We start from the raw sequence: 576,716 nt of genomic DNA, 5'->3' as shown, positions 1-576,716 counted from the left end.
AAATTCAGAACAATCTTGCACTGGGGAATTCAGGGATAAACCTACACTAGGGAATTCAGGACAAACTTGCATTGGGGAATTCAGGATAAACTTGCACTGTGTAATTCAGGACAACATGCACTGGGGAATTCAGGGATAAACTTGCACTGTGGAATTCATGATGAAGTTGCCTTGGGGGATTCAGGGATAATCGTGCACTGGGTAATTCAGGGAGAAAATTGCACTGGGGAGTTCAGGATAAATGTGCACTGGGAATCCAGGCATAAAGTTGCACTGGGGAATTCAGGACAAACTTGCACTGGGGAAATCAGGACAAACTTGAACTGGGGATTTCAGGCATAAACTTGCACTAGGGAATTCAGGGATAATCTTGCACTGGGGACTTCAAGAGAAACTTGCACTGGGGATTTCAGGGATAAACCTGCCCTGGGGAATTCAGGACAAACTTGCACTGGGGAATTCAGGACAAACTTGAACTGGGGATTTCAGGCATAAACTTGCACTGGGGAATTCAGGGATAATCTTGCACTGGGGGTTTGAAGAGAAACTTGCACTGGGGATTTCAGGGATAAACATGCACTGGGGAATTCAGGACAAACTTTCACTGGGGGATTCAGGGAAAAACTTACCCTGGGGAGTTCAGTATAAATGTGTACTGGTAATCCAGGCATAAATTTGCACTGGGGAATTCAGGGATAAACTTGCACTGGGGAATTCAGGATAAAGTTGCACTGGGTAATTCAGGGATAATCTTGCACCGGGGATTTCAAGACAAACTTGCACTGGGGATTTCAGGGATAAACTTGCACTGGGGAAGTCAGGTTAAACTTGCACTGAAAAATTCAGGATAAAGTTGCACTGGGGAATTCAGAACAAACTTGCACTGGGTAATTCAGGGATAATCTTGCACTGGGGATTTCAAGACAAACTTGCACTGGGAATTTCAGGGATAAACTTGCACTGGGGAAGTCAGGTTAAACTTGCACTGAAAAATTCAGGATAAAGTTGCACTGGGGAATTCAGGATAAACTTGCACTGGGGAATTGAGGGATAAACTTGCACGGCAGAATTCAGGATGAACTTGCATTGGGGAATTCAGGACAAACTTGCACTGGGGACTTCAGGGATAGACTTGGACTGGGGAATTCAGGACAATATTGCATTGGGCAATTCAGGGATAAACTTGCACAGTGGAATTCAGGATAAACATGCACTGGGAATTCAGCGATAAATTTGCACTGGGGTATTCAGTACGAATGTCATTTCGGGAATCCAGGATAAACTTGCGCTGGGGAATTCAGCGATAAATTTGCACTGGGGAGTTCCGGATAAACTTTCACTGTGGAAATCAGGATAAACTAGCACTGGGGAATTCAGGACAATCTTGCACTGGGGAATTCAGGGATAAACCTACACTAGGGAATTCAGGACAAACTTGCATTGGGGAATTCAGGATAAACGTGCACTGTGTAATTCAGGACAACTTGCACTGGGGAATTCAGGGATAAACTTGCACTGTGGAATTCAGGATGAAGTTGCCTTGGGGGATTCAGGGATAAACGTGCACTGGGCAATTCAGGGAGAAACTTGCACTGGGGAGTTCAGGATAAATGTGCACTGGGAATCCAGGCATAAACTTGCACTGGGGAATTCAGGACAAACTTGCACTGGGGAATTCAGGACAAACCTGCACAGGGGAATTCAGGGATAAACTTGCACTAGGGAATTCATTGATAAATGTGCAATAGGGAATTCAGGATGAATTTGCACTGTGTAATTGAGGACAAACTTGCACTGGGGAACTCAGGACAAACTTGAACTGGGGATTTCAGGCATAAACTTGCACTGGGGAATTCAGGGATAATCTTGCACTGGAGATTTCAAGACAAACTTGCACTGGGGATTTCAGAGATAAACTTGCACTGGGGACTTCAGGGATAGACTTGGACTGGGGAATTCAGGACAATATTGCATTGGGGAATTCAGGGATAAATTTGCACAGTGGAATTCAGGATAAACGTGCACTGGGAATTCAGTGATACATTTGCACTGGGGTATTCAGTACGAATGTCCTCTCTGGAATCCAGGATAAACTTGCACTGGGGAATTCAGCGATAAATTTGCACTGGGGAGTTCCGGATAAACTTGCACAGTGGAAATCAGGATAAACTTGCGTTGGGAAATTCAGAACAATCTTGCACTGGGGAATTCAGGGATAAACCTACACTAGGGAATTCAGGACAAACTTGCATTGGGGAATTCAGGATAAACTTGCACTGTGTAATTCAGGACAACATGCACTGGGGAATTCAGGGATAAACTTGCACTGTGGAATTCATGATGAAGTTGCCTTGGGGGATTCAGGGATAATCGTGCACTGGGTAATTCAGGGAGAAAATTGCACTGGGGAGTTCAGGATAAATGTGCACTGGGAATCCAGGCATAAAGTTGCACTGGGGAATTCAGGACAAACTTGCACTGGGGAAATCAGGACAAACTTGAACTGGGGATTTCAGGCATAAACTTGCACTAGGGAATTCAGGGATAATCTTGCACTGGGGACTTCAAGAGAAACTTGCACTGGGGATTTCAGGGATAAACCTGCCCTGGGGAATTCAGGACAAACTTGCACTGGGGAATTCAGGACAAACTTGAACTGGGGATTTCAGGCATAAACTTGCACTGGGGAATTCAGGGATAATCTTGCACTGGGGGTTTGAAGAGAAACTTGCACTGGGGATTTCAGGGATAAACATGCACTGGGGAATTCAGGACAAACTTTCACTGGGGGATTCAGGGATAAACTTACCCTGGGGAGTTCAGTATAAATGTGTACTGGTAATCCAGGCATAAATTTGCACTGGGGAATTCAGGGATAAACTTGCACTGGGGAATTCAGGATAAAGTTGCTTTGTGGGATTCAGGGATTAACTTGCCCTGGCGAATTCAGGATAAATTTGCACTGGGAATTCAGTGATAAACTTGCTCCGGGGAATCATTATTAATTTCCACTGGGAAATTCAATGATAAACTTGCACTGGGGAATTCAGGGTAAACTTGCACTGAAGGATTCAGCACAAACTTACACTGGGAAATCCAGAACACACTTGCACTGGGCAATTAAGCACAAATTTGCACTGGGGATTTCAGGACAAACTTGCATTGGGGAATTCAGGGATAGACTTGCACTGGGGAATTCAGAACAAACTTGCACTGGGGAATTCAGGGATAATCTTGCACCGGGGATTTCAAGACAAACGTGCACTGGGGATTTCAGGGATAAACTTGCACTGGGGAATTCAGGGTAAACTTGCACTGAAGGATTCAGCACAAACTTACACTCGGAAATCCAGAACACACTTGCACTGGGCAATTAAGCACAAATTTGCACTGGGGAATTCAAGATAAACTAGCACTGGGGAATTCAGGAAACACTTGCACTGGGGAATTCAGGGATAAACTTGCACTGGGGAATTCAGGGAGAAATGTGCATTGGGGAATTCAGGACAAAATTGCACTGGGGAATTCAGGCATAAACTTGCACTGGGGAATTCAGGACAAATTTGCATTGGGGAATTCAGGGATAACCATGCTCTGGGGAATTCAGAACAAACTAGCACTGGGGAATTCAGGGATAAACTTGCACTGGGGAATTCAGGGAGAAATGTGCATTGGGGAATTCAGGACAACCGTGCACTGGGGAATTCAGGGATAAACTTGCACCGTGGAAATCAGGATAAACTTGCATTGGGGAATTCAGGACAAACTTGCACTGGGGAATTCACGATAAACTTGCACTGGGAGGTCGAGAACAAACTTGTGCTGGGGAATTCAGGATAAACTTGCACTGGGGATTTCAGGATAAATTTACACTGAGGGATTCAGGGATAAACTTGCACTGGGGAATTGAGGGATAAACTTGCATGGCAGAATTCAGGATAAACTTGCATTGGGGAATTCAGGACAAACTTGCACTGGGGACTTCAGGGATAAACTTGGACTGGGGAATTCAGGACAATATTACATTGGGGAATTCAGGGATAAACTTGCACAGGGGAATTCAGGATAAACGTGCACTGGGAATTCAGCGATTAATTTGCACTGGGGAATTCAGGACAAACTTGCACAGGGGAATTCAGGGATAAACTTGCACTAGGGAATTCATTGATAAACTTGCAATAGGAAATTCAGGATAAACTTGCACTGTGTAATTCAGGACAAACTTGCACTGGGGAATTCAGGACAAACTTGAACTGGGGATTTCAGGCACAAACTTGCACTGGGGAATTCAGGGATAATCTTGCACTGAGGATTTCAAGACAAACTTGCACTGGGGATTTCAGGGATAAACCTGCACTGGGGAATACAGGATAAAGTTGCTTTGAGGGATTCAGGGATAAACTTGCACTGGGGAGTTCAGGATAAATTCCTCAATGCAAGTTTGTCCTGAAGTCCCCTGTGCAATTTTGTCCCTGAATTCCCCAGTGCAAGTTTATCCCTGAATTCCTCAATGCATGCTTATCCTGAATTCCCCAGTGCAGGTTTATCCCTGAATTCCCCAGAGTTGAAAATTGTGGTTCTGAAAAAACACAGCAGGCCAGGCAGCATCCGAGGAGCAGGAGAATCGACATTTTGGGCATAAGCCCTTTTCAGGACAAATGTGAACTGGTGAATTCAGAACTAACTTGCACTGGGGAATTCAGGGGTAAAGTTGCATTGGGGAATTCAGGGGTAAACCTGCATTGGGGAATTCAGGGATGAACGTGAACTGGGGAACTCAGGATAAATGTGCACTGGGGAATTCAGGATAAATGTACCCTGGAGAATTCTGAACGAACTTGCACTGGGGACTTCAGGGATAAACATGAACTGGGGAATTCAGGAATAAACTTGCACTGGGGAATGCAGGGAGAAAGTTGCACTGGGGAATTCAGCACAAACTTGCACTGGGGAATTCAGGATAAACTAGCACTGGGGAATTCTGGACAAACTTGCATTGGGGAATTCAGGATCAACTTGCATTGGGGAATTCAGGACAAACATGCACTGGGGAATTCAGGATAAACTTGCACTGGGTAATTTAGGACATACTTGCATTGGGGAATTCAGGATCAACTTGCATTGGGGAATTCAGGACAAACATGCACTGGGGAATTCAGGATAAACTTGCACTGGGTAATTTAGGACATACTTGCATTGAGGAATTCAGGATAATCTTGCACTGGGGAATTTAGGACAAATGTGCATTGGGGAATTCAGGGATAAACGTGAATTGCGGAATTCAGGACAAACATGCACTGGGGAATTCAGGATAAACTTGCTTTGGGGATTCAGGATAAATTTGCATTGGGGAATTCAAGAATAAACTTGCACTGGGGAATTCAGTACGAATTTCCACTGGGAAATTCAGGGATAAACTTGCACTGGGGAATTCAGGATAAACGTGCACTGGGAATTCAGCGATAAATTTGCACTGGGGAATTCAGGACAAACTTGCACAGGGGAATTCAGGGATAAACTTGCACTAAGGAATTCATTGATAAACTTGCAATAGGGAATTCAGGATAAAATTGCACTGTGTAATTCAGGACAAACTTGCACTGGGGAATTCAGGACAAACTTGAACTGGGGATTTCAGGCATAAACTTGCACTGGGGAATTCAGGGATAATCTTGCACTGAGGATTTCAAGACAAACTTGCACTGGGGATTTCAGGGATAAACCTGCACTGGGGAATACAGGATAAAGTTGCTTTGAGGGATTCAGGGATAAACTTGCACTGGGGAGTTCAGGATAAATTCCTCAATGCAAGTTTGTCCTGAAGTCCCCTGTGCAATTTTGTCCCTGAATTCCCCAGTGCAAGTTTATCCCTGAATTCCTCAATGCATGCTTATCCTGAATTCCCCAGTGCAGGTTTATCCCTGAATTCCCCAGAGTTGAAAATTGTGGTTCTGAAAAAACACAGCAGGCCAGGCAGCATCCGAGGAGCAGGAGAATCGACATTTTGGGCATAAGCCCTTTTCAGGACAAATGTGAACTGGTGAATTCAGAACTAACTTGCACTGGGGAATTCAGGGGTAAAGTTGCATTGGGGAATTCAGGGGTAAACCTGCATTGGGGAATTCAGGGATGAACGTGAACTGGGGAACTCAGGATAAATGTGCACTGGGGAATTCAGGATAAATGTACCCTGGAGAATTCTGAACGAACTTGCACTGGGGACTTCAGGGATAAACATGAACTGGGGAATTCAGGAATAAACTTGCACTGGGGAATGCAGGGAGAAAGTTGCACTGGGGAATTCAGCACAAACTTGCACTGGGGAATTCAGGATAAACTAGCACTGGGGAATTCTGGACAAACTTGCATTGGGGAATTCAGGATCAACTTGCATTGGGGAATTCAGGACAAACATGCACTGGGGAATTCAGGATAAACTTGCACTGGGTAATTTAGGACATACTTGCATTGGGGAATTCAGGATCAACTTGCATTGGGGAATTCAGGACAAACATGCACTGGGGAATTCAGGATAAACTTGCACTGGGTAATTTAGGACATACTTGCATTGAGGAATTCAGGATAATCTTGCACTGGGGAATTTAGGACAAATGTGCATTGGGGAATTCAGGGATAAACGTGAATTGCGGAATTCAGGACAAACATGCACTGGGGAATTCAGGATAAACTTGCTTTGGGGATTCAGGATAAATTTGCATTGGGGAATTCAAGAATAAACTTGCACTGGGGAATTCAGTACGAATTTCCACTGGGAAATTCAGGGATAAACTTGCACTGGGGAATTCAGGGTAAACTTGCACTGGGAAATTCAGCACGAATTTGCACTGGGGAAATCAGGATAAACTTGCACTGGGGAAATCAGGATAAACTTGCACAGGGGAATTCAGCACAAACTTGCACTGGGGACTTCAGGGAAAAACATGCACTGGGGAATTCAGGACAAACTTGTACTGGGGAATACAGGATAAAGTTGCACTGGGGAATACAAGGAAAACTTGCACTGGGGAATTCAGCACAAATGTGCACTGGGGAATACAGGATAAACTTGCACTGGGGAATTCAGGATAAACTTGCACTGGGGAATTCAGGGATAAATTTGCACTGGGGAATTCAGGATAAACTTGCACTGAGGAATTCAGGATAAACTTGCATTGAGGAATTCAGGACAAACTTGCACTGGGGAATTCAGGATAAACTTGCACTGGGGAATTCAGGAACAAACGTGCATTGGGGAATTCAGGACAAACCTGCACTGGGGAATTCAGGATAAACTTGCACTGGGGAATACAAGGCAAACTTGCACTGGGGAATTCAGCACAAATTTGCGCTGGGGAATTCAGGATAAACTTGCACTGGGGATTTCAGGATACACTTACACTGAGGAATTCAGGATAAACTTGCACTGGGGAATTCAGGCATAAACCTGCACTAGGGAATTCTGGATAAACTTGCACCGGGGAAATCAGGATAAACTTGCATTAGGGAATTCAGGACAAACTTGCGCTGGGGAATTCAGGATAAACTTGCACTGGGGATTTCAGGATACACTTACACTGAGGAATTCAGGATAAACTTGCACTGGGTAATTGACAACAAACATGTGCTGTGGAATTCAGGATAAACTTACACTGGGGAATTCAGGATAAACTTGCACTGGGAATTCAGTGATAAACTAGCACTGGGGAATTCAGCATAACTTGCATTGGGGAATTCAGGATAAACTTGCACTGGGGAATTCAGGGAGAAATGTGCATTGGGGAATTCAGGACAAAATTGCACTGGGGAATTCAGGCATAAACTTGCACTGGGGAATTCAGGACAAACTTGCATTGGGGAATTCAGGGATAACCTTGCACTGGGGAATTCAGAACAAACATGCACTGGGGAATTCAGGGATAAACTTGCACTGGGGAATTCAGGGACAAATGTGCATTGGGGAATTCAGGACAAACTTGCACTGGGGAATTCACGATAAACTTGCACTGGGAGGTCGAGAACAAACTTGTGCTGGGAAATTCAGGATAAACTTGCACTGGGGATTTCAGGATAAATTTATACTGAGGGATTCAGGGATAAACTTGCACTGGGGAATTGAGGGATAAACTTACATGGCAGAATTCAGGATAAACTTGCATTGGGGAATTCAGGACAAACTTGCACTGGGGACTTCAGGGATAAACTTGGACTGGGGAATTCAGGACAATATTGCATTGGGGAATTCAGGGATAAACTTGCACAGGGGAATTCAGGATAAACGTGCACTGGGAATTTAGCGATAAATTTGCACTGGGGAATTCAGGACAAACTTGCACAGGGGAATTCAGGGATAAACTTGCACTAGGGAATTCATTGATAAACTTGCAATAGGGAATTCAGGATAAACTTGCACTGTGTAATTCAGGACAAACTTGAACTGGGGATTTCAGGCATAAACTTGCACTGGGGAATTCAGGGATAATCTTGCACTGAGGATTTCATGACAAACTTGCACTGGGGATTTCAGGGATAAACCTGCACTGGGGAATTCAGGATAAACTTGCACTGAAAAATTCAGGATAAACTTGCCCTGGGGAATTCAGGATAAACTTGCACTGGAGAATTCAGGGAGAAATGTGCATTGGGGAATTCAGGACAACCTTGCACTGGGGAATTCAGGGATAAACTTGCACCGTGGAAATCAGGGTAAACTTGCATTGGGGAATTCAGGACAAACTTGCACAAGGAAATCATTGATAAACTTGCATTTGGGAATTCAGGATAAACTTGCACTGGGGAATTGAGGACAAACTTGAACTGGGGAATTCAGGGATAATCTTGCACTGGGGTTTTCAAGACAATCTTGCACTGGGGATTTTAGGACAAAGTTGTTTGGGGGATTCAGGATAAACTTGCACTGGGGAATTCAATGATTAACTTGCACTGGCGAATTCAGGATAAATTTGCGCTGGGAATTCAGTGATAAACTTGCTCCAGGGAATTCATTATTAATTTCCACTGGGAAATTCAGGGATAAACTTGCACTGGGGAATTCAGGGTAAACTTGCACTGAAGGTTTCAGCACAAACTTACACTGGGAAATCCAGAATACACTTGCACTGGGGAATTCAGGGAGAAATGTGCATTGGGGAATTCAGGACAAACTTGCACTGGGGAATTCAGGGATAAACTTGCATTGGGGAATTCACGATAAACTTGCACTGGGAGGTCGAGAACAAACTTGTGCTGGGGAATTCAGGATAAACTTGCACTGGGAAATTCAGGGATAAACTTGCACTGGGGAATTCAGGGTAAACTTGCACTGAAGGATTCAGCACAAACTTACACTGGGGAATCCAGAATAAACTTGCACTGGGGAATTCAGCACAAACTTGCACTGGGGACTTCAGGGATAAACATGCACTGGGGAATTCAGGACAAACTTGTACTGGGGAATACAGGATAAAGTTGCACTGGGGAATACAAGGAAAACTTGCACTGGGGAATTCAGCACAAATGTGCACTGGGGAATACAGGATAAACTTGCACTGGGGAATTCAGGACAAACTTGCACTGGGGAATTCAGGGATAAATTTGCACTGGGGAATTCAGGATAAACTTGCACTGAGGAATTCAGGAACAAACGTGCATTGGGGAATTCAGGACAAACCTGCACTGGGGAATTCAGGATAAACTTGCACTGGGGAATACAAGGTAAACTTGCACTGGGGAATTCAGCACAAATTTGCGCTGGGGAATTCAGGATAAACTTGCACTGAGGAATTCAGGATAAACTTGCATTGAGGAATTCAGGACAAACTTGCACTGGGGAATTCAGGATAAACTTGCGCTGGGGAATTCAGGAACAAACGTGCATTGGGGAATTCAGGACAAACCTGCACTGGGGAATTCAGGATAAACTTGCACTGGGGAATACAAGGCAAACTTGCACTGGGGAATTCAGCAAAAATTTGCGCTGGGGAATTCAGGATAAACTTGCACTGGGGATTTCAGGATACACTTACACTGAGGAATTCAGGATACACTTGCACTGGGTAATTGACAACAAACATGTGCTGTGGAATTCAGGATAAACTTACACTGGGGAATTCAGGATAAACTTGCACTGGGAATTCAGTGATAAACTAGCACGGGGAATTCAGCATAACTTGCATTGGGGAATTCAGGATAAACATGCACTGGGGAATTCAGGACAAACTTGCACTGGGGAATTTAGGATAATCTTGCACTGGGGAAATCAGGGATAAACCTGCACTGCAGAATTCAGGGATAAACTTGCACTGCTGAATTCAGGATAAGCTTGCATTGGGGAATTCAGGAGAAACTTGCACTGGGGAATTCCAGGATAAACTTGCACTGTGGAATTCAGGGATAAACCTGCACTGGGGAATTCAGCACAAAATTGCACTGGGGAATTCAGGGATAAACTTGCACTGGGGAATTCAGCACAAACTTGCACTGGTGAAATCAGGGATAAACCTGCACTGGGGAATTCATGACAAACTTGCACTGGGGAATTCAGGGATAAACATGAACTGGGGAATTCAGGATAAACCTGCACTGGCGAATTCAGGATAAAAATGCACTGGGAATTCAGCGATAAACTTGCACTAGGGAATTCAGTGCAAATTTCCACTGGGGAATTCATTGATAAACTTGCACTGGGGATTTCTGGATACACTTGCACTGAGGAATTCAGGATAAACTTGCACTGGGGAATTCAGGACAATCTTGCACTGGGGAACTCAGCGATAAACTTGCACTGGGGAATTCAAAACAAACTTGCATTGAGGAATTCAGGATAAACTTGCACTGGGGAATTCAGGACAAACTTGCACTGGGGAATTCAAGGATAAACTTGCACAAGGAAATCATTGATAAACTTGCATTTGGGAATTCAGGATAAACTTGCACTGGGGAATTCATTATTAATTTCCACTGGGAAATTCAGGGATAAACTTGCACTGGGGAATTCAGGGTAAACTTGCACTGAAGGATTCAGCACAAACTTACACTGGGAAATCCAGAATACACTTGCACAGGGGAATTCAGGGAGAAATGTGCATTGGGGAATTCAGGACAAACTTGCACTGGGGAATTCAGGGATAAACTTGCACTGAAGAATTCAGGATAAACTTGCATTGGGGAATTCAGGACAAACTTGCACTGTGGAATTCAGGAACAAATGTGCATTGGGTAATTCAGGACTAACTTGCACTGGGGAATTCAGGGATAAACTTGCACTTGGGAATTCAGGGATAAACCTGCACCGGGAAAATCAGGATAAACCTGCATTGGGGAATTCAGGACACACTTGCACTGGGGAATTCATGATAAACTTGCACTGGGAGGTCGAGAACAAACTTGTGCTGTGGAATTCAGGATGAACTTGCACTGGGGATTTCAGGATAAACTTACACTGAGGGATTCAGGGATAAACTTGCACGGCAGAATTCAGGATGAACTTGCATTGGGGAATTCAGGACAAACTTGCACTGGGGACTTCAGGGATAGACTTGGACTGGGGAATTCAGGACAATATTGCATTGGGCAATTCAGGGATAAACTTGCACAGTGGAATTCAGGATAAACATGCACTGGGAATTCAGCGATAAATTTGCACTGGGGTATTCAGTACGAATGTCATTTCGGGAATCCAGGATAAACTTGCGCTGGGGAATTCAGCGATAAATTTGCACTGGGGAGTTCCGGATAAACTTTCACTGTGGAAATCAGGATAAACTAGCACTGGGGAATTCAGGACAATCTTGCACTGGGGAATTCAGGGATAAACCTACACTAGGGAATTCAGGACAAACTTGCATTGGGGAATTCAGGATAAACGTGCACTGTGTAATTCAGGACAACTTGCACTGGGGAATTCAGGGATAAACTTGCACTGTGGAATTCAGGATGAAGTTGCCTTGGGGGATTCAGGGATAAACGTGCACTGGGCAATTCAGGGAGAAACTTGCACTGGGGAGTTCAGGATAAATGTGCACTGGGAATCCAGGCATAAACTTGCACTGGGGAATTCAGGACAAACTTGCACTGGGGAATTCAGGACAAACTTGCACAGGGGAATTCAGGGATAAACTTGCACTAGGGAATTCATTGATAAATGTGCAATAGGGAATTCAGGATGAATTTGCACTGTGTAATTGAGGACAAACTTGCACTGGGGAACTCAGGACAAACTTGAACTGGGGATTTCAGGCATAAACTTGCACTGGGGAATTCAGGGATAATCTTGCACTGGAGATTTCAAGACAAACTTGCACTGGGGATTTCAGAGATAAACTTGCACTGGGGACTTCAGGGATAGACTTGGACTGGGGAATTCAGGACAATATTGCATTGGGGAATTCAGGGATAAATTTGCACAGTGGAATTCAGGATAAACGTGCACTGGGAATTCAGTGATACATTTGCACTGGGGTATTCAGTACGAATGTCCTCTCTGGAATCCAGGATAAACTTGCACTGGGGAATTCAGCGATAAATTTGCACTGGGGAGTTCCGGATAAACTTGCACAGTGGAAATCAGGATAAACTTGCGTTGGGAAATTCAGAACAATCTTGCACTGGGGAATTCAGGGATAAACCTACACTAGGGAATTCAGGACAAACTTGCATTGGGGAATTCAGGATAAACTTGCACTGTGTAATTCAGGACAACATGCACTGGGGAATTCAGGGATAAACTTGCACTGTGGAATTCATGATGAAGTTGCCTTGGGGGATTCAGGGATAATCGTGCACTGGGTAATTCAGGGAGAAAATTGCACTGGGGAGTTCAGGATAAATGTGCACTGGGAATCCAGGCATAAAGTTGCACTGGGGAATTCAGGACAAACTTGCACTGGGGAAATCAGGACAAACTTGAACTGGGGATTTCAGGCATAAACTTGCACTAGGGAATTCAGGGATAATCTTGCACTGGGGACTTCAAGAGAAACTTGCACTGGGGATTTCAGGGATAAACCTGCCCTGGGGAATTCAGGACAAACTTGCACTGGGGAATTCAGGACAAACTTGAACTGGGGATTTCAGGCATAAACTTGCACTGGGGAATTCAGGGATAATCTTGCACTGGGGGTTTGAAGAGAAACTTGCACTGGGGATTTCAGGGATAAACATGCACTGGGGAATTCAGGACAAACTTTCACTGGGGGATTCAGGGATAAACTTACCCTGGGGAGTTCAGTATAAATGTGTACTGGTAATCCAGGCATAAATTTGCACTGGGGAATTCAGGGATAAACTTGCACTGGGGAATTCAGGATAAAGTTGCTTTGTGGGATTCAGGGATTAACTTGCCCTGGCGAATTCAGGATAAATTTGCACTGGGAATTCAGTGATAAACTTGCTCCGGGGAATCATTATTAATTTCCACTGGGAAATTCAATGATAAACTTGCACTGGGGAATTCAGGGTAAACTTGCACTGAAGGATTCAGCACAAACTTACACTGGGAAATCCAGAACACACTTGCACTGGGCAATTAAGCACAAATTTGCACTGGGGATTTCAGGACAAACTTGCATTGGGGAATTCAGGGATAGACTTGCACTGGGGAATTCAGAACAAACTTGCACTGGGGAATTCAGGGATAATCTTGCACCGGGGATTTCAAGACAAACGTGCACTGGGGATTTCAGGGATAAACTTGCACTGGGGAATTCAGGGTAAACTTGCACTGAAGGATTCAGCACAAACTTACACTCGGAAATCCAGAACACACTTGCACTGGGCAATTAAGCACAAATTTGCACTGGGGAATTCAAGATAAACTAGCACTGGGGAATTCAGGAAACACTTGCACTGGGGAATTCAGGGATAAACTTGCACTGGGGAATTCAGGGAGAAATGTGCATTGGGGAATTCAGGACAAAATTGCACTGGGGAATTCAGGCATAAACTTGCACTGGGGAATTCAGGACAAATTTGCATTGGGGAATTCAGGGATAACCATGCTCTGGGGAATTCAGAACAAACTAGCACTGGGGAATTCAGGGATAAACTTGCACTGGGGAATTCAGGGAGAAATGTGCATTGGGGAATTCAGGACAACCGTGCACTGGGGAATTCAGGGATAAACTTGCACCGTGGAAATCAGGATAAACTTGCATTGGGGAATTCAGGACAAACTTGCACTGGGGAATTCACGATAAACTTGCACTGGGAGGTCGAGAACAAACTTGTGCTGGGGAATTCAGGATAAACTTGCACTGGGGATTTCAGGATAAATTTACACTGAGGGATTCAGGGATAAACTTGCACTGGGGAATTGAGGGATAAACTTGCATGGCAGAATTCAGGATAAACTTGCATTGGGGAATTCAGGACAAACTTGCACTGGGGACTTCAGGGATAAACTTGGACTGGGGAATTCAGGACAATATTACATTGGGGAATTCAGGGATAAACTTGCACAGGGGAATTCAGGATAAACGTGCACTGGGAATTCAGCGATTAATTTGCACTGGGGAATTCAGGACAAACTTGCACAGGGGAATTCAGGGATAAACTTGCACTAGGGAATTCATTGATAAACTTGCAATAGGAAATTCAGGATAAACTTGCACTGTGTAATTCAGGACAAACTTGCACTGGGGAATTCAGGACAAACTTAAACTGGGGATTTCAGGGATAAACCTGCACTGGGGAATACAGGATAAAGTTGCTTTGAGGGATTCAGGGATAAACTTGCACTGGGGAGTTCAGGATAAATTCCTCAATGCAAGTTTGTCCTGAAGTCCCCTGTGCAATTTTGTCCCTGAATTCCCCAGTGCAAGTTTATCCCTGAATTCCTCAATGCATGCTTATCCTGAATTCCCCAGTGCAGGTTTATCCCTGAATTCCCCAGAGTTGAAAATTGTGGTTCTGAAAAAACACAGCAGGCCAGGCAGCATCCGAGGAGCAGGAGAATCGACATTTTGGGCATAAGCCCTTTTCAGGACAAATGTGAACTGGTGAATTCAGAACTAACTTGCACTGGGGAATTCAGGGGTAAAGTTGCATTGGGGAATTCAGGGGTAAACCTGCATTGGGGAATTCAGGGATGAACGTGAACTGGGGAACTCAGGATAAATGTGCACTGGGGAATTCAGGATAAATGTACCCTGGAGAATTCTGAACGAACTTGCACTGGGGACTTCAGGGATAAACATGAACTGGGGAATTCAGGAATAAACTTGCACTGGGGAATGCAGGGAGAAAGTTGCACTGGGGAATTCAGCACAAACTTGCACTGGGGAATTCAGGATAAACTAGCACTGGGGAATTCTGGACAAACTTGCATTGGGGAATTCAGGATCAACTTGCATTGGGGAATTCAGGACAAACATGCACTGGGGAATTCAGGATAAACTTGCACTGGGTAATTTAGGACATACTTGCATTGGGGAATTCAGGATCAACTTGCATTGGGGAATTCAGGACAAACATGCACTGGGGAATTCAGGATAAACTTGCACTGGGTAATTTAGGACATACTTGCATTGAGGAATTCAGGATAATCTTGCACTGGGGAATTTAGGACAAATGTGCATTGGGGAATTCAGGGATAAACGTGAATTGCGGAATTCAGGACAAACATGCACTGGGGAATTCAGGATAAACTTGCTTTGGGGATTCAGGATAAATTTGCATTGGGGAATTCAAGAATAAACTTGCACTGGGGAATTCAGTACGAATTTCCACTGGGAAATTCAGGGATAAACTTGCACTGGGGAATTCAGGATAAACGTGCACTGGGAATTCAGCGATAAATTTGCACTGGGGAATTCAGGACAAACTTGCACAGGGGAATTCAGGGATAAACTTGCACTAAGGAATTCATTGATAAACTTGCAATAGGGAATTCAGGATAAAATTGCACTGTGTAATTCAGGACAAACTTGCACTGGGGAATTCAGGACAAACTTGAACTGGGGATTTCAGGCATAAACTTGCACTGGGGAATTCAGGGATAATCTTGCACTGAGGATTTCAAGACAAACTTGCACTGGGGATTTCAGGGATAAACCTGCACTGGGGAATACAGGATAAAGTTGCTTTGAGGGATTCAGGGATAAACTTGCACTGGGGAGTTCAGGATAAATTCCTCAATGCAAGTTTGTCCTGAAGTCCCCTGTGCAATTTTGTCCCTGAATTCCCCAGTGCAAGTTTATCCCTGAATTCCTCAATGCATGCTTATCCTGAATTCCCCAGTGCAGGTTTATCCCTGAATTCCCCAGAGTTGAAAATTGTGGTTCTGAAAAAACACAGCAGGCCAGGCAGCATCCGAGGAGCAGGAGAATCGACATTTTGGGCATAAGCCCTTTTCAGGACAAATGTGAACTGGTGAATTCAGAACTAACTTGCACTGGGGAATTCAGGGGTAAAGTTGCATTGGGGAATTCAGGGGTAAACCTGCATTGGGGAATTCAGGGATGAACGTGAACTGGGGAACTCAGGATAAATGTGCACTGGGGAATTCAGGATAAATGTACCCTGGAGAATTCTGAACGAACTTGCACTGGGGACTTCAGGGATAAACATGAACTGGGGAATTCAGGAATAAACTTGCACTGGGGAATGCAGGGAGAAAGTTGCACTGGGGAATTCAGCACAAACTTGCACTGGGGAATTCAGGATAAACTAGCACTGGGGAATTCTGGACAAACTTGCATTGGGGAATTCAGGATCAACTTGCATTGGGGAATTCAGGACAAACATGCACTGGGGAATTCAGGATAAACTTGCACTGGGTAATTTAGGACATACTTGCATTGGGGAATTCAGGATCAACTTGCATTGGGGAATTCAGGACAAACATGCACTGGGGAATTCAGGATAAACTTGCACTGGGTAATTTAGGACATACTTGCATTGAGGAATTCAGGATAATCTTGCACTGGGGAATTTAGGACAAATGTGCATTGGGGAATTCAGGGATAAACGTGAATTGCGGAATTCAGGACAAACATGCACTGGGGAATTCAGGATAAACTTGCTTTGGGGATTCAGGATAAATTTGCATTGGGGAATTCAAGAATAAACTTGCACTGGGGAATTCAGTACGAATTTCCACTGGGAAATTCAGGGATAAACTTGCACTGGGGAATTCAGGGTAAACTTGCACTGGGAAATTCAGCACGAATTTGCACTGGGGAAATCAGGATAAACTTGCACTGGGGAAATCAGGATAAACTTGCACAGGGGAATTCAGCACAAACTTGCACTGGGGACTTCAGGGAAAAACATGCACTGGGGAATTCAGGACAAACTTGTACTGGGGAATACAGGATAAAGTTGCACTGGGGAATACAAGGAAAACTTGCACTGGGGAATTCAGCACAAATGTGCACTGGGGAATACAGGATAAACTTGCACTGGGGAATTCAGGATAAACTTGCACTGGGGAATTCAGGGATAAATTTGCACTGGGGAATTCAGGATAAACTTGCACTGAGGAATTCAGGATAAACTTGCATTGAGGAATTCAGGACAAACTTGCACTGGGGAATTCAGGATAAACTTGCACTGGGGAATTCAGGAACAAACGTGCATTGGGGAATTCAGGACAAACCTGCACTGGGGAATTCAGGATAAACTTGCACTGGGGAATACAAGGCAAACTTGCACTGGGGAATTCAGCACAAATTTGCGCTGGGGAATTCAGGATAAACTTGCACTGGGGATTTCAGGATACACTTACACTGAGGAATTCAGGATAAACTTGCACTGGGGAATTCAGGCATAAACCTGCACTAGGGAATTCTGGATAAACTTGCACCGGGGAAATCAGGATAAACTTGCATTAGGGAATTCAGGACAAACTTGCGCTGGGGAATTCAGGATAAACTTGCACTGGGGATTTCAGGATACACTTACACTGAGGAATTCAGGATAAACTTGCACTGGGTAATTGACAACAAACATGTGCTGTGGAATTCAGGATAAACTTACACTGGGGAATTCAGGATAAACTTGCACTGGGAATTCAGTGATAAACTAGCACTGGGGAATTCAGCATAACTTGCATTGGGGAATTCAGGATAAACTTGCACTGGGGAATTCAGGGAGAAATGTGCATTGGGGAATTCAGGACAAAATTGCACTGGGGAATTCAGGCATAAACTTGCACTGGGGAATTCAGGACAAACTTGCATTGGGGAATTCAGGGATAACCTTGCACTGGGGAATTCAGAACAAACATGCACTGGGGAATTCAGGGATAAACTTGCACTGGGGAATTCAGGGACAAATGTGCATTGGGGAATTCAGGACAAACTTGCACTGGGGAATTCACGATAAACTTGCACTGGGAGGTCGAGAACAAACTTGTGCTGGGGAATTCAGGATAAACTTGCACTGGGGATTTCAGGATAAATTTATACTGAGGGATTCAGGGATAAACTTGCACTGGGGAATTGAGGGATAAACTTACATGGCAGAATTCAGGATAAACTTGCATTGGGGAATTCAGGACAAACTTGCACTGGGGACTTCAGGGATAAACTTGGACTGGGGAATTCAGGACAATATTGCATTGGGGAATTCAGGGATAAACTTGCACAGGGGAATTCAGGATAAACGTGCACTGGGAATTTAGCGATAAATTTGCACTGGGGAATTCAGGACAAACTTGCACAGGGGAATTCAGGGATAAACTTGCACTAGGGAATTCATTGATAAACTTGCAATAGGGAATTCAGGATAAACTTGCACTGTGTAATTCAGGACAAACTTGAACTGGGGATTTCAGGCATAAACTTGCACTGGGGAATTCAGGGATAATCTTGCACTGAGGATTTCATGACAAACTTGCACTGGGGATTTCAGGGATAAACCTGCACTGGGGAATTCAGGATAAACTTGCACTGAAAAATTCAGGATAAACTTGCCCTGGGGAATTCAGGATAAACTTGCACTGGAGAATTCAGGGAGAAATGTGCATTGGGGAATTCAGGACAACCTTGCACTGGGGAATTCAGGGATAAACTTGCACCGTGGAAATCAGGGTAAACTTGCATTGGGGAATTCAGGACAAACTTGCACAAGGAAATCATTGATAAACTTGCATTTGGGAATTCAGGATAAACTTGCACTGGGGAATTGAGGACAAACTTGAACTGGGGAATTCAGGGATAATCTTGCACTGGGGTTTTCAAGACAATCTTGCACTGGGGATTTTAGGACAAAGTTGTTTGGGGGATTCAGGATAAACTTGCACTGGGGAATTCAATGATTAACTTGCACTGGCGAATTCAGGATAAATTTGCGCTGGGAATTCAGTGATAAACTTGCTCCAGGGAATTCATTATTAATTTCCACTGGGAAATTCAGGGATAAACTTGCACTGGGGAATTCAGGGTAAACTTGCACTGAAGGTTTCAGCACAAACTTACACTGGGAAATCCAGAATACACTTGCACTGGGGAATTCAGGGAGAAATGTGCATTGGGGAATTCAGGACAAACTTGCACTGGGGAATTCAGGGATAAACTTGCATTGGGGAATTCACGATAAACTTGCACTGGGAGGTCGAGAACAAACTTGTGCTGGGGAATTCAGGATAAACTTGCACTGGGAAATTCAGGGATAAACTTGCACTGGGGAATTCAGGGTAAACTTGCACTGAAGGATTCAGCACAAACTTACACTGGGGAATCCAGAATAAACTTGCACTGGGGAATTCAGCACAAATTTGCACTGGGGAAATCAGGATAAACTTGCACTGGGGAAATCAGGATAAACTTGCACTGGGGAATTCAGCACAAACTTGCACTGGGGACTTCAGGGATAAACATGCACTGGGGAATTCAGGACAAACTTGTACTGGGGAATACAGGATAAAGTTGCACTGGGGAATACAAGGAAAACTTGCACTGGGGAATTCAGCACAAATGTGCACTGGGGAATACAGGATAAACTTGCACTGGGGAATTCAGGACAAACTTGCACTGGGGAATTCAGGGATAAATTTGCACTGGGGAATTCAGGATAAACTTGCACTGAGGAATTCAGGAACAAACGTGCATTGGGGAATTCAGGACAAACCTGCACTGGGGAATTCAGGATAAACTTGCACTGGGGAATACAAGGTAAACTTGCACTGGGGAATTCAGCACAAATTTGCGCTGGGGAATTCAGGATAAACTTGCACTGAGGAATTCAGGATAAACTTGCATTGAGGAATTCAGGACAAACTTGCACTGGGGAATTCAGGATAAACTTGCGCTGGGGAATTCAGGAAAAAACGTGCATTGGGGAATTCAGGACAAACCTGCACTGGGGAATTCAGGATAAACTTGCACTGGGGAATACAAGGCAAACTTGCACTGGGGAATTCAGCAAAAATTTGCGCTGGGGAATTCAGGATAAACTTGCACTGGGAATTTCAGGATACACTTACACTGAGGAATTCAGGATAAACTTGCACTGGGGAATTCAGGCATAAACCTGCACTAGGGAATTCTGGATAAACTTGCACCGGGGAAATCAGGATAAACTTGCATTAGGGAATTCAGGACAAACTTGTGCTGGGGAATTCAGGATAAACTTGCACTGGGGATTTCAGGATACACTTACACTGAGGAATTCAGGATAAACTTGCACTGGGTAATTGACAACAAACATGTGCTGTGGAATTCAGGATAAACTTACACTGGGGAATTCAGGATAAACTTGCACTGGGAATTCAGTGATAAACTAGCACGGGGAATTCAGCATAACTTGCATTGGGGAATTCAGGATAAACATGCACTGGGGAATTCAGGACAAACTTGCACTGGGGAATTTAGGATAATCTTGCACTGGGGAAATCAGGGATAAACCTGCACTGCAGAATTCAGGGATAAACTTGCACTGCTGAATTCAGGATAAGCTTGCATTGGGGAATTCAGGAGAAACTTGCACTGGGGAATTCCAGGATAAACTTGCACTGTGGAATTCAGGGATAAACCTGCACTGGGGAATTCAGCACAAAATTGCACTGGGGAATTCAGGGATAAACTTGCACTGGGGAATTCAGCACAAACTTGCACTGGTGAAATCAGGGATAAACCTGCACTGGGGAATTCATGACAAACTTGCACTGGGGAATTCAGGGATAAACATGAACTGGGGAATTCAGGATAAACCTGCACTGGCGAATTCAGGATAAAAATGCACTGGGAATTCAGCGATAAACTTGCACTAGGGAATTCAGTGCAAATTTCCACTGGGGAATTCATTGATAAACTTGCACTGGGGATTTCTGGATACACTTGCACTGAGGAATTCAGGATAAACTTGCACTGGGGAATTCAGGACAATCTTGCACTGGGGAACTCAGCGATAAACTTGCACTGGGGAATTCAAAACAAACTTGCATTGAGGAATTCAGGATAAACTTGCACTGGGGAATTCAGGACAAACTTGCACTGGGGAAATCAGGATAAACTTGCATTAGGGAATTCAGGACAAACTTGTGCTGGGGAATTCAGGATAAACTTGCACTGGGGATTTCAGGATACACTTACACTGAGGAATTCAGGATAAACTTGCACTAGGGAATTCTGGATAAACTTGCACCGGGGAAATCAGGATAAACTTGCATTAGGGAATTCAGGACAAACTTGTGCTGGGGAATTCAGGATAAACTTGCACTGGGGATTTCAGGATACACTTACACTGAGGAATTCAGGATAAACTTGCACTGGGTAATTGACAACAAACATGTGCTGTGGAATTCAGGATAAACTTACACTGGGGAATTCAGGATAAACTTGCACTGTGGAATTCAGGGATAAACCTGCACTGGGGAATTCAGCACAAAATTGCACTGGGGAATTCAGGGATAAACTTGCACTGGGGAATTCAGCACAAACTTGCACTGGTGAAATCAGGGATAAACCTGCACTGGGGAATTCATGACAAACTTGCACTGGGGAATTCAGGGATAAACATGAACTGGGGAATGCAGGATAAACCTGCACTGGCGAATTCAGGATAAAAATGCACTGGGAATTCAGCGATAAACTTGCACTAGGGAATTCAGTGCAAATTTCCACTGGGGAATTCATTGATAAACTTGCACTGGGGATTTCTGGATACACTTGCACTGAGGAATTCAGGATAAACTTGCACTGGGGAATTCAGGACAATCTTGCACTGGGGAACTCAGCGATAAACTTGCACTGGGGAATTCAAAACAAACTTGCATTGAGGAATTCAGGATAAACTTGCACTGGGGAATTCAGGACAAACTTGCACTGGGGAATTCAAGGATAAACTTGCACAAGGAAATCATTGATAAACTTGCATTTGGGAATTCAGGATAAACTTGCACTGGGGAATTCATTATTAATTTCCACTGGGAAATTCAGGGATAAACTTGCACTGGGGAATTCAGGGTAAACTTGCACTGAAGGATTCAGCACAAACTTACACTGGGAAATCCAGAATACACTTGCACAGGGGAATTCAGGGAGAAATGTGCATTGGGGAATTCAGGACAAACTTGCACTGGGGAATTCAGGGATAAACTTGCACTGAAGAATTCAGGATAAACTTGCATTGGGGAATTCAGGACAAACTTGCACTGTGGAATTCAGGAACAAATGTGCATTGGGTAATTCAGGACTAACTTGCACTGGGGAATTCAGGGATAAACTTGCACTTGGGAATTCAGGGATAAACCTGCACCGGGAAAATCAGGATAAACCTGCATTGGGGAATTCAGGACACACTTGCACTGGGGAATTCATGATAAACTTGCACTGGGAGGTCGAGAACAAACTTGTGCTGTGGAATTCAGGATGAACTTGCACTGGGGATTTCAGGATAAACTTACACTGAGGGATTCAGGGATAAACTTGCACTGGGGAATTCAGGGATAAACTTGCACCGGGGAAATCAGGATAAACCTGCATTGGGGAATTCAGGACAAAATTGCACTGGGGAATTCACGACAAACTTGCACTGGGAGTTCGAGAACAAACTTGTGCTGGGGAATTCAGGATAAACTTGCACTGGGGAATTCAGGAATAAACTTGCACTGGGGAATTCAGGACAAACTTGAACTGGGGAATTCAGGGATAATCTTGCGCTGGGGATTTCAAGACAAACTTGCACAGGGGAATTCAGGGATAAACCTGCACTGGGGAATTCAGAACAAACTTGCACTGGGGAATTCAGGGATAATCTTGCACCGGGGATTTCAAGACAAACTAGCACTGGGGATTTCAGGGATAAACGTGCACTGGGGAATTCAGGATAAACTTGCACTGAAAAATTCAGGGAGAAATGTGCATTGGGGAATTCAGGACAACCTTGCACTGGGGAATTCAGGGATAAACTTGCACCGTGGAAATCAGGGTAAACTTGCATTGGGGAATTCAGGACAAACTTGCACAAGGAAATCATTGATAAACTTGCATTTGGGAATTCAGGATAAACTTGCACTGGGGAATTGAGGACAAACTTGAACTGGGGAATTCAGGGATAATCTTGCACTGGGGTTTTCAAGACAATCTTGCACTGGGGATTTTAGGACAAAGTTGTTTGGGGGATTCAGGATAAACTTGCACTGGGGAATTCAATGATTAACTTGCACTGGCGAATTCAGGATAAATTTGCGCTGGGAATTCAGTGATAAACTTGCTCCAGGGAATTCATTATTAATTTCCACTGGGAAATTCAGGGATAAACTTGCACTGGGGAATTCAGGGTAAACTTGCACTGAAGGTTTCAGCACAAATTTACACTGGGAAATCCAGAATACACTTGCACTGGGGAATTTAGGGAGAAATGTGCATTGGGGAATTCAGGACAAACTTGCACTGGGGAATTCAGGGATAAACTTGCATTGGGGAATTCAGGGATAAACTTGCACTGAAGAATTCAGGATAAACTTGCATTGGGGAATTCAGGACAAACTTGCACTGTGGAATTCAGGAACATATGTGCATTGGGTAATTCAGGACTAACTTGCACTGGGGAATTCAGGGATAGACTTGCACTGGGGAATTCAGGATAATATTGCATTGGGGAATTCAGGGCTAAACGTGCACTGGGTAATTCAGGACAAACTTGCACTGGGGAATTCAGGGAGAAATGTGCATTGAGAAATTCAGGACAAACTTGCACTGAGGAATTCAGGGATAAACTTGCACTTGGGAATTCAGGGATAAACTTGCACCGGGAAAATCAGGATAAACCTGCATTGGGGAATTCAGGACAAACTTGCACTGGGGAATTCATGATAAACTTGCACTGGGAGGTCGAGAACAAACTTGTGCTGGGGAATTCAGGATAAACTTGCACTGGGAAATTCAGGGATAAACTTGCACTGGGGAATTCAGGGTAAACTTGCACTGAAGGATTCAGCACAAACTTACACTGGGGAATCCAGAATAAACTTGCACTGGGGAATTCAGCACAAATTTGCACTGGGGAAATCAGGATAAACTTGCACTGGGGAAATCAGGATAAACTTGCACTGGGGAATTCAGCACAAACTTGCACTGGGGACTTCAGGGATAAACATGCACTGGGGAATTCAGGACAAACTTGTACTGGGGAATACAGGATAAAGTTGCACTGGGGAATACAAGGAAAACTTGCACTGGGGAATTCAGCACAAATGTGCACTGGGGAATTCAGGATAAACTTGCACTGGGGATTTCAGGATAAACTTACACTGAGGGATTCAGGGATAAACTTGCACTGGGGAATTCAGGGATAAACTTGCACCGGGGAAATCAGGATAAACCTGCATTGGGGAATTCAGGACAAACTTGCACTGGGGAATTCACGATAAACTTGCACTGGGAGGTCGAGAACAAACTTGTGCTGGGGAATTCAGGATAAACTTGCACTGGGGATTTCAGGATAAACTTACACTGAGGGATTCAGGGATAAACTTGCACTGGGGAATTCAAGGATAAACTTGCACCGGGGAAATCAGGATAAACCTGCATTGGGGAATTCAGGACAAACTTGCACTGGGGAATTCACGATAAACTTGCACTGGGAGGTCGAGAACAAACTTGTGCTGGGGAATTCAGGCTAAACTTGCACTGGGGATTTCAGGATAAACTTACACTGAGGGATTCAGGGATAAACTTGCACTGGGGAATTCAGGGATAAACTTGCACCGGGGAAATCAGGATAAACCTGCACCGGGGAATTCACGATAAACTTGCACTGGGAGGTCGAGAACAAACTTGTGCTGGGGAATTCAGGATAAACTTGCACTGGGGATTCCAGGATAAATTTATACTGAGGGATTCAGGGATAAACTTGCACTGGGAATTTCAGGAATAAACTTGCACTGGGGAATTCAGGACAAACTTGAACTGGGGAATTCAGGGATAATCTAGCACTGGGGATTTCAAGACAAACTTGCACAGGGGAATTCATGGATAAACTTGCACTGGGGAATTCAGAACAATCTTGCACTGGGGAATTCAGGGATAATCTTGCACCGGGGATTTCAAGACAAACTTGCACTGGGGATTTCAGGGATAAACTTGCACCGGGGAATTCAGGATAAACTTGCACTGAAAAATTCAGGATAAACTTGCCCTGGGGAATTCAGGATAAACTTGCACTGGGGAATTCAGGGAGAAATGTGCATTGGGGAATTCAGGACAACCTTGCACTGGGGAATTCAGGGATAAACTTGCACCGGGGAAATCAGGGAGAAATGTGCATTGGGGAATTCAGGACAAACTTGCACTGGGGAATTCACGATAAACTTGCACTGGGAGGTCGAGAACAAACTTGTGCTGGGGAATTCAGGATAAACTTGCACTGGGGATTTCAGGATAAATTTACTCTGAGGGATTCAGGGATAAACTTGCACTGGGGAATTGAGGGATAAACTTGCATGGCAGAATTCAGGATAAACTTGCATTGGGGCATTCAGGACAAACTTGCACTGGGGACTTCAGGGATAGACTTGGACTGGGGAATTCAGGACAATATTGCATTGGGGAATTCAGGGATAAACTTGCACAGTGGAATTCAGGATAAACGTGCACTGGGAATTCAGCGATACATTTGCACTGGGGTATTCAGTACGAATGTCCTCTCCGGAATCCAGGATAAACTTGCGCTGGGGAATTCAGCGCTAAGTTTGCACTGGGGAGTTCCGGATAAACTTGCACAGTGGAAATCAGGATAAACTTGCGCTGGGAAATTCAGGGATAAACTTGCACTGGGGAATTCAGGGATAAACCTACACTAGGGAATTCAGGACAAACTTGCATTGGGGAATTCAGGATAAACGTGCACTGTGTAATTCAGGACAACTTGCACTGGGGAATTCAGGGATAAACTTGCACTGTGGAATTCAGGATGAAGTTGCCTTGGGGGATTCAGCGATAAACGTGCACTGGGCAATTCAGGGAGAAAATTACACTGGGGAGTTCAGGATAAATGTCCACTGGGAATCCAGGAATAAACTTGCACTGGGGAATTCAGGACAAACTTGCACTGGGGAATTCAGGGATAAACTTGCACTAGGGAATTCATTGATAAACTTGCAATAGGGAATTCAGGATAAACTTGCACTGGGGACTTCAGGGATAGACTTGGACTGGGGAATTCAGGACAATATTGCATTGGGGAATTCCGGGATAAACTTGCACAGTGTAATTCAAGATAAACGTGCACTGGGAATTCAGCGATACATTTGCACTGGGGTATTCAGTACGAATGTCCTCTCCGGAATCCAGGATAAACTTGCGCTGGGGAATTCAGCGATAAGTTTGCACTGGGGAGTTCCGGATAAACTTGCACAGTAGAAATCAGGATAAACTTGCGCTAGGGAATTCAGGACAATCTTGCACTGGGGAATTCAGGGATAAACCTACACTAGGGTATTCAGGACAAACTTGCATTGGGGAATTCAGGATAAACTTGCACTGTGTAATTCAGGACAACTTGCACTGGGGAATTCAGGGATAAACTTGCACTGTGGAATTCAAGATAAACGTGCACAGGGAATTCAGCGATACATTTGCACTGGGGTATTCAGTACGAATGTCCTCTCCGGAATCCAGGATAAACTTGCGCTGGGGAATTCAGCGATAAATTTGCACTGGGGAGTTCCGGATAAACTTGCACAGTGGAAATCGGGATAAACTTGCGCTGGGCAATTCAGGGATAAACTTGCACAAGGAAATCATTGATAAACTTGCATTTGGGAATTCAGGATAAACTTGCACTGGGGAATTGAGGACAAACTTGCACTGGGGAATTCAGGAATAAACTTGCACTGGGGAATTCAGGACAAACTTGAACTGGTGAATTTAGGGATAATCTTGCACTGGGGTTTTCAAGACAATCTTGCACTGGGGATTTTAGGACAAAGTTGCTTTGGGGGATTCAGGGATAAACTTGCACTGGGGAATTCAGAGATTAACTTGCACTGGCGAATTCAGGATAAATTTGCGCTGGGAATTCAGTGATAAACTTGCTCCAGGGAATTCATTATTAATTTCCACTGGGAAATTCAGCGATAAACTTGCACTGGGGAATTCAGGGTAAACTTGCACTGAAGGTTTCAGCACAAACTTACACTGGGAAATCCAGAATACACTTGCACAGGGGAATTCCGGGAGAAATGTGCATTGGGGAATTCAGGACAAACTTGCACTGGGGAATTCAGGGATAAACTTGCACTAGGGAATTCAGGGATAAACTTGCATTGGGGAATTCAGGACAAACCTGCACTGTGGAATTCAGGAACAAATGTGCATTGGGTAATTCAGGACTAACTTGCACTGGGGAATTCAGGGATAGACTTGCACTGGGGAATTCAGGATAATATTGCATTGGGGAATTCAAGGCTAAACGTGCACTGGGTAATTCAGGACAAACTTGCACTGGGGAATTCAGGGAGAAATGTGCATTGAGAAATTCAGGACAAACTTGCACTGGGGAATTCAGGGATAAACTTGCACTTGGGAATTCAGGGATAAACTTGCACCGGGAAAATCAGGATAAACCTGCATTGGGGAATTCAGGACAAACTTGCACTGGGGAATTCATGATAAACTTGCACTGGGAGGTCGAGAACAAACTTGCACTGGGGAATTCAGGGATAAACTTGCACCGGGGAAATCAGGATAAACCTGCATTGGGGAATTCAGGGCAAACTTGCACTGGGGAATTCACGATAAACTTGCACTGGGAGGTCGAGAACAAACTTGTGCTGGGGAATTCATGATAAACTTGCACTGGGGATACCAGGATAAATTTACACTGAGGGATTCAGGGATAAAATTGCACTGGGGAATTCAGGAATAAACTTGCACTGGGGATTTCAAGACAAACTTGCACTGGGGATTTCAGGGATAAACTTGCACTGGGGAATTCAGGATAAACTCGCACTGAAAAATTCAGGGTAAACTTTCCATGGGGAATTCAGGATAAAGTTGCTTTGGGGGATTCAGAGATAAACTTGCACTGGGGAGTTCAGGATAAATGTGCAGTGGGGAATCAAGGCATAAACTTGCACTGGGGATTTCAAGACAAACTTGCACTGTGAAATTTAGGAACAAATGTGCATTGGGTAATTCAGGCCAAACTTACACTTGGGAATTCAGGGATAGACTTGCACTGGGGAATTCAGGATAATATTGCATTGGGGAATACAGGGCTAAACGTGCACTGGGCAATTCAGGACAAGACTGCACTGGGGAATTCAGGGAGAAATGTGCATTGGGGAATTCAGGACAACCTTACACTGGGGAATTCAGGGATAAACTTGCACAGTGGAAATCAGTGTAAACTTGCATTGGGGAATTCAGGACAAACTTGCACTGGGGAATTCACGATAAACTTGCACTGGGAGGTTGAGAACAAACGTGTGCTGGGGAATTTAGGGATAATCTTGCACTGGGGATTTCAAGACAAACTTGCACTGGGGATTTCATGGATAAACTTGCACTGGGGAATTCAGGATAAACTTGCACTGAAAAATTCAGGATAAACTTGCACTGGGGAATTCAGGATAAACTTGCACTGAAAAATTCAGGATAAACTTGCACTGGGGAATTCAGGATAAACTTGAACTGGGGAATTCAGGGAGAAATGTGCATTGGTGAATTCAGGACAACCTTGCACTGGGGAATTCAGGGATAAACTTGCACCGTGGAAATCAGGATAAACTTGCACTGAAAAATTCAGGATAAACTTGCCCTGGGGAATTCAGGATAAACTTGCACTGGGAGGTTGAGAACAAACGTGTGCTGGGGAATTCAGGATAAACTTGCACTGGGGATTTCAGGATAAATTTACACTGAGGGATTCAGGGATAAACTTGCACTGGGGAATTCAGGGATAAACTTGCACCGGGGAAATCAGGATAAACCTGCATTGGGGAATTCAGGACAAACTTGCACTGGGGAATTCACGATAAACTTGCACTGGGAGGTCGAGAACAAACTTGTGCTGGGGAATTTATGATAAACTTGCACTGGGGATTCCAGGATAAATTTACACTGATGGATTCAGGGATAAACTTGCACTGGGGAATTCAGGAATAAACTTGCACTGGGGAATTCAGGACAAACTTGAACTGGGGAATTCAGGGATAATCTTGCACTGGGGATTTCAAGACAAACTTGCACTGGGGATTTCAGGGATAAACTTGCACTGGGGAATTCAGGATAAACTTGCACTGAAAAATTCAGGATAAACTTTCCCTGGGGAATTCAGGATAAACTTGCACTGGGGAATTCAGGGAGGAATGTGCATTGGGGAATTCAGGACAACCTTGCACTGGGGAATTCAGGGATAAACTTGCACCGTGTAAATCAGTGTAAACTTGCATTGGGGAATTCAGGACAAACTTGCACTGGGGAATTCACGATAAACTTGCACTGGGAGGATGAGAACAAACGTGTGCTGGGGAATTCAGGGATAATCTTGCACCGGGGATTTCAAGACAAACTTGCACTGGGGATTTCAGGGATAAACTTGCACTGGGGAATTCAGGATAAACTTGCACTGAAAAATTCAGGATAAACTTGCACTGGGGAATTCAGGATAAACTTGCACTGGGGAATTCAGGGAGAAATGTGCATTGGGGAATTCAGGACAATCTTGCACTGGGGAATTCAGGGATAAACTTGCACTTGGGAATTCAGGATAAACTTGAACTGGGGCATTCAGGGAGAAATTTGCATTGGGGTATTTAGGACAACCTTGCACTGGGGAATTCAGGGATAAACTTGCACCGTGGAAATCAGGATAAACTTGCACTGAAAAATTCAGGATAAACTTGCCCTGGGGAATTCAGGATAAACTTGCACTGGGGAATTCAGGGAGAAATGTGCATTGGGGAATTCAGGACAATCTTGAACTGGGGAATTCAGGGATAAACTTGCACCGTGGAAATCAGGGTAAACTTGCATTGGGGAATTCAGGACAAACTTGCACTGGGGAATTCACGATAAACTTGCACTGGGAGGTTGAGAACAAACGTGTGCTGGGGAAATCAGGATAAACCTGCACTGGGGACTTCAGGATAAATTTACACTGAGGGATTCAGGGATAAACTTGCACTGGGGAATTGAGGGATAAACTTGCAGGGCAGAATTCAGGATAAACTTGCATTGGGGAATTCAGGACAAACTTGCACTGGGGACTTCAGGGATAGACTTAGACTGGGGAATTCAGGATAAACTTACACTGAGGGATTCAGGGATAAACTTGCACTGGGGAATTCAGGGATAAACTTGCACCGGGGAAATCAGGATAAACCTGCATTGGGGAATTCAGGACAAACTTGCACTGGGGAATTCACGATAAACTTGCACTGGGAGGTCGAGAACAAACTTGTGCTGGGGAATTCAGGATAAACTTGCACTGGGGATTTCAGGATAAATTTACACTGAGGGATTCAGGGATAAACTTGCACTGGGGAATTGAGGGATAAACTTGCATGGCAGAATTCCGGATAAACTTGCATTGGGGCATTCAGGACAAACTTGCACTGGGGACTTCAGGGATAGACTTGGACTGGGGAATTCAGGACAATATTGCATTGGGGAATTCAGGGATAAACTTGCACAGTGGAATTCAGGATAAACGTGCACTGGGAATTCAGCGATACATTTGCACTGGGGTATTCAGTACGAATGTCCTCTCCGGCATCCAAGATAAACTTGCGCTGGGGAATTCAGCGATAAATTAGCACTGGGGAGTTCCGGATAAACTTGCACAGTGGAAATCAGGATAAACTTGCGCTGGGAAATTCAGGACAATCTTGCACTGGGGAATTCAGGGATAAACCTACACTAGGGAATTCAGGACAAACTTGCATTGGGGAATTCAGGATAAACTTGCACTGTGTAATTCAGGACAAATTGCACTGGGGAATTCAGGGATAAACTTGCACTGTGGAATTCAGGATGAAGTTGCCTTGGGGGATTCAGCGATAAACGTGCACTGGGCAATTCAGGGAGAAAATTACACTGGGGAGTTCAGGAAAAATGTCCACTGGGAATCCAGGAATAAACTTGCACTGGGGAATTCAGGACAAACTTGCACTGGGGAATTCAGGACAAACTTGCACTGGGGAATTCAGGGATAAACTTGCACTAGGGAATTCATTGATAAACTTGCAATAGGGAATTCAGGATAAACTTGCACTGGGGAATTCAGGACAAACTTGAACCGGGGATTTCAGGCATAAACTTGCACTGGGGAATTCAGGGATAATCTTGCACTGGGGATTTCAAGAGAAACTTGCACTGGGGATTTCAGGGATAAACCGGCACTGGGGAATTCAGGATAAAGTTGCTTTGGGGGATTCAGGGATAAACTTGCCCTGGGGAGTTCAGGATAAATGTGTACTGGGAATCCAGGCATAAACTTGCACTGGGGAATTCAGAGATAAACTTGCACTGGGGAATTCAGGAAAAAGTTGCTTTGGGGGATTCAGGGATTAACTTGCACTGGGGAGTTCAGGATAAATGTGCACTGGGAATCCAGGCATAAACTTGCACTGGGGAATTCAGGACAAACTTGCACTGGGGAATTCAGGACAAACTTGCACAGGGGAATTCAGGGATAAACTTGCACTAGGGAATTCATTGATAATCTTGCAATAGGGAATTCAGGATAATCTTGCACTGGGGAATTCAGGATAAAGTTGCTTTGGGGGATTCAGGGATTAACTTGCCCAGGCGAATTCAGGATAAATTTGCACTGGGAATTCAGTGATAAACTTGCTCCGGGGAATTCATTATTAATTTCCACTGGGAAATTCAATGATAAACTTGCACTGGGGAATTCAGGGTAAACTTGCACTGAAGGATTCAGCACAAACTTACACTGGGAAATCCAGAACACACTTGCATTGGGCAATTAAGCACAAATTTGCACTGGGGAATTCAGGACAAACTTGCATTGGGGAATTCAGGGATAGACTTGCACTGGGGAATTCAGAACAAACTTGCACTGGGGAATTCAGGGATAATCTTGCACCGGGGATTTCAAGACAAACTTGCACTGGGGATTTCAGGGATAAACTTGCACTGGGGAATTCAGGATGAACTTGCATTGAAAAATTCAGGAAAAACTTGCACTGGGGAATTCAGGATAAACTAGCACTGAAAAATTCAGGATAAACTCGCACTGGGGAATTCAGGATAAACTTGAACTGGGGAATTCAGGGAGAAATGTGCATTGGGGAATTCAGGACAACCTTGCACTGGGGAATTCAGGGATAAACTTGCACCGTGGAAATCAGGATAAACTTGCACTGAAAAATTCAGGATAAACTTGCCCTGGGGAATTCAGGATAAACTTGTACTGGGGAATTCAGTGAGAAATGTGCATTGGGGAATTCAGGACAACCTTGCACTGGGGAATTCAGGGATAAACTTGCACCGTGGAAATCAGGGTAAACTTGCATTGGGGAATTCAGGATAAACTTGCACTGGGGAATTCAGGACAAACTTGCACTGGGGAATTCAGGACAAACTTGAACTGGGGATTTCAGGCATAAACTTGCACTGGGGAATTCAGGGATAATCTTGCACTGGGGAGTTCAAGAGAAACTTGCACTGGGGATTTCAGGGATAAACCGGCACTGGGGAATTCAGGATAAAGTTGCTTTGAGGGATTCAGGAATAAACTTGCCCTGGGGAGTTCAGGATAAATGTGTACTGGGAATCCAGGCATAAACTTGCACTGGGGAATTCAGAGATAAACTTGCACTGGGGAATTCAGGAAAAAGTTGCTTTGGGGGATTCAGGGATTAAATTGCACTGGGGAGTTCAGGATAAATGTGCACTGGGTATCCAGGCATAAACTTGCACTGGGGAATTCAGGATAAACTTGTACTGGGGAATTCAGTGAGAAATGTGCATTGGGGAATTCAGGACAACCTTGCACTGGGGAATTCAGGGATAAACTTGCACCGTGGAAATCAGGGTAAACTTGCATTGGGGAATTCAGGACAAACTTGCACTGGGGAATTCACGATAAACTTGCACTGGGAGGTTGAGAACAAACGTGTGCTGGGGAAATCAGGATAAACCTGCACTGGGGACTTCAGGATAAATTTACACTGAGGGATTCAGGGATAAACTTGCACTGGGGAATTGAGGGATAAACTTGCATGGCAGAATTCAGGATAAACTTGCATTGGGGAATTCAGGACAAACTTGCACTGGGGACTTCAGGGATAGACTTAGACTGGGGAATTCAGGATAAACTTACACTGAGGGATTCAGGGATAAACTTGCACTGGGGAATTCAGGGATAAACTTGCACCGGGGAAATCAGGATAAACCTGCATTGGGGAATTCAGGACAAACTTGCACTGGGGAATTCACGATAAACTTGCACTGGGAGGTCGAGAACAAACTTGTGCTGGGGAATTCAGGATAAACTTGCACTGGGGATTTCAGGATAAATTTACACTGAGGGATTCAGGGATAAACTTGCACTGGGGAATTGAGGGATAAACTTGCATGGCAGAATTCCGGATAAACTTGCATTGGGGCATTCAGGACAAACTTGCACTGGGGACTTCAGGGATAGACTTGGACTGGGGAATTCAGGACAATATTGCATTGGGGAATTCAGGGATAAACTTGCACAGTGGAATTCAGGATAAACGTGCACTGGGAATTCAGCGATACATTTGCACTGGGGTATTCAGTACGAATGTCCTCTCCGGCATCCAAGTTAAACTTGCGCTGGGGAATTCAGCGATAAATTAGCACTGGGGAGTTCCGGATAAACTTGCACAGTGGAAATCAGGATAAACTTGCGCTGGGAAATTCAGGACAATCTTGCACTGGGGAATTCAGGGATAAACCTACACTAGGGAATTCAGGACAAACTTGCATTGGGGAATTCAGGATAAACTTGCACTGTGTAATTCAGGACAAATTGCACTGGGGAATTCAGGGATAAACTTGCACTGTGGAATTCAGGATGAAGTTGCCTTGGGGGATTCAGCGATAAACGTGCACTGGGCAATTCAGGGAGAAAATTACACTGGGGAGTTCAGGAAAAATGTCCACTGGGAATCCAGGAATAAACTTGCACTGGGGAATTCAGGACAAACTTGCACTGGGGAATTCAGGACAAACTTGCACTGGGGAATTCAGGGATAAACTTGCACTAGGGAATTCATTGATAAACTTGCAATAGGGAATTCAGGATAAACTTGCACTGGGGAATTCAGGACAAACTTGAACCGGGGATTTCAGGCATAAACTTGCACTGGGGAATTCAGGGATAATCTTGCACTGGGGATTTCAAGAGAAACTTGCACTGGGGATTTCAGGGATAAACCGGCCCTGGGGAATTCAGGATAAAGTTGCTTTGGGGGATTCAGGGATAAACTTGCCCTGGGGAGTTCAGGATAAATGTGTACTGGGAATCCAGGCATAAACTTGCACTGGGGAATTCAGAGATAAACTTGCACTGGGGAATTCAGGAAAAAGTTGCTTTGGGGGATTCAGGGATTAACTTGCACTGGGGAGTTCAGGATAAATGTGCACTGGGAATCCAGGCATAAACTTGCACTGGGGAATTCAGGACAAACTTGCACTGGGGAATTCAGGACAAACTTGCACAGGGGAATTCAGGGATAAACTTGCACTAGGGAATTCATTGATAATCTTGCAATAGGGAATTCAGGATAATCTTGCACTGGGGAATTCAGGATAAAGTTGCTTTGGGGGATTCAGGGATTAACTTGCCCAGGCGAATTCAGGATAAATTTGCACTGGGAATTCAGTGATAAACTTGCTCCGGGGAATTCATTATTAATTTCCACTGGGAAATTCAATGATAAACTTGCACTGGGGAATTCAGGGTAAACTTGCACTGAAGGATTCAGCACAAACTTACACTGGGAAATCCAGAACACACTTGCATTGGGCAATTAAGCACAAATTTGCACTGGGGAATTCAGGACAAACTTGCATTGGGGAATTCAGGGATAGACTTGCACTGGGGAATTCAGAACAAACTTGCACTGGGGAATTCAGGGATAATCTTGCACCGGGGATTTCAAGACAAACTTGCACTGGGGATTTCAGGGATAAACTTGCACTGGGGAATTCAGGATGAACTTGCACTGAAAAATTCAGGAAAAACTTGCACTGGGGAATTCAGGATAAACTAGCACTGAAAAATTCAGGATAAACTCGCACTGGGGAATTCAGGATAAACTTGAACTGGGGAATTCAGGGAGAAATGTGCATTGGGGAATTCAGGACAACCTTGCACTGGGGAATTCAGGGATAAACTTGCACCGTGGAAATCAGGATAAACTTGCACTGAAAAATTCAGGATAAACTTGCCCTGGGGAATTCAGGATAAACTTGTACTGGGGAATTCAGTGAGAAATGTGCATTGGGGAATTCAGGACAACCTTGCACTGGGGAATTCAGGGATAAACTTGCACCGTGGAAATCAGGGTAAACTTGCATTGGGGAATTCAGGATAAACTTGCACTGGGGAATTCAGGACAAACTTGCACTGGGGAATTCAGGACAAACTTGAACTGGGGATTTCAGGCATAAACTTGCACTGGGGAATTCAGGGATAATCTTGCACTGGGGAGTTCAAGAGAAACTTGCACTGGGGATTTCAGGGATAAACCGGCACTGGGGAATTCAGGATAAAGTTGCTTTGAGGGATTCAGGAATAAACTTGCCCTGGGGAGTTCAGGATAAATGTGTACTGGGAATCCAGGCATAAACTTGCACTGGGGAATTCAGAGATAAACTTGCACTGGGGAATTCAGGAAAAAGTTGCTTTGGGGGATTCAGGGATTAAATTGCACTGGGGAGTTCAGGATAAATGTGCACTGGGTATCCAGGCATAAACTTGCACTGGGGAATTCAGGATAAACTTGTACTGGGGAATTCAGTGAGAAATGTGCATTGGGGAATTCAGGACAACCTTGCACTGGGGAATTCAGGGATAAACTTGCACCGTGGAAATCAGGGTAAACTTGCATTGGGGAATTCAGGACAAACTTGCACTGGGGAATTCACGATAAACTTGCACTGGGAGGTTGAGAACAAACGTGTGCTGGGGAAATCAGGATAAACCTGCACTGGGGACTTCAGGATAAATTTACACTGAGGGATTCAGGGATAAACTTGCACTGGGGAATTGAGGGATAAACTTGCAGGGCAGAATTCAGGATAAACTTGCATTGGGGAATTCAGGACAAACTTGCACTGGGGACTTCAGGGATAGACTTAGACTGGGGAATTCAGGATAAACTTACACTGAGGGATTCAGGGATAAACTTGCACTGGGGAATTCAGGGATAAACTTGCACCGGGGAAATCAGGATAAACCTGCATTGGGGAATTCAGGACAAACTTGCACTGGGGAATTCACGATAAACTTGCACTGGGAGGTCGAGAACAAACTTGTGCTGGGGAATTCAGGATAAACTTGCACTGGGGATTTCAGGATAAATTTACACTGAGGGATTCAGGGATAAACTTGCACTGGGGAATTGAGGGATAAACTTGCATGGCAGAATTCCGGATAAACTTGCATTGGGGCATTCAGGACAAACTTGCACTGGGGACTTCAGGGATAGACTTGGACTGGGGAATTCAGGACAATATTGCATTGGGGAATTCAGGGATAAACTTGCACAGTGGAATTCAGGATAAACGTGCACTGGGAATTCAGCGATACATTTGCACTGGGGTATTCAGTACGAATGTCCTCTCCGGCATCCAAGATAAACTTGCGCTGGGGAATTCAGCGATAAATTAGCACTGGGGAGTTCCGGATAAACTTGCACAGTGGAAATCAGGATAAACTTGCGCTGGGAAATTCAGGACAATCTTGCACTGGGGAATTCAGGGATAAACCTACACTAGGGAATTCAGGACAAACTTGCATTGGGGAATTCAGGATAAACTTGCACTGTGTAATTCAGGACAAATTGCACTGGGGAATTCAGGGATAAACTTGCACTGTGGAATTCAGGATGAAGTTGCCTTGGGGGATTCAGCGATAAACGTGCACTGGGCAATTCAGGGAGAAAATTACACTGGGGAGTTCAGGAAAAATGTCCACTGGGAATCCAGGAATAAACTTGCACTGGGGAATTCAGGACAAACTTGCACTGGGGAATTCAGGACAAACTTGCACTGGGGAATTCAGGGATAAACTTGCACTAGGGAATTCATTGATAAACTTGCAAAAGGGAATTCAGGATAAACTTGCACTGGGGAATTCAGGACAAACTTGAACCGGGGATTTCAGGCATAAACTTGCACTGGGGAATTCAGGGATAATCTTGCACTGGGGATTTCAAGAGAAACTTGCACTGGGGATTTCAGGGATAAACCGGCACTGGGGAATTCAGGATAAAGTTGCTTTGGGGGATTCAGGGATAAACTTGCCCTGGGGAGTTCAGGATAAATGTGTACTGGGAATCCAGGCATAAACTTGCACTGGGGAATTCAGAGATAAACTTGCACTGGGGAATTCAGGAAAAAGTTGCTTTGGGGGATTCAGGGATTAACTTGCACTGGGGAGTTCAGGATAAATGTGCACTGGGAATCCAGGCATAAACTTGCACTGGGGAATTCAGGACAAACTTGCACTGGGGAATTCAGGACAAACTTGCTTAGGGGGATTCAGGGATTAACTTGCACTGGGGAGTTCATGATAAACCTACACTGGGGAATTCAGGATGAACTTGCACTGAAAAATTCAGGAAAAACTTGCACTGGGGAATTCAGGATAAACTAGCACTGAAAAATTCAGGATAAACTCGCACTGGGGAATTCAGGATAAACTTGAACTGGGGAATTCAGGGAGAAATGTGCATTGCGGAATTCAGGACAACCTTGCACTGGGGAATTCAGGGATAAACGTGCACTGGGGAATTCAGTACAAACTTGCACTGGGGAATTCAGGATAAATTTACACTGGGGAATACAAGGTAAACTTGCACTGAAGGATTCAGCACAAACTTGCACAGGGGAATCCAGGATAAACTTGCACTGGGGAATTCAGCACAAATTTGCACTAGGGAATTCAGGATAAACTTGCACTGAGAAATTCAGGACAAACTTGCACTGAGGATTTCAGGGATAAACTTGCACTGGGGAATTCAGGGATAAATGTGCACTGGGAATCCAGGCATAAACTTGCACTGGGGAATTTAGGGATAAACTTGTACTGGGGAATTCATTGATAAACTTGAACTGGACAATTCAGGGATAATCTTGCACTGGGGATTTCAAGACAAACTTGCACTGGGGATTTCAGGGATCAACGTCCACTGGGGAATTCAGGATAAAATTGCTATGGGGATTCAGGGACAAACTTGCAATGTGGAGTTCAGGATAAATGTGCACTGGGAATCCAGGCATAAACTTGCACTGGGCAATTCAGGGATAAACTTGTATTGGGGAACTCATTGATAAACTTGCACTGGGGAATTCAGGGATAACCTTGCTCTGGGAAATTCAGGATAAAGTTGCTTTTGGGGATTCAGGGATAAACTTGCTCTGGGGAGTTCAGGATAAATGTGCAGTGGGCAATCCAGGCATAAACTTGCACTGGGGAATTCAGGACAAATTTGCACTGGGGAATTCAGGTTAAACTTGCACTGGGAAATTCAGGATAAACTTGCACTGGGCAATTCAGGGATAAACTTGCACTGGGGAATTCAGGGATAAACTTGCACTGAAGAATTCAGGATAAACTTGCATTGGGGAATTCAGGACAAACTTGCACTGTGGAATTCAGGAATAAACGTGCATTGGGGAATTTAGGACAAACTTGCACTTGCGAATTCAGGGATAAACTTGCACTCGGGAATTCATTGATAAACTTGCATTGGGGAATTCAGGGATAATCTTGCACTGTATAATTCAGGACAAACTTGCACTGGGGAATTCAGGAACAAACTTGCACTGGGGAATTCAGGGATAATCTTGCACCAGGGATTTCAAGATAAACTTGCACTGGGGAGTTCAGGGATAAACTTGCACTGGGGAATTCAGGAAAAAGTTGCTTTGAGGAATTCACGGAGAAACTTGCTTTGGGGAATTCAGGATAAATGTGCACTGGGAATCCAGGCATAAACTTGCACTGGGGAATTCAGGACAAACTTGCACAGGGGAATTCAGGGATAAACTTGCACTGGGGAAGTCAGAACAAACTTGCATTGGGGAATTCAGGGATAAACTTGCATTGGGGAATTCAGGACAAACTTGCACTGTGGAATTCAGGGTTAAACTTGCACTGGGGAATTCAGGATAAACTTGCACTTGTGAATTCAGAATAAACTTGCACTGAAGAATTCAGGATAATCTTGCACTGGGGAATTCAGGTCAAACTTGCACTGGGGCCATCAGGGATAAATGTGCACTGGGGAATTCAGAACAAACTTGCACTGGGGAATTCAGGATAAATTTACCATGGGGAATACAAGGTAAACTTGCACGGAAGGATTCAGCACAAACTTGCACTGGGGAATTCAGGACAAACTTACACAGGGGAATTCACAACAAATTTGCACTGGGGAATTCAGGATAAACTTACACTGGGGAATTCACAACAAATTTGCACTGGGGAATTCAGGATAAACTTACACTGGGAAATTCAGGACCAACTTGCACTGGGGAATTCAGGATAAACTTGCACTGGCGAATTCAGCATAAACTTGCACTGGGGAATTCAGGACAAACATAAACTGGGGCATTCAGGAATAAACTTGCATTGGGGAATTCAGGGATAAACTTGCATTGGGGAATTCAGGGATAATCTTGCACTGGGGAATTCAGGATAAATGTGCACTGGCGAATTCAGGATAAACTTGCACTGGGAATTCAGTGATGAACTTGCACCGGGGAATTCAGTACGAATTTCCACTAGGGAATGCAGGATAGACTTGCACTGGGGAATTCAGCACAAATTTGCACTAGGGAATTCAGGATAAACTTGCACTGGGGAATTCAGGACAATCTTCCACTGGAGAATTCAAGGATAAACTTGCATTGGGGAATTCAGAACAAACTTGCACTGGCAAAATCAGGGATGAACTTGCACTAGGGAATTCATAGATAAACTTGCACTGGGGAATTCAGGACAATCTTGCACTGGGGAATTCAGGGATAAACTTGCACTGGGGAATTCAGGACAAACTTGAAATGGGCAATTCAGGGATAAACTTGCATTGGGGAATTCAGGACCAACTTGCACTGGGGAATTCAGGGTTAAACTTGCACTGGGGAATTCAGGATAAACTTACACTGGTGAATTCAGAATAAACTGGCACTGAATAATTCAGGATAAACTTGCACTGGGGAATTCAGGTCAAACTTGCACTGGGGACATTAGCGATAAATGTGCACTGGGGAATTCAGAACAAACTTGCACTGGGGAATTCAGGATAAATTTACACTGGGGAATACAAGGTAAACTTGCACTGAAGGATTCAGCACAAACTTGCACTGGGGAATCCAGGATAAACGTGCACTGGGGAATTCAGCAAAGATTTGCAGTGGGGAATTCAGGATAAACTTGCACTGGGAAATTCACGACAAACTTGCACGGTGGAATTCAGGGATAAACTTGCAATGGGGAATTCAGGACAAACTTGCACGGTGGAATTCAGGAATAAACGTGCATTGGGGAATTTAGGACAAACCTGCACTTGCGAATTCAGGGATAAACTTACACTAGGGTATTCGTTCATAAACTTGTACTGGGGAATTCAGCGATAAATTTGCACTGGGGAGTTCCGGATAAACTTTCACTGTGGAAATCAGGATAAACTTGCACTGGGGAATTCAGGACAATCTTGCACTGGGGAATTCAGGGATAAACCTACACTAGGGAATTCATAACAAACTTGCATTGGGGAATTCAGGGATGAACTTGTACTAGGGAATTCATTGATAAACTTGCATTGGGGAATTTAGGATAAACTTGCACTGTGTAATTCAGGAACAAACGTGCATTGGGTAATTCAGGATAAACTTGCACTGGGAAATTCAGGACAAACTTGCATCTGGGAATTCAGGGATAAACTTGCACTGGGGAATTCAGGGATAAACTTGCACTGACGAATTCAGGATAAACTTGCATTGGGGAATTCAGGACAAACTTGCACTGTGAAATTTAGGAACAAATGTGCATTGGGTAATTCAGGCCAAACTTGCATTTGGGAATTCAGGGATGCACTTGCACTGGGGAATTCAGGACAAACCTGCACTGGGGAATTCAGGGAGAAATGTGCATTGGTGAATTCAGGACAAACTTGCACTGGGGAATTCAGGGATAACCTTGCACTGGGGAATTCAGGGATAAACTTGCACTGAAGAATTCAGGATAAACTTGCATTGGGGAATTCAGGAACAAACGTGCATTGGGGAATTCAGGGATAAACCTACAGTAGGGAATTCATTGATAAACTTGCATTGGGGAATTTAGGATAAACCTGCACTGTGTATTTCAGGACAACTTGCACTGGGGAATTCAAGGATAAACTTGCACTGGGGAATTCAGGATAATATTGCATTTGGGAATTCAGGGCTAAACGTGCACTGGGTAATTCCGGACAAACTTGCACTGGGGAATTCAGGACAATCTTGCACTGGGGAATTCAGGGATAAACCTACACTAGGGAATTAAAACAAACTTACATTGGGGAATTCAGGGATGAACTTGCACTAGGGAATTCATTGATAAACTTGCATTGGGGAATTCAGGATAAACTTACACTGTGTAATTCAGGACAAACTTGCACTGGGGAATTCAGGGATAAACTTGCATTGGGGAATTCAGAATAAACTTGCACTGTGTAATTCAGGACAACTTGCACTGGGGAATTCAAGGATAAACTTGCACTGGGGAATTCAGGATAATATTGCATTTGGGAATTCAGGGCTAAACGTGCACTGGGTATTTCCGGACAAACTTGCACTGGGGAATTAAGGACAATCTTGCACTGGGGAATTCAGGGATAAACCTACACTAGGGAATTGAGAACAAACTTGCATTGGGGAATTCAGGGATGACCTTGCACTAGGGAATTCAGGACAAACTTGCGCTGGGGATTTCAGGCATAAACTTGCAGTGGGGAACTCAGGATAAACTTGCACTGTGAAATTTAGGAACAAATGTGCATTGGGTAATTCAGGCCAAACTTGCACTTGGGACTTCAGGGATAGACTTGCACTGGGGAATTCAGGATAATATTGCATTGGGGAATTCAGGGCTAAATGTGCACTGGGCAATTCAGGACAAACCTGCACTGGGGAATTCAGGGAGAAATGTGCATTGGGGAATTCAGGACAAACTTCCACTGGGGAATTCAGGGATAAACTTGCACCGGGGAAATCAGGATAAACCTGCATTGGGGAATTCAGGACAAAATTGCACTGGGGAATTCACGATAAACTTGCACTGGGAGGTCGAGAATAAACTTGTGCTGGGGAATTCAGGATAAACCTGCACTGGGGATTTCAGGATAAACTTGCACGGCAGAATTCAGGATAAACTTGCATTGGGGAATTCAGGAAAAACTTGCATTGGGTTTTTCAGGGATAGACTTGCACTGGGGAATTCAGGACAATATTGCATTGGGGAATTCAGGGATAAACTTGCACAGTGGAATTCAGGATAAACGTGCACTGGGAATTCAGCGATAAATTTGGACCGAGGTATTCAGTACGAATGTCCACTCGGGAATCCAGGATAAACTTGCGCTGGGGAATTTAGCGATAAATTAGCACTGGGGAGTTCCGGATAAACTTGCATTGTGGAAATCAGGATAAACTTGCACTGGGGAATTCAGGACAAACGTGCACTGTGGAATTCAGGAACAAACGTGCATTGGGTAATTCAGGACAAACTTGCACTGGGGAATTCAGGGATAATCTTGCACTGGGGAATTCAGGATAATATTGCATTGGGGAATTCAGGGCTAAACGTGCACTGTGGAATTCAGGAACAAACGTGCATTGGGGAATTCAGGACAAACTTGCACTGGGGAATTCAGCGATAAACTTGCACTGTGGAATTCAGGATAAAGTTGCTTTGGGGGCTTCAGGGATAAACTTGCTCTGGGGAGTTCAGGATAAATGTGCATTGGGAATACAGGCATAAACTTGCACCGGGGAATTCAGGGATAAACTTGTACGAGGGAATTCATTGATAAACTTGCACTGGGGAATTCAGGGATAATCTTGCACTGGGGATTTCAAGACAAACTTGCACTGGGGATTTCAGGGATAAACTTGCACTGGGGAATTCAGGATAAAGTTGCTTTGGGGGATTCAGAGATAAACCTGCACTGGGGAGTTCAGGATAAAAGTGCAGTGGGGAATTCGTGCATAAACTTGCACTGGGGAACTCAGGACAAACTTGCACTGTGAAATTTTGGAACAAATGTGCATTGGGTAATTCAGGCCAAACTTGCACTTGGGAATTCAGGGACAGACTTGCACTGGGGAATTCAGGGCTAAATGTGCACTGGGCAATTCAGGACAAACCTGCACTGGGGAATTCAGGGGTAACCTTGCACTGAAGAAGTCAGGACAAACTTACACTGGGGAATTCAGGGATGAACTTGCACCGGGGAAATCAGGATAAACCTGCATTGGGGAATTCAGGACAAACTTGCACTGGGTAATTCACGATAAACTTGCACTGGGAGGTCGAGAACAAACTTGTGCTGGGGAATTCAGGATAAACTTGCACTGGGGATTTCAGGATAAACTTACACTGAGGGACTCAGGCATAAACTTGCACTGGGGAATTGAGGGATATACTTGCACGGCAGAATTCAGGATAAACTTGCATTGGGGAAGTCAGGACAAACTTGCACTGGGGACTTCAGGGATAGACTTGGACTGGGGAATTCAGGACAATATTGCATTGGGGAATTCAGGGATAAACTTGCACAGTGGAATTCAGGATAAACGTGCACTGGGAATTCAGCAATATATTTGGACTGGGGTATTCTGTATGAATGTCCACCCGGGAATCCAGGATAAACTTGCGCTGGGGAATTTAGCGATAAATTAGCACTGGGGAGTTCCGGATAAACTTGCATTTTGGAAATCAGGATAAACTTGCACTGGGGAATTCAGGACAAACGTGCACTGTGGAATTCAGGAACAAATGTGCATTGGGTAATTCCGGACAAACTTGCACTGGGGAATTCAGGGATAGACTTGCACTGGGGAATTCAGGATAATATTGCATTGGGGAATTCAGGGCTAAACGTGCACTGGGTAATTCAGGACAAACTTGCACTGGGGACATCAGGGATAAACGTGCACTGGGGAATTCAGTACAAACTTGCACAGGGGAATCCAGGATAAACTTGCACTGGGGAATTCAGCACAAATTTGCACTAGGGAATTCAGGATAAACTTGCACTGAGAAATTCAGGACAAACTTGCAATGGGGAATTCAGGGATAAACTTGCACTGGGGAATTCAGGGATAAGCTTGCACTGAAGAATTCAGGATAACCTTGCATTGGGGAATTCAGGACAGACTTGCACTGTGGAATTCAGGAACAAATGTGCATTGGGGAATTTAGGACAAACTTGCACTTGGGAATTCAGGGATAAACGTACACTAGGGAATTCATTGATTAACTTGCAATAGGGAATTCAGGATAAACTTGCACTGTGTAATTCAGGACAAACTTGCATTGGGGAATTCAGGACAGACTTGAACTGGGGATTTCAGGCATAAACTTGCACTGGGGAATTAAGGGATAAACTTGCACTGGGGATTTCAGAGATAAACTTGCACTGAATAATTCAGGATAAACTTGCATTGGGGAATTCAGGACAAACTTGCACTGTGAAATTTAGGAACAAATGTGCATTGGGTAATTCAGGCCAAACTTGCACTGGGGAATTCAGGGATAGACTTGCACTGGGGAATTCAGAATAATATTGCATTGGGGAATTCAGGGCTAAACGTGCACTGGGTAATTCAGGACAAACTTGCACTGGGGGCATCAGGGATAAACGTGCACTGGGGAATTCAGTACAAACTTGCACTGGGGAATTCAGGATAAATTTACACTGGGGAATACAAGGTAAACTTGCACTGAAGGATTCAGCACAAACTTGCACAGGGGAATCCAGGATAAACTTGCACTGGGGAATTCAGCACAAATTTGCACTAGGGAATTCAGGATAAACTTGCACTGAGAAATTCAGGACAAACTTGCACTGAGGATTTCAGGGATAAACTTGCACTGGGGAATTCAGGGATAAGTGTGCACTGGGAATCCAGGCATAAACTTGCACTGGGGAATTCAGCACAAATTTGCACTAGGGAATTCAGGATAAACTTGCACTGAGAAATTCAGGACAAACTTGCACTGAGGATTTCAGGGATAAACTTGCACTGGGGAATTCAGGGATAAGCTTGCACTGAAGAATTCAGGATAACCTTGCATTGGGGAATTCAGGACAAACTTGCACTGTGGAATTCAGGAACAAATGTGCATTGGGGAATTTAGGACAAACTTGCACTTGGGAATTCAGGGATAAACGTACACTAGGGAATTCATTGATAAACTTGCAATAGGGAATTCAGGATAAACTTGCATTGGGGAATTCAGGACAAACTTGCATTGGGGAATTCAGGACAAACTTGAACTGGGGATTTCAGGCATAAACTTGCACTGGGGAATTCAGGGATAAACTTGCACAGTGGAATTCAGGATAAATGTGCACTGGGAATTCAGCGATAAATTTGGACCGGGGTATTCACTGCGAATGTCCAATTGGGATTCCAGGATAAACTTGCGCTGGGGAATTTAGCGATAAATTAGCACTGGGGAGTTCCGGATAAACTTGCATTGTGGAAATCAGGATAAACTTGCACTGGGGAATTCAGGACAATTGTGCACTGTGGAATTCAGGAACAAACGTGCATTGGGTAATTCAGGACAAACTTGCACTGGGGAATTCAGGGATAGACCTGCACTGGGGAATTCAAGATAATATTGCATTGGGGAATTCAGGGCTAAATGTGCACTGGGTAATTCAGGAAAACTTGCACTGGGGACATCAGGGATAAACGTGCACTGGGGAATTCAGTACAAACTTGCAATGGGGAATTTAGGATAAATTTACACTGGGGAATACAAGGTAAACTTGCACTGAAGGATTCAGCACAAACTTGCACTGGGGAATCCAGGATAAACTTGCACTGGGGAATTCAGCACAAATTTGCACTGGGGAATTCAGAATAAACTTGCACTGAGAAATTCAGGACAAACTTGCACTGGGGAATTCAGGGATAAACTTGCTCTGAAGAATTCAGGATAAACTTGCATTGGGGAATTCAGCACAAATTTGCACTGGGGAATTCAGGATAAACTTGCACTGGGGAATTCAGGGATAAGCTTGCACTGAAGAATTCAGGATAAACTTGCACTGGGGAATTCAGGCCCAACTTGCACTTGGGAATTCAGGGATAGACTTGCACTGGGGAATTCAGGATAATATTGCATTGGGGAATTCAGGGTTAAACGTGCACTGGGTAATTCAGGACAAATCTGCACTGGGGAATTCAGGGAGAAATGTGCATTGGGGAATTCAGGACAAACTTGCACTGGGGAATTCAGGGATGAACTTGCACTGGGGAATTCAGGGATAAACTTGCAGTGAAGAATTCAGGAACAAACGTGCATTGGGGAATTCAGGGATGAACTTGCACTAGGGAATTCATTGATAAACTTGCATTGGGGAATTCCGGATAAACTTGCACTGAGTAATTCAGGACAAATCTGCACTGGGGAATTCAGGGAGAAATGTGCATTGGGGAATTCAGGACAAACTTGCACTGGGGAATTCAGGGATAAACTTGCACTGGGGAATTCAGGACAAACTTGCTCTGGGGAATTCAGGAACAAACGTGCATTGGGGAATTCAGGGATGAACTTGCACTAGGGAATTCATTGATAAACTTGCATTGGGGAATTCAGGATAAACTTGCACTGTGTAATTCAGGACAACTTGCACTGGGGAATTCAAGGATAAACTTGCACTGGGTAATTCCGGACAAACTTGCACTGGGGAATTCAGGACAATCTTGCACTGGGGGATTCAGGGATAAACCTACACTAGGGAATTGAGAACAAGCTTGCATTGGGGAATTCAGGGATGAACTTGCACGAGGGAATTCAGGACAAACTTGCACTGGGGAATTCAGGACAAACTTGCACTGGGGAATTCACGATAAACTTGCACTGGGAGGTCGAGAACAAACTTGTGCTGGGGAATTCAGGATAAACTTGCACTGGGGAATACAAGGTAAACTTGCACTGAAGGATTCAGCACAAACTTGCACTGGGGAATTGAGGGATAAACTTGCACGGCAGAATTCAGGATAAACTTGCATTGGGGAATTCAGGACAAACTTGCACTGGGTTTTTCAGGGATAGACTTGCACTGGGGAATTCAGACAATATTGCATTGGGGAATTCAGGGATAAACTTGCACAGGGGAATTCAGGATAAACGTGCACTGGGAATTCAGCGATAAATTTGGACCGGGGTATTCAGTACGAATGTCCACTCGGGAATCCGGGATAAACTTGCGCTGGGGAATTTAGCGAAAAATTAGCATTGGGGAGTTCCGGATAAACTTGCATTGTGGAAATCAGGATAAACTTGCATTGGGGAATTCAGGACAAACTTGCACTGGAAACTTCAGGGATAGACTTGGACTGGGGAATTCAGGACAATATTGCGTTGGGGAATTCAGGGATAAACTTGCACAGTGGAATTCAGGATAAATGTGCACTGGGAATTCAGCGATAAATTTGGTCCGGGGTATTCAGTGCGAATGTCCAATCGAGATTCCATGATAAACTTGCGCTGGGGAATTCAGCGATAAATTAGCACTGGGGAGTTCCGGATAAACTTGCATTGTGGAAATCAGGATAAACTTGCACTGGGGAATTCAGGACAAATGTGCACTGTGGAATTCAGGAACAAACGTGCGTTGGGTAATTCAGGACAAACTTGCACTGGGGAATTCAGGGATAGACTAGCACTGGGGAATGCAGGATAATATTGCATTGGGGAATTCAGGGCTAAACGTGCACTGGGTAATTCAGGACAAACTTGCACTGGGGACATCAGGGATAAACGTGCACTGGACAATTCAGTACAAACTTGCAATGGGGAATTTAGGATAAATTTACACTGAGGAATACAAGGTAAACTTGCACTGAAGCATTCAGCACAAACTTGCACTCGGGAATTCAGGATAAACTTGCACAGGGGAATTCAGCACAAATTTGCACTGGGGAATTCAGAATAAACTTGCACTGAGAAATTCAGGACAAACTTGCACTGGGGAATTCAGGGATAAACTTGCACCGAAGAATTCAGGATAAACTTGCATTGGGGAATTCAGGACAAACTTGCACTGCGGAATTCAGGGATAGACTTGCACTGGGGAATTCAGGACAATATTACACTGGGGAATTCAGGGTAAAACTTACTCTAGGGAATTCATTGATAAACTTGCAATAGGGAATTCAGGATAAACTTGCACTGTGTAATTCAGGACAAACTTGCATTGGGGAATTCAAGACAAACTTGAACTGGGGATTTCAGGCATAAACTTGCACTGGGGAATTCAGGTCAAACTTACACAGGGGACATCAGGGATAAACGTGCACTCGGGAATTCAGTACAAACTTGCACTGGGGAATTCAGGATAAATTTACACTGGGGAATACAAGGTAAACTTGCACTGAAGGATTCAGCACAAACTTGCACAGGGGAATCCAGGATAAACTTGCACTGGGGAATTCAGCACAAATTTGCACTGGGGAATTCAGGATAAACTTGCACTGGGGAATTCAGGGATAAGCTTGCACTGAAGAATTCAGGATAAACTTGCACTGGGGAATTCAGGCCCAACTTGCACTTGGGAATTCAGGGATAGACTTGCACTGGGGAATTCAGGATAATATTGCATTGGGGAATTCAGGGTTAAACGTGCACTGGGTAATTCAGGACAAATCTGCACTGGGGAATTCAGGGAGAAATGTGCATTGGGGAATTCAGGACAAACTTGCACTGGGGAATTCAGGGATGAACTTGCACTGGGGAATTCAGGGATAAACTTGCAGTGAAGAATTCAGGAACAAACGTGCATTGGGGAATTCAGGGATGAACTTGCACTAGGGAATTCATTGATAAACTTGCATTGGGGAATTCCGGATAAACTTGCACTGAGTAATTCAGGACAAATCTGCACTGGGGAATTCAGGGAGAAATGTGCATTGGGGAATTCAGGACAAACTTGCACTGGGGAATTCAGGGATAAACTTGCACTGGGGAATTCAGGACAAACTTGCTCTGGGGAATTCAGGAACAAACGTGCATTGGGGAATTCAGGGATGAACTTGCACTAGGGAATTCATTGATAAACTTGCATTGGGGAATTCAGGATAAACTTGCACTGTGTAATTCAGGACAACTTGCACTGGGGAATTCAAGGATAAACTTGCACTGGGTAATTCCGGACAAACTTGCACTGGGGAATTCAGGACAATCTTGCACTGGGGGATTCAGGGATAAACCTACACTAGGGAATTGAGAACAAGCTTGCATTGGGGAATTCAGGGATGAACTTGCACGAGGGAATTCAGGACAAACTTGCACTGGGGAATTCAGGACAAACTTGCACTGGGGAATTCACGATAAACTTGCACTGGGAGGTCGAGAACAAACTTGTGCTGGGGAATTCAGGATAAACTTGCACTGGGGAATACAAGGTAAACTTGCACTGAAGGATTCAGCACAAACTTGCACTGGGGAATTGAGGGATAAACTTGCACGGCAGAATTCAGGATAAACTTGCATTGGGGAATTCAGGACAAACTTGCACTGGGTTTTTCAGGGATAGACTTGCACTGGGGAATTCAGACAATATTGCATTGGGGAATTCAGGGATAAACTTGCACAGGGGAATTCAGGATAAACGTGCACTGGGAATTCAGCGATAAATTTGGACCGGGGTATTCAGTACGAATGTCCACTCGGGAATCCGGGATAAACTTGCGCTGGGGAATTTAGCGAAAAATTAGCACTGGGGAGTTCCGGATAAACTTGCATTGTGGAAATCAGGATAAACTTGCATTGGGGAATTCAGGACAAACTTGCACTGGAAACTTCAGGGATAGACTTGGACTGGGGAATTCAGGACAATATTGCGTTGGGGAATTCAGGGATAAACTTGCACAGTGGAATTCAGGATAAATGTGCACTGGGAATTCAGCGATAAATTTGGTCCGGGGTATTCAGTGCGAATGTCCAATCGAGATTCCATGATAAACTTGCGCTGGGGAATTCAGCGATAAATTAGCACTGGGGAGTTCCGGATAAACTTGCATTGTGGAAATCAGGATAAACTTGCACTGGGGAATTCAGGACAAATGTGCACTGTGGAATTCAGGAACAAACGTGCGTTGGGTAATTCAGGACAAACTTGCACTGGGGAATTCAGGGATAGACTAGCACTGGGGAATGCAGGATAATATTGCATTGGGGAATTCAGGGCTAAACGTGCACTGGGTAATTCAGGACAAACTTGCACTGGGGACATCAGGGATAAACGTGCACTGGACAATTCAGTACAAACTTGCAATGGGGAATTTAGGATAAATTTACACTGGGGAATACAAGGTAAACTTGCACTGAAGCATTCAGCACAAACTTGCACTCGGGAATTCAGGATAAACTTGCACAGGGGAATTCAGCACAAATTTGCACTGGGGAATTCAGAATAAACTTGCACTGAGAAATTCAGGACAAACTTGCACTGGGGAATTCAGGGATAAACTTGCACCGAAGAATTCAGGATAAACTTGCATTGGGGAATTCAGGACAAACTTGCACTGCGGAATTCAGGGATAGACTTGCACTGGGGAATTCAGGACAATATTACACTGGGGAATTCAGGGAAAAACTTACTCTAGGGAATTCATTGATAAACTTGCAATAGGGAATTCAGGATAAACTTGCACTCTGTAATTCAGGACAAACTTGCATTGAGGAATTCAGGACAAACTTGAACTGAGGATTTCAGGCATAAACTTGCACTGGGGAATTCAGGTCAAACTTGCACAGGGGACATCAGGGATAAACGTGCACTCGGGAATTCAGTACAAACTTGCACTGGGGAATTCAGGATAAATTTACACTGGGGAATACAAGGTAAACTTGCACTGAAGGATTCAGCACAAACTTGCACAGGGGAATCCAGGATAAACTTGCACTGGGGAATTCAGCACAAATTTGCACTGGGGAATTCAGGATAAACTTGCACTGGGGAATTCAGGGATAAGCTTGCACTGAAGAATTCAGGATAAACTTGCACTGGGGAATTCAGACCCAACTTGCACTTGGGAATTCAGGGATAGACTTGCACTGGGGAATTCAGGATAATATTGCATTGGGGAATACAGGGTTAAACGTGCACTGGGTAATTCAGGACAAACTTGCACAGGGGACATCAGGGATAAACGTGCACTCGGGAATTCAGTACAAACTTGCACTGGGGAATTCAGGACAAACTTGCACTGGGGAATTCAGGGATGAACTTGCACTGGGGAATTCAGGGATAAGCTTGCACTGAAGAAGTCAGGATAAACTTGCATTGGGGAATTCAGGACAAACTTGCACTGCGGAATTCAGGAACAAATGTGCAGTGGGGAATTTAGGACAAACTTGCACTTGGGAATTCAGGGATAAACTTACACTAGGGAATTCATTGATAAACTTGCAATCGGGAATTCAGGATAAACTTGCACTCTGTAATTCAGGACAAACTTGCATTGGGGAATTCAGGACAAACTTGAACTGAGGATTTCAGGCATAAACTTGCACTGGGGAATTCAGGTCAAACTTGCACAGGGGACATCAGGGATAAACGTGCACTCGGGAATTCTGTAAAAAACTTGCACTGGGAAATTCAGGATAAATTTACACTGGGAAACTTGCACTGAAGGATTTAGCACAAACTTGCACATGGGAATCCAGGATAAACTTGCACTGGGGAATTTAGCACAAATTTACACTGGGGAATTCAGGATAAACTTGCACTGGGGAATTCAGGGATAAACTTGCACTGGGGAATTCAGGGATAAGCTTGCACTGAAGAATTCAGGATAAACTTGCATTGGGGAATTCAGGACAAACTTGCACTGTGAAATTTAGGAACAAATGTGCATTGGGTAATTCAGGCCAAACTTGCACTTGGGAATTCAGGGATAGACTTGCACTGGGGAATTGAGGATAATACTGCATTGGGGAATTCAGGGTTAAACGTGCACTGGGTAATTCAGGACAAACGTGCACAGGGGAATTCAGGGAGAAATGTGCATTGGGGAATTCAGGACAAACTTGCACTGGGGAATTCAGGGATAAACCTGCACTGGGGAATTCAGGGATAAACTTGCAGTGAAGAATTCAGGATAAACTTACATTGGGGAATTCAGGAACAAACGTGCATTGGGGAATTCACGGATGAACTTGCACTAGTGAATTCATTGATAAACTTGCATTGGGGAATTCAGGATAATCTTGCACTGGGGAATTCAGGATAATATTACATTTGGGAATTCAGGGCTAAACGTGCACTGGGTAATTCCGGACAAACTTGCACTGGGGAATTCAGGACAATCTTGCACTGGGGAATTCAGGGATAAACCTACACTAGGGACTTGAGAACAAACTTGCATTGGGGAATTCAGGGATGAACTTGGACTAGGGAATTCATTGATAAACTTGCATTGGGGAATTCAGGATAAACTTGCACTGTGTAATTCAGGACAAACTTGCACTGGGGAATTCCCGACAAACTTGCACTGGGGATTTCAGGCATAACCTGCACTGGGGAATTCAGGATAAAGTTGCCTTGGGGGATTCAGGGATAAACTTGCACTGGGGAATTCAGGACAAACTTGCACTGGGGATTTCAGAGATAAACCTGCACTGGGGAATTCAGGATAAAGTTGCTTTGGGGAATTCAGGGATAAATTTGCACTGGGGAATTCAGGATAAATGTGCACTGGGAATACAGGCATAAACTTGCACTGGGGAATTCAGGGATAAACTTGTACTAGGGAATTCATTGATAAACTTGCACTGGGGAATTCAGGGATAATCTTGCACTGGGGATTTCAAGATAAAGTTGCTTTGGGGGATTCAGAGATAAACTTGCACTGGGGAGTTCAGGATAAATGTGCAGTGGGGAATTCAGGCATAAACTTGCACTGGGGAACTCAGGACATATTTGCACTGTGAAATTTAGGAACAAATGTGCATTGGGTAATTAAGGCCAAACTTGCACTTGGGAATTCAGGGATAGACTTGCACTGGGGAATTCAGGATAATATTGCATTGGGGAATTCAGGGCTAAATGTGCACTGGGCAATTCAGGACAAACCTGCACTGGGGAATTCAGGGAGAAATGTGCATTGGGGAATTCAGGACAAACTTGCACTGGGGAATTCAGGGATAAACTTGCACCGGGGAAATTAGGATAAACCTGCATTGGGGAATTCAGGACAAACTTGCACTGGGGAATTCACGATAAACTTGCACTGGGAGGTCGAGAACAAACTTGCACTGGCGAATTCAGGCCCAACTTGCACTTGGGAATTCAGGGATAGACTTGCACTGGGGAATTCAGGACAATATTACACTGGGGAATTCAGGGATAAACTTGCACAGTGGAATTCAGGGATAAACTTACACTAGGGAATTCATTGATAAACTTGCAATAGGGAATTCAGGATAAACTTGCACTCTGTAATTCAGGACAAACTTGCATTGGGGAATTCAGGACAAACTTGAACTGAGGATTTCAGGCATAAACTTGCACTGGGGAATTCAGGTCAAACTTGCACAGGGGACATCAGGGATAAACGTGCACTCGGGAATTCAGTACAAACTTGCACTGGGGAATTCAGGATAAATTTACACTGGGGAATACAAGGTAAACTTGCACTGAAGGATTCAGCACAAACTTGCACAGGGGAATCCAGGATAAACTTGCACTGGGGAATTCAGCACAAATTTGCACTGGGGAATTCAGGATAAACTTGCACTGGGGAATTCAGGGATAAGCTTGCACTGAAGAATTCAGGATAAACTTGCACTGGGGAATTCAGACCCAACTTGCACTTGGGAATTCAGGGATAGACTTGCACTGGGGAATTCAGGATAATATTGCATTGGGGAATACAGGGTTAAACGTGCACTGGGTAATTCAGGACAAACCTGCACTGGGGAATTCAGGGAGAAATGTGCATTGGGAAATTCAGGACAAACTTGCACTGGGGAATTCAGGGATAAACTTGCACTGGGGAATTCAGCACAAATTTGCACTGGGGAATTCAGGATAAACTTGCACTAGGGAATTCAGGGATAAGCTTGCACTGAAGAATTCAGGATAAACTTGCACTGGGGAATTCAGGCCTAACTTGCACTTGGGAATTCAGGGATAGACTTGCACTGGGGAATTCAGGACAATATTGCACTGGGGAATTCAGGGATAAACTTGCACAGTGGAATTCAGGGATAAACTTGCACTAGGGAATTCATTGATAAACTTGCAATAGGGAAATCAGGATAAACTTGCACTCTGTAATTCAGGACAAACTTGCATTGGGGAATTCAGGACAAACTTGAACTGGGGATTTCCGGCATAAACTTGCACTGGGGAATTCAGGTCAAACTTGCACAGGGGACATCAGGGATAAACGTGCACTCGGGAATTCAGTACAAACTTGCACTGGGGAATTCAGGATAAATTTACACTGGGAAACTTGCACTGAAGGATTTAGCACAAACTTGCACATGGGAATCCAGGATAAACTTGCACTGGGGAATTCAGCACAAATTTGCACTGGGGAATTCAGGATAAACTTGCACTGGGGAATTCAGGGATAAACTTGCAATGGGGAATTCAGGGATAAGCTTGCACTGAAGAATTCAGGATAAACTTGCATTGGGGAATTCAGGACAAACTTGCACTGTGAAATTTAGGAACAAATGTGCATTGGGTAATTCAGGCCAAACTTGCACTTGGGAATTCAGGGATAGACTTGCACTGGGGAATTGAGGATAATATTGCATTGGGGAATTCAGGGTTAAACGTGCACTGGGTAATTCAGGACAAACCTGCACTGGGGAATTCAGGGAGAAATGTGCATTGGGGAATTCAGGACAAACTTGCACTGGGGAATTCAGGGATAAACCTGCACTGGGGAATTCAGGGATAAACTTGCAGTGAAGAATTCAGGATAAACTTGCATTGGTGAATTCAGGAACAAACGTGCATTGGGGAATTCAGGGATGAACCTGCACTAGTGAATTCATTGATAAACTTGCATTGGGGAATTCAGGATAATCTTGCACTGGGGAATTCAGGTCAAACTTGCACAGGGGACATCAGGGATAAACATGCACTCGGGAATTCAGTACAAACTTGCTCTGGGGAATTCAGGACAAACTTGCACTGGGGAATTCAGGGATAAACTTGCACTTGGGAATTCAGGGCTAAGCTTGCACTGAAGAAGTCAGGATAAACTTGCATTGGTGAATTCAGGACAAACTTGCACTGTGGAATTCAGGAACAAATGTGCAGTGGGGAATTTAGGACAAACTTGCACTTGGGAATTCAGGGATAAACTTACACTAGGGAATTCATTGATAAACTTGCAATAGGGAATTCAGGATAAACTTGCACTCTGTAATTCAGGACAAACTTGCATTGGGAATTCAGGACAAACTTGAACTGGGGATTTCAGGCATAAACTTGCACTGGGGAATTCAGGTCAAACTTGCACAGGGGACATCAGGGATAAACGTGCACTCGGGAATTCAGTAAAAAAACTTGCACTGGGAAATTCAGGATAAATTTACACTGGGAAACTTGCACTGAAGGATTCAGCACAAACTTGCACATGGGAATCCAGGATAAACTTGCACTGGGGAATTCAGCACAAATTTGCACTGGGGAATTCAGGATAAACTTGCACTGGGGAATTCAGGGATAAGCTTGCACTGAAGAATTCAGGATAAACTTACATTGGGGAATTCAGGACAAACTTGCACTATGAAATTTAGGAACAAATGTGCATTGGGTAATTCAGGCCAAACTTGCACTTGGGAATTCAGGGATAGACTTGCACTGGGGAATTCAGGATAATATTGCATTGGGGAATTCAGGGCTAAATGTGCACTGGGCAATTCAGGACAAACCTGCACTGGGGAATTCAGGGAGAAATGTGCATTGGGGAATTCAGGATAAACGTGCACTGGGGAATTCAGGCCCAACTTGCACTTGGGAATTCAGGGATAGACTTGCACTGGGGAATTCAGGACAATATTGCACTGGGGAATTCAGGGATAAACTTACACTAGGGAATTCATTGATAAACTTGCAATAGGGAATTCAGGATAAACTTGCACTCTGTAATTCAGGACAAACTTGCATTGGGGAATTCAGGACACACTTGAACTGGGGATTTCAGGCATAAACTTGCACTGGGGAATTCAGGTCAAACGTGCACAGGGGACATCAGGGATAAACGTGCACTCGGGAATTCAGTACAAACTTGCACTGGGGAATTCAGGACAAACTTGCACTGGGGAATTCAGGGATGAACTTGCACAGGGGAATTCAGGGATAAGCTTGCACTGAAGAAGTCAGGATAAACTTGCATTGGTGAATTCAGGACAAACTTGCACTGTGGAATTCAGGAACAAATGTGCAGTGGGGAATTTAGGACAAACTTGCACTTGGGAATTCAGGGATAAACTTACACTAGGGAATTCATTGATAAACTTGCAATATGGAATTCAGGGATAAACTTGCAATGGGGAATTCAGGGATAAGCTTGCACTGAAGAATTCAGGATAAACTTGCATTGGGGAATTCAGGACAAACTTGCTCTGTGAAATTTAGGAACAAATGTGCATTGGGTAATTCAGGCCAAACTTGCACTTGGGAATTCAGGGATAGACTTGCACTGGGGAATTGAGGATAATATTGCATTGGGGAATTCAGGGTTAAACGTGCACTGGGTAATTCAGGACAAACCTGCACTGGGGAATTCAGGGAGAAATGTGCATTGGGGAATTCAGGACAAACTTGCACTGGGGAATTCAGGGATAAACCTGCACTGGGGAATTCAGGGATAAACTTGCAGTGAAGAATTCAGGATAAACTTGCATTGGGGAATTCAGGAACAAACGTGCATTGGGGAATTCAGGGATGAACTTGCACTAGTGAATTCATTGATAAACTTGCATTGGGGAATTCAGGATAATCTTGCACTGGGGAATTCAGGATAAACTTGCACTGGGGAATTCAGGGATAAACTTGCAATGGGGAATTCAGGGATAAGCTTGCACTGAAGAATTCAGGATAAACTTGCATTGGGGAATTCAGAACAAACTTGCACTGTGAAATTTAGGAACAAATGTGCATTGGGTAATTCAGGCCAAACTTGCACTTGGGAATTCAGGGATAGACTTGCACTGGGGAATTGAGGATAATATTGCATTGGGGAATTCAGGGTTAAACGTGCACTGGGTAATTCAGGACAAACGTGCACAGGGGAATTCAGGGAGAAATGTGCATTGGGGAATTCAGGACAAACTTGCACTGGGGAATTCAGGGATAAACCTGCACTGGGGAATTCATTGATAAACTTGCAGTGAAGAATTCAGGATAAACTTGCATTGGGGAATTCAGGAACAAACGTGCATTGGGGAATTCAGGGATGAACTTGCACTAGTGAATTCATTGATAAACTTGCATTGGGGAATTCAGGATAATCTTGCACTGGGGAATTCAGGATAATATTACATTTGGGAATTCAGGGCTAAACGTGCACTGGGTAATTCCGGACAAACTTGCACTAGGGAATTCAGGACAATCTTGCACTGGGGAATTCAGGGATAAACCTACACTAGGGACTTGAGAACAAACTTGCATTGGGGAATTCAGGAATGAACTTGGACTAGGGAATTCATTGATAAACCTGCATTGGGGAATTCAGGATAAACTTGCACTGTGTAATTCAGGACAAACTTGCACTGGGGAATTCCCGACAAACTTGCACTGGGGATTTCAGGCATAACCTGCACTGGGGAATTCAGGATAAAGTTGCCTTGGGGGATTGAGGGATAAACTTGCACTGGGGAATTCAGGACAAACTTGCACTGGGGATTTCAGAGATAAACCTGCACTGGGGAATTCAGGATAAAGTTGCTTTGGGGGATTCAGGGATAAACTTGCACTGGGGAGTTCAGGATAAATGTGCACTGGGAATACAGGCATAAACTTGCACTGGGGAATTTAGGGATAAACTTGTACTAGGGAATTCATTGATAAACTTGCACTGGGGAATTCAGGGATAATCTTGCACTGGGGATTTCAAGACAAACTTGCACTGGGGATTTCAGGGATAAACTTGCACTGGGGAATTCAGGATAAAGTTGCTTTGGGGGATTCAGAGATAAACTTGCACTGGGGAGTTCAGGATAAATGTGCAGTGGGGAATTCAGGCATAAACTTGCACTGGGGAACTCAGGACATATTTGCACTGTGAAATTTAGGAACAAATGTATATTGGGTAATTCAGGCCAAACTTGCACTTGGGAATTCAGGGATAGACTTGCACTGGGGAATTCAGGATAATATTGCATTGGGGAATTCAGGGCTAAATGTGCACTGGGCAATTCAGGACAAACCTGCACTGGGGAATTCAGGGAGAAATGTGCATTGGGGAATTCAGGACAAACTTGCACTGGGGAATTCAGGGATAAACTTGCACCGGGGAAATTAGGATAAACCTGCATTGGGGAATTCAGGACAAACTTGCACTGGGGAATTCACGATAAACTTGCACTGGGAGGTCGAGAACAAACTTGTGCTGGGGAATTCAGGATAAACTTGCACTGGGGAATTCAGGCCCAACTTGCACTTGGGAATTCAGGGATAGACTTGCACTGGGGAATTCAGGACAATATTACACTGGGGAATTCAGGGATAAACTTACACTAGGGAATTCATTGATAAACTTGCAATAGGGAATTCAGGATAAACTTGCACTCTGTAATTCAGGACAAACTTGCATTGGGGAATTCAGGACACATTTGAACTGGGGATTTCAGGCATAAACTTGCACTGGGGAATTCAGGTCAAACTTGCACAGGGGACATCAGGGATAAACGTGCACTCGGGAATTCAGTACAAACTTGCACTGGGGAATTCAGGACAAACTTGCACTGGGGAATTCAGGGATGAACTTGCACTGGGGAATTCAGGGATAAGCTTGCACTGAAGAACTCAGGATAAACTTGCATTGGTGAATTCAGGACAAACTTGCACTGTGGAATTCAGGAACAAATGTGCAGTGGGTAATTCAGGCCAAACTTGCACTTGGGAATTCAGGTATAGACTTGCACTGGGGAATTCAGGATAATATTGCATTGGGGAATTCAGGGCTAAATGTGCACTGGGCAATTCAGGACAAACCTGCACTGGGGAATTCAGGGAGAAATGTGCATTGGGGAATTCAGGACAAACTTGCACTGGGGAATTCAGGGATAAATTTGCACTGAAGAATTCAGGATAAACTTGCACTGGGGAATTCAGGCCCAACTTGCACTTGGGAATTCAGGGATAGACTTGCACTGGGGAATTCAGGACAATATTGCACTGGGGAATTCAGGGATAAACTTGCACAGTGGAATTCAGGGATAGACTTACTCTAGGGAATTCATTGATAAACTTGCAATAGGGAATTCAGGATAAACTTGCACTCTGTAATTCAGGACAAACTTGCATTGGGGAATTCAGGACAAACTTGAACTGGGGATTTCCGGCATAAACTTGCACTGGGGAATTCAGGTCAAACTTGCACAGGGGACATCAGGGATAAACGTGCACTCGGGAATTCAGTAAAAAAACTTGCACTGGGAAATTCAGGATAAATTTACACTGGGAAACTTGCACTGAAGGATTTAGCACAAACTTGCACATGGGAATCCAGGATAAACTTGCACTGGGGAATTCAGCACAAATTTGCACTGGGGAATTCAGGATAAACTTGCACTGGGGAATTCAGGGATAAACTTGCAATGGGGAATTCAGGGATAAGCTTGCACTGAAGAATTCAGGATAAACTTGCATTGGGGAATTCAGGACAAACTTGCACTGTGAAATTTAGGAACAAATGTGCATTGGGTAATTCAGGCCAAACTTGCACTTGGGAATTCAGGGATAGACTTGCACTGGGGAATTGAGGATAATATTGCATTGGGGAATTCAGGGTTAAACGTGCACTGGGTAATTCAGGACAAACGTGCACAGGGGAATTCAGGGAGAAAAGTGCATTTGGGAATTCAGGACTAACTTGCACTGGGGAATTCAGGGATAAACCTGCACTGGGGAATTCAGGGATAAACTTGCAGTGAAGAATTCAGGATAAACTTGCATTGGGGAATTCAGGAACAAACGTGCATTGGGGAATTCAGGGATGAACTTGCACTAGTGAATTCATTGATAAACTTGCATTGGGGAATTCAGGATAATCTTGCACTGGGGAATTCAGGATAATATTACATTTGGGAATTCAGGGCTAAACGTGCACTGGGTAATTCAGGACAAACTTGCACTTGGGAATTCAGGGATAAACTTGCACCGGGGAAATCAGGATAAACCTGCATTGGGGAATTCAGGACAAACTTGCACTGGGGAATTCACGATAAACTTGCACTGGGGAATTCACGATAAACTTGCACTGGGAGGTCGAGAACAAACTTGTGCTGGGGAATTCAGGATAAACTTGCACTGGGGAATACAAGGTAAACTTGCACTGAAGGATTCAGCACAAACTTGCACTGGGGAATTGAGGGATAAACTTGCACGGCAGAATTCAGGATAAACTTGCATTGGGGAAATTCAGGACAAACTTGCACTGGGGACTTCAGGGATAGACTTGGACTGGGGAATTCAGGACAATATTGCATTGGGGAATTCAGGGATAAACTTGCACAGTGGAATTCAGGATAAACGTGCACTGGGAATTCAGCGATAAATTTGGACCGGGGTATTCAGTACGAATGTCCACTCGGGAATCCAGGATAAACTTGCGCTGGGGAATTTAGCGATAAGTTAGCACTGGGGGAATACAGGCATAAACTTGCACTGGGGAATTCAGGGATAAACTTGTACTAGGGAATTCATTGATAAACTTGCACTGGGGAATTCAGGGATAAGCTTGCACTGAAGAATTCAGGATAAACTTGCATTGGGGAATTCAGGACAAACTTGCACTGTGGAATTCAGGAACAAATGTGCATTGGGGAATTTAGGACAAACTTGCACTTGGGAATTCAGGGATAGACTTGCACTGGGGAATTCAGGACAATATTACACTGGGGAATTCAGGGATAAACCTGCACAGTGGAATTCAGGGATAAACTTACACTAGGGAATTCATTGATAAACTTGCAATAGGGAATTCAGGATAAACTTGCACTCTGTAATTCAGGACAAACTTGCATTGGGGAATTCAGGACACATTTGAACTGGGGATTTCAGGCATAAACTTGCACTGGGGAATTCAGGTCAAACTTGCACAGGGGACATCAGGGATAAACGTGCACTCGGGAATTCAGTACAAACTTGCACTGGGGAATTCAGGACAAACTTGCACTGGGGAATTCAGGGATGAACTTGCACTGGGGAATTCAGGGATAAGCTTGCACTGAAGAACTCAGGATAAACTTGCATTGGTGAATTCAGGACAAACTTGCACTGTGGAATTCAGGAACAAATGTGCAGTGGGTAATTCAGGCCAAACTTGCACTTGGGAATTCAGGTATAGACTTGCACTGGGGAATTCAGGATAATATTGCATTGGGGAATTCAGGGCTAAATGTGCACTGGGCAATTCAGGACAAACCTGCACTGGGGAATTCAGGGAGAAATGTGCATTGGGGAATTCAGGACAAACTTGCACTGGGGAATTCAGGGATAAATTTGCACTGAAGAATTCAGGATAAACTTGCACTGGGGAATTCAGGCCCAACTTGCACTTGGGAATTCAGGGATAGACTTGCACTGGGGAATTCAGGACAATATTGCACTGGGGAATTCAGGGATAAACTTGCACAGTGGAATTCAGGGATAGACTTACTCTAGGGAATTCATTGATAAACTTGCAATAGGGAATTCAGGATAAACTTGCACTCTGTAATTCAGGACAAACTTGCATTGGGGAATTCAGGACACACTTGAACTGGGGATTTCAGGCATAAACTTGCACTGGGGAATTCAGGTCAAACTTGCACAGGGGACATCAGTGATAAACATGCACTCGGGAATTCAGTACAAACTTGCACTGGGGAATTCAGGACAAATTTGCACTGGGGAATTCAGGGATGAACTTGCACTGGGGAATTCAGGGATAAGCTTGCACTGAAGAAGTCAGGATAAACTTGCATTGGGGAATTCAGGACAAACTTGCACTGTGGAATTCAGGAACAAATGTGCAGTGGGGAATTTAGGACAAACTTGCACTTGGGAATTCAGGGATAAACTTACACTAGGGAATTCATTGATAAACTTGCAATAGGGAATTCAGGATAAACTTGCACTCTGTAATTCAGGACAAACTTGCATTGGGGAATTCAGGACAAACTTGAACTGGGGATTTCCGGCATAAACTTGCACTGGGGAATTCAGGTCAAACTTGCACAGGGGACATCAGGGATAAATGTGCACTCGGGAATTCAGTAAAAAAACTTGCACTGGGAAATTCAGGATAAATTTACACTGGGAAACTTGCACTGAAGGATTTAGCACAAACTTGCACATGGGAATCCAGGATAAACTTGCACTGGGGAATTCAGCACAAATTTGCACTGGGGAATTCAGGATAAACTTGCACTGGGGAATTCAGGGATAAACTTGCAATGGGGAATTCAGGGATAAGCTTGCACTGAAGAATTCAGGATAAACTTGCATTGGGGAATTCAGGACAAACTTGCACTGTGAAATTTAGGAACAAATGTGCATTGGGTAATTCAGGCCAAACTTGCACTTGGGAATTCAGGGATAGACTTGCACTGGGGAATTGAGGATAATATTGCATTGGGGAATTCAGGGTTAAACGTGCACTGGGTAATTCAGGACAAACGTGCACAGGGGAATTCAGGGAGAAAAGTGCATTTGGGAATTCAGGACTAACTTGCACTGGGGAATTCAGGGATAAACCTGCACTGGGGAATTCAGGGATAAACTTGCAGTGAAGAATTCAGGATAAACTTGCATTGGGGAATTCAGGAACAAACGTGCATTGGGGAATTCAGGGATGAACTTGCACTAGTGAATTCATTGATAAACTTGCATTGGGGAATTCAGGATAATCTTGCACTGGGGAATTCAGGATAATATTACATTTGGGAATTCAGGGCTAAACGTGCACTGGGTAATTCCGGACAAACTTGCACTAGGGAATTCAGGACAATCTTGCACTGGGGAATTGAGGGATAAACCTACACTAGGGACTTGAGAACAAACTTGCATTGGGGAATTCAGGGATGAACTTGGACTAGGGAATTCATTGATAAACTTGCATTGAGGAATTCAGGATAAACTTGCACTGTGTAATTCAGGACAAACTTGCACTGGGGAATTCCCGACAAACTTGCACTGGGGATTTCAGGCATAACCTGCACTGGGGAATTCAGGATAAAGTTGCCTTGGGGGATTCAGGGATAAACTTGCACTGGGGAATTCAGGACAAACTTGCACTGGGGATTTCAGAGATAAACTTGCACTGGGGAATTCAGGATAAAGTTGCTTTGGGGGATTCAGGGATAAACTTGCACTGGGGAGTTCAGGATAAATGTGCACTGGGAATACAGGCATAAACTTGCACTGGAGAATTCAGGGATAAACTTGTACTAGGGAATTCATTGATAAACTTGCACTGGGGAATTCAGGGATAATCTTGCACTGGGGATTTCAAGACAAACTTGCACTGGGGATTTCAGGGATAAACTTGCACTGGGGAATTCAGGATAAAGTTGCTTGGGGGATTGAGAGATAAACTTGCACTGGGGAGTTCAGGATAAATGTGCAGTGGGGAATTCGGGCATAAACTTGCACTGGGGAACTCAGGACATACTTGCACTGTGAAATTTAGGAACAAATGTACATTGGGTAATTCAGGCCAAACTTGCACTTGGGAATTCAGGGATAGACTTGCACTGGGGAATTCAGGATAATATTGCATTGGGGAATTCAGGGCTAAATGTGCACTGGGCAATTCAGGACAAACCTGCACTGGGGAATTCAGGGAGAAATGTGCATTGGGGAATTCAGGACAAACTTGCACTTGGGAATTCAGGGATAAACTTGCACCGGGGAAATCAGGATAAACCTGCATTGGGGAATTCAGGACAAACTTGCACTGGGGAATTCACGATAAACTTGCACTGGGGAATTCACGATAAACTTGCACTGGGAGGTCGAGAACAAACTTGTGCTGGGGAATTCAGGATAAACTTGCACTGGGGATTTCAGGATACACTTACACTGAGGGATTCAGGGATAAACCTGCACTGGGAATTGAGGGATAAACTTGCACGGCAGAATTCAGGATAAACTTGCATTGGGGAAATTCAGGACAAACTTGCACTGGGGACTTCAGGGATAGACTTGGACTGGGGAATTCAGGACAATATTGCATTGGGGAATTCAGGGATAAACTTGCACAGTGGAATTCAGGATAAACGTGCACTGGGAATTCAGCGATAAATTTGGACCGGGGTATTCAGTACGAATGTCCACTCGGGAATCCAGGATAAACTTGCGCTGGGGAATTTAGCGATAAATTAGCACTGGGGGAATACAGGCATAAACTTGCACTGGGGAATTCAGGGATAAACTTGTACTAGGGAATTCATTGATAAACTTGCACTGGGGAATTCAGGGATAAGCTTGCACTGAAGAATTCAGGATAAACTTGCATTGGGGAATTCAGGACAAACTTGCACTGTGGAATTCAGGAACAAATGTGCATTGGGGAATTTAGGACAAACTTGCACTTGGGAATTCAGGGATAAACTTACACAAGGGAATTCATTGATAAATTTGCAATAGGGAACTCAGGATAAACTTGCACTCCGTAATTCAGGACAAACTTGCATTGGGGAATTCAGGACAAACTTGAACTGGGGATTTCAGGCATAAACTTGCACTGGGGAATTCAGGTCAAACTTGCACAGGGGACATCAGGGATAAACGTGCACTCGGGAATTCAGTACAAACTTGCACTGGGGAATTCAGGATAAATTTACACTGGGGAATACAAGGTAAACTTGCACTGAAGGATTCAGCACAAACTTGCACAGGGGAATCCAGGATAAACTTGCACTGGGGAATTCAGCACAAATTTGCACTGGGGAATTCAGGATTAACTTGCACTGGGAAATTCAGGACAAACTTGCACTGGGGAATTCAGGGATAAACTTGCACTGGGGAATTCAGGGATAAACTTGGACTGAAGAATTCAGGATAAACTTGCATTGGGGAATTCAGGACAAACTTGCACTGTGAAATTTAGGAACAAATGTGCATTGGATAATTCAGGCCAAACTTGCACTTGGAAATTCAGGGATAGACTGGCACTGAGGAATTCAGGATAATATTGCATTGGGAAATTCAGGGTTAAACGTGCACTGGGCAATTCAGGACAAACCTGCACTGGGGAATTCAGGGATAAACTTGCACTGGGGAATTCATGACAAACTTGCACTGGGGAATTCAGGGATAGATTTGCACTGGGGAATTCAGGACAATATTGCATTGGGGAATTCAGGGATAAACGTGCACTGGGAATTCAGCAATAAATTTACATCGGGGTATTCAGTGCGAATGTCCACTCGGGAATCCAGGATAAACTTGCGCTGGGGAATTCAGCAATAAATTTGTATTGGGGAGTTCCAGATAAACTTGAACTGGGGAATTCTGGGATAAACCTGCACTGGGGAATTCAGGACAAACTTGAGCAGGGGAATTCAGGGTTAAACTTGCACTGGGGAGTTCAGGATAAACTTGCACTGGTGAATTCAGAATAAACTTGCACTGAAGAATTCAGGATAAACTTGCACTGGGGAATTCAGGTCAAACTTGCACTGGGGAATTCAGGACAAACTTGAACTGGGAATTTCAGGCATAAACTTGCACTGGGGAATTCAGGGATAATCTTGCACTGGAGATTTCAAGACAAACTTGCACTAGGGATTTCAGAGATAAACTTGCACTGGGGAATTCAGGATAAAGTTGCTTTGGGGGATTCAGGGATAAACTTGCACTGGGGAGTTCAGGATAAATGTGCACTGGGAATACAGGCATAAACTTGCACTGGGGAATTCAGGGATAAACTTGTACTAGGGAATTCATTGATAAACTTGCACTGGGGAATTCAGGGATAATCTTGCACTGGGGATTTCAAGACAAACTTGCACTGGGGATTTCAGGGATAAACTTGCACTGGGGAATTCAGGATGAATGTGCAGTGGGGAATCCAGGCATAAACTTGCACTGGGGAATTCAGGACAAACTTGCACAGGGGAATTCAGGGATAAACTTGCAATGGGGAATTCAGAACAAACTTGCACTGGGGATTTCAGGGAAAAACTTGCACTGGGGAATTCAGGGATAATCTTGCACTGGGGATTTCAAGACAAACTTGCACTGGGGAATTCAGGATAAAGTTGCTTTGGGGGATTCAGAGATAAACTTGCACTGGGGAGTTCAGGATAAATGTGCAGTGGGGAATCAAGGCATAAACTTGCACTAGGGAATTCAGGACAAACTTGCACTGTGAAATTTAGGAACAAATGTGCATTGGGTAATTCAGGCCAAACTTGCATTGGGGATTTCAGGGATAAACTCGCACTGGGGAATTCAGGATAATATTGCATTGGGGAATTCAGGGCGAAACGTGCACTGGGTAATTCAGGATAAACATGCACTGGGGAATTCAGGGAGAAATGTGCATTGGAGAATTCAGGACAACCTTGCGCTGGGGAATTCAGGGATAAACGTGCACCGGGGAAATCAGGATAAACCTGCATTGGGGAATTCAGGACAAACTTGCACTGGGGAATTCACGATAAACTTGCACTGGGAGGTCGAGAACATACTTGTGCTGTGGAATTCAGGGATTAACTTGCACTGGGGAATTCAGGACAAAATTGCATTGGGGAATTCAGGACAAACTTGCACTGGGGTATTCAGGGATAAACTTGCACTGGGGAATTCAGGACAAACATGAACTGGGGAATTCAGGACAAACTTGCACTGGGGAATTCAGGATAAACTTACACTGAGGGATTCAGGGATAAACTTGCACTGGGGAATTGAGGGATAAACTTGCACGGCAGAATTCAGGATAAACTTGCATTTGGGAATTCAGGACAAAATTGCTCTGGGGAATTCAGGGATAGACTTGCACTGGGGAATTTAGGACAATATTGCATTGGGGAATTCAGGGATAAACGTGCACAGGGGAATTCAGGATAAACGTGCACTGGGAATTCAGCGATAAACTTGCACCGGGGTATTCAGTACGAATGTCCACTCGGGAATCCAGGATAAACTTGCGCTGGGGAATTCAGCGATAAATTTGCACTGGGGAGTTCCGGATAAACTTGCACTGTGGAAATCAGGATAAACTTGCACTGGGGAATTCAGGACAATCTGGCACTGGGGAATTCAGGGATAAACCTACACAAGGGAATTCAGAACAAACTTGCATTGGGGAATTCAGGGATGAACTTGCACTAGGGAATTCATTGATAAACATGCATTGGGGAATTCAGGATAAACTTGCACCTGGGAATTCAGGGATAAACTTGCACTGGGGTTTTCAGGACATACTTGAACTGGGGAATTCAGGGATAAACTTGCACTGGGGAATTCAGGGAGAAACGTGCACTGGGGAGTTCAGGATAAATGTGCACTGGGAATCCAGGCATAAACCTGCACTGGGGAATTCAGGACAAACTTGCACTGGGGAATTCAGGGATAAACCTGCACTGTGGAATCGAGAACAGACTTGCACGTGGAATTCAGGATAAACATGCACTGGCGAATTCAGGATAAATGTGCACTGGAAATACAGGCATTAACTTGCACTGGGGAATTCAGAGATAAACTTGCACTAGGGATTTCATTGATAAACTTGCACTGGGGAATTCAGGGATAAAGTTGCACTGGGGATTTCAGGATAAAGTTGCTTTGGGGAATTCAGGAATAAACTTGCACTGGGGAGTTCAGGATAAATGTGCACTGGAAATACAGGCATAAACTTGCACTGGGGAATTCAGGAATAAAGTTGCACTGGGGATTTCAGGATAAAGTTGCTTTGGGGAATTCAGGGATAAACGTGCTCTGGGAAGTTCAGGATAAATGTGCAGTGGGGAATCCAGGCATAAACTTGCATTGGGGAATTCAGGACAAACTTCACAGGGGAATTCAGGGATAAACCTGCACTGGGGAATTCAGAACAAACTTGACCTGGGGAATTCAGGGATAATCTTGCACCGGGGATTTCAAGATAAACTTGCACTGGGGATTTCAGGACAAAGTTGCTTTGAGGAATTCAGGGAGAAACTTGCTTTGGGGAATTCAGGATAAATGTGCACTGGGAATCCAGGCATAAACTTGCACTGGGGAATTCAGGACAAACTTGCACAGGGGAATTCAAGGATAAACTTGCACTGGGGAAGTCAGAACAAACTTGCATTGGGGAATTCAGGGATGAACTTGCACTAGGGAATTCATTGATAAACTTGCACTGGGGCATTCAGGGATAAACCTGCACTGTGGAATCGAGAACAGACTTGCACGTGGAATTCAGGATAAACTTGCACTGGCGAATTCAGGATAAAATTGCTTTGGGGGATTCAGGGATAAACTTGCACTGGGGAGTTCAGGATAAATGTGCACTGGAAATACAGGCATAAACTTGCACTGGGGAATTCAGAGATAAACTTGCACTAGGGATTTCATTGATAAACTTGCACTGGGGAATTCAGGGATAAAGTTGCACTGGGGATTTCAGGATAAAGTTGCTTTGGGGAATTCAGGGATAAACGTGCTCTGGGGAGTTCAGGATAAATGTGCAGTGGGGAATCCAGGCATAAACTTGCACTGGGGAATTCAGGACAAACTTCACAGGGGAATTCAGGGATAAACCTGCAATGGGAAATTCAGAACAAACTTGACCTGGGGAATTCAGGGATAATCTTGCACCGGGGATTTCAAGATAAACTTGCACTGGGGATTTCAGGGATAAATTTGCACTGGGGAATTCAGGATAAAGTTGCTTTGAGGAATTCAGGGAGAAACTTGCTTTGGGGAATTCAGGATAAATGTGCACTGGGAATCCAGGCATAAACTTGCACTGGGGAATTCAGGACAAACTTGCACAGGGGAATTCAAGAATAAACTGGCACTGGGGAAGTCAGAACAAACTTGCATTGAGGAATTCAGGGATACACTTGCACTGGGGAATTCAGGACAAACTTGAACTGGGGAATTCAGGGATAAACTTGCACTGGGGAATTCAGCACAAATTGAGCTGGGGAATTCAGGGTTAAACTTGCACTGGGGAATTCAGGATAAACTTGCACTGGTGAATACAGAATAAACTTGCACTGAAGAATTCAGGATAAACTTGCACTGGGGAATTCAGGTCAAACTTGCACTGGGGAATTCAGGATAAATTTACACTGGGGAATACAAGGTAAAATTGCACTGAAGGATTCAGCACAAACTTGCACTGGGGAATTCAGGACAAACTTGCACTGGGAAATTCAGGACAAACTTGCACTGGGGAATTCAGGGATAAACTTGCACTGAAAAATTTAGGATAAACTTGCATTGGGGAATTCAGGACAAACTTGCACTGGGGAATTTAGGGATAATCTTGCACCGGGGATTTCAAGACAAACTTGCAATGAGGAATTCAGGATAAATTTACACTGGGGAATACAAGGTAAACTTGCACTGAAGGATTCAGCACAAACTTGTACTGGGGAATCCAGGATAAACTTGCACTGGGGAATTCAGCACAAATTTGCACTGGGGAATTCAGGATAAACTTGCACTGAGAAATTCAGGACAAACTTGCACTGGGGAATTCAGGGATAAACTTGCACTGGGGAATTCAGGGATAAAAGTGCACTGAAGAATTCAGGATAAACTTGCATTGGGGAATTCAGGACAAACTTGCACTTGGGAATTCAGGGATAAACTTACACTAGGGAATTCATTGATAAACCTGCAATAGGGAATTCAGGATAAACTTGTACTGTGTAATTCAGGACAAACTTGCATTGGGGAATTCAGGACAAACTTGAACTGGGGATTTCAGGCATAAACTTGCACTGGGGAATTCAGGGATAATCTTGCACTGGGGAATTCAAGACAAACCTGCACTGGGGAATTCAGGGATAATCTTGCACCGGGGATTTCAAGACAAACTTGCACGAGGGATTTCAGGGATAAACTTGCACTGGGGAATTCAGGATAAAGTTGCTTTGAGGAATTCAGGAAGAAAACTTGCTTTGGGGAGTTCAGGATAAATGTGCACTGGGAATCCAGGCATAAACTTGCACTGGGGAATTCAGGACAAACTTGCACAGGGGAAGTCAGGGATAAACCTGCACTGGGGAATTCAGAACAAACTTGCACTGGGGAATTCAGGGATAATCTTGCACCGGGGATTTAAGAGATAAACTTGCACTGGGGAATTCAGGATAAAGTTGTTTTGGGGGATTCAGGCATAAACTTGCACTGGGGAATTCAGGGATAAACCTGTACTAGGGAATTCATTGATAAACTTGCACTGGGGAATTCAGGGATAATCTTGCACTGGGGATTTCAAGACAAACTTGCACTGGGGATTTCAGGGATAAACTTGCACTGGGGAATTCGGGATAAAGTTGCTTTGGGGGATTCAGCGATAAACTTGCACTGGGGAGTTCAGGATAAACTTGCACTGGGGATTTCAGGGATAAACTTGCTCTGGGGAATTCAGGATAAAGTTGCGTTGAGGAATTCAGGGAGAAACTTGCTTTAGGGAGTTCAGGATAAATGTGTACTGGGAATCCAGGCATAAACTTGCACTGGGGATTTCAAGACAAACTTTCACTGGGGATTTCAGGGATAAACTTGCACTGGGGAATTCAGGATAAAGTTGCTTTGGGGGATTCAGAGATAAACTTGCACTGGGGAGTTCAGGATAAATGTGCAGTGGGGAATCAAGGCATAAACGTGCACTGGGGAATTCAGGACAAACTTGCACTGTGAAATTTAGGAACAAATGTGCATTGGGTAATTCAGGCCAAACTTACACTTGGGAATTCAGGGATAGACTTGCACTGGGGAATTCAGGATAATATTGCATTGGGGAATACAGGGCTAAACGTGCACTGGGCAATTCAGGACAAGCCTGCACTGGGGAATTCAGGGAGAAATGTGCATTGGGGAATTCAGGATAAACTTGCACTGGGAAATTCAGGACTAACTTGCACTGGGGAATTCAGAGATAAACTTGCACTGAAGAATTCAGTATAAACTTGCATTTGGGAATTTAGGACAAACTTGCACTGTGGAATTCAGGAACAAATGTGCATTCGGGAATTCAGGGAGAAACTTGCTTTGGGGAATTCAGGATAAACTTGAACTGGGGAATTCAGGGATAAACTTGCACTGGGGAATTCAGCACAAATTGAGCTGGGGAATTCAGGGTTAAACTTGCACTGGGGAATTCAGGATAATCTTGCACTGGTGAATACCGAATAAACTTGCACTGAAGAATTCAGGATAAACTTGCAAATGTGCTTTGAGGAATTCAGGGAGAAACTTGCTTTGGGGAATTCAGGATAAATGTGCACTGGGAATCCAGGCATAAACTTGCACAGGGGAATTCAGGACAATCTTCCACTGGGGAATTCAAGGATAAACTTGCATTGAGGAATTCAGGGATAAACCTGCACTGCAGAATCGAGAACAGACTTGCACGTGGAATTCAGGATAAACTTGCACTGGCGAATTCAGGATAAAATTGCTTTGGGGGATTCAGGGATAAACTTGCACTGGGGAGTTCAGGATAAATGTGCACTGGAAATACAGGCATAAACTTGCACTGGGGAATTCAGAGATAAACTTGCACTAGGGATTTCATTGATAAACTTGCACTGGGGAATTCAGGGATAAAGTTGCACTGGGGATTTCAGGATAAAGTTGCTTTGGGGAATTCAGGGATAAACGTGCTCTGGGGAGTTCAGGATAAATGTGCAGTGAGGAATCCAGGCATAAACTTGCACTGGGGAATTCAGGACAAACTTCACAGGGGAATTCAGGGATAAACCTGCACTGGGGAATTCAGAACAAACTTGACCTGGGGAATTCAGGGATAATCTTGCACCGGGGATTTCAAGATAAACTTGCACTGGGGATTTCAGGACAAAGTTGCTTTGAGGAATTCAGGGAGAAACTTGCTTTGGGGAATTCAGGATAAATGTGCACTGGGAATCCAGGCATAAACTTGCACTGGGGAATTCAGGACAAACTTGCACAGGGGAATTCAAGGATAAACTTGCACTGGGGAAGTCAGAACAAACTTGCATTGAGGAATTCAGGGATAAACTTGCACTAGGGAATTCATTGATAAACTTGCATTGGGGAATTCAGGGATAAACTTGCGCTGTATAATTCAGGATAAACTTGCACTGGGGAATTCAGGAACAAACTTGCACTGGGGAACTCATGACAATATTCCATTGGAGAATTCAGGGCTAAACTTGCACTGGGGAATTCAGGATAAACTTGCACTGGCGAATTCAGCATAAACTTGCACTGAGGAATTCAGGACAAACCTGAACTGGGGAATTCAGGAATAAACTTGCATTGGGGAATTCAGGGATAAACTTGCATTGGGGAATTCAGGGATAATCTTGCACTGGGGAATGCAGGATAAACATGCACTGGCGAATTCAGGATAAACTTGCACTGGGAATTCAGCGATAAACTTGCACCAGGGAATTCAGTACGAATTTCCACTAGGGAATGCAGGATAGACTTGCACTGAGGAATTCAGGATAAACTTGCACTGGGGAATTCAGGACAATCTTCCACTGGGGAATTCAGTGATAAACTTGCACTGGGGAAGTCAGAACAAACTTGCACTGGGGAAGTTAGGGAAAATCTTGCACCGGGGATTTCAAGACAAACTTGCACTGGGGATTTCAGGGATAAACTTGCACTGGGGAATTCATGATAAAGTTGCTTTGAGGAATTCAGGGAGAAACTTGCTTTGGGGAATTCAGGATAAATGTGCACTGGGAATCCAGGCATAAACTTGTACTGGGGAATTCAGGACAATCTTCCACTGGGGAATTCAAGGATAAACTTGCATTGAGGAATTCAGAACAAACTTGCACTGGCGAATTCAGGGATGAACTCGCACTAGGGAATTCATCAATAAATTTGCATTGGGGAATTCCGGATAAACTTGCACTGGGGAATTCAGGGAGAAATGTGCATTGGGGAATTCAGGATAAATTTGCACTGGGAAATTCAGGACTAACTTTCACTGGGGAATTCAGAGATAAACTTGCACTGAAGAATTCAGTATAAACTTGCATTTAGGATTTCAGGACAAACTTGCACTGTGGAATTCAGGAACAAATGTGCATTGGGGAATTCAGGACAAACTTGCACTTGGGAATTCAGGGATAAACTTACACTAGGGAATTCATTGATAAACCTGCAATAGGGAATTCAGGATAAACTTGTACTGTGTAATTCAGGACAAACTTGCATTGGGGAATTCAGGACAAACTTGAACTGGGGATTTCAGGCATAAACTTGCACTGGGGAATTCAGGGATAATCTTGCACTGGGGAATTCAAGACAAACCTGCACTGGGGAATTCAGGGATAATCTTGCACCGGGGATTTCAAGACAAACTTGCACTGGGGATTTCAGGGATAAACTTGCACTGGGGAATTCAGGATAAACTTGCATTGGGGAATTCAGGACAAACTTGCACTGTGGAATTCAGGAACAAATGTGCATTGGATAATTCAGGCCAAACTTGCACTTGGAAATTCAGGGATAGACTGGCACTGAGGAATTCAGGATAATATTGCATTGGGGAATTCAGGGTTAAACGTGCACTGGGTAATTCAGGACAAACTTGAACTTGGGAATTCATTGATAAACCTGCAATAGGGAATTCAGGATAAACCTGTACTGTGTAATTCAGGACAAACTTGCATTGGGGAATTCAGGACAAACTTGAACTGGGGATTTCAGGCATAAACTTGCACTGGGGAATTCAGGGATAATCTTGCACTGGGGAATTCAAGACAAACCTGCACTGGGGAATTCAGGGATAATCTTGCACCGGGGATTTCAAGACAAACTTGCACGAGGGATTTCAGGGATAAACTTGCACTGGGGAATTCAGGATAAAGTTGCTTTGAGGAATTCAGGAAGAAAACTTGCTTTGGGGAGTTCAGGATAAATGTGCACTGGGAATCCAGGCATAAACTTGCACTGGGGAATTCAGGACAAACTTGCACAGGGGAAGTCAGGGATAAACCTGCACTGGGGAATTCAGAACAAACTTGCACTGGGGAATTCAGGGATAATCTTGCACCGGGGATTTAAGAGATAAACTTGCACTGGGGAATTCAGGATAAAGTTGTTTTGGGGGATTCAGGCATAAACTTGCACTGGGGAATTCAGGGATAAACCTGTACTAGGGAATTCATTGATAAACTTGCACTGGGGAATTCAGGGATAATCTTGCACTGGGGATTTCAAGACAAACTTGCATTGGGGAATTCAGGACAAACTTGCACTGGGGAATTCAGGGATAATCTTGCACCGGGGATTTCAAGACAAACTTGCACTGGGGATTTCAGGGATAAACTTGCACTGGGGAATTCAGGATAAAGTTGCGTTGAGGAATTCAGGGAGAAACTTGCTTTGGGGAGTTCAGGAGAAAGGTGCACTGGGAGTCCAGGCATAAACTTGCACTGGGAACTTCAGGACAAACTTGCACTGGGGATTTCAGGGATAAACTTGCTCTGGGGAATTCAGGATAAAGTTGCGTTGAGGAATTCAGGGAGAAACTTGCTTTGGGGAGTTCAGGATAAATGTGTACTGGGAATCCAGGCATAAACTTGCACTGGGGATTTCAAGACAAACTTTCACTGGGGATTTCAGGGATAAACTTGCACTGGGGAATTCAGGATAAAGTTGCTTTGGGGGATTCAGAGATAAACTTGCACTGGGGAGTTCAGGATAAATTTGCAGTGGGGAATCAAGGCATGAACGTGCACTGGGGAATTCAGGACAAACTTGCACTGTGAAATTTAGGAACAAATGTGCATTGGGTAATTCAGGCCAAATTTACACTTGGGAATTCAGGGATAGACTTGCACTGGGGAATTCAGGACTAACTTGCACTGGAGAATTCAGAGATAAACTTGCACTGAAGAATTCAGTATAAACTTGCATTTGGGAATTCAGGACAAACTTGCACTGTGGAATTCAGGAACAAATGTGCATTGGGGAATTCAGGACAAACTTGCACTGTGGAATTCAGGAACAAATGTGCATTGGGTAATTCAGGCCAAACTTACACTTGGGAATTCAGGGATAGACTTGCACTGGGGAATTCAGGATAATATTGCATTGGGGAATACAGGGCTAAACGTGCACTGGGCAATTCAGGACAAGCCTGCACTGGGGAATTCAGGGAGAAATGTGCATTGGGGAATTCAGGATAAACTTGCATTGGAGAATTCAGGACAAACTTGCACTGGGGAATTCAAGGATAATCTTGCACCGGGGATTTCAAGACAAACTTGCACTGGGGATTTCAGGGATAAACTTGCACTGGGGAATTCAAGATAAAGTTGCTTTGAGGAATTCAGGGAGAAACTTGCTTTGGGGAATTCAAGATAAATGTGCACTGGGAATCCAGGCATAAACTTGCACTGGGGAATTCAGGACAATCTTCCACTGGGAAATTCAAGGATAAACTTGCATTGAGGAATTCAGATCAAACTTGCACTGGCGAATTCAGGGATGAACTCGCACTAGGGAATTCATCAATAAATTTGCATTGGGGAATTCCGGATAAACTTGCACTGGGGAATTCAGGGAGAAATGTGCATTGGGGAATTCAGGATAAATTTGCACTGGGAAATTCAGGACTAACTTTCACTGGGGAATTCAGAGATAAACTTGCACTGAAGAATTCAGTATAAACTTGCATTTGGGAATTCAGGACAAACTTGCACTGTGGAATTCAGGAACAAATGTGCATTGGGGAATTCAGGACAAACTTGCACTTGGGAATTCAGGGCTAAACTTACACTAGGGAATTCATTGATAAACCTGCAATAGGGAATTCAGGATAAACTTGTACTGTGTAATTCAGGACAAACTTGCATTGGGGAATTCAGGACAAACTTGAACTGGGGATTTCAGGCATAAACTTGCACTGGGGAATTCAGGGATAATCTTGCACTGGGGAATTCAAGACAAACCTGCACTGGGGAATTCAGGGATAATCTTGCACCGGGGATTTCAAGACAAACTTGCACTGGGGATTTCAGGGATAAACTTGCACTGGGGAATTCAGGATAAACTTGCATTGGGGAATTCAGGACAAACTTGCACTGTGGAATTCAGGAACAAATGTGCATTGGATAATTCAGGCCAAACTTGCACTTGGAAATTCAGGGATAGACTGGCACTGAGGAATTCAGGATAATATTGCATTGGGGAATTCAGGGTTAAACGTGCACTGGGTAATTCAGGACAAACTTGCACTTGGGAATTCAGGGATAAACTTACACTAGGGAATTCATTGATAAACCTGCAATAGGGAATTCAGGATAAACTTGTACTGTGTAATTCAGGACAAACTTGCATTGGGGAATTCAGGACAAACTTGAACTGGGGATTTCAGGCATAAACTTGCACTGGGGAATTCAGGGATAATCTTGCACTGGGGAATTCAAGACAAACCTGCACTGGGGAATTCAGGGATAATCTTGCACCGGGGATTTCAAGACAAACTTGCACTGGGGATTTCAGGGATAAACTTGCACTGGGGAATTCAGGATAAAGTTGCTTTGAGGAATTCAGGAAGAAAACTTGCTTTGGGGAGTTCAGGATAAATGTGCACTGGGAATCCAGGCATAAACTTGCACTGGGGAATTCAGGACAAACTTGCACAGGGGAAGTCAGGGATAAACCTGCACTGGGGAATTCAGAACAAACTTGCACTGGGGAATTCAGGGATAATCTTGCACCGGGGATTTAAGAGATAAACTTGCACTGGGGAATTCAGGATAAAGTTGTTTTGGGGGATTCAGGCATAAACTTGCACTGGGGAATTCAGGGATAAACCTGTACTAGGGAATTCATTGATAAACTTGCACTGGGGAATTCAGGGATAATCTTGCACTGGGGATTTCAAGACAAACTTGCACTGGGGATTTCAGGGATAAACTTGCACTGGGGAATTCAGGATAAAGTTGCTTTGGGGGATTCAGAGATAAACTTGCACTGGGGAGTTCAGGATAAATGTGCAGTGGGGAATCAAGGCATAAACTTGCACTGGGGATTTCAAGACAAACTTGCACTGTGAAATTTAGGAACAAATGTGCATTGGGTAATTCAGGCCAAACTTACACTTGGGAATTCAGGGATAGACTTGCACTGGGGAATTCAGGATAATATTGCATTGGGGAATACAGGGCTAAACGTGCACTGGGCAATTCAGGACAAGCCTGCACTGGGGAATTCAGGGAGAAATGTGCATTGGGGAATTCAGGATAAATTTGCACTGGGAAATTCAGGACTAACTTTCACTGGGGAATTCAGAGATAAACTTGCACTGAAGAATTCAGTATAAACTTGCATTTGGGAATTCAGGACAAACTTGCACTGTGGAATTCAGGAACAAATGTGCATTGGGGAATTCAGGACAAACTTGCACTTGGGAATTCAGGGATAATCTTGCACTGGGGATTTCAAGACAAACTTGCACAGGGGAATTCAGGGATAAACTTGCACTGGGGAATTCAGAACAAACTTGCACTGGGGAATTCAGGGATAATCTTGCACCGGGGATTTCAAGACAAACTTGCACTGGGGATTTCAGGGATAAACTTGCACTGGGGAATTCAGGATAAAGTTGCGTTGAGGAATTCAGGGAGAAACTTGCTTTGGGGAGTTCAGGATAAAGGTGCACTGGGAGTCCAGGCATAAACTTGCACTGGGAACTTCAGGACAAACTTGCACTGGGGATTTCAGGGATAAACTTGCTCTGGGGAATTCAGGATAAAGTTGCGTTGAGGAATTCAGGGAGAAACTTGCTTTGGGGAGTTCAGGATAAATGTGTACTGGGAATCCAGGCAGAAACTTGCACTGGGGATTTCAAGACAAACTTTCACTGGGGATTTCAGGGATAAACTTGCACTGGGGAATTCAGGATAAAGTTGCTTTGGGGGATTCAGAGATAAACTTGCACTGGGGAGTTCAGGATAAATTTGCAGTGGGGAATCAAGGCATAAACGTGCACTGGGGAATTCAGGACAAACTTGCACTGTGAAATTTAGGAACAAATGTGCATTGGGTAATTCAGGCCAAACTTACACTTGGGAATTCAGGGATAGACTTGCACTGGGGAATTCAGGATAATATTGCATTGGGGAATACAGGGCTAAACGTGCACTGGGCATTTCAGGACAAGCCTGCACTGGGGAATTCAGGGAGAAATGTGCATTGGGGAATTCAGGATAAACCTGCACTGGGAAATTCAGGACTAACTTGCACTGGAGAATTCAGAGATAAACTTGCACTGAAGAATTCAGTATAAACTTGCATTTGGGAATTCAGGACAAACTTGCACTGTGGAATTCAGGAACAAATGTGCATTGGGGAATTCAGGACAAACTAGCACTTGGGAATTCAGGGCTAAACTTACACTAGGGAATTCATTGATAAACCTGCAATAGGGAATTCAGGATAAACCTGTACTGTGTAATTCACGACAAACTTGCATTGGGGAATTCAGGACAAACTTGAACTGGGGATTTCAGGCATAAACTTGCACTGGGGAATTCAGGGATAATCTTGCACTGGGGAATTCAAGACAAACCTGCACTGGGGAATTCAGGGATAATCTTGCACCGGGGATTTCAAGACAAACTTGCACTGGGGATTTCAGGGATAAACTTGCACTGGGGAATTCAGGATAAACTTGCACTGGGGAAGTCAGAACAAACTTGCATTGAGGAATTCAGGGATAAACTTGCACTAGGGAATTCATTGATAAACTTGCATTGGGGAATTCAGGGATAAACTTGCGCTGTATAATTCAGGATAAACTTGCACTGGGGAATTCAGGAACAAACTTGCACTGGGGAACTCATGACAATATTCCATTGGAGAATTCAGGGCTAAACTTGCACTGGGGAATTCAGGATAAACTTGCACTGGCGAATTCAGCATAAACTTGCACTGAGGAATTCAGGACAAACATGAACTGGGGAATTCAGGAATAAACTTGCATTGGGGAATTCAGGGATAAACTTGCATTGGGGAATTCAGGGATAATCTTGCACTGGGAATTCAGCGATAAACTTGCACCAGGGAATTCAGTACGAATTTCCACTAGGGAATGCAGGATAGACTTGCACTGGGGAATTCAGCACAAGTTTGCACTAGGGAATTCCGGATAAACTTGCACTGAGGAATTCAGGATAAACTTGCACTGGGGAATTCAGGACAATCTTCCACTGGGGAATTCAGTGATAAACTTGCACTGGGGAAGTCAGAACAAACTTGCACTGGGGAAGTTAGGGATAATCTTGCACCGGGGATTTCAAGACAAACTTGCACTGGGGATTTCAGGGATAAACTTGCACTGGGGAATTCAAGATAAAGTTGCTTTGAGGAATTCAGGGAGAAACTTGCTTTGGGGAATTCAGGATAAATGTGCACTGGGAATCCAGGCATAAACTTGTACTGGGGAATTCAGGACAATCTTCCACTGGGGAATTCAAGGATAAACTTGCATTGAGGAATTCAGAACAAACTTGCACTGGCGAATTCAGGGATGAACTCGCACTAGGGAATTCATCAATAAATTTGCATTGGGGAATTCCGGATAAACTTGCACTGGGGAATTCAGGGAGAAATGTGCATTGGGGAATTCAGGATAAATTTGCACTGGGAAATTCAGGACTAACTTTCACTGGGGAATTCAGAGATAAACTTGCACTGAAGAATTCAGTATAAACTTGCATTTGGGAATTCAGGACAAACTTGCACTGTGGAATTCAGGAACAAATGTGCATTGGGGAATTCAGGACAAACTTGCACTTGGGAATTCAGGGCTAAACTTACACTAGGGAATTCATTGATAAACCTGCAATAGGGAATTCAGGATAAACTTGTACTGTGTAATTCAGGACAAACTTGCATTGGGGAATTCAGGACAAACTTGAACTGGGGATTTCAGGCATAAACTTGCACTGGGGAATTCAGGGATAATCTTGCACTGGGGAATTCAAGACAAACCTGCACTGGGGAATTCAGGGATAATCTTGCACCGGGGATTTCAAGACAAACTTGCACTGGGGATTTCAGGGATAAACTTGCACTGGGGAATTCAGGATAAACTTGCATTGGGGAATTCAGGACAAACTTGCACTGTGGAATTCAGGAACAAATGTGCATTGGATAATTCAGGCCAAACTTGCACTTGGAAATTCAGGGATAGACTGGCACTGAGGAATTCAGGATAATATTGCATTGGGGAATTCAGGGTTAAACGTGCACTGGGTAATTCAGGACAAACTTGCACTTGGGAATTCAGGGCTAAACTTACACTCGGGAATTCATTGATAAACCTGCAATAGGGAATTCAGGATAAACTTGTACTGTGTAATTCAGGACAAACTTGCATTGGGGAATTCAGGACAAACTTGAACTGGGGATTTCAGGCATAAACTTGCACTGGGGAATTCAGGGATAATCTTGACTGGGGAATTCAGGGATAATCTTGCACCGGGGATTTCAAGACAAACTTGCACGAGGGATTTCAGGGATAAACTTGCACTGGGGAATTCAGGATAAAGTTGCTTTGAAGAATTGAGGAAGAAAACTTGCTTTGGGGAGTTCAGGATAAATGTGCACTGGGAATCCAGGCATAAACTTGCACTGGGGAATTCAGGACAAACTTGCACAGGGGAAGTCAGGGATAAACCTGCACTGGGGAATTCAGAACAAACTTGCACTTGGGAATTCAGGGATAATCTTGCACCGGGGATTTAAGAGATAAACTTGCACTGGGGAATTCAGGATAAAGTTGTTTTGGGGGATTCAGGCATAAACTTGCACTGGGGAATTCAGGGATAAACCTGTACTAGGGAATTCATTGATAAACTTGCACTGGGGAATTCAGGGATAATCTTGCACTGGGGATTTCAAGACAAACTTGCACTGGGGATTTCAGGGATAAACTTGCACTGGGGAATTCAGGATAAAGTTGCTTTTGGGGATTCAGAGATAAACTTGCACTGGGGAGTTCAGGATAAATGTGCAGTGGGGAATCAAGGCATAAACTTGCACTCGGGATTTCAAGACAAACTTGCACTGTGAAATTTAGGAACAAATGTGCATTGGGTAATTCAGGCCAAACTTACACTTGGGAATTCAGGGATAGACTTGCACTGGGGAATTCAGGATAATATTGCATTGGGGAATACAGGGCTAAACGTGCACTGGGCAATTCAGGACAAGACTGCACTGGGGAATTCAGGGAGAAATGTGCATTGGGGAATTCAGGATAAACTTGCATTGGGGAATTCAGGACAAACTTGCACTGGGGAATTCAGGGATAATCTTGCACCGGGGATTTCAAGACAAACTTGCACTGGGGATTTCAGGGATAAACTTGCACTGGGGAATTCAGGATAAAGTTGCGTTGAGGAATTCAGGGAGAAACTTGCTTTGGGGAGTTCAGGATAAAGGTGCACTGGGAGTCCAGGCATAAACTTGCACTGGGAACTTCAGGACAAACTTGCACTGGGGATTTCAGGGATAAACTTGCTCTGGGGAATTCAGGATAAAGTTGCGTTGAGGAATTCAGGGAGAAACTTGCTTTGGGGAGTTCAGGATAAATGTGTACTGGGAATCCAGGCAGAAACTTGCACTGGGGATTTCAAGACAAACTTTCACTGGGGATTTCAGGGATAAACTTGCACTGGGGAATTCAGGATAAAGTTGCTTTGGGGGATTCAGAGATAAACTTGCACTGGGGAGTTCAGGATAAATTTGCAGTGGGGAATCAAGGCATAAACGTGCACTGGGGAATTCAGGACAAACTTGCACTGTGAAATTTAGGAACAAATGTGCATTGGGTAATTCAGGCCAAACTTACACTTGGGAATTCAGGGATAGACTTGCACTGGGGAATTCAGGATAATATTGCATTGGGGAATACAGGGCTAAACGTGCACTGGGCAATTCAGGACAAGCCTGCACTGGGGAATTCAGGGAGAAATGTGCATTGGGGAATTCAGGATAAACCTGCACTGGGAAACTCAGGACTAACTTGCACTGGAGAATTCAGAGATAAACTTGCACTGAAGAATTCAGTATAAACTTGCATTTGGGAATTCAGGACAAACTTGCACTGTGGAATTCAGGAACAAATGTGCATTGGGGAATTCAGGACAAACTTGCACTTGGGAATTCAGGGCTAAACTTACACTAGGGAATTCATTGATAAACCTGCAATAGGGAATTCAGGATAAACCTGTACTGTGTAATTCAGGACAAACTTGCATTGGGGAATTCAGGACAAACTTGAACTGGGGATTTCAGGCATAAACTTGCACTGGGGAATTCAGGGATAATCTTGCACTGGGGAATTCAAGACAAACCTGCACTGGGGAATTCAGGGATAATCTTGCACCGGGGATTTCAAGACAAACTTGCACTGGGGATTTCAGGGATAAACTTGCACTGGGGAATTCAGGATAAACTTGCATTGGGGAATTCAGGACAAACTTGCACTGTGGAATTCAGGAACAAATGTGCATTGGATAATTCAGGCCAAACTTGCACTTGGAAATTCAGGGATAGACTGGCACTGAGGAATTCAGGATAATATTGCATTGGGGAATTCAGGGTTAAACGTGCACTGGGTAATTCAGGACAAACCTGCACTGGGGAATTCAGGGATAAACTTGCACTGGGGAATTCATGACAAACTTGCACTGGGGAATTCAGGGATAGATCTGCACTGGGGAATTCAGGACAATATTGCATTGGGGAATTCAGGGATAAACGTGCACTGGGAATTCAGCAATAAATTTACATCGGGGTATTCAGTGCGAATGTCCACTCGGGAATCCAGGATAAACTTGCGCTGGGGAATTCAGCAATAAATTTGTATTGGGGAGTTCCAGATAAACTTGAATTGGGGAATTCTGGGATAAACCTGCACTGGGGAATTCAGGACAAACTTGAGCTGGGGAATTCAGGGTTAAACTTGCACTGGGGAGTTCAGGATAAACTTGCACTGGTGAATTCAGAATAAACTTGCACTGAAGAATTCAGGATAAACTTGCACTGGGGAATTCAGGTCAAACTTGCACTGGGGAATTCAGAACAAACTTGAACTGGGGATTTCAGGCATAAACTTGCACTGGGGAATTCAGGGATAATCTTGCACTGGGGATTTCAAGACAAACTTGCACTGGGGATTTCAGGGATAAACTTGCACTGGGGAATTCAGGATAAAGTTGCTTTGGGGGATTCAGAGATAAACTTGCACTGGGGAGTTCAGGATAAATGTGCAGTGGGGAATCAAGGCATAAACTTGCACTAGGGAATTCAGCACAAACTTGCACTGTGAAATTTGGGAACAAATGTGCATTGGGTAATTCAGGCCAAACTTGCACTGGGGAATTCACGATAAACTTGCACTGGGAGGTCGAGAACAAACTTGTGCTGTGGAATTCAGGGATTAACTTGCACTGGGGAATTCAGGACAAAATTGCATTGGGGAATTCAGGACAAACTTGCACTGGGGAATTCAGGGAGAAACTTGCACTGGGGAATTCAGGATAATATTGCATTGGGGAATTCAGGGCTAAACGTGCACTGGGTAATTCAGGATAAACATGCACTGGGGAATTCAGGGAGAAATGTGCATTGGAGAATTCAGGACAACCTTGCACTGGGGAATTCAGGGATAAACGTGCACCGGGGAAATCAGGATAAAGTTGCTTTGGGGGATTCAGAGATAAACTTGCACTGGGGAGTTCAGGATAAATGTGCAGTGGGGAATCAAGGCATAAACGTGCACTGGGGAATTCAGGACAAACTTGCACTGTGAAATTTAGGAACAAATGTGCATTGGGTAATTCAGGCCAAACTTACACTTGGGAATTCAGGGATAGACTTGCACTGGGGAATTCAGGATAATATTGCATTGGGGAATACAGGGCTAAACGTGCACTGGGCAATTCAGGACAAGCCTGCACTGGGGAATTCAGGGAGAAATGTGCATTGGGGAATTCAGGATAAACTTGCACTGGGAAATTCAGGACTAACTTGCACTGGGGAATTCAGAGATAAACTTGCACTGAAGAATTCAGTATAAACTTGCATTTGGGAATTTAGGACAAACTTGCACTGTGGAATTCAGGAACAAATGTGCATTCGGGAATTCAGGGAGAAACTTGCTTTGGGGAATTCAGGATAAACTTGAACTGGGGAATTCAGGGATAAACTTGCACTGGGGAATTCAGCACAAATTGAGCTGGGGAATTCAGGGTTAAACTTGCACTGGGGAATTCAGGATAATCTTGCACTGGTGAATACCGAATAAACTTGCACTGAAGAATTCAGGATAAACTTGCAAATGTGCTTTGAGGAATTCAGGGAGAAATTTGCTTTGGGGAATTCAGGATAAATGTGCACTGGGAATCCAGGCATAAACTTGCACAGGGGAATTCAGGACAATCTTCCACTGGGGAATTCAAGGATAAACTTGCATTGAGGAATTCAGGGATAAACCTGCACTGCAGAATCAAGAACAGACTTGCACGTGGAATTCAGGATAAACTTGCACTGGCGAATTCAGGATAAAATTGCTTTGGGGGATTCAGGGATAAACTTGCACTGGGGAGTTCAGGATAAATGTGCACTGGAAATACAGGCATAAACTTGCACTGGGGAATTCAGAGATAAACTTGCACTAGGGATTTCATTGATAAACTTGCACTGGGGAATTCAGGGATAAAGTTGCACTGGGGATTTCAGGATAAAGTTGCTTTGGGGAATTCAGGGATAAACGTGCTCTGGGGAGTTCAGGATAAATGTGCAGTGGGGAATCCAGGCATAAACTTGCACTGGGGAATTCAGGACAAACTTCACAGGGGAATTCAGGGATAAACCTGCACTGGGGAATTCAGAACAAACTTGACCTGGGGAATTCAGGGATAATCTTGCACCGGGGATTTCAAGATAAACTTGCACTGGGGATTTCAGGACAAAGTTGCTTTGAGGAATTCAGGGAGAAACTTGCTTTGGGGAATTCAGGATAAATGTGCACTGGGAATCCAGGCATAAACTTGCACTGGGGAATTCAGGACAAACTTGCACAGGGGAATTCAAGGATAAACTTGCACTGGGGAAGTCAAAACAAACTTGCATTGAGGAATTCAGGGATAAACTTGCACTAGGGAATTCATTGATAAACTTGCATTGGGGAATTCAGGGATAAACTTGCGCTGTATAATTCAGGATAAACTTGCACTGGGGAATTCAGGAACAAACTTGCACTGGGGAACTCATGACAATATTCCATTGGAGAATTCAGGGCTAAACTTGCACTGGGGAATTCAGGATAAACTTGCACTGGCGAATTCAGCATAAACTTGCACTGAGGAATTCAGGACAAACATGAACTGGGGAATTCAGGAATAAACTTGCATTGGGGAATTCAGGGATAAACTTGCATTGGGGAATTCAGGGATAATCTTGCACTGGGGAATGCAGGATAAACATGCACTGGCGAATTCAGGATAAACTTGCACTGGGAATTCAGCGATAAACTTGCACCAGGGAATTCAGTACGAATTTCCACTAGGGAATGCAGGATAGACTTGCACTGGGGAATTCAGCACAAGTTTGCACTAGGGAATTCCGGATAAACTTGCACTGAGGAATTCAGGATAAACTTGCACTGGGGAATTCAGGACAATCTTCCACTGGGGAATTCAGTGATAAACTTGCACTGGGGAAGTCAGAACAAACTTGCACTGGGGAAGTTAGGGATAATCTTGCACCGGGGATTTCAAGACAAACTTGCACTGGGGATTTCAGGGATAAACTTGAACTGGGGAATTCAGGATAAAGTTGCTTTGAGGAATTCAGGGAGAAACTTGCTTTGGGGATTTCAGGATAAATGTGCACTGGGAATCCAGGCATAAACTTGCACTGGGGAATTCAGGACAATCTTCCACTGGGGAATTCAAGGATAAACTTGCATTGAGGAATTCAGAACAAACTTGCACTGGTGAATTCAGGGATGAACTCGCACTAGGGAATTCATCAATAAATTTGCATTGGGGAATTCCGGATAAACTTGCACTGGGGAATTCAGGGAGAAATGTGCATTGGGGAATTCAGGATAAATTTGCACTGGGAAATTCAGGACTAACTTTCACTGGGGAATTCAGAGATAAACTTGCACTGAAGAATTCAGTATAAACTTGCATTTGGGAATTCAGGACAAACTTGCACTGTGGAATTCAGGAACAAATGTGCATTGGGGAATTCAGGACAAACTTGCACTTGGGAATTCAGGGCTAAACTTACACTAGGGAATTCATTGATAAACCTGCAATAGGGAATTCAGGATAAACTTGTACTGTGTAATTCAGGACAAACTTGCATTGGGGAATTCAGGACAAACTTGAACTGGGGATTTCAGGCATAAACTTGCACTGGGGAATTCAGGGATAATCTTGCACTGGGGAATTCAAGACAAACCTGCACTGGGGAATTCAGGGATAATCTTGCACCGGGGATTTCAAGACAAACTTGCACTGGGGATTTCAGGGATAAACTTGCACTGGGGAATTCAGGATAAACTTGCATTGGGGAATTCAGGACAAACTTGCACTGTGGAATTCAGGAACAAATGTGCATTGGATAATTCAGGCCAAACTTGCACTTGGAAATTCAGGGATAGACTGGCACTGAGGAATTCAGGATAATATTGCATTGGGGAATTCAGGGTTAAACGTGCACTGGGTAATTCAGGACAAACCTGCACTGGGAAATTCAGGGATAAACTTGCACTGGGGAATTCATGACAAACTTGCACTGGGGAATTCAGGGATAGATCTGCACTGGGGAATTCAGGACAATATTGCATTGGGGAATTCAGGGATAAACGTGCACTGGGAATTCAGCAATAAATTTACATCGGGGTATTCAGTGCGAATGTCCACTCGGGAATCCAGGATAAACTTGCGCTGGGGAATTCAGCAATAAATTTGTATTGGGGAGTTCCAGATAAACTTGAACTGGGGAATTCTGGGATAAACCTGCACTGGGGAATTCAGGACAAACTTGAGCTGGGGAATTCAGGGATAAACTTGCACTGGGGAATTCAGGATAAACTTGCATTGGGGAATTCAGGACAAACTTGCACTGTGGAATTCAGGAACAAATGTGCATTGGATAATTCAGGCCAAACTTGCACTTGGAAATTCAGGGATAGACTGGCACTGAGGGATTCAGGATAATATTGCATTGTGGAATTCAGGGTTAAACGTGCACTGGGTAATTCAGGACAAACCTGCACTGGGGAATTCAGGGATAAACTTGCACTGGGGAATTCATGACAAACTTGCACTGGGGAATTCAGGGATAGATCTGCACTGGGGAATTCAGGACAATATTGCATTGGGGAATTCAGGGATAAACGTGCACTGGGAATTCAGCAATAAATTTACATCGGGGTATTCAGTGCGAATGTCCACTCGGGAATCCAGGATAAACTTGCGCTGGGGAATTCAGCAATAAATTTGTATTGGGGAGTTCCAGATAAACTTGAACTGGGGAATTCTGGGATAAACCTGCACTGGGGAATTCAGGACAAACTTGAGCAGGGGAATTCAGGGTTAAACTTGCACTGGGGAGTTCAGGATAAACTTGCACTGGTGAATTCAGAATAAACTTGCACTGAAGAATTCAGGATAAACTTGCACTGGGGAATTCAGGTCAAACTTGCACTGGGGAATTCAGGACAAACTTGAACTGGGGATTTCAGGCATAAACTTGCACTGGGGAATTCAGGGATAATCTTGCACTGGAGATTTCAAGACAAACTTGCACTGGGGATTTCAGAGATAAACTTGCACTGGGGAATTCAGGATAAAGTTGCTTTGGGGGATTCAGGGATAAACTTGCACTGGGGAGTTCAGGATAAATGTGCACTGGGAATACAGGCATAAACTTGCACTGGGGAATTCAGGGATAAACTTGTACTAGGGAATTCATTGATAAACTTGCACTGGGGAATTCAGGGATAATCTTGCACTGGGGATTTCAAGACAAACTTGCACTGGGGATTTCAGGGATAAACTTGCACTGGGGAGTTCAGGATGAATGTGCAGTGGGGAATCCAGGCATAAACTTGCACTGGGGAATTCAGGACAAACTTGCACAGGGGAATTCAGGGATAAACTTGCAATGGGGAATTCAGAACAAACTTGCACTGGGGATTTCAGGGAAAAACTTGCACTGGGGAATTCAGGGATAATCTTGCACTGGGGATTTCAAGACAAACTTGCACTGGGGAATTCAGGATAAAGTTGCTTTCGGGGATTCAGAGATAAACTTGCACTGGGGAGATCAGGATAAATGTGCAGTGGGGAATCAAGGCATAAACTTGCACTAGGGAATTCAGGACAAACTTGCACTGGGGACTTCAGGGATAAACGTGCACTGGGGAGTTCAGAACAAACTTGCACTGGGGAATTCAGGATAAATTTACACTGGGGAATACAAGGTAAACTTGCACTGAAGGATTCAGCACAAACTTGCACTGGGGAATCCAGGATAAACTTGCACTGGGGAATTCAGCACAAATTTGCACTGGGGAATTCAGGATAAACTTGCACTGGGGAATTCAGGGATTAACTTGCAATGGGGAATTCAGAACAAACTTGCACTGGGGATTTCAGGGAAAAACTTGCACTGGGGAATTCAGGGATAATCTTGCACTGGGGATTTCAAGACAAACTTGCACTGGGGAATTCAGGATAAAGTTGCTTTGGGGAATTCAGAGATAAACTTGCACTGGGGAGTTCAGGATAAATGTGCAGTGGGGAATCAAGGCATAAACTTGCACTGGGGAATTCAGGACAAACTTGCACTGGGGACTTCAGGGATAAACGTGCACTGGGGAATTCAGAACAAACTTGCACTTGGGAATTCAGGATAAATTTACACTGGCGAATACAAGGTAAACTTGCACTGAAGGATTCAGCACAAACTTGCACTGGGGAATCCAGGATAAACTTGCACTGGGGAATTCAGCACAAATTTGCACTGGGGAATTCAGGATAAACTTGCACTGGGGAATTCGGGATAAACTTGCACTGGGAATTCAGCGATATACTTGCACCGGGGAATTCAGCACAAATTTGCACTGGGAAATTCCGGATAAATTTGCACTGAGGAATTCAGAAAAAAACTTGCACTGGGGAATGCAGGACAATCTTGCACTGGGGAATTCAGGGATAATCTTGCACGGGAATTTCAAGACAAACTTGCACTGGGGATTTTAGGGATAAACTTGCACTGTGGAATGCAGGATAAAGTTGCTTTGGGGGATTCAGCGATAAACTTGCACTGGGGAATTCAGGGAGAAACTTGCACTGGGGAGTTCAGGATAAATGTGCAGTGGGGAATCCAGGCATAAACTTGCACTGGGGAATTCAGGACAAACTTGCACTGGGGAATTCAGGACAACATTGCATTGGGGAATTCAGGGATAAACTTGCACTGGGGAATTCAGGACACACTTCCACTGGGAATTCAGCGATAAACTTGCACTGGGGGATTCAGTACAAATTTCCACTGGGGAATCCAGGATAAACTTGCGCTGGTGAATTCAGCACAAAATTGCACTGGGGAATTCCGGATAAACTTGCACTGAGGAATTCAGGGTAAAATTGCACTGGGGAAATCAGGACAATTTCCACTGGGGAGTTCAGGATAAATGTGCACTGGGAATCCAGGCTTAAACTTGCACTGGGGAATTCAGGACAAACGTGCAGTGGGGAATTCAATGATAAACTTGCACTGGGGAAATCAGGGATAAACTTGCACAGCAGAATGCAGGATAAACTTGCATTGGGGAATTCAGGACAAACTTGCACTGGGGAATTCAGGAACAAATGCGCATTGGGGAATTCAGGGATAATCTTGCACTGGGGAATTCAGGAAACACTTCCACTGGGAATTCAGCGATAAACTTGCACCGGGGGATTCAGTACGAATTTCCACTGGGGAATCCAGGATAAACTTGCGCTGGGGAATTCAGGATAAAATTGCACTGGGGAAATCACGACAATCTTGCACTGAGGAATTCAGGATAAAATTGCACTGGGGAAATCAGGACAATCTTGCACTGGGGAGTTCAGAATAAATGTGCGCTGGGAATCCAGGCTTAAACTGGCACTGGGGAATTCAGGATAAATGTGCACTGGGGAATTCAATGATAAACTTGCACTGGGGAAATCAGGGATAAACCACACAGTAGAATGCAGGATAAACTTGCACTGGGGAATTCAGGAACAAACTTGCACTGTGGAATTCAGGATAAACTGGCACTGGCGATTTCAGGATAAACTTGCACTGGGAATTCAGCGATAAACTTGCGCCGGGGAATTCAGTACGAATTTCCACTGGGGAATCCAGGATAAACTTGCACTGGGGAATTCTGGATAAACTTACACTGAGGAATTCAGGATAAACTAGCACTGGGGGATTCAGGGATAAACTTGCACTGGGAAATTCAGAACAAACTTGCATTGGGGAATTCAGGGATGAACTTGCACTAGGTAATTCAATGATAAACTTGCATTGGGGAATTCAGGATAAACTTACAGTGCGTAATTCAGGACCAACTTGCACTGGTGAATTCAGGGATAACCTTGCACAGGGGAATTCAGGGATAATCTTGCACTGGGTATTTCAAGACCAACTTGCTCTCCGGATTTCAGGGATAAGCTTGCACTGGGGAATTCAGGATAAAGTTGCTTTGGGGGATTCAGCGATAAACTTGCACTGGGGAATTCCAGGATAAACTTGCACTGGGGCGTTAGGAACAAACTTGCATTGGGGAATTCAGGGATAACATTGCACTGGGGAATTCATTGATAAACTTGCAATGGGGAATTCAGGATAAACTTGCACTAGGGAATTCAGGGATAAACTTGCACTGGGGAATTCAGGATAAACTCGCATTTCGAATTCAGTGTTAAACTTGCTCCGGGGAATTCAATATGACTTTCCACTGGGAAATTCCTGGATAAACTTGCACTGACGAATTCAGGGTAAACTTGCACTGAAGGATTCAGCACAAACTTACACTGGGGAATCCAGAATACACTTGCACTGGGGAATTCAGCACAAATTTGCACTTGGGAATTCAAGATAAACTTGCACTGGGGAAATCAGGATAAACTTGCACTGGGGAATTCAGGATAAAGTTGCACTGGGTAATACAAGGTAAACTTGCACTGAAGGATTCAGAACAAACTGGCACTGGGGAATCCAGGATAAACTTGCACTGGGGAATTCAGGATAAATGTGCAGTGGGGAATCCAGACATAAACTTGCACTGGGGAATTCAGGACAAACGTGCACTGGAGAATTCAGGGATAAACTTGCACTGGGGAATTCAGGACAATATTGCATTGGGGAATTCAGGGATAAACTTGCACTGGGGAATTCAGGATAATCTTTCACTGGGAATTCAGCGATAAACTCGCGCCAGGGAATTCAGTACAAATTTCCACTGGGGAATCCAGGATAAACTTGTGCTGGGGAATTCAGCACAAATTTGCACTGGGGAATTCCAGATAAACCTGCACTGAGGAATTCAGGATAAACTTGCACTGGGAAATTCAGGACAATCTTGCACGAGGGAGTTCAGGATAAATGTGCACGAGGAAACCAGGCATAAACTTGCACTGGGGAATTCAGGACAAACTTGCACTGGGGAATTCAGAGATAAACTTGCACTGGGGAATTCAGGGATAAACTTGCACTGGCAAACTCAGGACAAACTTGAACTGGGGAATTCAGGATTAAACCTGTACTGGGGAATTCAGGATAAATGTGCAGTGGGGAATTCAGGCATAAACCTGCACTGGGGAGTTCAGGACAAACTTACACTGGGGAATTCAGGGATAAACTTGCACTGTGGAATTCAGAACAAACTTGCATTGGTCAATTCAGGGATAAGCTTGCACTAGGAAATTCAATGATAAAATTGCAATGGGGAATTCAGGATAAGCTTGCACTGTGTAATTCAGGACAAACTTGCACTGGGGAATTCAGGGATAAACTTGCACTGGGGAATTCAAGACAACATTGCATTGGGGAATTCAGGGAAAAACTTGCACTGGGGAATTCAGGATACACTTCCACTGGGAATTCAGCGATAAACTTGCGCCGGGGGATTCAGTACGAATTTCCACTGGGGAATCCAGGATAAACTTGCGCTGGGGAATTCAGCACAAATTTGCACTGGGGAATTCTGGATAAACTTGCACTGAGGAATTCAGGATAAAATTGCACTGGGGAAATCAGGACAATCTTGCACTGGGGAGTTCAGGATAAATGTGCACTGGGAATCCAGGCTTAAACTTGCACTGGGGAATTCAGGACAAACGTGCAGTGGGGAATTCAATGATAAACTTGCACTGGGGAAATCAGGGATAAACTTGCATTAGGGAATTCAGGATAATCTTGCACTGGGGAATTCAGGAACAAACGTGCATTGGGGAATTCAGGGATAATCTTGCACTGGGGATTTCAAGACAAACTTGCACTGGGGATGTCAGGGATAAACTTGCACTGTGGAATTCAGGAAAAAGTTGCTTTGGGGGATTCAGCGATAAACTTGCACTGGGGAATTCAGGGAGAAACTTGCACTGGGGGTTCAGGATAAATGTGCAGTGGGGAATCCAGGCATAAACTTGCACTGGGGAATTCAGGACAAACATGCACTGGGGAATTCAGGGATAAACTTGCACTGGGGAATTGAGGACAATATTGCATTGGGGAATTCAGGGATAAACTTGCACTGGGGAATTCAGGATAATCTTTCACTGGGAATTCAGCAATACACTTGCACCGGGGAATTCAGTACAAATTTCCACCGGGGAATCCAGGATAAACTTGTGCTGGGGAATTCAGCACAAATTTGCACTGGGGAATTCCAGATAAACCTGCACTGAGGAATTCAGGATAAACTTGCACTGGGGAATTCAGGAAATCTTGCATGAGGGAGTTGAGGATAAATGTGCACTGGGAAACCAGGCATAAACTTGCACTGGGGAATTCAGGACAAACTTGCACTGGGGAATTCAGAGATAAACTTGCACTGGGGAATTCAGAACAAACTTGCATTGGTTAATTCAGGGATAAGCTTGCACTAGGAAATTCAATGATAAAATTGCAATGGGGAATTCAGGATAAGCTTGCACTGTGTAATTCAGGACAATATTGCATTGGGGAATTCAGGGATAATCTTGCACTGGGGAATTCAGGATAAAGTTGCTTTGGGCGATTCGGCGATAAACTTGCACTGGGGAATTCCAGGATAAACTTGCACTGGGGAGTTAGGAACAAACTTGCATTGGGGAATTCAGGGATAACATTGCACTGGGGAATTCATTGATAAACTTGCAATGGGGAATTCAGGATAAACTTGCACTAGGGAATTCAGGGATAAACTTGCACTGGGGAATTCAGGATAAACTCGCATTTCGAATTCAGTGTTAAACTTGCTCCGGGGAATTCAATATGACTTTCCACTGGGAAATTCATGGATAAACTTGCACTGATGAATTCAGGGTAAACTTGCACTGAAGGATTCAGCACAAACTTACACTGGGGAATCCAGAATACACTTGCACTGGGGAATTCAGCACAAATTTGCACTTGGGAATTCAAGATAAACTTGCACTGGGGAAATCAGGATAAACTTGCACTGGGGAATTCAGGACAAACTTGCACTGGGGACTTCAGGGATAAACGTGAACTGGGGAATTCAGAACAAACTTGCACTGGGGAATTCAGGATAAAGTTGCACTGGGTAATACAAGGTAAACTTGCACTGAAGGATTCAGCACAAACTTGCACTGGGGAATCCAGGATAAACTTGCACTGGGGAATTCAGGATAAATGTGCAGTGGGGAATCCAGACATAAACTTGCACTGGGGAATTCAGGACAAACGTGCACTGGAGAATTCAGGGATAAACTTGCACTGGGGAATTCAGGACAATATTGCATTGGGGAATTCAGGGATAAACTTGCACTGGGGAATTCAGGATAATCTTTCACTGGGAATTCAGCGATAAACTCGCGCCAGGGAATTCAGTACAAATTTCCACTGGGGAATCCAGGATAAACTTGTGCTGGGGAATTCAGCACAAATTTGCACTGGGGAATTCCACGTAAACCTGCACTGAGGAATTCAGGATAAACTTGCACTGGGGAATTCAGGACAATCTTGCACGAGGGAGTTCAGGATAAATGTGCACTGGGAAACCAGGCATAAACTTGCACTGGGGAATTCAGGACAAACTTGCACTGGGGAATTCAGAGATAAACTTGCACTGGGGAATTCAGAGATAAACTTGCACTGGGGAATTCAGGGATAAACTTGCACTGGCAAACTCAGGACAAACTTGAACTGGGGAATTCAGGATTAAACCTGTACTGGGGAATTCAGGATAAATGTGCAGTGGGGAATTCAGGCATAAACCTGCACTGGGGAGTTCAGGACAAACTTACACTGGGGAATTCAGGGATAAACTTGCACTGTGGAATTCAGAACAAACTTGCATTGGTCAATTCAGGGATAAGCTTGCACTAGGAAATTCAATGATAAAATTGCAATGGGGAATTCAGGATAAGCTTGCACTGTGTAATTCAGGACAAACTTGCACTGGGGAATTCAGGGATAAACTTGCACTGGGGAATTCAGGATAAATTTGCATTGGGGAATTCAGGGATGAACTTGCACTGGGGAATTCAGGACAACATTGCATTGGGGAATTCAGGGATAAACTTGCACTGGGGAATTCAGGATACACTTCCACTGGGAATACAGTGATAAACTTGCACCGGGGGATTCAGTACGAATTTCCACTGGGGAATCCAGGGTAAACTTGCGCTGGGGAATTCAGCACAAAATTGCACTGGGGAATTCCGGATAAACTTGCACTGAGGAATTCAGGATAAAATTGCACTGGGGAAATCAGGACAATCTTGCACTGGGGAGTTCAGGATAAATGTGCACTGGGGAATTCAATGATAAACATGCACTGGGGAAATCAGGGATAAACTTACATTGGGGAATTCAATGATAAACTTGCACTGGGGAATTCAGGAACAAACGTGCATTGGGGAATTCAGGGATAATCTTGCACTGGGAATTTCAAGACAAACTTGCACTGGGGATGTCAGGGATATACTTGCACTGTGGAATTCAGGAAAAAGTTGCTTTGGGGGATTCAGCGATAAACTTGCTCTGGGGAATTCAGGGAGAAACTTGCACTGGGGAGTTCAGGATAAATGTACAGTGGGGAATCCAGGCATAAACTTGCACTGGGGTATTCAGGACAAATGTGCACTGGAGAATTCAGGGATAAACTTGCACTGGGGAATTGAGGACAATATTGCATTGGGGAATTCAGGGATAAACTTGCACTGGGGAATTCAGGATAATCTTTCACTGGGAATTCAGAAAAAGCTTGCGCCGGGGAATTCAGTACAAATTTCCACTGGGGAATCCAGGATAAATTTGTACTGGGGAATTCAGCACAAATTTGCACTGGGGAATTCCAGATAAACCTGCACTGAGGAATTCAGGATAAACTAGCATGAGGGAGTTCAGGATAAATGTGCACTGGGAAACCAGGCATAAACTTGCACTGGGGAATTCAGGACAAACTTGCACTGGGGAATTCAGAGATAAACTTGCACTGGGGAATTCAGGGATAAACCTGCACTGGCAAACTCAGGACAAACTTGAACTGGGGAATTCAGGATTAAACCTGTACTGGGGAGTTCAGGATAAATGTGCCGTGGGGAATCCAGGCATAAACTTACTCTGGGGAATTCAAGACAAACTTGAACTGGGGAATTCAGGCATAAACTTGCACTGGGGAATTCAGGACAAACGTCCACTGGGGAATTCAGAAACAAACGTGCATTGGGGAATTCAGGACAAACATGCACTGGGGAATTCAGGACAATATTGCATTGGGGAATTCAGGGATAATCTTGCACTGGAAAATTCAGGATAAACTTGCACTGGCGAATTCAGGACAATCTTGCACTGGGGAATTGAGGGGTAAACGTGCACTGGGGAATTCAGCACAATATTGCATTGGGGAATTCAGGGATACACTTGCTCTGGGGAATTCAGGATACACTTCCACTGGGAATTGAGTGATAAATTTGCACTGGGGAGTTCAGTTCGAATTTCCACTGGGGAATCCAGGATAAACTTTCGCTGGGGAATTCAGCACAAATTTGCACTGGGGAATTCTGGATCAACTTGCACTGAGGAATTCAGGATTAAATTGCACTGGGGAATTCCGGACAATCTTGTACTGGGGAGTTCAGGATAAATGTGCACTGGGAATCCAGGCATAATCTTGCACTGGGGAATTCAGGACCATCTTACACTGGGGAATTCAGGACAAACTTGCACTGGGAAATTCAGGATAAACTTGCATTGGGGAATTCAGGGATAAACTTGCACTAGGGATTTCAGAACAAATTTGCATTAGGGAATTCAGGATAAACTTGCACTGAAGGATTCAGCACAAACTTGCACTGGGGAATTCAGGATAAACTTGCACTGGGGAATTCAGGACAAATTTGCACTGGGGAATTCAGGAATAAACTTGCCCTGGGACTTCAGGGATAAACTTGCACTGGGGAATTCAGGATAAACTTGTACTGATGATTTCAGGATAAACTTGCACTGGGGAATTCAGCTCAAACTTGCACTAGGGAATTCAGGACAAACTTGCACTGGGGAATTCAGGGATAAACTTGCACTGCGGAATCGAGAACAGACTTGCACGTGGAATTCAGGATAAACGTGCACTGGTGAATTCAGGATAAACTTGCACTGGGGAATTCTGGGATAACTTGCACTGGGGAATTCAGGATAAACTTGCATGGGGAAATTCATGGATAAACCTGCACTCGGGATTTCAGAACAAACTTGTATTAGGGAATTCAGGTAAAACTTGCACTGTGGAATTCATGACAAGCTTGCACTGAAGGATTCAGCACAACCTTGCACTGGGGAATTCAGGACAGATTTGCTCTGGGGAATTCAGGAATAAACTTGCCCTGGCAATTCAGCGATAAACTTGCACTGGGGAATTCAGTATGAATTTGCACTGGGGAATTCAGGGAAAAACTTGCACTGTGGAATTCAGTATAAACTTGCACTGGGGAATTCAGGACAAACTTGCATTGAGGAATTCAGGGATAAAATTGTACTGGGGAATTCAAGATAAACTTCCACTGGGGAAATCAGGATAAACTTGCATTGGGGAACTCAGGACAAACTTGCACTGGGGAATTCAGGATAAATTTGCACTGGGGAATTCAGGACAAATTTGCACTGGGGAATTAAGGAATAAACTTGCCCTGGGATTTCAGGGATAAACTTGCACTGGGAAATTCAGGATAAACTTGCACTGGGGAATTCACAGACAATCATGCAATGCGGAATACAGGACTAACGCACTGGGGAATTTAGGGATACACTGGCATTGGGGAATTCAGGATAAACTTGCACTGCAGAATTCAGGGATAAGCTTGCACTGGGGAAATCAGTATAAACGTGCATTGGGGAATTCAGGATAAACTTGCACTGGGGATTTCAGGATAAACTTGGACTGGGGAATTCAGGAATGAACTTGTACTGGGGAATCAAGAACAAACTTGCGCTGGAGAATTCCCGATAAACTTGCACTGGGGAATTCAGGATCAACTTGCACTGGGGAATTCTGGACAAAATTAACACTGGGGATTTCAGGGATAAACTTGCACTGGGGAATTCAGGACAAATGTGCACTGGGGAATTCAGGGATAAACTTGCACTGGTGAATTCAGGAATTACCTTCCACTGGGGAATTCAGAACAAACTTGCACTGAGGATTTCAGGATAAACTCACACTGGAGAATTCAGGGATAAACTTGCACTGTTGAATTCAGGATAAATTTGCTGTAGAGAATTCTATGATAACGTGCACTGGGGAATTCACGACAAACTTGCACTGGGGAATTCAGGGATAAACTTGCACTGGGGAATTCAGAACAAACTTGCAATAGGGAATTCAGGACAAATTTGCACTGGGGAATTGAGGGATAAACTTGCACTGGGGAATTCAGGGATGATCTCCCCAGTGCAAGTCTATCCCTGAATTCCCCAGTGCAAGTTTGTCGTGAATTCCCCAGTGCAAGATTATCCCTGAATTCCCCAGTGCAAGTTTATCCCTGAATTCCCCAGTGCAAGTTTGTCATGAATTCCCCAGTGCAAGTTTATCCTGAATACCCCAGCGCAAGTTTATCCTGAATTCCCCAGTGCAAGTTTGTTCTGAATTCCCCAGTGCACATTTATCCTGAAGAAGGGCTAATGCCCAAAACATCGATTCTCCTGCTCCTCGGATACTGCCTGGCCTGCTATGTTTTTCCTGCACCACATTTTTCAACTCTAGGGAATTCAGGACAAACTTGTACTGTGAATTCAGGATAAACTTGCATTGGGGAATTCAGGATAAACTTGCATTGGGGAATTCAGGGTCAAAATTGCACTGGGGAATTCAGGACAATCTTGTACTGTGAATTCAGGATAAACTTGCATTGGGGAATCCAGCACAAACTTGCATTGGGGAATTCAGGGTAAACTTGCACTGGATAATTCAGGATAAACTTGCACTGGGGAAATCAGGGATAAACTTGCACAGGGGAATTTAGGATAAACATGCACAGGGGAACTCAGTTTAAACTTGCACTGGGGAAGTCAGGGACAAACTTACACTGGGGAAGTCAGCACAAACTTGCATTGGTGAATTCAGGATAAACATGCATTGGGGAATCCAGAGATAAACTTGCACTGGGGAATTCAGGACAAACTTGCACTGGGGAATTCAGGGATAACTTGCATTTGGGAATTCAGGGATAAACGTGCACTTGGGAATTCAGGATAAACTTGCACTGGGGAATTCAGGGATTAACTTGCACTGGGGAATTCAGAGATAAACTTGCACTGGGGAATTTAGGGATTAACTTGCACTGGGGAATTCAGAATAAACTTGCACTGGGGAATTCAGGGATTAACTTGCACTGGGAAATTCAGAGATAAACTTGCACTGAGGAATTCAAGGCAAACTTTCCCAATGACTGTAAGTTTATGCAAAGTACTCATCCTCAAGTGCATCTGTCCTCTGCTCATTTTTCAATATCTCATTTTGACTGGCAGCAAGAGATCAAATGGAGGCTGTTGTGTTTGTCTTCACAGGGAGATTTTCCCCTTACGTTGCTGTAGCTTATGTTCTAATCAGACTGGCACAGAGCCCTGCAGGCAGAGTGGATAATGACTGATGTTAATGTGGTTGACTTTGAATGCCCTTGAATGGCCTAGCAAACTGCTCAGCTGTATCAACCGCTACAAAGTTGAATAAAAGAAATGAAACCAGACGGACCACCCAGTCTTGACTAAGGCACTGGAAACAACAATGGCACACACATAGACATCCCTCTCAACTCTTAACAGCCCTCCTGGCTAACATCTGTAAGTCTGTGCCAAACTGGGAGTGCTGTCACACAGAAGCAACAGTCGTAGAATGTACAGCACATAAACAGACCCTTCAGTCCAACTCATCCATGCCGACCAGAAATCCCAAATTAATCTAGTCCTACTTGCCAGTATTTAGCCCATATCCCTCCAAACCCTACCTCTTCATATACCCATCCAGATGCCTTTGAAAGCCTATAACTGTATCAAGCTCCACCAGTTCGTCTGGCAGCTCATTCCATGCAAGCACCACCCTCTGCATGAAAAAGTTGCCCGTTAGGTCCCTTTTAAATCTTTCTCCTCTCACCTTAATCCTATGCCTTCTAGTTCTGGACTCCCCTAACCTGGGAAAAGACCTTCCTGATGAAGAGCTTTCCCCCAAAACATCGATTTTCCTGCTCCTCGGATGCTGTCAGACCTGCTGTGCTTTTCCAGCACCACTCTAATCTCCAGCATCTGCAGTACCCACTTCTGCCTTGGGAAAAGACCTTGTGTATTTGCCCTATCCATGCCCCTAATGATTTTATAAGTCTCTGTAAAGTTACCCCTCTGCTTCTAAAGCTCCAGGAAAAATAGCTCCAGCCTATTCAGCCTTTTCCTATAACTCAAACTCTCCAACCCTGGCAACATCTTTGTAAATCTTTTCTGAATCCTTTCAAATTTAAGAACATCTTTCCTATAGCAGGGAGACCCAAATTAAATGCAGTGTACCAAAAGGGGCCTAACCAATGGCCTGCTCAGCCGCAACATGACCTCCCAACTCCTATACTCAATGCACTGACCAATAAAGGTAAGTATACTGAACGCCTTCTTCCCTAACCTGTCTACTTTCAAGGAACCACAAACCTGCACTCCAAGGTCTCTTTGTTCGGCAACACTCCCCAGGGTCCTACCATTAGCTGCCCCATTTGCCTTTCCAAAATGCAGTATTTCACATTTACCTAAGTTAATCTCCATTTGCCACCACTTGGTCCATCGACCCATCTGATCAAGATTCCGTTGTATTCTGAGATACCTTCTTCATTGTTCATCGCACCACCAATTTTGGTGTTGTCTGCAAACTTAGTAATTATTCCTCTTATACTCACATCCAAATAATTTATACAAATTACAAAAATCACAGGCCTCAGATCCTCCACCACCACTCTCTGTCTCCTACCTTCAAGCTTATTTTTTACCCAAATGGCTAGCTCCCACTTCCTAACCAGTCTAGCAAGTGGAACCTTGTCAAAAGCTTTGCTGAAGTACATGTAGACAACATCCACCACTCTGCCTTCATCAATCTTCTTTGTCACTTCTTCAAAAAATTCAATCGAGTTACTGAAATACTATTTCCCAAACACAAAGCCATGCTGACTATCCCTAATCAGTCCTTGTCTTTCCAAATACATGTAAATCCTGTCTGTCAGAATCCCCTCTAACAATTTACCCACCACTGACATCAAGCTCACCGGTCTATGGTTCCCTATCTTTTCTTTACCTTCTTGCTTAAATAATAACATCACATCAGCCACCTTCCAGTCTTCCAGTACCTCACTCATGGTTATTGATGATACAAATATCTCAGCAAGAGGCCTGGCAATCAGTTTGCTAGCTTCCCACAATATTCTGGGATACTCCTGTTAAGGTCCTGGGGATTTATCCAGTTTTATTTCTTTAATACATTCTGCACCTCTTTCTCTGTATTTTTGGACGCTTTTCAAGATATTACTATTTATTTCTCCCAGTTCCCTAGCTTCCATGTCCTTCTCTGTAAATATTGTTGCGAAATATTCGTTTAGTATCTGACCCATCTCCTGCTGTTCCAAAAAACAATGGCCTTGTTGATCTTTGATGGGCCCTATTCTCTCCTTACTTATTCTCTTGTTCTTAATGTAGTTGTGGAATCTCTTTGGATTCTCCTTATCTCTATTTACCAAAACTATCTGATGTCCCCTTTTTTGCCTTCCTGATTTCCCAGACGATAACGCTTGTACTGCTTTTATAGTCCTTGAGGGATTCACTCAATCCCAGCCATCCATACCTGCCATATGCCTCCATTCTTTTTCTTGACACCCAGAGCCTCAATTTCTCTAGTCATCCAGCATTCCCTACACCAAACAACCTTGCCCTTCACACTAATAGGAACATGCTGGATTCTCATTATCTCATTTTTGAAGACTCCCACTTTCTCGCTATCCCTTTACTTGCGAATGCCTGTGCCCAATCAACTTTAGAAAGTTCTTGCCCAATAGCATCAAAATTGGCCTTCCTCCAATTTAGAATTCTAACTCTTAGATTCAGTCTATCCTTTTCCACACCTATTTTAAAACTAATATAATTATGGTCACTGGCCCCAAAGTGCTCCCTAATTGACACCTCACTCACTTGCCCTGCCTTATTTCCCAAAAAAAAGGTCAACATTTGCTCCTTCTCTAAAGGTACATCCTGAATAAGAAAATGTACTCATTCTCACATATTCATAACAAAGAGGCAATATCCCAAACACAACCACCACCACCTCTGAGTATGTGTTGTGTCACAAACCAGTAAGGAAGACTGCACTGATAATTGAGCCCCACTATTCCACTGGCTGTCATACATGCTGAACTTGAGAGTGTAGTGGTGGAAAAGCACAGCAGGTCAGGTAGCATTCAAGGAGCAGGAGAATTGACATTTTAGGCAAGAGCCCCTTCATCAGGAATGAGGCTTGTGAGCTGAGGGGTGGAGAGATCAATGAGCTACCAGACTAAACCTCCAATGTTATCATTTTCCCTAACTGACTGCTATTCAAGACTGAAGCAATTTACACAGGAAAGTAATTCTGCTTATTGTAAACAAACTTGTACTTTAACAAATGGCAAACAAAAAAACATTGCTATTTTGCTCTGTTAAGCCAAATCCCTTTAAGACCCCAAACACTCACACAGTTAGTCTCGAAGACAATAATCAGATTGATACAATTATTAGGGTAGAAAACATATACAGGGATAAACAAAACCTGTAGTTCAGGAGTCCAGGTCAGAAGGGTGGAATAAGTTGTTTTTCACAGATCTTTTGATTTTATTCAGTGATGTGACTCGATATTGTCTGGAGAATGATGGCTGTTTGTTGATTCAATTGCTGATCACGTGGACTTTGATCTTGTAATAGAATTCTTTAAATCTCTTTTCCCACATCAAGAGAAATGGTGAGAGATGCTTCTTGTTTCCAGCTTTCTCAATGTTTAGGAATGCACTACATTCACAGTCTGTAACAATCTGTGACTGGACCAATCTGAAAACTCTCATTAGGTGTTATGGACTGGACCAGAGCCTCTCAAAATATTTTAAGAAAGTAGCCTAGACCCTAACTTTTTCTTATTTTAACAGCAAATGCAGAGTTGTTGTTCTGGATGCAATATGACTGGTCAAACTACTCCACGTTAAGCAAAACATAATTTATTTAAACACTGTAGTTAAAGTACAACCAAAGAAAGAGGAAGTTAGAAGAACAACTCTATCGGAAATCTTAATCAAAGACTAGATACAGTAACTATTCTTAATTAACTGTTCCAATATGGTAACTTCCCATAAACACACCCTTGGCATAAAATGAAAATTCAGACAAAGATTCTCACATGTAGTTCTCCAATCCAGGAGAAAGAAACGTCAAGAGAAAATTCAGAGATAGTAGCAGCCAGGAGACATTCACTCTAGACCAACTCTGTTGAGACTCCAATAGCTTCTGAAACTACTGAAAAAAGGCAAAACCCAGAATTCTGGATCTGAGAGTTGGCCAAAACCATTCAGGCTGCATTTAAAAAAATGCATGGCCTCCCAAGCTGTTTACTCAAGTGGACTTCGGTAGTCAGCTCAGTACCTCTGCCGTACAACCTCTCTTCAGAAAACGCCAGGACAAAATCATGTCTTAAAGTGACAGCATCATCACATTAGGGACTTTTTCCTTAACTCAAAGACTCCTCGTGCCTCTGCATGTCATACATTCCCAACTCACTACTCTTAAACAGCAGCAAAGGGCTGGATCTGAACTTTTTTTTGCCTAAGTCTGAGTTGTTTACATGTTTTGGAGGGTTGATGTTGTGAAGCCAAGCAAGTTCTCTCGTTGTATCTTACCAAGCTCACCTCACTAACTACCCACCACTAATTACCTATGATGTCCCTCACATCCAATTTCCAGCTCATTTTGACATGTGCCGCTCCTGGAACAGCTTGCCACTCAGCAGATATCCCAGCATTCATTGGCATCCCTTGGACTTTGGCCATGCTTAAAAACCCATAATGAGCAGCCCTACTTAGTTGTAGACATCTACCCAGACTTGGCACACGGGGTGTGGGGAGACATTGGTACCCTCCTTTGTGGCTAGTGACTAGGAGGTCCTGCTATATTGGATAGTGACCGCACAGAACTTGCTCCTGAGGTAACAGCACCCAGACTATGCCAGCCTGGTGCTAGATTGCCTCCCAGCTGAGTTAAGGCAGTCTCGACTCGCACTGTAAGAGGTCAATGACCTTTTCCATTCTGCCAGGGCATGCTCCACCATCTTCTTTGCTACCTCACATTCATTCTCCCACTGCTCCTGTACTCACCTGCCACCAGGGCTCATGTGCTACCACTGTCTTCCCCACTCACCCAACCCCTGACTCCACTCATTAAGCATGTCTCCCCATCTGCACTGAGAGTAATAGCCACACCACCCATTCTCATCTCCCAGAGTACCTGCCTTCCTTTCATTCACAATAGGGCAGAATATGTCATGGCAGTTAGGTGTTGCCCCGAATGAGATGATCCTGACTTCGGCTGCCATGAGCAAGGCCTGATTTGCTATTGGAAGCCGCCTTTGACTTATTGTGCTGAGAACCCACCTCTTGACTTGACTGAGGTTAGTTAACAACCCTTCCTGCTATAGGAAGGATGTTGTTAAACTTGAAAGGATCCAGAAAAATTTTACAAGGATGCTGTCAGGATTGGAGGGTTTGAGCTATAGGCTGTGGCTCAATAGACTGTTTTCCCAGGGTTTCAGTGACTCTTTGAGGTTTATAAAATCATGAGGGGCATGGATAGGGTGAATAGTCAAGGTATTTGGGTAGGAAAGTCCAAAACTAGAGGGGATAAGTTTAAGGTGAGAGGGGAAAGATTTAAAACCGGTATAAGGGGCAACTTGTTCATGCAGAGGGCAGTGCATGTATGGAATGAGCTGCCAGAGGAAGTGATGGAGGCTGGTTCAATTACAACATTTAAAAGGCATCTGGATGGGTATATGAATAGGCAGGGTTTAGAGGGACATGGGTGAAATACTGTCAAATAGAACTGGATTAATTTCGGATATCTGGTGGCTTGGATGGGTTGGCCTGAAAGGTTTGTTTCCAAGCTGTACATCTCTATGACTCCAGTTTTGTGTCTGTATTAATTTGCATGTCAAAACAGCAGTAATATTGATCTCATTCTGGTTCAAGTGAAAACCGTTCCACTTGCACCGGTCCCAGCTTCTCCAGAAATGGTCCAAGTGATGCAGGAATCTAAAACCCATCCTCCTGCCCCAATTCTTGAGCCACATATTCATCTGCCCTATTCTCCGATTTCTGTATTCATCCTGTGTGGCACTGCCAGATTGCAATTTTCGAGTTCCTGCTTCTTAATTCATTGCCTAGCTCCCTGAATTCTTGCAGGAAGGCCGCATCCTTCATTCTAGCTCGATCATTGGTATCAATGTGTACCACAACCTCTGACTTATCACTCTCCCCCTTGAGGATACCCTGCAGCTACTGAGTTACCCTGGCACCAGGGAGACACCACACCATCCTGGAGTCATGTCTGCAGCCACAGAAACGCCTGTCTGTTCCGTGACTAATGAATCTACTCTGATTACTGCTCCTGATTTCTTCTTCCTCCCCTCATGTACAGTCAGGCAGCTTATGGTGCCTGAAGCTTGGCTGTGTGCACACTCCTTTGAGGAACCAGTGCCCTGATCAGCTTCCAAAATGGAATATTAACCCTACATGATATCAAGAAACAGCAGAAAGTACCAGATACTGCTCTCTCATTTACCCATGGGATGTGGGCATTGCTGGTTGGGCCAGCACTTATTGCCTGTCCCTAGTTGCACTTGAGAAGGTGCTGGTGAGCTGCCTTCTTGAACTGCTGTAGTCCACCTGCTGGGAAAAACTCAAAATGCCATTTAAGGAGGGAATTTCAGGAGTTTAGCCCAGTGACAGTGAAGGGACAGTGATATATTTCCAAGACAGGACAGTGATTGGCTTGGAGGGGAACTTGAAGGTGGTGGTGCTCCCATGTATCTGCTGCCCTTATTCTTCTAGATGAAAGTGGTCATGGGTTTGAAAGGTGCTGTCTGAGGATCTTTGGTGAATTTCTACAGTGCATCTTGTAAATAGTACACACTGTTGCTACTGAGCATTGGTGGTGGAGTGATTAGATGTTTGTGGATGTGGGACCAATCAAGTGGGCTGCTTTGACCTGGATGGTAGTTGTTGGACCTGCACCCAACCAGGCAAGTGGGTAGTATTCCAACACATTCCTGATTTGTGCCTTGTAGGTGGAGAACAGGCTTTGGGAAGTCAGGTGGTGAGTTATCTGCTGCAGTATTCCTCGCCACTAACCTGCTCTTGTAGCCACTTTGTTTATGTGGTGAATGCAGTTGAGTTTCTGGTCAATGGTAACTCCCAGGGATGTTGATAATAGGGGATTCAGTGATGGTAACACCATTGAATGTCAAGGGCGGGGGTTAGATTGTCTCTTATTGAAGATGGCCATAGCTTAGCATTTGTGTGGCGCAAATGTTACTTGCCCCCTTTCAGCCCCAGCTGGATATTGTCCAGATCATGTTGCATTCAAACGTGGACTGCTTCAGTATCTGAAGAGTCGTGAGTACTGATCATTGGCAGAAAACCCCACTTCTGACCTTATGATGGAGGGAAGGTCATTGATGAAGCCGCAGAAGACTGTGGGCTGTAGGACACTACCCTGAGGAACTCCTGCAGTGATGTCTTGGAGCTGGGGTGGCTGTCTTCCAACAACAACCATCATTTTCCTATGTGCCAGGTCTGGCTCCAACCAGTATAGGGTTTTACCCTGTTTCCCATTGGCTCCAGTTTTGCTTGTGTGGAGGCTGGCACAGTTACAACATTTAAAAGGCATCTGGATGGGTACCAGAATAAGAAGGGTTTGGAGGGATATGGGCCAAATGTTCACAAATGGGACTAGATTAATTTAGGATACTGGTGGCTTGGACAGGTTGGACTGAAGAGTCTGTTTCTATGACTCTATGAATGTCTTGATATCACACTTAGTCAAATGCAGCCTTGATGTCAAGGGCTGTCACTCACATCTCACCTCTGGAATTCAGCTGTTTTGTCCTTGTTTGAAACAAAACAGTAAAGAGGTCAGGAGCTGTGTGGCCCTGGCAGAACCCAAACTGGGCATCACTGAGCAGGTTATTGCTGAACAGGTGCTGCTTGATGATCGAGAGTAGACTGACAGGCCAGTAATTGTTTGGGTTGGATTTGTCCCTTTTTTTGCACAGGGCATACTTGGGCATTTTCCACATTGTTGGGTAGATACCAGTATTGTAGCCATGCTAGGGGTGCAGCAAGTTCTGGTGCATATATCTTCAGTGTTATTGCTGGAATGTTGTCCGGGCCAATCATCTTTGCAGAATCCAGTGACTCCAACTGTTCCTTGATATCACGTCGAGTGAATCAAATTGTCTGGAGACTGGTATCTGTGATGCTCGGACCACTGGAGAAGGTTGAAACAGATCATCACTTGGCGCTTCTGCCTGAAGATTGTTGCAAATGCCTTAACCCTTTGTACTGGGCTCTTCCACTATTGAGGATGGGGATATTTGTGGAGACACTTCCTCTAGCCTTTAAAAGAATTAATTCACAGGATATTGGCATCATTGGCTAGACCAGCTTTTATTAAATCCCAGTCAGCTCAACAACAATGCTGCTTGTCTGGAGTCACATCTAAATCACTCCAGGTAAGGATGGTCGATTTCCTTCTCTAATTAATGAAGCAGATGGGTTTTTCCAGCAATAATTACATAGTCATCATTGGACTCTCAATCCCCCCCATCTGCCATAGCAGGATTTGAACGCAGTATCCCAGACCATCAATTAGGTCTCTATGTTAATAGTCTAGGAATAATATCACTAGACCATCACCTTCCCCTGTTTATTGTCCACCACCATTCACAACTGGAGTGATTGCAGAGCTTAGTGCTACTCCACTGGTTGTGGGATCACTTAGCTCTGTGTATTACTTGCTGCAAAAGGCTAACAACCCAGACAACATTCTGGAAATCAAATTGAAGGTGTGTGCTCCAGAACTAGCCGTGCCCATAGTCAAGTTATCTTAGTACAGCTTCATTACTGACATACACCTGAGAATGTGGAAGTTGCCCACACATTTCCAGTCCATAAAAAGCAGGTCAGATCCAACCCAGTCAGTTACTGCCCCATCTGTCTACACTCAATCATCAGTAAGGTGATGACAATGTTGACAACAAAGCTATCAAATGTTGTTTAACAATGACCTACAACAGGCCTCCAGCTTCCAAAATCCTAAGCTCCGGAATTTCCTCCCTGTCTCCCTACATCACCCAGCTCCTATATAAAAAAACTCATTAGAACTATGTTATCAACACATCTAAGGTTGTGGGCATCACTGGCTACTGCCACTAGTGTTGTGAACAGTCTGGCTCAGCTTCAGATGGTTGTCAGTGAAAAGGATGGAATCAATGGCTGGGTAACCGAGTTTGTGATGGCAAGCAAAGATAACATTTCATTTGAGGAGATTTCTGTCCATCCAAAACTGGATATGAATGAATGCGGAAGTGTTAAGGAGGTGAATTAGAGCTGAGTGGCATCTACATTCATCATGAACATTTTTGCGTTTTTGGATGTTATTTAAGAACATCATAAACTTATTTATGTCTCTTCCAAGTCTCTAACAAGACAGGAAGCAGCATATCACCAGAGAGGGACGTCTGAAATGGCAAATGAATTAATGGCTAGAGCAGAAAGGAGTTAGTACCTGAACTGACTTAAGCACGTGGCTAGACTGCAAAAGAAACCCATGATCAGACAGGAAGGTTCGTAGAATCCCTACACTGTGGAAGGAGGCTATTCAGCCCTCAATGACCCTCCAAACAGCATATCACCCAGACCCAGGCCCCCCAATCCTGTATTTCCCATAGCTAACCCACCTTGCTTGCACATCCCTAGTCACTAGGGACAATTTAACTCAATCAATCTAACCTGCACAACTTGCGACTGCTCGAGGAAACCCGGAGCACCTAGCAGAAACCCACACAGGCGCAATGTGCAAACTCCACAGACAGTCACCCAGTGCTGGAATCTAACCTGGGTCCCTGGCACTGTGAGACAGCAGTGCTAACCAATAAGCCACCATGCTGCCCCTGGTTTATACAACTGACCAGACCTTTAGTATATGATCAAACAATGAGGTCAGAGGACATCATTAAGTGCAGGATCATCAGCAGGTACCCATCTTCCTGGGAATGACTGAGTTATTATTGGATCATGACATTATTGTGTTTGGTTAGCTATTTATTTGCAAAAGATTAACATGTCAGCCTTTTTTTTCTTTATTCTGTAGTTTTGCTGCTGTTCCATTTTATTGTTCTTCAGTTTTATACAAAAGTACAGGAAAACAGCAACTTTCTGGAATTGGAAATGTGAGCACAGCAAGTACTAACAATGAATGTGTGGTCTCTGTCCCATTGAACTGTGGCAGCTGCACCCTGTGGGAGTTGCTCAGAAGTTGTGAACAACTGGGTGCAATAGCACATTTTGGTGGAAAGGCCAGCACTTTTGCAGCAAGCAACCAGGAATGTCAGATGTCAGTCCTCCACAGGCATCTTTGCTGCTCTGGGAGTGTTGCGGAAAGTGAGAGTCGGATTATACTTTATCACATGCTGGTTCCCTGACATTCCTGGAACAGCCTGGGATCATCGGCTTAACATTTGCTGACAGCTCAGTAAGAATTGCACCTTCTCTACAGGCCTGCACTCACTTCCTCTTTAGTCTGGTGACTTGCAGGAATGCCATTCCAATCTGTGAAAAATTACACTGAGTAGCTCAAGAGAAGCAGCTGCATTCTTTATGTGTCTGAGCTGAAAAAAAAACTTACAAAGACCAAACTCTTGTTTAACTTCACACAAAAATTGCAGCACTTTCGGGTTTATTTTACAATCAATTTAGGACATCCAGCCGATACAAAATGAGGAAGAAGACACAAAATGGCAGAGAGCGAGATGGAGAGGAAGATGGGGCAAGGACAGCAGAAAAATAAGGAGGGGAGAAGGAGACATAAAAACAGAGACACCGGGAGAAAGAGAGAGACAAAGGAGAGGTATGACTGAAGGAGAATGACAAGAGAAAGTGGGAAGGTAGAGGAAATAAACAGGAGAGCAGAGTGTGTAACAAGAAAAGTAACAGACAGAAAATCCTGGAAATCAGGGCAAAGTGACAAAGGAGAGGGGAAAGAAATGAAACAGAAAGGAACGAGAGGAAAACAAAGGAAGCGATATAACTGCACACGGAAATGGTAAAAGAGCCAATGGGTGCAATTTCTGATTGGGTCGTATTGGTTGTTTGGGTTCTATAGGTGTCATTCTGGTCCCAAAGTGCCATCAGGTCATTTCATACACACATCTGCTGCAAATCATGACATATCTCAGCTTGCTGAGTAAATAATCATACACATAGGTAACCTCCTTGGAAGTAATGCACAGCAGGCAGTTTGTGATGTCAATATGGGCAGCACGGTGGTTCAATGGTTAGCACTGCTGCTTCACTGTGCCAGGGATCCAGGTTTGATTCTTGCCTCAGGTGACTGTCTGTGTGGAGTTTGCGTACAGAGTTCTCTCCTCATGTCTGTGTGGGTTTCCTCTGGGTGCTCCAGTTTCCTCCCACAGTCCAAAGATATGCAGATCAGGTGAATTGGCCGTGCTGAATTGTCCACAGTGTTCAAGGTAAATATAGGGGAATGGGTCTGAGATTATTACTCTTCGGAGGGTTGGTGTAGACTTGTTGGGCTGAAGGGCCTGTTTCCATACTGTAGGCAATGTAATCTAATCAAGGTGCAATCTTGGCATGAGAGTGGTGTCATTTTATAGCCCAATATTCCAACCAACATACTCATTGATCTTGAACAACTGAAACACATTTGCCAGCATTAAAGACCTCCTGTGTCTTCAGCTACTCATTAGTCAGTCACTGGCTGAATTCTTTTAGTTGATGCTACAAGTTTTTTTGTGCTTTATCTAGTTCTTTCAATTTGCAAAATCTACAAGAGTAGTATAGCAGGTATCGAAAGCCTTTTTCTCAGAGTTCAAGCATCTTGGCCTAGCCATTTGGATGAAGTAGTGGGCATTCATCCTGGAGTACAGCATTCCTGGGAAGAATGAACAGAGACCACACAGAGCAGGAGAAAGCTGCTTGAGGAAGGGATGTGCAGGAGCAGGAAGAGGAGAGAGGAGACAAACGAGAGTCTAAGTCTATGATAGCTCTGTTTGCCTGGGTGTGTCAGTGAAAATCTAATTTAAGCATGATACCAGTGACTGCAACCCCCATTTCCCCATTTATCAAAAGTCTCGTACTTTCCCATCCTTCTGTAATGAACCTTCACAGAATCTGATGGGGTGGCAATGCAAAACCTTTAAGCCCTCAAGAATAAACATTCCATATCAAAATAGCAATGAAATCATGCAGTCAATATAAAGTAATTGCCTTTCTGCACTCCTGTGGTACCTGTCTTCAGTATGACCTTTGCCCTTCTGGGGACTGCGGCATTGCTGGTACAGGCTGATAACTTTCAGCAGAAGACAATTAATGGCCTTTGAATGAGACCTTGAGCAGCTCTGGATCTAGAACACCAGGCTGTGGACCGTACCAACTTATATTTCATCATAGCTACACTTCAAAAGTGCTTTATTGCCTGAAGAGCACATTTGGACATCTTAAGCTCCTGAAAACCATTGGATGATCATTGGATAAACTTATGGATGATAATGGAATAGTGTAAGTTCGATGGGCTTCAGATTAGTTTCAAAGGTCGGTGCAACATTGCGGTCTGAAAGCCCTGTACTGCGCTGTAACGTTCCATGTTCTAAGACTTTCTAGTAATGTTCAAAAAACATTAAACATTGTGTTATATGTACATTTTCTGTAGGTTGCCCTGTTGAAATCCTCACATGATTTTGGCTAAGTAGTCTTTGCACTAACTGTATCCCTTATCCTGGCTGTTTCTTACTCATCTCAGTTGTCCCACTATATACAGGTGTGACTTCAAGGATGTTTTCAAGGATGATCTAATTTATCCCTCAAAGGCATCATGGGCACACAATTAAAGCAACGGATTTAGAAGTGAAAAATGGATGGGGAGCTTGGGACTTGCAGTTTGCCAGACCATTGTGTTACAGTCCAGTCCATCCAGTTATGTGTATGATAAGTGCTCTCTGAGAGCCTGGCCTGCTCCTTGGATTTTTGTATTCGTTCATGGGACGTGGGCATTGCTGACTGGACTGGCATTTATAGCCTGGTTGTTCTTGAGAAGGTGGTGGTGAGCTGCCTTCTCAAACAGCTGCAGTCCATGTATTGCATCTTGACCTACAATATCTTTAGGGAGGGAATTGCCTCACACTAGCACTGCTGCCTCACATTACCAGGAGCCAAGGCTTGATTCCAGCCTTGGGCGACTGTCTGCGTGGAGTTTGCACATTCTTCCTGTTTCTGCATGGACTTCCTCTGGGTGCTTCAGTTTCCTCCCACAGTCCAAAGATGTGCAGGTTAGGTGAATTGGCCATGCAAAGTTGCACATAGTGTCCAGAGATGTGCAGCCCCGGTAGATTAGCCATGGGAAATACAGGGTTACAGGGATAGGGTAGAGAGGGAGTCTGAATGGGATGCTCTTCGGTTTAGACTCCATGGACCAAATGGTCTGCTTCCACATTGTTGGGATTCTATGATATTCACTTCATCAGTTTGTGTTGCTGCCATTTTATCAGGAAACGGATTCTTTCTAAAGATATGCCCATTTGAAAATATTAATCTGCTGTATGATTCATGCAATCAGGTTGATCATTGTTTGAGCAGAGATGATGAATATTCAAACTCTTGAATGAGGGAGCTTGTGAAGTTCTGAAATATCTGGAATCTATGCCATCCTGGCCACTCCCAGTGATGATGGCAACATGGGCACTTTGTATCTATTCCTTCCTGGTCACTTCCAATAACAGTAATAATGAGATACCTTGATTCCATCCCATTTGCTGGTCACTTCCAGTAATTATGTTAATAGCAATGGGGATGTGGTGGTGCAGTGGTATTATCATTGGACTGTTAATCCAGGGACGCTGATAGTATTCTGGGTACCCAGATTTGAATCCCGCCATGGTGGAATTTGTATTAAGTCAAAAAAAATCTGGAATTAATCCTCTAATGGTGATCATAAATCTATTTTCAACTGTTAGGGGAAAGCACTCTTCCATTTTTGAAATCCATTTTATGAGTAGCTACAAACACTGGACTGAAAGTCATCAAGGAGGAAGTCATGGGGCCTAGGGTGAATGCAAGGACAGATCAAGGATTTATGGGTGGTGAGGAGGTATTGCAGGCTGAGCGGGTGAGCTCTCTGTTTTGGGATATGGAGGCGGACAGATTTGCTTGGTGGGCCAGAGGAAAGACTGCTTGATTCTTCCAACCCACAAGTGATGCAGGATATGCATTTACCCTTTCCATGTAGCTGATAGGTTTTCCAAGTTTTGGAATCTCTACAAGCTACCTATTAAAACTAGAACTGTGAACAAATCTGAGGCACACATTAAAGGGTTGAACTGAAATGAGACCATTTCATCTGAAGTCATAGAGTCATAGGGATGTACAGCACAGAAACAGACCTTTCGGTCCAACTTGTCCATGCCGACCAGATATCCCAGCTTAACGTAGTCCCACTTGCCAGCACTTGGTCCATATCCCGCTAAACTCTTCCAATTCATATACCCATCCAGATACCTTAGACAGCATATTCATGAGTCTCTTCCCAGTAACAATGACAGCATGCATACACTGAATCCAGCAGTTTGGCTTCTGCCTGTAAACTGTCAATAGTACAAGTGCATTGAGTTTTGAGGATTCACATAGACTCTTGGAAAGATAATTTCTCCAACCTAAAATCACTGTAACTATTAATATTTCTAACCATGATAAAAAAAGCCTTTAGTTCCAACAGACTTCCATTGTTTTGATCAATCATTGTCACCCATCTCCTCACCACAACGTTCACTCACAGCTATGCATCTTCTAATCATATATATGAACTCATCTCAACAATATTATTCTGAAACAGATGCATGAAATCAGTAAGAAAAGAAGGATTGTTTGAACAAAAGCTGTCATGAAAGGGGAAGAACTGAGAACAGAGGTGGAACTGGGTTTATTGAACAAAGATAGTTGCTACCTCTATGATGCAGGCGAAAGTGAGGACTGCAGATGCTGGAGATCAGAGTCAAGATTGGAGTGGTGCTAGAAAAGCACAGCAAGTCAGGCAGAATCCTAGGAGCAGGAAAATTAATGTTTCGGGCAAAATCCCTTCATCAGAAGGACTCTATTATGCACCACATCAGTTGGTTTGGGCTTGCCCAGTGTCAGGGGCCTGATGAGAATAGAACATTGTCAATGTCATGATCCCGCCTGTGAGTGACCTACTGGTGAATTGTTACAAGCTCTGTCACATACAGTACATGTCCAAATGTCTGAATGACTCAGGAAAGATTCACCTGGAAAGAGGAATTTCAATATTAGGTTCTGAAGTCAGAGCAATGTTAGATTTTGGTTTTTGAAGCCGGAAAACGTATAGGAATTTGGGTTTGGATTGGAATTAGATGATTGGAAAACAAATTATTGTTTGGTTAGGTTATATGTCTTCATTGGAAGAGGGATTTTTACTGATGTATTCTGTGATCATCTGTTAAATGTGAACTTTTTTTTGGCTGGGAGTGTAGCGTCCAGCAGCCCCTGATGCAGTCTGAACTGTTGTTATTCTGATGCTTTTTTGCACCCATTTCCAGTTTTTAACGCGTTACGTATTCTCTGAAGTCGGATTTTATTGGGAAAATACCGGCTTGCTGTGAGAGTTTGAAATTGATTTGGAAATGGCCAAGTGGAGACCTTGCAGCTGGAAAGTGCTCGCCCCCCCCCCCCCCCCCCCGGCTTGTGTATTTCAGACCCCATGGAAGCAGAGAGAAGCGTTTGGTTCAGGAATGCGACGGGTTTCTCTCTCTAGCCCCTCATGAATGCCGACAGAGGGACCGCCTCCTTTGCCCAGTTTGGATCCAGCTGCCCTCCTCCTCGGGTTCGCAATTTATTCCCTCCCCGGCCCAGATTCCCCCCCAGTAAACAAAGGGCTCTGGGGCTGTTCAGGATCTGCCGACCCTGAAGGAATTCTCTTCTGTGTTCCTGATTGAAAGCAGATGTCCTGCTGCTGCTCGGCAGATGATAAACTTTTGCCTCTTTGTTTAACACCCTGGTGTAGCCAGTGCCTTGCCCCCTCCCCTCCACTCCGCGGAATCGCCTCCTGCCTGTCTCAGACGTGAGAGAGGGGAGTGGGAGTGTTAGAGTCAACTCTTTAATCTCTCTCTCTCTCTCTGTCTCCAGCCCAACTGGAGTGGATCGTGGGGGAGGGGGTGGGCTTTGCTCAGTACAGGAGTGTGAAGCAGTCCTCTAGGAGGTCGCAACATGGGGGTATGGTGGATAGCCAAGTTTGTACTGGGATGCACGGCTCTGATCTCGCCTTCCCTTGAAGATGCACTGAGCCAACAAGAGAACCATTTCGGAGCACCGCGCTTCACGGGAGCCGGGGACAGAGATTTGCAAGCGCGGGTCAGGAGGCGAGGTCAAGACAACTTGAGAGGGTAAACTTCAGTCCTTTATTGCAAAAAAAAAACAAAATCCGAAAACGCTGTGCAAATATCTCATAGGAGAGAATTGGGGTCGATTTCATTTGAAATGTGGCCCTGGTGGAGAATTGTCCTCATTCTAAACGGTGTGTAATTCTAACTGTGTCAGACTTTAAAGAGTGCTCAATGAGCATCTGAAGTTGAAACGGGCCGGTTTTGTGAGGAGGTGCAGCCCAGTGTAATGCTCCCAATGTTTTAGTCACTCAGTAATCCACTCTCCCCTTCCACAGCCGCTCTCAATCTTCTTCAGCTTTTGTAAGGTTTTGGGGTTTTGTTTTGTTTGCTGTGTTTGGGAGTACAGTTAAACTGGAGGTTTGGGATGTTTGGTGGTCGAGAGCCTTACGGGAGGGGGGGAGGGTGATGGATCGCTGGATAACGAGAGGCTTTGATTTGAAGTCCAGACCACGGTTTCTTTGGGGCTGGGCTCCTGAAGGGGACACCGCGTTTCTTTTGTCTTGTGTGGAATGTGACTTGGGGAAGGAGACAGGGATCTCAAAGGGAGTTGGGGGGTGGGTGGGGGGAAGCTGAGAGAACTCTGTCCCGGACTTGGGAAAATGTCAGCAGCGAGTGGGGTGGGGAGATTACGGGACCCACTTGTATGCGAAAGAAAAGTTTGCATTTGAACTTTTAAGTGGAATTGTGTGAATTGTCTTCCGTGCACTTCTCAGCCCAGAGCCCCAGATTGTAAAGACAAGCAGCAGAACTGAGCTCCAAACCCCTCGGGATATCCATTCTAATCAGCGGCAATGCTTTCTGAATTGGCAGGATAAAGCAAATTCCTTCCTTTCATTACGCGGGATTCCACAATTTCTTTTTATCACTGTTCCGGGATCACATTCTATACTGTAGTTTTATTGCTTTCCTCATGCAATTCATTGGATTTGGATCTGATGAGTGCAAGTTCCAAACGGCCAATATCGATGAGTTAGGTTGTATTAAAACTGTAAAACAATGGGGGGAAATAAGATGACTGTCAGGGGGATTCGATAATGGGGTGAGTTGATCCAAACCTGTCTTTGACAATAATTTCTGTCAAATGCCAAAGCCGTTGTGGTATTCGACAGTTTGCAATAATTTGCCTCTGAAGGTAAGATTTCTCCTGCTGAACGTTAGCCTGGATCCTGTCTAAATCTCAAAGGTGTGACAATATGCAGGACTTGAATTAACTTGTGTGAAGATTTCACAGAAGTCTGCATTTTTGTTAAAGCGGATAAAGGGAAGAGCCCTACTCCGTCCAACTGACCTGGTAGGCACCCAGAAGCTGCAACACAGCTTCGACTGTGACAGGACATTGAGCACGGTGTGTTGCTAGTGACCAGTCTGCCGCAGCGCCTTGAGTTGATTTTCCAGGAAGGTTTTGTAATTCCGATACAATTAACTTTTGAGTGTCAGTTGAGATGATTGGTATACGTCACTGAGACCCTCAGTTCAGGCCGAAGGGTCATGAATAATTCATTCTCCTGGGTGAGCAATTGAGCCAAGTTGTGGTTGCCTTTGAACGTTCCGGAGAGTGGAGCTTACAACCCCGCTCCGAAAACAAGGTTCCTCTTATTGTGCAAAGCGGAAGGAGTTTTGGCCTGAAAATGCGTCCAGAGGAAAAGCCATTGGCTCTATTTGCAACCCAGCGAAACATTTGGTAATAATTTGTGGCACATTTCTGACTAAAGCAAATCCATGAGACCATAAGATGTAGGAGCAGATTTAGGCCACTCGGCCCATCGAGCCTGCTACTCCATTCAATCTGATGGGTTTCTCAGTTCCATTCTCGTACTCTCTCCCCTTGATCCTGTTACTAATCAAGAGCCTCTATATTAAAGGCAATCCATGGTTGCAAATGCAGCTTATGTGAGATTCCCCCCATTGCATTCAAACTGCTTAGTGTCATTTTCCCTCTCTCTCTGACAATCACTCCAACAAACCTTTCTTCTTGATTTGTAAAGTACAAGAGCATCCAGTAATATTGTCCTTACACCACAGAAATAAATCTATTTTTGACATGACCAAATCGAAAGATCAATATCTCTTTGGATTACTAGTTAACCCAAGTTTTTTTTAAAAAGGAGCCTTTTTATATTGTACGATACAGTTTTTAACCGGTTTGGAATGTGCAAAGTCATGTTTTGAGACCGAAGTGTGCATATAAATGCAATTCAAATACATTTTTCTGGCAAAGGGACTGACAATAGCTCAATAAGATATTATTTCTGCCCTGTACTGATTTTCTTGGTCAGGAGAGAGTGTTGTGTGTTTAAAGCTTACACATTCACTTGGAAATTTGCTCCAGTGGACCTTGGTTAAACCACAGTGGAATTATTCTCCCTGCAGGTCAAACACAAGGCAGCAGAGACTGCCTTCCCTTTAGGGGTTTCCCACTGATTCTTTCTAGAACTGTGTCAGGACCTGTTTACAATACAACAACATTGGGAATCACATCGTTTTTATATAAGTAGATGTTCCTGTTGCAATTTGGTAGTGAGGAGAACATAGCTTTCTATTACAGAAATCACTGTTTACTGCAGTTCTGTAAACCACTTCATTAATTAGAGGAGTCTGTAATGACTGAGAGCATTATTTGGATAATTTAAATCCAGAGAATTTCACTGCATTAAGCTTTGTCTTTGATATTTCTGTTCAATATGGATGCTTGCGAGGTGACCCAAAGTTCTTCTGATAACTCACACAATGAGCTCTCTATCTCGGTCAGCTAGTCTCAAAAAAGAATGATGCTAGTCTAATGGTTAGGGAAAAAGAAACATTATATTGCCATTCCCATAGTTGCAATGTATGGGAAAGCCATTGTTTACAACTTCCCCTCCAAACCACAACCATCCTGACTTGGAACCGTATCGTTGTTCCATCATTGTTGATGGATCAAATCCTGAATCGCTTCCCCACAGCACTGTGAATGCAGTTGCACCACATGGACAGCAGCAGTTCAAGAAGTCAACCGACCATTACCTTTCAAGGACAATTGGAAATACTCAGTGAATGCTGGCCTATCCAGCAATGCTTGCATCCTATGAAAGGATCAGAGACGACAAAGAATGTGAAGAATATGCACTGTTCCAATTTTTCATTTTAATTTTTATCTTACTGAGATTTTAAGGCCATTATAGTGCAAATTATGGATCTCTCCAAAATATATATTGTCTGTATAAACATAATAACTGAAGAGAGTATGAAGCAAGAATAAAGTCATTTGTCCAATGACCCATAGCCTCCAAAGCCCTTTTAAAAAGTGCCCTAACATTCCTTCTGCAGCCTCCACTCCTTCCACAAGCTGCCGTTTCCACAAGCAATGCACAATTTGCCGAATCTTGAAATCCACCCCTTTCATTTAATCTTTTGAACAAAAGATTTGCGTAACACAGTGGAGTAACTTAGCAGAAACCTATCCATTCACACCTATCAATTTGACCCTCTGTTTATTGCAGGACTAGATCTCACTGGCCAGAATAAAGTGACCAGCTTGGGCTTCATCCACTGACACAAACAGAACACGAGGTAGCAGATTAACCATTAGCATGATTCCAACATATAAACCAAACGATGAAGGATTGGTTAAAACGTAGGTTTAGTCTTCTGAAAACTACCTGGTCTACTTCATTGTGAATGAAATCAATCCATGCTAATTTCTTGTTTGAATTAAAAGTTCTATCTGGCTTCAATTGGCGGAATTGGGAAGAGAAGTTGAGTATTGGAGGACAGTACTTACAGCCCTTTGTCTCTTTGTCTGTTTCAATGGAATGCTCGTTTATGTTGGAAAAAAGTAAAGATGTGAATGTTCCCTCGGTATGACCTACCTGATCGGCAGCATAGTTATTTCTGTTGATTTGTAGGAATGGAGGTGTAATTTCAGATTCAAAGGATGGTACAATAGATTTTATTTATATTTATCACTTGCAGATGTGACTTTCATCCACTGTGAAGCAAAATTAATGTCATTGTTTGTTGGTCAACAGCTGCGCTTTTAAACAAATCTGTATTGCAACATAAGCTCAGGGGGAGAGGAGACAGCAATTAGTATTGGTATTTCAAATTGTGGGTTTGTTTCAACAAATGGTGGTGAACAACAGGAAGTGTTTGTGTTCTTCAAATCTTTAAAACCAGGCATTTTTAACTCTGTTCAATTGAATTTTTTATTTAGCATCTCCAGCTCAGTCAATAGCTATTGCAAATCAGGAAGGGCCTAGATTCCTTGTTTGGTTGCAATTAGAATATCTAGTGATGGAAGCTAAGATTAGTGTTGATGAACATAGGTTAAGGTAGGCACAATCAGGTAAGACTCCTGTTCTGGGTCACTTATTCTGATGAATGAGGGAACTTCAGATGTGGCTCAACAATTTACTTGGGCACAACTGTGCAGTCACCTCTTGCCTCACACTGCTCTGCTGTTGAGCTTGGTGTTTGGTAAGAACTTTCCAAGTTTATGAAGAATTGACATTTGTTGGAGAAAGGGGTAAACTCAGAAAAATGTTCCATCTTTATACAATGGTATCCCGGGCACAGAACTGTACCCCAGTTACAGTCTATGCTTAGTGATCTGTGCGCTGGTCAGTGTCAGGACCCAGCGAACAGTAAGCCGGTGAGAGTCAGGACCCAGTAAACTGTACCCCGATCAGAGTCAGGACCCAGGGAACTGTACCCCGATCAGAGTCAGGACCCAGAGAACTGTACCCCGGTCAGAGTCAGGACCCAGTGAATTGTACCCTGGTCAGAGTCAGGACCCAATTAACTGTACCCTGGTCAGAGTCAGGACCCAGTGAACTGTACCCTACTCAGAGTCAGGACCCAGTGAACTGTACTCTGGTCAGAGTCAGGACCCAGTGAACTGTACCCAGGTCAGAGTCAGGACCCAGCGAACTGTACCCTGGTCAGAGTCAGGACCCAGTGAACTGTACCCCGGTCAGAGTCAGGACCCAGTGAACTGTACCCTGGTCAGAGTCAGGACCCAGTGAACTGTACCCTGGTCAGAGTCAGGACCGAGTGAACTGTACCCTGGTCAGAGTCAGGACCCAGTGAACTGTACCCTGGTCAGAGTCAGGACCCAGTGAACTGTACCCTGGTCAGAGTCAGGACCCAGCGAACTGTACCCTGGTCAGAGTCAGGACCCAGCGAACTGTACCCAGATCAGAGTCAGGACCCAGTGAACTGTACCCTAGTCAGAGTCAGGACCCACTGAACTGTACCCCGGTCAGAGTCAGGACCCAGTGAACTGTACCCTGGTCAGAGTCAGGACCCAGTGAACTGTACTCCGGTCAGAGTCAGGACCCAATGAACTGTACTCTGGTCAGAGTCAGGACCCAGTGAACTGTACCCTGGTCAGAGTCAGGACCCAGTGAACTGTACCCTGGTCAGAGTCAGGACCCAATGAACTGTACTCTGGTCAGAGTCAGGACCCAGTGAACTGTACCCTGGTCAGAGTCAGGACCAAGTGAACTGTACCCTGGTCAGAGTCAGGACCCAGTGAACTGTACCCTGGTCAGAGTCAGGACCCAGTGAACTGTACCCAGGTCAGAGTCAGGACCGAGTGAACTGTACCCTGGTCAGAGTCAGGACCCAGTGAACTGTACTCTGGTCAGAGTCAGGGCCCAATGAACTGTACCCTGGTCAGAGTCAGGACCCAGTGAACTGTACCCTGGTCAGAGTCAGGACCCAGCGAACTGTACCCTGGTCAGAGTCAGGACCCAGTGAACTGTACCCAGATCAGAGTCAGGACCCAGTGAACTGTACCCTGGTCAGAGTCAGGACCCAAGGAACTGTACTCCAGTCAGAGTCAGGACCCAGTGAACTGTACCCTGGTCAGAGTCAGGACCCAGTGAACTGTACCCTGGTCAGAGTCAGGACCCAGTGAACTGTACCCTGGTCAGAGTCAGGACCCAGTGAACTGTACCCCGGTCAGAGTCAGGACCCAATGAACTGTACTCTGGTCAGAGACAGGACCCAATGAACTGTACCCTGGTCAGAGTCAGGACCCAGTGAACTGTACCCTGGTCAGAGTCAGGACCCAGTGAACTGTACTCTGGTCAGAGTCAGGACCCAGTGAACTGTACCCAGGTCAGAGTCAGGACCCAGCGAACTGTACCCTGGTCAGAGTCAGGACCCAGTGAACTGTACCCCGGTCAGAGTCAGGACCCAGTGAACTGTACCCTGGTCAGAGTCAGGACCCAGTGAACTGTACCCAAGTCAGAGTCAGGACCGAGTGAACTGTACCCTGGTCAGAGTCAGGACCCAGTGAACTGTACCCTGGTCAGAGTCAGGACCCAGTGAACTGTACCCTGGTCAGAGTCAGGACCCAGCGAACTGTACCCTGGTCAGAGTCAGGACCCAGTGAACTGTACCCAGATCAGAGTCAGGACCCAGTGAACTGTACCCTAGTCAGAGTCAGGACCCAGTGAACTGTACCCCGGTCAGAGTCAGGACCCAGTGAACTGTACCCTGGTCAGAGTCAGGACCCAGTGAACTGTACTCCGGTCAGAGTCAGGACCCAATGAACTGTACTCTGGTCAGAGTCAGGACCCAGTGAACTGTACCCTGGTCAGAGTCAGGACCCAGGGAACTGTACCCAGGTCAGAGTCAGGACCCAGTGAACTGTACCCTGGTCAGAGTCAGGACCCAATGAACTGTACTCTGGTCAGAGTCAGGACCCAGTGAACTGTACCCTGGTCAGAGTCAGGACCGAGTGAACTGTACCCTGGTCAGAGTCAGGACCCAGTGAACTGTACCCTGGTCAGAGTCAGGTCCCAGTGAACTGTACCCAGGTCAGAGTCAGGACCGAGTGAACTGTACCCTGGTCAGAGTCAGGACCCAGTGAACTGTACTCTGGTCAGAGTCAGGGCCCAATGAACTGTACCCAGGTCAGAGTCAGGACCGAGTGAACTGTACCCTGGTCAGAGTCAGGACCCAGTGAACTGTACTCTGGTCAGAGTCAGGGCCCAATGAACTGTACCCTGGTCAGAGTCAGGACCCAGTGAACTTTACCCTGGTCAGAGTCAGGACCCAGTGAACTGTACCCAGGTCAGAGTCAGGACCCAATGAACTGTACCCAGGTCAAAGTCAGGACCCAGTGAACTGTACCCTGGTCAGAGTCAGGACCCAGTGAACTGTACCCTGGTCAGAGTCAGGACCCAGTGAACTGTACCCAGGTCAGAGTCAGGACCCAGTGAACTGTACCCTAGTCAGAGTCAGGACCCAGTGAACTGTACCCTGGTCAGAGTCAGGACCGAGTGAACTGTACCCTGGTCAGAGTCAGGACCCAATGAACTGTACCCCGGTCAGAGTCAGGATCCAGTGAACTGTACCCTGGTCAGAGTCAGGACCGAGTGAACTGTACCCTGGTCAGAGTCAGGACCCAATGAACTGTACCCCGGTCAGAGTCAGGACCCAGTGAACTGTACCCAGGTCAGAGTCAGGACCCAGTGAACTGTACCCTGGTCAGAGTCAGGACCCAGTGAACTGTACCCTGGTCAGAGTCAGGACCCAGTGAACTGTACCCTGGTCAGAGTCAGGACCCAGTGAACTGTACCCAGGTCAGAGTCAGAACCCAGTGAACTGTACCCTAGTCAGAGTCAGGACCCAGCGAACTGTACTCTGCTCAGAGTCAGGACCCAGTAAACAGTACCCTGGTCAGAGTCAGGACCGAGTGAACTGTACCCAGGTCAGAGTCAGGACCCAGCGAACTGTACCCTGGTCAGAGTCAGGACCCAGTGAACTGTACCCCAGTCGGAATCAGGAGCCAGTGAACTGTACCCCGGTCAGAGTCAGGACCCAGTGAACTGTACCCTGGTCAGAGTCAGGACCCAGTGAACTGTACCCTGGTCAGAATCAGGACCCAGTGAACTGTACCCTGGTCAGAATCAGGACCCAGTGAACTGTACCCAGGTCAGAGTCAGGACCGAGTGAACTGTACCCCGGTCAGAATCAGGACCCAGTGAACTGTACCCCAGTCAGAATCAGGACCCAGTGAACTGTACCCTGGTCAGAGTCAGGACCGAGTGAACTGTACCCCAGTCAGAATCAGGACCCAGTGAACTGTACCCCAGTCAGAATCAGGACCCAGTGAACTGTACCCCAGTCAGAATCAGGACCCAGTGAACTGTACCCCGGTCAGAGTCAGGACCCAGTGAACTGTACCCCAGTCAGAGTCAGGGCCCAGTGATCTGTACTCCAGTCAGAATCAGGACCCAGTGAACAGTACCCTGGTCAGAGTCTGGACCCAGTGAACTGTACCCTGGTCAGAGTCAGGACCCAGTGAACTGTACCCCAGTCAGAGTCCGGACCCAGTGAACTGTACCCTGGTCAGAGTCCGGACCCAGTGAACTGTGCCCCAGTCAGAGTCAGGGCCCAGTGATCTGTACTCCAGTCAGAATCAGGACCCAGTGAACTGTACCCCAGTCAGAGTCAGGGCCCAGTGATCTGTACTCTGGTCAGAGTCAGGACCCAATGAACTGTACCCCAGTCAGAATCAGGACCCAGTGAACTGTACCCCAGTCAGAATCAGGACCCAGTGAACTGTACCCCAGTCAGAATCAGGAGCCAGTGAACTGTACCCTGGTCAGAATCAGGAGCCAGTGAACTGTACCCCAGTCAGAATCAGGACCTAGTGAACTGTACCCCCGTCAGAGTCAGGACCCAGTGAACTGTGCCCTGGTCAGTCAGTGCCAGTGATTTGTACTCCAGTCAGAGTCTGTGCCAGAATCTGTCCCCCAACCAGAGTCATTATCCTGGAAGTGTGCCACATTCATTCAATGTTGTTGTCCCAGGAACCATACTCAGTCAGTGTAATCACTTGGAGATTGCACCCCAGTGGAAGCTGATGCTCACAGGAGAGGAAAGAAGAGTGGTGAAGGAAATTGTCACGGAAAATCTATACATGATTCATTCTTAGGCAGTTGCGAACATAAATGAAGGCAGTCCATTCAGTTTCATGGAGTCAAAACATGATTGATATTAGTCACCATCAATGTTTTTATCACATTAATGTTGAAATTAATGTAACTAGCTGAAGAGAAAAGATTTGTATGGTATGAAGTGCTGTAAATTGAGCCTCAGAATACTGTATTTCACATCTAAAGATGTCCTGTCTTCGCCCCTGACCCTGAGACAGTGCTCGACTCTCCATGCTTGAGCTGCAGTTCTGATTTGATTCTCATTTAATGAAGCCTCACCAAATTGAGTGAGCTTCACTTGTCACTGTCCCTACTTGGGAAGAAGTCAAAGGAAGAAGACTATCCTTGCTTCTAGATGTTATATGTTACTAAACAAGGATATTAGTAGTCACTATGAATTCCCCAGTTCCTAATGATTTCAACGAAATACGAATGGGAGGGCTCAAAGACAGATTCGAATATACAAAGGTTTCTGAAATCGTTTGTAGCTCAGGCACTTCCGACTCCAAGGAGACCACAACAAGACAAAATGGCAAATTTGACTAATTAAAACCATCAGAAGTAAAGTCTACCATGACTGGAAACTTCATGTGTCTACGTTAAGGGCATGTTTTGATCCAGGTTTATGAAGAATGGACATTTGCTGGGGAAAAAAATACACTCAGAAAAATATTCCATGTTAAGGGAATGGTATCCCATGAACAGAATTATACACCAGTCACAGTCAGTGCCCAGCAAACTGTACCCCAGTCACAGTCAGTGCAGAGAACTGTACCCCAGTCACAGTCAGTTCAGAGAACTGTACCCCAGTCACAGTCAGTTCAGAGAACTGTACCCCAGTCACAGTCAGTGCCTAGCAAACTGTACCCCAGTCACAGTCAGTGCAGAGAACTGTACCCCAGTCACAGTCAGTTCAGAGAACTGTACCCCAGTCACAGTCAGTGCCCAGCAAACGGTACCCCGGTCACAGTCAGTGCCCAGAGAACTGTACCTCAGTGAAAGTCAGTGTACAGAGAACTATACCCCAGTCACAGTCAGTGCACAGATAACTGTACCTCAGTGAAAGTCAGTGTACAGAGAACTGTACCCCAGTCACAGTCAGTGCGCAGACAACAGTACGCCAGTCACAGTCAGTGCACAGAGAACTGTACCCCAGTCACAGTCAGTGCACAGAGAACTGTACTCCAGTCACAGTCAGTGCCCAACAAACCGTACCCCAGTCACAGTCTGTGTACAGAGAACTGTACATCAAACAAAGTCAGTGCGCAGGGAACTCTACCTGAGTCACCGACAGTGCAGAGAGAACTGTACCACAGTCACCGTCAATGCCCAGCAAATTGTACCCCCGTCACAGTCAGTGCACAGAGAGCTGTACCCCAGTCACAGTCAATGCACAGAGAACTATACCTCAGTCACAGTCAATGCCCAGCAAATTGTACCCCAGTCACAGTCAGTGCACAGAGAACTGTACCCCAGTCACAGTCAGTACATAGAGAACAGTACCCCAGTCACAGTCAGTGCTCTGAGAACTGTACCCCAGTCACAGTCAGTACCCAGGGAACTATACCCTAGTCACAGTCAGTGCACAGAGAACTGTACCCCAGTCACAGTCAGTACATAGAGAACAGTACCCCAGTGACAGTCAGTGCACAGAGAACTATACCCCAGTCACAGTCAGTACATAGAGAACTGTACCCCAGTCACAGTCAATGCCCAGCAAACAGGACCCCAGTCACGGTCAGTGCACAGAGAACTGTACCCCAGTCACAGTCAGTGCCCAGCGAACTGTACCCTAGTCACAGTCAGTGCCCAGCAAACTGTACCCCAGTCACAGTCAGTGCACAGAGAACCTTACACCAGTCACAGTCCGTGTACAGAGAACTATACCTCAATCAAAGTCAGTGCGCAGGGAACTCTATCCGAGTCACCGACAGTGCAGAGAGAGAATTGTACCTCAGTCAAAGACAGTGCACAGAGAGCTGTACCCCAGTCAGTCAGTGCACAGAGAACTATACCTGAGTCACAGTCAATGCCCAGCAAACTGTACCCCAATCACAGTCAGTACATAGAGAACTGTACGCCAGTCACAGTCTGTGTAGACAGAACTTTACCACAAACAAAGTCAGTGCGCAGGGAAATCTACCCGAGTCACCGAGAATGCAGAGAGAACTGTACCCCAGTCAAAGTCAGTGCACAGAGAACTGTACCCCAGTCACAGTCAGTACATAGAGAACTGTACCCCAGTCACAGTCAGTGCACAGAGAACTGTGCCCCAGTCACAGTCAGTACATAGAGAACAGTACCCCAGTCACAGTCAGTGCACAGAGAACTATACCTCAGTTACAATCAATGCCCAGCAAACAGTACCCCAGTCACAGTCAGTGCACAGAGAACTGTACCCCAGTCATAGTCACTGCACAGAGAACTGTACCCCAGTCACAGTCAGTGCCCTGAGTACTGTAACCCAGTCACAGTCAGTGCCCCGAGAACTGTACCCTGGTCACAGTCAGTGCACAGAGAGCTGTACCCCGGCCACAGTCAGTGTACAGGGAACTGTACTCCAGTCACAGTCAGTGCCCAACAAACCGTACCCCAGTCACAGTCTGTGTACAGAGAACTGTACATCAAACAAAGTCAGTGCGCAGGGAACTCTACCTGAGTCACCGAGAATGCAGAGAGAACTGTACCCCAGTCAAAGTCAGTGCACAGAGAACTGTACCCCAGTCACAGTCAGTACATAGAGAACTGTACCCCAGTCACAGTCAGTGCACAGAGAACTGTGCCCCAGTCTCAGTCAGTACATAGAGAACAGTACCCCAGTCACAGTCAGTGCACAGAGAACTATACCTCAGTTACAATCAATGCCCAGCAAACTGTACCCCAGTCACAGTCAGTGCACAGAGAACTGTACCCCAGTCATAGTCACTGCACAGAGAACTGTACCCCAGTCACAGTCAGTGCCCTGAGTACTGTAACCCAGTCACAGTCAGTGCCCCGAGAACTGTACCCTGGTCACAGTCAGTGCACAGAGAGCTGTACCCCGGCCACAGTCAGTGTACAGGGAACTGTACTCCAGTCACAGTCAGTGCCCAACAAACCGTACCCCAGTCACAGTCTGTGTACAGAGAACTGTACATCAAACAAAGTCAGTGCGCAGGGAACTCTACCTGAGTCACCGACAGTGCAGAGAGAACTGTACCACAGTCACCGTCAATGCCCAGCAAATTGTACCCCCGTCACAGTCAGTGCACAGAGAGCTGTACCCCAGTCACAGTCAGTGCACAGAGAACTATACCTCAGTCACAGTCAATGCCCAGCAAATTGTACCCCAGTCACAGTCAGTGCACAGAGAACTGTACCCCAGTCACAGTCAGTACATAGAGAACAGTACCCCAGTCACAGTCAGTGCTCTGAGAACTGTACCCCAGTCACAGTCAGTACCCAGGGAACTATACCCTAGTCACAGTCAGTGCACAGAGAACTGTACCCCAGTCACAGTCAGTACATAGAGAACAGTACCCCAGTGACAGTCAGTGCACAGAGAACTATACCCCAGTCACAGTCAGTACATAGAGAACTGTACCCCAGTCACACTCAATGCCCAGCAAACAGGACCCCAGTCACGGTCAGTGCACAGAGAACTGTACCCCAGTCACAGTCAGTGCCCAGCGAACTGTACCCTAGTCACAGTCAGTGCCCAGCAAACTGTACCCCAGTCACAGTCAGTGCACAGAGAACCTTACACCAGTCACAGTCCGTGTACAGAGAACTATACCTCAATCAAAGTCAGTGCGCAGGGAACTCTATCCGAGTCACCGACAGTGCAGAGAGAGAATTGTACCTCAGTCAATGACAGTGCACAGAGAGCTGTACCCCAGTCAGTCAGTGCACAGAGAACTATACCTGAGTCACAGTCAATGCCCAGCAAACTGTACCCCAATCACAGTCAGTACATAGAGAACTGTACGCCAGTCACAGTCTGTGCAGACAGAACTTTACCACAAACAAAGTCAGTGCGCAGGGAAATCTACCCGAGTCACCGAGAATGCAGAGAGAACTGTACCCCAGTCAAAGTCAGTGCACAGAGAACTGTACCCCAGTCACAGTCAGTACATAGAGAACTGTACCCCAGTCACAGTCAGTGCACAGAGAACTGTGCCCCAGTCACAGTCAGTACATAGAGAACAGTACCCCAGTCACAGTCAGTGCACAGAGAACTATACCTCAGTTACAATCAATGCCCAGCAAACAGTACCCCAGTCACAGTCAGTGCACAGAGAACTGTACCCCAGTCATAGTCACTGCACAGAGAACTGTACCCCAGTCACAGTCAGTGCCCTGAGTACTGTAACCCAGTCACAGTCAGTGCCCCGAGAACTGTACCCTGGTCACAGTCAGTGCACAGAGAGCTGTACCCCGGCCACAGTCAGTGTACAGGGAACTGTACCCCAGTCACAGTCAGTGCATAGAGAACGATAACCCAGTCACAGTCTGTGCACAGAGAGCTGTACCCCAGTCACAGTCAGTGCACAGAGAACAATAACCCAGTCACAGTCAGTGCACATAGAGCTGTACCCCAGTCACAGTCAGTGCCCAGAGAACTGTACCCTGGTCACAGTCAGTGCACAGAGAACTTTACCTCAAACAAAGTCAGTGCGCAGGGAAATCTACCTGAGTCACCGACAGTGCAGAGAGAACTGTACCTCAGTCACAGTCAGTGCACAGACGACTGTACGCCAGTCACACTCAGTGCACAGAGAACTGTACCCCAGTCACAGTCAGTGCCCAGAGAACTGTACCCCAGTCACAGTCAGTGCGCTGAGTACTGTGCCCCAGTCACATTCAGTGCCCCGAGAACTGTACCCTGGTCACAGTCAGTGCACAGAGAACTATACCCCAGTCACAGACAGTGCCCAGAGAACTGTACCCCAGTCACAGTCAGTACACAGAGAACTGTACACCAGTCACAGTCTGTGTAAAGACAACTGTACCTCAATCAAAGTCAGTGCGCAGGGAACTCTATCCGAGTCACCGACAGTGGAGAGAGAATTGTACCTCAGGCAAAGACAGTGCACAGAGAGCTGTACCCCAGTCACAGTCAGTGCACAGAGAGCTGTACCCCAGTCACAGTCAGTGCACAGAGAACAGTACTCCAGTCAAAGTCAGTGCACAGAGAACTGTACCCCAGTCACAGTCAGTGCACAGAGACCTGTACCCCAGTCACTGTCAGTGCACAGAGAACTATACCTCAGTCACAGTCAGTGCACAGAGAGCTGTACCCCAGTCACTGTCAGTGCACAGAGAACCATACATCAGTCACAGTCAATGCCCAGCAAAGTGTACCCCAGTCACAGTCAGTGCACAGCGAGCTGTATCCCAGTCACAGTCAGTGCCTAGCAAACCGTACCCCAGTCAAAGTCTGTGTAGAGAGAACTTTACCTCAATCAAAGTCAGTGCGCAGGGAAATCTACCCGAGTCACCGAGAGTGCAGAGAGAACTGTACCCCAGTCACAGTCAGTGCCCAGAGAACTGTACCCCAGTCACAGTCAGTACATAGAGAAGTGTACCCCAGTCACAGTCAGTGCACAGAGAACTGTACCCCAGTCACAGTCAGTACATAGAGAACAGTACCCCAGTCACAGTCAGTGCACAGAGAGCTGTACCTCAGTCACAGTCAGTGCACAGAGAATTATAACCCAGTCACAGTCAGTGTACAGAGAACTGTACCCCAGTCACAGTCAGTGCACAGAGAATTATATCCCAGTCACAGTGATGCCCAGCAAACTGTACCCCAGTCACAGACAGTGCACAGAGGACTGTACCTAAGTCAAAGTCAGTGTTCAGAGAACTGTACCACTGTCACAGTCAGCACACAGAGAACTATAGCCCAATCACAGTGAATGCCCTGCATACTGTATGCCCGTCATAGTCAGTGCACAGAGAACTGTACGCACAGTCACAGTCAGTGCTCAGAGAACTGTACCCTAGTCACAGACAGTGCACAGAGAACTATAACCCAGTCACAGTCAGTGCACAGAGAGCTGTACCCCAGTCACTGTCAGTGCACGGAGAACTGTACCCCAGTCACAGTCAGTGCACAGAGAACGATAGCTCAGTCACAGTCAATGCTCAGCAAACTGTACCCCAGTCACGGTCAGTGCACAGAGAACTTTATCTCAAACAAAGTCAGTGCGTAGGGAAATCTACCTGTGGCACCGACAGTGCAGAGAGAACTGTACCTCAGTCACAGTCAGTGCACAGAGAACTATACCTCAGTCACAGTCAATGCCCAGCAAACTGTACCCCCGTCACAGTCAGTGCCCAGAGAACTATACCCTAGTCACTGTCATTACATAGAGAACAGTACCTCAGTCACAGTCAGTGCACAGAGAAATGTACCCCAGTCACAGTCAGTGCACAGAGAACTATACCTCAGTCACAGTCAATGCCCAGCAAACTGTACCCCCGTCACAGTCAGTGCCCAGAGAACTGTACCCCAGTCACAGTCAGTGCCCAGACGACTGTACGCCAGTCACAGTCAGTGCACAGAGCACTGTACCCCAGTCACAGTCAGTGTCCAGAGAACTGTACCCTGGTCACACTAAGTGCACTGAGACCTGTACCCCAGTCACAGTCAGTGCGCAGAGAATTGTACCCCAGTCACAGTCAGTGCCCTGAGTACTGTGCCCCAGTCACAGTCAGTGCCCCGAGAACTGTACCCCAGTCACAGACAATGCCCAGAGAACTATAACCCAGTCACAGTGCACAGAGAACTGTACCCGTCACAGTCAGTGCACAGCGAACTATAACCCAGTCACAGTCAGTGCACAGGGAGCTGTACCCAAGTCACAGTCAGTGCCTAGCAAACCGTACCCCAGTCACAGTCTGTGTAGAGAGAACTTTACCTCAAACAAAGTCAGTGCGCAGAAAAATCTACCCAAGTCACAGAGAGTGCAGAGAGAAATGTACCCCAGTCAAAGTCAGTGCCCTGAGTACTGTGCCCCAGTCACAGTCAGTGCCCCGAGAACTGTACCCTGGTCACAGTCAGTGCACAGAGAACTATAACGCAGTCACAGTCAGTGCACAGAGAGCTGTACTCCAGTCACAGTCAGTGCACAGAGAACTGTACCCCAGTCACAGTCAGTACACAGAGAACTGTACACCAGTCACAGTCTGTGTATAGGCAACTGTACCTCAATCAAAGTCAGTGCGCAGGGAACTCTATCCGAGTCACCGACAGTGGAGAGAGAATTGTACCTCAGTCAAAGACAGTGCACAGAGAACTATAACCCAGTCACAGTCAGTGCACATAGAGCTGTACTCCAGTCACAGTCAGTGCACAGAGAACTGTACCCCAGTCACAGTCAGTGCAGAGAGACCTGTACCCCAGTCACTGTCAGTGCACAGAGAACTATACCTCAGTTACAGTCAATGCCCAGCAAAGTGTACCCCAGTCACAGTCAGTGCACAGAGAACTGTACCCCAGTCATAGTCACTGCACAGAGAGCTGTACCCCAGTCACAGTCAGTGCACAGAGAATTATAACCCAGTCATAGTCAGTGTACAGGGAACTGTACCCCAGTCACAGTCAGTGCACAGAGAATTACAGCCCAGACACAGACAGTGCACAGAGAACTGTACCCCAGTCATAGTCAGTGCACAGAGAACGATAACCCAGTCATAGTCACTGCACAGAGAACTGTAACCCAGTCACAGCAAGTGCCCCGAGAACTGTACCCTGGTCACAGTCAGTGCACAGAGGGCTGTGCCCCAGTCACAGTCAGTGCCCCGAGCACTGTACCCTGGTCACAGTCAGTGCACAGAGAACTATACCCCAGTCACAGACAGTGCCCAGAGAACTGTACCTCAGTCACAGTCAGTGCACAGAGAACTATACCCCAGTCACAGTCAATACACAGAGAACTGTACACCAGTCACAGTCTGTGTATAGGCAACTGTACCTCAAGCAAAGTCAGTGCGCAGGGAACTCTATCCGAGTCACCGACAGTGGAGAGAGAATTGTACCTCAGTCAAAGACAGTGCACAGAGAGCTGTACCCCAGTCACAGTCAGTGCACAGAGAACAGTACTCCAGTCACTGTCAGTGCACAGAGAACTGTACCCCAGTCACAGTCAGTGCACAGAGACCTGTACCCCAGTCACTGTCAGTGCACAGAGAACTATACCTCAGTCACAGTCAATGCCCAGCAAACTGTACCCCAGTACAGTCAGTGCACAGCGAGCTGTACCCCAGTCACAGTCAGTGCCTAGCAAACCGTACCCCAGTCACAGTCTGTGTACAGAGAACTTTACCTCAAACAAAGTCAGTGCGCAGGGAAATCTACCCGAGTCACCGAGAGTGCAGAGAGAACTGTACCCCAGTCACAGTCAGTGCCCAGAGAACTGTACCCCAGTCAGTCAGTACATAGAGAAGTGTACCCCAGTCACAGTCAGTGCCCCGAGAACGGTACCCCAGTCACAGACAGTGCCCAGAGAACTATAACCCAGTCACAGTCAGTACATAGAGAAGTGTACCCCAGTCACAGTCAGTGCACAGAGAACTGTACCCCAGTCACAGTCAGTACTTAGAGAACAGTACCCCAGTCACAGTCAGTGCACAGAGAGCTGTACCTCAGTCACAGTCAGTGCACAGAGAATTATATCCCAGTCACAGTGATGCCCAGCAAACTGTACCCCAGTCACAGACAGTGCACAGAGAACTGTACCTAAGTCAAAGTCAGTGTTCAGAGAACTGTACCACTGTCACAGTCAGCACACAGAGAACTATAGCCCAATCACAGTGAATGCCCTGCATACTGTATGCCCGTCATAGTCAGTGCACAGAGAACTGTACGCACAGTCACAGTCAGTGCTCAGAGAACTGTACCCTAGTCACAGTCAGTGCACAGAGAACTGTACCCTGGTCACAGTCAGTGCACAGAGAACTATACCCCAGTCACAGACAGTGCCCAGAGAACTGTACCTCAGTCACAGTCAGTGCACAGAGAACTGTACCCCAGTCACAGTCAGTACACAGAGAACTGTACACCAGTCACAGTCTGTGTATAGGCAACTGTACCTCAATCAAAGTCAGTGCGCACGGAACTCTATCCGAGTCACCGACAGTGGAGAGAGAATTGTACCTCAGTCAAAGACAGTGCACAGAGAGCTGTACCCCAGTCACTGTCAGTGCACAGAGAACTGTACCCCAGTCACAGTCAGTGCACAGAGACCTGTACCCCAGTCACTGTCAGTGCACAGAGAACTATACCTCAGTCACAGTCAGTGCACAGAGAGCTGTACCCCAGTCACTGTCAGTGCACAGAGAACTATACATCAGTCACAGTCAATTCCCAGCAAAGTGTACCCCAGTCACAGTCAGTGCACAGCGAGCTGTATCCCAGTCACAGTCAGTGCCTAGCAAACCGTACCCCAGTCAAAGTCTGTGTAGAGAGAACTTTACCTCAATCAAAGTCAGTGCGCAGGGAAATCTACCCGAGTCACCGAGAGTGCAGAGAGAACTGTACCCCAGTCACAGTCAGTGCCCAGAGAACTGTACCCCAGTCACAGTCAGTACATAGAGAAGTGTACCCCAGTCACAGTCAGTGCACAGAGAACTGTACCCCAGTCACAGTCAGTACATAGAGAACAGTACCCCAGTCACAGTCAGTGCACAGAGAGCTGTACCTCAGTCACAGTCAGTGCACAGAGAATTATAACCCAGTCACAGTCAGTGTACAGAGAACTGTACCCCAGTCACAGTCAGTGCACAGAGAATTATATCCCAGTCACAGTGATGCCCAGCAAACTGTACCCCAGTCACAGACAGTGCACAGAGGACTGTACCTAAGTCAAAGTCAGTGTTCAGAGAACTGTACCACTGTCACAGTCAGCACACAGAGAACTATAGCCCAATCACAGTGAATGCCCTGCATACTGTATGCCCGTCATAGTCAGTGCACAGAGAACTGTACGCACAGTCACAGTCAGTGCTCAGAGAACTGTACCCTAGTCACAGACAGTGCACAGAGAACTATAACCCAGTCACAGTCAGTGCACAGAGAGCTGTACCCCAGTCACTGTCAGTGCACGGAGAACTGTACCCCAGTCACAGTCAGTGCACAGAGAACGATAGCTCAGTCACAGTCAATGCTCAGCAAACTGTACCCCAGTCACGGTCAGTGCACAGAGAACTTTATCTCAAACAAAGTCAGTGCGTAGGGAAATCTACCTGTGGCACCGACAGTGCAGAGAGAACTGTACCTCAGTCACAGTCAGTGCACAGAGAACTATACCTCAGTCACAGTCAATGCCCAGCAAACTGTACCCCCGTCACAGTCAGTGCCCAGAGAACTATACCCTAGTCACTGTCATTACATAGAGAACAGTACCTCAGTCACAGTCAGTGCACAGAGAAATGTACCCCAGTCACAGTCAGTGCACAGAGAACTATACCTCAGTCACAGTCAATGCCCAGCAAACTGTACCCCCGTCACAGTCAGTGCCCAGAGAACTGTACCCCAGTCACAGTCAGTGCCCAGACGACTGTACGCCAGTCACAGTCAGTGCACAGAGCACTGTACCCCAGTCACAGTCAGTGTCCAGAGAACTGTACCCTGGTCACACTAAGTGCACTGAGACCTGTACCCCAGTCACAGTCAGTGCGCAGAGAATTGTACCCCAGTCACAGTCAGTGCCCTGAGTACTGTGCCCCAGTCACAGTCAGTGCCCCGAGAACTGTACCCCAGTCACAGACAATGCCCAGAGAACTATAACCCAGTCACAGTGCACAGAGAACTGTACCCGTCACAGTCAGTGCACAGCGAACTATAACCCAGTCACAGTCAGTGCACAGGGAGCTGTACCCAAGTCACAGTCAGTGCCTAGCAAACCGTACCCCAGTCACAGTCTGTGTAGAGGGAACTTTACCTCAAACAAAGTCAGTGCGCAGAGAAATCTACCCAAGTCACAGAGAGTGCAGAGAGAAATGTACCCCTGTCAAAGTCAGTGCACAGATAACTGTACCCCAGTCACAGTCAGTACATAGAGAACAGTACCCCAGTCACAGTCAGTGCCCTGAGTACTGTGCCCCAGTCACAGTCAGTGCCCCGAGAACTGTACCCTTGTCACAGTCAGTGCACAGAGAACTATAACGCAGTCACAGTCAGTGCACAGAGAGCTGTACTCCAGTCACAGTCAGTGCACAGAGAACTGTACCCCAGTCACAGTCAGTACACAGAGAACTGTACACCAGTCACAGTCTGTGTATAGGCAACTGTACCTCAATCAAAGTCAGTGCGCAGGGAACTCTATCCGAGTCACCGACAGTGGAGAGAGAATTGTACCTCAGTCAAAGACAGTGCACAGAGAACTATAACCCAGTCACAGTCAGTGCACAGAGAGCTGTACTCCAGTCACAGTCAGTGCACAGAGAACTGTACCCCAGTCACAGTCAGTGCAGAGAGACCTGTACCCCAGTCACTGTCAGTGCACAGAGAACTATACCTCAGTTACAGTCAATGCCCAGCAAACTGTACCCCAGTCACAGTCAGTGCACAGAGAACTGTACCCCAGTCATAGTCACTGCACAGAGAACTGTACCCCAGTCACAGTCAGTGCACAGAGAACTGTACCCCAGTCATAGTCACTGCACAGAGAGCTGTACCCCAGTCACAGTCAGTGCACAGAGAATTATAACCCAGTCATAGTCAGTGTACAGGGAACTGTACCCCAGTCACAGTCAGTGCACAGAGAATTACAACCCAGACACAGACAGTGCACAGAGAACTGTACCCCAGTCATAGTCAGTGCACAGAGAACGATAACCCAGTCATAGTCACTGCACAGAGAACTGTAACCCAGTCACAGTAAGTGCCCCGAGAACTGTACCCTGGTCACAGTCAGTGCACAGAGGGCTGTGCCCCAGTCACAGTCAGTGCCCCGAGCACTGTACCCTGGTCACAGTCAGTGCACAGAGAACTATACCCCAGTCACAGACAGTGCCCAGAGAACTGTACCTCAGTCACAGTCAGTGCACAGAGAACTATACCCCAGTCACAGTCAATACACAGAGAACTGTACACCAGTCACAGTCTGTGTATAGGCAACTGTACCTCAAGCAAAGTCAGTGCGCAGGGAACTCTATCCGAGTCACCGACAGTGGAGAGAGAATTGTACCTCAGTCAAAGACAGTGCACAGAGAGCTGTACCCCAGTCACAGTCAGTGCACAGAGAACAATACTCCAGTCACTGTCAGTGCACAGAGAATTATATCCCAGTCACAGTCAGTGTACAGAGAACTGTACCCCAGTCACAGTCAGTGCACAGAGAATTATATCCCAGTCACAGTGATGCCCAGCAAACTGTACCCCAGTCACAGACAGTGCACAGAGAACTGTACCTAAGTCAAAGTCAGTGTTCAGAGAACTGTACCACTGTCACAGTCAGCACACAGAGAACTATAGCCCAATCACAGTGAATGCCCTGCATACTGTATGCCCGTCATAGTCAGTGCACAGAGAACTGTACGCACAGTCACAGTCAGTGCTCAGAGAACTGTACCCTAGTCACAGTCAGTGCACAGAGAACTGTACCCTGGTCACAGTCAGTGCACAGAGAACTATACCCCAGTCACAGACAGTGCCCAGACAACTGTACCTCAGTCACAGTCAGTGCACAGAGAACAGTACCCCAGTCACAGTCAGTACACAGAGAACTGTACACCAGTCACAGTCTGTGTATAGGCAACTGTACCTCAATCAAAGTCAGTGCGCACGGAACTCTATCCGAGTCACCGACAGTGGAGAGAGAATTGTACCTCAGTCAAAGACAGTGCACAGAGAGCTGTACCCCAGTCACTGTCAGTGCACAGAGAACTGTACCCCAGTCACAGTCAGTGCACAGAGACCTGTACCCCAGTCACTGTCAGTGCACAGAGAACTATACCTCAGTCACAGTCAATGCCCAGCAAACTGTACCCCAGTACAGTCAGTGCACAGCGAGCTGTACTCCAGTCACTTTCAGTGCCTAGCAAACCGTACCCCAGTCACAGTCTGTGTACAGAGAACTTTACCTCAAACAAAGTCAGTGCGCAGGGAAATCTACCCGAGTCACCGAGAGTGCAGAGAGAACTGTACCCCAGTCACAGTCAGTGCCCAGAGAACTGTACCCCAGTCAGTCAGTACATAGAGAAGTGTACCCCAGTCACAGTCAGTGCCCCGAGAACGGTACCCCAGTCACAGACAGTGCCCAGAGAACTATAACCCAGTCACAGTGCACAGAGAACTGTACCCGTCACAGTCAGTGCACAGCGAACTATAACCCAGTCACAGACAGTGCACAGAGAGCTGTACCCCAGTCACTGTCAGTGCACAGAGAACTGTACCCCAGTCACAGTCAGTGCACAGAGAACGATACCTCAGTCACAGTCAATGCTCAGCAAACTGTACCCCAGTCACGGTCAGTGCACAGAGAACTTTATCTCAAACAAAGTCAGTGCGTAGGGAAATCTACCTGTGGCACCGACAGTGCAGAGAGAACTGTACCTCAGTCACAGTCAGTGCACAGAGAACTATACCCCAGTCACAGTCAGTACACAGAGAACTGTACACCAGTCACAGTCTGTGTATAGGCAACTGTACCTCAATCAAAGTCAGTGCGCAGGGAACTCTATCCGAATCACCGACAGTGGAGAGAGAATTGTACCTCAGTCAAAGACAGTGCACTGAGAGCTGTACCCCAGTCACAGTCAGTGCACAGAGAGCTGTACCCCAGTCACAGTCAGTGCACAGAGAACAGTACACCAGTCACTGTCAGTGCACAGAGAACTGTACCCCAGTCACAGTCAGTGCACAGAGAAATATACCTCAGTCACAGTCAATGCCCAGCAAACTGTACCCCAGTACAGTCAGTGCACAGCGAGCTGTACCCCAGTCACAGTCAGTGCCTAGCAAACCGTACCCCAGTCACAGTCTGTGTACAGAGAACTTTACCTCAAACAAAGTCAGTGCGCAGGGAAATCTACCCAAGTCACCGAGAGTGCAGAGAGAACTGTACCCCAGTCACAGTCAGTGCCCAGAGAACTGTACCCCAGTCACAGTCAGTACACAGAGAACTTTACACCAGTCACAGTCTGTGTACAGGCAACTGTACCTCAATCAAAGTCAGTGCGCAGGGAACTCTATCCGAATCACCGACAGTGGAGAGAGAATTGTACCTCAGTCAAAGACAGTGCACTGAGAGCTGTACCCCAGTCACAGTCAGTGCACAGAGAGCTGTACCCCAGTCACAGTCAGTGCACAGAGAACGATAGCTCAGTCACAGTCAATGCTCAGCAAACTGTACCCCCGTCACAGTCAGTGCCCAGAGAACTGTACCCCAGTCACAGTCAGTACACAGAGAACTGTACACCAGTCACAGTCTGTGTATAGGCAACTGTACCTCAATCAAAGTCAGTGCGCAGGGAACTCTATCCGAATCACCGACAGTGGAGAGAGAATTGTACCTCAGTCAAAGACAGTGCACTGAGAGCTGTACCCCAGTCACAGTCAGTGCACAGAGAGCTGTACCCCAGTCACAGTCAGTGTACAGAGAACAGTACACCAGTCACTGTCAGTGCACAGAGAACTGTACCCCAGTCACAGTCAGTGCACAGAGAGCTGTACCCCAGTCACAGTCAGTGCACAGAGAACTATACCCCAGTCACAGACAGTGCCCAGAGAACTGTACCTCAGTCACAGTCAGTGCACAGAGAACTGTACCCCAGTCACAGTCAGTACACAGAGAACTGTACACCAGTCACAGTCTGTGTACAGGCAACTGTACCTCAATCAAAGTCAGTGCGCAGGGAACTCTATCCGAGTCACCGACAGTGGAGAGAGAATTGTACCTCAGTCAAAGACAGTGCACAGAGAGCTGTACCCCAGTCACAGTCAGTGCACAGAGAACTATAACCCAGTCACAGTCAGTGCACAGAGAGCTGTACCCCAGTCACAGTCAGTGCACAGAGAACTATACCTCAGTCACAGCCAATGCCCAGCAAACTGTACCCCCGTCACAGTCAGTGCACAGAGAACTGTACCCCAGTCACAGTCAGTACATAGAGAACAGTACCCCAGTCACAGTCAGTACATAGAGAACAGTACCCCAGTCACAGTCAGTGCACAGAGAACTATTCCTCAGTTACAGTCAATGCCCAGCAAACTGTACCCCAGTCACAGTCAGTGCACAGAGCACTGTACCCCAGTCACAGTCAGTGTCCAGAGAACTGTACCCTGGTCACACTCAGTGCAGAGAACTGTACCCCAGTCACAGTCAGTGCCCAGAGAACAGTACCCCAGTCACAGACAGAGCCCAGAGAACTATAACCCAGTCACAGTGCACAGAGAACTGTACCCGTCACAGTCAGTGCACAGAGAACTATACCCCAGTCACAGACAGTGCCCAGAGAACTGTACCTCAGTCACAGTCAGTGCAGAGAGAACTGTACCCCAGTCACAGTCAGTACACAGAGAACCTTACACCAGTCACAGTCTGTGTACAGACAACTGTACCTCAATCAAAGTCAGTGCGCAGGGAACTCTATCCGAGTCACCGACAGTGAAGAGAGAATTGTACCTCAGTCAAAGACAGTGCACAGAGAGCTGTACCCCAGTCACAGTCAGTGCACAGAGAGCTGTACCCCAGTCACAGTCAGTGCACAGAGAACTGTACCCTGGTCACAGTCAGTGCACAGAGAACTATACCCGAGTCACAGACAGTGCCCAGAGAACTGTACCTCAGTCACAGTTAGTGCACAGAGAACTGTACCCCAGTCACAGTCAGTACACAGAGAACTGTACGCCAGTCAAAGTCTGTGTATAGGCAACTGTACCTCAATCAAAGTCAGTGCGCAGGGAACTCTATCCGAGTCACCGACAGAGGAGAGAGAATTGTACCTCAGTCAAAGACAGTGCACAGAGAACTATAACCCAGTCACAGTCAGTGCACAGAGAGCTGTACTCCAGTCACAGTCAGTGCACAGAGAACTGTACCCGAGTCACAGTCAATGCCCAGCAAACTGTACCCCAGTCACAGTCAGTGCACAGAGAACTGTACCCCAGTCACAGACAGTGCCCAGAGAACTGTACCTCAGTCACAGTCAGTGCACAGAGAACTACACCCCAGTCACAGACAGTGCCCAGAGAACTGTACCTCAGTCACAGTCAGTGCACAGAGAGCTGTACCCCAGTCACAGTCAGTGCACAGAGAACTATAACCCAGTCACAGTCAGTGCACAGAGAGCTGTACTCCAGTCACTGTCAGTGCACAGAGAACTGTACCCCAGTCACAGTCAGTGCACAGAGACCTGTACCCCAGTCACTGTCAGTGCACAGAGAAATATACCTCAGTCACAGTCAATGCCCAGCAAACTGTACCCCAGTACAGTCAGTGCACAGCGAGCTGTACCCCAGTCACAGTCAGTGCCTAGCAAACCGTACCACAGTCACAGTCTGTGTACAGAGAACTTTACCTCAAACAAAGTCAGTGCGCAGGGAAATCTACCCGAGTCACCGAGAGTGCAGAGAGAACTGTACCCCAGTCACAGTCAGTGCCCAGAGAACTGTACCCCAGTCAGTCAGTACATAGAGAAGTGTACCCCAGTCACAGTCAGTGCCCCGAGAACGGTACCCCAGTCACAGACAGTGCCCAGAGAACTATAACCCAGTCACAGTGCACAGAGAACTGTACCCGTCACAGTCAGTGCACAGCGAACTATAACCCAGTCACAGTCAGTGCACAGGGAGCTGTACCCCAGTCACAGTCAGTGCCTAGCAAACCGTACCCCAGTCACAGTCTGTGTAGAGAGAACTTTGCCTCAAACAAAGTCAGTGCGCAGGGAAATCTACCCAAGTCACCAAGAGTGCAGAGAGAACTGTACCCCTGTCAAAGTCAGTGCCCTGAGTACTGTGCCCCAGTCACAGTCAGTGCCTCAAGAACTGTACCCTGGTCACAGTCAGGGCACAGAGAACTATACCCCAGTCACAGACAGTGCCCAGAGGACTGTACCTCAGTCACAGTCAGTGCACAGAGAACTGTACCCCAGTCACAGTCAGTACACAGAGAACCTTACACCAGTCACAGTCTGTGTATGGGCAACTGTACCTCAATCAAAGTCGGTGCGCAGGGAACTCTATCCGAGTCACCGACAGTGGAGAGAGAATTGTACCTCAGTCAAAGACAGTGCACAGAGAGCTGTACCCCAGTCACAGTCAGTGCACAGAGAACTATACCTCAGTCACAGTCAATGCCCAGCAAACTGTACCCTGGTCACAGTCAGTGCACAGCGAGCTGTATCCCAGTCACAGTCAGTGCCTAGCAAACCGTACCCCAGTCACAGTCTGTGTAGAGACAACTTTACCTCAATCAAAGTCAGTGCGCAGGGAAATCTACCCGAGTCACCGAGAGTGCAGAGAGAACTGTACCCCAGTCACAGTCAGTGCCCAGAGAACTGTACCCCAGTCACAGTCAGTACATAGAGAAGTGTACCCCAGTCACAGTCAGTACATAGAGAACAGTACCCCAGTCACAGTCAGTGCACAGAGAGCTGTACCTCAGTCACAGTCAGTGCACAGAGAATTATAACCCAGTCACAGTCAGTGTACAGAGAACTGTACCCCAGTCACAGTCAGTGCACAGAGAATTATATCCCAGTCACAGTGATGCCCAGCAAACTGTACCCCAGTCACAGACAGTGCACAGAGAACTGTACCTAAGTCAAAGTCAGTGTTCAGAGAACTGTACCACAGTCACAGTCAGCACACAGAGAACTATAGCCCAATCACAGTGAATGCCCTGCATACTGTATGCCCGTCATAGTCAGTGCACAGAGAACTGTACGCACAGTCACAGTCAGTGCTCAGAGAACTGTACCCTAGTCACAGACAGTGTACAGAGAACTATAACCCAGTCACAGTCAGTGCACAGAGAGCTGTACCCCAGTCACTGTCAGTGCACAGAGAACTGTACCCCAGTCACAGTCAGTGCACAGAGAGCTGTACCCCAGTCACTGTCAGTGCACGGAGAACTGTACCCCAGTCACAGTCAGTGCACAGAGAACGATAGCTCAGTCACAGTCAATGCTCAGCAAACTGTACCCCAGTCACGGTCAGTGCACAGAGAACTTTATCTCAAACAAAGTCAGTGCGTAGGGAAATCTACCTGTGGCACCGACAGTGCAGAGAGAACTGTACCTCAGTCACAGTCAGTGCACAGAGAACTATACCCCAGTCACAGTCAGTACATAGAGAAGTGTACCCCAGTCACAGTCAGTGCACAGAGAACTGTATCCCAGTCACAGTCAGTACATAGAGAACAGTACCCCAGTCACAGTCAGTGCACAGAGAACTATACCTCAGTTACAGTCAATGCCCAGCAAACTGTACCCCAGTCACAGTCAGTGCACAGAGCAATGTACCCCAGTCACAGTCAGTGTCCAGAGAACTGTACCCTGGTCACACTCAGTGCAGAGAACTGTACCCCAGTCACAGTCAGTGCCCAGAGAACTGTACCCCAGTCACAGACAGTGCCCAGAGAATTATAACCCAGTCACAGTGCACAGAGAACTGTACCCGTCACAGTCAGTGCACAGAGAACTATACCCCAGTCACAGACAGTGCCCAGAGAACTGTACCTCAGTCACAGTCAGTGCAGAGAGAACTGTACCCCAGTCACAGTCAGTACACAGAGAACCTTACACCAGTCACAGTCTGTGGATAGACAACTGTACCTCAATCAAAGTCAGTGCGCAGGGAACTCTATCCGAGTCACCGACAGTGGAGAGAGAATTGTACCTCAGTCAAAGACAGTGCACAGAGAGCTGTACCCCAGTCACAGTCAGTGCACAAAGAGCTGTACCCCAGTCACAGTCAGTGCACAGCGAGCTGTACCCCAGTCACAGTCAGTGCCTAGCAAACCGTACCCCAGTCACAGTCTGTGTACAGAGAACTTTACCTCAAACAAAGTCAGTGCGCAGGGAAATCTACCCGAGTCACCGAGAGTGCAGAGAGAACTGTACCCCAGTCACAGTCAGTGCCTAGAGAACTGTACCCCAGTCACAGTCAGTACATAGAGAAGTGTACCCCAGTCACAGTCAGTGCACAGAGAACTGTACCCCAGTCACAGTCAGTACATAGAGAACAGTACCCCAGTCACAGTCAGTACATAGAGAACAGTACCCCAGTCACAGTCAGTGCACAGAGAACTATACCTCAGTTACAGTCAATGCCCAGCAAACTGTACCCCCGTCACAGTCAGTACACAGAGAACTGTACCCCAGTCACAGTCAGTACATAGAGAACAGTACCCCAGTCACAGTCAGTACATAGAGAACAGTACCCCAGTCACAGTCAGTGCACAGAGAACTATACCTCAGTTACAGTCAATGCCAAGCAAACTGTACCCCAGTCACAGTCAGTGCACAGAGCAATGTACCCCAGTCACAGTCAGTGTCCAGAGAACTGTACCCTGGTCACACTCAGTGCAGAGAACTGTACCCCAGTCACAGTCAGTGCCCAGAGAACTGTACCCCAGTCACAGACAGAGCCCAGAGAACTATAACCCAGTCACAGTGCACAGAGAACTGTACCCGTCACAGTCAGTGCACAGAGAACTATACCCCAGTCACAGACAGTGCCCAGAGAACTGTACCTCAGTCACAGTCAGTGCAGAGAGAACTGTACCCCAGTCACAGTCAGTACACAGAGAAGCTTACACCAGTCACAGTCTGTGTATAGACAACTGTACCTCAATCAAAGTCAGTGCGCAGGGAACTCTATCCGAGTCACCGACAGTGAAGAGAGAATTGTACCTCAGTCAAAGACAGTGCACAGAGAGCTGTACCCCAGTCACAGTCAGTGCACAGAGAACTGTACCCTGGTCACAGTCAGTGCACAGAGAACTATACCCCAGTCACAGACAGTGCCCAGAGAACTGTACCTCAGTCACAGTCAGTGCACAGAGAACTGTACCCCAGTCACAGTCAGTACACAGAGAACTGTACACCAGTCAAAGTCTGTGTATAGGCAACTGTACCTCAATCAAAGTCAGTGCGCAGGGAACTCTATCCGAGTCACCGACAGAGGAGAGAGAATTGTACCTCAGTCAAAGACAGTGCACAGAGAACTATAACCCAGTCACAGTCAGTGCACAGAGAGCTGTACTCCAGTCACAGTCAGTGCACAGAGAAGTGTAACCCAGTCACAGTCAGTGCACAGAGAACTGTACCCCAGTCACTGTCAGTGCACAGAGAACTATACCTCAGTTACAGTCAATGCCCAGCAAACTGTACCCCAGTCACAGTCAGTGCACAGAGAACTGTACCCCAGTCACAGACAGTGCCCAGAGAACTGTACCTCAGTCACAGTCAGTGCACAGAGAACTACACCCCAGTCACAGACAGTGCCCAGAGAACTGTACCTCAGTCACAGTCAGTGCACAGAGAACTGTACCCCAGTCACAGTCAGTGCACAGAGAACTACACCCCAGTCACAGACAGTGCCCAGAGAACTGTACCTCAGTCACAGTCAGTGCACAGAGAACTGTACCCCAGTCACAGTCAGTACACAGAGAACTGTACACCAGTCACAGTCTGTGTATAGGCAACTGTACCTCAATCAAAGTCAGTGCGCACGGAACTCTATCCGAGTCACCGACAGTGGAGAGAGAATTGTACCTCAGTCAAAGACAGTGCACAGAGAGCTGTACCCCAGTCACAGTCAGTGCACAGAGAACTATAACCCAGTCACAGTCAGTGCACAGAGAACTGTAACCCAGTCACAGTCAGTGCACAGAGACTTGTACCCCAGTCACTGTCAGTGCACAGAGAAATATACCTCAGTCACAGTCAATGCCCAGCAAACTGTACCCCAATCACCGTCAGTGCACAGCGAGCTGTACCCCAGTCACAGTCAGTGCCTAGCAAACCGTACATCAGTCACTGTCTGTGTACAGAGAACTTTACCTCAAACAAAGTCAGTGCGCAGGGAAATCTACCCGAGTCACCGAGAGTGCAGAGAGAACTGTACCCCAGTCACAGTCAGTGCCCAGAGAACTGTACCCCAGTCACAGTCAGTACATAGAGAAGTGTACCCCAGTCACAGTCAGTGCACAGAGAACTGTACCCCAGTCCCAGACAGTGCCCAGAGAACGGTACCCCAGTCCCAGTCAGTGCCCAGAGAACTGTACCCCAGTCACAGTCAGTACATAGAGAAGTGTACCCCAGTCAGTCAGTACATAGAGAAGTGTACCCCAGTCACAGTCAGTGCCCCGAGAACGGTACCCCAGTCCCAGACAGTGCCCAGAGAACTATAACCCAGTCACAGTGCACAGAGAACTGTACCCGTCACAGTCAGTGCACAGCGAACTATAACCCAGTCACAGTCAGTGCACAGGGAGCTGTACCCCAGTCACAGTCATTGCCTAGCAAACCGTACCCCAGTCACAGTCTGTGTAGAGAGAACTTTGCCTCAAACAAAGTCAGTGCGCAGGGAAATCTACCCAAGTCACCAAGTGTACAGAGAGAACTGTACCCCTGTCAAAGTCAGTGCCCTGAGTACTGTGCCCCAGTCACAGTCAGTGCCCCGAGAACTGTACCCTGGTCACAGTCAGTGCACAGAGAACTATACCCCAGTCACAGACAGTGCCCAGAGAACTGTACCTCAGTCACAGTCAGTGCACAGAGAACTGTACCCCAGTCACAGTCAGTACACAGAGAACCCTACACCAGTCACAGTCTGTGTATGGGCAACTGTACCTCAATCAAAGTCGGTGCACAGGGAACTCTATCCGAGTCACCGACAGTGGAGAGAGAATTGTACCTCAGTCAAAGACAGTGCACAGAGAGCTGTACCCCAGTCACAGTCAGTGCACAGAGAACTATACCTCAGTCACAGTCAATGCCCAGCAAACTGTACCCTGGTCACAGTCAGTGCACAGCGAGCTGTATCCCAGTCACAGTCAGTGCCTAGCAAACCGTACCCCAGTCACAGTCTGTGTAGAGACAACTTTACCTCAATCAAAGTCAGTGCGCAGGGAAATCTACCCGAGTCACCGAGAGTGCAGAGAGAACTGTACCCCAGTCACAGTCAGTGCCCAGAGAACTGTACCCCAGTCACAGTCAGTACATAGAGAAGTGTACCCCAGTCACAGTCAGTGCACAGAGAACTGTACCCCAGTCACAGTCAGTGCACAGAGAATTATATCCCAGTCACAGTGATGCCCAGCAAACTGTACCCCAGTCACAGACAGTGCACAGAGAACTGTACCTAAGTCAAAGTCAGGGTTCAGAGAACTGTACCACAGTCACAGTCAGCACACAGAGAACTATAGCCCAATCACAGTGAATGCCCTGCATACTGTATGCCCGTCATAGTCAGTGCACAGAGAACTGTACGCACAGTCACAGTCAGTGCTCAGAGAACTGTACCCTAGTCACAGACAGTGCACAGAGAACTATAACCCAGTCACTGTCAGTGCACAGAGAACTGTACCCCAGTCACAGTCAGTGCACAGAGAACGATACCTCAGTCACAGTCAATGCTCAGCAAACTGTACCCCAGTCACGGTCAGTGCACAGAGAACTTTATCTCAAACAAAGTCAGTGCGTAGGGAAATCTACCTGTGGCACCGACAGTGCAGAGAGAACTGTACCTCAGTCACAGTCAGTGCACAGAGAACTATACCCCAGTCACAGTCAGTACACAGAGAACTGTACACCAGTCACAGTCTGTGTATAGGCAACTGTACCTCAATCAAAGTCAGTGCGCAGGGAACTCGATCCAAATCACCGACAGTGGAGAGAGAATTGTACCTCAGTCAAAGACAGTGCACTGAGAGCTGTACCCCAGTCACAGTCAGTGCACAGAGAGCTGTACCCCAGTCATAGTCAGTGCACAGAGAACAGTACACCAGTCACTGTCAGGGCACAGAGAACTGTACCCCAGTCACAGTCAGTGCACAGAGAAATATACCTCAGTCACAGTCAATGCCCAGCAAACTGTACCCCAGTACAGTCAGTGCACAGCGAGCTGTACCCCAGTCACAGTCAGTGCCTAGCAAACCGTACCCCAGTCACAGTCTGTGTACAGAGAACTTTACCTCAAACAAAGTCAGTGCGCAGGGAAATCTACCCAAGTCACCGAGAGTGCAGAGAGAACTGTACCCCAGTCACAGTCAGTGCCCAGAGAACTGTACCCCAGTCACAGTCAGTACATAGAGAAGTGTACCCCAGTCACAGTCAGTGCACAGAGAACTGTATCCCAGTCACAGTCAGTACATAGAGAACAGTACCCCAGTCACAGTCAGTGCACAGAGAACTATACCTCAGTTACAGTCAATGCCCAGCAAACTGTACCCCAGTCACAGTCAGTGCACAGAGCAATGTACCCCAGTCACAGTCAGTGTCCAGAGAACTGTACCCTGGTCACACTCAGTGCAGAGAACTGTACCCCAGTCACAGTCAGTGCCCAGAGAACTGTACCCCAGTCACAGACAGTGCCCAGAGAACTATAACCCAGTCACAGTGCACAGAGAACTGTACCCGTCACAGTCAGTGCCCAGAGAACTGTACCTCAGTCACAGTCAGTGCAGAGAGAACTGTACCCCAGTCACAGTCAGTACACAGAGAACCTTACACCAGTCACAGTCTTGTGTATAGACAACTGTACCTCAATCAAAGTCAGTGCGCAGGGAACTCTATCCGAGTCACCGACAGTGGAGAGAGAATTGTACCTCAGTCAAAGACAGTGCACAGAGAGCTGTACCCCAGTCACAGTCAGTGCACAGAGAGCTGTACCCCAGTCACAGTCAGTGCACAGAGAACTGTACCCTGGTCACAGTCAGTGCACAGAGAACTGTACCCCAGTCACAGACAGTGCCCAGAGAACTGTACCTCAGTCACAGTCAGTGCACCGAGAACTGTACCCCAGTCACAGTCAGTACACAGAGAACTGTACACCAGTCACAGTCTGTGTATAGGCAACTGTACCTCAATCAAAGTCAGTGCGCAGAGAACTCTATCCGAGTCACCGACAGTGGAGAGAGAATTGTACCTCAGTCAAAGACAGTGCACAGAGAGCTGTACCCCAGTCACAGTCAGTGCACAGAGAACTATAACCCAGTCACAGTCAGTGCACAGAGAGCTGTACTCCAGTCACAGTCAGTGCACAGAGAACTGTACCCCAGTCACAGTCAGTGCAGAGAGACCTGTACCCCAGTCACTGTCAGTGCACAGAGAACTATACCTCAGTTACAGTCAATGCCCAGCAAACTGTACCCCAGTCACAGTCAGTGCACAGAGAACTGTACCCCAGTCATAGTCACTGCACAGAGAACTGTACCCCAGTCACAGTCAGTGCACAGAGAACTGTACCCCAGTCATAGTCACTGCACAGAGAGCTGTACCCCAGTCACAGTCAGTGCACAGAGAATTATAACCCAGTCATAGTCAGTGTACAGGGAACTGTACCCCAGTCACAGTCAGTGCACAGAGAATTACAACCCAGACACAGACAGTGCACAGAGAACTGTACCCCAGTCATAGTCACTGCACAGAGAATTGTACCTCAGTCAAAGACAGTGCACAGAGAGCTGTACCCCAGTCACAGTCAGTGCACAGAGAGCTGTACCCCAGTCACAGTTAGTGCACAGAGAACTATAACCCAGTCACAGTCAGTGCACAGAGAGCTGTACCCCAGTCACAGTCAGTGCACAGAGAACTATACCTCAGTCACAGCCAATGCCCAGCAAACTGTACCCCAATCACCGTCAGTGCACAGCGAGCTGTACCCCAGTCACAGTCAGTGCCTAGCAAACCGTACCCCAGTCACAGTCTGTGTACAGAGAACTTTACCTCAAACAAAGTCAGTGCGCAGGGAAATCTACCCGAGTCACCGAGAGTGCAGAGAGAACTGTACCCCAGTCACAGTCAGTGCCCAGAGAACTGTACCCCAGTCACAGTCAGTACATAGAGAAGTGTACCCCAGTCACAGTCAGTGCACAGAGAACTGTACCCCAGTCACAGTCAGTACATAGAGAACAGTACCCCAGTCACAGTCAGTACATAGAGAACAGTACCCCAGTCACAGTCAGTGCACAGAGAACTATACCTCAGTTACAGTCAATGCCCAGCAAACTGTACCCCCGTCACAGTCAGTGCACAGAGAACTGTACCCCAGTCACAGTCAGTACATAGAGAACAGTACCCCAGTCACAGTCAGTACATAGAGAACAGTACCCCAGTCACAGTCAGTGCACAGAGAACTGTACCCCAGTCACAGTCAGTGCACAGAGAGCTGTACCCCAGTCACAGTCAGTGCACAGAGAACTATAACCCAGTCACAGTCAGTGCACAGAGAGCTGTACCCCAGTCACAGTCAGTGCACAGAGAACTATACCTCAGTCACAGCCAATGCCCAGCAAACTGTACCCCAATCACCGTCAGTGCACAGCGAGCTGTACCCCAGTCACAGTCAGTGCCTAGCAAACCGTACCCCAGTCACAGTCTGTGTACAGAGAACTTTACCTCAAACAAAGTCAGTGCGCAGGGAAATCTACCCGAGTCACCGACAGTGAAGAGAGAATTGTACCTCAGTCAAAGACAGTGCACAGAGAGCTGTATCCCAGTCACAGTCAGTGCACAGAGAGCTGTACCCCAGTCACAGTCAGTGCACAGAGAACTGTACCCCAGTCACAGTCAGTGCACAGAGAACTATACCCCAGTCACAGACAGTGCCCAGAGAACTGTACCTCAGTCACAGTCAGTGCACAGAGAACTGTACCCCAGTCACAGTCAGTGCACAGAGAACTGTACCCTGGTCACAGTCAGTGCACAGAGAACTATACCCCAGTCACAGACAGTGCCCAGAGAACTGTACCTCAGTCACAGTCAGTGCACAGAGAACTGTACCCCAGTCACAGTCAGTGCACAGAGAACTATAACCCAGTCACAGTCAGTGCACAGAGAGCTGTACTCCAGTCACGGTCAGTGCACAGAGAACTGTACCCCAGTCACAGTCAGTGCAGAGAGACCTGTACCCCAGTCACTGTCAGTGCACAGAGAACTATACCTCAGTTACAGTCAATGCCCAGCAAACTGTACCCCAGTCACAGTCAGTGCACAGAGAACTGTACCCCAGTCATAGTCACTGCACAGAGAACTGTACCCCAGTCACAGTGCACAGAGAACTGTACCCGTCACAGTCAGTGCACAGAGAACTATACCCCAGTCACAGACAGTGCCCAGAGAACTGTACCTCAGTCACAGTCAGTGCAGAGAGAACTGTACCCCAGTCACAGTCAGTACACAGAGAACCTTACACCAGTCACAGTCTGTGTATAGACAACTGTACCTCAATCAAAGTCAGTGCGCAGGGAACTCTATCCGAGTCACCGACAGTGAAGAGAGAATTGTACCTCAGTCAAAGACAGTGCACAGAGAGCTGTACCCCAGTCACAGTCAGTGCACAGAGAGCTGTACCCCAGTCACAGTCAGTGCACAGAGAACTGTACCCTGGTCACAGTCAGTGCACAGAGAACTATACCCGAGTCACAGACAGAGCCCAGAGAACTGTACCTCAGTCACAGTTAGTGCACAGAGAACTGTACCCCAGTCACAGTCAGTACACAGAGAACTGTACACCAGTCACAGTCTGTGTATAGGCAACTGTACCTCAAGCAAAGTCAGTGCGCAGGGAACTCTATCCGAGTCACCGACAGTGGAGAGAGAATTGTACCTCAGTCAAAAACAGTGCACAGAGAACTATAACCCAGTCACAGTCAGTGCACAGAGAGCTGTACTCCAGTCACAGTCAGTGCACAGAGAACTGTACCCGAGTCACAGTCAGTGCACAGAGACCTGTACCCCAGTCACTGTCAGTGCACAGAGAACTATACCTCAGTTACAGTCAATGCCAAGCAAACTGTACCCCAGTACAGTCAATGCACAGCGAGCTGTACCCCAGTCACAGTCAGTGCCTAGCAAACCGTACCCCAGTCACAGTCTGTGTACAGAGAACTTAACCTCAAACAAAGTCAGTGCGCAGGGAAATCTACCCGAGTCACCGAGAGTGCAGAGAGAACTGTACCCCAGTCACAGTCAGTGCACAGAGAACTATAACCCAGTCACAGTCAGTGCACAGAGAACTGTAACCCAGTCACAGTCAGTGCACAGAGACCTGTACCCCAGTCACTGTCAGTGCACAGAGAAATATACCTCAGTCACAGTCAATGCCCAGCAAACTGTACCCCAATCACCGTCAGTGCACAGCGAGCTGTACCCCAGTCACAGTCAGTGCCTAGCAAACCGTACATCAGTCACTGTCTGTGTACAGAGAACTTTACCTCAAACAAAGTCAGTGCGCAGGGAAATCTACCCGAGTCACCGAGAGTGCAGAGAGAACTGTACCCCAGTCACAGTCAGTGCCCAGAGAACTGTACCCCAGTCACAGTCAGTACATAGAGAAGTGTACCCCAGTCACAGTCAGTGCACAGAGAACTGTACCCCAGTCCCAGACAGTGCCCAGAGAACGGTACCCCAGTCCCAGTCAGTGCCCAGAGAACTGTACCCCAGTCACAGTCAGTACATAGAGAAGTGTACCCCAGTCAGTCAGTACATAGAGAAGTGTACCCCAGTCACAGTCAGTGCCCCGAGAACGGTACCCCAGTCCCAGACAGTGCCCAGAGAACTATAACCCAGTCACAGTGCACAGAGAACTGTACCCGTCACAGTCAGTGCACAGCGAACTATAACCCAGTCACAGTCAGTGCACAGGGAGCTGTACCCCAGTCACAGTCATTGCCTAGCAAACCGTACCCCAGTCACAGTCTGTGTAGAGAGAACTTTGCCTCAAACAAAGTCAGTGCGCAGGGAAATCTACCCAAGTCACCAAGTGTACAGAGAGAACTGTACCCCTGTCAAAGTCAGTGCCCTGAGTACTGTGCCCCAGTCACAGTCAGTGCCCCGAGAACTGTACCCTGGTCACAGTCAGTGCACAGAGAACTATACCCCAGTCACAGACAGTGCCCAGAGAACTGTACCTCAGTCACAGTCAGTGCACAGAGAACTGTACCCCAGTCACAGTCAGTACACAGAGAACCCTACACCAGTCACAGTCTGTGTATGGGCAACTGTACCTCAATCAAAGTCGGTGCACAGGGAACTCTATCCGAGTCACCGACAGTGGAGAGAGAATTGTACCTCAGTCAAAGACAGTGCACAGAGAGCTGTACCCCAGTCACAGTCAGTGCACAGAGAACTATACCTCAGTCACAGTCAATGCCCAGCAAACTGTACCCTGGTCACAGTCAGTGCACAGCGAGCTGTATCCCAGTCACAGTCAGTGCCTAGCAAACCGTACCCCAGTCACAGTCTGTGTAGAGACAACTTTACCTCAATCAAAGTCAGTGCGCAGGAAATCTACCCGAGTCACCGAGATTGCAGAGAGAACTGTACCCCAGTCACAGTCAGTGCCCAGAGAACTGTACCCCAGTCACAGTCAGTACATAGAGAAGTGTACCCCAGTCACAGTCAGTGCACAGAGAACTGTACCTCAGTCACAGTCAGTGTACAGAGAACTGTACCCCAGTCACAGCCAGTGCACAGAGAATTATATCCCAGTCACAGTGATGCCCAGCAAACTGTACCCCAGTCACAGACAGTGCACAGAGAACTGTACCTAAGTCAAAGTCAGTGTTCAGAGAACTGTACCACAGTCACAGTCAGCACACAGAGAACTATAGCCCAATCACAGTGAATGCCCTGCATACTGTATGCCCGTCATAGTCAGTGCACAGAGAACTGTACGCACAGTCACAGTCAGTGCTCAGAGAACTGTACCCTAGTCACAGACAGTGCACAGAGAACTATAACCCAGTCACTGTCAGTGCACAGAGAACTGTACCCCAGTCACAGTCAGTGCACAGAGAACGATACCTCAGTCACAGTCAATGCTCAGCAAACTGTACCCCAGTCACGGTCAGTGCACAGAGAACTTTATCTCAAACAAAGTCAGTGCGTAGGGAAATCTACCTGTGGCACCGACAGTGCAGAGAGAACTGTACCTCAGTCACAGTCAGTGCACAGAGAACTATACCCCAGTCACAGTCAGTACACAGAGAACTGTACACCAGTCACAGTCTGTGTATAGGCAACTGTACCTCAATCAAAGTCAGTGCGCAGGGAACTCGATCCAAATCACCGACAGTGGAGAGAGAATTGTACCTCAGTCAAAGACAGTGCACTGAGAGCTGTACCCCAGTCACAGTCAGTGCACAGAGAGCTGTACCCCAGTCATAGTCAGTGCACAGAGAACAGTACACCAGTCACTGTCAGGGCACAGAGAACTGTACCCCAGTCACAGTCAGTGCACAGAGAAATATACCTCAGTCACAGTCAATGCCCAGCAAACTGTACCCCAGTACAGTCAGTGCACAGCGAGCTGTACCCCAGTCACAGTCAGTGCCTAGCAAACCGTACCCCAGTCACAGTCTGTGTACAGAGAACTTTACCTCAAACAAAGTCAGTGCGCAGGGAAATCTACCCAAGTCACCGAGAGTGCAGAGAGAACTGTACCCCAGTCACAGTCAGTGCCCAGAGAACTGTACCCCAGTCACAGTCAGTACATAGAGAAGTGTACCCCAGTCACAGTCAGTGCACAGAGAACTGTATCCCAGTCACAGTCAGTACATAGAGAACAGTACCCCAGTCACAGTCAGTGCACAGAGAACTATACCTCAGTTACAGTCAATGCCCAGCAAACTGTACCCCAGTCACAGTCAGTGCACAGAGCAATGTACCCCAGTCACAGTCAGTGTCCAGAGAACTGTACCCTGGTCACACTCAGTGCAGAGAACTGTACCCCAGTCACAGTCAGTGCCCAGAGAACTGTACCCCAGTCACAGACAGTGCCCAGAGAACTATAACCCAGTCACAGTGCACAGAGAACTGTACCCGTCACAGTCAGTGCCCAGAGAACTGTACCTCAGTCACAGTCAGTGCAGAGAGAACTGTACCCCAGTCACAGTCAGTACACAGAGAACCTTACACCAGTCACAGTCTTGTGTATAGACAACTGTACCTCAATCAAAGTCAGTGCGCAGGGAACTCTATCCGAGTCACCGACAGTGGAGAGAGAATTGTACCTCAGTCAAAGACAGTGCACAGAGAGCTGTACCCCAGTCACAGTCAGTGCACAGAGAGCTGTACCCCAGTCACAGTCAGTGCACAGAGAACTGTACCCTGGTCACAGTCAGTGCACAGAGAACTATACCCCAGTCACAGACAGTGCCCAGAGAACTGTACCTCAGTCACAGTCAGTGCACCGAGAACTGTACCCCAGTCACAGTCAGTACACAGAGAACTGTACACCAGTCACAGTCTGTGTATAGGCAACTGTACCTCAATCAAAGTCAGTGCGCAGAGAACTCTATCCGAGTCACCGACAGTGGAGAGAGAATTGTACCTCAGTCAAAGACAGTGCACAGAGAGCTGTACCCCAGTCACAGTCAGTGCACAGAGAACTATAACCCAGTCACAGTCAGTGCACAGAGAGCTGTACTCCAGTCACAGTCAGTGCACAGAGAACTGTACCCCAGTCACAGTCAGTGCAGAGAGACCTGTACCCCAGTCACTGTCAGTGCACAGAGAACTATACCTCAGTTACAGTCAATGCCCAGCAAGCTGTACCCCAGTCACAGTCAGTGCACAGAGAACTGTACCCCAGTCATAGTCACTGCACAGAGAACTGTACCCCAGTCACAGTCAGTGCACAGAGAACTGTACCCCAGTCATAGTCACTGCACAGAGAGCTGTACCCCAGTCACAGTCAGTGCACAGAGAATTATAACCCAGTCATAGTCAGTGTACAGGGAACTGTACCCCAGTCACAGTCAGTGCACAGAGAATTACAACCCAGACACAGACAGTGCACAGAGAACTGTACCTCAGTCAAAGACAGTGCACAGAGAGCTGTACCCCAGTCACAGTCAGTGCACAGAGAGCTGTACCCCAGTCACAGTTAGTGCACAGAGAACTATAACCCAGTCACAGTCAGTGCACAGAGAGCTGTACCCCAGTCACAGTCAGTGCACAGAGAACTATACCTCAGTCACAGCCAATGCCCAGCAAACTGTACCCCAATCACCGTCAGTGCACAGCGAGCTGTACCCCAGTCACAGTCAGTGCCTAGCAAACCGTACCCCAGTCACAGTCTGTGTACAGAGAACTTTACCTCAAACAAAGTCAGTGCGCAGGGAAATCTACCCGAGTCACCGAGAGTGCAGAGAGAACTGTACCCCAGTCACAGTCAGTGCCCAGAGAACTGTACCCCAGTCACAGTCAGTACATAGAGAAGTGTACCCCAGTCACAGTCAGTGCACAGAGAACTGTACCCCAGTCACAGTCAGTACATAGAGAACAGTACCCCAGTCACAGTCAGTACATAGAGAACAGTACCCCAGTCACAGTCAGTGCACAGAGAACTATACCTCAGTTACAGTCAATGCCCAGCAAACTGGACCCCCGTCACAGTCAGTGCACAGAGAACTGTACCCCAGTCACAGTCAGTACATAGAGAACAGTACCCCAGTCACAGTCAGTACATAGAGAACAGTACCCCAGTCACAGTCAGTGCACAGAGAACTATACCCCAGTCACAGTCAGTGCACAGAGAGCTGTACCCCAGTCACAGTCAGTGCACAGAGAACTATAACCCAGTCACAGTCAGTGCACAGAGAGCTGTACCCCAGTCACAGTCAGTGCACAGAGAACTATACCTCAGTCACAGCCAATGCCCAGCAAACTGTACCCCAATCACCGTCAGTGCACAGCGAGCTGTACCCCAGTCACAGTCAGTGCCTAGCAAACCGTACCCCAGTCACAGTCTGTGTACAGAGAACTTTACCTCAAACAAAGTCAGTGCGCAGGGAAATCTACCCGAGTCACCGACAGTGAAGAGAGAATTGTACCTCAGTCAAAGACAGTGCACAGAGAGCTGTATCCCAGTCACAGTCAGTGCACAGAGAGCTGTACCCCAGTCACAGTCAGTGCACAGAGAACTGTACCCTGGTCACAGTCAGTGCACAGAGAACTATACCCCAGTCACAGACAGTGCCCAGAGAACTGTACCTCAGTCACAGTCAGTGCACAGAGAACTGTACCCCAGTCACAGTCAGTGCACAGAGAGCTGTACCCCAGTCACAGTCAGTGCACAGAGAACTGTACCCTGGTCACAGTCAGTGCACAGAGAACTATACCCCAGTCACAGACAGTGCCCAGAGAACTGTACCTCAGTCACAGTCAGTGCACAGAGAACTGTACCCCAGTCACAGTCAGTGCACAGAGAGCTGTACCCCAGTCACAGTCAGTGCACAGAGAACTATAACCCAGTCACAGTCAGTGCACAGAGAGCTGTACTCCAGTCAGGGTCAGTGCACAGAGAACTGTACCCCAGTCACAGTCAGTGCAGAGAGACCTGTACCCCAGTCACTGTCAGTGCACAGAGAACTATACCTCAGTTACAGTCAATGCCCAGCAAACTGTACCCCAGTCACAGTCAGTGCACAGAGAACTGTACCCCAGTCATAGTCACTGCACAGAGAACTGTACCCCAGTCACAGTGCACAGAGAACTGTACCCGTCACAGTCAGTGCACAGAGAACTATACCCCAGTCACAGACAGTGCCCAGAGAACTGTACCTCAGTCACAGTCAGTGCAGAGAGAACTGTACCCCAGTCACAGTCAGTACACAGAGAACCTTACACCAGTCACAGTCTGTGTATAGACAACTGTACCTCAATCAAAGTCAGTGCGCAGGGAACTCTATCCGAGTCACCGACAGTGAAGAGAGAATTGTACCTCAGTCAAAGACAGTGCACAGAGAGCTGTACCCCAGTCACAGTCAGTGCACAGAGAGCTGTACCCCAGTCACAGTCAGTGCACAGAGAACTGTACCCTGGTCACAGTCAGTGCACAGAGAACTATACCCGAGTCACAGACAGAGCCCAGAGAACTGTACCTCAGTCACAGTTAGTGCACAGAGAACTGTACCCCAGTCACAGTCAGTCCACAGAGAACTGTACACCAGTCACAGTCTGTGTATAGGCAACTGTACCTCAAGCAAAGTCAGTGCGCAGGGAACTCTATCCGAGTCACCGACAGTGGAGAGAGAATTGTACCTCAGTCAAAGACAGTGCACAGAGAACTATAACCCAGTCACAGTCAGTGCACAGAGAGCTGTACTCCAGTCACAGTCAGTGCACAGAGAACTGTACCCGAGTCACAGTCAGTGCACAGAGACCTGTACCCCAGTCACTGTCAGTGCACAGAGAACTATACCTCAGTTACAGTCAATGCCAAGCAAACTGTACCCCAGTACAGTCAGTGCACAGAGAACTTTACCTCAAACAAAGTCAGTGCGCAGGGAAATCTACCCGAGTCACCGAGAGTGCAGAGAGAACTGTACCCCAGTCACAGTCAGTGCCCAGAGAACTGTACCCCAGTCAGTCAGTACATAGAGAAGTGTACCCCAGTCACAGTCAGTGCCCCGAGAACGGTACCCCAGTCACAGACAGTGCCCAGAGAACTATAACCCAGTCACAGTGCACAGAGAACTGTACCCGTCACAGTCAGTGCACAGCGAACTATAACCCAGTCACAGTCAGTGCACAGGGAGCTGTACCCCAGTCACAGTCAGTGCCTAGCAAACCGTACCCCAGTCACAGTCTGTGTAGAGAGAACTTTGCCTCAAACAAAGTCAGTGCGCAGGGAAATCTACCCAAGTCACCAAGAGTGCAGAGAGAACTGTACCCCTGTCAAAGTCAGTGCCCTGAGTACTGTGCCCCAGTCACAGTCAGTGCCCCAAGAACTGTACCCTGGTCACAGTCAGTGCACAGAGAACTATACCCCAGTCACAGACAGTGCCCAGAGAACTGTACCTCAGTCACAGTCAGTGCACAGAGAACTGTACCCCAGTCACAGTCAGTACACAGAGAACCTTACACCAGTCACAGTCTGTGTATGGGCAACTGTACCTCAATCAAAGTCGGTGCGCAGGGAACTCTATCCGAGTCACCGACAGTGGAGAGAGAATTGTACCTCAGTCAAAGACAGTGCACAGAGAGCTGTACCCCAGTCACAGTCAGTGCACAGAGAACTATACCTCAGTCACAGTCAATGCCCAGCAAACTGTACCCTGGTCACAGTCAGTGCACAGCGAGCTGTATCCCAGTCACAGTCAGTGCCTAGCAAACCGTACCCCAGTCACAGTCTGTGTAGAGACAACTTTACCTCAATCAAAGTCAGTGCGCAGGGAAATCTACCCGAGTCACCGAGAGTGCAGAGAGAACTGTACCCCAGTCACAGTCAGTACATAGAGAAGTGTACCCCAGTCTCAGTCAGTACATAGAGAACAGTACCCCAGTCACAGTCAGTGCACAGAGAGCTGTACCTCAGTCACAGTCAGTGCACAGAGAATTATAACCCAGTCACAGTCAGTGTACAGAGAACTGTACCCCAGTCACAGTCAGTGCACAGAGAATTATATCCCAGTCACAGTGATGCCCAGCAAACTGTACCCCAGTCACAGACAGTGCACAGAGAACTGTACCTAAGTCAAAGTCAGTGTTCAGAGAACTGTACCACAGTCACAGTCAGCACACAGAGAAGTATAGCCCAATCACAGTGAATGCCCTGCATACTGTATGCCCGTCATAGTCAGTGCACAGAGAACTGTACGCACAGTCACAGTCAGTGCTCAGAGAACTGTACCCTAGTCACAGACAGTGTACAGAGAACTATAACCCAGTCACAGTCAGTGCACAGAGAGCTGTACCCCAGTCACTGTCAGTGCACAGAGAACTGTACCCCAGTCACAGTCAGTGCACAGAGAGCTGTACCCCAGTCACTGTCAGTGCACGGAGAACTGTACCCCAGTCACAGTCAGTGCACAGAGAACGATAGCTCAGTCACAGTCAATGCTCAGCAAACTGTACCCCAGTCACGGTCAGTGCACAGAGAACTTTATCTCAAACAAAGTCAGTGCGTAGGGAAATCTACCTGTGGCACCGACAGTGCAGAGAGAACTGTACCTCAGTCACAGTCAGTGCACAGAGAACTATACCCCAGTCACAGTCAGTACACAGAGAACTGTACACCAGTCACAGTCTGTGTATAGGCAACTGTACCTCAATCAAAGTCAGTGCGCAGGGAACTCTATCCGAATCACCGACAGTGGAGAGAGAATTGTACCTCAGTCAATGACAGTGCACTGAGAGCTGTACCCCAGTCACAGTCAGTGCACAGAGAGCTGTACCCCATTCACTGTCAGTGCACAGAGAACTGTACCCCAGTCACAGTCAGTGCACAGAGAGCTGTACCTTAGTCACTGTCAGTGCACGGAGAACTGTACCCCAGTCACAGTCAGTGCACAGAGAACGATAGCTCAGTCACAGTCAATGCTCAGCAAACTGTACCCCAGTCACGGTCAGTGCACAGAGAACTTTATCTCAAACAAAGTCAGTGCGTAGGGAAATCTACCTGTGGCACCGACAGTGCAGAGAGAACTGTACCTCAGTCACAGTCAGTGCACAGAGAACTATACCCCAGTCACAGTCAGTACATAGAGAAGTGTACCCCAGTCACAGTCAGTGCACAGAGAACTGTATCCCAGTCACAGTCAGTACATAGAGAACAGTACCCCAGTCACAGTCAGTGCACAGAGAACTATACCTCAGTTACAGTCAATGCCCAGCAAACTGTACCCCAGTCACAGTCAGTGCACAGAGCAATGTACCCCAGTCACAGTCAGTGTCCAGAGAACTGTACCCTGGTCACACTCAGTGCAGAGAACTGTACCCCAGTCACAGTCAGTGCCCAGAGAACTGTACCCCAGTCACAGACAGTGCCCAGAGAACTATAACCCAGTCACAGTGCACAGAGAACTGTACCCGTCACAGTCAGTGCACAGAGAACTATACCCCAGTCACAGACAGTGCCCAGAGAACTGTACCTCAGTCACAGTCAGTGCAGAGAGAACTGTACCCCAGTCACAGTCAGTACACAGAGAACCTTACACCAGTCACAGTCTGTGTATAGACAACTGTACCTCAATCAAAGTCAGTGCGCAGGGAACTCTATCCGAGTCACCGACAGTGGAGAGAGAATTGCACCTCAGTCAAAGACAGTGCACAGAGAGCTGTACCCCCGTCACAGTCAGTGCACAGAGAACTGTACCCCAGTCACAGTCAGTACATAGAGAACAGTACCCCAGTCACAGTCAGTACATAGAGAACAGTTCCCCAGTCACAGTCAGTGCACAGAGAACTATACCTCAGTTACAGTCAATGCCCAGCAAACTGTACCCCAGTCACAGTCAGTGCACAGAGCAATGTACCCCAGTCACAGTCAGTGTCCAGAGAACTGTACCCTGGTCACACTCAGTGCAGAGAACTGTACCCCAGTCACAGTCAGTGCCCAGAGAACAGTACCCCAGTCACAGACAGAGCCCAGAGAACTATAACCCAGACACAGTGCACAGAGAACTGTACCCGTCACAGTCAGTGCACAGAGAACTATACCCCAGTCACAGACAGTGCCCAGAGAACTGTACCTCAGTCACAGTCAGTGCAGAGAGAACTGTACCCCAGTCACAGTCAGTACACAGAGAACCTTACACCAGTCACAGTCTGTGTACAGACAACTGTACCTCAATCAAAGTCAGTGCGCAGGGAACTCTATCCGAGTCACCGACAGTGAAGAGAGAATTGTACCTCAGTCAAAGACAGTGCACAGAGAGCTGTACCCCAGTCACAGTCAGTGCACAGAGAGCTGTACCCCAGTCACAGTCAGTGCACAGAGAACTGTACCCTGGTCACAGTCAGTGCACAGAGAACTATACCCGAGTCACAGACAGTGCCCAGAGAACTGTACCTCAGTCACAGTTAGTGCACAGAGAACTGTACCCCAGTCACAGTCAGTACACAGAGAACTGTACACCAGTCACAGTCTGTGTATAGGCAACTGTACCTCAATCAAAGTCAGTGCGTAGGGAACTCTATCCGAATCACCGACAGTGGAGAGAGAATTGTACCTCAGTCAAAGACAGTGCACAGAGAACTATAACCCAGTCACAGTCAGTGCACAGAGAGCTGTACTCCAGTCACAGTCAGTGCACAGAGAACTGTGCCCGAGTCACAGTCAGTGCACAGAGAACTGTACCCCAGTCACTGTCAGTGCACAGAGAACTATACCTCAGTTACAGTCAATGCCCAGCAAACTGTACCCCAGTCACAGTCAGTGCACAGAGAACTGTACCCCAGTCACAGACAGTGCCCAGAGAACTGTACCTCAGTCACAGTCAGTGCACAGAGAACTACACCCCAGTCACAGACAGTGCCCAGAGAACTGTACCTCAGTCACAGTCAGTGCACAGAGAGCTGTACCCCAGTCACAGTCAGTGCACAGAGAACTGTACCCCAGTCACAGTCAGTGCACAGAGACCTGTACCCCAGTCACTGTCAGTGCACAGAGAAATATACCTCAGTCACAGTCAATGCCCAGCAAACTGTACCCCAGTACAGTCAGTGCACAGCGAGCTGTACCCCAGTCACAGTCAGTGCCTAGCAAACCGTACCCCAGTCACAGTCTGTGTACAGAGAACTTTACCTCAAACAAAGTCAGTGCGCAGGGAAATCTACCCGAGTCACCGAGAGTGCAGAGAGCACTGTACCCCAGTCACAGTCAGTGCCCAGAGAACTGTACCCCAGCCAGTCAGTACATAGAGAAGTGTACCCCAGTCACAGTCAGTGCCCCGAGAACGGTACCCCAGTCACAGACAGTGTCCAGAGAACTATAACCCAGTCACAGTGCACAGAGAACTGTACCCGTCACAGTCAGTGCACAGCGAACTATAACCCAGTCACAGTCAGTGCACAGGGAGCTGTACCTCAGTCACAGTCAGTGCCTAGCAAACCGTACCCCAGTCACAGTCTGTGTAGAGAGAACTTTGCCTCAAACAAAGTCAGTGCGCAGGGAAATCTACCCAAGTCACCAAGAGTGCAGAGAGAACTGTACCCCTGTCAAAGTCAGTGCCCTGAGTACTGTGCCCCAGTCACAGTCAGTGCACCAAGAACTGTACCCTGGTCACAGTCAGGGCACAGAGAACTATACCCCAGTCACAGACAGTGCCCAGAGAACTGTACCTCAGTCACAGTCAGTGCACAGAGAACTGTACCCCAGTCACAGTCAGTACACAGAGAACCTTACACCAGTCACAGTCTGTGTATGGGCAACTGTACCTCAATCAAAGTGGGTGCGCAGGGAACTCTATCCGAGTCACCGACAGTGGAGAGAGATTTGTACCTCAGTCAAAGACAGTGCACAGAGAGCTGTACCCCAGTCACAGTCAGTGCCTAGCAAACCGTACCCCAGTCACAGTCTGTGTAGAGACAACTTTACCTCAATCAAAGTCAGTGCGCAGGGAAATCTACCCGAGTCACCGAGAGTGCAGAGAGAACTGTACCCCAGTCACAGTCAGTGCCCAGAGAACTATACCCCAGTCACAGTCAGTACATAGAGAAGTGTACCCCAGTCACAGTCAGTACATAGAGAACAGTACCCCAGTCACAGTCAGTGCACAGAGAGCTGTACCTCAGTCACAGTCAGTGCACAGAGAATTATATCCCAGTCACAGTGATGCCCAGCAAACTGTACCCCAGTCACAGACAGTGCACAGAGAACTGTACCTAAGTCAAAGTCAGTGTTCAGAGAACTGTACCACAGTCACAGTCAGCACACAGAGAACTATAGCCCAATCACAGTGAATGCCCTGCATACTGTATGCCCGTCATAGTCAGTGCACAGAGAACTGTACGCACAGTCACAGTCAGTGCTCAGAGAACTGTACCCTAGTCACAGACAGTGTACAGAGAACTATAACCCAGTCACAGTCAGTGCACAGAGAGCTGTACCCCAGTCACTGTCAGTGCACAGAGAACTGTACCCCAGTCACAGTCAGTGCACAGAGAGCTGTACCTTAGTCACTGTCAGTGCACGGAGAACTGTACCCCAGTCACAGTCAGTGCACAGAGAACGATAGCTCAGTCACAGTCAATGCTCAGCAAACTGTACCCCAGTCACGGTCAGTGCACAGAGAACTTTATCTCAAACAAAGTCAGTGCGTAGGGAAATCTACCTGTGGCACCGACAGTGCAGAGAGAACTGTACCTCAGTCACAGTCAGTGCACAGAGAACTATACCCCAGTCACAGTCAGTACATAGAGAAGTGTACCCCAGTCACAGTCAGTGCACAGAGAACTGTATCCCAGTCACAGTCAGTACATAGAGAACAGTACCCCAGTCACAGTCAGTGCACAGAGAACTATACCTCAGTTACAGTCAATGCCCAGCAAACTGTACCCCCGTCACAGTCAGTGCACAGAGCAATGTACCCCAGTCACAGTCAGTGTCCAGAGAACTGTACCCTGGTCACACTCAGTGCAGAGAACTGTACCCCAGTCACAGTCAGTGCCCAGAGAACTGTACCCCAGTCACAGACAGAGCCCAGAGAACTATAACCCAGTCACAGTGCACAGAGAACTGTACCCGTCACAGTCAGTGCACAGAGAACTATACCCCAGTCACAGACAGTGCCCAGAGAACTGTACCTCAGTCACAGTCAGTGCAGAGAGAACTGTACCCCAGTCACAGTCAGTACACAGAGAACCTTACACCAGTCACAGTCTGTGTATAGACAACTGTACCTCAATCAAAGTCAGTGCGCAGGGAACTCTATCCGAGTCACCGACAGTGGAGAGAGAATTGTACCTCAGTCAAAGACAGTGCACAGAGAGCTGTACCCCAGTCACAGTCAGTGCACAGAGAGCTGTACCCCAGTCACAGTCAGTGCACAGAGAACTGTACCCTGGTCACAGTCAGTGCACAGAGAACTATACCCCAGTCACAGACAGTGCCCAGCAAACTGTACCCCAGTCACCGTCAGTGCACAGCGAGCTGTACCCCAGTCACAGTCAGTGCCTAGCAAACCGTACCCCAGTCACAGTCTGTGTACAGAGAACTTTACCTCAAACAAAGTCAGTGCGCAGGGAAATCTACCCGAGTCACCGAGAGTGCAGAGAGAACTGTACCCCAGTCACAGTCAGTGCCCAGAGAACTGTACCCCAGTCACAGTCAGTACATAGAGAAGTGTACCCCAGTCACAGTCAGTGCACAGAGAACTGTACCCCAGTCACAGTCAGTACATAGAGAACAGTACCCCAGTCACAGTCAGTACATAGAGAACTATACCTCAGTCACAGTCAATGCCCAGCAAACTGTACCCCCGTCACAGTCAGTGCACAGAGAACTGTACCCCAGTCACAGTCAGTACATAGAGAACAGTACCCCAGTCACAGTCAGTACATAGAGAACTGTACCCCAGTCACAGTCAGTGCCCAGAGAACTGTACCCCAGTCACAGACAGAGCCCAGAGAACTATAACCCAGTCACAGTGCACAGAGAACTGTACCCGTCACAGTCAGTGCACAGAGAACTATACCCGAGTCACAGACAGTGCCCAGAGAACTGTACCTCAGTCACAGTCAGTGCAGAGAGAACTGTACCCCAGTCACAGTCAGTACACAGAGAACCTTACACCAGTCACAGTCTGTGCATAGACAACTGTACCTCAATCAAAGTCAGTGCGCAGGGAACTCTATCCGAGTCAACGACAGTGAAGAGAGAATTGTACCTCAGTCAAAGACAGTGCACAGAGAGCTGTACCCCAGTCACAGTCAGTGCACAGAGAGCTGTACCCCAGTCACAGTCAGTGCACAGAGAACTGTACCCTGGTCACAGTCAGTGCACAGAGAACTATACCCCAGTCACAGACAGTGCCCAGAGAACTGTACCTCAGTCACAGTCAGTGCACAGAGAACTGTACCCCAGTCACAGTCAGTACACAGAGAACTGTACACCAGTCAAAGTCTGTGTATAGGCAACTGTACCTCAATCAAAGTCAGTGCGCAGGGAACTCTATCCGAGTCACCGACAGAGGAGAGAGAATTGTACCTCAGTCAAAGACAGTGCACAGAGAACTATAACCTAGTCACAGTCAGTGCACAGAGAGCTGTACTCCAGTCACAGTCAGTGCACAGAGAACTGTACCCCAGTCACAGTCAGTGCACAGAGAACTGTACCCCAGTCACTGTCAGTGCACAGAGAACTATACCTCAGTTACAGTCAATGCCCAGCAAACTGTACCCCAGTCACAGTCAGTGCACAGAGAACTGTACCCCAGTCACAGACAGTGCCCAGAGAACTGTACCTCAGTCACAGTCAGTGCACAGAGAACTACACCCCAGTCACAGACAGTGCCCAGAGAACTGTACCTCAGTCACAGTCAGTGCACAGAGAACTGTACCCCAGTCACAGTCAGTGCACAGAGAACTACACCCCAGTCACAGACAGTGCCCAGAGAACTGTACCTCAGTCACAGTCAGTGCACAGAGAATTGTACCCCAGTCACAGTCAGTACACAGAGAACTGTACACCAGTCACAGTCTGTGTATAGACAACTGTACCTCAATCAAAGTCAGTGCGCACGGAACTCTATCCGAGTCACCGACAGTGGAGAGAGAATTGTACCTCAGTCAAAGACAGTGCACAGAGAGCTGTACCCCAGTCACAGTCAGTGCACAGAGAACTATAACCCAGTCACAGTCAGTGCACAGAGAACTGTACCCCAGTCACAGTCAGTGCACAGAGACCTGTACCCCAGTCACTGTCAGTGCACAGAGAAATATACCTCAGTCACAGTCAATGCCCAGCAAACTGTACCCCAGTACAGTCAGTGCACAGCGAGCTGTACCCCAGTCACAGTCAGTGCCTAGCAAACCATACCCCAGTCACAGTCTGTGTACAGAGAACTTTACCTCAAACAAAGTCAGTGCGCAGGGAAATCTACCCGAGTCACCGAGAGTGCAGAGAGAACTGTACCCCAGTCACAGTCAGTGCCCAGAGAACTGTACCCCAGTCAGTCAGTACATAGAGAAGTGTACCCCAGTCACAGTCAGTGCCCCGAGAACGGTACCCCAGTCCCAGACAGTGCCCAGAGAACTATAACCCAGTCACAGTGCACAGAGAACTGTACCCGTCACAGTCAGTGCACAGCGAACTATAACCCAGTCACAGTCAGTGCACAGGGAGCTGTACCCCAGTCACAGTCATTGCCTAGCAAACCGTACCCCAGTCACAGTCTGTGTAGAGAGAACTTTGCCTCAAACAAAGTCAGTGCGCAGGGAAATCTACCCAAGTCACCAAGTGTACAGAGAGAACTGTACCCCTGTCAAAGTCAGTGCCCTGAGTACTGTGCCCCAGTCACAGTCAGTGCCCCGAGAACTGTACCCTGGTCACAGTCAGTGCACAGAGAACTATACCCCAGTCACAGACAGTGCCCAGAGAACTGTACCTCAGTCACAGTCAGTGCACAGAGAACTGTACCCCAGTCACAGTCAGTACACAGAGAACCCTACACCAGTCACAGTCTGTGTATGGGCAACTGTACCTCAATCAAAGTCGGTGCACAGGGAACTCTATCCGAGTCACCGACAATGGAGAGAGAATTGTACCTCAGTCAAAGACAGTGCACAGAGAGCTGTACCCCAGTCACAGTCAGTGCACAGAGAACTATACCTCAGTCACAGTCAATGCCCAGCAAACTGTACCCTGGTCACAGTCAGTGCACAGCGAGCTGTATCCCAGTCACAGTCAGTGCCTAGCAAACCGTACCCCAGTCACAGTCTGTGTAGAGGCAACTTTACCTCAATCAAAGTCAGTGCGCAGGGAAATCTACCCGAGTCACCGAGAGTGCAGAGAGAACTGTACCCCAGTCACAGTCAGTGCCCAGAGAACTGTACCCCAGTCACAGTCAGTACATAGAGAAGTGTACCCCAGTCACAGTCAGTGCACAGAGAACTGTACCCCAGTCACAGTCAGTACATAGAGAACAGTACCGCAGTCACAGTCAGTGCACAGAGAGCTGTACCTCAGTCACAGTCAGTGCACAGAGAATTATAACCCAGTCACAGTCAGTGTACAGAGAACTGTACCCCAGTCACAGTCAGTGCACAGAGAATTATATCCCAGTCACAGTGATGCCCAGCAAACTGTACCCCAGTCACAGACAGTGCACAGAGAACTGTACCTAAGTCAAAGTCAGGGTTCAGAGAACTGTACCACAGTCACAGTCAGCACACAGAGAACTATAGCCCAATCACAGTGAATGCCCTGCATACTGTATGCCCGTCATAGTCAGTGCACAGAGAACTGTACGCACAGTCACAGTCAGTGCTCAGAGAACTGTACCCTAGTCACAGACAGTGCACAGAGAACTATAACCCAGTCACTGTCAGTGCACAGAGAACTGTACCCCAGTCACAGTCAGTGCACAGAGAACGATACCTCAGTCACAGTCAATGCTCAGCAAACTGTACCCCAGTCACGGTCAGTGCACAGAGAACTTTATCTCAAACAAAGTCAGTGCGTAGGGAAATCTACCTGTGGCACCGACAGTGCAGAGAGAACTGTACCTCAGTCACAGTCAGTGCACAGAGAACTATACCCCAGTCACAGTCAGTACACAGAGAACAGTACCGCAGTCACAGTCAGTGCACAGAGAGCTGTACCTCAGTCACAGTCAGTGCACAGAGAATTATAACCCAGTCACAGTCAGTGTACAGAGAACTGTACCCCAGTCACAGTCAGTGCACAGAGAATTATATCCCAGTCACAGTGATGCCCAGCAAACTGTACCCCAGTCACAGACAGTGCACAGAGAACTGTACCTAAGTCAAAGTCAGGGTTCAGAGAACTGTACCACAGTCACAGACAGCACACAGAGAACTATACCCCAATCACAGTGAATGCCCTGCATACTGTATGCCCGTCATAGTCAGTGCACAGAGAACTGTACGCACAGTCACAGTCAGTGCTCAGAGAACTGTACCCTAGTCACAGACAGTGCACAGAGAACTATAACCCAGTCACTGTCAGTGCACAGAGAACTGTACCCCAGTCACAGTCAGTGCACAGAGAACGATACCTCAGTCACAGTCAATGCTCAGCAAACTGTACCCCAGTCACGGTCAGTGCACAGAGAACTTTATCTCAAACAAAGTCAGTGCGTAGGGAAATCTACCTGTGGCACCGACAGTGCAGAGAGAACTGTACCTCAGTCACAGTCAGTGCACAGAGAACTATACCCCAGTCACAGTCAGTACACAGAGAACTGTACACCAGTCACAGTCTGTGTATAGGCAACTGTACCTCAATCAAAGTCAGTGCGCAGGGAACTCTATCCGAATCACCGACAGTGGAGAGAGAATTGTACCTCAGTCAAAGACAGTGCACTGAGAGCTGTACCCCAGTCACAGTCAGTGCACAGAGAGCTGTACCCCAGTCATAGTCAGTGCACAGAGAACAGTACCCCAGTCACTGTCAGTGCACAGAGAACTATACCTCAGTTACAGTCAATGCCCAGCAAACTGTACCCCAGTCACAGTCAGTGCACAGAGAGCTGTACCCCAGTCACAGTCAGTGCACAGAGTGCTGTACTCCAGTCACAGTCAGTGCACAGAGAACTGTACCCCAGTCACAGTCAGTGCAGAGAGACCTGTACCCCAGTCACTGTCAGTGCACAGAGAACTATACCTCAGTTACAGTCAATGCCCAGCAAACTGTACCCCAGTCACAGTCAGTGCACAGAGAACTGTACCCCAGTCATAGTCACTGCACAGAGAACTGTACCCCAGTCACAGTCAGTGCGCAGAGAACTGTACCCCAGTCATAGTCACTGCACAGAGAATTATAACCCAGTCATAGTCAGTGTACAGGGAACTGTACCCCAGTCACAGTCAGTGCACAGAGAATTACAACCCAGACACAGACAGTGCACAGAGAACTGTACCCCAGTCATAATCACTGCACAGAGAATTGTACCTCAGTCAAAGACAGTGCACAGAGAGCTGTACTCCAGTCACAGTCAGTGCACAGAGAACTGTACCCCAGTCACAGTCAGTGCAGAGAGACCTGTACCCCAGTCACTATCAGTGCACAGAGAACTATACCTCAGTTACAGTCAATGCCCAGCAAACTGTACCCCAGTCACAGTCAGTGCACAGAGAACTGTACCCCAGTCATAGTCACTGCACAGAGAACTGTATCCCAGTCACAGTCAGTGCACAGAGAACTGTACCCCAGTCACAGTCAGTGCACAGAGAACTATACCTCAGTCACAGCCAATGCCCAGCAAACTGTACCCCAATCACCGTCAGTGCACAGCGAGCTGTACCCCAGTCACAGTCAGTGCCTAGCAAACCGTACCCCAGTCACAGTCTGTGTACAGAGAACTTTACCTCAAACAAAGTCAGTGCGCAGGGAAATCTACCCGAGTCACCGAGAGTGCAGAGAGAACTGTACCCCAGTCACAGTCAGTGCCCAGAGAACTGTACCCCAGTCACAGTCAGTACATAGAGAAGTGTACCCCAGTCACAGTCAGTGCACAGAGAACTGTACCCCAGTCACAGTCAGTACATAGAGAACAGTACCCCAGTCACAGTCAGTACATAGAGAACAGTACCCCAGTCACAGTCAGTGCACAGAGAACTATACCTCAGTTACAGTCAATGCCCAGCAAACTGTACCCCCGTCACAGTCAGTGCACAGAGAACTGTACCCCAGTCACAGTCAGTACATAGAGAACAGTACCCCAGTCACAGTCAGTACATAGAGAACAGTACCCCAGTCACAGTCAGTGCACAGAGAACGATACCTCAGTTACAGTCAATGCCCAGCAAACTGTACCCCAGTCACAGTCAGTGCACAGAGCAATGTACCCCAGTCACAGTCAGTGTCCAGAGAACTGTACCCTGGTCACACTCAGTGCAGAGAACTGTACCCCAGTCACAGTCAGTGCCCAGAGAACTGTACCCCAGTCACAGACAGAGCCCAGAGAACTATAACCCAGTCACAGTGCACAGAGAACTGTACCCGTCACAGTCAGTGCACAGAGAACTATACCCCAGTCACAGACAGTGCCCAGAAAACTGTACCTCAGTCACAGTCAGTGCACAGAGAGCTGTACCCCAGTCACAGTCAGTGCACAGAGAACTGTACCCCAGTCACTGTCAGTGCACAGAGAACTGTACCCCAGTCACAGTCAGTGCACAGAGAACTGTACCCCAGTCACTGTCAGTGCACAGAGAACTATACCTCAGTTACAGTCAATGCCCAGCAAACTGTACCCCAGTCACAGTCAGTGCACAGAGAACTGTACCCCAGTCATAGTCACTGCACAGAAAACTGTACACCAGTCACAGTCAGTGCACAGAGAACTGTACCCCAGTCATAGTCACTGCACACAGAACTGTAACCCAGTCACAGTCAGTGCACAGAGAATTATAACCCAGTCATAGTCAGTGTACAGGGAACTGTACCCCAGTCACAGTCAGTGCACAGAGAATTACAACCCAGACACAGACAGTGCCCGGAGAACTGTACCCTGGTCACAGTCAGTGCACAGAGGGCTGTGCCCCAGTCACAGTCAGTGCACGAGCACTGTACCCTGGTCACAGTCAGTGCACAGAGAACTATACCCCAGTCACAGACAGTGCACAGAGAACTGTACCTCAGTCACAGTCAGTGCACAGAGAACTATACCCCAGTCACAGTCAGTACACAGAGAACTGTACACCAGTCACAGTCTGTGTATAGGCAACTGTACCTCAATCAAAGTCAGTGCGCAGGGAACTCTATCCGAGTCACCGACAGTGGAGAGAGAATTGTACCTCAGTCAAAGACAGTGCACTGAGAGCTGTACCCCAGTCACAGTCAGTGCACAGAGAGCTGTACCCCAGTCACAGTCAGTGCACAGAGAACAGTACCCCAGTCACAGTCAGTGCACAGAGAACTGTACCCCAGTCACAGTCAGTGCACAGAGACCTGTACCCCAGTCACTGTCAGTGCACAGAGAACTATACCTCAGTCACAGTCAATGCCCAGCAAACTGTACCCCAGTACAGTCAGTGCACAGCGAGCTGTACCCCAGTCACAGTCAGTGCCTAGCAAACCGTACCCCAGTCACAGTCTGTGTACAGAGAACTTTACCTCAAACAAAGTCAGTGCGCAGGGAAATCTACCCGAGTCACCGAGAGTGCAGAGAGAACTGTAACCCAGTCACAGTCAGTGCCCAGAGAACTGTACCCCAGTCAGTCAGTACATAGAGAAGTGTACCCCAGTCACAGTCAGTGCACAGAGAACTGTACCCCAATCACAGTCAGTACATAGAGAACAGTACCCCAGTCACAGTCAGTGCACAGAGAACTATACCTCAGTTACAGTCAATGCCCAGCAAACTATACCCCAGTCACAGTCAGTGCACAGAGAACTGTACCCCAGTCACAGTCAGTGCACAGAGAACTGTACCCCAGTCATGTCACTGCACAGAGAACTGTAACCCAGTCAGTCAGTGCACAGAGAATTATAACCCAGTCATAGTCAGTGTACAGAGAACATGTACCCCAGTCACAGTCAGTGCACAGAGAACTATAACCCAGTCATAGTCACTGCACAGAGAACTGTAACCCAGTCACAGTAAGTGCACAGAGAATTATAACCCAGTCATAGTCAGTGTACAGGGAACTGTACCCCAGTCACAGTCAGTGCACAGAGAATTACAACCCAGACACAGACAGTGCACAGAGAACTTTACCCCAGTCACAGTCAGTGCACAGAGAGCTATAACCCAGTCCCAGTCAGTGTATAGGGAACTGTACCTCAGTCACATCAGTGCACAGAGAGCTGTACCCCAGTCACAGTCAGTGCACAGAGAATTATAACCCAGTCACAATCAGTGTACAGAGAACGGTACCCCAGTCACAGTCAGTGCATCGAGAACTATAGCCCAATCACAGTGAATGCCCTGCATACTGTATGCCCGTCATAGTCAGTGCACAGAGAACTGTACGCACAGTCACAGTCAGTACTCAGAGAACTGTACCGCAGTCACTGTCAGTGCACAGAGAACTGTACCCCAGTCACAGTCAGTGCACAGAGAACTATACCTCAGTCACAGTCAATGCTTAGCAAACTGTACCCCAGTCACAGTCAGTGCCCAGTGAACTGTACCCCAGTCACAGTCAGTGCACGGAGAAATATACCTCAGTCACAGTCAATGCCCAGCAAACTGTACCCCCGTCACAGTCAGTGCACAGAGCACTGTACCCCAGTCACAGTCAGTGTCCAGAGAACTGTACCCTGGTCACACTCAGTGCAGAGAACTGTACCTCAGTCACAGTCAGTGCCCAGAGAACTGTACCCCAGTCACAGACAGTGCCCAGAGAACTATAACCCATTCACAGTGCACAGAGAACTGTACCCGTCACAGTCAGTGCACAGAGAACTATACCCCAGTCACAGACAGTGCCCAGAGAACTGTACCTCAGTCACAGTCAGTGCAGAGAGAACTGTACCCCAGTCACAGTCAGTACACAGAGTACCTTACACCAGTCACAGTCTGTGTATAGACAACTGTACCTCAATCAAAGTCAGTGCGCAGGGAACTCTATCCGAGTCACCGACAGTGGAGAGAGAATTGTACCTCAGTCAAAGACAGTGCACAGAGAGCTGTACCCCAGTCACAGTCAGTGTACAGAGAGCTGTACCCCAGTCACAGTCAGTGCACAGAGAACTGTACCCTGGTCACAGTCAGTGCACAGAGACCTATACCCCAGTCACAGACGGTGCCCAGAGAACTGTACCTCAGTCACAGTCAGTGCACAGAGAACTGTACACCAGTCACAGTCTGTGTATAGGCAACTGTACCTCAATCAAAGTCAGTACACAGGGAACTCTATCCGAGTCACCGACAGTGGAGAGAGAATTGTACCTCAGTCAAAGACAGTGCACAGAGAGCTGTACCCCAGTCACAGTCAGTGCACAGAGAAATATAACCCAGTCACAGTCAGTGCACAGAGAGCTGTACTCCAGTCACAGTCAGTGCACAGAGAACGATACCCCAGTCACAGTCAGTGCACAGAGACCTGTACCCCAATCACTGTCAGTGCACAGAGAACTGTACCCCAGTCAGTCAGTGCACAGAGAACTATATCTCAGTCACACTCAATGCCCAGCAAACTGTACCCCAGTCACAGTCAGTGCACAGAGAGCTGTACCCCAGTCACAGTCAGTGCCGAGCAAACCGGACCCCAGTCACAGTCTGTGTAGAGAGAACTTTACCTCAATCAAATTCAGTGCGCAGGGAAATCTACCCGAGTCACCGAGAGTGCAGGGAGAACTGTACCCCAGTCACAGTCAGTGCCCAGAGAACTGTACCCCAGTCACAGTCAGTACATAGAGAACTATACCTCAGTTACAGTCAATGCCCAGCAAACTGTACCCCCGTCACAGTCAGTGCACAGAGAACTGTACCCCAGTCACAGTCAGTACATAGAGAACAGTACCCCAGTCACAGTCAGTACATAGAGAACAGTACCCCAGTCACAGTCAGTGCACAGAGAACGATACCTCAGTTACAGTCAATGCCCAGCAAACTGTACCCCAGTCACAGTCAGTGCACAGAGCAATGTACCCCAGTCACAGTCAGTGTCCAGAGAACTGTACCCTGGTCACACTCAGTGCAGAGAACTGTACCCCAGTCACAGTCAGTGCCCAGAGAACTGTACCCCAGTCACAGACAGAGCCCAGAGAACTATAACCCAGTCACAGTGCACAGAGAACTGTACCCCTCACAGTCAGTGCACAGAGAACTCTACCCCAGTCACAGACAGTGCCCAGAGAACTGTACCTCAGTCACAGTCAGTGCAGAGAGAACTGTACCCCAGTCACAGTCAGTACACAGAGAACCTTACACCAGTCACAGTCTGTGTATAGACAACTGTACCTCAATCAAAGTCAGTGCGCAGGGAACTCTATCCGAGTCACCGACAGTGAAGAGAGAATTGTACCTCAGTCAAAGACAGTGCACAGAGAGCTGTACCCCAGTCACAGTCAGTGCACAGAGAGCTGTACCCCAGTCACAGTCAGTGCACAGAGAACTGTACCCTGGTCACAGTCAGTGCACAGAGAACTATACCCCAGTCACAGACAGTGCCCAGAGAACTGTACCTCAGTCACAGTCAGTGCACAGAGAACTGTACCCCAGTCACAGTCAGTACACAGAGAACTGTACACCAGTCACAGTCTGTGTATAGGCAACTGTACCTCAATCAAAGTCAGTGCGCAGGGAACTCTATCCGAGTCACCGACAGAGGAGAGAGAATTGTACCTCAGTCAAAGACAGTGCACAGAGAACTATAACCCAGTCACAGTCAGTGCACAGAAAGCTGTACTCCAGTCACAGTCAGTGCACAGAGAACTGTACCCCAGTCACAGTCAGTGCACAGAGAACTGTACCCCAGTCACTGTCAGTGCACAGAGAACTATACCTCAGTTACAGTCAATGCCCAGCAAACTGTACCCCAGTCACAGTCAGTGCACAGAGAACTGTACCCCAGTCATAGTCACTGCACAGAAAACTGTACACCAGTCACAGTCAGTGCACAGAGAACTGTACCCCAGTCATAGTCACTGCACACAGAACTGTAACCCAGTCACAGTCAGTGCACAGAGAATTATAACCCAGTCATAGTCAGTGTACAGGGAACTGTACCCCAGTCACAGTCAGTGCACAGAGAATTACAACCCAGACACAGACAGTGCCCGGAGAACTGTACCCTGGTCACAGTCAGTGCACAGAGGGCTGTGCCCCAGTCACAGACAGTGCACCGAGCACTGTACCCTGGTCACAGTCAGTGCACAGAGAACTATACCCCAGTCACAGACAGTGCCCAGAGAACTGTACCTCAGTCACAGTCAGTGCACAGAGAACTATACCCCAGTCACAGTCAGTACACAGAGAACTGTACACCAGTCACAGTCTGTGTATAGGCAACTGTACCTCAATCAAAGTCAGTGCGCAGGGAACTCTATCCGAGTCACCGACAGTGGAGAGAGAATTGTACCTCAGTCAAAGACAGTGCACTGAGTGCTGTACCCCAGTCACAGTCAGTGCACAGAGAGCTGTACCCCAGTCACAGTCAGTGCACAGAAAACAGTACTCCAGTCACAGTCAGTGCACAGAGAACTGTACCCCAGTCACAGTCAGTGCACAGAGACCTGTACCCCAGTCACTGTCAGTGCACAGAGAACTATACCTCAGTCACAGTCAATGCCCAGCAAACTGTACCCCAGTACAGTCAGTGCACAGCGAGCTGTACCCCAGTCACAGTCAGTGCCTAGCAAACCGTACCCCAGTCACAGTCTGTGTACAGAGAACTTTACCTCAAACAAAGTCAGTGCGCAGGGAAATCTACCCGAGTCACCGAGAGTGCAGAGAGAACTGTAACCCAGTCACAGTCAGTGCCCAGAGAACTGTACCCCAGTCAGTCAGTACATAGAGAAGTGTACCCCAGTCACAGTCAGTGCACAGAGAACTGTACCCCAATCACAGTCAGTACATAGAGAACAGTACCCCAGTCACAGTCAGTGCACAGAGAACTATACCTCAGTTACAGTCAATGCCCAGGAAACTATACCCCAGTCACAGTCAGTGCACAGAGAACTGTACCCCAGTCACAGTCAGTGCACAGAGAACTGTACCCCAGTCATGTCACTGCACAGAGAACTGTAACCCAGTCAGTCAGTGCACAGAGAATTATAACCCAGTCATAGTCAGTGTACAGAGAACATGTACCCCAGTCACAGTCAGTGCACAGAGAACTATAACCCAGTCATAGTCACTGCACAGAGAACTGTAACCCAGTCACAGTCAGTGCACAGAGAATTATAACCCAGTCATAGTCAGTGTACAGGGAACTGTACCCCAGTCACAGTCAGTGCACAGAGAATTACAACCCAGACACAGACAGTGCACAGAGAACTGTACCCCAGTCACAGTCAGTGCACAGAGAGCTATAACCCAGTCCCAGTCAGTGTATAGGGAACTGTACCTCAGTCACATCAGTGCACAGAGAGCTGTACCCCAGTCACAGTCAGTGCACAGAGAATTATAACCCAGTCACAGTCAGTGTACAGAGAACGGTACCCCAGTCACAGTCAGTGCATCGAGAACTATAGCCCAATCACAGTGAATGCCCTGCATACTGTATGCCCGTCATAGTCAGTGCACAGAGAACTGTACGCACAGTCACAGTCAGTACTCAGAGAACTGTACCGCAGTCACTGTCAGTGCACAGAGAACTGTACCACAGTCACAGTCAGTGCACAGAGAACTATACCTCAGTCACAGTCAATGCTTAGCAAACTATACCCCAGTCACAGTCAGTGCCCAGTGAACTGTACCCCAGTCACAGTCAGTGCACGGAGAAATATACCTCAGTCACAGTCAATGCCCAGCAAACTGTACCCCCGTCACATTCAGTGCACAGAGCACTGTACCCCAGTCACAGTCAGTGTCCAGAGAACTGTACCCTGGTCACACTCAGTGCAGAGAACTGTACCTCAGTCACAGTCAGTGCCCAGAGAACTGTACCCCAGTCACAGACAGTGCCCAGAGAACTGTACCTCAGTCACAGTCAGTGCAGAGGGAACTGTACCCCAGTCACAGTCAGTACACAGAGTACCTTACACCAGTCACAGTCTGTGTATAGACAACTGTACCTCAATCAAAGTCAGTGCGCAGGGTACTCTATCCGAGTCACCGACAGTGGAGAGAGAATTGTACCTCAGTCAAAGACAGTGCACAGAGAGCTGTACCCCAGTCACAGTCAGTGCACAGAGAGCTGTACCCCAGTCACAGTCAGTGCACAGAGAACTGTACCCTGGTCACAGTCAGTGCACAGAGACCTATACCCCAGTCACAGACGGTGCCCAGAGAACTGTACCTCAGTCACAGTCAGTGCACAGAGAACTGTACACCAGTCACAGTCTGTGTATAGGCAACTGTACCTCAATCAAAGTCAGTACACAGGAAACTCTATCCGAGTCACCGACAGTGGAGAGAGAATTGTACCTCAGTCAAAGACAGTGCACAGAGAGCTGTACCCCAGTCACAGTCAGTGCACAGAGAAATATAACCCAGTCACAGTCAGTGCACAGAGAGCTGTACTCCAGTCACAGTCAGTGCACAGAGAACGATACCCCAGTCACAGTCAGTGCACAGAGACCTGTACCCCAATCACTGTCAGTGCACAGAGAACTGTACCCCAGTCAGTCAGTGCACAGAGAACTATGTCTCAGTCACACTCAATGCCCAGCAAACTGTACCCCAGTCACAGTCAGTGCACAGAGAGCTGTACCCCAGTCACAGTCAGTGCCTAGCAAACCGGACCCCAGTCACAGTCTGTGTAGAGAGAACTTTACCTCAATCAAATTCAGTGCGCAGGGAAATCTACCCGAGTCACCGAGAGTGCAGAGAGAACTGTACCCCAGTCACAGTCAGTGCCCAGAGAACTGTACCCCAGTCACAGTCAGTACATAGAGAAGTGTACCCCAGTCACAGTCAGTGCACAGAGAACTGTACCCCAGTCACAGTCAGTACATAGAGAACAGTACAAACAGTCACAGTCAGTGCACAGAGAACTATACCTCAGTTACAGTCAATGCCCAGCAAACTGTAGTCCAGTCACAGTCAGTGCACAGAGAACTGTACCCCAGTCATAGTCACTGCACAGAGAAGTGTAACCCAGTCACAGTCAGTGCACAGAGAATTGTAGCCCAGTCATAGTCAGTGTACAGGGAACTCTACCCCAGTCATAGTTACTGCACAGAGAACTGTAACCCAGTCACAGTCAGTGCCCGGAGAACTGTTCCCTGGTCACAGTCAGTGCACAGAGGGCTGTGCCCCAGTCACAGTCCTTGCCCAGAGAACTGTACCCCAGTCACAGTCAGTGCACAGAGAATTATAACCCAGTCACAGTCAGTGTACAGGGAACTGTACCCCAGTCACAGTCAGTGCACAGAGAATTACAACCCAGACACAGACAGTGCACAGAGAACTGTACCCCAGTCACAGTCAGTGCACAGAGAACTATAACCCAGTCCCAGTCAGTGTACAGGGAACTGTACCCCAGTCACGTCAGTGCACAGAGAGCTGTACCCCAGTAACAGTCAGTGCACAGAGAATTATAACCCAGACACAGTCAGTGTACAGAGAACGGTACCCCAGTCACAGTCAGTGCACAGAGAACTATATCCCAGTCACAGTGATGCCCAGCAAACTGTATCCCAGTCACAGACAGTGCACAGAGAACTGTACCTCAGTCAAAGTCAGTGTTCAGAGAACTGTACTCCAGTCACAGTCAGTGCACAGAGAACTATAGCCAAATCACAGTGAATGCCCTGCATACTGTATGCCAGTCATACTCAGTGCACAGAGAACTGTACGCACAGTCACAGTCAGTACTCAGAGAACTGTACCCAAATCACAGTCAGTGCACAGAGAGCTGTACCCCAGTCACAGTCAGTACACAGAGAACTGTACCCCAGTCACAGTCTGTGTATAGACAACTGTACCTCAATCAAAGTCAGTGCGCAGGGAACTCTATCCGAGTCACCGACAGTGGAGAGAGAATTGTACCTCAGTCAAAGACAGTGCACAGAGAGCTGTACCCCAGTCAGTAAGTGCACAGAGAACTATACCTGAGTCACAGTCAATGCCCAGCAAACTGTACCCCAGTCACAGTCAGTGCCCAGAGAACTGTATCCCAGTCACAGTCAGTGCACAGAGAACTGTACCCCAGTCACAGTCAGTGCCCAGAGAACTATACCTCAGTCACAGTCAATGCCCAGCAAACTGTACCCCCGTCACAGTCAGTGCACAGAGAACTATACCCTAGTCACAGTCAGTACATAGAGAACAGTACCCCAGTCACAGTCAGTGCCCTGAGAACTGTGCCCCAGTCACAGTCAGTGCACAGAGAACTTTACCTCAAACAAAGTCAGTGCGCAGGGAAATCTACCTGAGTCACCGACAGTGCAGAGAGAACTGTACCTCAGTCACAGTCAGTGCACAGAGAACTATACCTCAGTCACAGTCAATGGCCTGCAAACTGTACCCCCTTCACAGTCAGTGCCCAGAGAACTGTAACCCTGTCACAGTCAGTGCCCAGACGACTGTACGCCAGTCACAGTCAGTGCACAGAGCACTATACCCCAGTCACAGTCAGTGTCCAGAGAACTGTACCCTGGTCACACTCAGTGCACAGAGAACTGTACCCCAGTTACAGTCAGTGCCCTGAGTACTGTGCCCCAGTCACGGACTGTGCCCAGAGAACTATAATCCAGTCACAGTCAGTGCCCAGAGAACTATAGCTCAGTCACAGTCAATGCCCAGCAAACTGTACCCCAGTCACAGTCAGTGCACAGGGAGCTGTACCCCAGTCACAGTCAGTGCCTAGCAAACCGTACCCCAGTAACGGTCTGTGTAGAGAGAACTTTACCTCAAACAAAGTCAGTGCGCAGGGAAATCTACCCGAGTCACCGAGAGTGCAGAGAGAACTGTACCCCAGTCAAAGTCAGTGCACAGAGAACTGTACCCCAGTCACAGTCAGTACATAGAGAACTGTACTCGAGTCACAGTCAGTGCACAGAGAACTGTACCCCAGTCACAGTCAGTGCACAGAGAACTAGACCTCAGTTACAGTCAATGCCCAGCAAACTGTACCCCAGTCACAGTCAGTGCCCTGAGTACTGTACCCCAGTCACAGTCAGTGCCCCGAGAACTGTACCCTGGTCACAGTCAGTGCACAGAGGGTTGTGCCCCAGTCACATTCCGTGCCCAGAGAACTGTACCCCAGTCACAGTCAGTGCACAGAGAATTATAACCCAGTCACAGTTAGCGTACAGGGAACTGTACCCCAGTCACAGTCAGTGCACAGAGAATTACAACCCAGACACAGACAGTGCACAGAGAACTGTACCCCAGTCACAGTCAGTGTGGAGAGAACTATAACCCAGTCCCAGTCAGTGCACAGAGAATTATAACCCAGTCACAGTCAGTGTACAGAGAACTGTACCCCAGTCACTGTCAGTGCACAGAGAACTGTACCTCAGTCAAAGTCAGTGTTCAGAGAACTGTACCCCAGTCACAGTCAGTGCACAGAGAACTATAGCCCAATCACAGTGAATGCCCTGCATACTGTATGCCAGTCATAGTCAGTGCACAGAGAACTGTACGCACAGTCACAGTCAGTGCTCAGAGAGCTGTACCCAAATCACAGTCAGTGCACAGAGAGCTGTACCCCAGTCACAGTCAGTACACAGAGAACTGTACCCCAGTCACAGTCTGTGTATAGACAACTGTACCTCAATCAAAGTCAGTGCGCAGGGAACTCTATCCGAGTCACCGACAGTGGAGAGAGAATTGTACCTCAGTCAAAGACAGTGCACAGAGAGCTGTACCCCAGTCAGTCAGTGCACAGAGAACTATACCTGAGTCACAGTCAATGCCCAGCAAACTGTACCCCAGTCACAGTCAGTGCCCAGAGAACTGTATCCCAGTCACAGTCAGTGCACAGAGAACTGTACTCCAGTCACAGTCAGTGCCCAGAGAACTATACCTCAGTCACAGTCAATGCCCAGCAAACTGTACCCCCGTCACAGTCAGTGCACAGAGAACTATACCCTAGTCACAGTCAGTACATAGAGAACAGTAACCCAGTCACAGTCAGTGCCCTGAGAACTGTGCCCCAGTCACAGTCAGTGCACAGAGAACTTTACCTCAAACAAAGTCAGTGCGCAGGGAAATCTACCTGAGTCACCGACAGTGCAGAGAGAACTGTACCTCAGTCACAGTCAGTGCACAGAGAACTATACCTCAGTCACAGTCAATGGCCTGCAAACTGTACCCCCTTCACAGTCAGTGCCCAGAGAACTGTAACCCTTTCACAGTCAGTGCCCAGACGACTGTAGGCCAGTCACAGTCAGTGCACAGAGCACTATACCCCAGTCACAGTCAGTGTCCAGAGAACTGTACCCTGGTCACACTCAGTGCACAGAGAACTGTACCCCAGTTACAGTCAGTGCCCTGATTACTGTGCCCCAGTCACGGACTGTGCCCAGAGATCTATAATCCAGTCACAGTCAATGCCCAGCAAACTGTACCCCAGTCACAGTCAGTGCACAGGGAGCTGTACCCCAGTCACAGTCAGTGCCTAGCAAACCGTACCCCAGTCACGGTCTGTGTAGAGAGAACTTTACCTCAAACAAAGTCAGTGCGCAGGGAAATCTACCCGAGTCACCGAGAGTGCAGAGAGAACTGTACCCCAGTCAAAGTCAGTGCACAGAGAACTGTACCCCAGTCACAGTCAGTACATAGAGAACTGTACTCGAGTCACAGTCAGTGCACAGAGAACTGTACCCCAGTCACAGTCAGTACATAGAGAACAGTACCCCAGTCACAGTCAGTGCACACAGAACTAGACCTCAGTTACAGTCAATGCCCAGCAAACTGTACCCCAGTCACAGTCAGTGCCCTGAGTACTGTACCCCAGTCACAGTCAGTGCCCCGAGAACTGTACCCTGGTCACAGTCAGTGCACAGAGGGTTGTGCCCCAGTCACATTCCGTGCCCAGAGAACTGTACCCCAGTCACAGTCAGTGCACAGAGAATTATAACCCAGTCACAGTTAGCGTACAGGGAACTGTACCCCAGTCACAGTCAGTGCACAGAGAATTACAACCCAGACACAGACAGTGCACAGAGAACTGTACCCCAGTCACAGTCAGTGCGGAGAGAACTATAACCCAGTCCCAGTCAGTGCACAGAGAATTATAACCCAGTCACAGTCAGTGTACAGAGAACTGTACCCCAGTCACTGTCAGTGCACAGAGAACTGTACCTCAGTCAAAGTCAGTGTTCAGAGAACTGTACCCCAGTCACAGTCAGTGCACAGAGAACTATAGCCCAATCACAGTGAATGCCCTGCATACTGTATGCCAGTCATAGTCAGTGCACAGAGAACTGTACGCACAGTCACAGTCAGTGCACAGAGAGCTGTACCCCAGTCACAGTCAGTACACAGAGAACTGTACCCCAGTCACAGTCTGTGTATAGACAACTGTACCTCAATCAAAGTCAGTGCGCAGGGAACTCTATCCGAGTCACCGACAGTGGAGAGAGAATTGTCCCTCAGTCAAAGACAGTGCACAGAGAGCTGTACCCCAGTCAGTAAGTGCACAGAGAACTATACCTGAGTCACAGTCAATGCCCAGCAAACTGTACCCCAGTCACAGTCAGTGCCCACAGAACTCTATCCCAGTCACAGTCAGTGCACAGAGAACTATACCTCAGTCACAGTCAATGCCCAGCAAACTGTACCCCCGTCACAGTCAGTGCCCAGAGAACTATACCCTAGTCACAGTCAGTACATAGAGAACAGTACCCCAGTCACAGTCAGTGCCCTGAGAAATGTACCCCAGTCACAGTCAGTGCGCAGAGAACTTTACCTCAAACAAAGTCAGTGCGCAGGGAAATCTACCTGAGTCACCAACAGTGCAGAGAGAACTGGACCTCAGTCACAGTCAGTGCACAGAGAACTATACCTCAGTCACAGTCAATGGCCTGCAAACTGTACCCCCTTCACAGTCAGTGCCCAGAGAACTGTACCCCTGTCACAGTCAGTGCCCAGACGACTGTACGCCAGTCACAGTCAGTGCACAGAGCACTGTACCCCAGTCACAGTCAGTGTTCAGAGAACTGTACCCTGGTCACACTCAGTGCACAGAGAACTATACCCCAGTCACAGTCAGTGCCCTGAGTACTGTGCCCCAGTCACAGACTGTGCCCAGAGAACTATAATCCAGTCACAGTCAGTGCACAGAGAACGATAGCTCAGTCACAGTCAATGCCCAGCAAACTGTACCCCAGTCACAGTCAGTGCACAGAGAGCTGTACCCCAGTCACAGTCAGTGCCTAGCAAACCGTACCCCAGTCACAGTCTGTGTAGAGAGAACTTTACCTCAAACAAAGTCAGTGCGCAGGGAAATCTACCCAAGTCAACGAGAGTGCAGAGAGAACTGTACCCCAGTCAAAGTTAGTGCACAGATAACTGTACCCTAGTCACAGTCAGGACATAGAGAACTGTACCCCAGTCACAGTCCGTGCCCAGAGAACTGTACCCCAGTCACAGTCAGTGCACAGAGAATTATAACCCAGTCACAGTCAGTGTACAGGGAACTGTACCCCAACCACAGTCAGTGCACAGAGAATTACAACCCAGACACAGACAGTGCACAGAGAACTGTACCCCAGTCACAGTCAGTGCACAGAGAACTATAACCCAGTCCCAGTCAGTGTACAGGGAACTGTACCTCAGTCACGTCAGTGCACAGAGAGCTGTACCCCAGTCACAGTCAGTGCACAGAGAACTATATCCCAGTCACAGTGATGCCCAGCAAACTGTACCCCAGTCACAGACAGTGCACAGAGAACTGTACCTAAGTCAAAGTCAGTGTTCAGAGAACTGTACCACAGTCACAGACAGCACACAGAGAACTACAGCCCAATCACAGTGAATGCCCTGCATACTGTATGCCAGTCATAGTCAGTGCACAGAGAACTGTACGCACAGTCACAGTCAGTGCTCAGAGAACTGTACCCAAATCACAGTCAGTGCACAGAGAGCTGTACCCCAGTCACAGTCAGTACACAGAGAACTGTACCCCAGTCACAGTCTGTGTATAGACAACTGTACCTCAATCAAAGTCAGTGCGCATGGAACTCTATCCGAGTCACCGACAGTGGAGAGAGAATTGTACCTCAGTCAAAGACAGTGCACAGAGAGCTGTACCCCAGTCAGTAAGTGCACAGAGAACTATACCTGAGTCACAGTCAATGCCCAGCAAACTGTACCCGTCACAGTCAGTGCCCACAGAACTCTATCCCAGTCACAGTCAGTGCACAGAGAACTATACCTCAGTCACAGTCAATGCCCATTAAACTGTACCCCCGTCACAGTCAGTGCCCAGAGAACTATACCCTAGTCACAGTCAGTACATAGAGAACAGTACCCCAGTCACAGTCAGTGCCCTGAGAACTGTACCCCAGTCACAGTCAGTGCGCAGAGAACTTTACCTCAAACAAAGTCAGTGCGCAGGGAAATCTACCTGAGTCACCAACAGTGCAGAGAGAACTGTACCCCAGTCACAGTCAGTGCACAGAGAACTATACCTCAGTCACAGTCAATGGCCTGCAAACTGTACCCCCTTCACAGTCAGTGCCCAGAGAACTGTACCCCTGTCACAGTCAGTGCCCAGACGACTGTACGCCAGTCACAGTCAGTGCACAGAGCACTGTACCCCAGTCACAGTCAGTGTTCAGAGAACTGTACCCTGGTCACACTCAGTGCACAGAGAACTGTACCCCAGTCACAGTCAGTGCCCTGAGTACTGTGCCCCAGTCACAGACTGTGCCCAGAGAACTATAATCCAGTCACAGTCAGTGCACAGAGAACTATAGCTCAGTCACAGTCAATGCCCAGCAAACTGTACCCCAGTCACAGTCAGTGCACAGAGAGCTGTACCCCAGTCAAAGTCAGTGCCTAGCAAACCATACCCCAGTCACAGTCTGTGTAGAGAGAACTTTACCTCAAACAAAGTCAGTGCGCAGGGAAATCTACCTGAGTCACCAACAGTGCAGAGAGAACTGTACCCCAGTCACAGTCAGTGCACAGAGAACTATACTTCAGTCACAGTCAATGGCCTGCAAACTGTACCCCCTTCACAGTCAGTGCCCAGAGAACTGTACCCCTGTCACAGTCAGTGCCCAGACGACTGTACGCCAGTCACAGTCAGTGCACAGAGCACTGTACCCCAGTCACAGTCAGTGTTCAGAGAACTGTACCCTGGTCACACTCAGTGCACAGAGAACTGTACCCCAGTCACAGTCAGTGCCCTGAGTACTGTGCCCCAGTCACAGACTGTGCCCAGAGAACTATAATCCAGTCACAGTCAGTGCACAGAGAACTATAGCTCAGTCACAGTCAATGCCCAGCAAACTGTACCCCAGTCACAGTCAGTGCACAGAGAGCTGTACCCCAGTCAAAGTCAGTGCCTAGCAAACCGTACCCCAGTCACAGTCTGTGTAGAGAGAACTTTACCTCAAACAAAGTCAGTGCGCAGGGAAATCTACCCAAGTCACCGAGAGTGCAGAGAGAACTGTACCCCAGTCAAAGTTAGTGCACAGATAACTGTACCCTAGTCACAGTCAGGACGTAGAGAACTGTACCCCAGTCACAGTCCGTGCCCAGAGAACTGTACCCCAGTCACAGTCAGTGCACAGTGAATTATAACCCAGTCACAGTCAGTGTACAGGGAACTGTACCCCAACCACAGTCAGTGCACAGAGAATTACAACCCAGACACAGACAGTGCACAGAGAACTGTACCCCAGTCACAGTCAGTGCACAGAGAACTATAACCCAGTCCCAGTCAGTGTACAGGGAACTGTACTTCAGTCACGTCAGTGCACAGAGAGCTGTACCCCAGTCACAGTCAGTGCACAGAGAACTATATCCCAGTCACAGTGATGCCCAGCAAACTGTACCCCAGTCACAGACAGTGCACAGAGAACTGTACCTAAGTCAAAGTCAGTGTTCAGAGAACTGTACCACAGTCACAGTCAGCACACAGAGAACTATAGCCCAATCACAGTGAATGCCCTGCATACTGTATGCCAGTCATAGTCAGTGCACAGAGAACTGTACGCACAGTCACAGTCAGTGCGCAGAGAACTATACCATAGTCACAGTCAGTACATAGAGAACAGGACCACAGTCACAGTCAGTGCACAGAGAACTGTACCCCAGTCACAGTCAGTGCACAGAGAAATATACCTCAGTCACAGTAAATGCCTAGCAAACTGTACCCCCTTCACAGTCAGTGCCCTGAGTACTGTGCCCCAGTCACAGTCAGTGCCCCAAGAACTCTACCCCAGTCACAGTCAGTGCCCAGAGAACTGTACCCCAGTCACAGTCAGTGCACAGAGAGCTGTACCCCAGTCACAGTCAGTGCCTAGCAAACCGTACCCCAGTCACGGTCTGTGTAGAGAGAACTTTACCTCAAACAAAGTCAGTGCGCAGGGAAATCTACCCGAGTCACCGAGAGTGCAGAGAGAACTGTACCCCAGTCAAAGTCAGTGCACAGAGAACTGTACCCCAGTCACAGTCAGTACATAGAGAACAGTACCCCAGTCACAGTCAGTGCACAGAGAACTGGACCTCAGTTACAGTCAATGCCCAGCAAACTGTACCCCAGTCACAGTCAGTGCACAGAGAACTGTACCCCAATCATAGTACCTGCAAAGAGAATTGTACCCCAGTCACAGTCAGTGCCCTGAGTACTGTACCCCAGTCACAGTCAGTGCCCCGAGAACTGTACCCTGGTGACAGTCAGTGCACAGAGGGCTGTGCCCCAGTCACATTCCGTGCCCAGAGAACTGTACCCCAGTCACAGTCAGTGCACAGAGAATTATAACCCAGTCACAGTTAGCGCACAGGGAACTGTACCCCAGTCACAGTCAGTGCACAGAGAATTACAACCCAGACACAGAGAGTGCACAGAGAACTGTACCCCAGTCACAGTCAGTGCAGAGAGAACTATAACCCAGTCCCAGTCAGTGCACAGAGAATTATAACCCAGTCACAGTCAGTGTACAGAGAACTGTACCCCAGTCACTGTCAGTGCACAGAGAACTGTACCTCAGTCACAGTCTGTGTATAGACAACTGTACCTCAATCAAAGTCAGTGCGCAGGGAACTCTATCCGAATCACCGAGAGTGGGGAGAGGATTGTACCCCAGTCAAACACAGTGCACAGAGAGCTGTACCCCAGTCACAGTCAGTGCACAGAGAGCTGTACCCCAGTCACAGTCAGTGCACAGAGAACATTGCTCCAGTCACAGTCAGTGCACAGAGAACTGTACCCCAGTCACAGTCAGTGCACAGAAAACTGAACCCCAGTCACAGTCAGTGCACAGAGAACTATACCTCAGTCACAGCCAATGCCCAGCAAACTGTACCCCAGTCACAGTCAGTGCACAGAGAGCTGTACCCCAGTCACAGTCAGTGCCTAGCAAACCGTACCCCAGTCACAGTCTGTGTAGAGAGAACTTTACCTCAAACAAAGTCAGTGTGCAGGGAACTCTATCCGAGTCACCGACAGTGCAGAGAGAATTGTACCTGAGTCACTGTCAATGCCCAGCAAAGTGTAACCCAGTCACAGTCAGTGCCCAGAGAACTGTACCCCAGTCACAGTCAGTGCCCAGACGACTGTAAACCAGTCACAGTCAGTGCACAGAGCACTGTACCCCAGTCGCAGTCAGTGCCCAGAGAACTATACCCCAGTCACAGTCAGTGCCCTGAGTACTGTGCCCCAGTCACAGTCAGTGCCCCAAGAACTGTACCCCAGTCACAGTCAGTGCCCAGAGAACTGTACCCCAGTCACAGTCAGTGCACAGAGAGCTGTACCCCAGTCACAGTCAGTGCCTAGCAAACCGTACCCCAGTCACAGTCTGTGTAGAGAGAACTTTACCTCAAACAAAGTCAGTGCGCAGGGAAATCTACCCGAGTCACCGAGAGTGCAGAGAGAACTGTACCCCAGTCAAAGTTAGTGCACAGAGAACTGTACCCCAGTCACAGTCAGTGCACAGAGAACTAGAGCTCAGTTACAGTCAATGCCCAGCAAACTGTACCCCAGTCACAGTCAGTGCACAGAGAACTGTACCCCAGTCATAGTCACTGCAAAGAGAACTGTACCCCAGTCACAGTCAGTGCCCTGAGTACTGTACCCCAGTCACAGTCAGTGCCCCGAGAACTGTACCCTGTTCAAGTCAGTGCACAAAGGGTTGTGCCCCAGTCACAGTCCGTGCCCAGAGAACTGTACCCCACTCACAGTCAGTGCACAGAGAATTATAACCCAGTCACAGTTAGCGTACAGGGAACTGTACCCCAGTCACAGTCAGTGCACAGAGAAAGATAACCCAGTCCCAGTCAGTGCACAGAAAATTATAACCCAGTCACAGTCAGTATACAGAGAACTGTACCCCAGTCACTGTCAGTGCACAGAGAACTGTACCTCAGTCACAGTCTGTGTATAGACAACTGTACCTCAATCAAAGTCAGTGCGCAGGGAAATCTACCCGAGTCACCGAGAGTGCAGAGAGAACTGTACCCCAGTCAAAGTCAGTGCACAGAGAACTGTACCCCAGTCACAGTCAGTACATAGAGAACAGTACCCCAGTCACAGTCAGTGCACAGAGAACTGGACCTCAGTTACAGTCAATGCCCAGCAAACTGTACCCCAGTCACAGTCAGTGCACAGAGAACTGTACCCCAATCATAGTACCTGCAAAGAGAATTGTACCCCAGTCACAGTCAGTGCCCTGAGTACTGTACCCCAGTCACAGTCAGTGCCCCGAGAACTGTACCCTGGTGACAGTCAGTGCACAGAGGGCTGTGCCCCAGTCACATTCCGTGCCCAGAGAACTGTACCCCAGTCACAGTCAGTGCACAGAGAATTATAACCCAGTCACAGTTAGCGCACAGGGAACTGTACCCCAGTCACAGTCAGTGCACAGAGAATTACAACCCAGACACAGAGAGTGCACAGAGAACTGTACCCCAGTCACAGTCAGTGCAGAGAGAACTATAACCCAGTCCCAGTCAGTGCACAGAGAATTATAACCCAGTCACAGTCAGTGTACAGAGAACTGTACCCCAGTCACTGTCAGTGCACAGAGAACTGTACCTCAGTCACAGTCTGTGTATAGACAACTGTACCTCAATCAAAGTCAGTGCGCAGGGAACTCTATCCGAATCACCGAGAGTGGGGAGAGGATTGTACCCCAGTCAAACACAGTGCACAGAGAGCTGTACCCCAGTCACAGTCAGTGCACAGAGAGCTGTACCCCAGTCACAGTCAGTGCACAGAGAACATTGCTCCAGTCACAGTCAGTGCACAGAGAACTGTACCCCAGTCACAGTCAGTGCACAGAAAACTGAACCCCAGTCACAGTCAGTGCACAGAGAACTATACCTCAGTCACAGCCAATGCCCAGCAAACTGTACCCCAGTCACAGTCAGTGCACAGAGAGCTGTACCCCAGTCACAGTCAGTGCCTAGCAAACCGTACCCCAGTCACAGTCTGTGTAGAGAGAACTTTACCTCAAACAAAGTCAGTGTGCAGGGAACTCTATCCGAGTCACCGACAGTGCAGAGAGAATTGTACCTGAGTCACTGTCAATGCCCAGCAAAGTGTAACCCAGTCACAGTCAGTGCCCAGAGAACTGTACCCCAGTCACAGTCAGTGCCCAGACGACTGTAAACCAGTCACAGTCAGTGCACAGAGCACTGTACCCCAGTCACAGTCAGTGCCCAGAGAACTATACCCCAGTCACAGTCAGTGCCCTGAGTACTGTGCCCCAGTCACAGTCAGTGCCCCAAGAACTGTACCCCAGTCACAGTCAGTGCCCAGAGAACTGTACCCCAGTCACAGTCAGTGCACAGAGAGCTGTACCCCAGTCACAGTCAGTGCCTAGCAAACCGTACCCCAGTCACAGTCTGTGTAGAGAGAACTTTACCTCAAACAAAGTCAGTGCGCAGGGAAATCTACCCGAGTCACCGAGAGTGCAGAGAGAACTGTACCCCAGTCAAAGTTAGTGCACAGAGAACTGTACCCCAGTCACAGTCAGTGCACAGAGAACTAGAGCTCAGTTACAGTCAATGCCCAGCAAACTGTACCCCAGTCACAGTCAGTGCACAGAGAACTGTACCCCAGTCATAGTCACTGCAAAGAGAACTGTACCCCAGTCACAGTCAGTGCCCTGAGTACTGTACCCCAGTCACAGTCAGTGCCCCGAGAACTGTACCCTGTTCAAGTCAGTGCACAAAGGGTTGTGCCCCAGTCACAGTCCGTGCCCAGAGAACTGTACCCCACTCACAGTCAGTGCACAGAGAATTATAACCCAGTCACAGTTAGCGTACAGGGAACTGTACCCCAGTCACAGTCAGTGCACAGAGAAAGATAACCCAGTCCCAGTCAGTGCACAGAAAATTATAACCCAGTCACAGTCAGTATACAGAGAACTGTACCCCAGTCACTGTCAGTGCACAGAGAACTGTACCTCAGTCACAGTCTGTGTATAGACAACTGTACCTCAATCAAAGTCAGTGCGCAGGGAACTCTATCCGAATCACCGAGAGTGGAGAGAGAATTGAACCCCAGTCAAACACAGTGCACAGAGAGCTGTACCCCAGTCACAGTCAGTGCACAGAGAACTGTACCCCAGTCACAGTCAGTGCACAGAGAGCTGTACCCCAGTCACAGTCAGTGCACAGAGAACATTACTCCAGTCACAGTCAGTGCACAGAGAACTGTACCCCAGTCACAGTCAGTGCACAGAGAAATATACCTCAGTCACAGCCAATGCCCAGCAAACTGTACCCCAGTCACAGTCAGTGCCTAGCAAACCGTACCCCAGTCACAGTCTGTGTAGAGAGAACTTTACCTCAAACAAAGTCAGTGCGCAGGGAACTCTATCCGAGTCACCGACAGTGGAGAGAGAATTGTACCTCAGTGAAAGACAGTGCACAGAGAGCTGTACCCCAGTCAGTAAGTGCACAGAGAACTATACCTGAGTCACAGTCAATGCCCAGCAAACTGTACCCCCGTCACAGTCAGTGCACAGAGAACTTTACCTCAGTCACAGTCAATGCTCAGCAAACTGTACCCCAGTCACAGTCAGTGCCCAGAGAACTGTACCCCAGTCACAGTCAGTGCCCAGAGAACTGTACCCCAGTCACAGTCAGTGCCCAGAGAACTGTACCTCAGTCACAGTCAGTACATAGAGAACTATATCCCAGTCACAGTGATGCCCAGCAAACTGTACCCCAGTCACAGACAGTGCACAGAGAACTGTACCTAAGTCAAAGTCAGTGTTCAGAGAACTGTACCACAGTCACAGTCAGCACACAGAGAACTATAGTCCAATCACAGTGAATACCCTGCATACTGTATGCCAGTCATAGTCAGTGCACAGAGAACTGTACGCACAGTCACAGTCAGTGCTCAGAGAACTGTACCCTAGTCACAGTCAGTGCGCAGAGAACTATAACCCAGTCACAGTCAGTGCACAGAGAGCTTTACCCCAGTCACTGTCAGTGCACAGAGAACTATACCATAGTCACAGTCAGTACATAGAGAACAGGACCTCAGTCACAGTCAGTGCACAGAGAACTGTACCCCAGTCACAGTCAGTGCACAGAGAAATATACCTCAGTCACAGTAAATGCCCAGCAAACTGTACCCCCTTCACAGTCAGTGCCCAGAGAACTGTACCCCAGTCACAGTCAGTGCCCAGACGATTGTACACCAGTCACAGTCAGTGCACAGAGCACTGTACCCCAGTCACAGTCAGTGTCCAGAGAACTGTACCCTGGTCACACTGAGTGCACTGAGAACTGTACCCCAGTCACAGTCAGTGCCCAGAGAACTGTACCCCAGTCACAGTCAGTGCCCTGAGTACTGTGCCCCAGTCACAGTCAGTGCCCCAAGAACTGTACCCCAGTCACAGTCAGTGCCCAGAGAACTGTACCCCAGTCACAGTCAGTGCACAGAGAGCTGTACCCCAGTCACAGTCAGTGCCTAGCAAACCGTACCCCAGTCACGGTCTGTGTAGAGAGAACTTTACCTCAAACAAAGTCAGTGCGCAGGGAAATCTACCCGAGTCACCGAGAGTGCAGAGAGAACTGTACCCCAGTCAAAGTCAGTGCACAGAGAACTGTACCCCAGTCACAGTCAGTACATAGAGAACAGTACCCCTATCACAGTCAGTGCACAGAGAACTGTACCCCACTCACAGTCAGTACATATAGAACAGTACCCCAGTCACAGTCAGTGCACAGAGACCTGTACCCCAGTCATAGTCACTGCACAGAGAACTGTACCCCAGTCACAGTCAGTGCCCTGAGTACTGTAACCCTGTCACAGTCAATGCCCCGAGAACTGTACCCTGGTCACAGTCAGTGCACAGAGAAGTATAACCCAGTCACAGTTAGTGTACAGGGAACTGTACCCCAGTCACAGTCAGTGCACAGAGAATTACAACCCAGACACAGACAGTGCACAGAGAACTGTTCCCCAGTCACAGTCAGTGCACAGATAATTATAACCTAGTCACAGTCAGTGTACAGAGAACTGTACACCAGTCACTGTCTGTGCACAGAGAACTGTACCTCAGTCACAGTCTGTGTGTAGACAACTGTACCTCAATCAAAGTCAGTGCGCAGGGAACTCTATCCGAGTCACCGACAGTGGAGAGAGAATTGTACCTTAGTCAAAGACAGTGCACAGAGAACTGTTCCCCAGTCACAGTCAGTGCACAGAGAACTATACCCCTGTCACAGTCAGTGCACAGAGAGCTGTACCCCAGTCACAGTCAGTGCCTAGCAAACCGTACCCCAGTCACAGTCTGTGTAGAGAGAACTTTACCTCAAACAAAGTCAGTGCGCAGGGAAATCTATCCGAGTCACCGACAGTGGAGAGAGAATTTTACCTCAGTCAAAGACAGTGCACAGAGAACTGAACCCCAGTCACAGTCAGTGCCCAGAGAACTATACCTCAGTCACAGTCAATGCCCAGCAAACTGTACCCCAGTCACAGTCAGTGCAAAGAGAGCTGTACCCCAGTCACAGTCAGTGCCTAGCAAACCGTACTCCAGTCACAGTCTGTGTAGAGAGAACTTTACCTCAAACAAAGTCAGTGCGCAGGGAAATCTATCCGAGTCACCGACAGTGGAGAGAGAATTGTACCTCAGTCAAAGACAGTGCACAGAGAGCTGTACCCCAGTCAGTCAGTGCACAGAGAACTATACCTGAGTCACAGTCAATGCCCAGCAAACTGTACCCCAGTCACAGTCAGTGCCCAGAGAACTGTATCCCAGTCACAGTCAGTGCACAGAGAACTGTACCCCCGTCACTGTCAGAGCACAGAGAACTGTACCCCAGTCAGTCAGTGCACAGAGAACTATACCTGAGTCACAGTCAATGCCCAGCAAACTGTACCCCAGTCACAGTCAGTGCACAGAGAACTGTACCCCAGTCACAGTCAGTGCACAGAGAACTGTACCCCAGTCACAGTCAGTGCACAGAGAACTATACCTCAGTCACAGTCAATGCTCAGCAAACTGTACCCCAGTCACAGCCAGTGCCCAGTGAACTGTACCCCCGTCACAGTCAGTGCCCAGAGAACTATACCCTAGTAACAGTCAGCACATAGAGAACAGTACCCCAGTCACAGTCAGTGCCCAGAGAACTGTACCCCAGTCACAGTCGGTGTATAGACAACTGTACCTCAATCAAAGTCAGTGCGCAGGGAACTCTATCCGAGTCACCGACAGTGGAGAGAGAATTGTACCTCAGTCAAAGACAGTGCACAGAGAGCTGTACCCTAGTCACAGTCAGTGCACAGAGAACAGTACCCCAGTCACAGTCAGTGCACAGAGAGCTGTACCCCAGTCACAGTCAGTGCACAGAGAACAGTACTCCAGTCACAGTCAGTGCACAGAGAACTGTACCCCAGTCACAGTCAGTACATATAGAACAGTACCCCAGTCACAGTCAGTGCACAGAAAACTATACCTCAGTTACAGTCAATGCCCAGCAAACTGTACCCCAGTCACAGTCAGTGCACAGAGACCTGTACCCCAGTCATAGTCACTGCACAGAGAACTGTACCCCAGTCACAGTCAGTACACAGAGAGCAGTACCCCAGTGACAGTCAGTGCACAGAGAACGTTACCTCAAACAAAGTCAGTGCGCAGGGAAATCTACCCGAGTCACCGAGAGTGCAGAGAGAACTGTACCCCAGTCAAAGTCAGTGCACAGAGAACTGTACCCCAGTCACAGTCAGTACATAGAGAACAGTACCCCAGTCACAGTCAGTGCACAGAGAACTAGACCTCAGTTACAGTCAATGCCCAGCAAACTGTACCCCAGTCACAGTCAGTGCACAGAGAACTGTACCCCAATCATAGTACCTGCAAAGAGAACTGTACCCCAGTCACAGTCAGTGCCCTGAGTACTGTACCCCAGTCACAGTCAGTGCCCCGAGAACTTTACCCTGGTGACAGTCAGTGCACAGAGGGCTGTGCCCCAGTCACATTCCGTGCCCAGAGAACTGTACCCCAGTCACAGTCAGTGCACAGAGAATTATAACCCAGTCACAGTTAGCGTACAGGGAACTGTACCCCAGTCACAGTCAGTGCACAGAGAATTACAACCCAGACACAGAGAGTGCACAGAGAACTGTACCCCAGTCACAGTCAGTGCAGAGAGAACTATAACCCAGTCCCAGTCAGTGCACAGAGAATTATAACCCAGTCACAGTCAGTGTACAGAGAACTGTACCCCAGTCACTGTCAGTGCACAGAGAACTGTACCTCAGTCACAGTCTGTGTATAGACAACAGTACCTCAATCAAAGTCAGTGCGCAGGGAACTCTATCCGAATCACCGAGAGTGGGTAGAGGATTGTACCCCAGTCAAACACAGTGCACAGAGAGCTGTACCCCAGTCACAGTCAGTGCGCAGAGAGCTGTACCCCAGTCACAGTCAGTGCACAGAGAACATTACTCCAGTCACAGTCAGTGCACAGAGAACTGTACCCCAGTCACAGTCAGTGCACAGAGAACTGTACCCCAGTCACTGTCAGTGCACAGAAAACTGAACCCCAGTCACAGTCAGTGCCCAGAGAACTATACCTCAGTCACAGTCAATGCCCAGCAAACTGTACCCCAGTCAGAGTCAGTGCAAAGAGAGCTGTACCCCAGTCACAGTCAGTGCCTAGCAAACCGTACTCCAGTCACAGTCTGTGTAGAGAGAACTTTACCTCAAACAAAGTCAGTGCGCAGGGAAATCTATCCGAGTCACCGACAGTGGAGAGAGAATTGTACCTCAGTCAAAGACAGTGCACAGAGAGCTGTACCCCAGTCAGTCAGTGCACAGAGAACTATACCTGAGTCACAGTCAATGCCCAGCAAACTGTACCCCAGTCACAGTCAGGCCCAGAGAACTGTATCCCAGTCACAGTCAGTGCACAGAGAACTGTACCCCCGTCACTGTCAGAGCACAGAGAACTGTACCCCAGTCAGTCAGTGCACAGAGAACTATACCGGAGTCACAGTCAATGCCCAGCAAACTGTACCCCAGTCACAGTCAGTGCACAGAGAACTGTACCCCAGTCACAGCCAGTGCCCAGTGAACTGTACCCCCGTCACAGTCAGTGCCCAGAGAACTATACCCTAGTAACAGTCAGCACATAGAGAACAGTACCCCAGTCACAGTCAGTGCCCAGAGAACTGTACCCCAGTCACAGTCGGTGTATAGACAACTGTACCTCAATCAAAGTCAGTGCGCAGGGAACTCTATCCGAGTCACCGACAGTGGAGAGAGAATTGTACCTCAGTCAAAGACAGTGCACAGAGAGCTGTACCCTAGTCACAGTCAGTGCACAGAGAACAGTACCCCAGTCACAGTCGGTACACAGAGAGCTGTACCCCAGTCACAGTCAGTGCACAGAGAACAGTACTCCAGTCACAGTCAGTGCACAGAGAACTGTACCCCAGTCACAGTCAGTACATATAGAACAGTACCCCAGTCACAGTCAGTGCACAGAGAAATATACCTCAGTTACAGTCAATGCCCAGCAAACTGTACCCCAGTCACAGTCAGTGCACAGAGACCTGTACCCCAGTCATAGTCACTGCACAGAGAACTGTACCCCAGTCACAGTCAGTGCACAGAGAACGGTACCCCAGTCACAGTCAGTGCACAGAGAGCTGTACCCCAGTCACAGTCAGTACACAGAGAGCAGTACCCCAGTGACAGTCAGTGCACAGAGAACTTTACCTCAAACAAAGTCAGTGCGCAGGGAAATCTACCTGTGGCACCGACAGTGCAGAGAGAACTGTACCTCAGTCACAGTCAGTGCACAGAGAACTATACCTCAGTCACAGTCAATGGCCTGCAAACTGTACCCCCTTCACACTCAGTGCCCAGAGAACTGTACCCCAGTCACAGTCAGTGCCCAGACGACTGTACGCCAGTCACAGTCAGTGCACAGAGCACTGTACACCAGTCACAGTCAGTGTCCAGAGAACTGTACCCTGGTCACACTCAGTGCACAGAGAACTGTACCCCAGTCACAGTCAGTGCCCTGAGTACTGTGCCCCAGTCACAGACTGTGCCCAGAGAACTATAATCCAGTCACAGTCAGTGCACAGAGAACTATAGCTCAGTCACAGTCAATGCCCAGCAAATTGTACCCCAGTCACAGTCAGTGCACAGGGAGCTGTACCCCAGTCACAGTCAGTGCCTAGCAAACCGTGCCCCAGTCACAGTCTGTGTAGAGAGAACTTTCCCTCAAACAAAGTCAGTGCGCAGGGAAATCTACTCGAGTCACCGAGAGTGCAGAGAGAACTATACCCCAGTCACAGTCAGTACATAGAGAACAGTACCCCTATCACAGTCAGTGCACAGAGAACTGTACCCCAGTCACAGTCAGTACATATAGAACAGTACCCCAGTCACAGTCAGTGCACAGAGACCTGTACCCCAGTCATAGTCACTGCACAGAGAACTGTACCCCAGTCACAGTCAGTGCCCTGAGTACTGTAACCCTGTGACAGTCAGTGCCCCGAGAACTGTACCCTGGTCACAGTCAGTGCACAGAGAAGTATAACCCAGTCACAGTTAGTGTACAGGGAACTGTACCCCAGTCACAGTCAGTGCACAGAGAATTACAACCCAGACACAGACAGTGCACGGAGAACTGTACCCCAGTCACAGTCAGTGCACAGAGAACTATACCCCAGTCACAGACAGTGCCCAGAGAACTGTACCCCAGTCACAGTCAGTACACAGAGAACTGTACACCAGTCACAGTCTGTGTAAAGACAACTGTACCTCAATCAAAGTCAGTGCGCAGGGAACTCTATCCGAGTCACCGACAGTGGAGAGAGAATTGTACCTCAGTCAAAGACAGTGCACAGGGAGCTGTACCCTAGTCAGTCAGTGCACAGAGAACTATACCTGAGTCACAGTCAATGCCCAGCAAACTGTACCCCAGTCACAGTCAGTGCCCAGAGAACTATACCCCAGTCACAGTCAGTGCCCAGAGAACTGTACCCCAGTCACAGTCAGTGCACAGAGAACTATACCTCAGTCACAGTCAATGCTCAGCAAACTGTACCCCAGTCACAGCCAGTGCCCAGAGAACTGTACCCCAGTCACAGTCAGTGCCCAGAGAACTATACCTCAGTCACAGTCAATGCCCAGCAAACTGTACCCCAGTCACAGTCAGTGCCCAGAGAACTATACCCTAGTCACAGTCAGTACATAGAGAACAGTACCCCAGTCACAGTCAGTGCCCAGAGAACTGTACCCCAGTCACAGTCGGTGTATAGACAACTGTACCTCAATCAAAGTCAGTGCGCAGAGAACTCTATCCGAGTCACCGACAGTGGAGGGAGAATTGTACCTCAGTCAAAGACAGTGCACAGAGAGCTGTACCCCAGTCACTGTCAGTGCACAGAGAGCTGTACCCCAGTCACAGTCAGTGCACAGAGAACTGTACCCCAGCCACAGTCAATGCCCAGCAAACTGTACCCCCGTCACAGTCAGTGCCCAGAGAACTGTACCTCAGTCACAGTCAGTGCACAGAGAACTTTACCTCAGTCACAGTCAATGGCCTGCAAATTGTACCCCTTCACAGTCAGTGCCCAGAGAACTGTACCCCAGTCACAGTCAGTGCCCAGACGACTGTACGCCAGTCACAGTCAGTGCACAGAGCACTGTACACCATTCACAGTCAGTGTACAGAGTACTGTACCCCAGTCACAGTCAGTGCACAGAGAACTATACCTGAGTCACAGTCAATGCCCAGCAAACTGTACCCCAGTCACAGTCAGTGCCCAGAGAACTGTATCCCAGTCACAGTCAGTGCACAGAGAACTGTACCCCCGTCACTGTCAGTGCACAGAGAACTGTACTGCAGTCACAGTCAGTGCACAGGGAACAGTACCCCAGTCGCAGCCAGTGCCCAGAGAACTGTACCCCCGTCACAGTCAGTGCCCAGAGAACTATACCCTAGTCACAGTCAGCACATAGAGAACAGTACCCCAGTCACAGTCAGTGCCCAGAGAACTGTACCCCAGTCACAGTCGGTGTATAGACAACTGTACCTCAATCAAAGTCAGTGCACAGGGAACTCTATCCGAGTCACCGACATTGGAGAGAGAATTGTACCTCAGTCAAAGACAGTGCATAGAGAGCTGTACCCCAGTCAGTCAGTGCACAGAGAACTATACCTGAGTCACAGTCAATGCCCAGCAAACTGTACCCTGGTCACAGTCAGTGCACAGAGAACAGTACTCCAGTCACAGTCAGTGCACAGAGAACTGTACCCCAGTCACAGTCAGTGCACAGAGACCTGTACCCCAGTCATAGTCACTGCACAGAGAACTGTACCCCAGCCACAGTCAATGCCCAGCAAACTGTACCCCCGTCACAGTCAGTGCCCAGAGAACTGTACCTCAGTCACAGTCAGTGCACAGAGAACTTTACCTCAGTCACAGTCAATGGCCTGCAAATTGTACCCCTTCACAGTCAGTGCCCAGAGAACTGTACCCCAGTCACAGTCAGTGCCCAGACGACTGTACGCCAGTCACAGTCAGTGCACAGAGCACTGTACACCATTCACAGTCAGTGTACAGAGTACTGTACCCCAGTCACAGTCAGTGCACAGAGAACTATACCTGAGTCACAGTCAATGCCCAGCAAACTGTACCCCAGTCACAGTCAGTGCCCAGAGAACTGTATCCCAGTCACAGTCAGTGCACAGAGAACTGTACCCCCGTCACTGTCAGTGCACAGAGAACTGTACTGCAGTCACAGTCAGTGCACAGGGAACAGTACCCCAGTCGCAGCCAGTGCCCAGAGAACTGTACCCCCGTCACAGTCAGTGCCCAGAGAACTATACCCTAGTCACAGTCAGCACATAGAGAACAGTACCCCAGTCACAGTCAGTGCCCAGAGAACTGTACCCCAGTCACAGTCGGTGTATAGACAACTGTACCTCAATCAAAGTCAGTGCACAGGGAACTCTATCCGAGTCACCGACATTGGAGAGAGAATTGTACCTCAGTCAAAGACAGTGCATAGAGAGCTGTACCCCAGTCAGTCAGTGCACAGAGAACTATACCTGAGTCACAGTCAATGCCCAGCAAACTGTACCCCCGTCACTGTCAGTGCACAGAGAACTGTACCCTGGTCACAGTCAGTGCACAGAGAACAGTACTCCAGTCACAGTCAGTGCACAGAGAACTGTACCCCAGTCACTGTCAGTGCACAGAGCACTGTACCCTAGTCACAGTCAGTGCACAGAGAACAGTACTCCAGTCACAGTCAGTGCACAGAGAACTGTACCCCAGTCACAGTCAGTGCACAGAGACCTGTACCCCAGTCATAGTCACTGCACAGAGAACTGTACCCCAGTTACAGTCAGTGCCCTGAGTACTGTAACCCAGTCACAGTCAGTGCACAGACAATTACAACCCAGACACAGACAGTGCACAGAGAACTGTACCCCAGTCACAGTCAGTGCACAGAGAACTATAACCCAGTCCCAGTCAGCGTACAGGGAACTGTACCTCAGTCACGTCAGTGTACAGAGAACTGTACCCCAGTCACAGTCAGTGCACAGAGAACTATATCCCAGTCACAGTGATGCCCAGCAAACTGTACCCCAGTCACAGACAATGCACAGACAACTGTACCTCAGTCAAAGTCAGTGTTCAGAGAACTGTACCCCAGTCACAGTAACCGCACAGAGATCTATAGCCCAATCACAGTGAATGCCGTGCACACTGTAGGCCAGTCATAGTCAGTGCACAGAGAACTGTACGCACAGTCACAGTCAGTGCTCAGAGAACTGTACCCTAGTCACAGTCAGTGCACAGAGAAATATAACCCAGTCACCGTCAGTGCACAGAGAGCTGTACCCCAGTCACTGATAGTGCACAGAGAACTGTACCTCAGTCACAGTCAGTGCACAGAGAACTGTACCCCAGTCACAGTCATTACACAGAGAACTGTACCCCAGTCACAGTCTGTGTATAGACAACTGTACCTCAATCAAAGTCAGTGCGCAGGGAACTCTATCCGAGTCACCGACAATGGAAGAGAATTGTACTTCCGTCAAAGACAGTGCACAGAGAGCTGTACCCCAGTCAGTCAGTGCACAGAGAACTATACCTCAGTCACAGTCAATGCCCAGCAAACTGTACCCCAGTCACAGTCAGTGCCCAGAGAACTGTACCCCAGTGACAGTCAGTGCACAGAGAACTGTACCCAAGTCACAGTCAGTGCACAGAGAACTTTACCTCAAACAAAGTCAGTGCACATGGAAATCTACCTGAGTCACCGACAGTGCAGAGAGAACTGTACCTCAGTCACAGTCAGTGCACAGAGAACTGTATCCCAGTCACAGACAATGCCCAGCAAACTGTACCCCAGTCACAGTCAGTGCCCAGAGGCCTGTACCCTAGTCACAGTCAGTACATGGAGAACAGTACCCCAGTAACAGTCAGTGCACAGAGAACTATACCTCAGTCACAGTAAATGCCCAGCAAACTGTACCCCAGTCACAGTCAGTGCACAGAGAACTGTACCCCAGTCACAGTCAGTGCCCAGAGAACTGTATCCCAGTCACAGTCAGTGCACCGAGAATTATAACCCAGTCACAGTCAGTGTTCAGAGAACTGTACCGCAGTCACAGTCCGTGCACAGAGAACTGTACTCCAGTCATAGTCAGTGCACAGAGAATTATAACCCAGTCCCAGTCAGTGTACAGGGAACTGTACCTCAGTCGCGTCAGTGCACAGAGAACTGTACCCCAGTCACAGTCAGTGCACAGAGAATTATAACCCAGTCCCAGTCAGTGTATAGGGAACTGTACCCCAGTCAAAGTCAGTGCACAGAGAACTGTACCCCAGTCACAGTCAGTACATAGAGAACTGTACCCCAGTGCACAGAGAACTTTACCTCAAACAAAGTCAGTGTGTAGGGAAATCTACCTGTGGCACCGACAGTGCAGAGAGAACTGTACCTCAGTCACAGTCAGTGCACAGAGAACTATACCTCAGTCACAGTCAATGGCCTGCAAACTGTACCCCCGTCACAGTCAGTGCCCAGAGAACTATACCCTAGTCACAGTCAGTACATAGAGAACAGGACCTCAGTCACAGTCAGTGCACGGAGAACTGTACCCCAGTCACAGTCAGTGCACAGAGAACTATACCTCAGTCACAGTCAATGCCCAGCAAACTGTACCCCAGTCACAGTCAGTGCCCAGAGAACTGTACCCCCGTCACAGTCAGTGCCCAGAGAACTGTACCCCAGTCACAGTCAGTGCCCAGACGACTGTACACCAGTCACAGTCAGTGCACAGAGCACTGTACCCCAGTCACAGTCAGTGTCCAGAGAACTGTACCCTGGTCACACTGAGTGCACTGAGAACTTTACCCCAGTCACAGTCAGTGCCCAGAGAACTGTACCCCAGTCACAGTCAGTGCCCTGAGTACTGTGCCCCAGTCACAGTCAGTGCCCCGAGAACTGTACCCCAGTCACAGTCAGTGCCCAGAGAACTGTACCCCAGTCACAGTCAGTGCACAGAGAGCTGTACCCCAGTCACAGTCAGTGCACAGAGAGCTGTACCCCAGTCACAGTCAGTGCCTAGCAAACCGTACCCCAGTCACGGTCTGTGTAGATAGAACTTTACCTCAAACAAAGTCAGTGCGCAGGGAAATCTACCCAAGTCACCGAGAGTGCAGAGAGAACTGTACCCCAGTCAAAGTCAGTGCACAGAGAACTGTACCTCAGTCACAGTCAGTACATAGAGAACTGTACCCCAGTTATAGTCAGTGCACAGAGAACTATACCCCAGTCACTGTGAATGCCCTGCAAACTGTATGCCAGTCATAGTCAGTGCATAAAGAAATATACCCCAGTCACAGTCAGTGCTCTGAGAGCTGTACCCCAGTCACAGTCAGTGCCCAGGGAACTATACCCCAGTCACAGTCAGTGCTCTGAAAACTGTACCCCAGTCACAGTCAGTGCCCAGGGAACTGTACCCTGGTCACAGTCAGTGCACAGAGAACAATACCTCAGTCACAGTCAATGCCCAGCAAACTGTACCCCAGTCACAGTCAGTGCCCAGCAAACTGTTCCCCAGTCACAGTCAGTGCCCAGGGAACTCTACTCCAGTCACAGTTAGTGTCCAGCGATCTGTACCCTGGTGACAGTCAGTGCACAGAGAACTGTTCCCCTATCACTGTCAGTGCCCAGAGAACTGTACCCCAGTCACAGTCAGTGCACAGAGAAGTATACCCCAGTCACAGTGATGCCCAGCAAAATGAACCCCAGTCACAGACGGTGCACAGAGAACTGTACCTCAGTCAAAGTCAGTGCACAGAGAACTGTACCCCAGTCACAGTCAGTGCACAGAGAATTATAACCCAGTCATAGTCAGTGCCCAGAGAAGTATACCCCAATCACAGTCTGGATGCTGTGAAATGCACCCGGTCACAGGGGTACAGATTCAGGAGAAGAGTTGAAGGATAGAATGTGGTCTCAGTCAAACGTGTGAGTTGCCTGATATTGTAAGTTGGGACAGTGTGAGACTTCTGTTGTTCTGGATTCATTCTGTTCTTTTCATTTACCTTAAGAAAGCTTTGACTGTTACGAAAGCACAATCCCACAGGTCTCGTGAGGAAGGAATTTGAGGGGATGCCAATCTCAATACATTCATGTTCAAAGATGTGTAGGTTAGGTGGACTGGCCATGCTAAATTGCCCCATAGTGTCCAGGGATGTGCAGACTAGATGAGTTAACCATGAGTAATGTGGGGTTGCAGGGATAAATTAGGGATACTGGGTATGGGTGGGATACGCATCGGAGAGTTGGTGTGGACTTGATGGGCTGAATGGCCTGCCTCTGCACTGTCGGGATTCTATGATTCAATGATTCTATGCTATTACAGGTGTGATAGATAGACATTAGGAGCCAGAGCAGGAGCAAGACCTCAAGTGAATTATTGTCCTCCTGATTTTGAGCCATTAACCCAAATGAAACCAGATGATTAGGCATTTATGTTTCATTGGTACCCAATTATATTTTCTAATCTTCAGCTTCAGGGCCCTTAAACATCAATGGAGTCAAAGTTCTTTGCCTCCAGTTCGGCAATAAATCATCAAAATTCCTCACTGCTTCTCCTATAGCACAAAGCACAGAATAAGTGTGTTTACACAGTAAAACAACTAATAGTCTACCTTAACATGGCGCCGGTTGAGCCTCTGAGATTTACTTCAGGAACAAAGTCCAGATATTCAAACATGCTTTAAGCATTTTTCAATTACCTTGGGACCAAATCCTAATCAACGAAACCTTAGTTTAACAGTAACCCTGTTTGGTCACCAATGTCTATAAACCCTCAAAACCACATTATTCTTGGAGAAATTAACTTTGAATGGCTGTAGAGCTGTCAGTTCTCAGCTGCATTTAAGCCCTGTGTTTACCTCTGTCCTGTTCGTGTGAGATTAGTGATTATACTAATTTATTCAGGGGGTATCACACTGTGATAGGTGATTGACAAAGCGGTGATTAGTCTGTATTCGAACTCACCTGTCTAATTCATCCTAAACTCAGGAATTACATCTCACTGTAGCTACCTCTACTCTGCTCTTACAATGTCCCAAAATTAACACTGAACATACTCTCTTCTACTGAAAATAATTATTTTTCAGGAATTTAACATTCCTTACTTCAGTTTTTTCATACGATTTAGTCTTTTACAACTCACCTTGATGCCACTTAATTACTACTTGATTCGGTTCATCCTATCTTTCTAATCATGAGGATATCCTGCTGTGCAGTTCTTAGCCATTCTCAGGCAACTGATATCTTGATGGATAAATGCTCCCGAACCTTTAATTCCTATCCTGTTCCTGTTGCAGGCTAGTGCGCACTGATTAATTTATCATCTTTAATCAGTCATCAGTTAGTAATTCAAGCTGAATAAAACCATACAGTAATAAGACTGTCTATTTTATCTATTCATAGTTCAACTATTAAAATGGATTTAGAGCAGTGAGCTTCTGTTAAAACAGATGATTAGAGAACATACTATCTTTGGATCTGGAGTTTATATTGGAATGATTTGCTTATAAAGCAGTCAGATCCAATGGGTGTCTGTATAAAAAGTTTGGGGCGGAAGATTGGGATTTCCTTTTGGGATCTTTATCTGGAGGTGACTGAGTTTTAAACTGATGTTAGTACAAATCAGTTCCTCAGGAGCAACAACAACTTATGCCTATGTAGTGCCTTTAATATAGTAAGACATCCCAAGTTGCTTCATGGGAGAATTATTCGGGGAGGGGAGTCAGTGTAAATGTCTTAGTGACTACAGTGAGAAAATGGAAAACCGAATCATAATAGGACAGGTAGCCAGAAGTTTGGTCAGAGAAGAATGTTTTAAATAGCATCATAAAAGAAGTAGAGAAGGTTCAAGGATGGTACTCCAGAACACAGAGCCTAGTAGCTGATGGTGCAATGGAAACTGTAGTGAGCACATCAAGCCAGGAATTCATTAAGAAACACGAACAAAAGTTGGCAAGTGTGGATGTGACGCTATGATAAAACAGCCTTATTACTTTAATTGTTCGGTCCGACTCTGATATTCGTATCAACTCAGTTCTACTTATTCCCAGTGTTTGCATAATGGAAAGCGAAGGGGTGATGCGAAGTATGTGTCCTTCTGTAAGTATTGCTTGTGATCCACTGTTGCATGCAGACATAATAAATATGTGAAACTGTTTAAACCAACCCTGAAATACATTTCCCATCAGCCTCATGACCTCCTGGAGGAGAATCTACCTTACTGTCTCTCTATTGAACACTAGCACATTCATAATCACAGCACGGGCTGAATATTTCACTTGCATTATTTGTTAAGTCAGATGGGAGGAAATTTTCACCATTTTTGTTTGAACTATTTACATGTAAAATTTAAAATCAATAGATCTCACTGAAGTTGTTGAATTCTGATAGGCAAGTTGTTGGAGGGAATCCTGAGGGACAGGATGTACATGTACTTGGAAAGGCAAGGACTGATTAGGGATAGTCAACATGGCTTAGTGCATGGGAAATCATGTCTCACAAACTTGATTGAGTTTTTTGAAGAAGTAACAAAGAAGATTGATGAGGGCAGAGCAGTAGATGTGATCTATATGGACTTAAGTAAGGCGTCAACAAGGTTAGATCTCATGGAATACAGAGAGAATGAGCCATTTGGATACAAAACTGGCTCAAAGGTAGAAGACAGAGGGTGGTGGTGGCGGGTTGTTTTTCAGACTGGAGTCCTGTGACCAGAGGAGTGCCACAAGGATCAGTGCTAGGTCCTCTACTTTTTGTCATTTACATAAATGATTTGGATGTGAGCATAAGAAGTACAGTTAGTAAGTTTGCAGATGACACCAAAATTGGAGGTGTAGTGGACAGCGAAGAGGGTTACCTCAGATTACATCAGGATCTTGACCAGATGGGCCAATGAGCTGAGAAGTGGCAGATGGAGTTTAATTCAGATAAATGCGAGGTGCTGCATTTTGGGAAAGCAAATCTTAGCAGGGCTTATACACTTAATGGTAAGGTCCTAGGGAGTGTTGCTGAACAAAGAGACCTTGGAGTGCAGGTTCATAGCTCCTTGAAAGTGCAGTCGCAGGTAGATAGGATAGTGAAGAAGGTGTTTGGTATGCTTTCCTTTATTGGTCAGAGTATTGAGTACAGTAGTTGGGAGGTCATGTTGCGGCTGTACAGGACATTGGTTAGGCCACTGTTGGAATATTGTGTGCAATTCTGGTCTCCTTCCTATTGGAAAGATGCTGTGAATCTTGAAAGGGTTCAGAAAAGATTCACAAGGATGTTGCCAGGGTTGGAGGATTTGAGCTATAGGGAGGGACTGAACAGGTTGTGGCTGTTTTCCCTGGAGCGTCGGAGGCTGAGGGGTGACCTTATAGAGGTTTATAAAATTATGAGGGGCATAGATAGGTAAATAGACAAAGTCTTTTCCCTGGAGTGGGGAAGTCCAGACTAGAGGGCATAGGTTTAGGGTGATAGGGGAAAGGTATAAAAGAGACCTAACGGGCAACATTTTCACACAGAGGGTGGTGCGTGTATGGAATGACCTGCCAGAGGATGTGGTGGAGGCTGGTACAATTGCACCATTTAAGAGGCTTTTTTTGGGTATATGAATAGGAAGGGTTTGGAGGGATATGGGCCGGGTGCTGGCAGGTGGGACTAGATTGGGTTGGGATATCTGGTCAGCATGGACGGGTTGGACTGAAGTGTCAGTTTCCATGCTGTACATCTCTATGACTCTTACAGACCATCAGTTCTTGGCTCCAGTTGTCTATTGATAACTTCTTTATTGACCTGAACCAACTAAGTGCAGATTTTGGGAAAAGTTACTTCAACTCATAGAGTTATAGAGTCATAGAGATGTACAGCATGGAAACAGACCCTGAAGATGTGTTATCCAAGGCATTTATTTATATTATTATTGACCGTTTATATATTTTATATACATATATATTATACAGAATGTTTTAGAAAACTTTACAAATGATGAGATTGGCCACAGCAGCAATAATGTTGCACTTGCAAGGGACAAGTTGCCTGGATGGAGTCACCAAATCTGCAAAATACTGAGAGAGGTCACACAACTCTGTGGTTGAAGTAGAGTGTTGGATTTGGACGCAGTCTGAGATAACTTGTAATTGGCGCAACAACTTTTGTCTTCTCTTTTTTTTCACTAACACCAAAGTGTGAGTTGAAAACCCACTGCTGTTCTTTATCACCATAAGCAGAGGGTTCTAAAGGAGAATTCAGATTGTCCTGCCTCCAAAAAACGCAAATCCAGCCAGATATAACTGATCCAGGAAGAAGTCCAAATGCCTTCAGTTTGTGCACTAAGTGATTTCGGCTACAGACCAACATTTGGGACAATCTGCAAATCATTCATTTTCTTGTCTTTAACTGTCAATTGGACAATGTACTTTTAAGATAATACTCTGCAATAATAAGATTATACGTGTGTGTGTGGGGTGGGGGGGGCGTTAATTGTAAAAATCTGCACAGTTTAAAAAGCTTGTTAATAATCTTTGCATCAAGCTGAAGTGAGTACAGTTTGCAATAATCTAGTTCTTGTTTTTTAAGAACCTGGCTGACTTGTATCTTATACTGAGCTATATACAGTCACATAGATACAGCCAAACTATTGTCAATACTACCTTTTTAAATACAGACTTGGTTGTGACTAGTGGAGGAGTGGAACAGGGAAATGAGACAGTTCACTGTTCCAATTAGATCATATCACCTGACAGGAAGCTTCTAATAGCAATAGAGGGAATTATCCAGGCACATAATTGAATGATGTGCCAATCACTTTGACTGTAGTGACAGTATGTTCCTGAAGTAACTGAAAGATTCTCTTTATGGGGTAGCGTAATTTTATCTTCTGCTTAGTGTGGAATGCCCGATCAGAAAGAGAGCCACTAAGGTCCATTATAACTTTGGCAATTGGACTTAAGTGTCAAACACATTGTTTTGTTCCTATCAATAGGAATTCTCAAGTCCAGAACTGGAGGGCATAGGTTTAGGGCGAGAGGGGAAAGATATAAAAGACACCTACGGGGCAACTTTTTCACACAGAGGGTGATATGGGTATGGAATGTGCAGCCTGAGGATGTGATGGAGGCTGGTACATTTGCAACATTTAAGAGGCATTTGGATGGGTATATGAATAGGAAGGGTTTGGAAGGGTATGGGTTGGGTCCTGGCAGGTGGGACTAGATTGGGTTGGGATATCTGATCGGCATGGACGGGTTGGACCGAAGGGTTTGTTTTCATGCTGTATATCTCTATGACTCTATGTGTTAGCTCATATTTGAGTTCCCGTATTCTCAAAGCATTTGAGGATGAGACGTCTAAATGAGAGGCAATGAATTGCCCAGATACACCTTTTATTGACCAAAGAATATTTTCTAAGTGAATGCAGACCAGAACAGGCAAATCTCCAGCAGGGAGGTTGCATTTACATTCAAAATGGAAAACAAAAGCTTTTTAAACTATGGGTACCATGATTTGAGCATATTTATTCTTGAAGTGAATTGTGAACTTAACTGCAATTTTCCGCATTTGCATAATCTTATACAGTTATTCAACAGTATTTTCCATGTATGAGGAAATACTTGAAATGAACCTTTCAAATAATTTGGTATAAAAGGGACCAAACTGCAATTTGCAAGGCAGAACCTTTTCCATTTATATTACGATATTATAACCATGATACTTTAAGCAAGCAGCGTTCATATAGAGGGTGATTGGAAGGAGTAACCACAATCAGCCTAGTCTAAATGTCTGCTCCACTATTAACTGTAAGTTTGAGTTGAGCTAGCACTACAGGGATCATCAAGGTCACAGGAAGCTCTGTAACTGATATCTCTCATTTTCTTTCAGGCCAAATGTTTGTGGATCTCGATTTCATTCCTACTGTTGTCCTGGATGGAAAACATTGCCTGGTGGCAACCAGTGTATTGTGCGTAAGTATTGCCTGCACTATCCACTGGGGAAACATATTTAATCTGGGCCTCTTTGGGTTATGTGCTTTTTCTCTTCAAAGCTCATTCCAGTCTATCATAGTGTAGACCATTTTCGGAGTTGGTTTGAGACTGAGTTCCTGATACAGTGATTGACGACCATATTCCAAAAATAACCCAGAATTTTTCCACCTAGTCTCAGTTTTGCAGCTGACATTGGCTCTTAGACTATCCTGTTGAGTTGCCAAGCCTCCAGGATTGTCCTGGAAACTCCAGGAATTGAAGATAAATGTCCTGAACGCTGCCAGCAACCTGTGAAGAAAGTTTCAGTAACTTGAACGATTATCATGTTTCACTTACATCCTGTGAATGTTCTTGTTTAATAGTTTCAGAAATATGAAAAATCGAAAAATAGATTACTAATTAACTATTGAAGGTGGGAGTGATGCAGCCAGTCAATTGATCAACTCGACTTGGCTGTGAATCTAAACGAGTCCGTGGCCAGCTAATGTTTAAAATAAAATTCCATTTCACACAATCTGACAGAGCCAGATGTTACTCTTGTCATCAGATAGCTTCTTAGATTTCAGATATTCTCATCATTAACACACAAACTTAGTCACTTAAAATGAAAATAAAAATATTTACTTTTGCTTCTCCATTCTTCCACTCTTTTCCCTCTTCCATTTAGATCATTTCTCTTGTCTATCTAAGTGGACCTATTGTACTTGTTCTGAATAAACTGAGAAAGACTGTCACTCACTGCATAACAGCACAATATCACTGCAGACATAGCAGTGTAGGGTCATAGTAAATTTATCATGGTGTTATCAACCATCAACATATCCACAATTTGACTGTCAATATAACAGCAATTGTTATGAATGAGTCTTGGTTTCAACCAAGTTAAAGATGACCTAATGATAGCCAGTTATATCTTTGTTTGCTTTACATTAAATCAACAGTTTTTAAAGTGTGTTTCCTTCTGTATTTATTTAGCAATTTGTCGGAACACGTGTGGCGATGGATTCTGCTCCAGACCAAACATGTGCACCTGTGCCAATGGGCAACTCTCCCCAGGTTGTGGATCTGGTTCAAGTAAGTGGCATAACATTGACTGTATGGACAATGTGATAACATGCAGGCACCAAAGCCCTTCATCTAATCAATTTAATGGTTAGATATAGAATAATGAAATCTCTACATTGGCCTATCAAACACCATCATATCAAATGCAATACAAGTTAGATGCAGGGTACAACTGTATCCATGTTGGCCCAATGAACATTCTCAAGCCAGGCACAACATGAAATAATGCAAAGTCAAGCTTCCTCACATCACCTATTGAACTTCAACATGTATTGCAATGTTATATCCAACAGATGGGGGAATATTTCATCTTTTTATTCCAGGTTCAATTTTAACTGAAAGTGACATGGCCAATGTCTAAGCATGTCCCCCTAATTAACAATGGCACAACAACTCAGTTAAAGTAGAAATTAAAATTGGGACCATAAACTCAGGAGGAATAATATAATAATAGTCTATCTGCATAGAAACTCAGGAACAAGACCTGATGGTAGATCCTACCAATCCTTGCAGCTTTAGGTATGATCACAAGTGATTCTCTCATTAGTAAGCAGTGATTGGGTTATCAGTATCTTCTCCCTCACTTTCAGCTACCTATCACACTCTCAGCTAACTTCCCTCCAACCCCACCCCCTCCCATTTACCTCTCAACTCCCCCTACCCATAAGCCTCATTCCTGATGAAGGGCTTATGCCTGAAACGTCGATTCTCCTGCTCTTCGGATGCTGTCTGACTTGCTGTGCTTTTCCAGCACACACTCTCGACTCTTATCAGTATCTTTGCATGGACAGGCCGTGTTGGAGCAGAATGTATGAGTAATAGCGGATTGCTACATCAAATATTTTGCACCAGTAACAAATTGGGTTGTTCCTGACTTCACCTTTCCAGGAACCAGACTCAATTTCAATTTTCCACAGAAGGTGTTTGGGTATTACACAGAATGTTGTCAGGTGACTGGCTGCATTTTTTTAGGTGCCAGGATATAAAAGCCTGGATTTGGTAATTTGGGATTGATGACTCCACTTGTCGATCAGCCCATGAAATCTCCTAGTTTCTTATCCTAAACAAATATCTGGAGAAACTCAGCAAGTCTGGTAGCATCCAAGCAGAGAAAGCAGAGTCAATGTCCCAAGTCCAGTGACCCTTCTCTGTTGCCGGTCCAGAGGCACTGCCAGACCTGCTGAGTTCCTCCAACAATTTCCGTTTTTGTTTCAGATCTTCAGAATCTGTAGTTCTTTGCTTTATTTTAGTTTCTTATCCTATTTTCTGGATTGTTTTTTCTGTTTAGTCTTACATTGATATGTATATATCAAAGATTTATAGGGCAGGTAACGATCCCTCACAAGATAAGTTTCACTTTCTAGATAATGCCAGGGGAATATAAAAACTTGCTAGTTTAATAGTTTACTCCCCTTCCTCGTTATCATATGCCATATCTAAGCTCCAGAGCCTTGGAATTAAATTTCTCTGTCAGTCAAGTTTGGATAAACTAGTTTTCCACCTGGTTCTCAGTGTCTTTTTTTTCTAAGCCAATTGGAGGAATGACTCCTCCAATCATGGTCAGGTTCTCTCCCATGCTTGCTGCTGATAGGTTCACCAGTGAAGAGGAGCAATGAGCAATTCATCGTCGGGGAGTTGCCAGGGGTGTCGCTGGGGGAGTTGCTAGGGGAATCGTTAGGGGGAGTTGCCGGGGAAGTTGCTGGGGAAGTCACTTGGGGAAATCTCCAGGCTAATCGCCAGGGGAGTCATTGGGGGAGTTGCCAGGGGAATTGCTGGGCAAGTCACTGGGGGAATCCCCAAGCTAATCGCCAGGGGAATTGCTGGTGGAATGGGAGGCTGAGAGCTGAGACCAAGGGCCAACAGCCATGACTGGCAGCAAAGATATAGGCCTTAGGGACCAAATGCCAGAAACAGGGGATTGAGAGCTAGTCAGGATGGGGCACCAAGAGCTGCCTTTGGCTAGGGATGGGAGGAGGAGCTTTAGGTGGAGTGTCCCTCAACTAAAGCTGGAAGGGCTTTTTACTGGATCTGGGAATTCTGTCTGCTGGATTTGTGTTGGGAATGTCAGCCAGAAGGGCCCAAAGGGCAGTGGAGGCCACTGGAGAGTTTAGGGAGGGAGAAGCAGGCTGGAATTCTGGAGTGAGGGAAGCTGTGAGTGGAGAATCGGGATATGGGAATAGGTGACTATAAGGTTGGGGAGTGGTTGGGGTGGGGGAAGAAAGAGGCTGCATGGGAAGTGAGAGGAGAAAGTGGCGGGAAGTGAGGAATCGCAGAGGGAAAAGGAGGTTACAACAGCAATGGTGGAGTGAGTCCATAGGCTAAGATGGTTGTTCCTGGAGATGACATTTGAAAGCCATTTTGAGAGATTGTATTTCACAGGATGAAAGAAAGTGTCCATGTAGTTTGTGTTTTGAGAACCTCAAGATGTTTGAAAGTGTTTTTTGGCCAGTGAAGTATATTTGAAGTGATGTAATGTAGACACTGTTGTAGTGAAAGAAACAGGACAGGCCACGTTTCAGCAAACAAACCAGGGATTATGACTGGCTCAACCGTTTCAGTGATGTTGTTTGAGAAATATTCAGCAGAGCGCCAGGGAAAAATCTTCTTCAGAACAGTGCCCTGCAATCTTTTAATACCATATGTGAAGGCAGACAGAAGCCCAGTTTACTTCCATCATATCCAAAAGAAGATGTAGCACCCAGTTAGTCATGAGCTGGCATTGCATCCTTGACTTCTGTGCTGAAGTGACTCTCAACGTCTTTGTTTCAGAGGTCCCCACTGAACCACAATTGATACTGGTCTATTTGAAACTGTAAATACATTTGTAAGCAAGCTAGCCATTTGGAGGTCACTTTGAATATTATTTCACACTGTAAACATGAGTGTTGTATGTTTCATGACTGCAGTCTGACATCTATACCATGCCTCTCATAGCCCCATTAGGAAGACCACAGAAATTGTGGAAATCAGAACAGGACAAAGTTGAGAGCCAAGGGCAAGACACATTAATTCATTGAGAAGGTCTCTTATTTGAAAGCCCTTTTCTGCAGAAAAAATTTCCTGTTCTTCAATTAATAATAGTCATTTGTTTTGGTCATTTAGATATAATGTTTAGTTATTATTTCAAACATGATAAAGTATGATTAAAATCCTTGCATGTCTGGGAATAATACATTTTGGGGCAGAATTGCTATGCAACTTTGGTGTAGTTTTGGTCTTCATCAGAAGATCAAGAGAATATTTGGGGAAACTACAGATCATTTTTGGCATTTCATTCAGTTTTCACCAAAACTGTAAAAGATTGGGGCAAATAAATCTTAGTTATTTTTAAATAGCTGGAACATGAAAAGAAAGATAAAATACATTTGCAAATGGTTCCCCTTTTGTTAGTGTGGTGATCTGGTGGCTTCTAATTTTACATAAAAAATAAACAAACACAGGTAAATATTTTTGACAATTTTGTAAGATTTTGTCGTGATAGAATGGCTCAGCACTCGATGAGACTGTTTACCAATTGAATCTTTGCTCATTATTGGCTCTGGAAAATGAAACAAATCCAGTAACATTCTCCTATAGAGGGAGGGCAACGGTCATATTGTTATATGTCTAAATGATTTGGGGCTGCTTCTCTCTTCTGTTATCACAGCTGGCAGCCATACTACGCTCACAAGGAATTACAAGTATGTTAATGTTTTGTCCATCTGCTTGCTACAAATTTCCACCCACCCCCTTCCCCATCCGTCCATCATCAGGCTTCTCACACCACACGTTCTCCCTTATCCTTTGAAATAATAATTCCAAGAAATTTACGCAAAGGTGTGAGCTGGTTGAGAAAGGAGACAGTTCATTGTTGCCAATGTCAATGAATGGTCAGGTCAAAGCAGGATCCAAGCCCAGCACCATTAACTTTATCTTGCCTTGTTTAAATTGATTTCTACTCCCTTTCTCTTGCTGTCATCTCCCAAATTGGAGGAGACAGCAGGTTGGGCTCCTGTCTTTGATCTTTAATGTGCTAAGTGTCACCTGGGAGAATATGGTGAGAAGGACTGACTGAGGGAAAAAAATGTGCCAATTATGGAACATTCACAACTGTTATTAGATTAATTTGAAACAAAGGGGAAATGATACTAATATCCCATGCTTCTCTGTTAGATGGGCCGCTCTGCATTTTGGCCTGAGTTAGAGATGAAAGTTTCAGCTACAATCTAATCAGAAGCACAAAAGGTGCAGAAACAAACTGATCCATGAATACCATGGTTGGTTGTGAATTTTGTAACTCAAACTGGTGCAGGTGAATGATCTTCACCTTTCTTTCTGCAACATTGAGGATCTCCTTTCAGCCCCATTCCCACCCAGAAGCTAATTCAAATTGGAAAACCATATGAACAAGGACAAAGGAGTGATCCCCCTCTTAAATGGGTTGTCTTAAAGTTATTTTGAGCAAAAGTAATCTTCTTCTGTTCCATAAATATTAAACCACCTTTAATAATACTTTTCTGTACTTCTGACAAAACCCTTTTTAAAATAAATGCATCTCAATTACAATTGTAGAAAATCAATTTCCAGGGGAATCACTTTGAAGAATAGATGGCACACAGTCAGATATAGAGTGAGAAATCAGAGTCAGGAGCTGAGCATTTATTTAAGCCTGTCTTCTGTATAAGAACAGCCTGTAATAAAGGGAATGGGGCTTTGGGCCTTACTGTATATGTTGATAGCACAGCCTTTGAACCACATTTAAGTGCAGCTGCAGCCAAACCATAAGTGAAGAAGACAGAGTTGAGTTTGTGATGTTGTAGGTACAGAGCTGAAAACGTGGTGTTGGAAAAGCGCAGCAGGTCAGGCAGCATCCAAGGAGCAGGAGAATCGACATTTCGGGCATGAGCCCTTCTTCAGGAATTCCTGAAGATTCCTGAAGAAGGGCTCATGCCCGAAACGTCGATTCTCCTGCTCCTTGGATGTTGCCTGACCTGCTGCGCTTTTGCAGCAACACATTTTCAGCTCTGATCGCCAGCATCTGCAGTCCTCACTTTCTCTATTTTGTAGGTACAGACAGCTGACCTGCTTTGTTCTCCTTGCAGTCCAGCAGTGTAATGTCAGATGTATGAATGGTGGCTCTTGCTCAGATGACAGCTGTATTTGCCAGAAAGGATACACTGGGACGCACTGTGGGCAACGTGAGTATCAACACCACATGACTACAAATAGACTTTACCTTAGATCTCAGTGCACAGAGGGCTGAGGGCTTTGAGAGATGTTAATCAGGGCAAATGTTTGCCACTCCAGAGCTGCATGTAATTTCAGTGCATTCATTGAGTAAAACTATTTAGGAAACAGCATCAGTCTGTAGCTAATCATGCAAGATTATAACTGTACAGCAGTGATACAAGACCACCTCTTGTACTGTTAAATGTTCAGTGGGTTGATTGCAGTTTCATTGTTCTTTCTGCACCGAATGCCTGTTTTATATCAATGTCCAGTAGAAGAGATGTGGCAGTCTTTGTTCATACAATAAATTTGTAAGTTCAACTATCTAGGCGAGTGGTTATGCTTGATTACTGGTTTTAATATTTAGTAGTCACACTGACCATTACCTGTCATATAAAACAATTAGCATCACTCAAAAAAAATGAATTTCTGCCAAAATAAACACAAGGATTACCAATAATTTCAAGAATAGATTAATAATATAAATAAAGCCTGGGGTGAACATTCTAATGACTGTGATATCCCTAGTGGCAGGCCTGTATCATTAACCATTGATGTAACCCATATGGAAGGCATTTGAAGACATACTTTAACTTATCTCCCTGACAATCTGTCTGTCACATTTGACATTATTTGGCATATCTGTTGCTGAACAAAGTTGGAAGTTTCCAGGAAGCCATGATTCATACAAGAATCTGGCTTGTGAAGGATACGTTTCAGGACTATTTCACACTGACTTGTGCTGGGAATCTGTAACGGCTACATTTGTTTCCGCTAAATATCATATTTAATCCAAACCATATTTATTGCATTTTAAATAGCTTTAAGAAAAGAATTGCTATTGTGTCTTTGTTCAAACCAATGATGTGGGCACATTGCCAAAGGGTGACATATTTTCTTTCCATCATTAGCTGTGTGTAAGAATGGCTGCCAGAATGGAGGGCGATGCATTGGACCGAGTCGCTGTGCGTGTGTGTACGGGTTCACTGGGCCACAGTGTGAACGAGGTAAGGCCATGTCTGAGGGGTGGCTCAGTTCTAGGGTTGTGGACTACATGCCAGGAATTAATCTTTAACACTATGTGAATTTTGTTCCTAAATATTTACATTGGAATCACCACAGGTTCCAAGTGATCAGGGTCAACTTCAATGCTGTCTGATTGAAAATCATGTTCAAACATTTTCTGGGTGGGCTTTTTTACTGAAATTAGTATCCCGTATGAAGGTGATAGATGGACATGAAACTCCCAGTGGGTGACTATGACACAGTGATGTGAAAATGTCACATGGATGTGGACAGATGTGAAAATACATTAATAGTGTAAATGTGATGCTTGAATATTATGTATATGCCCTGAAAGGAACAAGAAACATAAATAATTTTAAAATCTACATTTGCGCAGCAACTCATGTGACCACGAGACAACCCAAAGTGCTCTACAGCTATCAAAGCACTTTTGAAAGGCAGTCACTGTTGTGGTAAAGACCAAAATTACAAAGCAAATAAAACGGAAGTGGAAAATAAACTCAGAAAAGGCAGAGAGAAAAAAAATTATTCCTAGCTGTCAAAAAACTAAAAATAAAGAATTGCGGAGAAATTGCTGGAGAAATTCAGCAGGTATGGCAGCATCTGCAGAGAGAGAAAAACAGAGTTAATATTTTGAGACCAGTGTATCTTCTCATTTACAGCTAAGTTGTAAAAAAAACTGAGAAGGTAATAGAATATAATTGAGCTGCTAGGTGTAGCCATTCTTAAACTGGACCAGGCAAGCATCAGTGATAAAATAACCATAGGGTTCCTAACACTGATGGCACCTGCACCGTTCTCTCACACAAAGTTTGACGTTGGACAGTGAATAAAATGTTTGAAAAATCAACAGAAGAGTGATTTTTGCACCTGGGTATGAATAGCATTGCTTGTATAATACTGTTGTCAGTTGAAGTACAGTTTAAACACTGGAAAAAAGAAATAAGAGTCAGCAGTGCTGGATTAGTCGGATTAATATCAATAAATGAGGAGTCAATGACATAGTGCAGGCTGAAAGGGAGTATTATGTTCAGTATAGTGAGTCAATGTATTAGTATTACAATGTATTGTTTGTTACACAAAGTGTAGGTGGGGACCAATTCTTAAGTCTTACAATGTGGTGGGGCTGGGTTAACATCAGCAGCAATGGTCAATGACATAACGTATTGGTTTGTGGAAGTTACTGATCCCAGTCATGTGAGGGAACAGGCTCACCATTAATGGGCATTGATTCACACACCTTGCTGCCTGATGGGGATGGCTGAGTTTAATCATGTGAGGGAGCTGGATTAATACCAAAGAAACAAATCCAGCTGTAGAGCAGTTACTGAATTCCACAGTGAGGAGTTGGAGCTGTTGCTAGGTTGGTTTTCTGGATGTGCCATCCTTGTTGTCAACTTTATGGATGCACCGACCCCACATGGACCACTGTTGTTCAAAAAGGTAGCTCACCAACACCTTCTCCAGGGATGAGCCATAAATGTTGGCCCAGCCACGTCCACCACATCCTGTGAAAGAACAGAATATAAAAGAGATCTAAGGGGCAACATTTTCACACAGAGGGTGGTACGTGTATGGAATGAGCTGCCAGAGGATGTCGTGGAGGCTGGTACAATTGCAACATTTAAGAGGCATTTGGATGGGTATATGAATAGGAAGGGTTTGGAGGGATATGGGCCGGGTGCTGGCAGGTGGATTGGGTTGGGACTAGATTGGGTTGGGATATCTGGTCGGCATGGACGGGTTGGACCGAAGGATTTGTTTCCATGCTGTACATCTCTATGACTCTATAATACAGTCTGTTCTGCTATAACATCTGTTTCTTCAACTCAAACTGGCTTTAATGTGATTGAAGAATTTAGACCATTATTTGTAGAAGGTGAACTTTCCTTACCTGAATTGGCTGTAACGCGATTTTGGCCCCATTCATTTAAATGGCTTTTTCACAATTTTCTTCTAATGTGAGATCGCATGATAATGCAACAATCGCGTTTTATTAGAACTGACTTGAATTGAGTTGAATTTATTGTCACGTGGATCGAGGCACAGTGAAAAGCTTTGTCTTGCGAGCAATACAGACAGATCACAGAGTTAAGTAACATAGATAAGTAAATAATAGGTAAACAGTGGTAAAAACAAAAACACAGGTACAAGCGAATGTTAAGAGTTTGTGAGCCAATTCAGTATTCTAACAACAGTAGGTTAGAAACTGTTATGAAACCGGCTGTACACACAAAAGGAGAAACTTGGGAAAGGTAAGGTATGTTGCATGGTGGAGGCACTGGGCAATTTAAATGCAAGAATTTACATTGGAGTCATAGTCATAGAGTGATAGAGATGTACAGCATAGAAACAGACCCTTCGGTCCAACCCATCCATGCTGACCAGATATCCAAACCCAATCTAGTCCCACCTGCCAGCACCCAGCCCATATCCCTCCAAACCCTTCCTATTCATATACCTATCTAAATGCCATTTAAATGTTGCAATTGTACAAGCCTCCACCACTTCCTCTGGCAGCTCATTCCATACACGTACCACCCTCTGTGTGAAAAAGTTGCCCCTTAGGTCCCTTTTATATCTTTCCCCTATCACCCTAAACCTATGCCCTCTAGTTCTGGACTCCCCCACCCAAGGGAAAAGACTTTGTCTATTATCCTATCCATGCCCCTCATAATTTTATAAACCTCTATACAGTCACCCCTCAGCCTCTGACGCTCCAAGGAAAACAGCCCCAGCCTGTTCAGCCTCTCCCTGTAGCTCTATTCCTCCAACCCTGGCAACATCTTTGTAAATCTTTTCTGAACCCTTTCAAGTATCACAACATCTTTCCGATAGGAAGGAGACCAGAATTGCATACAATATTCCAACAGTGGCTTAACTAATGTCCTGTACAGCTGCAACATGACCTCCCAACTCCTGTACTCAATATTCTGACCAATAAAGAAAAGCATACCAAATGCCTTCTTCACTATCCTATCTATCTGCGACTCCACTTTCAAGGAGCTATGAACCTGCACTCCAAGGTCTCTTTGTTCAGCAACACTCCCTAGGACCTTACCATTAAGTGTATAAGTCCTGCTAAGATTTGCTTTCCCAAAATGCAGCACTTCGCATTTATCGGAATTAAACTCCATCTGCCACTCCTCAGCCCATTGGCCCATCTGAGCAAGCGCTAAGGAATTAGAGCCATAGGTGAGCAAGACTTAGTGCAAGATAGGAGAAAGGAAAACAGTTTTGGATGAGTTGACATTTACTGAGGATGGCATTTTAGGGCCCCATTTTTCAGGAAGGATGTACCGACCCTGGAGTGTGTGCAGAGGAGGCTCACCAGAATGGTCCCAGCTTTGAAAAGCTTAAATTATGAGGAACGTTTGAGGACTATGGGTCTATACTAGATGGAGTTTAGAAGGATGAGAGGGGATCTAATTGTAACTTACAGAATACTGAATGGCCTGGAGTGGATGTTGGGAAGATGTTTCCATTGGTATGGGAGACTAGGACCCGAGGGGACAGCCTTAGAGTAAAGGGAAGACGTTTTAGAACAGAGGTAAGGAGAAACTTCTTCAGCCATAGAGTGGGAAATCTATGGAATTCACTGCCACAGAAGGCTGTAGAGGCCAGATCATTGAGTATATTTAAGACTGAGACAGATAGGTTTGTGAGTATCAACGGGATCAAGGTTACAGGGAGAAAGTGGGAGAATAGGGTTGAGAAACGTATCAGCCACGATTGAATGGTGGAGCAAATTCGATGGGCTGAATGGTCTAATTTCTGCTCCTATGTCTTATGGTCTTGTGGTCACCACTCCTTGGCTTTCAGAGGGTGCCCCCACATATCACGTGAAGATTCAAAGTATCCTGGTGGCCATTTGCTTCTCTCCCCGAGGCCTGCTGTCTGCAGAGTTGTCCCTGGCCAGATCTCTCTCGGATGAATCTGCTACCCAGCTCAATGCTGTTTTTCTGACCCCCTTGAGCATAAAGACCAAGGCTGACACCATAGTAAAGCACAGAGGGAAAGCTGGTCTGTCAGAGGTCTGTCTTCCGAATGAGACATTAAACCAGGCCCCACTGACCCGAACTGGAGGATGTAAAATATTCAGATCCTTTGAGGAGCAGGGATGTTATTCCCAATAGCCTGGACAATATTTATCCCTTAAACAACATCGCACAAAAAACAAGATTTTCATTTTGCTGTTTGTCGAAGCTTGCTATGTGTTACTTGGCTGCTGTTTTTCCTATAATGCCACAGAGATCAGACTTCAAAAAGTCAGTTGCCTGTGAAGTGCTGAGATATCCAATGGAAGGTGCTATATATATATATATATATATATATATATACAAATAGCTCTTAATTTAATTTTCATTGCAGCCTGAAATAAGAATTATTTTAACTGCTTGCAGTCCTCCTCCAGCTTGCAATTGGGTGATAGTTTCTTCTCATTCCCTCAGGCCTCAGCCTCATCTGAATATGCAAATTTAATCTCGAAAACATTTACTGTTCCCCACTACTGCTTCACTTAAATCTAGAATAGTGAGCACTCTAGGCTGCTGAATAATTTAATTTTAATAATACTGCTCTTATTGCATTAGTATAATCCGGGGTGAGCAGGATTGAAAGTCTGCTGCTTTCAAATAACAAACCTGCACAAAAATAGTAATTTTATGGTGGACGCTATTAACACCATATAGCCACCACTCATATTTAAGAAATACAGGTTTTGACCATTTCACCCATCCATTAGATTCCTGCTAATACTCATTAAACTGTAGGGTTGTCACTGCACTAAATGGTGGCTGCATTTACCTTTCATAAGTTGGTCTGTCTGGTGTCCTGTCCATAATGTGAAGGGGGGATACACGAGTGTACAATAAACATGTTTGAAGCCCACAGAGTTAGCATCACTTGGTCAGCACTAGGGCTCTGATACCCAGTGGTTTCTGATGGTAATTTACAGGAGAGAAGCATGTGATTGTGTTACAGAAGCGCCAGGACTGGCTTCATTTGTCTGCAGTAAGTACTTGCTTGTGCCTTTGAGTTTCAGGTGAGACACAGCTCCCATTGTTTTACAGAAGCTACAGATTCTGTTTCAGCTGCCTCTTTGAAAGTGTTTATCAGTGACCTGGGGCACTAATGCCTCAGCAGGAATGGCTCTGCTAATTTGTTCTGTTCTGCATTAGCATTGATACCTTTTGGGGCCCACTCCAAAGACTGTTACTCTGGCAGGAAACAGGCTAAGAACTATTACTCTGGCAAGTCACAGGCAAGAGACTATTACTATAGCAAGACACAGATGAGACACTATTACTCTGGCAGGATATAAGGCTAGGGACTATTACTCTGATAGGATATAGGCTAGGGATTATTACTCTGGCAGGACACAGGCAAGAGACTATTACTCTGGCAGGACACAGGTGAGAAACTATTACTCTGGCAGGATATTGGCTAGGGACTATTACTCTGGCAGGATAGAGGTGAAGGACTATTACTCTGGCAGGACACAGGTGAGGGACCATTACTCTGGTAGGACATAGGTGAGGGACTATTACTCTGGCAAGATATAGGCTAGAGACAATTACTCTGGCAGGATAGAGGTGAAGGACTATTACTCTGGTAGGACACAGGTGAGGGACTATTTATTACTCCTGTGAGTCTGTTTCCAGAAACTATTTCTGAGTGAGATTGACACCAGTGATTATTACTCTGGTAGAGCTTACACCAGGGACCAAGATTTATTTCATGGGCTTATTATGTTAGTGAAAGCAGATCTGAGGACATTCCAGTCGATGGGAATTGTATCCCGCTGTCCAGTCTCTCCTTGTCCTCTGAAGCACTGCAGCAAGAACTAACGAGCAACGGAATAGCACTGGCAAAAAATCAATTTCCAAGTCTTTTTCATTTGAAAATTATACTTTAATGATAAATTATCTATAAGTAAAAAAACAAATACAACACAGGTCTATACAGACTACAGAAACTACTGTGAAATTTGGACATTCCTCATCACAGCTTTAATCCATGTTGCAACAAAAAGGACATTTTCTAATGGCGAAAGGAAACGATATTCCCATTAAGGCTACAAGGATATCTCGAAACTTAACAGAACCTCACTATATTTTGGCAAAACGACCTTCAACTTTCTCCACTGCACCTTGGTGGCAGCTGCCTTGAGCTTTAATACATCCCTCAGCTCGTGGTCCTGGACCTGGGAGTATGCCAGTCTGCAACACTCCGTCAACCCCTTGCTCTGGAGGATCACAAACAATTTTCAGGGTGTAGCTTTGTCCTGCTTTAGTACACCATACTGAGACTACAAGCTTCTTCATAGCGGGACAGCCATGATGCTCTCACAGGTAGGTTGGGGGACAGAATTAATGTACTTAGAATTAGCATGATTGTTCAGGCTTTGTAGCAATACCTCATTGAAGCAAATTGTTTGCTCATGGTCACTAGGGTTTCACTGAGATTGAATCCTGCCTGCCTTATAGGTTTCATGTCACTATTAGAGTGATAGAGTCATAGAGATGTACAGCATGGAAACAGACACTTGCGTTCAACTCGTCTATTCAGAACAGATACCCTAAATTAACCCTAAAACCATTTGCCAGCATTTGGCCCATATCCCTCCAAACCCTCCCAATTCATGTACCATCCAGATGCCTTTTAAATGATGTAATTGTAAAACTCTCCACCACTTCCTCTGGCAGCTTATTCCATACACACACCACCCTCTGTGTGGAAAAAGTTGCTCCTTAGATCCCTTTTAGATCTTTCCCCTCTCACCTTAAATCTATGCCCTCTAGTTTTGGACACCCCGACCCTGAGGAAACGACCTGATTATTTACCCTATTCATGCCCCTCATGATTTTAGAAACTTTTATACGGTCACCCCCAGCATCCGACACTCCAGGGAAATAGCTTAATCAGCCTCTCCCAAAAGCTCAAAACCTCCAACCCTGGCAACAGCCTTGTTAATCTTTTCTGCACTCTTTTAAGTTGAACAGCGTCTTTCCTAGAGCAGGGAGACCAGAATTGAACATAGTATTCCAAAAGTGGCCTATCCAATGTCCTGTACAGCCACAACATGACCTCTTAGTTTTAAAGCAAAGACAGATTCAGGGTGAAATAACAGATCCATGTATCAGTGTATTCCTCCACCCAGACTACACATAGACAGGGATCAGGGTCTTTTCATTCAGTTTGTGCCAAAACAATTGACCGAGTTCCAGAAATGAAGTTGCTGATAACAAACGAATCAGTTTTTCTTGTGGTTCCAGAAATAAATGTGGGGAATGTGCAGTCCAGTCTAGTTAAAACCTGTTACTGCAGCTACAGACTGGGAACTTACTGCACAATCTCTGGCATTCAGCCATAGGTTATAATAGAGCCAGGCCCTATCTAATCTATTGTCAGGCCCACTGACAAAGTTCACATGTCCCCAGCTGCCAGCAAAGATCAATCTGTTCTCCCAAGGAATTACCAAAGATCAGATTGAGGGCTGAGTGCATGGGATGAGGCACTAGTCATCACTTCAAACATGTTGCTGTTTATCTCTGCTGCTCGAGTTCCATTCATATAACTTGTGATCTGACTATATGAGCTTAATATATCTTGTGATTTTAATATATCTTAATACATTTACATGGCTCTTGTTTGCCTATTCTTTTAAGAAAGGCTTCATCTTATTTGTTTATTGAGGTTTGTTTATTGACAAGTAATTTTCCTTAGTTTATTAATTTGTAAGATACGGTGCAAGATATAGGTTGAGGAAATGATTTTTGAGTGTGCAGGGACTCAAGAGTTTGCTCCCCATGAAAATCAATCTGGTTAGGTAATTAAAATTGCCTTTCGAAATTCAAGCCTATCATAATTTTTTATAGCCAAGGTGTTTTTGAGAGTCTGAGGAACTCAATTTATACATAAGAGGTTTTTGCATAAAGTTCTCAGCAAATTCCCTTTAGTGTCGATGTGAAGACACAGCGGGCACCATCTGTGACTGCACTCAGCTTATACTATTTCTGCGGTAATAGCAGATATTGCTCAAAGCTGTCAGGTTCCTTAGCTACAGACACTGCACAGGGACAGTTTCGGGATATGCAATAGTTGTAGTCAGTACTGACCAACCATCATCACTGTCTGTTTTCACTATAGGAGGGCATTACAGCCATCTCTGTATATTCATAAAACAACAAATGAACAGAGTAGATTTTTGTATCTGAAGTACTTTAAGAATATTTAGGAGAGATGAGGTGTTGTATTAACCATCTGTCTTAATGCCATTATCCATATTCATGGAAATTATCTCTGATTGTTATGATGTTGACATTTAGATTATTGCTAGAAATAATCACCAAAGTGTCAGCTTCAGATCAGTGGGTAATGTTTGCCTCTTGCACCTGAGAGTCATGTGTTCAAGTCCCATTCCCTGGTCTAGAATACATAGTCTATGCTGACACTTCATGAGGAAAGATTGTCCTGTGAGACTGTTACCTTGTGGATGAGAGATTTAACTAAGGCCTGATTTGAGCTCATGGGGATTTTGATTAATTCATGGGATGTAGGTGTCACTGGTTGGGCCAGTATTTATTGCCCATCCCTAGTAGCCTTTGAAAAGATGGCAGTGAGCTGCCTTCTTCAACAACTGCAGTCCATTTGCTGTGGGTAACAGTGCCATTAAGGAGAGAGTTCCAGGAGTTTGGCCCACTGACACTGAAGGAATGGCAATATATTTCCAGGTCAGGATGGTGAGTGGCTTAGAGACAATCTTGCAGGTGGTGGTGTTCACATGTATCTGCTGCCCTTGACCTTCTAGATGGTAATGATCATGAATTTGGGAGGTGCTCAGGACTCTTGGCATATCTTAATGATGGTACACACTGCTGCTATTAAATGTCAGTTGAGAAGGTACTGAAGCAGTCTGCTTTGTCCTGGATGGTGTGAAGCTTCTTGAGTGTTGTTGGAGTTGTAGCCATCTAAGCAAGTGGGGAGTATTCTATCACACTCCTGAATTGTGCCTTGTAGATAAATGACTGGCGTTGGGGAGTCAGTAGGTGAGTTATTTTCTACATGGTTCCTAGCCTCTGATTTGGTCTTACAGCCACAATATTTATATAGCTGGTCCAGTTCAGTTTCTGGTCATTGGTAACAGCCTGGATGTTGCTGGTGGGGGATTCAGCAATGGTAATGCCATGAATGTCAAGGGGCAATGATTAGATTCTTTCACAATGGAGATGGTTATTGCCTAGCAATTATGTGATGTGCTACTTGCCTCTTGTTAGCCCAAACCTGAATATTGTCCAGGTCTTGTCGCATTTGAACATAGACTGAAGAGATGCAAATGATGAATATTGTACAAACATCACTGAAGATGCCCATTCTGACCTTATGATGGGTTCAAAGTCATTGATGAAGCAGATGAAGATTGTTGGTCCAAGGACACTATCCTGAGGAATTCCTGCAGTGATATCTGACCTCAAACAACCACAAACATCTTCCACTCTTCCAGGTATGACCCTCACCAGCAGAGAGTTTTCCTTCTGATTCCCATTGACTCTAGTTCTGCTTGAGTTTCTTGGTGCCATACTTGGTCAAATGCCGCCTTGATGTCAAGAGCTGTCACTCTCACCTCACCTCTGAAATTCAGCTCTTTTGTCCATGTTTGAACCAAGGCTGTAATGAGGTCAGGAGCTGAGTGGCCCTAGCAGAACCCAAACTGGGCGTCAGTGAGCAGGTTATTGCTAAGTAAATGCTGCTTGATAGCAGTGTTCACTAAATCCTGCATCACTGTACTGATGATTGAGCGTAGATTGAGGGGTGGCAACTGGCCAGGTTGGATTTGTCCTGGTTTTGTGTATACCACATACCCAGGCAATCTTCCACATTATTGGGTAGCTGCTAGTATTGTTGCTTTACTGGAAGAGTTTGGCTAGGGGAGCAGCAAATTCTGGAGAATAAGTCTTCAATATTGTCGACGGAATGTTGTCAGGGCCAATTACCTTTGCAGAATCCAGTGTCTTCAACCATTTCTTGATCTCGCATGGAGTGAATCAAATTGGCTGAAGACTGGTATCTGTGATACTGGTGACCTCTGGAGGAGGCCAAGTTGGATCATCCACTTAGTACTTACAGCTGAAGATTGTCGCAGATGTTTAAGCCTTATCTTTTGCACTGAAAAATACCAAGATGATTCAAAGGAGTGTGGGCAGTTCTCTAAGCAAACACATTGTTTCATAAGTTATCATATTGCTGTTTCCTAGAATCTTGCTTTTGCATCTACTACATTATTTAAAGTTGAGTTACTTTTGTAAAGTTAATTGGTTGCAAAAGATTTGATAAATTGATTTTATGGATGCAAATTAACCCAGATCATTTGATATGCATATTTTAACAAATTGATTTGAATGATTATAATTAATACAGAATAGTTAATGAACAGAACTTATTAGGTTTGTGAGAAGATTTGTAGCTCGGGTGCTCGTTGTTGTGGTTCTGTTCACCGAGCTGGGAATTTGTGTTGCAGACGTTTCGTCCCCTGTCTAGGTGACATCCTCAGTGCTTGGGAGCCTCCTGTGAAGCGCTTCTGTGATGTTTCCTCCGGCATTTATAGTGGTTTGTATCTGGCGCTTCCGATTGTCAGTTCCAGCTGTCCGTTGCAGTGGTCGGTACATTGGGTCCAGGTCAATGTGCTTATTGATAGAATCTGTGGATGAATGCCATGCTCTAGGAATTCCCTGGCTGTTCTCTGTTTGGCTTGTCCTATAATAGTAGTGTTGTCCCAATCGAACTCATGTTGCTTGTCATCTGAGTGTGTGGCTACTAAGGATAGCTGGTCATGTCGTTTCGTGGCTAGTTGGTGTTCATGGATGCGGATCGTTAGCTGTCTTCCTGCTTGTCCTATGTAGTGTTTTGTGCAGTCCTTGCATGGGAATTTGTACACTACGTTAGTTTTGCTCATGCTGGGTATCGGGTCCTTCGTTCTAGTGAGTTGTTGTCTGAGCGTGGCTGTTGGTTTGTGTGCTGTTATGAGTCCTAGTGGTGTCAGTAGTCTGGCTGTCAGTTCGGAAATGCTCCTGATGTATGGTAGTGTGGCTAGTCCTTTGGGTTGCGGCATGTCCTCATTCCGTTGTCTTTCCCTTAGGCATCTGTTGATGAAATTACGCGGTGATCCATTTTTGGCAAATACATTGTATAGGTGTTTTTCTTCCTCTTTTTGCAGTTCTGGTGTACTGCAGTGTGTTGTGGCCCTTTTGAATAGTGTCTTGATGCAACTTCTTTTGTGTGCGTTGGGGTGGTTGCTGACAACCGGAACTGACAACCGGGACCGGCAGATACAAATCACTATAAATGCCGGAGGAAAGATCACAGAAGCACTTCACAGGAGGCTCCCAAGCACTGAGGATGTCACCTAGACAGGGGACAAAACGTTTGCAACACAAATTCTCAGCTCGGCGAACAGAACCACAACAACGAGCACCCGAGCTACAAATCTTCTCCCAAACTTTGAACACCTACGGGCGAGACACGCTAAGGCAAGCCAGGAAATGGGAATCCTGTGCCAACCGCCTAAGCGCCACGTATGAACAAGTCCGGTTCCTGCACGAATGCCGAAAGAATCGAATCCTTCCACCATGTGTCAGATACAGACCACCAGTCAACAATCCACAAGCCAGGGACTAGCCAGACAGAACGGATTCAGGATGATCCAGGTAATGATTACAGACGCTCACAGCAGACTTCACAAATACAGACAAGAAATTGCGCGCCAAAAATCGTTAATTTCAAGAACCACCAATCAGGAATGGACCTGGACCATAGAACAGGCCATCACCATAGGACAGAACAGGACCACACACCGCAAAAAAATGGCACTAAAAGAAAAAATTGGCCAAACTAACACACAACAGAGAGGGCACCACAACACAGTCCTGGGTTAGAAACCTCTCCCACAGACAGCTCACAGACACGGAAAGAACAATACTGGCCAAGGGACTCAACTACAACCACAGGGACGCCAAGACAGCAGACTTCCTAGCAGCACCAGAATGTACACTCAGGAACAATGGATTGACAGAAGAGACACAACAAACAGTGAGACAAAGTATTGTACCCCTGATAACAAGGAAATGACAAACACATAACCTCAACACCAAGGAGAGGGAAGCACTAAAATCACTGAGAAACAATAAGAACATAATCATACTACCAGCAAACAAAGGCAGGATGATGGTCATCCTGGACAAAGCAGAGTACGTCCAAAAAGTGCAACAATTACTTGCAGATACCAACACCTACCAAAAGAGGGAGTTTGACCCCACCCCACAGCTCACCAATAGGATAAACAATACACTGAGGAATCTACAAAAAAAATGGACAGATAACCAGGTTTGACCTACAGAGAATGAAACCTGAAAGCAACACCCCCAGATTCTGTGGACTACCTAAAGTGCACAAATCAGACATCCCACTCGGACCCATAGTATCACTACCAGGGACACCATCACACAAACTGGCTAAAGAACTACAGCAGAAACTGAAACACCTGATCAGCGGATCCAGACACTCTATACAATCAACACAGGAATTCTTGGACATCATCAGAAATATACACATAGACAAGGAAGAAACTATGGTCTCATTCAATGTAACGGCACTGTTCACCTCTATCGACAAAACTCTAGCCAGAGAAACAATAGCCAACCTGCTGGACATACAGAACAGACAACAGGACGTTGAACCTATCAACAAAGACAGCATACTCAAACTACTAGACCTGTGCCTCACAACACACTTCACATTCAACAACCAAATATATGAACAAATCAACAGCATTCCCATGGGCTCACCCATCTCTGGACTCATAGCAGAAGCAATAATGCAAAGATTAGAACAAACAGTCTTACCGCAAATTCAACCCAAACTCTGGGTCAGATATGTAGATGACACCTTTGTAATCATTAAAAACACAGAAATAGAGAACACACACCGGATCATCAATGCCACACTCACAGGAATCTGATTCACCAGAGAGAAAGAAAAGGACAACCAACTCCCATTCCTAGACGTAATAGTACAGAGAACACCGAACGGAGAATTCACCACAAAGGTACACAGGAAAGCCACACACACAGACCAAAGTCCTGAACTACGAAAGCAACCAACCCAACACACACAAAAGAAGTTGCATCAAGACACTATTCAAAAGGGCCACAAGACACTGCAGTACACCAGAACTGCAAAAAGAGGACGAAAAACACCTATACAATGTGTTCGCCAAAAACGGATACCCCTGCAATTTCATCAACAGATGCCTAAGGGAAAGACAATGGAACGAGGACATGTTGCAACCCAAAGGACTAGCCACACTACCATACATCAGGAGCATTTCCGAACTGACAGCCAGACTACTGACACCACTAGGACTCATAACAGCACACAAACCAACAGCCACTCTCAGACAACAACTCACGAGAACAAAGGACCCGATACCCAGCATGAGCAAAACCAATGTAGTGTACAAAATCCCATGCAAGGACTGCACAAAACACTACATAGGACAAACAGGAAGACAGCTAACGATCCGCATCCATGAACACTAACTACCACGAAACGACACGACCAGCTATCCTTAGTAGCCACACACGCAGATGACGAGCAACATGAATTCGACTGGGACAACACTACTATTATAGGACAAGCCAAACAGAGAACAGTCAGGGAATTCCTAGAGGCATGGCATTCATCCACAGATTCAATCAATAAGCACATCGACCTGGACCCAATATACTGACCACTGCAGCGGACAGCTGGAACTGATAACTGGAAGCGGCAGATACAAACCACTATAAATGCCGGAGGAAACATCACAGAAGCGCTTCACAGGAGTCTCCCAAGCTCTGAGGATGTCACCTAGACAGGGGACGAAACGTCTGCAACACAAATTCCCAGCTCGGCGAACAGAACCACAAGAACTTAATAAATTCAGTTCGATGCATGTTGTTAAATGGATATTAATATAACATTATTGTAAACATTGTAACAAATGTAATTATAATGCACTATTTAATAAACATGGTTTAATGAAAGCCACATAATGACATAGTTTACTGAATATTGTTTAATATTGTTTGATAAGCTTTCTGATAAATTCTGTTTAGTTCATGGGATTTAATGAGGGTCATTTATTGAAAGTCAGTTAATCAATGCTATTTATTGAAAGCTGCTGAATTAATTAATTTAATTAATGAGATTTAATGAAGGTCTTTTAATGATTGGAAGCTGCCTTAATGAATCCATTTTAAAGCATGCCCCTTACTGAAACCATTTAATGAGCAGGGCTTTTCATGAAGGCTGTTTAATATTCAGAATTTGATGAAGGTTAATTGATGGGCACTATTTAATAAGCATTTTATTGAACACACATTAATGTTCACTTTTTAAGAAATACAATATAATTGAGCAAGATAATAAGATTTTTAATGAATGCAATTTAATGATTGTCAATCAATAAACGTGATTTGTTTAATTAATGCCATTTAATGCAGTTCTTTAATGCACTGAAGTTAATGAAAAAAGGGATGGATTTAATCAACTGTATTTAATAAACATTGCTTACTGCATGCCATACATGGAATTTGTGATTTAGTGAAGGTCAATTCATTAATGCTGTTTAATAAAGTCCATTTAATAAATGGAATTTATTGAATGCTATTTCATGAACATGACAAAAGCTATTTTGTTTAATAAACAAGGTTTTAATGAATGCAGTTTAGAGAATGGGATGTGGTGAATGAAGTTTGACCAATGGAATTTAATGAGTTGATTTTACAAAATGGTTTAATGAAGGCCATAATGATGTTGCTACCCACCCAACAATTCTTGCCCCCAGTAGTTGGAACACATAATCTAGACTGACTGTTTTAAAAATGGCAGTTATATTAAAATTGCAACAGTCCCCATGAGCACCACAATGTTAACCAGCTGGAAAATGAATCATGAATAGTTTTGTCCCTTTTATACACATAAGGGTTCAATAAAACAATGTTTACTTAAAATCACTGCACGCTCTTTCCAAATATTTCAGGAAAAAGGCTTATTTTCTTTTGGTCACTGGGGACTCTGTCTTTGACCAATCTCTATGTGGAAAGACAGAGCTCTGAGACATAGTTGAGACATATAGTGGTACACGGTGACACCAAAAGCCAAGACACACACAACTATCTCCTTGTCAGAAGTCTGTTGTCGGTGAGCTTAGATCCTTAATTAAGTTTATTTGTTTTAATAAGGTACTTGTACATGATACATACAAGAAGACTTTCTGTATGGTGGTACTGATTTTTGTCTGCACTATTCCTCCCAAATTGGCAAACTTTTAAGTGGAAATACAGCTCAAATTTCATCAGTCTTAGGAATAAAATAAGAAAAATCATGTTTCACACCTTCCCATTCACAAAACTGGTCATGCCTCCTGGATGAATTCATAAAGGTGTTCACAATTCTTCATGGAGTCTCCAAAAAATTAGTTAAATGTTTGAGGCAAAAAGTGACAACAGTTGTATTTCTCTTTTGAATGTAGTTTTTATTTTAGTTTACAAAAGTTGATTACGATAGTTTAATATAATTAGCAATTATTATATTCATTTTTTAAAATTTCAGTCATTTAAAATCTGGTTACTCAACAGGTGATAGATTAACACTGAAATAAAAATGCTTTTTTTTATTAATAACCTATGTTGCAACAAATATTACACACCAACAGTATCTCATTGGCTGGAACAAACTCTTGAATGGCACTATCTAAATGCTAGTATACCTTTTCCTCCTTGTTCAGCTCTAATCTCAGCAGTAGTAATCAACCTGCACCAATCTTGGAAACCTCAAATTTTTTGAAGTTATGTAATTTTCAAAGTTCACTTTTAAAACACATCCCTATTGGTACATGGCAGGTTTTTCATTTGGAGGTGTGCTAATGTGTAAAATTCAGGAGTCTGGTGGGCATGGCATGGGACTTGGTGGAAAACTACTTCTTAAAACAAGCAAATTTATACCTGGAGTTGACGATTCCACCCCATGTGGAAATTCAACCCCAGTGAGTGGGATCTGGAATGAGCCTGAGTAGAATTGGACACTGTATAGAAACAGAGTCCTGGATAAGAAAAGAAAGCACCAAGAATTGAGATGGCCAGATGGAAGTGATGTGAGACTGTTACTTTCTGGGGCTCAGTTTATACCAACAGAACATTGTAGAATAGTAACAGTTTATATGAATATGGAATAGATGTAGCTTCAAGAATGAAACACTCACTGATGGACATTTAAAAAAAAGCAGTGTATAAATTACCATCAGAAGCATTAGTCATTAATTCTTTGTAGGAAATTAGAGCGAGCCAAAGCCATTTGGCCCCTTGAGCCTCCCCTCCTTATGGCTGATCCTCCTCTTCCACATTATTTGCACTATCCCCATAATCCCTTGATATCTGGGAACCTATCGATTTCTGTCTTGAACATAATCAATGACTAGAGTAGGCTGATTGGCCCTTTATGCTTTGTGGTTAGGTATGGCTGAGCTGGTTGTGGTCTCAACATCAATTTCCTGCCTGAATTCCATAACCCTTGACTCCATTGTCAATCAAAAGTCTATCTAACTCTGATATTCATTGAAAAAGTTCAAGCCATTACTGCTTTCTGGTGAAGAGAATACCACAGACAAATGACCTTTTGAGAGACTAACGCTCTCCTCATTGCCATCGTAAAAGGAAGATCTGTACTTCTTAAACTCTATACCCTGGTTCTTGTCTCTCCCTCAAGAGGAAACACCATCATGGTATCAAATTTTGCAATTGCCCTTCGGAACCTATACATTTCAATAAGATCACTTGTCAGTTTTCTAAACTCCAATGAGTGCTGGCTCAGCGTGTTCAACATTTTTTCATAGGACAAAGCCTTTCATCCCAGGAATGAGTTAAATGAACCTTCTCTGAACTACTCATAATGGAATCATATCCTTTTTGAAATGAAAAGGGCAAAACTGTACACAGTACTCAAGATGTGGCCTCACCAAGGCCCAGTACAGCTGTAATAAAACTTCCTACTTTTATATTCCATCTGCTTGCAATAAATGCCAACTTCTATTTGCATTCCTAACCATTTGCTCTAATTGCCATGCTAACTTTTTTTTTTATTTCAAAAATATACTTTATTCATAAATGATTTGATGGTCTGTACATTGGATCATGCCATACATATGTCCATATTTACAAACACAGATTCGACTTTATTCTTGTCCTTTACAATCCTGTGCATTTTTTCAATCTTGTATATATACATATATTTGGCTGAGGCATCAGCAGAGCCCAAAAAAACATCTGTATGGGCCCCCTGTTCTTCTTTCGGCAGGCCGATCTTACACAGTGGTCTTTCCCCACCGCGCCTTGGCGGCAGCTGCCCCAAGCTTCAGCGCGTCCCTCAACACGTAGTCTTGGACCTTGGAATGTGCCAGTCTGCAACACTCGGTCGGGGTCAACTCCTTCAGCTGGAAGATCAACAGGTTTCGGACCGCCCAGAGAGCGTCCTTCACCGAGTTGATGATCCTCCAGGCGCAGTTAATGTTCGTCTCGGTGTGAGTCCCGGGGAACAGGCCGTAGAGCACGGAGTCCCGCGTCACGGCGCTGCTCGGGACGAACCTCGACAAGCACCACTGCATTCCTCTCCAGACTTCCTCTGCATAGGCACATTCCAGAAGGAGGTGTGTGACAGTCTCGTCCCCCCCGCAGCCACTTCGAGGGCAGCGTGCGGTGCGGCAGAGAGTCCGGGCGTGCATAAAGGATCTCACAGGCAGAGCCCTTCTCACCACCAGCCAAGCCACGTCTTGGTGCTTGTTGGAAAGTTCTGGCGATGAGGCATTCTGCCAAATGGCTTTGACAGTCTGCTCAGGGAACCGCTCGACAGGATCCGCCCTCTCCTTTTCCCGAAGGGTCTCAAGGACGCTACGTGCTGACCACTTCCTGATGGACTTGTGGTCAAAGGTGTTTTTCCTCATAAATTTCTCCACGAAGGACAGGTGATACGGAACGGTCCAACTACTCGGAGCGTTCCGCGGCAGCGAGGCCAGGCCCATCCTTCGCAACACCGGGGACAGGTAGAACCTCAGTACGTAGTGACACTTGGTGTTTGCGTACCGGGGATCCACGCACAGCTTGATGCAGCCACACACAAAGGTGGCCATCAGGGTGAGGGTGGCATTGGGCGTGTTTTTTCCCCCGTTGCCCAGGTCTTTGTACATAGAGTCTCTTCGGACCCGGTCCATCTTTGATCTCCAAATGAATTGGAAGATGGCCCGGGTGACTGCGGCGGCACAGGTCCTGGGGATAGGCCAGACCTGTGCCACATATAGCAATACTGAGAGTACCTCACACCTGATGACCAGGTTTTTTCCCGCGATGGAGAGCGACCGTTGCCCCCATCTGCCTAGTTTCTGTCTCATCTTCCTGATCCGCTCCTCCCAGGTCTTGGCGCACGCCCCAGCCCCCCCGAACCAAATACCCAGCACCTTCAGGTGGTCAGTCCTGACGGTGAAGGGGATAGAGGATTGGTCGGCCCAGTTCCCGAAGAGCATGGCCTCGCTCTTGCCTCGGTTTACCTTGGCCCCCGAGGCCCGTTCGAACTGGTCGCAGATGCACACGAGTCTGTGCACGGACAGCGGATCCGAGCAGAAAACAGCGACGTCATCCATGTACAGGGAGGCCTTAACCTGCAGGCCCCCGCTGCCAGGAATAGTCACCCCTCTCAGGCTCGCATCCTTCCTGATGGATTCGGCAAATGGCTCTATGCAACACACAAACAAGGCGGGTGAGAGGGGGCATCCCTGCCTGACTCCAGATCTTACAGGGAAGCTATCTGATTCCCACCCATTGATTGAGACTGCACTGACAATGTTGGTGTAGAGCAGTCTGATCCAATTTCCGATTCCCTCCCCAAAGCCCATTTTGGAGAGGACATCCCTCATATATGTATGCGATATCCTGTCAAAGGCTTTCTCCTGGTCAAGGCTGATGAGGCAGGTGTCCACCCCCCTGTCCTGCACGTAGGCGATCGTATCCCTGAGGAGTGCGAGACTCTCAGAGATCTTCCTGCCCGGTACAGCACAGGTTTGGTCCGGGTGGATCACCGATCCCAGAGCAGACCTGACCCGGTTGGCGATGACCTTTGACAGGATTTTGTAGTCTGCATTTAACAGTGAGATCGGTCTCCAATTTCTAATTTCCTCCCTCTCCCCCTTCCGCTTGTAGACGAGGGTGATGATGCCTTTCCTCATGGATTCACTCATGGTACCTGCCCGGAGCATACTGACATACACCTCCAGCAGGTCCTGGCCGATCAAGTCCCAAAGAGCGGAATAAACCTCGACCGGTAAGCCGTCGCTTCCGGGAGTTTTATTCTTTTCGAAGGACTCGAGGGCCTTGGTCAGTTCATCCAGAGATAGCGGCTGGTCCAGCCTCTCTCGTGTTCCGTCATCTAGGACCTCCGTGATAGAGGACAGGAACGACTGGGAGGCCGCGCTGTCGGTCGGCTTCGAGTCATACAGGCTGGCGTAGAAGGATTTGCTGATCCTCATGACGTCAGCCTGAGATGACGTTACCGAGCCATCTTCTTTCTTCAGGCTGCTGAGCACGGAGCTCTCTTTGTGCACCTTCTGGAAGAAGAAACGTGAGCACGTCTCGTCCTGCTCCACCGAGCGGACCCTGGACCGGAAGATTATCCTGGAGGCCTCCGAGGCAAAGAGCGAGGCTTCATGCTAACTTATTGTGAGTCATGTACCCGGATACCCAGAGTGCACTGTAGCATTGAGTTCTGCGGTCTCGTTCTATTTAAATAACGTACACTTTTCTGTTCTCCTTGTCATCGTTATGCACCATTTGCCAAAATTTTTCCCATTCATTTAACCTACCTATATGCTGAATATTGTTAAAAAAAATACACATATTGTCAAAGCTTTTTATCTTGCATTTTTATCAGGGCTTTCCCAGGAATACCAATGTAAATGAGAAGAACAGTTTACATCGAATGAGAAGAGAGTGCTGATTAGTTGGTAATGGACTCTGATTGGTAGTGGCTTTGTCATGGTAAATATACCAGTTCGATGATGGTTGACAAATTTGTAGAATTATATCATATTTCCTACAATTTGATACTTATGCTTATATTTATTTAGCCATCCTTCTCAAAGAGTCTTTCTCACTAGGATAACTCTTTGCTGAGAGTTATAATATCTCCTAAAATTCTTCCATTGCAACTCTGCTGTCCTATTTTTAAATATAGTTTTCCAGTCTTCTTTAACTAGCTCTACCTTCGTATCCTTATAAAATCCCTTTAGGGTAGAAGCAGGCAATTTGCCCAGTGAGCCCACACCAACCCTCTGAAGGGGATCCTCCCCAGACCCACCCCATCCCTGTAACCATGCATTTCCCATGGCTAAGACACCTAACCCACACATTTTTAGACAGTGGGAGGAAACCACAGCGCACAAACACACACATACATGGGGAGAATGTACAAAATCCATACAGACAGTCACCTGAGGGTGAAATTGAACCCAGGTCCCCGGTGCTATGAGGCAGTCATGCTAACCACAAAGCACAGTTTAGAATTACACCCATGCTTCTGCCTTCAAATCGAAATATGAAATTTTATTAAGTTATGATCGTCGTTACCCTAGCAGATCCTTCATCATGAAATTATTGATCCTGTCTCCTTAAACATTCCCAAGTCTAGATTGCCTGCTCTCTATGTCCTAAATATAATGGATGAAAATTTAGGTAATTCAGGTAAATATGAGGTGCTGCATTTTAGAAAGACAAATCAGAGCAGCATGTATATACTTAATGGTAAGGTCCAAGGGAGTGTTGCTGAACAAAGAGACCTTGGAGTGCAGGTTCATAGCTCCTTGAAAGTGGAGTTGCAGGTAGATAGGATAGTGAAGAAGGCGTTTGGTATGCTTTCTTTTATTAGACAGAGCATTGAGTACAGGAGTTGGGAAGTCATGTTGAGGCTGTACAGGACATTGGGTTAGGCCACTTTTGGAATATTATGTGCAATTCTGGTATCCCTCCTATCAAAAGGATGTTGCAAAACTTGAAAGGGTTCAAAAAAGATTTATAAGGATGTTGCCAGGGTTAGAGGATTTGAGCTAAAGGGAGAAATTGAATAGGCTGGGACTGTTTTCCCTGGACCTTCAGAGGCTGAGGGGTGACCTTATAGAGGTTTATAACATTATGAGGGGTATAGGTAGGGTCATTTCCCTGGGGTCAGGGAGTCCAGGACTAGAGGGCATAGGTTTAGGGTGAAAGGGGAAGGATTTAAAAGGGACCTAAGGCACAATGTTTTCACACAGAGGCTGGTGTATATATGGAATGAGTTGTCGGAGGAAATGGTGGAGGCTGGTACAATTGCAGCATTTAAAATGTATCCGGATGGGTATATGAATAGGAAGGATTTAGAGGGATATGGGCCACGTGCTGGCAAATGGGACTAGATTAGTTTAGGATAACTGGTCAGCATGGATGAGTTGGACCGAAGGGTCTGTTTCCGTGCTGTACATCTCTATGACTCCAAAACTGATTTTCCTGACAACTGATTTGCCAATTTGATTCACCCATGATTATTGCAACATCCTTCTTACACTTCTTGTGTCTTTCTGTATACTTTGTTATACAATGTAATTGCTGTCAGGGTGCCTATAAGCTTACTCTCAGAAGTGACCTCCTTGGTATTGCATTTCCCATCTCTACATAAATTGATTCCACATCTTACTCTTTTGAGCTAAGGTTATCTCTCTTGTCTGTAGTACTGTTATCCTTAATTAACAGAGCAACCCCACCACATTTTCCTAGCTTTCTGTCTTTTTGAAATGTTAAACATCCTCCAATATTTAGATCCCATCTCAGGCAACAGTTAGATTACCCATGATCTTATTTAATCAAACAGCAGGCTACTCAGACCAAATGACCTACTCCTGATCCTAATTTGTATGTTTTATATTTTATTCATTCATTCATTCATTGGATGTGGGCATCACTAGCTGGGCCAGCATGTCTTGCCTATTCCTAGGTACCATTGAGGAGGTGGTTGTGAGCTGCCTTCTTGAACCGCTGCAGCGCACATCATCTATCCTGCCACCTTTATTATGTGTTAATTAATTTATTTTTCTTAATTAACTTATAATTTAAAAAAATATGCTTCTATTGATAATCTTTACTGTTGTTAATAAACCTTACTAATAATAAAACCTCATAATTATTAATAGATAACCCAAGTTTAGTTTGGGATTATGGTGGGCATGGATTGGTCGGACCGAAAGGTCTGTGTCTGTGCTGTAGATTTTGAACATGAGGAAATGCTCATGTGAATTCATGCTTTTGGCTTACTTTGCAGAGATCACTGAAGAGAAAATTAGCAGTGACTCTTTCACGCGCTTTCTGCTCTTTATTCCTGCTGAACTCTCACTGGCTCTGCTAGTTTCACAGTGACTTGCTTGCTTCCTCACTGCTCCTTTCATTCTGGCTGAACTCTGGTTTCACAGTAACTCTCACAGTTCTCCCTGCCCCTTTACCTCTGCTGAAACCTCTCAGGCTGAACATATCATGACCTAAGTAAGTATAGAATTATTTGTTACTGACAAAAATGCCTTTCCCTTCAATTTCATTTTCTTTCTTTTCTGTAGCACTCAATTTTTCTGCCATTCATTTTTGAGAGTCACATTGGATTCAATAAGTTGGCCATTAAACTGTGCAGGGCACCAAGTCTTACTTGCAGTATGATTCCTCAGACATTGATTTCCTCCATTAGTTTGATTGATCGGTTTTTCTTCCTGTGCTGTCATTGGCCTAACGAGTGAATATTAAGCAGCCAGAACCATAGCTGTTGTCATCTGATACTCTCACCCCATACTCCCAACGCACTTGCATTTTCCAGCTTCATTTTTAAAGCAACAGTATGAAAGGCAATTGTAGTGTCTCCAACTGAGATCAGTTAACTAAAAAGCAGGAACCAAACCTGGGAGCATTGTTCCAATATCACACCAGTTTTGGAGTGGGGGGGTGACTTGAAAAAGAAATAGAATGTTGATCAGATTTCAGGGAATGAGAAACAGAATTAGAGCACCTCCACCTTTCCGTATTTGCAGTGGGGATTGCTATGGGAAGTGGAATGTTGCTGAAAGTACGTGGAATGCCTTCAAGGTACAGGAGTTCCCCTCAGATTTCAAACCTTTCAGAAATAACTTTGATGTGAAGCTACATTTAAACCGATTACCGAGTGAAGAATGATGCAGATGTGGTTTAAATTGAGGGTTGGTAATCAGGAGTAATTGTTTCAAAATGTGGCCAAACCATCAAGGCTCCTGGGGCAGCAATTTTTGCACAATGTGCAGAAATATGTTGGAATTGTGCTGTTGCATATATTGAGGCTCTTAACCCCTTCTTGGCCAAAGCGCTCCCATTGCAGCTTCTCTCAACTCTTAAACAGAGGCCACACAGATAAGAAAATGGCCTCTGCTGAGGCTTTATTGTCAAGAAGATAAACCAGGTGCACTAATCTGCACCATGGCTTCACATCTCTCTTTTTTTCATTTTAACCATCTTGTTGTTCAAGGGTTGCAAATATGTGATGTTACGTACAATATGAATGCAAAGCATGCAGAGAAAGCCCAAGCACCACTTCACCTGTTATGGGCTTGAACCTGCATCAAGAGTATCATTTCTGCACCTCACACCAGCCGTCTAAGCCCAGAGGCCCCAGCTCTGTCATGCTCTGTCCTTTTGTACTGACATGTACTTAGAATCAAACATCTAGAAGCTTATGTCCACTGAACAAAATGTTTTATGGAACCAGTGTGCATTGAGACATTGTCAAATCATCAGAGATCAGGTCTAGGTATGAAACAGATCTGAAAGAAAAACTGAAAGAATGCGGATGCCGGAAACAAAAACAAAAACGCTCAGCAGGCCTAGCAGCATCTGTGGAGAGAAAGCAGAGTTAATGTTTCAGGTCCAGTTACCCTTCTTCAGACATTAAAGAAACTTTAGTAGATTAAGTCTCTGTGTTAGAGCAGGGATCTAAGCAGATTGCCAGGCCGAGACATTGGGTGGATTGACACTGGTTTGACACAATGTTTGGAAGCACCTTTCCACTCTGCCACCGTTCAAACTGAGAAGTACTAAATTCAGCATTGGTGAGCAGAAACCAAATGAACTCTCATTGGATCACAAATAATCTTGATATAGAATCCCTACAGTATAGAAACAGGTCCTCCAGCCCAACAGGTCCACACTGACCCTCTGAAGAGTATCTTACCAGACCCATTCCCCTACCCAGAGCCATTCCTTTACTCTATTACTCTGCATTTCCCCCGACTAATGCACCTAACCAACACATCCCTGAACACAATGGGCAATTTAGCATGGCTAATTCACCTAACCTGCACATCTTTGGACTGTGGGAAACTGGAGCACCCAGAGGAAACCCATGTAGACATGGGGAGAATGTGCAAACTCCACACAGACAGTCACCCGAGGCTGGCATGTTGTTTAATTTTGTTTGTAAGCAAGGAAGTAAATTCAGTTATGAGTTACCATTGTATTGTATTTTCATTTGAAATTCAGTAAAGACTTAATAAACTCACCTTTGGAACTTTTCATTGCGAGAAGCCACACCAGAGCTGTGGAGAGAAGGGCTGGTGGTTTCTATGGTGACAAGGCTTGATGATCTTTCAAATGCATTTGACTGTGAAATACTGAATAATTACTGACCCCCAGTGTTACTAATTAGTGGTAATTTGATGGCTTGGCGATCACTGTAGCAATCACTCAATCTAAATAACCCTTGGAGTGTGTAGTAATGGTTACAATTATTTTTGGAGTCACCTGATCAGGATAAATATCCTGTGGAAACCTCACATATTCCAGCTGCAACACTGAGCTCTCTTTATACTGAGGGCTCGTTAGTGTGTTTTATGATTGTATTGCACTGCCCACTCTCGTCTCACCACCTTCCCTGAGGCTCTCCATACTATGAGGCTGTGGCTGTGGGTATGCCTAACTCATTGGATTCACAGTGAAGCCCAATTGGATGAAAGCATTTATAACAAATCTGAATAGAAAAAGCGACCTGTATTTTTATAGGACCTCTCACTACCTTGGGATTTCACAAAGTACCTAATAACTAGTGAAGTACCTTTTGAAGTGCAGTCTGGGAAAACACAAGAGCGCCCACTTATGCAATGCAAATTCTCACAAATGGCAACATCAAGGTGACCAATCTGTTTCTACTTCAATAACTTACATTTACGCTGAGGTTTTTAACATAGTAAGACGTCTCAATGTTCACACAAATATGATGTGTTAGACAGAGATTAGGATGAACAAGCCACGTAAGGAAGAAACATAGGCCACAACCAGAGATATTAGTGTAAATGACCAAAAACGTGGGTAAAGAAATGGATGTGAAGGGCAACTCATTGGAGGAAAGAGAAATAAAGAAGCAGAAACATTTAGGGAGGAATTGGCAAACCAATTGAAAACAGGAATACTTAAGAAGCTAGACTTGGAGGAGTGCTGACATTTTTGAGGAATATAGGGAGATAAGAAAGTACCGAGATAGGAAGGAGCAAAGCCTAGAAAGGATTCTAAATCAAGGGTAGGATTTTGAAGGTGTTGCAGGTAACTCTGAGAATAGTGGATCATGAGCCTTCGTGGGAGATGGGCACAGTAGCAGAGATGGAGTGAGTGTGAGGTATTGGAACGATGGTGGTGCCATGTAAACTGGTGGTCATTGATCTTCTTCCTATATTGCTGTGTGAGAGTGCACTGACTGAGGTGGCACCCTCAGAGCATGGTGTGTGTGTGTGTGTGTGTATGTGTGTGTGTGTGTGTGTGTGTGTGTGTGTGTGTGTGTGTGTGTGTGTGTGTGTGTGTTCGAAGCCTCCTTTGCTGGTTCTGGAAGAAGAGGATGTCCTGCTAGTGCACCACCCTATCCAGAAGGATCTCCAGGACCCTGCCTACAAAGCAGGGTGCCGATTATCCCCTGTCCACCATGACCAGGGCAAATGTCAGGAGCCATGCGAGACAGTTATGGAATTGCAGTGCTTGCCTGGGTGCACAATGGCCTTTTAAAAACAGCACAGACACCATCTATTCCAAGAGATCCAAAGTGGCAAATTGTTCTGGACATGGCTTGTGGTGAGAGTGGGGCTTAGATTGGATGAAACGGATGTTATAGGGGTAAGGTAAGTAGCGAATGGTGGATAGTTAGAACTTAGTAAGATATAGCGAGAACATAGAGTCATTCCTCCATGTGTCTGAGGGGTCCATTTCTGAGGATCCCTGTGAATAATGAAATTCGTGAGTACACACGTTCAAAATAGGTTAAAAATCATGGATATGCAACTTTGCATGTGAATGTTGCATTTTGTTGCTACTTACTTTCTGGCATGGATACCAAGGATTTACTGTATGTTAGACCCCCAGGCAAAAAGTCCTCCAACAAACTTAACAAAGCTCTAATTTAGCTTAAAAAAAAGTTAAGATTCAGGCCATATAGGATATAACATGTGGATAGAGGCCATTTGGCCTGTCGTGTATATGATGGCTCTCTGCAACAACAACCTCCTTTCCTCAGAGTCCTGCAATATGCTTCTCTTCAGGTGTTTATCCAATTGCCCTACAAAGCTCCTATTGACACTGCCTTCATCACTCGATTCAGCAGGTTGGAAGGTGCAGAAGTGTATTCTACGGAGAGCCAAGTTCTGGATGGTAGGGAGTCTGAAGTTGTAGATATTAAGTGAATTTGAAGATCGTGTTTTTCTCCTGCAGGGGGAAGACGTTGCAGGATTGAGGAGGGGCAGGTGAATCTGGCTGAGGAGCAGTCCAGTAAAGTGATCAGAAATGGTCAAATCTGTGACTGACACTGTGGAAATAGTGAGGTCGTGTGAGACGGGCATAATCGGGGCAATGACTGTGGGGAAGTTTACATAGAGAGAATAATGAAGAGAAGATTAAGAGGGCAGTCACTTCAGGAGAGAGAGCGTGATGCATTGAGATGGAAGTTAAAATCATAGAATAGGAGAAGTTGCTTGATGCAATGGATGACGGAGGAAGTCAATATCTCAGTGAGAAACTCCAGGGAGAAATGAAAGGAGTTGCGATGAGAGCTAGGAAGGGGTGAACAGAATTTATTTTAAAAAGAGGTGAAAGAGTGAAAGTAGAGATGATATGTTCACATTTAAATGTTGACTGAAGGATAAATATTGGGTGAATTGTTAAAGAGAGCTCCTCTTTATGTGAAGACGTGGTGGCTGAATTTAACTTTATTTTGAAGTATGACAGATATAGCAGCAGCTTGCATTTATGTGGTGCCTTTAACATCCAAGACATCGTACAGGAGCATTATTCAATAAAACATGACACTGCGCCATACAGTGACAGATTAAACACAGTCAAGCGACAGTTTGATCAAGCAATTGGTTTTTAAAGAATCTTAAAAGAGGAAAGAGAGGTTAGGGAAGGAACTGGAGAGCTTCAGGCCATGTTAGCTCAAGGCATAGCTACCCACAGTGTGACAAAGGAAACTGGAGATAATAGAGGTGAAGAGAATGGAAACAGACCCTTCAGTCCAACTCATCCATGCCAACTAGTTATCCTAAGTTAATCTAGTCCCATTTGCCAACATTTGGCCCATATCCCTCTAAACCCTTCCTAATCATATACCCATCCAGATGCCTTTTAAATTATGTAATTGTACCAGCCTCCACTGCTTCCTTTGGCAGCCCATTCCATACACGTACCACCGTCTGTATGAAAACGTTGTTTCTTAGGTCCCTTTTAAATCTTGCCCCTCTCACTTTAAACCTATGCCCTCTAGTTTTTGACTCCCCTTTCCTGGGAAAAACACCTTGGATATTCACCCTAACCATGCCCCTCATGGTTTTATAAACCTCTATAAGGTCACCCCTCAGCCTCTGATGTTGTAGAAAAAACAGCCCCAGCCTATTCAGCCTTTCCCATAACTCCAAAAGAATCCAAAATTGGAGAAATGCAGAGATCTTGAAGGATCATCATTAATGTTATCTCAGTGCTGTCCTCATGTGTGGTTCTGCCATAAGTATGAGGGTACCATTCTTAGGTGCATTCCTTTAACCCTCTGTGTGAGCTTTGCCGTGTAAAACAAACTCAGTGATGCTAGACACTGAAGTAAACATGGCCATGGACAACAAAAAAATGGGATAATTGGGTGATAAGGGGGAAGGAGTCACAGGTATGGGCAAAGCCGTGGAAAAGTTTGAACAAAAAGAAAGGAGTTTTAAATTATAAGGACCAGGAGCCAATCAGGTAATGAGTAGAAGGTTGTGAGCTCCGAGTGCACTCTGTTCCTCCTCTCACTGTTGTATGTGAAATGTTGCTGTGTGTAAGATGGACAGCCAGGACTGTTTTCAACTCACTAATGTGAGCGAGTGCTTTTATTAAAAGTGACTATTCAGGTTGGGAGTTATGGGACAGTTCACCAAGACAAATACTGACCGCATCTGGAGAATTATCAACTCAGTGAAAAACGCTCTTTGGTCTGCCTGAAACGTGTTCCATTCTTCCAGAGCAAGGGGTTGACCTCAACTGAGTGTTGCAGATGAGCAAATTCTAAGGTCCAAGACTACGTGCTGGTGCATGAAAGGTTGGAGCAGCTGCCGCTAATGCGCAGTGGGGAATGACCACAGTCTAAGGTCTTTCTGCCGAAGTTAACTGGGGGTCCATTCAGTTATCAGACCCTCCCAGTGTCTCAAATATATGTAAATATAATCTTGTACAAATAAGAAATGCCTTGGGTTTGTTTGCTGGATAGAGTCACACTCCAATGTTTGTTTCTTCATACGTTACTGTACAGAACTGAACTGCTACAGTGACTATGTATGTATGTAGAAGATATTTTTATTAATAAAGTAAATTCTTAAAATAAAAAATAAAATAGTGTGACTCTTCTCAATGATCACCAATGGTCACTGGGAGTTAGCTGTGCTCATTTTCAAATTCTATTATTTATTTGTGCAAACAGAAAGTTTTGTCAATTGGATTCCAGTCTCTATGGAGGCATAATGCCAAGTTTACAATGCTGGCAATCACCTTACTATATTTTACTGTAACTTTAAAAAAACTTGAGATAACATTTCATCGAAGAGCAAGTGGTCTTCTTTTCCATTTTGCCTCTTTGCCTCCTTCAATTCTAAAAACTGGTTCCCCAGCTGGCAGCTCTGGCCCACTGCACTGTGAGCAGTCTCCAACTCCCACAGCAGCAACCTCTCCTCCTGGAGAAACCACAGCCAACAAAACACCCGCAGCCCTCCCTGAACAGGAAGTGACTTTAATTTCCTCTATGAAAGCCACTGTAAGAAATCTTGAGTGTGCAATTCACTAATGTCTCCACAGAGAGTGTAATTCAATTGGCTAACACTGTGAAGTTCCACCATTTGGACAAATAAACACCAGAATCTGAACAGGAACATTGCTGACTTTCAGTCTTGCTGATCAATGTGAACAATCCTGCTTTCTCCAAACTGCAAAACTGCTCCCAATAAAAGCTGTTCAAAACTGACAGTTGGGCATAATTCAATTGTCCAGCAATAATGGGATACTTAAGCCAGGAGTTCATCAATACAAGCCTTTTGTTTTTGCATTTAACAGTTTATCTGGACAAATGTGTAATTTAATCGGTAATTGTGTACATTTCCCACGCTAAAGTTTGCCTTGATTTGAAGTGAAAAACTTAACCAAGACCTAGAAAGTAGGTTGAAAATGTGAGAAATAAGATGGTTACCTCAGTTGGCTAGATAGCTAGTCTGCAATTCAGAATGATACTTACAGCATGTTGTTCAATCCCCCTCATGGCCAAAGTAGACTTGGTATCTACCTCCCTGTCCTGTCCTGAAATAAAGTCACAGCAGCAGCTGAGCTTCAACAAGTTTCTATTGAGGGATGTTTGCTGAAGGAGAGGAATGATCAGTTCATACTGAGTGTTGATACTAAAAGCCAGTAGATTTTAAGAAGCCAAGGGTGGTCATGGGAAGACAGTGGGTTCCTGCATTGTAAGATGGTCCTCAGTCTGTTTACAGTCTTAGACCATCAGGAGGAGGGAATGGTCGAGTGGTATTATCACAGGACTGTTAATCCAGAGACCCAGATAATGTTCAGGGGACTTGGGTTTGAATCCTGCCATGGCAGATGGTGGAATATGAATTCAATAAAAAAAATCTGGAATTAAAGAGTCTAATGATGACCATGAATCCATAGTCAATTGTTGCAAAAACCCATCTGGTTCACTAATGTCCTTTAGGGAAGAAAAGTTGTAAATTTTACCTGATGCTGCAATTCTGATGTTATTTCCAGTAACATAAGAAACTTGGCATGGATGTCATGGTATTGAATAATCTGACAGATCTTTATTACAACTACCTATTATACTCCTCAGGTACATAGTATCTATGGCCTAGTATTAAACTAGTAGCTTACAACAGAGGAGCATGCTTCCAGTAGAGTGTCATGTTTCAAGTGATTTGAGATAAGATGGAGTTTGAGATCTTTACACACTCTGATCACATGCTCTGATGCAGTGATAATGTCTTAAAAACATATTGACATACAGACATAAACAACACAACGCCAGACACACTGCAGTGCTTTCACTTTTCCTATTGCTATTAGTGTTGTTCATGGAATATTTACTCAGATTTATGCTGGCTAACTCTGCATCAGCTGCCGGGCATTTGTATGTTTGGTTAGATTCGCAAAAGGCAGTTGTCTGAATGGATTCAGTTCTTACAGGAGGTGATAATGAAGATGTAAGGCTGTACATAAACTTCCATAAAACCTTTGACAAACATCCCAGGGATTGTTTATGAACATTTAAGTGTTAGAGAAATTAGTGGGATGGTAGTAATTTGGTCACAAAACAAAATGTGCAATCTGGATACAACCCAATAGTATTGTTTAAAGGATTGATGCATGTTAGACATAAATAATTTATGCAGCTAACTGCAATATGCCCAGATCTCCGCAATAGATATAACTGTCCATCAAACCTTCTGCCAGAATAGCCCTCCTAACATGTGAATAGCCTCCATTTATGCAGGTTAAGTATCATTGAACTGACTTGAATTGTAATCTCATTTGCTTCCTTTCAACTTCAACGCTGATTCGATTTTCCAGTGCATTCAAAATCATTCTTCTGGTCTTTTCATTGCTTTGAGCATTCTCTGATAAACATCACCTTAATTGAACCCTTTCTGCAGTATCTGTTTCTCGAATGCATTTTTGTGACACAGTATAAAATCAGATGACAAAACTCTTTCGATTATAAGCCCTTTGACAGGCTGTACAGATGAGGGCTGAGGACTGACCAGTGTAGACGTGGTGCTGGGGTGTTTACAGTTTCAAAAATTCGAAACCCAACTCCATTCTGCTTTTGACTTGCAGTTTTAACAGAGAAAGACGTACAAGTAATCTGCTTTCCAAAGCGGGGTTTGTTAATTAAATATCTTCATGGGAGTGTCTGCCTCACATATTCCCAGAGTTTAGTTTTAATACCTGAGTTGCCAGAGCTACAGAAACCCAGCAGCTGGAGGAGATGTGAGAGCCGAGGCTAGCATGCAAGGGTTTTTTTTCCCAGCATGTCTTGTGGGCCAAGAGGAACAGAAATGCTTTCCCCAAACCCACCAATCAAAGGGTGCTGTCATTTTCACAATCAATCTCTAATCCCCTCTTCCCCAGTATGTTTCTCACCTCCCCCACCCCCACCTCCCCAACTTCCCTCACCTCCCCAACCCTGGAAAACATTTCCTACCCCACGCCCCGGCCCTATACAACTTCCCTTGCCCACTTCAATCCTTCCCATCAGCCCTTCTGACCTACAACTCCGCGAGCAGCATAAGCAAAAAAACTATTGAAAGCATGTTGAGATGTATCGCAGCATTGAGGTAAGAGCTGTGTTAACCTGATATTTCATACTTCACTGAACTATGTCCAAACCGATGAGAAACAGCTGAAAGATGTCAATAAGATCTACAAGCTTTTGGCAAGTCCACGCCACTTAGCTCCTGAAGAAAAGTTCTCCCAGCCTGAATCCCAGTTGATTTGCTTTGCAGCTTTAATACAAGTTATGCAGGTTAATACTGGTCCTGCAAATGAGAAATTGGCAGGTGTTTCCTCACATGTCGCTCAATCGGCCAAGAATTATTATGACTGAAATATCTGATTCCATTCCTGTTTCTGCTTTTCTTTCTCTCTCTCTCTCCCTTTCTCTCTCTCCCTTTCTCTTTCTCTCTCTGTCCGCCCCCCCCCCCCCCCCCCTCATCTCCTCCTCACTGGCTGGATTTGTATTTTACTTTCCCACTTCTCTCTGCACTTCCTGAGCTAGGGGCCACGTCAGAGTGGAAACGCTGTGCATGTGGAGGGTAAGCAGCAGCACTGACTGGTTATGCCGAATGGCTACTTTTCATGTGGTGATTTCGACCTTATTCCTTGACCCTGTTCCTGAATCCGAATCGGTTCACATTGCAGCTTTAATACAATCTGTGCCGACTAATCTTGGTACAGTCGATGGGAAATTGATTGACACTTACTAACAGCTTTCTCTCCATTGCCCAAGAATTATTACAGTTCAAAGCAGACGCTGCTAGTCCCAGCACTGCAGAGCGAGCAATAGACAGATGAAACATTTTAATGAGGCAGTTATTTGATCCTACATTCAATTAAATGATAAGTGGCCAGAAAATAATTGAATTTTGCAACCCCTGAGACAAAATTATTTAAATCTTCTTTTATGTCATATAAAAGTGATGTAGGGCAGAGTTTGCTCTTTGAAACCTGTTTTGCATCTTCCATTTCTGCATTTGCTAGAACTGCAACATACTGAACAATTTATTAATGCTGCAGTACACCAGTTGTATAATGTGCTGGTCAGTAGAGACAGTCACATAGCCTTCCCATATGTTCGAAATGTCAATTCTCCTGCTCCTCGGATGCTGCCTGACCTGCTGCGCTTTTCCAGCACCACACTTTTCGACTCTGATCTCCAGCATCTGCAGTCCTCACTTTCTCCAATCAATTATCTATCAGCACCTAAATACTGGAATGCTATTTTAACATATGACATTGTGTTTAACTTAATTGCAGGAATTGGTGAAAAAAAGTTGGTTTGCACAATGAGAACATGCCCTGCTGTCTACCTGCAGCATAGTTTGATACAGTTCTGCCTTTTGATGGCTCAGTGGTTAGCACTGTTGCCTCACAGCACCAGGAACCCGGTTCAGTTCCAGTCTCAGGTGACTGTCTGTGTGGAGTTTGCACATTCTCCCCGCACCTGTTTGGGTTTTGACTGGGTGCTCTGGTTTCCCACTAAGATCTGAAGATGTGTAGGTTAGTTGGATTGGACATGCTAAATTGCATATAGTATTCAGGGATGTGTAGGTTCGGTGTGTTAGCTATAGGAGAAAGTGAGGACTACAGGTGCTGGAGGTCAGAGTTGTAAGTGTGGTGCTGGAAAAGCACAGCAGGAGAATCGACATTTCGGGCAAAAGCCCACCAGCTATTGGAAGTGTGTAGTGTAGGGTAAGGGAATGGGTTCAGAATGGGATCCTCTTTGGAGGGTCAGTGTGGACTCATTGGGCTGAATGGCCTGTTTCCATCCTGTGGGGATTCTATGATTTTCCATTGTGTGTCCGATTGGAGCTTCTCCTTCGTGGGTGGGTTTGCTTTCTTCTGTTGGCCTGAAGTGCTTAATCTGCCTGATCGAGCTGCCCAGCCTATCGTGTTGTTGATGGTTTTGGACTCCACATTATCACCCATGTTGTATATTTTAGCAGGGAGTCAATTAAAAATTTTGAGAAGGTACACATGCACATTTTGCTTTCAGTCTCACCGTGTTACCGAAAAGTGCACCATCATCTCCCAGACCATCCAGAACCTCATCACCTCAGGGGATCTCCCATCCACCGCCTCCAACCTCATAGTCCCACAACCCCGCACCGCCCGTTTCTATCTTCTGCCCAAAATCCACAAACCTGACTGCCCCGACCGACCTATTGTCTCAGCCTGCTCCTGCCCCACCGAACTCATTTCTGCATACCGTGACACGGTCCTATCCCCCTTAGTCCAAGAACTCCCCACCTACGTTCAGGACACCACCCACGCCCTCCACCTCCTCCATGATTTTTGCTTCCACGGCCCCCAACACCTTATCTTCACTATGGATATCCAGTCCCTACACACCTCTATCCCCCATCACGAAGGCCTCAAAGCCCTCCGCTTCTTCCTTTCCCGCCGAACCAACCAGTACCCTTCCACTGACACCCTCCTTCGACTGACTGAACTGGTCCTCACTCTGAACAACTTCTCTTTCCAATCCTCCCACTTCCTCCAAACCAAAGGAGTAGCCGCCACCCGCATGGGCCCCAGCGATGCCTGCCTCTTCGTTGGATATGTGGAACAGTCTATCTTCCGCAGCTACACTGGCACCACCCCCCACCTTCTCCTCCACCACATCGATGACTGTATCGGCGCTACCTCGTGCTTCCACGAGGAGGTTGAACAGTTCATCCACTTTACTAACACCTTCTACCCCGACCTCAAATTTACCTGGACCGTCTCAACTCCTCCCTCCCCTTCCTAGACCTCTCCATTTCTATCTCAGGCGACCGACTCAACACGGACATTTACGATAAACCGACCGACTCCCACAGCTACCTAGATTATACCTTCTGCCCTCTGTAAAAATACCATCCCATATTCCCAATTCCTTCGACTTTGCCGCATCTGCTCCCAGGAGGACCAATTCCAATACCGAACAACCCAGATGGCCTCCTTCTTCAAAGACCGCAATTTCCCCTCAGACATGGTTGACGATGCTCTCCACCGCATCTCCTCCACTTCCCGCTCCTCCACCCTTGAACCCCGCTCCTCCATTCGCCACCAGAACAGAACCCCACCGGTCCTCACCTACCACCCCACCAACCTCCAGATACATTGTATCATCCTTTGTCATTTCCGCCACCTCCAAACGGACCCCACCACCAGGGATATATTTCCCTCCCCACCCCTATCAGCGTTCCGGAAAGACCACTCCCTCCATGACTCCCTCGTCAGGTCCACACCTCCCATCAACCCAACCTCTACTCCCGGCACCTTCCCCTGCAACCGCAAGAAATGCAAGACTTGCGCCCACACCTCCCCCCTCACTTCCCTCCAAGGCCCCAAGGGATCCTTCCATATCCATCACAAATTCACCTGCACCTCCACACACATCATTTACTGCATCCGCTGCACCCAATGTGGCCTCCTCTACATTGGGGAGACAGGCCGTCTACTTGCGGAACATTTCAGAGAACACCTCTGGGACACCCGCACCAACCAACCCAACCGCCCCGTGGCTGAACACTTTAACTCCCCCTCCCACTCCGCCAAGGACATGCAGGTCCTTGGCCTCTTCCATCGCCAAACCATGGCAACATGACGCCTGGAGGAAGAGCACCTCATCTTCCGCCTAGGAACCCTCCAACCACAAGGGATGAATGGAGATTTCTCCAGCTTTCTCATTTCCACTCCCCCCACCTTTTCTCAGTCCCAACCCTTGGACTCAGCACTGCCTTCTTGACCTGCAATCTTCTTCCCGACCTCTCCACCCCCACCCCCTCTCTGGCCTATCACCCTCACCTTAACCTCCTTCCACCTATCGCATTCCCAACGCCCCTCCCCCAAGTCCCTCCTCCCTACCTTTTATCTTAGCCTGTTTGGCACACCTTCCTCATTCCTGAAGAAGGGCTTATGCCCGAAATGTCGATTCTCCTGCTCCTGGGATGCTGCCTGACCTGCTGCGCTTTTCCAGCAACACATTTTTCAGCTCTGATCCCCAGCATCTGCAGTCCTCACTTTCTCCTAGAAATGTTAAAGTGCTCAGTTATACACAATCCCAATGATGACTGAGTCACAGACCCAACAGTGACTGTTATTCACTTCAAATTTACAAATCAGCCACATCTGAATTCCCAAGTACCCACGTGCAAATTGGGCACACTACTGTACAACACATCATGGCGAAGTGATACACATTCCCATCTGACCTTGCTTTCTGCCAATGTAACATTGAAAGATACTGCAAATGCTTCCGACCTTTAGAAATTCCCAAGTTCCTGTCATGTGATGGTGGATTGGTAACGCTAATATGGTGATCCCACTACAACAACATGAAAGGATAATTTGTGGTGGCTGACTTTCCATATTAAATGCAAACCAGATGCTTGGCAGGGAATTAAATAGTACTGAACAATCCTGTCTTCTTCAGTTGATTTGAGAAAACCAATATGGGTGATGAACCACAGAGGAATTTTTAGAAACAGGAAATAGACATTAGACAAAAACCCGCCTCAATTTGTTAGATCTTAGGGCCATCTACTCAGCATTTAGCCGTAACCTTTAATTACCACACTGTCCGGAAATGCAACAAACTGCACTGACAGTCTGTTATCTCTCTTGAGCAATGCACTTACCATTTCATTAACACATATCGTCACTTGTGGATCACCCTGCTGATCGTTTAGTCCAAAATATTTACCTCATATCAAATCAAACTCTGTACCTAGCCTGAGAGACCAGTTTGACTCCCTTCTCAATTTCAGTTTAACCCTATCATTGTAAAATCGATCATGAGACCATACTTTCGGCCATTGGTATGAAAATAAAGGATTTACTGACATTCAGGTAACTTTTTAAAACATTATTTCATGACAGGTCACTGGCGAGGTAGCATTTATTGCTCATCCCTTTAAAAGGTGGTGGTGAGCTGCCTTCTTGAAGGCCTGCAATTCACAGAGAGTAGGTACTGTTAGGAAGGACGTTCTAGGATTTTGATTGAGAGATAGTGAAGGCACAGTTGTATTATTCCGAGTCAGGATGGTGTCTGGTTGAAGAACATCAGAATTAGGAGTGGGGGTAGGCCAAATGGGTCTTTGCACCGACTGCACCATCCGACAGAATCATGACCCATCTGTTTGTGGTCTCAGCCCCACTTTCTGTCTGTCATCCATAGCCCTTAATTCCATTGTCCCATCACAGATTTTTCTAAATGTGCCTTGAACAATTTCAAAGACACAACCTCCACTACTTCCTGTGGAAGAGAATACCACAGACTAACAATCCTCTGACGAGGGAAAGAAATCATCATTTTTGTCTCAAAAGGGAGACATCTTGGCTTAGAGAGGGACTTGCAGTTGCGACCAATGCACCTGATGTCCTTGTCCTTCTAGAAGGTGGAAATAATTGATTCTGAGGAGGTGTCAAAGGAGATTTAGTGAATTTCTGTAGTGCCTCTTGTAGACAGTATGTCCTGCTGCCACTGAGTGTTGGTGGTAGAGGGAGTGAATATTGAAGGTGTTTGATGAGCTGCTTATCAAGTGGGCTGCTTTGTGCTGCATGGTGTCTAGCTTCTTGAGGGTTGTTGGAGCTGCACTCTTGTAGGCAAGTGGGGAGGAGTCCATCACACTCCTGACTTGTAGACGTTGGACAGAGTTTGCAGAGTTAGGAGGTGAGTTTCTCACTGCATAATTTCTAGTCTCTGTCCTGCTCTTACAGAAACTGCATGGATATCATCAATCTCGTTATGTTTCTGGTTGATGGTAACCCCAGGATTTTGATGGTGGAAGATTATATTGAATATTATTGAATATCAAGGGTGGTGGTTAGATTGTCTTTTGTTGAAGATGGCCATTGCCTGACAAAATGCTCTTGTCTCTTATTAACCCGATCCTGGATGTTGACCACATTGCTGCATCTGGATTTGGACTGCCTCAATGTCTGAGAAATCATGAATGGCACTGAACATGGTGCAATCATCATTGAACAACTCCACTCTGACCTTATGTTGAAGGGAAGATTGTTAATGAAACAAGTGAAGATGATTGGACATAGGACACCTACTTGTAGAATATCTACAGTAACGTAATAGTGCTGAGATGATTGATCTTCAACAACCATAACCATTTTCCTTTGTTCTTGAAGTGACCCCAACCAGGTAGAAGCTTTCTCCCCAGTTCCCATTGCCTCTAGTTCAGCTTGAGGTCCTTGGTGCCATACTTGGTCACCTTGCTGTCAAGGGTGGTCAAGATAACTTCCTCATTGGAACCTAGCTCTTTTGTCTATAGTTGGACCAAGGTTGTAATAAGGGAAGGAGTTGAGTGACTCTGTTGGAACCCAAACTGAGGGTCAGTGAGCAGATTATTTCTCCACATTGATCATTAGCAACTATTAGAGAGAGAAAGAGAGACAAGCATTTGTATACTCTGCAGGGCTGCACTCCACACTGAGCATGGAGCAAGGCAAGGACTCAGAGCCCTCCATGAACAACCACAGCCAGTTCAGGGATTGGTATTATTCTTCACAATCTCTCGTCGTTTAGCCAACTGAGCTAACCATTCTCTTGGAAATATTGAAAATAAATAGAAACTCATAATTTCCTTCAGGTTAATATTTTAGAATAGTAAATCAGTTTTAAAAGTATTGTATCTTTCTTTATCAATTTTGCACGGAACCAATCGGCAATCTGTGAATATTGGAACATTATGAAGTCAGACAGTTCTCACAAATTGCAACATTTGACTGTTCAAAATATTGGCTATATTCAATAATAAAGGCGGAGCTTGTTTAGGATTTTCAATGGTTCGCTCAGAACAGTTTCAAGGGTCACTGAATAGTCAAGGTTTAGTTGGGCGGAGGTAGTCAGAGGAGAAAGTTGTTCCTTTTGGGATTTTAATCAAACACTTAGGAGCGGAGGGAAGATACTCCATCTTAAAAAGATGCTGCTGTAGCTAGCTGTGAGCTGAGGAGAAGTCTAGGAAGGTGTGACGAAGTGCTGGGGTAACGCCCAGATATGTCCTTGGGAGCCGTGGGGAGTTAGAAGATGCTAAGTACCAATAATAGCTCAGTGCACCTGAGAGCAAAGATGAAGGAAGTGCACAAGGGGTATTTGCTTTGTGCAGTTGAGCAAGGATAGAGCTTGGAGATATGTGGGGGAAGCTAACATTCTGTGAAAGGTTGAAATTGCGCCTGCTAGAGTGCATTGTCCAGAACCCAGGGGAGTACATTTCTAATTGGGAGAGTAAACTCCCAGAACATGAGGAATCGTTGAGATACTTTGAGACAAAGTTGTTTTTGAGAGAGTTCTGAATCTCAACCTTTAGCAGTAAACAATTAAAATCCCTTGCAAAATTTTAATGAGATTTGGTGTCCTACCGTGTCTTTAATAATCGAGGAGTCACTGAGAATCCAGCAGATCTTTCTTCATCGCACTTAGTGTTTGATGCACTCTTTGGTGACCACAGTGTGTCACTCTGTTTTTCTTATTTTTCTCATATTTACCTTGAGTTAATTCCAGAATATAAATTGTACACTGGGTTGAAATTTGTAGAGCAAATTTTATTGCTGTTTCACCAAAATCATGGAATCTCCTAGTCAGTACCTGGGATCACACACCCTGTCCACTTTAAAAAAGTGCTACTGGTCCTCAGCCCAGATAAATCTTAGATTTAAGGTCAGGCATCACATCTAGTTTAATTGCTTCTGTTCACTGATACTAAAAGAAGAACAAACTCATAATTAATATTTCAATAATTAATTTAAGCTTTTATTTCTCAGGGAAAAATCTGAAATTATTCCTGAAAATACTTGTGTTTTTAATCTGTGACTGAGCAAACAAAAAGCAATGTAATTCGTTTCTCAGTGAGTTTGTTATTCTCTAACCTTGGCTGGTAATAGGTAATGATCCTTCATTTATTTTCAATGTTTCAGGGGTCAGTTAGCTAGATAACTAGAGACTGGGTTAGAATGATGCCAGTGATGTGGACTGGCTATACTCAATTATGGCCTATGGCCGATGTGGAGTGTGTTTCTCTATAAAGGACGTACCTGTGGTTTCTTGTGAACTATAGCTAATTACCTTCCTGAAGTTCAGTGCAGTTCATTAATTCACATCCTGGTTGATTAGTTCTTTACATTATTGACACAGTACTGACATCAATATAGACACAGTAGTGGTGGTACGTTGACTCAGTGGTTAGCACTGCTACCTCACAATGCCAGGGTCCTGGGTTAGATTCCAGCCTCGGGCGACCGTATTGGTGGAGTTTGCGCATTCTCCCTGTGTCTGCAGGGTTTCTTCCGGGTGCTCCGGTTTCCTCCCACAATCCAAAGATGTGCAGGTTAGGTGAACTAGCCGTGCTAAATTGCCCGTAGTGTTCAGGGATGTGTCGGTTAGGTGCATTAGTCAGGGGAAATGTAGAGTAGTAGGGGAATGGGTCTGGGTGGAATACTCTTCAGAGGGCCTGTGTGAACTTGCTGGGCTGAAAGGCCTGTATCCATACTGTAGCGATTCTATGGACTTCTATCAGAGTCAAAGTCATTACTTTGATACAGTGGAGTTGGCTTTTGACTAATGCCCACCTTGCATGTAACTTGGAAGAATGACAGTCTTGACCGAGTTAAGAATTGAATGATTACTTTTTATGGAAAAGAAACAGGCAGCATGGCAAATTAAGGCAATGGAACATTGTGACTCTTAATCATTGTAACTTGCCAATCAGTCGCAGTTCATTAAAACAATTATGTCTCAACATGGTAAGATTGTAATCATAGGTCAATGTACAGAATAATCATTGATTAAGAGACAGTGTAACACTGGAAGTATCATGTGTGTCAGTGGCCATAAGTCAAAGGACCAGGGTAACGCTCAGTCAAGAGAACAGAGTGACAACACAGGAAATGGACAACACAGATCATGAGACTGTCAAACATGGGGGTTATTAGAACAATAGGCAACAATAGATTAACAGGACTGAGTAAGCTTGAATAACTTCAACAGTGGCAACTGTGAACTAATTGAACAATGTCAATGGAATATGTTACAATGATGAAGTAACCACAGGTGCTAGGATAGAAAAAGTGCAGGCCAGTAGTGCAGGCTAACCATGGGCCAGCTATAAAGATTGAGCATTGGTCAGTAGCACAATGAAGCTGTCAACAATAGAAATATATAGCACTCGTCAGAGTAATCAGAGGTCAAGGAAAGAGACCTGTCATTGGCAACTTAACGAGGGTAAGCAGGGCCAATGAGCACAGTACTTTGTATTTGCGAACTTAGGACTCTAATATTATTGTTTCGCTAATCAACGTGTTCAGAGATGTTGTTACACACCTCTGGAGCAAGTAGGATATGAGCCCGGGTTTCCTGGTCCAGGGGTAGGGACACTACCATTGGGCCACAAGAGGACTAGCACTATAGTATCAATAGCAGAGAAATTAGATGAATATTTGTGTGTTGAGTGAATTATAAAACCTCTCAGTGAGACATAGACCATTGCTTTGTGGGAAACTGCTGCCAGGTTTGAGGCCTGTAAAATTCCCAGGCTGGCCCTCATGACCCACCACTGCAACCTGCCCTTTTATGAGGGGAGGGGGACATAGGCACCAGTTGAGGCCTTTAGGTGACCACTTAAGGATTATCTCTTTACTCAGCCCCAATTTTGAGGCTTGCACAAAGAGTTCAGGGATAGGGACAGGGATAGGGGCAGGGGCTGGGGGAGTGACGGGGGCAGGGACTGGGGCTGAGGGAGTGACGGGGACAGGGGCTGTGGCTGAGGGAATGACAGGGGCAGGGGCTGTGGGAGTTACGGGGGTAGGGGCTGTGGGAGTGATGGGGTCAGGGGCTGTGGGAGTGATGGGGTCAGGGGCTGTGGGAGTGGCGGGGTCAGGGGCTGGGGGAGTGATGAGGACAGGAGCTGGGGGAGTGACAGGGGCAGGGGCTGGGGCGGTGATGGGGTCACGGGCTGGGGGAGTGATGGGGGCAGGGGCTGGGGGATTGGCAGGGGGCAGGGGCAGGGGCTGTGGCTGAGGAGGTGACGGGAGCAGGGGCTGTGGGAGTGATGGGGTCAGGGGCTGGGGGAGTGACGGGGGCAGGGGCAGGAGGAGTGATGGGGTCAGGGGCTGGGGGAGTGAGGAAGGCAGGAGCTGGGGGAGTGACGGGGGCAGGGGCTGGGAGAGTGACAGGGTCAGGGGCTGGGGAAATGATGGTGGCAGGAGCTGGGGGATTGGCGGGGGCAGGGGCTGTGGCTGAGGGGGTGACGGGGGCAGGGGCTGTGGGAGTAATGGGGTCAGGGGCTGGGGGATTGACAGGGTCAGGGGCAGGGGGAGTGATGGGGTCAGGGGCAGGGGCAGTGATGGGGTCAGGGGCTGGGGGAGTGAGGAAGGCAGGAGCTGGGGGAGTGACGGGGGCATGGGCTGGGGGAGTGATGGGGTCAGGGGCTGGGGGATTGACGGGGTCAGGGGCAGGGGGAGTGATGGGGTCAGGGGCAGGGGCAGTGATGGGGTCAGGGGCTGGGGGAGTGAGGAAGGCAGGAGCTGGGGGAGTGACGGGGGCATGGGCTGGGGGAGTGATGGGGTCAGGGGCTGGGGAAGTGACAGGGTCAGGGGCAGGGGGAGTGATGGGGTCATGGGCTGGAGGAGTGACGGGGTCAGGGGCGGGGTGAGTGACAGGGTCAGGGACTGTGGCTGGGAGAGTGACGGGGTCAGAGGTTGGGGGAGCAATGGGGTCGGGGCTGGGGGAGTGATGGGGTCAGGGACTGGGAGAGTGTCGGAGTCAAGGGCTGTGTGAGTGATGGGGTCAGGGGCTGGGGGAGTGATGGGGTCGCGGGCTGGGGGAGTGACGGAGTCAGGTGCTGGTGGAGTGACAGGGTCAGGTGCTGGGGGAGTGACGGGGTCAGGTGTTGGGGGAATGACGGGAGCAGGGGCTGGGGGAGTGATGGGGTCAGGGGCTGGGGGAGTGACGGGGGCAGGGGCTGGGGGAGTGACGGAGCAGGAGCTGGGGGAGTGATCGGGTCAGGGGTTGGGGGAGTGATGGGGTCAGGAGCTGGGGGCGTGATGGGGTCGGGGGCTGGGGGCATGATGGGGTCGGGGGCTGGGGAAGTGATGGGGTCAGGGGCTGGGAGAGTGACGGGGTCAGGGGCTGGGGGAGTGACGGGGTCAGGAGCTGGGGGAGTGATGGGGTCGTGGGCAGGGGGAGTGTTGGGGTCAGGAGCTGGGGGCGTGATGGGGTCAGGGGCTGGGGGAGTAACGGGGTCAGGGGCTGGGGGAGTGATGGGAACAAGGGCTGAGGGAGTGACGGGGTCAGGATATGGGGGAATGATGGGGTCAGGGGCTGGGGGAGTGATGGGGTCAGGGGCTGGGGAAGTGATGGCGTCAGGGACTGGGGGAGTGACAGGGGCAGGGGCTGTGGCTGGGAGAGTGACGGGGTCAGGGGTTGGGGGAGCGACGGGGTCAGGGGCTGGGGGGAGTGATGGGGTCAGGGACTGGGGGAGTGATGGGTTCAGGGGCTGGGGGAGTGACGGGGCAGAAGCTAGGGGAGTGACGGGGTCAGGGGCTGGGGGAGTGACGGGAGCATGGGCTGGGGGAGTGACGAGGTCAGGGGCTAGGGGAGTGACAGGGTCAGGGGCTGGGGGAGTGACGGGGGCAGGAGCTGGGGTAGTGACGGGGCAGGGGCTGGGGAAGTGACGGGGCAGGGGCTGGGGAAGTGACGGGGCAGGGGCTGTGTGAGTGATGGGGTCAGGGGCTGGGGGAGTGACTGGGGCAGGAGCTGGGGTAGGGACGGGGTCGCGGGCTGGGGGAGTGATGGAATCAGGGGCTGGTGGAGTGATGGGGTCAGGTGCTGGGGGAGTGACGGGGTCAGGGGTTGGGGGAGTGACAGGAGCAGGGGGTGGGGGAGTGACGGGTCAGGGGTTGGGGGAGTGATGGGGTCAGGGGCTGGGGGAGTGATGGGGTCAGGGGCTGGGGGAGTGACGGGGGCAGGGGGTGGGGGAGTGACGGGTCAGGGGTTGGGGGAGTGATCGGGTCAGGGGTTGGGGGAGTGATGGGGTCAGGAGCTGGGGGCGTGATGGGGTCGGGGGCTGGGGGAGTGACGAGGTCAAGGGCTGGGAGAGTGACGGGATCAGGGGCTGGGGGAGTGACGGGGTCAGGAGCTGGGGGAGTGATGGGGTCGTGGGCAGGGGGAGTGATGGGGTCAGGAGCTGGGGCGTGATGGGGTCAGGGGCTGGGGGAGTGACGGGGTCAGGGGCTGGGGGAGTGACGGGATCAGGGGCTGAGGGAGTGACGGGGTCAGGGTCTGGGGGAATGATGGGGTCAGGGGCTGGTAGAGTGACGGGGGCAGGAGCTGGGGGAGTGACGGGGGCAGGAGCTGGGGGAGTGATCGGGTCAGGGGTTGGGGGAGTGACGGGGTCAGGGTCTGGGGGAATGATGGGGTCAGGGGCTGGTGGAGTGACGGGGGCAGGAGCTGGGGTAGTGACGGGGTCAGGGGCTGGGGGAGTGATGGGGTCAGGGGCTGGGGAAGTGACGGGGGCAAGGACTGTGGCTGGGAGAGTGTCAGTCAGGAGCTGGAAGGATTAGGGGAACAATTGATCCTCTTTAATGTTTGGGAAATTGTTGTTTAAAATGATTAAGACTTTTGAGACAGTAAGTAAAAAGCAAATGCTTCCAATTGTAGGGGGTTCAGCAAAGAAAGAAAACATTACCATAAGGCAAAAGAACCAGATGCAATATGCAGGGCTATATTGAGCAACACCGAAAGGGTACGACTATAAGGCTAATTGGATCGCATCTTCAAAGAGGAGCTATAGGGATGAATGGACTCCTCTGTGTTAAATGAGCGATGAGGCTGGGTGTGACAGTTACATTGTCAAAGTAACCATATATGGAAGTTGGGAGCAGCCTATTTGATGTAATTGAATTGTGAAACCAAGAAAGCAACTTTCTCATGGAACACTAGAAGTTATAGTTCATCTGCAGCCCGATGAAAATGTAAAGAATGAATTGCTGAGAAATGGAAGTAAATCAGCTCTTAATATTAATATCTTGCTCGATGTTTTGAAAATTATTCTGTGCTGGAAAGAATAACTGGATGCAGTGAAGCCGTCTCTACATGGGATTGGTGTTCTGAATCGGGTGAACATTGACTTTCTAAAACGATTTCTGGGATAGGGGTCACAGCTTAATATATGGTCCTCCTTTCACAGGGCAAGGTTCCTAGTCCTAATGACCTTCCAATAATTTCCTGTCCCAAGAATGAGGAAAAGAAAACACTTTGAACTAGTCTTTAATGGAACTAAAATGAGAAACAGAATGAGAGTGGTTCAAGCAAATTAGGGAAGCAGTTGGTGTGTGACTGCTTGCGTGCACCTGGGTACATTAGGGAGAGTGACACAATGCATATTTAAAATAGTAAATTGATTCATTTTGATTGACCATTAAGGTCCTTGTGGAATTTAGATTCTGATGCAGAAAAGACTGATTTCCTTGAGTTGCTGCTAACATTTGCAGCATGAAAAAGTGCAGTGGGTCCTTCACCCTAATCCAGGGGTTAAAAAAAATGCTTGAATATCAAATCTTGGAATCTTATGGTTTAATAAGGGCTATATTTTTTTTAATCAGCATTTAAAGAGTTATTGTATAACAATGGGAATTTATTTCAGTGCGATACATTTTATGTGATTTTGTTCAACAGGGAGAATGCTGTGTTTGAATACCACGCTGGTGACATCATGGCATGATTCATTGTGAATTTCGTTATGAGTGAGAATCTGCCAGAAGTCGTAAATTCCATGAAATGCAACCCTTTTATTGGCAGCGTAGCTTTGCGAATATTAATGACTTCACATTGACCTACTGAGCTCAATGTGAGCAGGCCCAACAAACCCACCCTTCCCTATTAAAAATGGAACTACCATTCAACCCTGTATTATAGGAAAACTAAATAGGCATTCAAATAACATCACAGAAACCTCTGAATGGTTAAGGAAAGCCACCTTTACAAATAGCACATTAATACAACAACATCTTATATTAATGTGGTGCCTTCAATTGTATAAACATACCCTGGGGTGCTGTGAAGATGCATGATGTAAAGTGAATAAAAATTCTCTACAAGAGTTATATTCAAAGGTTTGGGATAAAGGAGGAGTGAGAGATGGCGAGACTGAGTTTGGGGATTCCAGACTTTAGGGCAACGCTTCCCAACTTTATGACCATTGTGATTAAAATATGAGGTTTGGGAAATTTTGTGGCCCGCTTTTTGAGTAGCGTGAGAGGACCGAGGGGAGCAGTTGAGGAGTGGAAGAGGAGGGGATCAGGAGTAAATTACTGCAGATGCTGGAATCTGTACAGAAAAATGATCACGGTGGGTCAGGCAGCTTCCTTGGAGAGACAGCAAGCTAACTCTTTAACTGGAGATGACTCTTGCAGAGTCTTCCAAAGCTCTGATGAGGAATCGTCTAGACTCGAAACGTTAGCTTGCTTTCTCTCCATGCCTGCTGCATGACTCGCTGTGATCTCCAGCACTTAGTATTTTCAGGAAGTGGGTTCAGTGCTGCCTGAGACCTGTTGACCCCAAGATTTCTGCTCATGACCCGGTTTTGAGGACCCGACTCCCACTTTGGGAAGGCTTGTCTTTGGAGTTCGATGTGTGAAGGGACAGCCAGAAATGTGAATCAATAAAATTCAGGGATTGGATGGCAGTACATGAGATGAACATGTGAGTGTGAGGACACGGTATTGTTTCCTTCATTCTAGAAAGATTATGGAAGACGCTGAGAGTGATTTTTATTGCTACTTGTGTCTGTGAGTGAAATATAGATTGGAACTAAGATTTGTCAGGATCTTGGAGCTGGTATAAGTTACCATTATAAATATGTGTTCTCAGCCATTTAAAAAAGAGACAATACATGGGGCCTGTAAGGAAACTCAGTGTTCCAAGTCCTTCAATCAAAGAGTAATAAAGGAATTTGAAGCCAGGATCCCTTTAAGTAAAATAAACAAATAACTTCAGTTGAAGGTGGCTGTTCCTGAGAAAGAGTCAGACATCTGTGTATATGTTGTAGCCCTGCCTCGGGGGGAGCAAACTTCTAGGATTCCAGACGATTGATAGATTCCAGATGTCCAAATCACAGAGGGTCTACAAGACTTTGGAGAGTTGCATTCCAGGGTTGAAGTTTTCCAAAAAAGGAATTTTCAGTTGTTGAAAGGTGTTAACATTGACTGTTCTCATACTTCATTCCCAAGTGTGAAGATTAGCACAAGTTGGTGAGCTGTAAAGAGGGATCCTTACCATTTGAAGAGTTGTATTGTTGTTGGAACATAGATTTCAATGACACCTTGGTCCTCATTGAATCAATCAGGTCCTTAGAATCTCTATACAGTGTGGAAGCAGGCCATTCAGCCCATTCACTCCACACAGTATTCCACGCAGATCCTTCTCCTACCCTACCCTTCTCATGGCAAGAGAAGCTAGCCTACACATCTATGGACAATCCACCTAATCTCACATCATTGTGGGAGGAAACCCACATAGACACGGGGAGAATGTGCAAACTCCACACAATCACCCTCGGGTGGAATCGAACCCGGGTCCCTGGTGCTGTGAGGCAGCAATGTTAACCATTGAGCCACTGCATCATCTTGTATGGATTTGTGCTCCATTCTTTTAAAAGCCATTATGGATTTGGATCCCAGCATCTGTTTCTGGCAGAGATTTCCATAGCCTGACAGTTTTACTGAAAAAAAACTCTTTTAATCACCCTGTCTGATCTTTCAGTGGTGATCTGGAAATTCATGATGCAGTGGAATACCTTTTCTTTATGTATCTGGTCAAAAGTTTAAGAGGACTTGATCAAGTAACTAACTGATATTGAAAATAAATCGTTGTGCACATGGTCCTATAATTAAAAGGGTTCTAATGTTGGACATTATTAAGTTGCAGCAGAGATTGTGCACATATCACCAACTTCACCAAGGTACAGCTGCTGTTTGTCTCATTTGATATCATCAGACATTCGGGGAGCAATCTCTTTTGCTGTTTCCCTACTGTCCTGAGGAGACAGGTTCCTGGTGGGATTGTGGAGGGTCTCTGGCACCTCACCCAGTGGAGATGCTCTTCACTTGCGAGGGATAATAACGAGAGGACAGAGTGTCATTTGTACTTCGTCTGCTTTCTGTCATCGGGTCAGATGTTTCTCAAAGCTGATGGAGCAAATTTCAGGTTGTTGGGGAGTTGGGTTGTTACCGAGCCATCAGTTATCAAACAAACGGTCTGGATAAACAACTGGGAGCTGCTTGTGTGCTCAGGAGATGGAAAGGTGGGTCATAATGGTGGTGAAGAGAAGGAAGTTGCTACCAGGTCATGTCTGGTCATGACTGTGTGAACACTCACACAAGCCCTGATAGTTTTCAACCAGTTAATGAAATTCCAGATAGTTATGTACATATAACGTACTATATTTAATAAGAAACTGTAACAGTGATACACAGTACTAATTATAACAACACATCACCTTTTGCACTCTCTTTCTCTGCAGAGACTTCTGGACTTTTCTCCAGAAAGACTAACTTTACCATCCCCTTCCCTTGGAAGAAGAATCACTTCAACCAATTGTCAGTTGGCAGAAAAATCCCATCTGGTTCATTAATGTCCATTAGGGAAGAAAACTGCCATCTTTACCTGGTCTGACCTACATGTGACTCCAGTCATCTCTTGATCTCATCCCTTACCAAGCCAGGGTCCACATCCCTTAACACCTTCAATGTCCTCATCCTTATGCATTTTTGACTCCTTAGGAGACAAAAGGTGTAGCACTGGAATGGCCCAGCAGGTCAGGCAGCATCTGAGGAGCAGGAGAGTCAATGTTTCGGGCATAAGCCATTCATCAGGAATCACATTTCTGATGAAGGCCTTACACCAGAATCGTTGATTCTCCTGCTGCTCGGATGCTGCCTGACCTGCTGGGCCATTCCAGTGCTACACTTTTCGACTCCGATTCTCAGCACCTGCAGTCCTCACTTTCTCCCATCATCCTTGGGAATACATCCTGCCCCACAATCAGAATCTGCATCTCCTAAACTTTGCAGATTTTCATCCATTAATTTTTTTTGGATCTTCATCTCTTTTTATCCCAGTAGCTGAAGATCTTCATCCATTATTCAACTACTCCATCCTACATCTTTCTCTATGGTTCAACTTTTGTTTGCACTTTCTCTTCATTCCAATTATAATGATCCCAACGTAGTTAGTATGTTAACCGAACATGTTGTATAAAGGCTGCCCTTCATGACGGGCAGCTTCCACTCCACTGTCTAGCATCAAAGCCTAGCTGAGACACATGAGCCTGAATTCAGTTTCTCAGTCGTTAAATCTGGATTCATTCTATAACAGCTTCCAGAGTAGATTTCATAAGAACCCTAAACACTGCATGCTGAATATCAAAACTAATGTTAACTGGTTCAATCGTGGCTTTCAAGCAATAAAATAATATGAAACAAAAAAACTGTGGATGCTGGAAGCCTGAAACAAAAACAGAAATTCCTGGAGAAACTCAGCAGGTCTAGCAGCATCAATGGAGAGAATGCATAGTTTATGTTTCAGGTCCAGTCACCCTTCCTCAGAATGAGTGTTGTTGCTAAGGTGATGGAACCATTTGTGATGTTAAAAGAGTTTCAGGACTTTACTGCAAAGAAGTGATTTTCTCGCCTCAGTGTAAGACACAATGCAGCAAATGGGGATTTCATTTAATTTACGCTGTGATAATGCTTTGTAAAGCAAATCACTGAACACAGTTCAGCTGTCTTACTGTATTTGACGCGTGTGTGTGTGTGTATGTGTGTGTGTGTGTGTGTGTGTGTGTATGTGTGTGTGTGTGTGTGTGTCTCAGTCATGTCCCACATTGTCAGGGATTAGTTAGTTAATTGATTGCGAATTTGTTTGGGTCATAAAATTTCACCTGAAACGAGTGATATGTTTGCCATATTGTGTTTACATAAAATTTTTATTGAGGCACATTAAACCTAAGCTTCATGATAAATCTACTCCGGGTGTGTGGGCTGTGAGAGATTCATGGAGAAGGACTGAGATAATTTTGCATCTATTTAATTTCCTGTCAGTTACCCAATATGTTATTGGAATTAATTTAACAAAATGAAAGATGAGATGTAACTGGATGCAATGTCAGTGGTGACTGTCTTTGGTGCACTTTAACACAGCTGTACCTTCTGCTAAAATAACAGACCAATTGACATTTTACAATATATCAATTAGGCTGGAGAGACGAGAGGGCATAAGTTTAAGGTGAGAAGGGAAAGATTTAAAAGGGACCCAAGGGGCAACTTTTTCACACAGAGGGTGGTGCGTGTATGGAATGAGCTGCCAGAGGAAGTGGTAGAGGCTGGTACAATTACAACATTTCAAAGGCATCTGGAGGGATATGGGCCAACTGCTGGCAAATGGCATTCAGTTTAGGAAACCTGCATAGTCAGCATGGAAGAGGTGGGCGGAAGGGTCTGTTTCTGTGCTGTATGACTCTGACTCTTTGAGTCAACTCGTGATGCCATTTGGAGCCCACAATCTTCAGTAGGATGAAGCCTCTGTTCAAAAAACTCACAAAGGATATCTGAGTTTATATTATTGGTGGGAGCTTAAGCCCGAATGATACATTAGGAGCAAGATTAAGTCATCTGGCTCCTCAGCTCTGATCCACCACTAGAGAAGATTGTGGCTGACCAGATTACGACCTTATCCTGCCTGATCTCCATAACCCTTGATTCTCTTGTCTATCAAAAATCTAACTACCGATGGATGTAGTTGTTACAGCCCATAATATTCAACTGGAATTTCATCGTAGCTGGTGGGGCACTGACAAACAATGCCAACCTTGAAAATCAGCATTCAGTTATTTAACTTGGGGAGCATAATTAAATGATGTTGCGTATCTGCGGGGACCAGTGAGTAGTAATGACTAACCAGATTGGTTCTCTTCTGCAGATTACCGGACTGGACCGTGCTTCACTCAAGTCAATAATCAAATGTGCCAAGGACAACTGAGTGGCATTGTCTGTACCAAAACTCTCTGCTGTGCCACCATTGGTCGGGCATGGGGTCATCCATGTGAGATGTGTCCGGCTCAGCCTCATCCCTGTCGCCGTGGTTTCATCCCCAACATTCGCAGTGGTGCATGTCAAGGTGAGAACCGTTGTTGTTTATTGACTTTACTGAGAGGCAGAGTGGAAATTTCCTCCTGTGATTGTTTTCTGTGATCGTTGGTTCCTTGCCCAAACTCAATTCTCCCTTTCTCTCTGAGCTTATCTCGATGGGTTCACTGGAAAGGTTCACAATCCCACTGCAAGAAGGTGTGACCAAAGAGATCATTCCTTATCTCTGCATGATGCTGCTATCATTGGAAACCCTGTACACAGGGTGGACCAGTAAACACAGAGAAAGTGTACACGGGTAATCAGGGACAGTAAATACAGAGTCAGAGTACACTGGTAATCAGGGACAGTATATACAGAGTCAGTGTACACGGGTAATCAGGGACAGTATATACAGAGTCAGTGTACACGGGTAATCAGGGACAGTATATACAGAGTCAGTGTACACGGGTAATCAGGGACAGTAAATACAGAGTCAGAGTACACTGGTAATCAGGGACAGTATATACAGAGTCAGTGTACACGGGTAATCAGGGACAGTAAATACAGAGTCAGTGTACACGGATAATCAGGGACAGGAAATACAGAGTCAGTGTACACGGGTAATCAGGGACAGTAAATACAGAGTCAGAGTACACTGGTAATCAGGGACAGTATATACAGAGTCAGTGTACACGGGTAATCAGGGACAGTAAATACAGAGTCAGTGTACACGGATAATCAGGGACAGGAAATACAGAGTCAGTGTACACGGGTAATCAGGGACAGTAAAGACAGAGTCAATGTACACAGGTCATCACCGACAGAAGATACACGGGTAACCAGGGACAGTAATTATAGTGTCAGTGCAGATGGATAATCAGGGACAGGAAATACAGAGTAAGTGTACACGGGTAATCAGGGACAGGAAATACAGAGTAAGTGTACACGGGTAATCAGGGACAGTGAATACAGAGTCAGTGTGCACGGGTCATCACCGACAGTAAATACAGAGTCAGTGCACACGGGTAATTATGGACAGGAAATACAGAGTCAGTGTACACAGGTAATCAGGGACACTACAAACAGAGTCAGTGAACAAGGCTAATCAGCGACATGAAATACAGAGTCTGTGTTCATCGGTAATCGGGGATAGGTAATTGCAGAATCAGTGTACACGGGTAATTAGGGTCAGTAAAAACAAGAGTCAGCGTACACGGGTAATCAGGGACAGGAAATACAGAGTCAGTGTACACAGGTAATCAGGGACAGGAAATACAGAGTCAGTGTACATGGGTAATCAGGGACAGTGAATACAGAGTTAATGTACACGGGTCATCACCGACAGTAAATACAGTGTCATTGTACACGAGTAATGAGGTAAAGTAAATACAGATTCAGTGTACAAGAGTGATCAGGGACAGTAAATACAGTGTCAGTGTAGACAGATAATCAGGAGCAGTAAATACATTGTCAGTGAACACGAGTAATCAGGGACAGTAAATACAGTGTTCGTGTGCATGGGTAACCAGGGACAGTGAATACATTGTCAGTGTACACGGGTAATCAGGGACAGGAAATACAGTGTCAGTATACACGCATAGTCAGAGACAGTAAATACATTGTAAGTGTACACGGGTAATTAGGGACAGTAAATATAGTGTCCATGTACACGGCTAATCAGGAACATTAAATATAGTGTCAGTGTACATGGGTGTTCAGGTTACAGGAAATACAGAGTCTGTGTACATGGGTAATCAGGGACTGGTAATACAGAGTCAGTGTACACGGGTAATCAGGGACAGTAAATACATTGCCAGTGTACACGGGTAATCAGGGACAGTAAATAAAGTGATAGTGTACACGGGTAATCAGGGACAGTAAATACATTGTCAGTGTACACGGGTAATCAGGGACAGTAAATAAAGTGATAGTGTACATGAGTAATCAGGGACAGGAAATACAGAGTCATTGTACACGGGTAATCAGGTACAGTAAATACAGAGTCTGTGTACATGGGTAATCAAGGACTGGTAATACAGAGTCAGTGTGCACGGGTAATCAGGGACAGTAAAGACAGAGTCAATGTACACGGGTCATCACCGACAGAAGATGCATGGGTAACAAGGGACAGTAAATATAGTGTCAGTGCAGACGGATAATCAGGAACAGGAAATACAGAGTAAGTGTACACGGGTAATCAGGGACAGTAAATGCAGAGATAGTGTCCACGGGTAATCAGAGACTGGTAATACAAAGTCAGTATACATGGGTAATAAGGGACAGTGAATACAGAATTAATGTACACGGGTCATCACCGACAGTAAATACAGTGTCCTTGTACACGAGTAATGAGGTAAAGTAAATACAGATTCAGTGTACACGGGTAATCAGGGACAGGAAATACAGAGACAGTGTACATGGATAATCAGGAACGTGTAATACAGTGTCAGTGTACACGGCTAATTAGGGTCAGTAAAAACAGAGTCAGTGTACATGGGTAATCAGGGACAGGTAATACAGAGTCAGTATACATGGATAATCAAGAACAGAGTACACCTGTCAGTGTACACAGGTAATCAGGGACAGGAAATACAGAGTAAGTGTACACAAGTAATCAGGGACAGTAAATACAGAGTCAGTGTAGGCGGATAATCAGAGACAGGAAATACAAAGTCAGTGTACAAGAGTAATCAGGGACAGGAAATACAAAGTCAGTGTACATGGGTAATCAGGGACAGGAAATACAGTCAGTGTACATGAGTAATCAGGGACAGGAAATACAGAGTCTGTGTATGCAGGTAATCAGGGAAAGTAAATACAGATTCAGTGCACAGGAAATCAGGGACAGTAAATACAGTGTCAGTATACACGGGTAATCAGGGACAGTAAATACAGTGTCAGTGTACACGGGTAACCAGGGACAGTAAATATAGTGTCAGTGCAGATGGATAATCAGGGACAGGAAATACAGAGTCAGTGTACACGGGTAGTCAGGGACAGTAAATGCAGAGTCAGTGTGCACGGGTAATCAGGGACTGTAAATGCAGAGTCAGTGTGCACGGGTAATCAGGGACAGGAAATATAGTGTCAGAGTCAGTGTACACAGTTCATCACCGACAGTAAATACAGAGTCAGTGTACATGACTATTGAAGTAAAGTAAATACAGATTCAGTGTACACGGGTAATCAGGGACAGGAAATACAGAGTCAGTGTACACGGGTAATCAGGGACAGTAAATACAGAGTCAGTGTACACGGATAATCAGGGACAGGAAATACAGAGTCAGTGTACACGGGTAATCAGGGACAGTAAAGACAGAGTCAATGTACACAGGTCATCACCGACAGAAGATACACGGGTAACCAGGGACAGTAATTATAGTGTCAGTGCAGATGGATAATCAGGGACAGGAAATACAGAGTAAGTGTACACGGGTAATCAGGGACAGGAAATACAGAGTAAGTGTACACGGGTAATCAGGGACAGTGAATACAGAGTCAGTGTGCACGGGTCATCACCGACAGTAAATACAGAGTCAGTGCACACGGGTAATTATGGACAGGAAATACAGAGTCAGTGTACACAGGTAATCAGGGACACTACAAACAGAGTCAGTGAACAAGGCTAATCAGCGACATGAAATACAGAGTCTGTGTTCATCGGTAATCGGGGATAGGTAATTGCAGAATCAGTGTACACGGGTAATTAGGGTCAGTAAAAACAAGAGTCAGCGTACACGGGTAATCAGGGACAGGAAATACAGAGTCAGTGTACACAGGTAATCAGGGACAGGAAATACAGAGTCAGTGTACATGGGTAATCAGGGACAGTGAATACAGAGTTAATGTACACGGGTCATCACCGACAGTAAATACAGTGTCATTGTACACGAGTAATGAGGTAAAGTAAATACAGATTCAGTGTACAAGAGTGATCAGGGACAGTAAATACAGTGTCAGTGTAGACAGATAATCAGGAGCAGTAAATACATTGTCAGTGAACACGAGTAATCAGGGACAGTAAATACAGTGTTCGTGTGCATGGGTAACCAGGGACAGTGAATACATTGTCAGTGTACACGGGTAATCAGGGACAGGAAATACAGTGTCAGTATACACGCATAGTCAGAGACAGTAAATACATTGTAAGTGTACACGGGTAATTAGGGACAGTAAATATAGTGTCCATGTACACGGCTAATCAGGAACATTAAATATAGTGTCAGTGTACATGGGTGTTCAGGTTACAGGAAATACAGAGTCTGTGTACATGGGTAATCAGGGACTGGTAATACAGAGTCAGTGTACACGGGTAATCAGGGACAGTAAATACATTGCCAGTGTACACGGGTAATCAGGGACAGTAAATAAAGTGATAGTGTACACGGGTAATCAGGGACAGTAAATACATTGTCAGTGTACACGGGTAATCAGGGACAGTAAATAAAGTGATAGTGTACATGAGTAATCAGGGACAGGAAATACAGAGTCATTGTACACGGGTAATCAGGTACAGTAAATACAGAGTCTGTGTACATGGGTAATCAAGGACTGGTAATACAGAGTCAGTGTGCACGGGTAATCAGGGACAGTAAAGACAGAGTCAATGTACACGGGTCATCACCGACAGAAGATGCATGGGTAACAAGGGACAGTAAATATAGTGTCAGTGCAGACGGATAATCAGGAACAGGAAATACAGAGTAAGTGTACACGGGTAATCAGGGACAGTAAATGCAGAGATAGTGTCCACGGGTAATCAGAGACTGGTAATACAAAGTCAGTATACATGGGTAATAAGGGACAGTGAATACAGAATTAATGTACACGGGTCATCACCGACAGTAAATACAGTGTCCTTGTACACGAGTAATGAGGTAAAGTAAATACAGATTCAGTGTACACGGGTAATCAGGGACAGGAAATACAGAGACAGTGTACATGGATAATCAGGAACGTGTAATACAGTGTCAGTGTACACGGCTAATTAGGGTCAGTAAAAACAGAGTCAGTGTACATGGGTAATCAGGGACAGGTAATACAGAGTCAGTATACATGGATAATCAGGAACAGAGTACACCTGTCAGTGTACACAGGTAATCAGGGACAGGAAATACAGAGTAAGTGTACACAAGTAATCAGGGACAGTAAATACAGAGTCAGTGTAGGCGGATAATCAGAGACAGGAAATACAAAGTCAGTGTACAAGAGTAATCAGGGACAGGAAATACAAAGTCAGTGTACATGGGTAATCAGGGACAGGAAATACAGTCAGTGTACATGAGTAATCAGGGACAGGAAATACAGAGTCTGTGTATGCAGGTAATCAGGGAAAGTAAATACAGATTCAGTGCACAGGAAATCAGGGACAGTAAATACAGTGTCAGTATACACGGGTAATCAGGGACAGTAAATACAGTGTCAGTGTACACGGGTAACCAGGGACAGTAAATATAGTGTCAGTGCAGATGGATAATCAGGGACAGGAAATACAGAGTCAGTGTACACGGGTAGTCAGGGACAGTAAATGCAGAGTCAGTGTGCACGGGTAATCAGGGACTGTAAATGCAGAGTCAGTGTGCACGGGTAATCAGGGACAGGAAATATAGTGTCAGAGTCAGTGTACACAGTTCATCACCGACAGTAAATACAGAGTCAGTGTACATGACTATTGAAGTAAAGTAAATACAGATTCAGTGTACACGGGTAATCAGGGACAGGAAATACAGAGTCAGTGTACATGGGTAATCAGGGACAGGAAATACAGTGTCAGTGTACACGGGTAATCAGGGACAGGAAATACAGTGTCAGTGTACACGGGTAATCAGGGACAGGAAATACAGAGTCAGTGTACACGGGTAATCAGGGAAAGGAAATACAGTGTCAGTGTACATGGGTAATCAGGGACAGGAAATGCAGAGATCTTGTACACGAGTAGTAAGGGACAGGTAACACAGAGTCAGTGTGCACGGCTAATCAAGGGCTGTAAAGACAGAGTCAATGTACACAGGTCATCACCGACAGTAAATACAGAGTCAGAGTACACGAGTAATGAAGTAAAGTAAATACAGATTCAGTGTATACGGGTAATCAGGGACAGTAAATACAGAGACAGTGTACATGGGTAATCAGGGACAGTAAATACAGTGTCAGTGTACATGGGTAATCAGGGACAGGAAATATAGTATCAGTGTACATGGGTAATCAGGCACAGGAAATACAGTGTCAGTGTACACAGGTAATCAGGGACAGGAAATACAGTGTCAGTGTACACGAGTAATCAGGCACAGGAAATACAGTCAGTGTACATGAGTAATCAGGGACAGTAAATACAGAGTCAGTGTACACGGGTAATCAGGGACATGAAATACAGAGTCAGTGTACACGGGTAATCAGGGACAGTATATACAGAGTCAGTGTACACGGGTAATCAGGGTCAATATATACAGAGTCAGTATACATGGGTAATCAGGAACAGTAAATACAGAGTCAGTGTACACGGGTAATTAGGGTCAGTAAAAACAGAGTCAGCGTACACGGGTAATCAGGGACAGGAAATACAGTGTCAGTGTACACAGGTAATCAGGGACAATATATACAGAGTCAGTGTACATGGGTAATCAGGAACAGTAAATAGAGTCAGTGTACACGGCTAATCAGGGACAATATATACAGAGTCAGTGTACATGGGTAATCAGGAACAGTAAATACAGAGTCAGTGTACACGGGTAATTAGGGTCAGTAAAAACAGAGTCAGCGTACACGGATAATCAGGGACAGTGAATACAGGGTTAATGTACACACGTCATCACCGACAGTAAATAGTGTCAGTGTACACGAGTAATGAGGTAAAGTAAATACAGAGTCAGCGTACACGGGTAATCAGGGACAGTAAAGACAGAGTCAATGTACACAGGTCATCACCGACAGAAGATACATGGGTAACCAGGGACAGTAAATATAGTGTCAGTGCAGATGGATAATCAGGGACAGGAAATACAGAGTAAGTGTACACGAGTAATCAGGGACAGGAAATACAGAGTCAGTGTACACGGGTAATCAGGGACAGTGAATACAGAGTTAATGTACACGGGTCATCACCGACAGTAAATACAGTGTCAGTGTACACGAGTAATGAGGTAAAGTAAATACAGATTCAGTGTACACGGGTAATCAGGGACAGGAAATACAGAGACAGTGTAGACGGATAATCAGGAACAGTAAATACATTGTCAGTGAACACGGGTAATCAGGGACAGTCAATACAGTGTTAGTGTACATGGGTAACCAAGAACAGTAAAAATAGTGTCAGTGTACACGGGTAACCAGGGATAGTAAATATAGTGTCAGTGTACACGGCTAATCAAAGAGAGTAAATACATTGTCAGTGTACACGAGTTATCAGGGACAGGAAATCCAGAGTCAGTGTACATGGGTAATCAGGGACAGGTAATACAGTGTCAGTGTACGTGGGTAGTCAGGGACAGTAAATAAAGAGATAATGTACACGGGTAATCAGGGACTGGTAATACAGAGTCAGTATACATGGGCCATCACGCACAGGAAATTCAGTCAGTGTACACGAGTAATCAGCGACAGGAAATACAGAGTCGGTGTACATGGGTAATCAGGGACAGTATATACAGAGTCAGTGTACACGGGTAATCAGGGACAGTATATACAGAGTCAGTGTACACGGGTAATCAGGGACAGTATATACAGAGTCAGTGTACACGGGTAGTCAGGGACAGTATATACAGAGTCAGTGTACACGGGCAATCAGGGTTAGTAAATACAGAGTCAGTGTACACGGGTAATCAGGGACAGTATATACAGAGTCAGTGTACACGGGTAATCAGGGACAGTATATACAGAGTCAGTGTACACAGGTAATTAGGGTCAGTAAAAACAGAGTCAGCGTACACGGGTAATCAGGGACAGGAAATACAGTGTCAGTGTACACGAGTAATCAGGCACAGGAAATACAGTCAGTGTACACGGGTAATCAGGGAAAGTAAATACAGAGTCAGTGTACATGGGTAATCAGGGACAGTATATACAGAGTCAGTGTACATGGGTAATCAGGGAAAGTAAATACAGAGTCAGTGTACATGGGTAATCAGGGACAGTATATACAGAGTCAGTGTACACGGGTAATCAGGGACAGGTAATACAGAGTCAGTGTACACGGGTAATCAGGAACATTAAATACAGTGTCAGTGTACACGGGTAATCAGGGACAGGTAATACAGAGTCAGTGTACACGGGTAATCAGGGACAGTAAATACAGAGTCAGAGTACACGGGTAATCAGGGACAGTATATACAGAGTCAGTGTACACGGGTAATTAGGGACAGGTAATACAGAATTAATGTACATGGATCATCACCGACAGTAAATACAGTGTCATTGTACACGAGTAATGAGGTAAAGTAAATACAGATTCAGTGTACACGGGTAATCAGGGACAGGAAATACAGAGACAGTGTAGATGGATAATCAATGACATGTAATACAGAGTCAGCGTACACGGGTAATCAGGGACAGGTAATACAGTGTCAGTGTACACGGCTAATTAGGGTCAGTAAAAACAGAGTCAGTGTACATGGGTAATCAGGGACAGGTAATACAGAGTCAGTGTACATGGGTAATCAGGGACAGGAAATACAGAGTCTGTGTAGATGGGTAATCAGGGACAGAAAATACAGAGTCTGTGTACATCGGTAATCAGGGATAGGTAATACAGAATCAGTGTACACGGGTAATTAGGGTCAGTAAAAACAGAGTCAGCGCACACGGGTAATCAGGGACAGGTAATACAGAGTCAGTGTACACAGGTAATCAGGGACAGTGAATACAGAATTAATGTACACGGGTAATCAGGGACAGTGAATACAGAATTAATATACACGGGTCATCACCGATAGTGAATACAGTGTCATTGTACACGAGTAATGAGATAAAGTAAATACAGTTTCAGTGTACACGGGTAATCAGGGACAGGAAATACAGAGTAAGTGTACACAAGTAATCAGGGACAGGAAATACAGAGATAGTGTGCACGGGAAATCAGAGACAGGTAATACAGAGTCAGTGTGCACGGGTAATCAGGGACAGTAAAGACAGAGTCAATGTACACGGGCCATCACCGACAGAAGATACACGGGTAACCAGGGACAGTAAATATAGTGTCAGTGCAGACGGATAATCAGGAACAGGAAATACAGTGTCAGTGTACACGGGTAGTCAGGGACAGTAAATACAGTGTCAGTGCAGACGGATAATCAGGAACAGGAAATACAGAGTCAGTGTACACGGGTAGTCAGGGACAGTAAATACAGTGTCAGTGTACACGGGTAATCAGGGACAGGAAATACAGTGTCAGTGCAGACGGATAATCAGGAACAGGAAATACAGAGTCAGTGTACACGGATAATCAGGAACAGGAAATACAGAGTCAGTGTACACGGGTAGTCAGGGACAGTAAATGCAGAGATAGTGTAAATGGGTAATCAGGGACAGTAAATATAGAGTCAGTGTACACGTGTAATGAGAGACAGGAAATACACAGACAGTGTGCACAGGTAATCAGGGACAGTGAATACAGAGACAGTGTACACGAGTAATGAAGTAAAGTAAATACAGATTCAGTGTACATGGGTAATCAGGGACAGGAAATACAGAGTCAATGTACACGGGTAATCAGGGAAAGGAAATACAGAGTCAGTGTACACGGGTAATCAGGGAAAGGAAATACAGTGTCAGTGTACATGGGTATTCAGGGACAGTAAATGCAGAGTCAGTGTACATGGGTAATCAGGAACAGTAAATGCAGAGATCTTGTACACGAGTAATAAGGGACAGGTAACACAGAGTCAGTGTGCACGGCTAATCAAGGGCTGTAAAGACAGAGTCAATGTACACAGGTCATCACCGACAGTAAATACAGAGTCAGAGTACACGAGTAATGAAGTAAAGTAAATACAGATTCAGTGTATACGGGTAATCAGGGACAGTAAATACAGAGACAGTGTACATGGGTAATCAGGGACAGGAAATACAGAGACAGTGTACACGGGTAATCAGGGACAGGAAATACAGTGTCAGTGTACACAGGTAATCAGGGACAGGAAATACAGTGTCAGTGTACATGGGTAATCAGGGACAGGAAATACATTGTCAGTGTACATGGGTAATCAGGGACAGGAAATACAGTGTCAGTGTACACAGATAATCAGGAACAGGAAATACAGTGTCAGTGTACACGGGTAGTCAGGGACAGTAAATACAGTGTCAGTGCAGACGGATAATCAGGAACAGGAAATACAGAGTCAGTGTACACGGGTAGTCAGGGACAGTAAATACAGTGTCAGTGTACACGGGTAATCAGGGACAGGAAATACAGTGTCAGTGCAGACGGATAATCAGGAACAGGAAATACAGAGTCAGTGTACACGGATAATCAGGAACAGGAAATACAGAGTCAGTGTACACGGGTAGTCAGGGACAGTAAATGCAGAGATAGTGTAAATGGGTAATCAGGGACAGTAAATATAGAGTCAGTGTACACGTGTAATGAGAGACAGGAAATACACAGACAGTGTGCACAGGTAATCAGGGACAGTGAATACAGAGACAGTGTACACGAGTAATGAAGTAAAGTAAATACAGATTCAGTGTACATGGGTAATCAGGGACAGGAAATACAGAGTCAATGTACACGGGTAATCAGGGAAAGGAAATACAGTGTCAGTGTACACGGGTAATCAGGGACAGGAAATATAGTGTCAGTGTACACGGGTAATCAGGGAAAGGAAATACAGAGTCAGTGTACACGGGTAATCAGGGAAAGGAAATACAGTGTCAGTGTACATGGGTATTCAGGGACAGTAAATGCAGAGTCAGTGTACATGGGTAATCAGGAACAGTAAATGCAGAGATCTTGTACACGAGTAATAAGGGACAGGTAACACAGAGTCAGTGTGCACGGCTAATCAAGGGCTGTAAAGACAGAGTCAATGTACACAGGTCATCACCGACAGTAAATACAGAGTCAGAGTACACGAGTAATGAAGTAAAGTAAATACAGATTCAGTGTATACGGGTAATCAGGGACAGTAAATACAGAGACAGTGTACATGGGTAATCAGGGACAGGAAATACAGAGACAGTGTACACGGGTAATCAGGGACAGGAAATACAGTGTCAGTGTACACAGGTAATCAGGGACAGGAAATACAGTGTCAGTGTACATGGGTAATCAGGGACAGGAAATACATTGTCAGTGTACATGGGTAATCAGGGACAGGAAATACAGTGTCAGTGTACACAGGTAATCAGGGACAGGAAATACAGTGTCAGTGTACACGAGTAATCAGGCACCGGAAATACAGTAAGTGTACACGAGTAATCAGGGACAGGAAATACAGAGTCAGTGGACATGGGTAATCAGGGACATGAAATACAGAGTCAGTGTACACAGGTAATCAGGGACAGTATATACAGAGTCAGTGTACACGGGTAATCAGGGACAATATATACAGAGTCAGTATACATGGGTAATCAGGAACAGTAAATACAGAGTCAGTGTACACGGGTAATTAGGGTCAGTAAAAACAGAGTCAGCGTACACAGGTAATCAGGGACAGGAAATACAGTGTCAGTGTACACAGGTAATCAGGGACAATATATACAGAGTCAGTGTACATGGGTAATCAGGAACAGTAAATAGAGTCAGTGTACACGGGTAATCAGGGACAATATATAGAGAGTCAGTGTACATGGGTAATCAGGAACAGTAAATACAGAGTCAGTGTACACGGGTAATTAGGGTCAGTAAAAACAGAGTCAGCGTACACAGGTAATCAGGGACAGGAAATACAGTGTCAGTGTACACAGGTAATCAGGGACAATATATACAGAGTCAGTGTACATGGGTAATCAGGAACAGTAAATAGAGTCAGTGTACACGGGTAATCAGGGACAATATATACAGAGTCAGTGTACATGGGTAATCAGGAACAGTAAATACAGAGTCAGTGTACACGGGTAATTAGGGTCAGTAAAAACAGAGTCAGTGTACACGGATAATCAGGGACAGTGAATACAGGGTTAATGTACACAGGTCATCACCGACAGTAAATAGTGTCAGTGTACACGAGTAATGAGGTAAAGTAAATACAGAATCAGCGTACACGGGTAATCAGGGACAGTAAAGACAGAGTCAATGTACACAGGTCATCACCGACAGAAGATACACGGGTAACCAGGGACAGTAAATATAGTGTCAGTGCAGATGGATAATCAGGGACAGGAAATACAGAGTAAGTGTGCACGGGTAATCAGGGACAGGAAATACAGAGTCAGTGTACACGGGTAATCAGGGACAGTGAATACAGAGTTAATGTACACGGGTCATCACCGACAGTAAATACAGTGTCAGTGTACACGAGTAATGAGGTAAAGTAAATACAGATTCAGTGTACACGGGTAATCAGGGACAGGAAATACAGAGACAGTGTAGACGGATAATCAGGAACAGTAAATACATTGTCAGTGAATACGGGTAATCAGGGACAGTCAATACAGTGTTAGTGTACATGGGTAACCAGGAACAGTAAAAATAGTGTCAGTGTACACGGGTAACCAGGGATAGTAAATATAGTGTCAGTGTACACGGCTAATCAAAGAGAGTAAATACATTGTCAGTGTACACGAGTTATCAGGGACAGGAAATCCAGAGTCAGTGTACATGGGTAATCAGGGACAGGTAATACAGTGTCAGTGTACGTGGGTAGTCAGGGACAGTAAATAAAGAGATAATGTACACGGGTAATCAGGGACTGGTAATACAGAGTCAGTATACATGGGCCATCAGGCACAGGAAATTCAGTCAGTGTACACGAGTAATCAGCGACAGGAAATACAGAGTCAGTGTACATGGGTAATCAGGGACAGTATATACAGAGTCAGTGTACACGGGTAATCAGGGACAGTATATACAGAGTCAGTGTACACGGGTAATTAGGGACAGGTAATACAGAATTAATGTACATGGATCATCACCGACAGTAAATACAGTGTCATTGTACACGAGTAATGAGGTAAAGTAAATACAGATTCAGTGTACACGGGTAATCAGGGACAGGAAATAACGAGACAGTGTAGATGGATAATCAGGGACATGTAATACAGAGTCTGTGTACATCGGTAATCAGGGATAGGTAATACAGTGTCAGTGTACACGGGTAATTAGGGTCAGTAAAAACAGAGTCAGCGCCCACGGGTAATCAGGGACAGGAAATACAGAGTAAGTGTACACGGGTAATCAGGGACAGTGAATACAGAGTCAGTGTGCACGGGTCATCACCGACAGTAAATACAGAGTCAGTGCACACGGGTAATTATGGACAGGAAATACAGAGTCAGTGTACACAGGTAATCAGGGACACTACAAACAGAGTCAGTGAACAAGGCTAATCAGCGACATGAAATACAGAGTCTGTGTTCATCGGTAATCGGGGATAGGTAATTGCAGAATCAGTGTACACGGGTAATTAGGGTCAGTAAAAACAAGAGTCAGCGTACACGGGTAATCAGGGACAGGAAATACAGAGTCAGTGTACACAGGTAATCAGGGACAGGAAATACAGAGTCAGTGTACATGGGTAATCAGGGACAGTGAATACAGAGTTAATGTACACGGGTCATCACCGACAGTAAATACAGTGTCATTGTACACGAGTAATGAGGTAAAGTAAATACAGATTCAGTGTACAAGAGTGATCAGGGACAGTAAATACAGTGTCAGTGTAGACAGATAATCAGGAGCAGTAAATACATTGTCAGTGAACACGAGTAATCAGGGACAGTAAATACAGTGTTCGTGTGCATGGGTAACCAGGGACAGTGAATACATTGTCAGTGTACACGGGTAATCAGGGACAGGAAATACAGTGTCAGTATACACGCATAGTCAGAGACAGTAAATACATTGTAAGTGTACACGGGTAATTAGGGACAGTAAATATAGTGTCCATGTACACGGCTAATCAGGAACATTAAATATAGTGTCAGTGTACATGGGTGTTCAGGTTACAGGAAATACAGAGTCTGTGTACATGGGTAATCAGGGACTGGTAATACAGAGTCAGTGTACACGGGTAATCAGGGACAGTAAATACATTGCCAGTGTACACGGGTAATCAGGGACAGTAAATAAAGTGATAGTGTACACGGGTAATCAGGGACAGTAAATACATTGTCAGTGTACACGGGTAATCAGGGACAGTAAATAAAGTGATAGTGTACATGAGTAATCAGGGACAGGAAATACAGAGTCATTGTACACGGGTAATCAGGTACAGTAAATACAGAGTCTGTGTACATGGGTAATCAAGGACTGGTAATACAGAGTCAGTGTGCACGGGTAATCAGGGACAGTAAAGACAGAGTCAATGTACACGGGTCATCACCGACAGAAGATGCATGGGTAACAAGGGACAGTAAATATAGTGTCAGTGCAGACGGATAATCAGGAACAGGAAATACAGAGTAAGTGTACACGGGTAATCAGGGACAGTAAATGCAGAGATAGTGTCCACGGGTAATCAGAGACTGGTAATACAAAGTCAGTATACATGGGTAATAAGGGACAGTGAATACAGAATTAATGTACACGGGTCATCACCGACAGTAAATACAGTGTCCTTGTACACGAGTAATGAGGTAAAGTAAATACAGATTCAGTGTACACGGGTAATCAGGGACAGGAAATACAGAGACAGTGTACATGGATAATCAGGAACGTGTAATACAGTGTCAGTGTACACGGCTAATTAGGGTCAGTAAAAACAGAGTCAGTGTACATGGGTAATCAGGGACAGGTAATACAGAGTCAGTATACATGGATAATCAGGAACAGAGTACACCTGTCAGTGTACACAGGTAATCAGGGACAGGAAATACAGAGTAAGTGTACACAAGTAATCAGGGACAGTAAATACAGAGTCAGTGTAGGCGGATAATCAGAGACAGGAAATACAAAGTCAGTGTACAAGAGTAATCAGGGACAGGAAATACAAAGTCAGTGTACATGGGTAATCAGGGACAGGAAATACAGTCAGTGTACATGAGTAATCAGGGACAGGAAATACAGAGTCTGTGTATGCAGGTAATCAGGGAAAGTAAATACAGATTCAGTGCACAGGAAATCAGGGACAGTAAATACAGTGTCAGTATACACGGGTAATCAGGGACAGTAAATACAGTGTCAGTGTACACGGGTAACCAGGGACAGTAAATATAGTGTCAGTGCAGATGGATAATCAGGGACAGGAAATACAGAGTCAGTGTACACGGGTAGTCAGGGACAGTAAATGCAGAGTCAGTGTGCACGGGTAATCAGGGACTGTAAATGCAGAGTCAGTGTGCACGGGTAATCAGGGACAGGAAATATAGTGTCAGAGTCAGTGTACACAGTTCATCACCGACAGTAAATACAGAGTCAGTGTACATGACTATTGAAGTAAAGTAAATACAGATTCAGTGTACACGGGTAATCAGGGACAGGAAATACAGAGTCAGTGTACATGGGTAATCAGGGACAGGAAATACAGTGTCAGTGTACACGGGTAATCAGGGACAGGAAATACAGTGTCAGTGTACACGGGTAATCAGGGACAGGAAATACAGAGTCAGTGTACACGGGTAATCAGGGAAAGGAAATACAGTGTCAGTGTACATGGGTAATCAGGGACAGGAAATGCAGAGATCTTGTACACGAGTAGTAAGGGACAGGTAACACAGAGTCAGTGTGCACGGCTAATCAAGGGCTGTAAAGACAGAGTCAATGTACACAGGTCATCACCGACAGTAAATACAGAGTCAGAGTACACGAGTAATGAAGTAAAGTAAATACAGATTCAGTGTATACGGGTAATCAGGGACAGTAAATACAGAGACAGTGTACATGGGTAATCAGGGACAGTAAATACAGTGTCAGTGTACATGGGTAATCAGGGACAGGAAATATAGTATCAGTGTACATGGGTAATCAGGCACAGGAAATACAGTGTCAGTGTACACAGGTAATCAGGGACAGGAAATACAGTGTCAGTGTACACGAGTAATCAGGCACAGGAAATACAGTCAGTGTACATGAGTAATCAGGGACAGTAAATACAGAGTCAGTGTACACGGGTAATCAGGGACATGAAATACAGAGTCAGTGTACACGGGTAATCAGGGACAGTATATACAGAGTCAGTGTACACGGGTAATCAGGGTCAATATATACAGAGTCAGTATACATGGGTAATCAGGAACAGTAAATACAGAGTCAGTGTACACGGGTAATTAGGGTCAGTAAAAACAGAGTCAGCGTACACGGGTAATCAGGGACAGGAAATACAGTGTCAGTGTACACAGGTAATCAGGGACAATATATACAGAGTCAGTGTACATGGGTAATCAGGAACAGTAAATAGAGTCAGTGTACACGGCTAATCAGGGACAATATATACAGAGTCAGTGTACATGGGTAATCAGGAACAGTAAATACAGAGTCAGTGTACACGGGTAATTAGGGTCAGTAAAAACAGAGTCAGCGTACACGGATAATCAGGGACAGTGAATACAGGGTTAATGTACACACGTCATCACCGACAGTAAATAGTGTCAGTGTACACGAGTAATGAGGTAAAGTAAATACAGAGTCAGCGTACACGGGTAATCAGGGACAGTAAAGACAGAGTCAATGTACACAGGTCATCACCGACAGAAGATACATGGGTAACCAGGGACAGTAAATATAGTGTCAGTGCAGATGGATAATCAGGGACAGGAAATACAGAGTAAGTGTACACGAGTAATCAGGGACAGGAAATACAGAGTCAGTGTACACGGGTAATCAGGGACAGTGAATACAGAGTTAATGTACACGGGTCATCACCGACAGTAAATACAGTGTCAGTGTACACGAGTAATGAGGTAAAGTAAATACAGATTCAGTGTACACGGGTAATCAGGGACAGGAAATACAGAGACAGTGTAGACGGATAATCAGGAACAGTAAATACATTGTCAGTGAACACGGGTAATCAGGGACAGTCAATACAGTGTTAGTGTACATGGGTAACCAAGAACAGTAAAAATAGTGTCAGTGTACACGGGTAACCAGGGATAGTAAATATAGTGTCAGTGTACACGGCTAATCAAAGAGAGTAAATACATTGTCAGTGTACACGAGTTATCAGGGACAGGAAATCCAGAGTCAGTGTACATGGGTAATCAGGGACAGGTAATACAGTGTCAGTGTACGTGGGTAGTCAGGGACAGTAAATAAAGAGATAATGTACACGGGTAATCAGGGACTGGTAATACAGAGTCAGTATACATGGGCCATCACGCACAGGAAATTCAGTCAGTGTACACGAGTAATCAGCGACAGGAAATACAGAGTCGGTGTACATGGGTAATCAGGGACAGTATATACAGAGTCAGTGTACACGGGTAATCAGGGACAGTATATACAGAGTCAGTGTACACGGGTAATCAGGGACAGTATATACAGAGTCAGTGTACACGGGTAGTCAGGGACAGTATATACAGAGTCAGTGTACACGGGCAATCAGGGTTAGTAAATACAGAGTCAGTGTACACGGGTAATCAGGGACAGTATATACAGAGTCAGTGTACACGGGTAATCAGGGACAGTATATACAGAGTCAGTGTACACAGGTAATTAGGGTCAGTAAAAACAGAGTCAGCGTACACGGGTAATCAGGGACAGGAAATACAGTGTCAGTGTACACGAGTAATCAGGCACAGGAAATACAGTCAGTGTACACGGGTAATCAGGGAAAGTAAATACAGAGTCAGTGTACATGGGTAATCAGGGACAGTATATACAGAGTCAGTGTACATGGGTAATCAGGGAAAGTAAATACAGAGTCAGTGTACATGGGTAATCAGGGACAGTATATACAGAGTCAGTGTACACGGGTAATCAGGGACAGGTAATACAGAGTCAGTGTACACGGGTAATCAGGAACATTAAATACAGTGTCAGTGTACACGGGTAATCAGGGACAGGTAATACAGAGTCAGTGTACACGGGTAATCAGGGACAGTAAATACAGAGTCAGAGTACACGGGTAATCAGGGACAGTATATACAGAGTCAGTGTACACGGGTAATTAGGGACAGGTAATACAGAATTAATGTACATGGATCATCACCGACAGTAAATACAGTGTCATTGTACACGAGTAATGAGGTAAAGTAAATACAGATTCAGTGTACACGGGTAATCAGGGACAGGAAATACAGAGACAGTGTAGATGGATAATCAATGACATGTAATACAGAGTCAGCGTACACGGGTAATCAGGGACAGGTAATACAGTGTCAGTGTACACGGCTAATTAGGGTCAGTAAAAACAGAGTCAGTGTACATGGGTAATCAGGGACAGGTAATACAGAGTCAGTGTACATGGGTAATCAGGGACAGGAAATACAGAGTCTGTGTAGATGGGTAATCAGGGACAGAAAATACAGAGTCTGTGTACATCGGTAATCAGGGATAGGTAATACAGAATCAGTGTACACGGGTAATTAGGGTCAGTAAAAACAGAGTCAGCGCACACGGGTAATCAGGGACAGGTAATACAGAGTCAGTGTACACAGGTAATCAGGGACAGTGAATACAGAATTAATGTACACGGGTAATCAGGGACAGTGAATACAGAATTAATATACACGGGTCATCACCGATAGTGAATACAGTGTCATTGTACACGAGTAATGAGATAAAGTAAATACAGTTTCAGTGTACACGGGTAATCAGGGACAGGAAATACAGAGTAAGTGTACACAAGTAATCAGGGACAGGAAATACAGAGATAGTGTGCACGGGAAATCAGAGACAGGTAATACAGAGTCAGTGTGCACGGGTAATCAGGGACAGTAAAGACAGAGTCAATGTACACGGGCCATCACCGACAGAAGATACACGGGTAACCAGGGACAGTAAATATAGTGTCAGTGCAGACGGATAATCAGGAACAGGAAATACAGTGTCAGTGTACACGGGTAGTCAGGGACAGTAAATACAGTGTCAGTGCAGACGGATAATCAGGAACAGGAAATACAGAGTCAGTGTACACGGGTAGTCAGGGACAGTAAATACAGTGTCAGTGTACACGGGTAATCAGGGACAGGAAATACAGTGTCAGTGCAGACGGATAATCAGGAACAGGAAATACAGAGTCAGTGTACACGGATAATCAGGAACAGGAAATACAGAGTCAGTGTACACGGGTAGTCAGGGACAGTAAATGCAGAGATAGTGTAAATGGGTAATCAGGGACAGTAAATATAGAGTCAGTGTACACGTGTAATGAGAGACAGGAAATACACAGACAGTGTGCACAGGTAATCAGGGACAGTGAATACAGAGACAGTGTACACGAGTAATGAAGTAAAGTAAATACAGATTCAGTGTACATGGGTAATCAGGGACAGGAAATACAGAGTCAATGTACACGGGTAATCAGGGAAAGGAAATACAGAGTCAGTGTACACGGGTAATCAGGGAAAGGAAATACAGTGTCAGTGTACATGGGTATTCAGGGACAGTAAATGCAGAGTCAGTGTACATGGGTAATCAGGAACAGTAAATGCAGAGATCTTGTACACGAGTAATAAGGGACAGGTAACACAGAGTCAGTGTGCACGGCTAATCAAGGGCTGTAAAGACAGAGTCAATGTACACAGGTCATCACCGACAGTAAATACAGAGTCAGAGTACACGAGTAATGAAGTAAAGTAAATACAGATTCAGTGTATACGGGTAATCAGGGACAGTAAATACAGAGACAGTGTACATGGGTAATCAGGGACAGGAAATACAGAGACAGTGTACACGGGTAATCAGGGACAGGAAATACAGTGTCAGTGTACACAGGTAATCAGGGACAGGAAATACAGTGTCAGTGTACATGGGTAATCAGGGACAGGAAATACATTGTCAGTGTACATGGGTAATCAGGGACAGGAAATACAGTGTCAGTGTACACAGATAATCAGGAACAGGAAATACAGTGTCAGTGTACACGGGTAGTCAGGGACAGTAAATACAGTGTCAGTGCAGACGGATAATCAGGAACAGGAAATACAGAGTCAGTGTACACGGGTAGTCAGGGACAGTAAATACAGTGTCAGTGTACACGGGTAATCAGGGACAGGAAATACAGTGTCAGTGCAGACGGATAATCAGGAACAGGAAATACAGAGTCAGTGTACACGGATAATCAGGAACAGGAAATACAGAGTCAGTGTACACGGGTAGTCAGGGACAGTAAATGCAGAGATAGTGTAAATGGGTAATCAGGGACAGTAAATATAGAGTCAGTGTACACGTGTAATGAGAGACAGGAAATACACAGACAGTGTGCACAGGTAATCAGGGACAGTGAATACAGAGACAGTGTACACGAGTAATGAAGTAAAGTAAATACAGATTCAGTGTACATGGGTAATCAGGGACAGGAAATACAGAGTCAATGTACACGGGTAATCAGGGAAAGGAAATACAGTGTCAGTGTACACGGGTAATCAGGGACAGGAAATATAGTGTCAGTGTACACGGGTAATCAGGGAAAGGAAATACAGAGTCAGTGTACACGGGTAATCAGGGAAAGGAAATACAGTGTCAGTGTACATGGGTATTCAGGGACAGTAAATGCAGAGTCAGTGTACATGGGTAATCAGGAACAGTAAATGCAGAGATCTTGTACACGAGTAATAAGGGACAGGTAACACAGAGTCAGTGTGCACGGCTAATCAAGGGCTGTAAAGACAGAGTCAATGTACACAGGTCATCACCGACAGTAAATACAGAGTCAGAGTACACGAGTAATGAAGTAAAGTAAATACAGATTCAGTGTATACGGGTAATCAGGGACAGTAAATACAGAGACAGTGTACATGGGTAATCAGGGACAGGAAATACAGAGACAGTGTACACGGGTAATCAGGGACAGGAAATACAGTGTCAGTGTACACAGGTAATCAGGGACAGGAAATACAGTGTCAGTGTACATGGGTAATCAGGGACAGGAAATACATTGTCAGTGTACATGGGTAATCAGGGACAGGAAATACAGTGTCAGTGTACACAGGTAATCAGGGACAGGAAATACAGTGTCAGTGTACACGAGTAATCAGGCACCGGAAATACAGTAAGTGTACACGAGTAATCAGGGACAGGAAATACAGAGTCAGTGGACATGGGTAATCAGGGACATGAAATACAGAGTCAGTGTACACAGGTAATCAGGGACAGTATATACAGAGTCAGTGTACACGGGTAATCAGGGACAATATATACAGAGTCAGTATACATGGGTAATCAGGAACAGTAAATACAGAGTCAGTGTACACGGGTAATTAGGGTCAGTAAAAACAGAGTCAGCGTACACAGGTAATCAGGGACAGGAAATACAGTGTCAGTGTACACAGGTAATCAGGGACAATATATACAGAGTCAGTGTACATGGGTAATCAGGAACAGTAAATAGAGTCAGTGTACACGGGTAATCAGGGACAATATATAGAGAGTCAGTGTACATGGGTAATCAGGAACAGTAAATACAGAGTCAGTGTACACGGGTAATTAGGGTCAGTAAAAACAGAGTCAGCGTACACAGGTAATCAGGGACAGGAAATACAGTGTCAGTGTACACAGGTAATCAGGGACAATATATACAGAGTCAGTGTACATGGGTAATCAGGAACAGTAAATAGAGTCAGTGTACACGGGTAATCAGGGACAATATATACAGAGTCAGTGTACATGGGTAATCAGGAACAGTAAATACAGAGTCAGTGTACACGGGTAATTAGGGTCAGTAAAAACAGAGTCAGTGTACACGGATAATCAGGGACAGTGAATACAGGGTTAATGTACACAGGTCATCACCGACAGTAAATAGTGTCAGTGTACACGAGTAATGAGGTAAAGTAAATACAGAATCAGCGTACACGGGTAATCAGGGACAGTAAAGACAGAGTCAATGTACACAGGTCATCACCGACAGAAGATACACGGGTAACCAGGGACAGTAAATATAGTGTCAGTGCAGATGGATAATCAGGGACAGGAAATACAGAGTAAGTGTGCACGGGTAATCAGGGACAGGAAATACAGAGTCAGTGTACACGGGTAATCAGGGACAGTGAATACAGAGTTAATGTACACGGGTCATCACCGACAGTAAATACAGTGTCAGTGTACACGAGTAATGAGGTAAAGTAAATACAGATTCAGTGTACACGGGTAATCAGGGACAGGAAATACAGAGACAGTGTAGACGGATAATCAGGAACAGTAAATACATTGTCAGTGAATACGGGTAATCAGGGACAGTCAATACAGTGTTAGTGTACATGGGTAACCAGGAACAGTAAAAATAGTGTCAGTGTACACGGGTAACCAGGGATAGTAAATATAGTGTCAGTGTACACGGCTAATCAAAGAGAGTAAATACATTGTCAGTGTACACGAGTTATCAGGGACAGGAAATCCAGAGTCAGTGTACATGGGTAATCAGGGACAGGTAATACAGTGTCAGTGTACGTGGGTAGTCAGGGACAGTAAATAAAGAGATAATGTACACGGGTAATCAGGGACTGGTAATACAGAGTCAGTATACATGGGCCATCAGGCACAGGAAATTCAGTCAGTGTACACGAGTAATCAGCGACAGGAAATACAGAGTCGGTGTACATGGGTAATCAGGGACAGTATATACAGAGTCAGTGTACACGGGTAATCAGGGACAGTATATACAGAGTCAGTGTACACGGGTAATTAGGGACAGGTAATACAGAATTAATGTACATGGATCATCACCGACAGTAAATACAGTGTCATTGTACACGAGTAATGAGGTAAAGTAAATACAGATTCAGTGTACACGGGTAATCAGGGACAGGAAATAACGAGACAGTGTAGATGGATAATCAGGGACATGTAATACAGAGTCTGTGTACATCGGTAATCAGGGATAGGTAATACAGTGTCAGTGTACACGGGTAATTAGGGTCAGTAAAAACAGAGTCAGCGCCCACGGGTAATCAGGGACAGGTAATACAGAGTCAGTGTACACAGGTAATCAGGGACAGTGAATACAGAATTAATGTACACGGGTCATCACCGATAGTGAATACAGTGTCATTGTACACGCGTAATGAGGTAAAGTAAATACAGTTTCAGTGTACACGGGTAATCAGTGACAGGAAATACAGAGTAAGTGTACACAAGTAATCAGGGACAGGAAATACAGAGATAGTGTGCACGGGAAATCAGAGACAGGTAATACAGAGTCAGTGTGCACAGGTAATCAGGGACAGTAAAGACAGAGTCAATGTACACGGGCCATCACCGACAGAAGATACACGGGTAACCAGGGACAGTAAATATAGTGTCAGTGCAGACGGATAATCAGGAACAGGAAATACAGAGTCAGTGTACACGGGTAGTCAGGGACAATAAATGCAGAGATAGTGTAAATGGGTAATCAGGGACAGTAAATATAGAGTCAGTGTACACGGGTAATGAGAGACAGGAAATACACAGACAGTGTGCACAGGTAATCAGGGACAGTGAATACAGAGACAGTGTACACGAGTAATGAAGTAAAGTAAATACAGATTCAGTGTACATGGGTAATCAGGGACAGGAAATACAGAGTCAATGTACACGGGCCATCACCGACAGTAAATACAGAGTCAGTGTACACGGGTAATCAGGGACAGGAAATATAGTGTCAGTGTACACGGGTAATCAAGGACAGTAAACACAGAGTCAGTGTACATGGGTAATCAGGGACAGTAAATGCAGAGATCTTGTACACGAGTAATAAGGGACAGGTTATACAGAGTCAGTGTGCACGGCTAATCAAGGACTGTAAAGACAGAGTCAATGTACACGGGTCATCACCGACAGTAAATACAGAGTCAGAGTACACGAGTAATGAAGTAAAGTAAATACAGATTCAGTGTATACGGGTAATCAGGGACAGGAAATACAGAGTCAGTGTGCACGGGTAATCAGGGACAGTAAATACAGAGTCAGTGTATACGGGTAATCAGGGACAGGAAATACAGAGTCAGTGTACACGAGTAATGAGGTAAAGTAAATACAGATTCAGTGTACACGGGTAATCAGGGACAGGAAATACAGAGTCAGTGTATACGGGTAATCAGGGACAGGAAATACAGAGTCAGTGTGCACGGGTAATCAGGGACATGAAATACAGAGTCAGTGTACACAGGTAATCAGAGACAGTGAATACATTGTCAGTGTATACGGATAATCAGGGACAGTAAATATAGTGTCAGTGTACACGGCTAATCAGGAACAGTAACTATAGGGTCAGAGTACACGAGTAATTAGGGACAGGAAATACAGAGTCAGTGTACACGGGTAATCAGGGACATGAAATACAGTGTCAGTGTACACGGGTAATCAGGGACAGTAAATACAGTGTCAGTGTGCACGGGTAATCAGGACAGGAAATACAGAGTCAGTGTACACGGGTAATCAGGGACAGTAAATACAGTGTCAGTGTACACGGGTAATCAGGGACAGTAAAGACAGAGTCAGTGTGCACGGGTAATCAGGACAGGAAATACAGAGTCAGTGTACACGGGTAATCAGGGACAGTAAATACAGTGTCAGTGTACACGGGTAATCAGGGACAGTAAATACAGATTCCGTGTACATGGGTAATCAGGGGCAGGTAATACAAAGTCAGTGTACACGGGTAATCAGGGTCAGGAAATGCAGAGTCAGTATACACGGGTAATCAGGGACAGTATATACAGAGTCAGTGTACACGGGTAATCAGGGACAGTATATACAGAGTCAGTGTACACCGGTAATTAGGGTCAGTAAAAACAGAGTCAGCGTACATGGGTAATCAGGGACAGGAAATACAGTGTCAGTGTACACGAGTAATCAGGCACAGGAAATACAGTCAGTGTACACGGGTAATCAGGGACAGTAAATACAGAGTCAGTGTACACGGGTAATTAGGGTCAGTAAAAACAGAGTCAGCGTACACGAGGAAACAGGGACAGTGAATACAGGGTTAATGTACACGGGTCATCACCGACAGTAAATAGTGTCAGTGTACACGAGTAATGAGGTAAAGTAAATACAGAATCAGCGTACACGGGTAATCAGGGACAGTAAAGACAGAGTCAATGTACACAGGTCATCACCGACAGAAGATACACGGGTAACCAGGGACAGTAAATATAGTGTCAGTGCAGATGGATAATCAGGGACAGGAAATACAGAGTAAGTGTACACGAGTAATCAGGGACAGGAAATACAGAGTCAGTGTACACGGGTAATCAGGGGCAGTGAATACAGAGTTAATGTACACGGGTCATCACCGACAGTAAATACAGTGTCAGTGTACACGAGTAATGAGGTAAAGTAAATACAGATTCAGTGTACACGGGTAATCAGGGACAGGAAATACAGAGACAGTGTAGACGGATAATCAGGAACAGTAAATACATTGTCAGTGAACACGGGTAATCAGGGACAGTCAATACAGTGTTAGTGTACATGGGTAACCAGGAACAGTAAAAATAGTGTCAGTGTACACGGGTAACCAGGGATAGTAAATATAGTGTCAGTGTACACGGCTAATCAAAGAGAGTAAATACATTGTCAGTGTACACGAGTTATCAGGGACAGGAAATCCAGAGTCAGTGTACATGGGTAATCAGGGACAGGTAATACAGTGTCAGTGTACGTGGGTAGTCAGGGACAGTAAATAAAGAGATAATGTACACGGGTAATCAGGGACTGGTAATACCGAGTCAGTATACATGGGCCATCAGGCACAGGAAATTCAGTCAGTGTACACGAGTAATCAGCGACAGGAAATACAGAGTCGGTGTACATGGGTAATCAGGGACAGTATATACAGATTCAGTGTGCACGGGTAATCAGGAACAGTAAATACAGTGTCAGTGTACACGGGTAATCAGGGATAGGTAATACAGAGTCAGTGTACACGGGCAATCAGGGAGAGGAAATACAGAGTCAGTATACACGGGTAATCAGGGACAGTATATACAGAGTCAGTGTACACGGGTAATCAGGGACAGTATATACAGAGTCAGTGTACACGGGTAATTAGGGTCAGTAAAAACAGAGTCAGCGTACACGGGTAATCAGGGACAGGAAATACAGTGTCAGTGTACACGAGTAATCAGGGACAGGAAATACAGTCAGTGTACACGGGTAATCAGGGACAGTGAATACAGAGTTAATGTACACGGGTCATCACCGACAGTAAATACAGTGTCAGTGTACACGAGTAATGAGGTAAAGTAAATACAGATTCAGTGTACACGGGTAATCAGGGACAGGAAATACAGAGACAGTGTAGACGGATAATCAGGAACAGTAAATACATTGTCAGTGAACACGGGTAATCAGGGACAGTCAATACAGTGTTAGTGTACATGGGTAACCAGGAACAGTAAAAATAGTGTCAGTGTACACGGGTAACCAGGGATAGTAAATATAGTGTCAGTGTACACGGCTAATCAAAGAGAGTAAATACATTGTCAGTGTACACGAGTTATCAGGGACAGGAAATCCAGAGTCAGTGTACATGGGTAATCAGGGACAGGTAATACAGTGTCAGTGTACGTGGGTAGTCAGGGACAGTAAATAAAGAGATAATGTACACGGGTAATCAGGGACTGGTAATACAGAGTCAGTATACATGGGCCATCACGCACAGGAAATTCAGTCAGTGTACACGAGTAATCAGCGACAGGAAATACAGAGTCAGTGTACATGGGTAATCAGGGACAGTATATACAGAGTCAGTGTACACGGGTAATCAGGGACAGTATATACAGAGTCAGTGTACACGGGTAATCAGGGACAGTATATACAGAGTCAGTGTACACGGGCAATCAGGGTTAGTAAATACAGAGTCAGTGTACACGGGTAATCAGGGACAGTATATACAGAGTCAGTGTACACGGGTAATCAGGGACAGTATATACAGAGTCAGTGTACACGGGTAATCAGGGACAGGAAATACAGTGTCAGTGTACACGAGTAATCAGGGACAGGAAATACAGTCAGTGTACACGGGTAATCAGGGACAGTGAATACAGAGTTAATGTACACGGGTCATCACCGACAGTAAATACAGTGTCAGTGTACACGAGTAATGAGGTAAAGTAAATACAGATTCAGTGTACACGGGTAATCAGGGACAGGAAATACAGAGACAGTGTAGACGGATAATCAGGAACAGTAAATACATTGTCAGTGAACACGGGTAATCAGGGACAGTCAATACAGTGTTAGTGTACATGGGTAACCAAGAACAGTAAAAATAGTGTCAGTGTACACGGGTAACCAGGGATAGTAAATATAGTGTCAGTGTACACGGCTAATCAAAGAGAGTAAATACATTGTCAGTGTACACGAGTTATCAGGGACAGGAAATCCAGAGTCAGTGTACATGGGTAATCAGGGACAGGTAATACAGTGTCAGTGTACGTGGGTAGTCAGGGACAGTAAATAAAGAGATAATGTACACGGGTAATCAGGGACTGGTAATACAGAGTCAGTATACATGGGCCATCAGGCACAGGAAATTCAGTCAGTGTACACGAGTAATCAGCGACAGGAAATACAGAGTCAGTGTACATGGGTAATCAGGGACAGTATATACAGAGTCAGTGTACACGGGTAATCAGGGACAGTATATACAGAGTCAGTGTACACGGGCAATCAGGGTTAGTAAATACAGAGTCAGTGTACACGGGTAATCAGGGACAGTATATACAGAGTCAGTGTACACGGGTAATCAGGGACAGTATATACAGAGTCAGTGTACACAGGTAATTAGGGTCAGTAAAAACAGAGTCAGCGTACACGGGTAATCAGGGACAGGAAATACAGTGTCAGTGTACACGAGTAATCAGGCACAGGAAATACAGTCAGTGTACACGGGTAATCAGGGAAAGTAAGTACAGAGTCAGTGTACATGGGTAATCAGGGACAGTATATACAGAGTCAGTGTACATGGGTAATCAGGGAAAGTAAATACAGAGTCAGTGTACATGGGTAATCAGGGACAGTATATACAGAGTCAGTGTACACGGGTAATCAGGGACAGGTAATACAGAGTCAGTGTACACGGGTAATCAGGAACATTAAATACAGTGTCAGTGTACACGGGTAATCAGGGACAGGTAATACAGAGTCAGTGTACACGGGTAATCAGGGACAGTAAATACAGAGTCAGAGTACACGGGTAATCAGGGACAGTATATACAGAGTCAGTGTACACGGGTAATTAGGGACAGGTAATACAGAATTAATGTACATGGATCATCACCGACAGTAAATACAGTGTCATTGTACACGAGTAATGAGGTAAAGTAAATACAGATTCAGTGTACACGGGTAATCAGGGACAGGAAATACAGAGACAGTGTAGATGGATAATCAATGACATGTAATACAGAGTCAGCGTACACGGGTAATCAGGGACAGGTAATACAGTGTCAGTGTACACGGCTAATTAGGGTCAGTAAAAACAGAGTCAGTGTACATGGGTAATCAGGGACAGGTAATACAGAGTCAGTGTACATGGGTAATCAGGGACAGGAAATACAGAGTCTGTGTAGATGGGTAATCAGGGACAGAAAATACAGAGTCTGTGTACATCGGTAATCAGGGATAGGTAATACAGAATCAGTGTACACGGGTAATTAGGGTCAGTAAAAACAGAGTCAGCGCACACGGGTAATCAGGGACAGGTAATACAGAGTCAGTGTACACAGGTAATCAGGGACAGGAAATACAGAGTCAGTGTATACGGGTAATCAGGGACAGGAAATACAGAGTCAGTGTGCACGGGTAATCAGGGACATGAAATACAGAGTCAGTGTACACAGGTAATCAGAGACAGTGAATACATTGTCAGTGTATACGGATAATCAGGGACAGTAAATATAGTGTCAGTGTACACGGCTAATCAGGAACAGTAACTATAGGGTCAGAGTACACGAGTAATTAGGGACAGGAAATACAGAGTCAGTGTACACGGGTAATCAGGGACATGAAATACAGTGTCAGTGTACACGGGTAATCAGGGACAGTAAATACAGTGTCAGTGTGCACGGGTAATCAGGACAGGAAATACAGAGTCAGTGTACACGGGTAATCAGGGACAGTAAATACAGTGTCAGTGTACACGGGTAATCAGGGACAGTAAAGACAGAGTCAGTGTGCACGGGTAATCAGGACAGGAAATACAGAGTCAGTGTACACGGGTAATCAGGGACAGTAAATACAGTGTCAGTGTACACGGGTAATCAGGGACAGTAAATACAGATTCCGTGTACATGGGTAATCAGGGGCAGGTAATACAAAGTCAGTGTACACGGGTAATCAGGGTCAGGAAATGCAGAGTCAGTATACACGGGTAATCAGGGACAGTATATACAGAGTCAGTGTACACGGGTAATCAGGGACAGTATATACAGAGTCAGTGTACACCGGTAATTAGGGTCAGTAAAAACAGAGTCAGCGTACATGGGTAATCAGGGACAGGAAATACAGTGTCAGTGTACACGAGTAATCAGGCACAGGAAATACAGTCAGTGTACACGGGTAATCAGGGACAGTAAATACAGAGTCAGTGTACACGGGTAATTAGGGTCAGTAAAAACAGAGTCAGCGTACACGAGGAAACAGGGACAGTGAATACAGGGTTAATGTACACGGGTCATCACCGACAGTAAATAGTGTCAGTGTACACGAGTAATGAGGTAAAGTAAATACAGAATCAGCGTACACGGGTAATCAGGGACAGTAAAGACAGAGTCAATGTACACAGGTCATCACCGACAGAAGATACACGGGTAACCAGGGACAGTAAATATAGTGTCAGTGCAGATGGATAATCAGGGACAGGAAATACAGAGTAAGTGTACACGAGTAATCAGGGACAGGAAATACAGAGTCAGTGTACACGGGTAATCAGGGGCAGTGAATACAGAGTTAATGTACACGGGTCATCACCGACAGTAAATACAGTGTCAGTGTACACGAGTAATGAGGTAAAGTAAATACAGATTCAGTGTACACGGGTAATCAGGGACAGGAAATACAGAGACAGTGTAGACGGATAATCAGGAACAGTAAATACATTGTCAGTGAACACGGGTAATCAGGGACAGTCAATACAGTGTTAGTGTACATGGGTAACCAGGAACAGTAAAAATAGTGTCAGTGTACACGGGTAACCAGGGATAGTAAATATAGTGTCAGTGTACACGGCTAATCAAAGAGAGTAAATACATTGTCAGTGTACACGAGTTATCAGGGACAGGAAATCCAGAGTCAGTGTACATGGGTAATCAGGGACAGGTAATACAGTGTCAGTGTACGTGGGTAGTCAGGGACAGTAAATAAAGAGATAATGTACACGGGTAATCAGGGACTGGTAATACCGAGTCAGTATACATGGGCCATCAGGCACAGGAAATTCAGTCAGTGTACACGAGTAATCAGCGACAGGAAATACAGAGTCGGTGTACATGGGTAATCAGGGACAGTATATACAGATTCAGTGTGCACGGGTAATCAGGAACAGTAAATACAGTGTCAGTGTACACGGGTAATCAGGGACAGGTAATACAGAGTCAGTGTACACGGGCAATCAGGGAGAGGAAATACAGAGTCAGTATACACGGGTAATCAGGGACAGTATATACAGAGTCAGTGTACACGGGTAATCAGGGACAGTATATACAGAGTCAGTGTACACGGGTAATTAGGGTCAGTAAAAACAGAGTCAGCGTACACGGGTAATCAGGGACAGGAAATACAGTGTCAGTGTACACGAGTAATCAGGGACAGGAAATACAGAGTCAGTGTACACGGGTAATCAGGGACAGTGAATACAGAGTTAATGTACACGGGTCATCACCGACAGTAAATACAGTGTCAGTGTACACGAGTAATGAGGTAAAGTAAATACAGATTCAGTGTACACGGGTAATCAGGGACAGGAAATACAGAGACAGTGTAGACGGATAATCAGGAACAGTAAATACATTGTCAGTGAACACGGGTAATCAGGGACAGTCAATACAGTGTTAGTGTACATGGGTAACCAAGAACAGTAAAAATAGTGTCAGTGTACACGGGTAACCAGGGATAGTAAATATAGTGTCAGTGTACACGGCTAATCAAAGAGAGTAAATACATTGTCAGTGTACACGAGTTATCAGGGACAGGAAATCCAGAGTCAGTGTACATGGGTAATCAGGGACAGGTAATACAGTGTCAGTGTACGTGGGTAGTCAGGGACAGTAAATAAAGAGATAATGTACACGGGTAATCAGGGACTGGTAATACAGAGTCAGTATACATGGGCCATCAGGCACAGGAAATTCAGTCAGTGTACACGAGTAATCAGCGACAGGAAATACAGAGTCAGTGTACATGGGTAATCAGGGACAGTATATACAGAGTCAGTGTACACGGGTAATCAGGGACAGTATATACAGAGTCAGTGTACACGGGCAATCAGGGTTAGTAAATACAGAGTCAGTGTACACGGGTAATCAGGGACAGTATATACAGAGTCAGTGTACACGGGTAATCAGGGACAGTATATACAGAGTCAGTGTACACAGGTAATTAGGGTCAGTAAAAACAGAGTCAGCGTACACGGGTAATCAGGGACAGGAAATACAGTGTCAGTGTACACGAGTAATCAGGCACAGGAAATACAGTCAGTGTACACGGGTAATTAGGGAAAGTAAGTACAGAGTCAGTGTACATGGGTAATCAGGGACAGTATATACAGAGTCAGTGTACATGGGTAATCAGGGAAAGTAAATACAGAGTCAGTGTACATGGGTAATCAGGGACAGTATATACAGAGTCAGTGTACACGGGTAATCAGGGACAGGTAATACAGAGTCAGTGTACACGGGTAATCAGGAACATTAAATACAGTGTCAGTGTACACGGGTAATCAGGGACAGGTAATACAGAGTCAGTGTACACGGGTAATCAGGGACAGTAAATACAGAGTCAGAGTACACGGGTAATCAGGGACAGTATATACAGAGTCAGTGTACACGGGTAATTAGGGACAGGTAATACAGAATTAATGTACATGGATCATCACCGACAGTAAATACAGTGTCATTGTACACGAGTAATGAGGTAAAGTAAATACAGATTCAGTGTACACGGGTAATCAGGGACAGGAAATACAGAGACAGTGTAGATGGATAATCAATGACATGTAATACAGAGTCAGCGTACACGGGTAATCAGGGACAGGTAATACAGTGTCAGTGTACACGGCTAATTAGGGTCAGTAAAAACAGAGTCAGTGTACATGGGTAATCAGGGACAGGTAATACAGAGTCAGTGTACATGGGTAATCAGGGACAGGAAATACAGAGTCTGTGTAGATGGGTAATCAGGGACAGAAAATACAGAGTCTGTGTACATCGGTAATCAGGGATAGGTAATACAGAATCAGTGTACACGGGTAATTAGGGTCAGTAAAAACAGAGTCAGCGCACACGGGTAATCAGGGACAGGTAATACAGAGTCAGTGTACACAGGTAATCAGGGACAGTGAATACAGAATTAATGTACACGGGTAATCAGGGACAGTGAATACAGAATTAATATACACGGGTCATCACCGATAGTGAATACAGTGTCATTGTACACGAGTAATGAGATAAAGTAAATACAGTTTCAGTGTACACGGGTAATCAGGGACAGGAAATACAGAGTAAGTGTACACAAGTAATCAGGGACAGGAAATACAGAGATAGTGTGCACGGGAAATCAGAGACAGGTAATACAGAGTCAGTGTGCACGGGTAATCAGGGACAGTAAAGACAGAGTCAATGTACACGGGCCATCACCGACAGAAGATACACGGGTAACCAGGGACAGTAAATATAGTGTCAGTGCAGACGGATAATCAGGAACAGGAAATACAGTGTCAGTGTACACGGGTAGTCAGGGACAGTAAATACAGTGTCAGTGCAGACGGATAATCAGGAACAGGAAATACAGAGTCAGTGTACACGGGTAGTCAGGGACAGTAAATACAGTGTCAGTGTACACGGGTAATCAGGGACAGGAAATACAGTGTCAGTGCAGACGGATAATCAGGAACAGGAAATACAGAGTCAGTGTACACGGATAATCAGGAACAGGAAATACAGAGTCAGTGTACACGGGTAGTCAGGGACAGTAAATGCAGAGATAGTGTAAATGGGTAATCAGGGACAGTAAATATAGAGTCAGTGTACACGTGTAATGAGAGACAGGAAATACACAGACAGTGTGCACAGGTAATCAGGGACAGTGAATACAGAGACAGTGTACACGAGTAATGAAGTAAAGTAAATACAGATTCAGTGTACATGGGTAATCAGGGACAGGAAATACAGAGTCAATGTACACGGGTAATCAGGGAAAGGAAATACAGTGTCAGTGTACACGGGTAATCAGGGACAGGAAATATAGTGTCAGTGTACACGGGTAATCAGGGAAAGGAAATACAGAGTCAGTGTACACGGGTAATCAGGGAAAGGAAATACAGTGTCAGTGTACATGGGTATTCAGGGACAGTAAATGCAGAGTCAGTGTACATGGGTAATCAGGAACAGTAAATGCAGAGATCTTGTACACGAGTAATAAGGGACAGGTAACACAGAGTCAGTGTGCACGGCTAATCAAGGGCTGTAAAGACAGAGTCAATGTACACAGGTCATCACCGACAGTAAATACAGAGTCAGAGTACACGAGTAATGAAGTAAAGTAAATACAGATTCAGTGTATACGGGTAATCAGGGACAGTAAATACAGAGACAGTGTACATGGGTAATCAGGGACAGGAAATACAGAGTCAGTGTGCACGGGTAATCAGGGACATGAAATACAGAGTCAGTGTACACAGGTAATCAGAGACAGTGAATACATTGTCAGTGTATACGGATAATCAGGGACAGTAAATATAGTGTCAGTGTACACGGCTAATCAGGAACAGTAACTATAGGGTCAGAGTACACGAGTAATTAGGGACAGGAAATACAGAGTCAGTGTACACGGGTAATCAGGGACATGAAATACAGTGTCAGTGTACACGGGTAATCAGGGACATGAAATACAGAGTCAGTGTACACGGGTAATCAGGGACAGTAAATACAGTGTCAGTGTACATGGGTAATCAGGGACAGGTAATACAAAGTCAGTGTACACGGGTAATCAGGGTCAGGAAATACAGAGTCAATGTACACGGGTAATCAGGGACAGGTAATATAGAGTCAGTGTGCACGGGCCATCACCGACAGTAAATACAGAGACAGTGTACACGGGTAATCAGGGTCAGGAAATACAGAGACAGTGTACACGGGTAATCAGGGACAGGAAATACAGAGTCAGTGTACACGGGCCATCACCGACAGTAAATACAGAGTCAGTGTACATGGGTAATCAGGGACAGGAAATACAGATTCCGTGTACATGGGTAATCAGGGACAGTAAATACAGAGTAAGTGTACACGGGTAATCAGGGACAGGTAATACAAAGTCAGTGTACACGGGTAATCAGGGTCAGGAAATACAGAGTCAGTGTACACGGGCCATCACCGACAGTAAATACAGAGTCAGTGTACATGGGTAATCAGGGACAGGAAATACAGATTCCGTGTACATGGGTAATCAGGGACAGTAAATACAGAGTAAGTGTACACAAGTAATCAGGGACAGGTAATACAAAGTCAGTGTACACGGGTAATCAGGGTCAGGAAATACAGAGTCAATGTACACGGGTAATCAGGGACAGGTAATATAGAGTCAGTGTGCACGGGCCATCACCGACAGTAAATACAGAGACAGTGTACACGGGTAATCAGGGTCAGGAAATACAGAGACAGTGTACACGGGTAATCAGGGACAGGAAATACAGAGTCAGTGTACACGGGCCATCACCGACAGTAAATACAGAGTCAGTGTACATGGGTAATCAGGGACAGGAAATACAGATTCCGTGTTCATGGGTAATCAGGGACAGTAAATACAGAGTAAGTGTACACAAGTAATCAGGGACAGGTAATACAAAGTCAGTGTACACGGGTAATCAGGGTCAGGAAATACAGAGTCAATGTACACGGGTAATCAGGGACAGGTAATATAGAGTCAGTGTGCACGGGCCATCACCGACAGTAAATACAGAGACAGTGTACACGAGTAATGAAATAAAGTAAATGCAGATTCAGTGTACATGGGTAATCAGGGAAAGGAAATACAGAGTCAATGTACACGGGCCATCACCGACAGTAAATACAGAGTCAGTGTACACGGGTAATCAAGGACAGGAAATATAGTGTCAGTGTACACGGGTAATCAAGGACAGTAAACACAGAGTCAGTGTACATGGGTAATCAGGGACAGTAAATGCAGAGATCTTGTACACGAGTAATAAGGGACAGGTAATACAGAGTCAGTGTGCACGGCTAATCAAGGACTGTAAAGACAGAGTCAATGTACACGGGTCATCACCGACAGTAAATACAGAGTCAGAGTACACGAGTAATGAAGTAAAGTAAATACAGATTCAGTGTATACGGGTAATCAGGGACAGGAAATACAGAGTCAGTGTACACGGGTAATCAGGCACAGGAAATACAGTGTCAGTGTACACGGGTAATCAGGGACATGAAATACAGTGTCAGTGTATGCAGGTAATCAGGGACAGTAAATACAGTGTCAGTGTACACGGGTAATTAGGGTCAGTAAAAACAGAGTCAGCGTACACGGATAATCAGGGACAGTGAATACAGGGTTAATGTACACGGGTCATCACCAACAGTAAATAGTGTCAGTGTACACGAGTAATGAGGTAAAGTAAATACAGAATCAGCGTACACGGGTAATCAGGGACAGTAAAGACAGAGTCAATGTACACGGGCCATCACCGACAAAAGATACACGGGTAACCAGGGACAGTAAATATAGTGTCAGTGCAGACGGATAATCAGCAACAGGAAATACAGAGTAAGTGTACACGGGTAATCAGGGACAGTAAAGACAGAGTCAGTGTATATGGGTCATCACCGACAGTAAATACAGAGTCAGAGTACACAAGTAATGAAGTAAAGTAAATACAATGTCAGTGTACACGGGTAATCAGGGACAGTAAGTACAATGTCAGTGTACATGGGTAATCAAGGACAGGAAATATAGAGTCAGTGTACACGGGTAATCAGGGACAGTGAATACAGAGTTAATGTACACGGGTCATCACCGACAGTAAATACAGTGTCAGTGTACACGAGTAATGAGGTAAAGTAAATACAGATTCAGTGTGCACGGGTAATCAGGGACAGGAAATACAGAGTCAGTGTACACGGGTAATCAGGGATAGGAAATACAGAGTCAGTGTACACGGGTAATCAGGGACAGTAAATACAGAGTCTGTGTTCATCGGTAATCGGGGATAGGTAATTGCAGAATCAGTATGCACGGGTAATTAGGGTCAGTAAAAACAAGAGTCAGCGTACATGGGTCATAAGGGACAGGAAATACAGAGTCAGTGTGCACGGGTAATCAGGGACAGGAAATACAGAGTCAGTGTAGACGGATAATCAGAAGCAGTAAATACATTGTCAGTGAACACGAGTAATCAGGGACAGTAAATACAATGTTAGTGTACATGGGTAATCAGGGACAGTGAATACATTGTCAGTGTACACGGGTAATCAGGGACAGGAAATACAGTGTCAGTATACACGCATAGTCAGAGACAGTAAATACATTGTAAGTGTACACGGGTAATCAGGGACAGTAAATATAGTGTCCATGTACACGGCTAATCAGGAACATCATATATAGTGTCAGTGTACATGGGTTTTCAGGTTACAGGAAATACAGAGTCTGTGTACATGGGTAATCAGGGACAGGTAATACAGAGTCAGTATACACGGGTAATCAGGGTCAGTAAAAACAGAGTCAGTGTACACGGGTAATCAGGGACAGGAAGTCCAGAGTCAGTGAACACAGATAATCAGGGACAGTCAATACAGTGTTAGTGTACATGGGTAACCAGGAACAGTAAAAATAGTGTCAGTGTACACGGGTAACCAGGGATAGTAAATATAGTGTCAGTGTACATGGCTAATCAAAGACATTAAATACAGTGTCAGTGTACACGAGTTATCAGGGACAGGAAATCCAGAGTCAGCGTACACGGGTAATCAGGGACAGGTAATACAGTGTCAGTGTACGTGGGTAGTCAGGGACAGTAAATAAAGAGATAGTGTACACGGGTAATCAGGGACTGGTAACACAGAGTCAGTATACATGGGCCATCAGGCACAGGAAATTCAGTCAGTGTACACGAGAAATCAGCGACAGGAAATACAGAGTCGGTGTACATGGGTAATCAGGGACAGTATATACAGAGTCAGTGTACATGGGTAATTAGGGAAAGTAAATACAGATTCAGTGTGCACGGGTAATCAGGAACAGTAAATACAGTGTCAGTGTACACAGGTAATCAGGGACAGTATATACAGAGTCAGTGTACATGGGTAATCAGGGAAAGTAAATACTGATTCAGTGTGCACGGGTAATCAGGAACAGTAAATACAGTGTCAGTGTACACGGATAATCAGGGACAGGTAATACAGAGTCAGTGTACACGGGTAATCAGGGACAGTAAATACAGTGTCAGTGTACACGGGTAATCAGGGACAGGTAATACAGAGTCAGTGTACAGGGGTAATCAGGGACAGTAAATGCAGAGTCAGTGTACACGGGTATTCAGGGACAGGAAATACAGAGTCAGCGTACACGGGTAATCAGGGACAGGAAATACAGAGTCAGTGTACACAGGTAATCAGGGACAGGTAATACAGAGTCAGTGTACACGGGTAATCAGGGACAGTAAATACAATGTTAGTGTACATGGGTAATCAGGGACAGTGAATACATTGTCAGTGTACACGGGTAATCAGGGACAGGAAATACTGTGTCAGTATACACGCATAGTCAGAGACAGTAAATACATTGTAAGTGTACACGGGTAATCAGGGACAGTAAATATAGTGTCCATGTACACGGCTAATCAGGAACATCATATATAGTGTCAGTGTACATGGGTTTTCAGGTTACAGAAAATACAGAGTCTGTGTACATGGGTAATCAGGGACAGGTAATACAGAGTCAGTGTACATGGGTAATTAGGGTCAGTAAAAACAGAGTCAGTGTACACGGGTAATCAGGGACAGGAAGTCCAGATTCAGTGAACACAGCTAATCAGGGACAGTCAATACAGTGTTAGTGTACATGGGTAACCAGGAACAGTAAAAATAGTGTCAGTGTACACGGGTAACCAGGGATAGTAAATATAGTGTCAGTGTACATGGCTAATCAAAGACATTAAATACAGTGTCAGTGTACACGAGTTATCAGGGACAGGAAATCCAGAGTCAGCGTACACGGGTAATCAGGGACAGGTAATACAGTGTCAGTGTACGTGGGTAGTCAGGGACAGTAAATAAAGAGATAGTGTACACGGGTAATCAGGGACTGGTAACACAGAGTCAGTATACATGGGCCATCAGGCACAGGAAATTCAGTCAGTGTACACGAGTAATCAGCGACAGGAAATACAGAGTCGGTGTACACGGGTAATTAGGGACAGGTAATACAGAATTAATGTACATGGATCATCACCGACAGTAAATACAGTGTCATTGTACACGAGTAATGAGGTAAAGTAAATACAGATTCAGTGTGCACGGGTAATCAGGAACAGTAAATACAGTGTCAGTGTACACGGGTAATCAGGGACAGGTAATACAGAGTCAGTGTACAGGGGTAATCAGGGACAGTAAATGCAGAGTCAGTGTACACGGGTATTCAGGGACAGGAATTACAGAGTCAGCGTACACGGGTAATCAGGGACAGGAAATACAGAGTCAGTGTACTCAGGTAATCAGGGACAGTGAATAAGAATTAATGTACACGGGTCATCACCGACAGTAAATACATTGTCATTGTACACGAGTAGTGAGGTAAAGTAAATACAGATTCAGTGTACACGGGTAATCAGGGACAGGAAATACAGAGACAGTGTATATGGATAATCAGGGACATATAATACAGAGTCAGCGTACACGGGTAATCAGGGACAGGTAATACAGTGTCAGTGTACATGGCTAATTAGGGTCAGTAAAAACAGAGTCAGTGTACATGGGTAATCAGGGACAGTAAATACAGAGTCAGTGTACACGGCTAATTAGGGTCAGTAAAAACAGAGTCTGTGTACATGGGTAATCAGGGACAGGTAATACAGAGTCAGTGTACACGGGTAATCAGGGACAGGAAATACAGAGTCAGTGTAGACGGATAATCAGGAACAGTGTACACCTGTCAGTGTACACAGGTAATCAGGGACAGGAAATACAGAGTCAGTGTACATGGGTAATCAGGGACAGGAAATACAGAGTCTGTGTACATGGGTAATCATGGACACGAAATACAGATTCAGTGTACACGGGTAATGAAGTAAAGTAAATATAGATTCAGTGTACACAGGTAATCAGGGACAGGAAATACAGTGTCAGTGTATACGGGTAATCAGGAACAGGAAATACAGAGTCAGTGTACACGGGTAATGAAGTAAAGTAAATATAGATTCAGTGTACACAGGTAATCAGGGACAGGAAATACAGTGTCAGTGTATACGGGTAATCAGGAACAGGAAATACAGAGTCAGTGTATACGGGTAATCAGGGACAGTAAATACAGAGTCAGTGTACATGAGTAATCAGGGACAGGAAATACAGAGTCAGTGTATACGGGTAATCAGGGACAGGAAATACAGTGTCAGTGTACATGGGTAATCAGGGACAGGAAATACAGTCAGTGTACATGAGTAATCAGGGACAGGAAATACAGATTCTGAGTATGCAGGTAATCAGGGAAAGTAAATACAGATTCAGTGTACACGGGTAATCAGGGACAGGAAATACAGTGTCAGTGTACATGGGTAATCAGGGACAGTAAATACAGTGTCAGTATATACAGGTAATCAGAAACAGGAAATACAGAGTCAGTGTATACGGGTAATCAGGGAAATAAATACAGATTCAGTGTACACGGGTAATCAGGGACAGGAATACAGAGTCTGTGTACATGGGTAATGTGGGACAGGAAATACAGAGTCAGTGTACACGGGTAATCAGGGACAGTAAATACAGAGTCAGTGTACATGGGTCATCAGGGACAGGAAATATAGAGTCAGTGTACATGGGTAATCAGGGACATGAAATACAGAGTCTGTGTTCATCGGTAATCGGGGATAGGTAATTGCAGAATCAGTGTGCACGGGTAATTAGGGTCAGTAAAAACAAGAGTCAGCGTACACGGGTAATCAGGGACAGGAAATACAGAGTCAGTGTACACAGGTAATCAGGGACAGTGAATACAGAGTCAGTGTGCACAGGTAATTAGGGACAAGAAATACAGAGTCAGTGTACACAGGTAATCAGAGACAGTGAATACATTGCCAGTGTATACGGATAATCAGGGACAGTAAATATAGTGTCAGTGTACACGGCTAATCAGGGACAGTAAATACAGTGACAGTGTACACGGGTAATCAGGGACAGTAAATACAGATTCAGTGTACATGGGTAATCAGGGACAGGTAATACAAAGTCAGTGTACACGGGTAATCAGGAACAGTAAACAAAGTGTCTGTGTACATGGGTAATGTGGGACAGGTAATACAGATTCAGTGTACACGGGTAATCAAGGACATGTAATACAGAGTCAGTGTACATGGGGAATCAAGGACTGGTAATACAGAGTCTGCTTACTCGGGTAATCAGGGACAGTAAATACAGTGTCAGCGTACATGGGTAATCAGGGACAGGTAATACAGAGTCAGTGTACACGGGCAATTATGGTCAGTGAAAACAGTCAGCGTACACGGGTAATCAGGGACAGGAAATACAGAGGTAAAAACAATGACTGCAGATGCTGGAAACCAGATTCTGGATTAGTGTGCTGGAAGAGCACAGCAGTTCAGGCAGCATCCAAGTAGCTTCGAAATCGACGTTTCAGGCAAAAGCCCTAAACGTCGATTTCGAAGCTACTTGGATGCTGCCTGAACTGCTGTGCTCTTCCAGCACCACTAAAAGGAAATACGGAGTCAGTGTACATGGGTAATCAAGGACTGGTATTACAGAGTCAGTGTACACGGGTAATCAAGGAAATGTAATACGGAGTCAGTGTACACGGGTAATCAGGGACAGGAATACAGAGTCTGTGTACATGGGTAATCAGGGACAGGAAATACAGAGTCTGTGTACACGGGTAATCAGGGACAGGAAATACAGAGTCGGTGTACACGGGTAATCAAGGACTGGTATTACAGAGTCAGTGTACACGGGTAATCAAGGAAATGTAATACGGAGTCAGTGTACACAAGTAATCAGGGACAGGAATACAGAGTCTGTGTACATGGGTAATCAGGGACAGGAAATACAGATTCAGTGTACACGGGTAATGAAGTAAAGTAAATACAGATTCAGTGTACACGGGTAATCAGAGACAGTGAATACAGAGTTAATGTACATGGGTAATCAGGGACAGGAAATAGAGAGACTGTGTACACAGGTAATCAGGAACAGTAAATACATTGTCAGAGAACACGGGTAATCAGGGCCAGTAAATATAGTGTCAGTGTACACGGCTAATCAGGAACAGTAAATATAGGGTCAGTGTACACGAGTAATTAGGGACAGGAAATACAGAGTCTGTGTACATGGGTAATCAGGGACTGGTAATACAGAGTCAGTGTACACGGGTAATCAAGGACAGGAAATACTGAGTCTGTGTACACGGGTAATCAGTACAGGAAATACAGTATCAGTGTACACGGGTAATCAGGGACAGGAAATACAGTGTCAGTGTAGACCAGTAATGAGATAAAGTAAATACAGAGTCAGTGTAGACGGATAATCAGGAACAGTAAATACATTGTCAGTGAACACGGGTAATCAGGGACAGTAAATACAGTGTTCGTGTGCATGGGTAACCAGGGACAGTAAATACAGAGTCAGTGTACAGGGTTAATTAGGGTCAGTAAAAACAGAGTCAGTGTACATGGCTAAACAGGGAAAGGAAATACAGAGTCAGTGTACACGGGTAATCAAGGTCTGGTATTACAGAGTCAGTGTACACGGGTAATGAAGGACATGTCATCCAGAGTCAATGTACATGGGTAATCAGGGACAGGAAATACAGAGTCAGTGTACACAGGTAATTAGGGACAGGTAATACAGAGTCAGTGTACACAGGTAGTCAGGGACAGTAAATACAGAGATAGTGTACATGGGTAATCTGGGACTGGTAATACAGAGTCAGTGTACACGGGTCAAGGACAGTAAATACAGAGTCAGTGTACACGAGTAATGAAGTAAAGTAAGTACAGATTCAGTGTACGTGGGTAATCAGGGACAGGAAATACAGAGTCAGTGTACAAGGTAATCAGGGACAGGAAATACAGAGTCAGTGTACATGGGTCATCAAGGACATGTAATACAGAGTCAGTGTACACGGGTAATCAAGGACAGGAAATACAGAGTCAGTGTACATGGGTGTTCAGGGACAGGAAATGCAGTGTCAGTTTACACGGGTAATCAGGGACAGTCAATACAGAGTCAGTGTACACGGGTAATCAGCATCAGTAAATACATTGTCAGTGTACACAAGTAATCAAGGACAGGAAATACAGAGTAAGTGTACACGGGTAATCAGGGACAAGAAATACAGAGTGAGTGTACACGGGTCATCACCGACAGTAAATATAGAGTCAGTGTAGACGGGTAATCAGGGACAGTAAATACAGAGTCAGTGTATACGGGTAATCAGGGACAGTAAATACAGTGTCAGTGTATACGGGTAATCAGGGACAGTAAATACAGAGTCAGTGTAGACGGGTAATCAGGGACAGGAAATACAGAGTCAGTGTAGACGGATAATCAGGGACAGTAAATACAGAGTCAGTGTAGACGGATAATCAGGGACAGTAAATACAGAGTCAGTGTACACGGGTAATCAGGGACAGTAAATACAGAGTCAGTGTACACGGGTAATCAGGGACAGGAAATACAGAGTCAGTGTAGACGGATAATCAGGGACAGTAAATACAGAGTCAGTGTACACTGGTAATCAGGGACAGTAAATACAGAGACAGTGTACACGGGTAATCAGGGACAGGAAATACAGAGTCAGTGTAGACGGGTAATCAGGGACAGTAAATACAGAGTCAGTGTACACTGGTAATCAGGGACAGTAAATACAGAGTCAGTGTACACTGGTAATCAGGGACAGTAAATACAGAGTCAGTGTACACGGGTAATCAGGGACAGTAAATACAGAGTCAGTGTACACGGGTAATCAGGGACAGGAAGTCCAGATTCAGTGAACACAGCTAATCAGGGACAGTCAATACAGTGTTAGTGTACATGGGTAACCAGGAACAGTAAAAATAGTGTCAGTGTACACGGGTAACCAGGGATAGTAAATATAGTGTCAGTGTACATGGCTAATCAAAGACATTAAATACAGTGTCAGTGTACACGAGTTATCAGGGACAGGAAATCCAGAGTCAGCGTACACGGGTAATCAGGGACAGGTAATACAGTGTCAGTGTACGTGGGTAGTCAGGGACAGTAAATAAAGAGATAGTGTACACGGGTAATCAGGGACTGGTAACACAGAGTCAGTATACATGGGCCATCAGGCACAGGAAATTCAGTCAGTGTACACGAGTAATCAGCGACAGGAAATACAGAGTCGGTGTACACGGGTAATTAGGGACAGGTAATACAGAATTAATGTACATGGATCATCACCGACAGTAAATACAGTGTCATTGTACACGAGTAATGAGGTAAAGTAAATACAGATTCAGTGTGCACGGGTAATCAGGAACAGTAAATACAGTGTCAGTGTACACGGGTAATCAGGGACAGGTAATACAGAGTCAGTGTACAGGGGTAATCAGGGACAGTAAATGCAGAGTCAGTGTACACGGGTATTCAGGGACAGGAAATACAGAGTCAGCGTACACGGGTAATCAGGGACAGGAAATACAGAGTCAGTGTACTCAGGTAATCAGGGACAGTGAATAAGAATTAATGTACACGGGTCATCACCGACAGTAAATACATTGTCATTGTACACGAGTAGTGAGGTAAAGTAAATACAGATTCAGTGTACACGGGTAATCAGGGACAGGAAATACAGAGACAGTGTATATGGATAATCAGGGACATATAATACAGAGTCAGCGTACACGGGTAATCAGGGACAGGTAATACAGTGTCAGTGTACATGGCTAATTAGGGTCAGTAAAAACAGAGTCAGTGTACATGGGTAATCAGGGACAGTAAATACAGAGTCAGTGTACACGGCTAATTAGGGTCAGTAAAAACAGAGTCTGTGTACATGGGTAATCAGGGACAGGTAATACAGAGTCAGTGTACACGGGTAATCAGGGACAGGAAATACAGAGTCAGTGTAGACGGATAATCAGGAACAGTGTACACCTGTCAGTGTACACAGGTAATCAGGGACAGGAAATACAGAGTAAGTGTACACGGGTAATCAGGGACAGGAATACAGAGTCTGTGTACATGGGTAATCATGGACAGGAAATACAGATTCAGTGTACACGGGTAATGAAGTAAAGTAAATATAGATTCAGTGTACACAGGTAATCAGGGACAGGAAATACAGTGTCAGTGTATACGGGTAATCAGGAACAGGAAATACAGAGTCAGTGTATACGGGTAATCAGGGACAGTAAATACAGAGTCAGTGTACATGAGTAATCAGGGACAGGAAATACAGAGTCAGTGTATACGGGTAATCAGGGACAGGAAATACAGAGTCAATGTACACGGGTAATCAGGGACAGGTAATATAGAGTCAGTGTGCACGGGCCATCACCGACAGTAAATACAGAGACAGTGTACACGGGTAATCAGGGTCAGGAAATACAGAGACAGTGTACACGGGTAATCAGGGACAGGAAATACAGAGTCAGTGTACACGGGCCATCACCGACAGTAAATACAGAGTCAGTGTACATGGGTAATCAGGGACAGGAAATACAGATTCCGTGTACATGGGTAATCAGGGACAGTAAATACAGAGTAAGTGTACACAAGTAATCAGGGACAGGTAATACAAAGTCAGTGTACACGGGTAATCAGGGTCAGGAAATACAGAGTCAGTGTACACGGGCCATCACCGACAGTAAATACAGAGTCAGTGTACATGGGTAATCAGGGACAGGAAATACAGATTCCGTGTACATGGGTAATCAGGGACAGTAAATACAGAGTAAGTGTACACAAGTAATCAGGGACAGGTAATACAAAGTCAGTGTACACGGGTAATCAGGGTCAGGAAATACAGAGTCAATGTACACGGGTAATCAGGGACAGGTAATATAGAGTCAGTGTGCACGGGCCATCACCGACAGTAAATACAGAGACAGTGTACACGGGTAATCAGGGTCAGGAAATACAGAGACAGTGTACACGGGTAATCAGGGACAGGAAATACAGAGTCAGTGTACACGGGCCATCACCGACAGTAAATACAGAGTCAGTGTACATGGGTAATCAGGGACAGGAAATACAGATTCCGTGTACATGGGTAATCAGGGACAGTAAATACAGAGTAAGTGTACACAAGTAATCAGGGACAGGTAATACAAAGTCAGTGTACACGGGTAATCAGGGTCAGGAAATACAGAGTCAATGTACACGGGTAATCAGGGACAGGTAATATAGAGTCAGTGTGCACGGGCCATCACCGACAGTAAATACAGAGACAGTGTACACGAGTAATGAAGTAAAGTATATACAGAGTCAGTGTACATGGGTAATTAGGGAAAGTAAATACAGATTCAGTGTGCACGGGTAATCAGGAACAGTAAATACAGTGTCAGTGTACACAGGTAATCAGGGACAGTATATACAGAGTCAGTGTACATGGGTAATCAGGGAAAGTAAATACTGATTCAGTGTGCACGGGTAATCAGGAACAGTAAATACAGTGTCAGTGTACACGGATAATCAGGGACAGGTAATACAGAGTCAGTGTACACGGGTAATCAGGGACAGTAAATACAGTGTCAGTGTACATGGGTAATCAGGGACAGGTAATACAAAGTCAGTGTACACGGGTAATCAGGGTCAGGAAATACAGAGTCAATGTACACGGGTAATCAGGGACAGGTAATATAGAGTCAGTGTGCACGGGCCATCACCGACAGTAAATACAGAGACAGTGTACACGGGTAATCAGGGTCAGGAAATACAGAGACAGTGTACACGGGTAATCAGGGACAGGAAATACAGAGTCAGTGTACACGGGCCATCACCGACAGTAAATACAGAGTCAGTGTACATGGGTAATCAGGGACAGGAAATACAGATTCCGTGTACATGGGTAATCAGGGACAGTAAATACAGAGTAAGTGTACACAAGTAATCAGGGACAGGTAATACAAAGTCAGTGTACACGGGTAATCAGGGTCAGGAAATACAGAGTCAATGTACACGGGTAATCAGGGACAGGTAATATAGAGTCAGTGTGCACGGGCCATCACCGACAGTAAATACAGAGACAGTGTACACGAGTAATGAAGTAAAGTATATACAGAGTCAGTGTACATGGGTAATTAGGGAAAGTAAATACAGATTCAGTGTGCACGGGTAATCAGGAACAGTAAATACAGTGTCAGTGTACACAGGTAATCAGGGACAGTATATACAGAGTCAGTGTACATGGGTAATCAGGGAAAGTAAATACTGATTCAGTGTGCACGGGTAATCAGGAACAGTAAATACAGTGTCAGTGTACACGGATAATCAGGGACAGGTAATACAGAGTCAGTGTACACGGGTAATCAGGGACAGTAAATACAGTGTCAGTGTACATGGGTAATCAGGGACAGGTAATACAAAGTCAGTGTACACGGGTAATCAGGGTCAGGAAATACAGAGTCAATGTACACGGGTAATCAGGGACAGGTAATATAGAGTCAGTGTGCACGGGCCATCACCGACAGTAAATACAGAGACAGTGTACACGGGTAATCAGGGTCAGGAAATACAGAGACAGTGTACACGGGTAATCAGGGACAGGAAATACAGAGTCAGTGTACACGGGCCATCACCGACAGTAAAAACAGAGTCAGTGTACATGGGTAATCAGGGACAGTAAATACAGAGTCAGTGTACACGGCTAATTAGGGTCAGTAAAAACAGAGTCTGTGTACATGGGTAATCAGGGACAGGTAATACAGAGTAAGTGTACACGGGTAATCAGGGACAGGAATACAGAGTCAGTGTAGACGGATAATCAGGAACAGTGTACACCTGTCAGTGTACACAGGTAATCAGGGACAGGAAATACAGAGTAAGTGTACACGGGTAATCAGGGACAGGAATACAGAGTCTGTGTACATGGGTAATCATGGACAGGAAATACAGATTCAGTGTACACGGGTAATGAAGTAAAGTAAATATAGATTCAGTGTACACAGGTAATCAGGGACAGGAAATACAGTGTCAGTGTATACGGGTAATCAGGAACAGGAAATACAGAGTCAGTGTATACGGGTAATCAGGGACAGTAAATACAGAGTCAGTGTACATGAGTAATCAGGGACAGGAAATACAGAGTCAGTGTATACGGGTAATCAGGGACAGGAAATACAGAGTCAATGTACACGGGTAATCAGGGACAGGTAATATAGAGTCAGTGTGCACGGGCCATCACCGACAGTAAATACAGAGACAGTGTACACGGGTAATCAGGGTCAGGAAATACAGAGACAGTGTACACGGGTAATCAGGGACAGGAAATACAGAGTCAGTGTACACGGGCCATCACCGACAGTAAATACAGAGTCAGTGTACATGGGTAATCAGGGACAGGAAATACAGATTCCGTGTACATGGGTAATCAGGGACAGTAAATACAGAGTAAGTGTACACAAGTAATCAGGGACAGGTAATACAAAGTCAGTGTACACGGGTAATCAGGGTCAGGAAATACAGAGTCAGTGTACACGGGCCATCACCGACAGTAAATACAGAGTCAGTGTACATGGGTAATCAGGGACAGGAAATACAGATTCCGTGTACATGGGTAATCAGGGACAGTAAATACAGAGTAAGTGTACACAAGTAATCAGGGACAGGTAATACAAAGTCAGTGTACACGGGTAATCAGGGTCAGGAAATACAGAGTCAATGTACACGGGTAATCAGGGACAGGTAATATAGAGTCAGTGTGCACGGGCCATCACCGACAGTAAATACAGAGACAGTGTACACGGGTAATCAGGGTCAGGAAATACAGAGACAGTGTACACGGGTAATCAGGGACAGGAAATACAGAGTCAGTGTACACGGGCCATCACCGACAGTAAATACAGAGTCAGTGTACATGGGTAATCAGGGACAGGAAATACAGATTCCGTGTACATGGGTAATCAGGGACAGTAAATACAGAGTAAGTGTACACAAGTAATCAGGGACAGGTAATACAAAGTCAGTGTACACGGGTAATCAGGGTCAGGAAATACAGAGTCAATGTACACGGGTAATCAGGGACAGGTAATATAGAGTCAGTGTGCACGGGCCATCACCGACAGTAAATACAGAGACAGTGTACACGAGTAATGAAGTAAAGTATATACAGAGTCAGTGTACATGGGTAATTAGGGAAAGTAAATACAGATTCAGTGTGCACGGGTAATCAGGAACAGTAAATACAGTGTCAGTGTACACAGGTAATCAGGGACAGTATATACAGAGTCAGTGTACATGGGTAATCAGGGAAAGTAAATACTGATTCAGTGTGCACGGGTAATCAGGAACAGTAAATACAGTGTCAGTGTACACGGATAATCAGGGACAGGTAATACAGAGTCAGTGTACACGGGTAATCAGGGACAGTAAATACAGTGTCAGTGTACATGGGTAATCAGGGACAGGTAATACAAAGTCAGTGTACACGGGTAATCAGGGTCAGGAAATACAGAGTCAATGTACACGGGTAATCAGGGACAGGTAATATAGAGTCAGTGTGCACGGGCCATCACCGACAGTAAATACAGAGACAGTGTACACGGGTAATCAGGGTCAGGAAATACAGAGACAGTGTACACGGGTAATCAGGGACAGGAAATACAGAGTCAGTGTACACGGGCCATCACCGACAGTAAATACAGAGTCAGTGTACATGGGTAATCAGGGACAGGAAATACAGATTCCGTGTACATGGGTAATCAGGGACAGTAAATACAGAGTAAGTGTACACAAGTAATCAGGGACAGGTAATACAAAGTCAGTGTACACGGGTAATCAGGGTCAGGAAATACAGAGTCAATGTACACGGGTAATCAGGGACAGGTAATATAGAGTCAGTGTGCACGGGCCATCACCGACAGTAAATACAGAGACAGTGTACACGAGTAATGAAGTAAAGTATATACAGAGTCAGTGTACATGGGTAATTAGGGAAAGTAAATACAGATTCAGTGTGCACGGGTAATCAGGAACAGTAAATACAGTGTCAGTGTACACAGGTAATCAGGGACAGTATATACAGAGTCAGTGTACATGGGTAATCAGGGAAAGTAAATACTGATTCAGTGTGCACGGGTAATCAGGAACAGTAAATACAGTGTCAGTGTACACGGATAATCAGGGACAGGTAATACAGAGTCAGTGTACACGGGTAATCAGGGACAGTAAATACAGTGTCAGTGTACATGGGTAATCAGGGACAGGTAATACAAAGTCAGTGTACACGGGTAATCAGGGTCAGGAAATACAGAGTCAATGTACACGGGTAATCAGGGACAGGTAATATAGAGTCAGTGTGCACGGGCCATCACCGACAGTAAATACAGAGACAGTGTACACGGGTAATCAGGGTCAGGAAATACAGAGACAGTGTACACGGGTAATCAGGGACAGGAAATACAGAGTCAGTGTACACGGGCCATCACCGACAGTAAATACAGAGTCAGTGTACATGGGTAATCAGGGACAGGAAATACAGATTCCGTGTACATGGGTAATCAGGGACAGTAAATACAGAGTAAGTGTACACAAGTAATCAGGGACAGGTAATACAAAGTCAGTGTACACGGGTAATCAGGGTCAGGAAATACAGAGTCAGTGTACACGGGCCATCACCGACAGTAAATACAGAGTCAGTGTACATGGGTAATCAGGGACAGGAAATACAGATTCCGTGTACATGGGTAATCAGGGACAGTAAATACAGAGTAAGTGTACACAAGTAATCAGGGACAGGTAATACAAAGTCAGTGTACACGGGTAATCAGGGTCAGGAAATACAGAGTCAATGTACACGGGTAATCAGGGACAGGTAATATAGAGTCAGTGTGCACGGGCCATCACCGACAGTAAATACAGAGACAGTGTACACGGGTAATCAGGGTCAGGAAATACAGAGACAGTGTACACGGGTAATCAGGGACAGGAAATACAGAGTCAGTGTACACGGGCCATCACCGACAGTAAATACAGAGTCAGTGTACATGGGTAATCAGGGACAGGAAATACAGATTCCGTGTACATGGGTAATCAGGGACAGTAAATACAGAGTAAGTGTACACGGGTAATCAGGGACAGGTAATACAAAGTCAGTGTACACGGGTAATCAGGGTCAGGAAATACAGAGTCAGTGTACACGGGCCATCACCGACAGTAAATACAGAGTCAGTGTACATGGGTAATCAGGGACAGGAAATACAGATTCCGTGTACATGGGTAATCAGGGACAGTAAATACAGAGTAAGTGTACACAAGTAATCAGGGACAGGTAATACAAAGTCAGTGTACACGGGTAATCAGGGTCAGGAAATACAGAGTCAATGTACACGGGTAATCAGGGACAGGTAATATAGAGTCAGTGTGCACGGGCCATCACCGACAGTAAATACAGAGACAGTGTACACGGGTAATCAGGGTCAGGAAATACAGAGACAGTGTACACGGGTAATCAGGGACAGGAAATACAGAGTCAGTGTACACGGGCCATCACCGACAGTAAATACAGAGTCAGTGTACATGGGTAATCAGGGACAGGAAATACAGATTCCGTGTACATGGGTAATCAGGGACAGTAAATACAGAGTAAGTGTACACAAGTAATCAGGGACAGGTAATACAAAGTCAGTGTACACGGGTAATCAGGGTCAGGAAATACAGAGTCAATGTACACGGGTAATCAGGGACAGGTAATATAGAGTCAGTGTGCACGGGCCATCACCGACAGTAAATACAGAGACAGTGTACACGAGTAATGAAATAAAGTAAATGCAGATTCAGTGTACATGGGTAATCAGGGAAAGGAAATACAGAGTCAATGTACACGGGCCATCACCGACAGTAAATACAGAGTCAGTGTACACGGGTAATCAAGGACAGGAAATATAGTGTCAGTGTACACGGGTAATCAAGGACAGTAAACACAGAGTCAGTGTACATGGGTAATCAGGGACAGTAAATGCAGAGATCTTGTACACGAGTAATAAGGGACAGGTAATACAGAGTCAGTGTGCACGGCTAATCAAGGACTGTAAAGACAGAGTCAATGTACACGGGTCATCACCGACAGTAAATACAGAGTCAGAGTACACGAGTAATGAAGTAAAGTAAATACAGATTCAGTGTATACGGGTAATCAGGGACAGGAAATACAGAGTCAGTGTACACGGGTAATCAGGCACAGGAAATACAGTGTCAGTGTACACGGGTAATCAGGGACATGAAATACAGTGTCAGTGTATGCAGGTAATCAGGGACAGTAAATACAGTGTCAGTGTACACGGGTAATTAGGGTCAGTAAAAACAGAGTCAGCGTACACGGATAATCAGGGACAGTGAATACAGGGTTAATGTACACGGGTCATCACCAACAGTAAATAGTGTCAGTGTACACGAGTAATGAGGTAAAGTAAATACAGAATCAGCGTACACGGGTAATCAGGGACAGTAAAGACAGAGTCAATGTACACGGGCCATCACCGACAAAAGATACACGGGTAACCAGGGACAGTAAATATAGTGTCAGTGCAGACGGATAATCAGCAACAGGAAATACAGAGTAAGTGTACACGGGTAATCAGGGACAGTAAAGACAGAGTCAGTGTATATGGGTCATCACCGACAGTAAATACAGAGTCAGAGTACACAAGTAATGAAGTAAAGTAAATACAATGTCAGTGTACACGGGTAATCAGGGACAGTAAGTACAATGTCAGTGTACATGGGTAATCAAGGACAGGAAATATAGAGTCAGTGTACACGGGTAATCAGGGACAGTGAATACAGAGTTAATGTACACGGGTCATCACCGACAGTAAATACAGTGTCAGTGTACACGAGTAATGAGGTAAAGTAAATACAGATTCAGTGTGCACGGGTAATCAGGGACAGGAAATACAGAGTCAGTGTACACGGGTAATCAGGGATAGGAAATACAGAGTCAGTGTACACGGGTAATCAGGGACAGTAAATACAGAGTCTGTGTTCATCGGTAATCGGGGATAGGTAATTGCAGAATCAGTATGCACGGGTAATTAGGGTCAGTAAAAACAAGAGTCAGCGTACATGGGTCATAAGGGACAGGAAATACAGAGTCAGTGTGCACGGGTAATCAGGGACAGGAAATACAGAGTCAGTGTAGACGGATAATCAGAAGCAGTAAATACATTGTCAGTGAACACGAGTAATCAGGGACAGTAAATACAATGTTAGTGTACATGGGTAATCAGGGACAGTGAATACATTGTCAGTGTACACGGGTAATCAGGGACAGGAAATACAGTGTCAGTATACACGCATAGTCAGAGACAGTAAATACATTGTAAGTGTACACGGGTAATCAGGGACAGTAAATATAGTGTCCATGTACACGGCTAATCAGGAACATCATATATAGTGTCAGTGTACATGGGTTTTCAGGTTACAGGAAATACAGAGTCTGTGTACATGGGTAATCAGGGACAGGTAATACAGAGTCAGTATACACGGGTAATCAGGGTCAGTAAAAACAGAGTCAGTGTACACGGGTAATCAGGGACAGGAAGTCCAGAGTCAGTGAACACAGATAATCAGGGACAGTCAATACAGTGTTAGTGTACATGGGTAACCAGGAACAGTAAAAATAGTGTCAGTGTACACGGGTAACCAGGGATAGTAAATATAGTGTCAGTGTACATGGCTAATCAAAGACATTAAATACAGTGTCAGTGTACACGAGTTATCAGGGACAGGAAATCCAGAGTCAGCGTACACGGGTAATCAGGGACAGGTAATACAGTGTCAGTGTACGTGGGTAGTCAGGGACAGTAAATAAAGAGATAGTGTACACGGGTAATCAGGGACTGGTAACACAGAGTCAGTATACATGGGCCATCAGGCACAGGAAATTCAGTCAGTGTACACGAGAAATCAGCGACAGGAAATACAGAGTCGGTGTACATGGGTAATCAGGGACAGTATATACAGAGTCAGTGTACATGGGTAATTAGGGAAAGTAAATACAGATTCAGTGTGCACGGGTAATCAGGAACAGTAAATACAGTGTCAGTGTACACAGGTAATCAGGGACAGTATATACAGAGTCAGTGTACATGGGTAATCAGGGAAAGTAAATACTGATTCAGTGTGCACGGGTAATCAGGAACAGTAAATACAGTGTCAGTGTACACGGATAATCAGGGACAGGTAATACAGAGTCAGTGTACACGGGTAATCAGGGACAGTAAATACAGTGTCAGTGTACACGGGTAATCAGGGACAGGTAATACAGAGTCAGTGTACAGGGGTAATCAGGGACAGTAAATGCAGAGTCAGTGTACACGGGTATTCAGGGACAGGAAATACAGAGTCAGCGTACACGGGTAATCAGGGACAGGAAATACAGAGTCAGTGTACACAGGTAATCAGGGACAGGTAATACAGAGTCAGTGTACACGGGTAATCAGGGACAGTAAATACAATGTTAGTGTACATGGGTAATCAGGGACAGTGAATACATTGTCAGTGTACACGGGTAATCAGGGACAGGAAATACTGTGTCAGTATACACGCATAGTCAGAGACAGTAAATACATTGTAAGTGTACACGGGTAATCAGGGACAGTAAATATAGTGTCCATGTACACGGCTAATCAGGAACATCATATATAGTGTCAGTGTACATGGGTTTTCAGGTTACAGAAAATACAGAGTCTGTGTACATGGGTAATCAGGGACAGGTAATACAGAGTCAGTGTACATGGGTAATTAGGGTCAGTAAAAACAGAGTCAGTGTACACGGGTAATCAGGGACAGGAAGTCCAGATTCAGTGAACACAGCTAATCAGGGACAGTCAATACAGTGTTAGTGTACATGGGTAACCAGGAACAGTAAAAATAGTGTCAGTGTACACGGGTAACCAGGGATAGTAAATATAGTGTCAGTGTACATGGCTAATCAAAGACATTAAATACAGTGTCAGTGTACACGAGTTATCAGGGACAGGAAATCCAGAGTCAGCGTACACGGGTAATCAGGGACAGGTAATACAGTGTCAGTGTACGTGGGTAGTCAGGGACAGTAAATAAAGAGATAGTGTACACGGGTAATCAGGGACTGGTAACACAGAGTCAGTATACATGGGCCATCAGGCACAGGAAATTCAGTCAGTGTACACGAGTAATCAGCGACAGGAAATACAGAGTCGGTGTACACGGGTAATTAGGGACAGGTAATACAGAATTAATGTACATGGATCATCACCGACAGTAAATACAGTGTCATTGTACACGAGTAATGAGGTAAAGTAAATACAGATTCAGTGTGCACGGGTAATCAGGAACAGTAAATACAGTGTCAGTGTACACGGGTAATCAGGGACAGGTAATACAGAGTCAGTGTACAGGGGTAATCAGGGACAGTAAATGCAGAGTCAGTGTACACGGGTATTCAGGGACAGGAATTACAGAGTCAGCGTACACGGGTAATCAGGGACAGGAAATACAGAGTCAGTGTACTCAGGTAATCAGGGACAGTGAATAAGAATTAATGTACACGGGTCATCACCGACAGTAAATACATTGTCATTGTACACGAGTAGTGAGGTAAAGTAAATACAGATTCAGTGTACACGGGTAATCAGGGACAGGAAATACAGAGACAGTGTATATGGATAATCAGGGACATATAATACAGAGTCAGCGTACACGGGTAATCAGGGACAGGTAATACAGTGTCAGTGTACATGGCTAATTAGGGTCAGTAAAAACAGAGTCAGTGTACATGGGTAATCAGGGACAGTAAATACAGAGTCAGTGTACACGGCTAATTAGGGTCAGTAAAAACAGAGTCTGTGTACATGGGTAATCAGGGACAGGTAATACAGAGTCAGTGTACACGGGTAATCAGGGACAGGAAATACAGAGTCAGTGTAGACGGATAATCAGGAACAGTGTACACCTGTCAGTGTACACAGGTAATCAGGGACAGGAAATACAGAGTCAGTGTACATGGGTAATCATGGACACGAAATACAGATTCAGTGTACACGGGTAATGAAGTAAAGTAAATATAGATTCAGTGTACACAGGTAATCAGGGACAGGAAATACAGTGTCAGTGTATACGGGTAATCAGGAACAGGAAATACAGAGTCAGTGTACACGGGTAATGAAGTAAAGTAAATATAGATTCAGTGTACACAGGTAATCAGGGACAGGAAATACAGTGTCAGTGTATACGGGTAATCAGGAACAGGAAATACAGAGTCAGTGTATACGGGTAATCAGGGACAGTAAATACAGAGTCAGTGTACATGAGTAATCAGGGACAGGAAATACAGTCAGTGTACATGAGTAATCAGGGACAGGAAATACAGATTCTGAGTATGCAGGTAATCAGGGAAAGTAAATACAGATTCAGTGTACACGGGTAATCAGGGACAGGAAATACAGTGTCAGTGTACATGGGTAATCAGGGACAGTAAATACAGTGTCAGTATATACAGGTAATCAGAAACAGGAAATACAGAGTCAGTGTATACGGGTAATCAGGGAAATAAATACAGATTCAGTGTACACGGGTAATCAGGGACAGGAATACAGAGTCTGTGTACATGGGTAATGTGGGACAGGAAATACAGAGTCAGTGTACACGGGTAATCAGGGACAGTAAATACAGAGTCAGTGTACATGGGTCATCAGGGACAGGAAATATAGAGTCAGTGTACACAGGTAATCAGGGACAGTAAATATAGAGTCAGTGTACATGGGTAATCAGGGACATGAAATACAGAGTCTGTGTTCATCGGTAATCGGGGATAGGTAATTGCAGAATCAGTGTGCACGGGTAATTAGGGTCAGTAAAAACAAGAGTCAGCGTACACGGGTAATCAGGGACAGGAAATACAGAGTCAGTGTACACAGGTAATCAGGGACAGTGAATACAGAGTCAGTGTGCACAGGTAATTAGGGACAAGAAATACAGAGTCAGTGTACACAGGTAATCAGAGACAGTGAATACATTGCCAGTGTATACGGATAATCAGGGACAGTAAATATAGTGTCAGTGTACACGGCTAATCAGGGACAGTAAATACAGTGACAGTGTACACGGGTAATCAGGGACAGTAAATACAGATTCAGTGTACATGGGTAATCAGGGACAGGTAATACAAAGTCAGTGTACACGGGTAATCAGGAACAGTAAACAAAGTGTCTGTGTACATGGGTAATGTGGGACAGGTAATACAGATTCAGTGTACACGGGTAATCAAGGACATGTAATACAGAGTCAGTGTACATGGGGAATCAAGGACTGGTAATACAGAGTCTGCTTACTCGGGTAATCAGGGACAGTAAATACAGTGTCAGCGTACATGGGTAATCAGGGACAGGTAATACAGAGTCAGTGTACACGGGCAATTATGGTCAGTGAAAACAGTCAGCGTACACGGGTAATCAGGGACAGGAAATACAGAGGTAAAAACAATGACTGCAGATGCTGGAAACCAGATTCTGGATTAGTGTGCTGGAAGAGCACAGCAGTTCAGGCAGCATCCAAGTAGCTTCGAAATCGACGTTTCAGGCAAAAGCCCTAAACGTCGATTTCGAAGCTACTTGGATGCTGCCTGAACTGCTGTGCTCTTCCAGCACCACTAAAAGGAAATACGGAGTCAGTGTACATGGGTAATCAAGGACTGGTATTACAGAGTCAGTGTACACGGGTAATCAAGGAAATGTAATACGGAGTCAGTGTACACGGGTAATCAGGGACAGGAATACAGAGTCTGTGTACATGGGTAATCAGGGACAGGAAATACAGAGTCTGTGTACACGGGTAATCAGGGACAGGAAATACAGAGTCGGTGTACACGGGTAATCAAGGACTGGTATTACAGAGTCAGTGTACACGGGTAATCAAGGAAATGTAATACGGAGTCAGTGTACACAAGTAATCAGGGACAGGAATACAGAGTCTGTGTACATGGGTAATCAGGGACAGGAAATACAGATTCAGTGTACACGGGTAATGAAGTAAAGTAAATACAGATTCAGTGTACACGGGTAATCAGAGACAGTGAATACAGAGTTAATGTACATGGGTAATCAGGGACAGGAAATAGAGAGACTGTGTACACAGGTAATCAGGAACAGTAAATACATTGTCAGAGAACACGGGTAATCAGGGCCAGTAAATATAGTGTCAGTGTACACGGCTAATCAGGAACAGTAAATATAGGGTCAGTGTACACGAGTAATTAGGGACAGGAAATACAGAGTCAGTGTACATGGGTAATCAGGGACTGGTAATACAGAGTCAGTGTACACGGGTAATCAAGGACAGGAAATACTGAGTCTGTGTACACGGGTAATCAGTACAGGAAATACAGTATCAGTGTACACGGGTAATCAGGGACAGGAAATACAGTGTCAGTGTAGACCAGTAATGAGATAAAGTAAATACAGAGTCAGTGTAGACGGATAATCAGGAACAGTAAATACATTGTCAGTGAACACGGGTAATCAGGGACAGTAAATACAGTGTTCGTGTGCATGGGTAACCAGGGACAGTAAATACAGAGTCAGTGTACAGGGTTAATTAGGGTCAGTAAAAACAGAGTCAGTGTACATGGCTAAACAGGGAAAGGAAATACAGAGTCAGTGTACACGGGTAATCAAGGACAGGAAATACAGAGTCAGTGTACATGGGTGTTCAGGGACAGGAAATGCAGTGTCAGTTTACACGGGTAATCAGGGACAGTCAATACAGAGTCAGTGTACACGGGTAATCAGGGACAGGAAATACAGAGTCAGTGTACACGGGTAATCAGGGACAGTCAATACAGAGTAAGTGTACACGGGTAATCAGGGACAGTAAATACAGTGTCAGTGTATACGGGTAATCAGGGACAGTCAATACAGAGTCAGTGTACACGGGTAATCAGCATCAGTAAATACATTGTCAGTGTACACAAGTAATCAAGGACAGGAAATACAGAGTAAGTGTACACGGGTAATCAGGGACAAGAAATACAGAGTGAGTGTACACGGGTCATCACCGACAGTAAATATAGAGTCAGTGTAGACGGGTAATCAGGGACAGTAAATACAGAGTCAGTGTATACGGGTAATCAGGGACAGTAAATACAGTGTCAGTGTATACGGGTAATCAGGGACAGTAAATACAGAGTCAGTGTAGACGGGTAATCAGGGACAGTAAATACAGAGTCAGTGTACACGGGTAATCAGGGACAGGAAATACAGAGTCAGTGTAGACGGATAATCAGGGACAGTAAATACAGAGTCAGTGTACACTGGTAATCAGGGACAGTAAATACAGAGTCAGTGTACACGGGTAATCAGGGACAGGAAATACAGAGTCAGTGTAGACGGGTAATCAGGGACAGTAAATACAGAGTCAGTGTACACTGGTAATCAGGGACAGTAAATACAGAGTCAGTGTAGACAGGTAATCAGGGACAGTAAATACAGAGTCAGTGTACACTGGTAATCAGGGACAGTAAATACAGAGTCAGTGTACACTGGTAATCAGGGACAGTAAATACAGAGTCAGTGTACACGGGTAATCAGGGACAGTAAATACAGAGTCAGTGTACACGGGTAATCAGGGACAGGAAATACAGAGTCAGTGTAGACGGGTAATCAGGGACAGTAAATACAGAGTCAGTGTACACTGGTAATCAGGGACAGTCAATACAGAGTCAGTGTACATGGGTAATCAGGGACAGGAAATACAGAGTCAGTGTAGACGGGTAATCAGGGACAGTAAATACAGAGTCAGTGTACACTGGTAATCAGGGACAGTAAATACAGAGTCAGTGTACACGGGTAATCAGGGACAGGAAATACAGAGTCAGTGTAGACGGATAATCAGGGACAGTAAATACAGAGTCAGTGTAGACGGGTAATCAGGGACAGTAAATACAGAGTCAGTGTACACTGGTAATCAGGGACAGTAAATACAGAGTCAGTGTAGACGGGTAATCAGGGACAGTAAATACAGAGTCAGTGTACACGGGTAATCAGGGACAGGAAATACAGAGTCAGTGTAGACGGATAATCAGGGACAGTAAATACAGAGTCAGTGTAGACGGGTAATCAGGGACAGTAAATACAGAGTCAGTGTACACGGGTAATCAGGGACAGGAAATACAGAGTCAGTGTAGACGGATAATCAGGGACAGTAAATACAGAGTCAGTGTAGACGGGTAATCAGGGACAGTAAATACAGAGTCAGTGTACACGGGTAATCAGGGACAGTAAATACAGAGTCAGTGTGCACGGGTAATCAGGGACAGTAAATACAGAGTCAGTGTAGACGGATAATCAGCGACAGGAAATACAAAGTCAGTGTACACGGGTAATCAGCATCAGTAAATACATTGTCAGTGTACACAAGTAATCAGGGACAGGAAATACAGAGTCAGTGTACATGGGTAATCAGGGACAGTAAATACAGTCAGTGTATTAGGGTAATCAGGGAAAGGAAATACAGAGTCAGTGTACACGGGTAATCAGGGGCAGAAATACAGAGTGAGTGTACACGGGTAATCAGGGACAGTAAATACAGAGTGAGTGTACACGGGTAATCAGGGACAGTAAATACAGTGTCAGTGTACACGGGTAATCAGGGACAAGAAATACAGAGTCAGAGTACACAGGTAATCAGGGAATGGAAATACAGAGTCAGTGTACACGGGTCATCACCAACAGTAAATATAGAGTCAGTGTAAAGGAGTAATCAGGGACAGTGAATACAGTGTCAGTGTACACGGGTAATCAGGGACAAGAAATACAGAGTCAGAGTACACGGGTAATCAGGGAATGGAAATACAGAGTCAGTGTACACGGGTCATCACCGACAGTAAATATAGAGTCTGTGTACAGGAGTAATGAGGGACAGTAAATACAGAGTCAGTGTACACGGGTAATCAGGGACAGGAAATACAGAGTCAGTGTACACGGGTAATCAGGGACAGGAAATACTGAGTTAGTGCACACGGTTAATCAGGGACAGTGAATACAGAGTCAGTGTTTGAGGGGCTACAGATATAGAGTCTGTGCACACAGGTAAATCGGGCAAGTGGAGTTTTGGATAATTAGTTCAGCTGATGTCAGTTAATAGTGGTGCAGACTTGATTATCCAAACGGACTGTCTCTGTTTCTTAAATCTTAATCATAAATCTTACAGGTGAATGTAGTTTTGGGTTGGAAATTGGATTACTCTTAATCTACCACCACAGGGTGTGCAGAGCCTCTGTTGAGATCGGAGAAGCCTTGAACATCCTTCCTGCTTGAACAGTGAGTTTAAGTTTACTGTTTTGTTCGGCAGATGTGGATGAGTGCCAGGCAATCCCAGGCCTCTGTCAGGGAGGAAACTGCATCAACACCGTGGGATCCTACGAATGCAAATGTCCAGCTGGACACAAGCAGAGTGAGAACACACAGAAGTGTGAAGGTTGGTGAAACTTGATGTCATAAACCCACGTATCCTATCTTTCTTGCTTTAAAAGTATCAATCTATCCATCCGATCATCCCTTCCTGGAGCATGTGTGCTTAAGGAAATAATTTGCTGTTTACATGCTGATCCTCCTTGGTAAATACACTGTATTCATTTAATATCTTCTCCATACCCTTGTCTTCATCATAAATTCACTTTTTGGTTCCTAATTATCCACATTCCCCATTTTACCCACATTTTACTCTTCAAATACTGAGAGAAGACTTTGGGATTTCCTTTGTCAGTGCAGACTCCTGGGCTTGAGGTGACATCCAGCATGGTCTCCCTGCTTTAGAAGGTCTGTAATGCAGAACTTTTACCTTTAGAACATAGAACATAGAACAATACAGCACAGAACAGGCCCTTTGCTAATGAACGATAATACTCCATAGGCCTTCTTACAAACTCTATCCACCTGAGTGGCAACCTTCAAAGATCTATGTACATAGACCCCAAGATCCCTCTGTTCCTCCACCTGACTAAGAACCCTACCATTAACCCTGTATTCCGCATTCTTATTTGTTCTTCCAAAATGAACAACCTCACACTTGGCAGGGTTGAACTCCACCTTTATTTCTTTATTTTTCTAATTTATACCTAAGAGTTTGTACCTAGATGCCTTTATACCTAAGATGGTGCCGGAAATGGCGACATTATAAAATTTTCACTGTCCTCATGTATCCCTGTAGTCAAGATTAGAGTGGTGCTCAAAAAGCACAGCAGGTCAGGCAGCATCCGAGAAGCAGGAAAATCGATGTTTTGAGCAAAAGCCGTTCAGCCTGATGATTTTCCCGCTCCTCGGATGCTGCCTGACCTGCAATGTTTTTCCAGTACCACTCTAATCTAGACTCTAAACTCCAACATCTGCATTACCCACTTCTGCCTCATGTATCCCTGTACTTGAGTACACCAAACCTAACTCAAATTCTAAATCTAATTTCTGTTAGCTTATCTATTTTCCCTTTGTTTGTCTTATTTCTCAATTCCCCATCTTATACACTCAGGGTGCTCTCCCAGTTGTTTATTCATCTTAATTTTGATCTTTTTCTTCTTCCATGGAGCTGTGTGTTTCTTTACTACCTTTTCCCTTAAGTACCTTAACTGTGCCAGAATTATTTCTTATTTCAAGGTAGCTCATTGTTCAGTGACTATTTTTTCTGCCAATGTTTGATTCCATTATATCTGGTTCAGATCATACCCCATTGAAGTTGACATTCTCCCAGTTAATTACCCTTATACTGGATTGTTCTTTGTCCTTTCCATAGCCGGTTGAAACATTATGACCATTACCTCCTAAATGTACCTCTGCTAAATGTTTGATCTCCTTGGTTCACCTCATTCTTCGGAACCATGTCAACAATGTCTCCCTTTTTGGTTGGACTGGAAACAAACTGCTTTTTTCAAAAATATTGCTGAGCACGTAACAGGAACTCTTATCCCTCTTTGCTTTTCTGACAAGTTACCACCCCAATCTATGTTTGGATAATTAAAATCCCCCAATTACTCTATAATTCTTGCACTCTCTGTACTTTCCACAAAAATTTAATGGATTTTAGTGGATTTTTTCCCACTAGTTGCTGGTCTATGGATGACATTGAGTAATGACATGAACTATCTTTGTTCCCCAGCTCTAGCCAAATTGATTCTGTCTTTGCCCCCACTGGGACATCCTCTCTTCCCAGCACCGCATTGTTTTCCTCAGTCAATACTTCTCTTTTCTGATTTTCTTGTTGAACCTTGACTCAGGGTTTCAGCTCTCCCCTAAGTCTGTGTACAGAATCATGAAGTCTCCCAGCTCATTGTGCCTGCCACTGGTCAAATAGCCCTGAATATTGGGATCTTTCTTCTTGGTGAAGTTGGGGGAGGGTGTGTGGCGGGCACTGATTAGAATTGAGCCTGTTGCCCGTTGACGCCTCATTCCTGATGAAAGGCTCTTGCCCAAAACGTCGATTCTCCTGCTCCTCAGATGTTGCCTGACCTGTTGTGCTTTTCCAGCACCACATTCTCAACCCTGTTGCCCTCTGAAACAGCTTCACAGCTAGAGGCGCTGCCAAGTCATGAGGCTGACTGGTTTAATGGCTCAGCTTGGTGATCTGGGAATTTGTTTATGATGGGTGGTTGAATGATAGGTCTTTTAACTCAAGCCACTGCCATTCCTCATGTCCCTTCCATGCCAACTCCTGCTCTACCCACCTTCATGGCTCCTCATACCTTCAATGCCAATTCATGCCCCCCCCCCCACCCTCCCCAATAGTACCTCATGCCTTCTATGCCAACCTTTTCCCAAATTCATCCCCATGTCTTTTTATAACTTTATGCTAACTTAGTGCCAACTCATGCCAAACATGATCCTCCCACAGTCTGTGTAAACAAACAAAACCTGGATAATATCTAGCCCTGTGCTGATAACTGGCAAGGATCATTCATGCCACACTATTGCCAGGTAAGAACCGAGAGAAATTAAAAATGGCTCCTTGATCTTCCAAAGCATTACCATGTCTAAATAACCTCACTATCAACTTCCTGAGGGTTATCATTGATCGGAAATGGAACTGGACCACCCGTATAAAGATTGTAGCTTTAACAGCGGGTCAGAGGTTAAACGTCCTACAGTGGGTAACTCTACTCCTGGCTCCACAAAGCCTGTCCACCATCACTGAACAAATAATCCGAGGCCCCAGGCTAATGTTCTGGGGACAAGGGTTTGAATCCTACCATGGCAGATGGTAATATCTGAACCCAATAAAATTATAGAATGAAATGCTAGCCTAATGGTGACCATTGTAACACTGCTAATTATTGTAAAATCCATGTAAGTCAGTCATATACTTTAGGGATGAAAACCTGCCATCCTTACCTGGTCCAGCACGTGACCCCAGACCCACAGAAATATGGTTGACTCTGACGTCTGGACAATTAGGGGTGGACATTAAATGCTAGTAATGCCCTCATTCCATGAATGAATTAAAAAAAAAGCAAAACCAGCTCAGCAGAGACACTGAATCTGAAAGATAAGTTCCTTACTTAAATCAAGCAAACTACACAACAGGAAGAAATCGTCCCATTGCTGTGGGAAGTAGTGATGTTGAATAGTAGGCATACAGCAATGATGTGACAGCCCAGCATTGCATTATGTACCAGGAAATACACCATTATTTTTCAGAGATTGAGAAGACACACTAAAGCATGTCCATGCTAGCCATCAAGGAATTGAGTCGAGTCTGAGGAAAGAAAGTGAATTGCTCTCCAGGCTACATATCAGCAAGAAGATATAGGATCACGTTAACCAGTTCTGTATTTGTAATGAATAGTAAGCTGAGAATGCTAAAGAGCTGTTTATGACATCCCAAATAGACAATAGAGGGAACCACTTCACGATCCCAGGATCAAATTGTCTTGTCACCATTCGTTACTATTCTGATGACTAGAAGCTCGATCAGCTGATGTCAATGACAACAGTGAGTTTGTAGCGTGTAGACATGATTGTGAAAATCTCCAAAATGAGGCAAATTCAGCAAAGTCTTGTATAAAGGCAATCCTTGAGTGGAGAAATATACCAACTGAACACATGGAAGGTAGTCCAGTCCATTCCACACCCAATAGACAGAAATCTAACGAGTCCGAAGTAGTAACAGGTATGATTGACAAACACAAGACGAAACAACAGAAAAATCAATTTCTGTGTGTGTCCATGGTGGAGACAGTTAATGCTTTCAGATGCAGAACCAAACAAAAGGGCTACTTTGTCCTGAATGGTGTCAAACTTCTTCAGTGTTGTTGGAGCTGCAGCCATTCTGGCAAGTTCACCTGCCATCTCTTTACTTCCGTTATTAATACCCAGAATCCTCTCTAGAGGACCATCACTCACATTATTTGCATTTTTTCATTTAAAGCATCTGTGCTGGTATGAACTGGTTCTTTATTTCAGTGAGGCATTATGGGTAGAGCTCAGGAATAGGAATGGGGCAATCACAATGTTGGGATTGTACTCCCAGCTGGAGACAGAGGAAGAGATATGCAGTCAGATTCTGGAAAGATGTGAAATTAACAGGGTTGTTGTGCTGGGTGATTTTAACTTCTTCCATATTGACTGAGACTCCTTTAGTGACAGGAGTTTGGATAGGAAGCAATTTGTTAGATGTTTCCAGGAGGGCTTTTTGAAACAGTATGTGGATAGTCTAACAAGGGAGATGGCCATACTGGACCTGATATTTGGAAAGAGACTGGCCAAATTATCAAAGCTTCAGTGTGGGAGCATTTTGGGAATAGTGACCATAATTCTGTGAGTTTTTGTTTACTAATGGATAAGGACAAGAATGGACCTCAGATGAAGGGTTGAATTGGGGGAAGGCCACCTATAATCGAATTAGGCAAGAATTGGAGAATGTGAATTGGGAGCGGCTGTTTGAGGGTAAATCCACATTCAACATGTGGGAGTCTTTTAAAGTCCACTTGATTAGGACGCAGAACAGGCATGTTCCTGTGAAAATGAAGGACAGGAATGGCAGGATTTAGGAACCTTGGATCATAGGAGAAATTATCAGCTTTGTCAAAACTAAAAGAAAGCATACCTAAGGTCTAGGCAACTAAAAACAGACAAAGTCCTGAGAGAAAGTAGGAAGGAGCTCAAATAACAATTTAAGAGAGCTAAAAAGAACTATAAAATGTCCTTGGGCTGCAGGGTTAAGGAGAATCTCAAATCATTTTATACATTTATTAGGAGCAAGAGGGTGGCTAGGGCAAGAGTAGACCCACTCAAGGATAAAGGAGGGAGGTCATGTGTGGGACCAGAATAAATGGGTAGATGATTAATGAGTGCTTTACATTGGTACTCACCAAAGAGAGAGGCATGTGGGATATTGCGATTAGGGAAAGATGTGTGAATACTCTCAGCCAGATCAACATAATGAAGGAGGAGGTGTTGGGTGTCTTAAAATGTATTAAGCTGGACAAGTCCCCAGGGTGAGATTGGATTTATCCCAGGATACTGTGGGAGGCAAAGGAAGAACTAGCTGGGGCCTTAATAGATATATTTGCATCCTGTTTGGCCTTAGGTAAGGTTCCAGAGAATTGGAGAATGACCAATGTTCTTCCTTTGTCTAAGAATGGAATCAGAGAGGTGAGCCTGACATTAGTGGTGGGAAAGCTGTTGGAGAAAATACTGAAAGACAGGATTTATTCACATTTGGAACTTCAACTCTCCTTCCCACTCCACCAAGGACATGCAGGTCCTTGGACTCCTCCATCGCCAGACCATAGCAACACGACGGCTGGAGGAAGAGTGCCTCATCTTCTGCCTAGGAACCCTCCAACCACAAGGGATGAACTCAGATTTAGCCAGTTTCCTCATTTCCCCTCACCCACCTTGTCTCAGTCCCAACCCTCAAACTCAGCACCACCTTCCTAACCTGCAATCTTCTTCCTGACCTTTCCGCCCCCACCCCCACTCCGGCCTATCACCGTCACCTTATCACCTTCACCTTAACCTCCTTCCACCTATCGCATTTCCAACGCCCCTCCCCCAAGTCCCTCCTCCCTACCTTTTATCTTACCCTGCTTGACACACTTTCCTCATTCCTGAAGAAGGGCTCATGTCCGAAACGTCGATTCTCCTGTTCCTTGGATGCTGCCTGACCTGCTGCGCTTTTCCAGCAACACATTTTCAGCTCTGATCTCCAGCATCTGCAGTCCTCACTTTCTCCAACATGGATTTTAGTAAGGCATTTGATAAGCTATCTCATGGCAGGCTGGTACAGAAGATAGAATCTCATGGGATCCAGGGTGAGCTAGCTAGATGGATACAAAACTGGCTTGGTCATGGAAAACAGAGAGAGGCTGTCGAAGGGTGTTTTTGGAATGGGGATCAGTAACTAGTGGTGTTTGGGACTAGCGCTGGGACCATTATTGTTTGTAATATATATATGTATAAATGATCTGGGGGAAAACATAGATGGTATGACTGGTAAGTTTGCAGATGATAGTAAAATTGGCAGAGTTGCAGATGATGAGGAGGATTGTCAAAGGATATAGTAGAATTCATATAGATTGCAGATTTGGGCAGTGAAATCACATATAGAATTTAATTCAGCCAAATGCACAATGATGCATTTTGGAAGATCAAATTCTGTTAGGTTATTTTTCTTGAGATTTTTACATACTTGATGTAATTGCAATATGCCAACTTTAGTGAACAGCCAAAATTTATTCAGCAAGTACAAGCTGTGGAGGGACCCTTAACACTCTTCGCAAAACTTACGAAGCCATGTCAAGGGATCTCTCTGAACAAAAGCAACAATCCTCCCTTTATACAGTACAAGAGTTTCACATTATAGTCAGTAACACCTACCAGACGACCCCCAGCCAATCCCCCACAGTCACATGGCACTCAAGGCTCAATGCAGTGATCACATCATCTCCAGAAACAATATATTGTAAATCATTCCGTAATGGTCAGATCTGTTGTGAATCGTTTTTTTAATTGCAGGGAGTAGTCAGAATTTTAATTGCAATGTTTGTATTGATTTCTGAATAGGGGAGGATAATGTAATTCTCTTACTCTGAATAGCTAGGAAATGGCCATGCAAATGGCTGTCAATGGCATGGGATGGGAATATAAATTCCTTACATTCTACTTGTAAGATAGAGACATCTCACCCTAAGACAGAGGCATACCACCCTACCCTCAGAGCATCCAATTTCCTACAGGTCAGCAGAGCAAATTAACTCCTTAACATCCAAATTCAGATATGAATTATACAATAAATGGCAGAACACTTAGGAGCATTGACATACAGAGGGATCTGGATGTACGGGTCCAAAGATCCCTGAAAGTGGCAACACAGATGGATGAGGTGGTCAAGAAGGCATGCCGCATGTTTGCCATCATCAGCCGGGGCATTGAATCCAAATGTTGGCAAGTTATGTTACAGCTGTATAAAACGTTAGTCAGGCCACATTTGGAATATTGTGTGCGATTCTGGTGAGGGTGGAGAGGGTGCAGAGAAGGTTTACCAGGATGTTATTTGGTCTGGAGGGTTTTAGTTATGAGGAGAGGTTGGATAAACTCGGATCATTTTCACTGGAAAGATGGGAGTCTTAAGGGCCAATCTAGTAGAGGTCTACAATATTATGAGAATCGTAGACACGGTGGATTGTCAGAATCTTTTTCCCAGAGTGGAAAGGTCAACTACAAGAAGGCACAGGTTCAAGGTGAGAGGGGGAATGTTTCATGGAGAAACAGAATCAGTGTGGGGAAAATCATTTAATCATTTCACCCAGGGTGGTAAGCGCCTGGAAAACACGGCCAGTGGAGACGTTGGAAGCAGGCATATTAACAAGGTATATCTTGATAGACATATGAAGGTGAGACAAACAACGGGATAGATACCACTGCATGGGCAGTCAGAATTGGGTCTAAATACGGATTAGGAGTCCGTGCAAGATAGGTGGGCTGGTGGGTCTGTTCCTGAGCTGTATTGTATAGATCTGATCTGTTGATTGTAGGATCACTTAACCCTATCTATATTATATTCATTCTAACATTTTCATTGAAATCTTGCATCATTAATTACTTTAAGAAATTCCTTGTAATGTTTTGGTTTATGTTAAATTTACCAAAGAGATTTTTGTCACTAATGTCAAAAAATGTGTACTCAACAGATAGTCAAAACCCGTCTAACAATAAGATTAGACCTAGAGCCTGGGATTAGTATTACCCTGAAAATGTGTTGTTGGAAAAGCGCAGCAGGTCAGGCAGCATCCAAGGAGCAGGAGAATCGACGTTTCGGGCATGAGCCCTTCTTCAGGAATGAGGAAAGTGTGCCAAGCAGGCTAAGATAAAAGGTAGGGAGGAGGTTGCTTGGCACACTTTCCTCATTCCTGAAGAAGGGCTCATGCCCGAAACGTCGATTCTCCTGCTCCTTGGATGCTGCCTGACCTGCTGCGCTTTTCCAGCAACACATTTTTCAGCTCTGATCTCCAGCATCTGCAGTCCTCACTTTCTCTTAGTATTACCCTGTCAACAAATGAAACATAGTCAAGGCTTCTTCAACGTCAGTGTTTGTATTTAAATCTCTACAAGATTTGCCAACTATGGTGAAGTAAAGCCAGAAGAGAAGAGGGCACATTACTGAAATTCACTGAGAAAAATGACTTGACTTTGCCATTACTTGTGATTTGACTTGGGGCATGAAAGATTGCCTCCCAGCCTATAGTACTTAATGTGTGGAAGATGTTGTTAGCAGAGAAACAGATAATACAATTCACATTCACTTCAGATCATGTCAAAAGCTTCTGTTGACTAAGATGAAATTGGAATGGAATAGACCAGAATCTAATTCCATACAAGAACTGAAGTTGGCTGATTTACACAGACTAAACAATCACTACTTAATGAGCACTTCAGCTCTCCATCCACACCCCAAAATCTCACAGAATAACAATTTGGACAGATCATAAGCTGAATATTGAATTGTAGATGAATGTGTTGTGATTGTAACGAAGTCAGCCAGGTGGACCTCATAGAATATGAGTTGCCTGTTTGGAGCTGTTAATCTGATCCAATTAGGGAGCCCTGGCTGACAGATATAAACAGAGTGTCAGAGGTTTTGTTCACTCTGAGAGCTGGCTCTGAGGAAACTGGATCAGTGTCAAAAGACGTTCCACGTGTAAATAAAGGGTGAATTGGTGATGGGATACTGGCCTCTGTAGAGTTATTTCAGAATGTTTCCCTTTGTCAGTCTCACACACACACATACCCACCCTCCCTCACCTTCAATCTGCTGCATTTGGCCAAGTACCCTCATGCCCCTTCTAATTTAAGACTGGAGCAACAACAACAATTTGTATTCATGTGGCCCTTTTAACATAATAAGGTGTTCCAAGACGCTTTACAAACACCTTAAAGAGCAAATGTTTGACACTGAGCCACATGGAGAAAACAGAACATTAATGTCATGGAGAGAGGCCATTCAGCCAATTCCATCTGTGCCTGCCAGCAAAGAACAATCTGTTTAATCCAACTTTCAGACTCATGTTCCATAAGTTTGTAGGTAACAGCACTTTCACTACATACACAAGTACTTATCTAACCCGATATAGAAAGCAATAAAGGTTTCTGTTTCAACCATCCTTTCAGGTAGTGACATTTAGTCAAAATCATCTTCTCGAGTCTCCTGAAGTCTTCAGTGAGCTAATTTAAAACTGTGCCTCCTCAGGAAACATGTCCTTTTGCTATCCACTCTATCTTGACCTCAATGATAACTCAGTCTCCTCTGTTCCAAAGAACCCACTCCAGCCTATTTAATCATTGCTCCATTATTGGCAGTACGCATATAAATCTCTTCTGTATTCCTTCAAATGCAATCATATCCCTCTTGTAATATGTGACCAGAACTGTGCAGTGTTCTATCTGCAATCTGACCAGCATTTTATACAGTTCTAGATTAATCAACCTACTGATATATGTAACACCTCAGCCATTAAAGGGAAATTTCCCTTATGCTTTCTTAACCACTTAACTGCTGCATTGATGGATTGGCGAACTTGCATTTAAAGGTCCCTCTGTACTTCTCAGTATCTTTTTATTTATTGTGTATTCCCTTGCCTTGCTTGTCTTAACTTAAATGCATTGCCTTAAAAATTCACAGACTGAAGCCTTGTCAAGAAGATAGGGTTTAAGGAGTGTTTTAGAAATGGAAAGAAAAGTGAAAGGTGTAGGGATGGAATTTCAGTGTTTAAGGCGTCTTCAGCTAAAAGCACAGATGCCAATCATTCAACAATAAACTTTTGACATGCTCAAGGGCCAAGAGATACTTTGTGCGGCTGGAGAAGATTGGAGTGGAGAACATAGGGAACAGTGAGGCCAAAGAGGGATTTGAAAACAGGGACGAGGACTTTAAAGTCAGCATGTTGTTTAACTCGGATTTGGCATGAGTCAGCACAGGGCTGATGAGCGGATAGAATTTGGTGCGAGTTAGCAGATTGGTAGCAGGCTTTTGGAGGGCCTCAATTTTCCAGACAGTTAAAAAATGGGAAATTAGACAGAGGGACAGTGGAATTCGACAAATAAGATGGGCACAGATGAGGTTTTCAGCAGCAATTTCACACAGCAGATACTGATCGTGATGAATTGCAATTGCAGCGGACATAGACGTGGTCTGAACTATGACAGTTGGCATGCAAACTGCACCACAGCCAGAACATTTGATGTAGGATCCTTGGCAGTAGGTGGTCATTATTGCATTAAGACTGGAACCTGATCACTGAAAGATTCAAGGATAAAAATAGTTGCTAAAAGTGACTAGACGTTTTACATATTAATTTGGATACCATCCATTTCCAGTTTGATAATAATTATGTAATATATCTTTATAATTTAGAATGATAATTACACAGTCTGGAATGCTGAAAGTAGGCCAAGATCCTGTCATCAGCCGTTTATCCAAAGTGCACAGGTTCTTCAGTTGCAGCTGGGTTATTTATTTGCTGAGGAAGCAACATTAGGAAGAGGCTTTCAACGGAGTGTAATTGTGCAACTCAAAACTTTTAATTCTACTCTCTTTTTGAAATATGGTTTAATTTGGCTGCAGTGGCAAAAACAGTTTGAGAGTCTGTGTGGCCCTCGTCAAGGTCAGGACAACAACAGGCTTAATATGATACGGTCATGGTTTTATAATGTCCCGAAGAACGGTGTGTTCACTGAGTTCAAGAGTCATGTTTTGTTGTTACCACAGGGAATTCAGCAATAATTGGGGTCTGCGAAACATATCCCCATCACAGTAAGCAGCTAGCAAACCAAAACCCAGCATACGCTGCAACAGTTCAACAAAGCCACTTACTACCACTTTCTCCAGCGCAACTAGGGATGAGCAACAAATGCTGGCCTAGCCAGTGATGCCCACACCCTGTTAATAAAAGATTTTAAAATCATGACAGATACCCAGGGAACTATACTGCAACCAGCATCAACACCTAGCGAACTGTATTCAGCTAAGAGTTGGTGCTCAGAGAACTGTACATATTAAGAACAAGAGCTAAGGGACCTTTAATCCAGATACCGTAACTCAACTATAGTCGGTGCCTTCCAAGAGGGAACAGGAGAGACTTTTACAGGTGAAGAATGGATTGGGACAGGACTAAAATGTTCAAAGTTTTGATTCATTGTGATGTTCACAAACAATTGAGAAGATGAAAATTTAGTCAAATATGTTTCCTGACCCTTGAACAGCATATTGTGTGTCTGCTAAGCTTTTGAAAATTGCTGTTTTAGAATCAATGAGTAGGATGGACCTACTTCAGAAACAAATAAGAGATCGAGAATGACAGGAACTTGGAGAAGGATGGGGAATGTGGACGTGAGGAAAGGGGCAGGCAGTAAGACTCAAGGTAGCAATTCGTGGATAAGACAGCGACATTTGGAGATAAAGATTTTTTATAAAAAATGAGGCCAGGAGATGAGGATAGGGAAATTTGAGAGTGAGAATTGAAAGTGGGCAGTTTGTCTAAAGAAGGAAAATTAGATTGGATTGAACATAATGGTGGTGGAAATAATCTGGGGTGCAGAGAGGATAACCATCTTAAAATGCAGACTTTTAGCAGATTTCAGAAATGAATGGAAAAGAAAGAAAACAAAGGTACCAATGATCCAAAGTGTATGGCAACCAGGCAGGATACTGGATTATAGCACAGGATATTCTTTTTTATTCACTCTGGCTAATTTCCAAATCCAAATGTATCTGTGTGTTAAAAAGGGGCAAATTACTTAAAGAGAAGCTGAGTTTATTATCTACTAAATATGGGAAAAGTTAAATGAAATGCAACACACAGATTAGAAATGTGAACTGAGTAAAATGATAACCCATTACAAAGATACATAATTCAGTCTCTGGGAAGATTAGATAGTAGAACGTTCAAGTTGTTAGGTTGAATGATACAAGTAATGCTGATGTTGGTAGTGAAGCAATTGATTTCATGGTTCTTGGATCTGCAAGCTTACTAATAGACTTTTGTTCTGTTTCCATTTTAATGGTGACATTGTTGATTTGACTGGCTTCTGCCAGTCAGAACAATCAAGGATCTTTCTGCAACACAGATGTATCTAAAGGCTGTCCTCAAACTGTAACATTCAACACTATAATATCAACCCATGAACAAATGCAGACCAGGGGCTGCTGTAGGGTTTTTAATTGTTACTGTATATTACTAGAATAGTAAAACGGAAGCCTGTCTGCAACTTTAGACATAATCTACCGGAGATGGCTATCTATGAAGAAGGATAGTCAAATCCTCGTTACCTCTTTAATGAAAGCAGATCTTGGTCCAGTTTGTTTTGAACTGCATCTTTCCTTTTGAAGGATTGCTGTTTGAAGTTCCCTTGGTATGTGAGGTGCTGCATTTTGGGAAAGCAAATCTTAGCAGGACTTATATACTTAATGGTGAGGTCCTCAGGAGTGTTGCTGAACAAAGAGATCTTGGAGTGTAGGTTCATAGCTCCTTGAACGTGGAGTCGCAGGTAGATAGGATAGTGAAGAAGGCGTTTGGTAGGCTTTCCTTTATTGATCAGAGTATTGTGCACAGGAGTTGGGAGATCATGTTGTGGCTGTACAGCACATTGGTTTAGGCCACTGTTGGAATACTGCGTGCAATTCTGGTCTCCTTCCTATCGGAAAGATGTCGTGAAACTTGAAAAGCTTCAGAAAAGATTTCCAAGGATGTTGCCAGGGTTGGAGGATTTGAGCTATAGGGAGAGGCTGAACAGGCTGGGACTGTTTTCACTGGAGCGTTGGAGGCTGAGGGGTGACCTTATAGAGGTTTACAAACTTATGAGAGGCATGGATAGGATAAATAGACAAAGTCTTTTCCCTGGTGTGGGGAGTCCAGAACGAGAGGGCATAAGTTTAGGGTGAGAGGGGCGAGATATAAAAGAGACCTAAGGGGCAATTTTTTCACGCAGAGGGTGGTACATGTATGGAATGAGCTGCCAGAGGATGTGGTGGAGGCTGGTACAATTGCAACATTTAAGAGGCATTTGGATGGGTATATGAATAGGAAGGGTTTGGCGGGATATGGGCCAGGTGCTGGCAGGTGGGACTAGATTGGGTTGGGATATCTGGTCGGCATGGACGGGTTGGACCGAAGGGTCTTTTTCCAATCTGTACTTCTCTATGACTCTATGACATGGATTTTATAATGAGAAAGTTTTCCCACGATCCAGTGTCATTTTGAATAGTTTTAAGAATGAGAAAAGAAATAGAAAGATATGGCCTAAAGAGAGCCTGTCAGTCCTGAGCCAGCTTATCATCAATGACACCTGTGCCTTCTCCACCACCTCACCGCAGTCTACACCAGACCCAAGCAGTGTTGAAGTCGACATTCTTCAGGCGCCACTTTTCACCACTGGGCCGATTCTGCTCTGCTACTGCCTGCACCAGACCCCTCAATGTCAGAATTGTATCTCTCACTGCCCACCTCATCATTGTCACTGTGATGCCCTTCTGCCACCCCAACACCGGTGCCGAACCCAACTAATGATGGAGTTGCCAATTCACAGGAACCATCTTCTGCTGCCGGGCATACCTCACTTGAAGTTCTCCACACAGAATACAACAGCTAAATGTCAACAAAATCCTTAGTTGATCAGTAAGAGGTTTCCTTGCCCCATGTTTGACCTGATGCATGTGAGGGCTTCCTTCTGACTGTATCAGTCTGCTAGGACATACCCAAGGCCTTTGATGATGGTATCTGGGACATTGACTCTAAAGTATGTTTTTGGCAGAGTGACTGTGTCAGGGCTGGAAAAGTAATTTCCGCAAAGCAGAGAATTTATGTGTCATTAACCCTAAGCCTAACGTGTGTGATGGAAGCTTAATAGGAGACGTGGAGATGTGTGAAAGAGTTGCCAAAGCAAATATTTCATTTGGGACTGACTGATTATTGTCTGCTCTCTTGTTCTTACTTTTCACAATTTCTGATCAAAACTGTTGAGTTTCCTGGAGCATAAACAATATTTAAAGAGTGTTGTTGCAGTTCCACTGTGTATTTGAGTAGTCAGCTGAGTCCTATGTCTGATGAGTAAATCTGTGGCAGTATTAAACACTGCAAACAGCAGCAAGAGTAGGCTGCACATCCTTTGATCCTGCTTTGCCATTTAATAGGATCATGGCTGATTTTATACTTTAATTTCATCTCCTGTTCTATCTTCATAGCAGCCCTATTCTCTGAACACCTGAAAATCTATTGATCTTACTCTTGGACATAGTCAATAATTGAACATCTGCTGTCCTCAAAAGATTCATAATCCTTTGAGTGAAGGAATGTTAGCTTATCTCAATCTTAAATAGTCAACCTCTTTAAACTGAGAACATAACCTTTAGTTATAAGTTTTCTATTCATAACAACAAAGATCACCATCCAATTTGGGTTCAGTGTGATCTGATCCAGTGACTAAGGAAATGATGTCGTCTCCAGAGTTTCCACATGTTAGCTATTAATCTTATCTCCATAATTCACCTATCCAACAGCCACTACATGTCCAAGTAACTCACAGAGTGCCAAATTTTGTGATTTACTTTTCTCTTTCTCTCCCCTTCTCTTTCAGTGACATGAGTAAATGGGTTTCTGCTGACAGTTCCATCAATGCCAAGTTACTCATGAGTAAAATGGAATAGTTTCTGACACAGCTGAATACCCAGTCTCTTGGTCATAATCGCAGCTGATTCCAGAGTATTTTAATTCGCAATAATAAGTGTGGCCTCACACATCCTCACCCTTCACCCTTCCATGTGAGTTTGACTCAAGTTGATAACATGACTACGCTTGAGTCAAGAGTGTCATGAGTTCAACGCTCTATCAGATCTTGAGCAGCTAATCCAGACCGTGACTGGTCTATTGGTGGGTGTAGAACCCCAACACTATCTAAGCAACAGCATGGTGTTGATGTTTAAACAAACTTCTTCCTCATGAAACACCACCAAAAAGCATTTTAGTAATTTATCTCACTTATCTCATTTATACTTGTTGTTTTTAGATTGGCTGCAATGTTTCCCTGAAGAGCAGCAGCTGCCCTTAAAATGTACAGAATAAATTTAATTTATGGAATGCAAAATGATTAGGACACGATGATTATATGTTCTCTTTTACTATTTGTCTTCCATTGCACAATACAACAAGTTATGAATGAACATCTGGTAATTGGTTTCCAAGACAGTGGTGCAAATGGGTCACAGAGTCAAAGAGTCAGACCCTTTGTTCCAACTCGTCCATGCGACTAGACATGCCAGTCTGACCTAGTCCCATTTGCCTGCATTTGGCCCATATCCCTCTAAACCCTTCCTATTCGTATACCCATCCAGGTGCTTTCAAAATGTAATTGTACCCGCCTCTGGCAGCTTATTCCATACATGCATCACTTACTCTGTGAAAAAGTTGCCCCTTAGGTCCTTTCTAAATCTCTCCCCTCTCAGCCTAAACCTATGCCTCTAGTCTTGGACTCCCCAACCCGAAGGAAAAGATTTTGGCTCTTCGCCCTATCTAGGTGCCTCATCGTTTTCTAAACCTCAATAAGGTCACCCCTCAGCCTCCGACGTTCCAGTGAAAATAGCCTCAACTTATTCAGCTTCTCCCTATAACTCAACCCCTCCAGACTTGTTTAAATAGTGTAGTTGAAAGTATGCTTTGAGTGCCCTTTGTTGTCACATCGAGCAAACTGTAAGAAGCTGTATGTAGGAATCCCAATTCAGCACATTGTGCCAGCATTGTCAACACTGAACAAGGAGATGTTGAATGGAGCCACTTAGGGAAACAATTAGTAGCAGATTAACATGTGAAAGTAAGAGTCTGGATGAGAAGTACAACAGCACAAACAGTTAGAGGGCAGCCAAAATGCTGAGTGTTTTCAGCAATTTTAATGGCTGAGGAATCACTGTTGGGGAGGGTGGGAGGTTGGTGTGAGGAGAGATGGGGGCACACACAGAGTCAGTTCCATAAGTGGACAGTACGTGGGATGTATTCATGTTTGCGTTGGCTTTGACTTGAGATGGTATCTGTGTGGACCAGTCTCTGGCAAATGAGCAAAGAGATGATTGGAATCAGTTTCAATTAAGTTAAATGTTCAGGGGAGAAACAAAGTACATTATTTTTGGCGTTTGACCAAGAATTATGTCAAAAGCAAGAACAAATGTATCAAGCATGCCAGCCTGCTAGAACCGGGATATTTTGAAAGCTCGAACTAAAAATGTTTGTTTGTGAAAGTTTGAAGTAGTGATTAAAAACAGTCACTTTAGGGAGTACTTGCATAATTCTACACATTATAAGAAATGTCTGTCATTCAGAATAGCAGCTGGGTGATTGACATCTGCTCTCTTGTGTTTCAAGTTGATATTTAAAACATGTGCACATGCACAAACAGTTCAGGCATCAAAAACACTGCTGGATCATTGCATCATCACCAAACAACCACATTGTTATAGGACAAAGCTTGCCTTGGAGGCTGGAAGGTTTTTATGGGAAAGCTGAGGTTTTCAAAGTAGTCAGTTTGATTTGATTCTAAGAAAATGTACAGAGCTTGTTCAGACCTCATCTGGGATATTGTGTTCAGTCTTAAGCAATGAACTTTGTCCTTCAAAGGACTCAGCAGATTCACGAGAATGAAAGAGGTTGGATAATGATTGCAGAAACTTGGCTTGTATTCCTCTCAGTTTAGATGATTGAACGGTGATCTAATCAAGAGGTTTCATAATTATAAAGTTAAAAATCACATCGCACCAGATTATAGTCCAACAGATTTATTTGGAAGCACTAGCTTTCGGAGTGTTGCTCCTTTATCAGGTGGTTGTGGAGTATACGATCGTAGGCCACAGAATTTATAGCAATAGTTTACAGTGTGATGTAACTGAAATTATAAATTGAAAAAGATCTGGATTGTTTGTTAAGTTTCTTATCTTTTAGAATGGGCATGTTGGTTTCAGTTCTTTCAAATGTAAATCCCAGAACTTTCTTAAAATTACATTCTCAAGTGAGCTTTAACAATAGGTGCCATGTTGACCTAGATAAAGCATTGAAGGTATGAGGCTGTCTGTGCCCCAATGTTCTGCATTGCAAGATTCTGTAAATCCCTTTTTAGATTAGACTCAGTCTGAATGCTGAATCTAATCTAAAAAGGGATTTACAGAATCTTGCAATGCAGAACATTGGGGCACAGACAGCCTCACACCTTCAATGCCTTATCTGGGCCAACATGGCACCAATTGTTAAAATTCACTTGAGAATGTAACTTTAAGAAAGTTCTGGAATTTACATATGAAAGAACTGAAACCAACGTGCCCATTCTAAAAAATGAGAAACAATCCAGGTCTTTTTCAATACATAATTTCAGTTACATCACACTGTAAACTGTTGCAATAAATTCTGTGCCCTACGATCTTATACTCCACAACCACCTGATGAAGGAACAGCGCTCTGAAAGCTAGTGCTTCCAAATAAACCTGTTGGACTATAACCTGGTGCTGTGTGATTTTTAACTTTGTACACCCCAGTCCAACACAGGCACTTCCAAATCATCAATTATAAAAGAATTCAATACAATAGAGATAGCAGAACAATTTTCAGTGGTAAAGAATCTAGACTTAGAGGGTACAATCTTAAAATTTCTGCTATGGAGAGTATAAGTGTGAATTTCTTACACATAGGATGGTGGAAATCTAGAATAACCTCCCCAGAGCAATTGGATATTGGTGAAATGAAATGTTAAAGGCTGGAATTGCTACATTCTTTGCCTGAGTTGGTTTACAAGAAGTAGGAAACAATTGAGAGTAAGTGCAGTAGAACTCAGAACAGTGAGGATATAATGGTGATCCAGGCTCAAGGGGCAATGTGGCTTAATTGTGTCCTCTGTCCATAAATATTAGCTGTTCTTTTTAACATTTCTGAGGAGTGAACCTATTTTCATACTGTGGCTACAACTCCAGAGAACAATGTTTGAGCAAAGACTCTAACTCCCATTTTGGAATTCTCTCTGTTGTGAATGTTACGAGGTTAGCCAAGTGGACCTCAGAGGAGTTCCCTGACTGGGGCTGTTAACCTGGTCCAATCAGGGATCCCTGGCTGACAGCTAAAAACAGGAGTGTCGGGGTTCTCCTCATTCTAGACCCTGCTCTGAGCTAACTGGGTCAGTATCCAGTACCGTGCGCATGTAAATAAAGTCGTAGAAAATGAGGACTGCAGATGCTGGAGAGTCAGAGTCGAAAGTGTGGTGCTGGAAAAGCACAGCAGGTCAGGCAGCATCCGAGCAGCAGGAGAGTCAATGTTTCAGGCATCAGCCCTTTCCTGATGAAGTGCTTATGCCCGAAACGTTGATTCTCCTGCTCCTCGGATGCTGCCTGATCTGCTGTGCTTTTCCAGCACCACAGTCTCGACACATAAATAAAGGGTGACTTGGTGACAGGATACTGGCTTTTGTGGAGTTATTTCACTCTCTACCAATTGACTGTCAGTCCTATCAGTCTTGTGGCTCTGGTAGCAGGATTAAGGGGACAATTAATTAGAGAGAAGGGTGGCAGATTGGACTCCACTACATACCTAATTTGGGCTTCTGATTAAGTCTGTGCCTGGGGATCCTGTGAGGAAAGTCTTTCTGGCACACAGCCAAGTTTGGCCTTTCAAGGACAACTAATATCCACTGAAGGGCCTCACCGTGCTGCTCCTGGTATGAACCCAACAGCTGATTGGGGGGGGGGGGGGGGAGAGGGCGGAGTGGGCGCGGGGGCTTGCCATGCAGGAAGCTCAACTTCCAAATCATCACAGGGTTGCTTGCAGACTTCTGACGGTGAGAGCTAGTCAGAGCCCCATCGGTGGAACCAGCAGCAGGAAGAAAGATAACGGGATGGCTGCTGAGAGTAATCCTCTCCCACCCCTTCCTACCAACCTCTCCTACTCCCTCCCATCCGCTTCTACCCCTCAACTTCCTCCTGCTGTTACTCACCTATGAGCTTGGAGGCATAACCAATAGCAGCCACCATTGGCTTTGGGGGCAGGAGTGTCGGGGTTCTCCTCATTCTAGACCCTGCTCTGAGCTAACTGGGTCAGTATCCAGTACCGTGCGCGTGTAAATAAAGTCGTAGAAACTGAGGACTGCAGATGCTGGAGATTCAGAGTCAAGAGTGTGGTGCTGGCAGGGTTTCTTGTCATTGACCACTGCAAAGGCCCCAGTACTACCCTGCCAGGTGCCCGACTGACACTCAATTCAGAAACAAGGCATTATGTGCCTTTCTTCATCCCTCCAGTCTGCTGGCGAGAGCTCCATCATTGCTATTAAATATCATTTTGTGTCTCTCCGAGATACACAAGCAGTGACTATCAGGAGGATGAAGGGTAACTGGAGAGAGGAAGCCTGTTGAGTGTATTTGGGGAAATGAGAGAGAGGCTGATGGGAAGGTTACTATGTTTGGGGTAATGGGTGGATGAAGAATAGTAGGCCCAGCATTTCCAGTGACGCTTAGTAGAAGCATGAAGAGTGAGGGCAATGTTGAGAAAGGTGTCACCAGTAAAGGAGTGAATCAAATTTGTGAACGTGACTGGAGGGTAGATAGTGAAAGATTGTTTCCACTGCTGAGCAAATCAGGGATGTGGGACAAAGATCAATTTACATTGGAAGAACCAAGGAGGAAAATAATAAGAAGCATTGTTGGATAGGGAGTGGGTTAAATAACTGAAGGATGATTTGAGGAGATGCGAAGTGAGCACCAGTGCAATCACAGGCTCTGTGGCACTGACTAATCTCCAGATGTGCTGCAATTTTCAATCCCGGAAGGTCCTGTTTATAGCGAGTGAGCCCACAGGGTGGTTTGGAAATGTTGGTGCTGAACTGACTTGAGGATGATTGGCTCCAATACTGAGCTCAGTGCCCTCATTGGTTTGGTCAGTACAGTGCTGCCTGGTTTTGCCATTCACAAGTATCTCCAAATTTTGATCTGCGATAATCTCAGTTCAGAGTTAACATTTTACCCTGAATCAGAAGATAAGGAGAGAGAAGAAGCCTGTTCAAAGGAATTGAATCTGTAGCTTGACCACAGTTATAGTTACAGTGTGTGTACCAGTGGGTAAAGGATAGTTACTAATTCAGAGTACAATGGCAGGGCATTGAACATATTACCAACAGTTAGGGGTGATCAGTAGGTGATCAGGATTACTTTTAGCTATGAAGGGCATCTGAATGTATCAATATTACTACTGGTTGTCAGTGCAATTTCAGCAATCATTTATACAATTAAAGTTTCTCATAAGGGGTAATCTTAAGAAGATTGACAATTGATCTTACTGAAACAAGGAAGACCCTGATGACACTTCACAGGATGGATGCTGAAGGTGACCTTCCCCTTAATGGAGAGACTAGAACCCGGGGACAGAGTCTATAAGTTAGGGGTCTCCTATATAAGATGGAGATGGGGAGGAGATTTTCTCAGAGAGTCTTTGAAACTCTCTTGCAGAGAGAGTTGTGGATGCAAAGGCCATTGTATACTTTTAAGGCAGAGGTAGAGAATTTCTTGACCAACAAGCAATCAATGGTTATAAGTTGAGTTGGGAATGTGGAGTTGAGAGCACCATCAGATCAGCCATGATCCTATTGAATGGGAGAGCGTGAGAGAGAGCCAAATGGCTGTTCTGCTCCTAATTTGTATATTTTTATGTTCTGATCTTCCCCAACTTTTCTTCCCAGTCCTTGTTTTCCCATCTTCACTTACCGCAGGTTTGCCTTCCAGGAACATCTTTTACTCTAGCCACCAACACAGATTCACAAACAGAATTACTCTGCTAAGGAGTCAATCTCCACACAATAAATGTAATACTATTTGCAGACACCGCATGCTCAAGCCTCCATGAATACCACAGTTGGCAAACGTACATAAATGAGCAGTGTAGGTCTCAGACGATACAGGTAAACCACCTAGCACTATTTCTGTAATTAGGTCTCTGTCATTTCCGTTCAGTAAATTTAAGTCTGTTGCCATCCGACAAATTCAGAGTTTGCATTTACACAAACACTTGTATTGTGCACATTTGCTGAACTGGAGTTTCTTTTTACCTAAATGTACAAGTGCTTAATATCATTCATCTGGGCTCCTGAGGATTTAACATAAAATTCTTTTGTTTCAGTGTATCTTTGAAGTGAAGTCTATCTCTGCTGTTCTGCAGGTCCAACATCTACTTACCCGGTGTGTCCTGAGAGACATTACCCAGAAATTTGATCCCACTTCTAAGCAATAAACCAGGTTGATCAACATGATTGAAATTGAATATTAAACTCTTTCTCAAAATTCTTTACCCCCCAGCATTACGATGCAATCATATTACATGGAACATTTCTTACTGAGTAAATGGATGTCCTGTGATATTGCATTGGATCGATTTATTTTATTTTAAATTAGGTTGGTTTGAGGGTAAAATGAGTGAGGAGTAAGACCGTAAGACATAGGAGTGGAAGTAAGGCCATTCAGCCCATCGAGTCCACTCTGCCATTCAATCATGGCTGATGGGCATTTCAACTCCACTTACCTGCATTCTCCCCGTAGCCCTTAATTCCTTGTGACGTCAAGAATTTATCAATCTCTGCCTTAGCATCCCGGCCTCCACTGCACTCTGCGGCAATGAATTCCACAGGCCCACCACTCTCTGGCTGAAGAAATGTCTCCGCATTTCTGTTCTGAATTTACCCCCTCTAATTCTAAGGCTGTGTTCACGGGTCCTAGTCTCCTCACCTAACGGAAACAATTTCCTAGCATCCACCCTCTCCAAGCCATGTATTATCTTGTAAGTTTCTATTAGATCTCCCCTTAATCTTCTAAACTGCAATGAATACAATCCCAGGATCCTCAGCCGTTCCTCGTATGTTAGACCTACCATTCTAGGGATCATCCGTGTGAATCACCGCTGGACACGCTCCAGTGCCAGTGTGTCCTTCCTGAGGTGTGGGGACCAAAACTGGACACAGTACTCCAAATGGAGCCTAACTAGAGCTTTATAAAGTCTCAGTAGCACAATGGTGCTTTTATATTCCAACCGTCTTGAGGTAAATGACAACATTGCATTGGCCTTCTTAATCACGGACTCAACCTGCATGTTTACCTTTAGAGAATCCTTGACTAGCACTCCCAGATCCCTTTGTACTTTGGATTTATGAATTTTCTCACTGTGTAGAAAGTAGTCCATGCTTGTATTCTTTTTTCCAAAGTGCAAAACCTCGCATTTGCTCACATTGAATTCCATCAGCCATTTCCTGGACCACTCTCCCAAACTGTCTAGATCCTTCTGCAGCCTCCCCACTTCCACAGTACTACCTGCCTGTCCACCTAACTTCGTATCAGAGGCAAACTTCGCTAGAATGCCCCCAGTCCCTTCATCCAGATCATTAATATATAACGTGAACAGCTGCGGCCCCAACACTGAACCCTGCGGGACACTGCTTGTCACTGGCTGCCATTCCGAAAAAGAACCTTTTATCCCAACTCTCTGCCTTCTGTCAGACAGCCAATCCTCAATCCATACCAGTAGCTCACCTCGAACACCTCAACAACATCTTTCCATAAAACCATAATTCATAGGAGCAGATATTAGGCCACTATTTGTTTTGATAGGGTCATAGAGATGTACAGCACAGAAACAGCCTTCGATCCAAATTGTCCACACTGACCAGATATCCCAATTCATTCTGGTTCCATTTGCCATCATTTGACCCATATCACTCTAAATCCTTCCCATTCACGTACCCATCCAGATGCCTTTTAAAGGTTGCCATTGTACCAGCCTTCACCACCTCGACAGCTCGTTCCATGCACACGCCACCCTCTGTGTGAAAAAGTTGCCCCTGAGGTCCCTTTTAAATCTTTCCCCTCTCACCATAAATCTATGCTCTCGAGTTTTGGACTCTCTTACCCTGGGTAAATCACCTTGTCTATTTACCCTATCCATGTCCCTCATGATTTTTCAAACCTCCATAAGGTCACCCCTCAGTCTCTGATGCTCCAGCGAAACTGGCTGCAGTTTATTCAGCCTCTCCCTATACCTCAAACCCTCCAATCCCAGAAACATACTTGTAAATATTTTCTGAACCCTTTCAAGTTTAACAGCATCTTTCCATAAAACCATAATTCATAGGAGCAGAAATTAGGCCACTCAGCCCATCGGGTCAGCTTCGCCATTCAATCATGGCTGATAGGTTTCTCAAACCCATTCTCCCACTTTCTCTCCATAACTCTTGATCCCTTTGATACTCAAGGACCTGTCCATCTCTGTCTTACATAAACTCAGCGATCTGGCCTCCACAGCCTCCGTGGCAATGAATTCCGTAGATTCCCCACTCTCTAGCTGAAGAAATTTCTCCTTATCTCTGTTCTCAAAGGTCTTCCCTCTACCTTATAAAACCATGAGGGGCATGGATAGAATAAATAGGCAAAGTCTTTTCCCTGGGGTGGGGGAGTCCAGAACTAGAGGGCATAGGTTTAGGGTGAGAGGGGAAAGATATAAAAGAGACCTAAGGGGCAACGTTTTCACGCAGAGGGTGGTACGTGTATGGAATGAGCTGCCAGAGGAAGTGGTGCAGGCTGGTACAATTGCAACATTTAATAGGCTTCTGGATGGGTATATGAATAGGAAGGGTGTGAAAGGATATGGGCAGGTGGGACTAAATTGCGTTGGAATACCTGGTTGGCATGGACGAGTTGGACTGAAGGGTCTGTTTCCATGCTGTACATCTCTATGACTCTAAGACTCTAATCTAAGGCTATGCCCCCGGGTCCTAGTCTCTCTTACCAATGGAAACATCTTCCTAACATCTACTCTGTCCAGGTTATTCAGTATACTGTACGTTTCAATTAGAAAACCCCTCATCCTTCTAAACTCCATCAAGTATAAACCCAGAGTCCTCAAACATTCTTCATATGTTAAGCTTTCATTCCTGGGACCATTCTCATGAATCTCTCTGAACATGCTCCAGGGCCAGTACATCCTTCCTGAGATATGGGGCCCAAAACTGTGCACAATACTCTAAATGTGGTCTGACTAGAGCCTCAGAAGTACATCCCAGCTTTTATAATCAAGTCTTGTCAAAATAAATGTCATCATTGCATGTGCCTTTTTCATTACTGACTCAATCTGCAAGTTTACCCTGAGAAAATCCTGGACTAGAAGTCCCAAGTCTCTTTGCACTTCAGACTTCCGAATTTTCTCTCCTTTTAGAAAACAGTCCATGCCTCTGTTCTTCCTACCAAAGTGCATTACCTCACACCTTCCTATGTTATACTCTGCCACTTCTTTGCCCATTCAGACAGGACAGGGAGGGAAGTAAAAGGTGGGGATGGAGTTGCATTACTGGTCAGGGATGATATCACGGCTGTGCTAAAGGAGGACATTATGGAGGACTTGGGTAATGAGGCATTATGGTTGAAGCTGAGAAATAAGAAGGGTGCAGTTACATTGTTGGGATTGTATCACAGGCCTCCCAACAGTGAGCATGAGGTAGAATAACAAACAGGTAAACAGATTATGGAAAGATTTAGAGACAATAGGGTAGTGGTGATGGGAGATTGTAATTTTCCCAACATTGACTGGGATACACTTAGCGTCAGAGGTCTGGCTGGGGTAGAATTTGTAAGAAGCATCCAGGAAAGTTTTCTAGAGCAGTATGTAAATAGTCCGACGAGGGAAGGGGCCATATTGGACCTAGTGTTGGGGAATGAGCCAGGTCAGGAAGGATGTACTGGCCCTGGAACATGTTCAGAGAGATTCACAAGAATGGTCCCAGGAATGAAAGCTTAACATATGAAGAATGTTTGAGGACTCTGGGTTTATACTTGATGGTGTTTAGAAGGATGAGGGGTTTTCTAATTGAAATGTACAGTATACTGAATAACCTGGACAGAGTAGATGTTGGGAAGATGTTTCCATTGGTAAGAGAGACTAGGACCCAGGGGCATTGCCTTAGAATAGAGTGTTAGAGTCATAGAGATGTACAGCATGGAAATCCCCCACTGTTGCGGTGGGGGATTTCTTTGGGAACAGTGGCCACAATTCTGTAAGTTTTAGAATACTCGTAGATAAAGATGAGAGTGGTCCTAAGGGTAGAGTACTAAACTGGGCCAAGGCCAATTATATCAAAATTAGGCAGGAGCTTGTAAATGTGGGTTGGAAACATTTGCAGGAAAGCTATTTGCAGGAAAGCCCACATTTGAGATGTGGGAGGCTTTCAAAGATAGGTTAAAGATAGTGTAGGATAGGCATAATCCTGTTGAAGGCAAAGGATAGGAAGGCCAAGATTCGTGAATTGTGGATGACAGGAGAAATCGAAGGACTAGCCAAGAGGAAAAGGGAAGCGTACATAAGGTCCAGGCAGCTAAGAACAGAACGGACCTTGGAGGAGTATCAGAAGAGTAGGACAAGTCTTAAACGAGGAATTAAGCGGGCTAAAAGGGGTAATGAGATAGCTTTACTGAGCAGAATTAAGGAGAATCCCAAAGCATTTTATTCTTATATAAGAAGCAAGCAGGTAACTAGAGAAAGGATTGATTTACTAAAGGGTAATGCAGGAAAGCTGTGTGTTGAACCTGAGAGAATGGGTGAGATTCTGAATGATTACTTTGCATCAATGTTCACTGAGGAGAGGAACATGATGAATCTTGAGGTTAGAGATAGAAGTTTGGTTAGTCTGGATCATATTGACATAAGTAAGGAAGATGTGTTGAGTAGGCTAGAGGTTATTAAGGTGGATGAATCCCCAGGACTGGATGGGATCTATCCCAGGTTGCTGAGGGAGGCGAGAGAGGGGCCCTGACAGATATCTTTGTGGCATCCTTAAATACAGGCGAGGTGCCAGAGGACTTGAAGGTTGCTCATGTTGTACCCCAGTACAAGAAGGGTAGTAGGGATATTCCGGGTAACTACAGACCAGTGAGCCTGATGTCAGTGGTGGGAAAGTTGCTGAAGAGTGTGCTGAGGGATAGGATCTATTTATATTGAGAAAAGAATGGGCTTATTAGTGACAGACAACATGGTTTTGTGCAGGGTAGTTCGTGCCTTACCAACTTAATAGAGTTCTTCGAGGAAGTGACCAAGTTGATAGATGAAGGAAGGGCAGTTGATGTCATATACATGGACTTTAGTAAGGCGTTTGATAAGGTTCCCCATGGTAGACTAATGGAGAAAGTGAAGTCACATGGTGTGCAGGGTGTTCTAGCTAGGTGGATAAAGAACTGGTTGAGCAACAGGAGACAGAGAGTAGTAGTTGAAGGGAGTTTCTCGAAATGGAGAAAGGTAACCAGTGATGTTCCACAGGGGTCAGTGCTGGGGCCATTGTTGTTTGTGATATACATAAATGATCTGGAAGAGGGCACTGTTGGTATGATCAGCAGGTTTGCAGATGACATGAAGATTTGTGGAGTAGCAGAAAGCATAAGGGCCTGTCAAAGAATACAGCAGGATATAGATAGAATGAAGAGTTGGGTGGAAAAGTGGCAGATGGATTTCAAACCAGACAAATGTGAGGTGATGCATTTAGGCAAGACTAATTCTAAAGCGAATTATACAATGAATGGAAGAGCCTTGGGAAAATTTGATGGGCAGAGAGACCTGGGAGTGCAGGTTCATCATATCCTGAAGGTTGCTGCACAGATGGATAGAGTGGTCAAGAAGGCATAGAGTATGTTTGCCTTCATTGGGCGGGGTATTGAGTATAAGAGCTGGCAAGTCATGTTAAAATTGTACAAGACATTGGGTTGGCCGCATTTAGAATACTGTGTACAGTTCTGGTCGCCACATTACCAAAAGGATGTGGACGCTTTGGAGAGGGTGCAGAGAAGGTTTACGAGGATGTTGCCTGGTACGGAAGGTGCTAACTATGAAGAGAGTTTGAGTAGGTTAGGTTTGTTTTCACTAGAAAAAAGGAGATTGAGGGAGGACCTGATGGAGGTTTACAAAATCATGAAGGGTATAGACAGGGTAGATAGAGACAAGCTTTTTCCCAGGGTGAAGGATTCAATAACGAGAGGTCACACTTTCAAGGTGAGAGGTGGAAAGTTTAAGGGGGATACACGCAGCAAATACTTCACACAGAGGGTGGTGGGCGTCTGGAAAGCGTTGCCAGCAGAGGTGGTAGAGGCAGGCACGGTAGATTCATTTAAGATGCATCTGGACAGATGCATGAGTGGGTAGGGAGCAGAGGGATACAGATGCTTAGGAATTGGGCGACAGGTTTAGAGAGTAGACTTGGATCGGCTCAGGCTTGGAGGGCTGAAGGGCCTGTTGCTGGGCTGTAAATTTTCTTTGTTCTTTGTTCTCTTAACCTGCAGCCCCTTCCCCCCATCCTCAATGCTGCCTGCCCCTCCATCTATCTTTGTATCATCTGCAAACTTAGCCAGAAGGCCCTCAATTCCTTCATCTAGATCATTAATGTATAAAGTGAAAAGTTGTGGTCCCAACACTGAGCCTTGCGGAAGACCACCAGTCACCGGCTGCCTCCCTGAGAAGGATCCTTTTATTGCCACTCTCTGCTTTCTGCCAGACAGCAGGGTTTCTATCCATGCTAGCATCTTGCTACTAACACCATGGGCCCTTATGTTACTCAGTAGCCTCCTGTGCGGCACCTTGCCACCGATCTTCTTGATGTCCAGATCAATAACATCAATTGGCTCTCCTTGGTCTAACCTGCTCATTACTTTGACTTACCACAGGGAGACCAGAATTGAACACAGTTTTCTAAGAGTGGCCTAACCAATGTCCTGTACAGCATCATCATGACCTCCCAACTTCAATACTCAATGCACTGACTAAGGAAGGCAAGTGTACTAAATACCTTCTTCACCACCCTGTCTACCTGCGACTTCACTTTCAAGGAACTATGCACCTACACCTCAAGATCGCTTTGTTCAGTTACATTTCCCAGGGCTCTACCATTAACTGGTCAGGCAGCATCCAAGGAGCAGGAGAATCATGTGTCAGACATGAACCCTTCTTCAGCAATTCCTGAAGAAGGACTCATGCCCGAACATCGATTCTCCTGCTCCTTGGATGCTGCCTGACCTGCTGCGCTTTTCCAGCAACACATTTTCAGCTCTGATCTCCAGCATCTGCAGTCCTCACTTTCTCCTCTACCATTAACTGTATAAGTCCTGCCCTGGTTTACCTCACCAAAATGCAACACTTCACCATTTATCTGAATTAAACTCCATCTGCCACCCCTTGGTCCATTGGCCCATCTGATCAAGGTCCCATTCTACTCTGAGCTAACCTTCTTGCTGTCCACTACACCATTAATTTTGGTGTAATCTGCAAGCGTACTAACATACGCCCTATTTTCACATCTAACTCATTCATTTAATAATGAAGAGCAGTGGACCCAGCACCATTCCTTGCAGCACATCACTGGTTGCAGACCTCTAATCCAAAAAGAACCCTCTGCCACCACCCTCTGTCTCCTACCTTCAAACCAATTTTGTATCCAGTTGGCTAGTTCCCTCGATCCCATGCGATCTAATCTTACTAACGCATCTACCGAGAGAAACCTTGTTGAATGCCTTGCTGACGTCCATATAGACAACATCTACTGCTCTGTCTTGATCAATCTTCTTTGTCACTTCTTCAAGAGACTCAATCAAATTAGTGAGACATGATTTCCCACACACAAAGTCAAGTTGACCATCTGTAATCAGTCTTGGCCTTTGCAAAGATCCTGTCCCTCAGAACTTACCCACCAACTTACCACTCACATTAGGCTCATCGGTCTACAGTTCCCTGGATTTTCCTTATCACTTTTTATGATCTGACATTGTCCGGCAAATCACCCTTGGGTCACTAGAAGACATGGTCACTCTGTCATAGAGGAGTGGCCACATCGCTACCAGGGCCTTGGTGAAACAGCTGAAATTCTGGTTTCCCTCAGAATGGAATGAGACTTTTGAATCTCATCCCACTGACCCGCCTGACACTTGGCCTTGGAATTTCTATGTTTTTGTCGCATATCTTCATCAAATTTTCAAACTCATGAGGATGATCTGGGCAGAGTAGACAGGGAGAAACTGATCATGATCATGGAATGATTTAGAATGAAAGGGTACAGTTTTAAAGTGCTTTGCAAATGAAGCAAATATGTGACTTGAAGGAACTTTCTCACACAGTGGCTAATTCTGCCTGTAAATGAGGTAAAAGTAAGTTGAATTGATGCATTCAAGAGGATACTGGATGATTATTTAAAACTATGTTCACGATTACAGAGAACAAACAGGAGTTTGGCACTAAGTCAAAATGCTCAGAAAGACAGTGCAGACACAATGGAGTGAGCGACTTCACCTCTAATGTAATAATGCTGTGATTCTGAACATACCGAGCAGTGTCTCATGTCGGTACATTTCAAAAAGGTTCAGTGGGATTCAAAGCCTTAAATGAATGTCAACACCTTCAGCCTTCTCTCCATGATCTTCCAGCTGTTTGTTCATACTTTGATCTTTCTTTCACCTTCCAGATGTTGATGAATGCAGCACCATTTCTGGAGTCTGTGATGGGGGTGAATGCTCAAACACGGTTGGTAGCTACGTCTGCACCTGTCCCCGTGACTTTGTCACAAGCCTGGATGGCTCTCGGTGTATTGGTAAGTCTGATTGATTTTCCAACAAAGTCTGACCCGTTGGTTCACCAATCATTGTTGGAAGCCAATTCCTGTCAGTGTCAAATGAGTATTCTTCTGTTATCTTCCTTAGAACAGAATTATCACTCTCATTTTGGATTGGCATTAGTATTGGATCAATGAGCTGAAAATTTCAATGAGGTTTACTTAACGGACAACTGATTATCATTGAGGATCTGCATTGCCTTTACCTGGCTTTACATGTAAATTAACCAATTGGAGAACGCCAGTGGTGGTCATAGATTTTTTAAAAAACCACGGTGATTTGGTGTTGGGGAGAAAAAGTGTTCAGTCGTGTGAAAGAGCATTTATGGATATAGAAACACGACAACTTGCAGTCACAGGACAAGGGTTCTAGATTATAATCAGAGTCAATAAAGTTGATAAAGCTAGAAAAGGCACAGCAGGTCAGGCAGCATCTGAGAAGCAAGAGAGTCGATGTTTCGGGTATAACCCTTCATCAAGAGTGGGGAGGGGGCTGAGAAATAAATGGGGGATGGGGGTGTGGCTAGGGGAAGGCTTTACAGGAGGGGGAATGGGAGGAGGTGTAGTCAAGGTAGCTGTGGGGGTCACTGGGTTTGAAGTAGATGTCAGCTTTAAGTCAGTAGCCAGAGACAGAGACAGAGATGGAAAGGTCCAGGAAGGGGTGGGAGGTGGTCTTGGTGAATTTGAGGTTTGCTGCCTGACCTGCTGTGCTTTTTCCAGCGCCACACTTTATCAACTTTGACTTCACCAGCATCTGCAGCCCTCACTATCTCCTCTAGGCTATAATCATTCAAACCCTCTCACGTAAACAGTGGTACAACATTAACAGATCTCCAACAACAGAAAGTGCTGAGGAAACTCAGCTGATCTAGCAGCCATCCGTGAAGAGAGAAACAGAATTAGCATTTCAAGATTGGTATGACTCCTGTTCAGAACGGACAGGGTTGGAAAACGGTTTTTATGTTACTGCTAGGAAGTGGGTGATATGGGGGAGTGAGTGAAACAGATTTTGTGGGTGCCCAGAAAAAATACAAAGTGTTGCTAATGGTGGTGTAGGAGAAATAGAGATTTAAAATGATTGTAACTGAAGGTGAGAAAGGGAGCAGATGAGTGAGAGCAAAGTTCACCAAGACACAAGTAGGACATGGTTAATTCTTAGACCAGTAGCGCAACAGGGTCATTGATCCCAGTGTTGAAAGTATTCGTACACTTTCCATTCCAGCTTAAACCAGGACTGGAAATTTACCAAACATAAAGCCATTGTGCCAGTTATTTCTAACTCCAGGGCTTCAAGGTTGTGCTTTGTTTAAATTCATGTGTGTTCTCTATTTAAATCTGGTGATTCGTCCTGTAGCTGCTAACAGTGCTCAGGAAATACACTGTGCCAGCGCAAGCATTGAAACTTTCCAACATGATTATTTCAAAGTGAGCCAAAAACAAATACTTTGCAGGTTTGAACTTGGACAAGGCTTTTGTTCCAAATATTTCAGCCAGCACTGGAATGGGAGTTTGGCTCTGGGCCTACCTTTGAAAATACCAATGATGCGAGCAGTCCATAACTTGTTCTCTTTCCACCACACACAAGCACTCATTGTTACACTTCACAGAAATGTAGTTCCAAATTAAACACTCTGTTTATGTACAGAGCAGATTATCTCACTGACCCTGCCTCCTTTGATCTTTTGTACATTATTCCAAACAAACTTGGGGGAAAAAACAATGTCGATGAAGGAATTGTGGATTCTCGGAATAAGGAGATCCTGCAGGAGCAGCTTTTGATGTTTTAAAAATATTAACTATCAGTGCATATATTTTTTTCTCCCTTTTTTCGGACGACGCTGTCTTATCTCTATGGAGTATATACGGTTCTCTGGGCCTTGACTCATGCTACAGATATTGGTCTATCCTCATGACCAGGGCATCACCTCAGGCTGAGAGTATGTGTCTGCAGACGTGTGGCCTCTTGCTAAGGTGTGGAGCTTTCGATATGGTCTTCCTGTGAGGTAGAGGGCCCTGCACTTGGCCCTGGTCAGAGGTTTGGATATGAACTCTTGCTGGGGATTAGTCCACAAGTCACTGACTACTACCCACTCCCCTGATACTGGCTGCCACCCTCAATGTAAATAGTTAGCTGTAATCAGGAGCTTGGACAACAATCGATAACTTTGAGAGTCACAGCTAAACTGATCTTGTTTTTAACACACGCACACACATTCACACACACATCTGTGTCATGGGCGAGGGAGTCCCTACCCAATGAGGAAGGGAAGCCCTTCTTCCTAAGATTGATTTTTCTAATGTTGGACCAGGTTCAGTGCTACAGCCTTCATAAGGTAAAGTAACCACTTATCCAACAACAGATTAATTGTCCTGGGAAGGAATCCTTGCTGTGACTGTTGAGCACCTAGCATCAAAATCAGTTCAGTCAGAATGCCAGTAAAACTTTACTCTGAATATAATTCTTTGTTCAAGGCCAGACCAGAAGGGGTGTCAGTACTCTCATGTGAACCAGCCTATCAAAAATTACCCTTGTGAAATGATATCAGTACTTCTGCTGTTCCTATAAAACTAACAGTGCATATGCCTGTACACCATCAGTGTACAATGTCTTCAGAAGGTTTGGAGATTCTTATGTCAGCATAAATGTGCAATACCACAGAGTTCATGAATCAGAACAAAAGCGTTTTTTGAAATACTCCAGGGATTGTAACTTTTACTTGTTACCAGATGCCTCAGTCCAATCAAATATCTTTGAACAAAAGCAAAATAGTGCAGATGCTGGAAACTGGAAGGGTTTTTCAGAAGCCAGGAGCGAGGAGATCTGTGAATCGCCCATCATCACACATCTCCATGTATCACACATCTCCATCAACCTGAACATGAGGGACAAATCTGACCAGGAAGAAACCCCTGTGGCTGTGCAACAAACTTTTGGTTAATCTAACGTAACTTTGCACAATGAGAAATAATCAGACAACAATAGAGGGATTATTTTTTGAAAAGGAGAAGTGTCTGACTCAGAGATGGGGGTGCTAGAGTTGTGCCACAAAACCTGAGCTGTCACTGTCCTCAGTGTGATACTGAACTATCGCATGTGGTGTGTTTCCAGATGACCTCACCTTGTGGTATTTTCCACCTCTACTGGAGGTAGCTTGCTGCCACTAATCCTCCTTTGTCTTTGCCATGCCTTGGCCCTGTCTAGTGACTTGTAGAAAGGGTGGACTACTGTGGAGTTTCTATTGACCCATACGGAGCTAGTACATATGTTCCTTTTGAAAGTTGAGTAGAAAACCTTGTCTCCTCCTACAGGCCGTGCATGACATCAGATATGGGGACATGGGTTCAAATCCCACCATGACAGGCGATGAAATCTGAATTCAACCAAAACCCTCGTGGACATGTTCTACAAGCTAAACAAGCTTACTTAATAGTGACCATGCAACAACTCTCGGTCATTATAATAATTGACTGGGTTCACCAATGTTCTCTGGAAATCTGCTGTCCTTACTTGGTCTGGACTAAATGTATCTTCAGATGCATAGCTATGAGGCTGATTCTTGTAGCAGAGTGGTAGTGTCCCTGTCTCTGAGCCAGAAGACCTGGAATGTTCTGGAAGTATGGAGAAAGTGACAACATTCCTGATGAAGAGCTTATGCCTGAAATATTACTCTCCCGCTCCTCGGATAGTGCCTGACCAGCTATGCTTTTCCAGCGCCACAGGTTTTGACTCTGTTTTGGAAGTATGTCATGACATGTCTGAGCAAGTTGATTAAAAATTATTTAACGTTGGCATCACTCTCACACCTAAATTGGATTTGGGTTCAAAACAGAACGCCAGAGCGGACTCAAAATATTAACTCTGTTTCTCTCTCCACAGATGCTGCCAGACTTGTTGAGTTTCTCCAGCAATATCTTTATTTCAGATTTCCAGCCTCCACAGCGTTTTGGTTTGATTTGGTTTTGGGTTAAAGCTAACCTGAAACTAGTACTGATGGAATGGCCAAATGTTTGTGAGCTGCCATTGAACAGAGTTAATTACTGAGGCTCTGCTCAGTGTTTGGTGGACATAACAGATGCTGTGCAATTATCCAAAAAGAGTGAACAGGAAATCTCCTGACTTCCGAAACAAGTTTTTCTCTTAACCAACATCACTAAAACAAGTAATCTGGCCTTTTATCACATTGCCATTTGTGCAGTCGTGATATATTTTCTACATTACAGCTATGCCTGAATTTCAAAAGGATGTTATTGGTTGTGTAACCCTTTGGGACATTGAAAGGATGTAAAGGATACCATACAAGTACACTTTATTCTTCACCACCAGCAATGAACCTCCATGGTCTGTATGAACCTCCATGGTCTGTGTGTCCCCAGACTTCTATGTTGTGCTCTTCCTGAGTAGATAAAGAAATTGGTAAGATCTCTGGTCTATATATCAAGGGGAGATGCATTTATTCATCAATCAAGCATAAGAGAAGATTTCTATAGAGATCCTGGTAACTTTCCCCTGGTTTTCACATTAGACTTTTAAAGAGAAAGCTTTAGAAGAGTAGTCTTTTACTTTTCATCTTATTTTGGGCCTCTACTGCCTACCTTACAAACAACGATAGCCCCATTTTGCAGGTCACATCAAAAATAGTTGAATAGCTCCATTTAGTTGGATTCAGGAGGGAGTGAACAATAGGGCACAGCAATGGAAAGAAGCTCCATTGCTATCCCATCCAGGGCATGTGCAGGATTTCTGGGCTTCAGATCATTGAGTGTTGGGCAGCATAGATTTTTCGGAGGTTTTCTACAGCGATATCTTTCAAGTAGCAGAGTTTCATTTTCAGTTGTTGTCATAGGAAGGAGCTCAGTTGGTGCACATTTGCTCTGACATGCACAAACAGTGCCAGGAATATGCAAACTGTCAGGTGATTGGCTTAAAACCTTAAAACTAATTTAAATACCCAAAAGGAGTAGTGAGTAAGAATTAAAAGACAGTAATGTAGAAATTCAAAGGAGCCCCACAAAGACCTTTTGTGAGAATTCTTTAAAAGCAAGTGGAAGGGGTTAATTCAGAAGGAAAGATCCCTCGACATTTTGCCTTCAGTACATTGCATCAAAGCTTTTCTGTGTTTCTCCTCCCAGATACACGTTTTTCCTTCAAAAGTTCACAGTTTACCCAATTACAATGATTAAATCAATACTCCAAAAAGAAGTAATCAGACTAAAAATGTAACATTTAAATCAGGAAAACTGTGTAATGTGCAGTGTGAGATGGGGTTCGTTGTCAAATACCCTTTTTTTGAATCTCCAATCATAGAATATTGAGCTATTTTGGACAATAAAACATATTCATAATCAGTATAAAGATTATGAACACCTCTATAAAAATGTTCAAAATTCATATAATCTAATTTTCTGTTCAATACGTCAGTCACTGCGATGAAACTAAGTTAATGCTTTTAAGCCAATTTCATTTAATCTGTCTATATTCAAACCTCACCCTCCCATGTTGTCCCATGTGTCACCACAGCTGTGCTGCATGTACACGCGTATTTTTGTTTTGACACATGCACAGGTCCATGTGCATTTGTTCACATTTACCTTCTACCTAGTGGTACTAAATAGTGAATCCTTTCTACAATTACGTATCTAATTATAGTTAGTCTCTCCTACCCCTCTACCACCCCCTGAGAAAAAGAACAGAAAATGACATCACAACAGGAAATGATGTCACCACAAGAAATTAAACCACCAACCCAAAGAAACGCAAACATATAAATAGAAAGCAGGAATTATCAACAGTGCTACTCCCTGAGGCCTACTGAAGATGTTACCTAGTAGGGTGACAAAATATTTGGAAATGAACCTTCCAGTGCAGCAAGCAAACCTACATCCAGAACCTCAACCTGAGCTACAAATCTTCTCAAAACTCACTAAGTTAGTCTCTCTTTTAGCTGTTCACATTTTCTATTGGTACACTGTCACTCAACTTTGCTTTGTATGTGCAATCTGTGCCATACACTTTTGAGAGTGGACATATAGTCTTTTGTGGAATTGGCAGGTACTTAGAATCACTTGTGTATATAGGTAACTATTCGTATATATGTGGGAACTGTTGAACATTTGTACAGCAATGCGCACACAGATATCAATAGGCCTGGATGTCACTGCATACGTGTACTTTTCCACTATATATGGTGAAAGGCATATACATATGGTCATATATATGCAGACATCTTTATATAGGTATATGTATGTACAGCTACAGAGTCATACAGCCATGCTTCACAGAAACAGCCCTTCCAGACCTACCAGTTCATGCCGACCATAATCCCAAATGAAACTAGTCCCACCTTCCTGTACTTGGCCCTTTCCCTCCAAACATTTTTTATCCATGTACTTATCCAAACTCTGGAAGTACATTCCACACATGAACCACTCTCTGTGTAAATAAATCTCCTCTGTGGCATTTTTAAATCTTTCTCCTCCCACCTTAAAGATATACTATTTACCTTATCTATATCTCTCATGATTATATAAGCCTCTGTAAGTTAACCCTTCAACCTCTTACGGTCCTTATAACTCAAATTCTCCGATTCCAGCAACCTCTTGGTAAATCTCTTCAGAATCCTCTCTAGGTTAATAATATCCTTCCTATTGCAGGGAGACCAGTCTGGATACAATACATCACGCTTTAATTGTGTGCCAAAGCGTACAAGCAGTTGATGCTGTGCATGTATGTAGGTGTATTCATTGAGGCACATGTATGCGTAAACACGTACATTCAATTTCATTCGCAAACATGAGCACTCTACACGTTCAGTTGCACCCCAAAGGGTAAGGAACAGCACAGCTAATTTGTGAGAAAATTGAGAAAACGAAGCCAGATTCTTGTTACCAGTGTCTTCCTACGCTCAAGACGCGGCACTGCAATGGACTGCCAATTCTCACTGTGCAAGTTTGTTTGTTTGTAAGTTGGCAAGTGTTCAACGTGGCACAGTTCCACAGTTAATAATTTATGAATTAAAGGACAGTCAAGGCCCAAAAGGCTACAAGAAAATGAAATGAATCGCTTGAAATATTCCTGGAAGTTCTCAGGGTAACTAGGAAAGTGCACCTAAATTATGGGAACAGAGCTAATCATAGCTGTGAAACAGTGGAGCTGAAATTGGATGTGTTTTCCTGTTTTGCCATCTGGAATAAATTAATCCAAGACAGTTTACAATGGCTTGTTTGTCAGGCGCAATTGAAGTCAGGACCCCTGCACACTGAATGGCGGGAAGGTTTCCAGGGACAGAATTGTGTGGTGATTTGTAGATAAAAATTTGGGTTAAACAGACACAGAGACGAGGAGTGTGCATTGCACACAGAGAAGATATTTTTGAAGTGAATTAAACGTGTGGAATCAATATTTAGGATTAAGCTGAGAGGAAAGATCGAGAAGCTCAAACAGTAAAAAGTGAAGAGAATATGAAATTAAAGATGCTTATTGAGGGACATGAAAAATTCAAGTAATATGAAGAGGAAATCTAAAACGTGGGTTATGAAATCATGAGGGGCATGGTTAGGGTGAATAGCTAAGGTCTTTTTCCCAGGAAAGGGGAGTCCAAAACTCGAAGGCATAGAGGGAAAAGATATAAAAGGAATCTAAGGGGCAATGTTTTCAAGCAGAGGGTGGTGCGTGTATGGAATGAGCTGCCAGAGAAAATGGTGGAGGCTAGTACAATTACAACATTTAAAAGGCATTTGGTTGTACATGAATAGAAAGAGTTAAGAGGGGCATTGGCCAAGTGCTGGCAAATGGGACTAGATTAGGTTAAGATATCTGGTTGGCATGGACAAAATGGACTGAAGGGTCCATTTCCATGCTGTACATCTCTATGATTCTGTGAATCTGTAACATTGCTGTAAATTAAACCAAGGAAATAGGTGGTGAATCCTGGAAATGCACAGCAGATGAAGCAACAGCTATAGAGAGTGAAATAGTCAGTGTTTTGAGTCATCAGTTCATTTGCTGATTGTTTTCAATGTTTTAAGTTTTTGATTCCGATTTCCAGCATCCACAGTACCTTCATACCTTGTATGAAGTGTAAAACAAACATCATTGAGCTATCTTTCCAGGATTGCTGTCTAGTCAGGCACCAGTTATGAAGATCCCAAAGCCACCTTAAGTGTAAGCAATGCTGAGTGGGTGACAGTATTGCTGCTGCACTTGGCCCAGATGCTCCTTTGATCAGGAAACAGAAATCCAGTCGGGGATGGTGCTCCTGATCACCAGCAACCCTCCTCTGGAAGTGAGCAAGTATGGCTGTTGGGGAAGGTCAGATTAACTGGTTTACTGTTGCAACATCCATGGTCAATCAGCTTGACAATACTCAGTCAAGGGTCACATATAAAGAGAGGTCACATGCAGGAGCAATGAGGGGATGATGAGCCTAATGGGACTTGACTTGCAAATGACCTGTAGTGTGGGAGTAGGGACTGAATCTGTACACTGTGTATAGGGATCCAAAGAAGAAAGAATTACTTTTTAACTTGGAAAATAAGCAAGGAGATAAAACATCCAACAGACACATTCAACCACAACAATTCCTTTAGAAATCTTGGGAAGTCTGCGGAACTGAGAGCCAGAGAGAGCTATCACTGTCTCATGATTTGTCTTTAAACAAACTGCTTTTTGACCAGGTATGTTAATTTATGACAATCTATCAGAGAAATTGAATTTCTGAATGGTTGAACCCTGCCCAGGTATATTGTATAGATAATACTTCTCAAAGGGTTAGTATTGGAGATTGCATTAAGCTCCACCCAGTCTAGTGTTATCATTAGGACTGGGTGGGTTGAGGCAGCGCTGGATTTGGAAGATGGCAGATGTATAATCTAGGTTGCCTCACAGTCACCGTGACGATATATGACTTACTAATGTAACTTGTGTCTGATTGTTATCATTCAATAAATTACGTATTGTTGAAGACAAACACTTTTTGTTAAGACTCACCGATGGTTTTCCATTACCATTGTAAACTAAAAAGACCCCTTTGACCTAAGGGAAAGGGGATGGTGTTGTCAAACTATCTCAACAGCAAGCTGGTTGTGGGTGGCATTGTAATACGCACATGCAATAATGACACCTGGTGTGAACCTCCTTTTGTTTTCCAGACCAGCGATCTGGGACCTGTTTCTCCAGTCTGCTGAGTGGTCGATGTGCTGGAGACCTACATGGACATTACACTAAGATGCAGTGCTGCTGTGATTCTGGGCGTTGTTGGTCAGCAGGACACACTCCAGAGATGTGTCCTGTCAGAGGGTCTGGTAAGTGAAGCTGGTATAAACATTGGGAATCAATAAAAATCTGTCAGAAAATAAAATGACGACCACATAACCACTCTCAATTATTGTGAAGACCCATCTAGTTCGCTAATGTCCTGTAGGGGACAAAATCTGCGTCCTCACCCAGTCTGACCTACATGTGATTCCAAATTAGCAAATGACTCTTAACTGTACTCTGGTCAATTAGGGATGGACAATAAATGCTAGTCTAGACGGTGACCTTCATATCCCATAAACAAATTTTTAAAAACAGTCAACCAAGTACACAAGTGATGATTCTAAACACCATAACAAAGTTTGTTCTTTGACCTTTTGAAAGGACAAATTTTCATGGATGCAATATAATGGGGGCAGGATACTGAATACTTTGTATTCTGATGGGCTGTTGAATATATTTACTTCATTTGTTTGCATTTCACCATATATGGAAAGCACAGTAGTTCCCAGGAGTCTCAGAATTCCATCTTTGGAATAGTCAAAATCCTGTTTGGTTCAAGCTTCCATTTCATTCAAAAAAAGATTGTCCAACACAATCTGCAGGTTGGTTCAAACGTCATTTTGACTAAAAAAAAGTCGATCGAAACAATTTTTACAGTGGAATAAACCAATCAAAAACCAATAATAACTCTGCCTATGCTTGGGAGTTGGTTGCTGAATTGAATTGAATTGAATTTATTGTCACGTGTACCGAGGCACAGTGAAAAGCTTTGTCTTGTGAACAATAAAGGCAGATCACAGAGTTAAACAGCATAGTTAGTAAATAATAGGTAAACAGTGACAAAAACAAAAACACAGATACAGGCGAATGTTAAGAGTTTGTGAGGTTATTGTGGTTGGGGTGAATGGCTGCTTCAGTGAGATTAATAGCCCAGACATTTTTTGGGCTTGTATCTGTTTTTATGAGCATTAACCCTGAAATGGGGTGGGAAGAGGTTTGTATGGTGCATTAACACCGGGACAGACCAGTGGAGCTGAATGGCACGCTTATGTGCTGAGAATTTCCCTTAATTATCGATATTACCAGGACTTTCACCATGGGGTGCAAGAATTGTTTCCTATGGCCAATTCGTACCAACAGATCCATGTAAACAAATTTCTAAGGAGAGGTTTAAAGAGTGTATAGTGTAAAATAAATCTTCCCGGTTTCTGATCAAATCCACATGATCCAGCATGATAACAAGACATTCAACACTTCCCTCCATTCGACGCCCAACTTCCCCCAAATCCTGCTGTATTTGTTGCATTTGCCTCAGAGACCTGTTACATTCTGGCCCTCCAGTTGTTTGTAAAGGGGAAGAAACGTGGAATGGGATGATCAATCATCATGTCATCGTTTAAGATTACTTACAGTGTGGAAACAGGCCCTTCGGCCCAACAAGTCCACACTGCCCCGCCGAAGCGCAACCCACCCATACCCCTACATCTACCCCTTACCTAACACTACGGGCAATTTATCATGGCCAATTCACCTAACCTGCACCTCTTTGGACTGTGGGAGGAAAGCGGAGCACCCGGAGGAAACCCACGCAGACACGGGGAGAATGTGCAAACTCCACACAGTCAGTTGCCTGAGGCGGGAATTGAACCCGGGTTTCTGGTGCTGTGAGGCAGCAGTGCTAACTGCCTATTTGTGGATCAGGCTTTCTGGACCTCAACAGAAGAAGCCAGGCAGAAGTGGAATACATGACAAGGTGTGTCTATGAATCTTGGTCCACAGTCTTGCTCCAGCAATACTTAGCAAACCAGCAGAGGAGAAACCAGAGACAACTGAAAACCATTCTTTCAACAGAATCAGTCCCTCACTCAGCCTATCCAAGAGAAACCATTACAGATACCTACATCAACACTTAAATATGGAGAATTCAGGCATGAAGGTATGAGTGAAGGGGAAGACTACTCTGTTACTAAATTCCACCTGCTCTTGTCCACAGTTACATGCCAGAAAAACAAAAAGTGCTATTTCATAAGTTTTGCTTCTGCTCTGTCCAGTATCTCACGTCATGCTGTCAATATTATCCTTTCAGATGAATATCGCAGACTGTGCATCGAAGGTGTTCCTTTTGGACCGGGTTACCCTGGCATAGGATTTCCAGGATTTTCTGGTGGAATTGGGCCGAATGGCCTTGGCCCTGGTGGAGTTGGGCCCGGTGGAGTTAGCCCTGGTGGAGTCGGACCTGGTGGAGTCGGACCTGGTGGACTTGGACCTAATGGGGTTGGGCCTAGTGGGATTGGACCAGGTGGAATTGGAACAGGTTTCTCAGGGCTACCTGGGACTGGGCCTGGCATTGGTAAGTGTTAAATTAACTGAAGTATGAAAGATCATATCCTGCAATGTGTGGTTCACAGTTTTAGCGTGTTCTGTAATGAATGAGGTACTCAGCTGTATTTAAGATTGACATCTTCCATGATAAGGGTTGATGGGATGCAAGCAAGTGTTTTCAGCTGCAAAGATTTGGAAACTAAAACAAGAAATATCATTTGCATAGTCGTAGTTACCAAGGAAAAAAATCAAAACCATGGTTCATTCTGCAGTCCTACCCCTACCCCTTCCCAGCTGGACTGCCAGTCGGAGAACCATTATAGAGATATCAGAGCCCTGTCTCTGACCTGCACTCCAACTTAGTCAATCTGTACAAGGTATCTGATGACATAAATATATCAATGTTAAATGAGCTGTGCTGTGAGGACGATAGCCTTAAAAGCTTGATATTCATCAGTTCCTTGTGTATGGTTTCTGTGAATTGCTTAGTAACTAAGTTAAGAGGTGTTAAGGCTTGGCCTTGAACATTTCGTAAGGACGGTGAGGGGGAAAAACAGATGTGTGTAGCAAGAAATAGTTCATGGAAATTTATAGCTGGATTTAATTTGTCTTAAAAAAGTGATAGTAACCCACCTTCTTGAACAACTGCAGTTTAATAGGGAAAGAGTTCCAGGATATGAACACAGGTGGATTTTAAAAATTTGTAAATGATGCAAGCAAAGGAAAACTGTGTGGGGTAAGGCATTTACAGGTTTAAGTCCATAGATTACACAAGTAGCTTGGCTTTTTATACTATGAAGGAATGGTAAATATTTCTATATATGCCAAGTCACTAAAGGACATTTAACCCATTGGTTTAAAAATCTGTAACTGACCGATTAGCAACTATAATAATGGATAGATCATGGTACTTTCTGAATGGATAGAGTTAAATACAGCAGATGTCCAAACAAATTCAGGGTTCAGATCATCTTTAAAATGCCATGAGCAAGTAATTACAAAAGTGAATGCAATACTGATCTTTATGTCCAAAGGACTGAAGTACCCAGTATGCAGAAGTTATGCTGCGGGGATACAAAACCCTTTACAAACCCCATTTGGAGTTCTGTGAATAGATCTGGGCACCTTAGGAAGGGTCTGTTGGCCTTGAATGGAGTCCAATGTAGGTTTACAACAATGATACCTAGACTTCAGGGGTTAGGTTATAAGGAGATATTATACAAATTATAAAACATTTTCTCTGTAATTTAGATTCCCTACAGTATGGGGACAGGCCCTTTGGCCCAACAAGTCCACACCAACCCTCTGAAGAGTAACTCACCCAGACCCATTCCCTATATTTACTCTTGACTAATGCACCTAACACTCCAGGCAATTTAGCTTGGCCAATTCACCTAAACTGCACATCTTTGGAGTGTGGAGGGAAACCCACGGAGACACTAGGAGAATGTGCAACCTCCACACAGACAGTCACCTGAGGCAGGAATTGAACCCAGGTCCTTGGCACTGTGAGGTAGCAGTGCTAACCACTAAGCCACCATGGCTATAACCTGATTAGCGTCTTCAAGATCTTAAAAGGAAACTTCAGGGTAGATAAAGATAAACTGTTTCCACTGGTTAGGGATTCTAAATCTAAGGGGCGTAGTCTAAACATTAGGGCCAGACTGTTCAGGACAGATGTTACAAAGGGTGGCAGATGTTTGGAACTCTCTTCCTCAAAATGACACTGGATGTTGGATAAGTTCTTAATTTAAAATCTAACAATCGGACAATATTTTGTTAAACAAAGACATTAAGGGATATGAGTCCAAGACATGATCTCATTGAATGGTAGAAGAGGCTCAAGGGGCTGAATGGCCTACTCTGGTTCCCATGTTCCTATAAGTAAACCTGTGCTTTTTTGAACCTTTTCCCAGGTACAGCCACCCTGAATCAGACAATTGATGTCTGCAAGCATTTCACCAACCTGTGTCTGAACGGACGTTGTATTCCCACCCCATCCAGTTACCGCTGTGAATGTAACATGGGTTTCAAACAGGATGTGCGTAGAGAGTGTATTGGTGAGTACTAATCCCATCTGCTTAAGACAGACTACATTTGAGAGAGATGTTTACTCTGCATTTCTTTTTTTATTTTCACATCTCTCCTGAAATAACAGACTGTCATGGTGGTGTAGTCCCCTGAGCATTGGTTGATGGAGTACAGTATCCTGAATTCTGACTCTTGCTGGGATATAATTTTCCCCAGCTGCTGACTCACAATTGGACACAGATTCCAAACACTGTACTTCCAACTGGGCTACAGTTCCTCTGATACTGTCTCACATTGAGGTACAGTACTGCAGATTACTGTCTCTCATTGGGCTACAGTTCCACAGATACTGTCTGACATTGAGGTACAGTACTGCAGATGCTGTTTCTCATTGGGCTACAGTTCCACAGATACTGTCTGACATTGAGGTACAGTACTGCAGATACTGTCTCTCATTGGGCTACAGTTCCTCTGATACTGTCTCACATTGAGGTACAGTACTGCAGATACTGTTTCTCATTGGGCTACAGTTCCACAGATACTGTCTGACATTGAGGTACAGTACTGCAGATACTGTCTCTCATTAGGCTACAGTTCCACAGATACTGTCTGACATTGAAGTACAGTACTGCAGATATTGTCTCTCATTGGGCTACAGTTCAACAGATACTGTCTGACATTGAAGTACAGTATTGCAGATACTGTCTCTCATTGGGCTACAGTTCCTCTGATACTGTCTCACATTGAGGTACAGTACTGCAGATACTGTCTCTCATTGGGCTACAGTTCCACAGATACTGTCTCACATTGGGGTACAGTACTGCAGATACTGTTTCTCATTGGGCTACAGTTCCACAGATACTGTCTCACATTGGGGAACAGTGCTGCAGGTACTGTCTCTCATTGGACTACAGTTCCACAGATATTGTCTTACATTGGGGTACAGTTCCTCAGATACTGATTCACATTGGGATACAGTTCCTCAGATTCTGTCTCACATTGAGGTACAGTTCCTCAGATACTGTCTCAATTTGAGGTACAGTTCCTCTGATACTATCTCACATTGGGCTACCGGTCCTCAGATACTGTTTCACACTGAGGTACAGGTCCTCAGATACTGTCTCTCATTGGGATACAATTCCTCAGATATTGTCTCATATTGGGGTACTGTTCCTCAGATGCTGACTCACATTGGGGTAGAGTACCTTAGATACTAATTCACATTTCGATACAGTTCATCTGATATTGATTCATTTTGGGGTACAGTTCCTCTGAAATTGACTCTCATTGGGATACAGTTCCTCAGATACTAACTCACATTGCGATATAATATACTTGTTGCTGATTTTTGTTATTACCATGTAATGATTCGTGCTAGGTTTACTGTATCCTGGATGCTGACTCTGGTTGGGAATCCTGGAAGTTCTGGGACAATAACTGACTGCAGTAGCTGATCATGGCTATCACCCTCCTTTTGTATCTGACCCAAGGATGTACTATTCACATACAAACTGGCACACTGAGTGTCAGCAATCTATTTAATCATTGGGCTGTTGGAGCTAAGCCAGCTTACCCAACTTTCCAACAGTGTAACTCAGTAATCGAGGGCAATTGGAAATAGTGATATGTCTAAGATTTGGACTTCTCACTGGATGACTCACTATCTTGTACTTGCCTCTTTGCTTGCTAGTAGGAGCCTCCTATTTTCAAATTCATTGAGCAATGAAATGATACGACTGTAGAGAAAACAAATAGACCTGGTGATTTTTTGTTGCCTTCCTCGTGAGAGCTCTGAAGGAAATAAAAGTCTGCTTGCCAAATGACCTCCACTTATAAGCAGTCATTGTCCCTTGAATTCTTCTGCCATCACCACTGAAAAATTCTCTAAATCCCAAGTGGGCTATGGCTTGTGACCCTCAGTATAGAATAATTACCTGGGCTTACAGTGACTCAAAAGGGATGGTCGATTGAAGTCTCTGCAACCTGAAAATAGTGGCAACACTTCAGAAGTACTTGATTGACTGTAAAACCTAAAGGATATCCTGAGGTTTTGTAACAGCTTGATGAATGGAAGTCTTTCTTTCTGACAGAATAGTGTAGGTTGGGCCTTGATGGAACATAGAGCCTGGGAATGAGCTAGTTAGTCTGCATATCCCATTAGCTGGGGCAGACTAAGGCACAGCACTATTCTTCCAATATGTCTTAGTGGGAGGGATGCTTGGCAGGAAGCAAGGGCATGGCACCTTTGGGAGAAATGAATAATTGATTATTTTTGATGTTCTCATTTTTTGGGGTATGCATGATGACAGGTCACACCCATTTGCAGTGCAGTGTCCAACACAGATGAAGCATTCACTTATCAGTGCTTTCGCTTATTCAACCTACTACAATATTCAAACTATCTGTTAAGACTCCTCAAGTGACTCTTAATTTCTGTCTCCCTTTGTATTCCTTGTTTATATTTTCACCCCTTAGAGGCCAGTTTGTGCGTGGTCTGGATGTCTGATCTCTGACTGGTTTGATCAGGTTCATATACAGAGTGAGATTAAATTACCAGCCCTGTGCACATGTTAAACAGTTTGTCCCTTCAGAAAACAGTGTTAATCGAAACCAGCTTGATTGGAATTTCCTGTTTCATTCTCACTGGCTCAGCTGCAAACAAGCGATAGTACTTTTCACAGACTGAAAGGAACTCAACCTTCTATCAATATAAACATGTTCTGTAAATTCTAGCTGACTTTAACTAATTTTAATTGGTTTATAATTATTACAATTGGTCACCCACTATGCAACTCACTGCACTGAGAAAGTTCCAACCAGCTCCACGCACCAGTCTGCACGCCCGCTAGAGATTTAAATTCATGATTGCAAAGGACAACAATTAAAGGCCTCTGGGAAATGTGCAGGGGAAGATGACTAATTGGATAGCTATTTGAAAGAACCAGAACTGGCATATTAGGCCAATGGCCATCTTTCGTGCTGTGATACCCTTTGATGACACTCCAGGCAAAATTATTCAGTGTAATCAAAGGGAGGATTGAGGTAAGGACCAAACTCTGAGGATTCTGAAGCCCAGTCTTTCAACCATGAGTCAGATGCGCAGCGCTGGCTGTACAAACTGTTGTATAAAGATATCAGCTCGAAGCCATTGTCTAGGCTGACATGTTGCATTAGAAATCAGGGCAGGCAACCGTGAGATATAGTGAGGCGGGCACAGAACCTGGCTGGGTTAGACCCGCCGAAAACTTAAGACAGAAGTATAAAGTAGAGAATGACTCTACACCCTCAGCCCTCACATTCGGGGGAATAGAAAGTATCCTTTGCGAGCCGGATTGGGAGTCCCAAATGGTGTGTTGCCTGCCCAGTGCCAGGGTGCAGGACATCTCCTACCGGCTTGAAAGGATATTGGAGCGGGAGGGAGAAGATCCAATTGTTGTGGTCCATGGTGGGACTAACAACATAGGCAAGGCTAGGGAGATTATCAAGCACTAAGAACAAAATTTAGGAACAGGTCCTGAAGGGTCATAATCTCTGGATTACTATCCAAACCACATGCAAATTGTCTTAGGGATAAGAAAATTAGAGAAGTAAACACGTGGCTAAGGGAGTGGTGTGGGAAAGAGGGGTTCCATTTCATGGGGCATTGGCATCAGTTTTGGAACCAGGGGGGTCTGTACCGTTGGGACAGTCTCCACCTGAACCAATCTGGAACCAGTGTTCTGGCGGAAAGGATAAATAGGGTGGTCAACAAGATGTTAAACTAGTGAGTCGGGGGGAGGGGAAAGGAAAAATGACAGGAAGTATGATGGTAAATAAAAGGGTAAACAGTAGGTTAGCATGTGTGCAGGAGGGTTTAACTACAAGGCAGTCTGTGAAAGAAGTAAAAAGAAAGGATAATTCAGGCGGTATTATTAGAGATGTTGAAAATCATGAGAGTAAAAAAGCTAGCATAATGGCACTTTACCTGAATGCTCGTAGCATTCATAACAAGGTCAATGAGTTAGCGGCACAAATCATTGCGAATGAATATGATTTAGATTGATAAATTCTTGATGTCACAAGGAATTAAGGGCTACGGGGAGAATGCGGGTAAGTGGAGTTGAAATGCCCATCAGCCATGATTAAATGGCAGAGTGGACTTGATGGGCCAAATGGCCTGACTTCCACTCCTATGTCTTATGGTCTTATTTACTAGCCATTACAGAGACATGGTTACAGGATGGTCACAACTGGGAGTTAAATATTCAGGGGCATCAGACTATTCAGAAGGTCAGACAGGAAGGTAAGGGAGGTGGTCTGGCTCAGATATTCAAGGACGACATCAGGGTGGTGCTGAGAGATGATACAGGTTTGATGCAGAATAAGGTTGAACCCACTTGACAGAAATTCTAAGAAGAAAATGTCACTGATAGGCGTAGTCTATAGGCCACCAAATAATAACATCACATTGGGGTGGGAAATAAAGAAATAACTAATGCCTGTGAAAATGGTACGGCTATTATCATGGGGCATTTTAATCCACATGTCGATTGGTTGAACCAGCTCAGTCAGGGTAGCCTTGAGGAGGAGGAGTTGAGTGTATCCGTGATAGTTTTCTTGAACAGTATGTAATGGAATGGACGAGGTAGCAAGCTATCCTAGATTTGGTTCTGTGGAATGAGACAGAAATAAGTAATGACCTCATTGTTAGGGATCCTCTTGGAAGGAACGATCACAGTATGGTTCAATTTCAAATACAGATGGAGAGTTGTGAAGATAAAATTTAATACCAGGGTCCTGTGCTTAAACAAGGGAGACTACAATAGGATGAGGGAAGACTTGGCTAAAGTAGACTGAAAACAAAGACTTTATGGTGGGACAATTGATAAGCAGTGGAGGACTTTCAAAGCGATTTTTCAAAGTGCCCAGCAAAGATATATTCCAGGGAGGTAGACAAAAGGTGGGGAATTATAGACCGGTTAGCTTAACCTCTGTAGTGGGGAAGATGCTTGAGTCTACTATCAAGGAAGAAATAGCAAGGCATCTAGCTAGATATTGTCCCTTTGTGCAGACGCAACATTGATTCATGAAGGGCAGGTCATGCTTAATAAATCTTTTGGAATTCTATGAAGACATTATGAGCAAGATGGACAACGGGGACCTAATGGATGTGGTGTACCTAGATTTCCAAAAGGCCTTCAACAAGGTGCCACACCTTAGGCTGCTGCATAAGATAAAGGTGCATGGCGTTATGGGTAAAGTATTAGCATGGATGGAGGATTGGTTGACAAACAGAAAGAGTGGGGATAAATGAGTGCTATTCTGGTTGGCAATCAGTAACTGATTCCTGATGAAGGGATTTTGCCCGAAAGGTCGATTTCCCAGCTCCTTGGATGCTGCCAGACCTGCTATGCTTTTTCAGCACCACTTTAATCTTGACTCTGATCTCCAGTCCTCACTTTCTGAATTAGTGGTGCTGGAAGAGCACAGCAGTTCAGGCAGCATCCAAGGAGCTAGTCCTCACTTTCGCCTCATCATTAACTAGTGGTGGGCCTCAGGGATCAGTGTTGGGATCACAATTATTCACAATTTATATAGATGATTTGGAGTTGGGGACCCCATGTAGTGTGTCAAAGTTTACAGCTGACACTAAGATGAGTGGCAAACCAAAGTGTGCAGAGGACTGTGATATTTTGCAGAGGAACATAGATACATTGAGTGAGTGGGCAAAAGTCTGGCAGATGGAATACAATGTTAATAAATGTGAAGTCATACATTTTGGTAGAAGTAACAGAAAAAAGGATGATTACTTGAATGGTAAAAAGTTGCAGCATGCTGCTGTGTGGAGGGACCTGGGTGTCCTTGTACATGAATCACAGAAGGTTGGCCTGCAGATGCAATAAGTAATTAAAAAAACAAATGGAATTTTGTCCATCATTGTTAAAGGGATTGAATTTAAAAGCAGGGAGGTTATATTGTAGCTGTACAGAGTTCTGGTGAGGCCACACCTGGAGTACTGTGGGCAGTTTTGGTCTCCTTACTTGAGAAAGGATGTACTGGCACTGGAGGGGGTGCAGAGGAGGTTCACTGGGTTGATTCCAGAGTGGAGGGGGTTGGCTTATGAGGAGCGACTGAGTAGTCTGGGATTATATTCATTGGAATTCAGAAGAATGAGTGGGGGATCTTAAAAGAAACATGTAAAATTATGAAGGGAATAGATAAGATAGAAATAGAGAAGGTGTTTCCACTGGCAGGTGAAACTAGGACAAGAGGACATAGCCTCAAAATTAGAGGAGCAGATTCAGGACTGAACTGAGAAGGAACTTCTTGACCCAGAGGATTGTGAATCTATGGAATTCCCTCCCCAGTGAAGTAGTTGACCCTACTTCAGTAAATGTTTTTAAAGCAAAGATAGATCTTTTTTGAACAATGAAGGAATTAAGGGTTATGGTGAGAGGGTGGGTAAGTGGAGCTGAGACCACAAAAAGATCAGCCATGATCTTATTGAATGGTGGAGCAGGCTCGAAGGGCCAGATGGCCTACTCCTGCTCCTAGTTCTTAATTTCTTATTTTCACATCCCCTCAAACAACCCCATATCACCTCATGCCATATACTCATCCTTTATAGCCCCTCATACCCTCCAGGCAATCCTCCACTGTCTCCATACCTGCCATGTTAACCTAAGCCCATAACCCCTCTGATGTCAAAACCCGTGCCCCCTCAATCATCACCCTTTGCCATTTATACCTACCATTCCAACTTAACCTGTACCCACCTTGGGCGGTACTCAAGACTCATGCAGAGATGGGATAAAATAAAGTTCTATGCAGTAAAGTTTTAAGTTTAATTGCAAACTTCATTATATAGAGAAAAAGACACTTATTCATTAAAACTACTTTGCAGCAATTACTATTCCTCATCTTCAGGAATAACTTTTACAACACGTATTTCATTTAAATGCAAGCTCCCTTACAACAACAAGTTTTGGAATGCATAGTCCTAATCAAAGAGTTTAAAACAACTTGTAGTTGTCAATCAAACTGAAAGAACAGGTGCCCTACTGTGATAATGAATGGTTATGTAGTCATGTAGCACTAATTGTGTAAAGGAAACCTTCAGGTTTACGTCACAAACAGAATGAAATAGCAAACAGTGTTTTTAACACTTCAGGCACTTATTTTCAAAGATGTAAAGGGCACGACTATTAAATGCCTCGGTGGCTTTACAACGTTTTTTGATAAATCATTTTGAAATTCTTATTGACACTTATAACAATTTCTCCTGCCACCTCTGACAGGTCCTTCCGAGAGTTGCCTTTGACAGTTTCAATGATTGGTTTTAACTGGCCTTCTTGACAGTCATTTTTGACCTTTGATTTTGACAAGTCTGTTGTCACTTCCAATTAGTTTGAACAGGTTTATCCACTTCTTACATGCTATTTTAACAATTCTAAAGGGCCCCTTACCTCTCAAAGAGCCATGCTCCCAACAGTGTCCTGGGATCATACCCAAAGATGTACCTCACCTCTTAAAGAAAGGTAACAATTCCAGGCCTGCTCTTACCAGGCCTAGTCTGTACACTGAAGGTGTCACACTCCTAGGCTGTCAAAATCCAAAGCAGCTGCTGATTTAAATGGTCAGCTGCCTCCATGACAAGCACATGCATGAGATATCAACCGTACACATTCCTGCCCTCACAAAATTAGGAAGTGCCGTGTTTGGGAGCAGATCTTCAGATTTTGAGGCTGTCTGCCATTTTTGCCATGATGGAGATCCTATGTGTCAAAACTCCAGGCCTGTGCACAGCCATAAGGATTTGGGGTTTAGAATCCCGACATTGTGGAAACAGGCCATTTGGCCCAACAAGTTCACGCTGGCCCTCTGAAGGGTAACCCACCCAGATGCATTCTCCTACCCTATTACTCGACATTTACCCCTGACTAATGCACCTAACCTACACATTCCTGAACACTACGGGCAATTAAGCATGGCCAATTCATCTAACCTGCACATCTTTGGACTGAGGGAGGAAACCAACGCAGACACTGGGAGAACGTGCAAACTCCACACAGACAGTCACCCAAGGCTGGGATCGAACCCAGGTCCCTGGTGCTGTGAGACATCAGTGCTAACCACTGAGCCACCAAACACCCTGATTGTATGCTGATTGTAGAGAGAGCAGGGCAGTTCCAACTCCTGCACTCATACTCAGTGCCATTGTGAGCTAAGTGACTGAAGAATGCCACAGGACTGAAAAAGATATCGAGACTGGCTCTACTGCAATGAGGGATACATCGCGTTCCAAGACATCAATTGTGTTAGGGAATTCTCTAGTCTGAGGTACAGACAGATGTTTATGTGGCTTGCAGTGAAAAAGCAGAATGGTGTGTTGCCAGGATCAAGGATGTCTCAGAGAGGGTGCAGAATGTTCTCACGGGGGAGAGGGGCCAGCAAGAGATCATTGTCCACTTTGGAACCAACGACATAGGAAGGGAAAAGGTTGAGATTCTGAAGGGAGATTACAGAGAGTTAGGCAGGAATTTAAAAAGGAGGTCCTCAAGAGTAGTAATATCTGGATACTCCTGGTGCTACTTGCTAGTGAGGGCAGGAATAGGAGAACATGGCTGAGGAGCTGCTGTATGGGAGAGGGATTCACATTTTTGGATCATTGGAATCTCTTTTGGGGTAGAAGTGACCTGTACAAGAAGGACAGATTGCACGTAAATTTGAAGGGGACTAATATACTGGCAGGGAAATTTGCTAGAACTGCTTGGGAGGATTTAAACTAGTAAGGTGGGGAGATAGTGAGGAAAGAGATCAATCTGAGCCTGGTATAGGTGAGAACAGAAGCGAGTCAAACAGTCAGGGCAGGCAGGGATAAGGTAGGACTAATAAATTAAACTGCATTTACTTCAATGCAAGGGGCCGAACAGGGAAGGCAGATGAACTCAGGGCATGGTTAGGAACATGGGACTGGGATATCATAGCGATTACAGAAACATGGCTCAGGGATGGACAGCTTAATATTCCAGGATACAAATGCTACAGGAAGGATAGAAAGGGAGGCAAGAGAGGAGGGGGAGTGGTATTTTTGATAAGGGATAGCATTACACTGTACTGAGGGAGGATATTCCCGGAAATACATCCAGGGAAGTTATTTGGGTGGAACTGAGAAATAGGAAAGGGATGATAATCTCATTGGGATTGTATTATAGACCCCCTAACAGTTAGAGGGAAATTGAGAAACAAACCTGTAAGGAGATTTCAGTTATCTGTAAGAATAATGGGGTGGTTATGGTAGGGGATTTTAACTTTTCAAACATAGACTGGGACTGCCATACTGTTAAAGGTTTAGATGGAGAGGAGTTTGTTAAGTGCGTACAAGACAATTTTCTGATTCAGTATGTGGATGTACCTAATAGAGACAGTGCAAAACTTGACCTACACTTGGGAAATAAGGCAGGGCAGGTGACTGAGGTGTCAGTGGGGGAGCACTTTGGGGCCAGCAACCATAATTCTATTCATTTTAAAATAGTTATGGAAAAGGATAGACCAGATCTAAAAAGCTGAAGTTCTAAATTGGAGAAAGGCTAATTTTGATGGTATTGGGCAAGAACTTTCAAAAGCTGATTGGAGGCAGATGTTCGCAGGTAAAGGGACGGCTGGAAAATGGGAAGCCTTCAGAAATGAGATAACAAGAATCCAGAGAAAGTATATTCCTGTCAGGGTGAAAGGAAAGGCTGGTAGGTATAGGGAATGCTGGATGACTAAAGAAATGGAGGGTTTGGTTAAGAAAAAGAAGGAAGCACATGTAAGGTATAGACAGGATAGATCGAGTGAATCCTTAGAAGAGTATAAAGGAAGTAGGAGTATACTTAAGAGGGAAACCAGGCAAAAAGGGGACATGAGATAGCGTTAGCAAATAGAACTAAGGAGAATCCAAAGAGTTTTTACAAATACATTCAGGACGAAAGGGTAACTAGGGAGAGAATAGGGCCCCTCAAAGATCAGCAAGGCAGTCTTTGTGTGGAGCCACAGAAAATGGGGGAGACACTAAATGAGTATTTTGCTTCAGTATTTACTGTGGAAAAGGATATGGAAGATATAGACTGTAGGGAAATAGATGGTGACATCTTGCAAAATGTCCAAATTACAGAGGAGGAAGTGCTGAATGTCTTTAAACGGTTAAAGATGGATAAATCCCCAGGACCTCATCAGGTGTATCCTAGAACTCTGTGGGAAGCTAGAGAAGTGTTGCTGGGCCCCTTGCTGAGATATTTGTATCATCAATAGTCACAGGTAAGGTGCCGGAAGACTGGAGGTTGGCTAACATGGTGCCACTGTTTAAGAAAGGCGGTAAAGACAAGCCAGGGAACTATAGACCAGTGAGCCTGACCTCGGTGGTGGGCAAGTTGTTGGAGGGAATCCTGAGGGACAGGATGTACATGTATTTGGAAAGGCAAGGACTGATTAGGGGTAGTCAACATGGTTTTGTGCGTGGGAAATCATGTCTCACAAACTTGATTGAGTTTTGTAAGGAAGTAACAAAGAGGATTGATGAGGCTGAGCAGTAGATATGATCTATATGGACTTCAGTAAGGCATTCGACAAGGTTCCCCATGGGACACTGGTTAACAAGGTTAGATCTCATGGAATACAGGGAGAACTAGCCATTTGGATACAGAACTGGCTCAAAGGTAGAAGACAGAGGGTGGTGGTGAAGGGTTGCTTTTCAGACTGGAGGCCTGTGACCAGTGGAGTGCCACAAGAATCAGTGCTGGGCCCTCTACTTTTTGTCATTTACATAAATGCGAGCAGAAAAGACATAGTTAGTAAGTTTGTAGCTGACACCAAAATTGGAGATGTAGTGGACAGCGAAGAAGGTTACCTCAGATTACAACAGGATCTGGTCCAGATGGGCCAATGGGCTGAGAAGTGGCAGATGGAGTTTAATTCAGATAAATGCGAGGTGCTGCATTTTGGGAAAGCAAATCTTAGCAGGACTTATACACTTAATGGTAAGGTCCTAGGGAGTGTTGCTGGACAAAGAGACCTTGGAGTGCAGGTTCATAGCTCCTTGAAAGTGGCGTTGCAGATAGATAGGATAGTGAAGGAGGCGTTTAGTATGCTCTCCTTTATTGGTCAGAGTACTGACTACAGGAGTTGGGAGGTCATGTTGCGGCTGTACAGGACATTGATTAGGCCACTGTTAGAATGTTGCGTGCAATTCTGGTCTCCTTCCTATCGGAAAGATGTCGTGAAACTTGAAAGGGTTCAGAAAAGATTTACAAGGATGTTGCCAGGGTTGGAGGATTTGAGCTATAGGGAGAGGCTGAACAGGCTGGGGCTGTTTTCCCTGGAGCATCGGAGGCTGAGGGGTGATCTTATAGAGGTTTACAAAATTATAAGGAGCATGGATAGGGTAAATAGGCAAAGTTTTTTCCCTGTGGTGGGGGAGTCCAGAACTAGAGGGCATAGAGGGGAAAGATATAAAAGAGACCTAAGGGGCAACACTTTCACATAGAGGGTGGTACGTGTATGGAATGAGCTGCCAGAGGAAGTGGTGGAGGCTTGTACAATTGCAACATTTAAGAGATATTTGGATGGGTATATGAATAGGAAGGGTTTGGAGGGATATGGGTCAGGTGCTGGCAGATGGGACTGGATTGGGTTGGGATATCTGATCGGCATGATCGGGTTGGACCGAAGGGTCTGTTTCCATGCTGTACATCTCTATGACTCTATGAACAGCCCTACTCCCAGATAGTGGCTGTATCTCATCAATAAGGTGCAGCATGAAAGATGAAACCCACGATTGGCAGAAAACAAAGTTTAAAATAGAAGTGACTGTATGTCAAAATAGGCTCAAACCAAATTTTCATGTCTGAATACATTAAAGGAAACTTAATATGGAGCCAAAGGTAATCCTTCAAAAAAACAACTAAGTTAAGTATCCTGATTGGAATGAGATGGTGGCTTAGTCTGAAAGACAATTGCCAAGTTACAGCATAATGATTTCTGTACGACTGAAGACAGCAAGATGTCTGTAGGTTGTAGTACGTGTGTGGGAATACAGTGTATATTGGGAGCATTGTGTTCTGTGCATGGATCTGTAATATATCTGAGGTGTGGAGTGGAGGGTAGTGTGCGTTGAGTGTAATTTTGTATGTGGGAATACAGTGTATATTGGGAGTATTGTGTTAGGTGCATGGATCTGTAATATACCTGAGGTGTGGGGTGCAGGGTGGTGTGCGTTGAGTGTAATGTTGGAAATTGTGTTACCGACACAAAACTGCAAATTATGGAATTGATCTTTCACTCCGAAATCCCGTGCCTTCCAGCCCTCAGTCCACAATTGGTCACGAGCAGCCAGAAAAGCTGAATATTGATTTCTTTGGCAAACAGGGAGTTTTTATGTAAATCTCTCTCCACTGGAAATTGAGTCTGCGAGTTTGGATTGTGCAACTGACTGTAATTTCCCTCTCCACCTTATACTCCTCAGTTCTATTCCCCCCCCCCCCCCCCCCCCCCACCCCGCCCCACCACCACCACCCCTCCCGCCCCAACAAATCAGGTGAATCCTGACCAGGCTGTTAAAATCAATGGTAAACTAGGTTCTTTCTGGAATTTGAATGGTAGGTATAGTTCAGAGAGAATTCATGATAGGTTACTTTATACACTGTCTGTGGAAGGGGATTAAGTGAATGAGTCATAACTGGATTGTGAGAGAGTAAAGTGTGCACGTGATTGGAAGATGATGATGTGGAATGTCCATGATCTGACAGATGAGATTTGGTGGACGAAGTAGAGTCTAAGATAGAGTAGAGAGTAAATGAGTTGTGAGAGGAAATTAATCAGCTGAAATAGAGTGCATAATAAAGTATACATGGGCTGTGCCAGGAAATGTAATGGCTGAGGTAGGCTTTGATAGATTATAGAGCGCATGAACTTTGGGAGGAGTGGGATGATGAGGAAAATGCCTATCTCCTTTATTTCTTTCAATGTCTGTCACAATGCCTGTAATAAGAGCAACAGTAGGTTTGTACTTACTCATAATTAACTGTCAAATTTTAAGTTCTGTCTCTTTATCTCCTGGATTGCAATTTAATTTCAAAACTTCTGAACTAAGAAGACAGTCTATGGATGGATATATGATTTGGAGTGTGACTGTGTAACACTGAATTGTGAACAGCCATGGGTTTATTTCAGAATGAATGTTAAGATGCTCCGGACATGAGGTATCCACAGAACCCAGGCCACTAAAGGACGTCAGGAAATAGGAGCCTTGAGCTCCTTTGCAATTATCCGATTAAATACAACATGGCTAAGGGTTGGTTATAACTTTTTGAGTGACCACAGCAACAAATGTCTCCACAACATGAGGCTCCAGCTCTGCAGGGATCGCCCACAAACTCTCTAATCATTCATGGCCGTCATTTTACTGAAACATGTCCCAATTAGTGAGTAGTCAGTCTCAGTAATTAGAGAGCCAAGATTTCCTATGCTACTGCATTCCCTCAATTCAGTAAGAGAGTTAATTTTAACATATTATTGTTTTCTGTTTACTTTTACTCAGATGTTGATGAATGTTCCAGCAGTCCTTGTGTGAACGGGGACTGCATTAACACCCCTGGTGCCTATCATTGCAAGTGTCATGATGGTTTCCAGAGTACTGCCACCAAGCAAGCCTGTATTGGTGAGTTCATACAAGGAAGTCAGAGCTCATAACCTTCTCTTTTTCCACACTCTGTTTGTTATTTAATGAGTGAATGCATTTTCTGTTCAATCTCAAAACTCTCAGCTGCCATGTTCATCTCATTATTATCTGAATATTAATGTAGTTTGTTGTAAAAGCATTGCATCTCTACCTCAACAAATGCGGCACAAATCAAGTGACTTCCTTCCCTTCTGTCTTTCATGTAACAATGAGTACTTGAAATTATATGGCACCTTTAAGTAGTAAACTGTCCCAAGATGCTTCACAAAGAGAAGAAAAGTGGACAGTAGCCACAAAAGAAGATTGGGGGAGGGTGGGGGGGGGGGGGGGGGGGGGTGTGGTAGAATAGGATTGGTTAAGAGACAGTTTTTAGGAGTAGTTTAAGGAGAGATAGCGAGGTCATCAAATTTTGCAGCACATATTCCAGACATCAGGACCGAGACAGCTGAAAACACAATGCCAATGGTTAAGTGAAAGAAATTGGAGATTTGCAAAACCTGAGAAACATTTTGGCCATGATTTTAACTCAAGGCGGATATTATGTGGGTGGGAGACTGGATACGTTTGAAATTCACCCGTTGCTGCAGAAATCGGGCGAGGCGATTCCTGATTTGAAATGTTGCCAATTTCATTTACTGCCCGGGATGGGTGGGAAGTGGCTGCTGGGATAAGACTCGGATGTTCCATGAAAAACAACATGTGGACATTAGCAGCATGTGGGTAATTTGGGAGGGTACAGATTGTGTGGGTGGTGCTGTAACTGTCCTGGGCTTGAGCCCAGTGATTGCACAAAACCTTTTGTCGCCATTGCTTCAGAAAGAGACGTGAGAATGGAACCAATACATCAAAACACCAGATGCAGCAAACTAAAACAAAACGTTGTTTCACTCTGAGTTTCTAACTGCTGTGGTCCGGGCTGTTTAGATTACTGCCCACTGAGAGTTCATTTTGCTCTTCTCTATTCTACTTAGAAATCTAAACGGATGTTGGCAAGAGATTGCAGCATCTGTCTGGGCTGGACCCAAACCCAGGAACTGGAGGCAAGAGAGAAGATTTGGTGGTGATGGTTCATATTTCATTGTTGCCATCAGAGAGTTCCCGGAATCAATGTCAAAACTAACCAGCACTGCCATCTCATGCTATAAAGGCAATCAGTTTTGTTCTGATTGAAATTATGTTGAACTTGAAGCGTGTCTGCATTGAAATGAGGGTCAATATTCTATTGAGCATTCTCCTCTGTGAATTTTCAGATAACGTGTGAACCTGATAATCAAAGAGATCAACATAGACAAGGGTACTCTCAGAGTGCCATTGGGGTTAGCCATGTGGTAATGTTACCATGGGTCTTGCATCGCAGTTGCATTTGTTTATTGGTTTTATCTTCAAACTAGAGGTGATACTCGCAAAGCAGCACAACTGGCTTTTATTAGCAGCTTGAAAGTTGAACCTGTCCACACCTCGACTTAAGTGAACAACCATCCCTGAACAATACTTCTGGATGCTGGGGGGGCTTCACATGTTTTGCCTGGAATCCAGTGTATGCCAAATCAGTCGCTTAAAGGCCTGTCTATGATGATATGATCCTTTACAAATCTCTCTCTGATCATGTAATTTCAATCAGAAGAAGCCCTCTGGGACAGCAGAGCCAACAGTGAACTTTTCTTCAGGAATATGGTTCCTTCACATCTTGGGCCAGACCAAATGGCAGGAGGAGTGCAATGTCTGGAACATCAACTCAAGTTGGTCAAGTGTGTATTTGGTGGCTGGTTGGCTAACATCCCAATAATCTGCTTCTTTTACACCCTCTAGATATCGATGAGTGTATCCAGAACGGTGTCTTATGCAGGAACGGCCGATGCGTTAACACTGATGGAAGCTTCCAGTGTATCTGCAATGCTGGCTTCGAGCTCACCCCCAATGGAAAGAACTGCATTGGTAAGTATGCTTTACCCACACTAATCAGTCTACAAACAATGGGAGCCAATTTCAAACACCTTTAGTTACAAATAATATGCACAGGCCAAACAGGTGAGTATGTCTGTAATAACTCAGTGAGTCTGACTGGGAAGTAACATCATTTATTGTTGAACACCAAAATAGAGCCAATACTCATGGCATATGTAGACTAGTCTAAGATGTGGTAAACAGTTCTGCTGACCCATCCCTGGATCTGCTTTATAAAGGGTTCATGTGATGAGTTCCAACTTGGCAAGCCATTGATTGTCACCAAAGGAACACCTACTTAATGACCTCCGTAGAGAGGTTAATAAGCAATATTCTGTGGGCGTTATAGGGGTTATCACAACCTCCTTGATACTCACAGCAGGAATTAAGATTAGACTAGTAATCAAAACAGATAACGGTGGAAAACTCAGCAGGGACATCAGATAACATCTGTGGAGAGAGAAATGGAGTTAACATTTCAGGTCAGTGGTCTTTCATCGGAACTGGGAAGAGCTGGAGATGTAATGGATTTTGAGGCAAGGTGGGAGTGGGACAAAAGGAAGTTCTGTAACAGGGTGGAAAACAGGAAAAATGGAATGAGCTAGTCTTACAGAACTAAACGATAATGATTGGCAACTAAAGAAACAATGGAAACAAGAGATGATCAAAAATAAAAGAAAACAAAAGAGAAAAAGCAAAATTTGCAAGAAACGAAAGCCAAATGAGGTTCCTATCTAAAATTGTTGAACTCGGTGCTGACTCCAAAATGCTGTAAAGTAACTCGTAGAAAGAAAAAATGTTGTTTCTGAAGTATGCTTTGTGTTTTATTGGTGTAACGCAGCAGGCCAAGGACAGATGTCAGCCTGAGAACTCTGTGGAAAATAAAAATGATGTCTGGAACCTGCATGTTAAACTCAGTGTCAGTGCCATTTCAACCTCAGTATCTTACTGCCCTTCTAAACCCAGTACATTATTTCAAAATCAGTAAACTTGGGTAATCCAAGATGGAGGATGGGAGAAATGTGTGGCTGTGAGTGTTCCTCCTTTTTTGAGGTACTTTAGGTGTTGGAGGTGATTGCCTTGTGTTCCAGGAGTTAACATTTTATATGCTGTTTTGAAACTTTGGAGAAAAAAGTCAAAACAATGACATTTTTAAAAGGAAGAAGGATAGACAATAGGCAGCACATGGTCAGTGAAGGAGAGAGGAAGAGAGAAAGAAAATTGACACAGCAGTGAATGTGCGCAGTTACTGCCTTTGCTGTTTGAATTCATGTATCGTTGGACATCGAAGTGCATCTGGGAAAACTTAACAAACAGCGAAATTCACAACTGATCTTGGAGGAACCTGTTTGGGAGAAGTCACAGCACAGAAGCAGATAAGTGCATAATTTTAAGTGTAGCCTTGCTATAAATCGACAATAGGGAGTAGAGTAGGTTCTTCTTGATTATATGTTTTATTGAGATCTGTCTCTAGATTAAATTTTAAAAATATAAGCCATAAGTATTAAGTTTGACAAGAGCAGTGTTTTGTAGAGCAATAAGATGGTGCTTTTTTTGGGGTCTATAGATTGTGAAGAAGCAAAAATGGCCATTAGTAGAGTGATATGCTCTTCTTGTCGGATGTGGGAGTTTAGAGAGAGTTGACATGTTACTGGGGATTATATCTGCAATACATATCTTTGGTTGCAAGTCCTATCAGATCGAATAGATTGGTTGGAGCGACATTTAGGGGCAACGAGAAATTTATAAGAGCAAGGAGATGTGATGGATGGCAGTTACAGGAAAGGAGAAAAACCACAGACACAGTCACATAGATGGGTTAACTCCAGGAAAGGTATGAGAGGTAGGCAGGTAGTACAGGAGTCTCCTGTGGCTAGCCCCATCTCAAACAAGTATGCTGTTTTGGTAAATGTAGGGGGTGATGGATTCTCAGGGGAATTTAGCACTAACAGCATTTCTGGTATCAAGACAGGTTCTAATGTAATGAGGGGTATGTCAGGTTCCACATGATTGACTGTGGTAGGGGACTCTGTAGTCAGAGACACAGACAGATGTTTCTGCAGGCAGCAGCGAAAATCAGAATGGTGTGTTGCCTCCCTGGTGCCAGGATCAAAGATGTCTCAGAGAGGGTGCAGAATGTTCTCGAAGGTGAAAGGAACCTTTGAGAAGGAGGTCATTGTACACGTTGGAACCAATGACATGGGAAGGAAAAAGGATGAGATTTTGAAGGGAGAATATAGCAAATTAAGCAGGAATTTAAAAAGGAGGTCCTCAAGAATAGTAATATCTAGATTACTCCCCTTGCTACAAGCTAGTGAGGGTAGGAATATGAAGATAGAGCAGATTAATGCATGGCTGAGGAGCTGCTGCATGGGAGAAGGGTTCACATTTTTGGATCATTGGAATTTCTTCTGGGGTAGAAGTGACCTGTGCAAGAGGGACAGATTGCACCTGAATTGGAAGGGGACCAATATACTGGCAGGGAAATTTGCTAGAGCTGCTCGGGAAGATTTAAACTAGTCACGTGGGGGTTGGGACCCAGGGAGATAGTGAGGAAAGAGATTAATCTGAAACAGGTTCAGTTGATAAAAGAAGCGAGTAAAACAGTCAGGGGGCAGGGACACCGCAGGGAACAACATAGGACTGATAAATTAAACTGCATTTACTTCAATACAAGAGGCTTAACAGGGAAGGCAGACAAATTCAGGGCATGTTAGAAATATCATAGCATTAAAGAAATGTGACTCAGGGATGGACAGGACTGGCAGCTTTATGTTCCATGATACAAATGCTACAGGAAGGATAGAAAGGGAGGCAAGAGAGAAGGGGGAGTGGCGTTTTTGATAAGAGATAGCATTACAGCTGTACTGAGGGAGGATACTCCCGAAAATACACCGAGGGAGGTTATTTGTGTGGAACCGAGAAATAAGAAAGGGATGATCACCTCATTGGGATTGTATTATAGACCCCCTAATAGTCAGGGGGAAATTGAGAAACAAATTTGTAAGAAGGTTTCAGTTATCTGTAAGAATAATAGGGTGGTTATGATTGAGGATTTTAACTTTCCAAACATAGACTGGGACTGCCATAGCGTTCAGAGTTTTAGTTGGAGAGGAATTTGTTAAGTGTGGACAAGAAAAATTTCTGATTCAGTATGTAAATGTACCTACTAGAGAAGGTGCAAAACTTGACCTACTCTTGGGAAATAAGGCAGGGCAGGTGACTGAGGTGTTAGTGGGGGAGCACTTTGGGGCCAATGACCATAATTCTATTAGTTTTAAAATAGTGATGGAAAAGGATAGACCAGATCTAAAAGTTGAAGTTCTAAATTGGAGGAAGGCTAATTTTGATGGTATTAGGCAAGAACTTTCAAAAGCTGATTGGGGGGCAGATGTTCGCAGGTAAAGGGATGGCTGGGAAATGGGAAGCCTTCAGAAATAAGATAACGAGAATCCAGAGAAAGTATATTCCTGTCAGGGTGAAAGGAAAGGCTGGTAGGTATAGGGAATGCTGGATGACTAAAGAAATTGAGGTTTTGGTTAAGAAAAAGAAGGGAGCACATGTAAGGTATAGACAGGATAGATCGAGTGAATCCTTAGAGGAGTATAAAAGGCAGTAGGAGTATACTTAAGAGGGAAACCAGACAAAAAGGGGGCATGAGATAGCTTTGGCAAATAGAATTAAGGAGAATCCAAAGAGTTTTTACAAATACATTCAGGACGAAAGGGTAACTAGGGAGAGAATAGGGCCCCTCAAAGATCAGCAAGGCGGCCTTTGTGTGGAGCCACAGGAGATGGGGCAGATACTAAACGAGTATTTTGCATCAGTGTGTTCTGTGGAGAAGGAGAAGGAAGATATAGAATGTGGGGAAATAGATGGTGACATCTTGAAAAATGTCCATATAACACAGGAGAAGGTGCTGGATGTCTTGAAATGCATAAAAGTGGATAAATCCCCGGGACCTGATCAGGTGTACCCTGGAACTCTGTGGGAAGCTAGGGAAGTGATTGTTCGGCCTCTCACTGAGATATTTGTATCATCGATCGTCACAGGTGAGGTGGCATGGTACCACTGTTTAAGAAAGGTAGTAAGGACAAGACAGGGAACTACAGACTGGTGAGCCTGACATCGGTCGTGGGCAAGTTGTTGGAGGGAATCCTGAGGGACAGAATTTACGTGTATTTGGAGAGGTTAGGACAGATTAGGGATAGCCAACGTGGTTTTGTGCATGGGAAATCATGTCTCACAAACTTGATTGAGTTTTTTGAAGAAGTAACAAAGAGGATTAATGAGGCAGAGTGGTGGACGTGATCTATATGGACTTCAGTTAGGCTTTTGAAAAGGTTCCCCATGGCAGATTGGTTAGCAAGGTTAGATCTCATGGAATACAAGAAGAACTAGGCATTTGGATACAGAACTGGCTCAACGGTGGAAGACAGAGGATGGTGGTGGAGGGTTGCTTTTCAGACTGGAGGCCTGTACTGGATTAGTGGTGCTGGAAGAGCACAGCAGTTCAGGCAGCATCCAACGAGCAGTGAAATCGACATTTCGGGCAAAAGCCCTTCATCAGGAATGTGACCAGTGGAGGCTATAAAGATTGGTGCTGAGTTCACTATTTTTCATCGTTTATATAAATGATTTGGATGTGAACATAGGAGGTGTAGTTAGTAAGTTTGCAGATGACACCAAAATTGGAGGTGTAGTGGACAACAAAGAAGGTTACCTCAGAGTACAATGGGATCTTGATCAGATGGGCCAATGGGTTGAGAAGTGGCAGATGGAGTTTAATTTAGATAAATGTGAGATGCTGCATTTTGGGAAAGCAAATCTTAGCAGGACTGATACACTTAATGGTAAGGTCCTGGGGAATGTTGCTGAACGAAGAGACCTTGGAGTGTAGGATCATAGCTCCTTGAAAGTGGAGTCGCAGGTAGATAGGATAGTGAAGAAGGCGTTTGGTATGCTTTCCTTTATTGGTCAGAGTATTGAGTACAGGAGTTGGGAGGTCATGTTGCAGCTGTACAGGACATTGGTTAGGCCACTGTTGGAATATTGTGCGCAATTCTGGTCTCCTTCCTATCGGAAAGATGTTGTGAAACTTGAAAGGGTTCAGGAATGATTTGCAAGGATGTTGCCAGGGTTGAAGGATTTGAGCTATAGGGAGAGGCTAAACAGGCTGGGGCTGTTTTCCCTGGAGCATCAAAGGCTGAGGGGTAGAATTCATAGAATCCCCACAGTGTGGAAACAGGTCCTTCAATCGAACAAGTCCACACCAACCCTCCGAAGAATAACCCACCCACTTCCATTCTACTAACTTTGTGGGCAGCACGGTGGCACAGTGGTTAGCACTGCTGCCTCACAGCGCCAGAGACCTGGGTTCAATTCCTGCCTCAGGTGTGTGGAGTTTGCACATTCTCCCCGTGTCTGTGTGTGTTTCCTCCGGGTGCTCCGGTTTCCTCCCACAATCCAAAGATGTGCAGGTCAGGTGAATTGGCCATGCTAAATTGCCTGTAGTGTTAGGTGAAGGGGTAAATATAGGGGTATGGATGGGTTGTGCTTCGGTGGGTCGGTGTGGACTTGTTGGGCTGAAGGGCCTGTTTCCACACTGTAAGTAATCGAATCTAATCTGTAAGTAATCTAATCTAACCTATATTTACCCCTAACCTGCACATCCCTGAACACTATGGGCAATTTCAAATGGCCAATTAACCTAACCTGCATATCTTTGGATTGTGAGAGGAAACCGGAGCACCCAGAGGAAACCTGCACAGACACAGGAGAATGTGCAAACTTCACACTGACAGTTGGCTGAGGTTGGAATTGAACCTGAGTCCCTGGTGCTGTAAGGCAACAGTGCTAACCACTGAGCCACCATGCCACCTATATAATGCCACGTATAGAGTTTTTAAAATCATGAGGGGCATAGATAGGATAAATAGACAAGGTCTTTACCCTGGGTGGGGGAGTCCAGAACTAAAAGGCATAGGTTTATGATCAAAAAAGAAAGATATAAAAGGGACCCAAGGGGCAACGTATTCATGCAGAGGGTGGTGTGTGTGTATGGAATGAGCTGCAGAGGAAGTGGTGGAGGCTGGTACAATTACAACATTTAAAAGGCATCTGGATGGGTATATGAATAGGAAGGGTTTGAAGGGATATGGGCCAAGTGCTGGCAAATGGGACATGATTGGGTTGGGATATCTGGTTGGCACGGAGGAGTTGGACTGAAGAATCTGCTTCCGTGCTGTACATCTCTATGACTCTATGCAGTCATTTCAATCCTGTATATTAATTATTGTTCTGTCAAACCCAGAATATTACTGGCATTTCAAACCGAGCATATTATTGCCCCTTCAATCCAATATATTAATTATTGCATTGTAAAACCCACCATATTACTGTCCTTTCAAATGCAGTATTTTAGTTATTGTCTTGTCAAACCCAGTGCATTATTATCATTTCAAACCTCGTATATTACTGTCCTTTCAAATCCAATATAATCATTATTGCAATGTAAAACCAAGCATATTACTGTCCTTTCAAATTTGTATTTTAGTTATTGTATTGTCAAACCCAGTATATTGCTATGATTTCAAACCCTGTACATTACTGTCATTTCAAATTTAGTATATTAATTATTGCATTGTCAAACCCAGTACAGCACTGCCATTTCAAACCCAACATATTACTGTCCTTTGAAATCTAGTTCATTAATTATTGCATTGTCAAACACAGTATATTACTGTCATTTTAAACTCAGTACATTAATATTATTTCAAACCCAGTACATTACTCTCCGTTCAAATCCTGTATATTACTATCATGTTAAACCCAACATTTTACTGTTAAACCAAAATAGTATACATTTCAAAGTATGAAATCGAATCGGACATTAGGAAATTTTGAGATGCCATTTAACTTTAAAAGTTGCGATCTGAAGGAATGGTCTTTGATGGAATTGTTAAGCTTCTAGGAGAATGGGATAGTTACTGTACCCATGAAGTGCAAATTCATGAGAGGAACAGTTTGGGCACTGGAGATATAAGTGTTGATAGAATAATTAGGCTACTAGAGGAATGGCCTGGAGAGAATCGTTACTACTGTATATTACAACATTACAGTGGTCAGTGTTGCTTTGAGCACTTCTTTGTCATTCTTCTGAAACTAGAAATCCCTTTCCAATCTGTAGCTATTGGAAACTATGAGGTCCTGAGAAAACTTGAGTTTCAATATTTTAACTCATGCAATTCTCACCTTCCATGTTTCCGGAAATATTCGAGCTTCTAAAACCCATGTGTTGCCTTTGAATTTTCTAAAGTTAATTGTTAAGACTCACAAACCTGAATCTCACCCCTAGATCATGATGAATGTGCTACTACCAACATGTGCCTGAATGGAATGTGCATCAACGAGGATGGCAGCTTCAAGTGTATTTGCAAGAATGGCTTTGTCCTAGCTCCTAATGGCCGTTACTGTGTGGGTAAGGATGAGCTAAAGGATATTACTGTGTGATTAAGGATCCGCTAATCCACAATACTGTATTGATTTAGATCCATTAATTGGAAGTTACTGTATGAATAAGGATCAGTTTCCAATTACTCTAATAAATGTACCAGGACACCACAGAAAAACCCTATCCATTGCCTGAGTATTTACACTGACTTGTTGCATATTCAGGAATACTTATAGGTGTCTAGCATACATCAGTTATTTTGAAATGTTGTGACTACTAATCTGTAAACAGATGCCAAAACAGTTTGTGCTCAGCAAGATCAATAAACAGCAATGTGATGAACAACTATTGATGAATTTTTGATGGAGCTGGTTAGAAGCACAGATGTTACAACAGATACAGTGGTGTTATATTCAGGAGTACAAACTATCTCATTTTTCTTCAGTTATTTTCCACTTCCTACCCACATTAATCTCTAGTTGAGGCAGTAGGAAGCTCTGATTCCTTCAGAACTGGGCTCTTGCTGCTCTATAATGGTCAGATTGTTGTTTAGTGTTGCAGCTGATTAATTGATATTGTGGGATGAGTTCAAAACAACCCAAACAACTTTGTTCTATTCACATACTTTGTTGTATGGCTAAATTTAGAAGGCCAGAATAAAAATAAAGTTAAAAATCGCACAACACCAGGTTAAGGTCCAACAGGTTTATTCAGAAGTATAAGCTTTCGGAGTGCTGCTCCTTTGTCAGGTAGCTAATGAGGCAGGATCATAGAACACAGAATTTATAGTAAAAGGTCAAAGTGTCAGAAAACTGATGCAATGCATTGACCAAACCTAGATTGCTGTTAAGTCTTTAATCACTTAGAATGGGGATACAGGTTTCAATTGATTAATAGTAAAATCCTAGAACTTATTTGAAGTCACATTTCTGACATAACTTAAGGTTTTATTAACATTAAGAAAAGGTGACATCTCAGCTCAGACAATGTGAGTCTGTCTGGTGTGAGTCTGTCTGTATCCCAACCCATTAGTCAGACTGGTTCTATATCCAAAATAGGAATTTATAAAATGTCACATGGACTGACTACCTAGAAGGAGCAGTGCTCCAAATGCTTGTCCTTCCAAATAAACCTGTTGGACTATAACCTGGTGTTGTGTGATTTTTAACTTTGTCCACCCCTGTCCAACACTGACACCTCCACATCAAGAATAAAATTGACATCTGAGAGTGTTTTGTCCACTTACCCTCTCCAAAAGCTGCTGACAGTTAAAGAGGTAGAGTCAAGATTAGAGTGGTGCTGGAGGGCTTCAGATGAAGGGCCCCTGCCCGAAATGTCGATTTTCCTGCTCCTCGGATGCTGCCTGACCTGCAGTGCTTTTCCAGCACCACTCTGATCTTGATTCAAATCTCTAGCTTCTGCATTCTTCACTTTCACCTATTAAAGAGGTAGTTCCATAACTGAGGTAATCTGACACCTTACCTGATTAGCCATTCTTTATCAGTCTAGCCAGAATATGTCAGCCAAATGAAGGGCTCTGGAGGTCATCTGAGCTGAGTCTGCTCACTAACATTCACAGGGGGATTTTAGAACATTATTCCTGGATAGTGATCAGGGGTATGATTCCTGACAGGAGTTTTCCCTTTCCCCAATGTGGCTGAGAACAGTTGGACTGCTCTCACCTCTGCCCTAGCTCAATTCAGCCTGACTCCTTACTATTCTCTGGCACAGTGCAGTGCTGGATAAACTTAGTAGGCATTTAGGAGAAAGTGCCACAGGTTCAAATTGGATTCTTTGTTCTTCTCCTCATTATTTGTAAATTCATTTACATCATGTTTTTGCCACCTGGTGATCTTCTTTCCTATTGCCAGATATTGACGAATGTCAGACACCTGGTATCTGCATGAATGGCCGCTGCATTAACTCAGAAGGTTCCTTCAGGTGTGAGTGCCCTCCAGGTCTGGCTATTGGAGTGGATGGACGTGTCTGTGTTGGTGAGTAACTTCAACTCATAACTAACCAGGACGGAGATTCTCTATAGCAATTACTATTAAAGGTGGCTGTAGCACCTGTTTTCCTTAGTCTGTACGGATATATGCGTGTGTGTGGATCTCCATTCTGCCAAACACTGTCTTCCACCGAAAATGCTTGTTTTACTACTTTCATTAATTAGCCCAGCTTGAACTGTTGACTCAAACTTGTTTACTATTTCAGAATTTTGGAGAGGTTTATCAGCACTTTAACTTATCTCTAAACTGTTTCCTATCACTGAAAATTGACCTCTATCTCTCTATCCCTGTAACCTCATTCAGCCTTACATCCCCTCTTCAAACCTTCTATCCCTTTGACTGTCCCCTTGTGGGTCACTACCTTACTTTGACTCACTTTAGCAGCTGCCCTTTCAGAGACCTTTTGAATTCCCTTCCTAAACACTCCTGTCTCTCCAGATTCAAATTGCCTATAAGACATTTTCAAAAACCTAGTTTATGTTTATTCATCTGGCCTCATTTCTTTTCTCAGCATCTGTTTACTTATGATTATGCCCCCTATGATATTTTTCTACACTGAAGGTTTTTAATATAAATGTATGAGACCTCCATGGTCTCAGCTTTCCCCATCTCGGTAACCTCCGACAGCTCTCAACTTGCATTCCTCAGTCTCTGGCTTCTTGTGCCTCTCTCCTTCATTTGCCTCAGCGTTAACAGTTGTCTATCCATGAATCCAAAGAAGCCATGTTCCTCCTAAACATCTCCAGCAATTCACCTTCCTCCTCTCATTGAAAACTCTTGTGATAATCCATTCCGTTGCCCAAGTGTTCACACACACACACACACACACACACACACACACACACACACACACACACACACACACACACACACACACATTTAATCCACTAAAGGTCCAATCCACTAAAGGTCCTGTAGAAATGCAAGCAGTTGCTTTGTAGTGAAATGTTGGCAGCACCATAAAGGAAGTGATCCTACTTCAGTTCCACACCGACCAGTGACGTGTTTTCATTCCTTTCAGATACCCATATGCGGAGCACTTGCTACGGAGCCATCAAAAAGGGCACCTGTACCCGACCTTTCTCTGGAGCCGTGACCAAATCAGAGTGTTGTTGTGCCAGTCCAGACCATGGCTTTGGAGAGCCCTGCCAGCCCTGCCCAGCCAGGACTTCAGGTAGGGTGCTCTTCTCTGTATGTGGCGATCATATAAATATTGGGTTGTGGGTGAGCAGAACTCAAACTGAGTGTCACATCCTCCTCTTAGCAGTTGGCAGCTTACCTTACATCCATATTTTACTGACATTTTCAATACAATAATATTCTTTCTTCTGCAATTTTCAGAAAAAACTGATCTGTTGCTCCATCCAAACTGTCCATAGACTCATGAATAGCTATATTCTCTGAAGAAATTCAGTATAGGCATATTTCCATTTCACCAGTCTGAGACAGGATTTACTGAGGGAGAAGCCGCAGAGAAGGGCATGAGCTCCTCCTGCTGGCTGGTCACTCCCATTGACTAGAGCACAGAGAGACATAGTTGAGAGGACAGCTCCTGTAGCTTTGTGCCACTTGTGTGAAAAGTACTATTCAGCTGATCTCTCAAAAAGGACAGGTTGTGAGCAGGTTGCAACAATAAACTGGAATAAGAGGAATCAAGGGTAATGGGTGACAGGTAAGGTAAATGAAGTTGAGACCACAATCAGATCTGCCATGATCTTAATGAATGGCGAAGCAGTTTCAGTGATCTGAATTGCCTACACTTACTCCTATTCTTATGATCTAATGGGTATGATTTTGAATTATTTCCTGGGTCACGAGGGAGGGAGTAAAATGATTAATATGGGTCAAAATTCTTTCAAGATGATATAACTGAATTTATTACATGATGGAATCACTCAGAAGAATTGATAATGAAATAATAACAGATTTTGACCTGGAAAAAGGAGTCACCATTTCTAGTTAGCACAGACTGTCTATCTAGGGAAATGGTGATTACCATTTAGCAGTTTCAAAGGTGACCCTAAGAGTAAAGTTCACTTTGAGCAGTTAAATAAATAGTTATCTGTTCAGAGGTCTGGACTGGCTTCTGTCAAAGTGAGTCTTCAAGTAATTTCACAGTGTTATTAAACCCCTGCTCTGTTAATCCTGGCCAATGTTTATCTCTCAGTCAACACAACGGATTAACTGGCCATTAACACTTGTCTTTTTATGGGGTTTTGCTGTACCCAGATTTGCAGTGGTTTCCACACTATGACAGTATCCACACTTTAATACCTTCGTTATTTCTGCAAAACACTTTGGTGTAGCTTGACATTGTGAAAGTTGACATATAAATGCAATTGTTTTAATGTTGATATTGGGCAAAGTTGGCTCTTCGAATAGTTTAAGTCAGCTATTTGCAACTTGGTAAGGTGTAACTGTCTCAGTGAAATGTTTAATGCATATGTACTGAGGGGAAATTTTAAAATGTGCTAGATTACAATCTCAGCTGATATGAATGATGGACAGTTCAGTCCTGGTCTGAGCCATACCTGCATAGACAGGCCCTACCTTTGTTTTTCCTTTCATTTTAACTGTGCAGCTTAGTAATTGAATACATTCTCAGGAATCCACAGGAATTCCCTGTGTACTTTTAACACTAGGAATAAAATAGTTATTAAACAACCAAGAAGTAACATGCACTAGGCATGTAGGCATCAGAAAAAGATTTAAACTCTCACAAACTGTTATGTCCCAGCAATTTCCTCACAAACATCCACACCTCAGCAAAGAGTTATCTCCATTACCTTTGCACTAAGGATTCTCACTCAGGGATAGAACTCGTACAGCTGTAATCAGGTTCCTTTTGATGACTTTTCATTCATGCTCTAGGTACTTTTTCCTTAAGCTGGTACCTCTCCCTGAGGTACTTGTACTGCAAACTAACCTCACTAGTGTTTTACCTTTGGAGCAAAACATGTGTTTTCTAAACTTAATTTCTAGCAATTTTTGCCAAACAGCTTCTAGAGAGGTTAACCCTTCAATCTTCACTTTCTAGCACACCCACAACACCAACAGACTGCTGACTGCTCTGTTTGAGTGAAACTAACAGCAGCAAAGTTTATTTTTCATTTTTTAACACATTAAACTTTGCTCCCATCTCCACTTCAAAGAATATAAAACTTCATTAAAATGCAGTGGAGTCATACAGGAAATAGTCATACAGCACAGAAACAGACTCTGCAGTCCAACTCCTCGGTGCCAACCAGAAATCCCAATCTAATCTAGTCCCGTTTGCCAGCAGTTGACCCATATCCCTCTAAACCCTTCCTATTCATATTCCCATGATAAACAAACAAACTTCCCCAGCCTCCTCTGTACCAGCCCATGAGAATACTTTAAAATGAAACTAAGTCATACCTCCCCTTTCTGAACACAAAATTGAACGATATAAAATAAATAAAATAAAGTCATACGTTGTTCCTAATAGCTGGAAATACTCAGTTCATCAGGCAGCATCTGTGGAATGAGAAATAGCATTAAATGCTTCATATTAATGACCTATCATCAGAACTCTTTTGCTCCATTATATCCTGTTGGTTTGGACCTTGTTGGTTGTAGTGTTTATCCCCTTTAGTGACTGGAGCACTTACTGGGTCCTCAGGACCACCCAAAGCACATCAAAGCTATTGAACTTATTGTGCATTCTGTGCTATTAAGTTGGCTGGTAATTCATGATTTGGTAAGGACAAGCATTTTCAGGGGGGGCCGGTGGAGAGATTGTGGTCCTTGATTTTTATTGCCAGAGTTCTCTGCAAGCAATAATCCCCGCTGGTACTGCTGTCCAGTAAATCAGTCCCTGTGTTAGGTTCTGTGGTGGATGGTTGTGATTCTGAGCACTGTGTGTCGGTTATGTTTCATTCTCCCTGTTGTTTTCACAGCTGAGTTCCAGGCTTTGTGCAGCAGTGGCATCGGGATCACAGCTGATGGACGAGGTAGGGAAAAGAACCAGTTTGTGTTACTAGAGAAACTTTGAACTGATCCTTCATTGTGTGAAAACTAAATTCCATTACGTTTCACTTTCCTTTTACACAAGTCTCATCAGAAACAGATTTTACTTGTGGGTCTGAGTGAATAAAAGACAGATTAATGTTGCATATCCTGTCTGAGTTGACATATTGACTAATGTCCTTCTGTAACAGATTCTGTGGATTATTTTCCATACATCACATGAAACCGCTTAATTCTATTCTCATTAACTCTCTGTAAAGTGTGAAAGATCCAAAATATTATAACTTGTTTGTAATAAATAAATAGGTAGTATATCTTCAGAACCAGCTTATTTATTGTTCCACTAAAAAAACAGACAGAATATAGTTCCTACATTGCAGTGCTAGGAAATAGAGGTTGTAATCCCCTATTAACCCTGTAATGTTATAGATAATTGTTGAAAGATCAATCAGTCTTCAGCAATTGATTAGCTCCATGCATTAGTTTATTGGAAGCAGTAAAACATATTACAAGTTATGAAACAAAATTTACAGCAAACCAACTAATTATTGTACGCAACAATAAGGAAGGAATTTGATTGACAGAATCATTGTGAACCAGTTACCTGGGCAATAAGTACTGATGTACAAATAATGTGTTTCTTAAGTATACCTTTTGAAAATGTGGAGAGAGGTCAGTCAAACATTGGTTAGTTTGTATTTTCTTTTGCTCACAGATATCAATGAGTGTGCTCTTGATCCCGATATCTGTGCCAATGGGAATTGTGAGAACCTGCGCGGCAGTTACCGCTGTATCTGTAATATTGGCTATGAGTCTGACGTCAGTGGCAAGAATTGTGTCGGTGAGTGTGAGTCTGTGTTATCCCAACGTGAAGAAAGAATCCATTCAAAAATTATTTCTATCGATTAGCATGAGGCATCCTGATCCACGATGTATTATTCAATCTTATACAAAAATTCACAGTCTCTAAAACCAACCAGCATTTCCATCATTTAATGATTTGAAGGCAGAGATAGTTTTTTTTTTAATTCACTCGTGGGACATGGGTATCATTGGCTGAGCCAGCATTTATTATCGGTCCCTAGTTGCCTTTGAGAAGGTGGTGGTGAGCTGCTTTCTTGAACTGCTGCAGTCCAGATGCTGTGGGTTGACCCCCAATGCCTTTAGGGAGGGTATTCCAGGATTTTGACCTAGTGACAGTGAAGGAACGGTGATATATTTCCAAGACAGGATGGTGGATAGTTTGGAGGGGGATTTGAAGGTGGCGGTGTTCCCATATACGGAGGAACCTTGATTATCTGAAGGACATGGGTGGGGAGTATTTTGTTCAGTTAATCAAATGCTGGACAATCAAATGCCAGATAATGTAGTTTAGTCAAACATCGGGACCTTGCGATCTTGCGGGATAATCCGAAATTTGGATAATCAAAAGCTGGATAATCGAGGTTCCTCTGTATCTGCTGCCCTTGTCCTTCTAGATGGAAGTGGGCAGAGGTTTGGAAGGTGCTGCTTAAGGATTTTTAGTGAGTTTCTGCAGTGTATTGTGTAGATGGTACACAATGCTGCTACTGGGTGTCGGTGATGGAGGGAGTGGATGTGGTACCATTCAACCGGATTGCTTTGTCTTGGATGGTGTTGAGCTTTTTGGGTATGGTTGGAGCTGTACCCATCCAGGGAGGTGGGGAGTATTCTAACACACTCCTGACTTGTGCCTTGTAGATGGCGGACAGGTTTTAGGAGTCAGGGAGTGACTGTTTATGTGGCTAGTCCACCCCAAGAATGTTGATGGTGGGGGATTCAGTGATGATAACACTATTATATGTCAAGGGGCATGGGTTAGATTGTCTCCTATTGGAGATGGTCAATGCCTGGCTTTTGTGTGGTGTGAATGTTACTAGTACAAGTAACATACATTTCACTGTTTTATGCTGCTTTGCTGTTGGTTAATCTCATTTGGAAAGCAAACTATTTTTTTGGTTCAATACCTGAGTATTTGTCCAGGAATGGACATGGGTTACATTCCGGTAGATTGTGTACAGAATGCAATTCCTGGCTATTCTTATTGGGTGGAGGAGATGACATTCGGCCCATGATAGCCAGAAGGCCTGCTAATAAGAATAGACAGTAGCTACAAGTCTCCATGAGAACATCTACTGTAAAAACACAATGATGTGACAAGCACATTTCAGTTCTTTGTCCTGTCCCTGGGACTATTTGTGGGTCATCCAATGAAATATTAGACCATTGTGCGCAGGAGAGAAGGAGAATGGTTTGATTAATAGAGAGGGAGGAGCGTGCAGACAGGCTGAACAAGGGTGCAGAGGATGGAAAATGAATGGATGGATGAGGGAGGCATGAATGACTAGACATTATGTGAGAGGCTACGGGCAGGTTGGGGTAAATCTAGTACATCTGAGATTTGCCTGCCTAAGCAGGCTAAGGGACAATTAAACAATTGCTGGAACAATGTGTAATCTGCAATTTCTAATGTTTTCAAGAATGACTTATTGCAAATAAATGTTTCTTTCTCCAGATATTGACGAGTGCTCAGTCAACATGCTTCTGTGTGATAATGGACTGTGTCGTAACACTCCTGGCAGCTACACATGCACTTGCCCCACAGGTTACATCTTCAAACCTGATACCGAGACCTGTGAAGGTGAGAATCTCCACATCGCATCACCTGGCCTGAATGTTGAGCAGTATTTTTTTTGCCAATTTTTCAGATATTCTTTGTTCACAAAGAAGTTGAATTTATTGCCACAGTTATACTGAGAAGAGCATCCCATTGAGGAAAGATTGGAAAATGGTGATTATGGCTCTATTGTCTTCATTAAAGCAGTTGTACCCTTCAAATGGACACTCCACCAGATATCCAAGAGATGTAATAGCTTTTCAAAAGTTGGTTCCTTTCCCCCACGCAACACTACTACTGGTTTATAAAGCTGTTCCTTCTGGGTGGGTTGGGCTGAATTGAACAAATACTGGGTGATACTGGGTGAGACTCTGTTATTATCAGTGTTCAATGGAGGTCCTTTGATGACAAAGTGTAAGCATGGTCATACTATCTGTAATGGCTGTATCTCCAGATGTGGACGAGTAATGAGTAATGTCGCCTCTGTATTTCCAGATGTGAATGAGTGTGAATCCAGCCCGTGTGTGAATGGTTACTGCAGGAACATGGCAGGCTCGTTCATCTGTGAATGTTCACTTGGCAGCAAATTGGATCCAACCAGAACCATCTGTATCGGTAAGTCAAGATGTATCTTTGTATTGGGCATCACAGTCTAAACAGTTTCTTACCTACAAAGCAAGAGGCTGCCTGATGATGAGGGAGTAACCCAGGCACCTTCTCTTTATCACTAATGACCCTATTTGCTTGAGTTGTGTTGTTGACTGAGCTATGTTTTACTCGGGACTTAATCTGGGGGTGAGCTCTGTTTTATTTTTATAAATTGGTCTGCCTGTGAATGGGCCATTTCCAAGCAGCTAGCAGCATCTACAACAACAATTTGTATAATATCTTTGACATAATAAGATGTCTGAAGTTTGTTCACAGAAGCATTCTAAAATGGAATATGCCATTCAGCCACATGAGGTAGATATTGTACGCGATGAACTGAAGTTTGGTCAAAGGAGGGAAGTTTGAAGGAGTGTATTAAAGGAGAAAAGTGAGAAAAGAGAAGCAATGAATGTAGGAGGAACTTGGGGGGCCTGAGGCAACTGGTTACCAGAGGTGGAGCAATTAAAATCTCAGGTGGTCGAGTTCAGAATTGACAGAAGTGCAAAACTCTGGGAGGTTTATGGGACAGGCAATGGTTACAGAGGTATGGAGAGGTGAAGGCAGGGTGTGATTTGAAAACAAATATGAGAATCATAAAATCAAGATAATGCTTGACTGAAGCCAATGTAGGTAAGTGAGCACAGGGCTGATGGGAAAATGCAACATCATGCAGGATAAAACAGGCAGCAAAGTTTTAGATAATCTCAAGTTTGTCTCATGTTGGAGTCCAGCCGGGAGTTCATTGCAACAGTCACGTCTAGAGCTAACAAAGATGTTGATAATGCTTTTCAGGACTAGCTAAGCTGAGGCAGGAGTGAAGTGGGTCATATGTTGGAGGTGGAAATTAGCATTCTTGATGTTGGCCTGAAGACTAAGTCAGGACCTCCAATGTGACACCAAAGTTGTGAACAAACTGGCTTGATCTTTGTCTGTACTCCTGTAGCTTTCTGCAATATGATAGCAGAGATTCTGCAGATGTCATCTTGCCCAACAATCCTCAGCCTTCCAATAAACATGGAGCAGACTGGGATGTCGACAGAACCTATCTGCGATTTGCTCGAGCCCTGTGACACTGGTTGCTAATGCAGAGCTCATGTTCACTGCATGGCCAGTGCTGTCCTTTCTTATGGCTCAGATTTCTCCCCATCTCTCCAGACAGTCAGATTCCCTACAGTGTGGAAACAGGCCCCTTGGCCCAACCAGTCCACATCGACCCACCGAAGAGCAACCGTCCCAGACCCATTTCTCTCTGACGAACGTACCTAACGCAGTGGGCAATTTAGCATGGCCAATTCACCTGACCTGCACATCTTTGGACTGTGGGAGGAAACCGGAGCACCCGGAGGAAACCCACGCAGACACAGGGAGAACGTGCAAACTCCACACAGTCAGTCACCAGAGGCTGGAATTGAACCTGAGACCCTGGTACTGTGAGGCAACAGTGCTAACCATGAGCCACTGTGCCACCCAACTTGGTATAGGATCCTGAGAGAGCAGGTACCTCCCTGTACCCAGCCCAACGTGTGAGCACAGAGACTGGCAGTCTGATCCTCCCTTCATCCCCTATTTGTTTTTTACCAGCCTCTTCCCACAGCACACACTTCCCAATCCAGGAAAGGCCTGCACCAATTTCAGTTCCAGTGAACTCAACAGAAATTGGAGCATGAGTCTGGAATTATCCTGGACGTCTTTTTTTATTCATTCACAGGGATGTGGGACCTCTGGCTAGGCCAGCATTTATTGCCCATCCCTAATTGTCCAAAGGGTAGGTAAAAGTCAACCATGTTGCTATCGATTTGTAGTCACATGTAGGCCAGACCAGGTAAGGATGGCAGATTCCTTCTCTAAAGGACATTAGTGAACCAGATGGCTTTTCCTGACAATCAGCAATTCATGATCATCATTAGATTCAGAATGCCAGATTTTTATTCAATTGAAATTCCACCATCAGCCATGGTGGGATTCAAGCCCATGTCCCCAGGATATTATCTGAGTCTCAGGTTTAATAGTCCAGCAATAACACCTGGACTATCATCTTCCACTTCAGGCTGAGCCAATCACTTGCCAAGCTCACTGAACCAGCAGTGAGCCCGAAATTTGGAATAAAATTATGTCTGGGTTCTAATTTCTAATTCTGCATAGCCCTCCAATTACTGTTGGGCTCCGTAGTGTTAGGATGTTTACATGTTTATGCTCAACATCTTCAATTTTTCTGTGATCATATTCCTGTATTTAAACTTTTAGCGACAGAGTGGAGACAGGCAGAGAATTTAGCTTTCCACTAGTAACCAGGAAGCAAACCACGGCAGCATGTGTTTAGCACAGCTGCTGATTATTGAATTTTAAAAATAAAGTAATACTGAAGAATCAGATTAATTTTTACAGGCTGCAATATGATTTCCAACATTAAGATTGACAAGTCGCCAGGCCCGGAGCAGATTTGTCCTCGGCTGCTTTGGGAAATGAGAAATGCAATTGCTTCGCCACTTGCAAAGATCTTTGCATCCTCGCTCTCCACTGGAGTCATACCTGAGGACTGGAGAGAGGCAAATGTAATTCCTCTCTTCAAGAAAGGAAATAGGGAAATCCCCGGCAATTACAGACCAGTCAGTCTCACGTCTGTCGTCTGCAAGGTGTTAGAAAGGATTCTGTGGGATAGGATTTATGACCATCTGGAAGAGCATGGCTTGATTAAATGCAGTCAACACAGCTTTGTGAGGGGCAGGTCATGCCTCACAAACCTTATCGAGTTCTTTGAGGATGTGACTAGAAAAGTTGATGAGGGCCGAGCTGTGGATGTAGTGTATATTTACTTCAACAAGGCATTTGGTAAGGTTCCCCATGGTAGGCTCATTCAGAAGGTCAGGAGGAATGGGATACAGGGGAACTTAGCTGTCTGGATACAGAATTGGCTGGCCAACAGAAGACAGCGAGTGGTAGTAGAAAGAAAGTATTCTGCCTGGAAGTCTGTGGTGAGTGGTGTTCCACAGGGCTCTGTCCTTGGGCCTCTACTGTTTGTAATTTTTATTAATGACTTGGATGAGGGGATTGAAGGATGGGTCAGCAAGTTTGCAGATGACACAAAGCTTGGAGGTGTTGTTGACAGTATAGAGGGCTGTTGTAGGCTGCAGCGGGACATTGACAGGATGCAGAGATGGGCTGAGAGGTGGCAGATGGAGTTCAACCTGGATAAATGCAAGGTGATGCATTTTGGAAGGTCGAATTTGAAAGCTGAGTACAGGATTAAGGTTAGGATTCTTGGCAGTGTGGAGGAACAGAGGGATCTTGGTGTGCAGATACATAGATCCCTTAACATGGCCACCCAAGTGGATAGGGTTGTTAAGAAAGCATATGGTGTTTTGGCTTTCATTAACAGGGGGATTGAGCTTAAGAGTCGTGAGACCTTGTTGCAGCTCTATAGAACTTTGGTTAGACCGCACTTGGAATACTGCGTCCAGTTCTGGTTGCCCTATTATAGGAAAGATGTGGATGCTTTGGAGACGGTTCAGAGGAGGTTTACCAGGATGCTGCCTGGACTGGAGGGCTTATCTTATAAAGAGAGGTTGACTAAGCTCGGACTTTTTTCATTGGAGAAAAGGAGGAAGAGAGGGGACCTAATTGAGGTATACAAGATAATGAGAGGCATAGATAGAGTTGATAGCCAGAGACTATTTCCCAGGGCAGAAGTGACTAAAATGAGGGGTCATAGTTTTAAGCTGGTTGGAGGAGAGTAGAGAGAGGATGTCAGAGGCGGGTTCTTTACACAGAGAGTTGTGAGAGCATGGAATGCGTTACCAGCAGCAGTTGTGGAAGCAAGGTCATTGGGGACATTTAAGAGTCTACTGGACGTGCAAATGGTCACAGAAATTTGAGGGTGCATACATGAGGATCAGTGGTCAGCACAACATCGTGGGCTGAAGGGCCTGTTCTGTGCTGTACTGTTCTATGTTCTATGTAAGTATGCGACTCCACATACTGGCTTTTCCATGTATGAAACACTGGGACTGAAGGCTGTCAGATTCCAACTGAGTCACCGAGGCAGAACACTGTCATGGCAACTGGCTAGAAGTAGATGTTTATCAATGGAATGGAGTTACTTGAGGCACATCAGGTGTCAGCTTGGTCCTGTTGGCTGATGGTTTCTGGATGGGGCTCTCAATCCACTCCACTCCACTCTCTCCATTTCACGATGTGGCTGAGGCAGGCACTAAGTAGGAGGTTGCCCTGGTGTCTGTGTGTTCACTGGTGTCCGTGTGTTCACTGGTGTCTGTGTGTTCTCTGGTGTCTGTGTGTTCACTGGTGTCTGTGTGCTCACTGGTGTCTGTGTGTTCTCTGGTGCCTGTGTGTTCACTGGTGCCTGTGTGTTCTCTGGTGTCTGTGTGTTCTCTGGTACCTGTGTGTTCACTGGTGCCTGTGTGTTCACTGGTGTCTGTGTGTTCTCTGGTGTCTGTGTGCTCACTGGTGTCTGTGTGTTCACTGGTGTCTGTGTGTTCTCTGGTGTCTGTGTGTTCTCTGGTGCCTGTGTGTTCACTGGTGTCTGTGTGTTCTCTGGTGTCTGTGTGTTCTCTGGTGCCTGTGTGTTCTCTGGTGTCTGTGTGTTCTCTGGTGTCTGTGTGTTCACTGGTGCCTGTGTGTTCACTGGTGCCTGTGTGTTCACTGGTGTCTGCGTGTTCTCTGGTACCTGTGTGTTCACTGGTGCCTGTGTGTTCACTGGTGTCTGTGTGTTCTCTGGTGTCTGTGTGCTCACTGGTGTCTGTGTGTTCTCTGGTGCCTGTGTGTTCACTGGTGCCTGTGTGTTCACTGGTGTCTGTGTGTTCTCTGGTGTCTGTGTGTTCACTGGTGCCTGTGTGTTCACTGGTGTCTGTGTGTTCACTGGTGTCTGTGTGTTCTCTGGTACCTGTGTGTTCACTGGTGCCTGTGTGTTCACTGGTGTCTGTGTGTTCTCTGGTGTCTGTGGGTTCACTGGTGCCTGTGTGCTCACTGGTGCCTGTGGGTTCACTGGTGCCTGTGTGCTCACTGGTGCCTGTGGTTTCACTGGTGCCTGTGTGTTCACTGGTGTCTGTGTGTTCACTGGTGCCTGTGCTCACTGGTGCCTGTGTGTTCACTGGTGTCTGTGGGTTCAATGGTGTCTGTGGATTCACTGGTGCCTGTGTGTTCACTGGTGCCTGTGTGTTCACTGGTGCCTGTGCTCACTGGTGTCTGTGGGTTCTCTGGTGTCTGTGGGTTCTCTGGTGCATGTGGGTTCACTGGTGTCTGTCTGTTCTCTGGTGTCTGTGTTCACTGGTGCCTGTGTGTTCACTAGTGTCTGTGTTCACTGGTGTCTGTGTTCACTGGTGTCTGTCTGTTCTCTGGTGTCTGTGTTCACTGGTGTCTGTGTGTTCACTGGTGTCTGTGTGTTCTCTGGTACCTGTGTGTTCACTGGTGCCTGTGTGTTCACTGGTGTCTGTGTGTTCTCTGGTGTCTGTGGGTTCACTGGTGCCTGTGTGCTCACTGGTGCCTGTGGTTTCACTGGTGCCTGTGTGTTCACTGGTGTCTGTGTGTTCACTGGTGCCTGTGCTCACTGGTGCCTGTGTGTTCACTGGTGTCTGTGGGTTCAATGGTGTCTGTGGATTCACTGGTGCCTGTGTGTTCACTGGTGCCTGTGCTCACTGGTGTCTGTGGGTTCTCTGGTGTCTGTGGGTTCTCTGGTGCATGTGGGTTCACTGGTGTCTGTCTGTTCTCTGGTGTCTGTGTTCACTGGTGCCTGTGTGTTCACTAGTGTCTGTGTTCACTGGTGTCTGTGTTCACTGGTGTCTGTCTGTTCTCTGGTGTCTGTGTTCACTGGTGCCTGTGTGTTCACTGGTGTCTGTCTGTTCACTGGTGTATGTGGGCTGACAGAAGTGGGGACTGTGATAAATCCTGTTTTTTACCCCCCCAACAGACAGTATGAAGGGGACGTGCTGGCTGAATATTCAGGATGGGCGTTGCGAGGTGAACATCAATGGAGCAACACTGAAGTCGGAGTGCTGTGCCACCTTGGGAGCAGCCTGGGGCAGTCCCTGTGAACACTGCGAGCTGGGTACTCACTGAGACCGAGGGGTTTATTGGCGGGTGGTGGTAGGGGCATGGACACTGGGAGGGTGGTGTAATGGTGATATCACTTTTCCAAAGCCTGGACTTTTGCACTGGATTGAAACTAAACAGCAAGACCCAGCACCATGGTATATTTTATCATTCAACTTCTCAGTTGCATGCTTGTCCTAATTTGTTTTTCTTTTAATTCTGTCATGGGATGCTCACCAACCAATCCACCTTCCTGTAATCATCCATTTCACCTCCCCCTCCCACACCCCTCAAGACATGCCCATTCTGGGCCTTGTCCACCACCTAAACAAGGCCACACACAAACTAGACGGGGAACACCTCATCTTCCACCCTGGGAGCCTACAACCACATGACCTCAACACTGAATTCCCAGTTTCCAAACCTCCCCTCCCCCACCTCATCCCAGATCCAACCCTGATTCACCTCCACTGTCTTGACGTGACCAACCTATTCACCTTCCTTCCCACCTATCCACTCCACACATCCCACCGACCTATCACAATCACCTCCTACTTTTACCCAACTATCGCCCTCCCAGCTACCTGTCCCCCAGCCCCACCCTGCTTTCCCCTATTTATTTCTCAGCCCCCTTCCCCCACCCCAGTCCTCATGAAGGATTATGCCTGAAATGTTGCCTCTCTTGCTCTTTGGATGCTTTCTGACCTGCTGTGATTTTTCCAGCACCACACTTTATTGACACTGACTACACCAGCATCTACAGTCCTCACTATCTCCTATTTAGTGCCCATCACTAATTATCCCTCAACTGAATGGCTCACTGGCCATTTTCAGAGATAGATTAACAATTAACCACATTGCTGTGGGTCTGGATTCACATAGAGGCCAAAGCAGGTAAGGGCAGCAGTTTCTCCCTGTAAAGATGTTAGTGAACTAGATGGGTTTTTACAACAATTAGTGGTCACTATTACTGCCATGAGCTTAATTCTGGTTTTGTGAGTTGAGTTTTTCATTTGCTGCCATATGAAATGTGGTCAGGGAGCAGCTGTAGGCTATTCAGCCCCTCAGGACCGCTCTACCATTTAGTAAGATCATAACTGATCTGATTGTAACCTCAAATCCACATACCCAGCCTAACCCTGATAATGTTGTATCCCCTATCTGACCAAAGATCTATCCACCTCAGCCAGAAAAATATTCAAGACTTTGCTTCTAATTTTTTTTTACGACAAGTATTCTGAAGACTCACAGACTGCTGAGATATAAAGATGTTTCCTTATCCCTGATTTAAATGGGTAATCCTTTCTATTTTTAAACACAAATTCCAGGTTCCAGTCTGAGAATTGAACTCATGTTCCCACGACATTAGCCAGGGTCACTGGATTAGTAGTTCAGTGACATTACCCCTGCACCATTCACACCCTTATTTGAAACATTAAGGAAAGGGTGAGTGCTAAGTAGGCATTCATTGTATAAGTAGGGTTCAGGTACTTGTAATTGAAGGGGCAAAACGTGTTTAGAGAGATCACAGTTTTCCATTATTTTCTCTTTATTAGGGAGAAAGAATGAAAGAGAAACTGTGGCCCTACATATTTGGAGTGCCAAGTGGGCAAACACATGATTGTTGTTTATTAACTGGTGCCTAGTTTGAGTAGATGGGCAAGGGCACAGCAGAATTGGAGATGGGCTGAAGGCAGTGACAGATTGCTGCCTGAGAGGGGAAAAGAGAGGGAAATGCCCTTTTCTCCAAGAAATTTGATCCAGGTTAGCTACACAATCTAAGAACCATTTGTTTTAATGGACACACGATACTGGGATGTGAGCACACAAATTTGCAGCATGCATTTCAGCAGAAGATGCTCGTGCCAGGAAATGTTAATACATCGTTAATACATCTGTATATTCACCGGTAAAATTAATTTACAATGGTTCTACTGGCATATTGAAAATAGGTGCAACTATGTTATGGTCTCTCGCTTCCATAAATAATACACGATACAAATTTCTCCAAAGATGTGATTCTCCTGCCTTGTACCTAATTTGCTTTGTTCGAATATGTGCTGGATCAGCACTTTCACAGAGACTCTTGTGTGATATATTGTCAAGTCAGCACTCCACTCAAGTAAAAGATTTCACCAGGTGAAGTGAAAACCCAGAATTATTCAATTCTTAGATCTAACAGCCTCATAATTAGAATCTTGCAAAGATTAGACCTGTGGGTTTGATTATTTGCTGTTATGTATGTCTGTTAAAGGTTCAGAAGATAAACTGCCAAGAGCTGAATTAATGAACCAAATTTATGTTTCTTTTGCAGATCCCACCTGCCCCAGAGGCTATGCCAGAGTGAAAGGAGTTACTTGTGAAGGTCAGCTCAGACTCTTCAATCATTCCAACTAAAACAAGGATTAAATCACCTAGAATGCACTCAAAGAATGACATAAACCCACTCATAGATTTACATTACTATAGTATATAGTTAATATCCATCCTTATTTCCACTGACATCATAACCTACACAATAGTGTGTGTAGACTATTACAGATGAGTTTATACAAGCTGATAAGGGCTTACTGTTGAATTGGGAAGTTAACGTGACTATTATGCTGTTTGGCTTGGGAGGTGTTCCAGAAGTGATTTTGTAAAGACCTAACAGATTATTTAGGGTTTATAGAAAGTGAACCCAGAATATGACTCTTAAGTCAAACTATAAAAGTAGAACTTGTGGACAAAGGATCAAATCAGTTAGTGGCATACTTAGGGAAATAACAAGAAAGATTTTATGTAAAGAGTGCAAATAAAGGTGACATTGATCAGCCGGATGATATATATATCTCTGCAAAGATGACCAAAGGTGCTTTAGCTACCAAAAAAACAAAATTGTGGCTTTCAGCATTTCCAGGAGTACTAATCTGCAATTGTTCCAAATATTTACTCAAACATATTACAACTGTAGTTGTAAGTTATATCTAACATGATTCCATTTAGAGTTGGTGAACCCTGTTGCACTTCTACCAAACTGAAATACAAATTTTCTGATTAAATGTAGGCATCTGATATCATTATTGAGTTAACTCTTCCATCAAACATAAGATCTAATATTCAAATTGCTTCGTCCTTTTACCTCTGCATGTTTGCACTCTAACTTCCTCGAAATGTACCAATAACATTAAGCTATTTTGCTTGTTTTGCCATTGTGAAATGAATAACATATGATGTTTCTTTTTCCACCAGATGTGAATGAGTGTGATGTATTCCCTGGTGTTTGCACAAATGGACGGTGTGTGAATACACAAGGCTCATTTAAGTGTGACTGCCCTGAAGGACTGACTCTGGATGGGACTGGGAGAACCTGTGTGGGTAAGAACAGATCACTGAGGGACCTCCGTGGGAGAGTGTTTGCTTTTCGTCAATAATGACATAGCATGTTGTTCCCGGCTTTGGCATTGGCCATGGCATAATGGACAACACTCTTACCTCCTCATCAGACGATTCCAGGTTTATGTTCGACTCCAGCGATGTGATCCCAATTGGCTTTGATTTCCAAGCACTTCAATACAGTATTGATGGAGAGCTGCACTGTTGAAAAGGTCACCTTTTGGATGAGGTGTTAAAGAGATGCCCTCCAGCTGAGCTGAAAGAACCATTTTTTTTTGAGTACCTGAGCCCCTGCTTGATTGACCTTCTGATTCCTTGATCTCTGCTGTCAAATTCACAGCGTTTCATTGCACACAGTCAAATGGCTTCAAGTGCTTAGCTGTTTCATCTATTGAAATTTCAAGGAAAGGGTGGGAGGTAGGGCATAAATTGGCATAGCTGTTATTTTGAGGGCATATGTTTGAATGGAGGAGTGGATGGGAGGTGTGAGGATACCTCCCTTTCAAAATGTTACCTCATAAAAGTATTATAGTTCATGACTTTACTGATATACCGTGAGCCTTAAGCCTTTCAAAACCTGCCCAACTCCATTGGATAGAATAAAATAGAGAGAAAGGAGGTGCTAAATAAGTTGGTCATTTAAAATGAATAAGTTGCCTAGTACATGGGATGCATTTTAGGTTGCTGAGGGATACTAGGTAGAGGTAGCAGAAGCTCTGTCCCTGATCCTTCATTCCTCCTTTGGTAAGGGACTGATACTGCAGGATGGGAGGTTTCCAAACTAGATACATGATAGGCCAATCAGCCTAATGTTAGTCATGATAAAAACTACTGGAGACTGATACATGGTCTAAATGTTTACTGCCTAAGTAATCTAACAGTTCTTTGATGCAAAGCTTGGCAACAGAGCAAATAAAACAACAGTTGTAGACTTCAGGATAACATACAGATTGTAGATACATGGAGTTTGAAAATTAATGTGGTTAAATGTGAAGTTTGGAGAATCAACATGGGGAAAATCATCATCAACACAGTGCAAACACAAGAACCTACCTGTTTTCATTATTCTTTAAGTTATTAACAGTGACACAGCAAGGTGATAAGGTGAGTTTAATAAGGCTATATGGCTTAGTAAATAGGGAATTGAATGCAAAAGCAAATAAATTATGTTAAACCTTTACAAACCTCCGGTTAGGACTCAGAGTATTGTATATGATTCTGGGCATCAGAATGTTAAGAAAAAAGTGCAGGTAGTTTATCAGATGAAAGGATGGAAAAAGAATCTTGGTCAGTGTTGAGATATGGGAAGTTGGGATTCCTGTCCTTCGAACTGAGAGGAAATGGGGAGACTAATAGAGTATTCACAATTATGTAGAACTGAGATAGAGCAAGGAGTGAGAGACTGTTGCCTCTGGGTAGTAGATCATAAGTTTAAAATAATAATCAAGGTGGGAAGTGTAGATGATTTCGTTCATCTGATGAAGTTGTTATACTGTGGGTAACAGAGTAAATTCTATCCGAGGTTTTAAAGAACAAGTACTTGAAGAAGGCTAATTAGTGGAGATGTGAGACAAAATTACACAGGTTTTAGGAAACCTGTTAGAGCGATAATGAGATAAATGGCCTCCTCCTTTTGTTGTAAGGGTCTATGATCCTAAGGGAGTCTCTTATTGGAAGCCATTCATTTTGCTGTGGGAAGCACCATGTCCTCTGTTTGCCAGTGTCTGTGTTGAGTGACCCCTTTATATTCAGGAAAAGTAGTAGCATGAAGGAAAGGAAAGGAACCAATTCCCACACTTGGATCACACTCTCAACCAAAGTTCTCTGTCTACACATCCACTTGGAGGGTCCGTGCCTACAGTGCGTGTGCCAATTGGCACTGGGAACATTGGCTTGAGAAGGCGTTGTCTCACATGGACTTCACAGGCTCACACAGTAGCAGAGAAAGCTAGAGGGAACATAGTCCACTCTCTTCTGGGACATCATGCTTTATCTATCCAAAGACGAGGAGTTCAAGAGTTAGCCTGGTCAGTCTCACAGAGACCCACTGAAGAAATCTGTGACCCTCAGTAAACGCCACCCCAACCTGGTGGAGCTGTCCTTGAGACAGCTTCACATTACACTTAGATGCAGCAAGTCTGTGGAAGATGTCAAAACCAGTACTTCGTTATGCACCAGCTCCAATCCTTTGATAATCTCTGATGAAGGAGGAGAAAGTGAGGACTGCAGATGCTGGAGATCAGAGCTGAAAATGTGTTGCTGGAAAAGCGCAGCAGGTCAGGCAGCATCCAAGGAGCAGGAGAATTGACGTTTTGGGCATAAGCCCTTCTTCAGGAATGAGGAAAGTGTGCCAAGCAGGCTAAGATAAAAGGTAGGGAGGAGGGACTTGGGGGAGGGGCGTTGGGAATGCGATAGGTGGAAGGAGATTAAGGTGAAGGTGATGGGCCGGAGAGGGGATGGGGCGGAGAGGTCGGGAAGAAGATTGCAGGTCAAGAAGGCGGTGCTGAGTCCGAGGGTTGGTTCTGAGATAAGGTGGGGGGAGGGGAAATGAGGAAGCTGGAGAAATCTACATTCATCCCTTGTGGTTGGAGGGTTCCTAGGCGGAAGATGAGGCACTCTTCCTCCAGGCGTCGTGTTGCCATGGTCTGGCGATGGCGGAGGCCAAGGACCTGCATGTCCTTGGCGGAGTGGGAGGGGGAGTTAAAGTGTTCAGCCACGGGGCAGTTGGGTTGGTTGGTGTGGGTGTCCCAGAGGTGTTCTCTGAAACATTCCGCAAGTAGGCGGCCTGTCTCCTCAATGTAGAGGAGGCCACATCGGGTGCAGCGGATGCAGTAAATGATGTGTGTGGAGGTGCAAGTGAATTTCTGATGGATATGGAAAGACCTAAGGGATCCTTCCATATCCATCACAAAGTTTCCAGCACTTTTTCAGCTCTAATCTCTGATGAAGCCAATTAAAAGATCATTACTTGGAATTGCAATTGCTATCTGATAAAACCCCAACCAGAATCGAAAAAACTTTTCGCAAAGTTGAGCTTTGATGAATAGTCATGTGATCAGAGCAGAAGTGTGGCTAGATCAGTGCTACCTAAAGTAAGAGAGCAGTGATTTTTTTTTAAATGATAGACAGCAGATGCCTCTTTCAGGCACTAATGTGTTTACTGATTATTTCCAGCACTGTCTGTCCCTTTTCTGTTTAAATTTGTGTTTAAATTTAGTCTGAGCAAAATGTGGAGCATAGCTGTCAGTGATGTTACTCTATTGTGGAGTATTATTGCTGTGTAATGCCTTGGGGCTAACTCCATATTGTCTATTCCCTCCAGATGTTCGTCTGGAACACTGCTACCTGAAGTGGGAGGAGGATGAGTGCACACAGCCAATGGCGAGCCGGTTCCGTATTGACACTTGCTGCTGTTCGATTGGCCGTGCCTGGGGTGGAGACTGCGAGGAATGCCCACAGCCTGGCACACGGGAATATGAGGCTATTTGTCCCAGGGGACCAGGATTTGCCAACAGGGGTGATGTTCTGACAGGCAGACCATTCTACAAGGGTAATGGTTCCACGAATAACTATTTCAAATTACACATTGCATGTCCAGGCATTCTCCTCAGGATTTGTTGTCATGATTTTTGAATAAGCATTTATGTCAACATCTAAGAGTGAACATACCTATGTAAGCAGTTGCCTATAACAATGTCGCTTCCAGTTCTGGCCAATAAGTGAAACCGAAACAGGTTTCAGATGACTCTCTGCAAAATCTGGATATGAAAATAGTCATATTCATGAACAAGCTGTGGGAAATGTCACGGGCACTTCTCTTTCAAATGTTTCAATAAATACGGGAAAAATTACAAACTCCAGGAAAATATATCCCATATTACTGTTATTCCAAATCTTGGACATGCTTCTGATGTACAATTCCAGAAGTAATCCTCCAGCTGGTACAGCTGATCCACATCAAGGGCAGCACATTTCATCAATGTGTTGGTTTAGATAGATTTTTGTAATTAAAGCATTGATTCAAAACAGAGATATTTCACCAGTGCTTAGAATGCTGGGATATTTGTGCTGCCATTATATTCTCCTGCTCTCTCTCTCTCTCTCTCTCTCTCTCTCTCTCTCTGGCTCTCTTATAAATGAAAACTCAATCGTAACAATTTATACTCGGAACCAGGTGGGCTGCCAAGAGAGGAATAGAAAAGACAGAGGTACGTGTACCAGGAGAAAATCTGAGCAGGTCAAGGGGAGAATGCCACGTTTTCAAAGCATTGCAGGAGATAACAACAGCATGCTCTACAAATGAAGAGCCTTTCACCCAAAAAATTATGATTCTGATCTGGAGTTAAATGGCTGTGAATATTGGCGTGGCAGCATTTGTCTCAGTTGCAAGTTTATTTTTATGGGATGTGGCTTCACCACAGCTGTTTATAGACTCAGTCATTCCACTCCCTCTGAGGAGAAAGCCATCTTACCCAGATGCTTTCTGATCAGACGTTTGGCCATCCCAGCTATTTCCTATAATGGCAAGGGAAGTGAATCCAGATTAAACAGAATCAGCCCAGCTTCTCCAGTTATGGACAAGGGTTCGCCACCGTTGGCCCCAATGCCCCACTCCATGACCATTCTCTTCCTTCCTGTCCTCCTGGTGTTGATCATTTAAATATATTCAGTTCCCACTGCCTGTGTTTGGATCTGGATCCATATAAACAGCTCACCACCCTTTGATGTCAGGTTCCTTTCTCAATTGGATGGCTTCAGATTGAATATTTCCGACCTCTGATTTACACAGTGCTTATAATGATTGTACTGATCATCTTACTCTCTTCCAGATATCAACGAATGTAAGGTATTCTCCAGTCTGTGTACATATGGAACATGCCGGAACACAGTTGGAAGCTTTAAATGTCGCTGCGAGAGTGGATTTGCCCTAAACATGGAGGAAAGGAACTGTACAGGTAGAAAACACTAGGAGGTACAGGCTAGCTCGTTGTTTGAGACAGATTTAGGTAGCGTTATCTTCTGTTTATCTTTCTTTTCTATTTGCATCTGTCTCTGTCTCATTTACTGGTCAATAGTTTCTTTGACTGTCTGTCCTGCATTTCTTATCATCTGTCTAATTCTGTTCATCTGTATCCTCTTTATCTCTTGTTCCTTTTCTATTTAAGTCTGTTCCTTTTTTGTTTTCTTTTTCCCCTCTTTCCTGCTCAGTCACACATTCACTGTCTAATTGTCTTCTCATTTTTGTAGATATCAATGAATGCCGTATTTCACCGGACCTCTGCGGCCACGGCATGTGTGTGAACACACCAGGCAGTTTTGAATGTGAATGCTTTGAAGGATATGAAAGTGGTTTTATGATGATGAAGAACTGCATGGGTAAGTGATCATTACTGGCTGATCACTGTTGACAGTCTATGACTGGGTTTTCATGAACTAAATGGCACACACAAGGCAAAGTGAATCACAGCATAGCTCCGACTGAAGACAGCAGTGAAGGCTGAATGGACTGAATCAATAAAGTGTGGAGCTGGAAAAAGCACAGCAGGTCAAACAGTATCAGAGGAATAGGATCAGGAGAGTCGGTGTTTCAGGCTGGGCCCTTTCATCAGGACCAGACTTGAAATGTTGACTCTCCTGCTCCTGCTCCCCTGGTGCTGCTTGACCTGCTGTGCTTTTACCAGCTCCACACATGATCAAATCTGACATTCCAGCATCGGCAGTCCTCACTATCTCCAAGTGAATCAACTGAATGAAACACCACACTTTAAATACATCAGAGCTGAAGAATATGAAGAAACGGGAAGATGCATCAGCCTAACAAGTCAGTCCATCGTCAATGGATCATCTCCATCTATTCACCTCCTCATTATCTACTTCAACCGTGTCTTCCCACCATTTATATTCTTTCAGCTAAAACTCAGCAGCCTGATCCTCTCCGTTTCAACGGCCTTCCTTGATATGTTATTCCACAACTCAACGACTCTTAGGTGGAAAAGATGCTTCCCTACTTTACTCCTTACTCTTACATTCCTAATTTTAAATCTGCCTTCTTTGGAATTTGAATCCCAGCATAATGGACAACCTGTCTGGATTAGTTTGTAAATCCATTCAGACCTATTCAAACATTAATTAATATATCTCAAATTTTTTTGCTTAGTTTTTTTGTGTCACACCAAGCTAACTATTGTGCCCCTCTGACCCTTCCCCAGTGCTGTGACATCGCTCCTGTGACTTACTGACCAATGGAGGTCTAACCAACACCTTATACCCAGCAACAGTGCAGGCTGGCCTTCTGGTACTGTAGTTGAGGATTGTAACTCACTAATCATCTCCCTCCTACAGACCTGTGCTGTGTCTTCATCTTCTCAGGAGTAAAGACACCTACCAGATTTTTCCAAAGTTACTTCCTACCTTGTCCAATTGCCTCCATAGCCTGACCCTTAACCCCAATGTCTCTCATGGTCCTACGCTGCCTACAATTACTCTCAAGGACCACCATTAGTCTTGGTGCTCCCACTGCCTCTGCTCCCCCCCACTTTTCACAAAGGGGGTCAGGCAAAAAATGTACAATGAGATTCATGTGGTCTCTTGCTTTGAATAACTTGAATGGATGATGAGCTGTGCAGAAATGAATTTGGCACTGCAACATTACATTGTCTAAATTTGGAGTGCCCCCACCCAGGATCTGCTTTGGGTCCTTTTGATATGGATGTAATCTGACCTTGCATCTACACAGACGTTCCAGAACAGGAAGTACATAGTGAAGCCCAGCTCTCCTTATTGGAATGGCCTCAGCAGTCTTTGTGGTGGCCTGTTTTAATGGTTTCCACATGTTGCTTTGCTAGCAGAGGCTGATCTGTGCCAAACAATCCTTTATTCACTGGAGTTGGAAGCTGCTGTAGAACACTTAATAAATTCCACACAGTAGACATTGAGATTTAAAGAACATTCAAGAATTTACATTGCCTGAGCCATAATTAGAGGTGTGAACGAGATGTACCATTAGCATCAGAGAGAGTCTTTCATTGCACTGCAGACTTCACATCATGCCACAGGTCTGTCACTGTTCTGTAGGTCCCACAGTCCTTAGGAAGTTGCAATTTGTGTTACACAAAGGACACAGAGCTAGTGGCAATCACTCTACTAGTCATTGACTCACTTGTAGGCCTCCCACTTACACTGTTCCCAAGTCAGACCCTCTCACAAACATCCATATCTCTGCACAGAGCACTCCACAAATGCCACCCATAATGCCAAGTCAGCCCTAAAGCACTCTTCAACTTAGTATTTAGGGATTGTTTATCTATGCAGTGTTTAGTGCATTACATGTTTATGAAACGATCAATATACTTGTCTCTGTGTAAACACAATTAGACAGATTAAACAGCAATTCAATCATTTTTAGTATCATACTGAGTGCCGCATGCTCACTATTGCTACTGTTAACCCAAGAAAGAAACCCACATATTACATTGGCTCATGCTCTAGATGTTGACGTGAGGTTATATTTACATAACCTTTCTGTTCATCATCCAGATATTGATGAGTGTGAGAGAGACCCCTTGCTGTGTCGGGGAGGAACCTGTGTAAACACTGATGGCAGCTATGAGTGTATTTGCCCACCAGGTCATGAGTTGACCACCGAGGGAGATGGCTGTGTGGGTAAGTGGTTTTACAAATCTCTTTTAAGACAGTCAGTAGATGCTGTGTTTGTACTGAGAAAGTCTATGCAGCAACTTATAGAATATTAAGCCAGTCAAAGTAAGGTTCAACTTTCTTTAAACAAAAATTGACCTGGATTCTCTGATCACAGTTAAATTGCTGCTTCACTCCCATTTTACCGCACGCGAACAGAGCTCCACACGTTTGGCTATCTCGTCTGGTCCTGGCTCCTTCCGAATTATGGAGTGTTCTTCCACTGAGCTGCTTTGTCACAGGAATAACAAACCAGGTCCCCTCTTTACAAGACCAGCTTTCATATTTTAGAAAGTTTTGGCATAACGTTTCAGTATATTAATGATTGGATTTGTGAATGTAGGGGTAGAGTGGAACCTGGGGTTGGATGGTTAAGATTGGGATGGTGGGGGGAAGGTGAGCTTAGAAGCAACCAGATAGGGCTGGAGAGCTGTTGCAGGCTGTGGGTGGGGAGTGGGTAATGAAGGCAGGTTGGGACAGTGGGTAGTTAGGGTGTCGGGCTTGGGGGAGAGAGTTGTGTGGTGAGACCTAATCAGATCAGGTTAGAAGGTGATCATGTGGTGGCTGGGGGGAAGGGAGTGAGGGCTTACTGGTGAAATCAGTTAGTGGGAACTAGGCATGTGGAGGAAGTCAGGGGATAAGGTTGTGATTCATGTGCAGGGTCAGGCTGGGGTGTTGTGAGGTAGTTAAAAGGTTGGGGTGAGGGGTTACTGAGACTAGGATTTTTCTCTCTGAGTCGATGAGTGAATTGGAATCGTCCAAAATCTCTAACTCTTAACATCGAGTTTGAGACTTTGCAGAGTGACCTGGGAAGCAGGGAAAATACTTATCGAAAGTTGATTAATTCACAAGGAAACAGGTGCAGCCCTGAGGGATCCCACAACATGTCCCCAACAAGCTAGAGACTGGCTGATCTTCACCACCATCTCTCGGGTCAGACGGATCAGGGGTCACCAATTCTCACTATCTCAGCATATTTGTCTTTCAACCACCCCATCCCTATTTATCCTGCCATTGGTTGGTCAATCCATCCATTTTGGTGACAACTCACCTTCCCACACCAAGTAAAGAGATTATTTTATATTATATTTAAGTTAACTGTCAGCCAAAGAGCCATCTCCAATACTTTTACAATTAATAAATTAAAGTGGTCAAGCAAGATGAAACTAACGTAGAATTGTTTTTATATCCATGCAGTTTTTCTTCTTGGTCTTTTTTTGGTTCATGACTCTGGATAAACCAGCGTTTATTGCCTATTCTGAAATGTCCACATTGCTGTGGCTCTGGAGTCACAAGTAGACCAGACCAAATAAGGATGGCAGATTTTTCTGAAGGACATTAGTGCGCCATTAGTGGAGCATTCTCCCCATTGAATTCCCATTGACCCCACCATCTTTATTAATCCTGAAGGCCTCAGAAGTAATCTGGGATGTTTTGAGTTGAATGTGCTGTCAGCTGTTTAGTTTCTGTGTGACTGTCGAACACTCACAACTTTCTTCCCTGATACAGATATCAATGAGTGCTCGCTGAGTGACAACCTGTGCAAGAATGGCCGCTGTGTGAATATGATTGGGACTTACCAGTGTGCCTGTGACTCAGGATATCAGGGCACAGCGGACAGACAGGGCTGTGTGGGTAAGAGCTGCTTCCTTACTCTTAAACAATCAGTGGTTAAATTAGCTGTACAGTTGACATTAATCAGTGCAGTGCAAAATACAGATGAAACTCGCAACTTATATATTCTCTGTGAATATCATTTAACCTGTTCAGATGTTTATTCATCCTTTTCGGACAAGTAAACTGTTACAAGCTTGTGGTCAAATATAGTGGGTAATGGGAAATCTGTCAGATAACTGTGGCCAGTTACCATCCCACCAGTCTGCTTTCAATTGTCAGCAAATTGCTGGGAGGTGTCATGGTCAATGCTGTCTGACAGCACTTACTCACCAATAAGCTGTTCACTGATGCTCCATTTGAGTTCTGTCAGAGCCACTCAGCTCCAGACCTCATCTTCAATCCAAATATGGGCAAAAGGATTGAATTATTGCACCAGCTCTCACCATACTGTTCCTCAATCCCAGCACCTTGCCAAATCCCTCAGCACAATAAACCCTTCTCATCTCTGTCCAGAAACAGATCCAACTGTATTTTTCTTCCCATTTACACAAGCTTTTGGCTGAAGCTCCAACTGTGGTAACTTGGTCCATGATCTGACTATCATGTGCAGTAAAAAGTCTCCAAATGATCCCATCTCCTTCTAAATTTTGTAGGATTTACAGTAGCTTTTGATTTAATTGAATTTATCAACTCCTTTTATTAATTTGGAAAACATCACCCTAAAAATCATCTGTTTTCCAGCAAATAAACCGAAATTGCAACTTAGCGCTTCCCCTGAATGTTGATCCCTCAGGCATGGTGTTAAACAGCTGACCCTTCATTGTATCCTTTCTAGAGAATTGAATAGCTATTATGAATCAGATGTGCTGTGACACACCAGGTAGGATTTGAACTCGATTATCTAGCTCAGAAGAAAGGGACATTACTATTGCAAAACAAGGGCACAAATATTCTTGCTCCAGTCCACATACAAATCGTGGCCACATTACTGCAGAAGATCATGATTTTGTTTTTAATGGATAGATGTGAGATTACGAAAGTGTGTTTGAGTTACACAAAGGCCTGGCTCTCAGTTGTCTTTTTCTTCTTTCAGATATTGATGAATGTACAATTATGAACGGTGGATGTGATACACACTGCACAAACTCCGAGGGAAGCTATGAGTGCAGCTGCAGTGAGGGCTATGCACTGATGCCTGACAAGAGGACATGTGCAGGTAGGCAACATGCAATCCTTAACATTGACCACATCCTGTTGCACAGTGAACAGACCTAGTGATAACTACAACTTTGAATATCAGGCCTGAGGCTAAAGGAAACTTGTACAATTTCTCCTGCATTTCTGATCGGGATTCTGATTCTTATTATAACTGAACATCCATGAAGCTGTTAGAATTGTATTCACTCACAATCTTTAACCTCAAGGCTCAGCACATTCCTTACTCAACCATTGCCATCTGGTCAATTGAGTAGAGGATGCCATGCCATGAGCAGTATCAAGCATATCTTCGGAATGAGATGGCAGCCTATTGAAACTGCAACACAGGATCACGTGCATGCTAAACATAACAAACATCATGCAATAGGTGGAACTAAATGGTCCCAGGCTTGAATAGTGGCAGGCAATTAATCTGAGGCCCCATTCTCCCGCATCGTTGAGAATGGGGCCTCAGATTAATTGCCTGCCACTATTCAAGCCTGGGACCATTTAGTTCCACCTATTGCATGATGTTTGTTATGTTTAGCTTGCACGTGATCCTGTGTTGCAGTTTCAATAGGCTGCCATCTCATTCCGAGGATACGCTTGATGCTGCTCATGGCATCAGGACAAAGATAAAGCTGAAATATTTGCAGCCATCTTCAGCCAGAAGTGCCCAGTGGGTGATCCATCTCGGGCCTCCTCCTGAGGTACCTAGCTTCAAAGATGCCAGTCTCCAGTCAATTGATTCACTCTCTGTGGCATCAAGGAACAGCTGAGCAAACTTGTTACAGTAAAAGTTATGTATCCTGACAACATTCTGGCAATAGTACTGAATCCTTGTGCTCCCGAACTTGCCATGTCCCTAATCAAGTTCTTCCAGTACAACTACAAGACTCACCATTGACCCAATGATATGGGTCATTGCCAAGGTATAACCTGTCTACAAGAAGGCCAAACATGATCAGACCAATTACTGCTCCATCAATCTGTAGTCAACTATTATCACTGTGTTAGAAGGTATTGTGGAGAGTGCAATCAAGTGGCACTTATTCAGCGATAATCTTGATATCAATGCTCAGTTTGGGTTCTGCCAGGGCCACCTGCTATAGCATTGATCCGAACACAGACAAAAGCATCTCCTTCTGGAGGGTTGGTTGGAGTGTCTGCCCATCAAGATAGCAATTGACCTCGTGTGGTATCAAGGAGCCCTTGTGAAATTGTCAATGGGAATTGCGGGAAATAACTTACCACTTGGAGTCATAAAGGAAAGATGGTTGTAGTTGTTGGAGGGCAATCACCTCAGTCGCTGGACATCATGGTCAAAGTTCCTCAGGGTTGTATCCTGGGCAACGTGTACCTTCAGCTGTTCTATTAATGACTTTCACTTCATCTGTAGTTTCGAAGTGGGGATGCTCACTGAAGATGGCACAGTGTTCAGTACCATAAGCACCTTATTGCTCCTGAAGCAGCTGTGCCCACATGTGTAAAAAACTAGACAACATTTAAGTTCAGGTTGATTAGTAACAATCAACATTCATACCACACAAGTACAAGAATTGCACAAATACTGTCTCCAGTAAGAAAATACCTAACCATCTCTCCTTGACATTGAATCGTATTGCCGCCACTGAATTCCCCACTGTCAACATCCTGGAAGTTAGTATTGATCAGAAACTGAACTGGATCAGCTACATAAATGCTGTGACTGCAACAGCAATTCAGAGGCAGGGAAATCCATGGTGAATAACTCACCTCCTGACTTCCCAAAGCCTGCCCAGCATCTACAAGGCACAAGTATGCTGGAATATTGTCCACTTGTCTGGAAGACAGGAGCTCCACATCACCCAAGACCATCAAAGACAACGCAGCCCACTTGATCAATACTTCATACACCACCATTCGCTCCCTCCACCACCGATGCAATGTGGCACCAGTATGTGCTATCTGCAAGAACACTAAGCTTCACATTGAGACACCTTTAAAAGCATCTCCAACAAGGGCATTGGACACATAAGAACATGTCCACCTAGAAGGCCTTCATTGCACATCAGTAAAACTTGGAACCGTTTCACTTTTCAGTCACTGCTGCTGGATCAATATCCTAGAATCCACTCCTTAAACGTGCAGTGAATATTCCTCCACTCCATGGACTAGACCATGGTGGTTCATCACCTCCTCAACAGCATTTAATAATTGGCGACAAATGCTGGCTTAGCCATTGAGGCCTACCATCGCATAAGGAATACATTAAAAATGTCAGGACTCAGCGCCACATTTTATTAACACACGATTCAATAATAACAGGGATTTTTCCGAAGAGTCAGATTGTTATCTTTAAATCCTGTAACTTTTGTACACCAGAGGTAGTAAGGTTGTGGGAAAAGGTGTGTATTAGGAGTTAGGTCACAGGTCAACCACTGAACAACACAACAGGCTCAAACAGTTAAATGGCCACCTTCTGTTCCCATGTCCTTCTGCTCGCTAACCATAGGAACGTGGATGTTTCCGCAGTCCAACTTCCAGCACACAAAACAATAAATGAAGCACCTCATGCAGACAGACTGTTTCCTTGAATAAAAACTAGTCAGCTCCTTACAACAGCACTGCTCCCACTAACTGTGGTGCACAGATTTATTTCATGACCAGTGAAGGTCTGACTAAAAGTTAAAGGTTTCAGTGGGAGAGCTATGTGTAAAATTGAATATTTTTGGTGACTTATTGATTTTGTTTTGTTCAGATATTGATGAATGTGAGGAGAATCCTGATATTTGTGAGGGTGGACAATGTACCAACATCCCTGGGGAATATCGCTGCCTCTGCTTTGATGGGTTTATGGCTTCGATGGACATGAGGACCTGTCTGGGTGAGAACTGAAGTCCATCGCTTTTGTTAAAACGTTACATGATTAGCCGGAGCTCCCTATAAGTCAAGAACGGTGTGTCAGCATTTGGAGATAGTGAGACAAGATTTCAGAATCATTGATAATATTTTATGCACTACCTTAATTACATTGTCACTCCTGCTTCCTTTTATAGTCCAGTTACCAGGCAACAGTGAACCAGGCCAGATCATATGATCTGAATCACATGCTGAGGGCAGGTTGCTCGCTCCAAATGGGGTCTTGCTAACATTTAATTTTACACAGACCCTCAATGCCTCCTACCAAATCAATGGAGTTTTAGGGTTTCCAAATGTCTCAGGAGGCAAGAACAGAGAGATTCATGGGAAGAGGGGCAAACACAATTCATGTGGGAGCATGTGATGGTGATTCATGGGAAGAGAGAGAGAATCAGTAATGATTGAGAGGAAGGATGAAGCTACTGGTTGGTGGGAGGAGGGGACATGAAATGGATCCAGCCGTGAGAATGGGTGAAAGTTTGAGTAGAGGGAAGGGCAGATCCAAAGGTGAATGCGGGGAGAAAGGCAACCAGCAGTTTTGGCACTGCACCTACTATGATAACAATGGGAAATAACCACTGTATGGCTCATTTACAACCGTCTGAAACTTTAAAGTGCAATATTTGAGCTTAAGCTGCCCTTCCCCTACAGCCCCCTGTCGTGCCAGCACAGACTGAACCTTAGACCTCAGACTTCTACTCTGGCGAGCTCCAATTTCATTATTTAATGTGGAAAATAAATCTCTCATCTTCAACTTCCCTTCCAGATGTTAACGAATGTGACCTGAACCCTAACATCTGTCTCCACGGCGACTGTGAGAACACCAAAGGCTCTTTTATCTGTCATTGCCAGCTGGGATACTTTGTAAAGAAAGGAACAACAGGATGCACAGGTAGGAATGTTCATTATTCACCTTGTTCTCCTGCAGACCTTCCATTGGTGTTCAATCCCATTCTCTGAACTGTCGTCCAATCAAAGGCTCTTTGTTCAGTTTTTGATGGAAACGTGGCGAGTATTTCCCCATGAGTTTGATGTGGTTCAGAGTGAAGGGATGACCCTTTAGAATTGAGATGAGAAGGAATACATAGAACATTGAACATAGAACATTACAGTGCAGTACAGGCCCTTCAGCCCCACGCACTTGCTACTCTCTGAGTAAAGAACCTACTTCTGACATCTATCCTATATCTAACACCCCTGAATTTAAAGCTATAGTGGGCTATCTGTGGAACTCATTGCTGCAGAAGGCTGTAGAAGCAAAGTCATTGAGTGTATTTAAGACAGGGATAAATAGGTTCTTAATTAGAAGACAATCGAGGGTTACAGGGAACAAATTTGATTGGCTATTGGCCTAATTCTGTTCAAATGTCTTATGGTCTTAAGGTGAAACCTTGCACTTCCTGCATCAACCATTCTGAGGTGTCCTGCAATGAGATTTTTGATTTAGGGCCTATTAAAAGTAGTTGACCACATGCTCTCTAACAGTTGTCCTGAAGCCAGAGGAGAGTGTTCCCTCTTTCCCCAGGGAATGTTCAGGCTGTCAAAATCACCCGCCACTACACTGTAGTGGGATTTTTAGAACCTGCTCATTTAAACAGAAGTGGACTAGGTTGCAAAGTCATTGCAAACCCAGCGTTAGCGTTCAAATCAGAGAAAATGGTCCTGCCCTCTTAACTTACCTTCCTCTTCCCTTTTCATATTTCCTGCATTGCACCTTGTCATTACAATTCAAACATACACAATTGGTAAAACGCGTGGGCAATTCTGAGGTAATGTAAGATTTGCTTTGTGAATATCCCTCGTTGGCAGGGCATTGAAGCCAAAGACAGCACAGCTTCAATCTTGACAATGATGTCAGGGTTCTGTAGCTGTGAGAAGATACTTGAGAAATAGAAATTTTTGACATTGGACCAGAAAATTACTATTTCACCTGTTGTAACAAACATTCATTTATTTTAAATTGTCAATAAGTAGGTGGCTAGGAAAATGTCTTTAGATATTTGAAATATGAAATGATCCCCAAGACTGAGATGAAGCAGAGAACTTTTGAGGGGAAATGATTAGATAGTTGAAGCAAAGAATCCAGGGTGAGAGGAAGTGAGTGGAGAGGTGGGATCAGTTTTGCCTTATTCTAGCAAAGAGCCGCACACACTGAGTTGTAAAATTCTATTATTTTAATCTTCTAATGAACATTATGCCACATTGTGTCCAGTCCTCCAACACTCATTCCATTTCCTGACCACCTTGTTCCAAGTCCCAGCACGTTAGGTGACTACCATGACATTAGCACCTCTAGAAGTTGTACCATTTCAAAAAAAATGATACCCACGCTTAATATGGAAGAACTAATGAAGCAGGATTTTAACCAGAGTATTTTTCACACAGTAGCTAACAACGTTAATGCATTTTGCAGACCATTCTACAATTGAAGCAAATGAATTTCTACAAAGTATGGCTCCTTCATCTAGCAATTTGGAGATATATTTGGAGATAACTTACATTGTACAATTCTGTAATTTGGAATGTTCCAGATCTGTTAGTACCACTACAGCTTCATCGCTCAAAGCTTCTTTCCCTTTTTCAGATATTGATGAGTGTGAAGTTGGAGCTCACAACTGCGACATGCACGCCTCTTGTGTGAATGTGCCAGGCAGCTTCAAGTGCAAGTGTCGTGATGGATGGATTGGAGATGGACTGGAGTGCATCGGTGAGTATGTCAGTGCATTAGGGCTGACATTGATTTCCGTTGAAATGGGGAAATCAACTTCATCAAGAAGGAAAGAAAATCAAAGAGACGCAGCCTCTTTAAACACAGTTTTCCAAGCCAAGGTGCTGTGTATCTTGGAAGAAAGTTGCAGATGGTGGTGTTCCTGTGTGCTGGTGATCTTTAACTTTCTAGGTGATAGAGGTCATGGATTTGGGAGATGCTGTTGAAGAAACCTTAGTATTTTGCTGCAGTGCTTCTTTTAGATGGTACCCATTGCTGGTACGGTGAGTCAGTGAGGGTGAATAGAAGGCTGCTCTACAGTCAAAAAGAACTGAATTTACAGAGGCTAAATGCCAGTTTAATAATGGTTACAGACTGTTACTCAAGTTAACTATGCAGGAGGTAACTCTGATCTTGTGTTTAGAGGGCTGTTGTTTAATGAGTAAGACTCTAACCATTAGAGTTTGGTGAGATTGCATTCTGATTTGTGTACTCGATGCTGAGATTTATTACACAATCACACCATGTCTGTGTGGATCCCTGTGATCAAAACAATGGAAATCTCTCTTTATCCTCCACTCCCACCATCCCTCCTGACCACTCCGTAATCCCCTCCTGCTGTCTATCCATCAGGCTGATACCTCTCCTCTCCCCAGCATTGGAGATGGATCAGCATTGGACTATGAAGGCCCCAAGTGTGACCTCCCCCACCGCCCAAAGACTCTGCCATTACCCAATCACAGACTGTCACAATTTTTGAGATTCAATAATTGGTCTCAGCACCCCAGAAAAGGAGGTCAGCCCAGGTGCCTGTAAATATTTGCATTTCTAAACATTCATTTGTTATTCAACTTATTTGATGTAAAAAGCATTTAAAAATCAAACCTGAAGATTAGATCAACAATAACATTTTGGGGGCATTAACATACTTGGCTTCGCTCACCGTATCATTGAAACGGAGGCACCCAGTGAAGGTAAAGGCACCAGCTATGAAGATTCCAGCTCCGCCCATGAGGTGGTTGCCCGGAGACACCTCGGATGAATGAGAGATTTGTATGCAGTTGGGGAATATGATTGGTGATAGCCTTTGATCTTCCCATTACAGATCTGGATGAATGTGCCACTGAGGAACACCAGTGTAATCCCAGTGCCAACTGTCTGAACACACCAGGCTCGTATCGCTGCACCTGTAAGGATGGCTTCAGTGGTGATGGCTTCAGCTGCTCAGGTAATGGTTCCCCAGCAAGTAATAGAGAGATTAACTGGACTCGTGCAGCCAACCTGGGAGCATTTGCTGTTCCATCTTCTGAATAGTCAGTGACTAGTCTGATCATTTTTTATTAAAACTGGGCAGGGTTCATGTAACTTTGTGTCTCCTTTTCCTTCTCTCCTCTCTGGTGCTGTCATTAGAGCCTGTGACTCTTTAACTTCCAAAAATTCCTTCCTCTCTATACGCATAATTACCAACCAGGCTATTCATGTACAGCCGTCGAGAAAAGCATTTGTAAAGCCAAATAAGAAAGGATTGGTTGGGACTGGTTTGATTGTGCAACTCTCCATTCCCTATTGCCTCAACCCATTTTGCGCATTTGTAGGTCACTCACCCTTCGAGAGTAGTCTGAGCATATCTGATCCTGCCAACTCCCACCTTTCAAAGGCAGTCTAGCTGACAGAGGCCCTGTGCTCTTCTCAGTGAGCAGCCAATACAGCACCACAAAGACATGCCATTTGCCTGTTATAGAGTCATAGAGATGCACAGCACAGAAACAGACTCTTTTCTAACCCGTCCATGCTGACCAGATATCCCAACCCAATCTCGTCTCATTTCCCAGCACTTGGTCCATATCTCTCTAAACTCTTCCTATTCATATACCCATCACGATGCCTTTTAAATGTTGCAATTGTACCAGCCTCCACCACTTCCTCTGGCAGCTCATTCCATACATGCACCACCCTCTGCGTGAAGATGTTGCACTTTACGTCTTTTTAATATCTTTTCCCTCTCACCCTAAACCTATGCTCTCTAGTTCAGTCATAACCATAGAGATGTACAGCATGTAAACAGACCTTCCAGTCCAACTAGCCCATGCAGACCAGATATCCTAAATTAATCTAGCCCTACTTGCCAGCATTTGGCCCATATCCTTCTAGCTCCTTCCTATCCGTATACCCACCCAGATGTCTTTTAAGTGTTGTAATCATAACCACCCTCCACCACTTCCTCTTACAGTTCATTCCATACACGCACCACCCTCTGCACAATAAAAGTTACCCCTTAGGTTCCTTTTAAATCTTTCCCTCCCACCTTAAAGCTATGCCCCTAGTTTTGGACTCCCGTACCCTGGGAAAAAGACCTTGACTATTCACTCTATCCTTGCCCCTCATGATTTTATAAACTTCTATAAGTTACCACACCTCCCCCCCCCCCCCCTCCCCACCCAAGCCTCTGATGCTCCAGAGAAAACAGCCCCAGCCTATTCAACCACACCCCAAAGCTCAAATCCTCCTATCGTGGCCACATCCTTGTAAATCTTTTCTGAACCCTTTCAAGTTAGGAGAGAGAACAGAATCAAACACAGTATTCTAAGAGTGGTCTAACTAGTGTCCTGTACAACCACAACATGACCTCCCAACTCCAATACTCAATGCACTGACTGATGAATTTTGTAAATGTGATGGCTGTACCTTTTAGATTCTACCATTCCTTTGAATATGGAAGTGTGCTGAGTTTTCATTTCCCATACCCATACATCTGCTAATCAATGCATTTGACCTGATTGAAGGTGATGCCATCTTACTGAAAACTGCTTTTAAGCAGGCTGCACAGAGGGAGCCCATAAAGTGTGGACTGCATTATCTTTGATATGACTCAGTACATAGTGGATGCATCAGCACCTGCCTCTCACTGTCTTATTAATAAATCCCTGTGTGCTTTCTTCAGATATAGATGAGTGCACCTTCCAGAATATTTGTGTTTTTGGAACTTGCCATCTTACTGAAAACTGTTTTAAGCAGACTGCAAAGAGGGAGCCCATAAACTTTGGACAGAAAAGAATCTTTTGTGTTGCAATTGTTTTCCTAGCACCTCTCAGGACTGCAACTTCCCAGCAATCGAGTGGAATCAGAATTGAGTTGTCGCATCTTTAATGGAATTGTATCTCCATTGAAGCTGCCCTGGGTCCACAGTATCCATGCAACAAAGTCAATATCAATGGTATGGATCTTCCAACACTGAAAGCTCATGCTACATGAATGAGCAAAATGGGTTTAACTTCAGGTCACATAACAACTTGCTGAGTATTACCCTTCATGTGAGGGTGACTTCAGAAGATTAATAATAATGTTGTAGCTGGGATGATGAGGGAGCACTTTCTGTATAACCTACTTTATCCAGTGTTCATTTGCTGGACGTATGTCACCTCATATTAGCTGGCCTGGCTGGCATAGGGAGGAAGTGAGAGGAGGAGGAGGTGATGCCTGGAGTATGATGGTATCAGTGCTGCTCATGCTGTACTACTGACTAGACGACATGTTTTCCTTTGCAGATGTTGATGAATGTGCTGAAAATGTGAACCTGTGTGAGAACGGGCAGTGTCTGAATGCTCCTGGGGGTTATCGTTGTGAATGCGAAATGGGATTCACACCGACCGAGGATAGCAAGGCCTGCCAAGGTGAGGTTTGATGAAAGGCTTTTTTAGGAAGCCACAGCATTTACATTCCAATGAGATATGTTCACTTTTCTCACAACAGTATTAACAGTCAGTCATGGAGATGGTCCAAGTCAGACTCACCAAATCCTGGCAGTAACTTTGATTTTTCCCCTCGGGTGATTTTGGCTTCCCCTTTGTTTGTTCAGTGAATGTACAGACCTGATTATTAAGCTTGACAGACATTTATCAAATTAAAAGATATCCACTTGAAACAGGAACTGAGGATACTAATACATCATGGATATTTGTCGTGGTTTCTATTTTTCTCAGTGGTGGTTTGATCTTTTATCTAGAGATGCCTAAGAGTGTCGATGAACTGTACTCAGTCCAAGAATTTGTTGGCAACAGTTTACTGAGCACATCTGATGGTAAATAACAATATATGTTCAGGGACCCTGTGCATCTCAGACCCCTACTGCATTATCTTTAATATGACTCAGTACATAGTGGATGCATCAGCACTTGCCTCTCACTGTCTTATTAATAAATCCCTGTGTGCTTTCTTCAGATATTGATGAGTGCACCTTCCAGAATATTTGTGTTTTTGGAACTTGCCAGAACCTACCCGGAATGTTCCGCTGTGTTTGTGATGATGGTTACGAACTTGACAGAAGTGGAGGCAATTGCACAGGTGAGCTCAAACTGACAATGGATAAGTGCAGTAATCAGTCCTATTCATACATTGCCTTTAATGGTTGATGCTACAGTTAGTCTCATTAATAACCCTGACTTACTTTGATAATTCTGTGCCACATTTAGTCAGTGGCACATTAGTAGGACCCCTGCCTCCCATGACAGATGGTCTTGGATCAAATCCCTCCTGCCCCAGAGGTGTGTCACAGCATGTCTGAACAAGCTGATTAAAATAGCCAAGAAATGTGTTCTGTAAATGTGTTTTTTTTTGTGCTTTATTGACAATTAAAACAAAACAATAAATTCTTTATAAAATATCTGTAAATCTTGTATTAGCAGAGTGCAGGTACTATTACACACACGCTGACCGTCAATAATTCATGACTCTGATCTATCTTTTGAGCTTTCTTGTAAATGATCTGGCCATACATGCCTTTTCCTCCCATTCTCCACCACCACTGATCTAATAAGTCACCTTGAAAGCGCTGCATGAATTATAGAAAATACATAGGTCAGTCAGAAAAATGATTCAAACACAGTTACTTTAGCTATCTTGTAATGTAGGATTTTCCCACAAGAAAGAGAAGAATAGGCTTCAAGGATCAAAGCTTAGAGTCTGGAACTATAATCTAAGGATCAGGTTTCCCTTCTGATGACTTATGTGTGACCCATCAGCGTCATACTGAAATGGGATAAACAGTCAAAGAGGCAGCCAAGCTTGGAGTATGTTTTTGTATAGCTGATAGTCAAGTTGGAATGAAATACTGAAGCCCAGAACAGCTGATGTGTCTGTCCACTCACACATTCAACTGCAGTTGGTCACCATGAGCAAAGGAGTATGGAGTAATAAACCCATTATAGTGTTAACTAGGCGCAAGATAGCGGCAGTCTGAAAAGTCTGCTGTGTTGGGCTCTGTGCCATACCCCAAGCAAGGTGGGCTCCTACTCCACCGCCACCCCCTCCCTCCAACTGGGCAACCTCTCCACCACCCCCCCAACCCCTCCATTAGCCACCCCTGAGGAAAATTGAGTATAAAGCAAGCTGAGCACCTAAAACCTTTTAAGTTTGGATTTGGAGGTTCTGGAGTCAAAAGGAAGATGACTAAAGGAAAGGGACATAGGAGAGTGCAACAGGCAGAGCACTCCCCTTACTGTGGTGGGTATACCCGTAGCTGCTGCCCCAACACCCTTGGCAGCGCCTTTAAGCTCGGCCGGGCAGCAGCATCTACTCACAGAGTTTGCAAAATTCCGTGAAAAAAAATCGAAACAGCAATGGAGCCGATTACTGCCATGCTGACAAAGCATGAGCAGGAGATCCGGGCTCTGGATTGGCACATGGAAGCAGTCAAGCAAAGGGCCACGGCCTCGGAGACTGTGACAGAGAAGGGGTGGGTCCAAACCTTGGAAGGCCAGGTTCGGGCCTTGCTGGAACAGGTTGACAACCTTGAAAATTGAGGTCGGAGAAAAATCGTACGTGTCATGGGTCTTCCAGAGCATGAGGAAGGTGAGAATCTGGCAGAGCTCCTGGAGAACTGGCTCCCGGAGTTGCTGGGCCTGGAGATTGAGTTGGGCCGGGTGAATGTGGTGCGGGCCCACTGCATCGTGATGTGTAGGTCTGGGTCAAGTCAGCGTCCCCACCCAGTCCTAGAGCGACTCCAGCACTATAATGAAAAGAAGTTAATAATAGAAACATCCAGAAGACTGGGAAGGGATCCACAGGCTCTGTATACAAAGGTTCGAGAATTATGTTTTTTCAAGACTTTTCTGGTGCCATAATTAAGAAGAGGAAGACTTTTGATGATGTTAAGAAAAAAATTAAGAGACTGAAATATTCAATGTTCTCTGAGGTACCTGGCAGTACCACGTTTTAATTATGGGGGAATCTGTCTATAACTTCAACTCGGCAGAAAAAGCAAAAGAATTTGGAAACTCACTGAAATAATAGACTTGAACCGAGGGGAAAAGAGGAAAATATGTGTATGGACAATGGCATAATTTTTTAAATTTTTCTTTGTTCTTTTCCTTTTCGTAGTTTCAGGCCTTATAGGCTTGGTATTGCTTTGGTGTAAAATCTGGTTTGTTTCATATTGTAACCGTTTGATAGGTATCTGTTATTTTACTGTTCTGTTTTTCTGGGTGAGGGGTACTTACTTCTTTGGTGTAAGGATGTGTGGAGTTGAGATTTGGAGGAGGAGGGGGAGGGGAGGGAGTCCTTTGTTAACTTGTAGGAGTATAAATAACATGTTTTTCCCATTGCCTGGGTTTGGGGCATGGCCTTAACTGGAAGGTGCCAGAACAGCTGTAAGGTTGGGAGTGAATGCTTCCTATGGGCAAGAGGGAGATGTCTGGAGATTGGGTTTTTTGTGTTTATTCGTTCAAGTTAGAAGTAGTGGTCAGTTTCCTAGTTTTGGTATTGTTTGTAGGAATAGTTTTCAGATTTGATAAAGTCTGTTTTTTTCCACTTGCCGCACATTGAATGGGCTTCTTCCTCTTGGAGGACCGTGGATTGTAGTATGCAGTCATGGCTAGCGATCTGTTCAAGTGGTGCACCTGGAATATAAAGGGGAACCATTCCCCCTTTGAAAGGAAAAAGGTGCTTTCAAACCTTAAGAAGGAAAGGGTTGACATCGCTCTGTTGTAAGAGACACTTTTAACTGATAGGGAACATCTGAAGTTATAGCAGGGGTGATACAATAGGGTATTCTTCTCCATCTTCAACTCCAAAAGCGGAGGGGTGGCCATACTGGTATGAGGGAACCTCCCATTTCAGGTGATAGATCAAATCAAGGATGAGTATGTACGGTTCATCATTCTCAAGGCTCTGGTACACAGGGAAGAGTATGGCATCCGGTGCATCCTCTCAAATTTTGATTTGACGCAGTCTCTAAACTAATGGCTGTTGAGGTGCACCATATGATTATAGGAGGAGACTTTAATCGTCTCATGGATCCTGGGGTAGACAGGGTGCCAAGGGGTCTGTCAGGTACACCTCTGTAGTCTAGGTAGTTAGTGGACTTGTGTAAGGAGTTGGAGCTAGTGGATGTTTGGAGGTGTCTCCACCCTAATGGGAGGGATTTTACTTTTTACTCCAACCCACATACGTGCCACACAAGAATTGATACGTTCTTTGTTTCATCAGTTTGTTTGGACTTGGTGTTGGCCTGCAGGATTGGGAACATATCTGTTTCGGACCATGTGGCAGTGTATTTGGATGTTAAGACCAAGGGTAGTGGAACAGATACGTGAATTTAGATTAGAGTGGTGCTGGAAAAGCACAGCAGTTCAGGCAGCATCCGAGGAGCAGGAAAATCAACATTTCGGGCAAAAGCCCTTCATTAGGAATACAGGCAGAGTGCCTGAAGGGTGGAGAGATAAATGAGAGGAGGGTGGGGATGGGGAGAAAGTAGCATAGAGTACAATAGGTGAGTGGGGGAGCAGATGAAGGTGATAGGTCAGGGAGGAGGGTGGAGTGGATAGGTGGAAAAGGAGATAGGCAAGTAGGACAAGTCATGTGGACAGTGCTGAGCTGGAAGTTTGGAGCTGGGGTGAGGTGGGGGAAGGGGAAATGAGGAAACTGGTGAAGTACACATTGATGCCCTGGGGTTGAAGTGTTCCGAGGCAGAAGATGAGGCGTTCTTCCTCTAGGCATCGGGTGGTGAGGGAGCGACGGTGAAGGAAGCTCAGGACCTCCATGTCCTCGGCAGAGTGGGAGGGGGAGTTAAAATGTTGGGCCATGGGTCGGTGTGGTTGATTGTTGCGGGTGTCCTAGAGATGTTCCCTAAAGCGCTCTGCTAGGAGGCATCCAGTCTCCCCAATGTAGAGGAGACTATGAGGTTGGAAGCTGTGGGTGGGAGATTTCCTGAGGTGATGAGATTCTGTATGGTCTGGGAGATGATGGCTTGGTGATGGAGGGTTGGGTCATGGTCGAGGGGGCGGTAGGAAGAGGTGTCCTCGAGTTGGCGCCTGGCTTCAGCGGTGTAGAGGTCAGTGCGCCAGACTACCACTGCGCCTCCTTTATCTGCTGGCTTGATGGTGAGGTCGGGATTGGAGTAGAGGGAGTGGAGGGCTGCACGTTGTGAGGATGAGAGGTTGGAGTGGGGGAGGGGGGTAGACAGGTTGAGGCGGTTAATGTCTCAGCGGCAGTTGGAAATGAAGAGGTTGAGGATGGGTAACAGGCCAGCACGGGGCGTCCAGGTGGATGCAGTGTGTTGGAGGTGAGTGAAGGGGTCCTCGGAAGTTGGCGGGAGTCCTGATTGTGAAAGTAAGCTCGGAGGCAGATGCGGAGGCGGTGGAAGAAGTGTTAAACATCACGGCGTGTATTAAATTCATTGATGCGTGGGTGGAGGGGGATGAAGGTGAGTCCTTTGCTGAGGACTGATCGTTCGTCCTCAGTGAGGGGGAGGTCTGGAGAGATGGTGAAAACTTGGCAGGGCTGGGAGCTGGGATCTGGTGTGGGTGTGGAGCTGGAAGTGGGGGCGGAGCCTGTAACGAGTGGGTGTGGTGCTGGGGGGAGAATGGGGGTGGAGTCATGAGCAGGGGTGGTGTTCCTCGAACAGATACATGATATGGTGCATGGATCCATTCCTGTTGAAGGATGGCAACTTTGTACAGTACATTACAAGGGAGTTCAGGGCTTTTTAGGACATCAGTTGGGATATGGCTAGTAATCCATCGGTGCTTTGGGAAACCACCAAGGCGTATTTAAGGGGCCTGATTCAACGATGAGAAATAAGCAGAGGGGAGAGCAGCAGCGGATGTTTGAGGCCCGGCTGAAAGCAGCCAACTCAGCATATCATAACAGACTATCTGTGGTTAAATTACAACTGGTCACGGCTCTCCCGGCTGCTCTGTACTCAATGCTCACACAAGTGGCGAAGAGAGGGGTCTCCTTTGCAAAGCAAAGGATGTTCGAATATGGGGATAAGCCATGGGTAGATACCTGGCTTATCTGGGTAGGAGGAAAAGTGCTCCACAGTCCATTGTGTCTATTAGGAAGAGAACTGGCAACATCACCCACGAGCTGAAAAAGATTAATGCCAGGTTTCGGGAATTCTGTGCAGTTATACCAGTCGAAGGGCTGTGGGGATGGAGTAGCGAGAATGGAATCCTTATTTGAAAACCTGGACCTCCCCGGTATAAACACAGATCAGGCCTCCCTTTTAAATGCACCTCTGACAACACAAGAGGTGCAAGAGGCGTTAAGGCAGCTCCAAGGTGGCAAGGCACCTGGTCCAGATGGGTTCCTGAGTGAGTTTTATCAGGAGTTTATACATATGTTAGCTGAACCACTTTGGGGGATGTATAATCATTCGTATAGCCAGGCCTGCCAATCCACTCTCTCTTAGGAAGGCCAATGTCTCCCTTATTTTAAAGAAAGGGGAAGACCCCAAGGATTGTGCATTGTACAGACCTATCTTGTTGAATGTAGATTTCAAAGTTTTATCAAAGGTGTTGGCTCTAAGGTTGGAAAAGGTGTTGCCTGATATTATAAGAGAGGACCAGACAGGTTTTATCAAGGGCTGCAGGTCTTCCAAAAACATCAGGAGGGTGTTGAACATAGTGCAAGTATGTCAGCACAGATTGATTCAGGCTTGGTGGTCTCCCTGGATGCAGAAAAGGCTTTTGATCAGGTGAAATGGTTATATCTCTTTGATCTTCTAGATCACTTTGGTCTAAGGGGGGCCTTCACCAGAGAGACCCCAAGGCAGCAGTTATCACAAATGGTGTCAAGTTGAGCAATTTTAGTGTGGGCCAACAGAGATTTCCTCTCCCACCACTGCTGTTTACTCTGGTATAACTGAGCCGTTGGCAGAGGCCATCCGAGAGGACCCTGAAGTAGTGGCATCAAAAGTGGGAATTGGGGAACACAAAATTACTCTTTATGCAAATGATGTCCTTCTGTTTCTGGCTAATTCAGAAATGTCTGTACCCTGGCTAATACAGAAAATTAAATTATTCAGCAGATTTTCGGGATACAGGATAAATTTTGCAAAGTCGGAGGCCATGCCTGTTGGGGAGGTGGGGGGGGGGGGAATGGTGGAAGTACCAAAGCTGGAGGATGGAATGGAGTTTCCTTTTGGTGGTCACAGAAAGGTTTTGTCTATCTGGGAATTTTTATTACCCCTACCTTCCGTCAGCTGTACAGAGCTAATTTTATACAGTTGTTTGAGAGAATAAAGCAGGACTTGCAGCGGTGGGAGGGCCTTGATCAAAATGAATGTTCTTGCTCAGTTATTATATCCTATGAGGATGCTCCCGTTGTTGTTACCTAGCCAGGTGATGTGGAGGTTTACCGGTTGGCTTGGGTCTTCTATTTGGTGCCATAGGCACCTGCTAATTAAATTTACCAAGCTGCAACTTCTACAGGATGTGGTGGGAGAGGGAGGTTGGATCTAAAGAGATACCAAATAGGTACCCTGCTGTCATATGTGGGTGACTAGGTGTATAAGGACTCGAGGTCAATATTGATTTTGAAGCTTCGCAGGCGAGATGTTCCCTCATCAACCTCCTGTTCATGGCCAAGGTGAGATCTGTGGCTGAGCACTGTGACAGCCCAATTATCTTAAAAATGGTGATGGCTTGGAGGATAATGTGGCAGGGTGAGGAAAATTTGCTTAAGACTTTGCTGTTCGCCCTATTAGTGGGGGCCCCAGGATTTAAACCGGGAACAATGGACTCTGGCTTTCGAGCATGGGAGGGCAAGGGAATCTCCTGTTTGGGAGATTTCATCGAGGGAGAGGTCTTCCTGTCTTTCAACCAATCAAGTCAGAAATACAGGATTCCTAATAGGGACCTTTTCCGATACTTCCAGTTTAGGGATTATATACAGAAGAAGACCACGCCCTTGGCTCAGCCTTATAAGTCGGATATAGAATGTAGAGTGCTCTGATGTGGTGGCTCTCCCTCGGTTAGTACCATATACCATCTGCAGAGAGGGAACACCTTGGGGGATATGGATAGGCTCCATGGGATCTGGAATCAGGAGTTAGGGGAAGAAGTCTCATCAGTAACATGGGAGGAATGTAGCAAAAATTTCAATATGCAATAAAGCACAAGCTATGCAATAGAAGATCCTCCACAGGACCCATATGGCGTCAGAGAGATTAGCAATGTTTAAGAAAGGATCTTCTCCAAAATGTCCTAAATGTAAAATCAGCATAGGCACCCTCACACATTGCTTTTGGTCCTGTTACAAGATTCGCGGATGTTGGGGTGCCATAGTGAATGAGCTGAAAAAGATCCTGGGAATGGAAGTTAAAGAAGGTCCGATATTCCTTCTTTTGGGACTACGGAATCTGCCCTCTTTGGGTGAGCACGGGAAGAGGTTATTTAACATACTTACACACTGTGCAAGGAAGAACATCCTAATGAACTGGATATCAGGAAAAACCTCCAGGCCTTGCGGGGTGGCGCAGACTTGTGATGGAGCACCACCCCCAAGATTATCGGATGAGTATGGTGAGCCATGGAACAGAGCAATTTTATAAGACATGGCGGCCATTTCTAAATTACATAGACTTGGACCTATCGGCAGTACTGATTAGGGCCTTTATAGCCGTGAGGGCTGTATGTGGTGGTCTAGGGACCCCGGGGGGGAGGAGGCCCAGTAAATACGGGTATAATAACTGTTAATCCCATGGACAGGAGCTTCAGTGAAGGTGCAGCGAGTTGAGTAGATTAGTGTAATGTAATGTAATTGAATCTCATTGGATTGTAATTTAATTTAATACTATTTCACCTAATTTGAGTTTATTTTAACTTGGATTAAGTAAATATGAGATGATTGTATCCCAAAGAGTACTACATAGTTTATTGTTAACATTACTGTAATATGATAATGTGGTATTATTTGTACTTTTCTGTATTTTTGTACTTCTATAACTTTTTTTTTGTAAAAGAGTAAAAATTTTTCAATAAGCACATATAAAAAAAACTAAGCCCAAATGCATTCAATGTCTGTCAAGTATCTAAAAGAGATACCAACCACAGGACAATCTACATGATGGCTGAATGGGCTCATCCTTTGCTGTACATAACTAAGATCGATTATTAAATAATAAATAATGATATAACGGAGCATGTGTTAGAGTCATAAAGTTGTACAGCACGGGAACAGACCTTTCCATCCAACTCGTCCATGCTGTCCAAATAGCAAAATCTGACCTACTCCCTTTTGACAGCATTTGGCCCACACCCCTCAACTCTTCTAATTCATTTGCCCATCCAGATTCCTTTTAAATGTTACACTCCAACCAGCCTCCACCACTTCCTCTGGCAACTCATTCCATAGATGCACTACCCTCTGCAGGAAAAAGTTGCCTCTCATGTTCCTTTTAAATCTTTCCCCTCTCCCCTTAAACCTATATCCTCAAGTGTTGCTGAGAAGCAAAGGAATGTGTTTCAGGACCTGATTGGTGATGGTTTTAATGATTGATAATCAGTTGTTCGATGAGTTAGATGATTCATTGTTTAATGACTCACTGAGTTTCTGTTCACAGATATCAATGAATGTGCTGACCCTGTAAACTGCATCAATGGCCTCTGTGTGAACACCCCTGGGAGCTACCTGTGTAACTGCCCGACAGATTTCGAGCTGAATCCTACAGGGGTTGGTTGTGTGGGTGAGTCCTAGTTCTACGTTTGGAATGATTCAATGACAGTAGCAATTAATGATTCCATGGAAACAGAAGCACTGAACTGCAGAAAATGGCAAGCAGCTGGTGAGAGCACAGGTTTCAGTCAGGGAGACAGAGATGGAGACAGAGACCAACAGCAGCAATGAATCTCCTGCCCACTTAATCATTGAAATCTAATTGACAGGACTCTTCTCGGAATAATTATGTTGATATAAATGGGGAGTGTACAACCTTTTAAATCCTCAGCTAACTCACCCAGGGCTGTGATTTGCTAAGCTTTGCTGACTGTAAATTTCAACTGCTCTGGCACTAAACGTTGGCAATTTTACAGAATTTCCATTATGCCAGAAATTGGAAGACATAAAATCCAGTCCTCCATCTCAATGATAGCGTGGTACCCAGGGCGTTTAACAGCCTGCATCCCTCATCTTCGCAGATCCTTCCTCAGTCTTTGTATCGTCTGTACTATTAAATCGACCACCCTGTTAATCTCCATCCACACCCCATATATGCCTTTTACTGTCAGGAACTGTCACTTTTTAATCTGCACTGGGAAGGTTTGAAACTTCCCCTCCCATAAGTAAATTTCCAAAATATTTATCCATCCTCCTCTGTCCAGTGACTCATCCTCCTCCATCCACTGAAATAATTATCCCCTCCACCTCACTAGAGCTGTATTTAGTGACAGATTGACACACAATTGAGGAAACCAAACACAGACTGGACGACCATTTCTTATCATTTCTGTAAATGTCACTCTGAGCTTCCACTCACTTGTCACTTTAACTCTCTACCTTTCACCCACTCGGATTTTCCCATTCCCATTCTTAGCCGCAATTTTCCAGGGAATCTCCAGGAACAGAACTTCATCTTTTGGCTTACCCCTTTACAGCTGTCCAGACTCAATCTGCGTTCAATCTCTCCCCAGTTTTGTTTCCTTTTATTCACTCCACCATAAAATTGAACCCATAAATGCGTTTCTCTCTCCACAGATGCTGCCAAACCTGCTGAGTATTTCCACCAAGTGCTTCTCTGAATTCCTAATAGGTGGCCTCATACTCGTCTCTGTAACAATCGCTTAAAATGACAGCAATGTGGAAGGTTGTGCATGTTGTATATTCACAAGGAGTTATAAATACCTTGTTGGACAGTCCTGTTTTATTTTGTGTTGCCTTTGCATTCTGAGATGTTCCTGTTGATCATTTTATGGTAGCCTCTGTACACAGTTTCAGTCCCAACATGAATTCATAATTTCTGCTTTGCTTTCTTACAGATACCCGCGTGGGTAATTGTTTCCTGGAAACCTTGCCAAGGGGAGATGGCGGGATTTCATGCAGTGCAGAGATCGGTGTTGGTGTCACTCGAGCCTCATGCTGTTGCTCACTGGGCAGGGCTTGGGGAAACCCTTGTGAATTCTGCCCTCTGGTCAACTCCAGTAAGTGCAGCTGATGTGTCTCAGCTACTTTGACCATGCTTTGATTGGGTGATCAAATTGGAGTGATCATGAAGACAAGGGTAGAGTTAATTGGACAGTAAAGAAGGGAAGATCTAACAATTCATGAAGTGTCCTCTTGCACAACAGTTCAAAGAGAGCCAAGAAGGATTTTCTTGGAATTACATCCCTGTATGGAATAGATTAAATATTTCTGTGTTTGTAACAAGTCATGCGTTTTGCATGATGCTGAGGTTTTACCATACCAACTGCAACAATACCAAGCTGCCCAGATCCTTTACTCTTTGTTCCATTTGAGTGTCTAGTCACAGTAGAATGTACTCTTTCAGACCTACGCTATCCCAGTGTTTGATTTCAGGGATATTTTGGGTCCTGCATTATGTCCTGCAGTCAACAGGCAGGAGTTAGCATCTTCTTAGCAACAAGACATCATTTGGATCTCGATTTTCTTTACTGAATTCAGTCAGACTGGCCCTAGGATAGCAGAAAGCAGTCTGAGATAAAGGGCTGGTGAAATATAGGGGCCCTGTACCTTTTACATTTCAATTACTTAAGTTTTTCAAAAAATGAAGGGAATCCTAACTGAGCAAAGATATTGCATCATCACAGTAGAGAAAAATAAGAAAGGTTGATGACAGTAAATTTGCAGGCTGGAAATAAGAGAAGGATGAAAGGCTAGAGATAAAGGATGAGATGCAAATTGAGGATTTGGGGTGTGATAGAATTTGTAATGAAGAAAATGTTTTGTGTCAGGTGATAAACATTCTATTGTCTGATATAAAGACTCTAAAAACTTATGTTTACTACATGGATTCTCTTGCAGCTGAATACAAGACTCTGTGTCCAGGAGGGGAGGGTTTCCGACCCAATCCTATCACTGTCATTCTGGAGGGTATGTTGCATTTAACTGAGTACATTTAGGAACAGAACAAATGTAGACTGCAGTGTGACTACTGATTGTCTTTTGCAGATATTGATGAGTGTCAGGAGTTACCAGGCCTATGTCAGGGTGGAAACTGTGTGAACACATTCGGCAGCTTCCAGTGTGAATGTCCAGCTGGATATTACCTGAATGAGGATACTCGTATATGTGAAGGTGAGAACGGACTGTTGACCCTGAACCTCGACTTCAGGTTCTTGAAATAGAAAGGAGGCTGCAGTTACTATAGAAATCTGCATGTCTATCACTTTGAATGTATTTCTGTCTATCCATAGTTTTAACTGTTAACCAGGGGAGTTTTACACGAGAATGGTCCCAGGAATGAACAGTTTAACATATGAGAAGTGTTTGAGGAGTCTGGGTTTATACTCAAAGTTTAGAAGGATGAGGGGGGATCTAATTGAAACATACAGAATACTGAATTACCTGGACAGAGTAGATATTGGGAAGATGTTTCCATTGGTAAAAAAGACTAGGGCCTTAGGGCACAGCCTTAGGAAGACCTTTTAGAATGGAGATAAGGAGAACCTTCTTCAGCCAGAGAGTGGGGAGTCTATGGAATTCATTGCCACAGAAGGCTGTGGAGGCCAGGTCATTGAGTATATTTAACATTCAGATAGATAGGTTCTTGAGTATCAAGGAGATCAAGGGTTACGGGGAGAAAGCAGGAGAATGGAGATTGAGAAACCTTGCAGCCATGATTGAATGGTGGAGCAGACTCGATGGGCTGAATGGCCTAATTTCTCCTCTAATGCCTTATGTTCTTATATCTCCTGGACTGATAAGTCTGACTTGAGTTTGTATATGGAGCTAAGTACACCATTTAACTAAAGGTAAAGGAATGTAGATATTTTAAATCCATTGCTCCAATTTCCTACTCTCTCCCCTATCTTACCCTTCCTGTTTTCCCCAGTCTCATTTTAACCTCAGTCTGTTTTCCCTATTTTCCAATCTAACCCAAACTCTCTTGATCTCTTACTGTAAACCTATGTCTCTGCATTTCTCCCTGTCTCTTGACCTGAACTTTCTTGTCTATCTGTCCCTTCTGAACACTCTCGCTCTTGCGTTCCATTCTCTGTACTTGTTAATTTATTTGCTCTAATCTCTTCTATCCTGTCTATTCCTAAGCTCACGTTCCTAAGAGACTTTAGTTATCTCTTTTTCCTGATTCTCAGTCTCCAGATGAGCACAAATTTTGAAAATAAATTGAATGTTTTTTACCTTCAAAAGCTTTTTAAAGGAAGGTGATGGCCTCTGATCCAACAATAGCTTGTGGTACTGTCATTCACATTAAGACTACCCTTTGTAAATTTTTTTAAAATATCATGAATTCATTTCATGTCCATCTTAAATGTTAGTCCTCTTATCTGTCTTCTTGACTACTGTCACTATTTATCTTAGTCTTTTCCTTAAACTTTAAAACCCCATCTCAGATGACTGCCAAATCTTCTCAAGCTTGAAGAAAGTACTATTTCTTCAAAGGTGTCTCTGAACTGGTCTAATGAATCAATGCTGCATCTCTTCCATTAATTTTATAACATAATAATATCCTATGGATTCAACAGAACTTTGCTTCGTTATTCTAATGTTTCAGGTTCATTTTACAGCCTTACCTACTTGGATTGTACTTTTAATAACCTGTGCATCTCCAAATTAAGAAACGTCCACTCTACAGCTCCATTTTAAATCTTTACATTTTCAGATGTATCTCATTCCCGCATCACTACTTCAAAGCATATTAATCGCATTGAAGTGTAACTACATGTATGTGCCAATCTTTGTTGACCTGCTTACAGCTTGCTGGAATCCGTCACAATGTTCCACATATTTGTAACACGCCAACAGAAACATGTCTTTCAGTGCATTTCAACAGTAATCCTTCAATTTCTAAAAATTGCTTCAAACTTGTTACATAGAGTAGATAAGAATGGCCTGTGGAATACCATGTCTGTTCTAAGAAGCAATCTTTTACCACAAATTCATTACGTTCCTTTTTCTCTTGGCCACGTTATCTACATGTTTGTCAATTATCTCTCTTACACTTGACTTACTACATATTGAAAACCATATACACCACATCTATTACATTTCATAAAGCTCTTCTCTCTGGTTGTCTTCTATTAATGGGATTTGATTGATTTTATTGGATATCTTTATTCAGATATCGATGAATGCACCACTCACATTGGAATCTGTGGACCTGGAACATGCTACAATACTTTGGGCAACTATACCTGTGTCTGCCCTCCGGAGTACATGCAAGTCAATGGAGGAAACAATTGTATGGGTAAGAAACTGGAGCTCAGCATGTTCAGATATTACAGAGAATATGATGATTTATAAAAATTACGATAACTGACAAGAATCAAAACTTTAAGAGATTTTGGATCAGCTTCCTGCACAGCAACAGCAATGACATACTCAGTATGCAATTCAAAACAAGTATGGAACTAAGTATGGAACTATGGTATAAATTCTGTACCATACAAGATAGTGCTTCAAGTGCTAAAACTATGTAAACTATCAGACCTCTTCGAAAGAGAGTCTTCTCAAAAACCACTAATATATTATAAATCCAGACACAGGGGAGCTGCAGTATATCATTAACTCAAGCTAACCACATCTCTTTGTTCCATATAAATCAGCTTGTTGTTGACATTATTAATACCTAATGATCGCAAGTATAAAAGGACAGCCTACCATTTTTCACAGGTAACACGTACCTGTATAAAAGGTGACCTGGTGCATGATGCACACTTTACAAGTACATGTTGTCCATTTTTTGTGTGTCATGTGAACCCTCCAGCACGGTGCTGCTTCCTACCCAGCATTCACTTGTATACATCCGACACACCCCTTTCATTTACCTGGAACGCTCAGTCATATACAGAGAAACCTCGGTTATCCAAGCGAGATGGGTGGACACTATTTCGTTCGGATAATTGATTATTCGGTTAATCGATTCAGTGCCATTCCTCTGGGGGCTCGCCCACCCCCAACCCCATCCAACATTGCCCCCAACCCACCATCAACACTACCCCCCCCGTCCAACACCGCTCCCATCCACCCCAACACAGCGCTCTCCCATCTGCCCCAACACCGCCCCCACCCCCAACCACCATGTGACCCCTATGGGCCCCCACCCCCTCTCCAGGGCAGCCGGACTGGACACCAACAACAAGACTGCTGCTGGTGGGGGGGAGTGAGTCTCCAAATAGTGCATACACACACACACACACACACACACACACTTTTACTGTAACCTTTTGACAGGTTCCACCCTTGCCCCGTAATGGACAACATTGGAGAGATTATCTGGGGAAGGGGGGGTTAGGGTACACCCCTATGTAGAACTCCAGGAAAAGTATGGGACGAGAGAGAGGGAGGGTGGGAGGTCAGTCATTAGAGACAGTGCCTATGCTCCCATCAGTCCAGGACTGTTCTTGGCAGCACATTTAATCACTGTAAACAAAAGACACGATCAGTGTTGGACATACTAGTTTGATGTAATATTTTTGTCGGGATCTCGAGATCTCCTTCGGATAATCCGATCTTCAGATAATTGGTATTCGGGTAATCAAGGTTCCCCTCTATAGTGCGAATTTGGATATTGTAGGCATTTTTATATTGTCCACATATATAATGCTCACTCTTACATAATAATGTTTAGTTATATATAGCATGCAATATCAATGAGTGCTCATTCATAGCATTCACTTATTAAAGCAATCATTTCTGCACTAAGAGGAAGAGGGGAGTAGAGGTTTAGGAGCGAGAAGAAGGAGAGAGAGGGTAGGAGGTAGAGAGAGGGAAATGTCTATCATTGCTATAAAATGGACAGCCCTATATAGTTTTCGTTAACATAGAGCACTCATTCCAATATGGTTATGATTTTATTTGATGTTGAACAGTCTTAAATAGTGCAGATTTGTATATCATTTTCACTTACAGTGGGCACTTCTATATGACAAGCTCCCCCATCTAGCAGTTACTCCCATTTGTCTATCTCTTATAAACAACTATACATCCATTTCCATATAGATTGTACCACAGATGTGGTCCTCGGATTTTCCTTTCTAAGCAGTTTTAGGATAGAATTTCCTCTTTCCTTCTTCCCAATTTTGTATGGCTCTGGGCCAGCAGCAAAGTCAGACAGAGACATAAACTGTCGGTTGTGGGTTTTCATTGTAAGTGTCGGTTATTTCCCATACATTCCAAGACAGGGTGTTTTAAATGAACAAAAGTGACGGTAGAAAGTTAGAAACTTGTTTTCCAGCAGCTTTACCAAAGCAGCAGGGAATGTGCGTGATGCTGAATAAACAAAATTCACAGTGTTCCTGGGAAAGAGTGATGTGCAGAAAGCTAGTGTGGATAGAATGGATCAAGTGGCCTCCTTCATGATATGATTCAAGTTTACATGTCTAAGGAAAATCAATTGAGCCTGACCTCAGGAAATGGCTTCAGTAAAGGCTTGTGTTGAGGGTGAAGGCCCATTGAGACAATGACAGCAATAACCTATATTAATAATGTCGCAAAACTGACCCAACACATTCGGGCCAACAAACTCGAATCTGACACCAACTTACGAAAGAAAATATTAAGATAGGCAACCAAAACTAGAACAAAGAGGTACGTTTTTAACAGGCTTCATAAAGAAGGAGAGAAGGATGGAAAGGTGCAACCATGGAATCAATTCTATTTTTCAGCCTCACCTCACTGCAGTCCCCTCCGCCCTGACCATGTGAAAATCACCATTATCTCAGCCAGCGTTATACCTGTCAATCAATTTAGAATATTGGTTTCAGCTGGTCTGTTTGTATATAAGCTGCATTCAATGGAGTGAGGTTTATATTTATCAGGCACATTTAAACGTCTTTCTGTTCTGAATTGTGGCAGATATGAGGAAGAGTGTCTGTTACCGCAACTTCAACGATACATGTGAGAATGAACTCTCCTTCAACATGACCAAGAAGATGTGCTGCTGCTCATACAACGTGGGCAAGGGATGGAATAAGCCATGTGAGCCCTGTCCCACGCCAGCTACATGTGAGTGGAAAAGATATCGTGCTGTGGAGTCAGGGGCATAGGTTTAAAATCTATATTTTAACAAAAGCCCTCTACTGGATGGTAACGGTCAGTGGGTGGGCAGGGATGGTCAGTGAGTGCACAGTGATGGTCATTGGGTGGATGGTTATGGTCAGTGGGCAGTGATGGTTAGTGCGTGGTTACAGTCAGTGAGTGGTGACAGTCAATGGGAGGGGTCAGTGACAGTCAGTGAGTGCGTAGTTACAGTCAGTGGGTGGATGGTTACGGTCATTGGGATGGGTCAGTTATTGTCAGTGGATGGATAGAGACCATCAGTGGGTGAGTAATGATGGTCAATGGACAGTGAAGGGGTGGGCAGTGATGGTCAGTGGGTGGTCAGTGATGGTCAATAGGTGGTGATGGTCAGTGGGTAAACAGTGATGGTCAGTGGGTGAACAGTGATGGTCAGTGGGTGGGCCGTGAGGGTCAGTTGGTTGGGCAGTGAGGGTCAATGGGTAGGCACTGATGGTCAGTGGACAGTAAGGTTCAGTGGGTGGGCAGTGATGGTTAGTGGGTGGATAGTGAGTGTCATTTAGTGAGTATTGATGCTCAGTGGGCAGTGACAGTGGATGGTCAGTGACAGTGAGTGGGTGGACTATGAGGATTAGTGGGTGGTCAGTGGGTTGTCAGTGACAGTGAGTGAGTGGTCGATGAAGGTCAGTGGGTGGGCACTGATGGTCAATGGGCAGTGACAGTCAGTGGGTGGATGGTGACAGTCAGTGGGTGAGTATGGATGGTCAGTAGGTGATGGCGGTCATTGGGCAGGCAGCGATGGTCAGTGGGCAATCACTGTCAGTGGATGGTCAGTGCTGTGTTCAGTGGGCAGTGACAGTCTGAATGGTGGTGATGGTCAGTGGGTGGACAGTGACGGTCAGTGGGCAGTGGCAGTCAGTGGTTGGACATTGGTCAATGGGTGGATGGTGAGGATGAGTACATGGGCAGTGACAATCAGTGGGTGGGCAGTGATAGTCAGTGGATGGTCAGTGGGCAGGCAGTGATAGTCAGTGAGTGGGCAGTGATGGTCAGTGAGTGGATGGTAACAGTCAATGAGCTGTGAGGGTCAGTGGGTGGTCAGTGATGGTCAGTGGGTGGAAGTGACAGTCAATGGGCTGTAATGGTCAGTGGGTGGTTAGTGATGGTCAGTGGATGGTTAGTGGGTGAGCAGTGATGGGCAATGGGCAGTGACGGTCAGTGGATGGACTGTGATGGTCAGTGGGCAGACAGTGATTGTCAATAGGCAGTGACAGTCTGGATGCTGGTGATGGTCAGTGAGTGGGCAGTAACATTCAGTGGGTGGACAGTGAGGATCAGTGGGTGGATAGTGATGGTTAGTGCGTCGACAGTGAGTGTCATTTGATGAGTACTGATGCTGAGTGGGTAGTGACAGCCAGTGGGTGAACTGTGAGGGTCAGTGGGTGGACAGGGAGGGTCAGTGGGTGGGCACTGATTGTCAGTGGGCAGTGACAGTGAGTGTGAAGTGACAGTCAATAGATGGTGGTGGTAAATGGGTGGGCAGTGATTATCAGTGGGTGGGCAGTGATGGTCAATGGGCAGTGGATGGTCAGTGACATTCAGTGGGCAGTGACAGTCTGGATGGTGGTAATGGTCAGTTGGTGGACAGTGACAGGCAGTGGATGGGCTGTGGATGGTCAGTGGCAGTGATGACCTGTGGGCAGGCAGTGATAGTTAATGCGTGTACAGTGATGGTCAGTGGACAGTGACAGTCAGTGGGTGGATGGTGATGGTCAGTGTGTGGGCAGTGGATGGTCAGTTGGCAGTGACAGTCTGTAGGCAATTATGGTCAGTTGATGGACAGTGGTCATTTGGACGTGGTAATGTTGATGATTTTATGTAATGACTCCCTCTGGGATAAACTGAGGTGAAAAGTAATGACAGGATCAGAGGTGAATGTAGATTGTGCATTGTCTATTATGAAACTACCTTTTCAACATGCACATGAGGTGAAGTGCTAAGTGTATGCTGACTGTAAATGATGGGGTAAAATGATGACTGACTGAAATTTCTCCTTCAGCTCACTATCAACTCCTGTGTGGGAATCAGGCTCCTGGCTTCATCATTGATATCCATACGGGCAAACCAGTTGGTGAGTATCCATTGCTTTTTTCCATGGTCAGGATCTGTAACTGTCGCTGCACCTCTGGAATAGTCATGGACAATGCAAACTGAAATTAGTTCCATCATGTTTTTGATATTAAAAGTAACTGGAAGATATATCAGCAATATTATTTGTTGATATTTGCAATGGAGTCTGAGCAAGTTAACTCGCAAATCAGTCCATATTGTTAGGTTGGGATTTAATGTCGAAGGGATTGTTAGAATCTGGCCACTCTGTGCCATACTCTTTCAGTCAGTCGCTTCTTAATGTTCTATCATCTCGGTTCTTCCTCTTTCCAATACAAGGCAGGTATAATATAGATAGTGCAATCAATGGGTTCATAGGCTCATAACAATGCCTGTTGTAATGTGCAGCAATGTCCTCTTTTTATAAAAAACACCCCTGAGACAAACATTACCTGCAGTCTGTTTCTGAGTCCCCGGTTCTCAGAGTTGAGTTTAATTTGATGTGGAGATGCCAGTGTTGGACTGGTTTGGGCAAAGTCAGAAGTCACGCTACGTGAGGTTATAGTCCAACAGGTTTATTTGAAATCATGAGCTTTCAGAGCGCTGCATTGATTCGATACACATCATATGGAGTTTTAAATGACCCTTCAGGTGCTCTACTCGAGCATTCTAAATATAATCAACAAAGCATTTCTGAATTTTGGGCATGAAATATTAATTATAAAAAGGCAGATCAGTGTGAAAATAAATTTGCTCAACATTTTAAGGTTAAATTAGAATGGAGTTCTTAAAGGAAAATTGTTCTTTTTCAACAAAAAGGCAGATTGATTTCAGTTATTTTTTGATGGGAATTGGGCTGAGCCACATAACCTGTCAGCGTAGTGGACACGGTGGGTTTGGAAGCCTGTTGTTTACAGGATTGTAATTGAGCAAGGTTAGGGATAATTTTCAGCTTATATGTATATTTCATGTGCAGATATTGACGAGTGTCGGGAAATCCCAGGCATTTGTGCGAATGGCGTCTGTATCAACCAAATCGGTAATTTCCGCTGTGAGTGTCCAATGGGCTTCAGCTACAACAATGTGTTCCTGATCTGTGAAGGTAGGCAGTTACCTTATCACTGCATTCCTCTTCTGATATATTCATTTTGCCGTATTGACAAGTTATGTCCTGACATTCTAATGAAGAATATTGAAACCCTCTCTTTGCCTGTTGATTTGGGTTAGATATTGATGAGTGCACCAATGGAGATAACCTGTGTCAGCGGAATGCCGACTGTATCAACATCCCAGGCAGTTACCGCTGTGAGTGCTCCCCGGGCTTTAAACTGTCACTGAGTGGAGCCTGTGTGGGTGAGTAGTGTCTGATATTTTGCCCACTAGTTGTCAACGTCTGTTGAAGAATGTTGCCGATCCCTCCAGTTCTACAGCTGGTTTTCAAAATGCTAAATAGGAAATGATATTGGGTTTGAAAATGTAGGATCTCATCGTGTTTCATTTATCCAGAGGTTAGAGTGCCCCCAGTGCACCTCATACTTCTTGAACTTATTACTGAGATATTTTTCTCTGTCACTCTATCAGGGTGAGTTCAGTCTGTTGGCAGGTGGTTGGGGAAAGGAGTGCTCAATCCAGCCTGTCCCTCTGGATGGCGAAAGTGAGGACTGCAGATGCTGGAGATCAGAGTCTAGATTAGAGTGGTGCTGGAAAAGCACAGCAGGTCCTTCATCAGGGATGGTGCTTTTGCCTGAAATGTTGATTTTCCTGCTCCTCGGATGCTGCCTGACCTGCTGTGCTTTTCCAGCACCACTCTAATCTAGACTCCTGTCCCTCTGGATGGTTGTGTACAATCCTCCTCATCTGTGTGGATAATAAGTACAGACCTCCCTGTCCATATGAATAGGCTGGACAGATCTCCTGTCCTGTGTGTGGTTTGTAGCTCCTCATTCTGCAGATGTGGTTTAAAATCCTTTCTTCCAATGTCTTTTTCTAACAGATCGTAATGAATGCCAGGAGATCCCCAATGTGTGTAGCCACGGAGAGTGCATTGACACAGAAGGAAGTTATCGGTGTCTTTGTCACAATGGGTTCAAAGCAACAGCTGACCAGACAATGTGCATGGGTGAGAAATCTCACATCTTCATTTGCTCAGAGGGCTGGATCTAACAGGGGTTAAGGGTCATGCTGCTTGTCTTCCTGGTTGAAAAGTTGAATGGCTTCCAGAAAGCAGGCTGCCCCACTGTGACCACAAGTTGGGGGTCAGCTGTAACCAAATAAGGATGGGATTTCTATCTGTTAGGGAAAGGCCTTGAACTCTGATAGCTGGTCCACACAGCCTGAAATCTGCTGCTGCTCGGAATACAGACAGTGCCAAGGAGAAGTTGGTGGATTTAGAGGCGAGTCTGAGGATTTGGTAAGACAAGGAATTGGAGGACGGGGCTTTAGGGTTGGAGTTTTGGAGGATGAGCCAGGAAAGAGTTTCACTGGAGAGAGGGGGAGCAGGAGATAACACCATCCATGGGGGTGTGCTCTGATGGGTGGACAGACTGGCTGAGGCTTTCCTTATCCAGCATGTAATGGGGGACAACTCAAAATTATGCATTTGGCTAGCCACCCATCCTGTGTTACATGACAATGTCTCTACTCTGCAAATATGCCGGCTGATAGCGTCATTGAGAGCCCGTCTGCTCATCGAGTGTCAGATGGTGAGTGAGCCAGCTGTGTGTTTGTGTTGTAGATATCGATGAGTGTGACCGGCAGCCCTGTGGGAATGGAACCTGCAAGAACACCGTTGGATCTTACAACTGCCTCTGTTTCCCTGGATTTGACCTCACCCACAACAACGATTGCATGGGTAAGGGAAACAACGTCAGTCTGGTGAATATTCCTGAACACTAAACACCACCTAGCCTCACACTAAAGCTTCATTCTGTTACAGTATCAAAATAGAGCCCAGGAACCTCCCACTAGAGCCCAGGGACCCTAAAACAAAATTCACAGATCATCCATTAGCATGGCACAGAACAGCATACACCACAAGTTAAATTTCAAATATCAAAGCTACATCAAATTCAACAAACAACCTTTTTACAATTATGTTAGGAAAATGAGGACCCCCTGGAAAACTGATAGTGGTGAAATTGCCCACGAGATTTGGGCAGATACTCTATTCTGTAAGGCCTCGATAATTCACTGACTTAGGTAATGGAATAGAAAGCAACATATCCAGATTTGTGGAAGACGCAAATAGTTGGCATTGTTAGTAGTACAGGTGGAAGCATAAAAGTACAAAGAGATCTTCCGAGGTTAGTGCATGGACAGAACTGTGACAAATAGATTTCAATGTAAGCAAATGCGAAATCTGAAAAGAATAGAACGGTATTTTCCAAAAGCAAGAAGGTGTAGAGAGTCAAAGTACAGTGGGGAGTACAGATATGTTAAAATTATATAAATAGTCTTCAAATAATAAGAAAGGTGTTTAAACAAAGTACAGAGGGGTCGAATTTGCTGTTCAGTAATATAAGCTCCTAGTCGGGTAACATTGAGAGTACGTGAGAAATTTTGAGCACTATTTGAGGAAGACAGAGTGCCAAGGAGCTTGGTCGGAATGATACCTGGACTTCAAGGGTAACATTGCAAGGAGCCAGAGCAAGATTTTTCAGGACTGAAATTCGGAAACACATCTCCTCACAAATATTTGTAGAGGTTTTCTATTTTCTTTGGCAGTTAACAATTGGTGTGATATCAATTGTTCATCTTTAATCTGAGCTTGATAGATTTTTGTTAATGAAGGATATTAAAGGTTATAGGATGAAGGTGGGTAGGTATATGGATTTAGATCACATCATCATGGTCTTATTGAATGGCAGAACAGGCTCAAATACAAACAAAACACTACATGTGTTTAATTCAGATAAAAGTGAGGTGCTGTATTTTGGGAAAGCAAATCTTAGCAGGACTTATACACTTAATGGTAAGGTCCAAGGGAGTGTTGCTGAACAAAGAGACCTTGGAGTACAGGTTCATAGCTCCTTGAAAGTGGAGTCGCAGGTAGATAGGATAGTGAAGAAGGCATTTGGTATGCTTTCCTTTACTGTCAGAGTATTGAGTACAGGAGTTTGGAGGTCATGTTGCGGCTGTACAGGACATTGGTTATGCCACTGTTAGAATGTTGCGTGCAATTCTGGTCTCCTTCCTATCGGAAAGATGTCGTGAAATTTGAAAGGGTTCAGAAAAGATTTACAAGGATGTTGCCAGGGTTGGAGGATCTGAGCTACAGGGAGAGGCTGAACAGGCTGGGGCTGTTTTCCCTGGAGCGTCAGAGGCTGAGGGGTGACCTTATCAAGGTTTACAAAATTATGAGGGGCATGAATAGGGTAAATCGACAAAGTCTTTTCCCTGGAGTCGGGGAGTCCAGAACTAGAGGGCATAGGTTTAGGGTGAGAGGGGAAAGATATAAAAGGGACCTATGGGGCAACGTTTTCACGCAGAGGGTGGTACATGTATGGAATGAGCTGCCACAGAATGTGGTGGAGGCTGGTACAGTTGCAACATTTAAGAGGCATTTGGATGGGTATACGAATAGGAAGGGTTTGGAGGGATATGGGCCGGGTGCTGGCATGTGGGACTAGATTGGGTTGGGATATCTGGTCGGCATGGACGGGTTGGACTGAAGGTTCTGTTTCCATGCTGTACATTTCTATAACTCTATGTGCTGGAAATCTGAAAGAAAACAGAAAATGCTGAAGAAACTCAGCAGATCTGCAAGTACTTCTGCCAGACCTGCTGAGACATTCTGGAATTTTCTGTTTGTGTGGCACATTAGTCTTGAGGGGTTGAATGGCCTACTGTTGTTTTGCTGTACATTGGACCTTGTTGCTCAAACATCCTGCTACCAGAATGGGTATGAGCTTACCATACACACCATTCATGTTACCTATTGCTGTATACTTTAAAAGATCACTGTGTAATTATTCCCTGTATAATTAACACCATCTTTCTTCCTGTGGAGCAATATAAGATGTGAGAGAACTAGTTTCACAATGCAGGAGCATGGTTGGAAAGAGTAGGGAGTGAGATGGGATTGGGCAGGATTAGGGCAACAATTAGATTTTAAAAGGCAGTCAATTGTCGACATGTTACATTTGTCTAATATAATCCCAAAATGTTTCTTCCATCTTGGTAATGATATTGTTTTTATATTTTAGTCGCCTCAGAATTTTTTAAAAATTCCTGTTTCTTCACATTGCTCAGTTTCATAACCAGTTTTTAAAATTCCCGTTTTAAAGGAGAATATCATTTTCTTTACTCCTCTTTTTAGATATCGATGAGTGCTCGACTCAGATTGGTCAGGTCTGTAGAAATGGGCAGTGTATAAACAGTATCGGCTCCTTCCAGTGCCTGTGTCAGGATGGCTATGAGCTGCCACCCGATGGGAAGAATTGTGTTGGTGAGTAAACAGTGCTTGGTCGGAATAGAACTTCATCAGCTGCGTTTCATGTCTGCCAATTCCCTACATCACAGTGACTAAATATCTCAGTCAGATCTTCCTCTGATAGCTTTTATTGTCTCTATTATCTTAGAATCCATACAGTGTGGAAACAGGCTATTTGGCCCAACAAGTCCATACCGACCCTCCAAAGAGCATCCCACCCCGACTCACCTCCCTAGCCTATCCCTGTAACCCTGCATTTCCCAACGCTAATCCACCTAGCCTACACATCGCTGGACACTATGGGCAATTTAGCATTGCCAATCCACCTAACCTGCACATCTTTATCAATGCGGTGAACCCTACAACTCAACAAAGAAATGAAATTGGTAGACCACCTAGGCACAGGAATAGAAAATAGCAGAAACAGACCGATTAACCCTGCAAAGTCCTTCTTACTTACATCTGGGGGCTAGTGCCAAAGTTGGGAGAGCTGTCTCACAGATTAGTCAAGCAACAGGCTGCCATGTCATACACACGGAATCATACCTTACACTGTCCCAGACACCACCATCACCATCCCTAGATATGTCCTGTCCCACCAGCCAGTGTGACCTAGCAGATGTGGTGGCACAGTGATAGACAGTAAGGAGGGAGTTGTCCTGGGACTCCTTAACATTGACTCTGGATCACATGATGTCTCATGGCTTCAAGTTAAACATGTGCAAGAAATGGCACGGTGGCTCAGTGGTTAGCACTGCTGCCTCACAGCTCCAGGGACCCGGGTTCGATTCCGGCCTCAGGCGACTGTCTGTGTGGACTTTGCACTTTCTCCCCGTGTCTGCCTGGGTTTCCTCCCACAATCCAAAGATATGTAGGTTACATGAATTGGCCATCCTAAGTTGCTCATAGTGTTCAGGGATATATAGGTTAGGGATAAATGTAGGGGAATGGGTTTGGGTGGGATATTCTTCGGAGGGTCGGTGTGGACATGTTGGGCCAAAGGGCCAGTTTCCACACAGTAGGGATTCTATGAAGAAAACCTCCTTTTGATTAGCACATACAGTCCTCCCTTGGTCAATGAATTGGTACTCCTCCATGTTGAGCAGCACTTGGAGAAAGCACTGAGTGTGGCAAGAGCATAAAATGTACTCTGGGTGGGAGATTTCAATGTCCACCACCAAGAGCGGCTTGGCAGCATCACTACTGATCCAGCTGGAGATAGTAAGGACTGCAGATGCTGGAAATAAGAGTCGATAAAATGTGGAGCTGGAAAGGCACAGCAGGTCAGGCAACACCGAAGGAGCAGGAAAGTCGACATTTCGGGTCAGGGCCTCATTTTGAATCCTGATGAAGGGTCCTGACCCGAAACGTCAATATTCCTTCGCCTCCAATGCTGCCTGACCTGGTGCACCTTTCCAGCTCCACATTTTATCGATTACTGATCGAGCTGGCCGGGCCCTAAACGACGTAGCTGCTAGACAGGGTCTGCAGTAGGTGGTGAGGGAACCAACAAGAGGGAAAAACATGCTTGACCTCATCCTTACCAATCTACAGAAGCATGTGTCCGTGATGGTATTGTAAGAGTGACCACCGCACAATCACTGTGGAAATTAAGTCCCACCTTCACATTGAGAATAACCTTCTGGTGTGGCACTATCACCGTGCTAAATAGGACAGACTTGAAATAGATCTAGCCAGCCAAGGCTGGGCATCCATGAGGTGCTGTGGGTCATCAACAGCAGAATTGTACTCCAGCACAATCTGTAAGCTCATGGCCCAGCATATCCCCCACTCAACCATTACCATCAAGCCGGGGATCAATCATGCTTTAATAGAGATCGCAGGAGGATATGCCAAGAGCGACAACAGGCGTACCTGAGAATATCCCCATCCTCAATAATTGAAGAACCCAGCACATCAGTGCAACAGGTAAGGCTAAAGCATTCACAACAATCTTCCTCCAGAATTGCCAAATGGATGATCCATCTCAGCCTCCACCTGTTGTCCCTACCATTACAGGTACCAGTCTTCAGCCGATTCAGTTCACTCTACGTCAGTTTAAGGTATGCTTGGAGGCTGGATACTGCAAAGCCTATGGGCCCTGACAACGTTCCTACAGAATTTGCCCGAAACGTCGATTTCGAAGCTACTTGGATGCTGCCTGAACTGCTGTGCTCTTCCAGCACCACTAATCCAGAACCTGGTTTCCAGCATCTGCAGTCATTATTTTTACCTCTCCTAGCCAAGCTGTTCCAGTACAGTTACAACACTGGTATCTACCCGACTATGTAGAGAATTGCCCAAGTATGCCCTGTTCCTTAAAAGCAGGAAAATCCAACCCAGTGAATTATTACCCCATCAGTCTACTCTCCAGCATCAGTAAAGTGATGGAAGGTGTCATCAACTCTGCTATCAAGCAGCACCTACTCAGCAATAACCTGCTCAGTGACGCCCAGTTTGGGTTCCGCCAGGGTAACTTAGCTCCTGACCTTATTACAGCCTTGGTTCAAACATGGACAAAAGAGCTGATTTCCAGAGGTGAGGTGAGAGGGACAGCCCTAGACATCAAGGCCACATTCGACTGAGCGCAGTATCAAGAAGCCCTAGCTAAATGGGAATAAATGGGAATCAGGGGCAACCTCTCCACTGATTGGAGTCATACCTGGCACACAGCAAGATGCTCATGATTGTTGGTGGTCTATCATCTCAGCTCCAGGACATCTCTGCAGGAGTTCTTCAGGGTCATGTCCTAGGCCCAACCATCTTCAGCTGCTTCATCAATGACCATCCCTCCATCATAAAGTCAGAAGTAGGGATGTTTACTGCTGGTTGCACAATGTTAGCACCATTTGCAACTTCTCAGATACTGAAGCAGTCCATGTTCAAATGCAACAAAATCTAGACAATATCCAGGCTTGGGCTGACATTCGCATCACACAAATATCAGGCAACGACCATGTCCAATAAGAGACAATCTAACCACCACCCCTTGACATCCAATGGTCACTGAATCCCCCAGTATCAACATCCTGGGGGTTACCATTGACCAGAAACTCAGCTGGACCCACCGCATAAATACAATGGCAACAAGAGCAGGTGAGAGATGATTAACTCTCCTCCTGATTCCCCAAAGTCTGTCCACCATCAACAAAGCAAAAGACAGAGTGTGATGGAATACTCCCCAATAGCCTGGATGAGTGCAGCCCCAACAGCACTCAAGAAGCTTGACACCATCCAGGACAAAGCAGCCCACTTAATTGGCATCACATCCACAAGCATCCATTCCCTACACCACCAATGCTCAGTAGCAGCAGTGTGTACTATGTACAAGGTGCGCTGCAGCAATTCACCAAAGATCCTAAACTAGTACCTTCCAAACCCATGACCATTTTTTTTCGGAGGACAAGGGCACCAGATAGATGGGAACACCACCCCCTGCAAACTCCCCTCCAAGCCTCTCACCATCCTGACTTGAAAATATATAATCTTTCCTTCACTGTTAAAATTCTGGAATTCCCTCCCTATTGTGGGAACTGTGGGTCAAGTGCAGGTGGACTGCAGTGGCTCAAGAAGATAGCTCACCATCTCAAGGACAACTAGGGACAGGCGATAAAAGCTGCCCAGCTAGTCCATGTCCCACGAGTGAATTAAAAAACACATGAGAGCCAAATATACCCTTATGTGGTTTCTAGCACAGATCAATGTTTATCCAGAGTAAACACTGTCTGTAAGCCAGCTGGCAGCCGAACTGTATGTCACTCTAACTGCTCACCCTTTGCAGTGACAGGATCACACTGAGCTACAGCATAGCAGCTGAATGTAGGTGGTCCTGTTTTTGGCCTGAGGTCTCGACTTCAGGGACTGCTGTTGTTTGGTGGTGAATCATAACCATTTCAATCCAACTGTCTTTGTCTGGAAAGTACACTAATGCTGTCCTTGGCTATATCAGGAAGCTGTGCATATAAAATTTTCTCAACAAGAAATCTATTCGACAGGCGTGCAATCTTTAATGCAATTTTCTTAAAATGTTCAATGTATTTGAGGCCTTGATTAAATGCAGAGATTGGAGAGAACTACCAGGATGGACATTTGGATAGCATGGGGACTAAAGTGTGTTGTAGAGCTCGTATGTGATGGATTGTCAAGAGTTTTTCTTTTGTTGCACTTGTGGTTTTCTTATGTGCCAGTGTTTTTTTACCTATAATTTAATGCATTGAAACTCCATCAAAATTCCCCTCAAAACCTTGCACCCATCCTGACCTGGAAATATGTCACCTTTCTTTCATGGATCAAAATCCTGGTATTCCGTTGCTATCAGTTCTGTTAGTGTCTTTCTACTACATGAACTGCAGCTCACCACCGCTATCTCCAAGACAATTAAGGGTGAATAATAAATACTGACCAAACCAGTGACATCCAATAATTGTATTAAAAGTCACAGATAATAGCATTTGATAAATGAGTAGATGAGTGAAGATTATAATGCTGTAGGATTTTATACAGCAAACTTAATGTCAGAGGATATGAACATAAATTTAGCAAGCTTTCTTTTTCCAAAGTAGTGAACAAAGGAGATTATTGCAAAACTAATGTGTTCATGTTACCATTCTGTTAAAGCTAATATCATGGAGATTCAAGATGGCAGCGACCCAGCAAGTCTGAGTCTGTACTGCTCTGCCAAAGACTCGGGCAAAGTGGGGCACCTGCCTTCACCACAACTTTAATTCATTCAAAATAGCTTTTGCCCAGCACACTTAGTCATTTTGCATCAAACTTGAACAGTTTGGTGTTGTTCTTAAAATGACTAAGGGCAAAGATTCCAGAAGTTCGCAACAGGCAGGGACCCCTCCCCCACCCCCTCCAGCAACAGCGGAAATGTCCGCAGCCGCCTCAGGGGACTTAACTGATCCTGATCTCCGGGATCAACAAGCTGCAGGAGAGGATCAAAGCCTTCATCGAAGAATCCAGGACCAGGTGGGAGTCCTTTTCGATCATGCTGCAGAGAAATTGAAACACTCGAAAAACGCGTTGGAGGGGCGGAGCAAAAGGCCGCGACCTCGGAAGCTGCAGCAGAGTCGGCCGTGGGCCGGGTCCGGGCCCTTGAGCAGCGAGTCCAAACCTTAGAAGAACACATTGACGACCTCGATAATCGGGGTCGTTGAAAAAATATTCGGTAGCTGGGCCTTCCTGAATGGGAAGAGAAAGGCCAGTCCGCAGTCTTTTTTGGAGCAATGGCTCCCTGAAATTTTAAAGTTGGAGTCCAGATTAGGCCAGGTACGGGTGGAGTGGGTCCACCGGGTTGCAATACGCAGGCCCAGGCCAGACTAGCACCCCCACCCGGTTCTGTTCCGGCTCCAATGCTATAAAGAGAAGCAGATGCTCCTGGAAGCCTCTAGAGTCCTGGGAAGGATCCCCAGGCCATGATGCACAAGGGTTCCAGAATTATGTTATTCCAGGATTTGTCTCCAGCCGTGGTCCGCAAGAGGAGGGAATTTGATGGGATGAAGAAGCACTTAAGAGACCTAAATATCCAATATTCCTTATGTTACCCAGCAACGCTGCGCTTCAGCCATGAAGGATTCGTATACAATTTTGGATCTCTGGAAAAGGCGAAAGAATTTTTGGACTCTCTTAAATAGACTGTAAGGTTCCATTCATATGGATAGCGATTTTGCTTTTCTTCCCCCTCCTAGTTTACCCATTCTTACCTTCTCCATCCCTTTTTTGTTTATTATCTTTTCCGGGGGGCAGGGAAGGGGGCTTATTTGTTATTCACTATGTGATTTCTCTTTTTACAGGCCATGCGGCTTATTTAATTTATGTGGGAGGGGAGCTTGTTTTGTCCTTTTTTTAAGGGCGAGGTTCTCTTCTTCTGTCATCTGACTTAGTTTTCTAATAATTGGCAGGATTGTAACTTTGTAGTTTTATATATTCATATTTTGTATTATGTTTGCTAAACACACCCAGGTGTTGGTGTGGAGCGGGGGAGCGGGGGTGGGTCACTCACTTTTAACTTTGGATTTATAGAACACTTGAACTTGTCTACTCCATTTTATAATGCCTGGGTCAAGGGCGGGGCACTAGTTAGAAGAGTTTATGGTGGGGTTACTGATAGGTAGTTATGCCCCCTGGGAGCAAGGGGGAAACTCTCCTTTCAAATGTGTTTTGTATTTTTTTTTACTTCGGAATAGTTTTTAATTGTATTCGTGTAAGTGTCTTAAAGAATTTTTGCTTTTGTGAATTTTCCATGGTCTTTACTCAGGGCATTTTTGGTGGGGCTCTTCCTCCTGGGGGGTCTCGGGCCTGCCTGGATGATCATGGCTAGCTATTCACTTAGGTGGTGCACCTGGAATGTCAAGGGGAGTAATTCACCAATCAAAAGGAAGAAGATACTATCGAACCTCAAAAAAGAAAGGGTTGATATAGCTCTTTTACAGGAGACACATCTACTTGACAAAGAGCACTTAAAAATACAGCAGTGTGAATATGACCAGGCCTTTTTTTAATCTTTTAGCTCAAAAAGTAGGGGAGTAGTCATCCTCATTTGGAAGAATCTTCCTTTTAAAATCTTAAGCCAGATGAAAAATGAATCTGGATGGTATATACTGATCAAAGCCTTAATAAATGGAGAGGAGTATGGGATTTAGAATCTTTATTGTCCCCCGGCACACCCCTTCAAGTTTGTAACAGAAACGTTCTCCAAGTTGATGGCTTTTGGGGCCCACCATACAATTATAGGAGGAGATTTTAATTGTATTATGGACTCAGAGACAGATAGGATAAGATAAAAGGTAGGGAGGAGGGACTTGGGGGAGGGGCGTTGGGAATACAATAGGCGGAAGGAGGTTAAGGTGAGAATGATAGGCCAGAGAGGGGGTGGGGGCGGAGAGGTCAGGAAGAAGATTGCAGGTCAAGAAGGCGGTGCTGAGTCTGAGGGTTGGGACTGAGAAAAGGTTGGCGGAGGGGAAATGAGAAAGCTGGAGAAATCTGCATTCATCCCTTGTGGTTGGAGGGTTCCTAGGCGGAAGATGAGGCGCTCTTCCTCCAGGTGTCGTGTTGCCATGGTCTGGCGATGGAGGAGGCCAAGGACCTGCATGTCCTTGGCGGAGTGGGAGGGGCAGTTAAAGTGTTCAGCCACGAGCGGTTGGGTTGATTGGTGCAGGTGTCCCAGAGGTGTTCTCTGAAACGTTCCGCAAATAGCTGGCCTGTCTCCCAAATGTATAGGAGGCCACATCGGGTGCAGTGGATGCAGTAAATGATGTGTGTGGAGGTGCAGGTGAATTTCTGATGGATATCCCTTGGGGTCTTGGAGGGAATTGGCGTTTATCCTCAGCAATATAAAGATCGGTGCGCCAAACTATCACCACACCTCCCTTGTCTGCCGGTTTGATGGTGAGGTTGGGGTTGGAGCGGAGGGAGTGGAGGGCTGCACGTTGCAAGGGTGAGAGGTTGGAGTGGGTGAGAGGGGTGGAGAGGTTGAGGCGATCAATGTCGCAGCAGCAGTTGATTTTTATATTGCTGAGGCTAAACGCCAGCTCGCGGACACCTTCTCCTACTGCCCCCTTGACCATGGCCCCACCTCCCACCACCCAACCATCATCTCCCAGACCATCCAGAACCTCATCACCTCAGGGGATCTCTTATCCACCACCTCCAACCTCATAGTCCCACAACCCCGCACTGCCCATTTCTATCTTCTGCCCAAAATCCACAAACCTGACTGCCCCGGCCAACCTATTGTCTCAGCCTGCTCCTGCCCCACCGAATTCATTTCTGCATACCTTGACACGCTCCTATCCCCCTTAGTCCAAGAACTCCCCACCTACGTTCAGGACACCACCCACGCCCTCCACCTCCTCCATGATTTTCGCTTCCCCGGCCCCCAATGCCTTATCTTCACCATGGATATCCAGTCCCTATACACCTCCATCCCCCATCACGAAGGCCTCAAAGCCCTCCGCTTCTTCCTTTCCCGCCGAACCAACCAGTACCCTTCCACTGACACCCTCCTTCGACTGACTGAACTGGTCCTCACTCTGAACAACTTCTCTTTCCAATCCTCCCACTTCCTCCAAACCAAAGGAGTAGCCATGGGCACCCACATGGGCCCCAGCTATGCCTGCCTCTTCGTTGGATATGTGGAACAGTCCATTTTCCGCAGCTACACTGGCACCACCCCCCACCTTTTCCTCCGCTATATCGATGACTGTATCGGTGCTACCTCGTGCTCCCACGAGGAGGTTGAACAGTTCATCCACTTTACTAATAACTTCCACCCTGACCTCAAATTTACCTGGACCGTCTCAGATGCCTCCCTCCCCTTCCTAGACCTCTCCATTTCTATCTCGGACGACCGACTCAACACGGGCGTTTACTATAAACCGACCGACTCCCACAGCTACCTAGACTACACCTCCTCCCACCCTGCCCCCTGTAAAATCGCCAACCCATATTCGCAATTCCTTCGCCTTTGCCGCATCTGCTCCCAGGAGGACCAATTCCAATACCGAACAACCCAGATGGCCTCCTTCTTCAAAGACCGCAATTTCCCCTCAGACGTAGTTGACGATGCTCTCCACTGCATCTCCTCCACTTCCCGCTCCTCCGCCCTTGAACCCCGCCCCTCCAATCGTCACCAGGACAGAACCCCAATGGTCCTTTCTACCACCCCACCAACCTCCAGATATATCGTATCATCCTTCGTCATTTCCGCCACCTCCAAATAGACCCCACCACCAAGGATATATTTCCCTCCCCACATCTATCAGTGTTCCGGAAAGACCACTCCCTCCGCGACTCCCTCGTCAGATCCACACACCCCCACCAACCCAACCTCCACTCCCGGCACCTTCCCCTGCAACCGCAAGAAACGCAAAACTTGCGCCCACACCTCCCCCCTCACTTCCCTCCAAGGCCCCAAGGGATCCTTCCATATCCGTCACAAATTCACCTGCACCTCCACACACATCATTTACTGCATCCACTGCACCCGATGTGGCCTACTATACATTGGGGAGATAGGCCGTCTACTTGCAGAACGTTTCTGGGACACCCACACCAACCAACCTAACCACCCCGTCCGTGGCTGAACACTTTAACTCCCCCTCCCACTTCGCCAAGGACATGGAAGTCTTTGGCCTCCTCCATCGCCAGACCATGGCAACATGACGCCTGGAGGAAGAGCACCTCATCTTCCGCCTAGGAACCCTCCAACCACAAGGTATGAATGCAGATTTCTCCAGCTTTCTCATTTCCCCTCCCCCCACCTTTTCTCAGTCCCAACCCTCCGACTCAGCACCGCCTTCTTGACCTGTAATCTTCTTCCTGACCTCTCCGCCCCCACCCCCTCTCTGGCCTATCACTCTCACCTTAACCTCCTTCCACCTGTCGTATTCCCAACGCCCCTCCCCCAAGTCCCTCCTCCCTACCTTTTATCTTAGCCTGCTTGCCACACCCTCCTCATTCCTGAAGAAGGGCTCATGCCCGAAACGTCGATTCTCCTGCTCCTTTGATGCTGCCTGACCTGCTGCGCTTTTCCAGCAACACATTTTTAATTTCTGATCATGCCCTAGTATATATGGAAGCTAAGACTAGGGGCGATGGGACAGGCCCCTGACATTGGCATATGGATCTCTTTTTAATGTAGGATAGCAAGTATATAAAATATTTCTCTCAAGGACTCAAAACTTTTTTGGAAATTCATTTAGGTACGGCCAGTAACCTGTCGACGATTCGGGAGACCATTACGGCTTATGCACGAGGTTTGATCATCTCATATTCCACGACCCAGAAAAGACAAAAGGAAGAACAACAGCGCCTGCTTGAGGCTCGCTTGAAGGCAGCTGAGACAGCGTTTGTTGATAGGCCCTCTGTTACTAAGCTACAAAGGATCACAGCCCTTAGGACAGCCTTGAATACCACACTTACCCAAACAGCAAAGAGGGAAATATTATTTGCAAAGCAAAGACTATATGAATATGGTGACAAGCCTGGTAGATACCTAGCATATCTCTTTGGGGAAAAAAAGGCTTCTCAAGCTATTACGTCCATTAGGGCAAGTGCTGGTACTCTGACTTGTGATCGTAAAAGGATCAATACAGCCTTTAGAAAGTTCTATTTTGAACTTATAAATCACAGGACTGTGAGGATAGAACTAAGAAGATGGAGTCTTTCTTTAAAAACATGGCATTTCCGGACTTAAACGCGGAGCAGCTGTCGATCCTGAATGCTCCCCTGATAACCCAGGAAGTACTTGATGCAATTAGAGAGCTTCACAGTGGCAAAGCACCTGGACCAGATGGATTCCAGGTTGAATTTTATAAAGAATTCGTAGGGGAACTGGCTGGTCCACTTATAGACATGTATAATTACTCACACAGTCAGGGCTGTCTCCCGCCTTCATTGAGAGAAGCAAATATTTCTATCATTCTTAAAAAAGGAAAGGCCCCAGAAGATTGCTCATCATACAGACCAAAATCCTTGCTAAATGTAGATTTTAAAATCCTTTTTAAAACGTTAGCATTAAGATTGGAGAGGGTCTTACCGTATATCATAAAAGAGGACCAGACAGGGTTCATCAAGGGTCATAGATCATCTAACAACATTAGAAGGGTCTTAAATATGATTCAAGCCTGTCAACAGGAAAGAATACCGGGGATAGTTGTCTCCTTGGATGCAGAGAAGGCATTTGATCAGGTTGAATAGTCATATCTTTTTTACACACTGGAAAGGTTTGGTGTTGGAGAGGTATTTTCTAAATGGGTCTCAATATTAGTCAATTACCCCAAAGTAGCCGTGATTACCAATGATTTAGGTTCGGATAGCTTCAGTGTCGGTAGAGGCTGTCGTCAGGGATGTCCTCTCTCACCGTTATTATTTACGCTAATAATTGAACATCTAGCAGAAGCAATATGAACCACCTCGAACATAGTGGCTCCGAGGGTTGGTTTGGGTAAACATAAGATCACTGTCTATGCAGATAAACCTCTGATAATCCGTACCCCACTTAATTCAAGTAATTAATCTATTTAGTACGTTCTCAGGCTACAAAGTCAATTTTACGAAATCGGAGGCCATGCCATTGGGTGGTCTTGCCTGTATATCCAATTTATCGGACCGATCTTGTCTTCCCTTTCGGTGGTCACTGGAGAGTTTCTATACTTAGGTATTTTTATCACCCCAGTATTTGGTCAGTTGTATAAAGCCAATTTTATACGCCTACTTGAGAAAATAAGGCAGGACCTACAACGCTGAGGAGATCTCCCAATATCCTGGTTAGGCAGCGTAGCTCTAGTTAAAATGAATATTCTGCCTCGTCTCCTATATCCTATGAGAATGCTCCCTTTGATGTTGCCGAGACTGATGTTACGTAAACTACACGGCTGGCTTGGTTCCTTTATTTGAAATCATAAACGGCCCCTTAACGAATTAGAGAAGCTGCAACTTCCACAGGCAAGGGGAGGATTGGATTTTCCAGACTTTAGGAGGTATCAGTTGAGCTCTCTATTAGGCTATGTAGCCGATTGGGTCTCTTGTGACCCACAATCAATTTGGTTAGACATCGAGACCTCCCAAGCAAAGTGTCCCCTCATCAATCTTTTATTTGTAGATAAGATGAGAGCTATTATGGACTATTGTAAAAACCCTATTGTATTAAATACAATTAAAGCCTGGAGGATAATGTGGCAAGATGAGGGTAACTGATAAAAAACCTCTCCTTATAATCCTATAGTGGGAGCATGGGGTTTTCAGCCAGGGCAGACAGATGCAACATTTAAAACCTGGAGGTCCAGAGGTGTCTCTTGCTTAGGGGACCTGTTCGATGGGGAGCTTATGATGTATTTTGAGCAGCTGCACCAGACGTTTGGACTGCCTAAGGGAGACCTTTTTCGGTATTTCCAAATACAAGATTATATACAGAAGAAGACAACATTATTAGACAGTCCCTGCAAATCGGATAGGGAGATTTGTCCACCCTCAGTCAGTACTCTTTATCACTCATTACAGAACGAGGTATCGAAAGACATGGAATGACTGTTTAAAATATGGGACCAGGAATTGGGGTTAGAAATCCCTTCAGAAATGTGGGAGGACATCTGGGAAAATGCCAGAAAGATCTCTATTTGTAATAGGGCTCAAGCTATTCAATTAAAGATACTCCATAAGGCTCATGTAGCACCGGAACGACTGGCAAAATTTTGGGTAGGAACATCCCCAGTGTGTCCTGAATGTAAAATAGAAATGGACACTTTCACACACTGTTTATGGACATGTCACAAGATCCGCAAATATGGGGACACATTAGCGAATGCTCTTACAGAAATCTTGGGAACAGAGATTGGATTGGATCCAGTGTCTCTTCTCCTGGGCTTTTCAAATCTGCTCTCCTTGGATATGCATGGGAGGAAATTATTCTCCATTCTCTCCTTTTGTGCAAGGAAAAATATCTTAGTCAATTGGGTGGCTGAGGGCCCTCCAGGACTTTTGAATTGGCACAGGTTAATCATGGAATATATCCCCCTTGACTTCCTCACAAATATGGTGCACCAAAAAACTGAATTCTATAAAATATGGCAGCCCTTTTTGAACTATACAGACACAGATATTTCGGCCATATTGTCAAGGGCTTTTGTCTAGCTGTGATAGTGGTTCTGGCTGGTCCGGGGGCCCCCCTCCCCCCCTGGGGGAGGGAATCCTGTATAACTACGGGTTTTATTGTGATTTGATGTTAATCCGTTTTGAGTACATATTTAATTATTTAATTATTACTTATTTCTTACTAGTAATGTAAGATATCTTATTTTATGCTTTGGTTGTTTGTAGGATAGATTAGTAGTTAGCAGAGTTTTTTTTTCTTTTTTTTCTTTTGTTGTGTTTTGGCTATAATTCATTTTTTTAAATATATGTATTTAATTGTATATTAGTGTTTATATTTGTTTGTATTACTTTGTAATTTTGTAAAAAAGTTTTAAAAATCTCTTTTTTCTTTCAATAAAAATACCTATATTAAAAAAGCTAATATCATCATAAACAGGAAATGTATTGAGCATTTTAATTAATTTGAAACCGTTTATATGTGGTGTGGTTAATCAGTAGATTTCTCAAGGAGCATTGAAATAAACAGAGAGGCTGCACTGTTGCCTGCCTGTGACTGAAGTCTAATTTATCTTTTTTCTTTCCCTCTTCTGTTAGATATCAATGAATGCATCAGCTTCCCTGGCACCTGTGCCCCTGGGACCTGCCAGAATTTAGATGGTTCTTTCCGGTGTATTTGTCCCCCTGGTTACGAAGTACAGAACGACCACTGCATCGGTAAATATAACGAATGGAATAATGCTGATTTACTATCATGTATCATAGAATTTGAAGTGACAGATCAGTTCTCTATAAGAAGGGTCTAGAGGCAGTGAACAAAGGCAGCAGATCTCAGATCATTGTTCTTGGTACTGAATCGAATCCCAGAGCTAACATTTTCATCCCACAGTGCGATGGAATCTGAGGTGACTTTCTGAATTATTGTTGTTCATTTAGATTCATTTGCCAACCACCTTTGTGATTTGACATTAAAATAATGTCTTCAAAGAAGATGTTTCCCTTTCAATTTACCCCTCCTCATCTACATGTACTACCCCTTGTTCTTCACTGGGAACTGACTTTCAATTTCTTCCTTGACATGGGACCCCCCCATTCACTGCCTTGCTGGGATGACTGTGATGATTGTCTTTTTAACTTTGCTTCTTGATTTTCTGTGTATCGCTGTAATATAACTTTGTTTCCTTCATTTCTTTACTCTGTGGCTAAGGATTGTACCGAGGTCCCTTTGTACCAATGAGGGTGCTGTAAGTGGCAACTTATAAATTTTTCTCTGTACTCATTTGAGTACATGTGGCACTAAAGCTAATTCAATTCAATTCAATTCAGACTCACTGCCACCCCCGGTGACATGGAGTTCACACCCACTGCCACTCCCGGTGATATAGAGTTCACACTCACTGCCTCTCCCTGTGACATGGAGTTCACACTCACTGCCTCTCCCTGTGACATGGGGTTCACACGCACTGCATTACTCTGTGACATGGAGTTCACACCCGCTGCCTCTCCCTGTGACATAGAGTTCACACTCACTGTCTCTCCCTGTGAAATGGAGTTCACACTCACTGCCTATCCCTATGACATGGAGTTCACACTCACTGCCTCTCCCTGTGACATGGAGTTCACACTCACTGCCTCTCCCTGTGATATAGTGTTCACACTCACAGACTCTCTCTGTGATATAGAGTTCACACTCACTGTCTCTCTCTGTGATATGATGTTCAAAGCCACTACCTCTCCCTGTGGTATGGTGTTCACACCCATCTTTTCTCCTTGTGACATGGAGTTCACACTCACTGCCTCTCCCTGTGATATAGAGTTCACACCCACTGCCTCTCCCTGTGACATGGAGTTCACACGCACTGCATTTTCCTGTGACATGGAGTTCACACCCACTGTGTCTCGCTGTGATATGGAGTTCACACTCAATGCCTCTCCATGTGATATAGAGTTCACACTCACTGCCTCTCCCTGTGACATGGGGTTCACACTCACTGCCTCTCCCTGTGACATATAGTTCACACCCACTGCCTCTCCTTGTGACATGGAGTTCATACTCACTGTCTCTCCCTGTGACATGGAGTTCACACTCACTGCCTCTCCCTGCGACATGGAGTTCACACCCACTGTCTCTCCCTGTGACATGAGGTTCACACCCACTGCCTCTCCTTGTGAAATGGAGTTCACACTCACTGTCTCTCCCTGTGAAATGGAGTTCACACCCACTGCCTCTCCTTGTGAAATGGAGTTCACACTCACTGCCTCTCCCTGTGACATATAGTTCACACTCACTGTCTCTCACTGTGACATGGAGTTCACACTCACTGTCTCTCCCTATGGCATGTAGTTCACACTCACTGCCTCTCCCTGTGACATGGAGTTCACACCCGCTGCCTCTCCCGGTGATATGGAGTTCATACTCACTGTCTCTCCCTGTGACATGGAGTTCACACTCACTTTTTCTCCCTGGGATATGGAGTTCATACTCACTGTCTCTCCCTGTGGCATGGAGTTCACACCCACTGCCTCTCCTGTGATATGGAGTTCACACCAACTGCCTCTCCCTGTGACATGGAGTTCACACTCAATGTGTCTCCTTGTGATATAGAGTTTACATCCAATGCCTCTCCCTATGACATGTAGTTCACACTCACTGCATCTCCCTGTGACATGGAGTTCTCACCCACTGTCTCTCCCTGTGATATGGTGTTCACACCCACATTTCCTCCCTGTGACATGGAGTTCACACCCACTGCCTCTCCCAGTGACATGGGGTTTACACTCACTGCCTCTCCCTGTGACATAGAGTTCACAGTCACTGCCTCTCCCTGTGACATGGAGTTCACACCCACTGTCTCTCCTTGTGACATGGAGTTCACACTCACAGCCTCTCCCTGTGACATAGAGTTCACACTCACTGCCTCTCCCTGTGACAGAGAGTTAACACTCACTGTCTCTCCTTGTGAAATGGAGTTCACACTCACTGCCTCTCCCTGTGACATAGAGTTCATACTCACTGTCTCTTCTTGTGACATGGAGTTCACACCCACTGCATCTCCCTGTGACGTGGAGTTCACACCCACTGTCTCTCCCTGTGATATAGGATTCCACCCTGTGATATGGGTCTACCTGTTTTGTGTGTTCTTCATACATTCCAAATAGGTATTCTATTTGAATACAAGTAAATGTGTGCACCGCTCCCTGCTGGGCAAAGTGCAACAGAAACAGTGCTGGTGCTGTCCATTATTTACATAAATCCGAATCATCACAGGTCAATGGGCAGGAAGTGCCTCCCAGGAGGGGTTCTAATTGTCCATACAAACTGATTAGATGAAAAGCATCCAGATAAACGAAAAGTTGTTTGTGCCCAACATTATTAAGCCTGCACATGCAAACTCAATGAGTTAGTTGTTTAGTCTTCTATTGCAAGACAGAAATTGGCTGAAAGTAATTATTCACTCATGGTGTGTGGGTGTCGCTGGCCAAGCCAGCATTTATTGCCAATCCCCAATAATTAAAGTATGAGTTTGGAGTCACATATAAGCCAGGTATGAATGGCAGATTCTCTTTCCTAGTGGACATTAGTGAACCAGATGGGTTTTTATGACAATCAGCATTCAGCCAGCTTTGTATTACAGATTTAGCCATTGAATTCCAATTTCGCCCTCTGCCCCGACAGGATTTGAACCCACAGCCCCAGCTTTGTCCTGAGGGTCTGGATTAACAATCCTATGACATTACAAATGTACCACTCCTGTAACAGATTGGAGGACGCCGCTCCTGATTTGCTATCTTATTTGTTTACAGATATTAATGAGTGTGAGGAGGATCCTAACATCTGTCTGTTTGGCTTCTGTACTAATACACCTGGAAGTTTCCAGTGTAACTGTGCCCTAGGATTTGTTCTGTCGGAAAATGGAAGGAGATGCTTCGGTAAGTGAGCCTGAGACCTAAACCTCCACAACTTGGACAAAGTGCATTCCAATACAAGGTCACCCCCTTTGGGTACATGTTTTAGTTAAGTAACATAGCCTGATACGTGGCATTTATACAGCAAGTGTGGTTCAATGGAGTGTGTGTGTGTGTGTGTGTGTGTGTGTGTGTGTGTGTGTGTGTGTGTGTGTGTGTGTGTGTGTGTGTGTGTGTGTGTGTGTAACATCAATTGATTGAGATAGTTTTCTTATCTAGCCAGAAAATATTACATTACTTGTGGGAATGCCTTGAAGATGGTGTGCGTCTGATTGAAGGTCTGCATGAAGAGAGTGGAATCAGAAACTGCAGGGATGTGTAGTCTCGCTGGGTTGGCCACAATGGGGAAATAAAACCCATGCCAGGGTTAAGGGGAAGGGGCGAGGGAGTAGATCTGGGTGGGATGTTTTTCAGAGAGTCGGTACTGACTCTATGGGCCAGCTGGCCTCTTTCTGCACCGTAGGGATTTTCTGATTCTATGATACTTTAGGAGATTAGCAACGGGACTGTAATAACTGAAGATAAATATTAAATAAAAACCTACATAAAATTATAAAATGGGAATGAAAGTAGAAACGTCACGAAGATAAGATGATTTGCATCCTAGAATGTTGGTGGGGAAGATTTCATTGGAGTTAATGTCAAACCATTGCCTTTTACAAAATTAGATACTAGGTAGAACCCAAACTTCCTCCTCATGTATGTGGGTTCTGTCGGGTCTCTGAAATGTATACTGGTTAGAATTCCTGGCTTCATCCGAGAAAGCAGACAGTTTAGAACTCCCTTTTATAAACAGCAGTGGATGCTGAATTAGTTGTTCATTTTAAATCTGCAATAGATAATTATCTGTTAAGCAAAGGTATTAAGGGATATGGGCCAAGGGCAGGTAGATGGACTTTAGTCACAGATCAGCCATGATCTCATTGAATGGCGGAACAGGCTCAAGGGGCTGAATGGCCTACTCCTGTTCCAATGTTCCTCCTGAGGCTTTGCTAAGCTCAGCCATACTGGAACTTGATACAAGGGATGAAAACTAGTCTCAGGCTCCTGCAGCAAAATCAGGCCACTTGGACAAAATCAATCTCTTTAGTGCCCTTACCCACCACTCATGTTTGATGCTACAATTCTATATCTTGGTTGAGTGTTAGTTGAGATACCATACCACCACCCCTCACCCCTTCCCCAACACAATTAGACAGTTGGGTCTAGATATGAACAAGGACAGGTTACAGAAGCGTGGTGATGGACTTTGAATGGGAAACATTTTATACTTTCATCGTGCCTCTTTCAGCCCTGTCAGGTTCGCCTCTCAAACGTCACCCTGGTTGAACAGAGAGAGTTTTGGAGCAGGCAGCAGAATGGGATGGATCTATTCCATCACCGTGGGGCTGGGTGAAGTTCTGACATCTAGAACCTGGAGGGTTTTCATTACTTACTTTCTCTCTGAAACCGTCCTTAACCCTTGCAGGCTGCGAAACCTGGCCATCCACTGGAATACTGTGAAACAGGTTAATCAGAGACTGAGAGCCTCATTCAAATATTTAAATAGTGAACTCCTGGCTGCCCATCCCTTCTCTGTAAATCCCAGAAATGCAGCATTCTTCACATTGTGTTTTGTCACTGATCCTGATCCACTGTTTTGAGAATAGAACTCCCTCCCCTAAGTTTCTAACAACTTAGACACAGGAACATGAGCAGATCATGGTAGCAAACTGCTTGTTACGTCACTCAAATTTAGATGAAGGAAAGCTACGGTTCATTTCAATAACACCAATTCATTTGAAATGAAAATTTGTGATTGTTGAGCAAAGGTCAATCCACCTTCAGCTGTGTGTCAGTGCAACCTGTGAATTGTTGAATATTTCATTGTAGATTTATTATTTATTAAACTCTAACCTTTCAGATACGAGGCAGAGCTTCTGCTTCACCAGGTTTGATAACGGCAAGTGTTCGGTACCCAAGGCCTTCAATACAACCAAAGCCCGCTGCTGCTGTAGCAAGATGCCAGGGGAGGGCTGGGGCGACCCATGTGAACTTTGCCCTCAGGAAGAAGAAGGTAGATTTCCATTTTGCTGTCAGTTAAATTATAATAGCAGTGTTGTTAAGGGTTTGAGAAATGCAGGCATGTGCCTCTTACATGTTAATGGGACAATATTGGATCTTATTGTTTGAAATATAAACCTGGAATTTCCTAACAGCCACTCACACCTCACAACCATAGCTTCACAGACATGCTATGGAAACCTAGTTTCCACATTAAAATGTTACCTGACTACCACCTGATGAAGGAGCGTCGCTCCGAAAGCTAGTGTGCTTCCAATTAAACCTGTTGGACTATAACCTGGTGTTGTGTAATTTTTAACTTTGTACACCCCAGTACAACACCAGCATCTCCAAATCATAGTTTCCACGTGATTGTGTAACTCCAAGGAAATTCCATAATGAATGAAAATTCAGGAAGGCCCAGTGAAATGTACCATTCACATCCTTTTTAAAAGCAATGTTTTTGGGACGACTGATTAACCTGACCAAAGGATAGAGAAAAAAAGAGAGAAAGATGAAGCCGTTTTATAGATTTAAAGGATCAGGAGGTGAAATCATTTCAGTTGCCCTCATGATAATCTTCCAAAGTTTACTGCATTTGGGAATCTTTGCTTTAGAATAGGAAATTGCATATCGCCCTGTTATTTGAAATAGATGAGCAAGGGAAACCCTTGCCAGGAAATTACAAACTAGGTAGCTTTATCAGCCGGTTGTCACAAAATTATTAAAGTTTATAATTAAGAAACCTTCAAAGTTTTCAGGAGTACAGAGAAAATCAGCATGGATTTGTAACAGGTAGAACTCGCCTGACAAACTTAACTAGATGTTTTGAAAGGGTTTATGTAGGATGAATGTTAATTGTGTGGACACGCAAGAGGCATTTTGAAAAGGCCCTTATAAGAGACGGTTAGATCAAATGGAAAGTAACGGGAATAACAGCAAATCACTAACTGGCTGAATGACAGGAGTCAGAGAGCAAAGTTAATGGGCAGGTCCTCTGATTGACAGCATTTCACTTGTGGTGTCATGCAAAGGGTTATTGGGACATTAACTGTTCGCTACATTCACTTACAAGTCCGATAATGAGGTAGAAAGCCACAGATCAAATTTGCTGATGACTCATTGATTGGCAATATCATAAACAGTGCAGATGAAAGCATAAAGTAGCCAAGAGATATTAATTGATTAAATAACTGCACAAAACTGTGGAAAGTGGACTTAAACTTAGACAAATATGAGGGCATTAATTTTGGACCTAAACAGAATAAAACTGGGTCTTTTTGAACTAGCAAGAATCTAGAAACAGCAGAGGTCTGAAGAGACTTGGGGTTCAGGTCCGTAGATCATTAATATGTCATGAACAAGTACAGAAAAATGATCACAAAATGTATTGAAATTCAGATGTTTATAACCAGAGAACTGGAATACAAGGGGGCAGATTTTATACTCAGTTATACAAAACCCCAGTTTAAGCCACATCTGGAGTATTATTATCAGCTCTGAGCAGTACACATTAAGAAAGGAATATTGGAGCGAGAGCAATTTAGTTGTAACAGAAGGAAAGCTGATCTCCAAAGCCTATATTACACGGTGAAATCGCACATTCAAACTAACAATGTTTCCCTGGATTTCATGTGTCATTAGTTTTCAGAAGAACAGGTATGGTAGACAAAGGAAACTGTTTCTACTGACTGGGGAGTCTAGGACCAGGAAACATACTCCAGGGATTACAGCCAGGGCATTCAGGAGCGAAATTAGGAAACGCTTTTACTTACAAAAGGTGACACAAGTTTGGAATGCTCTTCCACAAGTTATAGTAGATGACTGATCAATTTGTGATTGCTAATATTTGTTAACCAAAGATATAAGAGATAAGAGACAAAGGCAAGTATATGGAGTTAGATCACATCAGCTAGTATGTCATCGAATGGTAGAACAGGTCTGAAGGACCAAGTGGTGACTCCTTTTCCAATGTTCCCATCCTGTAAATAATCAGTGACTGAGAAACACAAAGATTTCCGAATAATATAAAGATTGACGGAAAGAACATTTTTTCACGAATGTACAAATATCAGTGTTAAATTTAAAAATACAGAAAAGGAAGTTAATACAGACTTTTAATTTTTAGAAAATATACTCTGCAAATTCCCCCATTGTTTGTGGGTCTAACAGGTTCAGTTGCTGTAATTCACGTGTATTTATTTTCAGTGTGCCATTCTGTAGAATCACACATTATTTCTGCTAATATAGAGACAGACATTTATTGTTTCTGCTTTTACTGAGTTTATTTTTCTTCTCCAGTTGCTTTCCAGGAGCTGTGTCCTTACGGTCACGGTGCGATCCCTGGCATCGGTGATACCCGCGAAGGTATCCGTCTTTCAGTAACTATGTGTTAACCAAATCCAGCTTTGTAAATAGAATAAACATCATTAAACAATAGTAAAGAAAATCAAAAATCTAAGATATGAAACACCAGAATAAGTATAAATCCTACTTTCACTTATACACCACAAAAACAGTCTCCTTCACATCACATTGAAATCAACAGACAATCCTGAACCTTCAATTCTATTTATTTGTCTTGTGATTTCCATTTGTTAATGATTTTCTAACTCATTTTCACTTTGATTTTTGTAAACTCCAAACTGGATGCAAGCCATTTTTATTGATATTTATGCAGCAGAGCCTATCAGAAACTATTGCCTTGAAAGAGGAGAGACTATCAAACAGTTGTGAATAGCAAAAGAACTTGCTCAGTGGTTAGCACTGCTGCCTCACAGCTCCAGGGTCCCAGGTTCGATTCCAACCTCGGGCGACCGTCTGTATGGAGTTTGTATATTCTCCCCGTGTCTACATTGGTTTCCTCCGAGTGCTCCGGTTTCCTCCCACAGTCATAAAGATGTGCAGGTTAGGTGGATTGGCCATGCTAAATTGCCCATAGTGTTAGGTACACTAGTTAGAGGAAGATGGGTCTGGGTGGGTTGCTCATCGGAGGGTCGGTGTGGATTTGTTGGGCCGAAGGGCCTGTTTCCACACTGTAGGGAATCTAATCTCATCTAAACCCAACCTGTAGATCTCGTTGTAAAGTACCCGATAGAGGATACAAATCATCCAAGGCAGGGGTTAGGGTGTCGTGAGATGATCTGTGTGCTTGCATTGTAAACTCAGCAAGAAAAAGTCCTCTTGTCTCTGAGTAAGTACTTTTCCAGACCAAAGTTGTCACAAAACTTTTGTTTCCAGAATCACAGTAAACAGTATGATATGAAGTTTGAAAGATTACTCAAAAAGGAGAAGTTATCTCCTGCTCAATACATTACACTGCCATAAAGACACCAATGTACTTTAGATATTCCTAGATATTTCAAGCAAAACCTGTCTATGCTACCCATTTCTGATATGGTTAAACATCACTGAAATCATTCAAGTTTTCCAATCCCTATCTATGTAGTGAGACAAGTCACAATATTCTAGCTCTGCTGTTCTTTACTGTATTCCAAAAGCTATACCAAGATAAATGTTGCATTATGTTGACTGATTAAATATGGAGCTCCTGATTTTTTGTTTTGTTTTCCTCTTAAAGATGTGAATGAGTGTGTCGAGAACCCTGGAATCTGCGTTAACGGACACTGTATAAATACTGATGGTTCTTTCCGATGTGAATGTCCATTTGGATATAGCCTAGATTTTACTGGAGTCAACTGTGTTGGTGAGTTTCTTGAAGAGATGGGTCTCATTTGAAGAAAATCTGTGTAATACGGCATGAATTGAGGATTAGAGATGAAGCACAAAAGGTTTTGGGAATGTTTTCACAAGAAGGTCTCTTAAATATGGAATCCACTAACACGGGGTCCAATAATCTGAGATAATCACAGCATTAAAATGGTAGTTAAACATATGAAGAGGAAAATATTAGCATGCATCAGGAAGAAATAGAGAAACAAAATAAAACTAAACATCTCGACATGGCCCAGGTAAACAGGAGTTCTGCTGCTCTGCAACCAGCAGGTTGTTGGGATCGTTAATAAGATGAGGAGTTCTCAGGTGTACGGCTCACCCCAATACTGTGACTGGGTATAAGAGCTGTCAATAATATATCTAGTCTGTCTGCTACACCAGCTATCTGATGTTGAGGGTAAAATTCATGAAATGCTGAATGGGTTGTGAAGTATCAATGTGCAATGGGGACTAGTGTAGACTCTTCTGGACACAAAGCCATCCATTACACACTATCCCTGCTCATGGGATTGCTGGCGCGGGGTATTTCATTGGACAGGAGAGTTGTAGATGTCTATCCCTCCAGCATCCTGCCTCTACCCTGATTACATCTGTAGCAGTAAGGCCCATGGGCGATCATCGCTCCTTCCTGCGACCTGAGGCACTGAACTGGGCAATTACCTACCCCTTTAGGCCCTCATCCCACTTCAGCACCTGGCAGAGGAAGGGAAGCCTGAGGAGAGCCACTGTTGAACCCCTCCTCTCTGTGATTGCCACCCTGTAACATCCACGTGACACCACTCACCTAGGGCCTGGGGTCCAGTGCATTCAGCCTCAGTGTGTACCCCTCAGTGCCACTATTCCTCCCAGTCTCTCTGTCACCCCCAATGCCACTACCCCCCCCCCCGTGCCGCTGCTTCACCCAGTCCCACTATCCCCTCCAATGTCACTAACCATCAGTCCCCCTGCTCCTCCCAGTTCCCCTGCTTCCCCAGTGTCTCTGCTTCTCCCCCCCACCCCACCACCCATGCCACTGCTATGCAGCAGCCTTCAGCAAAATGGACTTCCATTCTTGGGCTTTTTGATCCCAGCAAAGTTCTGGTCATGTCCAGTTAAGTGTCTCTCAGACACTTAATAGGGTGGGCCTTCAGGAAAAGGTCCAACACAGGGTGTCTCTGGCTTCCCAGCTTCTAGACCCTGGTTACCTCCATCAAGTAGCACCATAGAGTCTATAGACCGGAAAACCTGCTCCAGTTCTGTATGGAAAGTGGGAGACAGTAGAAGGGTCCTCTCTGGGAAATTGAGGCTAAAATACCTATAAACATATGAAATAGGAGCAGATGTAGATCACTTGTAGACACTTTTGCCTGCTCTGCTATTCAATACTATCATGGCTAATCTGTATGTGCTCTGAATTCCACATTGCCAGCCATCCCTGATAACCCCCGATTCCCTCTGGTAGTTCCCTACTTCCCCACTCTATTGGTGTATGCCTGTTTCTTTACTCTTGAGTTCTTATTTTATCCCTTTTGATGATTTCCTGGTAGAGACTAATATTTTCTTAAAGGATCTTTGAATTTCCAGTGAATGTCTGGAAGAATCACTCTCGAAGGTGTCAAGTTTTATGTCTTTGCTGTAACAAACAAGCTAAAAACAACAATGACTAAAACATTACTTTAGTACACAACTTAAGCTCTAATCTACAAAAGAAAGTTCATTCATTTATCTTGTACAATGATTAAAAATTTCTTTTCATCCTTTACTCTGTCTTCCAAATAGACACTTCATTCTCGAGGAACCAGTTCAAATCTATGTTCAGCTCCTAATGGCTGACAATCCTAACACCTCCTGTTAGACTTTGAGTCCACTCATAGTCATCACAAATGTCCTTGCTATTGTCCGCAGGTATCTGTAACAACACAGACACTCGAGGTTGTTGTCAAGACTAGAGTGGTGCTGGAAAAGCACAGCAGGTCAGGCAGCATCCAAGGGGCAGGAAAGTCGATGTTTCAGGCAGGAGCCCTTCATCAGGAATGAAGGCCTAATGATGGGCTCCTGCCTGGAACGTTGGTTTTCCTGCTCCTCTGATGCTGTCTGACTGATGTACTTTTCTAGCCCCACTCTAGTCTTGACTCTAATCTCCAGCACCTGCAGTCCTCACTTTTGCCTACTCAAGATTGTTGTCAGGTAGAACCAAAAACATTTCACATGACCTGTTCATTCCTTCATATACCCCAACTGATGTAGTCAGTCCTGGACTGTAAAAATTTTATAAATGTTGAATTTGCAACACTATTCATAGCTTCCTACTTCTCTTCTTTGTGCTCTGTTTTTCTCCTAATATTTCTTTCGTTCTGTTGGTCTCTCCCTAGTTCTTTATTTCTCTGGTCTCTTGCCAATCCTTACTTTTCTGGCTTCTCCCTCAATCTGCCATTCTCTCTATTTCCTTGCCACCTATTCCTTCAGAGGATATTAAGCCACATTGGAGCAACTCTGAGCTTGAGGTAAATCTTGACTGGTCCCTCTGGCAGTAGTGACTGTGCATTGTTGAATGAACCTTCAGGTCAGGAGTTGGACATAAACAGAATGTAGAGGGTCTTTCTAGTCAAACTCTGAGATATGTCATTATGAAAGACTGAGTGTGACCTTTGTGTCTAGATACTGATGAATGCACCATTGGTAACCCATGTGGCAACGGAACTTGCAGCAATGTCATTGGAGGGTTTGAGTGTGCGTGTGATGATGGATTTGAACCTGGTCCAATGATGACTTGTGAAGGTAAGCCAAATATTTTACTGACTCAATTGCACAACGTTTCTGCGGTGAAATTGATGGTGTTGCTTTGGAGCAGGTGCTGGTAAAAGTTAGTTTTGTAGCAGATACTGATGAGATTCAGTTTGAAACTGGTCACGGTGACGACTATTTTTCAAACAACAAATCCCAGAAAATTTCATTCTCTGCACAGGTGCATTAGGTGGGGCACCTTGGATATGTAAACCAGCCCAAGAGCTGGCATAAGAGACTTCAGATCGATGATCAGGAAGTGTGATGTACAATGTTTTGTTTGTATTTTTAGATATTAACGAGTGTTCCCTCAATCCCCTATTGTGTGCATTTCGCTGCATCAACACCTATGGTTCATACGCGTGCACTTGCCCTGGAGGTTACACTCTGAGAGCTGACCGCAAAATGTGCAAAGGTAAGTGAAGGCATCAATATGCTGAGCTCCACTACAGCACAGAACAGAGATCAAATATCAGCCTTCTCTAAACTCGCTTTATATTTAATTGGAAATCCATTTTTGCCAAAATAAAGTGTCAGCGATTTAACAGATTTGCAGGCATCAATTGTTAATGCTGACATTTGTTTGTAGAAATTTGTTTTCAAAGATTAGAAAGACAATGACGTGAATTATCTTAACACCAGACAGACAGAATGACTGCTCAGGCAGTTATAATCAGGAATAGCCAGGAAAATGCACCAAATCTCTGGTACAGCTAGCAAAACCAGCTATGGAGTAACCAATTCCATGTGTGTACACAATCATTAATTCACAGCTGTGCTGTGATCCACAACCAATTGAATCCATTGTCAATGGTGGAGTGATCTGCCCCAGCTGTGGAGTAAGATGCCCCAGCTGTGGAGTGATCTGCCCCAGTTGTGGGGTGATCTGTCCCTGCTGTGGGGTGATCTACCCCAGCTGTGGAGTGATCTGCCCCAGCTGTGGAGTTATCTGCCCCAGCTGTGGAGTTATCTTCCCCAGCTGTGGAGTGATCTGCCCCTGCTGTGGGGTGATCTGCCCCAGCTGTGGAGTGATCTGCCCCTGCTGTGGGGTGATCTGCCCCAGCTGTGGAGTGATCTGCCCCTGCTGTGGGGTGATCTGCCCCAGCTTTGGAGTGATATGCCCCTGCTGTGGGGTGATCTGCCCCAGCTGTGGGGTGATCTGCCCCAGCTGTGGGGTGATCTGCCCCAGCTGTGGGGTGATCTGCCCCTGTTGTGGGGTGATCTGCCCCAGCTGTGGGGTGATCTGCCCCAGCTGTGGGGTGATCTGCCCCAGCTGTGGAGTGATCTGCCCCAGCTGTGGAGTGATCTGCCCCTGTTGTGGGGTGATCTGCCCCAGCTGTGAGTGATCTGCCCCAGCTCTGGAGTGATCTACCCCAGCTGTGGAGTTATCTTCCCCAGCTGTGGAGTGATCTGCCCCTGCTGTGGGGTGATCTGCCCCAGCTGTGGAGTGATCTGCCCCTGCTGTGGGGTGATCTGCCCCAGCTGTGGAGTGATCTTCCCCAGCTGTGGAGTGATCTGCCCCAGCTGTGGAGTTATCTTCCCCAGCTGTGGAGTGATCTGCCCCTGCTGTGGGGTGATCTGCCCCAGCTGTGGAGTGATCTGCCCCTGCTGTGGGGTGATCTGCCCCAGCTGTGGAGTGATCTGCCCCTGCTGTGGGGTGATCTGCCCCAGCTGTGGAGTGATATGCCCCTGCTGTGGGGTGATCTGCCCCAGCTGTGGGGTGATCTGCCCCAGCTGTGGGGTGATCTGCCCCAGCTGTGGGGTGATCTGCCCCTGTTGTGGGGTGATCTGCCCCAGCTGTGGGGTGATCTGCCCCAGCTGTGGAGTGATCTGCCCCAGCTGTGGAGTGATCTGCCCCTGTTGTGGGGTGATCTGCCCCAGCTGTGAGTGATCTGCCCCAGCTCTGGAGTGATCTACCCCAGCTGTGGAGTGATATTCCCCTGCTGTGGGGTGATATGCCCCAGCTGTGGAGTGATCTACCCCAGCTGTGGGGTGATTTGCCCCAGCTCTGGAGTGATCTGCCCCAGCTGTGGGGTGATCTGCCTCAGCTGTGGAGTGATATTCCCCTGCTGTGGAGTGATATGCCCCAGCTGTGGAGTGATATGCCCCTGCTGTGGGGTGATATGCCCCAGCTGTGGAGTGATCTGCCCCAGCTGTGGAGTGATCTGCCCCAGCTGTGGGGTGATCTGCCCCAGCTGTGGAGTGATATCTCCCTGCTGTGGGGTGATCTGCCCCAGCTGTGGGGTGAAATTCCCCTGCTGTGGGGTGATATGTCCCTGCTGTGGGGTGATCTGCCCCAGCTGTGGGGTGATCTGCCCCAGCTGTGGAGTGATATGCCCCTGCTGTGGGGTGATCTGCCCCAGCTGTGGGGTGATCTGCCCCAGCTGTGGGGTGATCTGCCCCAGCTGTGGGGTGATATTCCCCTGCTGTGGGGTGATATTCCCCTGCTGTGGGGTGATATTCCCCTGCTGTGGGGTGATATGCCCCAGCTGTGGGGTGATCTGCCCCAGCTGTGGAGTGATCTGCCCCAGCTGTGGGGTGATCTGCCCCAGCTGTGGGGTGATATGCCCCAGCTGTGGGGTGATCTGTCCCTGCTGTGGGGTGATATGCCCCAGCTGTGGAGTGATATTCCCCTGCTGTGGGGTGATATGCCCCAGCTGTGGAGTGATATTCCCCTGCTGTGGGGTGATCTGCCCCAGCTGTGGGGTGATATGCCCCAGCTGTGGAGTGATCTGCCCCAGCTGTGGGGTGATCTGCCCCAGCTGTGGGGTGATCTGTCCCAGTTGTGGGATGATATGCCCCAGCTGTGGGGTGATCTGCCCCAGCTGTGAAGTGACCAATTGCATGTCCAATGTAATGCAACATAAATTCAATCTAAACCGCCCAATAAACATTTTGCAAGTTCATAACCTGACCCAAACCTGGTAAAAGCCTGCGCAGCTGACTGAATTAAGTTACAACTGACAAATTCAGCTCTCTTAAGATAGCGCGGTCATTCACATAGGGATGATTAAATGTATAACTGTTAGCCTGTTTCAGATGTAAATCACATACCCAATGACTGAGCTTGTTGTTTGTAACTTCACAGGCTGGAGTGTACAAGAACTTTAGTTATCTGAGTGGTTCATTTCCGTTCTTGTGTAGCTCACTAGTTTATTCACAAACACTCAACATTCCAATATTGTCCCAAACCCTTGGCAAGTCTTGATACAGCTGGTACACTGTACAGCAATTCAGCCACAAGTGTATGTTACTATCACTGGGTGGAGAGTTGATGCAGGAGTGTTGGGGTTCTAAGAGGGAGGTTTATGCACTGCTGACTTGTGCTAATCCCTAATTGCAGATTTGGATGAGTGTTCAGAAGGATTTCATGACTGTGAATCCCGGGGAATGATATGCAAGAACTTGATCGGCACTTTCATGTGCATCTGCCCACCTGGAATGATGCGAAGACCAGATGGAGAGGGCTGCATGGGTAAATCTTTCTATCTTCTGCCTGAATGTGTGTGTCTGCATTCGCTTGTCTCTCTCCGTGTGTATGCAAATATTTGAGTGCGTGTGTGTGTCTACTTGTCTCTCTAACCATATGCCTGTTTGTTTTTTTTTTATTCATTCATGGGGTGTGGACTTTGCTAGCTAGGCCAACATTTATTGCCCATCCCTAATTGCCCTGAGGTCAGTTAAGAGTCAACCGCATTGCTGTGGGTCTGGAGTCACATGTAGGCCAGAGGAGGTAAGTGCAGCAGTTTCCGTCCCTAAATGATGGTGAACCAGATGGGTTTTTGTAACAATTGACAATGGCTTCATGGCCATCATTAGACTTTTAACTCCAGAATTTTATTAGATTCAAATGTCACCATCTGCCATTGTGGAATTCAAACCAGAGCCCCCCTAGAACATTATCTGGGTCTCTGGGTTAATAGTCTTGCATCAATACCACTGGGCCATCGCAATAGTAGTGTTCCTACTCTCTGAGCCAGGAGGCACCTGTGTGCCCCCGAGATGTGCAAAACATCTAACTGTACCACTGTATAGGATAAGAAGAAGGATCTACACCTCACCACATTGTTTTTTTTAACTGCAGGCCTTGGACTGGTCTAGACTCTTCAGCAGGTTAATGATTGAGGCTGGGACAGAGAGAAGGGAGAGCAACAATCCACTTTCTTCTTCCAACCAATGCAATAGGGTTTTATCATCACTGTCACGGTGATTACTGCTGCTCTTTCCCTCCAGGTCTCGGTGTTGGGAGGTTATAACAGCAATAAGATAAAATAATGGAACTCTCTAACGTGGGTGCAGAGGGAGAGGGAAGCTTGGTGTATATGTGCATAGGTCATTGAAGGTAGCAGAACAGGTTCAGACAGCAGCTAACAAAACACACAATCTCCTGAGGAGCATGTCCTACCTCTGACCTAGGAGGCACTCATTCGAGTCCCACCTGCTCCATTGGTGCATAAGAACATCTCCAAACAGATTGATTAAAACATAGCTACAATTTCCTGTGATTTATTAAAAGAGATCTATACAGAATGGATGGGATGGGATGGGAGACAGCAAATGTTTCTCATGAAAGGATTGAGAGCAGATTAGCAATTAGTAAATAGACAGAAGAGAAATTAAGAAAATCTTTTTCACACAAGAGATGATTAGGGTTTTGAATGCAGGATGTGGTGGAGGTAGGTCTATTGAGGCATTCAACAGGAAATGAGACAGTTATTTGAAAAGGAACAATGTGCAAAGATAGGAAGCAGGCAGGAGGATGGTATTAATTGAGATGTTCATTTGGAAAGCCAGTTGTAGACATGATGGGATACATGGTCTTCAAACTCTGTGATTCTGGCAATAAATAACCACACCAAGAGAGATTGGGTGCATGCCTGGCATTACGTCCACTCCCCTCCAACCTTCAAGTGACGTAGTCAGTGAAGGCTCCGTTACTGGGCAGAAGTCTGACCAGAAGCTCACTAACTAATTTGGACCAGTTAGTGCAAATAAATTATTCTGCGTGTGTGAACTTTATGATGTGGGAAGTATGAACTCATTTTAATTCTCAAAATGTTGTGTATCTTGTCTTTACATACGTCTGATTTCATTCATGATAAACGTCACCGTAAAATGTTGGTGCTTAACTTTGGAATATTCTGATGCTTTGGGCGTTGTAGTTAAGAGAGAATGATCTTGTACCAAACAGATTGCCAACCTGTATTCGCTAAAAAGAAATTAATTTAAAATCATCTTGACTGACAAACAGAAATGTTCAGCAGAGAAATTGCTTCTGTGTGTTTAATCTAAATTTGGTTTCAAGGAAAGTCTAAATTTCAAATTTGCTCAATTGTAGCACTGATGCTACTGCGTAATATTTGTTAGTTCTAACCCCAGCCCAAGACCTGTGAACATAATCCAGATTGACACTCAGTGCAGTACTCATAGAGTGTTCTATTGTCAGATATTTCTTTTAGATTAAGCAAAGCCCTGTCTGTCACTTATGTCCATAAAGATTTCTCAGCAGTGAGTGCTCCCAATGTCGTGACTAACATACCAATGAGTACCCCTCAAACCAATCTGGAACCTTACTGCGTGTAAAATGATCAACATAACAACAGTAACTATGCATTAAATGAAATGTTGCTGCGAGACTGGATTAGATGCTTTCTGTAAATGCAGTTCTTTCATCTTCACACATGGTTAAACTTCTATTGGAACATTCTCAGATGAAAACGAGTGTCGCACTAAACCAGGGATATGTCAGAATGGCCGATGTATCAACACAGTCGGCAGCTACCGATGTGACTGTAACGAAGGATTCTTGGAAAGTCCATCATCTACAGAATGTCTGGGTAAGTGGGGAACCTCCAAGCATCCACAAGCTCCATTGGGAACTTGTTGCTAATTAACATGAAATTTGATTGTCTCAGGAATATTGCAGGGAATTATCAGGAGCGGCAAGAGAGGTGATGGATCATAAAATCAAATACTACACAGAGTGAACAGACTGACTGGGATATTGAGCAATGATTTCCCAGCTTGTATTCTCATTCAGTGCCCAATATTTAGATATAGCTAGTGAAATCTGGACTGTTCTGCTTTATTCTGGTGATTGGCATTTGCCAAAGCAGCAACACAAAACCTGCCCGTTTACCATTTGTACAGTTGAATCACTCATATCTTAACTCCCTTTTGACTGCTTATAGTCATGCATTATGCCAAAGAGCTAAAAGGTGACGTAGTTAAATATTGAGGATGGGATTTCATTCTGAACTGAGCTGGATTCATTTGCTACAGGTTAGCTTGGAGAACCAGAATCAGAGTGCACTTCCCATAGACTCACTGAGCAGAATTACTGACACCATCCATCCCAATGGCAAGAAAATACATTTCAGGGGCTGAATCCTTCTGCATCTATGGGTGTATGTTTTGGATTGGGTCACACTGGGGGTGTATGTTTTGGGTTGGGTCACACTGGGGTGTATGTTTTGGGTTGGGTCACACTTGGGGGTGTATGTTTTGGAGAAAGTGAGGACTGCAGATGCTGGAGATCAGAGCTGAAAAATGTGTTGCTGGAAAAGCGCAGCGGGTCAGGCAGCATCCAAGGAGCAGGAGAATCGACGTTTCGGGCATAAGCCATTCTTCAGGAGTGAGGAAGGTGTGCCAAGCAGGCTAAGATAAAAGGTAGGGAGGAAGGACTTGGGGGAGGGGCATTGGAAATGCGATAGGTAGAAGGACATTAAGGTGAGGGTGATAGGCCGGAGAAGGGGTGGGGGCAGAGAGGTCGGGAAGAAGATTGCAGGTCAAGAAGGCAGTGCTAAGTCCAAGGTTGGGACTGAGAAAAGGTGGGGGGAGGGCTTTGGAGGGAAGAGAGGGGGGAGGTGTGCCTTTGACGGAAGTGAGGGGGGAGGTGTGCCTTGGAAGAAATGCAAAACTTGCGCCCACACCTCCCCCCTCACTTCCCTCCAAGGCCCCAAGGGATCCTTCCCTATCCATCACAAATTGACCTGCACCTCCACACACATCATTTACTGCATCCGCTGCACCCGATGTGGCCTCCTCTACAATGGGGAGACAGGCTGCCTACTTGCGGAATGTTTCAGAGAACACCTCTGGGACACCCGCACCAACCAACCTAACCGCCCCGTGGCTGAACACTTTAACTCCCCCTCCCACTCCGCCAAGGACATGGAAGTCCTTGGCCTCCTCCATCGCCAGACAATGGCAACACGACACCTGGAGGAAGAGCGCCTCATCTTCCGCCTAGGAACCCTCCAACCACAAGGGATGAATGCAGATTTCTCCAGATTCCTCATTTCCCCTCCACCCACCTTATCTCAGTCCCAACCCTCGGACTCAGCACTGCCTTCTTGAACTGTAATCTTCTTCCCGACCTCTCCGCCCCCAAGTTCCTCATTCCGTGTATGTTTTGGATTGGGTTATACTGTGGGTGTATATTTTGAGTTGGGTCACACATTGGGTGTATATTTTGGGTTGGGTCACATTTTGGGTGTATGTTTTGGGCTGGGTCACACTGGGTGTATGTTTTGGGTTGGGTCAAACTGTGGGTGTATATTTTGGATAGAGTCACACTGTGGGTGTATATTCTGGGTTGGGTCGCACTGTGGGTGTATTTTTGGGTTGGATCACACTGGGTGTATATTTTGGATTGGGTCACACTGTAGGTGTATATTTTGGGTTGGATCACACTGTGGGTGTGTATTTTGGGTTGGGTCACACTGTGGGTATATGTTTTGGGTTGGGTCAAACTGTGGGTATATATTTTGGATTGGGTCACACTGTGGGTGTATCTTCTGGGTTGGGTCACACTGTGGCTGCATATTTTGGATGGGGTCACATTGTGGGTGTATATTTTGGATGGGGTCACACTGTGGGTGTATGTTTTGGGTTGGGTCAAACTGTGGGTGTATATTTTGGATAGAGTCACACTGTGGGTGTATATTCTGGGTTGGGTCACACTGTGGGTGTATTTTTGGGTTGGATCACACTGGGTGTATATTTTGGATTGGGTCACACTGTAGGTGTATATTTTGGGTTGGATCACACTGTGGGTGTGTATTTTGGGTTGGGTCACACTGTGGGTATATGTTTTGGGTTGGGTCAAACTGTGGGTATATATTTTGGATTGGGTCACACTGTGGGTGTATCTTCTGGGTTGGGTCACACTGTGGCTGCATATTTTGGGTTGGGTCACATTGTGGGTGTATATTTTGGATGGGGTCACACTGTGGGTGTATGTTTTGGGTTGGGTCACATTGTGGGTGTATATTTTGGATGGGGTCACACTGTGGGTGTATGTTTTGGGTTGGGTCAAATTGTGGGTGTATATTTTGGATTGGGTAACACTGTGGGTCTATATTCTGGGTTGGGTCACACTGTGGGTGTATATTTTGCATCGAGTCACACTGTGGGTGTATATTCTGGGTTGGGCCGCACTGTGGGTGTATGTTTTGGGTTGGATCACACTGGGTGTATATTTTGGATTGGGTCACACAATGGGTGTATGTTTTGCGGTGGATCACACTGTGGGTGTATATTTTGGGTTGAGTCACACTGCAGGTGTATATTCTGGGTTGGGTCACACTGCAGGTGTATATTTTGGATGGGGTCACACTTTGGGTGTATGTTTTGGGTTGGATCAAACTGTGGGTGTATATTCTGAGTTGGGTCACACTGGGTGCATATTTTGGGTTGGTCACGCTGCGGGTGTATATTTTGGATTGGGTTACACTGTGGGTGTATATTTTGGTTTGGATCACACGGTGGGTGTATATTTTGGGTTGGGTCACACTGCGGGTGTATATTTTGGATTGGGTCACCCTGCTGGTGTATGCTTTGGGTTGGGTCACACTGTTGGTGTATGTTTTGGGTTGGGTTACACTGTGGGTGTATATTTTGGTTTGGATCACACAGTGGGTGTATATTTTGGGTTGGGTCACACTGCGGGTGTATGTTTTGGGTTGGGTTACACTGTGGGTGTATGTTTTGGGTTGGGTCACACTGTGGATGTATATTTTGGATTGGGTTACACTGTTGGTGAATGTTTTGGGTTGGGTCACATTGTGGGTGTATATTTTGGATTGAGTCACACTATAGGTGTATATTTTGGATTGGGTCACACTGTGGGTGTATATTTTGGGTTGGGTCACACTGCAGGTGTATATTTTGGATTGGGTCACACTGTGGGTGTATAGTTTGAATTGGGTCACACTGTGGGTGTATAGTTTGGGTTGGTCACACTATGGGTGTATATTTTGGATTGGGTCACACTGCGGGTGTATGTTTTGGGTTGGGTCACACTGTGTGTATAGTTTGAATTGGGTCACACTGTGGGTATATAGTTTGGGTTGGTCACACTGTGGGTGTATATTTTGGATTGGGTCACACTGGGTGTACATTTTGGATTGGGTCACACTGTGGGTGTATAGTTTGGGTTGGTCACACTGGGTGTATATTTTGGATTGGGTCACACTGTTGGTGTATGTTTTGGGTTGGATCACACTGTGGGTGTATATTTTGGGTTGGGTTACACTGCGGGTGTATATTTTGTATTGGGTCACACTGTGGGTGTATATTTTGGTTTGGATCACGCTGTCAATAGACAATAGGTAGACAATAGACAATAGATGCAGGAGTAGGCCATTCTGCCCTTCGAGCCTGCACCGCCATTCAATATGATCATGGCTGATCATTCCTAATCAGTATCCTGTTCCAGCCTTATCTCCATACCCCTTGACTCCACTATCTTTAAGAGCTCTATCCAATTCTTTCTTAAAAGAATCCAGAGACTGGGCCTCCACTGCCCTCTGGGGCAGAGCATTCCACACAGCCACCACTCTCTGGGTGAAGTAGTTTCTCCTCATCTCTGTCCTAAATGGTCTACCCCGTATTTTTAAGTTGTGTCCTCTGGTTCGGCACTCCCCCATCAACGGAAATATGTTCCCTCCTGCCAGAGTGTCCAGTCCTTTCATAAGCCTATACGTTTCAATCAGATCCCCTCTCAGTCTTCTAAACTCAAGGGTATACAAGCCCAGTCGCTTCAGTCTTTCCGTGTAAGGCAATCCTGCCATTCCAGGAATTGACCTCGTGAACCTACGCTGCACTCCCTCAATAGCCAGAATGTCTTTCCTCAAATTTGGAGACCAGAACTGTACACAGTACTCCAGGTGTGGTCTCACCAGGGCCCTGTACAGCTGCAGAAGCACCTCTTTGCTTCTATACTCAATCCCTCTTGTTATGAAGGCCAGCATGCTATTAGCCTTCTTCACGACCTGCTGTACCTTCATGCTTGCCTTCATTGACTGGTGGACAAGAACACCCAGATCTCTCTGAACAGCCCCTTTACCTAATTTGATACCATTGAGGTAGTAATCTGCCTTCCTGTTCTTGCCACCAAAGTGGATAACCAGACATTTATCCACATTAAACTGCATCTGCCATGCATCTGCCCACTCACCTAACTTGTCCAGGTCACCCTGTAATCCCCTAACATCCTCATCACATTTCACCCTACCACCTAGCTTTGTGTCATCAGCAAATTTGCTAATGTTATTGCTGATACCATCTTCTATATCATTTACATATATTGTAAAAAGCTGCGGTCCCAGCACGGATCCCTGCGGTACCCCACTGGTCACTGCCTGCCATTTCGAAATGGAGCCGTTAATCACTACCCTTTGTTTCCTATTAGCCAACCAATTCTCTATCCAATCTAGTACTTTGCCCCCAATCCCGTGCGCCCTAATTTTACTCACTAACCTCTTGTGTGGGACTTTATCAAAAGCTTTCTGAAAGTCCAGGTACAGTACATCCACTGGATCTCCCTCGTCCATCTTCCGAGTTACATCCTCAAAAAATTCAAGAAGATTAGTCAAGCATGATTTCCCCTTCATAAATCCATGCTGACTCTGTCGGTGTATGTTTTGGGTTTGGTCACACTGTGGGTGTTCTAGTTTTTGGTATTTTTGTGGGTGTGTGTAAAGCTGTATCTCCATTCATGATTTTTCACTGGAGTGTAGGTAGTTAAGGGGTGACTTTATAGAGGTTTATAAAATCATGAGGGGCATAGATAAGGTGAATAGCAGACATCGTTTCCCTAAGATGTGGGTTCAAAACTAAGAGACATACTTTGAAGATGAGAGGCGAAAGATTTCAAAAGGACATTGCTCCTCAGATACTGCCTGACCTGCTGTGCCACATTTTATCAACTCTGACCTCTCCAGCATCTGCAGTCCTTACTATCTCCTAAAAGGACATGAAAGGCGACTTTTTTAGACAGAGAGTGGTATCTGTGTGGAATGAACTGACAGAGGAGGTATTGGATGCAATACAGTTACAAAGTTTAAAAGACATTTTGATAAGTGCATGAACAGGAAAGATTTGGAGGGATATGGGCCAAACGCAGGCTGGTGGGACCAGTTGTACCAAAGGGCCTGTTTCCATGCTCTATGACTCTATGTTGAATATTTAATTACGTGAAAAGAATTGTCAGGTTAAAATGACTAATTTGACTTTGCATTTATGGTATTCTCTGAATATGCATCAGACCCTGGAAAATTCAATTATAATTAAAACCATAGATACTGATCTTCCTCTTTCTCAAAGTCCATCTCCACTTCTTCTGAAGTTGTTGACTTCCAGTTCCCTGGTCGGTCACCCCACACTGAGGTATTTATAACTCAGTCCCACATCAGATAGTCATAGATATTTCATGAAGTTTTAGAAGTTAGAATAACAGGAAGAAGAAATTAAATAAGATGACAAATACATGATCATTTTTCTTACGTTTAACAATAAAATTGTGATTCCTATCCTGTTGTCTGTGGATCACCTCTGTAATCCGACCTAACATTCTTTCTTCTAATATAGATAATCGTCAGGGATTCTGTTTCATTGAAGTTTTGCAAACCATGTGCCAAATGTCATCCACCAACCGCAACCTGGTCACCAAGTCAGAGTGCTGCTGCAATGGAGGCAGAGGATGGGGTAACCAGTGTGAGCTATGCCCACTGCCTGGCACTGCCCGTTACAAAAAAATGTGCCCACATGGACCTGGATATACCACAGATGGTAGAGGTAAAGCAGATCTATTCAGATCCTCTCGGTCTTTCAAAAGTAGATGTCATTTGAGTAATTTTCCAACTTTGCGCCAGCTGAGCCCGCTGGAACTTAATGTGTGTGATTTCAAGTTAACAATCAGAAAATCACATACCTACATTTCCAAAATGCCTTTTTTAATGGATGTGGCTTCTGATAAGATGCACATGGTAGGAAAATGACCTTCTCTGTGTATTAGTTGTGTCAGTTGACTCCCATCTGTTTGCTGGTAAGAAAGTGTTCCATGAGCCACCTATCAGTCCCTCACTGCATTGTGATTGCCCTCATTCAGTTTGAATGTCACATTTGTTGTATGAGTCTATTACCACTGGCACCTTGCAAAGCTGAAAGGTAAAAGGTGAAATGGAAAAGGTAAGATTCACCAGAACCTCGAGGTGTCTTTCCAGACTATATTAATCCCCTGCAAGGAATTTCCTGTTAGTATGTTTCAGTCCGATGACAGTATCCACAGTACGTCCTGTTGCACAGCATGTGGACTGACTGTACTCCATTATCTCTTGGTCGATTTGTTCTATCCAACACTTTGGTATGGCCCTGGAGGGCACCAGTCCTGCTACTGATACAACATTGACAAGCATTTATTTGTAGAAGGAGATGAATGCATAGGGCCATGCATCAGTATCACAGGTGAAGTTATAGATCAACAATACAATGAAGAATTGAATGTATTTTGCCATTGTGGAATACTTTTCCAGGAACGTGATGCTGTTTTACTCTAGCCCATGTTAAAGGCTCACACGAAGTTTGTTATAAAGTTGAGTCCTTTTCCCTGAGCCTATTACAGTTCAGAAGTTCTGTATCTCTGGATTTACTGGATTGTTTTTGTTTTTTCATGGCATGTGGGCATCGCTGGCTAGGCCACCATTTATTACTTTTCCCTAATTACCAAGAGAGCAGTTAAGATTCATCCATGTTGCTATGGCTCTGAAGTCACATGTAGGTCAGACCAGGTAAGGACTGAAAATTTCCTTCCCTAACAGACATTAGGGAACCAGATGGGGTTTTGCAACAATCAGCAACAATTCCATGGTTATCATTAGCCTCTTAATTCCACATTATTGGACTGAATTCAAATTCTGCCATCTGCTGTGACAGAATTTAAAAATGACCTGGCTCTCTAGATAATAGCCTCGCAATAATACCATGAGGCCATTGCCTTCCCGCTCAGGAAAGTTTCATAATGTTATATCCTGCTCTGGGCTGAGTGCGAACTAACCTTTAGAGTAATTATCCCTCATATACAGTTTCTCCATTGATCTGATGAAGTAAATGGGTTTTTCAACCTTTCAGGGTTCTTTGCATGCTTTTCAATTAATTTAGTTCCAAGTTTCTCCGGAATGCCCCTGTGGCGATCATTGTTGACGTCACATTTCCAGCTCTTTCCGAAGTAGGTCCAGCTACTGTTTTACAGCTCTCTCCTATGCTAACTTTTTTAAAACTAAAACCATAAGATATATTCCTGAAACTGAGTTTGTATTCTTAAAACAGATGAACGATGAATTAGATATTCACAATAGCATACAATTACAGATATTTCTTATACATTTCAGATATCGATGAATGTAGAGTAGTACCGAATCTGTGTAAGAACGGACAGTGCATCAACACCATGGGTTCCTTCCGCTGTTTCTGTAATATTGGATACACCACTGATCTAACAGCAACCTCCTGTGTTGGTGAGAACTCTTTCTGTCACCATTTCAGAGTACAAACTGTATGTGATGCAGAACACCCTTCTTGTACACACATTGTTAGCATTGTTTTTTAAGGAAAAGTACATTCTGTTTTTGACTTGAGACATCCAAGTGACAGCTCAAGGCTAACATTCTGGACGTCACTAAGGTCGGAAATTATAGGCGAGAAACTGAGGCAAGTTGGGAAACAGAGGTCAAATTACCAAGTTTAGATTTTAAAAAGCTTCAGATTAGGGGTGGAGGGCGAAGGGGTAAGACACGCCCAAGCTTTCAGATCCTAGAAAATAATGGATTAGGGTTTGATGGAGACTGATCATTTGAGCACAGTGAGGATGCAAGGAACAGGAAGGGTGGACTTGAATTGGGGCATTTGGAGCTCAGGAAGATCAAGAGAGAAAGTTCTGAGAAACATTGACTACTATAACATCAATAAAATAAAGAAAAGCAAGGTAAGATGTGTCAGAGAGCAAGAAGTAAGTGATGAATTGCCTATTAGATTTAGAATCCCTACTGTGTGGAAACAGGCCCTTCGGCCCAACAAATCCACATTGACCCTCCGAAGAGTGTCCCCCACAGATCCATTCCCCTACATTTACCCCTAATGCATGCACCTAACCTACACATCCCTGAACACTACAGGCAATTTAGCACAGCCAATCACCTAACCTGCACATCTTTGGATTGTGGAAGGAAACTGGAGCACCCGGAGGAAACCCATGCAGACACGGGAAAAATGTGCAAGCTCCACATAGAGAGTCACCTCAGGCTGGAATTGTACTCTGGTCCCTGGTGCTGTGAGGCAGCAGTGCTGACAACTGAACCACCGTGCCACCCATACAAGGCGCGTTTAAAAGCGGCCTCAATAAGCTACTATAGTTTTGGAACAGGATTCAGTAATTACCTGGGATTTTGCCTCCACAGACACCTAGCAGTTATTGAGAAAGGGACCCCAAGAATAAGGTTTAATGGAAACCAGTATGTCATGTTAATCATTTGCAGTGGGAACAACTTTGGGTGATTGAATGAGAACTCGAGTGATGATCACTAAGAAGGAAATGAAACACGATCAATACTTTTCTATTTGGTAATTCCAGTAAAAAAACACTGGAGAGAAAATTTGATTCAATTCCTAGTTAATACTGTTCTGTACTCCATTACTTCTTCCTAAACAGATACAGCAGCAGAGAGGGCTTCCAATGGATTGTCTGGAGCAATACACTCAATGGCTATCTAGAACTGGCACAATAACCACAATCCCATTAACCTGGCTATATGGGATTACAAAACGTAACTCACAGCATTTATACTTTCATCCCCATTGCTTCCTTGCAGATCTTGATGAATGTGCGCTGTCACCCAAACCATGCAACTTCATCTGCAAGAACACAGAAGGTAGCTACCAATGCTCATGTCCGCGAGGCTACATTCTGCAGGAAGATGGAAAGACATGTAAAGGTAAGGAGCTGGGGAGCTGTAAATCAGAAGTATTCTGCTTGGTGGGTCAGTGCAAAACACCTATGTGTGACAAGGGGCTCAAATAAAAGTGTTCTTTTCCACCAAGTAAGAAGGTTAAAGATTCAAGTCCCAGTCTAGAGACTTAAATCTCTGAAAATCTAGGCTGATGATCACATTGCAGTAACTAGGAAGTGCTGCACTGCTTAGGGTTTACATCTTTTGAATAAGACAGTTAATGAATTCCTGTATATTCTCTTGAGTAAGATAAAAGATCTCATGGAATTACTTTGAAGAGAGCCATAGCATTTATCCACTGTAACCTGGTTAGTGCTTACCCCTCAACTAATATAAAGAAATAAACAGATTACCTGACTATTATTGGGATTCAATTTGTGGCATCTTTCTGAGCATTAATTGGTATTTCCTAAGTTATGAGTGACTGCAGACAGAATAACTTCATCTTCTAGCACCTGGTTCTACAGGGATTTCAGAAAAGAGATAGAAACAACTGATATCCAAACATTTTAAGACCATGAGACAGAGGAGCAGAAATTAGACCATTCAGCCCATCAGGTCTGCTCTGCTGTTCAATCATGGCTGATACGTTTCTCAACCCATTCTCCCACTTTCTTCCCGCAACCTTTGATCCCCTTGATACTCAAGAACTTATCTATCTCAGTCTTAAACACACTCAGTGATCTGGCCTCCACAGCCTTCTGTGGCAGTGAATTGCATAGACTCTCCACTCTCTGGCTGAAGAAGTTTCTCCTTATCTCCATTCTAAAAGGTCTTCCCTTTACTCTTAGACTATGTCCTCGGGTCCCAATCTCTTCTTTTTTTCACTCATTCTCGGGATGAGGGTGTCACTGGATAATTAAAATTTATTGCCCATCCCAGCAGGTCTGTGGGTCTGGACCAGGTAAGGACAGCAGTTTCCTTCCCTAAAAAACATTAGTGAACCAGATGGGTTTTTCCAACAATCAACAATGGATTCCTGGTCATCATCGACTCTTGATTCCAGATATTTATTAAATTGGCAGGATTCATTACCTGGGTCTCTGGGTTAAGATTCCAGTGACAATGCCACTAGGCCATTGCCTCCCCAACCAATGGAAATATCTTCCCAACATGTACTCTGTCCAGACCATTCAGTATTCTGTATGTTTCAATCAGATCTCCCCTCATCTTTCTAAACTCCATCAAGTATAAACCCAGAGTCCTCAAATGTCCCTCATATGTTAAGCTTGTCATTCCTGGGACCATTCTCGTGAACCTCCTCTGAACATGCTCCAGGGCTAGTACATCCTTCCTGAGATATGGGGCCCAAAACCACACACACTTCTCCAAATGTGGTCTGACCGTAGCCTTATATAGCCTCAGAAGTACATCCCTGCTTTTATATTCAAGTCCTCTCAAAATAAATGCCATCATTGCATTTGCTTTCTTAACTACTGACTCAACCTGCAAGTTCACCTTAAGGGGATCCAGGACTAGAACTCCCAGGACTATTTGTGCTTCAGACTTCTGAATTTTCTCCCCATTTAGAAAATAGTCCATACCTCTATTCTTCCTATCAAAGTGCATGACCTCACATTTTCCCACATTATACTCTATCTGCCACTTCTTTGCCCACTCTCCCAACCTGTCCACGTCCTTCTGCAGCCTTCTCGCCTCCTCAATGCTACCTGTCCCTCTCTATGCAAATGTAGCCAGAATGCCCTCAGTTTCTTCATCAGGAAGAATGTTAATGTATAAAGTGAAAAGAAATGGTCCCAACACTGAGCCTTGCAGAACACTACTTGTCACCGGCTATCCTCTGAGACAGACCTTTTTATCCCCACTCTCTGCTTTCTGTCAGATAGCCCAGCCTCTATTCATGCTAGCACCTTGCCTCTAACACCATGGCCTCTTATCTTACTCAGCGGCATCCTGTGCGGCACCTTGTCAAAGGCCTTCTTGAAGAATGGGTAAATAATATCCATTGGTTCACCTTGGTCTAACCTGCTCGTTACCTCCTCAAAGACTCCAGCAGATTTGTCAGGCATGACCTCCCCTTGATGAAACCATGCTGACTTTGCCCTATTTTACCATACACTTTCAAGTATTCAGAAATCTCGTCCTACACAACAGATTCCAGGATCTTAGCCACAACCGAGGTTAGGCTCATTGGTATGTAATTTTCCATCTTTTGCCTTATTCCCTATTTAAACAGGGTTGTCACGTTAGTGATTTTCTAGTCCTTTGGGACCTCCCTGATCCTAGTGATTCCTGCAAGGTCACCACTCACACCTCCACTATCTCTTCAGCTGACTCCCTTAGAACTCTGGGGTGTAGTCCTCCTGGTCCATGTGATTTAGCCACTTTCAGGCCATTAACTTTTCTAGCACCTTCTCCTCAGTGATGGCCGCCAAACTCAGCTCTGACTCCTCATTCTGTTGAATTTTTGGGATATTACTCATGTCTTCCACCATGTAGATTGATGCGAAAAAATTATTCAGTTCCTCAGCAATTTCTTTATTTCCCCACTGCTATCTCTCCAGCATCATTTTCAAGTGGCCCAATGTCCACTTTTGCCTCTCTTTTACCCTTAAAGAAACTCTTACAGTCTTCCTTTATATTACTGGCTAGCTTACCCTCATATTTAATCCCCTCCCTCATTTTTTCTTGTTGCTCTCGCTTGGTCTTCATAAGCTTCCCAATCCTCTGGTTTCCCACTGCCCTTCACAATATTATATGCTTTCGCTTTTACTTTTATGCTATCCTTGACTTCCCTAGTCAACCATGGTTGCCTCATCCTCCCTGTACCGTGCTTCTTTTTCCTCAGGATGAATCTCTGCTGTGTCTTCTGAATTACTCCCAGAATCTCCTGCCATTGCTGTTCCACTGTCTTTCCTGTTGGGCTTCTCTCCCAGTCAATTCTTCCCCGCTCCTCTCTCACGCCTCTGCAGTTGCCTTTATTCAGCTGGAATACCGTTAGCTATGATTCCAACTTTTCCCTCTCAAATCGCAGAGAAAATTCTATCATATTATGATCACTGCTTCCACGGGTTACTTCACCTTAAGCTCCCTTATCAAGTCTGCCTCACTGCACAACACTAAATCCAGTATTGCCTGTTGTCTAGTGGGCTCCATCACAAGCTGCTCCAAAAGACCATCTCGTAGACATTCCACAAATTTCTTTTCTTGCGATCTACTACCAATCTGATGTTCCCAGTCCACCTGCATTTTGAAAAGCCCCATGACCACTATAACTTTGCCTTTCCTACATATCTTTTCTATCTACTGATGTATCTTGCACCCCAGCTTCTAACTGCTGTTTGGAGGTTCGTACATTACTCTAAAACTATGGGGTTTTTTAAAACCTTTGCGGTTCCTCAATTCTACCCACACAGATTGTTTTGTGGTTGAGGATCATCCCTATTGGAGACAGAGAAGGACCTTCTGAAATTGACAGATGCATTTAAATTGTATTTAAGATGTATTTCAACCTGGTGCAAGGGTGAAATGAAAATCTCTGTTTTGTTTTTGAGAATTCCACTTTGTGTCCTCAGATAGAATTTTCAAGTTCAATTGGTTTCCCAATAGAATTTGATTGAGCTCCCTTAGTGATATCAATCTCTATCAGCTCCCTCCTCCAACAACCTGTTCAACGTAGATTATCCTATTTAGGAAAAAAATGATTTTATAAACTCGAACCCTGTCCAAAGTTTGGGAGTCTTGGACCTGCACTCACCCGCCTATTATTTTCAGAGATTTAATCAACAAAGCCAGGCAGCTGCCTGAATGCAGGGTGAAAATGCTTCTAATACTGAAGCACTAAGATTATGTAACTTATTCGAGAAAAGGTGCTTCAAAAGATCCCCTGGTTTTCACTGTCCTTTAAAACCAAAACTCACAATCCCCTTGCTCGGAATATTGCCATTGCACATCCTAAAGTGTTACTCCCGTTAATCGTTCCCCAGCATTATTCCTATTTCTTATCTCTCTGGAATGATTTCTATTTCATGTCCCTTCTGATTGTTCCTTTTTTCTCTTTTACTTTCTTAGATCTTGATGAATGTTCAACGAAACAGCATAACTGTCAGTTCCTGTGTGTTAACACGATTGGATCCTTTGCGTGCAAATGTCCACCTGGTTTCACACAACACCACACATCGTGCATCGGTGAGTAAATGTGAACACTTGCAAAGGATAGCTTTAAATTCCAAAATCTTTCCAATTCTGCATTGATTCCTGTTTGAGTCAGTTAGAATTGTTCAGAGTTGACTCTTACTTGCCTGTTTGGGTTAACTCAGTGCAGGTCTGAATGTTGCTGTGTAACACAATTCATGACCAAAACCATTGACATGATCAGGAATTCTGCTTAAGAATCTAGGTTTCTCCACAAAGCGAGTGGACCTCTGCATTGGGGAGGTAATGCCCTGTGCAATGTGATATTCCCTGCCTAGTGTATATTCAGTGGTGATATTCACTGCCCAGTGTGTTAGGTGGGTATTCTCACTGCCCAGTGTGTTGAGTGTATGCTCACTGCCCAGTGTGTATTGGGTGGATATGCTCACTGCCCAGTGTGTGTTGGGTGGGTATGCTCACTGCCCAGAGTGTGTTGGGTGTATGCTCACTGCCAAGTGTGTATTGGGTGGATATGCTCACTGCCCGATGTATATTGGGTGGGTATGCTCACTGCCCAGTGTGTATTGGGTGTATGCTCACTGTCGGGTGTGTGTTGGGTGTATGCTCATTGCCCAGTGTGTGTTGAGTGGCTATGCTCAATGTCCAGTGTGTTGGGTGGGTATGCTCACTGCCCAGTATGTGTCGGATGGGTATGTTCACTGCCAAGTGTGTATTGGGTGGGTATGCTCACAGCCCAGTGTGTATTGGGTGTATGCTCACTGCCCAGTGAGTATTGGCTGTCCAGTGTGTGTTGGGTGTATGCTCACTGCCCAGTGTGTGTTGGGTGGGTAGGCTTACAGCCCAGTGTGTGTTCGATGTAGGTTCACTGCCCAGTGTGTGTTGGGTGTATGCTCACTGCCGGGTGTGTGTGTTGGGTGTATGCTCACTGCCCAGTTTGTGTTGGGTTTATGTTCACTGCCCAGTATGTGTTGAGTGGCTATGCTCACTGTCCAGTGTGTGTTGGGTGGGTATGCTCACTGTCCAGTGTGTGTTGGGTGTATGCTCACTGCCCAGTGTGTATTGGGTGGATATGCTCTCAGCCCAGTGTGTGTTGGGTGTATGCTCACTGCCCAGTGTGTATTGGGTGGATATGCTCTCAGCCCAGTGTGTGTTGGGTGTATGCTTGTTGCCCAGTGTGTGTTGGGTGTATGCTCATTGCCCAGTGTGTATTGGGTGTATGTTCACTGCCCAGTGTGTGTAGAGTGGCTATGCTCACTGTCCAGTGTGTGTTGGGTGGGTATGCTCACTGCCCAGTAGGTGTTGGGTGGCTATGCTCACTGCCCAGTGTGTGTTGGATGGGTATGTTCACTGCCAAGTTTGCATTGGGTGGTTATGCTCACAGTCCAGTGAGCATTGGGTGGTTATGCTCACAGCCCAGTGTATGTTGGGTGTATGCTCACTGCCCAGTGTGTGTTGGGTGTATGCTCACTGCCCAGTGTGTATTGGGTGGGTATGCTCACAGCCCAGTGTGTGTTCGATGCATGTTCACTGCCCAGTGTGTGTTGAGTGGCTATACTCACTGTCCAGTGTGTCTTGGACGGGTATGCTCACTGCCCAGTGGGTATTGGATGGGTATGTCCACTGCCAAGCATGTATTGGGTGGGTATGCGCACAGCCCAGTGAGTATTGGGTGGCTATGCTCACTGCCCAGTGTGTATTGGGTGTATGCTCACAGCCCAGTGAGTGTTCGATGTATGTTCCCTGCCCAGTGTGTATTGGGTGTATGCTCACTGCCCAGTGTGTGTTGGGTGGGTAGGCTCACAGCCCAGTGAGTGTTCGATGTATGTTCCCTGCCCAGTGTGTGTTGGGTGTATGCTCACTGCCGGGTTTGTGTGATGGGTGTATGCTCACTGCCCAGTGTGTGTTGGGTGTATGTTCACTGCCCAGTGTGTGATGGGTGTATGCTCACTGCCCAGTGTGTGTTGGGTGTATGTTCACTGCCCAGTGTGTGTGTTGGGTGTATGCTCACTGCCCAGTGTGTGTTGGGTGTATGTTCCCTGCCTAGTGTGTGATGGGTGTATGTTCACTGCCCAGTGTGTGTTGGGTGTATGCTCACTGCCCAGTGTGTGTTGGATGTATCTTCACTGCCCAGTGTGTATTGGGTGGGTATGCTCATAGCCCAGTGTGTATTGCATGTATGCTTACTGCCCAGTGTGTGTTGGGTGTATGTTCACAGCCCAGTGTGTGTTGAGTGGCTATGCTTTCTGCCCAGTGTGTGTTGGTTGGGTATTCTCACTGCCCAGTGTGTGTTGGGTGTATGCTCACTGCCCAGTGTGTGTTGGGTGGCTGTGCTCACTGCCCAGTGTGTGTTGGGCGTATGCTCACTGCCCAGTGTGTGTTGGGCGTATGCTCACTGTCCAGTGTGTGTTGGGTGTCTATGCTCCCTGCCCAGTGTGTGTTCGGTGTCTATGCTCCCTGCCCAGTATGTTTTGGGTGGCTATGCTCACTGCCCAGTGTGTGTTGGGTGGGTGTGTGTGGGTGGGTATGCTCACTGCCCAATGTGTTGGGTGTATGTTCACAGCCCAGTGTGTGTTGGGTGGCTATGCTCACTGTCCAGTGTGTGTTAGGTGGCTATGCTCCCTGCCCTGTGTGTTTTGGGTATATGCTCACTGCCCAGTGTGTGTTGGATGTATGCTCACTGCCCATTTTGTGTTGGGTGTATGCTCACTGTCCAGTGTGTGTTGGGCATATGCTCACTGCCCAGTGTGTGTTGGGTGTATGCTCACCATCCAGTGTGTGTTGGGTGGGTATGCTCACAGCCCAGTATGTTGTGGGTGTATGCTCACTGCCCAGTGTATGTTGGGTGGGTATGCTCACTGCCCAGTGTGTGTTGGGTGTATGTTCACTGCCCAGTGTGTTGTGGGTGTATGCTCACTGCCCAGTGTGAGCTGAGTGGGTATGCTCACTGCCCAGTGTGTATTGGATGGGTATGCTCACTGCCCAGTGTGTATTGGATGGGTATGCTCACTGCCCAGTGTGTTGTGGGTGTATGCTCACTGCCCAGTGTGAGCTGAGTGGGTATGCTCACTGCCCAGTGTGTGTTGTGTGTATGCCCACTGGCTAGTATGTGTGATTAGATCAGTCCACTTCCCTCTGCCTGGTGCCTGAGTGGATTCACTGTTTGACTCACGCAAAGCAGCTCCATCCCAGGTCTATTGACTGAGCTCTGGTAGGTTAGCTGGTCCAAGCTGGGATTGAAATGAGCATGATGAAGTTTGCCTCTTTGTCTCTGTGAATATATTAACCATGGTTCCTGCTCCTGACCACTGAACCCCATGAGAGGCACTTGTGTGGACAGCGATTGAGGACTCGGTCAACTTCGCTTTGATTCACATCTCTCCTCACCATGTTCCCTATGCACAACCATCATGAATATTTGATGTAATTTGATGTTATGCACTGAGCCCTCTTAGTAAAGTAACTTTATCATATCTTGACAACAGACAATAATGAGTGCATGGGTCAGCCCACAATCTGTGGTTCAAAGGGCACATGCCAAAATACACCAGGAAGTTTCAGCTGTGACTGCCAGAAGGGATTCTCATTGGATGGCACCGGTTTTAACTGTGAAGGTAAGAAGAGTGAAAATGTTTCTAGTGCACTGAACTGAAGAGAAAACATTTTCTATCAAAGGGCCTGAAGAAAGACTATAGTAATGAAATAGACACTGTCCTTGTTGATGTTTAAAAGGTGGCATCTCACTCCACCTCTCCCTTTCAGACGTTTATAGAATGAAGCAAGTCTCAATGATTTATTAGGAGATGGTAAAAAGAGTCAAGGATTGTAGTCCCCATAATGTGTAATATAGATAATACAGGGTTGGTGCGCCGGAATTAAAAAGCTGGGTGAGGGCTTAGAAGGGTGGGTTAGTAAATTTGCGGATGACACTAAGGTCGGTGGAGTTGTGGATAGTGACGAAGGATATAGTAGGTTGCAGAGAGACATAGATAGGATGCAGAGCTGGGCTGAGAGGTGGCAAATGGAGTTTAATGTGGACAAGTGTGAGGTGATACGCTTTGGCCGGAGTAATCGGAATGCAAAATACTGGGCTAATGGTAGGATTCTTGGGAGTGCAGATGAGCAGAGAGATCTCAGTGTCCATGTGCACAGATCCCTGAAAGTTGCCACCCAGATTGACAGGGTTGTTAAGAAGGCATACAGTGTTTTGGCATTTATTATTAGAGGGATTGAGTTCCAGAACCAGGAGGTTATGCTGCAGCTGTACAAAGCTCTGGTACAACCACACTTGGAGTATTGTGTTCAGTTCTGGTGACCACATTATAAGAAGGATGTGGAAGCTTTGGAAAGGGTGCAGAGGAGATTTACTAGGATGTTGCCTGGTATGGAAGGAATGTCTTACGAGGAAAGGCTGAGGGCCTTGAGGCTATTCTTGTTAGAGAGAAGGTTGAGAGGTGACTTAATAGAGACATACAAGATAATCAGAGGGTTAGATAGGGTGGACAGGGAGAGCCTTTTTCCAAGTATGGGAACGGTGAACACTAGGGGACAAAACTTTAAAGTGAGGGGAGATAGGTATAAGACAGATGTCAGAGGTAGTTTCTTTACTCAGAGAGTAGTAAGGGTATGGAATGCTTTGCCTGCAACGGTGGTAGATTCGCCAAGTTTAAGTGCATTTAAGTCATCATTGGACAGGCAAATGGACGTACATGGAATAGTATAGGTGGGATGGGCTTCAGATTAGTATGACAGGGCGGCGCAACATCGAGGGCCGAAGGGCCTGTACTGTGCTGTAATGTTCTATGTTCTATAACATTGGAACTAAATAGTGAGATGGTTGATGCATTGGTTTTAATTCTCAAATTCCTTAGATTTGGGGAATGCTCAGTTAGTGTAGTGTTAAAAAAAAGCACAGCCAGTCAGGCAGCATCCAGGGAGCAGGAGAATCGAAATTTTGGGCATAAATCATTCCTGATGAAGGGCTTATGCCCGAAATGTCGATTCTCCTGCTCCTCAGATGCTGCCTGACCTGCTGTGCTTTTCCAGCGCTACACTCTCGATTCTGATCTTCAGCGTCTGCAGTCCTCACTTTCTCCTGGAAGACTCAGTTAGATTGGAAAATAGTGTGTTATTCCTTTATTCAGAAATGGAGAGAGACAGAGACCCGATGACAGGCTAGCTAGCTTTACATCTGGTTTAACAAAAATGTTAGCAGCTAATTTGAAGATGTTATTAGCCGGGCACTTGGAAAAATTCAGGATAATCAGACAGAGATAATATGGCTTAACAAAAGGAAACTCATATTTAATCAGGAATTGCAGGAAAAGCTCAGCAGTTCTGGCAGCATCTGTGGAGAGAAATCAGAGTTAACGTTTCAGGTCCAGTGACCCTTTCTCAGAACTGAGTTTTTACAATTTATATGAAAGACTTGAATGGCTCAGTGGTTAGCACTGCTGCCTCACAGCAACAGGGACCCAGGTTTGATTCCAACCTAGGGCAACTGTGGAGTTTGCACATTCTCCCTGTGTCTGCGTGGGTTTCTTCCCGCAGGTCAGGTGACCTAAATTGCCCATAGTGTTAGGTGCATTAGTCAGAGGGAAATGGGTCTGAGTGGGTTACTCTTTGGAGGGTGGGTGTGGACTTATTGGACCAAAGGGCCTTTATCCACACTGTAGGGAAACTAATCTGAAGGAACAGAAGGTGTGGGTCTAAATCTGCTCAAAAGGAAGCTGCAAAGGAATGTAGATAAGTGAGTTGACAAAGATCTGGCAAATGGAGTATAATCAGAAAAATGTCATTGTCCATTTTGGTACGAAGAATAAAAACAATTGCAAAAGATTAGTATGCAGGTACAGCAAGTAATTAGAAAAGCTGATAGCACATCATCATTGTTGTGAGGGAAATTGAATGCAAACATGAGACCATATCTGATTCGTCTACAATATTGCTGTCTTTATTTCAGGAAGGATGTAGATGTGTTGGAAGCAGTTCAGAGATTCATGGGGCTGATATCTGGAATGTTTGAGTGGGACAGGCTAGGTTTGTATCATGTGAGTTTAGACCAGTTAAGAGGCGACTTGGTTGAAATATTATATGAACCTGAGGGGACTTGACCTGTGGATGTGGAAAAGATATATCATCTTGTGGGAGAATCTAGAATTAGCGGTCACTAGCAATTAAAAAATAATGGTTCACTTGTTTAAAACAGATGAGGTGAATTTATTTTCCTTGAGTGTTGTGAGATTTTGGATCTCGTTCTCAAAAGATGAAGGCAGCACAGTCTTTGAAAACTATTAAGGCAAACATAGAGTGGTTGTTGATAAGCAAGAAGGTGGACGGTCATCAGGATAAGCAGGAACATGCTCCTCATGTGCATGTTCATTGGTTACATTCCTGAATTGATGTAAATGGCAGAGAGAAAGTGGAGAGAGGGGAACGTGGAGAAATGGTTCCTGGGTAGCTGCCTTGCAGAATGGGATAACTGTGTTTCAGTCTCCACCAACTTCCTTTCAGATCAGCATATGTCTTATCTTTTGGAGAGGCTAGAAGAAAAATCCAAGACTCCAGTGACCCTGAAAACAATAGACTTGTCCTTAAATCTGGCCAAGAATGAAATCATACAAAGCAACAGCATGACTCAAGCCATAGAATTACAAAGCAAGAAGGAAGCCATTCAGCCATCTATGCCTATTCCAGATCTTTTGAAAAGCTATCCAGTTTCTAATATTTCCCCCATAGTCCTGCAGGAAAAGAAAACTTGAAGACTTTTGCACAAGAATTGAAAATTGTACCAACTGCTGAAAGGATCAAGTCACCATTATTGGTCCAAGCCAAACTGGAGTCAGTTTTAAATCCACACAGAGATGCTGTTAATAGTCTTGTTGGGATGTTAAATGCTCAGTACCAGAATTGTCTCTTACAGTCTTTTTTTACTAAAACGTTTTAGCAGCCTCTGCTGTTTTAGTTATCCTGAGATTTATTTTATTGCTGTCTGTTCATGTGCCTTGATGTATTTTTAGGTTGAGAAGTTCCGGAATCCCCATTTTTGCCACTGAAAGGGCATCAACCCTCACCCTTACTCTGTCACAGGTTCCAGTTCTCTCTCCAGTTCTGCCAGACCTTATCACAGGTCAGGACAATGGAAACCCAGTGACAATGGGTTCCGACTCAAATTCTTCCCATTCATTAGTTCATGCCAAGATTACAGACGAAGTTGATTACAGTCACTAGTTTTGAACCAGATTCAACAGAACATCAGACATACTTTTGCTCATCTATATATAAGGAGAATTATGAACTAATGATTGTAGCATAAAGGTGTGTCGAAGCCAATTGCTCCTATTATGGGTTAAGGACCATACGTGACCCATTTTAGGTTGAATGGATTTCTGGTTCGGGCTCAAGTCCCCAGTCTTGTAAGTTTCTAATGATCTTGAGACTTCATGTTTGATCCCTGTAAATAACTCTACATCCAGAAGTAGCTCTGTTTCATCTTCTCTTGATGTCAGGTCGCATCTAATATCTCACTAACTCAGTTTGCTTTCCTTACTCTCTATCCCCAGATATTGATGAGTGTGATGGGAACCATCGGTGTCAGCATGGCTGCCAGAATATGTTGGGTGGATACAGATGCAGCTGCCCTCAAGGCTACATGCAACACTACCAGTGGAACCAGTGTGTCGGCGAGTATTCGAGCTCTTATACCTCAGGAGATCTGGGAAACTTCAGTCTTATTGAAAGTGAGGGAGTCAGTGCAACTCCTGTTTAACTTGTCAATAGTACAGGGTTGGTACAGCAATAGTTAGCAGCAAATGAGTGTCAGCTGTTGGACAGCTCTGGAACACATTGTTAACTTTAGATTTATGCCTAAGGAGCGACTCTCTAATCTTGGTAAAATGGAATGAGGTAATGTCTGAATATGAGCGGGTTACCTCCCTTTCAACCTCAGGGAATCGTGTGCAGTAGGGCAGGATAGAGGGGAAGAGAGAAAAAAATTGAAATAAAGATTGAAAATTAATTCATCGGAGTTGCAATTTTAGAATAATTATGATGATTCTCACTCAGGACAACTTAGCTTCAGAAATCAACTTCCCCAATTACCCATTGTTGAAGTGAAGTTCAGGATTTAACTCGTTGAACAATTACACAGAAAGAAACTGGCTCAAATGTAACTCGAGTGGAAAATGCTGCGCCCTTTGAGGTACTGGGTTGTTCAGGAAGTTCCCTCAGTCAGGATGAGGTTTGTACTGAGACAGCCAGCCTTTGTCAAGGCAACAACGGGAGCATGGCAATTGGCCTCCAGTGTCCCTGGGCTCGGGAGGAGTCGATTAAAATTCCAACTTCACTTTTCACATTATCCCAGTACGTGTGACTATAACAAATCAAATTAAATCAAAATGATGTGACAATTCCGGCTTCAAAATCAAAAAAAAGAGAGAATTCATGAATGCATTCAGGGTCGTCATATACTATTGGCCATGTCGCTAATACAGGATGGCTAAGTGTCTACCCCAGTGTGCCAGGAATGAAGGGTCATAGATGTGTCCACGGGACCATATCGCAGGAAGTGTCAGTACTTTCAGGGAAGCAAGTGTGAATATTATTGAAGATGTTGCATTGCTAATCTCCCTTTGACTGTTTTGCAGATGAGAATGAGTGCAGCAATCCCACTGCCTGTGGAGCTGCCTCCTGTTATAACACTCTAGGCAGCTACAAATGCCTCTGTCCGTCTGGGTTTGATTTTGACCAGTATTCTGGGGGATGTCAGGATGTGAACGAATGCTCAGTCTCTGGAAACCCCTGCACATATGGCTGCTCCAACACAGATGGTGGTTACCTCTGCGGCTGCCCTGGGGGCTACTTCAGGGTGGGTCAAGGGTAAGTGACAGGTCAATGATGGACTCAAGAGGGGAGGGAGAGCTGGTGTGCTGTTGTACTGTTGAATAATAAAGCCCAAAATTTAAATGGTTCAATAAATTTCTCGTCTCAGGTTAAATGCAAAGGGACAAAAGATTTGGACAGTCAACAAGGATTTCCCAAAATAGAAAATAAATTGAGCTCAATCAAATTCTTTGGACAATTTTCCTTTCAATGCTGCTATCACTGTCCTATCCATGGCTATGTATAAATAATTCTTCACCCTCTCCGACAAGTGAATTCCCTTAGGGGCCTGTTTTATTTAAACACGTCCTGTGAATCCCATTCTTTGCGAATAACTATCTCCGTGTCATTGTGCAGGAACACCATCTTCTTCTCCACCTGGCCCTCACAAAATTCCATTCTTGTCGGAATACAAGATCATAAATGGCAGAGGAAGTTGTAAAAGTTCTAATCAAATAGCCACATCCTCATTGAGGGTGCCAGTTTGTACACAGGACACATGTTGGATAATATTAAGCAGAAGTTATTAGGCACAAGTGAGGAAAAGCAGCAAACACAGTGCCTAGGTTTAAAAAGGACAGGAAACCTGCACTAAAACCATTACACATTAGTTATCTAGACCATGACACCTACAATTTCTTCTCTAAACCTTTTTACATTTCTCCCAACCCCTTAAAACCAAATATGTCACCTATGCTAATGTTACCTTCCTTGAATCATTGTCAATACCTTTTTGACTAATTGCATTCTTGTGAAGCACTATTGGACAGTATACAATGTTAAAGTTGCTACACAAACGCAAGGTTTTATTGATGGCCTAAAATCAAAATGGGAATATAATGGAAAACAGTGCAGAGTTAGTTGGAGGAGCTTTATAGCAATAGTCTGATTGTTACAATCTGATAAAATATCTTGTTTAGCAAGAAGATGCTGACTGTCAGACATCTGGCTTCTTTGAGGGTGTTACATGCAGAGTGGCATTCCCTGTCACATCATTTATTTTCACCTTCAATAAGAGGAATAACTTATTAAATAAATTGACTTGAATGTAAAGCACTGTTTTGTGATTTCTGACCTAGCTCACCCTCTTCCGCCTCAAAGTTCGTTTTTCCATCCCCTCAATCTACTTCTTGTTCAGCCCTCGTACAATTTGACATTGTCAGTAATTCTAGTTTCTCATCCTTTCACAACCATTTCCTTACATCCCTCCCTAAAATTCTTCTCTGTGATCTCTAACAGCCGTTTCCTCTCTAAGATCCTTAAATCTGTAATTGCCTCCATCTCCATTTTTTCCCGTTCTGAAACATCTTACTCAAAATCCGAACTGAAGAAGAAAGCAGAATATTACAGACAGAAGTGGATGGAATGATTTTACATTCTGGACATTATATTGGAAAATGAGCATATGGGAGGGATGGGCTTCAATGGGAGTGTAAAGCACTCCAGAGGAATGAGAAGGTCATTGTGTCCCACCAAACTATACATAAGAGTGCAATTGGATAAGGAGAGGTTTACATACCAAGTACAGAATGATATATCCAAGATACTTCAAAATACAGTTTTTGTAATTGTTATGAAAGTATTTGTGCTAAATATTTCCTTGCGTCTGTATTGCTGTTGATTCCTTGTTCAGACACTGTATATCAGGAATGGGGTTCGGGAATGGTCAATATCTACCTTTGGAGGAGGAAGAGGGTGATGCAGAGAATGTGCTGTCTCCTGAGACATGCTATGAATGCAAGATCAATGGCTACCCCAAGAGAGGCAGGCATCGGAGAAGCACAAATGGCACTGTGTCACATGAGGTAATTTCGGGAATTGCTCAAGACCAAAACAAGGAATGGCATATGTTTGTGTACAGTGTGGCTCAGTAACATTTCACTGTACTTCACATAAAATGGCTAATTGTGGATTGTAGTTATTTGTTATGCAGCAGTCATTGTTGTGTCTGGTGAAATCCCCAAAACAGTAAATGGGATGAATGGGTCAGCTTTTTGATGGCAGTGCTTCAAGAAGCATAGAAACTACTCTTCTTTAGATAATGGCTGCCTGAATAGATCAACAAAGATCCCTGGTATCCTGTCTCATCTCATATGACACTGGTGTGGAAATAATTTCTAACTGTTAGATTCCCAAATCAATCAGGAAATCAGCACTGAAAAGTAGCAATTACGGTTAAAGACGTATTACTTCATTTGGAAAGGAAATCTCTCAAAGTTTGAATTGAAATTGTCCAGATTTTGAAGGTAAATTAGAAAATTGATCACTTTGAAGCATGCACATACCAGGGGGCACAACCTAAAAATGATGAATAAAAAGGGAAATCGGGGATCTTATAGAAACATATAAAATTATGAAGGGAATAGATAGGATAGAAGCAGGGAAGTTGTTTCCACTAGTGGGTGTAACTAGAACTAAGACGTAACGTCAAAATAAAGGGGAGCAGATTTGGGACTGAGTTGAGGAGGAACTTCTTCAGCCAAAGGGTTGTGAATCTGTGGAATTCCCTGCCCAGTGAAGCAGTTGAGGCTACCTCGTTGAATGTTTTTAAAGCAAAGATAGAACAGTAAAGGAATTAAGGGTTACGGTGAGCAAGCGGATAAGTGGAGCTGAGTCCACGCAAAGTCAGCCCTGATCTTATTGAATGGCCGAGCAGGCTCAATGGGTCAGATGGCCGACTCATGCTCCTGGTTCTTATGCTCTTATATTCTTACTCAAAGGAGATTTGTTTCCTGGAATATGTATCTAGATAAAGATATTGAAACAACCAGATGTCCTTTTGAAGAGAAAAATAATGATTGATTCAACAGGGAAATAGGGGTTGGTGCTGGAAAAGCACAGCAGGTCAGGCAGCATCCGAGGAGCAGGGGAATCGATGTTTCAGACGAGAGCCCTTCCTCATTTCCTGATGAAGAACTCTTGCCTGAAACATCGATTCTCCTGCTCCTCGACCTTGCCAGACCTGCTGCGCTTTTCCAGCACCGCACTCTCGACTCTGATCTCCAGCATCTGCAGTCCACACTTTCTCCTAATTGATAGATAGGGTTGAGCATTATGTTCGGGAGGTGGATTTGTGATACTGAGGACTATAACAACAAGGTAAGCTTAAACAATGCAACAGGTTTTGAACATGACAGGTTCTCATTAATTAGTTATTTAATGGAAATGTCAAAAGCAGGTCTTGAAACAAGCTCACTGAGCTTTTATTTTCATGACAGGATCTCAAGATTAGTCTGGCTAGTTTGGACATTGATGCACCAATCCCATTGAATGTGAATATCTCCGACATGGGAATCCATGATCACATCATGGAATTCCTTCCGGCCATTGAGACTCTGGAAAACCACGTGCGTTACATCATCTCCAGTGGGAATGAAGCCAACTTCTTCCGAATTCATCAGAAAAACGGACTCAGTTACCTCCATCTAAGCCGTAAAAAGGCCATGCGAGGGAAGTACATGCTCGAGATTTCCAGTATGCCTCTGTACAGGAAGAAGGATCTCCTGAAACTGGAAGATGAGAATGACGTTGACTACCTCGTGGGTGATCTCGGCGAGGCCCTCCACATGAAACTTCAGATTCATCTTCTTTAATGTTCTTCTCCTGTCACCCTTGGTGGGGAAAAGGCCTCCACCATTTTAAATAGCACCTCAGCACCAACCTCTCAACACTAAACTTGATGATGGGATACTGGGCTGTGTCAGCTCAACAAAATCTTTACATAATAGTCCTTTTCATTCAGGCTATGTATTGGGGATTGAATGGTATTTTCTGGAGTGTGTCATTGTTGTCACACTTACAGCTGATGATTGACACCAATTGAAAAGGACTAATTAATATTTAAAGGTTGAAAATTCCATGTGCTTAACCAGATTTATTTTGTAGTACAGTGATTCAAATTGGAATGTATATCATGAAGGAGTCCATCTTATTAGAGCAAAATAAATTGGGAGACAGCAGATCAGCGAGGACAAGGGCATTAGTGGATTTGAAGGAATTAGTGATGTCGAATCAGCAATGAAGGGGAATTTGCTTTGCATTTAGGGGAGAAATAAATTCTAATTTGGGATCATACTAATAAATAATGCCATTAGAGGTTGAATTAAAAAGGAATTGAAGGAATCTTGATTTTTTTTTTAACCATTTAACTGGCCCCCTTTCAGAGACTGACCTGATCTGTCCTGAGGGATACCCTGTTGCTAATTGTTCTGACCTGAGTACTGTTGAATTGTGGAGAAATTTATTTTGTACAATTTGCATTGTTCTGAATCATTCACTTCTGACTTTGGAATCATTTATTTAACCAGGAATCTCTGTCCAAAGTAATCAGTTGAAAAAATGCTGACTTAGGAAGATACAGCATGGACAGCCATTTTGTAATGAAGTTCTTTGAGTAAGACCAACCAATGAGTTAGTGAGGAACCTGACCTGTGAAGTTAGGATGAGAACAAAGGAAGGGGAATATTTCCAGCTCATTCCTTACAATTCTGATTAGTACAGCAGGTAGGTGTCATAAAGCTTTTTTAAAGCATGTTCTTCCCCTTTTAATAAGGCAAACAGCAGTAATCAATCCATTGTGCAGCTGGTGCTTATTAGGTTTCAATGAGTTGGGATCAAGAATTAAAGATTATTGCATTGTCAGGGGTTAAAAGAAACTTTGTATGTGTGTGCGTGTGTTACCATAGGCGCTTTTCCAAGTATCCATGGAAACACTTGTTGAGTAGGCACAGCAATGTATCCCACCATCTTTTTCTGTATTAACTCTATCCACATTTTGGGAGAAACTCTCTTCCTATCAACACCATCAGCGATAAAAGCAATCTTCAGAAATTGCTGCAATAACCTAAGGTTAAGAATCTTATCCATGTGCTGGTTTGCTACCCCAGATGCAGTTTTCATGTGGATCTCAGACAACTGAGTCTCTCTGTATCACTTCCACGTGCATTGTACAAGTTTGGCTTGGGTGTATTTGCTGCTCCAGTCAAACTTGCTGTTTTCCATAAACCCTAAGATGAGAACATAATCCTAAGTGTAGGCATTCCAGTCGAAGGTGCAGCCACCTCACTTGGGACCTCAATAAAAAAGAAAGCCTACCAAAGCCCACCAACTCTGTGTGAGTGCAAGCAAATAGTTTTAACACAAAGAGAAATTTTCTTTTTGACTGTAGTTTCACAAGAACGCATTACTCCCCATCAATGCTGACAGGATTAGTTCCTTATGCTTGTTCGTAACGGTTGACAGCACTAACCTCCTCCTCCCCGCCCCCCCCCCCCCCCCCCCCCCCCCCCCACCACCACCACCACCCTCCTAGTGCCCAAAAGGATTGTCCCTTCCCTATCTGACAGTGAGAAGCACATGGAATATTATCTTTGAAATTTGGTGTATCCTGATACTACTCCACAAAGCGGGTGGAAGATAAATTTGGTTCTCTGCTTCGATTCTCATAAAGCACTGCATGAGATATGAACACTAGATTAAGTTCTGTAAATGATAGAATCACCCAGATGGTTGTGACAGTTATATGCCACTAATCTGCAAAGTAGTTCATGAAGAAAAAAACTCTTCATCAACCCCACATCCTCAGTTTTGACAGTGCACTAAACATTCAGGTTCTTCTGAAGGGAAAACCACATGTCGACCCTTTCTTTCTCTTTTCATATTTGATAATTATCTCTAACTACGATGATTGAGACAAAGCAAAGAATCTAGAGCCAGGTATTAATGGGTGAGATTCTAAGGGTGTCAATTTCCCAGCATCTCACCATTTTATAACACAGATTCAGGGTTAGAAAGTAATTTTCCTCAATTACCTATTCCTATCTTTGCCCCAAATAAGGGCACATAAACCAAAGAAAATTCATTACCAGATTGCTAATGTTTGTTTGACAGAGCCAGTGCAAGTGCCAGTTGATTTTACTCATGCAGTTTGTGTTATGTTTACTGTTTCTGAGGTGTGTTTAATAAGTACATCTCCTAGTTGATATTATTTTTAATGACCTGAATCAAAGCATTGTCCTGTCAGGGAGTAAAACCCCCAAAAATGGCATATCTTTCTGATAGTTAATAATGCAGCTGTTCCACAGAATTTCACAGAAGATAGCCATTTGACCCATCCTGCAAGTGTTGACTCTTTTCTTTCATGGTTATAACAAGAAGTACAATACTAATAAGCTTTTTTTTCAATTTGCATTCAAAAATACAGAGGATTCCATTGGTTGCTGTGTGTGGCAGAATTGGAACAAAAAGTTTAAATGTAATGGAGTTTAATAGTACAAGTTGAAGAAATTCTTCACAATGATTGTGTCAGGGCACACTGCAACTGGAAGATTTGGACATCCTCCAAGCTATTGTCCCTCAGTATGCTTTCTTTGATTATTCAATAAACAATAAGTTTGTCTTATCTTCTTTAAATGGTTCCACATGGACATTGCATAGTGCAGGCAAGTTACTGTTTCATAAAGGTGCTAATGTTAAAAGATTTACCTGTTCAACCTCAGACTACCTGAAGTGCTTTTGTTCAGTAGTGCAATTGATCAATACAATGGTGCTAGTATCAAAATTCAGGGTTCCTGCACTGTCCATCCCATTTTATATTTATGTATAACCGACATTTTGTACTGTTTGTTTTTTTTTTGTGAGCTCATATCTTGTAGCTTTTTTTTTGTAAACTGCCACTTCATGTAAAATAGAGGACGTGTTTATACTGTAATCATTTAGTGACAAACTTGAAAAACAATTTTTTTATTGTAAACTTGTAATACTGTATACAGATTTTTCTACTGCAAAGAAAAGAGGGTTATGAATATAATAATTCTGCCTGAACACTGGACCCTCGACATCTGTTGAATTGACCATCCTGACTTTTTGAGATGAACTTTGTACTAACGATGTGAAGCCCGGACTGCCAAACAATGAAGTACTGTTATACTACAAGCCCAAGTCAGCCTTTCCTCTGTGTTCTGGTGTTGTTATTGATGCATGGGGTTGGGGGGGGAGGGTGGAATTCAGCACATAATATATATCTGGGGAATTGGATTTGTACCGAGAAACATTCTCGGCAATAAAATGGATTATTTTGGGTTACGTTCTAAGCCTCCGCTGTGATTTTGCCTGGAGCTGACTCAGGTGACGTTTTTACACAAAAGAGCAAGATGATAGTGTCACCCAAAGGGCCTGAGGCTGATCCTCCATAACAGGCTCCTGTTGGGTGGGTTTACCTTCATTTTGCCATCCTATCTGAGTTGTACATTAGCAGTCCATTATCACGGGTTCCAGCTGCTGCAGTAAAGCTCCCTAGCAAAGCTTTAGTAACTTTTAATGAGGGGTTTTGGGAAAAGGGTATAAATTTTATTCAATACTAACAAGGAAATGCTTGCTTTTCTTTATCTGCCAACTTTCTCCCCACCTTCCTGAAAGTTGTTGACTTTGAACCCAACAAGCACCAGGCATTCTCTAGTGGTTCACCTGAATGGCTGTAATTTGCATGCGAACTTTGACAGTAATCGGAGCAGCACATTCGATTGAAAAAAAATTCCTGGTCCGCTTGATCATGGCCTCACCCACTGAATGAGTACTTTCTAGAAAATGGGGTCATTGGATTCTGGTCAAGACAGTAAGTGTGAAAATTAACAGTTAAAGCCTTTATTAGTCCTACAGATGATCTGAGGCACTTACAAATCTAATGATGCTGTGCAGCATGCTTCATTTATTTTTAGTTTTTCACACTGCAATATTTATATGACTGGTGCATTTTAATTTCTAGTCACTGGTAACTCCCAGAATGCTGATAGTGGGCTCAGTCATGGGAAGCCCATTGAATGCCAAGTGGAGATAGTTAGATTGCCCTTTCTTTTCCCTTGTACCTACAAAACTCCATAAAATCATTGCCAATAAGTAGTGATTGTTTATGATCATATTACATGTACACCTAGGCCTGATCTGGTTTGGCAGACAAGGTGGTTTGGAGATACAAAGTACCTCAGATGCAGTGAGACACAATCCCATCACTTCTGGGTTCCCAAAATTGTACAAGGAGACACTGGGAAACAGTGTTATGGAGGGTGGATATGGCTGCAACTCCAAGAGAATTTCAAGAACACATTATGCTTGACCATTTCATGGGTGTGCCTGTGCAAAAACTGCCCAAAAGGAGTAGTAAACAAGATGGCAGATTAGATCCTCGTTGTCTCTTCAAAGCTATAACAGTGGAGCTCTGCCTGTTGGTTTGTGGTCTGGGGAACTAAGTGTGAAAAATCAGGCCATTCACTATCAAACAATAGTTTAAAACCACATTCCAATATCTGTGGCTGTTTAAGCTAACATGTAAACTATGAAAGCAATAATTATTTTAAACGTGCAGCAAGGTAGAAACTATAATGCATGTATCAACGCATCTAAAAAGTTACCAAACTCAGCATTAAACATAACAAAAATTTATTGCAACTTTTGACATCCAAAGAGCAAAGTCTCTGAGTGAATAAAGGGTCACGTGTTAACCAATTCCAGGTACTGCTGATGGGAAAGTACATCTCGGCAATTAGCTGCAAAGATCATTATTTAAACTTGAACAATTTGTATGTGTGAATAATGAACAGAACCAGAGACTAGAAAAGAACACTTCAGACGCAATTTCTACGCAAGCACAGATTTATTTAATTGCTCATGTTTCACAGCTTGTGGGAACCTTTATATGCAATAGATTCACCTTAACACTGCCTACTGTGCAAATACATTCTCTCAGGATCAGAACATCCAGAAATATTTATCCAATTAAAACAAAAGGCACTGGTATGGTGGGGAGTCACAAAGTTCCACTTGACTCATTTTACTTCCAGTTGAAGGTTGGACCGGAATTTTGTGAAATGATGTGACATCAATCATAATTCAATGTATATGAGAAAAAAATACATTTAAAGATACACAAACAAGAGCTCCAAATTAATAATAACCCCATTGCCCTCCAGTCCCATGCCCATTGTTTACTGAAGACATTGGGCAGATACAGGAGTTCCCTCTTAAAAGGCACATGGACATAACTATAGATGGGAGCAACTAGTCCCATCAATCATACTCTGCCTGGCCTTTTGATGACCATTGTGCCTTGGCCCAGATTGACCCAAGGTTCTCTGATTTGCAAAAACTGCCCAAAAGGAGCAGTAAACAAGATGGCAGGTTAGATCCTTATTCTCTCTTCAAAGCTGGGAGAGCTGAGGTTATTTACATCTGGGTAAGAAGTGCTCAGAAATGGGAATTCCTGTCCTCCAAGATGAGTGGCTGAAGAACAGTAGCAAGGGCCTGGAAGCACAACCAGAAATTCAGGAGAACTTATGAGTAATAAGTTAGCTTCATTTACATCAGCTCTGTGGGTAAGTCTATGAACTGCTACAGTTGAAGAAGATGCTTCTCCACAGCCTTTTTGAGGACTATCGGGGATGGATAATAAATAGCCAGCAATGGCTACATCCATGACCAAATAAAAAAACTTTTTCCAGCAGTAGAAGAGGATCCTTTCATGTCCCCATATCTGTGTGAAACGCACTTGTTGACACCACAAGTGTTTAAAGTGGTGTCCATGAATCTACTTAAATAATACTGTTACAGTAACCCGCACAACATCCTCCACATCAAATTCCTGAAGTGATGGAGGGCCCCACTTCCGCTTGTTGGAATCCAGGGCAGGTCCAATGTCGGGAATTAGGAGATTCTGAACGGGAGGCTGTGGAAAAAGTGCTGAAGCAGGTAAGCCCTCCACCCAGATGGGAAAGGCATGGAGGGCACTTCAGAGACATAAGTTGTAACATTCCATATTCTAAGGGAGGCCTTTTATCAAGAGAAACTCAGAAGTTCAGATTGGATTACTCCCCACACTGGAGTGTCCTTAGGATACAGTGCATCAGTGAATTTGTCTGGATATAGGATTACCTCAGATTTAGAGGTATTCTCTCTTTAAATGAAAAAGAATAAATTATCTAATGTGGCGATCTCTTAACCACCTGTCATCTTCTGTCATGTAAGAAGCTGGATGTTGCTTTTCTTAAAGTCCTGATGTGAGATTAGCATTCACAATCTACAAACCAAACAAGTGTAAAACCTCCAAACAGGTCATTCAGAACATACCACGATAGACAGGAACATGTTAGCTGGATAAGTGACCAGGTGCATGGGAATGCATTTCTAGCTTAAAAATTTGGATGAGATAGCACAGAGTGAATTCAATCTCTGCTGTGCATGGTCACCTGATTATTTCAGCTCAGCTTTAGTTTCAGGTCAGATCTCAGAAACTGCAGGTTATTCCCCAGTCTTCTCTCACTGCCAGTGAACGTTGACTTGTGCAGGGATAGAGATCTAAAAACTAAGCTACTCTTTGTGACATGAATTTATATCAAGCAAGTTATAACATCAGCTTTAAAGAGAAACCCAATCCTATCTGAATCCAATATCCACATGTGTATTCATCAGCAGAGAACATTGTGGAGATCCAGAGCTGAAATTCCTTCCTAATTACTTGTTAGAGAGAGTCACTGCCACACCTTTTTTCCTGACAGACCAAAGTAATGAGTGTGATAGTGAATTTCAGTACCACATCCTTTTCTCTCACATAGTTATACCATTCAAACATTTGTACTCTTCAAAAGTTAGAATCAATGGATTAGAAATAATTCTGTACTGACTGTAAAAGGAGCATTCTGATTTATAGGTTTATAATACATACCCTTTATGTATTATCTGTCAGGATAATTAGTTGAAATAAAAAAAGGAGTGCAGTCAAAAAAGGTGAACTGTCCATCCTGACAGACTTCCAAGGAGTGTGCATTATTAACCCATAAATCAGAATGCTCCTCCCCCTCATAGAACATATGGAACTATTTCTCCATCTGTTAATTCTAACTTCTGAAGAGTACAAATGTTTGGTTTGCATAATGGTATAAAAATGTGAGGAGAGGATGTGTTCTGGTCTAATACATTGCTCCTTGTTACAGGTTGTTTACATCTGGGTAAGAAAGTGCTCAGAAATGGGAATTCCTGTCCTCATTCGTGTCTGTAACATGGGCCTCCCAGCCTCAAGGTTGATGGCCAGAATTTGACCTGAGAAAATCAAACAGAACCATACAGAGGAAGGGTCACTGGACCCAAAACATTCACATTGATTTCTCTTCCCAGATGCTGCCAGACCTGCTGAGCTTTTCCAGCAACTTCTGTTTTTGTTTGAGAACTATACAGAACTGTACTCAACATTGAGTCAGAATTCATGTCAGGTACAACAATTTCTTTTTATAAATATTTTTATTGAAAAACTTTTTTTAAAAAAACCTTTTACAAAACATTTATATATAAAGAGAAAAAAAGAACAGACAAAAAAAGTACAAAGAACAAGGTCATAACATAGTACCATTGATACTAAACAACCCACTATTCTCCCAAAACAAACCTATCTACTTAACTAAAACTAAATTACATATTGAATAAATACTAGCTTAAATTACATTCAAGTTATTTAAATTATATAATGTCTTACTACTTTATTCTGTCTTACTCATCACACCTCCACTGAGGCTCCCATCCCTGGGAGTACCCCCTACAGTACCCATATTCCTTTCCTTCCAGTCTCCTCCTCCCAGGGCCCCACGAGTGCCCATAAAGGTTCCCACTGCTATACCTCGGCCCTGACTAATATTGCCAACAAATCAGTTTCAATATAATTTAAAGGTACAACAATTTCTGCCTCAATTTTATTTTGTGGGATTTTTTTCACAAACTTGGTTTTCTTTCACTTCTCTCTTATTTCTTGCACTTTGTATTTGGGTCAGCTCTCCTGCCATTCACACCTCCCCCAGGCAAATCTTGCATTTCTTTAGTTGTCCTATTGTACTTCCTTTGGCCTTACAGCATTAAGCCTTCTGTCATTTCATCTTTCCTGTCCTACTCAATCATAAGTCTTCAGTTTTGTTCTTTATTCCCACACTCCCAGACTTTTACTTGCTCAAAAACCATCACACTTCCACTTGCCTAGATCATGAAGCAGAAACCTGGTGTGGAATCCTATGTCCTCTCCTGTTCTTCCACCCAAATTATGTCCATATCTATTAAATGGTGGTTTAGACTCTATGATAGTGTACAGCACACATGAGCTGCAGGAGGGGATTAAATGAATGGGTTAGAACATAAGGAATAATGGGGGGAACCTAAGTTATTGTATAGGTGGGCCTTGTCACCCCACCGTTCACTGAGGCCTTTAGGTGGGAAATTAATTATTAGATTCCCTACAGTATGGAAACAGGCCTTTCGGCCCAACCAGTCCACACCGACCCTCTGAAGAGTAACCCACACAGACCCATTTCCCTCTGACTACAGCACCTAATACAATGGGTAATTTAGCTTGGCCAATTCACCTGACCTGCACATCTTTGGGAACCAGAGCACCCAGAGAAAACCCACACAGATACAGGGAGACTGTGCAAACTCCACACAGTCATCCGAGGCTGGAATCGAACCCGAGACCCTGGTGCTGTGAGGCAGCAGTGCTAACCACTAAGCTACCGTGCCACCCATTAATGTGAACCCTACCATGTGGGAAGCACAACAAGAAGTGTGTTTGCTTTCAGGTTCCTAGAGGTGGGATTGGGGTTTGTCCTTCCATTAATCCATTTAGCTATAGGGAGAGGCTGAATAGGCTGGGGCTGTTTTCCCTGGAGCATTGGTAGCTGAGGGCTAACCTTATAGAAGTTTATAAAATCGTGAGGGGCATGGATAGTGTAAATAACCAAGATCTTTTCCCCGGGGTGGGTGAGTCCAAAAATAGAGGGCATAGGTTTAACATGAGGGGAAGCTATAGATGGCAACTTTTTCATGCAGAGGGTGGTGTATGTATGGAATGGGCCAACAGAGGAAGTAGTGGAGGCTGGTACAATAGTAACATTTAAATGATATCTGGATGGGTACATGAATAGGAAGGGTTTAGAGGGATATGGGCCAAATGCTAGCAAATGGGACTAGATTAATATAGAATATCTGACTGGCATGGACAAGTTGGACTGAAGGGTCTGTTCCCGTGCTGTACATCGCTATGACTCTATGACTCTAATCACCTGTAAGAACAGTGAAAATTCGGCAGTAAGATTCTCAACAGAACAAATTATTAATTTAAAAGTGAATTTACAATAAAACCAAATGAATCGAGAACATTAAACTGCCGCCCAATCATGAAAGCTATGTTCTTTACATTTCCCATTTTATCTATTAAGCACTGCAATGGAATGATATTTGCCATCCTGCAGTGACTGAGATGGGAGGTACTGTCTGCACAGCCCAGCAGACTGGGTTTACCTACTGGAGATCTAAGGATGAATTAATATTCTGAAGTTTAATTTCATTTTCTTTGGGCTTTGTGTATTCATAAAGCTCCCTCAGATTGTTAAGCATTTCAATGGCATCGAGCTGTTCAAAGAAGTTACATAGAAATGTATAGATGTTATGATAGGTGTAGTTCAGCCCCGTCAGGATCTTCCTCCACATGAACTGTAGCCCTAATCTCACAAAGTCAGGGTATTCTCATATTCCTTTTGCCAGTTCTACCTTCTCACTCAGCTTTCTTAAAATTTGATATGACCTTTGCTTCAGTCATTAAGTTCACTTGTACATTCCATAGTCTCAAAATCAGCTGCCAGATGAATGTTTCTCCTGCTTTCTGTCCTAATATTTTACATTTCATTTTATCTATTAAATAGTGGCCTAGACTCTATGACAAGTACTGTGCACATGAGCCACAAGAGGATTAAATAAATGGTATAGAACTTAGCTGGGCTGTGGGAGGAATCCAAATGGGTGAGTTATTGCAGCCAATAGAAGAAGATTAAATGAATGTGTTAACATATGTGTGGATTGTGCAAGGAAATTAAATAGGTGGTTGTACTGCATGATAACACTTCAAGATAAAATAATTATTCCAATACTAAACTGACTTAAGCATTCCTATGTAAACATTTATAAATCAGTTTACAATCTCCTTCTCTGTGATAGGCCAGTACAGCATCTCCATCCTTCAGTACAGGTAAGCAAGGCATAACCTGTCCTTCAATCTATCTTCAGCAATTCCTGAATAATTAGCCTACTGCTTAAGGAAGAGCAGTCCGAGAGGGAATGGTGACCACCAGTCACTAGTAGGGAGGCAGGCAGACAGGAAAGCCCCAGATTACAACTCACTCAAGAACAGATTTTCTGTGTTATAAAATGGAGAGAGTGATGGGCAGAGCAGTGCAACCAGAGTACACAAGGGGGGCAGGAGAAGGAGCAAAGGTAGTAGGAGACTCAGTAGTGAGGACTATAGACAGATGTTTCCATAGCTGTAACATAACTCCAGGATGGGGCCGGGGGATTCCAATGGTGTCATTGAGTTACTGCAGGACATTCTCCAGGGAGAAGGCAAACAATCAGAGATCATGGTTTACACAGGGCCCCAACAACATATGTAGAAAGAGGGATGAAGTCCTGCAACAAGAATTTGGAAAGCGAGATACCAGATTGATAAGCACAACCTCAAGGGTTGTTCCCACTGCCATTTGCTAGTGAGTAAGGGAATAGGCTGATAAATGTATGGCTGAAGAGTTAGTGCAGGAGGGAGGGCTCAAGATTCCTGGATCACTGGGACCATTCCTGGGGAGAATTGTAGAATTGTACCTGAACCAGCACAGGATTAACCTCCTTCAATAAAGGGAGCAAACACATTGCTGGGTGGATATTATAGATCATTGCACAGTCAGGGAGAGATAGGGAGCATTTGCTTGTGTATTCACAGTGGAGAAGGATGATGTAGATCAAGAAACCAAGGAGGAAGACTGTGATATACTTGAACAAATTAGCATTGAGGTATTAGTGGTTTTAGCAGATTAAAAAGTGCATAAAACCCAGGCCTTGATGAGTTGTATCCAAAGCTACTGTGGAAAGCAAGGAAAGAGATTGCAGAGGCTTTGAAGTTAGTTTTAAAATCCTCTCTGGCCACAGGAGACATGCCATAGAGCTGGAGCACAGTCCATGTGGTACCATTATTCAGGAAGGGTCATACGGTAAACCGGGAAACCCCACGCCAGTGAGTCTAACATATGTGGCGGGGAAGCTGTTGGAAAAATAATCTAAGGGACAGAGTTAATTGCCACTTGGAGAGGTAAGAATTAATCAAGGAAAGTCAGCATGCTTCTGTTGAATGTTATTGAATATTTTTTAAGGAGGAAACTGGGTCTGCAGATGAAGGTCATTGCAGTTGATTTGTCTACATGGATATCAGTAAGGCATTTGACAAGGTCTTATATAGAGACTGGTCACAAAGGTCAGAGCCAATGAGATTCAAGGTCAGTTGGTAAATTGGATCCAAAATTGGCATAGTGGCAGGCGCTGGGGATGATAGTCAAAGGTTGCTTTTTGTGACTGAAAGTCTGTGTCCAGTGAGATACTGCAGGGTTTGGTGCTGCGTCCCTTGTTGATGAGGTAAAAACAATGACTGCAGATGCTGAAAACCAAATACTGGATTAGTGGTGCTGGAAGAGCACAGCAGTTCAGGCAGCATCCAACGAGCAGCGAAATCGATGTTTCGGGCAAAAGCCCTTCCTCAGGAGTTTTTGCCCGAAACGTCGATTTCGCTGCTTGTTGGATGCTGCCTGAACTGCTGTGCTCTTCCAGCACCACTAATCCAGTAGTCCCTTGTTGATTGCAGAGTACATTAATGATCTTGACATGAATGTAGGAAGGTTTATCAGCAAGTTTGCAAATGACAAACAAATTTGTAGTATGGTAAATATTGGAGAGGAAAGCCGTTGACTATAGGACTGATCAGGTAGACAGAATAGTGGCAAATGAAATCTGATCCTGAAAAGTGAGAGATAATATATTTTGAAATGAGGCATGTTGAGATGAGATACGCTGAGGGGAGATATGCTGAGGGGAGATACGCTGAGAGGACTAACAGGCAAAGGAAGATGTGATGAATGTAGAACCCTAGCAAATACAAGTGAACAGAGGGCCTTGGCTACATGTCCTCAGATCCTTGAAGGCAGCAGGACAACTGGATAACATGGCTAAGATGCATAGGGGATACTGATTTTTATTAATCAAGGCATTGAATACAAGAGCATGATGGAGCTGTATAAAAAGATGTGATTTTCTAGAGAGGATGCAGAGGAGATCAACCAGAATATTGTCTTGGCTGAAGCATTTCAGCTATGAAGGTAGACTAGATAGGCTGAGTTATCTTCCTTCGAGCAGAGAAGGCTGATGGGGTACAAAATTATGAGGGTGATAGAAATAAATTTCTTCCCTTCATAAAGGAATCAGTAACCGGGGCATAGATTTATGATCAAGGGATGGAAGTCTAGAGGGGATTTCACACCCACAGGGGATATGGGGGCTATCTGGAACTCACGGGGTGGTAGAAGCAGAAGTCATCATAACGTTTGAATTATTTAGATGAACATTTGAAATGCCACAGCATACAAGAGTAAGTGCTGGAAAATGAGATTAGAAGTAAATAGGTGTTTGATGACCAGTATGGACATGGTGGTCCAAAGCACCTCTTTCTGTGCTGTAAAACTCAATGACTGTGACAGTTATCTTTTACCCTGATACAGTGACAATCCTTTATTTTTCTTCTTCCTGTCCCTGTCTCTCGTTCCTCTATAACTTTCTTGCCCTTTCTCTCCAGTCTCTTCTTTCTCTCCATGATGCTGCAAATGAAACAGTGAAGGATTGGCAACATTTTCTTACAGAATTCTGAACTAGACTTGTGAAGCCTCTTTCTCTGACTCACCAACACGAAAGACTTTGGAGATGCTGAACGTCACAGGAATTTGATTGTCCTTATTATACTATTCCTATGATTCAGAGTTTTCCCTTAAAAAATAAATTCAGACCAAGGAAATTGCCAGATCAGTGCATGTAATTACTTGCAGCAATGCAGCATTGTGCCAGTAATCATCATTGCTTTGTGCCAATTAGCAAGAAGCAACAAAAACATTGCTCCAATATATGCCCTATGGGCTGGACAAGCAATCTGAGGGATTGGGGTCAAATTAAAACTCACACACTATGGGACTAATTTCAGAGGCGAAGGCACTCCCTTTATCCACTAGAGGCCAAATCACTTTCCAGTTCTCTTATGGAAATTGATAGATTTTGCTGCAGAATTTTGCAGCAGCACAGTGACAGCTTTTACCTATTCTCTCCAGTGACATTATGAATGAAATGAAAGTAAAATCGAAGGATTTGCAACATGGAGTGATTCAAAGCTTCTCTACTAATTCCATACCTCAGTTAATCTAATTCATCTCCTGACCTTCTGCCATATTCACAGCATTTCCTTCTTCAATCCCAAGTTTCAGTTCCAAGTGTCTTTCAAATCGTTCGCTTGCACGGTCAGTATAAAAGGAAAAAAACCTCATGATTTGCTCTGACATCTGCACTGCTCTATTGACTTCACTTTTCTAAAGCTAAGTAGCTCTTTGCCTCATCCCCCAACTCCTGTTTAAAACGCACCCACAAAATTAAGATCATTTCCTTTCTCACTGCCCCAACCTTCACCAGCACATTATTAAATTTAACTCCTCAGTCACTCACTTTCCCATGAAACCCTCTGACCTCTTTATCACTCCACAACTGATTAAATAGATCACTGTCCCACTTCAATAAACCCATCTCCTGCCACTGACCCTTTTAGATTTAGATTCATATTACCAGCATATGGAAGCTGGGATTTCTTAAACTTTGAATGTTATGGCAAATTCATGGTTCTCAATATGGTTTCAGGTATAGTCTTTCCACTAGTGAGTTATTTGTGCTGTCTCCTTCTTTCTCTTCCTGTGCCTTGCAAAACACAAACAGCTCAGACACTGGTCAGATAGCAAGGCCCAAGATTCTCCAATACAGCACTGTGGCCTCTCATGCAGAAGTTAGGTAGGAGGAGGCAGACATTGTGAATGCAGGCAGCCATCATTGTCAATGACAATGGATGCAGGCCCTCTGATACTGAAAATGTTCAATCTTCTCACAATGTGTCACAGAGTAAACACAAGGGAGAAATTGTGACTCAATGCGTCTAAAAATAAACAGCTTTGAATGGATGTGAGCAAATCTGTACAAAGAAAGCAGTTACTAGGAGGACACTTTGGACTTTTTTGAGATCACTGACTGGGTGAGACAATTAAGCTAAGTAAATAATCACAGCCTTATAAGCTATGGAACTGCTTAGACTTGTTTACTGAGCAGTTACATGTTTGCATTTATGGTTGTCAGGAGTTTTGGGTTTGGGATGTAGTTGAGAAAGGCAGTGGGGTGTAGGCTGCTAAGAGAGAAGCTCACCATTTCCAATATGTTTGTGAAAAGTCTTTTGGGAACTGAAACAAATGATGCAGCACTTACCCTGAAAAAGCTTCTGACAGAATTCTGCTTGGCAACTCCTGCTTCTGAAAAGATTCCATTGACAATTGCCTAGTGACACCCATGTGTGTGTGCGAGGATGCCAGACTGAAGCTATCTGGAACATTTCATATCTCATATTTTCTTCCTCAAGAATTAGACATTTTGTGAGTGAGTGTGTATGTATACATACAGTTATTTAGAAGGATTAATCTTTATACTTCAACATTTCAAACTGTTAATCACCTTTGCATCTGTGTTGAATAAGTCTTTTTATAATAAATCAGTAATTCTGAAACAAATTAGATAAAGCGTATAGTTGATCATATTAGTAACAGGGCAAAACATCTAAATATATGTTGTGAGCAGGGTAGTAAGTGGCACTGCAGAAAGCCAGTGTACTCTTCCAACATCAGTTCAGCAATGAGAGGCATATCCTTAGCACTATGTCAATGATATTCTGGAAGATATTGATTATTGCAAGCAATGGTGTGTTAGGATGCCCTGTCTGTGTTCTGGTAAACACCATCAATTAAGATTGCAGGAACCCAGGAAATTCATATGGAATCTGCCCTTGGATCAGACAGTTGGGAAAGTGCCAGGCTGAAACCAAGAGCTGGATATTTCCTTAATCACATCTACCCAGAACCCACTCTGCACCATCCGACAGATCCCTGCCACAGACTGACCACTATCAACGTCCCTGTCACATTGTATCACGTCCAGAGGCCCACAGTACAGGGATTCCCAAGGAGTCCCATCAGAAAGAAAGATGTCAGTCTGGGCTGGATCAATCGCCTCTCACCTGCTGCCAGATTCTTTAGCTCTGATACCCCAATAACTAACTAACGTAAAGTGCATCTGTGGGATCCCTCAGCTTCTCTCTGACTTCAAACAAACCAACACAATTTCTCAAACACCAGACGGGTCCAATTTGCACCAAATCCCACTTCATTTTTTCACTGATTAGTTGGGATTCATTGATAGGAAACTGGTTAATCTCTGCTCAATCTCTCCAAAGTCCAGTTTTATTGGATAAAGAGGCTGAGTCAGGTTGTTATGCCTGGGACACTGACATTTTCCTTTTGGACAGAGTCACTTACTGCCTGTGGTAAGGAGACACAGATTGTCCTTACTATTGGAGTATTCAACTTCAAATTCTAACCCTGCATGGATTAAACTGTTTGTGAAATAAGCATGAACAGGAGATTTAGGTATCACTTTTCGATAGCTTGAAAACGATCCTGCACCTCATACACTCTAACCACATCTAAAAACAACATTGTAGAAGGTAGTAATGGGGCAGATCACCCCAGAATCTTATCCACCACCTACTCACTCTGCTGTGGAGTGTGGAGTATGTGGAAGGGCACCTTATTCTCTTGGGATTAATGGATATCCCCCAATCCTTGATTGCCTCACACTGCTAAAACCAATTGTAACCTGTCAATATTGAGGGTTCTGCAGGTTAATGGAACAGACCCAAAAAACGTTGAGGGAAGTTTGGAATTAAAGTGAATGTAACCCTTGCACTGACAGAGGATGAGTGAACCCACGAACCACCTCCATTGTATCTGAGATTCTATGTGATCCATTAAACCTCTTTGTACACCTCCTGGAAGTATTGTAGATTCCAGTCCACCCTGATAACATGTTTTGACAACCCGATTGTACAACATAATAAAAACAGAATACTACACCTGCTGGAAATCTGAAACAAAAATACTCAATGAGTCTGGCAGCAGCTGGGAAGAAAGAACATTGCGACACCATGTTTGGCTTTTCCTTGGCACTGAAATTATACAATAAATTGCTTTTTTTCTGCCATCTAAAGGCCATCAACTGAAGTTATCTACAGTACTTCTGTAATTTTAAGCATTTTAGCAGACCTCCCATGATTTGTGTTGAATGATAAGTAATTTTATAACAACAGCTCCTATAATGTAAAGTGTGTAATAAAGGCCAATGATCTGCAGTGACTGTATCTTGCAAATTCAGTTTTCATAAGGTTAACCAGGCTTTTACTCAGACTTTTAACGATCAAAATCTCTGACTCGATAAACCATAGATGAAAGTCTGTAATTGGACTCCACCTCATATAGTTGACTTTGAGATCTTATTTTCTTTTACTCTCACACATTAAGATATGCTCAGATGTCAGCCGGGAAGGGAGAGGGTGAGAACCATTTTTTAAAAGGGGCAGTTGAGGGAGAGGCCACAGTGAGGGCCCGAGGGCTGCTGGGTTTATATCTTGACAGTAGCTGAATCCCGAAACACTATGTATAGTGTCTCCCACCCACCCTCCTCCTCTAACAAAATAAAAGGACTCTCGGGTGTTGCTAAGGCAAGGCGTTTCAATTGATATGTCTTCTGTATTGTGTGATTAATTAAACGTTTATTGTTAGTTGGTTAGTTGAATAAGATCATAGAGAAGTACAACAAATTATTTAACTCATACATTTGTATAAATTAATTAAATAAGCAGAGATAGCTAGACAGGTGATGTGTTGTAGCTGTATGTTGTGGGAGCTGGCTAATCCCATTGTGAACGGCAGTGACCACATCTGCAGCAAGTGTTTGTTGCTGCAAGACCTCCGGATCAGAATTGATGATCTGGAATCTGAGCGGCAAACCATTGCGGCACATCCGGGAAGGGGAGAGTTACTGGGACGTTTTGTTTCAGGAGGCAGTCACACCCGGTAGATTCAGTAATTCAATTCAATTAGTGATCAGAGACAACAGAGGATTCTGAGTTCAGGAATGGAGGAGCCTCAGCCCTTGACCTTGTCCAACAGGTAAGAGATTCTTGCTCCCTGTACAGACGAGGAAAAGGGCTGTGGACAGGATGAGCCAGCTGACCACAGCACCATGGTGCAGAAGGCCATTAAAGAGGGGAGAGTAAAAAGACAAGTAGTTGTTATAGGGGATTCTATAATTAGGGGGACAGATAGTATCCTTAGTGAGCCGGATCAGGAGTCCCACATGGCATGTTGTCTGCCCGGTGCAAGGGTGCAGGCTGGCTTGAATGAATATTGGAGTGGAAGGGAGAAGATCCAGTTGGTGTGGTCCATGTCGGCACTAACAACATAGGCAAGGCTAAGAAGAACCTGTTTGGAGATTATCAAGCACAAGGTCCTTGAGGGTCATAGTCTCTGGATTACTGCCTGAGCCACGTGCTATTTGGCATAGGGATAATAAAGTTAAGGAAGTGGGCACAGCCTTCGAATTAGAGGGGGTCGATTTAGAATGGAAATGAGGAGACATTTCTTCAGCCATAGAGTGGTGGGCCTGTAGAATTCATTGCCATGGAGCGTAGTGGAGGCCGGGAAATTAGATTAGATTAGATTAGATTACTTTACAGTGTGGAAACAGGCCCTTCGGCCCAACAAGTCCACACCGCCCCGCCGAAGCGTAACCCACCCATACCCCTACATCTACATCTACATCTACCCCTTACCTAACACTACGGGCAATTTAGCATGGCCAGTTCACCTGCCCTGCACATTTTTGGACTGTGGGAGGAAACCGGAGCACCCGGAGGAAACCCACGCAGACACGGGGAGAACGTGCAAACTCCACACAGTCAGTCGCCTGAGGCGGGAATTGAACCCGGGTCTCTGGCGCTGTGAGACAGCAGTGCTAACCACTGTGCCACCGTGCCGCCCAAAGCTAAATGTCTTCAAGGCGGAGATTGATAAATTCTTAATCTCACAAGGAATGAAGGGCTACGAGGAGAGTGCAGGCAAGTGGAGTTGAAATGCCCATCAGTCATGATTAAATTAAAGTGGACTCAATGGGCCAAATGGCCTTACTTCCACTCCTATGTTTTATGGACCAGATTATAGTCCAACAGGTTTCTTTGAAATCCCAAGCTTTCAGAGCATTGCCCCTTTGTCAGGTGACCTGATGAAAGCTCCGACAGCTTGGGATTTCAAATAAACCTGTTGGACTATAACCTGGTGTCATCTGACATCTGACCTTGTCCACCCCAGTCCAACACCTCCATATCATGATATTAAGATATGCAGCAGATTGTGTGTAATGTATGTGGCAGGTGAGGGGTTAGGCACTGGAATACTAACACAACACGCTTCTACTGCAGCTGGACTGTGGAGGATGAATCTTTCAGCTGGCTCCACTGGGGGTAGAGTGAAGGCAGGTTTGATTTGCTCTAATCCTCAGCAGTATTCTGTTAAATTCTGTTGCTAAAGCTCTCTGCTGCGCTGGCCTCTAAGCTGCACTTCAAAACCTACCTCTTCAGTCTTCTTTACATAATCTACACGAAGTTTCTACTGACTCAAGAGGGCAAACAAGATTTTAGTTTAACATCGCATCTAAAAGATGTCACCTCCAACAGTGCAGCTCTCCCTCTTTGCTGTAGGCTCAGTATAAACTTTGTGCTCAAAAGCAGGATCTTCACCACAATATGGTGGTGCAAATGGAGACAGGAAAATGTATAGCTCCATACAGCCTGCTAGTTTGTTGGCAGTATCCAGTCCCCAGGTCATTTTCCTGGAGACACGTTTGGTTGTGAAATGACCACCTACTCACAAGCTGGGTGTAACCTCTCAGTGGTTGAGGCTGGTACAGTTACAACATGAATCTGAAGGCTTTAGAGGGGGATGGGCCAAATGTGGTGAAGGGACCCACATTCATTTAGGATAACTGGTCAGCATGGACGAGTTAGACTGAAGGGTCTGTTTCCATGCTGTATATCTCTGTGACATTGAAAGGCCAATTAAAGCCAATGATCTGAGGCAGAATTGAATTTCCCATGATCCCACAAGCCATCTACAGTGTTGGAGCTGCTAGATGCAACCACCTCACCATAAGACTTGGTGCTCCAGGATGACTTTGAGGCTCCCTATTACACTCAGCTTACCTGGCCACAGCTGCTGTCTGTCCTGGGGAGGGGCTCCCCACACAATAGATGATGTGGAAACTGCGGCCGACGTTATAACAGCTTAGAGAGTACAGATCAAGGCGTGGAGGGAGGGGAGGGGGAGAGAAGAAGAAGAGAGAAGAAGAAGAGAGAAGAAGAGAGAAGAAGAGAGAAGAAGAGAGAAGAAGAGAGAAGAAGAGAGAAGAAGAGAGAAGAAGAGAGAAGAAGAGAGAAGAAGAGAGAAGAAGAGAGAAGAAGAGAGAAGAAGAGAGAAGAAGAGAGAAGAAGAGACTCCTTTACCAACAGCTGCAGGCACCTTCCATTTATTCGCATCCTATTGGATGTCCAGCTTCAATTGCCTACCTGCTGTTCCTAATTGACTGGTGATCTTGTCTTTTCATTACTTAATTAGATGATCCAGGGATATTTAGCCTGACCTTACGGCACCATTTAAGGAAGGACCCATGAGCAGGGACCAATGGGGAGTACAGGAGACGCTATCACTACTGAGGGTACGAGAATATGGAGCAGTAATGGAGATCACTAGGGCATGGTAAAACCAGGGGAGTGTGGGAAGGGAGGCAGTGAAGGTGATGTTAAGGTCTCTCAGTCTTTGTGCTTCTGTCATAGTCTCTTCTTTGCTGCTTGACATGTTTTCTAAAATAAACAGGAACTCTTACTTAGAAGTTTACTTGAGAACCTGGGGTAACTACTTGGGAGCTACACCTGGAACTAACAGCTGAGCAATTCGTCAATTTGTAAAAATTGCCAAACAGTAGTGGGGTAAGAGAGTATCAGGTGTGATTCAGTCTGTTGCCCTCATGTCTCAATCAGGAATGTGTGCAAATTGGCTGTCACATTTCTCATATAACAATAATGTCGACATTTCGGTATCAGATTTGAAACATTAGCTGTTTCTCAACTGATGCTGTGATAGCTGCTGAGTTTCTCCAGTCCTTTGTTCCTATTTCAGATTGCCAGCACACACAGCACTTTGCTTTTACTTCAGTACTTTGAAATGTCAACGTTACTGTGTAATATAAAAAATGTGACAGTCAGTTTGCACACAGTAAGCTCTCACAAGCAGCAAGATGTGTGTTTTGATGTTAAATGAGGAATAAAATATTTGCCAGAAATAGTGCCATATGATCTTTTACATTCACCAATTGAGATATGCAGGACTTCAATGTGCCATCTTGGCTTCCTGACAGTGCTGTTCTCCTGCTGTAGTATCAGCATGTGCTTAAGGCTCTGGAGTGAGGTTTGAACTCAGTCTCCTGATTGAGAAGTAAGAGTGATAGACTGAATCATAGCTGACATTGTTCTACCCCACTTTCCCCTAAGTTACACAACTGTTCTCAACTGTTAGGTCTGGGTGTATCTTCCAAAGTGTTACTCCAGCATTACTGAGGACCTGTACTTTCATTGCAATACCCCAGTACTGTCTGTGGTACCCCAGTATTATTGGAATATTGCCACAACCTCAGTCTGGTATTCTGTAAGGGGGTCAGTTAGCTCAGTTGGCTGGATGGTTAGTTTACAATGCAGAGCGATGGCAACAGCATGGATGCCACTCCCGCACTGCCTGAGGTTACCATTAAGGATTGTTCTACTCAACGTTTCCCCTGGCCTGAGGTCTGATGATCCTCATGTTAGACATCCAGTAATCGTCTCTCTCTCTCTCTCTCTCTAATGAGAGAGCAACCCTATGGTCTGCTAAGATTGTGGTGACTTCAATTTACTAATATAATGTAAGCATTCCCCTCCAAACCCTGACACTGTCCAATGGAAATTTCAATGGTTGTGATAATGGTAAATGAACAAGCTTCAGGTAACAGGGCCATGATATAGCCTAATTGCACTCTTGCTTTGATTCACAAACTGAGGTTGCATGAATTAAATTAATAGTTAAAAAAAATTTAGTTAGAGAAAATTCAGCTGCTCACAAACAAAAATCAGGAAACACCAGTATTTTTAAATGAGTACAATTTTATTTAAGGACTAGAAATACAACACATCACCCATTCCCATGTGCACACAAACTAGGTTTAAATAAACCCTAATCCATACAGCACTCATATCCACAGTGTGGTCCAATGGACGGTTCTAGTCACAAAGGGAAAACGATTACAACAAAATCACCCTGTGCCAAATGTCATTAAACTGGTAACATTTCAGAACAGTACTGAACCTCACAATGAATGCAGCAACACCCAAAAGGCAGGCCGCTTCATTCAGTGGCATTATGCCATCTCCCCAGCTTTACACAACAGATTGCGTGTGTAAGTGAGCATGAGCGGTTTTCCTCCCTCATTTAATTGTTCAAAAATACACATCAATTCTTCACACATACTTTCTAATCAAACTTTTCAGGGACATTATTACACAACTTTGGAGCAGATGGGACTTGAATCCAGATCTCCTATTTCAGAGGTCGGGACTCTACCAGTAAGTCATAACAGCCTTTGTTGACTCTTTTGTCACATACCCATACAAAACCATCCAGACTCTGAACATTTTCAACATCATTTATCCCATGAACACCTGCTTTTCCTTTAAAATTAACGATTTTTCATCTGTGGCATGCACGTGTGGTGTAAATTAATGACCTGGTACTGGGTGAGCACAGTCGTGACATCCATACAGTGGCTGCCATAACTCGGTCATTTATTATCTTCCAAAGTTAATCATCCATTGCCTTAGTTCACAACAGCATTGTGACGATAATTTAACTATGCAAAGCTGCTTGCTGCAATTTGAGATGGAACATCATCAATCCATACTGTCAAAATAAATTTGCAAAAATTGTAATTTAAGACTGATCCCTAAATCATAAGCACAAGTTATTGGGAGCTTACACAGTACCTGATTTAAGCCTGATCATTGGATGCACATTCACAGGGGAGGTCTTGGTTCAAGTCCTGCCTGCTGCAGAGTCATGTAATAACATCTCTGAATAGGTTGATTGGGAAAAATATCTACACTCAGAATGGTCTTAGATTACAGCTACACTGTAGCTATTCTGAGGCTGATCACGGGGCAGATGTCAGTATTGCCTGTAACATGCCTGCTCTGGATGGCTGACTGTGTGGTCCCTTGAACATTGACAGCTAAAGGAACATTATCTTGCTCTGCATAGCCACACACACAGCTTACAGAGAATAGTGGTAGCCAATGTGTCTGGTCTAAGAGTTAAAAGTCAGACAGCACCAGGTTATACTCCAACATGTTTACTTGGAAGCACGAGCTTTCAGAGCACTCCTCCTTCATCAGTTGGTTGTGGAGTATAAGATCGTAAGACACAGAATTTTAGAGACTTATGAAAGACTTAAAAGAATCTTATGAGAGACTTAACAAATAATCCAGGTCTTTTTCAATATATAATTTCAGTTACATCACGCTGTAACCTTTTGCTATAAATTCTGTGTCCTATGATCTTATACTCCACAACCACCTGATGAAGGAGCAGCGCTCCAAAAGCTAGCGCTTCCAAATAAACCTGTTAGACTATAACCTGGTGTTGTGTGAGTGTTTTAAACTTTGTACATCCCAGTCCAACACCGGCACCTCCAAATCATGGTCTAAGAGTGCTCTCTGGTTCACCATCCCATACTGCTGCTCTTTATCCTGACTGATCCGATGCAGAGTTTCCCATGATTTAGAAAATCATGTTAATTGGAAACTTTGTTTGTTGACATTGCTACACAGAAGTCAGATAAAGAACAGAACACCAAGATTAAAGCGGACACCCAGCATAGCAACAGGTAGTAAATTTGAGTTTTGGGAGCCTGCAGACTAGGATGACACAAAGACTGAGAGAGGAGTTCCACAGTTTGAAGCTCTGAGGAAGAATGAGATGGAGCAGGAGACTTTGAGAGAAATATTCATTTCAATGCAGTGAGAAGGGAGTAAGAGCGTGTGAATAAATATTAGCAGGGTAACAAATTCACAGCTCGTCCAAGGCCTTGCAGGGCCCTTAGGAGACCTGCCTCTCTTTCATAAAAAAACTGGTTTATCTCAGTATTTCCATAACATGACACTGACAATTTTTAAAACAATATGGCTACAAAGTGGTCTTTTGTACAATCACCACCTTCTCAGAGGACGGGTGAGTTAACAGCCAACAACGCCCACATCCCACAAGTGAAAGAAAAAGAAATTGACCACTGGTTTCAAAACTGTGCAAATTCCAGGGCATTTACTGTTAGTTTTTCTTAATATTTAGTGAGATTGGAGGGATATGTAAGTTTTGTGCAGGTTTAATTGGAAAAACCTTTCAATGATCAAACCAAAGAAAAATCACAATTGATTCCATCACAGCAACAACCTCGGAGACTCCTAAACCTCATAAAGAGAGCTTTCAAAAATATTAATCCCATTCCCAGATTTAAGGTGGTCTTAACCTGGTTAAAAGGACCATCATGAAATATAAAAATAGAAAGAACTGCTGATGCTGGAAATTAGAGACAAAATCTGAAATTATTGGAAAAGCTCAGCAGGTCTGCTAGTAGCTGTGGAGAGAAATCTGAGTTATTGCCTCACATTGCGTGGTACTTCCTCAGAATTGATCTGAGGAACCTGTTCTGTGGAAGGGTCACTGGACCTGAAACGCTATGTTTGATTTCTCTCTACAGGTACTGCCAGACCTGCAGAGCTTTTCCAACATGAAATATGTTTGTTCCCTAACATCAAGAATACTACTTCTGATGCCCTGGTTATTAAGGAACTAAGTAAGGATAAGTAAAACCAAGACTCCCATGTTAATAAATCAAATCTTCTTCATGATCTTCGAACAGTCTAATAATACTTGTTAAACAAGATCGTTTATAGAAGGGACTCTATTTATAATTAGTTTGATATTCAAAATGCTAGTCTATGAATTTGTAAAATCAGCTTTTACTTGAATTCCAACTATCTTCATATGGTTTACACTCATCTTTCCTAAAACCATATATCAGCAGATAGATTATGCCATGTATAGCAGGCCTGAAAAACACTAAGATTAATGATATCTGATGTCTCTCAGTTTTATGGAGACATTAACTTATTTATTTCAATAGCATGATTTCAGAGCTGAGGACCAGACTGCTTCCTCAATGGATTTTGTTTTCAACTTCTAGTTGCCACGTGGAAATCATAGATGGGGGATCTGTCACAGAACAGTTCTATCGTGTGAAATGTCTCCAATATAAAGTGGAATTGCCTGCTGTCACTTCGATGGGTATCCTTCAGCCCCTGGACGCAGCAGGTAGAGGAGAATCACTGACTGTTCAATCCCATCGACCTCTTTCTGTTCCACATGGGCAGGTTCAGCATCAATCAGTAGCTGAATAACTCAAACCAACAGATAGCACACTGAAGTAGAAAGTTGGAACACTGAGGTGGCATAATTAACTGAATCTAGTTTTATATCCTCAGATAACATGGTCTCTATGTGTGTGTGTTTCTAGAGGGTTACAGTGTTGTTTTTGCTACACTACAACACACAGTTGACAATAGTCACAAGCACACAGAACACAGTGTATACAATTTACCATCTATAACTATCCCTCTTGCCAGAGGTTGTTACTAGAATTCAAGCATGTTATAGAATCTGGCTAAGCTTTCACCCTGGTTGACAGATAGATACAGAGCTCCACTACAATCTGCATTGGCAACAGTATATTTTAGACAGTTACAAAAGATTTTGTGCAAGAAATGAAGCTATACAGAGTAGAGCAAAACATGCACCTTTGGATAGAGGCCAGCCTGGAACCTAATACAAGAACAGAGTCAATATTACGATACTAACACGACAAAAACCATCACTTCACTTATATAAAGTCAAACACACAAATTAGAGTTGAACAAATCACTTCTATTCCTGTCATTGAAAGCCAAGCATTTCCTGTTTTCATAATAGGTGTCTGATTTAACACAAGAGAAGCATTAATGATTTTTGAGAAGATTTGTAGTTCAGGTTGATGATAAGTGTGTAAGCTAACTTGCTGAGCTGGAAGGTTTGTTTTCAGATGTTTTGTCACCATACTAGGTAGCATCATCAGTGAGAGTTGCCGGTGAAGCACTGGTGGTATGTCCTGCCTCTCTATTTATAGGTCTTGGTTTCATAAGGTGGGGACAACACACACATCCTAGGACAGGCAAAACAAAGACATGCACAAGAATTCTTAGAGGCATGGCATTCTAATCAGAAGTTCATCAATAAATACATTGATTTAGATCCTATCTACCTTCCCTTGAAAAAAAGAACTGGAAATGACATCACCCACCTGAAGAAACCAAGACCTATAAATAGGGAGGTGGGACATACCACCAGCGCTTCACCAGAGACTCTCACTGGTGATGTTACCTAATATGGTGATAAAACGTCTGAAAACAAGCCTTCAAGCTCAGCGAGCTAACTTACATACAAGAGAAGCATGATTTTAAATGATAAGAATGAAGTTTTGAATGGCAGAATGGGAGAAGTGTAAGAGGAAATCTTAATTAATTGTTCTTTACAGCTAAGTCTAATGTATCATTGATTTGGGGAGGCACCAACTACTCGATGTACTCAAACAGCAAGAAGCAAAAAATGCCTTTCCATCTCCCATCCATCAATACCCAAAATCACCCATCAGTTAACATAAACATTTTTGTAGCACATAATAAATAAAACATTCCAAGATACTTCACAGGATAGTTAAAAGCTAAATCTGACTCCAAGCCACGTACGGAAGTATCAGGGCAGTTGACTAAAGCTTGGTCAAAAAGGAAGGCTTTACAGAGTACACTAAAAGGAGAGAGTGAGGTGTCCACGTAAACAGAGGGATTCTAAAACTCAGAGTCTTAGCACCTAAGGCACATTAACCAATGCCAACAAAAGAAAGAGAGATTCATATTCATTCAATGCTTTTACGAACATAGATCATTCTAGAGGTCATTACAGTCAACAAAGTACTTTTAAAGAGTGGTCACTGTTGCAATGTGACATTTAATTTGCACACAGCAAATTCCCACAACCAATAATGTGATAATAAGATCAGCTGATTTTTGTTTGTGGTGTTGATGGATAAATACTAGGGTACAAGGCTGTCTCCTTGCTATTCTTTGAAAATGTGTGATGCGATCTTTTCCATCTACCCAAGAGAGTAGATAAGGCTGTTTCTTAGCATCTCATCCAAAAATAGATTGCATTGTTGACAGTGCAGTGTATTTTCTCAGTACCATATCCAAGCATAACTTTACACTTTGAACTTACAACCTCATGGTTTAGAAGTGAGAATGTTACCAACTGAGCCACAGTTCTCTGCAATTCAGTAAGAGTAACCCAACCTATCTCCCCTCCATGAGGCAGTTAACGATCCAAATTGCAGCTCATTGTCACCCCCCAAGTGGATCAACGCACCTCCTGGACCATTGTTGAACCCAGCCTGGAAACAACAATGCAACATCAAGGAACAGCCATTATGTTTGGCTTCATTGTTATTACTAAAGTTGAATTTATAGCCAGGGTTAAATTTGGGAATTAGATTTGTGGATGGAGATTGTATTAGAGCTGGAGAAGACCAGAGTGAAGGCTCATATTGGGAATGGGTGGGAATATGGCAGGGATTCGGATTGGAGACAGGGTTATAATTAGTGATGGAACTTCCATTACAGATAAGTTTGGGGCTGTTAAGACTATTGTTTTGTAGTGTTTAGAATTAAGGATTGGATTAGATTTAGGATGATAGATTTAGGTGAGGGTTTAGATTACAGTGGCTCAGAGTTATGTTTGAATTGGATCTTTATATAAAGAAAATTCACTTTTAGTCCTCAGCTTGTAAACTGTAAGAACAATTATAACCACCACATCACTGGATAGTAAAGCTGAACACAGGTTTGTACCTCTTCGTGTTTTGATTTTTATTGTGCTGTGAAACAATATCATTCATATTCCAAACAATCAATGTGCTAACAATCAGATTAGATTAGATTAGATTCCCTACAGTGTGGAAACAGACCCTTCGGCCTAACAAATCCACACTGACCCTCTGAAGAGTAACCCACCCAGACCCAATTCCCTCTGACTAAGGCACCTAACACTATGGGTAATTTAGCATGGCCAATCCACCTGCATATCTTTGGACTGTGGGAGGAAACCGCAGCACGCGGAGGAAACCCACGTAGACACAGGGAGAATGTGCAAACTCCACACAGACACTCGCCCGAAGCTGGAATTGAACCTGGGCGCTGTGAGGCAGCAGTGCTAACCACTGAGCCACCATGCCGCCCATATTCTAACAATAATAAACAAATACTTGTTGGGGGAAGAGGTGACCTCCAACATCAGCAGGGCGGTGGGATTTGAATAAAACATAGATTTAATAAGAGTCATCTCATATCTCAGCTGAGATCTGTGTCGACTCTAGTGACTAAAATTAACCCTGTTAGAATTAAGGAGCACCCCAGAGTGTGGATTCAGACACCCATCCCTGTCATTCTGTCTGGTCATTCTGAGCATAAAATTATCCCAGAGGGAATTAGATAGCTATGTGGCTAGAGATTAAGAGGCTGGGCATCCCCTCTCAACTCTTAATTAGTTTAACTAAGTTAATCATTTCCTTTTATAAGGAGCATCCGACACTTATTGATTTCATACAATGCAATTGCTTGTGCACAAACTGAATCAATAAATTTAAATCAAGGAATCCAATTGCCCAGAAACAGACATTAATGCACGGTAACAGTCTGCTGAGCAGATCACAAACAGTACTCCTAATAGTTCTGTTCAATCTAAGAATTAATTTGAAAGCTGTGCCATTCCCTAATGGCTATAAAGAATCTTGTAGAGTGGACCCAGAGCCATAACTAATCAATATATATTCCTGTGCTTTGTATTAATGTTGTTCTTGGTTTCCAAACCCAGCCAAGAGTACACTGGAACCTCAACTATGCACAAAATGAGGAATTCTGTCAGGTTGCCAATTAGTATATTTTAAAATTCATTCAATAAGGTGTGCGTGTTGTTAGCTGAGCCAGCATCTATTACCTATCACTAATTGCCCTGGAGATGCTGCATTCTTGAACTGCTATATTCTGTTTGGTCTAGACAAACTCACATAATGTTGGTTGTTGGTTTGGAAGATACTGTCTAATGACATTTGGTGAATTTCTGCAAAACAGCTTGTAGATGGTACACTCTGCTGCTACTGAGCATCAATGGTGAGGCAAGTAAATGTTTGGGGATGATGTCTAAGAGAGACGGAGAGAAATTTTTCACTGCTTTTCCCTCTATGTTGCATTTTTAATCTGGTTTTATTCCTCTCTCATTAGAGCACATGGCTTTTAGGTGGGGTAAAGGGTATCACAAGTGTGTAGGACAGCTGAAATAAACAGGTACGTCTTAACTTGTCTGTCATTGTTATATATATCTATGTTTGAGCAATAGACATACATGATGTAGGAATGGGAATGATATGTCCTATTCTCCCTTAACATAGTTCCTTTCGGAGGAAATTTACATCCAGTTGTCTGGTCTGGAATTGAAACAAGATATTTGATAGGATTCTGCAGAGGAAACCAGAGAGGGAGAGAGAGAAACTCACCCAACATTAACTTCTGATAACCACTTTCCTATCTTTTAACTAATGTATATCCATACTGCTACCATCCCCTTCATAAGGTTTCACTTCCTCCGCATCCCTATCTGATGAGGGAATCCAGACCAGGCAATACAATCTTAAAATACAGCACCCCATTACGAACTGAATCAGAATGAATGTTTTCGTGTAAAAGCAACTGGGCAGTGAGAATGTAGAATGCACTACCAGCATCTACGGCCATTTTTGGATCAGATGAAGTTTTCTAGACTGAGATTGGAAAATGACAACAGTGAATATGGAGCAATATCAGGTAAATGAATTTAAACGACAAATCAGTCACTATCAAATTTAATGGCACAATGGATGCAAACACTGAACATCTCACTACTTTTCCTATTGATGCAAAATGTGAAAATTGGTTTTGTTTTAACAAATGGCTACAGCCTACATTATGGAAGCAGGCCATTCAGCTGATCCCAACCATCCAAACAGCAGCCCACCCAGACCCACCCTATCCCTACATTTTCCATGCCTAATCCACCTAGCCTGCGCACAGTTGGCAATTTAGCATGACCAATCCATCTAACTCGCACATCTCTGGACAGTGGGAGGAAACCGGAGCAAACTCACACACAGGGAGAATGTGCAAACTCCATGCAGTCACCCAAGAATGGAATTGAACTTGGGCTCCTGATGCTGTGAAGCAGCAGTGCTAACCACTGAGTTTTTGTCCTATGCTAAGTTCATTGCGTACATAATTTGGTTAAACATTCCACTTCAGACCAACAATGAGAGGTTCTGATAAAATAAACTGAAGTTAGACTTAACAGAAAATCAATGTGTGCACATATGCACAATGTAGTTTGAGATTTCTGAACCATTGTTTTTAAGACTGGACTACATGACCTTGTGTTTCACTCCAGAAAGCATAAGGATAATACTTGTCTAAACAGCCACTAAGAACCATAAGGCTGGAACTAACCAATATTAGTTCTATATATTCTAAACACAGTTCATTCTAATCTAAATTGAAATGTAAATGACTCTTTTGAGTCAATGCAAAGATCTTCTCAGTAAAGTCAGGGAATTTGGAATCTTACTTTAAAGATATACTGAGGCTTGTTCTGCAGACCTCATCACATCCTTCGCCAAGCTGTTCCAGTACAACTACAACATTGGCATCAACTGGCAATGTGCAAACATTACCTAGGTACATCCTTGCCACAAAAAGCAGAAGAAATCCAATCCAGCTAATTTCGCTCCATCAGTCTATTCTAAATCACCAGCAAAATGACGTAACGTATCATTAACAGAGCTACTAAATGGCATTTACTCAGCAATAACTGATTCACTGATGCTGTTGGGTCTTCCAGGGAAACCACTTGGCTCCAGACCTCACTGAAAACATAGTCAGCACATGAACAAAAGAATTGTATTCCAGAGATAAAGTGAGGGTAAATCAAGGAAGTATTTAACAATTTGTGGCATTAAAGTCTTAACAGCAGTGAAATCAGTGTGAATCAAAGATAATTCTCCACTGATTGGAGTCGTACAAAGGAAGATGGCTGTTGGAGGCCAATCATCTCAATCTCAGGAAGCCCCTGCAGAAGTTGCTCAGAGTAGATATTTTTTAATCTATCTGTTCAAGAGAAGTTATCACACACTTCAGGAACAGGTGACCTTGAACCCAGGCTTTCCAGCTCAGAGGTAAGGACACAATCACTGCACCATAAGAGCCCTTAAAGCTCCTCAGAGCTCTATCATCTTCAGCTGTTCAATCAATGGCCTTCCCTCCAAGGTTAGAAATAAATATGTGTATGATGCTTGCACAGTGTTCAATGCCATTCACAACTCCTTGGATACTGAAATAATCCATGTCCATATGCAGCAAGATATGGAGAACATTTAGGAATGGGCTGACAGTGGCAAATAATGTTTTATACAAGTGCCAGGTAATGATTATCTCCAACAAGAGAGAATCTCACCAACACCTTGTACAGTCAATGGCATTACCATCATTGACACACCTCTACCCTCCATCCCTCCACCGCAACCCACCCAATCAATATCCTGGGTCACCAGTGACCAGAAATGTAACAATACCAGCCATATAAATACCGTGGCTACAAAAGCAGGTCAGAGGCTGAGACATCTATGGGATGTACTGCATCTTCCAACATCCCAGTGCTTGTCCACCACTCCACATGGTTTCATTTAAGAGAGTGATGGAATATTCTCCACTTCCCTGAATGGGAGAAGATCCAAAATACAACAATTATCCTGATCAAAGCAGCTTTTTCCTCCAAACCTCCAAACCAATTTTCCTCGAGATAATTTAAATAGTACTCCCCACAAACGCAACTTCTCCAGAGCCTTATGCTAATTTGTGACAGTCAGTCAGATTCTATTTTGGTTTAAAATGCACAACTATCGAATTGTAGAATTCTACTGGGGAGAGCGTTGTGTGCACCCTCCTACAATCTTTACTTAGAAACTGAAGGAAAGTATTGTTTGGAAATCAGATGCATGAGTGGATATCAACATGGCCAGCTTACTGAAATTCTGAAAGTTCTATTTGGAACAATGTTGCCTTAACTTCACAATTGGGTTAAATCCTGGAACTCCCTCCCCAATTGCACTATGGGTATGTGCCTATACCACAAGAATTACTGTAGTTCAAGAAAGCACCAAGCTTCTTGATGACCATGGAGATGGACAATAAATGCTGGCTTTGCCAGCGATATTTATGCTCCATGAATGCCATTAAAAATCCAATCTTCCAGAAAATTCCAGGAAGTGTGTCCTTGTGCTCTGCAGCTTGCCGGGCATGTCGTCTCGATCAATTGATACACCAGTTTATGGCAAGACTGAGTGATCAAAGGAGCTTTTAAAAACTGGAAACTCAGAACCTCTTCAAATTTAACATTAATCATACTAACTAACATTTTGGCTAGCAAAGCAATCTAAGAATTTGACATCGTTTGCTTTTCTCCTGGCTCTGAGAGAGCTCGGTTCTGAAATTAATTAGCAACTTCACCCACTGTCTTTCTGGATCCCTCCATTTCTTTATCTCTTTCTGCATATTTTGCTCTGCTTTCCTCTGCTGTTTCACTAATGAGAATTCCCATTCTAATTTTTTGAGTTATTACAAACAACCCTATGCCCTGTTCAAGCTAATTGAAGTTCTTCTTTGTAATCACTAATGAGAAAATGATTCCGAACACAACCAATAAAGGGGTACAGTCACTGGTTTGCAACAGCCCCAGGTTCCAGAGCTGGACAGTAAACACTCTGCCATTCAAGAGCTGCAAGCTGATTTAACAATGTCACTCATGTTGCATTATACCACATGTACCAGTGATTTAAAACACTGCGAGCAAGACCAAGAAAGAGACTGTGCCTAGATAATAATGCAAGCTCAAGGAACAGATTGTATCTTGACCAGAATGTACCTTCAAAACATTAAGAAGCCAATTATTTGTAAACTAAAACAGAAAATAGAATTAGCAGCTGAGCAGAGGCAAAGGCTTCAGAAATCACTCCTGACTTCACACCAAGGCATAGTCGAACTGTCCCCTCTCCAGCCCGTCTTTGCCATCAGACCATGATGAAGCAGGCATCCTGCTGTAGGGGTCCAGCAATATCCGAAAACACCGAACCACCAGGATTATCAGGAAAACCAATAAGAAAATTACAAATGCAAACACAGTTTTTTGCTCAGCTCCCATAGGCACTGAGTAGTTGGGGTCCCCATTGAGATCCATAGTTGTTGAAGCCAATAGTTCATCATCGACCGTAGACATGTCATTCATTGTGGTAACATCATTCATCGCCAGGCGTACTCCTGCTGGGCTGTTAATTAGCTCTTCAAAACGCGAAAAGTAGATGCCTTATTCGTCATCGGTCTGTCAAGGTCACACCAGCAAGTTGAGCTATTTACTCCCTCTGCAAAACAATAAACAGTTAGCCCATTGATAATTCATACAGTACTCCCCACAAGTGCGAGTTCTCCAGAGCCTTATGCTAATTTGTGACAGTCAGTCAGATACTATTTTGGTTTAAAATGCACCATTATCGAATTGTAGAATTCTACTGGGGAAAGTGCCGTGTGTATCCTCCTACAATCTTTACTTAGAAACTGAAGGAAAGTATTGTTTGGAAATCAGATGCATGAGTGGATATCAATATGCCTGGTTTGATGAAATTCTGAAAGCTCTATTTATCAGAATACATGCAGTATTAATGTATTGGTGAACACGGTTTATTAATTGAAATGATGTGGAGGAGTTGGTGTTAACTAGGGCAGACAAAGTTAAAAATCACACAACACCCGGCTATAGTCCAACAAGTTTATTTGGAAGCACTAGCTTTCTGAGTGCTGCCCCTTCATCAGGTAACTGTGAAACAAGATCATAAGACACAGGATTTGGGGCAAACAGTTACAGTGTCATGCAAGTGAAACAATATATTGAACAAACCTAGATTGCTGTTAAGTCTTTCATCTTTTAGAATGGGTTGCAGGTTTCGGTTAATTAATATGTAAATCCCAGAACTTCTTTTAAGTCACATTTTCGAGATAACATAAGGTTTTATTAAAAAAAAAGGTGACATCTCAGCTCAGACAATGCATTAAAGGTGTGAGGTTAGAGACTGTCTGTATCCCAATCTTGAGTCAGACTAGTTCGATTTCCAAGTAGGAATTTATAAAATATTCCATGGATTGACTGCCTGCACTGACTGCCTGCAGGTTGTGCGTTTTTTAAGTAAAATAGAATGTATCTGCAAATATAATTCTGCAAGTGCAAGTTCATCCCATTGACTTATTGGTGTATATATATGTGCATGAGAGACAGAGAGAGTGCATATAAGTTGTGCCTGAGTGTGAGAGTGTGTGTTTGCGCGTGTGCATGCTTAGTAAAGTGTGTGTGTGAATGTGATAGAGTATAAGTCTGTGAGAAGATGTGTGTGTATGTAAGAGTGTGTGTATGAAAGAAAGTCTGCAGTGATTGTGTGAGGATGTAAGAATGTGTGTGTGTGAGCAATAGAGAGAGTAGAGAGTGTATAGTGTAGTGGGGTCACCTGTTGTGTGACATGAATCCAAGGTCCCGGGTAGAGGCCATCATCATGGGTTCCGAACTTGGCTATCAGCTTTTGTGTTGTTATGTATCCCGAAGTCTGCCTTAGAGGATGGTCATCTGAACATCCAAAGCACTAACCACTGAAGTCCCTAACCACTGAAGTGTTCACCAACTGAGACCAAGCAGACGCTATGACATCAGATGAATGGACAACGCTCAACAATCGCCAGACAGGGGTGTTCCCTCCCAGTCAGGGAACACTTCAGTGGTTTTTGCAACCCATTCTAAAAGATGACAGACTTAACAGCAATCTAAGTTTGTTCAATACATCAGAGTCGAGAGTGTGGTGCTGGAAAAGCACAGCAGGTCAGGCAGCATCCAAGGAGTAGGAGAATCAACGTTTCGGGCATAAGCCCTTCATCAGGAATTCTCCTGCTCCTCAGATGCTGCCTGACCTGCTCTGCTTTTCTAGCACCACACTCTCGACTCTGAGCTCCAGCATCTGCAGTCCTCACTTTCTCCTTGTTCAATATATTATTTCAGTTGCATGACACTGTAATCTTTTGCTATAAATTCTGTGTCTTATGATCTTGTTTCACTGCTACCTGATAAGGAGCAGTGCTCCGAAAGCTAGTGCTTCCAAATATACGTGCTGGACTATAACCTGGTGTTGTGTGATTTTTTTTTAAACTTTATTACTTAAAGACATTGTTAATTAAAATTTATTTGTAGTTTGGTGAATAGATTTTGTTGTCTAAAATAGGTCTCTTCTGTGCTAAAACCTTTTAAGAGAAAGAATTAAAAGAGTTTGTTTTAAGAATTGAGGATTCCACGCAACCTTGGGATAGAATTAAAAAGACAGTACAAACTCAGCATGCATAGAAACTGAGAATGAGTAAGCAACTGTTGTTAGTCATGCTTGGTTTTTGTTCTTGACCATTTTTACACTTCTTTTTGCTGGCATATAGTGCTGTCAACATCTCTGTATCTCACTCACTTAGTCTTCAATTGATTAGTCAACACATTAACTTTAGGTCTCCCAAGTTATCCTTTATGTTGGAATCACTTCAGAGAGATTTCACTAGTCTGATTCTGGGATAACAGGATTCTCCTACCAGAAAAGGTTGAGTACTTTACGTCTTTAGTTCATCCAGGTTTAGAAAATGAAAGATGATGTTATTGAAATATCAGGGGGTGTCTAACAGGGTAGATGCTGAAAGGATGTCCTCTTTCCTAAAACAAAGGCTCTCCCATTTAAGACAGAGAAGCGAGAAGGAATTTCTTCTTGTTGGGCACAGCTTCCCAAACAGAGGTTGGAACCCCAAGCAGGGTCGTGAGCTGAAACTTTGCATTCACATGCTCTGTGGTAGAGTTCTGACCGAGTTAGAACAGCAATGCTTCCCCCCCCCCACACCCCAAAACAGACTCCTGCTCTCGCAATTAGAGGCTGCAGCAATTTCAAGCTTCAAAATGGAGTCATAGTGGGGAGAAAAGCAGCTTCTTAGAGGGTCATTAACACTTGGAATTCTCTTCCCCAGAGACCAGTGGAGTCTAGATTATTGAAAATATTAAAGTCTAAGTAAGGACTGATTCTAAATCTACAAGAAAGTGAGGGATATGGTGACAGGTGAGAAAGTGGAGTTAAGACCACAGTAAGATCAAATATGATCCTTATTGGATAGTGAACCAGATTTCAGTGTCCAAATGGCCTCCTGCTGCCACCAATTCTTATGAACATAGAAGACTTTTGACAGTTGAGGGCTTCACAGCCAAGCATGACCTCTATATCATTTAAAATTGCTTTTGCCGGGAGTCAGTAACAGTGATCATATCATTGAGGTATGGATTAGCCATGATCTAATTAAATGTCAAAGTAAACTCAAATGTTGAATCATCTCTTGTCCTAAAATTATACTGCTCATTTTATGGTGTCATGACATCGATAAATCAGGTACAAATAACCTTGTCAAAGAATTTAATAAAAAAGTCCCATCTCTAATTATGAGGCAACGAATACAAAATTGCCTTGTCACAGGTAAGCTTAAAAAAACATGACCATTTGCCCAATTATATAGGCAATTGGTCAATATGTAAATCTTTAAATAATCATTGCTGCTGAAATATCTTAATCCAGGAGGCAGTCTTTTATTCTGTTACTACATATTTGAGAAGTTAATAAAAGTCAGTATTTGAATCTTGCATCATGTTGTTTTAAAATCTTTCTCAAGGCAATGTGTATCTAAATCATGGAAATGTTTCGGATTCATGGATCATGGCTGAATTTGGCCATATTTCTCCAATGTGGGACTGGACATTATGAAATTTCTGAAATCAAGATGCGAGCCAGTTTTCAAAATGATTTTTTGGCCCATTGTTTAGATGTCATTAATTTTAACTATTTTTAATGAATTTTCATCAACAAAACACGATGGGTACAAAATAGGTCCTAGCCAGTTATGTGAAAAGGGTTGAATCAAATCAGTCACTTGGTAAATCATCGTTACTGAACTTTCACATTCTTTGCAGTTCATGAAATCATGTGTTGCGTCCAACAGACTGACAATCTGATAACATTCATTTTACCCTACTGCTCAAGCCAAATTTCTCAAACCTTAAAACTCAATCCTGAACAATGCTCTGACCTAATCCAACATGGATCACACTGTTTCTGGCCTCTGATGTCCATTCTGTGGTTCTACATACTTATTCTACACTGGGCCTCACTCATTTGAATGCAACCTGCAACCATACATTTGGATTGTTACAGTTTCTCCCTGCAGTGCTTTGTTTTACAACATATCTTCAGAGTGCAAATGTCATCCAACATTAGTGTCTGGTTATTGCTTCCTTCTTTTTCTTTAGAACCTGCCCTCAGGACTCTGCATTAATGTGAAGAGCCTTCACCACACAGAGAGTCCAAGTCAATGTTGTATAAGTGAATAGAACACATGAACCAGTGCAGATTGTACAGCAATCCCTCCATCTTCCAAAATGTCTATGTCCCTCCGTCTGAAGTATTGGCACTGACTGATCCAATCCAAGCTCTTATTGGGAGTTTTCATGATTTGGTTAACATTAGCATCATTGTTCCTTAAAGATAACGCACCAATGTATTGAAAAACAGACTGTTCAGGAGGGAGGCAATTTTGAAATTAGCACCAGTACATCAACTATGAGGTTGAGATGTTCCGAGTACACAATGTCGCATGCTTGTCTTTTGCCAGCATGTGCAGTTATTGTTGGTAAGAGCATTAATAGATTAAAAATCTTAAATCTCAATGTTTCATCACACTCCTCTTAGCATTCATCAACCAGCGTCCCACACTCAATCAATTATTCACCCTACCTCTCCCATCCAGCCCAGCTCATTCTCCCTCTTTCCCATCTTCCCATCAAGACTTGATTCACCCTGCTTTGTTTCCATGGAATCCACCTTACATATCACGTTAACAATATAAGTTCTACAACAACATCCCTTTCCCCAATCTTCACTTCATTCACCTCAGTGACTTCCCAATAACACTCCATTCACCCACCCAAGACCTGAACCCATTTGACTGAATCTATCTATTGCTGGTGCAGATTGAGTCAGTTTTGATTTGATTTGGTTTATTGTTGTCACATGAACCTAAGTGCAGTGAAAAGTTTTGTTTTGTAAGCAGTACAAGCAGATCATAACAAACAAGGACATACAGATAACGATTGTAAGAAATGTGAGGATAAGATCTGCTGAAGAGAACTTGCAAAAAGGCTCCTTGTTTCAGCACCATCTTGGATCTTTTCACATACCATTGACATTTCACTGGTACACTATCAGAATCTTATCAATTCCTCATCCTCTCCTACACCATTCAGCCTTTCAAAAGCAGCAGAAAAGGGAATTAGATTTCCGGTTTTCTCCAGGCTTCCGGGTTCTATGCTAAACAAATTACAACTTGTCTAAAACTCTGCCATCAATATTGTCTCCCACACAAAGTTCCACTGATCTGACACCCAGCTCTCACTGAACACCTGCAGACCAAGCGACCATTACAGGGCCCACCTAAAGATCCAAGTCAATGTTGTATAAGTGAATAGAACACATGAACCAGTTCAGGTGTTGGCCATTTTGCTCTTCGAACCTGCTCCATCCTTTAATAAGATTGTGGCTAAACTTCCACCCCGACTCTACTTCGCCATACTGTGTCCATCTCACCTAGTACCAAAGATCTATTAATCTCTGTTTGATATATCCGAAATGACTCAGGTGACTGGGGTGGATAATCCAAAGATCCAAACCTTTGTAGAAAAGAAATTTCATCTCAACCTAATCCTCCATGTGTAAAGTCTAATGGTAAAACTGTGACCCGAATCCTAGACTCAAAGCTGGAGAGTATATTTTCTGACCATCTGACCCATCAAGCCCCTTAAAAAGATAATATATTTTGATTAAATCACCACTCATTTTTCCAAACCCCAGAGAATATTAGCCAATTCCACTCAATCTCTCCACATAGGACAATCTCATTATTCCACAAATCAAGCTAGTGAATCTTCATTACATCTTCAATTCTAAGGCAAGTATCTTCCTCCCTGTTTAAGATGAAAACTGTACACTGTACTCCAAGTGGAGTCTCACTATGGCCCTTTATAATTGCAGTAAAACTTCCTTACTCATATACCCCAATCCTTCTTTGGATTACATACCATCTGCATTCCTAATTGCAGATTGCAGGCATGAGAACTTTCAGTAAATGTGTGTCTGACGCCTTCCAGTCTTTTAAAAAGAGGGTCCAAGAATAGAGTGAGTGTCACACACTGAACCTCTCAGTTTGTGATACAGACAGAACCCTGGAGAAAAGAGCATCAATATCCATCTGCCCTCAGAACCTTTAGGCAAACCAATTAAAATAACATAGACTGAGAGATCAAACAGCACATTAACTGTCAGACAGCCAGTACAAACTGACCTTCATTGAAGTAAAATACTTGCTATATCATTGGAGGAAAGTGAAGTGTTGTGATGGATTGTGAAACGCAGTTTTAACTTGGCAAATGAGGACTTGAGAGTAAAACCGTAGATGAATAAGATATTTGCTGGGGAACAGAAAGAAGTGCCCCTTAGAGGAGCTGGGACTGAAAATCTGACACTCCCACATTGTGGTGGAAGGGCTACAGACTGGGGAGGACCTGAACATACAGGGTCCTAAACATGAGTAGATGTATTCTATCTGCCCACCCCATACAATCAAAACCACTGATAAACAGAAGGATGTGAATCACAGAAATATTGAAGGGCAACTGTTGTCACAAACTGTTCAGACTTGAAAGGAAGTGACTAAGATTGACCTTTTAGATAAGTATAATTCCAGACATCCAGAATTGGTGAATCTGAAAAATTACTTCAAAGGAAACAAGGAATTAAGCTGTTAAAAGGTTTGCTATCTATAGTGGCTTTTATAACCTGAAGATTTACCAGGTCCCTTCACAATAAAATTTGATACCATCTCAGATGTGGAACTATTTGGCATGTCACCAGGAATTTGTCAAACAGTGGTTTTAAGGAACATTTTAAGCAAGGAGAGAAATATAAAAAGGTGGAGAAGCATTGTAAGTCAACAGCTTAGCACCCAGGTTGCTGCAGATATGGGTAATGGTAAAATGACTAAAACTGGGGTTACACGATGGCCAGAACTAGAGGAATGTACAGATTGTGGTTTGTTTTAGGGTTGGAGAAGGTTAGAGAAGTAGAAAAAGGTGAGACCACTGCAATACATTCAAAACAAGAACAAAAATTTCAAAATCAATGATTTGCTGTAGCAAGAGATGAAACAGATGTAATATAAAGAAAATAGCTACTCATTTACAAAGCTGAAGATGGGATTCTGATTCATCAACTGAATAATATCAGGGGTAACTTGTTTTCAAAGTGCCAAATGATTGCATAGAAGGATTTAATGTGCTGAAATAAAGTCAAAACAAATGCCAAGGTTAATGCAATAGCACTCATGAGAAATGTGACAGGGAAATAAAATTTGCAGCATAGCATACACATCAGATATAAATTTGCAAATAACCAAGTTGGATTGAACATGAAGTGGATGAAGAAAGGTAATTCAGGCAATCTGATGGTGCTGGGTAATCAGCATCTGCAAGAGACCGGGGCTGACTTCATTCATTTCTGTGCTTTAAGTTGCATCATGAATGGGTTTAAGATGGCGTGGGAGAAAAACACCGGTTACTGCCACGGTGTTAAATATATATAGTGAGAAACAGCCACTAACTCTTCAAACCTATGATATGGAGGTGCCAGTGTTGGACTGGGATGGACAAAGTTAAAAATCACACAACACCAGGTTATAGTCCAATAGCTATCTGATGAAGGAGCAGTGCTTAGAAAGCTAGTGCTTCCAAATAAACCTGTTGGATTATAATCTGGTGTTGTGTGATTTTTAACTTTCATCAAACCTAGGCACTGAGACAGAACACTAGAGATGATCTGATTGCATGTGATGTCTTGACCTCTGCAAATAATATTCTTGGTCACTCGGTCTTAACTGGACTATCTGAACATCTTGAACACTTCTGAATAGCCAGTTCAATACCCTTGGTGTAGCTCCCTGCAACACAGACAGCAAAGGGACTGAGCTGAAGGTGAGTGCTGTGTGACAGCACTGCTAACAGGCAATATCAATCCAATATCAGCCATCGTAAAGCTTTCCAATAGTTGATATAACTGGTAGGTACCTAGTTAAGACAGACTGGACTGATTAATCCATTTTAATTCCATTTTGGATATGAGAAGTAATTGAATCATCGCAAAAATAATGGAGGTTGAGATAAGGTTATTGAAATCTAGACAGAACCCTGCCAGGGGTTGTCATTATTTGAAGGCAGGCAGGAGATGTCTGTCTGTCCTTCAATTATTTGCCAAGTTCTGCATTGAGCTGTCAAGTACATTATGATAGTGTGGTGATTCTGTACAAGTGAGTCACTGATGCATGAAAGAGAATTATTTGCCTGTGGTGAGGTAACACAGTGTAACAGACCAATACAATCCTTATTCCTGGGTCACATAGAGGCTACAGGGTGGAGATGAAGACCCGCAAGATTTCTGGAATAGGAATACACAGCACGTGGTGACTGGAATCTGGGGAGCATGGTCTATGGTGAATTAAATTAAGATGTGCGGGAGGTAGGGTAGCTGGTAAATGTTTGTAGAGAGTGACAAAGTGATTTATTTATAACTTCAAAAAATGTAAATGTTAGCATTGTACAGCAGGTCGGTCAATAACTAAAAAAAAAGTGGATTTGAAATTTAGGCAGCAAATTGTCATCAGCATATCTTGGTTCAGCACACAGGCTGATTCACAGCAATTTCAATTTCTCCTGTCAGACTGTGTGGAGATTTTCGGAGTGGAATCGGCTGTTTTATTCTAGTTATATTCTTATTACTGAATCTGTCACAATCACAGCCCAAGTGTTGTCCAAGAATTAAAGATTTTGTATAAGGCCTTTTATAGCACCATGTTAGCTTGTGAGTGTTTCAATTTACAAATAACCAGCAGGACAGCTTAATGCTTTAAACATAGTCAAAGGTTAGTGTTTACTGTACAGCTATGGCTGAAAGATATTTAATTAAAAACTGCTGATATAATTAGCTAAAACATTGAAATAAAGATTTAAACTAAGTAAGGATAAAAGTGACACATGAAAATGAAAATGAGGTCGGTCTCTACTATTGTTGCAGAGCTGGCTTTGTCCAAGAGTCTCTTTCTATGTTGAAGATTGAGGTTCCATAGTCTGGTTTAGTATTGCAGGCCTGAATACTTCCTTCTGGCCCCCTGTTGAGAAGCAGTGACTCCTTCAAAATGTTGCTCCAAAGGACAGTGCACAAAATGGTTACTGTCAGACAGAGCTCTCTGTAGTTCAAAACTTGCAATGGGTGCTAATGCACAACTATTGCATTCTGCTTCTACATTGGGTGCCACGTGACTCTGGATCTGAAGCATATAAAATTCTATTGTGTTTTTTAAGTTGAGGTCATTAATAATTTAACAGTCACAGCCACTGGATTGGATGTTTCTTCCTGTAAACCTTGTGATAGGCAAAGCAATTTGCCCATTGTCCTGCATGGGACTGGAGTGTATGTAAGCAAGGCAAAGCTCTTAGCACCTCCAGGGAAATTAATGAAAGGAGTTTCTGTTTATCCTTGGCCGTGTTCATTTGAATTTCAAAAGGTCTGTTGTGGTTCTTTTTGAGGTTAGTACAGTCAGGTCCCAATTCCCACTGAATCCATAAGAATAGTCACATGACTTCTGGAAACCATTTTGTACAGTTCTTCGTATCCATTTTAAAAACAGATTAGATCTACATACATAATAGAATTATAAATCTGTTTTTTGCAAGACTCAAATTATTTTATAATTCCCTCAATAGACCACTCCACATCAGTGTCACATGCTGCTAGTTATGCTCATTAAGTGGTTTGTAAATATAGTGTAAAAGAAGTACCTGTTTAAGCTATTAAAATGATTTCAGTTTATATGTTAACAAGTGTATTTACTAAAACTAAAATACTGAGACATTTCTTTCAGCTCTGTAGTTTAAGTTATCAAAGATGAAAACAAATAATGGGTAAATGTATAGGAACAATTGTTTCCATATCATACATAATACGACTAATGTCTTTCCAAAAAGAAAGTTACTTTTCTGTAGCATTTTTTCTTATCTGTTTTAAACATTAATTGCAACTTTCGTTCTTCCAAATAAACCTATTGGACTAGAACCTAGTGTTGTGTGATTTTTAACTTTGTCTACCCCAGTCCAATACTGGCACCTCCACATCATAACATATTAATGGCAAGGCCTGTAATTATTGATTAACTGGAATCCCTGGAGGTATACAGGGAATACAGAAGCTTATTGAAGAAGGAAATCAGGAGGGCGAAAACGGGGCACGAGATCCCTAATCTCCTCAGCCAAGGCTGAATCCAAAACAGTTCTTAAGTACATTAAAGGAAAAAGAATAACTAGAGAGAGAATACGGCCCCTCAAGAACCAAAGTGGACATGTATCTTTAGAACCGCAGGAGATGGGTGAGGATCTCGATGAATATTTCTCCTCTATGTTTATCGTGAAAAAAGACATGAAGACTTGGGAACTTGGGGACGTTAGTAGTGATATCTTGGGGACAGTCCATATCGCAGTAGAGGAGCTATGAGAATGTATGAAGGTGGATAAATCTCCTGGTCCTGACCAGATATACCCAAGAACACTGCAAGAGGCTAGAAAAGAAATTGTGGGGACCCTGGCTGATATTTTTGCATCATCGTTAGCCAGGGGTGAGGTCCTGGAAGACTGGAGGGGAGCGAATGTTGTGTCATTATTCGAGAAGGGCTGCAAAGAAAAGCCTGGGTACTATAGACCAGTAAGACTAACATCTATGGTAGGTAAGTTACTTGAGAAGATGCTGAGGGATCAGATATACATGCATTTGGAAAGACAGGGTTTGATTAGGAGTAGTTATCGTGGCTTTGTGAGTGGGAGATTATGAGGAGTTCAGGTTTACAGTTCTCTGAAAGTGAATTCACGGATAGACAGGGCAGTGAAGAAGGATGTTGGCACAGTGCCTTTATCAGTCAGGGCACTGAGTATAGAAGTTGAAAAGTTATGTTGCAGTTGTATAGAACATTGGTGAGGCTGCACTTGGTGTATTGTGTTCAATTTTGGTCACCTTGTTATAGGAAGGATGTTATTAATTTGGAAAGACTGCAAAAGAAATTTACAAGGATGTCGCCTGGATTCAATGGTCTAAGTTATAGGGAGAGATTGGACAAGCTAGGACTTTTTTTAAGAGTGTAGGAGATTGAGGAGGGAACCGTGTAGAAGTATATAAGATCATGACAAGCATGGATAGGGCGAATGCACTCAGTCTTTTTCCCAGGGTTGGGGAATCAAGGACCAGAGGGCATCAGTTTAAGGTTAGAGAGGAAAGAATAAAAGGGGTAACTATTTTACACAGAGGATGGTACACATATGGATTGAGCTGCCAGCAGATGTGGTTGAGGCATGTACATTAAAACACTTAAAAGGCATTTGGACAAATACATGGATAGGAAGGATTAGAAGGATATAGGCCAATTGCAGGGAAATGGGGTTAGCGTGGATTGGTCAGAGTGGACCAGGTTGGGTCAAAGGGCTTGTCACATGCTGTAGGACTCTATAACTGTTTAACCATTTATTATTTTATGTACCTACTCACAAACCCCTGTCACTTCCTGTCAGTGATAATGCTCCAGTGGTAACATTCATACGATCAGACAAGTTAGGAGCAGGAGTGGGTCATTTGGCCGTTAAAGCCTGCTCTGCCATTAAATAAGATCACGGTTGATCTGTTTGTGCTCTGAATTCCATATTCCCATCTATTCCTGACTATCTTTAATTCTCTTTCGTCCATGAATCTACCTATATCCGCCGTAAAAAACCTGCCTCCACCATCTTCCAAACCAGAATTCCATAGTCATACAAATCTCTTCTCCCTTAACTGTGTTGTAAAAATGCAACCCCTAATTTTTGGAACTGTTTCCCCTGGGTCGTGCTCACTCTAATAGAGTAAACCTAAGGTAGGAATAAATAAGTTGTTAATACATTGGCAAGCTATGCCTAGTGGAGAATCAGTATTTTGGCCTATCTATCAATGATCTGGAAATGTAATATTTCCAGATTTATAGATGATACAAGGCTAAGCAGGAATGTATGTTGTGCAGAAGATGTACAGTCACTTCAGGAGGATTTGGACAGGTTTAATGAGTGACAATGGTAGATGGAATATAATGTGAGGTTACTAACTTTAGATAGGTATAGATATAGATTTAAGGTACAGAATCCCAACAACTAAGAGGTATAGATGTGCACAGAATTTCCTTAATGGTAAGAGGTTAGAATTAAAGAGGTTGGAAAGTGTAGATATACAAACAAACCTAGGTATCCTTGTCAATAAGGCATTACAGGCTAACATGTAAGTGGAGCAAGATATTTAGCAAGGCTAATTAAATGTTAGCTTTTATTGCAAGAAGATCTGAGTATAGGAGTAGTGAAGCCTTGCTTCAGTTCTACAGAAACTTGGTTTAACCAGATGTGGGCTAATGTGTACAGTTTTGATTGCCTTATCTGTGTAAATATCTTGTTGTCCCAGAGGAAGTGCATAAAGGTTCACCAGACTTGTTCCTGGGTTGGTAGGACTGTCCCACCAAAAGAGATCGGGCAAATGGAGTCTATACTCTTTCGAGTTTTGAAGAATGAGCGTTGATCGCAAGTAAACCTATAAAATATTTCCATAAAGAGACAGAGTAGAGGCAGGCAAAATATTTTCTCTAGTTGAGAAGTCCAGAATTTAAAAATAAGGGGGATGTCATTTCGGACTGAGATAAGGAATTTCTTTTGACACAGGGACTGGCGAGTCTTTGGAATTCTCTATGCCTGAGGGCTGTGGAAGCTTAGTCTTTTATCTATATTTAACTTAAAGAATGATCAGTTACTGATTACCATAAAGGTTATGGGGATAGTGTGGGTAAAAGGTATTGAACACTTAAATTATATTGTCATATTGATCATTTCAAATGACAAAGCAGGCTGATAAGACTGAACTAGGCAAAAGTGAGGACTGCAGATGCTGGAGATCAGAGTCTAGATTAGAGTGGAGCTGGAAAAGCACAGCAGGTCAGGCAGCATCCGAGGAGCAGGAAAATCGTGAACTGCCTGCTCCTGTTCCTACATTTCTCTGTTCCTAACATCCTTTCCATGTCCACCTTGTCAAGACCATTCAAGATCTTATTAACTTCAATCAAAACACCCCTCACCCTTCTAAATTCCAGTGAAAATAATTCCAGCCCAAATAATCTTTCCTCATATAATAAATGCCTTGTTCTAGGTAAAAATCAGATAAATTTCTTCTGATTCACCTTCAATGCATTTACATGTTTTCCTAAATAAGGTGACCAAAGCAGTTCACAGCATTGTAGATGTGGTCTCATCAATAACCTGTACAACTGAAGCATAACCTCCTTCTTTTTATGTTTAATTCCTCTCCTAATAAATAATAGCATGCCATTAGTCTACTTACTTGCTATACCTATACACTATTTTTTTGTGATCATGGACTGGAACACCTAGATCCCTCTGCACATCAGAATTCTGTAGTCGTCTTTGTCTAAGTAATGCTCTGCTTTTTTCTTCCTGCCAAAGTGAACAACTTCACATTTTCACATATTATACTCCATCTGCAACACAGCCCTTTTGCATTCAGGCTGAGTAATCAACTCATTTGTTTGCAATATCAGTAAACAGGCTAATATCTCATTCACCAATATCACAGATCTCATATTTTCTCTGTTATTGACCATCATAGCCATAGTACAAATATAAAAGCTGCCACAAGATAAGCATTCCAAATCGAATTTATAAATTAAATCATGTCAGATTGTATCAAAACACCAATGACTCCATCTCATGCTTCCTGTGAGCTTCGGCCTATCTGATTTTTCAGATGCAATGAGAGGTGAGAAATAGCTGAATTTCAGAGGCATTGGGGGCCTTAGAAAGCCTTGGAGTATGACTTTGGCAGCCAAGCATGTGCAACATCAGAAAATGAACCACTTGCTTGGCCGAACGGCTGTACCAAGTGCATGAATGAAAATGGCATTCGCAGGAGGATGAAACCTTCCAGCTGACAGAGGGCAGCAATGTCCTGCTAAATGGAGCCACTGCCACTCCATCGGAATGATGCCTCGATCACCTTTGCTCTCGCGAGGAAAAATTGACAGATTCTGCCAGCTCCTTGAACACCAGCCATGATAACAACTGTCTAAGTTTGGCCATCATTCATTACATTATGATAGGTCCAGAGCAGTGGTAATAGAGTTGGGCAACACTTCGAGAATGGAAAGGGTGTGGTCCAAGCTCAAAGCAAAGTTGGTGCTAGATTCATCCATGCTCCTTAATAGTGACTGTAACCTTTCTGGTAGGCTTCACTGTGGACAGACTTTAGCCTGCTTCTGTTGACTTAACTGATTCCTAATGAAGGGCTTTTGCCCGAAATGTCAATTTTCCTGCTCCTCAGATGCTGCCTGACCTGCTGTGCTTTTCCGGCAGCACTCTAATCTTGACTCTGATCTCCAGCATCTGCAGTACTCACTTTCCCCCTGTTGACTGCCTATTGAAGTGCTCATCTGAGTCCTCCCCTCTAGGAGAACCTGAACGCACCTTTGCCCTCCTGACACTTGTGCTTCCCTGGTCCCTTGGCAAAACTACAGATCACCTAAGCCATGTGCAGACTGCCTCTATGATAGTCTCTAAATTAGGCTCAGTGTCAGTATCAACGAGCAGCTGTGAGTTTGAAAGAAAACATGTTTTTCTTCACCAATGTCTTCTTGCTCTCCCAATTCTTGCTATTCTATCAATGTACAGCCAGGTTGCAGTTCTGGAGTGACAAGGTAAAGGCTATGGTGACAGAAGGACAGGAACCAAGGGGTGAACATTTGGGTCATCCACGCCTTTGAAATCAAAAGTGATTGTGAGATACAGAGATGCTGGGATTTAAGGAAAATTTCACATGAACACCCCATCAGCTTCAATTGTTTCAGCCACACCTCTGACCATAGCCTCCCCTGTGGCTGCTCCAGTCACAGTGATCGCTGACTCCTACATCTGGTGAGGACATGCTCAACTCCCACTAGTTAGATGCCTTCAATTGTGCATCATCTTGCCCTGCAAAAGAGAAGGAAACCTGTCAATGAGTATGGTGCAATGTTTTTGAGCAATTGGTTATCATAGTTGAATATTGTAGAGTGAGATGTGTGCATTAGGTGTCATATAAATGAGGGAGAAGTGCAGCTAATAATGGTAGACATGAGTCATGTTTGATAGATGGGGGCATGATGCATCGAGCACTTGTGAGGACATTTGTAGAATCTAGCATTTGAAGATTTATTCACTGACCTTGACCACTTGGGTGAGGTAATTAAGCTTCCCATGGCATTGCATCCAGTCCTGTGGCATTGGTTCCTGGCATTGAATGTCAAAGCTTTAAACTGTCACTGTTTTCCCACAGTTTGTCTGGAGAGCCTCCCAGTTGCCTGCATTTGTCCTCCATTTGTCCAATTCCACCACCGAGATATCAGGGACAGCACAAGACAACCTCAACACGCTTTCTATCCTACAGCTCTATCGTTCAGGGATCTTTTTCCACCCAACTTCACGTACAATTAGTTCCAGCACCTTCCCAAAGTAGGATGTAGCTCCCCTTCAAAACATTTTGTCTTGTCATCTTCTGCATAATATCAATAAATGCTGACACATTCTTCTGCTCCTGTTGTGTTTGGTGGAAACCAATATGGCCACTGTCTATAATCAACAGCAGGAAAGAAATTTCTAATGCCAACATAACTAATCTTCTACTAGTTATCCTTTGACCAGATGCTCCAAGACCAGCTGTTCTTTAAGAAAATGCTCTTTAATCTGTTGTTCCATGACTGGTTTCTTACCAGTCAAGTCATTTCTTGATTTTAACTAATTTGACTAATTCTGCCATTGAAGAAGATTCAGGTCAAAATACATTCACACTCAAGACAAAGAATTTATGATTGTTAAATTTGTATAAAGTTAAAAATCACACAACACCAGGTTATAATCCAACAGGTTTAATTGGAAGCACTAGCTTTCGGAGCGACACTCCTTCATCAGATGGTTGAAGAAGCATCGCTCCTAAAGCTAGTGCTTCCAATTAAACCTGTCGGACTATAACCTGGTGTTGTGTGATTTTTAACTTTGTACACCCAAGTCCAACACTGGCATCTCCAAATCATGAAATTAGTATAAGTTATCTACCATCTTGTGCGGCAACTTGAGTTCTTGAGTTGCTTGTAGTCCAACTTTAATCTTAAATACCACACTTTCTGGACCAAGTAGTTGCTTGAGTGTTTTTCACACTAGACCACACTCAAGTCACACTAGACAACTTCATCAAGTTAGTGAGGCATGCTTTCCCATGTACAAAGCCATGTTAACTATATGTTAACTATACCTAATCAGTCCTTGCCTTTTCAAACACATGTAAATCCTCTCCCTCAGAATCCTCCAACAACTTGTCTACCACTGACATCAGGCTAACTGGTCTATAGTTTGGCTTTTCTTTCCACCTTTTTTAAATAATCGCATCACATTAGCCAACTCCAGTCTTCTGTCACCTCGCATGTGGTTGTCAATGATACAAATATCTCAGCAAGGGGCCCAGCCATTTCTCCTCTAGCTTCCCACAAAGTTCTGGGGTACATTTGATCAGGTCTGAACAGCCTGAACATCCTGAGCACGAGATGTGAACAAACAGCCAGTACCGGGCTCCTGATCACCGTCTGCTGACTCTCATTCAAAGCTATACATATGTTAGCTGAGCCCATGATAAGGTCGGCTGTGATACTCTTTGAAATCAAGACTTTTCTGTAACACATGGTTGAGGTTAAAATATGAAGAGGATCAACATCAAGAATTATTATTTTCAGATTTTATTTCTACAGGTTGTTTTCCTGTAATGCACGTTTCATCCACATGATTTGGCCACAACGCTATTGGTGATTTGGGAAACGATTTTTTAAAAATCGTGAACTCCCTTTGGCTATTATGCGATTCCATCCCTGGTTACCTTCAGTCTAGTCTAGGTGTTTATTTCTAGTCAAGCAAAAGAGTTTGGATGACAAGGCAATTTTTTTCTGATCTTATTGTTGATGTTTCGAGGATGTTTTTAGAAATTATTGCCGGAGAAAGAATTTGGGTTTCAGGATTCGTCTCACTCTGGACAATGCACTGAGCCGTCTTCCAACATTGGTGAGCTTCCTGAAAACATCAAAGTGCTATTTCTACCTCCGAACACAACCTCTCTCATTCAACACACAGACCAGGGTGCAATAGCAGTGTTTAAAGCTTATTATTTTGGAAGCTGATTGCAGCTACAGATGGGAGGTAATGATGACAGTGTTCTTCAATTTTGGAAGAGCTTTAACATTAAGAGTGCTTTTGACATAATTGTGGAGGCCTGGGTAATGACAGTAATGACTGCTTGCATACCGTTTGGTAGAAGCTTCTTCTAGATCTCCTTGATGATTTTAAAGGCTTTTAACCGTCAGAGGAGCTTTCAGTGATCAAAGACCATTATGTTGCTCTTGCAAAGCAAGTAGGCTTTGAAGAAGCAGAGACTGACCTACAACATGTTGCTGCTGGGGAAATGAAAGCTGGAGATGAAGACAATGAAGTCCAGGATGTAACACCACGTGAACGTTCCACTTCGCTTTTGGCTTCTATCCTGAGGGAAGTTGAGAAGCAGTTGCAGCTCTTAGAAGACAATGATTACAATGAAGAACGCAGCAGGATATCAAGTCCTCGCATAGCATCTTATCTGGCACCCAGTGAACAGCTTCTTCATAAAAGAAAGATGGCAAAGCAGCTTTCTTTTAAGCCGATCCCCAAGAAACAGTCTGAGAACAATGAACCATATCTTCCACTTCAGGACTAAATAGAACATAGAACAGTACAACACAGTACAGGCCCATTGGCCCTTGACGTTATGCCAACCTTTTGTCCTACTCTAAGATCAAAAACTTACATACCCTACATTTTACTATCATCCATGTGCCTAACCAAGAGTCACTTAAAATGTCCTTAATGTATCTGACTCTACTACCACTGCTGGCAGTGCATTCCACACACCCAGCACTCTGGCATCTGCCCTAAACCTTCCTCCAATCACCTTAAAACGATGCTCCCTTGTGATAGCCATTTCCACCCTGGGAAAAAGTATCTGACTCTACCTATGCCTCTCATCATCTTGTTAAATTCTATCCAGTCACCTCTCATCCTTCTTCACTCCAATGAGGAAAGCCCTGGCTCCCTCAACCTTTCTTCATCAGACATGCCCTCCAGTCCAGGCAGCATCCTGGCAAATTTGGAGTGGCATGGTGATTAGCACTGCTGCCTCACATCGCCAGCGACCCGGGTTCGACTCCTGCCTCGGGCAACTGTCTATGTGGAGTTTGCACATTCTTTCCTTGTCTGTGTGGGTTTCTCCAGGTCTCTGGTTTCCTCCCAAAGTCCAAATATTTGCAGGTTAGGTGAATTGGCCATGCTAAATTGCCCATAGTGTTAGGTGCAGGGGTAAATGTAGGGGAATGTGTCTGGGTGGGTTGCTCTTCGGAGGGTCGGTGTGGACTTGTTGGGCCGAAGGGCCTGTTTCCACACTGTAGAGAATCTAATCTAAATCTAAATTTCCTCCCCACCCTCTCCAAAGCTTCCACATCCTTCCATAATGAGGTGACCAGAACTGTTGACAATATTCCAAGTGTGGTCTAACTAGGGCTCTATAGAGCTGCAGCAAAACCTCACAGCTCTGAAACACAATCCCCTGCTAACAAAAGCCAACACACCATAAGCTTTCTTAACAACTCTATCAACTTGGATCGCAACTTTGAGGGATCTAGGGACATGAACCCCGAGGTGCCTCTGTTCCTCCTCGCTGCCAAGAATCCTGCCTTTAACTCTATATTCTGCAGTCAAATTTGACCTTCCAAAATGAGTCACTTCACATTTATCCAGATTGAACTCCATCTGCCACTTCTTAGCCCAGTTCCGCATCCTATCAATGTCTTGTTGCAATCTACAACTGTCCTCCACACTATCCACAACTCCATCAGCCTTTGAGTCATTGGCAAACTTAACCCAGCCTTCCACTTCCTCATCCAAGTCATTTATAAAAAATCACGAAGAGCAGAGGTCCCAGAGCAGGTCCCTGTGGAACACTACTGGTCACCAAACTCCAGACTGAATGTCTTCCGTCAACTACCACACTGTCTTCTATGGACCAGCCAATTCTGTATCTAGACAGCCAGATTACCCTGTATCCCATGCCTCCTTACTTTCTGAATGAGTGTACAATGGGGAACCTTATCCATGGGGAGCCTTGTTAAAATCCATATACACTACATCTATTGTTCTCCCTTCATCAATGTGATTTGTTACATCCTCAAAGAATTCAGTAAGGCTTGTGAGGCATGACCTGTCCCTCATAAAGTCATGCCGACTATCTCTAATCAAGCTATGCTTTTCCAAACAATTATAAATACTGTCTCTCAGAATCCTCTCCCAATAATTTGCCCACCACTGATGTAAGCCAAACTGGTCTGCATATTTTCTTTTGTCATAACTCTGCACCCAGAACTGCCCCTGAAAGTATTGAAGATGCTGATGATAACCCTCAGCCCCTGACTTAATACAGTACTGTAACTCAGCAAACTCAGAACCCCTTAAAGTGTTACATTTGCTGTACTATTTCATTAAAATATATGATTTTAACATTTACTTAGACTGTGCTATCGTTTGTGGCAGAAGTGGGTACTGCAGATGCTGGAGATCAGAGACAAGATTAGAGTGGTGCTGGAAAAGTACAGCAGGTCAGGCAGCATCTGAGGAGCAGGAGAATCGACATTTCGGGCAAAAGCCCTTCATCAGGAATGAGGCTGGGACCCTCGGGGGTGGAGAGATAAATGGGAGGGGGGTGGGGCTGGGGAGAAGGTAGCTGAGAGTATAATAGGTGGATGGAGCTGGGGGTAAAGGTGATAGGGTGGAGTGGATAGGTGGGAAGGAAGATTGACAGATAGGACAGGTTAGGAGGACGGTGCTGAGCTGGAACTTTGGAACTGGGGTAAGGTGGGAAGAAGGGAAATGAGGAAACTGGTGAAGTCCAAATCAATGCCATGGGGTTGAAGGGTCCCGAGGCAGAAGATGAGGCATTCTTCCTCCAGGTGTTCGGTGGTAAGGGAGTGGCGATGGAGGAGGCCCAGGACCTGCATGGCCTCGGCAGAGTGGGAGGGGGAGTTGAAATGTTCGGCCACAAGCGGTGGGGTTGATTGGTGCAGGTTTCCCAGAGATGTTCTCTAAAGCGCTCTGTGAAGAAGGCATCTGGTCTCCCCAATGTACAGGAGACCGCACTGGGAGCAATGGATACAATAAATGACATGTGTGGAAGTGCAGGTGAAATTTTGATGGATGTGGAAGGCTCCTTTGGGGCCTTGGACGGAGGTGAGGGGGGAGGTGTGGGCGCAGATTTTGCAATTCCTATGTGTTAGGCTAACCATTATTTTGTTGCAATTTTTACTGATATTTTTGGAGGTTCACCCCACCCTTGTTTTTTCCCTTTGGTCCTTTTGTGCAATTTTCTATAAAATGAAGTTGCACGAGAACACAATTATTGCATTATAGTAGAACAGACTGTATTTACTTTATGAATTTCTTTAAGCAGACAATGAAACAATGATAGCTTTAAGGAAAATTTAAATTCAATTTATCATCAAAGCTATCATTGTGATATGATGCCCCTATCAAGACCTGTTGGGATAACTGGAAGTAAGGAATATTTCCAGAAATCAGACCTTGAAATAGATTTTGTTCTGTGTTCTTTTTAAAAGGTAGGAGTTGTAGAAAAGAAACTGAAGAGTTAAGAAAAATGATCACAAGAGGATAAATGAAAAACTACATTTTACAACAATATTGATGCTTCACTTACTAATTAATACCTACCATGACTCCATTCATAATAGTTGCTCAAATGCCTTAATAAATCTGCAAGTTGTATCATTATTTGCATATTTGTTTCTCCTCTGGTAAATACAGATTATTCTAGCAATTAAGTTTCACAATCCCTTAAAGTTCCTGCCCTTAAGCTTCTCCCCTTAAAATCAAGAAATTAACCAAGCCTTATCTCTGTATGCTGCTATGCATCTACACTGAAGACCCAGCTTTTGTATTACATTTTGAATCTTATTCTTTAAGGTTTTCTTTTTACTGATCTTCCAAAACCTGCCAAATTCTATAATCTGAAGTTAACAACAAATCTTAAAGTCACTCCCTCTCCCCTAAATGCCATTAGTGTATGCAAATAATATACCGATAATTCAAAATTAGACCATTATTCACAGGCTACTTTCAGTACTTTGAACTGCACATGCCACCTGCTAGCTATTCTAAATCTTGTTCAGTTTTGTTTACAATCTTCATTGTAATTCTTTGCCCCAGATTGGCCATTACCAGCAAAGTTCAATATTGTTTCATCAGTTTGTAAGTCTGGATCATGTACTTATACAGTTAAGAAGATTAGGATCAACAAAGATCTCCATGAAATACCAATCAACAGACTGCCCAGCCTAAATAACTAAGCATTAACCTTACCCCTTGATCTCTTCAGTCCAACATCTTACACATGTTCCCCCAAACTCTTCTGTCTTTAGCTAACTCAATGCCACCTTGGAATGTCAATAGCTGGCTTCAGAATAAAGGTGGAGGTGGAGTCGCAATTTAATTCCTGGCCTTGACTATGAAGCTCAGACATGAAAGGCAGATGAATCTCTTGCATTGCATTCTGCCCCTCTTTTTGGCGAGCTAATGGACGTAGGTGGCAAAGCATCATTCCTCGTGCTAATTTTTCTCTAGTGAAAGCAAAAACTGGGCAGAGACTGAAATATACAACATAAAAAGGTACACGCCTCTAAGTGGGCAGCACAGTGGCACAGTGGTTAGCACTGCTGCCTCACAGCGCCAGAGACCTGGGTTCATTTCCCGCCTCAGGCGACTGACTGTGTGGAGTTTGCACGTTCTCCCCGTGTCTGCGTGGGTTTCCTCCGGGTGCTCCGGTTTCCTCCCACAGTCCAAAGATGTGCAGGTCAGGTGAATTGGCCATGCTAAATTGCCCGTAGTGTTAGGTAAGGGGTATGGGTGGGTTGCGCTTCGGCGGGGCGGTGTGGACTTGTTGGGCCGAAGGGCCTGTTTCCACACTGTAAGTAATCTAATCTAATAACAGAAAAAATATATACTTTGGATTTTGTTTCGAGTAGCAGCACAGACTAATTCACTCCTCCATAATCAACTGCAAGACTGCACGTTATCGCACCCTTCATGAACATCACACTATAATATGTTCAGCTGACAAGATGTGAAATGTTTAAGCTTTGGCTACTTGCCTTTGAACTGGAGATAGCATCACAGCTGTTGAAATTGACCATTCACTCCCTTACTCCTGAAACTTCCAGGCACAGCACCACAGACAAGATCTGGGAAGCTGATGTACCTTTACAGCAGATGAGAGGAAAAAAAAGCTGACTGCTTCCAATCTGAATAACAGGGAGAGATTACAAGCCTGAACCCTTGATCCTAGAATTCAGAAAGTACATGCAGTTGAAGAATCTAAAATCCCATCTTGTTACTCACTCCATACTCCCAATAACGCAAATATTTCAAATTACATAACTTTCTATAATTATAACACATTTATTCCAAGGTGAATATAATCAGCTCTACACTTTGTGACTGTGATTATAATGGGCAATCTCATACACCAACTCTCAGAATCAAATCATTGCTCACTCATAAAAGCTGGTCTTTAAAATCTCACCTTTCCCATTGATTGTACAAGGCAAAACTTTTCACTTGCACCTTGCTGTCCACTGGCAGTGGAACTGAAGGAAAAGATCTTTTAACACTCCAAGATATTTAAATCACGCAAACTAACGAGTGGCAGGATAACTTCAGTCAGCAGTCTTAATGGCGATATATCAGCGCTGACCTCAGCAGGGTTACTAACTTCACAATGATATTAAAATAGAGGCTAAATAAGGTTTACTGATCATACATCAAAGGGAAGGAAATAGATCATCCATCCAATAAGTATCAAGGCGGTCTACAAGCTGAGTATTTTTGAGATTCACTGCCTCAACATTACAATTTAATAATTCCAGCATAGCGCTTATACTTCTAAAGTCAATAATTAAAATCTTTGGTTTTTTTAGATTTCCCTCACAATATTCTATTTGTACTTCTATGCTCCAGACATTTCATTGAGAAAGAGACAACAGACTTTCAGCTGCGCATTTATTTCGAACCTTAGCCTCATGCTTTGTTTCTCTATGCCCTTCCCCCGCCACCTACAACGATGCTGATTTTCTATCTATTAGGCACAAGCAGTGTTGGTATTGTCAAAGTAAAATATACCAGAGAAGACGATCATTCAGCCCAACAGACCCATGCCATTATCCTGCAGCCCTATGTTCAAGTAATTGTTTATGTGTGAGGTCTGGAGAAAATATCAACAAACTATTCTGCCAGTCGTCACTCAACCACCCCTCCCTCCCCCCCCAAGTTAATCCTCAGTAAAGGTCACTGGGAAGCAATCTGGAGCAGGAACCTCTTTAATTTTCCTTCTTCTTGCCCCCTCCAATGCCTTGGCTGAGATAATATACCTCAGGATAGATGAGAGATCCAATCCTTTTGATGACATTACACAGGCACCCTGCAGGCTCATATTTACAAGAACCAATTCCATCTCCTCTGGACATTAGCACATTTCACATCAAACTAAAGGTGTCTTTGCAAATGGAAAATACCACATTAGTTATCAAGAATTCAGTCCCAATAGTCAGTAAACATTTTAAAAGACCAAAGCTCTCCCTGTTAAGTAAGAGCAAATATTCAGTGATTTCAAATTTGAACAAAACCGGCCCCAAGAATCTGAAAAAAAGCCTATTCACATATCACAAAGCAAAACATTAAAAAACCTGATGAGGTAGAAAGGTCGGATTTAGCATGGCTCGGCATCCAAATGCAGGAGGAAGGGAAAAAGAGAATCGATGTTTTCTAAAATGGTTTATAATTCCAGAGAAAACCAACCTGTTGGGTTACAGGGTATTCCAGATTTATTGGAAGCTGGCCACTGGTTTCATAAAGAGCATAAACAACAGTTAAAAATCACACAACACCAGTTTATAGTCCAACAGGTAAACAACAGCGTGGGTTAGAGCTATCAGTGAGGATTAAAATTGGGAATGGCCTTTATTACAGTCCAAGGAGTTAACAGCTAGTGACTGTAGATCAACTTACCTGAGACTTCGGACTGTGCTGAGTTTTAATGAGTTGCCATGGTTACAGAGCAGGCAACAGAAGCTCTGATCACAAAAAAAGTATTTTTGACAATTAAGCGTCACCGTGAGGGTATTTTCCCCCCTGCCTCTGACGTTTTTGTGTTTATGGCAACAGAGCGTAGACGAAACAAAATGTACAATATTTACATTTTAAAAGCTTGTTATAACAGAATAAGCGGCCTCCAACAATTGTGGGGAGGAGGCGAGTCAAAGCGATAGCGGAATGTTGCTCGATAAACTCACCTGGTTATTAACAACCAGCAGTTGGTAAAATTTGCAGCGACGGATTGCGTGCAGCAACAGCCTTGACCAGTCCACGCTGTGACCCGAGAGGGAACTGGAGTGACCTAATAAAACCAGACGCAGCGTTCCAGGGAGTATACAACAGTGAGCAGGAAGCAACAAGCTCAGAATCAGACCACGATTATAGCCCACTCAGGTTTCTTACTGACCGCTAATGATGTCATCTCATGTCACTCTGACTGAGATTTCTGTTGCTCAGCCCTCCCCAGCCTTTGCAGGTTAGTAACAGCAACTCTCATTCCCCTGTGCTCCCACCCTGAGAACTGGTTGCTATGAGCAGGCGTTCTCCAGTTCCACTGAATCCAATCCTACAGTGATGTGCTGCAAAGGACAGGGTAAAACTCATGACTTATGGTCTTATGGTCTTAACACGAGCAGCATCCCCCAAAAGGGTGAAAGTAAGCGCCAAGGTGGTCAACTTGGAGTTGCTGTTGGAAGTATCCCGGGCAGAGGAAGTTAGCAATGAAAAATCTCACCTTAATCACCTTTTTGCACTTCATCAATAAGTTTTGATGACAGCCACAATCAGGAATCGCCAGATGGCAACACTGTGTGGGGCGGAGGCACCGCCTCACTCAGGATGAGAAAGCATTGCTTCAGCGCACCAAGTTAATTGTCATCTAAAGGAAAACAGGCGATCAGGCTCCAGACGCCAGCCCCGGTCAGTCACACACACACACACGAAAACAAGCCCCGAATCCAGGGGCTGTGCCCGAGGTAATGGCCAGGCAGCTTTACTCACAATAACCTGAAGGATTTCCAGCGGTTTATCCCCCGTCTGGTTCATTCCTGCTCGTTCGATTCTAGAAACTGTTGAACCCGGCAGACCCTGATTTGTGGTTTAGCTGCAAAGAGCATCAGCCAGCAGAAGCGATCGCCCCCACCCAAAACCAAACTCTACAGGTTCTCGGTGTGTCAGTTTCAGGCTCCGGTCTCTGCGCCAGTCTCGTGTGTAACAGGCTTTTGCCTATCGATCCCTGTGTGTCAGTGTGTGTTGCAGTCTCTATATCCCAGTCTGTGTCTCGGTATCTGCACGGCCAGACTTCCTGTCTCAGTCTGTGTGTGTTTTAATCCACGTCCCGGTCTCGGTTTCTGTGCTGCAATCCTTCTGACACGTTGGAGCACTGACCGTAGTAAAGCTACAAATATTTAACATTACAAACATCACAAAGTTTAAAAAAAAAGACATCTGGGCTACAGGGCTACGGTAAACACAAGCTGTATTGCACAAGTAATAATAATGTTGGAAATAATCAGTAGTTATGGCAGCTTCCAGATAAGCTCCTTTCATGAGCCTGAAAAATAGACCTCTTAATCTCTCCACAGAGGCTGGCTGAGCGGCTAAGTTTTATTTCCGACAACAGCAATATTTCACTTTTGTGTCACCCAAATATTATCTGAGAATCAATTTGCTTATAAGAAGCCTCAAAATTCAGCTCCTTAATGCATTTTTTTTAAAAATAGTCTGGAATGGGAAGTGGGCATAGCTCCTGGCCCAGCATTTATAGTCTGTCCCTTGTTGCCCTTGAGAAGGCGGTGGTGAGCTGCCTTCTTGAACCGCTGCAGTCCATCTGCTGTAGGTAGACCCACAATGCCACAAGGGAGTGAGATCCAGGATTTTGACACAGCGACACTGAATAAACAATAATATACTTCCAAGTCAGGATGGTGAAAAGTTGAGAGGGGAACTTACAAGGGGTGGTATTCTGATATATCTGCTGTCCTTTTCCTTCTAGATACTAGAGATTGTGGGTGTGGAAGGTGCTGTATAAGGAACCTTGGTAAATTTCTGCAGTGCATTTTGTAGATGGCACACACTGCTGCTACTGAGTGTCAGTGGTGGAGGGAGTGAAGTTTTGTAGATGTGGTGCAAATTGGGCTGCTTTGTCCTGCATGGTGTCAAGTTTATTGAGTGGGAAAGTGAGGAGTATACCATCACACCCCTGACTTGTGCTTTGTAGATGGTGGGCAACTGTTGGGGAGACAGGACGTGAGTTACTGGCTGCAGTATTCCAAGCCTCTAACCTGCTCTTGTATCTAAAATGGCTAGCCCAGTTCAGTTTCTGATTGATGGTCACCCCAAAGAGGTCAATAGTGGGGGATTCAGTGATGGAAATGACATGGAAATGAATATCAAGGACAATGGTTAGGTTCTCTCTTTTTGAAGATGGTAATTCCCTGGCCGTGAATGGCAGGAACATTACTTGCCACTTTTCATCCCAAGCCTGGGTATTGTCGAGGTTTTGCTGCATTTGAACATGGACTGCTTCAGTATCTGAAGAGTCACACCTGGTTCTGAGCAATGTGCAATCGTAAACAACCATCTCCACTTCTGACCTTATGAGGGGGGAAGGTCTTTGATGAAGCAACTGAAGGAAGTTGGCCTCGGACACTGCCGTGAGGAAACCCTGTAGAGATGTGGTTGATGTGGGTGTAGTTATAATGTTTAAAAAGCATTTAGATGAGGACATGAATAAGAAATGATCGGAGGGATATGGGTCAAGTGCAGGCAGGTGGGACTAGTTTATTTTGGGATTATGGTCGGCATGGACAGGTTGGACCGAAGCGTCTGTTTCTGTGCTGTATGACTCTATGACTCTGATTTCTGGAGCTGAGGTGACTTCCAACAGTCACAACATTTTCTTTTGTGCCAGGTTTGACTCCAACCAGTAGAGAGTTTGCCCCAATTCCTATTGATTTCAGTTTTGCTTGTGTTCCTTGATGTCATACTCAGTCAAATGTATCTTTGATGTTCTCGTTCTCAACTCACCTCTGGAATTCAGCT

The 576,716-nt window shown here is 44.4% G+C and overlaps 2 protein-coding genes across 10 annotated transcripts; one reads left to right on the top strand and one right to left on the bottom strand.

The window, feature by feature from the left end:
• Positions 1-116,247: 116,247 nt before the first annotated feature.
• On the top strand, positions 116,248-518,000 carry fbn2b (fibrillin 2b). Its single transcript, XM_072593951.1, has 65 exons — positions 116,248-116,777; positions 210,429-210,511; positions 211,508-211,606; positions 216,679-216,774; positions 217,717-217,812; positions 268,751-268,948; positions 330,037-330,162; positions 359,703-359,828; positions 368,997-369,149; positions 371,192-371,455; positions 373,344-373,487; positions 387,014-387,133; positions 388,964-389,089; positions 396,456-396,578; positions 398,423-398,545; positions 399,582-399,734; positions 402,481-402,534; positions 403,266-403,391; positions 405,084-405,209; positions 405,681-405,800; positions 411,754-411,891; positions 414,190-414,240; positions 415,107-415,232; positions 418,573-418,800; positions 420,080-420,205; positions 420,498-420,626; positions 422,787-422,912; positions 424,455-424,580; positions 425,656-425,778; positions 428,500-428,625; positions 429,427-429,552; positions 431,245-431,367; positions 432,473-432,595; positions 434,913-435,038; positions 435,586-435,708; positions 444,209-444,331; positions 445,620-445,781; positions 446,623-446,691; positions 446,770-446,895; positions 448,901-449,026; positions 451,636-451,785; positions 453,857-453,928; positions 454,883-455,008; positions 455,134-455,259; positions 455,900-456,025; positions 456,641-456,757; positions 459,224-459,352; positions 472,529-472,648; positions 475,736-475,861; positions 477,801-477,953; positions 480,242-480,307; positions 481,521-481,646; positions 484,313-484,432; positions 484,731-484,853; positions 487,782-487,913; positions 490,150-490,275; positions 496,313-496,519; positions 498,112-498,237; positions 499,588-499,710; positions 503,758-503,874; positions 507,324-507,452; positions 511,401-511,520; positions 512,484-512,715; positions 514,352-514,523; positions 515,937-518,000. The coding sequence occupies exons 1-65, from the start codon at positions 116,602-116,604 to the stop codon at positions 516,309-516,311; spliced, it is 8,697 nt and encodes a 2,898-aa protein (XP_072450052.1). The 5' UTR covers positions 116,248-116,601; the 3' UTR covers positions 516,312-518,000.
• Positions 518,001-546,077: 28,077 nt separating this feature from the next.
• Positions 546,078-575,126, bottom strand: LOC140494598 (cortexin-1-like). 9 transcript variants are annotated; one of them, XM_072593945.1, is made up of 4 exons: positions 574,674-575,115; positions 573,872-573,975; positions 564,269-564,386; positions 546,078-549,507 (listed from the first exon to the last, which is right to left on the bottom strand). In XM_072593945.1, the coding sequence occupies exon 4, from the start codon at positions 549,390-549,392 to the stop codon at positions 549,111-549,113; it is 282 nt and encodes a 93-aa protein (XP_072450046.1). In that variant the 5' UTR covers positions 549,393-549,507; positions 564,269-564,386; positions 573,872-573,975; positions 574,674-575,115; the 3' UTR covers positions 546,078-549,110. The 9 variants fall into 9 exon arrangements, 8 of the variants coding, with proteins under 8 accessions (XP_072450046.1, XP_072450048.1, XP_072450044.1 ...); XM_072593947.1 differs by lacking the exon at positions 573,872-573,975; XM_072593943.1 differs by lacking the exon at positions 564,269-564,386 and having other exon boundaries at positions 574,674-575,113.
• Positions 575,127-576,716: the final 1,590 nt, after the last annotated feature.

This window comes from Chiloscyllium punctatum, chromosome 24 (assembly GCF_047496795.1).
Source record: "Chiloscyllium punctatum isolate Juve2018m chromosome 24, sChiPun1.3, whole genome shotgun sequence".
Taxonomy (NCBI): Eukaryota; Metazoa; Chordata; class Chondrichthyes; order Orectolobiformes; family Hemiscylliidae; genus Chiloscyllium; species Chiloscyllium punctatum.
Note: the sequence above shows the minus strand (reverse complement) of the source record. Positions and strands in the feature narration are given on the sequence as shown.

Coding starts and splice junctions, on each gene's coding strand:
- fbn2b (XM_072593951.1), top strand. CDS start 116,602: ATGGGGGTATGGTGGATAGCCAAGTTTGTACTGGGATGCACGGCTCTG. Junction 116,778..210,428: donor GGTCAAGACAACTTGAGAGG/GTAAACTTCAGT, acceptor ATTTTCTTTCAG/GCCAAATGTTTGTGGATCTC. Junction 481,647..484,312: donor TACTGGAGTCAACTGTGTTG/GTGAGTTTCTTG, acceptor CTTTGTGTCTAG/ATACTGATGAATGCACCATT.
- LOC140494598 (XM_072593945.1), bottom strand. CDS start 549,392: ATGAATGATGTTACCACAATGAATGACATGTCTACGGTCGATGATGAA.